General features: G+C 36.5%; 2 protein-coding genes, 1 long non-coding RNA gene and 4 other non-coding genes across 10 annotated transcripts in view; 2 read left to right on the top strand and 5 right to left on the bottom strand.

Moving 5' to 3' along the window:
* Nucleotides 1-134,628, top strand: part of LOC145674476 (uncharacterized) — a 1,412,137-nt gene extending 1,277,509 nt beyond the window's left edge. For both annotated transcript variants that reach the window (XM_081744589.1, XM_081744590.1), the window contains exons 13-26: nucleotides 72,173-72,373; nucleotides 77,263-77,466; nucleotides 86,597-87,381; nucleotides 90,511-90,684; nucleotides 91,251-91,326; nucleotides 93,403-93,576; nucleotides 98,825-98,914; nucleotides 102,304-102,525; nucleotides 110,415-110,558; nucleotides 113,073-113,286; nucleotides 116,978-117,094; nucleotides 122,312-122,545; nucleotides 126,594-126,851; nucleotides 131,092-134,628. In XM_081744589.1, the coding sequence (XP_081600715.1) occupies nucleotides 72,173-72,373; nucleotides 77,263-77,466; nucleotides 86,597-87,381; nucleotides 90,511-90,684; nucleotides 91,251-91,326; nucleotides 93,403-93,576; nucleotides 98,825-98,914; nucleotides 102,304-102,525; nucleotides 110,415-110,558; nucleotides 113,073-113,286; nucleotides 116,978-117,094; nucleotides 122,312-122,545; nucleotides 126,594-126,841 (2,883 nt within the window). In that variant the 3' untranslated portion in view covers nucleotides 126,842-126,851; nucleotides 131,092-134,628. The remainder of the gene's footprint in view (nucleotides 1-72,172; nucleotides 72,374-77,262; nucleotides 77,467-86,596; nucleotides 87,382-90,510; nucleotides 90,685-91,250; nucleotides 91,327-93,402; nucleotides 93,577-98,824; nucleotides 98,915-102,303; nucleotides 102,526-110,414; nucleotides 110,559-113,072; nucleotides 113,287-116,977; nucleotides 117,095-122,311; nucleotides 122,546-126,593; nucleotides 126,852-131,091) is intronic.
* Nucleotides 134,629-159,299: 24,671 nt separating this feature from the next.
* LOC145674474 (uncharacterized) lies at nucleotides 159,300-204,820 on the top strand. The gene is made up of 12 exons (XM_081744587.1): nucleotides 159,300-160,080; nucleotides 162,917-163,090; nucleotides 163,659-163,734; nucleotides 165,810-165,983; nucleotides 171,181-171,270; nucleotides 174,622-174,843; nucleotides 184,138-184,281; nucleotides 186,787-187,000; nucleotides 190,539-190,655; nucleotides 195,904-196,137; nucleotides 200,172-200,429; nucleotides 204,651-204,820. The coding sequence occupies exons 1-11, from the start codon at nucleotides 159,323-159,325 to the stop codon at nucleotides 200,417-200,419; spliced, it is 2,451 nt and encodes an 816-aa protein (XP_081600713.1). The 5' UTR covers nucleotides 159,300-159,322; the 3' UTR covers nucleotides 200,420-200,429; nucleotides 204,651-204,820.
* LOC145674475 (uncharacterized) lies at nucleotides 203,620-470,120 on the bottom strand. Of its 3 annotated transcripts, XR_014128951.1 has the most exons (5): nucleotides 469,816-470,120; nucleotides 458,041-458,124; nucleotides 449,584-449,659; nucleotides 307,274-307,414; nucleotides 203,620-203,942 (listed from the first exon to the last, which is right to left on the bottom strand). It is a non-coding gene; the product is annotated as an uncharacterized LOC145674475 (long non-coding RNA). The 3 variants fall into 3 exon arrangements; XR_014128950.1 differs by lacking the exon at nucleotides 449,584-449,659 and having other exon boundaries at nucleotides 469,816-470,115; XR_014128949.1 differs by lacking the exons at nucleotides 449,584-449,659; nucleotides 458,041-458,124 and having other exon boundaries at nucleotides 203,621-203,942; nucleotides 469,816-470,103.
* Nucleotides 470,121-481,550: 11,430 nt separating this feature from the next.
* Nucleotides 481,551-481,623, bottom strand: TRNAK-UUU (transfer RNA lysine (anticodon UUU)). The gene has a single exon. It is a non-coding gene; the product is annotated as a tRNA-Lys (tRNA).
* Nucleotides 481,624-488,470: 6,847 nt separating this feature from the next.
* TRNAR-ACG (transfer RNA arginine (anticodon ACG)) lies at nucleotides 488,471-488,543 on the bottom strand. The gene has a single exon. It is a non-coding gene; the product is annotated as a tRNA-Arg (tRNA).
* Nucleotides 488,544-498,744: 10,201 nt separating this feature from the next.
* Nucleotides 498,745-498,817, bottom strand: TRNAK-UUU (transfer RNA lysine (anticodon UUU)). Its single transcript has one exon. It is a non-coding gene; the product is annotated as a tRNA-Lys (tRNA).
* A 17,483-nt stretch (nucleotides 498,818-516,300) lies between these two features.
* On the bottom strand, nucleotides 516,301-516,373 carry TRNAK-UUU (transfer RNA lysine (anticodon UUU)). Its single transcript has one exon. It is a non-coding gene; the product is annotated as a tRNA-Lys (tRNA).
* Between the last annotated feature and the right edge of the window lie 60,343 nt (nucleotides 516,374-576,716).

The raw sequence follows: 576,716 nt of genomic DNA, 5'->3' as shown, positions 1-576,716 counted from the left end.
TTTTTAACGCTGATTCTTCTTTATCTCGTTTCTTTTTGTTTCATCCTTGATTTCTTTCATTTCTGGTTTCAAAAGAGGGTCCTTTCCCTTGGCGACTTGCCCATATTCAACGAACCCAGTGGCGAGCTTTTATTAACGTTTGGACATACAGAAGTCATTACACAATATACTCCAATAATAATAATAATAATAATAATAATAATAATAATAATAATAATAATAATAATAATAATAATAATAATAATAATAATAAAGGTTTAATTGTTGTTATATCACACACTTCGTGGCTCTTTCGTAAAGCAGAAGGATTCTGGTAACTTCTAGATAAAATTAAGAAAAACAACCGGAGCAAAACCGAACCACTTGACTTAACAGCCCTTTTTGTGAGCCTGATTCGCTCCAACGCCATCTGTTAGCGACCGGCTGAACTATGTCCAGTCTAGCGACGCACACGTAGTTAGTGCGCTGCGTCGCTCTAACAGGCGCATCAGGAGTTTTCTAAACCTAGTGGCCGTCACGTCTTGTTTTCACGTGATTCCCCAGTTTGCCTCACGACGCTGTATGAACGCCAACAAATTGCGAAGCACCGCCCAAGAATCGAACCCGGGACCACACGAGCGTGAGTCCAACACTCTAACCACTTGACTTTTTTCTTATGGGGTGTTTTAAAGAATAAAGTGTGTCAACATACATACGCAATTTGGACGAACTACGGGAAGCTATCACAGAAAAAGTTCCACAGGATATTAGTACAAGTCTCTCAAGCTGCTTGTGACAAGGTTGCTCTTCGCCTACAGGTATGTATCGATTTGGATAGTGCATCGGTGGACAGTGCCATATAGAATATAGATTAAAATTCTTGTAAGGAAAGGTATGAGAATAATTGAGAATAATGTGTTTATGTTCAAATTTCGCTGCTTGTTTTTTTACCGCAGTCTTTGAAACCTCGTATAGGGCCTACATAACTATGGGCCACACTGTAAGTTAAAGAAAAGCATGTAGGCCTAATAGTCGAAAACTTTCAAAGAAATGAAGTATTGATATCATGAATTACATAGCTTTAATATCCCCATGAACCTTTGATCGGTAGAGCTACATTAATATCTGGTTTTCCATTTGCATATAAATTTTGCGTTTTTTTTTTAAAAAAAAATACGTTGTAGTCTCTCTCTCTCTCTCTCTCTCTCTCTCTCTCTCTATATATATATATATATATATATATATATATATATATATATATATATATATAATATATATATATAATATATATATATAATATATATATAAAGTGTTTAAGGCTCATGTCGAATCGAAGTTCACAATCCCTGCTATAAACTGCATATCCACTACAGCTCTCCTTTAAGTTAATCACTCTTGTTTAAGTTACAGAAAATAGGAATAAAATTGACCTATCTCTTAAAGAGTTATTACAAAGAAAACTTGGAGTCAACTTTGAAATACCGTCATCAAAAATGGAGACCATCTCTTAGATATTTTTTTATAGACCATTTTTTCGTAGCATATAAGAATAAAATTTTCTCTGAGCTACAGAAAACTGCTCTTAAATTCTTTTTAGCGGGTTTGAAAGAAAAAAAAAACTTATATTCACCTCCTCTTCCATTATGGTTCCCGTCTTGTTCAGTGTTGCCAAGTTGTCTCTCACAAAAAATCCTCCAGTTAATGTCAAATATATATATGTATCATATTGGAAAGATATCCTTACACTTAATTTGAAAGAGAAGAAAACAAAGTGAACAATAGACGAGTCGTATGTTACTATAGTACCAACATGAAAGGAAAAGCACAGTATTAGTGAATCAATTATTATCTTTTTAAGAGGCCCTAACACTGCGAAATTAAAATACCGCTAATTTTACAGTAATTATGTGATATCTTGAAATAGATAAAAGATAATCGAAAAGTGGATCAAGACCTCCCTAGACGATATTACTTTGCATGAGGTACCGTTATCACGAGTCACCTAGTAGCTTTCCGTTTGCAGTTATTTAGAAACGCGAAAATAAATGCCGATTTTCTAAATGGCTGGAAATCGAAAGCAGATAAACGACTCATGATAACGGTATCTCACGCAGAATAATATTGTCTAGGAAGGTCTTGTTCCACTTTTCGATTATCTTTTTTTGGCGTGGGAGACCCGGGTTCAGTTCCCGGCGGGAGCTCATGTGGTTCGGATTCCACTTTAATCAGTAGGTCCACGTCTCATATAGCCTCGCTGCTGAACGGGACGCTAAACTAAAATCAACTCAACTCGATTATCTTTTATCTATTTCAAGATATCACATAATTACTGTAAAATTAGCGGTATTTTAATTTCGCAGTGATGAGGCCTCTTAATCGACAGTTCTATCTGTAAGGCGAAGATGCTACTTGTATTTAAAAAAATACGAGGGTATGTCAAACATTATCCGCAATTTTGACTTAACTCTTACATTGTTCATACTGGTATCTGTCCTCGTGTATTTTATTGTCATGCTTTGAAAGTTTGATCCTAATTTCTTCATTTGTCTTCCTTTTGTTGCAGATAGATCACGGCCGCTCCATTAAAAGTTTATACCAAAGAGGAACAACGAATAGTGATCTGTTTTTTGTGGTTGGAAGGTGCATCAGGAGCCGCAATTCATGAAAGACTTTCGTCACAATATGGGAGCAGTGTCTTGCCGCAACTTAGTGTCTACGAATGGATTGAAAAATTCAGAAGACGGTCACACAAGTATTACGAACGAGGAAGGATCCGAACGACCATCTACGGCCACAAATGGTGACAACATTGAACGAGCACGTGACATAGTTCTGTTAGAGAGACGAGTAACTATTGAGTATTGTGCCGAAAGTCTTTGATGAATTGCGACCCCTCGTACACCTTCCGACCACAGAAACAGGATCACTGCTCCTTGTTCCATATTCCTCTTTGGTGCAGACTTGTAATGGAGCGGCCATGATCTGTCTGCAACAAAAGGAAGACAAATAGAGGAAGTAGGATCAATTTTTCATAGCATGACCGCAACAGCATAACAATAAAATACACGAGGAAAGAGGTTATTATGAATAATGCAAAAAGAGTTGTCAAAATTGCGGATAATTTTTGACTTATCCTCGTAATTACAACTATCCTTTTCTCCATTTGTATGAAAGCTGTAGCAAGTTAGATCAAATGTGATTTAAGGGTTTACATATTTTCTCGTCTGTATGAGGGCCCCAGAAGCTCTATCTGATGCCATTTTGTCAATCTTCATCAGATATCTGCAATCCTTGCTGTTTTGCTTTCTCCTCAGCGCCATCTATCATACACAAGTCAAGTGACACCAATGTCGTTATTGCTTAATGTCTATTTCTTTTAGTTTTTATTTGTTTGATTCTTTTATTATATGTTAAACGCTCCGGAAAAGCTAGTTTCTTTTCCGCGTGAACAAACGTAATCATTGCTTGATCATTTACCCCGTTTTTCTCTCTCGCTTCGTGAAACACGTTGTTTCAAAGATCAGCATCTTGAGAATGCTTAAATTCGATTAACATCTGCGATCTTATCATATTATTTATTACATATGAAATTGTGCCTCCTTTTTTTCTTTCACATCGAAGTTACTTACAAGCTATCCATGTTATAAAATGTTGTATAATTCGGCTGTAAAAAAAAAAAAAAAAAAAAAAAGTCAGGATGAGTAAGTTGTTACTACTACATGCAGCAGCGACATTTGAGTCTGTGAAAATTTGCGAATCAGATAGTTTCGAAGAATAATTAACTGTGCGGAAAGTATTTTCTTTTTAAAGATGTTCTTTTTAAATTGCTTGTTAAGGTTAATGTGAAATCAGTATCAGATATACTCTAATAGGAATAAAATCCACACTAGAGATTGTAACAAGTACCATTTACTCAAGAAGGAAGTCCATTATGCAGTTCTTGTCTTATATTTACGTATTTTAGTGCGACAAACAGTATGTGTGGGTTTTCTTGGGATTCTCCCGTGTCCTCCCACTTTCTTCATTCCACAGTTTTCATTCATTGTAATTATGACCCTCTCCTTTAGCCTACATGGCATAACCGTGGTACATAAACCTGTTCACCCAAATGAACTATGGGCCGCGGTGGCTCAGTGGTAGAGCGTTCACCTCTGGTGCTTGGAGTCCCTGGTTCGATCCCAGCCCCCGCCAAGTGAACTTTGTGGTGGACAAACACCGTGGGTTTTCTCGGGGTTTTCCCGTTTCCTTCCACTTTCTTCATTCCACCATTTTCATTCATCACTCATCATCACCGTCTCCTTTAGCCTAACCGGCATAACCGTGGGACGTAAAACTCCAGAATTTCATTTCATTTCCAAATGAGCTATGTCTAAACTAAAACTGAAACCCTAAAGTTCATGGGTATTACTGCCCCTGAAGAGTTGTGACCAGCCAGACTGTCTTAGGTCGATGTCGTGTGGTCAGAACATCGCCAGTTGTGGCCGTTACGTTTGACTTTCGAGATTGGAGTTCGATAACTCTTAATTCAAGAATGACATTCTTCAGTGTATAAAATCCTTGCCTCGCACCACTGGAAATAAGGCACTCTAATCCTCTTTGTTTCACCACCTCTAATGATGAATGCTTCACATCTTCAACCGAATAAGGTACAAATTTACAAATGATGTAGAATTACATGCTAAACCAACTTTTCTTAAGAGAACAGCAGCAAAAGGCTTAACAGAACATTAGTAGCCTCACGTAGGTGGTCAGTGGGTCTGATTTTGTATCCATTACGAAGAGTTAGTGACTGCGATGACTCGTGAAGCCAGAACTTTACACGAATCATACAACTGCTTTCCCTCACGTGTGATACATCGGAAGAATTCGGTACGATTCGTAAAGCTACCTTCCGAACGGACATTAAAAAAAAATGAAACAACAGGAATGCACCAACAACGTTGCCAAACGTAGAAAATGTGGCATACGAGTGTAAAGAAAAGAAAAACACGTAAAGAACTATAACAGGAACACTAGCAATTATTCGAATTAAATTGTAACAATAATAATAGCAAAAATATAAAATAACGTCCACAACAATAGCAACAAAACTAACTTATCGGTAATCCGACAATACTATACCCTTAGGAGATGTTTTCCGTTAGCATGAGAGACGACCCTGACAAAATTTTATGAGTGGGTGTTGACGACCGGGACACACCGTCGCGTTTAATTGGATGGTGAAATTGATAAGCCTAAGTCAAGCTTCACCACTTATCGCGATCACCATAGCCGCTTGCGATTAGATATCAGCAGGAGGCACAAAGGAAACTTACCTGCTCTTCACTTGAATAATTTTCCTTTTAGATATTGACCTTCGAAGAGAAAGGTTGGTTTTGTTTGTGTGTAAACTATAGATGTTTCATATTTCTCGGGGTTTTCCCGTTTCCTTCCACTTTCTTCATTCCACCATTTTCATTCATCACTCATCATCACCGTCTCCTTTAGCCTAACCGGCATAACCGTGGGACGTAAAACTCCAGAATTTCATTTCATTTCCAAATGAGCTATGTCTAAACTAAAACTGAAACCCTAAAGTTCATGGGTATTACTGCCCCTGAAGAGTTGTGACCAGCCAGACTGTCTTAGGTCGATGTCGTGTGGTCAGAACATCGCCAGTTGTGGCCGTTACGTTTGACTTTCGAGATTGGAGTTCGATAACTCTTAATTCAAGAATGAAATTCTTCAGTGTATAAAATCCTTGCCTCGCACCACTGGAAATAAGGCACTCTAATCCTCTTTGTTTCACCACCTCTAATGATGAATGCTTCACATCTTCAACCGAATAAGGTACAAATTTACAAATGATGTAGAATTACATGCTAAACCAACTTTTCTTAAGAGAACAGCAGCAAAAGGCTTAACAGAACATTAGTAGCCTCACGTAGGTGGTCAGTGGGTCTGATTTTGTATCCATTACGAAGAGTTAGTGACTGCGATGACTCGTGAAGCCAGAACTTTACACGAATCATACAACTGCTTTCCCTCACGTGTGATACATCGGAAGAATTCGGTACGATTCGTAAAGCTACCTTCCGAACGGACATTAAAAAAAAATGAAACAACAGGAATGCACCAACAACGTTGCCAAACGTAGAAAATGTGGCATACGAGTGTAAAGAAAAGAAAAACACGTAAAGAACTATAACAGGAACACTAGCAATTATTCGAATTAAATTGTAACAATAATAATAGCAAAAATATAAAATAACGTCCACAACAATAGCAACAAAACTAACTTATCGGTAATCCGACAATACTATACCCTTAGGAGATGTTTTCCGTTAGCATGAGAGACGACCCTGACAAAATTTTATGAGTGGGTGTTGACGACCGGGACACACCGTCGCGTTTAATTGGATGGTGAAATTGATAAGCCTAAGTCAAGCTTCACCACTTATCGCGATCACCATAGCCGCTTGCGATTAGATATCAGCAGGAGGCACAAAGGAAACTTACCTGCTCTTCACTTGAATAATTTTCCTTTTAGATATTGACCTTCGAAGAGAAAGGTTGGTTTTGTTTGTGTGTAAACTATAGATGTTTCATATTTTAAAAGAGTACGGAGATTCAGCTTTGAAACCGGAAGTAGTAGAGCTATGACCTCCAGTTTCAATACAGAGATACGGACAAAATTGGAACTTAATTTTGAAACGCTAAATCGATTTCAGAAAACTGCTTCTCACTATCTACTATCGGTTTAGCGGTATAATAATAAACGTTAAAACAGTAAACGATATTTTTAGCACTTATTTGAAAGAAATGGGATCAGATCTTTCAGTTTTACGCTCTACCTTTGTCCCGTGCAGGCCAAAAAAAAAAAAAAATGATAAATGAATGAAGTTGTGGAATGAAGAAAGTGTGAGGAAAGGGAGAACCCCGAGAAAACACACACACGGTGTTTGTTCTTTCATTTCTTATTTGAGTAGAGGATTACAATATGAGTCGAAATATAGTATTGGGACCCTGAATATGTATCAAAGAACTATTTCTCAGTCTCTCTGAATATTTTTGCTTTGATAGCTGTTGGCAAAAAGACAGATGGGCAGACCTGTTCTCTTCGAGGGTATTTCCAAAAATTTCCTTTCTGACAGTGAAATATGCGCCACTTGTAATAAGCCGTTCGTGGCATATAGCGCCATCTGTGGAAGAAATTTTGTATATGTTTTAACTGTTTAGCTCCGTCAAATCGGTGGAGACAGCCGCCTGTTTGTTTCTTAATATTAAACGGTGTTCAGAGTTAATAAAATTCCTAAAATTGAGGAATTAGTTTTGTTCAGAAATATTTTGTATCTTCCCAGTTGTCACACACTGTAGGTCCAGCACACACAAAAAAAAGTGTATCTCAGCCGAACTCAAATCTGAGACTACGCGTAACGAATACACACACGCTATTAACAGTCGTTGGATCTATCCTAGCCCGCGATATGTGGGGTTTATGGTGGACAAACACCGTGTACATGGGTTTTCTCGAGAATTTTCAGTTTCCTACCGCTTTCGTTATTCCATCATCATCATCCATATCATCGTCACCGTCTCCTTTAGATTCTATATATAATCGTGGGACGTCAAACTAAAAGAAAAAAATCACTGCTAATAATTTGGTTACACATCACTCGGACTCGGATTGTTTTACGTAGCGAATAGTGGAATGTTTATTGATGAATACACACTTGATTTACAACCAAGGATCAAACCAGCAAACTCTTGGTTTAGATGTGACCACTGCACCCTGGTGAACCATAAAAAGTCGTTGCTATCGTATTAAACCACTGAGACTTCTTTTTTGTAATTCGTTCTGCAATTGGAGTAGCTTCTTGAGGTTTTACGTAAATATATTTTAGTTCCAGTGAACTTTACGGTCGTAGACACTGAAGAATTCTTCTCCAGGGAGGAGTAATACAAAATATTACCTTTCTTGGAACCTTTGCTCTTCCTATGTGAGCATGCACTTGTGACGTAATGGCGTTAACTTTACTGTGCAGAGGAAGGTGAACGAATTTTTAGAATGTCAAAGGGTCAACGTGTAAACAGAAAATCGAAAATCTCTCTTCTTTTATCGCTAACTTCACCTACCAGCTCTTACTTTTTACATTAAAATATGACTCTATGCTATATATATAGAGAAAATATTGTCTCGTCGAGACATGTACTATGAAACTTTTATTACACCAAGAGGTCGTGGTATTACACATCTGTTTCCTCTTTAGGAAGCGACATTGAAAAGAATGGACCACCTGCAGATCGATAGCTATTAAAGGTGTTTTAACAGCAAATTGTGTCCTTGCATTACTAAGACAACATAATTATGTTAACTTTTAAAAAGGTACGTAAGACAGAAAGAATACTTTCTTTCGTATGTGTAATGCAGATACATCCAAACTCGTGAGCTTGACTTTTGAGTTGTCAACTTGTAGATGAATGAATGAGTACGAGCCTGATTTCTATACGTGGACAGACCTTTGCACATTAACACCATACATAATAATTCTTGGAGGCCATAACTACCACTCGGCTTTTGGGATTAATGCCTTTTAGGTGATGTGTGGTTAGCACATCGGCTACCCCGCGGTTAAAAAGCATGAAATACAAAACTACAACTATTGTATTTATCAGCTTTCTTATACAGGGTGTTAATGAGCTATACCGACAAACTGTAAGAGGTGATTCTTTACATCAAAATAAGAAAAAAAAGTTCATATGGACTTATGGCGAAAAGTGCATAGTTTCAGAGCTAGGGCTGTCCAAAATCGCGAAAAAGCCAAATTTCAAGAAGTCCTATTTCGAATTCTAGAAACTGTGGATGGTGGTCTTTTATCAACGTAAAGGAAGTCACGCATACGCAATCCAAAAATGCATAATTCATTAATGTTCAATGGGTGTATAGAGTATCCCATACAGGGTGAAATTCCCAGACACGCCATCAACCGAATTTTGAGATATGCTCTGACTTTAGACAAGCGATAAGCCTTGATAGTAGTGAACATGGAATCGTTTGGCACGATGTCGGAAATGTTAAGGATCGTCAGCAGCATGGTTTTTCGTACTCAGGAGAACGCATTTTGCAATGTTTTCTTTCACGCTTATAAGTGAAGAAAACGTAAAATATACCGTCTCGAAATACATCGCATCACACTTTATTCAGAACACAAAGAGACATGAAGCTGCCGGTTCCCAACACTTCCGACTTCCCTCCAAAGCATTGGATGTCCATAGTTGTGAAGGCTTACCTCCTGCCTACTTTGGGCCTTCCTTGAAATCAGGGTTTATCTGAAAACTCCATTCTGAACATATGTGAGAATTACACCCTGTAGGGAATGCCCTGTACACTTATTGAAAATAGATAAAATATGCACTTTTGGATTGTGTATGCGTGGCTTTTTTTTTACGCTGCTAAGGACCAACAACCACAGTTTCTGGAATGCGAAATAGGACCTCTTGAAATTTGGCTTTTTTTGCGATTTTGGACAGCCCTAGCTCTAAAACTATGCACTTTTCACCATAGGTCCATATGAACATTTTCGCTTATTTTGATGTGTGGAATCACCTCTTACAATTTGTTGGTATAGTTCATTAACACCATGTATATGTCGTATCAAACACGATAATTTTGCAACGAAATTGAAAACATGGCCACTTTGTACCATTCTCGGTCTTTCTCATCACTGCAGAAACGAAGCTCATAATCGGATTTTATCCTGCACAATGGATATCCATCTACCTCCCTAAGATTCTAATGTATATTGTCCTGTCATAATCTTTTTGATCTTCTCGAAGGACATTCCACCGGTTTTTCAAAAAACAACTTGTGTAGCGTGCTCATATTACCCATGCAAACAAAGTGCCAACCCCATTTTAAATGTCTTACTCGTATAATATTCGGCGGTCTGTGTTAAACAAATTTTAAAATATCAAATTGTACACAGATCAAGGAGTTTCCTGATTGCTGCAAAAAAAAAAAAAAATGCCCTTATTAATTTTAGTAGTAATACATACCGTATTTACTTTACGATTTATCTCAAAGTAACCTTTAACAGATTTGTTACACGTATTTTCTAATGGTGGGCACAAAAATCAGTTTTTGAAGACGTTCGGATGCAGTTCAAGAACAGTTTTCTGTTCGAAACCCGGTTTCAGTTTCAAAAAAATAATTTTCAATCAAAAATTGTTTTGGTTTTCTATGAAACCGGTTTGTTATAAAGTCTGGTCGATTTTATATCAGAAATGTTTTGATTCTTCGTTAACTTGTTTGCAAAATGAGTACTAAAAGAACAAAACTACCGACTTTGGCGAAAATCAAACTTTTAGTTAGAATAAAACTCTTTTGGTGAACCCACAAACCGGTTTTGGTGAAAAACCCAACTGGTTTTTAAGAAAAAAAACAAACTGGTTTCGTGTTTTTATAAAAAAACAGTTTTGACCATCCCTAATATTTCTCCCTAATTTTTGTTCTAAATAGCAATTGGTAATTTGACTAGGTGCAACCCCAAATATGATGGTCCATAACCCTGGAACCAAAGTCCGACACAGAAAAATATTTCACATGCGAAGTGAACTTGTGCAAGGCAAGCACAACCTCCATTTCAAGTACAGTCAAAATCAAATGAGTTCTGTAGTTCTTGTGATTGATTTTGAAGAAGTTTTGGGTTGTGAACTAAAACTCTTTTTATATATTTACCCTCTCTATCAAAGAATATTCCATCTCCACTCTAATCTTTCTGCTTAACCGGAAGTAGTATAAATTAGTTCCACTTCCGGTTTCAATATTATTTCAGAAAGTATCACCTCATTCAAAACTCGCTCGAACTCGTTTGAAGTGGTATACACGTGAAAGTGTTACCTGTTTAAAAAATAAATAAAATCAAGGATGAAAATCGAATCCCACTTCCCTTGGCTTCAACTGATATGTCATTCCTTTGGCATTGATATTTGAAGCCAGCTACGTAGCTGTACAGTCAGCAACAAAACTCCTTTTCGTTTGGTAAAATTTACTTTGAGAATAAACGAGTTTCAAGCCTGGAACGTACAGAAAATTACGTTATTTTTAATTTACTGAAAACTGTACTCAAATTGTCTTTCCATTAAGTTATTTTAACAAACTAATTTATTCAAACAGAAAGAACTTTTGTCGCTGATTGTACTTATAAGTAAGCTTCTTATTGTGTGTGTGTTTTTTATTCATTCACTCCTTTGTTCGTTTCTTTTAGCTCCAAATATTTCCTTAATTCATTGTTCTTGCTCCGTCTAGGATTAACTAAGCACAAACTTTAAAATTTCACTTTCATTACTATCTTTGAGTTATATTCTGTGTATGTTAAGTTTTTGTTCCTCCAAACACTGAAAAGAATAATACTAGTTTGTTAAAGCAAGTGATAACTAATAAGAATCATTACTAATATAATTAACACTGAACGTGTTATACATCTGAGTCGGCAATTAGCACCTGGTATAACCTTGAGAGACACCTACCGGTAAAAAAGTGAAACTAATTTAAAAGTTCACGTGCACAGAAAACCGCTTTGCTCTTTAACAGAGATCATTCTTTTTGTTCCCATGGCGTGTGTTCATTAAAGAGTTCTAGTTGTAGTGGTACATCTTCATTTTTTCTACATGGATTATCTGCACGCAAATCTCCACGTGAAAAAACGGTTCTTTTCTCAGGTTGGTGGTGATGTCTGCAGTGGTTCCCATTCCATATATCATTCCTGAAGACTTTGACAAGAGTTTTCCCAGAATTTTCCTTCTTCTTCTGTGGTAAACATCGTTCCCTTCTTTGGAGTACATGTGTTGCTTTATTTCGGTAATCTTATATTGGCTGATGAAGAATATAATACAATGTTGCAAGACATACCCAATTACAAACCGTCTTTATACTGTAAGAAGCATTAGAGACCGTTGATAATGTACATTAAACGGATTGATTACTCGTTGATGAACCTAGGAAGGGGGTATATATATATATATATACACACTAGCAGAATACCCGTTCTTCGCACGGGGAGAATAAGTTTCATTCTGGACATAAAGGGCAATTGGAGGATGAGTTCGGACTTAAACGGGATCGGAAGTGTTACCGTTCGTCTCAGCAACCCCGAAAATTATGTAATCGACACTAATATCGGTAATTTTTCGATCATGTTTATCCCTTTGGGGATCCTATGGTACAATTTGTACCATACGCGTTTTTCATGGTACATTGCGTTATTTCTCTTCTATTTGAGCTTTTTCGTCCGTTTTTTTTTTTTTTTTTTTTTTTTTTTTTTTTTTTTTTTTTTGTTTTCCAAGTCCACAGGCCTTGTAGAAGACATTACGTATGGTTTCAGACCGTCCTGCGTCCAGACATAGGAGGTGATGACGTCATAAGTCAAAAATTTCTTTTCTCATTTTCTAAGCCTATGTTCAATATTTTTTGGCGGGCTCATTTTTCCACGTAGAAGATTGCAATTTTGCACAAACATTCAGTCCACCGAGTAGTATTTACCAGATTTTTTGTTCCGATGTCAGTGCTAAAACAGGGGGGGAACCAGAGGGGCAGAAGGGTAAAAAAAAGGATTTTTTACCCCAAAAATCCCATTTTTCGTCATTTCCCCGCCTTACATACATGATAGGACCACGTGAGTCATACCGTCTGAAAGGCAGTTCCATTGTGACGAGAACGACGGTCTAATTATTATTCTAGGGTAATTAGGGCCGTCTCAGTGAATTTTTATCCAAATATACTTTTGTATAGGGTAAAAGTGGGGCATGGTAGGGAAACTTTTTCTGGCGGGCCTATTTTTTCACGTAGAAGATTGAAATTTTGCACAAACATTCAGTCCACCGAGTAGTATTTACCAGAAGTTTTTTTTTCGATTTCTGCGTAAAAACAGGGGGAGCCCAGAGGGGCAAAATTTGAAAAAAGGGAAATTTTGTCCAAAAATTCCCTTTTTTCAGTAATTTCCCGCCTTAGATACATGATGGAGACATGTGAATGGTACCGCCTGAAAGACAGTTCTATTCTGAAGAGAATGATTGGCGGATTATAGTTCTAGGGTAATTAAGGATGTCCCCGGATGTTTTTCCCCTGAGATCATAGTGTTTTATGGTAATTTGGGGCATTGTGGGAATTTTTGATAAAAATTCTCCCGCCCTTACTATTCAAGATAGAAACTTGAAATTTGGCACACACATTCAGTATACCAAGTACTATTTATCAGATTTTTTTAGATGACTACGATCTCACAGGGGGGGGTCCAGGGGGGGCAAATTTCGAGAAAAAAAATTTTCCCTCCGAAATTTTCACTTTGACATTTTTTTCCGCTTCTGGTATATGGTATGAGCATGCAAGTGGTACCATTTGAAAGCCAGCTCTATTCTGAAGAGAATGAGGTATGATGCATGATCCTAGGATAAATAATGACGATACAGTAGCTGCTTGACTGAAAGTCTAAAAAATAGCCCAAAAAGCCAGGATCCTTTAAGGGTTAAGTATCTCACCAACCCCTCCCCCAAGTTGTGGGACTGAATTTGGCTTTAAACGGGATCGGAAGTGTCACTGTTAATCTCAGCGACCTAAAAAGCTGTGGGTTCGGCACAGATATCAGCCATTTTCCATCATTTCTAATTATCTCCCTTCCTTCCCCTGCCCGAAGTTCTACCGTCAAAGAGAAACGATAAGAAACTTCCCAGGCTTGAGCCTGATCTATGTTGAAAATTTGATCGAAATCGGTCGTATGGTTCAAGAGGTCATATATATATGGCTCAAGAGGAAGTCACAAACATACTGACTTTCAATGTTATATATTAGACTAATATAACCAGACATCCAGTTTAGTTTTCCTCAGCCCCATTGAGGCAAATGCTGGCATGGCACTATTAGTAGACTATTCTTTCCAAATCCCCCCCCCCCCCACTGTGTCATTGTAAACATTCTTAGTGTTTGTACTGTAAAATGGCTTTAGCCCCTCCACTTTGGTCTTTATTTGGTCTTGGTCTTTGGTCCACTTATTAAATAAGGAAATTATTATCAGTATTATGAAAAGCATTTCGATCTTCCACATTGGAGCAAAAACTTCTAATTTAATGCATTGTTACAGTAAAATATGCATTATTGAAACTTCAACTTGCTGCATAAATTTTTGATCAGATCTAGTCATACCTTTCAAGAGATAAATTCAAAATTAAGGTTCAATGAATTAGTAATTTATTTTCATGATTTATAATAGAGTTCAATTAGTATGTTAGAGATAAGCACATAACAGACAGAACACATTCTGAGGCAGAGCCTCACCTCTGGAACTCATTTGTAATCATTTATAAGTCTCAATACCTTAACCTTCCTGCACAAAAACTGATTAAAATTAAAATCACACCCACTAATGTGTATTTCCTGCTGGAACAGTGTTCTTCGAGATGTTATTGCTGCTTGCTCGAAATCCAATTTGATTAATTTCAGGTTCCAATCATTAATATTAGCCTTCACCAAACAGAAAAATCCCTGATACGCCTTACTAGCTCTTGTTGGTAAAAGGCGGAAAATCAAAGGGACAATATTTGTTTCCTCCAAGTTATGTTCCCGTTCTTGAAATTTCGATACTGTCTGTACTTAAAACACTGATGAAAAGTGCATGGTTTCTTCTTAGAGGTTTCGATTACTGTGATAGTTTCCATTAGGTGGCCCGCGTGATCTCCTCTTATATATCCATAAACTACCAAAATCAGCCAATCAGAATGAATCTCATAAATATTAGGCTGTTTCCTCCTTTATTATTGTATTAATTCTAATTTAGACTAACGTGGGTGAAATGGGTGCTTTTGGCGCACGTTCCACGGTGTGTACCGCAAATGTAGCACTGTCTAAGGGAAAGTTTTGAACATAAATGTCCCAGAAAAACTGTTTTTATGGCTGTACCGCAAATGTCCTGATACCTCACAGAAATAGTTTTCCATTTTCTTCAAGAGTTTTTTTTTTTTTTTTTTTTTTTTTTTGTTTTTAGTTTTTTCTAAAAGAGTTTCGGATTTTTACTGAAACCGATGTAGTTGTAGCCGAAGCCGGTATTCGTTCTTGTTGTAGTAGTACTCATTTCTAAACAAGGTAACGAAGAATCAAGAAAACTTTTAATACAAATCCGAACCACTTTTATCATTGAAACCTGAACTGGATTTTAAAGCCGAAATCTGCTTTTATAGAAAACCAGATTTTGAAAAATCCGTTTCTGAAACATTTCAAGAACCAGCTTTGTTTTTTTCTGAAACTGGAAACCTGTTTTTCTGCCCATAACCAGTTCTGCCCATCGCAGTCTTGCTAAAATCATTGGCTACCCTAATAACTTATCTGGTAGAGCATAGCTTTTGAAATTGTGGCATGGTGAGTCATAATCACATATTGTGCTGCAATATTTTAATGAAAGTGTCTTTCTGTATGATGTTATTACTGTAATAACATTTCAAAAAATGAGGATTTTCCTTAGTGTGGTCTCATTGAGCTGTGCACAGCACAACGTAAATATTCAAGAATGTTCACTATTGTACTCATAAAAGAACTTTCTGTGAAATCGCGCATAAAACTGAGCAAACAACATTTCGACTAACATATATTGCTTTAATTGCGACATTTTTAATTAAATATTGTTCATTATTGGGCATCCATGTAGCTGATTATCACAACAATAGTTTTGTTGTATTTTGAAAGGTATGACTCATGTACAAATACAAAGAGGTGATACATATTAAGTTACTTAATAGACTTTCTCATTCTTTTAAGTTTCGGATATTGATGTAACATAGTAGGTTAATTTGTAATATTTACACACGACAAATTACTTCATCTTTGGATAGCATAATATTTGCTATTCAAACATGATACAGCTCACAGACGAGGCACTTCTATGATGCAATACAATAACATATTCACACCTTCTTGACACGAAACCTAATTGAATACAATGAACTTCAACAAAAGGAATATTGTAAAGTGAATTTCTCTGCATATTGAGTTTAAGCAAAGATGAGCGCTGTATTTATCATATCAGATTTTTATTTTCTAGCACACATGTTGTGCACCCATTTCCTTTAGCTTAAAGGACATAAGTTTGAGACCTAAAACTAAAACTTCCATTTCATTTTTATTTTCAACTTCAGTTATGCGCAGAATTAATTTTAAAATACAGGGTGTTTCAAAATGAATATCCGGTTTTTAAGTCTTTGTAGTATATAGTACGTTTAACGTACAAGTATAAATAATGCACCAAATGAAAGAGCAACTCAGTTTTTGCTACAAGTGTTCAATGTGAGAACCATTCGTCACACGGCATACATCGAGTCGATAGGCGAGAAAGGACCATAAACTTTCCGCCGGGATATGGCGCAAACACATTCAATGTAGGGGAGTGTCGTTGCAACTGTACCATTTCGTGAGGATTTGCAGACTCCCAGATGCGAACATTGAGTGTTCACATTAGCACTTAGGTGAAATGTCGATTCATCACTGAACGACACGATCCAGAAAATCTTCATTGTCAAGAAGCAACATGTTATTTGCCAAGTTCGCACGTAAACCGTGGTCTGTAGTCTTTAGACCTTTAGCAACTGCAAATGATAAGGACGTAGCTGTAAACGTCTCCTTAAAATTCTTCACAGAGATGATTGTACTGTAGCTACAGATTCAGCCTTTGCTACTAGCACTTTCTAACGGCAGACAGCGAAAACAGTGCGTGTACACTCATGTCCAAAATTGTCGCATGTCTATAAATATGTTGTTGTAGGAATATAATTTGATAACGAATTCGCCCGGTATTTCTTATAATGTTAGTATGTGTATAATTGGAAAAGACATGTATCTGGCCAATTTCATGTCAAAAGAGCAGTAAATAACAACAATAAGACGAAAATAAAACTTTCTTGTCCATTTAGCAACATTTTGTTTTACTCATTCTAATTTTCGTATTTATAATTCTTTTTCTATGAAATTTACCACAAACATACGTTTCCCGATTATACACATAGTATCAGTGTTAAAAGTACCCTGCAAAATCATTATCAAATTATATTCTTACAAGAAAACATTTATAGATATGCGACAATCATTTTGGACATGAGTGTACAGGCGTGTGTACAAAACTGTTCGTTTTTTTCATTTGATATATTATTTGTAATTGAGAGTTAATTGCAATAAATACACTACCACCTTAAAATCTCGATATTCATTTTGAAACACCTTGTATAACAATCAGCGCTTATCTTTCAAGAGAGTTTTCATTCGAGTTCTAAAAGTATGAAATTATAAAATAAAAGATAATAATAATTTATAATTTTTTTAAAAGACCAACAAACACAAGTATTTAACTGTTCGAAGTTTTAAGTAATCGCGTACCTGCACATTACGAAATAACACTACTACTGAAGTTCGTGAGGTACTGATTCCTAGTGTCAAATAAAAACACAAGAGCAGCATTTAGTAACCTGAGCATTTTTTTTTAAAGCCTCTTGGAGCTATGAATCGCTGGAAGGGCTAAAAATGAGTTTTTGAATATGATTAACTTAAGCAATGCAACCTAGCGCAAGCAGTTTGATAACTGTTTCCGTCTAAGACGGCTTTCATACATCGCGGGTGCAGAACAAAGGACAAAGCGCAGTGATTCTACTCGTTGATTTGACAGAGGATTTTTATGTGTGCTTCCATATTATTCCGCGAGTTCATTATTTTGCATACGGGTCCCGCGGATAATATTAACTCCCACATTTTTTTTTTCTACTGAAAAGTGTGGAATTTCAGGAGTCATCCGGACTTTGTCTTCTAGTCTGCATAGTTGGCATCTAAAAAGGACGAAACACTAAATACTGTTGGTTCGACATGCGGTATATGTGTGAGCTAACTATAATACTACTCACCTTTGCTAACTTATTGATTTAACGTTTTTGTTTTGCAATGCAGGTGTTCGACCGATGAACTGTTAGCCCTCCCATGGAAGCAGATTGAAAGGAATTGGGTAAGATCGTTTGATCGCAACACGTAGTGACGTAATACGCATAATTTTATAGAGGGAATAACAGATTAACTTGTTAGCCCGCCATACAAGGAAAATTTATCGAAATCGGGCCAGATCGTTGGTCGTCGCTTTACCGCCAACAATTGGCGTTTGATCGCCACGCGTAGTGACGAAAAATGAAATGAAATCTTTGTTTTACGTCCCATGGTTAAACCGGCTAGGCTAAAGGAGACGGTGATGATAAAAAATAAATGAAACAGTGGAATGAAGGAAGTGGGAGGAAACGGAGGAACCCGAGAAAAACCACGCACACACGGTGTTTGTCCACCACAAAGCTAATTTGGCGCGAGATGAGTTCGAACTAAAGGCCCTGTGCAGTAGAGGTGAACGCTGTACCACTGAGCCACCGCAGCCCTACGCGTAGTGATGTTATACACATAATTTGTAATGAGGTAACAAGTTAACATATATGAACGATCCTGGGTTTGGTTCCCAGTGGGGACACTCGGTTGGGAAAATGTAAAAGCCTTTTGAGCCAGCTAGCTTGTGTGAGAGTTTTCCTCATTCACACCAGGCAAATGACGGGATAGTACCTAATCTATTGGTCCCAGGCCTCTTCCTTCCTTCCCCACTTCCCGGGTAGCGTGATCGTCTAAGAATATTCTCTCTCATATGTTACGGGCTACAATAGTCATAGCCGTCACCTCCTACTTCTATAAAGTTCACTTGTTTCTTATTAGAAAGCAGAGACCTCTAATGAAATTCAGAGTGTCAGCAGATAAATGTAGTCTTTAGAGATCTGACATCTCGATATGCAATCTCCGTAGTCATTTTTTTTCTGTTCCCAAATGCTGTAACTTGATTTTGTTCTCCCGTTCCTGTGTCGCGACATCTGGATTGATCCACAGCAGTAGTCAATAATACAAACACTCGTCCATGTTCACAGTCCAGAATTAACAATAGGCTCTGGAGCAAAATGTATCACACTGTCACAATGATAGAAAGTGTGTTATCCCTTTTGAAACGTGCTAAAATATTTACATAATAAGAGACCTCCTACAATGCACAGAGACTCTATATTTTGTCGACAAAAGATTGCGCTGTTTGCAATGTCGTTATTAATACGCAAGTTTTGTCTCGTTATACAAGGTGAGGTCATGTTGTATCAGGGGTAGAGTCATCATCTTTTGTGGATAGGGAAGCTTTTCGACTGCCGACCTTGTGAGCTTATGACAGGCAATAATGCTACATATATTTGGTTTAAGTTCTTTCATTTTTTTCCTTTCTCCATCTCAGTAGTGTTTCTATTATACCTTGCTTGTATTTGTCTTTTCAAGTGTACAGTACATAGAACTTCCTCATGGCGTTCAAGTGTACAGTACACGACTTTGGCGTGAGATAACTAGGTTCGGTTCCCGGAAGGAGATCATATGATTCGGATCCCACGTTAAGGAGTAGCTCCACTTCTCACATGACAGCCCCGCTGTTGAAAGGAACGCTACAATCAAATCAAGAGACAAGAAAAAAAAAAAGAAATGAAATCTTTGAGTTTTACGTCCCACGTTTATGCCGTGTGAGCTAAAGGAGATGGTGATGATGAGAAATGAATGAAATGAAGAAAGTGGGAGGAATCGGGAGAACCACGAGGAAACCCATGCACACTGTGTTTGTCCACCACAAAGTTCACTTGGCGTAAGCTGGGATCGAACTACGGACCCCATGCACCAGAGATGAACGCTCTACCACTGAGCCACCGCAGTCCTAAGACGAGAAAAGATTCTGTTAGTTGAATTCCGTTATAACTAAAATACCAGTTAAGGTCAGTCAGTGGCGGATCTGGCCTGGGGCCAGGGGCCTAGTTCCCCAAGTTCTTTGAGTGATAAAAATAATTTAAGCTAAAGTTATAGTAAACTCATGATAAACTTATTATAGTCTGGGTTCTGGTTGCCCCCAAATTTTACGTTCTAGATCTGCCCCTGATGACAATATTTTAATGGTGGCTATCTTGGTCAACAGAAGAGAAGTTCCTATGAATATATATATCCGGAAATGTATTGTTGGAAAGCAAGTAAGTATGGAACGATTATTACAGCTGAAGATTTTTATATCATTATCCACGTTCACGCCGAGTGAGCTTTGTAGTGGATTTTTTATTAATTAATTAATTAATTAATTAATTAATTTGTTACTCAGCATGACAAGCAGATGTCCAATTCGAGTGTTCAAATATTATAATGCATTCTTGCAACACTTTTTTCTTTGTGGCTTACAGAACATTGTCGTATATGAATTCTATCATGTTTTTGACATAATTTGTTATAGACACAACATATTCTCCAGATTGGTGATTAGCATTATGTTTGTCCTAGCCTTTGTTGGTGTTGACTTGCCATTCTTTTAAGTGAGTCACGTCGAGTCCGTGGGTTTTCTCTGGGTACTCCCTTCTCCCACTTTCTCATTCCACCAATTCTTCCATCGTCACTTCCTTGCCTTAATCATCGTCTCCCTACAGAGCATAATCCTGGGACATTAAACTGAAATATTTTATTTCATGTCATTTCTTGGAGAATTACCTTAATGAAGAGGTGCGTAACTCCAATCTGAAAAGCAGGACCGCAGTGGCTCAGTGGTAGTGTTCAACCTCTGTTGCATGAGGTCCTGGGTTCAAACCCTACTCCTACCAAATGAACTTTGTGGTGGACAAACACCGTGTGCGTGGGTTTCCTCGGGGTTCTCCCGTTTCCTACCACTTTCTTCATTCCACCATTTCATTCATTTCTCATCATCACCGTCTCCTTTAGCCTCGCTGGCATAATCGTGGAACGTAAAACTCAAAGCTTTCATTTATTTTCAATCTGAAAAGACAGAAGTAAGGCGTTGAGGACCGATACGTTTTCCACGCATCACTTTATATATCTATATATCTAAAATGTAAAGAATGTGGCCGGCCATGGACCTTCCTGGATTGTAGCACGTAGCAGGTAAGTTTGTTTATTACAAACAGTGACATGGTTACTATCTTGATGGGCGTGATTGCAAGATCAAATTATGCTTTGAATGCAATGCACTAGATACAAAATCGCTTAGTGGCGCAGCTCCCATTGTAATAGTAAACTCATCTTCCATAACCTGGGTGTTGCATGAGGACGTGAAGCAGAAACACAAATTTGGTTATTTTTTTTAATGCAACTTGATCCTATTTTTCCTTGTCTTGATATTTTTTTATCCCTAAGGTGTAGGAGAGGGGAATCAATCACCCTTACTCCATTATTTCCCGCAGGAAAGTGTTTTCAAATGGGAAACGTTACCGCTGTTCAAAATCAGATGATCTATAGAATTGGAGAAACCTATCCATATTGTAAAGAAAGTAAGAATGCTTATTTTTGTGATTGACATCTGTTCGTACACACACAGAGGACATCTGTTGTGATTCGCTGTCTTTCCCTTCATTTTATTCCCCTCTATTCAGTTGGAAATGTTTCATTCAATCTAGAAAGGCGTAAGCCAATTTTGTTCAGTACACAATTAAAGCCTACAGCGTCTTTCACTGAAGCATACGTAGAACATAGGATATAAAACATAGTTCTGTAAGCTTTGGTTCTTTTGTTATTTGCCCTCTTCCGCTTTCCTAAACACGTTATTTTTCAGATTTTTCCGTTGTTGTTACGATAACAAGAACGTAGGGGAAAAACAGTGTTTTCGGTTAAGGATGACAAGATGGAGTCCGAGTGTCTGTATATAGAATCATGATAATGATATTTCCGAAATTATATTTTACATATTTATCTACAGCCACCCAGTGACTAAATAATTAAAATGGACACACCTTTGGTACCGGAGACTTGTGTTCGATTGCTTGTGTGAATCTTTGATTTTCAACTGGTCTCTCGATAGTCGGGATGCCCTGTGTTCAAATGCCGCCATTTAACAAAAAAAAAAATCTTACAGTTTATCATTCCTTGATTATGCCCTTTTAGGTTAAGGCAGACGAAGACTAAAGCAAACGAATGATAATGGAAGAATCGGCGGAATTATAAAGCGGGAGGAAACGGGACACGATGTTGTTCACCACAAAGTTACTTGCCCAGTGATCGAACCAGGGACCTAGAGGTCTGCACGGGCCGGAATTTTTAGCCCAGGCCGGGCCCGACCCGTGAATTTATAATGTAAGCCCCGACCAAAGTCCGAAATATGTTCTAGCATTTAGGCCCGAACTCGTGTGATAGTCAAATGAGCCCGAAATAAGCCCGAATTACAGAAACTTCAAAACTTACGCAAAATTGTATTTTTGTTTACAACAATTAAAAGTTTATTTTTGCAGCTGTGCTTTTGAAAGTTCTCCAGAAAGAACGGTTCAAACATCCAATAGAGCACATTTATAAAGGTAGGCCCGAAAAGGCCCTAGAAATATAGTTGTATATGTAAAAATTTAGGCCCTAGCCCGGCCTAGACCCGAAGTGATGTATGCTTTGTAGGCCCGAGCCCGGCCTGTGGGCCGGGTCGGGTTTAAACGCGCGGGCTTGGCTCGAGCCCGTGCAGACCTCTACAGGGACCCCACACACCAGAGGTAGGAGCCCTATCACTAACGCATCCTGCCCCCAATACCACCATCTATATAGATACCTCTGAAATACTAAAGGTAATAATAAAGCTGTTAATACAAGGAATAGGCCAAACTGGATTTATAAAAACCGAAACTGGTTTCTAGAAAAAAAACTAACTTTTCTCATATTGTCTCCAAAACAGTTTTTTTTTAACCGAAAGAATTTTTCTTTTTCCTCAGTAGGTTTTCACTGAAACCAGTGTGATTTTCGACGAAGCCGGTGTCCTTGCTCTTGTACGCATTTCCGAACGTTATTATTTTTTTTTTTTTCAATATAGAAAACCGAACAGGTTTTGAAAATTAGTTTTTCTGAAAGTCGAAAACCCGGTTTCTGTGCTTACCACTAATTAATATTACAGTGAGAAACTGCGTAATGTTGGCAAAAAATAATAATAATAATAATAATAATAATAATAATAATAATAATAATAATAATAAATAAATAAATAAATAAATAAATAAATAAATAAATAAATAAATAGAGAATTCGCCCTTTAAAGATTGCTTGGCACATAAACACAGAATCGATCAGTTCGTTGTAGAAGGGTGTGGTGTGGCACATAAACCCAGTGTCAGGACAGACAGAACGGGAGTGATTTATAAGCTTCATTTGCCTTTAATTTGTCAAATAAGTTACTCAATACCCAATCGTAGGCTTCGGTGGCGTTCAGAGAGTCCTTATGTCAACAAGCGCTCATTTTTACCTGAGGGGCCGCGGTGGCTCAGTGGTAGAGCGTTCACCTCTGGTGCTTGGAGTCCCGCGTTCGATCCTAGCCGCCGCCAAGTGAACTTTGTGATGGAAAAACATCGTGTGCGTGGGTTTCCTAGAGCTTCTTCCGTTTCCTCCCACCTTCTTCATTCCACCATTTCATTCACTAGTCGTCATCGCCGTCCCCTTTAGCCTAACCGGCCTAACCGTGGGATGTAAAACTCAAAGATTTCATTTTTTAAATTTTTACCTGACCCTCGGTAACGGGTTAAAGTTTTATATTTAAATTCAATATCTTACCAATTATGAAGGCCAAACACAACATTGTTGTATTCACTGCAATTGGTGCCACAATTGTCATATGTTTTCATTTAGGACACAAACAAATTTTATGACCAATATAAACAACTTGGTTTACAATTTGTGAATGAGTTCAGGAAGGTAGTGAATGACTGTGTTATTATGTTGATGTTTTGAGAAAATATTTTCATTCTTGTGCATACACTTAACCAGGAAGCATCACTGAAATATTTATTTATTGATAGTGCTCCGTTTTGATTAGATGAATATTTGATCTAAACATTATCAGTTAAACATACCACACTTATCACAACTTCATTTGCACTTTGGATGCCATGACTGTTTTCTGCTACAATGGAATTCAAAACAAAGAATTATATTAGAGAAAGCATCCAAACAATTTGCATTAGACTTTGACGGAAAGTAGAGTTAAATGGGAACAGAAAAAAATGGAGGTAGTGGGATTCTTGTTCTTAAGATAGACCAAGTATAATGAAAGTGGAAGTTGAAATATGTATGGGGTTAACTCGACGTAATGAAACGTAAAAGCTAATAGTAAATAAATAAAGTACACACTGCCAGAATCAACACACAGTATCCACATAGAGAAAAAACGCACGTGGTGTACTTAAAAACATAGGTTACGTGCGTAAATCCTGTCATTTTTGGACTTGAGTCTTCATCCCGGCGAAAAGATACCGATAATTTTACAGTAAATATGTGATATCTTCAAATAGATAAAAGATAATTGAAATATGGAACAAGAGCGCCCTAGACAATATTATTTTGCGTGAGGTACCGTTATCACAAGTCACCTAGTGGCTTTCCGTTTTCAGCTGTTTAGAAACGCGAAAATTGATGCCAATTTTCAAAATGCCTCGAAATCGAAAGCAGATAAGTGAGTCGTGATAACGGTTTCTTATGTAAAATAATATTGTCTAGGGCGCTCTTGTTCCACATTTCGATTATCTTTTATCTATTTGAAGATATCACATAATTACTGTAAAATTAGCGGTATTTTAATTTCGCCGGGATGAAGACTCTTAATGTACGACTAGATCTAACATCCTGCAGAAAACGTATGTTTTATAATACTTTCCGTATTTGTTCAATCTATACGTACTTTCTGTATGAAAGAAAGCACTGTATAGGCGGTAATGATCTCACATACAGATGGACGTATATAGCATGTAGTTGACGTATGGAACATAGAAGACATTCTGCAGTGAAATGACGTAACTTCTAACCTAGAAATAGGCCGTACATACGTAGCATATGGATAACGTATGATCCGCACGGATTTCCGTCGTAAACCTATGGCCCCGTATGTTTGGTTGCACAATATACCGCAGTCCGAATAACAGATTTTTCTCAGTACAACTAATTAAATCAAGACTTAACGTGGCTTACTGTAACATTTGTTAAATATTTAACAATTGATTAGCTAAGAATTCGTTGAATGCTAAAGATTTGGTTGAAGATGATGGCAATGAACGATATTGTAGAATGAAAGTTACAGGAAAAAGAGAACCCCGAGAAAACCTACAGGTACACGGTACTTGTCCACAACAAACGAACGTTCCCGGTGGGGACACTCGATCGAAAAAGTGTAGAAGTTTTTTTCAGAGCAGCTATCCTGAGTGAGGTTTTTCTGTGTTTTCCTGGTTCAGACCAGGCAAATGCCGGGATGATACCTAACATAAGTTACAGGCCGCTCTCTTTCATTTCCTCGGATAGTGTGATCGCCGAGGGGCGTCATTCCTTATAAGTGACGGGCTAACGTGGCCATAAATGCCGAAAGCCCAGAAATCTAATTCCTAATCCTAATCCTAGTGAAGGGCTAACATTGCCGTGCATTCCGAAAGCTCAGAAATCTAATTCCTAATCCTAATCATGTCCACTACACAAAGCCCATGTGGTGCGAGCTGGGATCAAACATAAGCCACTGATCCCAGTGATAACAGATAGTGGAACATCAATTCTCTTTACAAGATGTTAAATTATTTTTCGTAACCGGTGAATTATTGCTGAAAACGGCGGTTGAACTTAAAAATATTTTCCATAAACTTTAAAAAAAATCATTACTTAATTCGCTATGTCTGTGTGTCTGTCTGTTGTTTGCGATTTTTTTCAATTGTAAGCCCTCCATTCGATAGAACATCAAAATCTATCTAAGAAAGTGATGGATTTTTTTCGTCACTCTTACCATTCCCGAGATATTGGCCAAAACGGCCGATTTCCGGAGATTTAGGGAGCCATATCTCGGAATTCATTAGTTATAGAGAGATGATATTGGTGTTGATCAATACCTAAGAGAATGGTAAATATTTTGGTAACAAATAGTAACCGGTAGCAAATGTCCAACTGGCCACTGGTTTGGCAACTGGCCAGTTGTGCAGTGGCCACCAGTTAATATCGGTACCAAAATGTTTACCATCCTCTTAGGTATTGATTAACACCAATTTAATCTCTCTATTACCTACCATTCCCGAGATATTGGTCAAAAAATAGTTACGATTTCGGGAGATTTAAGGAGTCATATTTAGGGAACCGTAAGTCTCAGAGAGACTATATTGGTATTGATCAATACCTAAAAGGATGATGAACATTTTGGTACCAAATTGTAACCGGTGGCCTCTGGTCACCGTTCCTCAGATATTGGTCAAAAAGAAGTTCGAATTTGGGGAGATTTATGGAGCCATATCTTGGGAACCGTAAGTCATAGAGAGATGATATTTTGCGAATTTTTGCGAGAAGCAGAAGAAGGTGGGAATAATATTTACGTGTTGGAACAATCACAGTTATCCTTCCCACTCCATCTCTCCATTCTTAAATTCGTTCTGGCAATGCTCTTTGAGCATTCTCAACTGATTTAAACGGTAGCCTATATTCAAAGGAATGGCAAATATTTAAAATGGAGTTGACTGAATCAGTTTATTATGTAGATTAATCAAAATCGTCAAAAGTTTTGCTGATTCTGCGAGATAAAACGGGGTCCCTACTGCTCTGGGTTACCTGATAATTTTAAATGCGAAGAGGTGCAATTTGATACGGATTGGAAAGACTGAAAAACAACTTGTGTAGGAGATAGTTGTTTGTGTAAAGCACCTTTTCATTTAATATTCTGATATGTTCTTATCTCCTTTTTTGTTTAATCTTTTTATCTCCAGATTTATCTGATTTATAAACACTGGACAGTTTATTTGAAACACCTACTATACAGTATATTATGTATTTATAGTCCTTCGGCAGCTTAAACTAACTCTTCACAGTTTTATGAAACAACACAGCATTAAAAGACGATCAATTTTTATTCTTAATTTTTTTTCTAGCTGATACGGAATCTTCCCAAGAGACTTACATGTCTAGGTCAGTGTTCTTTAAACTGTGTTGATGAGTAATTTGTTACGTATGTGCGTGTCTGTCTCTGTATAACTGTTGTTCGCATTTGCGTGAGAAGTGTTGTTACTTTCGAAACTAGAAGTACCTGGTACTACTTGAAAACTCACGCATATATTGCGGCGCCATGTTCATGTCAAGTTCTGGTTTGAGATTATTATTATTAGTAGTAGTAGTAGTAGTAGTATTTACAACTTTATTTTCATTAAAGATAACTAATGGTAGACACCGTAGTCGAATGAATAGTGACGTTTTAGTAGTCCTGGGTTCGATTCCAGTCCGGTGCTTCCAATTTTGCGTCCATTCAGTGACGTAAGGCAAACTGGGGAGTCACGTGAGCCTCTAGGTCTAGAAAGCTCCTGATAACCTGTTAGAGACAGAACAACGCTAACAGATGGCGTTGGAGCGGCTCAGGCCCACAAGGGCTGTTGCGGCAAGAGGTTTGATTTTATATTATTACTAGGGTTATGCGCGTATTTTGTGCATGCGGTCTTGGGTTCGATTCCTAGTAAGAGAGCATAGAACGCATTTTAATGATGTGGATTCCACTTTAAATTGTAGGTTCATGTCTCGTATGGCCTTGTTGCTGAAGAGGGGCGCTAAACTTAAATAAACAAGCGAACTTCCTAGTTGGTTTCTCGTTGCACTCAAATAATATCTCGATTCTTCTCCATACTCTTTAGTCGTCTTTTTTTTTTTTTTTTTTACTGTTTCTGGTGCTTACAATGTAGCACTTAACATTAAAAATTTGATAGTCCTCTGGGGGCAAAGTTGCTCACTGATAGAGCGCTTACTCCACCACTCAGTGGTGGAATCCCCGGTTTGATCCCTGGCCAAGTAAGTTTATGGTGGACAACATCGTGTCTGTGGATTCTCTCAGGGTACACCGTTTCCTCCTACATTCTTATTCCACAAATTCTTCCATCATTTACATGCCTCAATCGTCGTCTCTCTTAATCTGAAGGGCATACTAGTGGGACGTTAGGCTGAAAGATTTCATTTCATTTCATTTTTCATTTGATAGTCCCTTTCTAATTTCAGTCAGTAGTCAGACGTCTCTTCCTTCTAGAGAAGTTATATTCAACTGAATGTTTTGTAACGTCACATAATGAGAGGATAAATTTTTCAAGATGAGAAATAATTTCCGAGAATCAAGACAAGATCAGAAAGAATTCTAGAATCTGAACGAGACGACGAGATTTCAAAAAAAAAAAAAAAAGTACGAGACGTCACGTTAGACCCTTATTCCTCGTCCCGCAGACAATACTATGCAATTATTTTTCAAGTGTTTTTCATACCATGTTCTTTGCAGACTTTCCTCAAGCATTCAGTGGCGGATCAAGAAGATAAGAACTGTTTAGTCAGCCAGAACCCAGACTATAATAGGTATATCTTGAGTTCACTATAAACTTTCAAAAATATATAAATAATAACTTCAGTTATTTTTGTCACTGAAAAAACTATGGGTCTACTCCCCCCGGCCTCGGTCTAGATCCGTCACTGCAAGTATTCTAACAGTGTGTTAATTTTATATTATCATGACAGTGGAGCAGGGGAGCATCCGCAGGGTGGTCTACTTGATCCGGACCCCTCACACCCCGAAACTTCCTAACTCTATAAAATTATATCTGTTTAACAGAGAAATGGTTGATGCAGCACGGACATGTGATGTCACACTTCATATGTACCCTTTCCCTGATAGGAGCCGCGGTTGGTCAGTGGTAGAGCGTTCATCTCTGATGCATGGAGTTCTTGGTTCGATCTCGGCTCGCGCCAAGTGAGCTTCGTGGTGGGCAAACACCGTGTGAATAGGTTTTCTCGGGGTTCTTCCGTTTCCTCCCACTTTCTTCATTCCACCACTTCATTCATTTTTCATCATCACCGTCTCCTTTAACCTAGCCGGCATAATCGTGGGACGTAACACGCAAAGATTTCATTTCATTTTTTCTTTCCATGATAAAAACAATCTAGTTTTATCATCTTTTGTTCTGAAACTGTAGGTGGAAATGTTTTACGATTACTTAGTCTTTTCGGATCTAGAATTATACCCATTCAATACCATATAGACGTAGTGAGTTGTTGTATTGGACTGCCCCTTCCCTCCGACCACGGCTGAATTAAGTGTCTTCATCCCGGCGAAATTAAAATACCGCTAATTTTACAGTAATTATGTGATATCTTCAAATAGATAAAAGATAATTGAAATATGGAACAAGAGCGCCGTAGACAATATCATTTTACATGAGAAACCGTTATCACGACTCACTTATCAGCTTTCGATTTCGAGCCATTTTGAAAATTGGCATTTATTTTCGCGTTTCTAAACAGCTGAAAACGGAAAGCCACTAGGTGACTTGTGATAACGGTACCTCACGCAAAATAATATTGTCTAGGGCGCTCTTGTTTCATATTTCAATTATCTTTTATCTATTTGAAGATATCACATAATTACTGTAAAATTAGCGGTATTTTAATTTCGCCGGGATGAAGACTCTTAACCCATCTGGAGGCCCGGGGCTAGTAAAAATATGTGGCCCCTGCTGACTTCACCAAATACATTTCTGTGAAAGTACAGTAGGAAAGTTAAGGGAATATGTTTCGTATTTTTGGCCGTACTTTATTTTATGATAGTGATTGTATCTTCATGATTCTTTTTAGATAGCCCGTTGAGATTTTGGTCAGAGTGGAAGCCCCTGTCCAGCTGCAGGCCCGGGGCTATAGCTAATTTAAGAACCCCCTTAATCCGGCCCTGCCTCCGACCCAAAGTTTGCACATCTTCCAACGAAAATTTCTGTGCGCGCGACTGTAATGAAGTTAAAACAATATTTAAATTTATATGTAATTCTGTTTGTTTTGATAGTGTCTGTTGGGATATTTTAATAGGGAAATACGTGCCTCGTGAACGAAAGCAACGTTGCTGTCTTTAATTTATTTTATTTGTGCTAGTTTGAGAGAATATCTATTGCTCAATGTAATAGAGAAAGTAAACTTACCCTGTCAAGGTTTTCTGAATATGCTCTTGAACATGTGCAGAATTTCTGCTGCTACCAGATCTAGAAGTCAAAACGAAAAATTACAATCAATCAATGCACTGATGGTACTTTACTTGACAAGGAAGCGATTTTTCTTTTACAATTATTTTTTCAGTTAAAAGTGAGTCCATGTTGAAATACCGTTGATTGCTTAACGTATGGACATTACCGAGCCTGTCCACCTTTCTGTGTGCTTATTTCGACATAAACTCCATCCACAAGGCAAGTATGATGAAGTCTGTGGGATGGAGGTCACTGGAAACTCATGGCATTCCATTCTAGTAACAATCAAGGATGACAGCTTTGCTAAGTATGTTGCTTCTTTCCAGCACTTGTCGCTAGTTGGTGTGAACTCGCATCAACACTAAAATAGAGTAATTGTGGTGTAGAAGGTGAAATTGTTTAAACAGAATACTGTCCTTAGGGACAAAATTTGTATTGATTTATGACAAATTTCCATGCAGTAGCATTACAAAGCTTCCTTATTGGTGCTTTTCTTACTGTAGGGATAAAAGTTGTAGAAAAAGCAAGGTAGATGACATTCTCTGTTGATTTTTGCTCACTAGGCAAAAAGGTCTTGACATTCAACAGATGCAGCTTCTATTCGAAATGCCTTCGAAAAATGAAATGAAATCTTTCAGTTTTACGTCCCATGATAATGTCTGCTAGGTTAAAGGAAATGAAATGAAATTTTTGAGTTTCACGTCCCACGGTTATGCCGGTTAGGCTAAAGGAGACGGTGATGATGAGTAATGAATGAAATGGTGGAATGAAGAAAGTGGGAGGAAACGGGAGAACCCCGAGAAAACCCACGCACACGGTGTTTGTCCACCACAAAGTTCACTTGGCGGGGGCTGGGATCGAACCCGGGACCCCTAGCACCAGAGATGAAGGCTCTACCACTGAGCCACCGCCTTATCTGGGTACGTGACTGTTTAGTACTTTTACAAATCCTTTCTTATCGTCTTTTTCGCCATAAAGGAAAGGCTCATGGGATATAAATGTTAAGGATAAATAAGTAATATAAATAACCTTAAGGTCTCGTCTCAGTTTTTGAGGAATTCTCGTCTCGTCTCGATTCTTAGAAAGCTTTTCGCATTTCCTATCGTATTTCTGTACAAAACGTTTGCCCTTATTAAAAAAAAAAATATGGAAGTTTATCGGAATCCTTCCCCGGCACGACAGGTTCACATTCATAAATGTTTTTTATGTTTGCACAATGATTTTACCCGGGGGGCGTGGTGGCTCAGTGGTAGAGCGTTCACTTCCGGTGCTTGCGGTCACTGGTTCAATTCCAGCTCGCGCCGTGTGGACTTTGTGGTGGACAAACACCGTGCTCGTGGGTTTTCTCGGGGTTCTCCTGTTTCCTCCCACTTTCTTCATTCCACCATTTCACTCATTTCTCATTATCGCCGTCTCCTTTAGCCTAACCGGCATTATCGTGGGACGTTAAACATAAAGATTTCATTTCGATGATTTTACCCATCTGAACTTTCCAATCGTTACATAGATTTTATCCATCTGAACATTGTCCTCCCATCTACACCTAGGTCTTCCTAATAGTCGTTTGGCCATTGGACTTCCTGTTAAAACTTTGAAAGCGTTCCTACTTACTTCCACGCGAGCGGTCCCGGGTTGAGTTCCCGGTGCGGACACTCGGTCGAAAAAGTGTAAAAGCTTTTTCAGGCTAGCCACCCTGAGTGGGGTTTTCCTCATTCACACAAGGAAAATGGCGGGATGGTACCTAGCATACAGGTCCCAGGTCGCTTCCTTCCTTCCCTTTCCGGGGATAGTGTGATCGCCGAGGGACGTCGTCCCTCATACGTGACGGGCTGACGTGACTATAAATATCGATAGTCCAGAAATCTAAATTCTAATCCCACATTCTTCCATCCTGGCTACATGACTTTCCCACCTGAGCCTGCTAGATTCGATGACCCTAACAATGTTTTGTGATCGGTTTAAATTATGCAGTTCCTCGTTATAAATTTTCTGCCATTCCCCATTCCCGTTCCTCTTGGGCCTGAATGTTCGTCTCAGGATTTCATTCTCATACACTTTGAGCCTACGTTTAGGGATGCGCATGAGATGAGTCGAGACAGGGTTTTCCTGACAAAATTCGAGTCGAGACACGGCTCTTCCAATAGAGAAATATACATTTTTCGAGTTGAGACATCACTTTTACAGCAGATTTTCGAGACGAGACAGCCACAAATCTTGTCTCGTTCGCATTCCTACCTACGTTCTTTACTCAGAGTAGGCTGCAATGTTTCCCAACCGCTAAAAATAACAGGCATTATTGTCGTTTTGTATATTCTAAGCTTGAAATTCCTCGACAGAATTCACGACCACAAAAGATTTTGAACTGAAAAATGACAGAGTATATATAGAGAGACATATATTAGGATATTGTCTCCAAAATGTAACTAGAGTCTGAATTAAAGTGATGCGAACCAAAATTGTTATGCATAGAAAATGTAAGAAGTGTCCTATGGAAACAATTGTATTTTATGACTTAATGCGACATTGACCCAGTTGACGAAGCTTATGAATATCATTCATCTCTGATGGTCCCAAGATTTCTTCTTTTTTGTTTCCAGCGAACCATACTGCAAACTCTTCTTTTAATTCAACTTCATTCTTCGTTAACCTTTGTCCACTTTCTGTGGTAATACACTTCACAAATAGAATGCTACTAGCCTTCTTGTCCCGCTTTGAAAGTCATAAAAAAGAATTGAATGAGGTGGAGCGTGAAAACGGTGACCTTCGCGTGTAAGCAGACATGAACCGCTACAGGGTGTTAAGGATTCAATTTGTCCTCTGTCATGAAAAGCAGGAACTATACAATTATATCTAATTAGCAAAATTAGACAACACAAAAACAATTATGGAGAAAGACTTTCTCTGCACTTAGATTGAAACGCTGCGCTGGGAGCATTCTTGAGCCACTTGGAAGATACAGATGGTTTTTCAGAATTTGGCTGCAACGTGAAGATAGTTTTGCTGAGGATCCGATTTTATTTCTTAATATAAGACTGTGAGAATAGTAATATGAATAGTTCCTGCCAGACAGCAAAGATTGTGAAATTGATAACGCAAAATATCAATGGTTCGTATCTTCCACAAGGATTTGGGTGAAATTCCACAAATTTACCATTTTTCCAAACGAAATTTACTTACCCCCAAATTACCATTCTTTCCGCGAAATTACCTGCCCTCGAATTACCATTCTATCTCCCAAATTTATAATTCTACACCCAAATTTACCATTTGTTTTCCAAAATATCTCTTTCTTCCCTCAATTTATCATTCTACCCTCAAATTTACTATTCTTTCACCAAATATATCTTCCCCAATTTATCATTCTACCCCCAAATTTGCTATTCTTTTCCCCAAATATAACTTTCTTCTCTCCAATTTACCTCCCCACAGATTACCATTCTATCCCCCGAATTTATCACTGTCCTCAAATTTACCATTCTTTGTCCAAATATAACTTTCTTCAACGAATTTATCATTCTACCCAAAGATTTATCATTCTTTCCGCAAATATACCTTTCTTCCCCCAATTTATCATTCTACCCCCAAATTTACCATTATTTCCCCCAAACATCTTTCTTCCCCCAATTTATCATTCTACCCCCAAATTTACCATTATTTCCCCCAAACATCTTTCTTCCCCAAAATTTATCATTCTACCCCAAAATTTACTCAAGAGCTGCAGATTTACAGTTTTTTGGAATATAAAACTTGAATTTGCTGTAACACTTTTCAGAATCGATTTTCTGGGAAGATTCGCTACAAATTCCTTTTGAAATGAATCTTCTGTAAACTACATGATTGAAGCATCTGGATACTCCTCCGATATATCTGAACCATTTTAACCGAATTTGATACGATGATACGAGAGCGCGCTCTGATTGTTGTACGGGGTTGCATGTCCCGATCCAACATACCATTGAGGAATAATCACCGAAAAAACGGATTCTCATAGAATTAACCTTGGAAAAGCATATGGCGTGCGAATTCTCATTGTAAGCAATAGAACATAGAATTTTCAGCATTAGAAATAGTGCGAAGCCCTTTTCGTTTTATTCTGCAAACACAATTTTTCGACGACATTATGCCTTTCGCTGAAATGCCAGATTCAACTATTTCTATGTCGTCTCCGTCCACGAAACCAATTGATGCACTGAAAAATTCCATGAATAATCAATATAGGTCAATCGCTTTGCTCTAAATTTGCAATTAATGCATACTTAGTTTAAAATATCTTTATTTCGTGGAAAGAAAACTAAGAGTGTTTAGAATATCGTTAGTATACTCCTAAAAGAGTAATCAGAATATACAATTCTTAAAGAGGATTTAGAATATCTTGTGAAAAGAAAAGTAAAAGGTGTCTGTTGAAACCAGAAGATAGAAGATCCTGGCAAGCAAGCTAACTTCCAATCAGCTTTTCAGACTACTTTGAAAATTATTCAACTGCAGTTTCAAACCGTCAAGATTATAGCGTCATTCATAAACAGTTCAAATTCGCATAATTGTTTATGTGTGGACATCTTGGAAATCTTTAGTTTACGTTAGACTTCGTTATATGTGATACGAATGATCAGCTAAAGAAAAAAAAGTGTTGTTGATTCATAACAGAAACATTGCTTTTACGTTAAGGAATGTGTTGATTCTCTGTCGGTTTGATTGATGTCTCTGGATAACGTTGGGCGGTTTCTTTCTGGAATTGCTTGTCGTGAAAGATGACAGAAAAGCGCTTATTTGAAAAAAAAAACACTGCTCCTTGAGCAAAGTACTTAGCGACTGTGATCAAAAGGGCAAGAGAATCTGCAATGTCTTTCATACTGTGAGTATATCATCGGGTAACACACCCTTTGATTCATTCAGCAAAACAAATTTCGAAAGCAGTTTTTGCTTGTTTGTATGTACTGAGAGCGGTACTCTTGTGGCTTCAGCGATGAAGAATCAACACTCTCTGGAATAGATTCATATTCCTTTTTACTACTATCATTTCTGAGACAGTAAAGTCACTGTCCTCTAAAGTGATGGGAAAAATTGTACGGACCAAAGATTCTCTTAACCTTGGAGACCGTTATCACCTCCAGTTCACCAGAAAGTCGAGCTGGTCACTCCGTGCTATACCCCACACGTGTTGCTTTGAAGGAGTTTCTGCTATTCAGAAATTCTTGCATATTTTTGACTCTTTGTATTAGGCGGTGCGGTGTCAATTCATGTTTGGCTGAAGATCTAAATAAGAACTTTCTCACGCTTGAGAAGAAAATCACAACTGCACTAACTAGATGCCGCTAGTTGAAAAAGAATCTTGAAAGATAAGCCGCTAGCTTTCGGCAGGACTCTGTGTACTGTGTATTGCTTAAGTGCTAAACAGATATTTCGTTGTCCTGTCGGTTCTGCAAACGTAGCTGCTATTCTATATTTCTGAAATAAAATTCACCCACTCAGCAACTTCACGAGTCAAGTGAATGAGTGAGGTAACTTCCGTCGCACGTTGCCAGAACTACGGTTTCAAGTAATATGCCTGCAAGAATAATTTCTTTTAGACTATCAAATTATGCTACGAATAAGTAATGAAAGTCTTAGACCGGGCGCGTATTACCCAGAAGACAGGACAGCCAAGCCGAGGCATAGGGAGGAAGGAAAGGATGGGGAGAGGTGTTTGTTTAGCATGGTGCTTGGGTGAGTATTCGGCACGAAGGTCGTTCCATTGTTCACAGTTTCCTCCCTGTACTGTTTATTGCCTTGGCTGTTCTCTGCTCTTCTCAATGTGCGGCTAACCTTATCTTATTCAAACAGCATGAACATATTAGGCTAACCGCGTATTGACCAGAGAACAGGCCAGCCATGGAGCAGAGAGAGGTAGAAGAGAATGCTCTGACTGTGCCTCAATGACAACGTTGGGGTGTCCTTGTATGTTTTTAGATCCTCCACTACCCCTGCCCTTGCTATTTTCTTATGGTTTTATTGGCAGACGCATCTGCCCCTAACTCTTTATTAATCTCTCTTTTTTTTTCAAATTGATCTCTCTCTCTATTCGTTTTTTGTTACCTAAAAACTGAGAGGTGGGGCTTTTTTGACATGAGTCATATATTTATCTCAAGTCTCTCTCTCTTCTGTAGGAGTTACTTTTATTCTGAAAAGGATAAGAAAAAATTTTAATACAACATAACATACAATACAAGAAACAAACGTGCTCGGGTGAGTATACGGTACGAGGCTTTGTTTAATTGCTCACAGTTTCCTGTAAGTATTGCGCCTCAGCTTGGCTGTAGTCTCCTTTGGTCAGTGTGCAACCGGCCGTATAGAACGATTATACTCATCTGCCCGTCTTTGTTGACAGGTATCAGGAATGACGGGAAGAGATAACGAGAACCGGTTTTCTGATATGAATTCTGCGTCCCAAAAATTGGTTCTACCTCAGTGATTATGCCAGTATTCCAATCAAAAAGTGGTAGAAAACTACTATTATTGCTTTCAATGTTAATCGCAATGCAGGTAAAACACTAAAAATTAGCGAGAAACAGTTGAGATTAATTCACCACCTAAAGAACAGATCCTTTCTCTACTTTTTATTGCTTTAATGAAACTGGAAGTGTTTAAAATCCTCTGAAACTTCCGGTTTAGTCTTAATCCCCTTAGGGTAAAACCGGCAGCAAGTATCCAGAGACCGTTACTTGATATGAATTTAGTGTCCCAAAAATATGTTCAGTTGGGCTCAAATTCGTCTATTGTAAACGGAAGTGGCTGAAATATACTATTTCCGGTTTGAATATTCTCTATGAAGTTGCTAAGAAATGTTAAGAAACATTTTTATATGGATTCAGAATTTCATTTCCACTCGTGCAACCCATTATTGAAACTGGAAAGACTAGGAACGTACAACTTCGTCTTTTAATGTTGGTGCCATAGAGCTAAAACGGTAATGCATATCGTGGAACGGTTTCTTGATATGCATTTATTGTCCCAATAATATGTTTCATGTTAGTGTCTTCGTCTTTACTGACTCTACTGAAACTGGAAAATCTAGATATTTATCACTTTCGGTTTTAATATTGCATTTTCATAGAGCAAACACTAAGAGCCAGCAAGACAGGGTGGACCATTTATATTGAAAAACCCTTGTAACTTCTACGTTTTTCGTGTATTTAAATTTTGAACGGTGCTCTGTGAACTTGTGTCGTTTCCAGTTCTTGTCTAGCCCTTCGGTGATCCGATGGTACAATTTGTACCATACGGGTGTTTCATGGTACATTGCGTTATAGCTCTCCTATTTAAGCCTTTTCGTCCGTTTTTTTTTTTTTTTTTAAAGTCCAGAGGCATTGTAGAAGACCTTACGTATGGTTTCACATCTTCCTGCGTCGTGACATAGGAGGTGATGACGTCATAATTCTAAAATATATATTTTCTTTTATTAAGCCTATGTTCATTATTTTTTGGCGGGCTTATTTTTGCACGTAGAAGATTGGAATTTTGCACAAACATTTTCCACCAAGTAGTATTTACCAGATTCTTTTTCAGATTTCTGTGTTAAAACAAGGGGGATCCAGGGGTCAAAAAATTGAAAAAGGGATATTTTTACCAAAAAATCCCTTTCTTCGGGATTTTCCCGCCTTAGATACATGATGGAGACATGTGAATAGTACCGCCTGAAAGGCAGTTCTATTCTGAAGAGAATGATTGGCCAATTATAGTCATAGGGTAAATAGAGATGTCTCAGGAAATTTTTTACCTGAGATCATGGTGTTTTGCGGTAATTTGGGGCATTGTGGGGATTCTTGATAAAATTTCTCCCGCCCTTAGTATTCAAGATAGAAACTTGAAATTTGGCACACACATTCAGTATACCAAGTACTACTTATCAGATTTTTTTGAGATCTGTACGTTCACACAGGGCCGTTCCATAGGGGCCCAAATTGTGAGAAGATTCCCCCCCCCCGAAATTTTCCATTTGACATCACTTTTCCCTCTTTTGGTATATGGTATGAGCATGCAAGTGGTACCATTTGAAAGCCAGCTTTATTCTGAAAAGAATGAGGTATGAACCATGATCCTAGGATAAATAGTGACGATGCAGTAGCTGCTTGACTCAAAGTCTAAAAAATACCACAAAAAAGCAGGATCCCCTAAGGGCTAGGCATCTCCGGATGCGTTTCTTCTACTTTCTTTATGAATTGCTAATTGTACACTACACTATTCAAAACGTATGTTAATAAACTACATGTTAGTTGTGCACGGAGCCTGATATTTTTCTCTCTGAAAATGAGGGTCACACGGTGGCTCAGTGGTAGAGCGCTTACGTCTAGTCCCTGGTTCGATTCCCGGTCAAGTAAACTTGTTTCTCGGGACACTCCTGTTTGTCTCACATTCCCATTCCACTAATTCATCCGTCTCCCTTAGCCTATAAAGCATAATCATAACACGTTAAACTGAAGGATTTAATTTCATTTTTTAAATGAAAATATGCTTAGTAGTGCCAGTGGCGGATCTGGAAGGTAAAGACCGGGTGGGCAACAAGAACCCAGGCTACGATAGGTCTATCATGAGTTTATAGTAAACTTTCAAAAATATATAAATAATAGCTGAAATTATTTTTATCATGCACAAAAACTGGGGGGCGTAGGTCCCAAACTAGAGCCGCCGCTGAGTAGTAAAGTACAATAATTTAACCCAAAAAAGAAAAAAAAACAGTTTCTTATTTAAGTTTTACTCCCTGTAACTTCTTGGTAAATTCTTAAAATCCTCTGTAAGAAGACCATCTCTGTAGAAGATCGATTTGAGTTGAATATTTTGGATAGTCATCTTGACGGTGTTTCACTATCTTATTGTTTTTCAAAACATGTTTGCAGTCCCCGTATTATTGAAATTCAGAGGAAAATCGTTTGCTAATGGATGAAATTAATTAGGTGCTTGCTTTCAATACTTAAGATGTGCAGTATGAATTGACACCATAAATCCCACGGGGTCTTCCAAACTCGAAGAAGTTAGAGTGCCTCCACATCTCTCTCTCTCTCTCTCTCTCTCTCTCTCTCTCTCTCTCTCTCTCTCTCTCTCTCCCTCCTTGAACGCTCTTAAGTGTTTAATTAGTTAGTTCCTCTTCCTTCCTTTGTCGCATCCTACCAAGCAGCCATATTGGGTTGAGAGTCTGCTAACACAAGCCACTAGATAATTAAGACCCGTTCCTAATATAATGCACTTACCCGCGCTTTCGTGTAATTGCTGACTGTTCGTGTTAAGAGTGCATGAGTTCTCTTCTCTAGAATACTGCATTTCACCATGAGCTTCCGTGGCTCCGGCTATTTTGTACACTTAACTGAATTAGCGCTTCTACTGAACCAGTCCAAGCACTTGGGCTGTTTCTTTTTAATCGTATGTTCGCTCCCTTCGTGTTTATATGTATTTTTTTAGCATTCTAGACGATAGGTACAGTCGCCGCCAGAAGTACTCATCTCGTCCGACATGGTCTATCATCAGAATTTCGGAACGAATGGACGGCTCTGAGGAAATACATAGTTGATTAATTAATTTATTGTGTTCCTTCAGTTTGAGTTTCTGTGCTTTACATCTTTATTCAACACAGACGTTATGAGGAATCATTTCCTTCCACTTTCTCATTCCACCAATTCTTCCATTATCATTTATTGGCCTTAACCATCGTCTCCCTTAGCATAAAGGGCATAATTGTGCGACGTTAAACTGGAATATTTCATTTCAAATATTTACAACCAGCAGAATACCCGTTCCTCCCACGGGGAGAATACGTTTCATTTTGGACATAAGGTGCTGAATTTTGATTTAAGCGGCATCGGAAGTGTCACTGTTCATCTCAGCGACCCCAAAAACTATGGATTGGACACAAATATCGGTCATTTTTGATCATATTAAATATCTTTTCCTCTCTCCCCCCTAAGTTCTACCATCAAAATGAATAAAACCGCTCCCAGGCAGGAACCTCATCTATGTTGAAAATTTGGTCGAGATCGCTCGGGTGGTTTTTTTATATATATACAGTGGCGGATTCAAGGGGGGTCTATAGGGGCTATAGCCCCCACCCCCTTGACGCTCAGATATACACTGGATAAAATGAGTTTCAGTCCTGCTTTACACTGGATAAAACGGCAAAATATGGTTCAGCCCCTCCCTTGATCATATCCTGGATCATATATATATATATATATATATATATATATATATATATATATATATATATATATATATATAGAGAGAGAGAGAGAGAGAGAGAGAGAGAGAGAGAGAGATTAAGAATATCTGAATATTTTTGCTTGTGTGTTTATGCAACCAGTAACACTTAAATGATTTTAAGTTTGCATACTAGCGTTACGCGAGACATTTCTAAGCGAATGATGTATGGATAACAACTGTTAAAGTCACCGTTACCGTGAAGACATAAGCGGATTGACTGTATTAAAAAACTTGACCAAGGCAATCGCTCTTGCTGTCTATTGCAAAAAAAAAAAAAAAAAAAAAAGGAAAGAAAGAAAAAAGAAAAAGAAAGAAATTCCTTCTTGTTGAAGGGTTGTGTAGAGTAGCGGTCATCCCTACGAAATAACATTAAAATCTATATAAGGGCCTAAATGTGTGGTGGAGAATTTTATGATATAGACAAAGTGCTCAACGAACATTCAAGTGCAGCAGGTAGATGTCCCGAGAGTGAAATGGCAAACTACTAAATAATTTCTTTATTGTGTTCGTGTGGGAAGCTACATGTTAAGCTTTTGATGTTTAGAGTCTTGTCCGCATTAACTTTTTTTTTCTTTTCATTATTTTAAATCTTCTTTTATAATCCAACGCAAAAAAAAAAAAAAAAAAAATACTCCCGATGCTATGGAATCCATATTAGGTTAGCTACAACAGGCCCACCTCAGTAAGTAAGTATCCGGGTAATAACCAGTCGCCTACGCTTACAAGAACCGTTTTCTTGGTTGGAAACAAATGCTCCTTCCCATCTTGGGCTCCAGTGAGAATCCCAACGCACCCATTCCAAAGATCATTGGCCATAAATTCCAGTCTCATTCTTTTAGGATATTCGATCTCTCTTTTTCTCTTCCCTCTGTCCACGCAACCATCACAAGTAGAATATCACAATTCACCAGTGTCTCCATCTGTGGTGCTGAACCGTAAATACATTTCTGCATGAATGGCCATGGTCTTTCACAGAAACACATTAATCAAATTGAACTATATTATTCGCATATAACGAGGGAGAAATGTCAAAAGATATCAAGTAATCTACAGATATCATTAAGCTAAGCTGAACAGAAATACATGGAAACACCTTCGTGTGTAAGCAGTTAGCGTACGCGTCTTTGGCGTGGGAGACCCGGGTTCGATACCCGGCGGGAGCTCATGTGGTTCAGATTCCACGTTAATCAGTAAGTCCACGTCTCGTATAGCCTCGCTGCTAAAAGGGACGTTAAACTCAAAATAATTTCAAAAATACATGGATGAATTTGAATCCTCATTCCCAGTTTTTTTTCTCTTTGAGTAAATCGACAAAAACTTTGTTTTGTGAACCCACGCCATCTATTATGATGAAACTGAAGTGTATCTTCCTCCAGTGCTGCCAGATTGGGCCACAAGTAGTGGATTGCTATTAAAAAAAAATACTAAATTTTCAAATTAGGCGACACGCTACTTTTGGTCTACTTTTAATTATGTGCAGGTTATAGCACTTATGAATACGCCACTTTCTTAATTTCGCATGTGAAATCACAAATTTTTACTTGTTTTACAAACAGAATACCGATTGGGCACACCAGCGATTTCCAAACTTTATAAATACCGCAACACTTTCAAAGAGAGAATGTGATCACGGCGAAGTAAATGTATGCCCTTTGTAAGTCACTGGTTAGTGAGTGTGGTCCTCGGTTCGATTTTTCGTGGCGTCAGAGAAACTTCTCGATGCTGCCTCAGTACCATGAAAAAACTGAGGAACTACATATATCAGTGGTCGCCAAGGTTATGAAGGTTCTGAGCTACCGTACCGTACCGTTTTTAAATCCTCCTGTGAACTACCAACCAAAAGAACTATAGTTCTGCCAAAATGTCTTGAGCCGTGGCAAAAATGGGAACTAAAACTCTCACCCACGCGTTGAGCCAATAAGCGTTCAGCTGTTGCTAAGCGAGAGAGCCTTGCAGCCGTCTACGTTAAAGGGAGTGGAATTCATTCAGCCGATAGCAGCGCTTGGAACAGAAGTCTAGGTGTCAAGTCAATGTGGTATATCTATACCAACTTTTTTTAAAAATGGAATTGTCTATAAACTTCCAGTAAATATGAAATCGAACTATCCAAGTTAGCAAATGTCTAATATACACAAGAAAAACATGACGTGCACAACTCCACGCGTATTGAATTAACTGTGAGATGAGGGTGATAATGGCACTTGCGCGGGACAAAAACAGTTGTCAGCGCTCTCTGTTGTTAGCGTCAACTAAGTGGAGGAATCAAGGTTAGCCAACCGCAGCGTTAACGCGATCTACCGAAAATGTCCCCGCGAGCTCTCGCAATCGCCAATTTGGCAATTACTGTCTTACATTGAGAATTAAGCTCACTCTGATAAAGAAACCCAAAATAACAATAATTAATGCTGACCAGTGACCACACGTCACCAAAGCGAAGAGCCATCAGACTGTTTATTACTTTGTAACCGTAAAACCAAGGAAGTTTGCTTCTCGATTTCCTCGCGGGGCTTTTAAATCTGTTCTAGAATAATTTCTTGATCCGAGGAGCTTAGTTTGGGAACCAATGATCTACGCCAGTGTTTCTCAACGTGTGGGTCGTGGAGATAAGTGGAAGATATAAATATAATTAGAATCTAATACCGGAATATATTTTAAATATTATTTTGAATTTTATTCTGATAGGTATATTTTTATTTTTATACATACTGTTAAGAACAACAACAAGAATTTTAGGAATGATCCAAAAAATGGATCAAAAATTGCGATCTTGGCCAATAAATTAGGTTTTGGATAAGGGCCACAAAAATTTGGAACGGCATCTAAATCGAGTTTTCGTATTTTTTATAGAATACGCACATCATGCTGAGTTAAGTGATAGTTTTGGTTTGGATACACTATATGTAGTTCTCCCGATACAAGGCGTGAAAGAAAATGTTTGGTTGAATGAAATATATTGGGTTTTTAGGATCAGGTGCCACAAAATTTTTGAACGGCCCCTAAATGAAGTTTCCATGTTTTTTACGGAATAAGCACATCATAATGAGTAAATTGTAGGTTTTGGTTTGTCTACACTACATGTGGTTCTCAAAATATGGGGCGTACAAGAAAATGTTTGAATGAATGAAATATATTGGATTCTTTTTTTATCAGGGGCCACAAAATTTTTGAACGGCTCCTAAATTGAGTTTTCGTATTTTTTTTACGGAATAACCACATCATACTGAGTAAATTGTTAGTTTTTCTATGGGTACACTATATATAGTTCTCGGGATATAAGGCCTAGAAGAAATTTTTTTGCCTGAAATGTATTAGATCTCTCGATCCAAAAATAGGTCTTGTATGCAAATTGTACGATATGAAACTAATGAGAACTGCATATTGGAATGCCAGTAAAATACAAATGGAACAAAACCTGCATATTTTAATACAATTAAAATTGAAAACTAATAAGATATCTGAGCACGGTATGATTTAACTACTGCGGCAATGTCCAGTTCTATCTTCGTGACGCATATTAAGTCATTTTCAGTTGATAAGCGATTTCTTGTGTTTGAACTTTCCATGGAAGAAAAACCACTTTCGCACAGGTACGATGTAGTAAATGGAATTATTACTTTTAAAGCAGCAGATACCTGACCAGGATATTCTCTCCTCGTCAGTCAGAACTTGCCCCAAGTCTTCGTTACAGAAAACTAGTTGCAAGGACTTGACGGTTTTAATGCATTCGCTTTTAAGGAAGTTACTGTATCCACGATATACAAGAAATGGATTCTACTGTTATAGAAATAGATGCATATCGTGAAATATCCGCAATAAGTATATAAAAAATTCCTCACAAGCGTATTACAAATCAGAAGAGGGTTGCTGGCAAAAGGATGTGATAAAATGGGGATCGTGATGGGAATTGGGTTGAGAACCACTGATCTATGCTATATTTGTGTATAATAGAACGGTGCTAATTTGCAGGCACTATTGCATTAATGTCTATGTGAGAAATCTTAACATTATAATTTATACTTAACACCTGGTTGCAAACAGTACGCATACTGTAAGATTTTTTTATTAGTATGAAGGTCGTTGTACTCTGAACGTCCTTTGAAACTGAAAGAATATATACTCTTTACATATATTTTATACATATAATATTACACTTTTTCTTCCATGTGATCACTTTCTTTTCTTGTCGAATGGAGTGTACACGAAGTGATATGTTTGATACCTCCGCATATGTATACAATGGTTCTTTTATACGAATCATTGAATTGAATTTCGCTGTATCACTTTCTCCCACAGTTACGAAGTAGCGGTATCGTATATGAATTAGTACCTTTTTTTCTTACTTCTTGTATTATTGTTATTACTACTGTTATCTTCCCAATTGTTGTTCTTCACCGCTGGGTGATGGTATTGTTAATTCCAGTATTATTGGGAGAAATAGGAAGTTTTCAAAACAACTCTCAGGAAAGCATAAATTCATGTTATAAATATTTGGGATTATAAAATGTGTGTGTGTGGCCATAATAATAATAATAATAATTATTATAATCTAATATAGCGAACGCACAACTCACATTAATGTTACGGTGGAACCAGGGGCCAAACACCGTCTGCGTGGGTTTTCTCGGGGTTCTCCCGTTTGCTCCTACTTTCTTCATTCCACCATTTCATTCATTTCTCATCGTCACCGTCTCCTTTAGTCTTGCCGGCATAACCGTGGAATTTAAAACTCAAGGACTTTAATGGAATCAGGGGCGCATCGACCAGGGGTCAACCGGGTCCCGACTCCCTAAAAAAAACTTCCTGACGCCACTTTCTGAATAAAACTATGCTTGTCTAACAGGAAAATAATTGATATAGCATAAAAATTTAATCTTACACTTTATTTATACACTTTCTCTTATAAATACAATCTAGTTCTATATTTTTTTCTGAAAATATAGGTGGAAGTACTTTTTTTACAATTACTTATCGTCTTTTACCGAAAATCGAACCCGGGACTATATGTACCAAAGACAGTGTAAACCTACTATTTGTCGACGCAGCTTCCAAATTCTCGTACCTCCATAACCACAGGTCTCTCAGCGAAGTCCTAGTCCATTATTAAGACACTTTTAAAAATAAATAAATAAATAAATCGTTCTTCAATATTGTTCATCCCAGAATGGTATGGCGCAAATTCTGATTTTTCTTTCTGTGTTTGCTGCATTTAATTGGCTTAATTATTGAATGGGCGACAAATGATGGAATCACCAGTCATAGAAATGAAATGAAATGAAATTTATAAGTTTAACACACCACGATTATGTTCTTTAGGCTAAGGGAGACTATGGCTAAGGCAAGTAAACGATGATGAAAGAATTAGTGGAATGAGAAAGTGGGAGGAAACGGGAGTATCCCGAGAAAACCCACGGACACGATGTTGTCCACCACAAACTTACTTGGATGGGGATAGAACCAGAGACCCCACGCACCAAAGATAAGCGTTTTGCCTGTGAGCCACCGTGCTACCCACCAGTGATAGAGTTTAACGTTAATATAGTAACATTCTGTTACAGAATAATTACAATAGAGCATAAATAAACATGATCTAGTTCTACGTTTATTTTTTTTTAAAGTTAGGAAATTGTGCCATTTAGCGTAGTAAAAATGTGACTCAATTCTCTTTTTCAAGCGAGATGTCCCGGGTTCGATTCCTGGTGGGGAAACTCGTTCGAAAAGGTGTAACAGCTTTTTCAGGCCAGTCATCTAAGTGAGTTTTTCCGGGTTTTTCCTCATTCACATCAGGCAAATGCCGTAATGGTACCTAACATAATAGTTCCAGTCCGCATTCTTCCTTCCCTCGGATAGTATGATCGCCGAAGAAAGTCATCCTTCATGTGTGTGACGAGCTAACATGATAATAGATGCCGAAAGCCTAGAAATCTAATTTCTAATCCTAATTCACCTCCGATGCGTGGGGTCCCTGGTTCGATCCCAGCTCGCGCCGTGTGGACTTTGTGGTGGACAAACACCGTGCTCGTTGGTTTTCTCGGGGTTCTGCCGTTTCCTCCCACTTTCTTCATTCCACCATTTCACTCATATCTCATTATCACCGTCTCCTTTAGCCTAACCGGTATAATCGTGGGACGTAAAGCTTAAAGATTTAATTTCATTATTTCTAATCCTAATTCCAGTTCTTTCTTTTTCCGTACTGTAATATTATTGCAATTCCCGAACCGTTGTTAATGTAAACCAAATGCTAGGGATTTTCTAAGAATTGGTTTACAAAAAGAAATTAAGCATTACGGTTTCCTTCATATACGATACGTGACAAGTCAGAATTTTACACGGAAGCTTCTCGTATATAAGTAGTGTGTAACATTGTCCGGGTGTATCATTTGCGGAATGTGTCATTCACAGTTTATTTATTTTACATGACTTACCAGGACACGTGCACATCCGTTTTCGTAATTGTCTTCATTAATCATCCTATTGAGAACTGCAATGCAATATTTATGGCTCAGTGTTAAAGCGTGTATCTCTGGTGCGTGGGGTCCCTGGTTAGTTCCGGCCAAGAAATTTTGTAGTGGACAACATCGTGTTCGTGGGTTTTCTCGGGTATTCCAGTTTCCTCCCGCATTCTCATTCCACCAATTATTCCAACTTTCGCCTGCTTTAATCATAAGTCATTCTTATCCTAATGGGCATAATCGTGAGACGTTAAACAGAAGATTTATAACTCTTGTCTTGTATGAGAGATATTGATGCTGAAAAGCTACCAACTGGTATAGGGTGGATCTAAAGTTGGACATTATGTACAGTGTCTCTCAAAAGTCTCCTGACATAGGGTAACTGTTATTTTAGAAGTTATAACAAAATGTAAGAGGGGAACCCCTCTCCAAATATGGTGTCTTCAATCTAAAGTGAAAGATTTTTTTTAATTACACGAGCCGTTTGGGCTGTACACTCTTTATACGCCCAATGTTACGTAAAAATGTAACGTTGCCTTTTACCTGGACCCATAACGTAAGTGAATGAATAGATTGAAAACATCATATTTGGAGAAGGTTTCCCCTCTTACATTTTGTTATAACATAATATCAGAGCTACCCTATGTAAAGGAATTTTTGAGACACCCTATATATATATATATATATATATATATATATATATATATATATATATATATATATATATATAACGGGTGTTCCAAAAATGGCACCCACAGACAACAGCGCTATTCTTCAGGTCAAAATAGTTAAAATATTATATGTGATGCGGAAAACTAAAAGGGACTATTTGTCGGAAAAATTAATTTTACAGGAGAGCCAAATAAAAGAAGAAAGTCAATTTTTGACATCAATCCATTTATTTTTTTTTCTAAAGCTAATGGATTTTGTAAAGGACATTTTAAAGAATATTTTAGAACAAGTTACATCTCTTAAGTAGTTTGTCAATAAATAAAGTGATTTTGTATTTTGGAAAACTTTAACCTTGTTTTTCTCACAACAACCCTTTTACGTTAGTTATGATTAGTCAGTTTATAAAAAATCCAATTTTTAAGATATTTTTTTCTATAGAGGTATCTTTTTGTTCAGAATTTTAAGGTCTATTCAATGATGGTAATAATTCTATTTTGCAAATTCCCGACAAACGGGCCCTTTTAGTTTTCCGCATCACATATAATGGTATACCCTCCGGAACCTCCTTCAGTCGCTGTAGGGAATCAAAAGTTTCAGTATGTGGCAATGTTGCATATTAACTTAGAGCCATTTGCAGTGTTCAGTCAAACCTTTACATCGATTGTTCCGCTAATAAGGCGTGCTAGTGTTAATGTGTATTGACTTCTATTTGTTAGGTTGGTAGTTCAAACTCTATTCTTTATCTGCGACATTGCCACATAATGCAATTCATGTCTATAGACGAGAACCTGAAAGATATACAATTATATATTTAAAAAAACTTTCTTTGACTTGTATAGTAGTGCTCTATAGTCCGTGGGCACAATTTTTAAAACACCCGATATAGGATGTATATAAACATTCATCTGTAGTAATGTTTTACCCCCTAACGGAAACCCTTTTTCTTGCCATTAGAAACTTTGAGAGTCGGAGGAGAAATGTCTAAAAAATTGTGAATACGTTTAACAGAAGATTAACGTTGTGTGTGGAGGCAATAAAGCAAGTAATAGATTCAATTAGTAAAACACTAGCTGAACCTGCGCTGTCTACTATACGCATCGTTCTGTTATGACCATGAATCTTCTTTCCACTGTGCATGTCTCCTTTACTCACACAACTAAAGAATAGGAGACACAAAGGAAGTGAGTTGCTATGTATAGTTGTTGGAATGAGTTTGTAGAAATAGCACGATATCAAGTGGAAATATTTTTTCTAATAAATCCATATCGGTCCGAGTACGCCGTATTGCGTTTCTTGAGGCCTTTGAAGTTACCAGCATGCAATAGGTTTTGTCATTCAGATTTAAGCAGCGGTTAGCGTACGCGCCTTTGGCGCGGGAGACCCGGGTTCGATTTCCGGAGGGAGCTCATGTGGTTCGGATTCCACGTTAATCAGTAGGTCCACGTCTCATATAACCTCGCTGCTGAAAAGGGACGTTAAACTCAAAATCAACTCAACTCAACTCAGATTTAAGCAGAGCGCCCGCAATGTCTATCAACCCGCCATACGTAACTTCTCTACTGGTTGCCTAACACCGTAGTTTCGGCCTGCAACAATGTTAATTTTGTGGGCTCAAAACTGACCCTAAAATGTTGAATAGAACAACAACGACACGGTTTTTGAAAATTTGAATGAGAACTGGACAATCTACAGAAAATTTGGAATCAACCAGTAAAAACGGCACTTTTCTAGCACTTGTGGTTTTCGAGATCTCATTGTCGAAATGATTGCGGACAAACATATGGCTGGTTCCAGTGAATAACCGGCTAAGTCGACTTTTTTTTGAAAATTGAGATTTTACAGGTAGAAGCTTCTTTTTGTAAGTTCTACATTGTGTAGAAGCGGCTAAGGCTAATTCATAAAATTGAAGAAGTTACACCATTTTGCATAACCAGTTATGTCAAAATTAACCAAGTAACTGCTGTAGAACTACTTTTAACTCCTCTCCTGTAACATTTACTTTTCCCTACTTAGTCCGTTATTCACCGGAACCAGCCATATAAACCTAGCATTCTAATATATAGATGATAACTGATCACTACACATGAATTCCGAATAGCGGATGTATCATATGATAAGCACACGCACATACACGAGGTTCTTTTACAGATTTCAAACTGAAGCGTTAGCGATACGCAGGAAATGATAATGGAGCTTTTTCATCCTCTTTTACATTGACAGAATGCACTTCGTATTCCGCTATGTTAGAAATGTAGCTTGCAAATTAGTAGATATATTTTCCGGAAACTTTATAAATGTTTGTACGTACATGCTTGTTAATTAGTAATTATTATGTAATTGAATCTTTCTTCTTTAGAGAAATCCCATTACACCTTGTAAAGAGATTATTTCTAAAAAGAAAACTTTTCTATAATTACATTTCCTGTTAGCTTATGTGTATATACATTGCATGTTTCTTTTTTTTATACGCATGTTGATTCCATTTGCATAGCTGTTGCTTTGGGAAACAGCGTGAAAAAAAATGTTCCGTAAAATTGCTTTCTTGGTGTGTTCGAGTTCTTTCTCGTGTAACTTTAACATGTGCATTTCGGAACTGTACTTCCGAAATGTGTTGTGTAATTAGTTGAGCTTATTTTCTTTTTACTAATAAACATAAACTTATTACATGCAATGATAAACAATTTCTAAATTATTTACATAATTTTCATGTTTACTAAATCGGAGCTCTTTATGTACTGGGTGCCGCAGATAAAAGTAGCTCTTGTAAAAATAAAGGAAATGCATTGAAATTACAGAAACGAAGAGCTGAAGTGGACTTACCATTTACGTATTTACAATGAAAAATAGAGGAAAAATACAGTAAAAAATAAATTTATGGATGATGTTGAAAGTGACTCCCTGTGACATCAATACACAGCTCTGCGCGTGTAAGCATATTCAGGTATACCCGGCGTAAAGTTTGGATATCAATGGCGGCAGCCTCATGGCTAGTATTGTCTTTCAGTTCCTGTATTGTGTGTGGATTAGTTTGATAGACCTTTCTCTTTAGGTGTCACCACAGGATGAAATCATATGTTGTTATCCGGCGAACGTGGTGGCCGCAAACATTTGTTGACAGTTCATTCCTCAGAGAAGACCTCATGGACTTTTTCGAGGAATACCTTAGAAGTGTGGCATTTTGCCGGAAAAAGCAGTATTGTCTTTCATATTCAGTGAGTTGAGCACAAAATGCACCAAGAATTTCCGTATATGCAACCGTGTTGAGGGTAGTGTAAATATATATATATAATCGATCCAATGATGCACGCTCCTGTTACACCACACCAAACGCCGATTTTTTCATCATGAAGTGGTTGTTGACAAACAATGTTAGGGTTCTCCGTTGCCCCGTGAAATCATGCTTCATCACTCATAATGTAATCAAAAGAACCTAATAAACCATCCTTGGTGTTATTCAAAAGCCACATGCAGTAATATGCACGTCGATTGTCGTCGTATATTATCGATTGTTGTATATTCTATATTGTTGAAGAAATCACAATCGATAATTGCTTAAACTATCCATTCTTGTAGCTGTGTACACAATTCACAAGTCGAAATGTTCAGAGTACTTATACGATTTCGTATTTATTTATTTTTTAGAAAAAAAGTAGATCATCCATGTTTCTGAAAAGCTCTGTGCTCTTATCCACAACTGCAATTAAAACAAACGAATGTGAAACTTCTGTGGCCGATTGAGATATTTATCTAGAGCCAAAGTATCAGAATTCGTACATACAGTTGCAAGAATATGCAATCTAAGTATCCAAGATCCTAAGTCTTTGTAAGCCTATCTAAGTATCCAAGATCTTTCGAACAAAACTTTACATGCTGTTGTGGTAAAAGTTCGTGATAGTACAGGCACAATTTCCAGAATTTATTCTTAACAACGCCATACACGTATTTTTGAACTTGCCTTGAATATGCAGCTCCTCATTAAATTCCTTCAGAGCATTATTTACTTTCTCTTTGACAATCTAGCGGTAATCACTGATGGTTTTTAGCAAGTCATTTCGCCTCCAGATTGTTTTTTGTAAGTCATTAACATGTGTAGTGATTAACCGTTTATGATGACAGATGAATATGTTAAGGACATCTATTCATGTTTACAAATCATGCTATATACATAATAAGAAAATATTGACTTTGAAACTTCTCAAATATGGAGTAATGTTTGGCGTGTGATGGTCCACTTGCTGAAGATCACATTATGAAATTAGTGTGGTTCATATTGCCGTTGTCGTCGGTGTGTATTTTTCTTGGAGATATTGCAAACATTGATACGAAAACCCAATCAATATTTGGTTCAGCAAGTTAATGTTAGCAGCTTTTATATTTGCTTCATTTACTGCTACGCTTTTGGCGCGGGATTCCCGGGTTTGATTCCAGATGGGAGCTGATGTGGTTCAGATCCCACATTAAGCTGTAGGTCCACATCTCATATAACCTCAGTGCTGAAAGGAACGCTAAACACTATTCCAGCCAACCATTTACTGGTAGTATTAGACCAGGTATTGCCAGTGACATGTTACGCATAACGCATTGACAGGAGGTACAGTGTGCTTCAAAATAAATATCGGGGTTTAAAGGCTTTGTAATGTGTATTACAATTAACTTACAATTATAAGTAATACATCAAATGAAAGAGCAACTCAAAAGACTTTTGTACGCACGCATGTACACTCATGTCCAAAATTATTGTCGCATGTCTATAAATATGTTGTTGTAGGAATATAATTTGATAACGATTTCGCTAGTTATTTCTTATAATGTTAGTATGTGTACAATCGGCAAAGACATGTATGTGGAAAATTTCATGTCAAAAGAGCAGTAAATAAGAACAATAAAACGAAAATAAAATTTTCCTGTCCATTTAGCAACATGAAATTTTATTCATTATAATTTTCGTATTTATAATTCTTTTCCTATTAAATTTACCACAAATATACATTTCCCGATTTATACACATAGTATCAGTATTAAAAGTACCCTGCAAAATCATTAGCAAAGTATATTCTTACAAGAAGACAGTTATAAATATGCGACAATCATTTTGGACATGAGTGTACATGCACTGTTACCTCTGTCTGCCGTTGAGAGAGCAATAGTAGCAAAGATGGCGACTAGTGAGCAGAGAGGTGTTTGTGTTTTACACATTACAAAGATTGAATCTGTAGTTACAGTGCAACCGTCTCTGTGGAGAATTTTAAGAAGATGCTTACAACTACGTCCTTATCGTTTGCAGTTGCTACCAGCTCTAAAGCCTAAAGACTACGGTTTACGAATGAAATGTTGCTGAATGAATATGAAGATTTTCTGGATCGTCTCGTCTTCAGTGATGAATCGACATTTCACCTAAGTGGCGATTTGAAAACCCATAATATGTTCGCATCTGGGATCAGTAAATCCCCTCGAGTTGGTACACTTGCAACGAGACTCCCCTAAATTGAATGCGTTTTGTGCCATATCCTGGCGGAAAGTTTGTAAACCTTTCTCTCCTATTGATTCGATGTGTGTCATGTGAAAAATGGTGCTCTCATTGAACACTTGTAACAAAATGCATTATTTATAATTGTACGTTAAATGTAATAAATATCAAGGAATTCATGTTCAAACTTTGCCATACACGTATAAAAATAGTAAGTAAAGTAGTGTTTCTTCCAGGCATACTTTCGGGGCTGATTTGTTCCTTCAAAGTTGGTCAACTCTCCTCTTCCGCTGAAGCTAACTTAAAACTGATTATACATCACTCTTGTACAGGACATGTCTTCAGCACACGCAATATCAAAAGAACGAAGGTCTATAACCTTCCTTCCACTAACCGTATAAAAAATTCTCATTCGTGAATTTTACATATATATATATATATATATATATATGAAAAAATAAAAATTTAAAGGTCTATAGCTCCGAAACTATGGGACTTATCATAGTCGAATCAAGACTTCATTTAGGAACTAATATGTGCCCTATCCAAATATCCATGTTTCAGAATCCTGCGATATTTCTGCAACATTTTTAAGAGGTTGTTGGTGGGTACTTTAAATTATATGCCCGTATCCAAACTGCCTCTATAGAAATTGTTCCGTGAGTACCTTAGGATTCTGAAACTTGTATTTTTGGATGGCACACATATTAGTTCCTAAGTGAAGTCTTGACCCGACTAAACTAAGTCCCATAGATTTGGAGCTATGGACTTTTAAACTTAATTTTTTTTTTTTAGTATTTTCGACAGCCTATAACTCTGAAAGGAAGCATTTGTGCACCCAAGTTGGTCTATACTTTTTGTCTAATCTTGGTGTACGGAATCGCCTCTCAAACGTTGTTTTGAAACCTCCTTCTACCCTAAGTTGCACCGTCAAAGTGAAGTGATAAAAGAAAACATCCCAGCCTCAAACCTCATCTATGTTGAAAATTTGATCGAGATCGGTCGCGTAGTTCAAGAAGTATGAAGTCACAAATACAATCACTTTCATATATATCTATTTATCTATCTATATAGATAGATAGATAAATAGATAGATATGATGTTCCAGTGCAGCTCCTCACATTTTTTGTTTTGCCACATAAGACAAAATTTTCTGGAAGGATGACTGGTGCTGAGTTTTCGAGGGAATGTTCGTGAAATGTAAAATTTGATGATTTTTAACAAAGAATAGATCAAAATAATTATACGGGTTATATGCTGATTAATAATTTTCAGCATTAATCTATTGAAATTGACTGAATTAATTCAAGTATTTTTTTCTTTACCACAAACAACAACGAAGACGTGCTGCCATCTGTTGGAGCACTTTTACACAAACCTTATGCTTCAAGATAGTATGTGCATTTTATTAGTAGAACGGGAAAATACAGACAGATAAGTAAGGAAGTAAACCATGGTCTATAGGGATTTCTTTTTCATTAATAATAAATATAAAATGATCATTTAGCAACATAAGTATTCTGATGATAAAAGTATTCACTTTCTCCTTCAAGGTTACATTTCCGTCGTTAGGTAAATTTGTATTCAACTTAACATGAAACACAAACGTTTCGTCATTTCACTTTCTTTCATCCTTCACTTCATCCTTTCACCGAATTGATCTGCTTTTTGACAGTTCTTCCTCGTCTCCAAGTCCTGCATCAGGTGCTGAGCTTCCAATATGTCCAGCACAGAAGTAGCTTTCACATTCACCAAGTATCATCATCATCATGAAGAGGGTAAAAAACACCAAGAGATCATTAGGATCGACTTTTTCTTTTTTGTCTTTGCTATTGGCAGTGAACCATGCGATTTCTTTATCTTCTGCAATTGAAATCTTTCCAGCTGAATGACGCACTTTCCAAATACGTGCACATGTTACATAAACACCTACGTATATTCTGCATATTAAAAAAAAAATAAGTATGTCCTCATTACTGTTTGGTACGTATATATGAACGAGTTATTAACAAAAAATAAAAACTCAAAAAGTTACTTATTTACCTCTAAAACTTCTTGATATAGGATGTGTTCCAGTTAGAGTCTGAACACTTCTAATATTACAAGTCCAGATTGATGACCATTTATAAGAAACAAACATTTTACGGTAATGCCGTACTGTTTGTAGCGAAAGGCTTACAGAAATAATCGGTTCTTGAAATGCTGTCTATAATATTGCATGTTACATTCATTATGGTATTAAACATATATAGTAAAATCTGAAAAAAAAAATAATCCAAATAATAAATAAATGAGTTGTCGGACCTTTGTTTGCCTAAATAATACAAAAAATCAACGTCTTAAAAGACATAAGTCTTCTCATGTATTGCTTCATTATTTCATTCTTGCAAGAAATGAAAAAAGGAGATGCTGATACTGATTCAAGATCCTAGCCCTCACTCACCTGATGTGTGTTAGGGACAGGATAGGCATAATCGGAAATCTAGTTGTGTGTTAGCAGACTGTTGCAGTTGGATTAAGTAGAAACTTGTCACTGGGGAGAAAATTGAGTTTCTACTATCTTTTTGTCTTTTCTTTATTTAAATACTGGCCCATCATATAGTACTTGTTTACAATTTATATTCCATCTCCCATGAACATGGTAGCTTGCCTATTAAGTATGCACACTATTTATATTCATCAAACGGCACAATGGTCTCTGTCGTAGGGGTTTATTGTGCATTGTGACGTCATATGCCATTATTTCATCATATATTTTTTGTGTGGCGCATGGTATGTTGTTAACCTTGCTAGGAGTGGCACCACGCAGATTGCATGCTTGACAGCGAAGAAGGGCGCGGTGCTGAACCACAAGAGATAGTGAACGTGTGTTGTCTGCTCGATTTGGAAACTTGACCCATCCACGTGGGTTGACCATTTCTGGCCCGGGTGAGGGGGAGAGAGAGGAAGGACAAGAATTGCTTTGGAAATGGTTCCATAGGTACAGTTACGTGTAATATATGCAGATATGATGCTGATTGCATTTGATAGCCCTATCGAAGAGTGTCCTCAGTCTTTAGAGGAGACCTTTAAAGGATTTGGGAGTGGTTACAGACTTCGGGTACCTGCCATCTGGCCATTATTATTATTATTGTTATTATTATTATTATTATTATTATTATTATTATTATTATTATTATTATTATGCCAATGGGACTTGTAATATTACGTCCGTTACTCCACACAATAAGTATTGAACAAAAGCTATTTTTGGAATTATATTTCTCCAGTTTCTTCAGTAGATAGCTAGGGCAATTATCTTCGGCGAATTTGTTAATTGAGTCAATCCGGTAAAATTTTCACGGGTGACTACTTTGACGGTGACCATCCATATGCCATTCATTCATAAAGGTATCTTTCGCATGATTGTCTACTGTCTTTAGCAGAGATTATTATTATTGTTATTATTATTATTGTCTTATTCTCAGCTGTCAGGACAAAATGTTTACCATTCATCAATATTTCTTAAGTACAGTTAAAAAGAACTCATTAAAATTTAATATTCGATTCGTTAAGCTAAGTAAGTTGTTCTGATATGATTAGTGATTGATAACAAAACACTGAAACAGTGAATTCTTTTAACGAACAGTAAGTAATGTTTAACTGTATTTTGATTTTAACGAGCGTTACTGTTAACATACATGGTCCCGTATAGTAAAGCTAAACTACGAAAGGAACAAAAATGAATAACGTTCGTTAGCTAACTAAGTAATGTTTTGTATTTTCCATAAAATTACGTAGAGAAATGCCAATACGAGGGGCAGTCAGAAAGTTCCCGGAATGTTGTTCTAGTTTTGGCATTTGTAACGCAATCACAATGAATCTTGTACAGTTCTTAGGTTGCCTAATTATATGTACAGTTCTTAGGTTGCCTAATTATAAAGTTGGCAAGTATTAATACGTCATAACATGCAGTATACGAATAATGTAGCTGAAGGAAATTGTGTGTGGTGATTAGTTGGTGTAATTTCACAGATCGAGTAACGCACGCACGTCAAGTTCATAGGTAAATTTAAAAAAAAAAATCTGCTTCAGAGATTTTGATAACCTTAAAAACAGTTTAGCGCCATCGAATGTTTGGTGCATCCCAAATCTAAAAATGGGCCTTTTCCGTTTCGCCAACGCAGAAGACATTAAAACCAACACGAAGCCTGAACTTCGGAAGATACCAAAAGAGTGTTTCCTTCCGCCAATTGCAGGAGCAATGAAAAAAGTGTGTGTTCCGAAATTGCCAACTTTGAAGCTGATCAAGTAGATGTGTACTTATATTGTGGTAATAAAGAGATACAACAGAATTCCTGCCAGTTTTTGACTAGCCCTCGTATTGTTCTAAGATTGCAACAATATTTTCAAAAAAAAAAAAGTTAGAAAGAAAATGAGGCAATGGGCGAACATATCGTTGATTGGAAGGAAGATTTTTTTTTTTTTGCTAGATATGTAAGTTCTATGAAATCTGGTGTCTGTAAAATTCGTTCCTTCCCCTCCTTTTGCCTTGAAATCAAATAAACAATACGCTACGGTGCACAAGTAGCTACATACTACTTTTCGCCCAAGCTTTCAAACCACTGTACACTGTAGGCAGTGTTCGAAGTGGGAAAAAAACAGAGGTGGTATGTTTTATTACGATTTTAGCTCGACATACCAGCTATCTAAATGTTGAAATACAGTGAGGGTATGTTGCCCAAAATATTGCATTTCTATTTACATAATGACTCAAAACCATGGGAGGGGGAGGGGCTGGAGAGACTTTGATCCCCTTATGTTATGTTATAGAGAATTATACATAAAAATGTTCAAAAATCGAGTTTTTGTATTAGCAATTTCTTGTGGGAAAGCTCCCGGACCCCTCTCTCGACTGAGGGGTATTCCAAACCCCCGGAAGAATCGATCCCAAAGCAGACAATCTCTAAATCCGCTTAAGCGCAAAACACATTTATATGAAAAAACAAAAAGACACACACACATACATACCAAAGGAACAATTCTTATGGCACATCGAAATATGAAGTAGATGAACTACTTCCAAGACACCTCATTTTAAAAACAAAAGATAGGAAAAAGATGTCGGTGTTGTCAACTTAGAAATTATTTCTACACAAAAAAAAAAAACTTTTTATGTGCAAAGCTATTCGTCAATTTCTGTGTATAAAAATGGAGTTATTAAAAGTATTTAGCATCTACTTTTCCGTGGCGGTATGTCTTGATCACTGAAAACCAGACGCGGTATGCCTTCATCATTGAAAAACCAGAGACTTATGGCATACCACCGCACACCGTCTCACTTTGACCACTGACTGTGGGTTATGATACTTTGAAATAGATAATTCGATTGAAACAATGTAGTTTTCAAGTCGCAATTATATCGTTACAATAGTTCTAAATCTGAAAAATGCCTGCACACAAGCACCATCTATTGGCATCAGACAGGCAGACATCGTAAGTAGCTACACCTGTTAGCGCGACTGATAAGTATTAGAAATTAGCGTTACTCACGGACTTATATTGTTATCCATCTATATATTAAAATGCTAGGTTTATATGTTTGTCTCCAAAGAAAAGTTCATTTGTTTGTCTCCAATCCTTTCGACAATAAGATCTCGGAAACCATAAGTGCTAGAAACGTGCCGTTATTGCTGGTTGATTCAAAATTTTATGTAGAATGTCCAGTTCTAATTGAATATTTAAAAAAACGTGGCCGTTATTTCTTTATTACATTTTTAGGGGTACACTGAAAGTGTTGAAATTTAAAAAAAAACATCATATCCTACGAGTTATACATTCCAACACCACATATTTGTATACAGGGGTTGTATATCTCTCATGCGTTTGTTAAATGGCCAAATGATAATGAAAAACAAAGAATAACCATGTCACCAGTCTAAGATGAATCTTTATTGTTTGAAGTGTTTTGCCCAATGAGCACCATATATAACTGACATTATAATTAATTGTGCGTGTAATGTATTTGCGTATTATATACTGCACGTAAGAAGAAGGAAAAAACTGATCATACATGAATTAGAAGCTCCAACCGGAAGTTGGCTCAAATCTTGCAAACAGTACGAGATATTGAAAAAAAAATCTCCCCTATGCTGTATCTCTTGCCGATTTTTATCAAGACGTCTTTTACTTGTGTTTGTAAAGGGACATGTAGAGATGTTGTGAGGAATGATAAGGAGATCCATGCTCATATGTGAATGATGCGTTGTGTAGACAACACAGGCTCAGCTAGTTTTCTATTATAAATAAATAGAATATAGAATCATCGCACCCAAGAAATAGTGCTGTTAAGAAATATGTACCAATAAAATTCCTTGTTGTATCATTCAAACATACAGTGATATATGAAATACAATTTAAAAAATGTAAAGACGTACAATGTAATTGACTTTAGATTATTTGCTGTTTTTCATATCCCGAGATTAAGGATTTAATGGATATTTTATATATAAAATGGGGACGCGGTGGCTCAGTGGTAGAACGTTCAACTCTGGTGCTTGGGGTCCCGGGTTCGATCTCAGCCCCCGCCAAGTGAACTTTGTGGTGGACAAACACCGTGTGCGTGGGTTTTCTCGGGGTCCTCCCGTTTCCTCCCACTTTCTTCATTCCATCATTTCATTCATTAATCATCATCACTGTCTCCTTTAGCCTAACCGGCATAACCGTGGGACGTAAAACTGAAAGATTTCATTTCATTTTTTATATATATAAATGTCGTAGTTAGTTGTTTTACTTCACTAAAAATTCTGGGAGTGCCTTGAGGCAATTACCCTCTCTTGCCACTTCATGACTGACCGCTACCTCATTCCGTATGTCATTTCCTGGGGAAAAATCGAGAAGAGGTATTTTTTTAAAAGGAACATTATTTCGGATGATTTTCTCAAACGACTCGGGCAGTTTTATTCATGTTTCATAAATAAATATTTAATCAATAACCTAACAATATACTATGTCATTTGTGCTGAAAAACTGTACAAGAAGAAGTCTATTCTTGAGGATGATATTTTTTTTTTCGGGCGGTTTTCTCAAAACCGACTCAGGCGAATTTGTTCCTACTTTATAGATAAATGAAGACTCGCTGTAGAAAACAATGTGTCACCTTGAAATTGTTTCATTTATTTTATTTTTTAAATACGTTTATGCCTTAGTTAGATTTTCATACTTCGTTATATGCTGGTTGTATTTCTAGACAATAGTATTTTCTATTTTGTGACGCTTGGGCACAATTTACTATATTTTGTCTCTACTGTTACAGTAACTATTGCTTTTGGCTTTTACATTGCTTTCTACACCGAGTTTTCAATTGCATATCTTTCAATGTAATTGAAGTAGTGCTATTTGTTGCACCATTCCTTTCTATCCTTTAATTCACCGTCGATGTCAATTTGGACGATACTAACGGTACATTTGGTGACGTTATGTTTGAATTTGTACATAATCTAAAACAGTTCGTGAGTGGTGAAATTCTGTTTGCAATTACGCATAAGTAACTACATACTTAAAAACAATTGTCAAGATCTTTTTTGTTGATGTTCACTTTCTGTTGACTTACAAAGATCTTTTTTGTAAACAGAATTAGCTTAAGTGACTCTCTTTCTTCGTCTAAACATTCCACAGCGTCGTAAGAGAATGGTATTTGTGTAGCTAATTGCCTCTTGCCACTAGAATAAATCATTTCCTTTGCTTGATGATGGTCATGGCGTTGCTAGTACTTGAACGGAAGAAAGTAGTTGCAGACCTTCTCCAAAGATGTCACTGCAAACTGCTCATATACATAAATATTGAAATAATGTAACGTCCTTGTTTGTTACCCGTTGGCCTACTGTTCTCTAGGTTTCGTTTACGTTTGTGCGTTGCTCAATATGGCTGGAGTATGGTATTGTTCAAAATGTTTGGTTGTGGCGTATTTAGGGGGGGGGGGGTTCTGGCTCAAGCCCTCTTCCCCGAAATTGTCAGTTTTTCGCATTTCACATGCAACAATAACTCTTCTTACAATTTCTAAGAATTTCATTGACTTTCCATTTTCTTCTGCTTTTGCTCAGAAACAATACTGTATTTATCAAATTTCATTCCATGTAAGAACTGCCTTATTTTTCTTTTGTTTCTTTCGTTCACTCTACTTTTCTGTTTCTTTTTCTTAGTTGTTACTTTCTTTCGTTTCTCCTATCATACTTTCGACCTTTGTTATAGATATACCACATTGACTTGACACCTAGTCTTCCGTTTCAGGCGCTGCTATCAGCTGAAGGAATTCCACTCTCTTTCGCTAAGGCTCTCTTGCTCAGCATCTGCTGAACCCTTATTGGCTCAATGCGTGGGTGTGTCGAAGTGTGAGCTTTCGTTCGCATTTTTTGCCACGGCTCAAGACATTTTGGCAGCACAATAGTTATGATTCAAGTCGGCCGTCGTCAGTAACACCAAAACTAAGAGGAGCTGTTAAGCGAAACTGGTGTTTCACACCAACTTGCACGGATATCAACATAACGGGACTTTAGTTATTATAGCAAAGGAATATTTACATCGTTTAGTTATAAAGAAAGATAAACGTTTGAATTAAAGACAATCAAGAGGAGGGGGGTAATATGTAGCCAGGGAAATTAGGTAGACCAAGAAGATGCTTCTTTTTTTCTTCTATGAAGAGAATAAAATATTAGATTCACTGCTAAATTTTTGTGTGTACCACATCAATTCACCAGTCTGCAATTCTTCTCATGAAAACTGCAATCAGCATATTTCAGCTTCAACTCGTCTCAACATTCTCTTTCAGATAAAAACGTACACGGATAAAATTGAATATTTCCATTTTTTTTCTGAAATGAAATCAGTTGTTAAAATGAGAACAAATATTCAACATGTGTTTGCAGGAGCGTCATTTCAGATTTGCCTGGGGGGGGAGGAAAAGATTATCCACCGAAATACAAGTTTTAAGTTTTTTACCCCTGTTGTGCATGGCCCCCGAAACAAAATTCTAAATACGCTACTGTACATAAGCATTTTGTACTTGCCCTAGAAGTTCAATTGAAGTAGATCAAGCTGTACCTTGAGCAAATATGGAAGATCAAAGCTCTCCAAAATTTTCTAACTTACACGTGATAAAACACTTGATGTTGTTTTCAAATCACTTTGGTACGTATTTAAAAAAAAAAATCCTTTCCTTTTTTTAGTTTTGAGTGACTATAAGAAAGAAGAAAGTGTTGTAATCGTGAAAAAAAAAAAATGATTCGAGATTTCAATGGATTTACATGTTTCAGGGGCCATAGCCCCCCTACAAGCCAAGAAAGTATTCTTGGACGTTTTCTCGTCCGTCCATCCCGATGTAAATGGGTTCACTCACGCTGAGAAAAATCAGTTATCCGGACAGCGGTATATTGTACAATATACGGAATACTGATGTTTACTACGTAAATCTATACGGAGCATAAGTTATCGATATACATAAGTACTAGGTGCCGCGGTGACTCAGTGGTAGAGCGTTCTCCTCTGGCGCATGGAGTCCTCTGGCGTAGGTTTTAACGTTTCCTCCTGCTTTCTTCATTCCACCATTTTATTCATTTCTCATCATCAGCGTCTTCTTTAGCCTGCGCGACATAACTGTGCGACGTAAAACTGGAATGTTTCATTTCACTTTTGCTACACTTTTGCTCGTTTACATTATGCTGCTTCAGGATGTCTGGCATACTGTAACAGTCTTCCATATATTACATACGTCAGCTATATGTTGTATACGTCCATTTGTATGTAAGATCCTGACCGCACGGAAAGTACGTTTATTTATAACACTCATACAGAAAGTATCATAAAGCACACGTTTTCAGTTACACGTTTACTGTAGAATATTACCTATAGTCAAAAATCTACAGGATTTACGTATGTAGCCTACGTTTTTCCTTAAGCTACATACTTTTTTCTCCCTCTGCACTTAGAGGCCGTAACGTTCAACGTATCCCCATCAACTTTTAAACTTAAGGTTTTTAAAGGCTTTCCTAGAGTGGTTTTTCAAATTATCTTTCCACACTCAAAATTAAGAGTAGTTTACAGAAGGGTGAAACTTTAAAAAAAAAAATCTCGCAAAGGGCTCTAACCTTTGTGTTTATATTTCATATATATCAAAATTTCATTAAGTTTGGAAAGTCCTGTAGAGCGGCTATGACCGTCCGTCTGTCTGTCGACAAGTATCAGTGCAAAAAAGGCTCCTATAACCAGCTATTTCTGATTTATAAGCATTGAACGTTTTATCTGAAACACCCGGTATATTGATGTTGAAAATAGCTTCAAGTATTTTTTTTTATTTCGGATTAAAATAACATGTGAGTACTATGTCCTTCTAGTATTAAAAACGTTGACTCGAATAACTGCGGAACTTCATTACGAATTCATTCATAGCGATAACTTTTGGAAGATACTAGTCTACAAAACCATCTTATCTACAATACTTGTCTACTATCACAAATAAATCACCCTATTTTGTAAACGAAACATTGAATTTTGTACTTCCTTATCAATCATGTTTACCATAATATATGTTACCACCGACCTTCTCAAACTTTTAGCGACAGAATCAACATAGACCACTTGCCCGATGTTTGTGATCCCATTTTGTTATTTATTGGTGTAACCATAGTGTTTTGAAGCTCAAAAACATCATCTGACCTGACCTCACAGTGCTGCTAACGACGCAATATCAGAATGTCAGTCAGTCATCAAACAAAATAGTCACTAATTAATTTTACATTGTTTTGGTTTCGGATGAAATTTTTATCTGCATTGCCCAATACAAACAAATTTTATCATTGTTTTTTAAATATGTTTGTCGCTGCGGTTGTGCGCCGACTTCATACCATATAGCGCCTTTGATTAAAAAGGACACGTGAATCTTTAACACTTGTAATTAGCATATCTTTCCTTTTTGAATATGTCTGTTAAAAAATCTACAAAGTGTTACTAAGTAAACAAATAGTGATGCAATGTCAATGATTTGCAAAAATGAATCGTAAAGCTATGATAACTTCTATGTTCTCTAATATGACAATTTTCCATTGAAACTGGGAGGATAAAAGCATTCTAAATTCATGATTATCTCGTTCCGTATCACTTCACCGACAAATTAATTCAAGAAATTTCGGTGCACACGTGCTTGTAGTGTATCATTTCTTTTTCCGTCTATGCCTTAGATTTCGTGTCTTATTTTCTTCCTGTTATTCATTTTTCTTTCTTTTTTTTAATTTTCTTACACTGTTCCTTTTGTACCCTTCACTGCGCCGATGGTGAATTTGCACAACTTTCAAGAAATACCAGAGTGGTAATGAATGGATTAAAAAAACGTTTAATTATGGACATGGTCAGAAAAAAATCAGAGATTAGAACTGTAGTCTTGAAGCAGAAACGGAATACGGGTAAGATAATGTTTAATATATGTGTATTCTGTTCGTGTGGCCTCGGAATCGATCTCTGTTTGACACGCGTGAGTTGCATACACATCAAAGTGCAGATTCGGATCTCATGTAGCTTTGAAACCGAAAAAAAATGTTAAATTCTAAACAAACTCTAAAATACAACCACACTAGTATCACCCAAACTGGTCCAAAGCAAGTATGGAGAATAAAACGTCCGATGATGCTCATAAGCGAGAATAGCAGTATGTTTACTCATTGTCGGAACCTTTTGAAGTTTCTTGTTGTATAGAAATGGTTTACTTTACATATTAATAGGTCGAGTTACTAAAGTACGATATATAATATACAGTATATATGCTGTTATCAAACGAACCATATGTTATAGGCTTACGTATATCGCATTATTATATCTGTTTAAGAAAAGGGAAATTTGAGCGCCAAATTGATCTGCGAGATGATTTTTATTTAAAGTGGCGCTGCTGTTGTGTCATTACAGGAGGACATGCACCCGCGTTGATCGACCAATGACCTTTCTCAAAGATATTTCTTGTACGCTTCCGCGAGGGAGGAACTTGACAACAATAGGTTATCCAGACAGATATATGGGGAATTGTGTGGAAACAGCTCCCTCCTCCTTACTTATCATGCATACCAGTGTTGCCGCGCCAGTATTTTTATGCTGACTTGCATAAACGATGGATGTGATATTAGTGTTTTGTTATTGCTTGAATTACGCCTGTCACATAAATTACAGTTGTATTGGATGGAGAAAAGGAATCGAGTTGTCACAATCAATATTATTTCACATTAAAATGAATTGCAAATACTGTTGCATAGAACATACATCCTTCGCACATGCTTTAAGAGGAAACTGCACTGTGAGATAACACATTTCATACCGCAGGTGACATTCTCAGGGACTCACAGAAGCAATATCATGCCTAAGTGGTGCTTCTTTATTACTATGTATTTATGATTCCCTGAGTACGAAGAAACTGAAAGTATATAAAATATCCAATGGGACAGCATTTATTGCGTTTGCGGCTGCCCTTTAAATGTTGTTAGCAAATGAGAGGGTGCAGTGTTGCCACGTCTTACAAATTCACGTCAGTTTATGTATGACCTGTTTACCTGTTAGCGTTACAATACGTCTGCTCAGACACATCCTTTTACTACGCGGTAACGTCGCGAGTTTCAGCCTTCGTCTCATTCGCCTAGCTCACACGCTAATTGTAATTCACGCTTTCGAAACTTCCTGACACCACAGCTGAGGAAGAACTGTGACCGCCCAGACAGTTTCTGTTCGGTGATGTGTGGTCAGCACGTTGACTTCTGTTGTCCTGATTTCTGGGCTTTTAAACCGAAGTATTATATCTCTTTATTTAACTAAGTCATTATTTGGTTCGCAATGCTAGGTTAACATTGAATATTCCGTACTTTATCGGAATTTAGATCTTCGGAAAGCCTTGTCGTCTTATTCAGGAACAGAATTAAGAGTCACATAAATGTCCATCTGCTATTCCTAAGGGAGTTATTTTCTCACAAGTCAGTATTCAAAGTTTCCTACGAGCGTTTGATCAAATATGGCCTTTTAAAGGAGGCATGTGACCATGTTTCTTCAGTAAAACTTAACATGGTACAACAAAACTTACCTTAAGTTGGTCAACATGGTTTTAGAAGAAATGACCAATCTATGCAATTGACCAAATACAGAATAAGAATATCAAAAATTAAAAGGAAATTTTTATATATAAATATTGCGCCCTTGTAGGCTAAGGCTATGCCTAAACGAGGATGCGTTTCCGAAGCGTTACCCCCACAGCGAATGCGACCTGGGTGGCTACTCGGTAATTTTACTTTCGCCAGAATTATAAATCATACTGTGAGCCAGTCAGGGTTTGTTACCCTATTGTGTTATATAGATTTTTCTGTGATTAGCTAATTTTTCGGAATTTCTTTGTATTTTTGTGAATTTTCTTTTGTTTTACACGCACATAATTTGTAATAACAGAGTACCAAAACTCTGCACAAAGCATCTGCCAAGCAGCTGTTTCTTGCTATAAAAAAATCCCCTTCTTTGGCAACACGTCTTTCCCCTTTTCCTTTAGTTATCTTTTACTGATTCCGTGAGCAGGAGGTCTATTGAACAGCAGGAGGTCTATTGTTCCGAAACCCACCACATACGCTCAATCCGACGTATCCTGTGCGTTTTTATTTATTGCTTTCGGGTTTGCAGCGCATTGTGATTAGCCATCCACATTTAAATACATGATCAGCGTATTTCAAGCGTACGCATGAGCCATAAAAAGCGCGTTGTGAACGCATAGAATAGCCGTAGACTAAAAAAGACCGATGATCAATGAAATTGAATGATTAAGAGAGTTGGTGGAATGATAATATGCAACGAAACGGGAGAACCCGAAAAACAGACGGAGACAATGTTATTCAACACAAATTCGCATGGTCTGAGGTCGAACCGAGGATCTCTGGTACCAGAGGCGATCACTTTCACTAAACCACCGTACCTAATAGCTCATGGTGTTCGTGTACATGGTTCTACACACAGTATATATACAACCAAACTATATATGGGGACAAATTTAGAGTTGTGGTTAACTTACGTGGTCTCCTTGCATTTGACAATATGTGTAACCATGTTGTAGCGGGCATGATGGCTCAGTGGATAGAGCATTCGCCTCTGGTGCGTGGAGTCCTTGGTTCGATCCCAGCTCGCGCCAGGTGAGCTTTGTAGTTGACAAACACAGTGTTCGTGGGTTTTATCGGGGTTCTCACGTTTCCTCCTACTTTATTCATTCCACTACTGCATTCATTTCTCATCATGGCCGTCTCCTTTAACCTAGCCGGCATAATCATGGGACGTAAAACTGAAAGATTTCATTTCATTTTTTAACCATGTTGCAGGATGTAGTGCCTTAGTGGTGGGACAACCAGCTCTGAACATATTGCGGTGATATGGATCATTTTGCCTCGGTGCAGAAAAGAGACGCTAAACTCCAACCACCACCACCAATAGCAGTAGTATGGTGAATGTTGACGATTTCATGGAATGAGAAAAGGAGAGTTTATTAAAGTTTATTGTTTATTAATGTACTCCTACCGGGAATCGAACCCGGGACCACATACACCAAAGACAAACACGTTATCCATTAGACCAGTAGCAAGCACACTCATTCACCATCTACCTTCTTTAGTTTACTTGGGTTTAAGGTTGCATATCAAAACTAAATATTCAAGTGCTAAATATAGAGCATTGGACTGTATAGTTCAGAGACTTGGATAATTACGGAAGTTAGAGGAGAGATATTTGGAGAACTTCGAAATGTGGTGTTGGAGGAAGATGGAGAAGATAAAATGGACAGAGAGAGCAACAAACGAATATGTTTTAAAACGGATAGAAGAAAATAAGACATTTCTAGCCAGCATCCTTCGTAGAAAGGCCAATTGGATTGGGCACATCTTGCGAAGAAACTGTTTTCTTCACACCTCCATAGAAGGAAAGATGGAAGTGAAGCGAGGAATAGGAAGAAGAACACAGCTGATCGATGATTTGAAAGATAGGAGAAAATATTGAGAGTTAAAAGAGGAAGCTGAAGATCGACAAAAGTGAAAGAAACATTTCCAGGCCAAAATCTAAAATTGAAAAAAAAAAAATCTTCATTAGTCCCAGGACCTGCCGAAAAGCAGAATACTTAATAATATGAGAATATAAATATTGGAACAAAATAAATGATGATACTATCTTATAATGGTTGGAAATACTTTTTTTATGTATCTGTTTTTGAGATTTTCAGAGTGTGAAAGTAAATAAAAGAAATGTGGCCATCATTTCCCTGAAGAAAGTTAGGTCAAAATCCTCGTTAATGAACTCATTATTATCTGTGCCTTGATTGAATAAGTTTTAGATTTAATAATCAGTTGTTTTCAATCAAAATGCACATTCTTCAAGAAAAAAAGTGTTTAACTAATTTGTTCCAATTGTTAATTAAGCCCTTGCAAAAAGAAACCGAAATGATGTCCCGCTTAGATATAACTTTCTGCGATTTTAAGACCGATAATTTTTAGTTTCTTTTATCATATTACGATAATAATAACCTTGAGTTATTAACAGTGTGAAAACATATGTGCAGTAGGAAGTAATCATGTTTCTTCAAGTTGTAAATTTATTTCAGTGTATGAAAGCAAAAGTTTAGCTTTCGATTCTGAGTTACAATACGAAGATCAATTTTTTATTTTCTATTATCAAGTTTTAAGTATAATTTCACTTAGCTACGTGAAAAAGTTCTTTTCATGCTGGGATAAGAATTGACTTATCGGTTTTCAGAGAAAGCAAATCAAGTTTTCAGAAACTTTTTTTTTTATAAGTTCCGTTTTCAATCAAAAACTGGTTTTGTTTTCTAACTAGTTTCGATTTTAAAACTGAACAGGCTTTTGAAAACTTTCGAAAACTGTTTTTTCAAAACGAGTTCCGTTTTCTATCAAAAACTGGTTTCGATTTTAAAACTGAACCTGTTTTTGAAAACTTGTAAACTTGTTTTTCAGAACTGCCGTTTTCTATCAAAAATCGGTTTGGTTTTCTTCCAAAACTGGTTTAAATTTCAAAACTGGACAGGTTTTCAGTTATATTATATTCATATACAAGCCCGTATTTAGGTAAGTGCTATTCTGTGCTCGAGCACAGGGCCGCAGAATTTAGGGGGCGGCAAAATTTTAGAGATTCACAATAAAGTAATTTTTTAAAACACGCAACCTGCACAGTCCCACCCAAGCGAAAATATGTTCATGTGTTTAATTCTCTCTAATTACAGTAGTTATAATTAGCTAGCTTATCTGATTATTCTTAAAAAAATGTCCTCTTCAACCCTTACCCCAAGGGATGAGGATGAACTTGAACATCATGAAAACTGATACCGTTAAACTCAGCCACCTCGAAAACTATGAATTCAACACTAATATATGTCCTTTTCAATTACTTTTAAAATCTTCCCCCCCCTCCCCCTCTGGGACTGAAGTATGACCTTGGAGTTGAATTGGATTAAAACTGTCACTACTATTCATCTCAGCGACCTCAAAAACTGTGAATTCCTCTCTTAATATTGGTTGTTTTCGGGGGCGGCTAAATATTTAGAGCACAGAGGTGCACAATATATAAATACGGGCCTGTTCATACATAATACATGAATAAGTAAATAATGTATTCTACCAGAATAATGATTATAAACAGCATGAGACTGATAACGAAATACATGCTTTTTAGTCAAAAAAATGCGTTTTTTTTTTATTTTCTCGAAGCCTGCGCATGACTATGCACTCTCAAGGATGTAATTTAACCTTAACTGGAATCCCAAACGGTTCACTTTGTTTCAAGCATCAGTTGAACCTAGACCCTATCTATTTAAAATAACAGGAGTGATTTCGAACGTTTCTTGTTGTTAGTTGAAGCTTTTTACCGTCTTTTTACAGCACCGAGGCTGTATGAGACGTGGACATATACATTAAGGTGGAATCCAAACCATCGTAATGCCTTTAAACTTCAATGCTCTTCAACCGGAAATCTAACTCAGGACCCCCTGTACCAAAGGCGCGCGCTAACCAGGAGACCAGTGGGCTGGCTGATCTCAAACATACGAGGTGTTTTCAAAAAGTATCGAAGCTTTGGTTGGCAGAAATAAATTTATTGTTTTGGAAATCAGAAACACCAATCCCCTTCAAAGTAATCTCATTGGTAATGCACACACTTCTCCTAACGCTCCCACCATTCTTGGAAGCACTTCTGGAACAGGGAGCAACCATGCCGTGGCATTCCGCATGATGTCTTCTCTTGACTCAAATCGGGTCCGTTTTAGTGGTATTTTTAGCCTGGGAAATAACCAACCGCCTTATGCAGAGTCGTTTCGACGATTGATTAGCGTCATACTAAACTACTGACTACTGCAGGAGACTTATGTTAGTCGAACTCTTTAGTATGGCACTAATCGCGCTTCAAAACGACTCTGCATAAGGCCCCAAAAGTCAAACGGAGCCATGTCGGGTGAGTAAGGAGCCTGGCGATACACGGAAATGTTGTTTGGGGATGAACTCCTGAATCAAATGCGCACAATGGACTTCATTGTTGGTAGCTTTGGTTCAAATTGCGCTTACACTCTCCTATTGCCCAATTGCTCGTTCAAAATTGAATGTACCGATCCGATGCTTATTCCTATATCGTTCTCAATTTCTTGGACTGTGATACAACGGTCCTACAATACTACAATCCGCACTTGCTCAATGACATTGCCGTTCCGGCTTGTTCAGGGCCTACCTGGACGTGGTTTACTGTCCACTGATGTGCGGCCATGTCTGAAGCGGTTGTACAACTCTTTATGCGTAAGGTGCTCATGGCATCGTCCTCGAAAGTCTGTTGAATCTTGCATGAATGTACCCTCTACATCTACACTGAAGAAAGTTTCCCGCGCTTTATTGGTTTACGCGAAAAAAAAATGTTTGATATATTTTGAACACACCTCGTAGTCTATAAAACTTTGGACCACACTGTGTGAGGATTTGTTATGTCCAGCCTTGCGCAACTCTCAAAAAAAAAAATGCTATAATCTTTTCATTAGTCATTAAATTAATAGTGTAGCGTTTTTTTAATTACTTTCAAAGCGGAAAAAGGATAAACCAAAAGCGTTGCTAGGAAAGTAGCAATTAAGCAAGATAAAATGATTATTATTTATATTGTGTCATAAAGCTGCGCATATGTTTTGAGTCTCTTTACGTGTTTTATTTATTTATTTATTTATGTGAAAATGTTACAAAGCAAGATAGAAGTAAAATTTCTTTATATAAATATTGTATTTATAATGTAACACATGTCATAAAAGGTAATGAGTGTGTATACTTTGCTAGTATGGTGGGTAATTAAATAGCTTACAACATAACAAGATAAAGTGCTTTTACTAGTAAGTAACAAACACTTCGAAAGAATAAGAATGCACAAAGAGTTACCGCCTATCGTAAATAGTGACAGATATCCATTTTATGGCAATGATTCAGAATGTTGAATTGCCACAACCTAGTAAGCTTTTAATAAAGAAATTTCTCAGTTCTTTGCGACTGGTTGGAGTTCTGTTTACATTCAGATTTACGAGGAGCGTTCAAATCAAACAAGATATTTGAAAATATACAGGGTGTAGCTACTGCGGAAAATGGAGGTCTGCCTTCCCCCAAAATGATTTCCTTCTCCTCTAAAAAGGAGTTCGCCTGTTTTGTGCTTATTAAATTTCAAGCAAATTAAGAATGTTTATAATAGAATATAAAACTTCGTTACCCTACAGACCTTTCCTACAATTTCTTAAGAAAACTATACTCTAGGAGAGAAATGATTAGTGTACTTAAAAGGTTTGATCTTACACTACATCTGTATTTTTTTTCTTTTCTTGTAGAAACAGTTTAGTTTCCTTATTTTTTCTGAGAATATAGGTGGCAGTCCTTTATAATTACTTATCGTTTTATCGGGTATAGAATAATACCAGTTGAATATTACGTAGTAACTAGTAGTGGTGGATCTCCCCCAAACTTCAGACTCCTACCCAACACAAAGTTCTGGATGCGTGCCTGTCTGAAGTTGATTGGTTGTCCTGATTGACATCATTACTATAACTGCTCTGGCAACACTTCTGTAATGCGCCATTTTTACTGTTTAAAGTCACACTTTTGAATTACTTCTTGTGTATGTAAAAATAAATAAATAAATAAAAAATAAAACTGTTGATGTAAATCGATATCGTTAAAGTACAGTGTACGTTGTTTTATCTGAAAGGTTTCTATTTTATATATGCATAATCGTAGAATAACTGTGTATATAAATTTATACATGATGATATTCTTTTGTCTTTCAGCGCCACCTGGAGAAAGGTAGCGACTTACTGGAAGAAGCAGGGCAGTCAGGAGACCAACCAGGAGAGACCCGACCAGGAAGCGGAGGCTTACGGGATTTGGCTCGGTCGTTGAAGCAACATCTTCGTGGTTTTAGTGATAGATTGGAGGACACTCGAGAAAGGCTGGAGGATACATCACGATGCTTTCATCTCCTCGACAAGGTTGATGATCATTATTTGAAATTAAGTATTCCTATTCTGAAATATAGATATTTTGTAGAGATTTTCATAATTTAAAACGATAATGTATGGGTTTTGAGGTGGGGCCAAACTAGGATGTTATAACCAGTGGCGGTTCTTGTATGTGTTTGCATGTTTGCGGTACTACCACTGGAAATATTTTATAGTTTCTTCTTAAGGAAAAGAAACACCATCAATATGTCTAAATATAGTTTATAATTCCCTTGTGCCAACTACATTTACCTTTATTTTATTTTAGTTATTTACAAAGAAAAGATAATGAAAATGCAGTATTTTCTGTTTTTAGCAATCTAACTTTCGCGCCCTGCCTGTAGTAACGTCATTTCAGGTTATGCGAAGGGGTGAGATGTAAGAGTGTCCAATTCACGTTTTTTATTAGTATAGTAATATACAATTTATTAAAAAGCATAGGATTTTACAAACTGCCTCTCTCTGTCCTACTCAAATGACGCCCCTGGCTGTCTGCATTAAGTTAGATAACTCCTTGCAAACCTAAACGCTATGTATGATAATTGTTCAACAGTTCAAGCATGACTCAACAGATGGTAGGATATCTGCAAATGTAAGGAAAAGAAAATTATTAAAGCCCAGTGCAAAATATTTTCATAAAAAGGTACTAAGTTAATTACTGGAGAATCTCACTGTGCGAAACTTCCGTTTAGTGTAAATATTTATATATAGTAATCGAATTCTAAAAGAAAGTTACATGGGATCTTTTTATACAAACAAAGAAGCTGTTCACCTAATATATATTGTTCAGAAATATAAGTGATGAAATCCCAAGTTCTTACAGAAAATTGCGTGAAAGCTTGCATCTCGAGTCCCGAAAATGTACGAGGAATGATCGGGAAAAGGTTACAAAGCCTTACCAGGCTTACGTGTGAAACATACCTGGGAGATCAACACACCTGGTGATAGAGAGCACTCAACAATAGTTCTCGCTGTATTCGCAGTTTTGGTTCAACTGCGTATCACAACGGCACATAAGGTTTTCCAGACAGTTTACATAGAAGTCCGCATCAACTTCTCGTAACAACTGTGAGGCAGCGGTTTTGGCACAAGCACATGTTAGATAATGGTTGGCAGCCATTTTTTGCTTTACAACAAGGCCAAATTTGAAAGTCACTGGGGCTGGGTCAGAGCTGTAGAAGGGGAGCTCTAGCCTGGAGTAACGTGAATTGGTTAAAGTACTGGGTCTACCGCTGTGACCAGCAGATGCCACACCAGGTCGCCTAAATCAAGTAGCAGCTAATATTACACGTACAGGTCTATTTTTTGGTCTATTCGTGTTTCTTAGAAGACACGACACCACTTCCCTACATGTTGCTTTAAAATTTAGCCCTTCCCATATACCCTTACAATCTTCCTGTGAATGTCAGCAGATGTAGTGTTTTTGGTCCAGAGGAACCGCACCTTTGACTTCAATTCTACTCTTGACTAATTTTCCAGACGGGTAATCATTTTTAATGTCCGTTTCTCGGGTACACATGATCAGAATCCGAAGTCTTCAAACCTGCACCAAGACAGACATGTTATTAATCTATAAATAAATTTTCGTTAAGTTAGAGTGAATAACATAAAAGTTTCATCTTTGTAACCTTTCTTTTTTTTTTCGATTATCCCTCGTATGTAAGATCATACCTATGTTTAGAGTTCCATTAATATCTTCATTGCGATCACATTTCTTGTTGGTCTGTACCTTTAATATATAAAGATATAAAGATAGAATTGCAATTACACTAGAAATAGGTTGATGCAGTCAGTGGCGGATCCAGGATGTGATCAAGGGAGGGGCTAAACCATAGTTTGCAGCTTGATCCAGTGTAAAACAGGATTGAAGCCCATTTTATCCAGTGTATACCTGAGCGTCAGGGGGGCCTATGTTCCCCTTGGATTCGCGCCTGGATGCAGTTATGGTGCAATATGCGGGCAGTATTATTGTGAAGCCATTTTCCCTCTAGGGCAGTGCTATTCAACCTTATTTTCTCGCGTACCCCTAGCCACAGCTCGCCATCCAATGGTATACCCCTGAAGCTGTTGAAAAGGAATCAGATCGAAATGTACACATGTTCTGTTGATTAAAAAGTGGGAAAAATGGAGACCCAATAAAAGAACAATCAGTGTGGTAATCAAAAGACTATTTACAGGGATATAAACCGCACATTTACAGGGATCCGAAAAACCGACTATTTACAGGGATCCGAAAAAAAAATAATATGGGAAATTTAAAAATTTTCTTCAACTATGATCATTCAATAAATATTGGAAATATGCTTATTTTAGGATTACATACCCCCAGAAACATCATCGCGTACCCCCGGTTGAATAACACTGCTCTAGGGTGAGCGCACTGAAGTCATTGCTGACGACGAACACTCGTAAAATAAAGGATTTCATTTTAAAGTGTACTCTTCGACTTCCGGAAAATTAATTACGTGGCGACCTGCGAAGGGAGGAGGTGATTCAGACCTCAAGTAAATATTGATAGTTGATCGAAACGTGAATTTGAAATTTACTTGTTCAAATATTAAAACGAAAATTGAAGATTGTTCACTTGCTAAGTGAAAGTTAAATAAAAATTCGATTGTTAGTAGCCGAATTCCTGTTAAAACTAGGTTTTCTTGAAGAAATCTTCTTGAGTTACTAGTAGCCGAGCAGCACTAAGCTATTCTTTGTTCTTTTAACCTATTTCTGAGCTACTAGTTAAGTAGAAAATCGACAAAAGTATTTGGTAACCAATTTAGTCGGTAAATTAAACCCCTTAAAATAGGTTTCGAGTCAAATGTTTATAAAGCTCTCAGGGAACACGAAAGCAACCTACGAATCAAGTTTTAACAAAATCGGTCCGCTTAAGAGGGTTGTAGTTGTGTTGTAATGATCGAGGTGTTCCCATTATTACTTTCTTAGTACAGAAGCAAAAAATTAACACGATTTTTTGCAAAGCATAATGGTAACTGCCTCTTTAAACGAGCGTGTTATGACGTTATTCTACTGATTTCTGGGTCTGTGGTTCGAACAACCTCAATGCTCATCTTATTTTTTTTTTTAACTTTTTCTTATTTTTCTTAATAGCATGTAAGTACCCGATCAACTAATCTCCTTGATTAGATTAGCCAAATACCTGGTTAAATGACTGAAGATTAAGTAACCGAGAAGTCGGTGTGCTATATATTGACAAAGCAATTCAGTTAGTAGCACCCGAATTTTGGCTACTTTGACCTCGCAAATTTTCTCAGTGTACTTGCTCTTATTTCCGTTATGACAGTTAGTGAAACATGACTTCAATTAAATAAACATATTACTAAGTTGCTTGTTTTGACTTGGGAAGAGAAAACATGAAACTCTGCATTTCCATTACCATGGAAATGTGACCTTGTTGGCCTATACATAATTTGCTATCTTTTTTTGCATTACAATTCTTAAAGTGCTGTTCGATATGTTGTTTAAGAAAAAAGAACTGTATTAATATACCTTCAAAATGTACCTGACAGTCTTAGTTAAATCCACACGAAGATTTGAACGCAAAAATACTTATTGAAACGTTCACTAATTCGATTTACCCACCTTTTTTCCATTTCTGCACAAACACATACTGACGTGAGATCAGAAATGTATGGGCCAAATAATTTCGTAACTTCCAGTGACAGCGGAACTGCAAGGTTCCAAAAGTTGCGTGGTATATGAAAAATATTAGCAGAGCTGTTTCTTAAAGTGAATAGTGAGAAGTGAGTAAAAAAATTCCAGTTTTCTGACTCATACATACAACTGATCGATAAATTGAGTTGATTTTAACATTGCTTTCAGCAGCGAGGCTATATGAGACATAGACCTACTGATTAATGTGGAATCCGAACCACATGAGCTCCCGCCGGGAATTGAACCGGAGTCTCCCACGCCAAAGGCGCGTGCGCTAATCGCTTAGCCACGAAGGAGCTCTGATCGATAAATTATGTTCCCTTATAATTACAACATAATTCTTCTATTGTCGCTAATATTAATTGAATTCTACTTATTTCTGCTTTAAATACATCTCTCAGAAATAAATACGTTAATTATAATCCGATTTCGTTACCATTTACAAATTGTTATGTCAAGCCACAAAGAAAACATTTCGAAATTCGTATTTCATTTAATTTCATTTTTATAGACTACGCAGCGCACATCTAGATTTCCGTAGTTGTCACATTTATTTGTGTCACTTGAGGTATTGGGGTACTATTAGTTAATCATACCCAAATCAAATTATTAGCTGAACTTCAAGCAGACTCTGAATACTAAAAAGTATACCCTCCTTAGTATAGAACTAATATGACACTAATTAATCGCGCAACTAACGCTTGACTAACGAATTCTCTCTGAATACCGCCCACTTGGCAATGGATCGTAGACAAAGACACAAAATTCATATAATGTGTAATGGACGATGATGGGAATCAAATATATGACTAGATAAATTTGATCTCGATTCCTGAGTATGGATGTGTTACATTAAATGTACAAAAATTTAAGTCAAAAGATAAGTTCCTAAAAATCGAACCCTAATTTAAAATTGTTTTAGGTTGAACAAGTACATAAAAATCCTCGCTCTAGTTATTCATCTGGTGATGAATTTCTATGTAATGTCTTTGTGCTCAGTGTGGTCTCGGGCTTCAAGTATGTTGTCATTTTGAGCTTTTCTCGCTTAGCACATGAAACATGGTTTACAATAATACCGTGATATTCAATTTGATCACCAGCTGCAAGAATTTATTTTCCCAAAGTACTGGCTTCTTTATGTGACACAATATTCTTTTAATAAATGTAATGTTTAGTAAGAAGCTACAAAATAACGCTGACTTTTCTTTTTGTAGGCCTACGAATGGGCGTTGGAGGCAATGAAGTACATGTCTCGAGTGAAAACTGATCAAGTGATGAGCCCTGAACAAACAATGCAGCTTTTGAAACATTTACAGCAGTACCTGATGGCCCACCCGCCAATTGCTGAGGACCATTTTACGGAAATGTTTCAGCTTGCAAAGAAATTAGGAAACGAAAAATTACTTGAACAGTGCAAGGTAAGAGTGTGTCATTAGATAAGTTCAAAATAAAATTACAAAATAAGTTTTCGTCAATATCTTTCTGTAAGGAGTATTTGGGTATTTGTGAGAGTTTTGTTTAAGTTGGAAGTAAGAAGTCTGGTACACAAACTCCTATTTGAAATTATTCCAAAACGTGTTTCAGCTAGAGACCTGCATGGGCCGAATGTTTCGGCCCGAGCCCAATCCAGCCCCGGGCCCGAAAAGTTTTGGAAATTTTCGGCCCGAGCCCGGCCCGGCCCGGCCCGATAAGTTTTTTTAAAATTCTTGGCCCAAGCCCGGCCCGGGCCCGATAAATTTTCGAAGTTACATTTTGTAACATTTTTCACCGGCACACTTCTTCAACGTTTGCCTTTATTCTAATTATCGTTTAACGAATGTCAATAATTATTTAAGAATTGCAATTAATCGGCCCCAGCCCGGCCCGACCTGAAGAGAAATCAGTGTCGGCCCGCCCAAGCCCGGCCCGTGCAGGTCTCTAGTTTTCTAAAAATTCCACTCTTAGAGACAATTTCTAGTATTAAAATTTTCGATCCTTCCTTTCAAAAATGCTTGATGTGAGTATTTGCTTAAGAAGCCTAATCACTGCGAAATAAAAATACCGCTAATTTTATAGTAATTATGTGATATCTTCAAATAGATAAAAGATAATCCAAAAATTAAACAAGAGCTCCCTAGACAATATTATTTTGCATGACATACCGTTATCAAGAATCACCTAGTAGCGTTCCGTTTGCAGCCATTTAGAAACGCGAAAATAAATGCCGATTTTCTAAACGGCTGGAAATCGAAAGCAGATAACTGAGTCGTGATAACGGTATCTCATGTAAAATAATATTGTCTAGCGAGCTTTTGTCCCACTTTTCGATTATCTTTCCTCTATTTAAGATATCACATAATTACTGTAAAATTAGCGGTATTTTAATTTCGTTGTGATGGGGCCTCTTAAATTGTGGGCGTATGACTCGAGAATGAATGAACATGTGTTTTAACGTTTTTGAAAATTATGCTTCTACAAGGAAAAAGAGGCAATTTTTACAATGCTTAAATTTCTGGCTTTATATTCATTAAATTTTATTCTTCCCCTGTGAAGGAATGGACATTTCTATTTGTTCTATTATAAGCATTCTTCATTTGCTGTAGTGAACATGTTTAAATGAACGCCTAATAGTATATCCTCATTTGGTTGGGGACAGGAAGTCGTTTCGTAGGGGTTATCCCCATCATCCCGAGGTTACATCAGTCTAAAGTCGAAACATCAGTTATGATTAAGAAAAAGCGAAATATAAAACACTCTTTACTCCAGCTTGGCTGTTCTGCCCATGATCAGTGTATGGCCACACAATCGGGAGGCCCCAGTTTCGACTACAGTAAACTGGAGCCATTCTGACTGAGGATTTCCAATATTTTCATCACTTTTGCCAGGCAAATGGTAAATTTAAACATAGAAAGCAGTTAGCCAAAGTCTATTTCCTTTTTGATCATTGTTGTTATTGTTGATCGTTCACAATTCTAGAAGTCTTCTTTTTTTTTAATCCCTTGGCACGAGCTGTCTCGGAGTGGGGGATCTAGGACCCCGCCAGGAGTATCACTTGGGAAGGTCCCATCTTCCTTTTCCACGTGACATGTAGGAGTCTCACAAAGTACACTACAGAATTACAGTGTCTTGCAAAACCTTTGCGATGGAGAGTGGCTCTTCTTCATAAAGCTGTCAGCTTTATTTACGCGTGATAATGGCGCCCCAGGATGGGGACCTGTTCTGTTTCTGTATGGTGTTACAATAACTTGTCAAATGACTAACAGAGAGCCCCAGCAGGACTTTATAAAAGTCAATCTCATTTCGATATTCATGTGGCCTACAATATACATATAGACAATATGATGCTGGGGTCCCGTTTTTCATGTTGTTGAAATATATTCTTACTAGGCCCCAAACAGGATTGTATAATACAGGACTCTTGTTTACAGTGGACATTTTTCTAGTTACCTGGTGTTTGAAAGAGCAATTAAATGAGTATTGGCGAAATAATATTACTTTTGCACTATTTGTTGACACGGTTTTTTCTTTCTTTCTTTTTTGTCTTGTTTTTTCCTGTATGTTAACATTTCCCTGTGTAAAAATGACAAAGTTATGCTGTATCTGGGAATTCGTTTAATGAATAAATAAATATTTAGAGAGGGCCCTGGGAGGAATCCCTGCCTTCCTGCCCTGGCCAGTGCGGGCCTGGGCACGAGAATATTCCAGGCAAAACACCAATTCTATTTCCTTAGTATAACCTACTAGTGCATGTGGTGGCATCTCGTGAGTCAAAGATAAATTACTGTCACACTTGCTCTGTGTTTGATTCCTGCCATCTGTTGAGAAATAACATAACTTACTGCTATCCCTTTCCTTTTAAAATAGTGTTGTGTATGAAAGGCAAACAAAGCTTATACATTACCATAATAACATAATTAATTTACTTTGAAATGATAATAAAAAAAATAATGTGTGAGAAATAGAAAATTTACGAAGATGTATCGAAGTTCGCGCAATCACCTTACCATAGGAAATACCACAGCAGGTGAATTTTTAGGGGTTAGGTTTTAACTTGTACGCAGTGGTATCATAAAAATAATAACCGGTTCTATGGTTAGTAAATTGACTACTAGTAGCTCCCGGAGTGAGTGTTCATAGGTTTCCTAAAGAAAATTTCCCTCGCCTGACACAAAAATTTTCCCTTTTCTTATGAAATCTAGTCTGTTGAGTGTCCAATTTCTGACAAATTATGTGATGAGATTAATTTAGCTATATTAAAGGAAGTCCCAAACACATTCCTTTTGTTCATTTGTGTTTTGTTTCTCATCTTTTTTACTTTTCCTTTACTTTTTTAAACGAAAAGGTATATACACACACACCCAACCAACGATGGGGCAAATTATGCTACTTTGAAAACATATGCCAACCTATTGGATCGAAATCCGGACGTCGACATACACAATTTATATCCACACATAGCTCATGTAATAATAACCATGTTAGCATGGGGGCAATTTAAAATGCAATCTCATAACGAAGTTAACTATTTAATTTTAGGTAGAGCAATAGTTTGTTAAGATGGATAGTTTTGATTGGATAAATAAAATTAAAGATATCAGATTAGATAATTATCCAAAACTGGTGCTGGGTAATTACCAATTTCAAAAATTAAAAATGGCTGTCATATTAAATTAGGAGTTAGATTTTGATGTGATTGAAATTGGTAATTATGTCGAACAATAGAAGTGTGTTATCAATTCGTAATCAGCATGTACTCACCAAGGTTTTGATCGGAGAAGATTCAAGAGGTCGAACCTTCTTCTGTGATGGTCACTTCAAAACTCTCTCGGTTTCACTACTCTTTTTGTCCACCTACCTTTTCTTCCTAGTTTTTGGTAGCGTCATTTCTTCCGCTTACAATTACATTTTCAAGAATTTCCTCATGACTCGAAGTACGAAGTGTTTGTTATTGATTTGACACATTGCTGCATAACATAAGTTATATTTCCTATTAAAAGAATGTTTTATCCAGACATAGTTTTGAGTTGTTACGATACTTCTTTAATTGCTCTATATATGTGAACGACCTAACAGTACCAGATTGGGAATTGAGTTTTTATTTGCATTTAAAATATGAAAATTTACAGAATATTAATATCAAGTTAATAAAATATAATTTACCCTTTAGCAAGTAACTTCAATCATATTACACTATTGCTATTGAATTGTTTCTGAAGAGCGAAGAAAAACTTAGACATTATTGTTGTTCAATTAGTCTGCGCGAGAAATTCCCTGGATTTTTACGTTTTATCGAAGAAAATCCCCTTTTCCCTTTTTGATAATTTATCTACGAAATTTCCCTGGATTAAAGAAATTTCCCTCAAACTACGAACACAACCCGGAGTAAGTATACAGGAGCTTATGGTTTCATTTCAGATAAGTGTGTTCATGTAATACTTTTATTTCTCGTTAACTACAAGCCAGATCGAAACCAAATTTGGTGAACAAATAACTCATGGTCAAAAGAATAAAAATTCTTGTATTTAGTGGACGGACTCGACCAGAGACAGGCTCTGCTCGCTTTGTATGTGGTACTTTATTTCTCGGTAACTACTGGCTAGATATCAACCAAATTTGTTGGGCAAATAGCCCATGATACAAGGAATAAAAGTTATCCTTGGTAGTCAAGCTTGACCAGGGACATGCTCAGCTTGGCCTTGTAAATGGTACTTTATTTCTCGGTAACTACTAACCGGGTCTGAACGAAATTTGGTGAACAAGTAATCCATTGTTTAAGAAAAAAGCTCGTCATATTTGATGACCGAGCTTGGCCAGGTAGAGGGTCGACTCGACAATAGAGGTCGTGTTGTACAGCTTTGCACGCCCAGATTGGATTTTTTTTTTTTTTTTTTTTTTTTTTTTTTTAAATAGTACGAGATAAGTTTTGTTAAGCACTGGATCGGGAGGCGGAGAGAGAATTTCAAGATCCAGTTTCGGGAACTTGAAAAATGTTAACAACTCAATCGGGCGAACCGGCTGAATGGCACTACATATACGGACCAATGTATCATACGCGTGTAGGAAGGGTAGACGGGTTACATGGAATGATGGATCCTATTATGTCAATAGAGTTTGTAATAAAATATTGCTATATTGAATTAGCTGGAAATGAGATGAAATACAATCTCAAATTTTGGATGACCAAATAAAGGAGCGGAATTATGGGTAAAATGTACAAAGGAGTTTGTAACTCTTATTCGGTGACCCGCGTAGGAATAATCTGTTTTGAAATTCAGTACACAGATAAATACATCTTCTTGTGATAGCTTCTTTTTCTTGAAAGAGAGTTCGATAGAAAAAAATGCAAATCCTCTTCGTTCGTATCACCTTTCACCTTTTGAGTATTACATAATAGTATATCGTGACGCTGTTTTGTGTAACGGTTTTAAAGAATGTTTGGCGGTGCAATAAAAATAGATTGCATAATATATATATATATATATATATATATATATATATATATATATATATATATATATTAATTCGGGAATTTTCATTCAAATTCCAATCACTCATGTAGGGGCACTGTGGCTCAGTGGTAGAGCACTTGTCTCTGGTTCATGGGGTCCCTGGTTCGATCTTCGGCCAAATAAGTTTATGGTGAGCAACATCGTGTCCGTGGGTTTTCTCAGGGTATTTCCGTTTCCTCCCACTTACCCACTGCACCACTTGTTCCATCACCATTCACTTGCATTAATAATTGTCTCCCTTACCCTAAAGGACATAATTGTGGGACGTTAAACTGAAAGATTTCAATTCATTTTTTCCAACCACTCACTCATATTAGGTTCGTTCATTCTTAGAAGTCACACTGGGGCCGCGGTGGCTCAGTGGTAGAGCGTTCACCTCTGGTGCTTGGGGTCCCTGGTTCGATCCCAGCCTCCGCCAAGTGAATTTTGTGGTGGACAAACACCGTGTGCGTGGGTTTCCTCGGGGTTCTCCCGTTTCCTCCCACTTTCTTCATTCCACCGTTTCATTCATTACTCATCATCACCGTCTCCTTTAGCCTCCGTGGGACGTAAAACTCAAAGATTTGATTTAATTTCTTAGAAGTCACAAGGCCATTGTGACCTTGATTTTCTTTGTTCTTCCAGTTTCTTTCCACATTATTATTCCTTTAAAAAAATCACCAGACACTTTTATTAATCACCCTTCCCGATAGTATAGAAGTTCCAGTGCGCTCCTTTGATATATATAGGGTCCTGGGTACAGGGTCTGCCCTAGGTAATTTGTCGCCCCGTGCAATATCATTCCCCCCCCCCCCGCCTTTCTCCAGAAAGAACAAATCTTAAAAGCCACGATTTTAAGTATGCAACCCCATCATGAACAACAAAGGGGAGGAAAAGTACACTTGTACTCAGAAAGGCCTAAACATTACAAATACAATCTCGTTGTGTCTGTTTTTTCTTTAAATAGTAATCTATTATGTTAGTGAAAGATAAAACAAACACACCTGCAGAGGAATGATGGTAATTCTTTTTTTTCTTTTTTTTAAATAGAATTCAATATTGAGTTTGTCTTAAAATATGGGTTCGTAATTTTAGTGCAAACTAGCTCTTTTATCTTTATTTCTTGATTTTTCTTCTATATTTTATTTTTTTTTAAAAAAAAAACTTGTTTCCAACCAGTGATAAGGAACTTGTTTGTCTTAGTGACAAAGACAAAACTAGTTTTCATATCAAAAGTGTGATAACTAAGTGGAACTGGTGTTCGCTACTGTTCAAAAATTGAGCCCTTGTATTTGACAGCAAATTAACAATTCATACTCGGATTTATTTGACCATTTGCTTTAGCACTGTCCATGTGACCTTAAACTAATGCGAACTAAACATGATTTATGAATGTAGTATTCAGATAGGAGGTCAGCTTAGTAAATTCAACTACCATCATGAAGTTTGTTTGATAGAGCTTCAGTGCTGAAGAGGGACGTTTCCATAATCACCAGTCTCTGGTAGCTTAAAGGACTTAACGTTCAATGTTAAACTAGAAATATTATTTCATTTGCGAATAATGTTGGAGAATGGTGTTTAACTTTGTAAATATTTTCACTTTTGTTGTGCTTTCCTGTATCCGAATTGATAGCAACCTGCCTTCGGTGCACGTGGTACCGGGTCTGGTTCCCAGTTGTTCGGTGGGGGCCAGTGAAGTTTTGGTGTTGACACAGCATCGTGAGGCAATTGGAAGACCCACTTCAATTAAGGAGTAGCGATTTCCCGTGTAAAAACCCATAATTTGCAGCAGTAGAAGGAGAGAAATGGTGACAGAGCCGACGGGTTGACGACACTTACAATTAAAGGTCGTCTGGCTGGCAGTAGCTTTCTTGTATTGTAGCAAAAGAGGGTTTTTGTTTTCAAGTTTTCATGTAGTAACTGAGAAATAAAGACATGTGGAAATAACACAGGGAAATTTAAAATGAATGGAACAATAGAAAAGCTTACCTCTAACTGTTGTGATAAGTTAATTTTGGGAATAGCGGTTGAACACGAAAGTTCTATTTGAATGTTCACGAATTTGTCTAATATAAATAAAATAAAGAGTTTGTGTGTTTGTCCGTCTGTCTGTATGTGGCCTGGGAGTGGACCAGACGAGTGGACCGAGAGTTACCAAATTTTGGTCACGGGTACCTTAGCCCAGGGCCCAGACTAAGACGAAGCGTTTTTCTTTCAAAATTCAAACCAGGAGGTCTCGGAGATGAATTTACCGGGACATGTGAAAATAGTAGAAAATGCCCGATATTAGTGTCGAAATCATAGTTTTTGCGGTCGCTGAGATCAATGGCGGCGTGCCGGGGGTTATCGGGGAGGGGGATACCGAGACATGTGAAAATAATCCAAAATGACCGATATTACTGTCAAATCCATAGTTTTCGGAGTCGTTGAGCTCAATGGTAAAACTCAAGATCGCGTTTACTTTAAAATTTAGCTCCCATCGGCTAAGGAACGTGGTCTTGATAGCAAGGTCATTGAGAGATGTAAAAATAATCCAAAATGACCGATATTAGTGTCAAATCCATAGTTTTCGCCGTCGCTGAGATGAATGGTGATACCTCCATAGGCGTTGACTTCTTGTGGGATGTACAGTCCCTATCGGCTGGGGACCAGAGGCGTTTTTTAAAAAAAATCGAACCAGGGGGTCTCAGGGGGCGTTTACCAGAATATGAAAAGTAGTAGAAAATGATCAATTTTTTTCGTTGTTTAGTTTGTTTACAGAGATTTTTTATCTGACCCATGTGAAGAATGAGCATATTCAGCTCGTAGCAAAATATTTGTAGTTATAGTTTCAAATCTAACAATAAGACTTTAGAAATTCATTACGTTGACAACGTCATCCACAAGTAATATGTCGAAAATGATTGTCGCATATCTATAACTGTCTTTTTGTAAGAATATAATTTGATAATGATTTTGCAGGATACATTTAATACTGATACTATGTGTATAATCGGGAAATTTATATTTGTGATAAATTTCATAGGAAAAGAATTATAAATACGAAAACTAACTCACTCACTAACTCTATGGCCTATGGAACCCGGAGGTTCAATGCCGCGTTCACAAAAGCTCTCCATTGACTTCTATCCTTAGCTAACTGCATCCAGTTTCTACTTTGTATTCCAATCTCTGCGAGATCCATCTTAATATTGTCCTCCCATCTGCGCCTAGGTCTTCCTAATGGTCGTTTTCCGATTGGTCTTCCAGTCAAGACTTTGAAAGCGTTTCTACTTTCTTCCATTCTAGCTACATGACCCGCCCACCTAAGCCTCCTAGACTTGACGACCCTCACAATGTTGGGTAAACCATATAAATTATGCAGCTCCTCGTTATGAAGTTTCCGCCATTCCCCATTCCCGTTTCTCTTGGATCCGAATATTCGTCTCAGGATCTTGTTCTCAAATACTTTCAGTCTATGTTCTTCCCTCAGAGTAAGTGACCATGTTTCGCAGCCATACAGAACAACAGGCACGATTATCGTTTTGTATATTTTAAGCTTCAAATTCCTCGACAGAATTCGCGACGACAAGAGATTTTGAACCGAATAATAACACGAATTCCCTGCTTTTAGTCGACATTTAATTTCTCCGTGAATATGATTTTCGTCTGTTAATATTGATCCTAGATATTTGAAATTATCCACTTTATCAAAAGTATTATTTAATATTTTAAAGCATTCATAATTTGCTGTATTCCGGTCCGAAATACGAAAACTAGAATGAGTAAAACAAAATGTTGCTAAATGGACAAGAAAGTTTTTTATTTTTGTTTTTTTGTTCTTATTTACTGCTCTTTTGACATGAAATTTGCCACATACATGTCTTTGCCGATTGCACACATACTAACATTGTAAGAAATACCGGGCGAATTCGTTATCAAATTATATTCCTACAACAACATATTTATAGACATGCGACAATAATTTTGGACATGCGTGTACTTTTTGGCCTGAAAACATGAAGTTTAAAGGCGACCAACTGTAATTGTTTATTGTTATAACCATTTGTGTTCTGTTCTAATTTCTTCCTTTTATTTTCAGCTTGCTCATTCTCGTTGCCAAGAAACAATGGAACTTATTCGCACCCGACAGGCTCGTCTTCTCGACATGCGCAAACAACTTGGCGGTGCAGAAACATCTGAAAATTCCAAAGACATTTTAGACCCGTCACAAGACCCCATTGTGGCTGGGAACTTAAAATCATGCGTAGGTCAAAACTCATGGAACACGACAAGCACGCCAGTGAGCATAGGAAGACGTCGTTCTGTTGGATCTCTACCCTACGGAACAACGAAGTGTTCTCCGTATGTTTCTGGTCACATGTGCCGGTACTGGGACACCACAGCGTGCTGTGTGTCTCTGTTAGATACGTCAGGACTATCCCAGCAAGAATCAAGCAGCTGCTATGTGCATAGTGCGATGCATATGAAGGATGGACGACCTAATCTTGGAAACATCAAAGAAGTGCGTGAAAGTGCTGAAGACTTGTTAGAGGATATAAAATGTGCCAGTAGTTCAGTAGATTATCCGTCAGTAGAATCACAGATCCATGGGGGACAAAGTGTAAAGTGTGGTAGTAGTGTGGTAGGTTCTACTACGGAGTTTAACAGTTGTTCATGTGGACGATGTAGTAATACTCTGGAACAATCCTTTTCTGGTGCTCGATTAGGTAATAAAAAACATTTGCAGCGTTCGTGCACGTGGCAGTATTCCACTGAAAGCTTTGAAGATGCTCCGTGTGGTAGGTGCAGTTCAGATGATCACAGATGTGAATATTCTTCTTCGGGTGATAATACCACAGAAGGAAGTGATGGCTGCCCTAAAAGGTAACGTATAATATATATATATATACATTTTAAAACCAGTAAATTTTCTGATTGTGGAAAAAAATCTTCCAAATTCTTTATATATATATATATATATATATATATATATATATATATATATATATATATATATATATATATATATATATAAAATATGTAGTTGGTGAGTACTTCAAATTATATGCCCGTAGCCAAACTCCCTCTATAAAACTTATTGCGTGAATACCTTAGAATTCTGAAACATCTATTTTTGGATAGCGCACATATTGGTTCCTAAGTGAAATCTTGACCCGACTACGGTAGGTCCATAATATTGGAGCTATGGACCATTAAAGTTCATTTTTTCATGTCTTCGGCAGCCTACAACTCTGAAAGGAAGCTTTTGTTCACCCAGGTTGGTCTATACTTTTTATCTTATCTTGGTGTCAGGAATCAGTCTGCAAACGTTGTCGGTGCTGTTCAGAAACACCCTGTATATGGACAGGGTATTGCGATTGAAGCTACAGGGTAAGGGTTAATTAATTGGCGTGAAATTTAGTGAGATTTAAGAAAATACTATTTCTACTCTTGAAATGGTTCTAAATATACACATCCAACGGAATAAATAAATAAATAAATAAATAAACAAGACATTTGTACAGGGATGGGTAAACTATCAGAAGGGTATACATGATACAATTCTTCCATCCAAACAACTATTAAACAATTCATTGGGAAAAGTAGACAATGAAGATTCGCCTTTGGGGGATCGTAATTGACGTTCAGTTAAATCTTTATCACCGAAACATTCTGACATCAGTGGCTGGTCACGCCTCAAATTGCTTATCCTTTATGCAATACAGTCTTTTACCAATTAAGTAGATTCGACGTAAGAATTACATCTTTAGTCAATCAAATGCAGTATTCTATTTACTCCTTCTTTCTACCTTTTAGCACGTATTTCAGAACAAAAGTTATTCTTCAGCAATATCCAAAACAGTTTCTTTTCGTATTATTTACCACCATATTGTTGTTGTTTCTTTTATCTTTCAATACCTTGTCACAAGTTTTCCGCTCAACTCAGTCAGCTAATCTACACTGTTTTTGCTGTCCACATTTCAAGAGCTTCTGCTGGCCACGCGTCACGAGAAAAACTGTGGTGTAGTGGGTCCGCGCTGTCAATGGAGGGGGAATCCATTTCGTTCGGGCACAAGACATCGTGAGATGGACATGCTGTATTCAAAAATAGATTCAGGGTTGCCACATTGTGAGCAATTCTTAAGATTTTGAAAAAGGAAACATCAATAGCAAATAATATTCCATTAACCTAAAACCATTGAATACAATTTGGCGAGACTTTCACTGATATATAGCTTATGCCAACTTGAAAAATAGTTAGTTCTAGAGTTTCTTTCAAAAAATTCCTTTTGGGAGAAGGGAGTATTTTTACATTTGAGGAAAAACTGGTAAGTGTTACACATGTTGATTTCTGATTGTTTTTTAAAAAAAATCTGGGGGGAGGGTTCTCACCGTCTAAGGTGTACTGTAAATTAACTGCACCATGCTGGCAACCCTTGATACCTCATCCCTCTCAAAGGACAAGCATAAACCATTTTTCACCACAGATTCTGAAAATAACTTAGAGTCGTCCTTCCTGCCATTTTTTACCCCGGCACCGCTCAATATAGAGTTTTCTTGTGGCTCGCGGGCTGTAGTTTAACAAAACCTTGTATCAGTTCTTTTGATATTTCAAACTGCACAAATGCAGTTAATCCCCTTGTAAACTCTGTCAAAAATATGACAAGTATGGTGGCCATAATTTTAACTCACTTGATATATGTTGCTTAAGTACCCTATTGGTTCACTTAACTTTACTCGAAGCGTAACATATGAGCAATTGAGGCGTTCCGAGTAGCAAGAGTGTTTCCTGAAAATTGTCTCTGAAAATAAATACCCGTTCATTTCTTTTAAAGTTGTATTTCCTAAGGGAAAGAAGAACGATTACCATGAACTATACATGCCTATAATCAGGAAAATTGGATGCACAAAACAGTTTGGAAGTACTATTAGAATACCTCAGATATAATTTCCTCGAATTCAGTATACACGTAACTTTCGTTGACTTGGCTCGTACTACCCGGAACGTCTCAATTGCACAATGACTTCTCAATCACTCTTAGCTTTTAGCTCGAAGTTTTCCAACCTAAATTGAATTTTGAATAGTTTTTTAAGATAGAATCTTCATATTAAAATATACATACGCGGGCGTTCGGAAAGTAACGTCCGATTGGTTAAAATAGAAACACTAAAGTAAATGAGAAGATTTTAATATATACATCTAAAAACTGCCTCTGCTCTATTTTTCAACATAGTTTCCATAAACATTCAAGCCTTTATCATATCTCTGTACTAGCGTAGAAATTCCATCAGCATAAAAATCTGCCGCCTGTGCCGTGAGCCAGCCTGTGATCGCATCTTTCATTTCCTCATTGTCACCAGTGCTGATATCCAAGCCACTTCTTCATACGCATCAAGAGATGATGATCCCTGGGTGCGAAATCTGGTGTGTCGATTTTCACGAATTTTTCCGTTAATTTTTTGAACTAGTTCATCAGTAACCACTGATGGCCTGCCACTCCTCTCTTCGTCCACTTTTAAATGAACGAACCTAATCACGAACAACTTCTTCACTCATTACACTTGGTCCATACACGGCACAAAGTTCCCGATGAATAGCTGCCTGCCGAATATTGTTTTGCCGTAAGAAAACGTATAACAGCTCGCACTTGGCGGGGTTGTCTGTTGCAGCACACATTTTGAGATGCTACAAAAGCGGAACTAATGACCAGACAACCTTCACTCTACTACGGCTGGATGCAGACTGATCTACCGCGCACGTCTGTGCAAATATGGTATCGTTGCTCCCACTACTTCACGCACAGTGACCAATCGGCGATTACTTTCCGAACGCGCCTCGTATGTCCAGCAACACCCTTTTTGTATTATTTTGAAATTAATACATACAATTGCTCTTGGAATTGCAAATGTCTGTCTAAAGAAAGAAAGGAAAAAGAGGTGTGAAATTTGTATAAACACTGTTGTAGATATATTTCAACTCTTCATTATTGAGTATTTACCTTCTTCTTCCAGCGGAGAGGATTTAGAAGACCAAGAGAACGGTGCAGTCAATGGGAACAAAGTCATCCCTCCAGTTCCCGTCAACAGTCATCTGCATTGCCATTCCTCAAACCTAGATCTACATCCATCCACAAAGTCATCCTGTGGGAACAACACAGACAGTAACAAAGACCAAAAAACGCAGAAGTAAGTGACTTTCATTCAGAATCCTTAATCCTATATGTCAACACAACATTAGTAACCAGTTTCTTGTGCCATGGTATATGTTATATGACTTTCAAATTGCAGGACGTGTTCTTAGGCCTTACACTAGTACATACGCTATAATTTGGAACTCAGATTCCAACGCTGTACTCTGCGAAGAAAGTAAAACTAAAATATTAAATCACATCAAATACTGATTTGACCTGTAAGCTTTATAACTGCTTTTTTTCTGAACATTGTAATGTGTAAAAACATTACAATAAATAGTTAATCTCATCTAAATGTTCATAATATTTCTTTTATGTTACATCGCACTTACATATAGAACAAACAAATATAATATTGTAAAGTATGCTATATACGAGTAAATTATAAAATATGCTGAATAAACATGAATTTATGCAAAATATGTGTATGTATATAAACATATACATAAAAATATGTAAAAATATATGTATAGGATGGTATTTAATTGATATAATGTAAAGCGTTAATTCAATGTGGATGCTGTGATTTACGTATTGATAAAATGTTCTGTTTCGTTTCAGAACTTTGTTGCTGATCATGAGAGAGATGATTCAGACTGAGAGGGACTATGTTAAGTCACTGGAGTATGTAATTGAGGTAATATCTTATTTCTTTTATTTTCAGCTAACAACTTGCAAATCTTTAATCTCGTGTTGTTGTCACAAGCATTCTACCGTCCTTGGTAGGTTACTTGCCATAATCTGAGAAGTTTGTATGCACTAATCCTAAGTTAAGCGTAATATAACAATTACCAGTATCAATATCTTCCATTAATTGTGGCTTCTTTTTCTCTTGTCGTGCCGTCTACCACGTTACTGAGAATCCTCTTAGATTATATCCCAACCAGCTTTTCTTTAGAGTAACATTTATTTACTGTACTGTTTCGGTGTCCCGTGACGTCTTCCTAAGCAAATTTGGAGAGTTCACGTGCAATTCATCTCACTTCCTAGCAGGCTTGTAATTAATCTGATAAAAACGTAATGACAAAATTAATCAAGTAAAAATTTGATTAATTAAATTTTGCGTGAGTTAATTTTTAATTCATAAACTTTTTTGTTATTTTTTCCTCATGTTTTCTTTTCTCGAAAACTGTGAAGTGTATATTCTGCAAGAACTCATTTTGTGGCTTACTTTTTTTAAAAAAAAAAAAAAAAAAAAAAAAAGAAAGAAATACCTTTGTGTGGGGGCTGCGGTGGCTCAGTGGTAGAGCGTTCACCTCTAGTGCATGGGGTCCTCGGTTCGATCCCAGCTCGCGCAAAGTGAGCTTTGTGATGGACAAAGAGCGTGTGTGGATGGGTTTTCTCGGGGTTCTCCCGTTTCCTCCTACTTTCATTATTACACTATTTTCATTCATTTCTCATCATTACCGTTTCCTTTAGCCTAACCGGCATACCGTGGGACGTAAAACTTAAAGATTTCATTTTTCATTTCATTTAAAAACTTCGCGGGTGGTTCCATTATAAAAGTGGATAAATGCAAGTCTTTCTTTCGCAATCTGGATCATGGCCTCATGGAATTTGTAATGATGAAATCAAGCTTTACAAAACTAGGGAAAGCATGGAAATATTGTTGCACTGAAAAATGTAAAATAATATGTATAAAGTTGAATTGGGAATTGAGAAGTAAAATTCAACGAAGACAGGAACTATACAATTGACATAAAGGGACCCTGACGTTCAGTATATAGAAACTTCTAAATATTTAGCAACAGACTGTCCAGTGGTCAAAAAATATGATTAATTATACTGGTAGAAACTCAAGGAGCTTCCCATTTAGCTCACGATTTTGACGGAAATTTAATTCGGGTATACAAACATTCTTTCTTCTAGTCGTCCACCTCAATTTTTACATGCTAGAGACGCCTATGAAAACAACGACCAATAAAACTAAATTTAGCGGCAACTAATAATACTGTACCCTCAGGAAGTGTTCTCCGTAAAGTGCAAGAGACGGCACTAGCAAAATTTCATGGATAGGAATTGATAATCGGAATACGCCCTCGTATTCTATTGAGTGGTGAAATCAGTAGATCTAGGTCAAGCTTTACGATTCCTTGTGATCACTATAGTGATCTGAAAACATTTGTATAATATGGAATCGAACGCAATTAAATGAAACTTCGTATAATATGCTATCAACGCAATTAAAGTGGACGTTTGCATAATATGCTATACAATGAAATTAAAGTAATGTTAATAAAATTTGTGTAAAATCAGCTTTATTGAATAGGTGGAAATGATCACAATAAAAAATGAAATGAAATCTTTTGAGTTTTACGTCCCACGATTATGCCGGTTAGGCTAAAGGAGACGGTGATTATGAGAAATGAATGAAATTGTGGAATGAAGAAAGTGGGAGGAAACGGGAGAACCCCGAGAAAACCCACGCACACGGTGTTTGTCCACCACGAAGTTCACTTGACGGAAGCAGGGTTTGAACCCGGGACCCCAAGCACCAGAGGTGAACTCTCTACCACTAAGCCACCACGGCCCCCGATCACAACAATAGTACGAATGATTACTTCGTAATCTGCTCCTAGAATTTCCTACGTAATCTCCTTCGTAGAAGTGGCATGTCCAGATTTATGTACAACTATATGAAGAAATGTCAAAATACTTATGCATTTACTTATTTAAAGTGTACGTTAATAATGTTTTTATTTTTTGTTTATAGAATTACATACCAGAACTGCTGAGAGAAGACATTCCTCAAGCTCTACGGGGACAGCGGAATGTGGTCTTCGGGAACATCGAAAAGATCTATGAATTTCACAACCATTATTTCCTGCAGGAACTCGAACGTTGTGAACACAATCCTCTGTCTGTAGGACATTGCTTTCTCAAACACGTAAGTACATTTATGATATAAGGTGTTTTCCTTTAGTTACGAGCAACTGGAAAAAGGTACTTTTGTTTATGTATGATCAAGAAGTGAAATTAATATTTGAATAAAATTTAATAGTGAATTTTATACGAAGGGCAGTCAGAAAGTTCACGAAATTTCGTTGTAACTATTTATTACCACAATATAGATACACATTCACTTAATACCCTTCAAAATAGGCTCCTTGAGAACACACACACGTGTTCCATCGCTAAAGGTGCTAAATCAACCGATTTCTGGCTTTTTTTCAAAATCAAAAACGGCTACAGAGTTAATCGTTTTGTCACCGTAGAAGACATCCAAACCAACGCGACGGTTGAACTTCAGAACATACCAAAACAGGATTTTTGGCGTTCTTTCCAGCAACGGCGGGAACGGTGAAACAAGTGTGTGTTCTTAAGGAGCCTATTTTGAAGGATATTAAGTGAATGTGTATCTATATTGTGGTAATAAATAGTTACAACGAAATTTAAGGAACTTTTTGACTGCCCCTCGTAGAATCAATATATGTTATTTTCGCAAGATTTCTCACATAAGATTATATTTTCGGAATTGTGTTGACTCAAAATATTTTTGTAACATTGCTGATCAATTCTCAGAAATAAGATTATTATTATTATTATTATTATTATTATTATTATTATTATTATTATTATTATTATTATTATTATTATTATTATTATTATTATTATTATTATTATTACTTGAATACAAAAGAATGCCTGAATAGAAGTACATAAATTTTCTCTTCGTGATAGCTTTACAAATTTTCTAATTTTGATGCATATTTTGTTTTATTAATACCGTCAAGTTCACAAAAATAGATATAAAGTAAATATTGCTACAGAGAAATCAGTGTCACAATCTTCTCTGTATTTTGAAATAAAAAAAAATGTACTTTCCTTCAGATAGTTCAATAAATCAAATCTTATGTGAGTGTACTATATACAGGGTGTTACAACTTTGAAACCTCATATTGATTGATTTATTTTTCTTACATGCGTGCTTGTGGTGTCATTTTGTAGCAAAATGCATAAAGTGTTTTTTACCTTACACCTACAAAGGTTCTTGAGGCTTCCATGGGTAATACGGCACACATTCATCTGAAGTCTCACTTGGTCTACAACGTCTTCAAACGTACCGGGAGGACCTGAAGATTTGTTGTGTCTTACCGAACACCCAGTTTCAATAAAACACTTATGCCACAGATAAATAGTAGGCCTACTGGGAGGATCTTGACCATATTTTGTACGAAAATTACGTTGCACAGTTGACGCAGACTTGGATTCTTCAAACCAAAACACACAGCTAGCACGCTCAAGACCAGTAAAGGAAGCCATCTTTGCTGCAACTGCCGCTAGCGCTTGTAGTGGCTTGTTTGTGAACTACTGTACTCGTGAGTCAAACAAACTTGATGTATTTTTCTACAAAATGACACCAAAACCGTGCCTGTAAGATAAATGAATCAATCAATATGGGTTTTCAAAATTGTAAAGTCCATTTTGATACACCCTGTATGATATGCTATTATGTTATTGGATTTATCCTCCTGGGGCCCTGCGTATTGCATGCAGTACAATTTTTAAATGCCTTTCTTAAGAAAATTGTTGGAAAGGTTAGATTCCGTGATATTGTGTTCAGTGCAGTAAGCCTGCTATGTACTGAACACAATACCACGGAATCTGACCTTTCCAATAATTTTCCTAAGAAAGGCATTTAAAATTGTATTGCATGCAATACGCAGGGTCTCAGGAGGATATTAAAGCATGTACATGTTTTTGTGTATGTCAATGAATAGTTTATTTATTGTAAAAATAAAATAAATATTGGTTGAAGTAAATTGAATGTTTGTACTCAACCAGTTTTCTTTCAGGCATAGGGTATATGGTAAAATTTTTATTAGTACCTATATGCCCTATGTTAGTATATTGCTAAATTATTGCTGCCCTTTCTAACCACAAAAAGATCTCTCCGATCATCCTCTTCCTGCACCGAACAGTAGTGCTCTCCACAAGTATTTTGTAAAGATCAATTAAAAAACTATTATAAATTAAATTTTGTTATGCATAAGCTACCGTTTGATATATATATATATAATATAAGAACCAGTTGAGAATGCTCCAAGAGCATTGCCAGAACGAACTTAAAAAGAACGGAGAGATGGAGCTGGAAGGATAACTGTCATTGTTCCTAGATGTAAATCTTTTTATCTGCACCTTCTCTTTCTCGCAAAAATTAGCAAAAGATCATCTCTCGATGACTTACAGTTTTCCGAGATATGGCTGCTTAAATATCTAGAAATTCGAACTTTTTTGCCAATATCTGGGGAACGGTGGCGAGTTAATCAGTGGCCACCGGTTACTATTTGGTACCAAAGTGCTCACCATCCTCTTAGGTATTGATCAACACCAATATGATCTCTCTACAACTTATGGTTCCTGAGCTATGGCTCCTTAAATAGCTAGAAATTGGCCACTTTTGGCCAATATCTCGGGAACGGTTAGAGTGACGCTAAAAATTTAATCACTTTCTCTGATACTTTTTGATGCTCTATCGATTGCAGGGTTCAAAATTGAAAAAAAAAAAACAACAACAACAACAACAACAACGCAAATAACAGACAAACGGACAGACAGAGACACAGACATAGAAAATTCAGTAGCGAACTTATTAAGTTTGCTGAAAATGTCTAACGCTGATTAAAACTGGGCACTAGTTTTAAGTATTTATTCTTCATTAGAGGAATGCAGAAAGTATTTCAACGCCAAGTCTTTTACAAATGCAACACTTTGCGCTGAAAAGAAGTCCTGGAAGTACTGTATAGGTAACGGCTCTGTATACACAAATAGATCGGAGCGCCTCTGCTGTCAGATAATAACGGTGTAGATTTGTAATAGGAATGTGTGTAAAAGGTCTGAGAGAACAAATGACTACCAGTTGTAGACAGGAGCGTCATTTCAGATTTTGCTTGGGGGCGGGGGGCAAAACCCCTCGATATAAGTAAAATTTCGCGTTTTTCACTCATTTACTACTACTTTATTGATAAAATCTATATAAATCTCAAACTCAGGGGGGGCAAATACCTCTCCCTGCCCCCCTCAAATGACGCCCCTGGTTGTAGACGCTGGATTTTAAAAATTTATTATTATTATTATTACTATTATTATTATTATTATTATTATTATTATTATTATTATTATTATTATTATTATTATTATTATTATTATTATTAAAGTCTTCTTAAAGTAGACTGAAATTTGTATAACTTACATTCAAACTACGTAATGCAAATTTAAAATTGTATGATCAGACAGCACCCGATGCATTGTTTAAAAATGCTGCACAATATACGTATATACAATTTAGGATAACATCCCAATTTAGGTTAGTCTAGGATGCTCAGATGGCCAGGCCATGTGGCCAGAACGAAAGAAAATAGGAACGCTTCTAAAGATTTAACTGGAAATGCAAACGGAAAACGTCCATTAGGAAGACCTAGGCACAGATGAAAGGACAATATTAAGATAAATCTCGTAGAAATAGGAATACAAAGTGGATCCAGTTGGCTAAGGATAGAAGTCAGTGGAGAGCTTTTGTGAACGTGACATTGAACCTCCGGGTTCCATAGGCCATAGAGTTAGTAGTTAGTTAACGCCCTAAGATTATGCTTCGAGGAAGTTGGTGCGGGTAATGAACGAAATGGTGAAGTGAAGAAAGCAGAAAGAAAGAAACGAGAGATAGTTGAGAAAGCACACGCATACGGTGTTTATCCACCACAAAACCCATTTCATGAGAGCTGGGATCAAAACAGTGACCCCCACACTTTCACAGTACTTGTAGCTTATTGCAAATTATATCTTTAACTGCAAACTCCAAACCTGAGACAAAATCTTGTTTAAACTCAAGATCTTGGTATTACCAGTGTTACCAGATCCGAAGATCAAAAAGTAGCGAGGTTGTGCTCTAAAAGTAGCGGATTTGAACTATTTGTAGCCCAAACATAAAAATTAATTATTTTGCAGATTATCGTTTTTATTAATTTAATATATCCTTATTAACATCAAATGTCTGGATTGCCAACAGTCAGGTGGCGACCTCAGTTTAAGAGTTTTGGTGGTGGTGTGTTAGGACAAACTTCATCAAGAGCAGAGAACTGTAGTGTGCAGTGAACTAGATACACGTTAATAGTATATAATGCCGACCTTTGTGATTTTCAAGGAAACATGTTTACTTAAGTCAGTTTTGAAGGTTCTTAAATACAGTTTACGTTTACAGTATGCTTTTTCACTCATGTTCCTTATTTCTTTAATCCATTTGCTATTTTTTTTTTTTTTTTTTTTTTTTTTATCTGGGAGTCATGAATTTTCAAAGTTTTTATTCTAGCTCCATTTACTCATTGTGTTAATATGGATAATACAATAACACAATTAAATTTGTTATGTTTACGTTTACACAGCTCCGTTTAATTATTAGGCCTAGGTATTAACTGAAACAGGAACACAACCACTGTTACTGCAACAGCACAAACTCACAAAAGTCTAGTGTTATCAGATCTGGAAATTAAAACTAACTCAAACAAGAATTCATTAGTATCGAACATGTTAGTTTTACTAAATTTATTGTTCGTTGTGAATAGAATATTCAGCTTATATATATGTGAATTCATATATAAAAATAAGAAAGTAACGTATTCCTAAGAGTTATATTGCCAGCAGATAATTAAAAGTAGCCCAAAGTAGCGTGTCGCCCAATTTGAAATTTTGGTACCGAGGACACTTTAAAAATCGCGCAGTCCACTACTTGTAGCAACACTGGGTATGACGATGACGTACTTACATTATTTGCTAAAAATAACATTCAAACTTCGTAGCAGTATATTTCAAAGTTTTGTTGAAGGATGCCATTTTTTATTATTATTATTACTATTTTAGATTTTAACACTGTATTGCCTTTCCTTTTCTAGTTACTGTGTATTGAAAAACAAAAAATGTAAACGGACTCCAGTTTTACTTCGACTGTACTTAACAACTCAACTGGTTTTATCTAAATTCATTAAATAGTTGAAGATTTTTAAACTAATTGTTCTATAAGCTTTTAAGACTCGTTAGAATTAATGGATATTTAATGTGTGTATGATAATGTGTTCGATATTTTTGGCCCATTTTGTCTTCGAACTGCTGAATTTATTTTTTTTTTCCCCTCGTTTTTCCAGGAAAAGAAATTCTACTTGTATGCCCTATACAACAAGAATAAGCCAAAATCTGATTCGTTGATGGCCGAGTATGGAACCCATTTCTTCAAGGTAATATAAATTACGTTGTTGTGTATCTAAAATATTTTGTTGTTGACTGGATTAGAGACTTATTAGCTTGCGTACACATAAAAGACACTATTGTAGGTAAAAGGTAACAATATCAAAATTTACCCATCGACAAAAACATATAAACTTACCTTTGTTAAAATACAGGGTAAAAAGTTGTTAGGCTGTCTTCACACTAGGATCTTGTGAGCCACTTATGTGAATCTGTAGTGTGAAGGCATTAATACTTCTGAGCCCCTCAAAAGATCGTGATACCAAAACGGCAGCCACGCTAGAGCCAGAAGAAGCTGTAGCTTTAATCTTGGTGATAAATTGCAAGAAAGAAAGAAAAACGAAAAGAAGATATAGAACAATATGGATTCATCCTATAAATCGATCAAGACTGGAAGACTGTTCATTTTATAGTCTGTTTCCTAAACTGAGAGAAGATGAAAGAAAATTTTTCAGTTTAAGATGTCTGTATCTTAGTTTGACGAACTGTATAATAGTATAAAATGTGCATCTCATCAGAGTAACACCAAAATGAGAAGATTTTCAACATCAAATATATGTACACTTTTCTCCATTCCAACTGAGTTGATTTTGTGTTTAACGTCCCTTGCAGCAGCAAGGCTATATGAGACGGGACCTGATTAGCGTGGAATCCGAACCACATGAGCTCCCACCGGTGATCGAACCCTCCATTCCAACTGAGTTCACGTTCACGTGTGAAGGGCTTTCATAAGACTGCATGTTATTTTCTTCCTTGCCAGCAGCCCAGTCGAGCCAGCTACTGGCGGGATGATCTTCATAGCAGCTCAGAGTCGCGGTTCACTTGCACCGAAGCGCATGTGTGAAGGCGTACATTTAAGACAATGTAAAGCTAGCAGCTGCAGCTCACGCGAACGGCTCAAAGGATCCTAGTCTGAAGGCTACCTTAAGGTTTACCAGTAATGAAGTGCAAAATGTTTCCAGTATAAAAGTCTGATTGATTAGACGTGTTTTCGAAATAGTCTATTTGAAAGATAACTTCGATTATAGATTAGATGTGCTTTCGAAATGGTCTATTTGAAAGATACATAAACATTTTTTTTTAATACTTGCTGATATAAGCTAGATTTCACTGAAATCGTGTAAATTTTCCAGAAATGTATTTAGAAAAGGTAAAATTTGATGTATTGCTTAAAATTGCGTATTTTTGGGAATTTTTAAAAATAATTAATTTACTTTCCTGCTGTAACATTACTACCATACTTTTTGGTAGGTGTAATTACAATAATTTCTCGGAATTGCGTAATTTTAAGCAGTGCTGCAAACTTTACTCTATTTACTATATCCCCAGAACAGTTTGAGATAACAAATTGCAGTAAATACCTTTACGATTTTCACATCTATTGAAAGCCATCCAAGCAATTGGATGAGGTACTTATCTAAAAAGTGTTTCGAAATAAATGTTTTCAAAGAAATAATTAAAGTTTTAATCCCTTTTATCTTTGTTTCTATTCATTCGGAATTCGCCATATCATGATCATAGTATTTTGAATGATCGTCTCAATTGCGTTATTACTGGTACAGAGGCCAACAAAATTTGGATGTTTTTGACATTGTAGTGTCCTTAGTTTGCAACACTGAATAACAAATGTGATATTGTTAGTTTTCGTTTAGCATGTAGATTCGAAATATGTAACAACTTGACATAGTGCCATTTGAAAAAAATAATTTAATGTTGGGTTGGCAACACTGCTAATCTGAGGTATAACAGAATATGTCATGATGCATAATTTCAGTGTTTTTAGTCTATTAGTTCAAAAGTTACAAGGACGTATCAAAATCAGTGGTGCCCCCTTTACAGATATATCCGTTCTCATGTTGGCGCCTTAATGCTGCCCAGACAGATTTTGTTTGCTTTTAGAGTGCATGTTAAGATGAAATTATCATATGGTAGCAAAAAATACTCTGTCACTCGTCAGCCGCGTCATCATTTGCCATTTCAATATTATTTTACAACCCCGACTACCAAATAATTGACAAATGTTCAATTAGATTAATAATCATACTAAAAAATTGTAATTTATCTCAGTAGTACAGATTAATTTAATAAAGTATTTTGAAATATATGGTGCTATTATGAAAGTTATAATTACTTTTTTAGATCTCGTATTTAGATACATTCTATACCTCCGTATTCAGCAAATAATTGAAAAAGTAATTACCTAATCTACGAGGTATGATCAAAATGTACGGTGAATCATTTTATTAGGAACAAAGTTATAAGCTTACATGGAATTAACTTCATCATGTTCAAAGTACTGTCCTTGGGTAGCAATGCACTTATCCTAACATTGAATCCATGACTGGAAGCATTTCTGGAAGACTTGCTTTGGAAGGACGTTCAGGTGCTTTATCGTGGTCCTCTGAGTGTCAAAAATGGTGTCAAAACGTTTTCCTTTAGGCATGGTTTTAATTTTTGGGAGGAGCCAGAAGCCTCATGGAACTAAATCTGGTGAATAAGGCGGATGTGGACAGACAGAAACACTTTTTTCCATCTAAAAACTCGCGGATCAAAACCAAGGTGTGGCACGGCGCGTTTTCGAGTTGAAGAAGGAAGTCATTTGCCCATTTAATCGTCGTTAAAATGCTTTTCACGGACCCATACGACATGTTTAGTTCTTCAGAAAGCTCTCGAATTCGCCTGTTTGAACAAATCATTTGTGCCAATTTTTGCACGTTTTCATCCGCTTTTGACGTCGGAAGGACGTCTGGGTTGTTGCTCGTTTTCAACAGACTCCTTGTAACTTTTGAATCGCTCTCACTGCTTCATCGCAATACACTGATTTTGACATATCATGGGCTGCTTTGGCACTTTTTTTGCAGCTTAGAACAAAACTTAATGTTGGCGCACGAGAGACACTCTTAACACTTCCTCACTCTTCTGCCTCTGGAAGCCAACTAACATGTCACAATTCGTTCAAACTCGACACTGACTGTACCAAAGGTTTAGGCTACAGGACTTACTAGCTGAAATGGATATAACATCGATAGATGGCACTGTGCATTTACTTTCACCGTACTTTTTGATCACACCTTGTATTTTACATTTTTTTTTTTTTTTTTTTCGTTATCTGAACGTCCAACACCACGCAAAATTTTATCGTTAATATCATATTTTTGTAAGATTTTCTTTTATAAAATTCCATTCATTTCTAATAATGACTGTTGTGCGTTAGGATTATAAAAGAAATTATGTATTATTGAATATATTCGCTCAATAAATACCCTGCTCCATATTTTATGGATTTAAATGTCAGTAAACCATCTGTGTGAAATTTCGTTGGTGTTTATGTTTGACTGTATTAGTTATATTACAATGCCATTGTCTTTTGCATTTCCAGGAGAAGCAAATGGAACTAAAGGATAAAATGGATCTGGCCAGTTACCTCCTGAAACCCGTGCAACGAATGGGGAAATACGCGTTACTCTTACAACAACTGATGAAAGCGTGTCCAGATAAAGAGTCCGACGTTGCGGACATCAAAGCTGCTGAACAAATGGTGCGCTTCCAGTTACGTCATGGAAATGACTTACTCGCCATGGATTCTTTAAGGGACTGTGATGTAAGTACCAAAATGAATACTGAAGAACTGATATTAGTATTCTGAATTGGTTTATAGGCCAAATATAGTGTATTCTCGAAGTAGGAAGTTATTATCTGGCTCATACATTATCGGAATATTCACTTTTCCTACGAACCTTCACTGTTTAACCTTTAGTTAAGCTTTTAGCACATCTTGCATTTAGAGGTTCAAATTTGGAAACAATTCTTCTAATGTTAATAGCTGCTGCACGAGAAATCCTGCTCTTGTTCAGTACTGCTCTTGCTATTGATATAATCTTGTTCAGCCGCCATGTGGCTCTGGACATATTTTATTCTTAGAAAAATATAAACAAAAGACTAATACTCAACCGCAGGAAATAAACTACTTCTGAAGGAAGTACTTTCGGAGAACATTATCTCCATCTTCAGCCTAATCACAATTCGAAAAGGATTTAAAAATCAGACAAGAAAATGTTTTCCAAAAATCTTTATTATTGAAGTGGTAGTCACGAACATAAATAAATGGAGGTTGGAGCCATTATTTCTTATGGCTCAAACCTCCATTTATTTATGTTCGTGACTGTACAAGCAGGTATGACAGAATATCGTCGGCACCTACCATCAACCAATAACAAATGCCCAGGCTGACAAGTGGATTGGTATCCCTCTGGTCCCGCGGATTTCGACAGAAATATAGAAGATACTGCAAAAATATAACATCAAGCCTCAAAAGTTCCCCCGAAGTCCGTAGAGAAATATATTACAAATTTTAAGGCAGTTTTTGCTGATTCCTAGCAAAGTAGCGGTGTTTATCGGGTTAGATGTCAATGTGCCAAAACATATATAGGTCAAACAAAAAGGAATATTTGTACTAGAATAGCTGAGCGCATTCGCACATCTAAATCTTGTAGTTTACAACCGTTATCTGGATTGGTATCACATCTCATAGATAATAACCATAATATTGCTAATTCATGTTTGATAGAGAAAGCAAAAACAACAGCTGAACGAAAAATTGAAGTCAATTACATTCACAAAGAGAAACCTACACTCAACTTAGATAAAGGTGACCTAAATGCAATGTGGAACAACCTTTTTTCTACTCATTTCCACCGTCTGTAAGGTAATAATAATAATAATAATAATAATAATAATAATAATAATAATAATAATAATAATAATAACTGAACAATAGTGAACAGTGACAAGTGAGTTACTATTAATATCTGTGTATGTCCGACAAAAAGAATTACTCTTCGTATATTTTAAATCTTTTTTAACCAATTTTACTCTCCACATTTCTCCCCATGTTTTAAGTCCTTTTCAAATCGTGACTCGGCTGAAGATGGAGATAATGTTCTCTAAAGTACTTCGTAGAAGAGTGGTTTGTTTTCTGAGGTGAGTATTAGCCTTTTGCTTACATTTTTATAAATATTATCATCGCCTGCAATACAGTAATAATATTTTATACTTCTTAACGACTTCTACCTTCTGATAATGTTTCACCAGTTAGAACAATATATCAGGATTTTAGTATTACTGTTTTGAAAATTGCTCAATTTGAAGTTTTTAAAATAATAATTATTTTTACATTGTTCGTTGTTACAATTAAGTCTAAATTACTTTCCCAGTGTTATGAATTACTTTTGTCGCATTATATCCTAACTAGTAAAGGAGGTATGGAAATTATAGTGTGTTCAGAAAATGAGAAGAACTTACATATAAACCACTTAAACAGCGTTAGACAAACAGTTATATGGTTAAAATATATACTAAATATGCTAACAACACTCACTTAACAGGTTAAGTGCCACGTGAGACCACGTTGGTCTCACATAAAATATTTTCTTACGGTCACGTGGTGCCAGTTTGGTCTGACACAACCTCTTGTTAGCTTATGGCATGTGGTGACTTACTAATCTCAGTTTTTACATTAAAACCTCTTGTAGTGTATAGTAGTCAGTCTGGTAGTACAAGAAACCTCCTTGACCTATGGAATTGTAAGTCCAACGTAGCCTCACATGGCTCTAGCCAAAGTGGTAAAAATAGGTCGTGCTTTTCACATTACCGAAACGTCTAATGTATTATTCAAGTCACTCAAAACTGAGAAGAAGCACGTGGGGTAAAAGTACAACAAAGCGTGCTGAAGTTTCCGCTATACTAAACTCCTCCCCGGGAAAATCCGAATGCAATCGGCTAAAATGTTGATCTTATGCGGCTACTAAGCTTATTCCAGGCGTCGGTCCATCTAGGGCCGCGTGAGACTTACGTATCACCACAAGAAGGTATCAGTATTACAGAGTATCGATACTACTGAATTGCCTAAAATGATGAAATTACTACTTAGAAGAACACACACAAACCAGAAGGGATGTTTTTGTTGTGATATAGATGACACTTGACCTGTTAAAACCGCCCATGTAATCAATTATACGCTGACATTTGGTTATACTTAACCACGTCTTTATTTAGAACAAAGAGTGTCACTCCTCCACAGATATTAATTATATTTACCGACCTCTGTGGCTAAAGACACTCAAAATTATTCATTAACTACAACTTTTTATAATCTCTTCTAAGTAACGTTTATTCCCTACTCAAGTAACAACTGCACATCGAATTACCGGTGGGCCTACTTCTAACTAATAGATGTATCCTGTAATTAAACACTTTTAAATCTTTCTGAAAATACAAATACTTTTAAGTCTGAACAATATGGTTGCAAAGTTTATAAATTGTACCAAATGCGGGAGCTTCCGTATAATACAGAAAAGTTGACAATTCCATAGTAAAGTGCCTGTTCTTCGTTCTATAACAGATAGCTTAATGAAAAATATTAGAAGTATTTAAAACATTACTAATCTCTGACTCGCGAAACTATAATTGACGCACGGGAAGTTCAGTCTCACTGGGCTTCCAGAACGTCTTCCATGAAGTTGCTTCTAAACTTTTTCCCAAGTCGTTAGAGAGATAATAATGCTCTTTTGAACTAGGCAAACCGCTTTCTAGTCCCAAAACGTACGTTTATCACAAAGAAAGCGTTAAGCCAAAGAATTAAACAATGAGAACATAGTTTGACGCCCCAACTGGTCTAGTAGCTCGCACGGGAGTCTTTGTTGCACGTAATCCCGAGTTCGATTCTCGGTGGGAGAATATTTTAACTCTTACGATGGTTCGGATTCCACCTTAAACTGCAGCTCTACGTACCCTCAAAGCTGCAAACGGGTGCGAAACTGCAATGAACAAACAAGCAGAAAATGGTTGTTCAATTTCCACACATTCTCCTCGATCTTCCATGCTATTTCCTTGAGTTGAAGCGTGATAAGAGGCACTAATTTGGATATTCCGAAGAAGACATAAGTGAGGATTTCATAGAAATCGCTTTAAAGTCTACACATGCAGAAATAATCTATATATATAAAAGAGAACGCACAAAATCCTTTGTCCGCTCATCACGCTAATACGGCTGAACCGATTTCTTTCATTTTTGGGGGGTTGTTAGGATTTGGACCCTAGATGGTTTTTATCATATCACTTTAATTTTCAATTACCAGTGTCTTGAGATAATTGACCAATCAGGTGTCCATACGTACAAAAAATCCTTTGTCCGCTCATCACGCTAATACGGCTGAACCGATTTCTTTCATTTTTGGGGGGTTGTTAGGATGTGGACCCTAGATGGTTTTTATCATATCACTTTAATTTTCAATTACCAGTGTCTTGAGATAATTGACCATTCAGGTGTCCATACGTACAAATCCTTTGTTATTAGTTCATCATAGGTATAAAAATAAACGTATTTATATGCAACCCGCATGACCCTGTGACTCGGCGGGTTAACATAACTGACAGGCGCTATAAATCACTTGAAAGCGAAAAAGTAAAAATTATCTAAGTAACAAAGTTTATTGCGTTCCGGGATGACCGCAGCGAAGCGGGGTGAACGCTGCTAGTGATACATACATACAAAATATCTCAAAGTAGTTTCGTTATGTTGGTTCAAAACTACGTATTTGAACAAGTAAAATGATGAAGAAAGAAAAAGAACAATTTTCTTTCAGTTTAGGATCTAAACCAGCCATGTGAACAACTGGTCCCCGGGCTATTCCCGGTCCACTGAATCCTTTCATCTGCCCCGCGTGACTCCTAATTGAAAATATACTTCTTACATAATCTTTAAACTGAATTGAAAATATTTCCTGGATAACTGATGTCCACCTGAGAAAATATCATCCGCGTTGGAACATCTAGTATACCACGGAACAATGAGAGACTCTTTGAGAAAATGAAGAATGAAATTCCCCGCTAAAATGATAAATGCATTTTTACTGTCTTTACTAAATAAATATTTTGGTTACCGTTATAACAGTTTCTGTGTTCGTGTGATGTTAGTGTACCATAAACGAGTTCCTCAATTAAATATGGCCATTCGATTGTTACGAAATATTATACATTGTCTCATACGGCCCCCAACGCCAATAAGTCCTCTGTGATTGACATGTTCCAGCTTGCACATACCTGATCTGAACAATCTTTAGAAATCTTGCAACTGAAAATTTATACTTCGTATGAGGGGTTTCTAATACTATCCCAGCCCATGTGAGTTTGTCATTGACAATATCCATTCCTAGCATTTTTCTTGGGGTTTCTTTCCACATTTTCATTCCACTAATTCATTCATAAGATACACTTTCAGTAATCACCCGTCTCCCTTAACCTACAGGGTATAAAAGTGGGACGTAAAACACAAGGATTTTATTACATATTTTTCTAGAATTTATATTGGCGTCTGTTCTGTAACCATAGTACGTCCTTACTGCATGACTCGGAGTTGATATGAGTCACTTTTTAAATTTGGCCAAGGTTATCTGTGAAACCACATAGACATCGCTATGTGCTATCATTCTTTTGCAATTTAGCCAGTTGTATATGTGGGGAGATTGGACAAATTTTATTCTATATCTACCTGGTATTTGGGCCTACAATTGATGATGGAAGATATGTAGTAGTTGTAGGACTTTTGTATGTATTTTTCTTCCATTTAAACTTAAAAAATAAATTGGTTACGATTTTAAGAAGAAAAAACAAATACCCAAATGAACCCATTACTGAATACTACATAACACGTACAACCAATATAATATCAAATTGCCCTCCCTAGAACACGAACTTTTAGGCTGTATTTCAATATTTACCATCCTTTTCGACTCAGAGCATAAATGCAAGACTATATAACTTAAATCAACGTAGTATTACGGTCTTAATCCTCAAATACTTTGCTCTTCGCTGATGACTGAGAACTCTTTATTCACACTATAGAGGATGTCAAAGCTGACATATAGATATGTTAAAGAACTGATGCTGTAACTGGAATCTGTCCTTAAACCCCAACAAATGGTCTACCCTTTCTATCTCTTTAAAAGAGACTGTACTTAGTCAGATTTACAATCTCAAAAATGTACCCATTCAGCGGGTACATCTCAGAAAGATTTATGCGTTGTTTTTGACGAAAAATTCTCCTTTGCGGATCACATCATCGACCTCATCCAGGGCAGAAACCACTTGGAGTATTTTTTAGATTTCCTGAAATACCGTCTTCCTGCCCTTACGATGTTTTATAAGGCTTTAATTTCCCCTATCATTGAATGTTGTTGACCTGTTTGGAATATGGCAATACCTATTAACCCATCTCGCAGTGACTCGGTTTTAAACTCCTTTCTTGCCACAATTAGATTTAGAATTCCCGAATTACGTGATCACTCGAGGCAGGAACTAATGGCTTTAATAAACTTACGTACCCCTGACAAATGATGCTGTGCTGCTGATTTACTTTACGTATATAAGATCATCAATGGTAAAGTTGATTTTGAGTTGTGATCATTGGTCTATACAGCTACAAAGAAAGAGCTGTTTGAATCGAGTAAATGACCTCAAATTACCACTAGGACTAGTTTTCCCTAATTAGTATCTCAAAATTTATTGAACTTATGTACCACGTGACCTATCAAACAACTCGTCTAGATGAGCAGCTGATGAATATATAATGAACGTTCTGGTCTGACAACGTATATAGGTAAAATCGTAGAAAATATATAAATTGAAATACGTATACTGAATGTGTCACATCTAGTCATAACAATGGGTCACATTAGTTGTGATACCAAATGACTTGCTGTTGACTGGATAATATGGATATGTTTTTCTCAACTTTATAGGTCCATTAATATAGGATATTTATAGTGAAATGATCAATTTTCTGGTTTTATTACCTTGATATAGAATATAATTTGTAGTGCATATTATATTCTTAATCTACTAGTCATGCGGAGCACTTTGATATAAAGGGCATATAGGTAAATCAATATTTCCACCGTGAAGGGGCAGGGACACTTCCGGGCAAGGAATTGAAAACTGTTTTGGAACTTGCGCGACAAACCCTTTCACGAAATATATAGGTTCTCCCAAAATTCAAGGTTCAACTTTGGAAGCATTCCTGGTTAGTAAATAAATAATACTTGTTCTCGATATCTCAAAAACTTGAATAAATTGTTTTATTCATTCTTTTTACAGATAAATTTTATCACGTGTAGGGTGAATATTGTATAAGCAATTTACATTGACTTCACGTATGAAAATTATAGTGTGAAATTACTCATTATACCGGTAGTGTTTGAATGAATGTGGGATAAATTATGGATGGGTTAAGCAATGTCGTCACTTCTGAAAGTAACAAAAGCGCACGGATCCAAAAATTTTATTTACGGTTCCAATCAATATGGCTGTTAAAGAAAGAAGACATATGCTGGTTTATATTGTATACTTATTTTAATACACATACGTTCGTTTACATAATAATAATATATTATCAATTTATTCTTTTAATTTCATCCGATCGAAAATTTAAACAAGAACTTCAGTTTTTCTTTCTTGGTTATAATTATAAAACAGTGCAGAACATAACTGTCATAACTGTGCAGTGCAGAACTAGTCAAAACAAATACTTATTAGAAATATATGTTACAGTTTGAGCAATAAATTATTGCCTTCATCAAATACGTTATCTGGTGAAGGCAATGATATATATATATAGGATATTATAAAAATTTGTCACTATATTTTGGGAATAGATTCCTCACATTAAAATAAGAAAAAAAAGCTCACATGAACCTGTGGTCGGAAGTGCATAGTTTCATAGCTATAGGGTGCCGAATACGTATAAAAATGGACTTCAAAGGTCCATAGTTCCACTACTATAGGACTGATCGTAGTCGGGTCAATATATCACTGAGGAACTAATATGTGAACTATCCAAATATTTATCTTACAGAACCTCCGGTACTTGCACAATCATTTTTAGAGAGGCTGTTTGGGAGTATTTGATCACTCTCCACTTGCCTCTCTAAAAATTGGTGTGCAAGTACTGGAGGCTTCTTAAACATGAATATTTAAATACTTCACATACCAGCTCCTCAGTGATTGCTTGATCCGGCTACAATAGGTCCCATAATAGTAGAGCTATGAACTTTTAAAGTCACTTATTTCAAGTTTTCAGCACTCTGTAACTCCGAAACTATCCAATTTTGAGCAGAGGTCCATGTGAACTTCTTTTCACATTTTGATGTGAGAAATCTATCCCATTGTAACACATTTTCGTAACACGCTGTATATTGCTCAAACTAACACAAGTTAGTTGCAATTAGACTGCTCTAGTCAGATTTTATTTTATTCGAGTTAAATGGAATTCTAGAGCTAGAGTAAGCGGAATTTAGATAGCAATATATATAAAACATGTTAAGGGAAAATAATATACCAGTAGTACAATGGAAGTAGGTAATTCTTGACCCACTCATAAGCTCTGCATTCTCTGTTGATTAGTTATTAATAGCTATAATGTTTCTTGTGTTACAGGTAAATGTGAAGGAACAAGGAAGACTTCTACGTCAAAACGAATTTCTAGTCTGGCAGGGAAAAGGAAAGAAGTGCCTTCGACACGTCTTCTTGTTTGAAGAGCTGATCCTATTCAGCAAAGCGAGGAGATTCCCGGACAGAAAGGTATCCATCAGTCGTTATGTATTTATAATACGTGTCAGATGGTAAGTCAGGTGGCCTCGCAGATTCATTCTTCTTGTTCATTGTGTGATTTTGAAGTGTTAAATCGCAAGCAGTAGAAGTCCATGCAGTGTTACTACAAACAATAGCACTGTTTACGATTTTTTTTTATCTGGTTTGTATTGTAAATGTGTTGCAAGTATCTACAGGTGACCACTACTGTGAGTGTTTGTATTGTACTATCCATTTATTATCTGAATTATAAAATAAAAGTGGGAGCTTAAGAGCCTAACATACTAAAAATAATGAAAAAAATACCATTTTTCTTTTGCTTGTTTTTCATAACTGAAAGGAGATAATGAAATGGAACTTACCACAATCATAGATAATGTTATTCTACAACACAAAATATGAACCTGAAGAATTTTCAGTGTTGCCATCCATAGAAATTACAGTGTTGCCAAAATAACATTTCCCCCAAAATCTAAGTTAAGGCAGCGGCTAGAGGAACGAACTCAACTGCATTTGATTACGTATCATGTTGTCTTGGAATCCTGTGAACTACTTCTTAAATAGAGATCCTTCGTGGCTAAGCGGTTAGTGTACGCGCCATTGGCGTGGAAGACCTGGGTTCGATTCCTGGCGGGAGCTCGTGTTGTTCGGATTCCACGCTAATGAGTAGGTCCCGTTTCATATAGCCTCGCTGCTGAAAAAGACGTTAAACTCAAAATCAACTTAACTCAACTTCTTAAATAATAGTTGTATTTAGTTTGTAATAAACAAAATAATTGTAACATACAGTTATTAAAATTAAATAATAATGTTATTTAAAAAGTAATTCACAGGATTCCAAAACAACGTGATACGTAATCAAATGCAGTTGAGTTCGTTCCCTTAGTCGTTGCCTTAACTTAGATTTTGGGGGAAATGTTATTCTGGCAAAACTGAAAATTCTTCGGGTTCATGTTTTCTCCAGCTTCGTAAATAGGAAAATAAACTTGAAATTCGGTAGAATTGTGGATTTAAGAGGTGCGAGATTCTTGGGGCGAGGCCCCCAACTGGCCAAATTCAGGAAATATGACTAGCAAATTCATGAAATTCACTCTTGAAGCAAAGGCTGATACATATGAGATGTGAGAGTCTGGGGCGAGGCCACGAGCTGGCCAAAGGCTAGTATATATGTAGAAAGAGAGAGGTACTAACTCCAAACCTCAACTTCGATAGCCAATAACTTGGAAACCAATTATCTTCACAACATAATATGTTACATGCCTAATAAGATTGTCGAGATCTACCACCATTTCAACTATGATCAAGTGGAAATCTTTGACTCCCGAGTTATTGGCCATCAAAGTTGAATTGAGTCAGCTTTTTCTAAGAAAGAAAAAATAACTGCTGTTTAGACGTGATAGTTGAAGCTCATCTGATTTTGAACAAATTTTACATGGTAATAGACTTTGGTGAACATAGTACACACATGAAATACAGGGTGTACCAAAAAGAACTTTACAATTTTGAAAAATCATTTTGATTTTTTTATTTAGCTTAGACACGGTTTTGGTGTCATTTTGTAGCAAAATACAACAAGGTTTTTACCTTATAAGTAAAGAGGTTCAATATGACTTCCATTGGTGATGCGGTATACATCCCAACTTGACGTCGATTTCTTACCAAACCCGCTGTAGCATGTCAGGTGTGACTTGTTCAATTGCGAGATAGATCCTAGCTCTGAGCTCTGGTAGAGAAGCCAATAAGGGTGGAACGAACATACCACCCTGGCATGTGTGGAACGCCCAGCTGCCGAGAAAGCACGCCGGGTTGATTTTGTAGAACTGTTCACAAAGCTTTGTCTCACTTGCTGTACAACGTCTTCAGACGTACGGGGACGACCTGAAGATTTGTTGTCTCACCAAACATCCAGTTTCAATAAAATACTTATGGCATTGATAAATAGTAGGCCTACTGAGAGGATCTTCACCATACTTTGTACGAAAATTACGTTGGACAGTTCTCACAGACTTGGATTCTTCAAACCAAAACATAGCTTGGGACCGGTAAAGACAGACATCTTTGCTGCAACTGCCACTAGCGCTTGCGGTGTCTTGTTTCTGAACTAGTGTACTACGTGAGTCAAAACTTGATGTATTTAGCTACAAAATGACATCAAAACCATGTCTGTAAGGTAGATGAATAAATCAATATGAGTTTGCAAAATTGTAAAGTCTTTTTTGATACACCCTGTATTATAGTATGTACATTTTAGGTTCCCGAGTTATTGGCTATCAAGGCTGAGATTTGCACATATTTGATGGCCAGTATTTCGGGACCAAAAAGCTGCAAAGCACTATATCAAATAACTAAAAAGTTTACGTTTATTTTCAAACACCCATACACTTTCCAAACAAATTTGTTGTATCTTCTGTACAGCTAGTTTTTTTTTTTTTTTTTTTTTTTTTTTTAAATACCGTTATCGTTCAATTCACTAGTGATACTAGTTAATCTTTTTTCCCATTTCAGAATCTGGATATTTACATTTACAAGCACAGCATGAAGATGACTGATATTGGGTTAACAGCTCAAGTGGGCGACAGCAATACGAAATTTGAGATCTGGTTCCGTAAACGAAAGCCTCATGACACATTCACTCTGCAGTCCATGTCAGAAGAAATCAAGATAGCTTGGACAGAAGAAATATCGAAACTGCTGTGGAAACAGGCGCTAAGAAATCGAGGTGAGCGCAAGTTTGAAATATTACAGTAATTTTTCAAGGAGTTTGGGTTACGAAAACTTGTTTCATATATTTACCTTGTCCGTGTGTCCTTCCGAAAGACAAACAATCTCAGGAACTACTTGGTTTCGCATCAAAAAAAAAATGAAATCTTTGAGTTTTACGTCCCACGGTTATGCCGGTTAGGCTAAAGGAGACGGTGATGATGAGTAATGAATGAAAATGGTGGAATGAAGAAAGTGGGAGGAAACGGGAGAACCCCGAGAAATCCCACGCACACGGGGTTTCGCATCAAGTTTGGTCAGAATGTAGAGGATTAGAAGTTACAGAATCAAGTCTTGGAAGCAAATGTGGTAGAAATAAGCCATTTCCGGTTTTTACGTTGATCACTATAGAGGAAAAACGATAATAGAAAGCAAGGAGTGATTCCGTCTACTCTATTAAGTGTGTAAAAAGTACATTTTATTTTCATTCTTTACTCTTTACTAGGGGAGGCGCGGTGGCTCAGTGGTAGAGCGTTCAATCCCGGTGCTTGGGGTCCCTGGTTCGATCCAGCTCGCGCCGTGTGGATTTTGTTGTGGACAAACACCGTACTTATGGGTTTTCTCGGGGTTCTCCCGTTTCTTCCCGCTTTCTTCATTCCACCATTCCATTCATTTCTCATTATCACCGTCTCCTTTAGCCTAACCGGCATAATCGTGGGACGTAAAACTTAAAGATTTAATTTTTTTTACTCTTTACTAAAACCAGAAGTGGCAGAAAGCCACTAAAACTTCTGGTTTCAACATTGATAAGCATAGAAAAAAATAGATAGCGAAAAGCGGCTTTTTGGAACCTATTTAGCGTTCTAAGAATATTTTAAACCGAAAATGACAGAAGTCAACAACTTCCGTTTTACCGTTGGTCGCCATAGAGTAAAATCCGTAATAGATAGCGAGAACTAGTTTTCTGTAATCAATTAAGAGACCTAAGAATAGCCTATATTCCATGTTTATTTTAATCTTTGTACTAAAGACGGAAGTAGTAAAAATTCACTACCACTTCCGATTTCCATATTAATGGAGATAATATCACGACATATTAACCAAACTTCTTCACGTGGTGAACACGTCACACTTCTACTTCTTATAGAAAGACTTATAACCTGCTGACTTATAATAAAACCAAACCCATCTTGAGGGCCTGAGCCGCTCCAACGCCATTTGTCAGCAAGGGCGCCAATTTCTCTGTCAATTGGGGGGGGGGGATTCAGATGCAGAAGGCATATATATGAGGATTTTAAGACTAATTGCATTCAAATTATGCCAAATATTGTATATTCATAAATAAAAAAAGGGGGCCATATGAGCTTGGGAAGGCTCGGGCTTCCCCGGTACCCCCAGGATCGGCGCCCTTGTTTGTCAGCGACCGGCTGAACTACGTCCAGCCTGGCGACGAGCACGTGGTCAGCGCCCTGCTACTAACCGGTATATCAGGATCTTTCTAGACTTGGTGACGTCACTCCCGTCTTTCATTCACGTGACTCCCCAGTTTGCCTCACGACGCTAGACGGACCCCAAAAATTGTGAAGCACTGGCCTGGAATCGAACCCGGGACCACGTGGACATAGTCGAACAGTGTCACCTGCTGACTTATAATAACAGAATTTAAAAAAAAAATTGAAGAAAAACTACAAAATCTGTTGATATGTATTTTTAATGTATTTAAGGGTAATATGAAGGGGATCATTCAAAATGAAAGACTATTATAACCAGAGCAATAAAGAAAGAAAAGAAAATCTACCGTTACGGACGGAGATCTTCAGGTTACATTTATCAATGTTGAGAAACAGCACATTCTATAGTTTCTCGTAAAACCAAGTAGAAGATTTGTTCATTTTCTAATAGAAATTGCAGAAAGTTTTTTGTTTCCCTTACAAGTAATACAATAAGTAACTGAAAATTTGTTTCTAAAATTTTGTTGGATGTCTTGTTCGAAAATAATGAAAACGGGAACAAATAGAAACATTTTTATAGACATACTTGGCAATACTAATATACCGTGTTTGATACCCGGTGGGAGTACATGTCCTTCAGTTTCCCGTTTCGTTATAGACCTAGGTCTTTTACAGCCTCTATACTGAAACGGGATATTAAAATACAAATAAGCGATTAATACTTCCCCTTTATTTAAAAGTAAATCGTTAGAAAAGATGATTCTACAACATACCTGTTCCCTTATAAGGAACAAGGAACGTAAAGTACTATGAACGGAACGTTGTTGAACTTCCCATACTCACTGTGCATGTAGCGTAAGATAATTGCTATTGGTAAAGCTGTATGTACAATGTCTGTATACGCGTCCAAGCATAACCTCAGTGTCAATTGCAATAAATTGGAAGAGATTTCCCAGCTTGCACCACGTGGCTTCTTTAGTTTCGACGCATAATCAGAAATTTTATTCATTTAGGAAGTGCGTTTTATCAGGTCCAGTCGAAGATTGCCAGCATGATTTCGTTCAAGATAGACTTACAGTCACATATCTAAATTACAAGCTGTGATCTAAAAGTACGGTGAAAGTAGTTGCACAGTGCCATCTATCTACGTTGTATCAATTTCAACTAGTAAGCCCGACACTCTAAACCTTTGGTACAGTCACTATCTAGTTTGAACGAGTTGTGAGATGTTAGTTGGCTTCCAGAAGCAGAAGAATGAGGACGTGTTAAGTGTGTCTGTCGCGCGCCAATATTAAGTTCTGTTTTAAGCTGCAAAAATTGCCAAAAACGTTGACGAAATGTCCAAATCAGTGTATGGCGATGAAGTGTTGTCATTAGGACAATTTACAAATCGTATGAGCGACTCAAAAGCGGCAGAAATGATTTGTTCAAACAGGCGAGTGACTACTTAAGAGCTTTCAGAAGAACTAACGACCTGTATGGGTCCGCGAAAAGCATTTTAAAAGCCGATTAAATAGGCAAATGGCTTCCTTTTTGACCATGAAAACGCGGCGAACCACACCTTGCTTTTGATCCGCGAATTTTTGGCCGAGAAAATATTTTATTGTCTGTCCACATTTGCTGTGCTCTCCAGATATAGCACCATGCGACTTCTGGCTCTTCCCAAAAATTAAAATCGTGCTTAAAGGAAAACATTTTGACTCCATTCCTCACATTGAGAGGGCCACGACAGAGCAGCTGATCGCCCTTTCTAAAGAAGTCTCCCAGAAATGCTTCCAGTCATGGATTCAACTTTGGGATAAGTGCATTGCTAGCCAAGGACAATATACTTTGAAGAAGATTAAATCAAATTCCATTTAAGCTTATGATTTGGTTTCTAATAAAATTATCCATCGTATTTTTTGATCATACCTCGTATTACAAATTTGATAATAAATGGAATAAATTGAACATTGTAAATAACCTTTCGGAACCTTTCGGTGAAATAAAATACGAAATGTTAGTACATAATTTGAATCAATTTAATTTTTCTTCAGTTTTTGTTTTTGTTTGTTTAAAGGATAAAAGTTATCGAGTGGCAATTATGTTTCACTAGAAGATCTTGCTCTGAAATTAGTTACTAACTTGAATTTGCTTCCAAAATATTTCGTTCCTTTAACTTTTTCGAATTTTGTCCGGTTTACCGCTAATTTATTTCAGAAATTCCTGTAAAAAAAATGTGATTTCCACTAATCATCTTCTTAATTTGTAACATTTCAGAGATGCGCCTAGCTGAAATGTCTTCAATGGGAATTGGCAACAAGCCCTGTTTAGACATTCGACCCAGTGCTGATCAGATAAACGATAGATCAATTAGCATAGCTCAACTTAATAAAAGTAAGTATAAACAAGTTGTTAATATCCTCAATAGCTGATAGTACCGATTATCCTCATTAAAACGTTCCTGTGAACAAAAAATAATCCTATTTATAATACAAAAACCTCTCAGTTTGTGAGTAATGCTAATATGCAAACTTCAAAGTATGTAAGTGTTACGGGTTGCATAAACATCTAGGCAAAATATTTTGATTTTCTTAATCCTTATTACAAAGCAAGACGAGTATCTGTCAGTCACGTACATAATCTTAATGGTTCACAGTCAGGCTAATAGATGTCGCTAGCTGTATTTCCTCCTACAAAAGAAATGTCGTTAGCGAGCAGGTAATTTGTACACGAGCCGAAGGCTTGGGGATAACAACTAGTATAGATAACATGAAATACGCGGTGACGATTTGAAACCAATTTAAGGAAGGAACGGAAAGATCATAAGTAATAATAGATGAGGTGATTCAAGTTCAATACTTAAGCGAAATTAACGAGAAAATAAGTAGCAGATTACTGGAGGCAAGTGTGTAGTCCTACTCAATACTAATTCTTCTACCGTGTCGTGAATCTATAAATGGGATAATTTTGCGCTGTCATTGGGTAGATGGGAAACTGTAATCGTCAATTCACATGAAAGAACACACGTTAAATTTTCCGTAATGTTGAGAAATGTACAGCGCTTCCAACGTACTATTATGTTTTAAACTGGTATTACGTCACTTTCAAAATCGTATTTAAAAGAAATTGGTCACATTTGAAAGAAAAAAAAATATTTTTGTGTATGTCAACAATGTACGGGATCAAATACAGAAAAAGTAAATTTACTCATGTTTACCCTTTGATTAGTAGATATGTTTCATTGTTGGATATTCAGCAGGCAGTTGCTGTTTCTGCTGGAGGTCACTTGGGAAGCTTCTATATTTCTGTACTGTTATACCTTAATGAGCTAACGTAAATTTGTTCCCTTTCGTTGTGTTGTATTATTAAAGAATAAGCTTTAAGGAGTTACGGCGGCCCCACAAAAACGAAGTTGGTGTGGTTTGGAATATCACAGTGCAATTGGAATAAAGTGGTGGCAATAACTGTTATTTTCCAACAAGATGGAGCACCTCCTCACTAGAATTTCCATGTTCGGAAATATCTGAATAAGCGGCTTCGACGAAGATGGATTGAACGTCCTTGAAATGATGATAATATCTTCTACAAGTGGCCGCCGACATGTCGGTCTATGACTTCTTTTTATAGAGTTATATAAAGGATTGTGTCTTTGTATTCCCATTGCCTCAGAACCTGCAAGAAGTGCAAGTTCGTATCAGTGCTGCCATCCAGTCCATTTCATCAGATATGTTGGAGCGTGTGTGGTGTGAATGGGAATATCGTCTTGATGTCTGCATGGACGCTCGTGAAGCCCACATTCAATGTCTATGCGGTATATTATAATATAAAATACCTTTTCCTTTCAAATGTGATCAATTTCATTTAAATACGATCATCTAAAGCGTCGTAATACCACTTTAAAGTATGATCATATTTTTATGGACACTCTGTATTTTGTGCTGAAGAGGACAAAAAGAAGCGAGTCGAAAAGATAACGCGAATCTGTACAATATACACTCGGCATCGATTACAACAAGATCTCTTAAGATAGACAGAATAACATCACTGCACTGATATATAAAAAAATCCACGCGGAGTAGGCCTACATTTAGCATTTTAGATACGAAACCTTTAAGAAAAGAAAGGTAAAAAAACTTCCGGTAGACCAAGAACAAGACAGGAGGATTATATAAAAGAACAATTCTGTTTGGATGGGCTTGACATAGAAAAGGATCCCGGCTTTGTTTCTGTCACTAGACCCTCAGGTTTCTTAAACCGCATAAAAAATTTTTATAAATATGTTTAAAGTTCTCAACACATTCGAAATTTAAATATGACGTGTAACAGAACTACTACTAAGAGAGCACATTTACGTTGACTCATAGGAACTTAAATAAGCGATTCGTCACTCAGCAAGGATTGCATCTAGGTATAGTATTACCTAACATCTGCAGTAATGTTCAGAATTCCATGTTGCTGAAAGAATATATATCAATCCTTGTAATTATGGAGACCTCCTTTAATAGAATGGAAAATTTGGCATCCTGATAATTTGGATAAAAGCCCTGTAAGGCGAATGGATAGCTCGGTCAACTGTTCCATCCTTTTACTGAGAAGCGATTTTGAAACCTAGTTTTACACTAAAATGTGGTGGGTTTGTTTGTTGATGTTGCAGAGTCTGTTTACTGTTATTAGTATTATAGTCCGCGCCACCCGAATTGGCGTGCGGCATCAGCCAATAAGGTCGAAGTGCGCTCTTACTAAATTTTCAGGAAGGAATCGAATCATTCATAATTGTACACAAATACGAACAAAATCAATTATGAATGATTAGATTCCTTCCTGAAGATTTAGTAAGAGCGCACTGCGACCTTATGGCTGATGCCACACGCCAATTCGGATGACGCGGACTATAGTATGCATTATTCAATAATTATTCATCGATTATATATTTGCATGGAAGGTACTTGTAAATTTTTACTTTACATAGTTTAACCGCCAACGAATGAGTAATTAAATGTTTATATATATTGTGAAGGATCTTGATCAACTGTAGAGAAAACGCTAATATTTGGTGACGCAAAGGTGTCACCTGTACTATTCAGCATAATTATAGAAGGTATAATTAACAGGATAGAAACGTCTTTATATTTGGAGTTGACGTAATGGATTGGGGAAAACTAAAGAACTAAAAATAACCACTGGATCCTTGAGAGAAATGTTTAAAAGAATACGGTCTCTCTATAAGCTGAGAAAAATTGAATCTGTAATCATTTCAAGGAAAAACAGAAAACTACGAGCAAAACAGGAAGTTTTCATAATTTGAATTCATCTCTATCAAGAGAAGAAATTACTAGGAAACTTCAGTAGAGGTGAATATTTTAATCTTGAGTATACAAACATGGCACTCAGCTAGACGTTTCATAGCTGCTTCTTTGTTCTTTAATTTTTCATTTCTCCGTATGGCTTCCTCTCCCTATCTAATGAAGTATATCAGCGAAAGAGCTTAAAGTATACTTTTTAAATGTGATTATATATTCACTCTTTCCTGGTAATTCATTTTCTGTTATCGTTTCGGTAGTCTTTTGTTCCAAGTATTTATAAAAATAATCTTCTTTATACGATGTATCTGACTCATTCTTGGACCCATTGGTTTTCACTACCTAGGTATAACTTATTAAAATAAATAAAGAAAAATATATATGTGGGCACACCTTTAAACTTTGAATAAAGTCAGCAGTCAACTTAAAGTGACCACCATTAGCCTCCAGACGCATTTAGATGCGACTCAGGAACAGCTTGGAACCAATAGCGAGCAGGACACATTGCAGTGAAAAATATAAATGAAATACAACAAATCATATTCCAGTCAAATACATTGATTGGGACATTTCTTAAGTTGACTATTGTAAATCAGGCAAAACTATTTTATTGGAATTTTATTTAATAAATTTACTTTGTTAAAAAATAACCAACTACAAACATTTAAAAAAAAAAGTATCATTTTATTTACAAGTTTATGTAACTGCTGAATACAACTTGAACTTCTGAGCTTTCGACTCTTCCGTGAAGTCTTGGTGACGGAGGATAGAAACAAGACAAGAAAAAATGAAAACATGAAGAAAATAAAAGGAAGGGCTTTATCAGAGTAGAGCAGTACTAGCGACACCTTGTTAAAACCAAAAATCATACCTCGAATGCTTCGGAGTGAAGTGGTTCTCATCATTCGAGAAAGAAACATTATGTCAGATGATTGAAATGCTGTTGAAAATTATAATAATTTCGAGTGTGCATATGGACCTTAAATATATTTATTAGCATCTAGCAGCTACACGAAACCACGTGCCACGATAATTAGCTAAATAATTCCTATCGATATGAGTGACAATTATAAAACCTAAGATTAATCTGAGGCAAATAGATGTCGTCCAGCTATACTGTGTAGGCTAAAGCGGACGGATGGAAATGCATGTAAATGGTAGATGAAATAAAGGAAGTTGAAGAGATGAGAAACCTGAGAAAATCTATAAGCATGCTTTGTCCACCGCAAGATTGTATAATCTGGGATTTAACCGGAACCCTTTGCAGCAGCAATGGGGGGGCAGCAAAAGCTCCACCCTATTTCTCTGGATTATCTCGTATCTGAAATAACTTAGCAGTGGTCGAAGTAAGATAGTATGCGGTGATATGCCATATCGCCTCTGGTTTTTCAGTGAAGGCATACCACCTCTGGTTTTTCAATGATCAAAACATACCGTCACTAGAGAGTAGATGATAAATACCTTTACTAAATCCATTTTTATACACAGTAATTGACAAATAGCTTTGCACGTAAAAAGATATTATTTCTTATATAGAAATAATTTCTAAGTTAACAACACTGACATTTTTTTTATTTTTTAAAAAATAAGTTTTTTTAAAAAAAAAATCTTTGAAGAAGTTCATCTAATTTATATTTTGATGTCCCATATTGAATTGTTTCTTTCTTATGTATGTATGTGTCTTCTTCCTTATTGCATATAAATGTCGTGTTTTGAGTCTGGGCGAATTTAGGAACTGTCTGCTGTGGCGGCAGATCTTCCGAGGATTTGGAATACCCCTCAGTCGAGTGAGGATCCCGAAGTTTACTTGCAGAAAATGGTTAATATAAAAACCTAGTTTTTGAGCGTTTTCGTGTACAATTGTCTATAATACAACGTAAGGGGATATTTTATATTTTTTTCAGAAAGTTCTTGGCTGGGGATCAAAATCTCTCCATTTCCGCCCCCGTAACCACAGGGAAGCTCTCCAATGATTTTCAGTAATTATGTAAATAGAAACGCGATACCCTCACCGTATTTCAATATTTAACGTCGAGTCGAAATCGTAATAAAAAATACCGCCTCCTCTTCTTTTTAATTCGAACACTGATTGAGACTCATAGAATTAGCTAAAACAATTATGTATGATGTTAATTTCCACTTAATAAATGGCCAGCTAGTTTTAGAACACCTGAAAAGTCGAGAGAAGAATTATACTAGATAAAATCGAAGTAATTATTTATGTATACTATACAGCTTATATTTTGCTGAGAAATAGTTACAATCCTGAAATATTTTGGTGGATTCTAACGTTTGTTCTTGTTTTATGCAGCTGCCCCTCGTTTCCGTAACTCGATCGCAGTGACAGCTGGAGATCATCTTCGCAGTAACAAACGGCCTCATTCCATCATCTCAGTAAGTAGCTCCTCTTCTGGAGGGAGCAGCAGCAGTAGCCAATCGTCGTACGCCAGTGGCGGTTGTGGAACTCTTAATTTGGCCTTTGAACCCATAGAAAGCCCACGGCTCCACCATCGATCAGTCACTCTGCAAAGTCAGTGCTCAATGGGTAAGTATAACATCTACAAGTAGAAACTTACCAGAAACTTATGTAACCCTAGAATCATGCAAATTAAAAGCATGTACAGTCATATACAAAATTATTGTAGCACATCTATAGCTGTCTTGTTGTGGGAATATAATTTGCTAATATTTTGCAGGGTACTTTTAATACTGTTACTATGTGTATAATCAGAAAATTTATATTTGTGGTAAATTTGAGAGGAAAAGAATTATAAATACGAAAATGAGTAAAACAAAATGTTGCTAAATGGACAAGAAAGTTTTATTTTCGTTTTATTGTTCTTATTTACTGCTCTTTTGACATGAAATTTGCCACATATATGTCTTTGCCGATTATGCACTTACTAACATTATAAGAAATACCGGGCGAATTCGTTATCAAATTATATTCCTACAACAACATATTTATAGACATGCGACAATAATTTTGAACATGAGTGTACTTCCGATAGAAGACTAATTAAATCCCTCTAGTGATGTTTTTGTAGTCATGTTAAGGATTTAAGTGTCTTAAAAAAAAGCACTATTTACATAGTTCTAAAGGGTGTACAGTAGACTCTCGACCTTCTGGCTTCCTATGTTTACGTTTTACGTTATTGTTTATTTTAAAATTGTGTCCATTCATACTGAACAGTAAACATAATTTAGTTTCTGCAATAAAATTAAACATTATAAAAATTTCACAAAACCCTTTTTTTTTTTTTTTTTTTTTTTTTTTTTTTTTTGTAGTAAATTTTTAAAAGGCACATTACAGTACATAACGAATGCTCATTAAGTACTGCCCTCTCTTAAGAGGTCAGAAAATATGAGTAACAGTGGGCTTCGGTGTGAAAAGTGTTTCAGTGGTATAAATGGGTTAAAAAATTATATAGAACTCCGGGTTTTTTTTGTTATCCGGCCTGCCTGTCCGCCACATTAGACCCGATAGTCGGAAGTGTACTGTATACTCTATATAAATATCTTAAAGGTTAATAATTGCATTTTACGAGGGCCGTTCGGAAAGTAACCTCCGATTGGTTAAAAAAGAAACACCAAAGTAAATAAGAATTTATTATATACACCTGAAAACCTCTACTTTGCGCAATCTTTCTCAACATAGTTTCCATAAACATTCAAGCATATATCATATTTCTGCACTAGCTTACTAAGAAATTCCATCAGCATAAAATCTCTCGCCTGTGCCCTGATCCAGCCTGTGACCGCATCTCTCAGCTCATCATAATCACTAAAGCGCTGAGATCCAAATTTGTGGAAATTCGTCGGAAAGCTCCGAGATTGTGAAGCGTCAATTTTCACGAACTTTTCCATCAATTTTCTGAACAAGTTCATCAGTGACCTCTGATGGCTGCCACTCCTTTCTTTGTCATGAATGTTTGTTCGTTCACTTTTACATGAACGAACCCATTAACGAACAACTCTCTTACTCGTCACACTTGGTCCATACATGGCCCAAAGTTCTCGATGAACAGCTGCTGCCGAATATTGTTTGCTGTAAGAACATGTAAAACAGCTCGGACCTCACACTTGGCGGAGTTTTCTGTTGCAGCACACAATCTGAGGCGCTACAGAAGTGGAACTAGTGACCTGACAACCTTCACTCTACCACGGCTGAATGTAGACTGATCTACCGCGCACGTCTGTGCTTACCTACTACTTGACGCTCAGTGACCAATCGGAGGTTACTTTCCGAACGTGCCTCGTATATAAACGCAAATGCCCAAATTAATTCTAAACTAATATTCGAACTGTTGATTCTTTTAAATCCGTGAACTTCCGAATAGATGTGCCTGTTCCAGTAAAATATTGTATTATTAAAGTAATTTGCATAGTTCTTTGAAGAGTTTCCCCCAATATTTGCATAGCGATTTGAACTAGTGGTGGGCACAAAAACCGGTTTCTCGATTTCAGTTTTTTTTCAAAAACTGTTCGGTTTTCTTCAAAAACGGCTCCGGCTATCTCCAAAACCGGTTTGTTTTTCCAAAACTGGCTCTATTTCTGACCAGAATAATGCTTCATTTTTGTTCGGATACCGACTCCGTTTCCACAGAAATAGTTTTACGTTCAGTGAAAACCTAACCGGTTTTGGAGAAAACCGAAATGTCGGTTTTTCGGATTTCTGTTTTTCTAGAAACCGGTTTTGCCCATCCCTAATTTGAACATCGTTATGGGAAAGTTAACAGTACTAATATAAATGACTCCTATATGCAGAGGCACTAAATCAGTTTGTAAGCTACTATTATTGAGAACTTAAGCCATCTCAAACAGCGTTTCTAAAACTGTGGTCCGTGGACCATATCTAGTACTCCAGGTCTGCTCTTGTGTCCTCTTGGGCTGACCCTCAATCCAAATAGGTTTGAATTCAGAGTGAATTGCGCATCATACATTGTAATTGAAAGAGCGAGTTGAAGACGATATACATTCCACGAAATAGACATGCTAAACTAAGAACTATTTTGTTCATTATAGGTATCTAGAGCCATTGAGAGGAGCCGGAAAAATATTCCTTAATTTTAGGTCCTCTGTATTAAGGCCTGTAGAAACGTACAAGTGTAAAATGGAACATATTCCTGGAATGTGTTCCTTTTTCCACTCAACGTCGGAAAGTTGAAGTTCTTGGAAGCTTTTTTCCAATTCACTTATCTAATTGAGAATCCCAAAGTATAGATTATACAAATTCTGATAGTTTATATAGATTTATTATTATAAAATATTCTTTATAGCCTTGAGTTATTAATAGATTATACAAGGTTCTTACTGGTCAGAGAAGTTAGGGAAAATGGTGCAAGTTAGGGAAGCTCAGGGGAAAAAAGACTGGAAATTAGGGAAATTTTATAAAATATATTTTCTCTAACATTAATTGTACACCGATTTCAGCTTAGCCAACCATTAATACCTATTTGTGGGAGGTAAGTGGAATGTAGGTATGAACAAGTGATTACTATTTGTCTCTATAGAATAAATGTTCTCATACATAAATATTCACCGTTATTTATTCTTTATTTATATAAAAACGTCATCCGACACCTGTCATGAAAGTTAGGAAATTTCCTGCCAAAAGTCAGGGAAATAGATTTCTTCAGATCAAAAGGAATCCTGTAATGCTTCCGAGTTTTTGAGTGCTTTCTCAACTGGAATCGAACCCAGGACCAAGTGCATCAAAGGTGCACGCGGTAGCGAATAGGCCATCAAAGAAAGCATCTCTATTCTTTTCAAGAAGGGGGAACGATGACTCAGTGGTAGAGCGCTTATCTCTGGTGCGGGAAGGCGCTGGTTCGATCCCCGGGCAAGTAAGTTTGTGGTGGACAACATCGTATGCATGGGTTTTCTCGGGGTACTCCCGTTTGCTTCCACGCTCTCATTCCACCATTTCATTCATTTCTCATCATCACCGTCTCCTTTAGCCTCGCCGACATCATAGTGGGACGTGGAACTTAAAAATTTTATTTTATTTCTTCAAAGTGTACTCGTTGCCGAAGCAATTTGATTGAAATATTTAAAAATGGATAGTACACATGACTTGAGTCATCTAGTTCCAAACTGGCTCTTGTCTATTTACAGGAAATTCCAGAAAACTTTAGTGTGTTCATGTAAGAAACCTGAACATCCTCAAATATTTTCTGTTCTACAAAACGCATCGATCCTACAGTTTTTCTCGGTTTTCTGGGATTTTCTGTAAATGAACAAGAGCCGCTTTGGAACTGGACGACTCACTTATATGAGAAACATGCGTGGAGTGCATGGAATGTTAATTGGAAAATCTTTATGAAAAGAATCTTTGAATAGGCCGAGATGATGGAAGGATAGTATCAATCTTCACTGTATTAGTGCAAGATAGGATTTTGTATCTGTGGCATTGAGTATTTGGGTCTCTTAAGCTATAGAGTGAATTAATTACTTACTCTCCGTCACTACAGTCTGGTGTGGGCCCTGCTTCCTTCATTCTTCCTTTATCGCATCATATAGAGTGAATTAACTGCCATAAATATGATGTTTATGTTGGTTTCGACTAATGGGATATTTTTGATTTGTTTCAGAGAGTGGGATCATAGCAGATATTTCACTAAGCTGTGAGGATGGTGACAGTAGCCAGTCTCACTGGCAAGTAGAAAGATCTAACAGCTCTGTGACGTCAATTTCTTTGGATTCTTCATTGTCTCCGAGCTCTCCACTTTCCCCAACAGGGAATAAAGAAATTGTCCCCTCTGATGGGAAACAGCAGGACATGGTCTGCTCTCTTTCCAAGGCATCGGATCACGAGGAACCGTTGTCAGTGAAGCTCTAAGTACCAACAAGTAAGTTTCGTTCTTTTATTAGACAATAATAACAATATATATTATCATTAATTACATGTCAGTTTTATCTTGCTAGTTTTACTTATTTTTTCAGTTTAGTGTAAGTTTTAATATGACTCTCTTATGTTTGCAGCCTTTCCTTTTATCAATGTAACTATATGACCATACATATATTCTTGATTAGTGTTTAGTGTATATAATTGCAATATAAGAACAACTTTTATTCCTGCATGTTATGTGAATTTATTTATAGTAATTAGACTTAAGTTAATTTATTAGTGTCAAGCAGGTAAAGCTATGGTACTAGTTCTAACATTTTTCTTACGATGCTCGCGTAAGATTTCAATTAAATTTGGATACATGTTACAAAATCTAGAATCTTAATCATGCATGTACAGTAATTATCACGAGCGAGGGAGGTACAATACTAATTCCGGATCTACACAAAATATGTGACCAAAGTGGGAAATAGAGAAGTATTGGGTGCGGCAATGATTCGGTGGATTTTAAGAACGTTATTACGAGGAAATTCACAAAAGAAATTAAATGTCGATTAAAAGCAGGGAATTCGTGTTATTATTCAGTTCAAAACCTTTTGTCGTCGCAAATTCTGTCTAAGAATTTGAAGCTTATAATTTATAAAATTATAATTATGCCTGTTGCCTTGTATGGTTGCGAAACATGGTCGCTTACGCTGAGGGAAGAACGCAGACTGTTTGAGGATAGAGAAAACTTCGAGATCCTAAGACGAGTATTCAGACCCAAGGGAAACGGAAATGGTGAATGACAAACTCCATAACGAGGAACTACATAATATAAACGGTTTACCAAATATTGTTAGGGTTATCAAATTTAGGAAGCTTAGGTGAACAGGTCATGTAGCCTCGGAAAACGACTATCAGGAAGACCTAGGTACAGATGGGAGGACAGTATTAAGATTGATCTCACAGAAATAGGAATACAAAGTAGAAACCGGATCCAGTTGGCTAAAAGAAGTGGATAGATAGAAGCTAAGGATAGAAGTTAGTGCAGAGCTTTTGTGAACGCGGCGTTAAATCTCCGGGTTCCATAAGCCATAGAATGAGTGAGTGAGTTAGTTATTACGAGGAAACGATGAAATATATTTTGATGTAACAAGTTCGAATACAAACTAGAAATGAAAGCATTTATTCATTTATCTGTGAATTTAAATCACCGAACAGAAAACAGTATTGCACAAGATAATAATAAAAAAAACAATATTCTCACAGAGATTTTTTTTTCTTCAAAGATCGAGTTTCCTTGTGTCTGTATGTCAATTCCAGAACTGAAACGTCGCATTTATGAAGTTCAAAGAGTTCCTCCAAGTATGCTGCTTAGCAAGTGTGTCACTGAATGTGTACAGCGGATTGGCGGTTATCTGCAAGATGTAATTTTTCAACGGTTGCGTTTTTGGTGGAACATTATTTTCTTTATTTTGCGCCACACTGTTTTCTGTTTGGTGACTTACTGACAAATAACTAAATGCTGTCATGTATAGTTTGTATTCTAACTTGTTATACGCAAATATATTTTATCATTTCCTCGTATAAAGGTTTCTAAAATCACCCGATTCACTGCCGCACGGTGTATTTACACAAAAATTCATAATTGTTAAATACAATTTCAGAAAATAATATGGAGGTACATCTATGTGCACGATATTTCAGTTGTGGTAGTTCAAAGTACACATTCTTTCCGAACCGTAAGTATTGTTGTCTGATAAAGTTTACAAAGAGCAAGATGACTTCGATTCCAGTGGCACCGAACCAAACTAATAAGTTATTTGCCAAAAATATAATGTATTGTTGACTCCCTTCTTTCTTGACCGGTAAGTTCCAGGTTCGATATGGGTATGTACAGAAGTAGTAGGCTCTGTAAGTTACGAATACGTTGGTTTCGAACAGGAGTCAAAAACCGACTGATGAAACCGACAGTGTTGTAGTCACTTCTCAGGTTACCGTACGCCACTGGAGAAGCTTCCGGTGGAGATTTTTGGGTCTGTCCTCATCTTCTGTCTGTTGCGTAATTCTATGTCGCCGCACACTACTCATGAACCCACAGAGATCCAGCAGGATCGTATTTAGAACCGGCCTAGAAGCATAGAGTGTTTACTTGTGGGGGCGCGTTTCTCCGGTAACTGATGAGCCCCTCGGGCATTGTGGGTGTGGGAACAACGGGAAGACACGCTAGTTTCCGAATATGCAAATCCCGGCGTTACATTTGAAGTTCCAATGCCAGAGCTCAAAACTGCGAGACACTGCTGATTGCTCTCGGCAATTTCGACCCATACATCAGCTGAACTTGGTTTGGTTCAAGTTGGAACCCGTTCTTGGGTTTAGTTGTGATATCCAGCAGGCCCGTAGTTAGGAGTGTGTTATGGGGGAGGCACAGTTCAGTTTCCTCCCTGACACAATCACACACAAAGCAAGCTCAGCTGACGCATGGGTCAAAATAGTAGAGAGCGATCAGCAGTGTCTCGCTGTTTTGAGCCCTGGCACTGAAACAACTTTAAATGCGATACCAGGGTTTGCATATTCGGAAACTAGCGTGTCTTCCCGTTGTTTCCCCACCCACAATGCCCGAGGGGCTCATCGGTCACCGGAGAAACGCGCCCCCACAAGTAAACACTATGCTTCTGGACCGGTTCTCGTCACGATCCTGCTGGATCTCTGTAGTTTCTTGGGTAATGTGCGGTGGCATAGAATTACGCAACAGACAGAAGATGAGGACAGACCCAAAAGGTCTCCGCCGGAAGCTTCTTCAGTAGCGCATAGTGACCCGAGAAGTGACAACAACACTGTCGGGCCTGTAGTTCGGTTTTTCAACTCCTGTTTGAACGCACCTCCCTTTGCGACATCGAGACCAACAGAACCTACTGCTTCTGTACATACTCACCGGAGGTGCCCTGTAAACTTTTTTGTTTACGGTTTGTTAGAGTTTTATTATTATATATGCATATCGTTAATTCTCTACTCCAGTTAAGTAATTAATTCACTTTCTTTTCTCTCTCCTGTCAATGGCGGTACTCATGCAGTTTATTTTACACTATAAAAAGTAACGAAGTAGCATATGGTGTTTTACTTGGACTTTCGCACATATGTATCATCTATTTTACGTAAGAATACACATTCGTTGTAATTTACAATTAAATCTTTATTTGTGCTGTGTTAATATAATAGTTCATAGTTCGGGCCGATATAACCGAACAACCTTCTGTAAAACCGTTGACTACAATACTTGATTTTCATACGTATAAGGCCCAATAAGTTTTAAAATCAGCAATAATGTCGACTGAGATGACTTTGCAAATATACAAATGACAAATTACTTACAACTTTAACAGATTTATTGCCTTGAAATACAATGAAAGATAAGGAAGAATGGCACATTTTTGCTTCAACTGATATGAAATTGAACTTTTTCTGATAACTAATAAGGACGTCATGAAATATTAACATTTATGAAAAGAATCTTATACTTCACATCGGGTCCTGACAAAAAAAAAGACAGACATATATATTAATGACACTACATTAGTACTCCAGGTATTCGGTGCTTTTAAATTTACACCAGCTTTTGCAAAGTTCTGCATTTTCCTTATAATATATGGAATGTCTAGATACATAAGTACTCGGTTTTTTTTTTTTTTTGTTTATATTTTGAAGCTTAGAAGAATAAAAAAAAAAACAAATCAGCTTAAGAATTATTTCAAATAAACTACTAGTTGTTTAAATAAATAACACTTCTTCGATCATTCTATTAATAATTTATCCCAATAACGATTTATTGAATATTGTTAAGTGTCCTATCACAAATCCCTTATACAGGGTCTCATAATATTTGGGGAACATATTCCTTACATAAAAAAAAGTTCATATGGACCTGTGGTCGAAAGTGCGTAATTTCCCAGTTAAAGTTAATTTTTTCACGTTTATGGCACCCTATAAACTACGAAACTCTGCACTTCTGACCACAGATCCGTGTAAACTTTTTTTTTCTTATTTTGATTAAAAAAAAGGATAATTTAAATGCAGATTTCTATCACGTAGAAGGAAAGGAATGGTCTATACAATACTAAAAATATGCATTGACAATGATCCACTTGCTCCCTTACTTTTTGCTGTCAGCTGTACAATGTATGTTTATTATAAGAAATATAATTTTCCTGTATTTACGAGGAATTATCAGCAGTATATTTATTTCATGTCCTTAATTTCAGGATTCTTTTGGTAACTAAACAACACTCGATACCTGAAATTGAAACCCAGAGTGCATCATGAATTCCAAATAGTGGCGAGTACAGAAGAACGCTACAGAATACAGCTTAATAATGATAATAATGGAATTTTTAAGAAATATGTTCTACTAGTTCGTTTAATCTTAATTTTCCCCGCAATTGTAGTTTCAGCTTCTGCTGACTTATTGCGGCAATTATGTATATAGTTCGTTGTATGTAAGAGTATATTTATTATAATTATTTTTCTGTTTGTGTCTATATCGCTGATGGCCAGAATTTCCGGATATCGACTATACGGACACTATTCAGACAACGGATTATATCCAATATGACCCGTTATCTGGATATCCGTTATCCGATAAAGAATCTCCGGATGTAGCCATCCTTACTTTATATTGTCATTTCCAGCCGTATGATGTAAGCCAAAATACTGCTCAGGTTTCTTCATACCCTTATATATATTTTTTTCTCGTAACAGTAGTTTCAAAATATTAGTTTTTTTTTTCGACTGAAATATCTCAATTTTTGCATGCTTGTAAATAAAATATCGTAGGCGAATATATTAGTATATTTGCACCGGTTCTATATATAATAGAATTGTCATCCAAATGGATAAAAATACTACCACAGATGACAAAGCGTACAGCAAAGTATTTAGGAAAAAAGTAACTCATTACGTATGGCTGATTAGAGATAGAATGATAGATTAGAAATAATCTTTTGCTCTGCAGACTGAACTAAACGTGTTTTAGATCAAATTAATCTAATAGTTAATGGTTTAAATCAAATATTGAATCCCTTCACAAAGTTTGAACATTGCCCTCTTCATATAATTTTATGGGAGCGTTAACCCGTTACCAACATAAATTTACCTATGTATTCTTTGTATTAATACTTGCATTTAGGTCTGAACAATTAATAAGATACTTGGTCTATTCGAAAACCGTACCCACCAGTACAGTTTAAAATAGAACTTCTTTGTCAACTCCAAAAAGAAAGTAAGAGCACCCAGACTGCCCAGAAGAGAAAAAAAAAATCATTGCAATTTGTATTTTTACCAGTATTTGAGTCAGAATAATTTACACGAATGAAAGGATCCCTAGTCTATCTTTTTTGTTCTTGTATCATTGCGAAATTATTTTTGGTACGTTTTTACTACTACGAAATTTTCTGTAAAAATCAAATTTATAAGCTTTAATTGACGTTTTTAATTGGAAAGGAATTAAACGCCAAGAATTATTGCAATTGTACAGTACCACTCATTCGGGAATGTACGGAAAAAATATAATTCTGCTTATTTTTTACGTGATGTCAAATCACATGATGCATATTTCCTTTCATGATTGAAGTTTTTGTTCAGGGAGTCAATTTTCTTATGTAATAAATTGTTTTTATTTTTTCTGAAGTAATATTTGAGATGAATAGAATAAATTTTTCTTCTAGTTTGAGAAAAAAAAACTTATTACAACATTGGATTCCATTGACACATTTGAAACAAAGATAGACTGAATAAATTGGCAAATTAATTGAATATTTAGGTTGTTTCTCAATGATAATTAGTATTCTTCATAAACTTAACGAAAGTTGTCTTCCAATAATTGTTACAGTTTCCTTTGATCATTGTTTATCATCCTGTCTTTCATTTTACCTCCATTCAACAGCATACACACATGATCCAATTAATGCAATTTGAGTTACTGAACCTTTTCTTTGTAAATTGGGCCGTGCTTTTCGACTCAGATACCCCTCGTGTTATTTTCATAATTACTATTGCTATCTAAATATGCTTACGGTGGCTGATATGTATTTGTAAGAGATTTTGTTTCTTATATGACTATACAAGTTGTAATATAACCTGGGTATGTGAAAACAAAGCTCGTGCTCACGAAATCTCACAAAATAGTGGAAAAACGAATGTTAGTATTTAACGATTGTCTGCAAATAGCAAAATCGCATCTGTGCTTATTTTACTGAATCAAGGATTTCGTTATTTAGGATTTCGTAATTCAGAACTTGTAATCAGTATATCTTTAATTTCATAAATTGGCCACATTCCCTTTATTCTTCTGTAGTCTTTATACAGGGTGTTTCAAAACAACACCGACAACGTTTGGGAGGTGATTCCTGACACCAAGATAAGACGAAAAGTATAGCCCAATCTGGGTACACAAATGCTTCCTCTCGGAGTTATAGGCTGCCGAAAAAATGAACTTTAAAAGGTCCATAACTATCGAACCTACTGTAGTTGGGTCAAGACTTCACTTAGGAACTAATATTTGGATAGGGCACATACTAGTTCCTAAATAGTCTTGACCTGACTACGGTAGGTCCCATAATATTGCAGCTATGGACCTTTAAAGTTCATGTTTTCGGCAGCCTATAACTCCGAAAGGAAGCGTTTGTGCACCCAGATTGGTCTATACTTTTCGTCTTATCTTAGTGTCAGGAATCACCTTCCAAAACCTTGTCGATATTATTTTGAAACACACTGTATATCTGCATATAGAAACCAAGTGATTTGACACTCGCATATGAGGAGTGCGTATAGATTTTTTTTAAATATATTGACTATAAAAACTGCTTCACTACAGAAAAATGATAGTACGGAACATAACTGAGTCGGTTGTTGTTAAAAAAAAAAAAAAAAAAAAAAAAAAAAAAAAAAAAAAAAAAGCAATTGGACATGTTGAAAATACTTATTTCTATCCCTAAGTAAGCAAACTACGTATTAGTAGTTACTTTAAATCATGCTGTACGTTTTTTCATGTAAAAATTGTAAAGAATAGCAATTTCTGATCAAAATTAATAAGGTTACCATTTATAGGATTTAAAAATATATAGATATATATAACTACGGTTTTTTAAAAGAGAAAACTAAAAATTTCTCAATAAGCATGTATCAATACAGTTGTTTTGTGAATACAAATATGTATTTTCTTAGTGCAAAAGAAAAAAAATGTGTAATTTAATGAATAAATTATATAAGGAAATACAAATAAATAAATAAGAAAACTGCCATTGCTGATAATCCTGATATGGAAAAGAAAGTTATTCTAGATTATGAATTAAAGAAAAAAAGGAAGAAAAAAAAAAACAGTCCATAACTCTCAGGTAGAAATGTAGTTTATCTTTTCTGTTCTAAATTTCTAATTGGTTCTTAAGGAATATAGAATCATATTTAATCACTAATGTTGTACAAAAGAAAGTAAATTTATTAAAAACAAAAACACTACTAGATATGAATCTTTATATTTAATGTGTACGCATTATTTTCTATATATTATTCAAAAAAGTGATAACAGTTTGAGAAAGAGAAAATGAAATATACCGTTATTAACCAGTGTAATATCGTATTTGTTACTGCAGATCGTTCTCATTTTTTTTTCTACATTATAATCTTTTATTACATTGTTTGTAAGAGTTGAGATCTTATATAAATTGTCCACTACAGAAAAATGTAGCATACTTCATTTGATGTATGGATTATATACTTAAATAAATAAATTTCAAAAACTAAAAGTGTTTCGTAGTTAATGCAATTACTTATATATATTTTCAGAATAATGGTTGGGTTTATGTAATGTGGGCCTGAAGACATCAGTAAGTATTTCGCTCGTAACTAGCAAAAACAAAAACACACTTATACTAAGAGGTAGAAGTTGGTCAAGTGCTATATGTGGAGCATTGGACTTAATAATTCAGAGACTTTGGCATTACGGAATTTATAGAATAAATATTTATAGCGCTTCGAAACGTTGTGTTGCAGGAAAATGAAGAATATACAATGGAACAAAGAGTAACAAACGAAGTTGTTTTAAAATGGATAGGAGAGAAGATGACACTTCTTGGGAAGAAATTATCATCTTCATACCCCCATAGAAGGAAAGGTGGAAGGAAATCGAGGAATAGAAAGAAAAAGAACACAAGTGATCGACATTTTGAAAAATAGAAGAAAATATTAGGAGTTAAAAGAGGGAGCTGAAAATAGAGAAACATGGAAGAAACATTTCCAGGCCCAAACTGAAAATTAAGAAGGAAAGAAAAAAAAAATCAGTCATTAACCCCAGGATGTACCCAAAGGCAGAATACTTAATAACTATTCCGCAGAGTTTATCGAAATAGAAAAATTCAACTCAATCATTCCATGACCAGTCATGGTGTAATTCGTGGTGTCAGAAATTATTTTATATTTAAAAGTACAAACTCCTTCTAGAACTATGCTGTATGAGAGCATAGTAATTCATTACTTGTCATTGCTAGTTGTTGTGCCCAAACTTACGGCTCTCAGTACGTTATATTTTTAAATCGTGCTTCATTAAAAGCTCTAACTTTTGACTTATCCTAATAATAAACAATATTTTATATAGGGTGTTGCAAAAATGTGTCATATTTCAGGAACAGATTCCGCGCGTCAAAATAAGAAAAAGAAGTCTCGTATGAACCTGTGCTCAAACGTGGATAGTTTCGGAGCTATACGGTATCGAAAACGTGAAAAAATGAACTCTAGAAGGTCCATAGTTCCACTACCAGAGAACCGATCTTACTCGGGTCAAGACATTACTGAGGAACTAGTATGTGAACTATCCAAATATTCATCTTTCAGAACCCCCGGTACTTGCACAATCACTTTTAGAGAGGCTGTTTGGGAGTACTTGATCACTTTCCACCTACCTCTCTAAAAAATTAGTGTGCAAGTACTGGAGCATTCTTAAACATGGATATTTGGAAAGTTCAGATACCAGTTCCTGAGTGATGTCTTGAACCGACTACGACAAGTCTCATAGTAGTGCATCTAAGAATTGGGCGCACTAACTCCGAAACTACCCACATTTGAGCACAGGTCCATACGACCTTTTTTTCTTATTTTGATGTGAAGAATCCGTTCCTAAAATATTGTGACACATTTCTGTAACACCCTATATTTTTGTACTAGTTGTTGCGTCTGTCTTCGTTTCTTTATACATTTTAGGTTAAAATCGTGCTTCATTAAAAGCTTTATTTGTCCTAATAATAGCCATCCAGGCACGTTTATATTTAGCACCATCACTATTCATTTTAAAATTATTAAATTGAAACAATAAAGCTTAAATTGCAATTAAATCGCCACAATAGTTTTAAATTGGCAAATCACCTGCACACTAGCGCCAACTATTAGCATCAGGTAGCAATACCTATTAGCTCAACTGTATACTGTTAGAAATCAACGTAACTACAGACTGACACGTTTCTGTATTATAAACATAGGATGAACTGCGAATATCTTAAAGCTTTAAGATAACCGTAAGAAAAAAAAAAACGTTTATAAAGCTTTGTATGGAGTTCAGCTTCATATTAGTATGAAATAACTGGATATTTTAACAGAAACAAGAAATTGGAGGCATTTGAGATGTACTGTTGAAAAATATTTTTGGCGGGTTTATTATAGATAAGTAACGGAAAAGTACTTAAATAAACAAGCGAGAGGCAATGTATTTTGGCCATGATACAGGAAAGATTTAGCGTAATTAGCCATTTAAATTCGCAATTCACAACGAAGTAACATATCGCTGGAGTTTTTAGAGCAATGCAATGCACGTGATTTTAAATAAAGGGACACGGTGGCTCAGTGGTAGAACGCTCTTGTGCGTGGGGTCCCTGGTTTGATTCCCTGCCAAGTAACTTTGTGGTAGACAACATCTTGTTCGTGAGTTTTCTCGGAGTACTTCCGTTCCCTCCGACTTCCTCATTCCACAACTTGTTCCATCATCATTCAGTTGCCTTAATCATCGTCTCCCTTAGCCTAACAGGCATAATCGTGGGACGTTAAACCCAGAGATTTCATTTCATTTATACTTGAAGTAAACATTTAATGTAATAAAGATGGATACTTATTATTATGAATTAATAAGATCGAGTAAAAATTGTGCATTATGCAATAACTGTAAAATGTTGATGCCATACTCTATACTTTTTTCTTTTGTTTTTTTCGTCTAACATCTCACGATTATTCACAGAGCCTAAGGAAGACTGTGATGATGACGTATATGAAACAGGAGGACCCCAAGAAAACTCACGCACACAGTATTTGTTCACCACGAAGTTCACTTGGCGCAGGCTGGGACCGAACCAGGCTCCCCAAGCACCAGAGGTGAACACTTTGCCACCATGGTCCTCTCTGTACTTCAGTTCCAATGTAAGGAAATATTTTTCAGTCATTCGTGTTAAGTATTCTTTATTTTCCTAATAGATGGGTTAAACATAACGTATTTACATCCTTCGTATTCGCGAGCTTTCAAAGAAAGTGTTACATACAAAACTAACAATGGTTGTTTTGCGTTTACCTATAAAATTCTTATTATAAAAGCAACACACTTCCGGCTGTCCGACACGCCAATTCCCAATAGTTCACAGTCAGGTTATTAGTTGTCTCTAGCTGTGTTGCCTTCTACCTGACGCCAAGAGATGTCGCGTTGACATGCACGCAATTTCCAGACGGATCGAAGGCTTGGTGGAAACAACTAGTTATAGTGAAAGAGTCAATGGTAATTTTTGCTTCAATTTCCTAGAGGAACAACATGAAATAAATGGATCAAGGGTAAGATACAATCACACAATGTGTACTCACCTATGCTCTTTTTACCTGTCAGTTGTATTGTTCGGAACCTGCAATGTAGCTTTCGGAACCTTGGACTTGCGCTAACACTGGAAGTTAATGAATTACTTAAATCGTCTTGTGTCATCTTTCAGAAGAATGTATAAGTGTTTATTTCTTAATCTCAAATGCTCAGATATCAAGAACTAGCATCAATTATCCGCTTTGCTGGGTTAAATTAAGAAAAAATAGGAATATGTTTCGTTAGTCAGTCACTTTTTACTATTACTAAAGCGCTCTTTGATATCGGTCATTTTCGATAATTTTTATATACCTTCTCCATGTTGTGGGGCACGGCATCGGAAGTGTCATTGTTCATCTCAGTGACCCCGATAACTATGAATTCGACACTGTCAGGCCCAGACTGGCCAGGCTGGCTACCTGGCAATCGCCAGGGGCCCCCGAACTCGGGGGCCCCAGTGCTGAAAAGTGGGGAAAAAACTAATAACGCCGAATGCTGAACATAGAAATAAAGTGGTATTAAAAAAAAAAAAAGTTCTTAAGATTTTAGATACTTAAAATTTTAAGTGTCTAGTGAAAAAGAATATTCTACAAGGGTCTTCAGGACTATCTGAAAACTAACAATCCTAATATAATTTACACTCATTGTATGAGCCATGTTTTAAATTTAGTAGTGGCTGACTCAACTATCAATATTGTCCTGAAGCAGAAAATGTGTTTGACCTTGTAGAGGAATTTGCAACTTTTTTTTTTAACTATTCATACAAGAAGATATCTGTATGGGGAAAAAGACACAAAAAACGCTTTACGCAGGGTCAGAAAAACTGTACAGATTACAGAAGATAGTGCTACACGATGGTGGAGCAAACATAAGGCCCTTCAAGCCATTGTTGATTTTGATTTACAAGAAGACTAATTTCAGTCAAGTTAGCTTGCAAACTTTTCAGTTTTATTAGAACTGATAAATGTAAATTTTGATTGCAAAACTAATTTACAGCGCGAAATTAGATTTGGCAATGGAACAAAATTGAAAATTTGTTTGTAGCATTTTTTTTTTTCTGTGAAATAAGTTGTGTCAGTGTTTCTGCAAAGCAAAACATTAAATTACTCAAAAGCATGACATTTGGTAAATACGTTGTTGAATCATGTAAGCAAAAAAGAACAGATGACAACTGAAAACTTGCTAAAGAAATTGGGAAAGTAGGTACACTCATGTCCAAAATTGTTGTCACATATCTATAAATGTCGTTTTGTAAGAATATAATTTGATAATTAATTTGCAGGGTACTTTTAATACTAATACTATGCGTATAATTGGAAAATGTATATTTGTAGTAAATTTCATAGGAAAATTATTATATATAGGAAAATTAGAATGAGTAATACAAAATGTTATTAAATGGACAACAAAGTTTTATTTTCGCTTTATTGTTCTTATTTATTGCTCTTTTGACATGAAATTCGCCACATACATGTCTTTGGCAATTATACACATACTAACATTATAAGAAATACGGGCGAATTCGTTATAAAATTATATTCCTACAACAATATATTTATAGACATGCGACAATAATTTTGGACATGAGTGTACATTACGTTAATTCGAAGTTCATTTGTGTAAACGACGTCAAAATGGAAACAAACTTCTCTTCGAGAAAAAAGAATCCTACAAAGGAAAAAACTGAGTGGGGAACTCTCTGAAGATGATAGTAGGCGGATTCCTCCGATTCTGAAATCGAAAACAATATATTTCAATATTTTAAATTCGGCTATAAACAGCATTTCTGACAGATCAGTCCCAAAAAGGATATTTTGATTGACTGCTCTTGGTTAGACCCAAAAAGATATGATGAGAACTAAGAAATCCCTGAAAATGTTTTTTCAGAAAGTCTTGCACGAAATCCAAGACTTGCACAATCTACTCACGAAATGCAGTAGATCAAAAGTTATACAGGAAGTGAATCAGTTTGCCATATATTACTCCACATTTGTACAAGCTGAAAACCCCTCAAATGCAAAGGAAGATGATAATGCCGTACAATGTGATGAACTTCTATATGAATACCACAACCAAGAGAAGAAAAAGTGCTCAAAATATTTATCGTGTGCATTCAAAATTGTGTATGAGCTTTTTTCCCAGTCAGGTCTCTTTCCAAAGTTGTATTCAACATTAAAATATATAATGACTTTGCCCAGTACGCGAGAGGGTTTTCTCCAAACGAAAAATTGTGAAGAACCGCTTAAGGTCCTCTATAACCAACGAGATGCTCTCTTCTCTAATGCTTATTGCAGTTGAAAGAGACTTGTTTTTAAATATTGACAAATATCTGATGAAATAGCCAAATCCAGCGACGAACTGAAATTGAAGTTATTAAAATAAGTACTGTTAACGTGAAAACTATTAATGTTCTAATACTGTATTGATTCTTGATCAGTTTTGTGTTCCTAGAAGATGTATATCTTACCTTTTTGAAACTTGAAGTTATGGAAATATAGCCTGTGCTATGTACTTATAATCCATTAATAGGCTGAATAGAATAATATCACATTTGTATTTTACGTATGTATGATTTCTTCGGTGTGTACGAAAACTATACTTATAAATATGACATTTTAAACGTCGGTTATGAGTCTGGTTTTAGTGGTAATACGGAAAGGGATCATTACAGAAAGTTACTAGCTCGTTTCCATCTTCCTAACAGTAATCTAAAATTTAAATGTAAAATGACGTTACAAAAAGTTAGGGGGGGGGGGTAGCTGTCAACGCCAGAGGCCTTCGACGTAGCCAGTCCGGGTCTGGACACTGATATTGGTCATTTCGGTCAGTTTTATATGTTCCCCCTCCCCCAAGTTGCGGGGTGGAATTTGGTTTAAACGGCATCAGAAGTGTCACTGTTCATCCCAACGACTCCGAAAACTATAAATTCGAAACTAATATCGGTCATTTTCGATCATTTTTAAATGTCTTTTCCCTCTCCCACCTTTAAGTTAGAACGTCAAATTCATATGACAAAAAACATCTCAGGTCTAAACTTCCCGGTCCGGTGGTCAAGAGTTATTAAGTTCTCTTTATATATATCCCTCCTACCCCTTTCCCTAAGTTCTACCATCAAAGTGAGATGATAAAAAAACACCTCAGGCCCAAACCTCACCTATGTTAAAAATTTGATTGAGATTGGTCGTTTGGTCCAAGAGTTAAGTTTTATTTACAATTCCCCCTCCCAGAAGTTTTACCTTCAAAGTGAATAAAGACACTCCCAGGCCAGGACCGCTTCTATGTCAAAAATTTGATCGAGATCGGTCGGGCAGTTCAAGAGATTACAACTCACAAACATAGTCACTTTCAATTTTATAATATAGATAAGAATTGGAATCACATGAGTGTAGTGGTGATGATTACCAATATCAACATTGTCGATCCATTACTGGATTAAGGTCTTTGCAATATTTTTTGACAATCATCCCTCTTGGATAATTCGTTTCCATGATATTCACAATGTTACTTAATTTCGTCACACCACCTTGTATTAGGATGCTGTATAGGTCCCTACTTGTCACTTGGTGGTATCTAGTATATATAAAAAAAAGATTCTACCTACCTTGTACGGTAGATAGATATACAGAACCGGTTAAAAAATTAGACCACCGCCACTGGGTAATCGTCTGTAATATGAAAGTTGATTTCGTCAGTAGACGTAAGTGTCTGATGAATCTAAAGAACTTCTTACGACCAATCGATCAATGTTTATCTAGAAATGTATATTTTATACGAAGTGTTCATTTATACGTAAGTGCTGTCGTTTCCTGTAGTTAAAAAACTAGCATAAGAATACAAAAAACAATGCTTTTACTAATAATCTACAATTCAACAATGGTTATATATATATTTTTTTTTCAAAGCGTGAAACCAAACAGATTCTATTAAGCAATAAATTAAAAAAAAAAAAAAACTGTAATATGAAAATACTAATATAAATTAAGTAGTAGGATATAACGGAACAATAATAAATAAAAATAAGATCCAGCTGCCTATCAACATCACTGTTACCCAAAATAAAGGAATGTAGTAACAAATATAGCGGTATAAATAAATAACGTGATTAATAAATATAAAATAAATAAATAAATACAACAGTATTAATAAATATAAATATCAACTGAAACAGCAGTAACAAATATTGTCAAATAAATAATTTAACAATCAATATTAAATAAATAACAAACATATATTAATGTATACAACAATAAATCAATATATCTTAACGTAATGAAAATAAATAAGAATTGGAAATCTAGGTTAAATGTAAAATGTAAATACTCCAACATTATACATAAATGACCATATAAATAAATATCAAGATTTGCTTTACATGTGCCTAACATGTTTTAATTGCTTACATTGCCGATTCACCATGGAATGTGTTGTCTTAATAGTATTGTCGATCTCCTTACTTTCTTAGAAATATACAATTTTACAAAAAGACCTAACAAATACTTCTTAATGTTGTGGCAGGAATTAGAGTCAAGCCATGGAGTATCAATGTGAGACAAGACTCCATACAATGCCTTACCAACACCAGGTCTACTCAAAATGATGTCTGCCCCATGTGCTCTCCTTGCAAACTCTTCTACTAGCCCAGTAAATAAAGGTTTTTGCAAGGAAAAAATTTGGGTAAAGCTGATTTTCTCCCAAGTGATAGACCACTATGAGGGGAACATTTTCCCAAAAGTCCCCGCCCCTCCCCCTGGAGCTTTCCCCACCACGCCCCCTCAAATTTAAAAAATGGGCGTTTTAGAAAAAAGGCCATATCTTCAAGACTAATGGACATATTGACATGCATCTTTCTTTCTCGTAATCTGTGAAATGTGCTCTACAATTTTGTATTCCTTAAAGTTTTTCATAAACCTAATGGTTTCTTGGCAATTTTAACCTAAAGAGTAAAAAATGAAAAAAATTCCCCGCGCCATTTTGTTTTTCCTCTTATATTTCCTTAGTGAGTTGTGATATGGAAAAATGTTTCAAATAAATCTTAAAGAGCATAAAATTATCTTTCCAACGGTGTATATATTGTGAGGGTTACTCTTAAAATTAGCCATGTAGCGAGGTAAGTTTGAAGACGAGCGGGCTCAAATTTTCGCCTCAAATATCAGTCACTATGTTTCATTTCGAAAGAAAAAAAATAACAAAGCCTTTTTTTTTCAAATAATAAACCACTGCATGTTAGAAAAGAATTTTTGTTTAGTCCTGCCTCCCCTGTGAAGCTTTAACCCTTACTCTATCCCCATTACCATTCCAAATTTAAAAATAAGCGTTTCTGACAAAAGGTATTATCTCCAAACTATTCAACACAGTGATAATTTTCAGATTCTGTTTTATTCTTAAAAAGTGATAAAATTATTTTATTTTATTTTCTATTTTTTATAAATCTAAAAATTTCTAGATAAACAAATAAACTATAAAAATTTGAAATATTTTTGTTTGCTCTTCCTTTCCCTATTTTTTGCCTTGGATCTCCTCAGTCAATTAGCGTATGAAATTATAACATTTTTTTTATTATGTTTACATCTTAATTTTGAACGTGTCCGCTATGCTTACTGCAGTATTTTCAACTTAATCTTCCGTAGCTATACAGTATACTATTTAATTTTCGGATGATGATTCTACAAGTTCTTCCTCGGAATAGAAATGTGAGTTTAGGCAAGACAGCCCATACTGTGCTCACACATTGCAGAGCAATCTATTTTAGTTTTTTTTTCATTTACAGTATTGCCTACATCCTTGCTTACACGAACATGATATTATGTACAGAAGCTCGTCTGGTGCAAATGGCTTGGATGTGGGAATAGGTTTCAATGTCTTTTTGGAGCGTCCGTTTTCTTTAATTAATTCTATCCTCCAACCCCATTCTGTGTCAGGAAGTTTATTTCCTAACCATTTCTGTACTTGCAAAAATACTCTGAGGGAATGTTCATTACACACTTCAGAAGTTGGAGGTAATTTGGCCAGGTCAAAGTTAGATCTTAGTGAACTTTTCTTTGTGGAAGACAACATTCTGTGGTATCGGGCTTCATTCAAATTTGAGTATTTTCCCAAATCACACAAAGCCAAAACTAATTTTTCACCTGTAGATAATATTTCCCCTTTAGATTTTGAAATATCCAAAAACACTCTGGCCCAGTTTTGAAATTCCGGTGATTTGAGCATATCTATTACTTTTAATTTGCCCATACCATAAAAACACGATGTCGTGTCACATCCTGTAAACGCATCACAGAACAAAAGTAGTTGCCGGCAATCTCCAAACTTTTCAATCAATGTTTCGATCATGAAGTACCGTGTGTTCGGAGTCACACCACCTTTCTCTTTACAGAAGTAAACAGAAGCACTTTCTTTCTCAGGAGACAAAGCAGTAAGTAAGACTACCAGGTCACTATCAGATCCTACAACAATAACTTTTGAAGCAGCTTTCAACTGTTGAATGGCCGTCATTACAATGTCAACATCTGCGTCTTCCTCTGCTGTAATTACAGTCAATCCCAGTTTCACGAGTTCAGACCCCAGAGCCAAGATAATCTCTTCTTATTGTTTCTATTACCTAAGAACTCGTCTTTTCCCGTGGCACAGACTGTGTTTTGACAAAAAATTATGTCTTGTGAAGATTTTTTCGCCGCTCTCCTGTTTTGTTCTTCATTTTTTGTGGTAGGCTCACTAGGGTAACCATCAAAAACAACGATAGATTTTTGACCACATTTATTAAGAACATGTGTACAATAGTTCTCTAAGACAGCTCCAGAGGTTCAATTTTTGGCCATGGCAGATGGTGAAGAAGGAACCCTCCGTCTACAATATATGTTGCATCCTTTACATCTAGTTCTTCGATGATTCCTTCTTCAAAAACTTTCATCAAGGATGATTTTGTACCTTTTCGAAGAGAAACTTCGTCAAACAGAGCTGGTGGGCGTACTGCCAATTCATATTCGAAATATGTCTTTAATTTGCTGGCGCACAGGCACACAATATCCGATTAAAAAGCTGTTGAGAATTGATATTGACTTCTTTTGATCTTACTCTTGCTGACTTCTGTGCTGCCTGTGTCTTCACCTTTTCTGTGCAGTTTGAGTTCTTGGAAATTTTTACATTTAATTTTGTTCATGGTAGACAAACCGACATCGTATGCTTGATCACAGTTTATTGAATCATCACAAACAAACCCAGTGGCCAAAGAGACCAGTTCACCAGACAACTTTGTAAAAGGATTGTGTTCTTGTAACAAAGCTGTAAACTTCTGTAAGTCTGACAAGTCTTTCTTCTTTCTGGATTCTCGTAGTTACACGTGCTGTTCGCTAAACTGCATTGCTGTTCCGAAAAAATCTTCTACAGCCTCATGGACTTTGAGAAAGAATGGTGTTCCAATTACCCATTTTGAAAGAGTATTGTCAGTAATGCCACGGCCATGTGTCAGTCCTCCAACAGATTTCATGGGTCGCATCAAATCTTGTTCTATGCACATATCACACCACGTTCCTGACCAGTACTTGCCTTTCCGCCTAATAGTGAAGAATCCTTTCTCCTTAAAAAGGACTAGTTCTTGATTTGTGAGTTTTGATTCAAGTTTGCACATCTCTTGTGCATACAAGTGGGCGGATTTAGCATAGGGGAGATATCCGGCAGCATGAAAATATGGGAGAATTTGAATTGTTGTATTCATATGTAAATCCCAGTTTCTGATCTTTCTGCAAAGATAAACAGCATTATAAGCTCAATTCACCTAAGGAGATTAACCCACAGCTTAATTGTTCTGCTTGAAGTTCTAATCTCCTGCAAGAAATCGTTAAATTTGCTCAAAGCTTCTTTAACAGCTGGTTCTTCTAGAACATCTTCATTAAAACTCTTTTCAAGAAGATCTTTAGAAATATTTTCCAAATATGCAAGATAGCCATTTATTTCAGGAAAACTGCTCTTCATCACTTTAACAATCGCACAAGCAGAAAGGCTATATGCACGGACAGCTCTTGCGTATGCGTGACCATTCAAATGTGGTTCACAGTCAGTTTACCGTAAACTGTAGCCCATAGGTCTTCCAAACCACTCCCCTCCATTATCTTTCCAATAACACCCATAAAAGACATTAATAGATGGAATCCTCCTAGCCTCAGAATAATTTTTGACACTTCACTGTTGGGATTTGCTGACGCTACAATTTCAGCCGCCTTTAAAAACAATGGTTGATCGAACGTAACAATACGGCCACGGTGTTGCTTCTGACATTGTTCTCCAGCATAACTGAGAGCAGAGAAAATTGTTGATGGATTGCTAGGATCCATGTTTATAAAGGAAATTCCTAATATATATGTATCCTCACAATCTTCTCTTCTACTCATTACGGAGGTCATGAATCCATTCCACCCAGGCTGCATATCTGCGCCTGCAATCCACAAAACATTCATTGGAAATATGGGGTGTACCGTTCGACATTCAATTCCTCTGGTAACTTTCAAGTCATTAAAATCTTCCACAAAAATATTGGAGAGCCCACTATGGTGACTTTTTTTGGCATACGAAAGAATACAAATAGTTTCAGGATTAAATGTTCCCAACGGAGTTCGCTTCACCTCCACTTCTGTTTTAACACATTTAATTAGTGTTATGCATTTTATCCCTCCATGATATTTGAGGCGAAAATTTGAGCCGCTCGTCTTCAAACTTACCTCGCTACATGGCTAATTTTAAGAGTAATCCTCACAATATATACACCGTTGGAAAGATAATTTTATGCTCTTTAAGATTTATTTGAAACATTTTTCCATATCACAACTCACTAAGGAAATATAAGAGGAAAAACAAAATGGCGCGGGGAATTTTTTTCATTTTTTACTCTTTAGGTTAAAATTGCCAAGAAACCATTAGGTTTATGAAAAACGTTAAGGAATACAAAATTGTAGAGCACATTTCACAGATTACGAGAAAGAAAGATGCATGTCAATATGTCCATTAGTCTTGAAGATATGGCCTTTTTTCTAAAACGCCCATTTTTTAACTTTGAGGGGGCGTGGTGGGGAAAGCTCCAGGGGGTGGGGCGGGGACTTTTGGGAAAATGTTCCTCTCATAGTGGTCTATCACTTGAGAGAAAATCAGCTTTACCCAAATTTTTTCCGAACTTTGATGTTTTTTGACCTTCATTGACTGGGCTATACAGTTTGCACAAGATTGAGCCATGGGCACTGGAATTTACACCCTGTATATTCATTAAAGCTAATGAGTAAACCGGACGATAATAAGTCTTCTTTACGGCCTGTTACCAACTGGAGGCAAGTAGTGCATTTATTCGTAATCGCTGATATTTTGTATACAAAGTATCCAGCAATATAAACCATAGAAGTTTGTTAAAATGAATTGTACTCGCAATCAGCAACAGATGGGACTACGGAAAATATGGCATTGATAGCGGGAGTGCTAGAACCTTCTCCCTCATCAGCATTTCCTGTTCCAGTGTTTGCTCTTTGAGCATTTGGAAGCAGAGAAGCTGTGATGTCGCGAGACTGTTTCTGGTACATAGATGCCAACAATACATCAGAGTCGGCCTGGCAGTTTGTCAAGTCCGAACGTCTCAAAAAACTGTAAAACAATAGCCCGCATAGCGAACTGAAACTATATACAGTAAGGACTGTCATTAAATCCCCTCCCCCCTCGTTTTCGAACTGAAGAAAAGATGTTTTCAAGACAATCTTTATTAAGGCGTCCGGTTAACAAAAACTCCTGGTCCTCTTCCCTCAATCTCTTCCAAAGCTGAATGTCAGCACTAAGCTTTAACAACCAACCTTTTTTACAAGGTGGTGTAACTTTACTTCCATCTGATTTCACAAATTGCCATGATTCGATCCATTGACGCTTCTTACGCCATACATCAACATGTGACTTTCCAGTTACACCTCTTGCCATTTATTTGGCGTGATGTAAAGTGCGACTGTTGAATGAGTCCCACAGCTCATCCACCTCACCACAAAATTCAGCTGTAAAGGCTACCTCGGAAGGCAGTGCTTCAACAGATGTGAGCAAACAAATACCTGCAGCAACAGAATGACTAAACACCTGTGCTGCAAGAGGAAAACGTAGATGTTCATGGTCCCCAACCCACTAACATCTACGTGTTGCTTTGAAAGCTTAGGACACATCCGATATTGAAACTTAGAGTCTACTTTGTAGAGTTGACGGATGTAATCCCATGAAGCAGACTTGCAGCATTCATCCTCAAACAGTACTTTGTACTTGTGCAGATTATTACGGACAGATTTTAGCCGGTGTGGTGGATCATGCAGTGCAAAACTTTTGCGGACATTATTCTCGAAATATGGATGATCTGGGGACACATTTAAATTCTTATACAGTCTCTGATTATGAACACCTTGATCACATACTACAGCTTCTAATGTCAACCCAGCTTCTGAGATTTTTGTACAGGCTTCCTTGACAAGAACTTCAAGCACAGAAAAAGAAATGCGATTAGTACTAAAGAAATACCCTATTGGTTGCTTCCTGTTGGTACAAAGGCCTTGAATCATGAAAGTAAGGGAATAGGTTGCTAGGTTTGGCTCGTAGTTAGAATTAATATATGGCCCGTAGTTTTCAAACCCAACAAATGCGTTTTCTTTGGAGTTACACTCCACATTGCTACGTAAGGCATCTCATCAAAAGGACAGAACACACTTTCTGTCCCTCGGAGACAGCTCTCCTGCAACCATTGACATATTTTTCAAAAGGACTGGGCAGAAGCCTGTACCTTTCATTAAATTAGAAATAGATTTAATTAAGGTATTCTTACTGGACAAAACTATAATTCTTGCTAATGACCGATAGGCAGCTGGACTCTGTAAATAAATAGTAAGTGCTATTGACTTATCTTTTAAAGACCACCGACGACCAAGTGGTGACCTACTACATGCCTTTATTTGACTTTCAATTAGAAGATATAAGTTTAACGGCAAATTTTCTTTTAGACGATTTAAAACGGAGGTCGATTAATTCTTTCTTTTGGCGAATACTTTATTAGTTCATTTTTTGCTCTACTCAACGATATTCTAAGTCTCCTAATTTTCCTTGTTTTTGGTGTCACTTCACTGGGCATGGCACAATTAGGAGATGGTTCCTCTACAGTCATATCTATATCTGCTGTGTATGATGATGTAGATGGGGCACTATTGAAATCACTGGGTTCACCGCCAACGGCCCCTTTTGGGCATGATGATTTAGATGGGGCACTATTAGAATCACTGGGTTCATTCCAACCGGCCCCTGCTGGGTAGGATAATGTAGGTGGGACAATATTTACAAAATTACTGGTAACACTCTCACCTACTGCGTAGAATACCGTAGATGTGGCACTATTTACAATGTCTATACTATATACAAAATTATTAGTGAAACTGCTGTCTATACTATATGCATCATCACTGGGTATAGAAGTTACTCCATCTTCGCCATTCAAACTTTGTACATTATTTACAAGAGCGTTTCCCTCTACATCTAGCACACAGGCTGATAGTTCACCACTTACAAGATTACTGCTTGAAGTGCTATGTGAAAGAGAACACTATCTTCTCTTCTTTGGGGTCTCCATTGCTTACGGAAAAATTTGGAACCGCAGCTCGTGAAAGTCGGTTCTTTAACGTTGAGGTGAAACACCACTCTTCAAAATGATTTGCGCTAATTTCATATCGCTTATAGAGCACCTCTGTGGAGTGGACTTTCAAATCCTCACGATTGACTGCCTCCAACCAGAGTGCACTTCTAAAATAAAGCAGTTTTTAAAATTAAGATCTGCAGTACATATGTAAAAATAAAAAATAAAAAGACATTTCAAAATCAAGGCTAAATCAAACGAAACGTTTTACATGTATTTTTAATGTGTTTATATCTTACTTCAGGCTATCCAGAACACAAACACTTTCTATATTTTTAGAAGTTATATACGAAATATCTTAATAGCTAGCACTCAAACTATGAAACCTTAGCATTATCATAGACCTATTACACAAATTACAGAAAACTGAATTTTTAAAAAAGATGAAGAGGCCGCAAGTAAAACCATATTTATTTTTATATAAAGACGGTTAAAATAATGAGTTATTAGCACTTGAGGATGATTTCATTACGTTCGTGTGCGATAAATTACAAGTAGAAAGATACCGAAGGTCGTGAAAGTTCTTAAAACAACAAAGAGGAAATTATAAGAATGATTTATAAATATGTCTATCTTTGTATGCATGTTATAACTTCCAGTGAAGTTGTAAGTAACCGGCATTTCTTGTCTATACAGCAAATATCAATTTTAGTTGAATTTGAGCATTAATCGAAGAAGTTAACGATAGACAATAGAGCGTCTCAAAATTCTCAAATCCTTGTTTCCAGTTTATTATGAACAACAGTAAAAAAAAAAAAAAAAAAAAAAAAAAAAAAAAAAAAAAAAATACACTGATATATCCTTTGTCTGTGGTTGCTTGGTTAGTAGCAATTTCATGGCGATGTGTTGCGCATGCGCGGTACAGTTGCACATTGACTTCGGTTCAATACAACTGAATCAATCTTTGTAAATATCACTGTAAAACATATTTTCGATTATTTATTGAATGAGCTTTGTACAGAGCGCTTTCCCGTTCCGAAAGTCACAGGGTTAATATGAAAATAACATTCAATTCAATTGTACTACAATCGAGGTTTCCAATAAATTAATAAATAAATAAATCGTAGGACACCGTGGCAGTGAAAGGACCAAAGCCATGGAAGGACAAACGTCCTCTGCTGGAAATAAAGATTATAGGAAAAGCCGCTAATTAAATTCTTAAAGAATATTGTCAGGATGACATCAACAAGGGCGATCACATAAGCAAATGAAACGAATCGGACTAAAAGAAAATTTGATTCTTGCAAAGTTATTCGTATATTTGGCTATAGAAATGACAAAATAATAATTATTAAAGTTGACAGAATTCTGAAAAGTTTTGAGAAAAAAATATCTGGTCCAAAAATACAACGAAAAGAGCGAACGCAGGTTATTTAGTGGTATTTCACCATTTTGAAACATTTATAGTTCAGTCTAATTATTGAGGACATTAGAGGTTTTTTTTTTTTTTAAGTATATTTTGTCTCTAAAATGAAATGTTTGGACTGATTAGTCAAAATTTCAATATTGATTTATGATATTTTCAAACATTAAAGGTTCATTTGGTTAAAAAGGAAGAAATTGGGCTTTTCTATTAAATTTTATCTAACTTGAAAATTCTAATTCTTTAATATTATCCATAAATTCTTCGCAACTGAAAAGTGTCTTTGAATATTTGAAATATCCTTTTAAGTTTGCGCATTTTTAAAACTTTTTTCATATTTTAGATATATTTAAAAATTCTATATTTTGGAAACCATTTTTAAAAATCACATTCAGAATTCAAGAGCCAAAGTTTGAAAATATCAAAGTTCGGAATATTTTTGTTGAGATACAAGTATTGCGTATATTTCAGAAAGTTTTGATAACTTGACACTTTTCCTTGAACACATTTTTATGGTGGTAACTTCAAATATTTGGGGGATACCCGGGTTCGATTCCCGGCGGGAGCTCATGTGGTTCGGATTCCACCTTAATCAGTAGCTTCCCTCTCATATAACCTCGTTGCTGAAAGGGACGTTAACTCAAAATCAACATCAAATCTTTGGGTAAATTCTTTAAGATTTATACGATTGTACCAGTTCTTAATAGTTCATTATTTTCAAGTATTGAATTTCTATTCTCATATTTTATAATGTTTGTTGATTTCAAAAGTGTAAAATTTTGAAATTCATTTCATACGTTACACTTTAGGATTGCATCTTAAAATTTGAAAATCTGTGATTGTTTTGAAAATTTTAAATTTAACATCCAATTATAGATTTCAAAATCTGTAGTCATTTTAATTTCGTCGCTTGAAGTCCGTACTAGAACATTTTTGGGAATCTTTGGTAACTTAAAATGTTATTCTAAAAAGTGGACCTGACAAATTGAGATTGAACTTGAAAGTTTTTATTATTAATCCAAACTTTCGAAAGTTACAAATAAAGTGTTTTCTAAATATTTTAAATTTTGAAATGAATTTGTGAAATTGTATACTTATGACATTTAAAAAATTAGTGTTCTTATTCTTGAAAACTTCTAATGATGAAAATGTTTAACGTGGAAGGAAATTTTTAAGAATTTTGTAATTCTGCCCTATTTAAAAACGAAATGTTGTAGTTCTTTTTAATCACCCTGTTCTTCTAAACTTTTTCCCCGGTTAACTCGAGTCGGCTTTTCAGATATCTGTCCTCCACCCGTTTCTTTGTCCACTGTAACACCACACTAGCCTATATCAGGGGCGGATCCAGGACCGACTTCTGGGGGGGGGTTGTCATACTGCTGCTACTTTTAAGGGCTCCAAACTTTGGGATGGGCTTTATTTATATATATCAAATAAGGAAGTTACCTCTTATGAAGGGGGGAGAGATCGCCCCCTGGATCCGCCCCTGGTCCATATCGTTCTCCACACAATCCGCTTCACTTGTTTGGTCAACCTCATGTTCGTTTCCCATTTAGTTGCATATTATCCACCCGGCAAGCTATGTTGACCAGACATTACTCAACGGAAATCCGTCTGGTAGGCTTACAAGTAAGGGACCATATGGTTGTCGCGCAAATCAGATGCAGGCATACGCCATCTGATTGAGCATGAAAAGATATGGGGAACACAGAAATTTAAGGTGCTAAGGGCCATAGGGAGCGGAGCGACAAAAGAGGAAACATTGAATGTCGGCAAAATTGGAGAAAGTCAGGAATGACGGGAAAAGTTAATTTCGTGCGAACAGGGAAAGAAAGTCAACCAAAAGAAAGAAACTAAACATAACAAGGGCATCAAGGACGAAGAAATATCATAGTCAGGGTTGCCATCCGGACCGCAGTGTTGCCAGCGCTGCATAACATTGATATGGAAGATATAGCACAGTATAGCAATTCATACACAAGGAAAAATATTAGTAACACAAAAGACAATTGAAAAAACTCTGTACAGGTGCGTAAAAAGGTTTAACGTAGTCGTGAGTGAATATTACACCCGCATGAATATATAAATGGAGGAAAATAGAGAACAGTACGCACCATTTGCAGTTTAATTGCAGTTGAGGTGAAGATCACGAATGAATGCGTGGTAAACCCACGCAATGATATCTGTCCGTTTGGCGCGAGATGGGATCAAATCAGGAAACCCACGTACCAGGTGAACGCTCTACCATCCACCACGACTCAAATATTCGCAGTTAGGCGGCGAATTCATGCTTTCTTTCAGACTCCCCCGTTCAATATGAAGTGGTGATAAATTTATTTGTCATTAATTTATTTACAATTCAAAATTAGCCGCTTGGGAGACCCATTTATATATATTTTCTTATGAGATCGCGTTAGTTCAGTGGTGGAACGGACCCTGCTTCGATCTCGGTCCCACCAATGTGGACTTTATGGTGGACAAACACCGCGTAAGTGTTTTCTTTGGAGTTCTCTAATTTCCTTCCACTTCCTTCATTCCACCATTATCGCTTATTTCATCATTACCGTCTTTCTTAGTCGCGGTGCAGAAAAAAAAAAAAAGATTTTCTCAAAAGCAAAAGTAATTTATTATAAATCCGTCATATTTGATCGCTATCAAAGCTGAAATCACCGATTTATGTGCTTTATGTGTTTTTTCTTTTTCTTTTTTTAACGATTAATTTACGTTTTCGAATTTTCCACATTTTTGGCAATTGAAACTACTACGTTGCCCTTGTAACCAGGTCAGCAACTAGAAGGGGGCAAGGGGCCAGACCTCCCTAAATTTTTCATGGCTCGCAGATCTCAATGCATCATATACTATATTAACACAAAAAATCATGAATTTATATATTTGTAACAATTATTTTAAGACTTGGGCCCCCCTAACATGTTTATGGCACCCCCAGACTTCTATGGCTGGTTGCGGGCCTGCTTGTAACTAAGATTACTTTCATTCCGCAAGTGCTATTATGATAAAATCTTCTATACAGAACTATATCAATACAACTATTATATTAGCCACTTGTGATATTGTTGATAAGTAGGAAAGTATATTTGTCAGTTTTTTTTTTTTTTTTTTTTTTTTTTTTTTTTTTTTTTTAAGATCAAACGGATTTGTCAATTATTACTTACCGGTTCCAGATCTTGTTCAATCTTGTTGAAAAGTTTGAAGCTCATACATGGGATATCCATAATACTGAGAAATTCCTCTAGATGAGAATACCCACTTCCAATGGAAACAGTACCCCAAACAGCTGCAGTATTGATTACAGATCTTTTCGACTGTTGTTCCTCCTCTGTACAGTGACATACTTCGCGTTTGCACACGCGGCACTTGAAATAGAGGTAAGACACTAGTCCTGAACGTCTCTCTCTATGAAAATCCATTTTTCCTAAGACACATATCTTTCTGTGGTTTTCTTGGAGCTTTATGGACCACTTGAGAATGTGGCCCAAATTTACAATTCGGTAGCCATTCGGAAAGTCATTGCGACTAACAATCTCTGTTTCGGGTTCCACTACAAGAGATGGTAGAGACTCAGTGTCAGAGCTGAAATGACATATAATAATAATAATAATAATAATAATAATAATAATAATAATAATAATAATAATAATAATAATAAATTATAGAAATGAAAATGAAATTTATAGAAATTTAGTGCTTATATGTTGAACGATATGGCTTATATGAATAGGGTGAATAATTGAAGGACAGATGGTCAAAAATTACTTTTTTCCTGTATGTAGGACTGCGAAATGTGTTTATCTTTTTAAACATTTGAATTAGATTTTCTTCTCTATGACTATTATATTATCTCCTATTGTCGCTCGAAAATTAAAACCAAAAAAGTAACTTTTATATGAAGTTCAAATGTGAAACTGGTTTTGTTCTTTGGTTTGCAATTTAGATAGATTAAAACAGTGCAATTTTAGACTCGGTTTCATGACTTTTCGGGGAATAACCAAGAGTAGAAAATCATATGGAGCAAAAGCCACGACGAAAAAAAAAAAAAAGTTGAGGGCGAAAATCACGCTGCCGGAATCTTTGATGTAAACAAACAACTGAATGTTGTTGTAGGAGGCTGAGTCCCCTTCAGGTATGAGTTGACCAAGGATTTCTAAAAATTATTTAGTAGGAATAATCTGTAAATTAAGCATGATTTTTTAAATAGCTTTCCACTAATAAATTACGTATAGATTTAAAGTTTGAATTTCAGACTTTTTTTTTAAAGTAACATTTCGATACATAAAGAAAATATGTATTGTTGAAATTAAATGAGAGAAATAAATCACAGGAAAAAAAAGCCTTTTAAGTTAGTGAACAATGTATATATATATATATATATATATATATATATATATATATATATATATATATATATATATATATAAGGGCGGATCCAAAGGGAGGCTAAGGGGCTATAGCCCCCCCCCCCTTGACGCTCAGGTTTACATTGGATAAAATGGGCTTCAATTCTGCTTTACACTGGATAAAACGACAAATTATGGTTTAGCCCCTCCCTTGATCATATCCTGGATCCGCCACTGTATATATATATATATATATATATATATATATATATATATATATATATATATATATATATATATTACTTTTTCCTCTAAACCTTCAGTTACAATGAACAATTTAGCAGGTGATTTTCCTCGAAGTGTACATATTTTAGCAGTAAACCATTATAAAATGTGTGATAGAATGAGTCGAGTAAAGTACATTTCTTCAAGTCTGAAATATTAATAGTCCTAAAGTAAAATAATCGTTTAATCCTTATTGTAATTCTATATGTTGTCAGTTAAATTAATTCCTATTTTTTATTTTAGCTGTATATTATAACAAGTTTTTGTAAAGCATCTAATTCAGGTGAATTCTAAACAGTATCAAAGAAGATGGCAAGTGTATTAGGGTATATATATTATTGAACCAATAAAAGTAAACACTTAATAAATAAGGTAGAATACATTTCCTAAAATACCTACATATACAAACACATAATATTCAGACATAAGATGCAATATATATATATATATATATATATATATATATATATATATATATATATATATATATATATATATATATATATGTCGCTGGTCTAGTGGCTAGCACGTGCGCTTCTCTGCAAGGGGTCCTGGGTTCGAGTCCCGAAGGGAGAGCATAGAACGATTGTGGTTCGGATTCCATGTTAACCAGTAGGTCCATGTTTCATATAGCCTCGCTGCTGACAAGGGACTCTAAACTAATATATATTTATGATCCGAGAGAAAAGTAAAATTTGCCATTGCATCATAAAAAAGTAATTTAAACAAGAATACTTACTATATCTACTGATCCTAATTTCGATTTTTGCAAACTTGTCAAGATCAACGGGTTATCAGTGGTCGATTTGGAGGAAATACGGAGAACGTCGTTCTCCATTTACCAGAAAATCAAATATCCGTTCCCCTACTTTATTTCGTTCTGGAACGCGTTACCCCGGAATCTTACAAAATAATTTTGTTATTCAATGTATTAGAGCATTTTATATTAATACATAGAGAGTGTTCCCCCACTTCTTTAAAGCCAAATCGACTACTGCAGGTCGTAAGATATGCAAGGTCCTAAAAATAGTGATTTTTTTTTAAAATGTGGCATATTGTTCCAAGCCCTTCATATATAACATTGCGCATAATACTATTATTATATGTATCGCTGTATAAAATTAAACACGCAAATGATTCACGTAATTGTATTTTAAAAAAATAATACACCTAGCAATATTATAATAATCCACTAAAAGATTAGTGAAACATGTGAAGGGTACAGGGAAAGAACATGGTAAGTACATTTTTTTTCTTCGATTTTGAGATTGCACCCAACCGTAAAAGTATGCGTTGCACACGATGTTTTGGACTACTCAAAGTGGTAAAAATTTTTGATCATTCCTCTGTAAATTGGATGTTAAAAGCAGCTATATGCGTAAAGAACACGCTCAGTCAGACTACAAAAATGAGTTTTGGTATAAAATCAATAAAACTGGATTTACAATGTTCTTTCCCTGTATACATTTAGATAGAATGATAACAATTTTATAAAAGAATCATTTTATGTTGGTTCAAAGTAATTAATAATCAAGATGGAAAGTAAAATAAATCTCACCTTTCTTTATCATTTGATTCATCCCTTGCAATTGGAACCTCCATAGAACTTCCACTTGTTTCTTCCAAAGATACACAAACAGAAGTGTCACACTTGGAGCTATCTTCTATTTTACTCCTTTTTATCCAAGATAAACGAATAGCCTTAGAATGCTTATTTCTCTTCCTACTTCTGGAAGGACATCGCCGCGTACGACCCATTTCTAAAACACTAGCTGAATAAAACTGTGCGTTGGTAACTCTGTCAAGACTTATCCAGACTGCAAGAAGTTCCGAAAAAAAACGTCGCCTGAAGTGGGAGGCGCCACCTCACAAACCAAGAGGGTGGCATTTTACATATTACGAAATTGTTTCATGTTTTACTTTGAAATGCATATGTCTATATCCAAAACTGTGGTACCAATCAAAAGACAAATATATAGGGATTTGCCTGATATGCAATATATAGGAATAAATAAAGTATTTTTCACAAAAATAGTGCTCAAAACTGAAAGTTTGTTCCTCATACGGAATTCAGTAGTATCAGCAATGCACTTTTCCATTTTCAATTAATAATAATTTAATATCTGTCACGATATTGACGTGTATTATTATTTTATGTCAATGAGAAATGTGTAAAGAATCATATACTTTTTTACAAAAATATTTCTGACAATTGATTACAGAGAAAAACACGTAATAAAAATGCATAATTAATAATTAATTATGCAGTAATTAATTATCTAATTTTGTATAAAATCACTTTTAATCATACATATAGTCAATGTAATAGTGTTTTCATACAGACAGAACATGAGTAATGCATTAATATTAGTAAATCTCAAAATGGCAAATGTCCCCTTAAACTAATGCGAACTAAACATGATTTATGAATGTAGTATTCAGATAGGAGGTCAGCTTAGTAAATTCAACTACCATCATGAAGTTTGTTTGATAGAGCTTCAGTGCTGAAGAGGGACGTTTCCATAATCAGTCTCTGGTAGATTAAAGGACTTACCGTTCAATGTTAAACTAGAAATATTATTTCATTTGCGAATAATGTTGGAGAATGGGGTTTAACTTTGTAAATATTTTCACTTTTGTTGTGCTTTCCTGTATCCGAGTGGATAGCAACCTGTCTTCGGTACACGTGGTACCGGGTCTGGTTCCCAGTTGTTGGGTGGGGGTCAGTCAAGTTTTGGTGTTGACACAGCATCGTGAGGCAATTGGAAGACCCACTTGAATTAAGGAGTAGCGATTTCCCATGTACAAACCCATAATTTGCAGCAGTAATTTGGAGGAGAGAAATGGTGACAGAGCCGCTGGGTTACGACACTTACAATTAAAGGTCGTCTGGCTGCCAGTAGCTTTCTTGTATTGTAGCAAAAGAGAGTTTTTTTCTTTTTTCAAGTTTTCACGTAGTAACTGAGAAATAAAGACATGTGGAAATAACACAGGGAAATTTAAAATGAATGGAACAATAGGAAAGCTTACCTCTAACTGTTGTGATAAGTTAATTTTGGAAATAGCGATGGAACACGAAAGTTTTATTTGAATGTTCACGAATTTGTCTAATATAAATAAAATAAAGAGTTTGTGTGTTTGTCCGTCTGTCTGTGTGTGGCCTGGGGACCAGACGAGTGGACCGAGAGTTACCAAATTTTGATCACGGGTACCTTGGTCCAGGCCCCAGACCAAGACGAAGCGTTTTTCTTTCAAAATTCGAACTAGGGGAGTCTTGGGGATGAGTTTACCAGGACATGTAAAAGTAGTAGAAAACAAATATTAGTGTCAAATTCATAGTTTTTGCGGTCGCTGAGATCAATGGTGAAACTCAGGATCGCGTTTACTTTGAAATTTAGCTCCCATCGGCTAAGTAACGGGGGCTGTAATAGAAAGGTCATCGAGAGATGTAAAAATAACCCAAAATGACCGATATTAGTGTCAAATCCATAGTTTTCGCGGTCGCTGATATGAATGTGATACCCCCATAGGCGTTGACTTCCTATGGGATGTACAGCCCCATCGGCTGGGGGCCAGAGGAGTTTTTTTTAATTCGAACCAGGGGGTCTCAGGAGGTGTTTACCGGAATATGTAAAAGTAGTAGAAAATGATAGATTTTTTTCGGTGTTTGTTTACATAGATATTTTATCTGGCCCATGCGAAGAATGAGCATATCAGCTAGTAGCAAAATATTTGTAGTTATAGTTTCAAATCTAACAATAATACTTTAGAAATTCATTACCTTGATAACGTCATCCACAAGTAATATGTATTTTTTGCCCGAAAACATGAAGTTTAAAGACGACCAACTGTAATTATTTATTGTCATAACCATTTATATTCTGTTCTAATTTCTTCCTTTTATTTTCAGCTTGCTCATTCTCGTTGCCAAGAAACAATGGAACTTATTCGCACCCGACAGGCTCGTCTTCTCGACATGCGCAAACAACTTGGCGGTGCAGAAACATCTGAAAATTCCAAAGACATTTTAGACCCGTCACAAGACCCCATTGTGGCTGGGAATTTAAAATCATGCGTAGGTCAAAACTCATGGAACACGACAAGCACGCCAGTGAGCATAGGAAGACGTCGTTCTGTTGGATCTCTACCCTACGGAACAACGAAGTGTTCTCCGTATGTTTCTGGTCACATGTGCCGGTACTGGGACACCACAGCGTGCTGTGTGTCTCTGTTAGATACGTCAGGACTATCCCAGCAAGAATCAAGCAGCTGCTATGTGCATAGTGCGATGCATATGAAGGATGGACGACCTAATCTTGGAAACATCAAAGAAGTGCGTGAAAGTGCTGAAGACTTGTTAGAGGATATAAAATGTGCCAGTAGTTCAGTAGATTATCCGTCAGTAGAATCACAGATCCATGGGGGACAAAGTGTAAAGTGCGGTAGTAGTGTGGTAGGTTCTACTACGGAGTTTAACAGTTGTTCATGTGGACGATGTAGTAATACTCTGGAACAATCCTTTTCTGGTGCTCGATTAGGTAATAAAAAACATTTGCAGCGTTCGTGCACGTGGCAGTATTCCACTGAAAGCTTTGAAGATGCTCCGTGTGGTAGGTGCAGTTCAGATGATCACAGATGTGAATATTCTTCTTCGGGTGATAATACCACAGAAGGAAGTGATGGCTGCCCTAAAAGGTAACGTATGATATATATACACATTTTAAAACCAGTAAATTTTCTTATTGTGGAAAAAATCTTAATTATATATATATATATATAGTTGGTGAGTACTTCAAATTATATGGCCGTAGCCAAACTCCCTCTATAAAACTTGTTGCGTGAATACCTTAGAATTCTGAAACAACCTTGACCCAACTACGGTAGGTCCCATAGTATTGGAGCTATGGACCATTAAAAGTTCATTTTTTCATGTCTTCGGCAGCTTATAACTCTGAAAGGAAACATTTGTTCACCCAGGTTGGTCTATACTTTTTATCTTATCTTGGTGTCAGGAATCAGTCCCCCAACTTTCTCGGTGTTGTTCAGAAACACCCTGTATATGGACAGGGTATTGCGATTGAAGCTACAGGGTAAGGGTTAATCAATTGGCGTGAAATTTAGTGAGATTTAAGAAAATACTATTTCTACTCGTAAAATGGTTCTAAATACACACATCCAACGAAATGAATAAGTATATAAATAAATAAATAAACAAGAAATTTGTACAGAGATGGGTAAACTATCAGAAGGGTATGCATGATACAATTCTTCCATCCAAACAACTATTAAACAATTCATTGGGAAAAGTAGACAATGAAGATTCGCCTTTGAGGGATCCTAATTGACCTTCAGTTAAATATTTATCACCGAAACATTCTGGCATCAGTGGCTGGTCACACCTCAAATTGGTTATATTTTATGGAATACAGTCTTTTACCAATTAAGTAGATTCGACGTAAGAATTACATCTTTAGTCCACCAAATGCAGTATTCTATTTACTCCTTCTTTTTACCTTTTAGCACGTATTTCAGAACAAAAATTAGTCTTCATCAATATCCAAAACAGTTTCTTTTCGTATTATTTACCTCCATATTGTTGTTTCTTTTATCTTTCAACACCTTGTCACAAGTTTCCCTCTCAACTCAGTCAGCTAATCTACACTGTTTTTGCTGTCCACATTTCAAGAGCTTCTGCTGGCCACACGTCACGAGAAAAACTGTGGTGTAGTGGGTCCGCGCTGTCAATGGAGGGGGAATCCATTTCATTTGGGCACAAGACGTCGTGTGATGGACATGCTGTATTCAAAAATAGATTCAGGGTTGCCACATTGTGAGCAATTCTTAAGATTTTGAAAGAGGAAACACCAATAGCAAATAATATTCCATTAACCTAATACCATTGAATACAATTTGGCGAAACTTTCACTGATATATAGAGCTTATGCCAACTTGAAAAATAGTTAGTTCTAGAGTTTCTTTCAAAAATCCCTTTTGTGAGAAGGGAGTACTTTTACATTCGAGGAAAAACTGGTAAGTGTTACACATGTTGATTTCTGAATTGAAAAAAAAAAATCTGGGGGGAGGGTTCTCACCGTCTAAGGTGTACTGTAAATTTACTGCACCATACTGGCAGCCCTTGATACCTCATCACTCTCAAAGGACAAGAATAAACCATTTTTCACCCCAGATTCTGAAAATAAAGTCGTCGTCCTTGCCATTCTTTACCCCGGCACCGCTCAATATAGTTTTCTTGTGGCGCGCGGGCTGTAGTTTAACAAAACCTTGTATCAGTTCTTTTGGTATTTCAAACCGCACAAATACAGTTAATTCCCTTGTAAACTCTGTCAAAAATATGACAAGTATGGTGGTCATAATTTTAACTCACATGATATGTGTTGCTTAAGTACCCTATTGGTTCACTTTACTTTACTCGAAGTGTAACATATGACCAATTGAGGCGTTCCGAGTAGTAAGGGTGAATTTAACAAATGATTGTTTCCTGCAAAATTGTCTCTGAAAATAAATACCCGTCTATTTCTTTTAAAGTTGTATTTTCTAAGGGAAAGAAGAACGATTACCATGAACTATACCTATAGGCAGGAAAATTGGATGCACAAAACAGTTTGGTAGTACTATTCGAATACCTCAAATATGAATTCCTCGAGTTCAGTGTACGCGTTACTTTCGTTCAGTTGGCTCGTAGTACCCGGAACGTCTCCATTGCACAATGACTTCTCAATCACTCTTAGCCTTTAGCTCGAAGTTTTCCAACCTAAATTGAGTTTTGAATAGTTTTCTTAAGATAGAATCTTCATGTTAAAATATACATACGCGGGCGTTCGGAATGTAACGTCCGATTGGTTAAAATAGAAACACTAAAGTAAATAAGAAGAATTTAATAAATACATCTAAAAACTGCCTCTTTGCTCTATTTTTCAACATAGTTTCCATAAACATTCAAGCATTTATCATATCTCTGTACTAGCGTAAAAATTCCATCAGCATAAAAATCTCCCGCCTGTGATTGCATATTTCAGCTCATCATCATCACCAAAAACGCTGAGACCATATAACACAGTCCTGGAAGTTTGTGGAAATTCATCGGAAAGGTCCGAGATTATAAAATCTCGATTTTCAAGAACTTCTCCATCAATTTTCTGATCGAGTTCATCAGTGACCACTGATGGCCCGCCACTACTGAGATGCTACAAAAGTGGAACTAATGACCAGACAACCTTCACTCTACTACGGCTGGATGCAGACTGATCTACCGCGCACGTCTGTGCAAAGATGGTATCGTTGCTCCCACTACTTCACGCACTGTGACCAATCGGAGGTTACTTTCCGAACGCGCCTCATATGTCCAGCAACACCCTTTTTGTATTATTTTGAAATTAATACATAAAATTGCTCTTGGAATTGCAAATGTCTGTCTAAAGAAAGAAAGGAAAAAGAGGTTTGAAATTTGTATAAAGAGTGTTGTAGATATATTTCAACTCTTCATTATTGAGTATTTACCTTCTTCTTCCAGCGGAGAGGATTTAGAAGACCAAGAGAACGGTGCAGTCAATGGGAACAAAGTCATCCCTCCAGTTCCCGTCAACAGTCATCTGCATTGCCATTCCTCAAACCTAGATCTACATCCATCCACAAAGTCATCCTGTGGGAACAACACAGACAGTAACAAAGACCAAAAAACGCAGAAGTAAGTGACTTTCATTCAGAATCCTTAATCATATATGTCAACACAAAATTAGTAACCCGTTTCTTGTGCCATGGTATATGCTATATGACTTTCAGATTGCAGGACGTAATCTTATGCCTTACGTTAGTACATATGCTATAATTTGGAACTCAGATTACAACGCTGTACTCTGCGAAGAAAGTAAAACTAAAATATTAAATCACATCAAATACTGATTTGACCTGTAAGCTTTATAACTGCTTTTTTTCCTGAACATTGTAATGTGTAAAAACATTACAATAAATAGTTAATCTTATCTAAATGTTCATAATATTTCTTTTATGTTACATCGCACTTACATATATAACAAACAAATATAATATTGTAAAGTATGCTATATACGAGTAAATTATAAAATATGCTGAATAAACATGAATTTATGCAAAATATGTGTATGTATATAAACATATACATAAAAATATGTAAAAATATATGTATAGGATGGTATTTAATTGATATAATGTAAAGCGTTAATTGAATGTAGATTCTGTGATTTAAGTATTGAATAAAATGTTCCGTTTCGTTTCAGAACTTTGTTGCTGATCATGAGAGAGATGATTCAGACTGAGAGGGACTATGTTAAGTCACTGGAGTATGTAATTGAGGTAATATCTTATTTCTTTTATTTTCAGCTAACAACTTGCAAATCTTTAATCTCGTGTTGTTGTCACAAGCATTCTACCATCCTTGGTAGGTTACTTGCCATAATCTGAGAAGTTTGTATGCACTAATCCTAAGTTAAGCGTAATATAACAATTACCAGTATCAATATCTTCCATTAATTGTGACTTCTTTTTCTCTTGTCGTGCCGTCTACCACGTTACTGAGAATCCTCTTAGATTATATCCCAACCAGCTTTTCTTTAGAGTAACATTTATATACTGTACTGTTTCGGTGTCCCGTGACGTCTTCCTCAGCAAATTTGGAGAGTTCACGTGCAATTCATCTCACTTCCTAGCAGGCTTGTAATTAATCTGATAAAAACGTAATGACTAAATTAATCAAGTAAAAATTTGATTAATTAAATTTTGCATGAGTTAATTTTTAATTCATAAACTTTTTTGTTATTTTTTTCTCATGTTTTCTTTTCTCGAAAACTGTGAAGTGTATATTCTGCAAGAACTCTTTTTGTGGCTTACTTAAAAAAATATATATATATATATATATATATATATACACACCTTTGTGGGGGGGCTGCGGTGGCTCAGTGGTAGAGCGTTCACCTCTAGTGCATGGGGTCCTCGGTTCGATCCCAGCTCGCGCAAAGTGAGCTTTGTGATGGACAAAGAGCGAGTGTGGATGGGTTTTCTCGGGGTTCTTCTGTTTCCTCCTACTTTCATTATTACACTATTTTCATTCATTTCTCATTATTACCGTTTCCTTTAGCCTAACCGGCATACCGTGGGACGTAAAACTTAAAGATTTCATTTTTCATTTCATTTAAAAACTTCGCGGGTGGTTCCACTATAGAAGTGGATAAATGCAAGTCTTTCTTTCGCAATCTGGGTCATGGCCTCATGGAATTTGTAACGATGAAATCAAGCTTTACAAAACTAGGGAAAGCATGGAAATATTGTTGCACTGAAAAATGTAAAATAATATGTATAAAGTTGAATTGGGAATTGAGAAGTAAAATTCAACGAAGACAGGAACTATACAATTGACATAAAGGGACCCTGACGTTCAGTATATAGAAACTTCTAAATATTTAGCAACAGACTGTCCAGTGGTCAAAAAATATGATTAATTATACTGGTAGAAACTCAAGAAGCTTCCCATTTAGCTCACGATTTTGACGGAAATTTAATTCGGGTATACAAACATTCTTTCTTCTAGTCGTCCACCTCAATTTTTACATGCTAGAGACGCCTATGAAAACAACGACCAATAAAACTAAATTTAGCGGCAGTTAATAATACTGTACCCTCAGGAAGTGTTCTCCGTAAAGTGCGAGAGGCGGCACTATCAAAATTTCGTGGATAGGGATTGATAACCGGAATACGCCCTCGTATTCTATTGAGTGGTGAAATCAGTAGATCTAGGTCAAGCTTTACGATTCCTTGTGATCACTATAGTGATCTGAAAACATTTGTATAATATGGAATCGAACGCAATTAAATGAAACTTCGTATAATATGCTATCAACGCAATTAAAGTGGACGTTTGCATAATATGCTATACAATGAAATTAAAGGAATGTTAATAAAATTTGTGTAAAATCAGCTTTATTGAATAGGTGGAAATGATCACAATAAAAAATGAAATGAAATCTTTTGAGTTTTACGTCCCACGATTATGCCGGTTAGGCTAAATGAGACGGTGGTTATGAGAAATGAATGAAATGGTGGAATGAAGAAAGTGTGAGGAAACGGGAGAACCCCGAGAAAACCCACGCACACGGTGTTTGTCCACCACAAAGTTCACTTGACGGAAGCAGGGTTTGAACCCGGGACCCCAAGCACCAGAGGTGAACTCTCTACCACTAAGCCACCACGGCCCTCGATCACAACAATAGTACGAATGGTTACTTCGTAATCTGCTCCTAGAATTTCCTACGTAATCTCCTTCGTAGAAGTGGCATGTCCAGATTTATGTACAACTATATGAATAAATGTCAAAATACTTATGCATTTACTTATTTAAAGTGTACGTTAATAATGTTTTTATTTTTTGTTTATAGAATTACATACCAGAACTGCTGAGAGAAGACATTCCTCAAGCTCTACGGGGACAGCGGAATGTGGTCTTCGGGAACATCGAAAAGATCTATGAATTTCACAACCATTATTTCCTGCAGGAACTCGAACGTTGTGAACACAATCCTCTGTCTGTAGGACATTGCTTCCTCAAACACGTAAGTACATTTATGATATAAGGTGTTTTCCTTTAGTTACGAGCAACTGGAAAAAGCTACTTTTGTTTATGTATGATCAAGAAGTGAAATTAATATTTAAATAAAATTTAATAGTGAATTTTATACGAAGGGCAGTCAGAAAGTTCACGAAATTTCGTTGTAACTATTTATTACCACTATATAGATACACATTCACTTAATACCCTTCAAAATAGGCTCCTTGAGAACACACACACGTGTTCCATCGCTAAAGGTGCTAAATCAAGCGATTTCTGGCTTTTTTTCAAAATCAAAAACGGCTACAGAGTTAATAGTTTTGTCACCGTAGAAGACATCCAAACCAACGCGACGGTTGAACTTCAGAACATACCAAAACAGGATTTTTGGCGTTCTTTCCAGCAACGGCGGGAACGGTGAAACAAGTGTGTGTTCTTAAGGAGCCTATTTTGAAGGGTATTAAGTGAATGTGTATCTATATTGTGGTAATAAATAGTTACAACGAAATTTAAGGAACTTTTTGACTACCCCTCGTAAAATCAATATATGTTATTTTCGCAAGATTTCTCACATAAGATTATATTTTCGGAATTGTGTTGACTCAAAATATTTTTGTAACATTGCTGATCAATTCTCAGAAATAAGATTATTATTATTATTATTATTATTATTATTATTATTATTATTATTATTATTATTATTACTACTACTACTACTACTACTTGAATACAAAAGAATACCTGAATAGAAGTACATAAATTTTCTCTTCGTGATAGCTTTACAAATTTTCTAATTTTGATGCATATTTTGTTTTATTAATACCGTCAAGTTCACAAAAATAGATATAAAGTAAATATTACTACAGAGAAATCAGTGTCACAATCTTCTCTGGATTTTGAAATAATTAAAAAAAAGTACTTTCCTTCAGATAGTTCAATAAATCAAATCTTATGTGAGTTTACTATATACAGGGTGTTACAACTTTGAAACCTCATATTGATTGATTTATTTTTTTTACATGCGTGCTTGTGGTGTCATTTTGTAGCAAAATGCATAAAGTGGTTTTTACCTTACACCTACAAAGGTTCTTGAGGCTTCCATGGGTAATACGGCGCACATCCCATCTGAAGTATCACTTGCTCTACGTCTTCAGACGTACCGGGAGGACCTGAAGATTTGTTGTGTCTTACCGAACACTCAGTTTCAATAAAACACTTATGCCACAGATAAATAGTAGGCCTACTGGGAGGATCTTGACCATATTTTGTACGAAAATTACGTTGCACAGTTGACGCAGACTTGGATTCTTCAAACCAAAACACATAGCTAGCACGCTCAAGACCAGTAAAGGAAGCCATCTTTGCTGCAACTGCCGCTAGCGCTTGTAGTGGCTTGTTTGTGAACTACTGTACTCGTGAGTCAAAAAAACTTGTATTTTTCTACAAAATGACACCAAAACCGTGCCTGTAAGATAAATGAATCAATCAATATGGGTTTTCAAAATTGTAAAGTCCATTTTGATACACCCTGTATGATATGCTATTATGTTATTGGATTTATCCTCCTGGGGCCCTGCGTATTGCATGCAGTACAATTTTTAAATGCCTTTCTTAAGAACATTGTTAGAAAGGTTAGATTCCGTGATATTGTGTTCAGTGCAGTAAGCCTGCTATGTACTGAACACAATACCACGGAATCTGACCTTTCCAATAATTTTCTTAAGAAAGGCATTTAAAATTGTATTGCATGCAATACGCAGGGTCTCAGGAGGATATTGAAGCATGTACATGTTTTTGTGTATGTCAATGGATAGTTTATTTATTGTAAAAATAAAATAAATATTGGTTGAAGTAAATTAAATGTTTGTACTCAACCGATTTTCTTTCAGACATAGGGTATGTGGTAAAATTTTTATTAGTACCTATGTGCCCTATGTTAGTATTGCAAAATTATTGCTGCCCTTTCTAACCCCAAAAAGATCTCTCCGATCATCCTCTTCCTGCACCGAACAGTAGTGCTCTCCACAAGTATTTTGTAAAGATCAATTAAAAAACTATTATAAATTAAATTTTGTTATACATAAGCTACCGTTTGAGATATATATATATATATATATATATATATATATATATATATATATATATATATATATAGATAGATAGATAGATAGATATATAATATAAGAACCAGTTGAGAATGCTCCAAGAGCATTGCCAGAACGAACTTATAAAGAACGGAGAGATGGAGCTGGAAGGATAACTGTCATTGTTCCTAGATGTAAAAGTAAATCTTTTTATCTGCACCTTCTCTTTCTCGCAAAAATTAGCAAAAGATCATCTCTCTATGACTTACAGTTTTCGAGATATGGCTGCTTAAATATCTAGAAATTCGAACTTTTTTGCCAATATCTGGGGAGCGGTGGCGAGTTAATCAGTGGCCACCGGTTACTATTTGGTACCAAAGTGTTCACCATCCTCTTAGGTATTGATCAACACCAATATGATCTCTCTACAACTTATGGTTCCTGAGCTATGGCTCCTTAAATAGCTAGAAATTGGCCACTTTTGGCCAATATCTCGGGAACGGTTAGAGTGACGCTAAAAATTCAATCACTTTCTCTTATACTTTTTGATGCTCTATCGATTGCAGGGTTCAAAATTGAAAAAAAAAAAAAAAACAACGCAAATAACAGACAAACGGACAGACAGAGACACAGACATAGAAAATTCAGTAGCGAACTTATTAAGTTTGCTAAAAATGTCTAACGCTGATTAAAGCTGGGCATTAGTTTTAAGTATTTATTCTTCATTAGAGGAATGCAGAAAGTATTTCAACGCCAAGTCTTTTACAAATGCAACACTTTGCGCTGAAAAGAAGTCCTGGAAGTACTGTATAGGTAACGGCTCTGTATACACAAATAGATCAGAGCGCCTCTGCTGTCAGATAATAACGGTGTAGATTTGTAATAGGAATGTGTGTAAAAGGTCTGAGAGAACAAATGACTACCAGTTGTAGACAGGAGCGTCATTTCAGATTTTGCTTGGGGGGGGCAAAACCCCTCGATATAAGTAAAATTTCGCGTTTTTCACTCATTTACTACTACTTTATTGATAAAATCTATAAATCTCAAACTCAGGGGGGGGGCAAATACCCCTCCCTGCCCCCCCCTAAATGACGCCCCTGGTTGTAGACGCTGGATTTTAAAAATGTATTATTATTATTATTATTATTATTAAAGTCTTCTTAAAGTAGACTGAAATTTGTATAACTTACATTCAAACTACGTAATGCAAATTTAAAATTGTATGATCAGACAGCACCCGATGCATTGTTTAAAAATGCTGCACAATATACGTATATATAATTTAGGATAACATCCCAATTTAGGTTAGTCTAGGAGGCTCAGATGGCCAGGCCATGTGGCCAGAACAAAAGAAAATAGGAACGCTTTTAAAGATTTAACTGGAAGTGCAAACGGAAAACGTCCATTAGGAAGACCTAGGCGCAAATGAGAGGACAATATTAAGATAACTCTCGTAGAAATAGGAATACAAAGTGGATCCAGTTGGCTAAGGATAGAAGTCAGTGGAGAGCTTTTGTGAACGTGACATTGAACCTCCGGGTTCCATAGGCCATAGAGTTAGTAGTTAGCTAACGCCCTAAGATTATGCTTCGAGGAAGTTGGTGCGAGTAATGAACGAAATGGTGAAGTGAAGAAAGCAGAAAGAAAGAAAGAAACGAGAGATAGTTGAGAAAGCACACGCATACGGTGTTTATCCACCACAAAACCCATTTCATGAGAGCTGGGATCAAAACAGTGACCCCCACACTTTCACAGTACTTGTAGCTTGTTGCAAATTATATCTTTAACTGCAAACTCCAAACCTGAGACAAACTCTTGTTTAAACTCAAGATCTTGGTATTACCAGTGTTACCAGATCCGAAGATCAAAAAGTAGCGAGGTTGTGCTCTAAAAGTAGCGGATTTGAACTATTTGTAGCCCAAACACAAAAATGAATTATTTTGCAGATTATCGCTTTTATTAATTTAATATATCCTTATTAACATCAAATGTCTGGATTGCCAACAGTCAGGTGGCGACCTCAGTTGAAGACTTTTGGTGGTGGTGTGTTAGGACAAACTTCATCAAGAGCAGAGAACTGTAGTGTGCAGTGAACTAGATAGACGTTGATAGTATATAATGCCGACCTTTGTGATTTTCAAGGAAACATGTTTACTTAAGTCAGTTTTGAAGGTTCTTAAATACAGTTTACGTTTACAGTATGCTTTTTCACTGATGTTCCTTATTTCTTTAATCCATTTGCTAATTTTTTTATTATCTGGGAGTCATGAATTTTCAAAGTTTTTATTCTAGCTCCATTTACTCATTGTGTTAATATGGATAATACAATAACACAATTAAATTTGTGATGTTTACGTTTACACAGCTCCGTTTAATTATTAGGCCTAGGTATTAACTGAAACAGGAACACAACCACTGTTACTGCAACAGCACAAACTCACAAAAGTCTAGTGTTATCAGATCTGGAAATTAAAACTACTCAAACAAGAATTAATTAGTATCGAACATGTTAGTTTTACGAAATTTATTTTTCGTTGTGAATAGAATATTCAGCTTATATATATGTGAATTCATATATAAAAATAAGAAAGTAACGTATTCCTAAGAGTTATATTGCCAGCAGATAATTAAAAGTAGCCCAAAGTAGCGTGTCGCCCAATTTGAAATTTTGGTACCCAGGACACTTTAAAAATCGCGCAGTCCACTACTTGTAGCAACACTGGGTATGACGATGACGTACTTACATTATTTGCTAAAAATAACATTCAAACTTCGTAGCAGTATATTTCAAAGTTTTGTTGAAGGATGCCATTTTTTATTATTATTATTACTATTTTAGATTTTAACACTGTATTGCCTTTCCTTTTCTAGTTACTGTGTATTGAAAAACAAAAAATATAAACGAACTCCAGTTTTACTTCGACTGTACTTAACAACTCAACTGGTTTTATCTAAATTCATTAAATAGTTGAAGATTTTTAAACTAATTGTTCTATAAGCTTTTAAGACTCGTTAGAATTAATGGGTATTTAATGTGTGTATGATAATGTGTTCGATATTTTTGGCCCATTTTGTCTTCGAACTGCTGAATTTATTTTTTTTCCCTCGTTTTTCCAGGAAAAGAAATTCTACTTGTATGCCCTATACAACAAGAATAAGCCAAAATCTGATTCGTTGATGGCCGAGTATGGAACCCATTTCTTCAAGGTAATATAAATTACGTTGTTGTGTATCTAAAATATTTTGTTGTTGACTGGATTAGAGACTTATTAGCTTGCGTACACATAAAAGACACTATTATAGGTAAAAGGTAACAATATCAAAATTTACCCATCGACAAAAACATATAAACTTACCTTTGTTAAAATACAGGGTAAAAAGTTGTTAGGCTGTCTTCACACTAGGATCTTGTGAGCCACTTATGTGAATCTGTAGTGTGAAGGCAGTGATACCAAAACGGCAGCCACGCTAGAGCCAGAAGAAGCTGTAGCTTTAATCTTGGTGATAAATTGCAAGAAAGAAAGAAAAACGAAAAGAAGATATAGAACAATATGGATTCATCCTATAAATCGATCAAGACTGGAAGAATGTTCATTTTATAGTCTGCTTCCTAAACTGAGAGAAGATGAAAGAAAATTTTTCAGTTACTTTAAGATGTCTGTATCTTAGTTTGACGAACTGTATAATAGTATAAAATGTGCATCTCATCAGAGTAACACCAAAATGGGAAGATTTTCAACATCAAATATATGTACACTTTTCTCCATTCCAACTAAGTTGATTTTGTGTTTAACGTCCCTTGCAGCAGCAAGACTAAATGAGACGGGACCTGATTAGCGTGGAATCCGAACCACATGAGCTCCCACCGGTGATCGAACCCTCCATTCCAACTGAGTTCACGCTCACGTGTGAAGGGCTTTCATAAGACTGCATGTTATTTTCTTCCTTGCCAGCAGCCCAGTCGAACCAGCTACTGGCGGGATGATCTTCATAACAGTTCAGAGCCGCGGCTCACTTCAACCGAAGCGCATGTGTGAAGGCGTACATTTAAGACAGTGTAAAGCTAGCAGCTGTAGCTCACGCGAGCGGCTTACAGGATCCTAGTCTGAAGGCTACCTTAATGTTTACCAGTAATGAAGTGCAAAATATTTCCAGTATAAAAGTCCTATTGATTAGACGTGTTTTCGAAATGGTCTATTTAAAAGATACATACACATTTTATCAAAATACTTGTTGATATAAGTTAGATTTCACTGGAATCATGTAAATTTTCCAGAAATGTATTTAGAAAAGGTAAAATTTGATGTATTGCTTAAAATTGCGTATTTTTGGGAACTTTTAAAAATAATTTATTTACTTTCCTGCTGTAACATTACTACCATACTTTTTGGTAGGTGTAATTACAATAATTCCTCGGAATTGCGTAATTTTAAGCAGTGTTGCAAACTTTACTCTATTTACTATATCTCCAGAACGGTTTGAGATAACATATTGCAATAAGTGGCTTTACGATTTTCACATCTATTGAAAGCCATCTAACCAATTGGATGAGGTACTTATCTAAAAAAGTGTTTCGAAATAAATGTTTTCAAAGAAATAGTTAAATTTTCAATCCCTTTTATCTTTGTTTGTATTTATTCGGAATTCTCCACATCATGATCATAGTATTTTGAATGATCGTGTCAATTGCGTTATTACTGGTACAGAGGCCAACAAAATTTGGATGTTTTCGACATTGTAGTGTCCTTAGTTTGCAACAGTGAATAACAAATGTGATATTATTAGTTTTCGTTTAGCATGTAGATTCGAAATATGTAACAACTTGATGTAGTGCCATTTCAAAAATTTAATTTAATGTTGGGTTGGTAACACTGCTAATCTGAGGTATAACAGAATATGTCAATATCCCATTGCGATATTTGCATGATGCAAAATTTCAGCGTTTTTAGTCTGTTAGTTCAAAAGTTACAAGGAGGTATCAAAATCAGTGGTGCCCCCTCTACAGATAAATCCGTTCTCATGTTGGCGCCTTAGTGCTGCCCAGACAGATTTTGTTTGCTTTTAGAGTGCATGTTAAGATTAAATTATGATATGGTTGCAAAAAAATACACTATCACTTCTCAGCCGCATCATAATTTGAAATTTCAATATCATTTTACAACCCCCGACTACCAAATAATTGACAAATGTTTAATTAGATTTTCAATCATACTAAAAGATTGTAATTTATCTCAGTAGTACAGATTAATTTAATAAAGTATTTTGAAATATATGATGCTACTATGAAAGTTATAATTACTTCTTTAGATCTCGTATTTATATACATTCTATACCTCCGTATTCAGCAAATAAGTGAAAAAGTAATTACCTAATTTACGAGGTATGATGAAAAAGTACGGTGAATTATTTTATTAGGAACAAAGTAATAAGCTTACATGGAACTAACTTAATCTTGTTCAAAGTACTGTCCTTGGCTAGCAATGCACTTATCCTAACGTTGAATTTATGACTGGAAACATTTATGGAAGACTTGATTTGGAAGGACGTTCAGGTGCTTTATCGTGACCCTCTGAGTGTCAAAACGTTTCCTCTAGGCATGGTTTTAATTTTTCGGAGGAGCCAGAAGTCTCATGGAACTAAATCTGGTAAATAAGGCGGATGTGGACAGACAGGAACACTTTTTCCAGCTAAAAACTCGCGGAACAAAAGCAAGATGTGGCACGACGCGTTTTCGTGTTGAAGAAGGAAGTCATTTGCCCATTTAATCGTCGTTAAAATGCTTTCCAGGACCCATACGACATGTTTAGCTGTTCAGAAAGCTCTTGAATTCGCCTGTTTGAACAAATCATTTGTGCCACTTTTTGCTTGTTTTCGTTTGTTTTTGACGTCGACGAACGTGTCGATCGTTGGTCGTTTTCAACTCACTCCTTGCCGCTTTTGAATCGCTCATACCACTTGGAAACGATCTTCAACACCACTGCTTCATAGCCATACACTGATTTGGACATTTCGTGAGCTGCTTTGGCACTTTTTTTTTTTCAGCTTAGAACAGAACTTAATGTTGGCGCGCGACAGACACTCTTAACACGTCATCACTCTTCTGCCTCTGGAAGCCAACTAACAAGTCACAACTCGTTCAAACTCGACACTGACTGCACCAAAGGTTTAGACTGCCGTGCTTACTAGTTGAAATGGATAGAACATCGATAGATGGCACTGTGCATCTACATTCACCGTACCTTTTGATCAGACCTTGTATTTTTAATTTTTTTTTTTTTTTTTCATTATCTGAACGTCCAACAATACGCAAAATGTTATCATTAATTTCATATTTTTGTAAGATTTTCATTTATAAAATTCCATTCATTTCTAATAATGACTGTTGTGCGTTAGGATTATAAAAGAAATTATGTATTATTGAATATATTCGCTCAATAAATACTCTGCTCCATATTTTGTGGATTTAAATGTCAGTAAACCATCTCTTTGCAATTTCGTTGGTCTTTATGTTTGACTGTATTAGTTATATTACAATGTCATTGTCTTTTGAATTTCCAGGAGAAGCAAATGGAGCTAAAGGATAAAATGGATCTGGCCAGTTACCTCCTGAAACCCGTGCAACGAATGGGGAAATACGCGTTACTCTTACAACAACTGATGAAAGCGTGTCCAGATAAAGAGTCCGACGTTGCGGACATCAAAGCTGCTGAACAAATGGTGCGCTTCCAGTTACGTCATGGAAATGACTTACTCGCCATGGATTCTTTAAGGGACTGTGATGTAAGTACCAAAATGAATACTGAAGAACTGATATCAGTATTCTGAATTGGTTTATAGGCCAAATAGGGTGTATTCTCGAAGTAGGAAGTTATTATCCGGCTGATACATTATCGGAATATTCACTTTTCCTACGAGCATTCACTGTTTCCCCTTTAGTTAAGCTTTCAGTACATGTTGCATTTAGAGGTTCAAATTTGGAAACAATTCTTCTAATGTTAATAGCTGCTGCACGAGAAATCCTCCTCTTGTTCAGCACTGCTCTTGCTATTGATAAAATCTTGTTCAGCCGCCACGTGGCTCTGGACATATTTTATTCTTAGAAAAATATAAACAAAAGGCTAATACTCGACCGCAGAAAATAAACTACTACTCAAGGAAGTACTTTCGGAGAATATTATCTTCATCATCGGCCTAATCACGATTCGAAAAGGATTTAAAAATCGGACAAGAAAATGTTTTCCAAAAATCTTTATTACTGAAGTGGTACAAGCAGGTACGACAGAATATCGTCGGCACCCACCATCAACCAACAACAAATGCCGAGGCTGGCAAGTGGATTGGTATCCTTCTGGTCCCGCGTATTTCGACAGAAATATAGAAGATACTGCAAAAATATAACATCAAGCCTCGAAAGTTCCCCCGAAGTCCATAGAAAAATATATTATAAAATTTAAGGCAGTTTTTGCTGATTCCTAGCAAAGTAGCGGTGTTTATCGGGTTAAATGTCAATGTGCCAATATATATAGGTCAAACAAAAAGGAATATTTGTACTAGAATAGCTGAGCGCATTCGTACATCTAAATCTCGTAGTTTACAACCGTTATCTGGATTGGTATCACATCTCAAAGACAATAACCATAATACTGCTAATTCATGTTTGATAGAGAAAGCAAAAACAACAGCTGAACGAAAAATTAAAGTCAATTACATTCACAAAGAGAAACCTACACTCAATTTAGATAAAGGTGACCTAAATGCAATTTGGGAGAGCCTTTTTCCTACTCATTTCCGCCGTCTGTAAGGTAATAATAATAATAATAAAAAACTGTGAACAGTAGTGAACAGTGACAAGTGAGTTACTATTAATATATGTGTATGTCCGACAAAAAGAATTATGCTTCGCATATTTAACAAATTTTACCCTCCACATTTCTCCCAATGTCTTAAATCCTTTTCAAATCGTGACTAGGCTGAAGATGGAGATAATGTTCTCCGAAAACACTTCGTAGAAGAGTGGTTTGTTTTCTGAGGTGAGTATTAGCCTTTTGCTTACATTTTTATAAATATTAACACCGCTCGCAATACAGTAATAATATTTTATTCTTAACGATTTCTACCTTCTGATAATGTTTCACCAGTCAGAACGATATATCAGGATTTTAGTATTACTCTGTTTTGAAAATTGCTCAATTTGAAGTTTTTAAAATAATAATTATTTTTACATTGTTCTTTGTTACAATTAAGTCTAAGTTACTTTCCCAATGTTATGAATTGCTTTTGTCGCATTATATCCTAACTAGTAAAGTAGGTATGGAAATTATAGTGTGTTCAGAAGATGAGAACAACTTAGATATAAACCACTTAAACAGCGTTAGACAAACAGTTATATGGTTAAAATATATACTAAGTATGCTAACAACACGTCACTTAACAGGTTAAGTGCCACGTGAGACCACGTTGGTGCCAATTTGGTCTTACACAACCTCTTGTTAGCTTGTGGCGACTTACTAATCTCAGTTTTTACATTAAAACCTATTGTAGTGTATAGTAGTCAGTCTGGTCGTACAAGAAACATCCTTAGCCTGTGGAATTGTGAGTCCAACTTGGCCTCACATACAAGGGCGCCGATTTCTCTGTAAATTTGGGGGGCCACTCAGACGCAGAAGGTATATACAGATGGTGATCAGAAAAATGGAAACACCTGTAGTCGGCAACACGTCAGATGTATAGGTTAGCAGTGGTGTCGTGGCGCCCGCAGCGCCGGACCGCTGGTGGTGGTGTGTTAGGTAGGTCTTCATACTACGTCAGGCGCAGTAGAACAGCAGTGTCCAGTGGCTGAAGCAGACGGAGGTAGTGTAAAATGGGAGACCTCTCAGATTTTCAAAGAAGGCAAATTGTTGGTGCGCGGTTATGTGGAGTGAGTGTGACGGCAGTGGCTACTGTGTTAGGTGTGTTGCGTGGGACAGTGTCGAAGGCGATGACGGCCTACACAACATACGGGAAAACCACATCGGGGAAGCAGAACAGTGGGCGGAAGAAAATCATGTGTGACAGGTCACGCCGGGTATTAAAGCGCATTGTCACGCAGAACCGTCGTGCCACTGCGGAGCAAGTGACGGAGGAACTCAATCAGCACCTTCCCCACCCTGTTTCGACAATCACAGTCCGCCGCGAATTACATGACATGAACTTACGGGGTCGTGTGCCACGGGCCAAACCGCTCATCAGGGACCATAACGCTTTCGCACGCCGCAAATGGTGCCGCGACCATGCAACTTGGACCGTTGAGGACTGGAAACGTGTGATATGGTCGGATGAGTCATTCTTCACCCTATTCCCAACCACGGGCCGTGTTTATGTGTGGAGAACGCCCAAAGAAGCTTATGATCTGCAGTGTCTCCACCCGACTGTGAAAGATGGCGGCGGCTCGGTGATGCTGTGGGCCGCCATATCATGGTTTTCATTGGGTCCTGTGGTTACACTTAACGGACAAATCACTGCTAACGATTATGTAGCAATTTTAGGAGACCACTTGCATCCTATGCTCCGGATGTTGTTCCCGGACAATGACGCCATCTTCCAGGATGATAATGCACCCATTCACACAGCCTGCGTTGTTGCAGCGTAGTTTGAGGAACATCGGGATGAAGTTCAACACCTCCCCTGGCCCGCCCAATCCCCAGATCTCAACATAATTGAACATCTGTGGTCCGTCTTGGAAACACGACTCCGGCGACGATTTCCACCTCCATCCTCTCTCACAGAACTGGTCGATGCCCTGCACGAGGAATGGTGTAAAATTTCACTTGCTACCATTCACGACCTCTATGTCTCCATCCCACGTCGCATCAAGGCTGTTCTGAAGGCGAAAGGTGGCCCGACACCGTATTAATGTGGTAAGTTGCAATTTCGTTCAGGTGTTTCCATTTTTCTGATCACCATCTGTATATGAGGATGTTAAAACAAATTGCATTCAAATTATGCCAAATATTGTATATTCATAAATACACTAGGGGAGTTCACATGAGCTTTGGGGGGCCCGGGCCCCCCAGAATCGGCGCCCTTGCTCACATAACTCTAGCCAAAGTGGCGAAAATAGATCGTGCTTTTCACATTACCGAAAGGTCTAATGTATTATTCAAGTCACTCAAAACTGAGGAGAGAGAGAAGAATCACGTGGAGTAAAGATACAACAAAGCGTGCAGAAGTTTCCGCTATACTAAACTCCTCCCCGAGAAAATCCGAACGCAATCAGCTAAAATTTCTGTGGTGACATGTTGGTCTTTCGCGGCTACTAAGCTTATTCCAGGCGTCGGTCTATCTAGGGCCGCGTGAGACTTACGTATCACCACAAGAAAGTATCAGTATTACAGAGTATCGATAGTACTGAATTGCCTAAAATGATGAAATTAGTACTTAGAAGGACACACACAAACCAGAACGGATGTTTTTGTTGTGATACAGGTGACACTTGACCTGTTAAAGCCGCCCATGTAATCAATTATACGCTGACATTTGGTTATACTTAACTACTTCTTTATTTAGAACAAAGAATGTCACTCCTCCACCGATATTAATTATATCTACCCACCTCTGTGGCTAAAGACACTCAAAATTATTCGTTAACTACATCTTTTTATAATCTTTTCTAAGTAGCGAATTCCCTACTCAAATAACAACTGCACATCGAATTACCGGTGGGCCTACTTCTAACTAATGTATGTATCCTGTGATTAAACACTTCTAGTCCTTTCTGAAAATACAAATGCTTTTAAGTCTGAACAATATGGTTGCAAAGTTTATAAATTGTATCAAATACAGGAGTTTCCGTATAATACAGAAAAGTTGACAATTCCATAGTAAAGTGCCTGTTCTTCGTTCTATAACAGATAGTTTAGTGAAAAATATTAGAATCATTTAAAACATTACCAATCTCTGACTCGGAAAACTAATTGACGCACGGGAAGTTCAGTCTTACATGGACGTCTTCCATGAAGTTGCTTCTAAACTTTTCCCAAATCGTTAGAGAGATAATAATGCTCTTTTGAACTAAAGCGCTTTCTAGTCCAAAAACGTACGTTTATCGCAAAGAAAGCGTTAAGCCAAAGAATTAAACAATGAGAACATAATTTGACGCCCCAACTGCTCTAGTGGCTAGGACGCGGGCCCTTGTTGCACGTAATCTCGAGTTCGATTCTCGGTGGGAGAGTATTTTAACTCTTACGATGGTTCGGATTCCACCTTAAACTGTAGCTCTACGTACCCTCAATGCTGCAAACGGGTCGAAAACTGCAATGAACAAACAAGCAGAAAATGGTTGTTCAATTTGCACACATTCTCCTCGATCTTCCATGCTATTGATTAAGGTTCCCTGAGTCGAAGCGTGATAAGAGGCACTAATTTGGATATTCCGAAGAAGACATAAGTGCGGGTTTCATAGAAATGAACTTACGTACCCCTGACAAACGATGCTGTGCTTCTGATTTGCTTTACGTATATAAGATCATCAATGGTAAAGTTGATTTTGAGTTGTGATCATTGGTCTATACAGCTACAAAGAAAGAACTGTTTGGATCGAGTAAATGAGCTCAAATTACCACCACGACTAGTTTTCCCTAATTAGTAACGCAAAATCTATTGAATGTTTTATGTACCGCGTGACCTATCAAACAACTCGTCTAGATGAGCAGCTGATGAATATATAATGAACGTTCTGGTCTGACAACGTATATAGGTAAAATCATGGAAAATATATAAATTGAAATACGTATACTGAATGTGTCACATCTAGCCATAACAATGGGTCACATTAGTTGTGATACCAAATGACTTGCTGTTGACTGGATAATATGGATATGTTTTTCTCAACTTTATAGGTCCATTAATATAGGATATTTATAGTGAAATGATCAATTTTCTGGTTTTATTACCTTGATATAGAATATAATTTGTAGTGCATATTATATTCTTAATCTACTAGTCATGCGGAGCACTTTGATATAAAGGGCATATAGGTAAATCAATATTTCTACCGTGAAGGGTCAGGGACGCTTCTGGGCAAGGAATTGAAACCTGTTTTGGAACTTGCGCGACAAACCCTTTCAGGAAATATATAGGTTCTCCCAAAATTCAAAGTTCAACTTTGGAAGCATTCCTGGTTAGTAAATAAATAATACTTGTTCTCGATATCTCAAAAACTTGAATAAATTGTTTTATTCATTCTTTTTACAGATAAATTTTATCACGTGTAGGGTGAATATTGTATAAGCAATTTGCATTGACTTCACGTATGAAAATTATAGTGTGAAATTACTCATTATACCGGTAGTGTTTGAATGAATGTGGGATAAATTATGGGTGGGTTAAGCAATGTCGTCACTTCTGAAAGTAACAAAAGCGCACGGATCCAAAAATTTTATTTACGGTTCCAATCAATATGGCTGTTAAAGAAAGAAGACATATGCTGGTTTATATTGTATACTTATTTTAATACACATACGTTCGTTTACCTAATAATCTATTATTGATTTATTCTTTTAATTTCATCCTATCGAAAATTTAAACAAGAACTTCAGCTTTTCTTTTTCGGTTATAATTATAAAACAGTGCAGAACATAACAATCGTTAAAACCTAGTCAAAACAAATGCTTATTAGAAATATATGTTACAGTTTGACTAATAAATTATTGCCTTCATCAAATACGTTATATATATTACAAAAATATATTACAAAAATTTGTCACAATATTTTGGGAAAAAAAATCCTCACATCAAAATAAGGAAAAAGTGCATATGGACCTGTGGTCGAAAGTGCATAGCTTCGTAATTATAGGGTGCGAAAACGTGAAAAAATGGACTTCAAAGGTCCATAGTTCCACTACTATAGAACCGATCGTACCCGGGTCAAGACATCACTGAGGAACTAATATGTGAACTATCCAAATATTTATCTTACAGAACCTCCGGTACTTGCACAATCATTTTTAGAGAGGCTGTTTGGGAGTATTTGATCACTCTCCACTTACCTCTCTAAAAATTGGTGTGCAAGTACTGGAGGCTTCTTAAACATGAATATTTAAATACTTCACATACGAGCTCCTCAGTGATTGCTTGATCCGGCTACAATAGGTCCCATAATAGTAGAGCTGTGAACTTTTAAAGTCACTTATTTCAAGTTTTCAGCACTCTGTAACTCCGAAACTATCCAATTTTGAGCAGAGGTCCATATGAACTTCTTTTCACATTTTGATGTGAGAAATCTATCCCATTGTAACACATTTTCGTAACACGCTGTATATTGCTCAAACTAACACAAGTTAGTTGCAATTGAAGGCATGAAAATAATAACCAGATAAAGACCAATTTCTCAAAAATGAGATTTCCATATATTCGAAATCTATGTTCAGTGGTCTATCAGTGAGTGTGAAAACAAGAGTTGTATGCTTATCCATTCCCCCACCAGAGGGCTTTTAAACTTACCCGTTTTTTCGTTGACAATGAGAACCAGACAAAGACCGGATGTATCTGGTTTTCGTTCTCAGTTTCTGAATAAATATGTTCTGGCTACCCTGGCTAGCACAAACATTTTGTTCGTAGTTACTTTCAGACAAACACGAGTATTGTAGTCCTCGTTCCACAAGTACTGCGTTGTGATGGAACTAAGTAGCGATAGTTTTGTGGTCGATTCAGATGCCGATCCAGATTTTGTTCCAACTGAATGTGATAATCGTGATGTGATACATATACAGCGAAAAACAAGAAAACGCAAGAGAAATGTGGAAAAGTGGAAGCAGAACATTCGCAAACGTAATCTTAATAGCGGGAAACCATACATATCTAAGAGAGGAAAGCCGATGCCAGGACGTATTTCCAAAGACTGTCCTTGTAAGAGTAAGTGCACTCAACAGTTTTCCAGTTCAGCAAAGGATAAGATACTACAAGACTTTAATAATCTGAATAATAAAGTATTGCAAGATGCATACCTGTCAGCGCTAATACGATTCTGTGAGATACAGCGAAGGCGTCCTGACCTCATATTGAAGAGACGGGGTAATCCATCACAAAAGGACTTTGTAATTCAAGAGAAGAGAAATGTAAACGTAGACGGCAAAGAACACCAAATTTGTAAAAGTGGCTTTTGTAGTTTACATGGCATCAAAAAAAGTAGGGTTGAAAGGCTTGCCTTATACAAAAAGGTCGGTAGCTCGCCTCCGATGGATATGAGAGGGAAATCTGAGGATTCCAGGGTTAACAAAAAGCCAGAGAATGTTGTTCGTCAAGTAATAGACCATATCAAATCTTTTCCTACTAGGAAATCACACTATTCTCGAAGATATTCTCAGAGAGAATATTTACAACCGGATCTTACTGTAAAAAAAAAATGCATGAACTTTACTTGGAGAAACATGAACCAGAGGTTTTCCATAATATTTCACAAGGGATCAAGTGTAAGCCAGAAATTTCGTACGAATATTATAATAATGTTTTTAACACCACATTTAATTTAGCTTTTGGTAACCCTCGCAGTGATGTGTGTCCTACTTGTGACGAATTAAAAGTCAAAATTGATAGTGCAATAGGTGAGGATAAAATGAAATTGCAGTGTGAAAGAGAGGTGCATTTGTTAAAAGCACAAAAATTCTACGATGACTTGAAAGAAAAAAGCAAGCAAGCCGAGGAAGATCCATCAGTCGATGTTTTATGTTTAGACTATGAGCAGAATTTTCCTCTCCCTGTTCTACCTGTTGGAGAAATATTCTACAATAGACAAATATGGATTTATAACCAGTGCATTTATTCCGCCAAGACAGGAACATCAAAAATGTATATGTATGATGAAACAGTTGCAAAAAAGGGAGCAAATGAAACTGTGTCTTTAATCATTACATTGAAAATTTCGTAGACTCTAGTGTAAAAACTCTGTACATTTTTACAGACAACTGTGGGGGACAAAACAAAAACGTAACTCTTGTCCAGTATTTGTCTTTACTTGCTACTACTAAGAAATTTGAAAATATTGTTCATCACTATCCAGAACGAGGACACTCGTTTCTCCCATGTGACAGACAGTTTGCACAGATTGAAAAGCTCAGACGCCAAAAAGAGTATGTATATATACCGGAAGAATGGTATTCGCTTGTTCAGAGAGCATCCAAAAAGTTTCGCGTCATAAAACATGGTCAAGGACTTTCATAATTTCTTGGCACATTGGTTCGTTAGGAACATAAGGAATGCGGACAAGGCGTTCAAAATCTCTACTTACAAGGTTTTCCAGTATAAGGACCAAAACATTTGTGTATCCCGCGGACACTCTCCGGAAATAGAATATGATTGTTTTGTTGGAGTCAAGAAGATTGCAGACATTAGTGAAGTAAACCTGAGCGATGCACCACGAGCTTACTACAACTCCCTTCCAATTAGCGCAAAGAAGTTGCAAGATGTGCGCAAATTGTGTTCCAAATATGTTCCAGACTTTTATAAAGGATGGTATTCTAATCTTCACTGTGTAGAAATTGAAAATAACACGAGTGGTACTGATACAGATATGAACGAGTAGCAGACATTTTCAGTGAGTGTGAAAAACAGACATCTCCATTTGAATTTTTGTATTTCTGTAATAACGTTCTGTAATAATAAAAAATAATGATTTTTTTATTGTTAACTATAAGTATCTTGTACAGTTAAGAGTTACACTTAATTTCAACCACGTTGTAGCAATTATAATGGATATACGTAAGTATTCTTTGGTCTTTACCTTGTTATCACTCTCACTGAGTTAATATTTTTATCTGGTTTTGTTTTCTACGTTTCCTGTAAAATTAGCATTTTGGTCTTTATCTGGTTGTCATTTTCATGCCTTCAATTAGACTGCTCTAGTCAGATTTTATTTTATTCGAGTTAAATGGAATTCTAGAGCTAGAGTAAGCGGAATTTAGATAGCAATATATATAAAACATGTTAAGGGAAAATAATATACCAGTAGTACAATGGAAGTAGGTAATTCTTGATCCACTCATAAGCTCTGCATTCTCTGTTGATTAGTTATTAATAGCTATAATGTTTCTTGTGTTACAGGTAAATGTGAAGGAACAAGGAAGACTTCTACGTCAAAACGAATTTCTAGTCTGGCAGGGAAAAGGAAAGAAGTGCCTTCGACACGTCTTCTTGTTTGAAGAGCTGATCCTATTCAGCAAAGCGAGGAGATTCCCGGACAGAAAGGTATCCATCAGTCGTTATGTATTTATAATACGTGTCAGATGGTAAGTCAGGTGGCCTTGCAGATTCATTCTTCTTGTTCATTGTGTGATTTTGAAGTGTTAAATCGCAAGCAGTAGAAGTCCATGCAGTGTTACTACAAACAGTAGCACTGTTTACGATTTTTTTTTATCTGGTTTGTATTGTAAATGTGTTGCAGGTATCTACAGGTGACCACTACTGTGAGTGTCTGTATTGTACTATCCATTTATTATCTGAATTATAAAAGAAAAATGGGAGCTTAAGAGCCTAACATACTAAAAATAATGAAAAAATTACCATTTTTCTTTTGCTTGTTTTTCATAACTGAAAGGAGATAATGAAATGGAACTTACCACAATCATAGGTAATGTTATTCTACAACACAAAATATGAACCTGAAGAATTTTCAGTGTTGCCATCCATAGAAATTACAGTGTTGCCAGAATAACATTTCCCCCAAAATCTAAGTTAAGGCAGCGGCTAGAGGAACGAACTCAACTGCATTTGATTACGTATCATGTTGTCTTGGAATCCTGTGAACTACTTCTTAAATAGAGATCCTTCGTGGCTAAGCGGTTAGTGTACGCGCCATTGGCGTGGAAGACCTGGGTTCGATTCCTAGCGGGAGCTCGTGTTGTTCGGATTCCACGCTAATGAGTAGGTCCCGTTTCATATAGCCTCGCTGCTGAAAAAGACGTTAAACTCAAAATCAACTCAACTCAACTTCTTAAATAATAGTTGTATTTAGTTTGTAATAAACAAAATAATTGTAACATACAGTTATTAAAATTAAATAATAATGTTATTTAAAAAGTAATTCACAGGATTCCAAAACAACGTGATACGTAATCAAATGCAGTTGAGTTCGTTCCCTTAGTCGTTGCCTTAACTTAGATTTTGGGGGAAATGTTATTCTGGCAACACTGAAAATTCTTCGGGTTCATGTTTTCTCCAGCTTCGTAAATAGGAAAATAAACTTGAAATTCGGTAGAATTGTGGGTTTAAGAGGTGCGAGATTCTTGGGGCGAGGCCCCCAACTGGCCAAATTCAAGAAATATGACTAGCAAATTCATGAAATTCACTCTTGAAGCAAAGGCTGATACATATGAGATGTGAGAGTCTGGGGCGAGGCCACGAGCTGGCCAAAGGCTAGTATATATGTAGAATGAGAGAGGTACTAACTCCAAACCTCAACTTCGATAGCCAATAACTTGGAAACCAATTATCTTCACAACATAATATGTTACATGTCTAATAAGATTGTCGAGATCTACCACCATTTCAACTATGATCAAGTGGAAATCTTTGACTCCCGAGTTATTGGCCATCAAAGTTGAATTGAGTCAGCTTTTTCTAAGAAAGAAAAAATAACTGCTGTTTAGACGTGATAGTTGAAGCTCATCTGATTTTGAACAAATTTTACATGGTAATAGTCTTCGGTGAACATAGTACACATATGAAATACAGGGTGTACCAAAAAGAACTTTACAATTTTGAAAAATCATATTGATTTATTTATTTAGCTTAGACATGGTTTTGGTGTCATTTTGTAGCAAAATACAACAAGGTTTTTACCTTATAAGTAAAGAGGTTCAATATGACTTCCATTGGTGATGCGGTATACATCCCAACTTGAAGTCGATTTGTTGCCAAATCCGCTGCAGCATGTCAGGTGTGACTTGTTCAATTGCGAGGTAGATCCTAGCTCTGAGCTCTGGTAGAGAAGCCAATAAGGGTGGAACGAACATGCCACCCTGGCATGTGTGGAACGCCCAGCTGCCGAGAAAGCACGCCGGGTTGATTCTGTAGAACTGTTCACAAAGCTTTGTCTCACTTGCTGTACAACGTCTTCAGACGTACGGGGACGACCTGAAGATTTGTTGTGTCTCACCAAACATCCAGTTTCAATAAAATACTTATGGCATTGATAAATAGTAGGCCTACTGGGAGAATGTTCACCATACTTTGTACGAAAATTACGTTGCACAGTTCTCGCAGACTTGGATTCTTCAAACCAAAACATAGCTTGGGACCCGTAAAGACAGCCATCTTTGCTGCAACTGCCACTAGCGCTTGCGGTGTCTTGTTTCTGAACTAGTGTACTACGTGAGTCAAAACTTGATGTATTTAGCTACAAAATGACACCAAAACCATGTCTGTAAGGTAGATGAATAAATCAATATGAGTTTGCAAAGTTGTAAAGTCTTTTTTGATACACCCTGTATTATAGTATGTACATTTTAGGTTCCCGAGTTATTGGCTATCAAGGCTGAGATTTGCACATATTTGATGGCCAGTATTTCGGGACCAAAAAGCTGCAAAGCACTATATCAAATAACTAAAAAGTTTACGTTTATTTTCAAACACCCATACACTTTCCAAACAAATTTGTTGTATCTTCTGTACAGCTAGTATTTTTTTTTTTTTTTAAATACCGTTATCGTTCAATTCACTAGTGATACTAGTTAATCTTTTTTCCCATTTCAGAATCTGGATATTTACATTTACAAGCACAGCATGAAGATGACTGATATTGGGTTAACAGCTCAAGTGGGCGACAGCAATACGAAATTTGAGATCTGGTTCCGTAAACGAAAGCCTCATGACACATTCACTCTGCAGTCCATGTCAGAAGAAATCAAGATAGCTTGGACAGAAGAAATATCGAAACTGCTGTGGAAACAGGCGCTAAGAAATCGAGGTGAGCGCAAGTTTGAAATATTACAGTAATTTTTCAAGGAGTTTGGGTTACGAAAACTTGTTTCATATATTTACCTTGTCCGTGTGTCCTTCCGAAAGACAAACAATCTCAGGAACTACTTGGTTTCGCATCAAGTTTGGTCAGAATGTAGAGGGTTAGAAGTTACAGAATCAAGTCTTGGAGGCAATATTCAAGCCAAATGTGGTAGAAATAAGCCATTTCCGGTTTTTACGTTGATCACTATAGAGGAAAAACGATAATAGAAAGCAAGGAGCGATTCCGTCTACTCTATTAAGTGTATAAAAAGTACATTTTATTTTCATTCTTTACTCTTTACTAGGGGAGGCGCGGTGGCTCAGTGGTAGAGCGTTCACTTCCGGTGCTTGGGGTCCCTGGTTCGATCCAGCTCGCGCCGTGTGGATTTTGTTGTGGACAAACACCGTACTCATGGATTTTCTCGGGGTTCTCCCGTTTCCTCCTGCTTTCTTCATTCCACCATTCCATTCATTTCTCATTATCACCGTCTCCTTTAGCCTAACCGGCATAATCGTGGGACGTAAAACTTAAAGATTTCATTTTTTTTACTCTTTACTAAAACCAGAAGTGGCAGAAAGCCACTAAAACTTCTGGTTTCAACATTGATAAGCATAGAAAAAAATAGATAGCGAAAAGCGGCTTTTTGGAACCTATTTAGCGTTCTAAGAATATTTTAAACCGAAAATGACAGAAGTGAACAACTTCCGTTTTACCGTTGGTCGCCATAGAGTAAAATCCGTAATAGATAGAAAGAACTAGTTTTCTGTAATCAATTAAGAGACCTAAGAATAGCCTATATTCCATGTTTATTTTAATCTTTCTACTAAAGACGGAAGTAGTAAAAATTTACTACCACTTCCGATTTCCATATTAATTGAGATATCATCACGACATATTAACCAAACTTCTTCACGTGGTGTACACGTCACGTTTCTGCTTCTTATAGAAAGACTTATAACCTGCTGACTTATAATAAAACCAAACCCATCTTGAGGGCCTGAGCCGCTCCAACGCCATTTATCAGCAAGGGCGCCAATTTCTCTGTAAATGGGGGGGGGGGGTCAGATGCAGAAGGCATATATATGAGAATTTTAAGATGAATTACATTCAAATTATGTCAAATATTGTATATTCATAAATAAGAAAGAGGGCCCATATGAGCTTGGGGGGCTCGGGCTCCCCCGGTACCCCCAGGATCGGCGCCCTTGTTTTTCAGCGACCGGCTGAACTACGTCCAGCCTGGCGACGAGCACGTGGTCAGCGCCCTGCTACTAACCGGTTTATCAGGATCTTTCTAGACTTAGTGACGTCACTCCCGTCTTTCATTCACGTGACTCCCTAGTTTGCCTCACGACGCTAGGCGGACCCCAAAAATTGTGAAGCACCGGCCTGGAATCGAACCCGGGACCACGTGGACATAGTCGAACGGTGTCACCTGCTGACTTATAATAACAGAATTTAGAAAAAAATGAAAAACTACAAAATCTGTTGATAAATATTTTTAATGTATTTAAGGGTAATATGAAGGGGATCATTCAAAATGAAAGACTATTATAACCAGAGCAATAAAGAAAGAAAAGAAAATTTACCGTTACGGACGGAGATCTTCAGGTTACATTTATCAATGTTGAGAAACAGCACATTCTTTAGTGTCTCATAAAACCAAGTAGGATATTTGTTCATTTTCTAATAGAAATTGGAGAAAGATTTTTTTGTTTCCCTTACAAGTAATACAATAAGTAACTGAAAATTTATTTCTAAAATTTTGTTGGATGTCTTGTTCGAAAATAATGAAAACGGGAACAAATAGAAACATTTTTATAGACATACTTGGCAATACTAATATACCGTGTTTGATACCCGGTGGGAGTACATGTCCTTCAGTTTCCCGTTTAGTTATAGATCTACGTCTTTTACAGGCTCTTTACTGAAACGGGATATTAAAATACAAATAAACGATTAATACTTCCCCTTTATTTAAAAGTAAATCGTTAGAAAAGATGATTCTACAACATACCTGTTCCCTTATAAGGAACAAGGAACGTAAAGTACTATGAACGGAACGTTGTTGAACTTCCCATACTCACTGTGCATGTAGCGTAAGATAATTGCTATTGGTAAAGCTGTATGTACAATGTCTGTATACGCGTCCAAGCATAATCTCAGTGTCAATTGCAATAAATTGGAAGAGATTTCCCAGCTTGCACCACGTGGATTCTTTAGTTTCGACGCATAATCAGAAATTTTATTCATTTAGGAAGTGCGTTGTATCAGGTCCAGTCGAAGATTGCCAGCATGATTTCGTTCAAGATAGACTTCCAGTCACATATCTAAATTACAAGCTGTGATCTAAAAGTACGGTGAATGTAGTTGCACAGTGCCATCTATCTACGTTGTATCAATTTCAACTAGTAAGCCCGACAGTCTAAACCTTTGGTACAGTCACTATCTAGTTTGAACGAGTTGTGAGATGTTAGTTGGCTTCCAGAAGCAGAAGAATGAGGACGTGTTAAGTGTGTCTGTCGCGCGCCAACATTAAGTTCTGTTTTAAGCTGCAAAAATTGCCAAAAACGTTGACGAAATGTCCAAATCAGTGTATGGCGATGAAGTGTTGACATTAGGACAATTTACAAGTCGTATGAGCGACTCAAAAGCGGCAGAAATGATTTGTTCAAACAGGCGAGTGACTACTTAAGAGCTTTCAGAAGAACTAACGACCTGTATGGGTCCGCGAAAAGCATTTTAAAAGCCGATTAAATAGGCAAATGGCTTCCTTTTTAACCATGAAAACGCGGCGAACCACACCTTCCTTTTGATCCGCGAATTTTTGGCCGAGAAAATATTTTATTGTCTGTCCACATTTGCTGTGCTCTCCAGATATAGCACCATGCGACTTCTGGCTCTTCCCAAAAATTAAAATCGTGCTTAAAGGAAAACATTTTGACTCCATTCCTCACATTGAGAGGGCCACGACAGAGTAGCTGATCGCCCTTCCTAAAGAAGTCTCCCAGAAATGCTTCCAGTCATGGATTCAACTGTGGGATAAGTGCATTGCTAGCCAAGGACAATATACTTTGAAGGAGATTAAATCAAATTCTGTGTAAGCTTATTATTTTGTTTCTAATAAAATTATTCACCGTAGTTTTTGATCATACCTCGTATTACAAATTTGATAATAAATGGAATAAATTGAACATTGTAAATAACCTTTCGGTGAAATAAAATACGAAATGTTAGTACATAATTTGAATCAATTTAATTTTTCTTCAGTTTTTGTTTTTGTTTGTTTGTTTGTTTAAAGGATAAAAGTTATCGAGTGGCAATTATGTTTCACTAGAAGATCTTGCTCTGAAAGTAGTTACTAACTTGAATTTGCTTCCAAAATATTTCGTTCCTTTAACTTTTTCGAATTTTGTCCGGTTTACCGCTAATTTATTTCAGAAATTCCTGTAAAAAAAAATGTGATTTCCACTAATCTTCTTCTTAATTTGTAACATTTCAGAGATGCGCCTAGCTGAAATGTCTTCAATGGGAATTGGCAACAAGCCCTGTTTAGACATTCGACCCAGTGCTGATCAGATAAACGATAGATCAATTAGCATAGCTCAACTTAATAAAAGTAAGTATAAACAAGTTGTTAATATCCTCAATAGCTGATAGTACCGATTATCCTAATTAAAACGTTCCTGTGAACAAAAAATAATCCTATTTATAATACAAAAACCTCTCAGTTTGTGAGTAATGCTAATATGCAAACTTCAAAGTATGTACGTGTTACGGGTTGCATAAACATCTAGGCAAAATATTTAGATTTTTTTAATCCTTATTACAAAGCAAGACGCCTTAATCTGTCAGTCACGTACATAAACTTAATGGTTCACAGTCAGGCTAATAGATGTCGCTAGCTGTATTTCCTCCTACAAAAGAAATGTCGTTAGCGAGCAGGTAATTTGTACACGAACCGAAGGCTTGGGGATAACAACTAGTATAGATAACATGAAGTACGCGGTGACGATTTGAAACCAATTTAAGGAAGGAACGGAAAGATCATAAGTAATAATAGATGAGGTGATTCAAGTTCAATACTTAAGCGAAATTAACGAGAAAATAAGTAGCAGATTACTGGAGGGAAGTGTGTAGTCCTACTCAATACTAATTCTTCTACCGTGTCGTGAATCTATAAAAGGGATAATTTTGCGCTGTCATTGGGTAGATGGGAAACTGTAATCGTCAATTCGCATGAAAGAACACGCGTTAAATTTTTCGTAATGTTGAGAATTGTACAGCGCTTCCAACGTACTATTATGTTTTAAACTGGTATTACGTCACTTTCAAAATCGTATTTAAAAGAAATTCGTCACATTTGAAAGAAAAAAATATTTTTGTGTATGTCAACAATGTACGGGATCAAATACAGAAAAAGTAAATTTACTCATGTTTACCTTTTGATTAGTAGATATGTTTCATTGTTGGATATTCAGCAGGCAGTTGCTGTTTCTGCTGGAGGTCACTTGGGAAGCTTCTATATTTCTGTACTGTTATACCTTAATGTGCTAACGTAAATTTGTTCCCTTTCGTTGTGTTGCATTATTAAAGAATAAGCTTTAAGGAGTTACGGCGGCCCCACAAAAACGAAGTTGGTGTGGTTTGGAATATCACGGTGCAATTGGAATAAAGTGGTGGCAATAACTGTTATTTTCAAACAAGATGGAGCACCTCCTCACTAGAATTTTCATGTTCGGAAATATCTGAATGAGCGGCTTCGACGAAGATGGGTTGAACGTCCTTGAAATGATAATCTCTTCTACAAGTGGCCGCCGACATGTCGGTCTATGACTTCTTTTTATAGAGTTATATAAAGGATTGTGTCTTTGTATTCCCATTGCCTCAGAACCTGCAAGAAGTGCAAGTTCGTATCAGTGCTGCCATCCAGTCCATTTCATCAGATATGTTGGAGCGTGTGTGGTGTGAATGGGAATATCGTCTTGATGTCTGCATGGACGCTCGTGAAGCCCACATTCAATGTCTATGCGGTATATTATAATATAAAATACCTTTTCCTTTCAAATGTGATCAATTTCATTTAAATACGATCATCTAAAGCGCCGTAATACCACTTTAAAGTATGATCATATTTTTATGGACACACTGTATTTTGTGCTGAAGAGGACAAAAAGAAGCGAGTCGAAAAGATAACGCGAATCTGTACAATATACACTCGGCATCGATTACAACAAGATCTCTTAAGATAGACAGAATAACATCACTGCACTGATATATAAAAAATCCACGCGGAGTAGGCCTACATTTAGCATTTTAGATACGAAACCTTTAAGAAAAGAAAGGTAAAAAAACTTCCGGTAGACCAAGAAGAAGACAGGAGGATTATATAAAAGAACAATTCTGTTTGGATGGGCTTGACATAGAAAAGGATCCCGGCTTTGTTTCTGTCACTAGACCCTCAGGTTTCTTAAACCGCATATAAATTTTTTATAAATATGTTTAAAGTTCTCAACACATTCGAAATTTAAATATGACGTGTAACAGAACTACTACTAAGAGAGCGCATTTACGTTGACTCATAGGAACTTAAATAAGCGATTCGTCACTCAGCAAGGATTGCATCTAGGTATAGTATTACCTAAGATCTGCAGTAATGTTCAGAATTCCATGTTGCTGAAAGAATATATATATCAATCCTTGTAATTATGGAGACGACCTTTAATAGAATGGAAAATTTGGCATCCTGATAATTTGGATAAAAGCCCTGTAAGGCGAATGGATAGCTCGGTCAACTGTTCCATCCTTTTACTGAGAAGCGATTTTGAAACCTAGTTTTACACTAAAATGTGGTGGGTTTGTTTGTTGATGTTGCAGAGTCTGTTTACTGTTATTAGTATTATAGTCCGCGCCACCCGAATTGGTGTGCGGCATCAGCCAATAAGGTCGCAGTGCGCTCTTACTAAATTTTCAGTAAGTGCGCTCTTAAATCGAATCATTCATAATTGTACACAAATACGAACAAAATCAATTATGAATGATTAGATTCCTTCCTGAAGATTTAGTAAGAGCGCACTGCGACCTTATGGCTGATGCCACACGTCAATTCGGATGACGCGGACTATAGTATGCATTATTCAATAATTATTCATCGATTATATATTTGCATGGAAGGTACTTGTAAATTTTTACTTCGCATAGTTTAACCGCCAACGAATGAGTAATTAAATGTTTATATATATTGTGAAGGATCTTGATCAACTGTAGAGAAAACGCTAATATTTGGTGACGCAAAAGTGTCACCTGTACTATTCAGCATAATTATAGAAGGTATAATTAATAGGATAGAAACGTCTTTATATTTGGAGTTGACGTAATGGATTGAGGAAAACTAAAGAACTAAAAATAACCACTGGATCCTTGAGAGAAATGTTTAAAAGAATACAGTCTCTCTATAAGCTGAGAAAAATTGAATCTGTAATCATTTCAAGGAAAAACAGAAAACTACGAGCAAAACAGGAAGTTTTCATAATTTGAATTCATCTCTATCAGGAGAAGAAATTATTAGGAAACTTCAGTAGAGGTGAATATTTTTCTCTTGAGTATACAAACATGGCACCCAGCTAGACGTTTCATAGCTTCTTATTTGTTCTTTAATTTTTCATTTCTCCGTATGGCTTCCTCTCCCTATCTAATGAAGTATCTCAGCGAAAGAGCTTAAAGTATACTTTTTAAATGTGATTATATATTCACTCTTTCCTGGTAATTCATTTTCTGTTATCGTTTCGGTATTCTTTTGTTCCAAGTATTTATAAAAATAATTTTCTTTATACGATATATCTGACTCTTGGACCCATTGGTTTTCACTACCTAGGTATAACTTATTAAAATAAATAAAGAAAAATATATATGTGGGCACACTTTTAAACTTTGAATAAAGTCAGCAGTCAACTCAAAATGGCCACTATTAGCCTCCAGCCACATTTAGATGCGACTCAGGAACAGCTTGGGACCAATGGCGAGCAGGACATATTGTAGTGAAAAAAATAAATTAAATATAACAAATCATATTCCAGTCAAATACATTGGTTGGGACATGTTTTAAGTTGACTATTGTAAATCAGGCAAAACTATTTTATTGTAGTCTTATTTAATAAATTTACTTTGTTAAAAAAATAACCAACTACAAACATTTTAAAAAAAAAGTATCATTTTATTTACAAGTTTATGTAACTGCTGAATACAACTTGAACTTCTGAGCTTTCGACTCTTCCGTGAAGTCTTGGTGACGGAGGATAGAAACAAGACAAAAAAAAAAAAAAAAAAAAATGAAAACATGAAGAAAATAAAAGGAAGGGCTTTATCAGAGGAGAGCAGTACTAGCGACACCTTGTTAAAACCAAAAATCATACCTCGAATGCTTCGGAGTGAAGTGGTTCTCATCATTCGAGAAAGAAACATTATGTCAGATGATTGAAATGCTGTTGAAAATTATAATAATTTCGAGTGTGCATATGGACCTTAAATATATTAATTAGCATTTAGCAGCTACACGAAACCACGTGCCACGATAATTAGCTAAATAATTCCTATCGATATGAGTGACAATTATAAAACCTAAGATTAATCTGAGGCAAATAGATGTCGTGCAGCTATACTGTGTAGGCTAAAGCGGACGGATGGAAATGCATGTAAATGGTAGTTGAAATAAAGGAAGTGGAAGAGATGAGAAACCTGAGAAAATCTATAAGCATGCTTTGTCCACCGCAAGATTGTATAATCTGGGATTGAACCGGAACCCTTTTGCAGCAGCAATGGGGGGACAGCAAAAGCTCCACCCTATTTCTCTGGATTATCTCGTATCTGAAATAACTTAGCAGTGGTCGAAGTGAGACGGTATGCGGTGGTATACCATACCGCCTCTGGTTTTTCAGTGATGAAGGCATACCACCTCTGGTTTTTCAATGATCAAAACATACCGACACTAGAGAGTAGATGATAAATACCTTTACTAAATCCATTTTTATACACAGTAATTGACGAATAGCTTTGGACGTAAAAAGATTTTATTTCTTATATAGAAATAATTTCTAAGTTAACAACACTGACATTTTTTTTATTTTTTAAAAAATAAGTTTTTTTTTTTTAAATCTTTGAAGTTCATCTAATTTATATTTTGATGTCCCATATTGAATTGTTTCTTTCTTATGTATGTATGTATGTATGTATGTATGTGTCTTCTTCCTTATTGCATATAAATGTCGTGTTTTGAGCCTGGGCGAATTTAGGAACTGTCTGCTGTGGCGGCAGATCTTCCGAGGATTTGGAATACCCCTCAGTCGAGTGAGGATCCCGAAGTTTACTTGCAGAAAATGGTTAATATAAAAACCTAGTTTTTGAGCGTTTTCGTGTACAATTGTCTATAATACAACGTAAGGGGATATTTTATATTTTTTTCAGAAAGTTCTTGGCTGGGGATCAAAATCTCTCCATTTCCGCCTCCGTAACCACAGGGAAGCTCTCCAATGATTTTCAGTAATTATGTAAATAGAAACGCGATACCCTCACCGTATTTCAATATTTAACGTCGAGTCGAAATCGTAATAAAAAATACCGCCTCCTCTTCTTTTTAATTCGAACACTGATTGAGACTCATAGAATTAGCTAAAACAATTATGTATGATGTTAATTTCCACTTAATAAATGGCCAGCTAGTTTTAGAACACCTGAAAAGGCGAGAGAAGAATTATACTAGATAAAATCGAAGTAATTATTTATGTATACTATACAGCTTATATTTTGCTGAGAAATAGTTACAATCCTGAAATATTTTGGTGGATTCTAACGTTTGTTCTTGTTTTATGCAGCTGCCCCTCGTTTCCGTAACTCGATCGCAGTGACAGCTGGAGATCATCTTCGCAGTAACAAACGGCCTCATTCCATCATCTCAGTAAGTAGCTCCTCTTCTGGTGGGAGCAGCAGCAGTAGCCAATCGTCGTACGCCAGTGGCGGTTGTGGAACTCTTAATTTGGCCTTTGAACCCATAGAAAGCCCACGGCTCCACCATCGATCAGTCACTCTGCAAAGTCAGTGCTCAATGGGTAAGTATAACAGCTACAAGTAGAAACTTACCAGAAACTTATGTAACCCTAGGATCATGCAAATTAAAAGCATGTACAGTCACATACAAAATTATTGTAGCACATCTATAGCTGTCTGGTTGTGGGAATATAATTTGCTAATGATTTTGTAGGGTACTTTTAATAATGTTACTATGTGTATAATCGGAAAATGTATATTTGGGTAAGTTTCATAGGAAAAGAATTAAATGCGTATTAGAATGAGTAAAACAAAACGTTGCTAAGTGGACAAAAAAAAATATTTTATTTCGTTATAGTGTTCTCATTTACTGCTCTTTTGACATTAAATTTACCACATACATGTCTTTGCCCATTATACACACACAAACATTATAAGAAATACCTGACGAAATCGTTATCAACTTATATTCCTACAACAACATATTTATAGACATGCGACAATAATTTTGGACGTGACTGTACTTCCGATAGGAGACTAATTAAATCCCTCTAGTGATGTTTTTGTAGTCATGTTAAGGATTTAAGTGTCTTAAATAAAGTACTACAGTGTATTTACATAGTTCAAAAGGGTGTACAGTAGACTCTCGACCTTCTGGCTCCCTATGTTTACGTTTTATGTTATTGTTTATTTTAAAATTGTATCCATTCATACTGAACAGTAAACATAATTTAGTTCCTGCAATAAAATTAAACATTATAAAAATTATCACAAAACTTCTTTTTCTGTAGTAAATTTTTAAAAGTCACATTACAGTACCTAACGAATGCTCATTAAGTACTGCCCTCTCTTAAGAGGTCAGAAAATATGAGTAACAGTGGGCTTCGGTGTGAAAAATGTTTCAGTGGTATAAATGGGTTAAAAAATTATATAGAACACCGGGTTTTTTGTTATCCGGCCTGCCTGTCCGCCTCATTAGACCCGATAGTCGGAAGTGTACTGTATACTCTATATAAATATCTTAAAGGTTAATAATTGCATTTTACGAGGGCCGTTCGGAAAGTAACCTCCGATTGGTTAAAAAAGAAACACCAAAGTAAATAAGAAGAATTTATTATATACACCTGAAAACCTCTACTTTGCGCCATCTTTCTCAACATAGTTACCATAAACATTCAAGCATATATTATATTTCTGCACTAGCTTACAAAGAAATTCCATCAGCATAAAATCTCTCGCCTGAGCCAGCCTGTGACCGCATCTCTCAGCTCATCATAATCACCAAAGCACTGAGATCCAATTTGTGGAAATTTATCGGAAAGCTCCGACATTGTGAAGCGTCGATTTTCACGAACTTTCCATCAATTTTCTGAACAAGTTCATCAGTGACCTCTGATGGCCTCCTCTTTTCGTCATGAATGTTTGTTCGTTCACTTTTAAATGAACGAACCCATTAACGAACAACTCTCTCACTCGTCACACTTGGTCCATACATGGCCCAAAGTTCTCGATGAACAGCTGCTGCCGAATATTGTTTGCTGTAAGAAAATGTATAACAGCTCGGACCTCACACTTGGCGGGGTTTTCTGTTGCAGCCCACAATCTGAGGCGCTACAGAAGTGGAACCAGTGACCTGACAACCTTCACTCTACCACGGCTGAATGTAGACTGATCTACCGCGCACGTCTGTGCTTACCTACTACTTGACGCTCAGTGACCAATCGGAGGTTACTTTCCGGACGTGCCTCGTATATAAACGCAAATGCCCAAATTAATTCTAAACTAATATTCGAACTGTTGATTCTTTTTAATCCGTGAACTTCCGAATAGATGTGCCTGTTCCAGTAAAATATTGTATTATTAAAGTAATTTGAATAGTTCTTTGAAGAGTTTCCCCCAATATTTGCATAGTGATTTGAACTAGTGGTGGGCACAAAAACCGGTTTCTCGATTTCAGTTTTTTTTTTTTTTCAAAAACTGTTCGGTTTTCTTCAAAAACGGCTCCGGCTATCTCCAAAACCGGTTTGTTTTTCCAAAACTGGCTCTATTTCTGACCAGAATAATGCTTCGTTTTTGTTCGGATACGGACTCCGTTTCCACAGAAATAGTTTTATGTTCAGTGAAAACCTGACCGGTTTTGGAGAAAACCGAAATGTCGGTTTTTCGGATTTCTGTTTTTCTAGAAACCGGTTTTGCCCATCCCTAATTTGAACATCGTTATGGGAAAGTTAACAGTACTAATATAAATGACTCCTATATGCAGAGGCATTAAATCAGTTTGTAAGCTACTATTATTGAGAACTTAAGCCATCTAAAACAGCGTTTCTAAAACTGTGGTCCGTGGACCATATCTAGTACTCCAGGTCTGCTCTTGTGTCCTCTTGGGCTGACCCTCAATCCAAATAGGTTTGAATTCAGAGTGAATTGCGCATCATACATTGTAATTGAAAGAGCGAGTTGAAGACGATATACATTCCGCGAAATAGACGTGCTAAACTGAGAACTATTTTGTTCATTATAGGTATCTAGAGCCATTGAGAGGAGCCGGAAAAATATTCCTTAATTTTAGGTCCTCTGTATTAAGCCCTGTAGAAACGTACAAGTGTAAAATGGAACATATTCCTGGAATGTGTTCTTTTTTCCACTCAACGTCGGAAAGTTGAAGTTCTTGGAAGCTTTTTTCCAATTCACTCATTTAATTGAGAATCCCAAACTATAGATTATACAAATTCTGATAGTTTATATAGATTTATTATTATAAAATATTCTTCATAGCCTTGAGTTATTAATATATATAAATAATAGAATATACAAGGTTCTTACTGGTCAGATAAGTCAGGGAAAATGGTGGAAGTTAGGGAAGCTCAGGGAAAAAGATGGAAATCAGGGAAATTTTATAAAATATATTTTCTCTAACATTAATTGTACACAGATTTCAGCTTAGCCAACCATTAATACCTATTTACGTAAGGTAAATGGAATGTAGGCATGAACAAGTGATTACTATTTGTCTGTATAGAATAAATGTTCTCATACATAAATATTCACCGTTATTTATTCTTTATATGTCAACGTCATCCGACACCTGTCATAAAAGTCAGGGAATTTCCTGCCAAAGGTCAGGAAAATAGATCTCTTCAGATCAAAAGGAATCCTGTAATGCTTCCGAGTTTTTGAGTGCTTTCTCAACTGGAATCGAACCCAGGACCAAGTGCATCAAAGGTGCACGCGGTAGCGAATAGGCCATCAAAGAAAGCATCTCTATTCTTTTCAAGAAGGGGGAACGATGGCTCAGTGGTAGAGCGCTTATCTCTGGTGCGGGAAGGCACTGGTTCGATCCCCGGGCAAGTAAGTTTGTGGTGGACAACATCGTATGCATGGGTTTTGTCGGGGTACTCTAGTTTGCTTCCACGCTCTCATTCCACCATTTCATTCATTTCTCATCATCACCGTCTCCTTTAGCCTCGCCAACATCATAGTGGGACGTAGAACTTAAAAAATTTTATTTCATTTCTTCAAAGTGTACTCGTTGCCGAAGCAATTTGATTGAAATATTTAAAAATGGATAGTACACATGACTTGAGTCATCTAGTTCCAAACTGGCTCTTGTCTATTTACAGGAAATTCCAGAAAACTTTAGTGTGTTCATGTAAGAAACCTGAACATCCTCAAATATTTCCTGTTCTACAAAACGCATCGATCCTACAGTTTTTCTCGGTTTTCTGGGATTTTCTGTGAATGAACAAGAGCCGCTTTGGAACTGGACGACTCACTTATATGAGAAACATGCGTGGAGTGCATGGAATGTTAATTGGAAAATCTTTATGAAAATAATCTTTGAATAGGCCGAGATGATGGGAGGATAATATCAATCTTCACTGTATTAGTGCAAGATAGGATTTTGTATGTGTGGCATTGAGTATTTGGGTCTCTTAAGCTATAGAGTGAATTAATTACTTACTCTCCGTCACCACAGTCTGGTGTGGGCCCTGCTTCCTTCATTCTTCCTTTATCGCATCATATAGAGTGAATTAACTGCCATAAATATGATGTTTATGTTGGTTTCGACTAATGGGATATTTTTGATTTGTTTCAGAGAGTGGGATCATAGCAGATATTTCACTAAGCTGTGAGGATGGTGACAGTAGCCAGTCTCACTGGCAAGTAGAAAGATCTAACAGCTCTGTGACGTCAATTTCTTTGGATTCTTCATTGTCTCCGAGCTCTCCACTTTCCCCAACAGGGAATAAAGAAATTGTCCCCTCTGATGGGAAACAGCAGGACATGGTCTGCTCTCTTTCCAAGGCATCGGATCACGAGGAACCGTTGTCAGTGAAGCTCTAAGTACCAACAAGTAAGTTTCGTTCTTTTATTAGACAATAATAACAATATATATTATCATTAATTACATGTCAGTTTTATCTTGCTAGTTTTACTTATTTTTTCAGTTTAGTGTAAGTTTTAATATGACTCTCTTATGTTTGCAGCCTTTCCTTTTATCAATGTAACTATATGACCATACATATATTCTTGATTAGTGTTTAGTGTATATAATTGCAATATAAGAACAACTTTTATTCCTGCATGTTATGTGAATTTATTTATAGTAATTAGACTTACGTTAATATATTAGTGTTAAGCAGGTAAAGCTATGGTATCAGTTCTAACATTTTTCTTACGATACTTGCGTAAGATTTCAATTAAATTTGGATACATGTTACAAAATCTAGAATCTTAATCATGCATCTACAGTAATTATCACGAGTGAGGGAGGTACAATACTAATTCCGGATCTACACAAAATATGTGACCAAAGTGGGAAATAGAGAAGTATTGGGTGCGGCAATGATTCGGGGGATTTTAAGAACGTTATTACGAGGAAATTCACAAAGAAATTAGATGTCGATTAAAAGCAGGGAATTCGTGTTATTATTCAGTTCAAAACCTTTTGTCGTCGCAAATTCTGTCTAAGAATTTGAAGCTTAAAATTTATAAAATTATAATTATGCCTGTTGCCTTGTATGGTTGCGAAACATGGTCGCTTACGCTGAGGGAAGAACGCAGACTGTTTGAGGATAGAGAAAACTTCGAGATCCTAAGACGAATATTCAGACCCAAGGGAAACGGAAATGGTGAATGACAAACTCCATAACGAGGAACTACATAATTTAAACGGTTTACCAAATATTGTTAGGGTTATCAAATCTAGGAAGCTTAGGTGAACAGGTCATGTAGCCTCGGAAAACGACTATCAGGAAGACCTAGGTACAGATGGGAGGACAATATTAAGATTGATCTCGCAGAAATAGGAATACAAAGTAGAAACCGGATCCAGTTGGCTAAAAGAAGTGGATAGATAGAAGCTAAGGATAGAAGTTAGTGCAGAGCTTTTGTGAACGCGGCGTTAAATCTCCGGGTTCCATAAGCCATAGAATGAGTGAGTTAGTTATTACGAGGAAACGATGAAATATATTTTGATGTAACAAGTTCGAATACAAACTAGAAATGAAAGCATTTATTCATTTATCTGTGAATTCAAATCACCGAACAGAAAAAAGTATTGCACAAGATAATAATAAAAAAAACAATATTCTCACAGAGATTTTTTTTTTCTTCAAAGATCGAGTTTCCTTGTGTCTGTATGTCAATTCCAGAACTGAAACGTCGCATTTATGAAGTTCAAAGAGTTCCTCCAAGTATGCTGCTTAGCAAGTGTGTCACTGAATGTGTACAGCGGATTGGCGGTTATCTGCAAGATGTAATTTTTCAACGGTTGCGTTTTTGGTGGAACATTATTTTCTTTATTTTGCGCCACACTGTTTTCTGTTTGGTGACTTACTGACAAATAACTAAATGCTGTCATGTATAGTTTGTGCTCTAACTTGTTATACGCAAATATAGTTTATCATTTCCTCGTATAAAGGTTTCTAAAATCACCCGATTCACTGCCGCACGGTGTATTTACACAAAAATTCATAATTGTTAAATACAATTTCAGAAAATAATATGGAGGTACATCTATGTGCACGATATTTCAGTTGTGGTAGTTCAAAGTACACATTCTTTCCGAACCGTAAGTATTGTTGTCTGATAAAGTTTACAAAGAGCAAGATGACTTCGATTCCAGTGGCACCGAACCAAACTAATAAGTTATTTGCCAAAAATATAATGTATTGTTGACTCCCTTCTTTCTTGACCGGTAAGTTCCAGGTTCGATATGGGTATGTACAGAAGTAGTAGGCTCTGTAAGTTACGAATACGTTGGTTTCGAACAGGAGTCAAAAACCGACTGATGAAATCGACAGTGTTGTAGTCACTTCTCAGGTTACCGTACGCCACTGGAGAAGCTTCCGGTGGAGATTTTTGGGTCTGTCCTCATCTTCTGTCTGTTGCGTAATTCTATGTCGCCGCACACTACTCATGAACCCACAGAGATCCTGCAGGATCGTATTTAGAACCGGCCCAAAAGCATAGAGTGTTTACTTGTGGGGGCGCGTTTCTCCGGTAACTGATGAGCCCCTCGGGCATTGTGGGTGTGGGAACAACGGGAAGACACGCTAGTTTCCGAATATGCAAATCCCGGCGTTACATTTGAAGTTCCAATGCCAGAGCTCAAAACTGCGAGACACTGCTGATTGCTCTCGGCAATTTCGACCCATACATCAGCTGAACTTGGTTTGGTTCCAGTTGGAACCCGTTCTTGGGTATAGTTGTGATATCCAGCAGGCCCGTAGTTAGGAGTGTGTTATGGGGGAGGCACAGTTCAGTTTCCTCCCTGACACAATCACACACAAAGCAAGCTCAGCTGACGCATGGGTCAAAATAGTAGAGAGCGATCAGCAGTGTCTTGCTGTTTTGAGCCCTGGCACTGAAACAACTTTAAATGCGATACCAGGGTTTGCATATTCGGAAACTAGCGTGTCTTCCCGTTGTTTCCACACTCACAATGCCCGAGGGGCTCATCGGTCACCGGAGAAACGCGCCCCCACAAGTAAACACTCTATGCTTCTGGACCGGTTCTCGTCACGATCCTGCTGGATCTCTGTAGTTTCTTGGGTAATGTGCGGTGGCATAGAATTACGCAACAGACAGAAGATGAGGACAGACCCAAAAGGTCTCCGCCGGAAGCTTCTTCAGTAGCGCATAGTGACCCGAGAAGTGACAACAACACTGTCGGGCCTGTAGTTCGGTTTTTCAACTCCTGTTTGAACACACCTCCCTTTGCGACATCGAGACCAACAGAACCTACTGCTTCTGTACATACTCACCGGAGGTGCCCTGTAAACTATTTTGTTTACGGTTTGTTAGAGTTTTATTATTATATATGCATATCGTTAATTCTCTACTCCAGTTAAGTAATTAATTCACTTTCTTTTCTCTCTCCTGTCAATGGCGGTACTCATGCAGTTTATTTTACACTATAAAAAGTAACGAAGTAGCATATGGTGTTTTACTTGGACTTTCGCACATATGTATCATCTATTTTACGTAAGAATACACATTCGTTGTAATTTACAATTAAATCTCTATTTGTGCTGTGTTAATATAATAGTTCATAGTTCGGGCCGATATAACCGAACAACCTTCTGTAAAACCGTTGACTACAATACTTGATTCCATACGTATAAGGCCCAATAAATTTTAAAATCAGCAATAATGTCGACTGAGATGACTTACTTTGCAAATATACAAATGACAAATTACTTACAACTTTAACAGATTTATTGCCTTGAAATACAATGAAAGATAAGGAAGAATGGCACATTTTTGCTTCAACTGATATGAAATTGAACTTTTTCGGATAACTAATAAGGACGTCAGGAAATATTAACATTTATGAAAAGAATCTTATACTTCACATCGGGTCCTGAAAAAAAAAAAAAAACATATATATTAATGACACTACATTAGTACTCCAGGTATTCGGTGCTTTTAAATTTACACCAGCTTTTGCAAAGTTCTGCATTTTCCTTATAATATATGGAATGTCTAGATACATAAGTACTCGGTATTTTTTGTTTTGTTTTTTTTTTTTATTCTTCTAAGCTTCAAAATATAATCAGCTTAAGAATTATTTCAAATAAAATACTAGTTGTTTAAATAAATAACACTTCTTCGATCATTCTATTAATAATTTATCCCAATAACGATTTATTGAATATTGTTAAGTGTCCTATCACAAATCCCTTATACAGGGTCTCATAATATTTGGGGAACATATTCCTTACAAAAAAAAAAAAAAAGTTCATATGGACCTGTGGTCGAAAGTGCGTAATTTCCCAGTTTAAGTTAATTTTTTCACGTTTATGGCACCCTATAAACTACGAAACTCTGCACTTCTGACCACAGATCCGTGTAAACTTTTTTTTTCTTATTTTGATTTTTTTTTTTTAAAAAAAAAGGATAATTTAAATGCAGATTTCTATCACGTAGAAGGAAAGGAATGGTCTATACAATACTAAAAATATGCATTGACAATGATCCACTTGCTTCCTTACTTATTGCAAGAAATATAATTTTCCTGTATTTACGAGGAATTATCAGCAGTATATTTATTTCATGTCATTAATTTCAGGATTCTTTTGGTAACTAAACAACACTCGATACCTGAAATTGAAACCCAGAGTGCATCATGAATTCCAAATAGTGGCGAGTACAGAAGAACGCTACAGAATACAGCTTAATAATGATAATAATGGAATTTTTAAGAAATATGTTCTACTAGTTCGTTTAATCTTAATTTTCCCCGCAATTGTAGTTTCAGCTTCTGCTGACTTATTGCGGCAATTATGTATATAGTTCGTTGTATGTAAGAGTATATTTATTATAATTATTTTTCTGTTTGTGTCTATATCGCTGATGGCCAGAATTTCCGGATATCGACTATACGGACACTATTCAGACAATGGATTATATCCAATATGACCCGTTATCTGGATATCCGTTATCCGATAAAGAATCTCCGGATGTAGCCATCCTTACTTTATATTGTCATTTCCAGCCGTATGATGTAAGCCAAAATACTGCTCAGGTTTCTTCATACCCTTATATATATTTTTTCTCGTAACAGTAGTTTCAAAATATTAGTTTTTTTTTTTTCGACTGAAATATCTCAATTTTTGCATGCTTGTAAATAAAATATCGTAGGCGAATATATTAGTATATTTGCACCGGTTCTATATATAATAGAATTGTCATCCAAATGGATAAAAATACTACCACAGATGACAAAGCGTACAGCAAAGTATTTAGGAAAAAAGTAACTCATTACGTATGGCTGATTAGAGATAGAATGATAGATTAGAAATAATCTTTTGCTCTGCAGACTGAACTAAACGTGTTTTAGATCAAATTAATCTAATAGTTAATGGTTTAAATCAAATATTGAATCCCTTCACAAAGTTTGAACATTGCCCTCTTCATATAATTTTATGGGAGCGTTAACCCGTTACCAACATAAATTTACCTATGTATTCTTTGTATTAATACTTGCATTTAAGTCTGAACAATTAATGAGATACTTGGTCTATTGGAAAACCGTACCCACCAGTACAGTTTAAAATAGAACTTCTTTTTCAACTCCAAAAAGAAGGTAAGAGCACCCAGACTGCCCAGAAGAGAAAAAAAAAAATCATTGCAATTTGTATTTTTACCAGTATTTGAGTCAGAATAATTTACACGAATGAAAGGATCCCTAGTCTATCTTTTTTGTTCTTGTATCATTGCGAAATTACTTTTGGTACGTTTTTACTACTACGAAATTTTCTGTAAAAATCAAATTTATAAGCTTTAATTGACGTTTTTAATTGGAAAGGAATTAAACGCCAAGAATTATTGCAATTGTACAGTACCACTCATTCGGGAATGTACGGAAAAAATATAATTCTGCTTATTTTTTACGTGATGTCAAATCACATGATGCATATTTCCTTTCATGATTGAAGTTTTTGTTCAGGGAGTCAATTTTCTTATGTAATAAATTGTTTTTATTTTTTCTGAAGTAATATTTGAGATGAATAGAATAAATTTTTCTTCTAGTTTGAGAAAAAAAAACTTATTACAACATTGGATTCCATTGACACATTTGAAACAAAGATAGACTGAATAAATTGGCAAATTAATTGAATATTTAGGTTGTTTCTCAATGATAATTAGTATTCTTCATAAACTTAACGAAAGTTGTCTTCCAATAATTGTTACAGTTTCCTTTGATCATTGTTTATCATCCTGTCTTTCATTTTACCTCCATTCAACAGCATACACACATGATCCAATTAATGCAATTTGAGTTACTGAACCTTTTCTTTGTAAATTGGGCCGTGCTTTTCGACTCAGATACCCCTCGTGTTATTTTCATAATTACTATTGCTATCTAAATATGCTTACGGTGCCTGATATGTATTTGTAAGAGATTTTGTTTCTTAAATGACTATACAAGTTGTAATATAACCTGGGTATGTGAAAACAAAGCTCGTGCTCATGAAATCTCACAAAATAGTGGAAAAACGAATGTTAGTATTTAACGATTGTCTGCAAATAGCAAAATCGCATCTGTGCTTATTTTACTGAATCAAGGATTTCGTTATTTAGGATTTCGTAATTCAGAACTTGTAATCAGTATATCTTTAATTTCATAAATTGGCCACATTCCCTCTATTCTTCTGTAGTCTTTATACAGGGTGTTTCAAAACAACACCGACAACGTTTGGGAGGTGATTCCTGACACCAAGATAAGACGAAAAGTAAAGCCCAATCTGGGTACACAAATGCTTCCTCTCGGAGTTATAGGCTGCCGAAAACACGAAAAAATGAACTTTAAAAGGTCCATAACTATCGAACCTACTGTAGTTGGGTCAAGACTTCACTTAGGAACTAATATTTGGATAGGGCACATACTAGTTCCTAAATAGTCTTGACCTGACTACGGTAGGTCCCATAGTATTGCAGCTATGGACCTTTAAAGTTCATGTTTTCGGCAGCCTATAACTCCGAAAGGAAGCGTTTGTGCACCCAGATTGGTCTATACTTTTCGTCTTATCTTAGTGTCAGGAATCACCTTCCAAAACCTTGTCGATATTATTTTGAAACACACTGTATATCTGCACATAGAAACCAAGTGATTTGACACTCGCATATGAGGAGTGCGTATAGATTTTTTTAAATATATTGACTATAAAAACTGCTTCACTACAGAAAAATGATAGTACGGAACATAACTGAATCGGTTGTTGTTAAAAAAAAAAAAAAAAAAAAAAAAAAAAAAAAAAAAAAGCAATTGGACATGTTGAAAATACTTATTTCTATCCCTAAGTAAGCAAACTACGTATTAGTAGTTACTTTAAATCATGCTGTACGTTTTTTCATGTAAAAATTGTAAAGAATAGCAATTACTGATCAAAATTAATAAGGTTACCATTTATAGGATTTAAAAATATATAGATATATATAACTACGGTTTTTTAAAAGAGAAAACTAAAAATTTCTCAATAAGCATGTATCAATACAGTTGTTTTGTGAATACAAATATGTATTTTCTTAGTGCAAAAGAAAAAAAATGTGTAATTTAATGAATAAATTATATAAGGAAATACAAATAAATAAATAAATAAGAAAACTGCCATTGCTGATAATCCTGATATGGAAAAGAAAGTTATTCTAGATTATGAATTAAAGGAAAAAAGGAAGAAAAAAAAAACAGTCCATAACTCTCAGGTAGAAATGTAGTTTATCTTTTCTGTTCTAAATTTCTAATTGGTTCTTAAGGAATATAGAATCATATTTAATCACTAATGTTGTACAAAAGAAAGTAAATTTATTAAAAACAAAAACACTACTAGATATGAATCTTTATATTTAATGTGTACGCATTATTTTCTATATATTATTCAGAAAAGTGATAACAGTTTGAGAAAGAGAAAATGAAATATACCGTTATTAACCAGTGTAATATCGTATTTGTTACTGCAGATCGTTCTCATTTTTTTTTTCTACATTATAATCTTTTATTACATTGTTTGTAAGAGTTGAGATCTTATATAAATTGTCCACTACAGAAAAATGTAGCATACTTCATTTGATGTATGGATTATATACTTAAATAAATAAATTTCAAAAACTAAAAGTGTTTCGTAGTTAATGCAATTACTTATATATTTTCAGAATAATGGTTGGGTTTATGTAATGTGGGCCTGAAGACATCAGTAAGTATTTCGCTCGTAACTAGCAAAAACAAAAACACACTTATACTAAGAGGTAGAAGTTGGTCAAGTGCTATATGTGGAGCATTAGACTTAATAATTCAGAGACTTTGGCATTACGGAATTTAGAGAATAAATATTTAGAGCGCTTCGAAACGTTGTGTTGCAGGAAAATGAAGAATATACAATGGAACAAAGAGTAACAAACGAAGTTGTTTTAAAATGGATAGGAGAGAAGATGACACTTCTTGGGAAGAAATTATCATCTTCATACCACCATAGAAGGAAAGGTGGAAGGAAATCGAGGAATAGAAAGAAAAAGAACACAAGTGATCGACATTTTGAAAAATAGAAGAAAATATTAGGAGTTAAAAGAGGGAGTTGAAAATAGAGAAACATGGAAGAAACATTTCCAGGCCCAAACTGAAAGTTAAGAAGGAAAGAAAAAAAAATCTGTCATTAACCCCAGGATGTACCCAAAGGCAGAATACTTAATAACTATTCCGCAGAGTTTATAGAAATAGAAAAATTCAACTCAATCATTCCATGACCAGTCATGGTGTAATTCGTGGTGTCAGAAATTATTTTCAAATATTTTATATTTAAAAGTACAAACTCCTTCTAGAACTATGCTGTATGAGAGCATAGTAATTCATTACTTGTCATTGCTAGTTGTTGTGCCCAAACTTACGGCTCTCAGTACGTTATATTTTTAAATCGTGCTTCATTAAAAGCTCTAACTTTTGACTTATCCTAATAATAAACAATATTTTATATAGGGTGTTACAAAAATGTGTCATATTTCAGGAACAGATTCCGCGCGTCAAAATAAGAAAAAGAAGTCTCGTATGAACCTGTGCTCAAACGTGGATAGTTTCGGAGCTATACGGTATCGAAAACGTGAAAAAATGAACTCTAGAAGGTCCATAGTTCCACTACCAGAGAACCGATCTTACTCGGGTCAAGACATTACTGAGGAACTAGTATGTGAACTATCCAAATATTCATCTTTCAGAACCCCCGGTACTTGCACAATCACTTTTAGAGAGGCTGTTTGGGAGTACTTGATCACTTTCCACCTACCTCTCTAAAAAATTAGTGTGCAAGTACTGGAGCATTCTTAAACATGGATATTTGGAAAGTTCAGATACCAGTTCCTGAGTGATGTCTTGAACCGACTACGACAAGTCTCATAGTAGTGCATCTAAGAATTGGGCGCACTAACTCCGAAACTACCCACATTTGAGCACAGGTCCATACGACCTTTTTTTCTTATTTTGATGTGAAGAATCCGTTCCTAAAATATTGTGACACATTTCTGTAACACCCTATATTTTTGTACTAGTTGTTGCGTCTGTCTTCGTTTCTTTATACATTTTAGGTTAAAATCGTGCTTCATTAAAAGCTTTATTTGTCCTAATAATAGCCATCCAGGCACGTTTATATTTAGCACCATCACTATTCATTTTAAAATTATTAAATTGAAACAATAAAGCTTAAATTGCAATTAAATCGCCACAATAGTTTTAAATTGGCAAATCACCTGCACACTAGCGCCAACTATTAGCATCAGGTAGCAATACCTATTAGCTCAACTGTATACTGTTAGAAATCAACGTAACTACAGACTGACACGTTTCTGTATTATAAACATAGGATGAACTGCGAATATCTTAAAGCTTTAAGATAACCGTAAGAAAAAAAAAAACGTTTATAAAGCTTTGTATGGAGTTCAGCTTCATATTAGTATGAAATAACTGGATATTTTAACAGAAACAAGAAATTGGAGGCATTTGAGATGTACTGTTGAAAAATATTTTTGGCGGGTTTATTATAGATAAGTAACGGAAAAGTACTTAAATAAACAAGCGAGAGGCAATGTATTTTGGCCATGATACAGGAAAGATTTAGCGTAATTAGCCATTTAAATTCGCAATTCACAACGAAGTAACATATCGCTGGAGTTTTTAGAGCAATGCAATGCACGTGATTTTAAATAAAGGGACACGGTGGCTCAGTGGTAGAACGCTCTTGTGCGTGGGGTCCCTGGTTTGATTCCCTGCCAAGTAACTTTGTGGTAGACAACATCTTGTTCGTGAGTTTTCTCGGAGTACTTCCGTTCCCTCCGACTTCCTCATTCCACAACTTGTTCCATCATCATTCAGTTGCCTTAATCATCGTCTCCCTTAGCCTAACAGGCATAATCGTGGGACGTTAAACCCAGAGATTTCATTTCATTTATACTTGAAGTAAACATTTAATGTAATAAAGATGGATACTTATTATTATGAATTAATAAGATCGAGTAAAAATTGTGCATTATGCAATAACTGTAAAATGTTGATGCCATACTCTATACTTTTTTCTTTTGTTTTTTTCGTCTAACATCTCACGATTATTCACAGAGCCTAAGGAAGACTGTGATGATGACGTATATGAAACAGGAGGACCCCAAGAAAACTCACGCACACAGTATTTGTTCACCACGAAGTTCACTTGGCGCAGGCTGGGACCGAACCAGGCTCCCCAAGCACCAGAGGTGAACACTTTGCCACCATGGTCCTCTCTGTACTTCAGTTCCAATGTAAGGAAATATTTTTCAGTCATTCGTGTTAAGTATTCTTTATTTTCCTAATAGATGGGTTAAACATAACGTATTTACATCCTTCGTATTCGCGAGCTTTCAAAGAAAGTGTTACATACAAAACTAACAATGGTTGTTTTGCGTTTACCTATAAAATTCTTATTATAAAAGCAACACACTTCCGGCTGTCCGACACGCCAATTCCCAATAGTTCACAGTCAGGTTATTAGTTGTCTCTAGCTGTGTTGCCTTCTACCTGACGCCAAGAGATGTCGCGTTGACATGCACGCAATTTCCAGACGGATCGAAGGTTTGGTGGAAACAACTAGTTATAGTGAAAGAGTCAATGATAATTTTTGCTTCAATTTCCTAGAGGAACAACATGAAATAAATGGATCAAGGGTAAGAAACAATCACACAATGTGTACTCACCTATGCTCTTTTTACCTGTCAGTTGTATTGTTCGGAACCTGCAATGTAGCTTTCGGAACCTTGGACTTGCGCTAACACTGGAAGTTAATGAATTACTTAAATCGTCTTGTGTCATCTTTCAGAAGAATGTATAAGTGTTTATTTCTTAATCTCAAATGCTCAGATATCAAGAACTAGCATCAATTATCCGCTTTGCTGGGTTAAATTAAGAAAAAATAGGAATATGTTTCGTTAGTCAGTCACTTTTTACTATTACTAAAGCGCTCTTTGATATCGGTCATTTTCGATAATTTTTATATACCTTCTCCATGTTGTGGGGCACGGCATCGGAAGTGTCATTGTTCATCTCAGTGACCCCGATAACTATGAATTCGACACTGTCAGGCCCAGACTGGCCAGGCTGGCTACCTGGCAATCGCCAGGGGCCCCCGAACTCGGGGGCCCCAGTGCTGAAAAGTGGGGAAAAAACTAATAACGCCGAATGCTGAACATAGAAATAAAGTGGTATTAAAAAAAAAAAAAAGTTCTTAAGATTTTAGATACTTAAAATTTTAAGTGTCTAGTGAAAAAGAATATTCTACAAGGGTCTTCAGGACTATCTGAAAACTAACAATCCTAATATAATTTACACTCATTGTATGAGCCATGTTTTAAATTTAGTAGTGGCTGACTCAACTATCAATATTGTCCTGAAGCAGAAAATGTGTTTGACCTTGTAGAGGAATTTGCAACTTTTTTTTTTAACTATTCATACAAGAAGATATCTGTATGGGGAAAAAGACACAAAAAACGCTTTACGCAGGGTCAGAAAAACTGTACAGATTACAGAAGATAGTGCTACACGATGGTGGAGCAAACATAAGGCCCTTCAAGCCATTGTTGATTTTGATTTACAAGAAGACTAATTTCAGTCAAGTTAGCTTGCAAACTTTTCAGTTTTATTAGAACTGATAAATGTAAATTTTGATTGCAAAACTAATTTACAGCGCGAAATTAGATTTGGCAATGGAACAAAATTGAAAATTTGTTTGTAGCATTTTTTTTTTTTGTGAAATAAGTTGTGTCAGTGTTTCTGCAAAGCAAAACATTAAATTACTCAAAAGCATGACATTTGGTAAATACGTTGTTGAATCATGTAAGCAAAAAAGAACAGATGACAACTGAAAACTTGCTAAAGAAATTGGGAAAGTAGGTACACTCATGTCCAAAATTGTTGTCACATATCTATAAATGTCGTTTTGTAAGAATATAATTTGATAATTAATTTGCAGGGTACTTTTAATACTAATACTATGCGTATAATTGGAAAATGTATATTTGTAGTAAATTTCATAGGAAAATTATTATATATAGGAAAATTAGAATGAGTAATACAAAATGTTATTAAATGGACAACAAAGTTTTATTTTCGCTTTATTGTTCTTATTTATTGCTCTTTTGACATGAAATTCGCCACATACATGTCTTTGGAAATTATACACATACTAACATTATAAGAAATACGGGCGAATTCGTTATAAAATTATATTCCTACAACAATATATTTATAGACATGCGACAATAATTTTGGACATGAGTGTACATTACGTTAATTCGAAGTTCATTTGTGTAAACGACGTCAAAATGGAAACAAACTTCTCTTCGAGAAAAAAGAATCCTACAAAGGAAAAAACTGAGTGGGGAACTCTCTGAAGATGATAGTAGGCGGATTCCTCCGATTCTGAAATCGAAAACAATATATTTCAATATTTTAAATTCGGCTATAAACAGCATTTCTGACAGATCAGTCCCAAAAAGGATATTTTGATTGACTGCTCTTGGTTAGACCCAAAAAGATATGATGAGAACTAAGAAATCCCTGAAAATGTTTTTTCAGAAAGTCTTCCACGAAATCCAAGACTTGCACAATCTACTCACGAAATGCAGTAGATCAAAAGTTATACAGGAAGTGAATCAGTTTGCCATATATTACTCCACATTTGTACAAGCTGAAAACCCCTCAAATGCAAAGGAAGATGATGAAAACAGTGAAGATGATAATGCCGTACAATGTGATGAACTTCTATATGAATACCACAACCAAGAGAAGAAAAAGTGCTCAAAATATTTATCGTGTGCATTCAAAATTGTGTATGAGCTTTTTTCCCAGTCAGGTCTCTTTCCAAAGTTGTATTCAACATTAAAATATATAATGACTTTGCCCAGTACGCGAGAGGGTTTTCTCCAAACGAAAAATTGTAAAGAACCGCTTAAGGTCCTCTATAACCAACGAGATGCTCTCTTCTCTAATGCTTATTGCAGTTGAAAGAGACTTGTTTTTAAATATTGACAAATATCTGATGAAATAGCCAAATCCAGCGACGAACTGAAATTGAAGTTATTAAAATAAGTACTGTTAACGTGAAAACTATTAATGTTCTAATACTGTATTGATTCTTGATCAGTTTTGTGTTCCTAGAAGATGTATATCTTACCTTTTTGAAACTTGAAGTTATGGAAATATAGCCTGTGCTATGTACTTATAATCCATTAATAGGCTGAATAGAATAATATCACATTTGTATTTTACGTATGTATGATTTCTTCGGTGTGTACGAAAACTATACTTATAAATATGACATTTTAAACGTCGGTTATGAGTCTGGTTTTAGTGGTAATACGGAAAGGGAACATTACAGAAAGTTACTAGCTCGTTTCCATCTTCCTAACAGTAATCTAAAATTTAAATGTAAAATGACGTTACAAAAAGTTAGGGGGGGGGGGTAGCTGTCAACGCCAGAGGCCTTCGACGTAGCCAGTCCGGGTCTGGACACTGATATTGGTCATTTCGGTCAGTTTTATATGTTCCCCCTCCCCCAAGTTGCGGGGTGGAATTTGGTTTAAACGGCATCAGAAGTGTCACTGTTCATCCCAACGACTCCGAAAACTATAAATTCGAAACTAATATCGGTCATTTTCGATCATTTTTAAATGTCTTTTCCCTCTCCCACCTTTAAGTTAGAACGTCAAATTCATATGACAAAAAACATCTCAGGTCTAAACTTCCCGGTCCGGTGGTCAAGAGTTATTAAGTTCTCTTTATATATATCCCTCCTACCCCTTTCCCTAAGTTCTACCATCAAAGTGAGATGATAAAAAAACACCTCAGGCCCAAACCTCACCTATGTTAAAAATTTGATTGAGATTGGTCGTTTGGTCCAAGAGTTAAGTTTTATTTACAATTCCCCCTCCCAGAAGTTTTACCTTCAAAGTGAATAAAGACACTCCCAGGCCAGGACCGCTTCTATGTCAAAAATTTGATCGAGATCGGTCGGGCAGTTCAAGAGATTACAACTCACAAACATAGTCACTTTCAATTTTATAATATAGATAAGAATTGGAATCACATGAGTGTAGTGGTGATGATTACCAATATCAACATTGTCGATCCATTACTGGATTAAGGTCTTTGCAATATTTTTTGACAATCATCCCTCTTGGATAATTCGTTTCCATGATATTCACAATGTTACTTAATTTCGTCACACCACCTTGTATTAGGATGCTGTATAGGTCCCTACTTGTCACTTGGTGGTATCTAGTATATATAAAAAAAAGATTCTACCTACCTTGTACGGTAGATAGATATACAGAACCGGTTAAAAAATTAGACCACCGCCACTGGGTAATCGTCTGTAATATGAAAGTTGATTTCGTCAGTAGACGTAAGTGTCTGATGAATCTAAAGAACTTCTTACGACCAATCGATCAATGTTTATCTAGAAATGTATATTTTATACGAAGTGTTCATTTATACGTAAGTGCTGTCGTTTCCTGTAGTTAAAAAACTAGCATAAGAATACAAAAAACAATGCTTTTACTAATAATCTACAATTCAACAATGGTTATATATATATATATTTTTCAAAGCGTGAAACCAAACAGATTCTATTAAGCAATAAATTAAAAAAAAAACTGTAATATGAAAATACTAATATAAATTAAGTAGTAGGATATAACGGAACAATAATAAATAAAAATAAGATCCAGCTGCCTATCAACATCACTGTTACCCAAAATAAAGGAATGTAGTAACAAATATAGCGGTATAAATAAATAACGTGATTAATAAATATAAAATAAATAAATAAATACAACAGTATTAATAAATATAAATATCAACTGAAACAGCAGTAACAAATATTGTCAAATAAATAATTTAACAATCAATATTAAATAAATAACAAACATATATTAATGTATACAACAATAAATCAATATATCTTAACGTAATGAAAATAAATAAGAATTGGAAATCTAGGTTAAATGTAAAATGTAAATACTCCAACATTATACATAAATGACCATATAAATAAATATCAAGATTTGCTTTACATGTGCCTAACATGTTTTAATTGCTTACATTGCCGATTCACCATGGAATGTGTTGTCTTAATAGTATTGTCGATCTCCTTACTTTCTTAGAAATATACAATTTTACAAAAAGACCTAACAAATACTTCTTAATGTTGTGGCAGGAATTAGAGTCAAGCCATGGAGTATCAATGTGAGACAAGACTCCATACAATGCCTTACCAACACCAGGTCTACTCAAAATGATGTCTGCCCCATGTGCTCTCCTTGCAAACTCTTCTACTAGCCCAGTAAATAAAGGTTTTTGCAAGGAAAAAATTTGGGTAAAGCTGATTTTCTCCCAAGTGATAGACCACTATGAGGGGAACATTTTCCCAAAAGTCCCCGCCCCTCCCCCTGGAGCTTTCCCCACCACGCCCCCTCAAAGTTAAAAAATGGGCGTTTTAGAAAAAAGGCCATATCTTCAAGACTAATGGACATATTGACATGCATCTTTCTTTCTCGTAATCTGTGAAATGTGCTCTACAATTTTGTATTCCTTAAAGTTTTTCATAAACCTAATGGTTTCTTGGCAATTTTAACCTAAAGAGTAAAAAATGAAAAAAATTGCCCGCGCCATTTTGTTTTTCCTCTTATATTTCCTTAGTGAGTTGTGATATGGAAAAATGTTTCAAATAAATCTTAAAGAGCATAAAATTATCTTTCCAACGGTGTATATATTGTGGGGGTTACTCTTAAAATTAGCCATGTAGCGAGGTAAGTTTGAAGACGAGCGGGCTCAAATTTTCGCCTCAAATATCAGTCACTATGTTTCATTTCGAAAGAAAAAAAATAACAAAGCTTTTTTTTCAAATAATAAACCACTGCATGTTAGAAAAGAATTTTTGTTTAGTCCTGCCTCCCCTGTGAAGCTTTAACCCTTACTCTATCCCCATTACCATTCCAAATTTAAAAATAAGCGTTTCTGACAAAAGGTATTATCTCCAAACTATTCAACACAGTGATAATTTTCAGATTCTGTTTTATTCTTAAAAAGTGATAAAATTATTTTATTTTATTTTCTATTTTTTATAAATCTAAAAATTTCTAGATAAACAAATAAACTATAAAAATTTGAAATATTTTTGTTTGCTCTTCCTTTCCCTATTTTTTGCCTTGGATCTCCTCAGTCAATTAGCGCATGAAATTATAACATTTTTTATTATGTTTACATCTTAATTTTGAACGTGTCCGCTATGCTTACTGCAGTATTTTCAACTTAATCTTCCGTAGCTATACAGTATACTATTTAATTTTCGGATGATGATTCTACAAGTTCTTCCTCGGAATAGAAATGTGAGTTTAGGCAAGACAGCCCATACTGTGCTCACACATTGCAGAGCAATCTATTTTAGTTTTTTTTTCATTTACAGTATTGCCTACATCCTTGCTTACACGAACATGATATTATGTACAGAAGCTCGTCTGGTGCAAATGGCTTGGATGTGGGAATAGGTTTCAATGTCTTTTTGGAGCGTCCGTTTTCTTTAATTAATTCTATCCTCCAACCCCATTCTGTGTCAGGAAGTTTATTTCCTAACCATTTCTGTACTTGCAAAAATACTCTGAGGGAATGTTCATTACACACTTCAGAAGTTGGAGGTAATTTGGCCAGGTCAAAGTTAGATCTTAGTGAACTTTTCTTTGTGGAAGACAACATTCTGTGGTATCGGGCTTCATTCAAATTTGAGTATTTTCCCAAATCACACAAAGCCAAAACTAATTTTTCACCTGTAGATAATATTTCCCCTTTAGATTTTGAAATATCCAAAAACACTCTGGCCCAGTTTTGAAATTCCGGTGATTTGAGCATATCTATTACTTTTAATTTGCCCATACCATAAAAACACGATGTCGTGTCACATCCTGTAAACGCATCACAGAACAAAAGTAGTTGCCGGCAATCTCCAAACTTTTCAATCAATGTTTCGATCATGAAGTACCGTGTGTTCGGAGTCACACCACCTTTCTCTTTACAGAAGTAAACAGAAGCACTTTCTTTCTCAGGAGACAAAGCAGTAAGTAAGACTACCAGGTCACTATCAGATCCTACAACAATAACTTTTGAAGCAGCTTTCAACTGTTGAATGGCCGTCATTACAATGTCAACATCTGCGTCTTCCTCTGCTGTAATTACAGTCAATCCCCGTTTCACGAGTTCAGACCCCAGAGCCAAGATAATCTCTTCTTATTGTTTCTATTACCTAAGAACTCGTCTTTTCCCGTGGCACAGACTGTGTTTTGACAAAAAATTATGTCTTGTGAAGATTTTTTCGCCGCTCTCCTGTTTTGTTCTTCATTTTTTGTGGTAGGCTCACTAGGGTAACCATCAAAAACAACGATAGATTTTTGACCACATTTATTAAGAACATGTGTACAATAGTTCTCTAAGACAGCTCCAGAGGTTCAATTTTTGGCCATGGCAGATGGTGAAGAAGGAACCCTCCGTCTACAATATATGTTGCATCCTTTACATCTAGTTCTTCGATGATTCCTTCTTCAAAAACTTTCATCAAGGATGATTTTGTACCTTTTCGAAGAGAAACTTCGTCAAACAGAGCTGGTGGGCGTACTGCCAATTCATATTCGAAATATGTCTTTAATTTGCTGGCGCACAGGCACACAATATCCGATTAAAAAGCTGTTGAGAATTGATATTGACTTCTTTTGATCTTACTCTTGCTGACTTCTGTGCTGCCTGTGTCTTCACCTTTTCTGTGCAGTTTGAGTTCTTGGAAATTTTTACATTTAATTTTGTTCATGGTAGACAAACCGACATCGTATGCTTGATCACAGTTTATTGAATCATCACAAACAAACCCAGTGGCCAAAAAGACCAGTTCACCAGACAACTTTGTAAAAGGATTGTGTTCTTGTAACAAAGCTGTAAACTTCTGTAAGTCTGACAAGTCTTTCTTCTTTCTGGATTCTCGTAGTTACACGTGCTGTTCGCTAAACTGCATTGCTGTTCCGAAAAAATCTTCTACAGCCTCATGGACTTTGAGAAAGAATGGTGTTCCAATTACCCATTTTGAAAGAGTATTGTCAGTAATGCCACGGCCATGTGTCAGTCCTCCAACAGATTTCATGGGTCGCATCAAATCTTGTTCTATGCACATATCAGACCACGTTCCTGACCAGTACTTGCCTTTCCGCCTAATAGTGAAGAATCCTTTCTCCTTAAAAAGGACTAGTTCTTGATTTGTGAGTTTTGATTCAAGTTTGCACATCTCTTGTGCATACAAGTGGGCGGATTTAGCATAGGGGAGATATCCGGCAGCATGAAAATATGGGAGAATTTGAATTGTTGTATTCATATGTAAATCCCAGTTTCTGATCTTTCTGCAAAGATAAACAGCATTATAAGCTCAATTCACCTAAGGAGATTAACCCACAGCTTAATTGTTCTGCTTGAAGTTCTAATCTCCTGCAAGAAATCGTTAAATTTGCTCAAAGCTTCTTTAACAGCTGGTTCTTCTAGAACATCTTCATTAAAACTCTTTTCAAGAAGATCTTTAGAAATATTTTCCAAATATGCAAGATAGCCATTTATTTCAGGAAAACTGCTCTTCATCACTTTAACAATCGCACAAGCAGAAAGGCTATGTGCACGGACAGCTCTTGCGTATGCGTGACCATTCAAATGTGGTTCACAGTCAGTTTACCGTAAACTGTAGCCCATAGGTCTTCCAAACCACTCCCCTCCATTATCTTTCCAATAACACCCATAAAAGACATTAATAGATGGAATCCTCCTAGCCTCAGAATAATTTTTGACACTTCACTGTTGGGATTTGCTGACGCTACAATTTCAGCCGCCTTTAAAAACAATGGTTGATCGAACGTAACAATACGGCCACGGTGTTGCTTCTGACATTGTTCTCCAGCATAACTGAGAGCAGAGAAAATTGTTGATGGATTGCTAGGATCCATGTTTATAAAGGAAATTCCTAATATATATGTATCCTCACAATCTTCTCTTCTACTCATTACGGAGGTCATGAATCCATTCCACCCAGGCTGCATATCTGCGCCTGCAATCCACAAAACATTCATTGGAAATATGGGGTGTACCGTTCGACATTCAATTCCTCTTGTAACTTTCAAGTCGTTAAAATCTTCCACAAAAATATTGGAGAGCCCACTATGGTGACTTTTTTTGGCATACGAAAGAATACGAATGGTTTCAGGATTAAATGTTCCCAACGGAGTTCGCTTCACCTCCACTTCTGTTTTAACACATTTAATTAGTGTTATGCATTTTATCCCTCCATGATATTTAAGGCGAAAATTTGAGCCGCTCGTCTTCAAACTTACCTCGCTACATGGCTAATTTTAAGAGTAATCCTCACAATATATACACCGTTGGAAAGATAATTTTATGCTCTTTAAGATTTATTTGAAACATTTTTCCATATCACAACTCACTAAGGAAATATAAGAGGAAAAACAAAATGGCGCGGGGAATTTTTTTCATTTTTTACTCTTTAGGTTAAAATTGCCAAGAAACCATTAGGTTTATGAAAAACGTTAAGGAATACGAAATTGTAGAGCACATTTCACAGATTACGAGAAAGAAAGATGCATGTCAATATGTCCATTAGTCTTGAAGATATGGCCTTTTTTCTAAAACGCCCATTTTTTAACTTTGAGGGGGCGTGGTGGGGAAAGCTCCAGGGGGAGGGGCGGGGACTTTTGGGAAAATGTTCCCCTCATAGTGGTCTATCACTTGAGAGAAAATCAGCTTTACCCAAATTTTTTCCGAACTTTGATGTTTTTTGACCTTCATTGACTGGGCTATACAATTTGCACAAGATTGAGCCATGGGCACTGGAATTTACACCCTGTATATTCATTAAAGCTAATGAGTAAACCGGACGATAATAAGTCTTCTTTACGGCCTGTTACCAACTGGAGGCAAGTAGTGCATTTATTCGTAATCGCTGATATTTTGTATACAAAGTATCCAGCAATATAAACCATAGAAGTTTGTTAAAATGAATTGTACTCGCAATCAGCAACAGATGGGACTACGGAAAATATGGCATTGATAGCGGGAGTGCTAGAACCTTCTCCCTCATCAGCATTTCCTGTTCCAGTGTTTGCTCTTTGAGCATTTGGAAGCAGAGAAGCTGTGATGTCGCGAGACTGTTTCTGGTACATAGATGCCAACAATACATCAGAGTCGGCCTGGCAGTTTGTCAAGTCCGAACGTCTCAAAAAACTGTGAAACAATAGCCCGCATAGCGAACTGAAACTATATACAGTAAGGACTGTCATTAAATCCCCTCCCCCCTCGTTTTCGAACTGAAGAAAAGATGTTTTCAAGACAATCTTTATTAAGGCGTCCGGTTAACAAAAACTCCTGGTCCTCTTCCCTCAATCTCTTCCAAAGCTGAATGTCAGCACTAAGCTTTAACAACCAACCTTTTTTACAAGGTGGTGTAACTTTACTTCCATCTGATTTCACAAATTGCCATGATTCGATCCATTGACGCTTCTTACGCCATACATCAACATGTGACTTTCCAGTTACACCTCTTGCCATTTATTTGGCGTGATGTAAAGTGCGACTGTTGAATGAGTCCCACAGCTCATCCACCTCACCACAAAATTCAGCTGTAAAGGCTACCTCGGAAGGCAGTGCTTCAACAGATGTGAGCAAACAAATACTTGCAGCAACAGAATGACTAAACACCTGTGCTGCAAGAGAAAAACGTAGATGTTCATGGTCCCCAACCCACTAACATCTACGTGTTGCTTTGAAAGCTTAGGACACATCCGATATTGAAACTTAGAGTCTACTTTGTAGAGTTGACGGATGTAATCCCATGAAGCAGACTTGCAGCATTCATCCTCAAACAGTACTTTGTACTTGTGCAGATTATTACGGACAGATTTTAGCCGGTGTGGTGGATCATGCAGTGCAAAACTTTTGCGGACATTATTCTCGAAATATGGATGATCTGGGGACACATTTAAATTCTTATACAGTCTCTGATTATGAACACCTTGATCACATACTACAGCTTCTAATGTCAACCCAGCTTCTGAGATTTTTGTACAGGCTTCCTTGACAAGAACTTCAAGCACAGAAAAAGAAATGCGATTAGTACTAAAGAAATACCCTATTGGTTGCTTCCTGTTGGTACAAAGGCCTTGAATCATGAAAGTAAGGGAATAGGTTGCTAGGTTTGGCTCGTAGTTAGAATTAATATATGGCCCGTAGTTTTCAAACCCAACAAATGCGTTTTCTTTGGAGTTACACTCCACATTGCTACGTAAGGCATCTCATCAAAAGGACAGAACACACTTTCTGTCCCTCGGAGACAGCTCTCCTGCAACCATTGACATATTTTTCAAAAGGACTGGGCAGAAGCCTGTACCTTTCATTAAATTAGAAATAGATTTAATTAAGGTATTCTTACTGGACAAAACTATAATTCTTGCTAATGACCGATAGGCAGCTGGACTCTGTAAATAAATAGTAAGTGCTATTGACTTATCTTTTAAAGACCACCGACGACCAAGTGGTGACCTACTACATGCCTTTATTTGACTTTCAATTAGAAGATATAAGTTTAACGGCAAATTTTCTTTTAGACGATTTAAAACGGAGGTCGATTAATTCTTTCTTTTGGCGAATACTTTATTAGTTCATTTTTTGCTCTACTCAACGATATTCTAAGTCTCCTAATTTTCCTTGTTTTTGGTGTCACTTCACTGGGCATGGCACAATTAGGAGATGGTTCCTCTACAGTCATATCTATATCTGCTGTGTATGATGATGTAGATGGGGCACTATTGAAATCACTGGGTTCACCGCCAACGGCCCCTTTTGGGCATGATGATTTAGATGGGGCACTATTAGAATCACTGGGTTCATTCCAACCGGCCCCTGCTGGGTAGGATAATGTAGGTGGGACAATATTTACAAAATTACTGGTAACACTCTCACCTACTGCGTAGAATACCGTAGATGTGGCACTATTTACAATGTCTATACTATATACAAAATTATTAGTGAAACTGCTGTCTATACTATATGCATCATCACTGGGTATAGAAGTTACTCCATCTTCGCCATTCAAACTTTGTACATTATTTACAAGAGCGTTTCCCTCTACATCTAGCACGCAGGCTGATAGTTCACCACTTACAAGATTACTGCTTGAAGTGCTATGTGAAGGAGAACACTATCTTCTCTTCTTTGGGGTCTCCATTGCTTACGGAAAAATTTGGAACCGCAGCTCGTGAAAGTCGGTTCTTTAACGTTGAGGTGAAACACCACTCTTCAAAATGATTTGCGCTAATTTCATATCGCTTATAGAGCACCTCTGTGGAGTGGACTTTCAAATCCTCACGATTGACTGCCTCCAACCAGAGTGCACTTCTAAAATAAAGCAGTTTTTAAAATTAAGATCTGCAGTACATATGTAAAAATAAAAAATAAAAAGACATTTCAAAATCAAGGCTAAATCAAACGAAACGTTTTACATGTATTTTTAATGTGTTTATATCTTACTTCAGGCTATCCAGAACACAAACACTTTCTATATTTTTAGAAGTTATATACGAAATATCTTAATAGCTAGCACTCAAACTATGAAACCTTAGCATTATCATAGACCTATTACACAAATTACAGAAAACTGAATTTTTAAAAAAGATGAAGAGGCCGCAAGTAAAACCATATTTATTTTTATATAAAGACGGTTAAAATAATGAGTTATTAGCACTTGAGGATGATTTCATTACGTTCGTGTGCGATAAATTACAAGTAGAAAGATACCGAAGGTCGTGAAAGTTCTTAAAACAACAAAGAGGAAATTATAAGAATGATTTATAAATATGTCTATCTTTGTATGCATGTTATAACTTCCAGTGAAGTTGTAAGTAACCGGCATTTCTTGTCTATACAGCAAATATCAATTTTAGTTGAATTTGAGCATTAATCGAAGAAGTTAACGATAGACAATAGAGCGTCTCAAAATTCTCAAATCCTTGTTTCCAGTTTATTATGAACAACAGTAAAAAAAAAAAAAAAAAAAAAAAAAAAAAAAAAAACACTGATATATCCTTTGTCTGTGGTTGCTTGGTTAGTAGCAATTTCATGGCGATGTGTTGCGCATGCGCGGTACAGTTGCACATTGACTTCGGTTCAATACAACTGAATCAATCTTTGTAAATATCACTGTAAAACATATTTTCGATTATTTATTGAATGAGCTTTGTACAGAGCGCTTTCCCGTTCCGAAAGTCACAGGGTTAATATGAAAATAACATTCAATTCAATTGTACTACAATCGAGGTTTCCAATAAATTAATAAATAAATAAATCGTAGGACACCGTGGCAGTGAAAGGACCAAAGCCATGGAAGGACAAACGTCCTCTGCTGGAAATAAAGATTATAGGAAAAGCCGCTAATTAAATTCTTAAAGAATATTGTCAGGATGACATCAACAAGGGCGATCACATAAGCAAATGAAACGAATCGGACTAAAAGAAAATTTGATTCTTGCAAAGTTATTCGTATATTTGGCTATAGAAATGACAAAATAATAATTATTAAAGTTGACAGAATTCTGAAAAGTTTTGAGAAAAAAATATCTGGTCCAAAAATACAACGAAAAGAGCGAACGCAGGTTATTTAGTGGTATTTCACCATTTTGAAACATTTATAGTTCAGTCTAATTATTGAGGACATTAGAGGTTTTTTTTTTTTTTTTTTAAAGTATATTTTGTCTCTAAAATGAAATGTTTGGACTGATTAGTCAAAATTTCAATATTGATTTATGATATTTTCAAACATTAAAGGTTCATTTGGTTAAAAAGGAAGAAATTGGGCTTTTCTATTAAATTTTATCTAACTTGAAAATTCTAATTCTTTAATATTATCCATAAATTCTTCGCAACTGAAAAGTGTCTTTGAATATTTGAAATATCCTTTTAAGTTTGCGCATTTTTAAAACTTTTTTCATATTTTAGATATATTTAAAAATTCTATATTTTGGAAACCATTTTTAAAAATCACATTCAGAATTCAAGAGCCAAAGTTTGAAAATATCAAAGTTCGGAATATTTTTGTTGAGATACAAGTATTGCGTATATTTCAGAAAGTTTTGATAACTTGACACTTTTCCTTGAACACATTTTTATGGTGGTAACTTCAAATATTTGGGGGATACCCGGGTTCGATTCCCGGCGGGAGCTCATGTGGTTCGGATTCCACCTTAATCAGTAGCTTCCCTCTCATATAACCTCGTTGCTGAAAGGGACGTTAACTCAAAATCAACATCAAATCTTTGGGTAAATTCTTTAAGATTTATACGATTGTACCAGTTCTTAATAGTTCATTATTTTCAAGTATTGAATTTCTATTCTCATATTTTATAATGTTTGTTGATTTCAAAAGTGTAAAATTTTGAAATTCATTTCATACGTTACACTTTAGGATTGCATCTTAAAATTTGAAAATCTGTGATTGTTTTGAAAATTTTAAATTTAACATCCAATTATAGATTTCAAAATCTGTAGTCATTTTAATTTCGTCGCTTGAAGTCCGTACTAGAACATTTTTGGGAATCTTTGGTAACTTAAAATGTTATTCTAAAGAGTGGACCTGACAAATTGAGATTGAACTTGAAAGTTTTTATTATTAATCCAAACTTTCGAAAGTTACAAATAAAGTGTTTTCTAAATATTTTAAATTTTGAAATGAATTTGTGAAATTGTATACTTATGACATTTAAAAAATTAGTGTTCTCATTCTTGAAAACTTCTAATGATGAAAATGTTTAACGTGGAAGGAAATTTTTAAGAATTTTGTAATTCTGCCCTATTTAAAAACGAAATGTTGTAGTTCTTTTTAATCACCCTGTTCTTCTAAACTTTTTCCCCGGTTAACTCGAGTCGGCTTTTCAGATATCTGTCCTCCACCCGTTTCTTTGTCCACTGTAACACCACACTAGCCTATATCAGGGGCGGATCCAGGACCGACTTCTGGGGGGGGGGTTGTCATACTGCTGCTACTTTTAAGGGCTCCAAACTTTGGGATGGGCTTTATTTATATATATAAAATAAGGAAGTTACCTCTTATGAAGGGGGGAGAGATCGCCCCCTGGATCCGCCCCTGGTCCATATCGTTCTCCATACAATCCGCTTCACTTGTTTGGTCAACCTCATGTTCGTTTCCCATTTAGTTGCATATTATCCACCCGGCAAGCTATGTTGACCACACATTACTCAACGGAAATCCGTCTGGTAGGCTTACAAGTAAGGGACCATATGGTTGTCGCGCAAATCAGATGCAGGCATACGCCATCTGATTGAGCATGAAAAGATATGGGGAACACAGAAATTTAAGGTGCTAAGGGCCATAGGGAGCGGAGCGACAAAAGAGGAAACATTGAATGTCGGCAAAATTGGAGAAAGTCAGGAATGACGGGAAAAGTTAATTTCGTGCGAACAGGGAAAGAAAGTCAACCAAAAGAAAGAAACTAAACATAACAAGGGCATCAAGGACGAAGAAATATCATAGTCAGGGTTGCCATCCGGACCGCAGTGTTGCCAGCGCTGCATAACATTGATATGGAAGATATAGCACAGTATAGCAATTCATACACAAGGAAAAATATTAGTAACACAAAAGACAATTGAAAAAACTCTGTACAGGTGCGTAAAAAGGTTTAACGTAGTCATGAGTGAATATTACACCCGCATGAATATATAAATGGAGGAAAATAGAGAACAGTACGCACCATTTGCAGTTTAATTGCAGTTGACGTGAAGATCACGAATGAATGCGTGGTCAACACACAAACATTTCTCGCAGTGAGCACAGCGGATGAAAGCAAGCTGGTCACACGCGTCTCTGCAGCATTCCTCTGTGAGTCCTTTTTCAAAGCAATATGCGGAAGGTGTTACAAACTGTCCAGGATGTTCATTGGAGTAGCCACATTTGAAAACGCAAAGCGTATCATCTTTTGGAATCGCCTAGAGGAAAACTGGTAATGAACAAATGACTGAAGGCGGAGAAAGTTCTCACGTTTCCACACATTAATACTGGAGAACACTAACGTATCTGTGATGAACTTCACCATGTTTTTGAATGGACGAAAGAAGAACACATCAGCAGGTTGTATAAGGCCTGTACATTTCGGAGGAATCAGCTTTTTGTAGAATTGAACACCGTTAAGAACTGTCACGTTGTAAAGATTGTCATCCTTGTTTGCAGTCCAGGAGTCAACCAAAAGCAAAACACGATCCTTACCCTGAAGATCGGGCCACAAAACTTCTTCCAGGAAGATTTGCAAATCCCGGATCGAACACAAAAGGTTCGGATCCCTCGTTAAATTGTAGCTCCCGTCCTTTATACGTCATTATCATCCCATAGAAGGCAATAGCAAACCACCATGGGTTCATCCAGCCTAGGGACCTTCAGGTCAAAACCTGCCTTCGGGCAGAACACCGATTATCATGGAACGATGCTCCCAAACATTTTCGTTTCTGTGTTATCTGTGTACCCCCTTCACTTTCATGTCTATATTTGTTCTCCCTCATGTACATTATCCACTCACGACTATCGTTAAATCTTTTTACGCACGTATACAGAGTTTTTTCAATTGTCTTTTGTGTTACTAATATTTTTCCTTGTGCATGAATTGCTATATTGTGCTATACCTTCCATATCAATGTTATGCAGCGCTGGCAACACTGCGGTCCGGATGGCAACCCTGATTATGATAATTCTTCGTTCTTGATGCCCTTGTTATGTTTAGTTTCTTTCTTTTGGTTGACTTTCTTTCCCTGTTCGCACGAAATTAACTTTTCCCGTCATTCCTGACTTTCTTCAATTTTGCCGACATTCAATGTTTCCTCTTTCCTCGCTCCGCCCCCTATGGCTCTTAGCACCTTAAATTTCTGTGTTCTCCATATCTTTTCATGCTAAATCAGATGGGATATGTCTGCATCTGATTTGCGCGACAACCATATGGTCCCTTACTTGTTAGAAATATAGTAAGAAGCGCATTGGGGTATATTTGCTGATCATTCAACTACTATAAAGCCATTCTGGTAGGTCTGGCAATCTCAGTTACAATCGCGTTTGGGTCGATGTGGGGATCAAACAAAACTATTTACGTGCAAGCTGATTGTCCTAGAAATGCAGTAAAAATCGCGTTGGTCGATGTGCTCACTACATATCATATTCAGCTGAAAGTCGTTTGATAGGCCAGAGTACGGGACCGCAATGTCAGGGAATTGTATTATTATTATTGGTAAATCAGTAAAGGGGATGTATTTAGTAATTGGATCATGAAAGAGAACCCTAAACTTCAAATCAACGAACCTACTAATTTCCTCCTTACGAGGAGTTGAATCGAGGAGCATGTGCACATAAAACAGGCTCAAAATTGCCAGACACACGCGCATTTTCGTGCCAATTTCGTTAAGAATGTTTGTCATTGGCATTACGAATGTGTGAAACCTTTCAAATAACCTATATTATAAAATTGAAAGTGACTATGTTTGTGACTTAATCTCTTGAACCGCCCGACAGATCTCGATCAAATTTTCAACGTAGGTGCGGTTCTGGCCTGGGAGTGTTTTTAGCTATTTACTTTGACGATAGAACTTAGGGTTGGGAGAGGAGGGGGACAGAAAAAATTAAATAAAACGTTTAACTCTTGAACCACCCGACCGATCTTGATCAAATTTTCAATGTAGGTGAGGTTTGGGACTCGGGTCATTTTTATCATTTGACTTTGACTGAGCAACGTCGGGGAGGGGGTGGAGGGGGAAATATACAAAAATCAATAAATATAAAAATAAAAGTGACTATGTTCTTGAATTAATAATTCTTGAACCACCCGAACAATATCAATCATATTTTCAACATATATGAAGTTCAAACCTGGGAAGTTTTCTATCATTTCATTTTGACAGTAGATCTTAGGATTGGGGGAGGGGAGGAGGAGAAATATGTGAAAATGAATAAAACTTAATAATTCTTGAACCACCCGAACAATCTCGACCAAATTTTCAACATAGATAAGGTTCGTGCCTGGGATGTTTTCTTCATTTTACTTTTACAGTGCAATGAATGGGAGGGGAATCAAAGTGACTATCTTTGTGACTTCATCACGCTTAAACCATCTGACCGATCTTTAAAAAAAAAAAAAAAAATTCAACATAGATGAGGTTCGGACCTGAGGTGACTTCTATCATATTACTGTAACTGTAGAACTTAGGGGAGGGGGAGGGATAAATCTATAAAAATAAATGAAAATAACTCTTGAGCCACCATACCTATCTTGATCAAACTTTCAAAATAGATAATTTTCGGGCTTGGGATGTTTTCATTTCAATTTCACGGTACAACCTAGGGGTGGGAGAGGGGGAGATATATGTAAAAAGAATAAAAACAAAAGTGACCGTCTTTGTGACTTCATCATGCTTAAACCACCCGACCGATCTTTAAAAAAAAATCAATATGGATGAAGTTTTTACCATATCACTTTGACGGTAGACCTTAGAGGAGGGGGGACAGATATATAAAAATACATAAAACCTAATAACTCGAACCACCCAACCGATCTCAATCAAATTTTCAACATACGTGAGTTTAGGGTCAGGGATTACTTTAGGCTATTTATTTTGACGATGCAACATAGGGGAGGGGGAGAGATTTAAAAATAATCAAAAATGACCAATATTAGTGTTGAATCCATAGTCTTCGGGGTCGATGAGAGAAACAGTGACATTTCTGATGCTGTTTCAATCCAAGTACGGGTCTGATAGTTGGGGAGGTGGAGAGTACCACGTAGGAGAGTGGGATGAACAGTTAAAAATGATCGAAAATGACTAAATTAGTGTCGAATCCATACTTTTAGGAGTAGCTGAGATTAACAGTGACGATTCTGAGGCCATATGCCGCAGCACGGAGGTGGGGGAGGGGGATATATATATATAATAATGATCGAAAATGACCAATATTAGTATCCAAGTCATAGTTTGCGGGATCATTCAGATGAACACTGACATTTCCGATCCAGTTTAAATACAAAATCAGCTCTACCACTTTGGGGAGGGGGAGAAAGATATCTATAAAAATGATCGAAAATGGGTACTATCAGTGTCGAATTTATAGTTTTCTGGGTCACTTAGATAAACAGTGATACGTTAGACCCCATTCAAATTCAAACCCGCAATTTGGGGGAGGGGAGGAAGAGATATTTAAAAATCATAGAAAATGACCGTTATTAGTGCTGAATCCACATTGTTTGGGGTCGCTGAGATGAATGGTGACACTTCCGATGCCATGGCCTGAACATGTGGGAGGGGGAATTAGCGAGTCGAGCGGTGTTGCCAATAACAGATTTACTGTTCAGAACATGTATGCTTAAGCGAAAGGGAAAATATCTATTTCTTCGAGTGTACATATATTAAATACTAGCTGAATATAACAATTCTTCGCATGGAGAGATATTTGGAAATCAACGCCTGTGGGAGTATCGCCATTCATTTCAACGACCGCGAAAACTATGGATTTGACACTAATATCGGTCATTTTGGATTACTATTAAATGTCTCGCTATTCCCCCATCCTCATCCCAGTGACTCCCGGCCTGCAGCCGAACAGGGTGAAATTGGAAATTAATGCGATGGGATTTTCACCATTGATCTCAGCGATCGCGAAAACCATGAATTCGACACTAATATCGGCAACTTTCTACTACTTTTACATATCCCGGTAAACGCCCCCTCGAGCCCCCCTTCCCCCATTGGTTCGTATTTCGACAAAAACGCTTTGAGTTGGTCTGGGGCCTGGACCAAGGTATCCGTGAAAAAAAAATATATAATTCTCGGTCAACCTGCCTGGTCCCCAGGACTATCCCGGCAAACGCTCCTCCTGAGATCCCCTGGTTTGAAACGTAAAAGAAAAAAAAGAAATTTAAAAAAAGAAAAAAAACCGTCTTGATCTGGCGCCTGAACCAAGGTACCCGTGACCAAAATTTGGTAACTCTCGGTTCATTTGTCTGATCCCCAGGCCGCACACAGACAGACAAACAAACACACTCTTTTATTTATATTAGATATGGCGATCCCCAATGCTTGTATTGTCACTGTTTGGTATACACTGTTTTCATATAACAAAAAGTTACATGGAAAATATAAACTGAAATGCTAATTGGGCTCTCTAATACACATGTTTTATTCATTAATAAGTTTATGGCACTTTAATATACATACTTTTTCAGGAACTTTTAAAGAAACAAATAATTTTGTCCAGGTTTTTGGTACAAATATTCCTCTGTGCGTCTTTTAGTAGTAACACATGCAAATTTTAACAGCGATAGAAAAACAGCAAAACAGTAAGCAAAACAGCAAAAAAATAAGGAACCAGACATGAACAATTTTACGCACAGAACCCACTTTGCATTAAGTCCGCTGGCAAAATTACAAAAGATTACATTCCTTGAACAGTGGACAATTTACATTTTACAGAATAACAAAATATAATTATCCTCTAATACACGTTATTGTGATAAGCCTCGTAACAGCATCCTCAAACCTTCGTCGAGATTACAGACGAAAGATCTCCTCCAGTTCCTTACCAGAGGGTAGCGTTCCCAAAACTGATGCAACGTTCCCTCTTTGTACTGCCATACTGATGCGTTGCAGTAGAAAAGAGGTTGCTCTAGCGTCTCCTGACGATAAATAAATGCGGTGTCCAACTTCTTTTATAAAGTTAAGGCCTTCGGGACCCCATGAAACACCCGATTCGACAGCTATAGCGACAAAATGATACTTGTCGAGTAAATTGCTATACTTCCTGCGCTTTTCTGTTTCCCGGCGAGCAGCCACGTTGCCAGCTTGTGCTGAGGAAGAATCCAGATTTGAAGGGGCGAAGGTGTCGGAACAAGTAAAATCCCATAGAAGTGCTTTTCCTTTCTTCCACGGTATTAGTGTCATACCATTTGGCCTCTTGCCGTCTGCACGACTGCATCCCAACGGTTCACATATCGAAGGAACGCCTGCTGAAATTAGTGCCCTCATGATAATGTCGTTGACGCTGGAGTGGCGTGAATGTCTTCCCGCACTATTGGCACAGGCGAGTCCATGAAGGCCCTTCTTGTCTACGACACTTCTACAGGCAGGACATCTGTGTTGCTCGCAAACATCTGCTCCCAAACGCAGTGCACTGGCAATTCGAAAACTGTCATTGGGTAGATGTAATCCTAAAGAAGGTGACGGGATAGCATGGAGCCAAGCGCCTGCTTCTGGAGATGATGTAGCTAGAAGTCTGGCCTTATCTTCTGGGTTATCGGATGACTGAAGTAGAGCTGAAAAGTGATGATTTATAAGAGGATCGTCCCAAGAGGATTGTAGTCCTCTCTTATCAAGGTCAGGGGGATCTGATTCCACTATAGATGACCACTTAGCAATGCTATCGTTGACATCCGAATCCGATACTAGGCTAAGATCTTGTTGAAGAATGGTCTCGATCAATGGCTTAGCGCCATAGAATGAAGACAGAAAGGATGAAATAGCCAGATCCATGGCGCGACGAATGCCGAGACCTCCGTGGTTAACAGGAAGGGACGCCTGCAACCAAGAGTTATTGTTGAGTGAACAATTCAGAATAGATTCTAGACCGGTTTTCAAGGTGTTGTCATAGCATTCCAGTAGATCAGCATCCCGCCAAGAAGGAGCACAGCGAAGAAAGTATACCAGCCTTGGCATGGACAATGAAGCACGTAGTAGGTAAAAGGCAGAGTGAGCTGAAATCAAGGAAAGACGTGTAAAGAAGAATTCTAATTTAGAAATTTTATCTTTTAATATTGTTCGTCTTGCCTCATTAGATAATGCTGCTCCTAATAAGCTGGCGTCATCTGTCGAAATTCTTTGAATCCCAGGCGCGGCTTCGTCGAACAGCTTGAATAGGTTATTAGACTGCTCATTGGAAACTCCGAGAAAGCTGACCTCACATTTGGAGAAATTCATTTGCAATCCGATCTCCTTAGCTCGTCTACGGATCATTTCTAATGTCTCTAGTACTGTATCCTTGTCTCCAGCTATAGTCCCGTCATCCAAATACCATATGTTCAGTTCTGTATTTATACTATTAACGATGGATTGTAAAGTTAGTGCGAACAAACCAGGGCTAAGAGGGTCGCCTTGTTGTACACCACGCTGAGAGATGATTATTTCATCTCCTAAGTTGCTCGGTTGCGAGTAGCACTGATGTACGTATCGATAAATTGATGGAAAACTGTTTTTTACCTGTATGAGCATAGAGTCACGATTCAACTCGTTAAATGCGTTTCTGAAGTCTATTTTCAGGAAAACTTTCTCCTACTGGTGTGGAAAAGAGTAGTACATACGAGCAGCGTGGACTGCTGCTTCTGCTCCATGTGAAACACAAACTCCCAGTTGGTGTGGGGATAGAAAATGTGTTAGAGGTTCTCTAATTCTATGGCAAATGATTTTGGCTGATAATCTCCTCCACACATTGCCTATTGCGATAGGACGAATGCCGCCACTTTTCTTCTTCAAAGCTATTAGTGATGCTCCAAAGAAAATAGGTCTAATTTCCGTGGGCACATCACCGGAAATAATCAGGTGGAGAAAATCGCAGATGGCGTTAATCAGGCGGTCTTTAGTTTTGCAGTCTTGGGAGAGTAGGAGGTCCTTCCTTTAATATTGAAGGACGGAGACTGTCCATACCTCCTGATGACCCGGAAGGAAATGATTTAAGTGCCTTCGTAAACTCGTCAGCTGATATTCTAGGCACTACAGTACTGGGCTCAATGAGATCGGGAGGTTCAAAAGGGTGGCTGTGAGCCGGATGTTTCTCTTTTAATGCTTCTAATACAGATCCATTCGGAGAAGCTATAGTATCTTCTGAGATGAGAAGCCGTACTGCGTTGCGGACATCACCATCCACTAATTTGTTCTCGACATTCTTAGTGTTAAAAGTGGAATTTACTGGTCGTCGAGCTTTGAAGGATTTTTTACTATGGTTAGGAAGGGCTTCGCAACGAGAATCAGACCAACATCGCACTCTTTGTTTAACCCATGATGTTAAATTTTTCACTTTGTCAGCTTTTGGTGGCACGCACAGTGTAACGTAAGGAAAAAAAGAAGAGATCCATCCAAGCTTCTGAGTCGTTTGTGCGTACAATCTGTTGCAATACCTCGCACAGAGAGTCTACCACTGAAGCTCTAGCCCCTCGAGGTACCCTGCGCAACATTGGAATATAAGACTTCAATCTTGCTAAATGCTTATTGCATTTGGAGATCAAATTTTTCCTTGGGTGATCGACATTATCATTGGATGATTGCGACTTCCGTGAAAGCGAGCATGATTTGGTTTTATTGATATCATAATGGCACCTGCTATTGTGAATTGCTAGGCCTTTTAAACTAACACTGCTAATATTTTTCTTTCTTTCTTTTTGGATTTCAAATTTTCCAACTCTGTGCAATTTAAAGTGCCTTAGCATTTCCTTTACGTAGCGCGAAGTTTGCTGCTTATTTTGCAATATTCTATATAACATACGGTGTTTATAATGGTGCATGATGTCAGGGACGCAAATTTTGAGTGTATGATCATCTTGCGAATTGCATGTTGATATACACATTGTCGTTTTGCGCTAGAAGCTAGAGATTTTTCTCAGAAACTTCGCACCGAAAGCTCTTAACACATACTTTGGGTTACGGTGCGTTTTACAAAATTTGCAAAGTCTGATATTTAATTAGGCCTTTTCTCTCTCGTCCAATATTAAACAAAGTTCGTTGTCTCTATTCACCCCAATGTCCCGGGGCATTAAAACACAAACGTTGTGCCCCTTTGATTCAAACTGTTACGAAAGAAGACCCGCTTCCGTGTTATCCGGGTGCGTCATACTGTAGTTCAACACAACGCAACATATGAAAATACATTGTGATATACAGCACATTTCCCCCCTCCTTTTTACATTTCTTGTATTGCATTGTTATACGCAGAATTTTCCGAAGACTGGTACAGAATCATCTACTGTGTTTCGGTTAGTTCTAGGTTTTATGGGCCGCTCAGTTGGACGAAACACCTCGTTTGTATTGAAGATACGATATTGGTTGCACTATATTTCTATACTAGAACCGTGAACACGCGGATAGTATGAAGTAGACTAGGGGCTCCCTCCGTGTGTCAACCAAACGCAAAATTTGCGTCTTAGATTGTGATAATGGGCATAGGAGTTAGACCGCCTTATGCAGAGTTGTTTTAAAGTATGATTAGCGTCATACTAAAAACCCGACTACTGCAGAAAACTTGTGTTAGTCGAACTCTTTAGTATGTAAGTAATCACGCCTCAAAACGATTCTGCATAAGGCTCACTATCTTTTGTATTTTTTGCATTGCGTTATGATACTTTTCCGAACACAAACACAGACCGAGATACAAAGGAGGTCATTCCATACTAGCCTTCGCAACGCAAAATATGCCAAACTATTGGTATTGCTGTTCCTATTGTCTCAAAAAAAAAAAAAAAAAAAAACTGATTTCGCTTTAAGTCATACTATTACAGAATGTACTCATGTGTGTACTGTTTGTCAACTCAAATCTCTAGGTATACTTGCAAATTTACGACTATATCCACTTTCCTTAGATATACTTGCAAGAGATTTGATTTGCACACCCTCTGGAAAATGGAAAACAAAGGTGGTCGCAGGGGCGGATCCAGGGGGCGACCCCCCCGAAGAAGGTAAAACTTTCTTATTTTGTATTTAAATAAAAACATCCCAGAGTTTGGAGCTCTTAAAAGTAGCTCTAAGTACTAGTATTACATATTACAACCCACTGCCCCCCCAGAAGTCCGTCCTGGATCCGCCCCTGAGTGGTCGTAGCGTATGCGGGCGAGCAACGCATAGGTTTAGTAAACCTAGGGTGGATTAACAGACACTATTCATAGTCCCTTGTATAACATCCACGAAAGATTTGTGTGTGTGCCCACTACCTCATTCTATCTTCGCAAAATTTGCGGACCGTATCACAACCCAAATTTGGCCGAGTTGACACAAACCACCACAAATCGAGACTCAGCATATTGCAAGTAGGATTACATGGTATTGATAATGTATTCATTATTTTCTTCTATACACAGTAATAATAAACTTTTAGGGCCTTATGCTAAGTCGTGCTGACGTGTGATTAGAGCCAAACTATTGGGGCCGCGGTGGCTCAGTGGTAGAGCGTTTATCTCTGGTGCTTGGGGTTCCGGGTTCGATCCCAGCCCCTGCCAAGTGAACTTTGTGGTGGACAAACACCGTGTGCGTGGGTTTTCTCGGGGTTCTCCCGTTTCCTCCCACTTTCTTCATTCCACCATTTCATTCATCACCGTCTCCTTTAGCCTAACCGGCATAGGCGTGGGACGTAAAACTCAAAGATTTCATTTCATTTAGAGCCAAGCTAAAGGCTTGGATTAACATGTTCCCTGCAGTAGTCAGACTTTTAGTACGACGCTAATCATACTTCAAAACGACTCTGTTTAAGACCTTTAAGTTTTATTGCTGTTTGTTGTTTAGAATGGTATTCTAAACCACTTAAGTATTTATTGATTGTTACTTAGAACGATAATTGATAGTAAACGATTGTAGACACTATAAAATTAATTCTAAATGTTACTTGTAAATGGAGTTTTATTAGGCTATTTTTGAATTCCTATTTGTACAGCCTAGTCGACCACCTTGGTTCTCCCCACTGCCTTATGAGTGGCAAGATGGTGGCTCTCAAAATCCTAAACAAGCCGCCAGCAAATTACATAATCTATATCACTTGGGTTGGAGACTCTGATTCCAAGTTTCTTGCTCTTCACCTGTCTTGTCTTGTGCAGGTAGCCTCTTCACTGAATAGTTTGGATCCTGCAAACATTTATTAATTAGAGAAAGATTCTTAGCAATTAGCTTGCTATAAACAGAACAGTTTAACAAAATGTGGCACAGTCGTATAAAACAGTATTCTGCACCAGTGATTTCACATCAGAATTACAATAGTATTTGTTATTGGGTAGTAGATTAGTTGGCACCACATCTATTATAAGGCAGATAGTATATGGAAAATTTCAGGAGTATTATGACCCCGTGCCTGACTACCATGAAAAGCACGTATTGATAGGTGGTATTAGACAAGGAACGTACATTTTGGATGCAGGGAATGATAAGTTTACTGATAACAACAGTCTCTTCATTAAACATGGCGATGGCTTCTTGTGCGTGTTCTCCCTAACAGACAGAGTTTCTTTTGAAGCAGTCGACGGATTCCTAGATCGAATTTGGAACTTGCACGGCAGAGATACACCCGCTATTTTGGTGGGTAACAAGAAGGATCTCAAAGAACGAAAAATACGGTACTTGGAGGCCGTACAGAAGGCTGCCAAGTGGAAGATCCCGTATATTGAGGTATCAGCCAAAACGAAGGCATTTGTTGATAACGCATATTTATCTCTGGTAGAGGAGATTGCTTACCGGAGATTAGCAGATCGGCTTCAAGATTTAGAAGATGATATTCAAGTTATTGAATCTAGGTCAGTTTCAGGATGCTCTCTCGAAAGCTCATCTGATGAACCTGATTCTAAAAACCCTGACATTGCGGGATGTTCTATCATTCTGTAAAACGGCTAACTTAATCTTCAATTTGACGTTGTACAGCGAGATGATGTTAATACGTTATTTAGAATTTCCGTCAGATGATATATAGTAGATTCACATTACAGGTTTACCATTCATGTTATTGTATCCCCCCCCCCTGTGGAATCTGTTGGATGAACTTGTGACGAAGTTCTAACTGGAAGAAAACTCAGGCTCGTAAATAGAACTTAACCTAATTAGTAAAAAGTGCATATTCCGTTCAGTCCCGCTAACTAATAAACAGAAATAACTGATCAAGAATTACGAATACCCTTCCGAAACCATTGGCAGCTTAGATGGTAGGTTAGGTAAGGTTATGTTACGTCTCGTTCACGGTACTATTCTTCTTTAAGGGAGACATTTACTTTCATGAAATATTATTTTCTCTTAGTACAAAACGCACTCTTATTGCCTTGGATAATTTTCCTTACAGTAGGTGTTGCATTACTAGGTGCAGATTAAGATGGTTCGTATTTTATACTCAGCACTCCTAAACTCAAAAATACCAATCAACTTAGGTGACTAAGTTATTGAGACCACGAATGCTAATGAAGTCAGGGAAGAAGCGTAGCAGGGGGGTGCGTCTGCATGGAGCATGCGCGTCAATGACTATTGCTATACGCATAAATGAGAATAATGGGGAAATACTTCCTATACCATAAAATCACATGCTTTGTGTGTGACAGCTTGATGATCGTTTGTACTAGCTTCAGATAGCACTTTACTTCATGTCTTTCTTATGGAATAAAATGCAGCACCTTTTGCACTGCAGTTCGAGCACACCCGGAAAATGTTCCCTTTGTTGTCACTTCTTCCCAATAATATTTCACACCATTGATTCTTCCATTACATAAAGGTAACTTTATTAAACTCAAATTCTTTCCGGTAAATTCTTAGTTATTGTGGCAGGACTTAACGGAATGTAAATAATATGTTGGTGACTTCCCAAACACATTGTATTCGCGACCATTTTTTTTTCTTTTCCATATTCTGTTTCTGTAAGAGTAAATGTGTTGTAGTGTCAAGCATACTAGTATTCAGGTAAATAGTTTTGTAGAATGTAGTTTCAAAATTTTAACTGAAGTATAATAACGTTTAATGTATTTTTTAAAGTTGCTAAGTTATTCGAAGGCAAATTAGAAACTTTTTCATTTGTTGTATTCCTTGCCTGTTATATTAATTCTTAGAATAGATTTCGAGTATCCTTGATATGTATTGAACTAGGATAAGAAGTAATATAGGAGAAAATACATTCCCTAACGAAATTGTGTTTGTGGTTTTTGATTAAATACAGATGAGTGGAGTTCGATAAATTCCGAAAAGAAGCACACATTTTAAAAATAACCTTCAAATGCGCAAATAGCTTAAAACAAATCAGTTTCATTTATGAAAAAGTTGTTTAAAAACATGATTAAAATGATGAAGTCAGTCAGATTTCCACATATACGAGAATTTTGGTTGTTACGATATATGTGGAATTTTTTCCTTATTTGTTTTGGAATTTTTGTTATAATGGAAAATTGTCAATATAAATGTCAATGAAATGTTTGGTGTTCTTTATGTATTAAAAAAATGTAAGAGATCAATTTGTAGTATTCAGTATTGTTCGATTCATGTAAGTGCAGACGAAAATCAATGTTTGTTGTGAGTCAATATATCTTTGTAGGAAAGATTAAATTATATATATATATATATATATATATATATATATATATATATATATATATATATATATATATATAACGACTTTCTTGTAGGTATATATTCTCCGCTAAGCTTTTCACCCCTTATGTAAATAACTCAGAATAACAAATTGGCAAATAGGCCATTAATACGTACAACATACTATTAAACTAAATGTTGCTTTCTTGACTTTTAATGTAATGTAGAAATATGAGAGTCTGTCAATTGTGAAAAGCTGCTCACCCGAATCATTGGCCCATAACAGATATGTAGGCAATCATTAGTAATATTTTGTGAATGATACCTGGCAGATTTCTATTTTGGTGTTGTTTAACTTACTTACTGATATCCAGAAAAATGTACTGGAAGCGTAGCGAAGAATAAGAAATAAATATTTTAAACTGTTTCAAATATAAGACTTTCGTTTTTGTGAAATTTGTGCATTAAGTCAAACGGGGTATGCAGTGGGGAAACATCTGTATGTATATAACTATTTTATGTAAACCCACTGCATTGACCATTGTTTATTTAAAACAATTAATATAAGGAACTCGGATGGAGTATATTTAAAAAGGTACACTATCAACCATTCAACTGACCTGGTAGGACTTAAAACCTTCACTATTTATGTCGTTCGGCAGTGGGGTTGCAAGTGAGACTTCCAGTATTATGCCTCGTGAAACGCCATAGTTACTTTAATTATAGAGAAATACAATATTGAATAATTATGTACGGTACTTCATCCTTATTTTATTTAGTACTAATAATGTTCTGCCAAATATAAAAATTAATTTCAAATTTGTAAATACGGGAAAATCTTGTGTGCCTGTGATCGACTCAGGAACCCCCGGCACTAGAGACGAGAACTCTACCACTAAGCCACCGTGTCCGTACATCTACGTTACACTAATAAACTCTGAGACTTTTCGACTAGAAACTGATCGGTATATTCTTATGCTAGTGCAAATAGTGTTTCTTTTATGGTTTTCACTAGAATTAGTTAAGAAATGAAAAAAAAAACTTAATTTCGTTGTATATCAATCCATTTACTCCAAAGTCAGTCAAACAGAAAAGAAGTTACGTCAACTCTCGATTCTGAAAATATGGGAGAGAGAAAAAGTCGTCGACATTGGTTGTTACTTGTAGAAGCCTCGACAGCAGTCAGCGGGCCCAGAGAAGATAGTTATAGATCAAATATATTTAGCTTTCCCAAATACAAACCTTAACCAATAATGTGCTTTGTAACCAAGAACGGTATGTAATTTAGCTTCATTCTCCAAACTCATAAAACTAGATGAATTTGGTACCTCGGCCTCCAGTCTGAAGGATGAAAATAAATTACATTCAACCTTCCCATATATACCTAAATGAATTTGGTATTTCCCTACTCACCCTACATTTTGGTACCAGATCGTACTTATAAATCCCCCTGCTGAAGTTGTCAGTGGTAAAGTGCGGTAAATGAACTTCAAGTTTGTTCTAAAGTGTCTTGGTAACTCTGGAAATGAAACTAAATCTTACAGCTTAACGTTCGATGTTATGCTCTTTAGCCAAAGGGAGGCAGATGATGAGGGTAAGTGAATAATGATGGAAGAATTAATGGAAGGAGAATGTGGGGGGGGGGGGAATTATGGATCCCACTTAGAAGAGGTAAGCTTTCTACAACTAAGCCACTCTGCCCTTCATCTTAGTAACCGAAGGTGTAAAGCTAATCAACTTTGAGGTAATTTACATGTTCAGCATTACATCATTGCTGTGAGTTCTAATGCGAGAGAGTTCAGTAAAACACGGCAAATAAACTAAATATTTGGAAAATGTGAAATGTTATTTTAACTCCCTTATCTACGGATACATCACTTTGTATGCGGGAAGAGAAGCAGTCAGTTCTTACAGAAACTAATTACGAAAAGTTATCTAGCTAAAACACAAGGAGAATTAAATTACATATTTATTAGCAGCCAAAAACTAATGTGCGTGGAGAAAAGGAGATACACACCGCAGAACCGTATATTCCAGAACCCAATCGAGTAGAAGTAGAAACCGCTATAAAGAAATTAAAGAAACACAAATCTCCGGGTGTAGATGAAATTCCGGCTGAGTTAATTTTAGCTGGAGGCGAAAAATTGTGGAACAAGATACACAAACTCATTCTCCTTATCTGGAACAAGGAAGAATTGCCACAAGAGTGGAAAGAGTCAATCATTGTTCCAATTCACAAGAAAGGCGACAAAACTGACTGTAATAATTATCGAGGCATTTCTCTTCTGTCAACATCCTATAAAATCCTTTCAAATATTCTGTTAGCAAGACTGATCCCATACGCAGATGAAATTATTGGAGATTATCAGTGCGGATTTAGACGAAATCGATCAACTATCGACCAAATATTTACCATTCGCCAAATACTCGAAAAGAAGTGGGAATACAATACCCCGGTACATCAACTATTTATTGACTTTAGAAAGGCTTACGACTCGGTTAGGAGAGAAACATTATACAACGTTCTTACAGAGCTTGGAATACCGAGAAAGCTAATTAGATTAAGATATGTTTAAGTGAATCCCAAAGTAAAGTCCGGGTAGGAAAATTTTTGTCCACGAGCTTCCACGTCGAAAATGGCTTGAAACAAGGAGATGCGTAGTCGCCATTATTATTTAACTTTGTGCTGGAATACGCCATAAGGAAAATCAAAGATAGCAACCAGGGCCTAGAGTTGAACGGCATTCACCAGGTTATGGCATATGCTGATGATGTAAATTTAATAGGGGATGATAGGAGAACAGTAGAAATAAATGCAGAGATATTATTAAACGCTTGCAGGGACATGGGTTTAGAAGTAAATGCAGAGAAAACTAAATACATGGAAGTGTGTCGGGACCGTAAAACGGCAAATTGTGGAGGCGTTAAAATATTAAATAATACTTTTGATAAAGTGGATACTTTCAAATATTTAGGATCAATATTAACAGACGAAAATCATATTCACGAAGAAATTAAATGTCGACTAAAAGCAGGGAATTCGTGTTACTATTCGGTTCAAAATCTCTTGTCGTCGCGAATTCTGTCGAGGAATTTGAAGCTTAAAATATATAAAACGATAATCATGCCTGTTGTTCTGTATGGTTGCGAAACATGGTCGCTTACTCTGAGGGAAGAACATAGACTGAAAGTGTTTGAGAACAGGATCCTGAGAAGAATATTCGGACCCAAGAGGAACGAGAATGGGGAATGGCGGAAGCTCCATAACGAGGAACTACATAGTTTATACGGTTTACCCAACATTGTTAGGGTCGTCAAGTCTAGGAGGCTTAGGTGGGCAGGTCATGTAGCTAGAATGGAAGAAAGTAGAAACGCTTTCAAAGTCTTGACTGGTAGACCCATAGGAAAACGACCATTAGGAAGACCTAGGCGCAGATGGGAGGATAATATTAAGATGGATCTCGCAGAGATAGGAATACAAAGTAGAAACTGGATCCAATTAGCTAAGGATAGAAGTCAGTGGAGAGCTTTTGTGAACGCGGCACTGAACCTCCGGGTTCCATAGGCCATAGAGTTAGTTAGTTAGTTATATATGTTTATGACCATTTCGGGGTTTGAATCTTTATGTTCTACCAAACATCAGTAATAGACTATTTTTTAAAATGGCTGAAATATACATTACTCTGTAAGGTATCCTCTTGCAGCTTTTTAAAACACACACACACCAATACTGAAATTGCCACATGGTTTTTGATTCTTTTCAATATTCAAGCATTAGAAGCACATTACATTTGACTGTTCAGGTTCGAGTTACTTCAAATTTTCCACATTTTGATATCCTCTGTGAAGATGATTTTTCTTTGTTGGGCGATATTAAAGAAAGTTATAAGTACCTTTGCGTGTGTGTTTCTTTTGGTTTAGTTATTCAAAATAAATTTATGAAGCTTTCAGAAATTGATGTTGAAGGATTTTGAGGTGTTGGTATTTGTGGCTCAGGTTCGGATGTATTAATCCATTCAAGGCAGTACTGATCAGGAAAGGATTTTATGACAAAGGAAAGGATCATCATTTGCCCCCACTTTTTTCTGCTTAGAGCAGACGGGTACAATCCACCAGCGGTCACAAACTATATCATGAGCGCACAACATCCAATGCTGCATTACATTTTGATTCTTGACGAACATAGATAACATCATATTGTTGCTGAAATGTCGAATATCAATTCTGCTGCAATACACTTCCCACAGTAAAAGGCCAAATTCTTTGAGATACAGCAAGATCTTTGTTCCACAGTTGTTATCGATTTTGTTTCGCCTTTCGGACCTTTCGGATCAAACTTATTATACCGAGTCTTGACAGCACAAGGGGGTGCGATGGCTCAGTGGTAGAGTTTTCACCTCCGGTGCTTGGGGTCCCTGGTTCGATCCCAGCTTGCACCGTGTGGATTTTGTGGTGGACAAACACAGTGCTCATTGGTTTTCTGGGGGTTCTCCCGTTTCCTCCCACTTTTTTCATTTCACTCATCTCTCATTATCACCGTCTCCTTTAGCCTAGCCGGCCTAGCGTTGGACGCTAAACTTAAAGATTTCATTTCATTGACAGCACAAATGTCATATGTCCAATTTTGTCAGTATTGACTTTGTCAGGTATTTCGATAGCTTCATACCTGCTATGTCAGGTGTACAAGTATCAAATGTCCACTGTAAATAGCTCCTTGGTGAACACGGAAAACAGCTGTCGCAAAACTCAAACACACTGCTTTGCTAGGGCACACTTATTACTTCGAAACAGTCTCCTGAAAAATTTTGAAACCTGAACATATGACTTTTGTGCTCTCAAGACTCGATATTTTTATTTTGTTTATTTACTTTTACAATTTTCCCGAAACTTACTCTAATTTTACTAGTTGTTGTAGGCCCGTGATTGTGAGTTGACGCTCTATAGTAATTTTATATCTACTGCCCTGGTCTATCTTTAATATGAACTTGCAAACAAGTCACCACCACAATATAAGTACTGCTCAAGATATGATTTGTAAAGGGGAAAATTTAAATTTTTGTGAGTACCTAACTTCTGAAAGGTTTAAAATAGGTTTCTAAACTATTTACAATTACTTTTATTGTTTAATATCAAAATGAATACTGTGCATATTAATGGAGCACACAGGGCCGGTGCGAGGCGGGGTCGAACCGTGCCATCGCCCAGGGCGGCAAGTCTGATGGGCGACAAAATTTGAAAAAGTAAAGAATACAGGGCCGGAAATTTTGAGAGATGAAATAATAAAGAGACGGCATGTGAAAGTACCGCCCAGAGCAGCAAAACTTCTAGCGTCGGCCCTGGGAGCACATGAGTTATTCTTTTGTAAGATCATGAAACTAATATGTTATCTTACCTTGAAGTTTTTTTTTTTTCCTTTCTTTCTTCAGTGCGAAATTAATGAAACTAGTTTCCAGTGAGCACAATGTGCGGTACATCTTTCACGTAATGTTAGTCCTGATTTCATTGCATTCCCTTTCCTTACTCCGATGTGCGTTATTTATTCTATTTGCAATTTACTAAAGACTACATATACGGTAACGCATTATTTTATCTTAAGGGTGGTGGATGGCTCTTCTGTAACGAGAAATCAGTCTTCTAGTGCCAAGAATTGTTTGACACGATGTGCATCAGTGCAATGGATTTTATTGCGCTCCCGGCCGAGCAGGCAGCACTCAAGATAAACTGATAACGCGTAGTAACTTACAGTATTATCAACTAAGTGGAAAAATGAAATCTTTTAGTTTTACGTCCCACGGTTATGCCGGTTAGGCTAAAGGAGACTGTGATGATGAGGGATGAATGAAATGGTGGAATGAAGAAAGTGGGAGGAAACAGGAGAACTCCGAGAAAACCCACGAGCACGGTGTTTGTCCACCACAAAGTCCACACGGCGCGAGCTGGAATCAAACCAGGGACCCCAAGCACCGGAGGTGAACGCTCTACCACTGAGCCCCCCTAACCAACTAAGTGGAAGAATTATTACTAAACAATTACAGCTTTATATGCTAAGCAAATACTGGCCTTATTTTCTTGCTTCCATTATTGGTGTTATGGGCAATACCATGGTGCACAACTTTCTAAAGAATGGCAAAGTGCATGGTCGAGTGATTCAGACGCAGACTGGAGAATACTAACCATATTAGTCATAGTTTTGAGCTTTTTGTCAGGGAACAGTTGTTTATATATTATATTTCATGCAGTTATCATTCAAGTCTAATTTTCCCATTTATCTTAGAAAGCATATTCGTACGACGTTAAGTAAGGCAAATAAACTGACAATAATCCTGAACAGACTCACAAAACACAGAGGAAGAAAAGATATGTATCCCTACTATATATACATATTTATTTGGCAAGGCACAACATTGTGTAAATGAAGTATTGTTTGTGTAGTGCAAGGTGGCGTACGAACATTTGACACATTTGAAGTTATAAAATTTATTTCCAAATTTGGTAGGTGCATATCGTTACCTACAGAATAATGTGTGTATGGGAAGTTTCTTCACTGTATTATAATGATCAACACGACTCATTTTTGTCGAACTACCTCTTCAAGTGGATGTGCATGTTTCGTACCGCTCTGCGGTACATCTTCGTGAATGTCACCACACAAATGAACTACCCACCTCACATTTCCATAATTTTGCTGGGTTGTACGGGAAATTCCCTTTTAAATACTCGCAGAAAAAAAGTTACATGGGTTTAAATTTGGGCGTTAGGCGGCTAAAAGAAACCCACCACTGCAGTCGTTTTCATTTGTCAGGAAATTAAATGAAATCTTTAAGTTTTACGTCCCACGGTTATGCCGGTTAGGCTAAAGGAGACGGTGATAATGAGAAATGAGTGAAATGGTGGAATGAAGAAAGTGGAAAGAAACGGGAGAACCCCGAGAAAACCCACGAGCACGGTGTTTGTCCACCACAAAGTCCACACGTTCATTTGTCAGGTTTCCATCGCTTGTGTATTTTATACGGATACAGCTAGAGATTAGTGTGCAGCATGTTTTATTTGAACAGCGAGAAATGTTGATTTGCTGTGAAACGCGCCGTATAGGCTTTGCTGGGTAGTGTCATGGAAACTCGAAGACCCTCGATGTCTTTCAGTGTCTTAACTGGAGTAAAGCGAGGTCGTGTTTCTTCGTTCGCGCATCTTTCTCTAACATACGATATAGTGTGTTCACTCAATAGGAGTGGAGCTCGGCAAATGTCTTTGAAGTCCTCATGCTGAATTTTACAACAGTATCCCTTCCTTCCTCCATCCCTCTTTTGACCACACTTCGCGGGGTTGCAACGTCTTAACACCCACTGTGTCCGTTCTTTCTTCCCAATACTATGGCTAATATGAAACAGATGTCAGACAATGTAAGAACAAACAAGTTGGTCTTGGGAACAGAGAACCGGGCACTAACTTGAAGGACAGCATTTGGAACTGTGGCAGTTAAGACTCCACGTGGATTTGACAAACGACTGTCAATTGTTTGAAATGAGGGTTCTGATTGGCCATTTAGTTATTGGTGGTGTTTCCACAAGATCCCTCGGACGATGACTTATTTATGGCATCAATCACATAGGCGGCGGCATTTTTTATATACGAACTGCACTTCAGTTGAAGAAACGAATATACAAATGAACGATCGTGTTTTCTGCTGGAACCCGTTAAATTTTGAAATAAACTCGAAATTTCCATTGAGCAGTTATAATGCTTCTCTTTTCTGCATAAAAACAAGACAACTTTAGCTTGCTGCACTCTAAACAAAAGGTAGTTCTCAGCCATGGCTAATCACTGACTGACGGGTAACGGATACATGGATACACTTACTTCACCACACCTATCCATAGGCCGCCAACTAGTATTTCCAACTATTAGATAATCCGCTTGTGCATTGTTACAGCTTATTTTTTCCTCCATCTAAATTTCAAATATTTCAACTGTTCGTGTGCCACCTTATATGCTTGCAATAGCACAATATCAGTGATAATTGGACGAACTCAGGGTAAAAAGTTATTTTTATTTTTTTCAGGACAAAAAAAGATTGAGATATGGTAAAAAGCATCTAAGAAAGTAACTTAAAAATCTGAATTTTTTAACAATATGTTTCGTTGTAAATATTTCGAAGAATTGGAATTTTAGTCTTACCAACTTATTAACGATATTATGTTATGTTGCGTGACTTATTCCCTTCAGTTTAATTATATATTGATATGGTAAAAAAGAAACAAGTCATCATCATATTCAAGTATAATTACTTTATTTCTAATAGAACTTTCGCGTTAAACTACGTAAATGTTTACATTGATACATACTTTAATTTACTAAGTATACAAGTTATCCAGAATATTGTTAGAATGTCTTCAGCAATATCACATCGTTTCCAATACATTGTCATATATTTATTTATTTATTTATTTTGACTTATTTTACATGTCGAGGTTAAGGCTATATGTAGCCTTATCTACCACCTAAACATGACACAAAATTGAAAAATCAAAGGATATAGCTAACAATAGCAAAAGAAAAAAAAAGTTAGAAAATAAAAAAAAAAAAAAAACAAAAAACAGACTGTCACTTGAAAAAACAAACAAACAAACACACACACACACACACACAAAATATATTATTTTTATATTTAAAAATATAAAAAAGGAACTGGAACACACACAGTTGAAAATACTGTTAAACCATTTTTTATCGTAAGATTTCATCTCATCGCATCACCAACATCGGTTGTTAAACACCAAAAAGACAATTGGAATTGTCACACAGGCGGTTGGGACGAGTTAGCAATAGAACTTGAAAATCTCGGATGCTCGTCGAGGTTTACAACTTTTATTCCTCACCCGTCCCAACTGCGTCAGTTCCAATTCCTTTTTGCCTTTTTAATGTTTAACAACCGATACAGGTGATGCGATGAGATGAAATCTTACGATACAAAATGGTTGAACAGTATTGTCAACAATTATTTTATTGAAAGATAATTTATAGTCTTATATACCTTTTGCAATATAAAAATTATGATAAAAGCAGTGAAGTTATTAATACATTTACTTTTAATGAAAAACATCCTTTCTAACTTTGCTATCCTTGCAAAATACCAAAAATATTAGTTATCTCTTGGCTTAGAAATGACTATATTGTTAAGTATGTCTGCGTGCACACCGACGAAGAGTACATTTTCAAAGAAACTCTTCCGTTTATATTAGAATTTGAAGTAATATGATGACAAGGAGCTAACTACAAACTTTCCCCCATCAACTGCATTTACTCATCTTCAGAATCAAGCAGTGGTTATTGTGCATTGATTGCAGTAGGTAAACCTGTGTAGAAGTCATGAAATACTGGTGGAATATAGGGCAAAAGAGAATACTTTCTTTCTATTTCTATTTTCCTCTGCTGAGATTGGCAATAATGCACTGTAACACTCGAGATTCCAAAGTGAGCTTCTTTATGCGTCGTCGAGAAAGGTCCGAAACACAGAATTCATCATCATTGACTGTTTTATAATATAACTTAGTGGTTCATTACGAAAATAACGGAGCCACTTCACAGACTGGCATACAAATTTTGCTCCTTTTTTTTTTTTTTTTTTTTTTTTTTTTTTTTTTTAAAGTTTTTCAATCTTCCCATGGTCAGAGTCATACTACATCTTGCTGTGCCCTGGGACCAGAAACTCGTGCTCAAAAATGTTTATGAGAGCTGTTTTGCTTATAAGTGATACAGTGTTTTTATTTTATTCAGAGCAGGAGTCACTGTAAAGCACTACATGTTCAATGTTCTTTGGTAAAGTTGAAATAGCTTTTAATACACACGAAAAAATCCCATTTGCCTCTGTTTTAGCTACGGTTTCACATACCACACAACATGAGGTTTTCTCATTCTTTAGATTACGGACAGTTAAGTTATATGTCCAGAGTTGTCTTTTGTAGAACGTAATTGATGTTTGTATGCAGGGTGTGGGAAGACACTGTTGAAGATCAAAAAAAGCACTGTCATATTGTTCCCTTCTTTTGCTAGCATTTTATCTGTGATTTTAGTCTCATAAGCTAATTCTGCCTCTTTACGATGTTTTTCCTATTGCTTTAATATTTCTTCCTTATCTTCACTCAAAGCATATGTAAGCCTAATATTAAATGCGTCACAAGAATAGAATGTGTTCTTTTTGAGGCTTTTAATGGCAGTATTCATATTATGAAATATTTCCAAAAGAAAGAAAAAAAAAAAAAAAAAAAAAAAAGAATAACCAACAGGATTTTGTACCTGTTCCCTGTATTTTTTATACACCTCAGCTAATGCCATGTACGCTGGCAAGTCTCTTTTTACTAGTTCCTTTTCGACAATAATGGCTTTCATATAGTGGCAAAGAATTTAGGAAACCACGAATTTTTCTTAATGTGTATGAGCTTACTTTATTTGGAGGACAATGTTTGCCTCACTTGTCAGCAGTCACTGTACATCGTGGAGATTTCTGCTTTTGTTTGCAAATAAGTCTCATAAATTTGTGTCATCAAACACTTTCAAAAAACACGACTTGCACACTTTTTATATTCTTCCCATATACGTAGACATGGTATTGATAAGTAACTATTTTTGCTTTTCTGGTGTGTTTCTTCTCTTTCTTGAAACTTTCGGGGAACTAAAATCTACTAAAGCTGACAAAAGAAATGCTCTACGCTGACGAGGACAAATTTTCCAACAGGCAAACAACTTCCTTTGCATCTCTTCACTAATTTTCTGTTTACATTTTATACATGTGCATTTCTGAATAGTTTCCAGTTCTTTCTTATTTTCCTACTCTTTCCTACACCTTTTCATGTACTGCCACTGTTAAACTCATTTTCTTCATGCAGTGGATTTACTTCCTCAATATCTGCTTCCTAATCAGGATTCTTACCACTGTCGTCACTACTCAAGACATCAGACAACTTCCCTTCTCTTCAGTTTCTCTCACGGTTTCACTCAGCACTTCGGAAAAAAGAAAAAAAAGTGTTATTTTCTGGGTACGACTGACACTGTTCCAATTCCACACTGGATGTACTAGGCTGATGCGAACCTTCATCATTGGTAGGTTTTGTTAGCTTAAATTTTGAATCCATAAAATTACATTTTCATCCAACAGTTGCATTTATTGCAAGAAACTGGTGCTTCAGTTTTACTTACTTCATCATGTGGTTTTCATTTTACTATTTCTAAAACTTTCCTCCCTCCTGAACACATTGATGCTGCAGTGAGTTTTAGTCCCGCCCGCACTCTGCAACAATCAAACTGAAGTGGGAAACATTAAGGCATAAGTCACTATCTGATGATACCCTGTTGTCAGTAATTTTAACACAAACTCCTTGGGGTGAAAGTAAGAAGTCATTCTATTCCCTTTTACCCACTGTGTGTAATTATTCCCTTGTACTTGTTTTTGGTCTTATTTTTTCCATATTGCTTTTCATACAAAGGAGTGTCTTTTAAAGTCTACAATGCTGTGTTAAAAACCGAAATTTGAAAAAAAGTTATTTGTTACCTTTTACCCTGAGTCCTTCCAATTGTAATGTTACTGCAATCGAATATTACTATAAACAATTTGTTTACACTTCATGGGTTGTAATTAATCACTCAGATAGATAAGCAAGAAGCAGTCAACAAGTTCTCGGAATGTTGTCATTTTGGAATTTGTAATGCAATACCAATGAATCGTGTACAGCGCAGTCTTTAGACTGCCTAATTATGAAATTGACAAATTAAACAGGTTCATAACACACAATGTAGGAATAGCGTAGCTGAACAAAGGAATGTGTGGTGATCAGTTGACACAATATCACAGATCGAGCAACGCATAAACGTCAAGTTCATGTGCCAAATGGGGTTGAGTTGATTTTGAGTTTAACGTCCCTTTCAGCAGCAAGGCCATACGAGACGAGACGAGACCTACTGATTAATGTGGAATCCGAACCACATAAGCTCCCGCCGGAAACCGAATTCGGGTCTACCACGCTAATCGCTTAGCCACGAAGGAGCTCATGTGCCAAATGAGGAACATCTGCTTCAGACACATTGATAGCCTTAAAAACAACTCAGCACTATAGGATGTTTGCCTCTTCCCAAAGCTAGAAGTGGGTCTCAAAGGTACCCGTTTCGCCAACGTGCAAGAGATCAAAACCAACGCGACGGCTGAACTTCAAAAAAGGACTTCCGTCTGTGATTCCAGCAATCGCATGAACGCTGAAACAAGTGTGTCTGTGTTCCGAACGCCTCTACTTTGAGGACGATTAAAATGTGCACTTATATTGTAGTAATAAAGCGCTACAACAAACTACCGGGAACTTTCTGACTGTTCCTCGTATTTTGTGAGACGTGCAAAAGCAAGAGACGACTACAATCCCTATAGTTTTCATTTATTTATTTCTTTTTGAGTTTGTTTCTTTCAGCATCGAGGTTACATGAGATGCGGACCTACAACTTAAGTCCCTACACAGAATTTAACCCGAGTCTTCTGCGGCTGTATCTGTTAAGGGTACCGATAATGATAGAATATTTTTAGCTCCTGTGTAATGATGCTTGATACAAAAAAACTAGATTGCATCTTTTTAGTCTAGTATAACTATACTGAAAGTGGCAACAATGCTGCAATTACGTTTCTTTACTTGAGTAGCTTGTTCCGGACAAAGCACACTGTTTCCCGCAAGCATTTGATATTCATAGATGATTATTTCTTAAAGCTAAGCTTAATATGCAGATCTCCAGTTTCAGATGTAGTTGGAGTCCATTTGAAGTCTTGTATCTAAGCGCACTATGAACTTAGTGGGAAAACTATCTTATCGAGGTAAACACTAACTTCATGCTGTGCGAAACTGAGGTTCGTACTCAAGAAAATAATGAGTCTAAATAGTCCTTTTCAGAATCTTCTAGCAATGATCTAGCTTTTCTGGACGCTAGGTCAGTGGATTACAGAAAGTTTGAAAACATGTCTTATTTTCCCTGGTGCTACACCAACAAAAGTAGCTATCATCGGAGTGGTTTCTGGACTTCCTTGTGTTAAAAGTTCTCCAGAACTTGCAATCTTTTACATTCAGACGAAAACTTGCGAGTTTCCCCACAAATGAGAAAACCTTTATGGACTTCCACGATTTATTTAATCACCAATTGCAGAAATGCACTTTGTAAAATACCGTGTTATTTTGTTGGTATTAATTCACTACAAATTTTCGGGAAGTTTGGGGAATTCTGAACGGACTGTCAGATATCTTTCTGTCGCATCAAATAAAAAATAAAGGTAGGTCTCTCTCTTTCGGAACAGGCTACGGAGGCCCAAGGGTTGTGTGTGGAGGTAAAGGCTCCATTCTTTATTGATTTTGGCACTTCACCCTCCGGCCTTTTTCGTTTCCGAAGCTGCATTAGGTACCCATTTTAAAGAGACGTGATTGGGTATATATTACTCTTTAAAACGGTTACTTGAAAAAAACCATGAGAAATAGTGTCTATACTGACTAAGCTACCGTGTCTTTGGTTGTTCTGTCAAATATTCGAAATAATTAGATTTTTACAAAGTGAGTATTAACCTATTTGTAATATAAGACACTAGAATTTGGTGCAGATACGTTGAACGGTACGGCCTCTACGCAAGTGAACACATTATATCGAGACGGGCAGAAATTGGAAAATCCCTTTGTCGGTACGTAGGGGCAAAGAAACGTGTCAATCCGTTAAAATCTGGAATTAGATTTTTTCATGATCACCATATTTTGCTCTCTCCTATCCTCGCTCGAAAGTATGTTTTGCTGTTTAGATAAGGATGGTGTTATAACCGGGCCAAGCTACAAAAACAGGAAAAATCAAGTTAGCGTTACCACCAGATGAATGAATATGTTTTGTTTACCATAATTAGTTCAAAACATTTAGAAAACCAAAATCAAAGTGATAATTAATCATTATCATAACTTTCCTTTAACAACGTAAGTAACATCCTTTCTTTTGCGAATTCTTCCTTTGCTACATAAAACAGTCAATATACATATATATATATATATATATATATATATACATATATATATATATATATATATATATATATATATATATATATATATATACATATATATATATATATATATACACATATATACATATATATATACATATATATATATATATATATACATATATACATATATATATATATATATATATATATATATACATATATATATATATATATATACACATATATACATATATATATACATATATATATATATATATATACATATATATATATATATATATATATATATATATATATATATATATATATATATATATATATATATATATATATATATATATTTCTCCTTAACGGCCGAATTTTGTACCATTTTGTATCAGACTAGAGTCAAGCTCAACAGGGTCCTCTTTCCCCGCTAACTTTTCCAAGCCCATTCCCTTAGCTGTGGTTTCGCCAGATAGTAGATAGGGACAGTGGGAATCTCGTTAATCCATTCATGCAAGTCATAATTAGATGACGAGGTCTTTTTTGTTAAAACAGCTTTATTTAGCATTTCCTAAAATAGTCAGATAGCAATTAATTACAACAATAATTCGATGAAAAACATCTGGAAAAGTGAATTAAAAAAAAAGACATAAAAAAATTACAACCACTTTTGGAAGTCAAAAACAATTACCAAAATTACAAATTATCATAGCAATTAAAAAATAAAAATAAAAATAAAGCCTTTAAGGAAGTCAAACAATGAATGGCACTTAAATTACTATCAAGATAGTTAAAGAGAAAAGAAAACAGAACAGATTAATCAACTTATTAAAAGTGTAAGTTGAAGACACAATAACTTAATATTTTAACTATAGTCTAAATAGGCGTTAGCGTTTTCATACCACTTCTAATAGCTATCAAAGTTATTGTTTCCAAACTTTTCTATTAATAATATTAAGTCCTGCAAGGTATTTTATGTTTGGTTGGTTAAAGCACCCCGTACACCAATTACTATTGGTGCAATTCTGATTTTATTAACCTCTAATTTTTCTGCAATCTTTTCCTTTATTTTACTACATTTGCAGTCTTTTTCCTCTGATAGCATTACATTCACAACCAGTTTGTCTGAGTCGAACAGTGACTTCTATAATTGCTTCTTCGCCCTTGATCACAACCAGATCAGGTTTAAACATACCGCTATTACACGACATTTCTGGTTCCTGGCTTATTTTGTACTGATTCTTTTCAAACACACTTTTTATCACCTCAACAATTTCATTGTGTCTGTGTATTGTTTTTGGTTTGCTACTCGAGCATTCGCATAACACATACACCAAAGTTTCATTTTTTACCATACATTGCCTACACTTAACATTCTCATTGCGTTTTGCCTGAGCCAAAGTAACTATAGTTCCGAACGTATTTGATTTAATTTTTAAAAAGTCGATGAATCTTGAATCTCATATCAACTTACTATCGAATACGACTTAATTTGATAATCTGTCGTCTCCGAAATATTCTATTCCCTTTCCTTGAAAGCTCCGTTTCCACTACCCTTCAAATTCTCTTTTATTCAAATTGGTTTTAATTTTACGATAGCCCTATTATGCCATTTACTGCCCATTTTGAGCATTGCAAGAGATATTATGTTTGAAATTCTCGGAAATCTCAGGACACCATCTTTTCTCCCTAGAATATAGTAAACCATTCGTAATTGATTGGTTTAGGTGTAAAAGTCGTTTTACCTTGTTCCTTAGTATAGCATCAACTGATAATAGAAAGTTGACAGAAACCGAAGTGTTTGTAAAGGTATAATAAAATTTGGGCAGTACGTAGGTGAATATTAACTATTCTTTTTAGAGGAATAAAAGTTTCAGTGTATCCACCTTATTTGTAAGATCTTCAACTTTTCGTAAAGTTATTACCTAGGCCCTCATTTGATCGTATATTGACATCCTGAATATTCGAATATCTTTTTTGAAATGAAATGAAGTATTACGGTTATGCCGGCTAGGCTAAATAGGCTAAAGGAGACGGTGATGATGAGAGAAATGAATGAAATCGTGAAATGAAGAAAGGGGAGGAATGAATGAGTAATAAATCTTTCTATGCCGAAGCATTCCAGGCGTTAGTTAAACGCTGGGATAAGTGTATAACTGTAGCTGGAGGTTATGTGGAAAAATAAATCCACTTTCCACACTTCGGAGTTTGTTCTTTTATGTTTTTTAAAACGGTCCCGGATTGACTTGAACGACCCTCGTATATATTTACTGCAAGGGAACAAATCCTATATATATATTCATATTTAAAAAAATAAATTTAAAAAATGACCTGCTCAAAATCCTGAAGCCGCCTCTGCTAACAAAACAAATTCTATATTTTCTATCTGCTTGCAAAAATGTCTGTTTCATAGTTATCCACATTTCAAACTTTGCTTAAATATATTGATAAAAAAAAGTAGGCAAACTTTATCGACTACATCAGTACCTTCTCAACTGGACTTTCTAATTTTCTCGAATATTCTAATTTTCTCGAATATCTCATACTAAATTTTTAATATTAAAATCCAGCATTCATTGTTTATGTAAACACCATTTTAGCACACTGGTTATCACGGAAGTACGCAAGAATTTACTTCAGGGGATCCATAGCTTTTCAGGAGTGGGTTCAAATTCAAAATGAAATGAAATCTTTTAAGTTTTACGTCCCACGGTTATGCCGGTTAGGCTAAAGGAGACGGTGATGATGAGAGATGAGTGAAATGGTGGAATGAAGAAAGTGGGAGGAAACGGGAGAACTCCGAGAAAACCCACGAGCACGGTGTTCGTCCATCACAAAGTTCACTTGGCGGGGGCTGGGATCGAACCCGGGACCCCAAGCACCAGAGGTGAACGCTCTACCACTGAGCCACCGCGCCCCCCAGGGTTCAAATTCAGTATGAGGGCAAATTCTATAATAACATTTTCAGATGGTTTGCTAAAACTAACTAACTCACTCTATGGCCTATGGAACCCGGAGGTTCAATGCCGCGTTCACAAAAGCTCTCCACTGACTTCTATCCTTAGCTAACTGCATCCAGTTTCTACTCTGTATTCCAATCTCTGCGAGATCCATCTTAATATTGTCCTCCCATCTGCGCCTAGGTCTTCCTAATGGTCGTTTTCCGATTGGTCTTCCAGTCAAGACTTTGAAAGCGTTTCTACTTTCTTCCATTCTAGCTACATGACCCGCCGATCTAAGCCTCCTAGACTTGATGACCCTAACAATGTTGGGTAAACCGTATAAATTATGTAGTTCCTCGTTATGAAGTTTCCGCCATTCCCCATTCCCGTTCCTCTTGGGGCCGAATATTCGTCTCAGGATCTTGTTCTCAAATACTTTCAGTCTATGTTCTTCCCTCAGAGTAAGTGACCATGTTTCGCAGCCATACAGAACTACAGGCATGATTATCGTTTTGTATATTTTAAGTTTCAAATTCCTCGACAGAATTCGCGACGACAAGAGATTTTGAACCGAATAGTAACACGAATTCCCTGCTTTTAGTCGACATTTAATTTCTTCTTGGGTATGATTTTCCTCTGTTAATATTGATCCTAGATATTTGAAAGTATCCACTTTATCAAAAGTATTATTTAGTATTTTAACGCATCCATAATTTGCTGTATTCCGGTCCCGACGCACTTCCATGTATTTAGTTTTCTCAGCATTTTCTTCTAAACCCATGTCCCTGCAAGCGTTTAATAAGATCTTTGCATTTCTTTCTATTGTTCTCCTATCATCTCCTATTAAATTTACATCATCAGCATATGCCATAACCTGGTGAATACCGTTCAACTGTAAGCCCTGGTTGCTATCTTTGATTTTCCTTATAGCGTATTCCAAAACGAAGTTAAATAATAATGGCGACAACGCATTTCCTTGTTTCAGGCCATTTTCGACGTGAAAGCCCGTGGACAAAAATTTTCCTACCTGGTCTTTACTTTGAGACTCATTTACACATATCTTAATTAATCTAATTAGCTTTCTCGGTATTCCAAATTTTGTAAGAATGTCGTACAAAGTTTCTCTCCTAACCGAGTCTTAATCCTTTCTAAAATTAGTAAATAGTAGATGTACCGGGGTATTATATTCCCACTTGTTTTCGAGTATTTGTCAAATAGTAAATATTTGGCCACTGACGGAATGATTTCACACGCGTCACAGTAATGTTTCTCCTCAAACTGAGAACTTACAGCGAGGATGCGACCTCCTCGCTATGTGCGCCCTTCATCCATCTAGACCTAGACATCGAAGATAGCGACGCGACTTAAACCTCGACCTCGATCGCGACGTATCTTCGGTATGTGTTTATCCTAAAACTACAGAAAAAGTTCTCGTGGGATTGGATTTTGAAAACCTTTGCGGGCAAAGAAATAGCTTTCATATTTTTGATTTTACACTTTACGCCGTTCTGACTCTTCTCTTGTATGTCCTTACTTACGTGACTTATTTCACTTTGTCAGAAAAAATAGGCCAAAAAATCCCATTTTCCTCGTATGCAATGCGCATTCTTGTCACGTTTCATTTTTGAGTTATAATAGCTCCAAATTCACGGAACAAGACTTCGTGAAGACAGTGTATTATAAAAGTTTGATATATGTATTTACTTCAAAGTAGGTTTTGTATTTGTTTCCTACAACAACAACAAAAAAAAAAAAAAAAAAAAAAGAAAAAAAGAAAAGAGCTTAACATAAACTGTACTCAAGCTAGGATTAATGATCGGTCAACACACATTCAAAAATGATTTTTTTTTAAATTTTTATTTATTGAACAAATTCCCAGATAGAGCATAACTTTGCCATTTTATACAGGGAAATTGTAAAAAACAAACAAGAAAATAATACGAAAAAACAAACGAAAAACAAAGTAGCAGTGTCAACAAAGAGTGCAGAAGTAATAATATTTCGCCAAAACTCGTTTAATTGCTCTTTCAAACACTAGGTAGCTCGAAAAAAAAAATATCCACATCAGTTGTTAGATGATTATAACAATTCGGTATTCTGTTAAAGAAAAAAAAAAAAACTCCGTATAATTGTCAATCTAGAGCAGGCAAGATGGAATAGGTGCGTATTCCGGGTTGTGTGGAAAGGACACGTAAGAATACTTTCTGAAGTAATGTTTCCGATCTTAAGTTTCCATTAACTATTTTATGACGAAATTTCAGGTCAGAGTTATTTCTGCGTACTCCCGGAGTCTGGATATTAAGATATTGCAAGTGTTCCTCCTTAGGTAATATTCGAAGTGCGGAAACACGAAAGAGTACAATAGGAATAAAGAAATTAAGAATAGAATCGAGTCTAGAGAGATGAAGGTGTAGCCATGGCGCATATGGGAGAGTAGTATTCGATCTTGGGCGCTATTGGACGTTTATAGAACGTTGCTAATGATGCCACAGTGCATAGTTCAGTGAATCGTTCAAGAAGCCCAAACACACGCATTGATTTCTTAACTATTGAGATGTGATCAGAGAACATGAGTTTCAAATCAAAGATGACACCATAATCATTATGACTAGCCGAGTATGTTATAGGGGAATCGTTAATATGGTATTTGGAGGGAACAGGAGACTTTTTTCATCAATAATAATTTTTCAGTAATGACACATGATTATGCACCATGGCTAAGGGAGGCGATGATGATATGGATAATGGTGGAATGACGGAAATGAGAGAAACCCGAGGAAAAACTCACGCACGGTGCTTGACCACCACTGAACCACTGCGCCCCAAAAAAATTTATGTTACATAGTTTTCAACAAATAAACTAATACTTGTTACGCAAAGAGTAAAAAAGTGATTGACTGGACCGGAACTTGAACCCCGGACCTCCGGCATTTGAAGTCTCAGTCCAGTCACATTTCAGTCTTTGCGTTAGAATTCGAGCCTACAGAGGGTTTAGTGTGTAAAATGAAAAATCGGTTGTTTCCTTCTTTCATTACTAATATTTATCATTCGTGCTTTAAAAACTCTTGCAAGTACAAACTACTGTATCTACCAAATCACAAAATTGCGTAAAGTATGCGTATAATTTCTGAAGATATAAAAGTCCCCTTGTACTGATTACTTATGGAAAGACGGGAACAACTACGAAATAGTTCAGTACCAGTATCGATAGCTTCCCAACAATTACCAACTTTACAATGCAATTGATACAACTTGTCCTTTCTGACGGTTCGCTGTGCGCACGTGGTGCTCAATGCTGTGTTGCCAGCTTTTGCGCCGAGTATTGAAACACGAAATTATTTACTGCAAGTAAATCTTAGTTTTATATAATTAAATGACACAAAAGAGAAGTAAAAAGAATGTTTTCAATAACCAGCAGGTTCACTACTCAAGTTGACATTCGACTGAAACAGTGTGCATTTCTTTATATTCAAATTGGCAACGTGTGGAAAGGGTGGAATGTTTACCATTGCAGAGTGAGAGAAATGAGCCACTACAATTGGCTGAACGTGCTGTTGCCATAGAAACGGTTCTTCTTGTCTGATTATTATGGCCATGTGCAGCAAGGAAAAAAACAAAACATGAAAAACAACTGTCAGAAATGACTAGTTGCATCAAATGAAGTAGTTATCGTGGCCTCATTCGGAGTCTATTTTAGCGTTCTCCATGAAATTCTGTGAATGTCTTTCTTCATTTTCACAAGATAGCTCTAGAACAATATATAATAACTTTTGCACTCACAATTCCAAATAACAGTGTTTAATTTTGTGTACTTCGCCCTCAACTGTGATTCGTTCTTAGAGAGAAAAGTGCGCATAAAACACAAGGTAGAATAATTGAAAATTAAAAACAATCACATATTATGCAACTTATCAATTTTGATAGATAATATTTTGATTATTTTGATTTAAATCACTTATAATTTTTGTTATTTTATTTTAATTACGGAATAGAATTTAAATATGTTGTTTTTCTTAATAGGTAAACTACGGGGTTTCAGGTTTCCTTATCAAGTGATGTTAGAATAAAAGCGAAATCAGGAGTTACCCGATTATTGTTCAGTTGATTTCTTCGAAAGCCACTTCCTCCAGTTCACTTTCTTGCAACTGGTTCGAATTTTGTGACCCACTAACTGGAGATCCATTTTTGTACAAGTTCGCAGAATTCACATAAGAGAGCATTGCTTCCGAAGGAGCGAATGCAGAACAGCCCCCTTGCGAAGCTACTAACTGCGACGTCAGTAGTAATGATGTTATTGTCTCAGATACAAGTTTGTTTCTTGTTTTTGTTTTCACTAAATTTACTTTAGAGAAAACTCTTTCACAAGCTGCATTTGCATGGGGCAATGCCAGAACTTCAAGGCAAAAGCGCGATAGTTCTTTAAATTCACGTGTTTCATCAAGACTTTCGAATTCACCTAACTTCACATAGAACTCTTCGGGGTCTAAGGTAATCATATCGGACGGAAAAGTAGTAAAAGCCATCCTACGCCACTGGTCATCTAGGAGCTGCAGAGTTTCTACATCAGTTGGGGGTAAAATTCTTGGCATCAAAGAAGCAGCTCTCATTTCTCCTTGCGAGAGAGCACTTGACGGGTGTAAAGTAGACATTTTCGCAAAAAGCGAATTCTGCGCAAAATCAAATCGCTTTTTAAGTTCTTTACAAGCAACAATGACAAAGTCGCGACATCGACGCCTGAAAGTATTTAGCTGTTGGTTGTTCAGCATGCTGTTTGATGTATGGCAGTTGATTTTTTGATGTACTTTCACCCCCAAATATATGTTGGTCAGGGTAGAAAATACGTCTTCGTTTTCGGGGTCAATTTTTTCTATGTCCGTTCTTTCGATATAGTCCCTCTTCATGTATATGTAAAGGAACTCTTTATAAGCGCCACATATCTTCTGGTGAACAACTGTCACAAGCGACTTATCACTTTGAAACAACTCATTTAATTTAGAGAATTTCGGAAGTATCCACTCCAAAAATAGAAAGTACAGCTCTACATCAAGATCATTCATCGTGTCAAATATAACTTTCGCTGTCCCAAGTTTGTCATTTAATAAGGATGCAGAAAAGTACAATTTAAGAGCTGGCCACTGTTCAACAATGCGCGTGACAACGTTGACAAGCGACAGCCAACGAGTCTGTGATGGTCGCAGCAATTTGTGTGGTTCGACCCCGCAAAAATCTTGGAAGTCACGAAACTCTGCTTGCCTTTTACTACTGTGCGAAAAGTAAGCGTAAATATTTCGCACAAGGTGTTCGCATCTAATAGGTAGCATTTTGCAAGCTTCACTGGCACAGAGATGTAAAGAGTGACATACATTTTTGGATAACTATACCAGGTAAAAGTTGCTTCAATTTCTGGGACACAGAATTATCTCCTCCCATCATAGTGTTACACCCATCACTACCGAAACCAACTATATTTTCGACAGGAATATTGTCTTCATTGAAAGCTATAATTATTAGTTCGAACAGATGTTGGGCCGTGGCTCCAACCGCAGTTTTACCCGTGGGAAGCACTTGTAATAGTTTCCAAAACTTAGTCAAAACTCCATTATCGAACGCATATCGGACACAAATACAGAGAATCTTTACAGCACTTACATCTGTAGATTCACCTATTAGTATAGAAAATTTGTTCCGCGCAAGAACACCATTTAGTTCATCACTAGCTCCTTTAGCTAATACATTTTTAATAATAGAAGTGGCCTTTGTTCTTCCTAATGTTACGCCCTGGGCAATTTTAGAATCCGGGTAACATACTTTATTAACTGACGCTAAATGGTCTGACACACGAAGGGGTAAATTATGCTCGGCAATAAAAGCACTGAGTCTAATTTCTGCGGATTTTATCTTTTTGTCCAGATTGGCTTCTTCATTCGATTCACGAAACAAGTAGTAACACTTCTTTGAAACGAAACCGTACGCATACGTTCGAGGTGTTTCTTCCCTTTAGCGTGGTTTTTAATCACGGTCAGTTCTGCTAAAAATTCATAATTACAAACTGTACACCTAGCTTTCGTTGTATCGTCTTTGACAGCAGTAAGCCAACCTTTGAATTCCGCCACACTTTCCCACTGTTTTTTTTAATGTTGAGTGCGATGTTCTATTTTAGTAGAAGATTCCTCCCGTAACCGCTTTTTCTTTTCAGGTGTACTACACCTGCTTTCACAAGTTCCTCGTTTCATCTCCATCCTTGAAAGCAAAGAGTTTATATAAACACACTCGCGCGCGAGAAAAAAAAAAACGCACATTCACAAAACGCATTCAATATTTCATTGTAAGCCCGATGTTACAATGACACTACGACGTTCGCTCGAGCACTGTAAAATATGTAATGAACGCCACGAGATTAACTAGACAACTACGTTCTTCTAAACTCACGATACAACAATGCACTACACAGTTCACAATAATTTTAAACATATGTTGGGACTGATTGGAAAAATTTCTTTTGATATTTGATATGGCGTCGTCTGACCAATCTTTTTCTTTCAACAGGCTGTTTATTTCCCTTGCTAAAGCACGTATTGAACAAATGTTCTTTGTTATTGGTTTACAACCTAAAATATTTCGAACTTCCCTTTCCTTCAAATTGATCTTTTCAAGTTGGGGAAATAAGGCGGAAAATAAAAAGAACTCTGTTTGCGAATTAAGTATTCCCACCATGACTACATCGACATTTGGTATTAGCATCTTTTTTTTTTTTTTTTTTTTTTTTTTTTTTTTTTTTTTTTTTTTTTCCTCTCTGCTCTCTACATATGACTTGTAAAGCTGCATAATGGGAGGGAAAACTGAAAAAGCAGTTAGGATCGTCAATTCGCAATATTTGATGTACCGCTATTCTGTTGGATTTGCCCACCGCTCGCTCCATCCTTTATAGAGAGTAAGAGGAGACGGGTGACTCCAGCGGGTGGTGGATTTACCAGAAAGCCTGCTCTCTGTTTCTTCTGTAGAGGTACAAACAAGGAAGAACAACGCTACACTTGTTCCCCTTGCCCACCAAAAAGACAAGCGAGTTTCATTGTGATTTTATGGTCATCTTCCTGACCTGAAATTTGTCCGCTGAAGGGGTAAGGGATTCAAAAAGAAAAGTGTCATTTTGTTTCCTCTTTCGTTTTACAGTCGATTTTTTTTCTTCCTATCTCCGCAAAAAAAACAACTGTTCTTCCTTTTGCACAAAGAAAATACCAATGGAAAAAATATATTCTATCCAATCCTAAAATTATCGTATGTTTTGATAATTATCGTACACTCTGGCAACGCTGGATCCGAACCAGATAAGCTCCGGCCGGGAATCGAGCCATGGTCTCCTAGGCCAAAGGCGCGTAAGCTAACCACTTACCCACATAGGGAGCCCAAATCACGGGTCGAGTCAAGTGCTATGTTCAAAGATTCATTTCAGACAGTTTTCTCGTGATGAGACAGACAACGTCAATTTGAATGTGGAGAAGAAAAAAAAAAAAAAAAAAACAGTAATTTCCCTCTTAGAAGTAGAATTTTCGGAGGCATTGGAACACATTGCAATCTAATTTTAATGTTGACCTTATGTACCAAGTTTCATCTTCCAAACTTGAGAAACTCCTGAGGCACATTATTTTTGGCATTAATATTAAATACCTTTGTCCTTCCTTTAGAATCCGCATTTTAATCAAAATGATACGATAAAACCCAGCTTCAGGTAGATACTAGCTATGTTCAATCCATTTAATATTCAGTTCAATGGCTTAGCTTTTCTACTCTTACTGAAACGTGTATACATACATATTTATATACGGTCTGAACAGTTTGAAATTAATTTTTGAAGATTTCTGCTCAGGTCTCCTGTACAATATGAAATGATTAAGTACAATGTCAAAAATTCATGGGCCATTAACTTTAATCTTAAAATATATCAGTTGCATTATTACGATCCTACCATCATCACATATTACGGCTTAAGGGGTCCGATCACGGTGAAATTAAAACACTGCTAATTTTATAGTAATTATGTGATATCTTCAAATAGATAAAAGATAATTGAAAAGTGGCACAAGAGCTCGCTAGACAATATTATTTTACTTGAGATACCGTTATCATGACTCACTTATCTGCTTTCGATTTCCAGCCACTTAGAAAATCGGCATTTATTTTCGTGTTTCTAAATAGCTGCTAACAGAAAGCTACTACGTGACTCATGATAACGGTACCTCACGCAAAATAATATCGTCTACGGCGCTCTTGTTCCACATTTTGATTATATTTTATCTATTTGAAGATACACAATCACTATAAAATTAATGGTATTTTAATTTCGCAGTGATAAGGCCATACCATTAATATTCGATTAGTGTCCAGGAATGGTCAGAAATACTGCATTTTATTTGTTTTAAACGTAATAAATTTCATTTAAATTACTGACAAAAGAAAAAAATCATCCGATTTAAATTGTGATTTATATCAACCATGCTTATTGCATTATAAACAAACAAAATTATAAATAAAGAAAGGACTCAATACAATCTGGAAAATATTAAGGTCCTAGACTATTGCCTGACAGAAATAAAAGTAAGAAATATAAATTGGGCAACGGAGGAAATAACAGAGTGGCAGTGCTGGGTTTATAAGGACACAAGACAACTTACAACTGTTTTGTCGCACTTCTCGTTACTTGACTTTGTAAATAAAGGACTTCCTCCAATTCATTCATAACGAAAATGCTGTAAAGATTAAAAACTTCAATTAACTCGGAAACGGTCGACAGGTGAGCACAGCGCTCACTCTTGTTAATGATTTCGTTTGAAAGCTGCGCTCGTGATGTCACAGACGTGAGGCGCCGTCTAGCTGTCTCTTGATGTGTCTCGTGTGTGGGGGTCAAGTGTCAGCTTTTTATTCTTTTCTGTTGAAGTAACACTGGCGTTTTGTATGTGAGTATGTATAATTTGTGAGCACCACGCTCACTGTCGACTGACGGCGTGAGTGATTTTTCCGAGATCATGAGCAACAACAAGGAGGAGAGTCAGAAATATAGAAAATATAGAAAAAACAACTGTACGGTGTGCTACCTATGAAGTGCCGATCTGAGGGAAACATACTGCCAGCATCTGCTGGAAGTGTACTGGGTCACATCAAGACAGTGATGAGACATGGAGTAGAACAGTGTCTGTGTATCGAGAGTATTTAAGATATTTATATCTTTCATTTCATTAGAAATTTCAATTTTAAAATATGAATAATATGGAGAGCAAATACTGACAAAAATCGCTCTAGTTATGTAAATGTTTCTAAAAATTTAATCCTTGAGTGATGATGATGATGATAAAAATGTAATTTTTATGTGATAATCAACTAGGTGTATTGTACATCGGATAAATTGCTTTGATGAAAAAACTTTAATAATAATAATAATAATAAATCACAAAGTGTCAACATATAGAAATGTGTTCAAAATAAATTCCATGTATAGTCATAAACAGCTATAGAAACGATTATATTGTAAGTGAGCACCTAAACAAAGGGTGGATGTATGTACATGAAACTGCTTGTTCTATATCGGGTGTTTTCAAGATGGCGCCCACGGACAACAGAGCGCTATTTTTCAGATCAAAATAAAGCGAAAATACTATATAATGGCATATCCTCCGGGGCTTCCTTCAGCCGCTACGGTGAATCAAAATTTCACAATGTTGCAACACCGCAAATTAACTTTGAATCATTAGCATTGATCTACGAACCCATCAAGTAGTTACATCAATTGTTACGCTAATAAGTCAACGCCTACCGACTATAACTACCATCTGCAAAGAATCGAACTAATCTATTGGATGGATTGGTAGATCAGTTCTATAGTTTTATATCTACGACGTTTCACGTGCAATTCGCGTCTCCAGAAGAACTATATCCATGTTTCGCTTTGAGTTGTAGAATAGTGCTCTGTGGTCCGTGGGCGCCATTATTAGAACACCCGATATAAACATACGAGGACTGGAAAGAAAAAAGTGGTAACAGACAAATCATTCACGAACCCTTTATTGGACAATCATGAAACTTCTACAGGCCTTCAATGTAATCCCCTGCAGCATGTTGCACCCGTTACCAGATGTGCGGAAGTCGCAGGATACCAGCAGCGGTGCCCTCTTTGTTGATGTCTGCAAGAGAGCGCCCTATAGCTCGAAGTATGGCATCTCTGCTGTGGAAAAGCATCCCTCGCAGTGGTTCTTTCATCAAAGGGAACAGATTAAAATCACATGGACTCATGTCCGGTGAATAGGATGGGTGTTCTAGAACCTCCCACCCCAATCGTGCAAACAGGTCCCTCACAACACCTGCGTTGTGACAACGGGCGTTGTCATGCAAAACAATGGGTTGATCCCTGATGAAGTTGGATCGTTTCCTGCATTGACGGTCTGGTTCGGAGGAACTGTATGCCGTAAAATGACACCCTGTACATCGTATGCCACTATCAGCATTACTTTCACATTCCCAGGTTCCTGACGCAGCTTCTTGGGTCGGAGAGATGATGGGTGGCGCCATTCATTTGATTGGCGCTTCAGTTCTGGCTCATACGAGCGCGCCCATGTTTCGTCAAGTGCGATAATCCTGTCCAGGAACGCGCGACCTTCCCGTCTGTATCGTGCCAAATAATCACCTGCGAGGGTATATCTCAGCCATTTCTGAACGTCTGTAAGGTGGTGCGGTACCCACCGGGATGCAATTTTTCGGTACCCAAGGGTATTGTGCAACACATTCAACACTGTGTATGGGATGTTCCTACCTCGTTCGCCAATTCTCTTGCAGTCCATCTCCTGCCCACATGCAGCAACGATTGCATTAATTCCATGACTCGGTTGTCGACCGCATGGCGTCCTCCACCAGGTTCCTGTTGCACACTGCCACGTCCTGCACGAAACGCTGCTACCCAACGTGCCACAGTTCGATACAGCAATGCGTCATTCCCGCATGCTTCACGTAGTCCGGAGTGACATTCCGTGGCATTTTTACCACGGGCCACTTCCATCTTTATCCATGAACGTTGTTCTAACTTGGAAAACATCATCTTTAGAGCGGTGTGCTTTGCCAACTTGCATTCAACACACTTCATTACGATCACTGCCGCGCCTACACTAGCGCCACCACCCGCATTGTATAGCTCCACCCACCCGCTACAAGTGTTGCCAACTGCAGCTCGCTCAAAATTCCGTGTGCAGGGATGGGACAGTGTTGCCACTTTTTTTTCTTTCAAGCCCTCGTATCTTTTTTGAAAAAAAGAAAATCAATAGTACAGAAGGGAAGATATATATATATATATATTCATGACAGCAGGAAAGAGAAAAAATGAACATCCAACCCTATTCAGAAGGTACATTGGCACGTGTCGAATCAGCTTGTTTGCTGTGCGATGTTTTGCCTTCAGGCGAACTACTGGCGATCGACTAGATAAGAGTCAAGAAAGAAAGAAAGATTTTCTTATCTCATGAAGATATGCTTACTTCTTGGCATTAAGTGTTTGAAAACCAAAACTGTTCTGAATATCAATTTTCTAATTTCCATAATAAGAATAAAGGAAAATGTTAATTCTCATATATAGGAAGAAATAAAGAAAAATATATTTCACAGAGATAACAAAATAACATATTCTACTTAACTACGCCCTGGCCTTGTGTGTTTCAAAATTGTTCAGGATGTTTTTCCTAATTCCAATAGAAAAGTGATGGAATAAAAAGAATTGTTAATTCCCATAGAAAAAATATAATTACACTTATTAAACAAAAAGAACAAGATAAAATATTTCAGTCTGCCTTGGCAATTCCAAATGCTTAGAACTATTTTTTTCCCTTCTGCTCGTGAACACTTCATATCTTCAATCTAATATTAGTCTTGAACAAAACACTTTTCAATAAACATAAAAATCTTATAATTTTAGATCTAATAGTGTGTCCACGAACCATTATTATCTATCACCGCATTCATTCGAGGAGGCATGGAGTCAATTGGTGACGATGGAAGACAGGAAAGGGAAAGGAAGGAAGTGAAGTGGGACCTGTATGTTAGGTGCCTTCCCGGCATTTGCCTGGTATGAATGAGGAAAACAGAAGAAAAAGTTTACTAAGAATGGCTGGACTGAAAAAGCTCTTACACCTTTTCGACCAAGTGTCCCCGTACACATAGTGAATGAAACCTCTTATTTCTCAGCATTTTCAATCAGCAGTTTTGTAGGAGCGTTTTATATGAAATCTGATCCTTGATTATTTAATGGAAGATGAAAGTGTCTGGGTCACTGTCCATCTGAAAATAAAATTTTTCGTTTGGTGTGGGCCGAGTAATATTCAACTTCAAAGTCTTTCTTATTCTTGTTACCTAAGGGTTTTTTACTACTTCCTTCAAGACTAAACACGATTCTTCCTTAACCTCCTAATCTCACTTATAAAGAATTTGTGATCCAAACTTCCCCTTTAACAAAGAGAAATAATAAAACCTGTTGATTTAAACGCTTGAAACAATATTGGTGAAAATTTCACAAGCAGCAATTACGCAATAGATTATTAGAATATTTAAAACACAACCTATACGATAGTAGAGATGCTACAACTATATGATCTTTTAATTGAAATGTATGACGAGTAAACGACACGTTATAATACTGAAAACTGATACACATGCTATTTACTCATGTGTGTGTTATTGTGTGCAGAAAGTAGTGTTGCTGAGGAAACTACACAAGACGACATCGTCCAATAGAAATAATTAAACCTTTTTGAAAACGGAATTGAATTTCCATGATACTTCACGAGACAAGAGAGACCACTTTCGTGAAGAACACAAGCGAAAATCAGGAAGTTTACGTCGTTGTTGATAATGGTATGTATGCGTTTCGAATATAAATAACCCTCAAAACTACACTGATGTAATCGCAGTTCTCATTCTTGATATCTGAGCATTTGAGATTAAGAAATAAATGCTTATACCTTGTTCTGAGAGATCATATGTTTAACCCTGTAGCTGTAAAAAGTTCTAAAAACAAAGATAGTTAAGAAACGTACTGTTTCTGGGTGTAACTAGGTAACATTTACTGTTGTCTGTGTTTAACAAACGGTTCTGCGAACTGAAAATATTTTAACAACTGGTTCTAGGGAACCGGCCGAATAGCACCACTGGATTCCACTTAAGTTATATGTCCACGTCTTAAATTGCCTCGGTGCTGAACATAATACTAAACTCCAAATCAATCCACCACCCAACCAACCGATGTCAGAATCGGGAGCGCTTTTCCGCCACAATTAGAGTATAGTGGCTCAATGATGGGGCGCTAACTTTTGGTTTCAAGGTCATAGGCTCGATTCCAGGCTATACTATTCAAGTTTGTGTTGAACAGCATTGTGTCCATTTGTTTCTAAGATTTTTTATTGCCTTCCACTTCATTTCTCAGTTCCTTTCATTAATAATTTAGTTCACTCATCATCTGTTTCCTATAGCCTCCAGGACATAATCGTGCGATGTTAAAATTACATTATTGGTCTAATATTTTGAAATGAAATGGGAGTCTTGAACTTCCGAAATCACTTTTCATTGTTCACTCTTCAATTACCTGTGAGTAGATCATAAGTATTTAGGTATCTAAATTAATTATAATAAGTAAATCTGGCACTTGTAAACTACTATGCATGAATTATTTGTTTTCCTCGAAAACAAATTTAAGTATTGTTTTCCTTCTCTATCTAAAAGCACTAAACTTACTATAGAAAAGAACATTGTTTTATAGCAGACACTGGATTTGTTTGGGAGAGCTGCTTACAGACCTCACGTGAAAGCAGCAAATCTCTCGAAGAAGTTAACTCACGTGAACACGGTTGGGAATATTTTCTCCTCTTGCCCGGTTGACTTATTTCTTTCGTGACTGTACCGTGAAACCTGCCTATGTTGTCCGACACCGGTTCCACTGAAAAGTGGCCATCTTACAGAAAAGTGTAATTGGTATATTTTTAGAATAGGATTTCTGGTATTATTTGATTGTAAAATTTAAATAGGCAATGGCACGGCAGCTACTTTTAAATGATGTGCAGTACCTCTTGTTAATGAGCTACAAGTTTTTCCCTCGGAGCAGAAGGTGTTTTCAGAAAATCTTAACGGAATTCATATCTCGAAACCTTCGCTACCTTTCGACAAGCCGTCAGATGCCAATAGTTGACAATTGAAATGGTTAGCTTTATCCTTGAGAATTTTCCGAATAATTACTAAATCTCCCCATTGATGAAAGAAGCACACATAGCTAATGGTTTTACCAAAACAGACCAGGTAAACAAATACGTACAACAATTTCTTGGGTTTCTGTGCGTGCTTTTTCTTATTCACATCTTCCTTCACCGCCCCTTTATCAGGTTAGTGTTCTGGCCATTGACCTCCCAGAACAAATCGTGAGAATCCACGCTTCTTTGTCTCTAGTCACAAATACAGAACATCTACGTCTCTTATGGGAATACGAGAGTAAATAATAATAATAATAATAACAAAACGGTATTTTGCGTGGTCAAGATACGCAGGTAAATTTATCATCATAGATTAAACATTTCTTCAATGCGGCGAACTTCCAAGATAGACAGGTGGCCAACTTACAGAGTAATAAGTAACGAATGTCTTATGAGAAAATGCAGGTGCCAGGCCAAAGACGAACCAGGCCAAGATGAGCAGGTGGCCAAGTTGACAGGTTTTACTGTATTATGTAATTTATTTCACTTCTCCAAACGCTTTATTTCCATATCAATATTGGGCATATCCATTATTTTAGTCTTTTTAGTTCCAAGCTCGTTCAGAATGATATTTAGTTTCCTGTCTTCAGTTTCTATTTGTTTATTTCCTTCTCTCGTCGTTGATTTGTTGGTTCTGCAAAACAAGTACGAGCATTTAGTGCATAACGATTCATTGATTTCCTTATGGATAGCTTCTCAAGATCACTAGAAGAAGTTACTGTATGTATCGTACACAAGTCTGCATGCTACTAAACTCTGTTCTTTTAATTATCTATTACACATTGCGCATTAACTGAAAATCCTCTTTCTAGATTTGAACTTTCATGACAGAAATCAAGATTATGTTAGTATCTCTTAAATCACTGCACTCTGAAATATCCAAATTATTTACCCAAAACTCATCGAAATGCTGACCAGTTTTACTAGTAGAATACTGGCTCATAAGTGCTTTACGACTGGATTTGAAAAAACCCTCTTTGAACTTCATCTGTCCTATTGCCACCTAAACAATTATTTTCAACTAGTTCAGCTAAAAGAAGAGTTCTTGTGATTCACTTCAACATCAGATCCTGAACAAACATTAAGATCCAAACACATAAAAGCTCTATTCAATGTATAGTAATGAATTCTGAAAAAAAAAGAAAGAAATTTTTGCAAACATTTTCTGCAATTTTGGCAAAAATCCAGTGTGTCCAAATTCGTTGTTCGTTAGCATTTCTTAAAAGCAGTATGTGTAGCAAAAACCAGTGTCAAGATTTTTCAGAAAAAGATGATTTTCTTCACTTTTCACAATTCGTATACATAAACTCGTACAACTAAAGCTTCTGAATTTACAAAATTCTGCATCACATTTTTGTTATTACATCCGATCAAGTACTGTAAGAAATGGACTGAGACACGTGACAGTCTGAAATTCAGTAAGGAAAGGTTCTCTTTCTGAACCAAGTGCTTTAAAAATCAGTTTAGGAATAATTATTTTGTCTCCTTCCAATATACCTGACACAAACTGACAGCTGGAAGTGCTGCGAACTTTCTTACCGTAACACCTTCAATATACAACAGGAGATACGGATAAATGTCAATAGCTCGCTGAGCCGCACTACTATTTTCAAGTGAATATAGAACAAAACGTCACTGCCTCTATAGGCGTACTCAAGCACGGCATGCTGGAAAATCCTTCAGTAAGTTATGCAGAGCTCTTAGAAATTCAAAAACTATCCAGGTTAATTGCAGCTTTAAATGCTGTATGCAAATTAGGTAACCCACAGCTTCCTAAGTAAAATATTACAGGGTCATTTGGCGACGTCTTGAGATCTGACTTGAAGGTATTCGAAAATAAAAAGTTTACAGAGGAGTCATCCATTGAAATTCTATTGAAGTTCAGCAGTGAATGAGTCTCTTTGAAAGCAACTAAAACATCAGAAGCTGTCGAATTCCCTAAAAACACCGATATCAAATAACACGTGCACAGTTGCACTTTTACCTTACTTCACAATCGCACATTTATGTCTCCTTCAATAACTGAATTAGTTGAATTCTAAAGTTTGTTGATAATAGCCCATAAAAGAAAGTGTATGCTATTTTGTCAAGCTGAAGCTGCATTTTCTTGGCAATCTCATTGTCTGGCAACTTAAGTTCGAATATTATAACATAGTAAATCTGCTTTGGTTGTGTTATTTCTAACTAAGAATCCTTATAAACTACTTGGTTTCGTCCCCAAACTCGTACCAACTTGTATCGAAATAGAAATGTAAAAAAAAAATCACATTTGAGCACGGAACATCACCAGAAGCTCTTCAGTTCTGTATGATGAGATACAAATAGGATGACATTTCAAGTCAAATGATACTGATTTGTTTATGGATTCAGAAAGACATTAACTGTTTCTAATATTGGGGTGGACACGCTCATCTCCATATGGCTTTTACCTTTCCTATGAATTATCACCGCTTGTCGTCAGAAGTTATTCAGCGGAAAGACGTTCCGGCAAATGTTGCAGGGAGAAGAATTTGTTACCTGGTACTTCCCGAATTCAATATAGAATTTATCTAACAATCAGGAAGTACTGAACATGGTCTTGGAGTACTTGGAAACTGGCATGCTTGTTATCTCTCAGGAACAATGGATACAATGAACGTCGAACACCACAACTACAATGCCTCTTCATTTTCGATCCTACCTCTGAACTTGAACAACCAGCTATACCAGCAGAAAGCTTCTACTACGATCCGATCCCCTAAAGTAAACTAAATTTTCATGCCAAAAAGTGAACAAAGATCAGCTTATTCTTGAGAAAAATAAAATCATGTCCAGGAACATTTACATGGGAACATTTACAATTCCCGAAGCCGCCTTATGGTTACTGACAGACGAAAGCTCGTTGCTTTATACTTTGCGTCAAGTCAATAGTTGGACGTCGCACGAATGAGAGAGTAATTACTGAGATAATGATGTAAAAACAAAAAACGAAAGGAACGTGAATAGGAGGCGGAAACGGGAGAAACCCTCCATTACTCGGTGCTTATTTACAACAAAGCCAATGTCGCGTATCCATTGAACGCAGAAGTAGGGGGAGAAGTGAAAGCTCTAGCGATTATGCCACCAAATTTGTGTTTTAGTATCAACATTTAGAATATTTCAAGCCCACATAACCATCTGAAACATGTTCAATCCCTTGGATCCGCTTCCTTCATTCAATTTAACACGTGATAATGAACCGTCAGTAAGAACGAAGGTGTTTGCTTCTCTAGTTCTAAAACCGAAGGAGTTTGGCGGAAAACAAGATACATGTTAGCAGCATATGAACATGATAGAGATTCTCATTAAACTATTTTTTTTCCTACAGTAAAGGTATGAAGATGTCAACATTAAACCAGGAATCGCAAATCATGAAACTTCGTTACTTCTACAGCGTAGTGAAAACGAATATTACTTTACGATAGCGTTCCCACTTCTTTCATTTCACTGCGAATTGCTAAATAAAGAAATCCAGTCCTTGTTACAAGTTCTGCAGAGGGGTACTAGCAACTGTGTTTCAATTGCACACACCCCAACCCCCAGAACAGTTTTTGTGAACCCTCTCAAAAGCTGCATTCCAGTTACAAAATATTTATGGATCAATATATTTCAATCAAAAATTTTCTTGTAAGCCTTATATCTGGAAAGCTACATACAATGTAACCAAACCCAAACTATCACTTAACTCAGTATGATGTGTTTTCTCCATAAAAAATACAATAACTCGAATTAGGGACCGTTGAAAAATTTTGTGGCCCCTGATTCAAAAACTAATTATTGGCTAAGAAAGGAAACTTTTGATTTTTTTAAATCATTCTTAAAATTGTTGTTTATGAGTCTTGTCTGAAAGAAACTTGTTTTTATAATATTTTGAGCACTTCGTATTGGCGCTGAAAAAGCATATAAAAATTTGGCTCAAATAATTCAGAGAGAGAGAGAAAGCGAAATTTTATTTGAACTCACGTAGCATAAATATTTTTCGCAAATTGCTGAATCAGTTCTGATGTCAGAATGATTTTAAAAAGAGAATAAATATTAAAATTTATGAGACGCATCACCATTAATACAAGTGATTAACAGAAATCATAATTAATTTGCATTTTATTAGAAATATAGAACTCTTAACGGAAAATAATTAAATATGTATCTATAAATGACGATAATCGTACCTGTTGTTCTGTATGGTTGCGAAACTTGGTCGCTTACTCGGAAGGAAGAACATAGACAAAGTATTTGAGAACAAGATCCTGAGACGAATATTCGGACCCAAAAGAAACGGGAATGGGGAATGGCGGAAACTTCATAACGAGGAACTACATAATTTATACGGTTTACCAAACATTGTTCGGGTCGTCAAGTCTAGGAGATTCAGGTGGGCAGGTCATGTAGGTAGGATGGAAGAAAGTAGGAACGCTTTCAAAGTCTTAACTGAAAGACCAATCGGAAAACGACTATTAGGAAGACCTAGGCGCAGATGGGAGGACAATATTAAGATGGACCTTGCAGAAATAGGAATACAAAGTAGAAACTGGATTCATTTATCTATGGATTGAAGTCGATCGAGAGCACTTGTGAACAAGGCAATTGAACCTTCGGGTTCCAGAGGCAATAAAGTTAGTTATCTTTAAGTTTCACGTCCCATGGTTATGCTGACTAGGTTAAAGGAGACGGTGATGATGAAAAATGAATGCAATGCTGGAATGAAGAAAGTGGAAGAAAACGGGAGAACCCCGAGAAAACCCACGTACACGGTGTTTGTCCACCATAAAGTTCACTTGGCCCGAGCTGGGATCGACCCAGGGACCCCATGCACCAGAGGTGAACGCTCTGCCACTGAGCTATCGCGGCCCCATAGAGTGAGTTAGTATGTACCTATAAATGTATTGGATTAAAAGCACAAAGTAGAAAGTACACTTTGGTATCTATTGACATGTCATATTTAAGGATCAGGAGCGGGAATTAGTTAGTCCCGCTATTCACGGAGTACCGACCCAACGCATACGCTTGTGTGCAACTTTACCATCAGTTTTAATAAACTCATAAGCACTTCCAAAATTAAACTCTTTGCGAACTAAAATACATAACAATGAAAACACAGAATCTAAAATGCGAGTAGCCGTATTCCAAAATCCTTTTATTTGAATAATTAGCTACCTTCACTTAATGCTGGACGGGAGACTCCGATAAAATCGAAATAGTGGAAACGAAAATGGAAAAAGTCTAGACTTATGCGTGCATCGAAAATGAATTTACCATTGGACTCTTGATCCAACTGCATTTTGTGGATGATTCACCAATATAATATTCCACTGCACAAGCTAAAGCAGAAGATAATGCGCACAAATACATAAGTTTGTTGCATATCACTAGTGAAAAATAAAACTAAGTTTTTAAGTTTAAAGTTAGCAATTTTTTCTGTAAAAAACTACACCTGAAATAGGTGGTCCCATAGAGTGACATTTTGTGAACTGAGAGTTTTATCAAGCCAAGATTGTAGCTTCTTTAGTTTGCCAAGGGATAAAGGAAGTTGTTTTGATGAGTGAATTCTATGGCGAATGATGAAATTTTCAGTTCTCAACATAAATGTCACTCTATTTCAATTTCATCAAAAATGTGGTTAGTCCGTTTTGGTATGGGATCACTCAAATCATCTTACAATTTTCATTTTAAATGTTTATAAAATGTTGTAACCGTCTGCGAGGGATGTTGCCAGGTTCCTACCCGTGGCAGAAATTGTTCTGTATCCATCTGTTGTTGTGAAAGATTAAATATATTGTCAGCATGCAACAAAAATAATGTGACCGCAACAAACAATGGATGTAAATACTAAGTAGCTTTCAAGCAACCGACACGATTCAGACCAGGTTCAGGATACTGTCTGTTCGAGGAATTTTGCTATTAAAGCAACGGTTCGGAAATTTATCTTTTGATTCTATGATACATACAAGAGAATTATGTACGCAATATCGATGGGTGGAGAGGACAAAACTAAACTCGTCTTCACAGGATAACTCATATACGTGCACATACGCGACAAAATGTTGAATGACAACATCTATAAAAAAGAAACCAGAAATACTGTATCAGAATATGATATATTTATTGGATAGTTTCCAGAAAAAGAAATAAATATGTGAACTCACAAGTAACATCACATTCCACATGCAACATATGCACCGATAGCAGTATGAAAACACTGAATTGTTATGCCCATATTAATATATGGCTTTCTCACACTTCATATTGAAAACCAAGGACATTGTAATGATCATTTTCGGGGAAGTGGAGCGACTTAATTAAAATTAATTAGGAAAGAGCGATAATAATGTAGTATATAAGCATGTGAGATGAAACAGGACACGAAATAGATTGAGATGGTGTAAAAATTTGCAAAGGAAAGGAAGAAGCATATAAGAAAATGGGAAGGGGCGAAATAGATACGAAAAGAGAAGCAGATGAATTGGAATAGCAGTCTGAATATCCATAATTTGTGGAAAAAATTTTTGGATAGAGCAGAAAAGAAAGGAAAGATAATACCGGTGTGTTGAGGTATCTATACAGTATGGTAAGGCAGGTGTGCTACTTAAAAATTTAATTTCTTTGAAGAAAAGTGAAAATTTTATCATTAAAAGTTGAGATCTATATGCAATTAAAGAGCTCCTCTTCTTTTCTTAGATATATAAGCTGTAGCATTTAGATTTTATACCATAATATGTGTGATGAACACAGTGATGCACTGCCCAAGCTGTAACACTATTTATTCAAAATAATTTGTTTGCTCAGATTTTATTATCTAAAGCAACGAAGTTCCAAAGCTTACTTTAGAAACGAATATTCAACGAAAACTCACGGTTCCAATAATACGCGCTACTAAAATATAGAAAACTGCGTAATTAGAAGCACGAGTATCTAAAACTAGTTCCTTCTACAGAGTACAAGTCTACTAACTTGAGAAATAGATGCGTTCTCCGCGTTGAGTTTGGTTGGGCTTGCCAGAAGGAGAATTTCCAGAATCATTTAAAGGATTGCCATACATTTTATGAGATCTACATAAATAAAATGAAGTGACTGTTTGTGACTCAATAACTCTTGAACCACCAAACCGATCTCGATCAAATTGTTAGCATAGATGGGGTTCGGACATGGGATGGTTTTAATCATTTCACTTTGAAAGTGCAACTTAGAGGAGGAGGAGGAGGAGGACATACATACATACATACATACACACAAAGAAAAAAAATCGAAAAATGACCGATATTAGTGACGAATCGATGGCTTTCCGGGTCGTTGAAATAAACATTGACACTTCCGATGCGGTTTAAATCCAAAATCAACTCCGCAACTTAGGGAAGGAGAGAAGTATATATAATATTAAAATGATCGTTAAATAACCGATATTAGTGACGAATCGATGGTTTTCCGGGTCGCTGAGATGAACAGTGACACTTCCGATGCCGTTTAACCCTTTCACTACCATTTCTTTTGGAGTGAGAAACATTACCTAGGTAATATATTATTATTTTAAGTTGTTGTCAAAAACATAAATATATAAAACATATTTTCCTCCGTTTCGTTTTTCGACGTGGGAAGGATGGGGCATATGTATTTCACTGATATTTTTACATGGGACCTATATGTCCCAGTGGTAGTGAAAATGAAATGAAATCTGAGTTTTACGTCACACGCTTATGCCGGTAAGGTGACGGTGATGGTGAGTAATGAATGAAATGGTTGAATGAAGAAAGTGGGAGGAAACGGGAGAACCTCGAGGAAACCCACGCACACGGTGTTTGTCCACGTCCCAGTGGTAGTGAAATGAATGATTATCTTGTATTTTCAATTATGATACGTATATTGTCAGAAAAACAGTTGGGTATTAATATTTTACATTTCGGCAGCCTTTTCCAAATGACAGTACATGCAACCACTGCTTTATCACTAGCACCTTGTTCTTCACTTTCATCTGTTCCATTATCAATCACCTCGTTCACTTCCACTACTGTCTATTTGATATAATGTCAAAAGAATTCTGTAAACCATTAGCAGGCTTCTCTTTACCAGTGGAAAATCGATTCATAGCAATAACATGCGGTAAATTACCATGGGTTCTCTGAGAACTTATCGTGGGACACATGTGTCCCAGTAGTAGTGAAAGGATTAAATCTAAAATCAGCCCCGCAACTTCGGGAAGGGGGATACATATAAATATAATCGTAAAATAACCGATATTAGTGCCGAATCCATAGTTTTCGGTGTCGCTGATATGAACATTATTAGAGTGCTTCAGTAATAGTATAAAGTGACTAATGGAATATATTAATTTTTATTATCTTAACCAAGCGAAGCGGGTAATTGACGCTAGAGTTACTATAAAGTAGACGAATGTGCAAATCGGATGATAGCTCTTGGTTAACTTATACAGTTCGGCAGTCAGAGTACATAATTATCCAGTATTTCTTGGGCTAATAGTGTTTTCGCACAGTGGGAAATCAACATTTCCAACAAACTTTAATATGAAATGGAATAAAATTATTGTAGGTCCATATGCTCGTATAAGAAACAAAAAAAGTTTGTAAGTAAGACATATTTGGCAATTATGAATAAAATAGATGGTTGTCTGGCTTTTTCTCACGCTTTACACGATCAAAAGCGTTATTGTTTTCTTATCAGTCCGGCTGGGAACAAAGTCGAAGAAACGCTTGTACTGTTTCCGAGGAGAAATTGCTATTTCTTAAAAGAAAATGTACAACTTTGAATGTCCTTGGTATTTCTAGTCCTTTTTATTTAATTTATAATTATTTCATATACAGAATTATGTCTATTTTACACTGAAACAATGTAACAAAGTATATAAGAAAAAAAGTGCAACATTTACAAAGACTAGTTTGTTTCTAAAATGCTCTTCAGAGTCAAAACCAGTTGAGAATGCTCCAAGAGCATTGCCAGAACGAACATAAAAAGAATGAAGAGATGGAGAGGTAAGGATAACTGTCATTGCTCCTGGATGTAAAACTAAATCATTTTATCCGCACCTCCTTCTCACAAAAATTAGCAAATTATCATCTCTCTATGAATTACAGTTCTCGAGATATGGCTGCCTAAATATCTAGAAATTCATAGTTTTTTGCCCAATATCTGGGGAACGGTTGTCAGTTGGCCAGTAGACAGTTAATCAGTGGCCACCGGTTACTATTTGGTACCAAAATGTTTACCAGCCTCTTAGGTACTGATCAACACCAATATGATTTCTGTGTGATTTATGGTTCCCGAGATTTGGCTCCTTAAATCTCCCGAAATCGGAACTATCTTTTGGCCAATACCACGGAAAGGTAAGTCATAGAGAGAGATGATATCGGTGTTAAACAATCTCTAATAGAATGTTAAATATTCACGTATCGATATTAATTGATGGCCACTATACAACTGGCGAGTGGCCAAACCAGTGGCCACCGGTTACTATTTGGTACTGTAGTGTATCATACATGCCCCACCGGAAGTCAAGGAAGGAACTGTACCACTAGTTAGATAATTTAATAATAAGCAATATTTCCTCGCATCATAGCAGCAGCATATACAACACATACATAACGGCACGCTATTAGATTGGATACCCCCCTTAGGCAGATATAGTAGAAACCAGAGGCTTTCCCAAATCAAAACATTATCCTCAATTAAAAGGTATACCAATGAACAATTTATTAACGAGATCATATAGAAAAAGTAAACAACAAATATATATATATAAGTGAAGCTCTTATAGAACAAGATTTAAATACATAGTATATATTCTCATATTTCAATTTCAATTAACTTCTCTCTATATATGTAACACGGTAGCAACAGTAGATTAATATCAAATTAGCAAAAATAATTGAATTTAATTATACATTAAGTTAACACTACTTTTACCTGTATATGAAAAAAGGGCAACTTCCAATGGTCAACTCGGGAACGAACGATGGCAGGAAGTTTCACAAACACAAAATATCATTATTAAAAAAAAAAGAGAGAAAACACTGGAGGAAAAAAAAACTATAATAAAAATATCACAAACTACAGAACTAAATAACTGAACACTTCCGTCTTCGATCCTTTCCCTCGCTGTCCATGGAATTGCAAGGCACAATTTTACACTTAAAAAAAAACCAACCAATACGCACCCGATTTGAAGTCAATCTGACAAACGGCAGAAGGAATTCAAATCACGGAGCCAGACATGACGTCATGTTCTATACAATAGTACCAGAACAATTAACCAATAGAACACAAAATGAAAGAACCTTTTCTTTTTAGAGATATTAAAGTAGAATACACTACATGGTGGGTCCCCCGGAATTCAAAAAATGTAAGAAACATTTTTTGAATTACCAGAAATATGAAACACTTATGGAAATGAAAACGATTTTGTTAGTAAGGGTGATAGATGAATATGAAATATGAAAAGACAAAACAACAAACCATAAATAAATAATGAAAGGGACCACCAAATAATATAAAGCCAAATTGACAAAATATATTGAAGTATATCATTAAATATATTGTAGTTTTGGTAAAACACAAAAACCAGAGTAGAGTACTATCATGCTATAGAATGTAAACATAACATAGGCTTGAATAAACCTTAAATATCCATAGACGATGAGATTCATATCCATAAAGCGCCGAATGATATATATATATCTCAAATAGAAGTGTAGACTGGCCAGTCTTTACAAATTGGAACAAACATGGATTTTTTTTTTTTTACAAATCAAACAGCTCCCTTACACCTGAAAAAGAAATAAGTGTAAGAACCTCACAAATATTACATCAAAATTTACAATTCGGGTTCAGGAGTTTCACGCATTTCATACTTTTTTAATTGGCTAACATGTGAAGAAAATTTTCGGTTTTTACTTTCGTCTAAAAGAATTATAGTATTCGGACCAGCAAAGGAGTCGATGCGGTAAGGACCAAACCACAGAGGCGACAAAGATTTACTAACTTTATCTGTTATGGACGACTTAAAGTGAGATTTCCAAAGAACTAATTGGCCCACCTAGAAAGTAACTGGATTATTACGCTGCAGGAAAAGATTCTTTCTATCTTCCCAAGCTTTATGCATATTTTTTAAGGCATCGGACCATATCTCTACTGAATTATGTAAGTTCAGGTCGGAATCCTTTACAGACCATTTAACTAATAAAGGATCTAGAGCTTCACGTCCCAAATAAAGCTCAAATGGTGATGCCTTTAATTCACAATGTTCAGAAACGTTAAGAGAAAATTGGATCGGATATAGAAAATTGCTCCATACCGTCTGATTCTCAGAGCAATAACATCTTAAGGCATTCTTTACAGTCTGAACATATTTTTCAGCTGCGTTTCCGGACGCAAAGTAAGCTGAACTACGTATATGTTTGATCCCTAGTCCAAAAAGAAAACGTCGAAACTCCTCGCTACAAAAATAACTAGCCCGATCCGTAGATAAAGCAAAACAATGACCAAAACGACAAAATATCTCCTTCATTGCTTTAATAATAATTCTACTGGTCGCATTACGTAATGGAACTAAGTGCAAAAAACGGGAGGCGTTATCCACAAGTAACATTATGTACCTATAGCCATTGCTTGGGATTAACGGACCAGCCAAATCACAGTATAAATGTCCCTGGGGTTGTGTTACATATTTAGAAGACAAAAGACCTTGGGGCTTTTCAAAACGTGGTTTCGAGATCTGACATTCATGACATGAGCGCACGTACTGATGCACATCACGAATCAAAGAAGGCCACGTAAAATAACGTTTAATTTTACTAAGTGTTTTAAAATTTCCCGTATGAGTTCCCACCAAAGTTCCAGAGTGATAATATTCCAATACCAAAGGTCGTAAAAACTTAGGCAATAGAACCTTGTAAGGATTATACCGTGCTTTTGTTCTTTTATATAATAAACCACGTGACAAACGATATTCTTTCCAGACATTTCCTGCAGCTTCAGTCTTCTTATAAATATCAGAGATATCCGGATCCTTTATTTGCTCTTCTTTTACATTATAAAATGGCAAAGGAGTATTCAACAGGCTTGAAGCCAAAAATTCACGTTGGTATACCTCCTCATCTATAGGTTCATCTATAAGGTCATACAAACTTGAATCATATATTCGACTCAAAAAATCTGCGTTAATCATCTTGTTGCTAGGTACATGTAAGATATCGAATTTAAATTCTAACAATCTATGAATCATAGTACTATATCGTGTGAATTTTTTAGGGTTACGCAACACGCAAGCTAAAGCATGATTATCAGTTAATATTGTAAATCTTGAAACAAGATAGTGTTGAAAACGAGTAATAGTATTGTACAAGCTAGCCACCTCCAAGGCAAAGATAGGACGATTATAGTCCGAAGGTTTCAGTTTTCTGCTATAGAACGCAACAGGTTGATAGAAACCGCTGGAATCCTTCTGTAGGATCACACTCCCGAACCCTCGCAAACTAGAATCTGCTTCAATAAAAAACCTTTTACTCATATCCGGAATCTTCAAGATAACCTGCTCTTTAAAAGCGTCCTTAATACGAGCTAATGCCTCAGATTGTTCTTTACCCCAAACAAAGGGAATTTTAGGTGATTTTAAGTCGGTTATGGGACGCATAATCCCAGCAAAATTACTAATAAATCGACTATAGAAAGACAAAAACCCAACAAGAGATTTGACACCCTTCCTATTACGAGGAGCAGGTAAATTTCGTATAGCTTCAAGTCGATCTGGAATCATTTGCATAGTTCCTCCACCTACACGAAATCCCAAATAATCTATCTCCGTTTGAAATAAGGAACATTTTTCTGGTGAAATTGTAAGACCTCGTGATCGAAGTCGATCAAGCACAGTCTTAAGTAATGTTTTATGTTGCTCAATTGTATCAGAATAGAGTACAATATCATCAGCATATACTTCGACACCTTGTTCCTTCAAATCACCTAATACAGTATCAATAGCACGCGCTAAAGCCGCCGTCCCAGTACAGAGTCCCATAGGATGTACCCGAAAATGATAACTTTTATTGTCAAAAGAAAAGCCCGTATATTTCCGACAGGATTCATCCAATACTATCTGAAAAAATCCCCTTTTACAATCGAATCTCGACATAATACGAGCATTAGCCAGTGTAGCAATAGATTCTTCCATGTTAGGGGTGACTATATTATCGGCTTCCACAAGCTTAGATAATTTACCAAAGTTTAGAACTAGCCGTCCTCTACCTGCACTATTTTTAACAATAAAGCAATGGGAACTATACTCACTAGTACTCTCCACGATAACCCCGTTATCCAAAAGTTCTTTTAAAATTACACGCATTTCTTGCTTTTGTTTACTAGACATAGGGTATTGTTTTTCACGAAACACAGTATCCTCCTTAACCCGAAACTTGTACTTAAAATCTTTAATTCTGCCGATATTTGATGTAATCACATCAGTATAATCACTTATAATATCCTGTACAAATAAAGGTAAGGTACTATCTTCCTTAATAAGTTCATTATCAATGCTTTCCACAATTAATTTTCTATTTGTATTATCTAGTTGATTAACAGACAATTTGTTATTTAAATTACGCATAACTCTATTGTCAATCGATAATACCTCATTGCTGTTCGAAGGTACTTCTGAAACACCCTGTACAACATTACATTCAACAGGTGATTTAAGTTGTAGCTCATTTTTATATTCTATTACTTTTTTATTTTAAAAAAATCTTTATTAGTAGCCTGGGACGTTAAAGACCAAGAATTTAAAAAAGAATTATAGTCATTAAATTGATTTAAAGCAGAACAAGCATTTTTAAAAATAACAGGTTCTTCAGATAAAGCAAAGTTTTGTTTATATTTAGTAACACATTCTTTACCTTGCTGTAGTACTGCTTCCTTATCTCCAACAGGTTGTTGACCGGCTGGCAAGGCTGCATTACGTGGCACCTAGTCTAGTGAGAACTCGCTCGTTGTGTCAGGAATGCAACAGGTGTTATGACCTTGACCATGAAAAAGGCTTTTATCTTCACTGCCCAGCTGTTTTTGAACATTTGGTTTGTCGCAGGATGTGCGGTTCCTTGTAAGATAACCCATAAAATATGATGTAGAATAAGGACCCGTCTTCCTGCAACCAAAAGGAAAAGGGCCAGAATATTGTCCACCAAAAGAAGGCTTGGAAACATACGTAATGTTGAAATTGTGATCAGGAAAGAATATACTTCGTTCCTTAACATCCAATTTAAAGGCAGTCTGCTCAATAAAAGGCATTCCTAACGTAATATGTTGGCCACTGGGACAATGTTAGTTTATATACGCACAAACAGTTAACTCTTGCTTATTAATTCTCAACGGGAGCAAACAATATTTGTGTAACACTAAACGATAGTTTGTAGCAGTACGACCCACAAAGTTCTTAACATGTATTTTTAGGTTCGAATCCCGTTGTAGTAAATACTGTAACACTTCGTTACTTATAAAATAAACACTTGAAGCACTGTCCAAACATGCAAAGTATTTTTTATCATACAAAGCGACTTCAATAAATATACCACCTTTCCCAACTAATGGAGGTAAGGTTCGTACACCACAGTCCGAGGTTCGAATCTGCTGAGTATCAAAATCCTTTTGAAAATTAGACACCTGTCCTTTATGGAAATTACCCGATCTGTTTCGTACATGAGGGTGAACTATACTACGCGATCTAAAGTCACTGCTTGTACGATTTATATCGAATGATGATCCAACAACAGTTGTTTGATGCTGCTTCGTAAAGAGTTCTAACTGTGAGTAAGCCTTTAAAGAGTTCATAAGTTCATCACGCGTTTGAGGATGCTCACTATAAAATACATGCGATCTCACATCCGGTCTACAACCACTAGCCACCGTTAAGATGTACGTTTCATCACAGATTTGAATATCCAAAATACGTGATACTTGATCAAGTCTACGTAAATATTGCAAGACCCCTTCACTTTCACCCTGAGGTTTATAAAAATATCTTGTGGTAAGTTGCTGTATAGCTACGTCAGAAAGCAACTCAGTCATCACATATTTACATAAATCTCCCCAGTTTTTCGTTGTTTTAACACTATCCTTAAGACATTGTAGTAATGGATTTCTAGTTTTTGTTTGTAAAGCGTATACCACACAACGAATTGGAAATTCATTACCACTTAAAAAATCGTCAATTTTACATATAAAATTGAACAACTTGTCAGGGTCATTACCATCACAAATTGGAAGATTTTCCACAAATCTATTTAACACCGTCAAAGCAGTATTATCCTCCAAACGAGAAGAATTGGTACGGACATAAGCGTCATCACCTATTACCTTTGTATAATCACTATGGCATCTATTACCAGATACTTTACTAGTACGTTTAGGAATAGCGCCCGTTGACCTATCAAATCCCATGTTATCTTTATTAACAGGTATCCCAGAAGACATCGGACCCACTTTTCCAGCTATGTCTTCTAACATTTCTCCTAATCTTTCAATTCCAAAAAATAACCTATCAATTTTATCTATATTTAGAGGCGGCGTTTTTACACCATCATCATCAAATCCGGATATAGTATCTGAGGCTACCTTATCTTTATCTACACCTTCGGCCCTGTTTAATATATAATACGAACAGCAAGGGCATTAACAAACTAATTCAATATGTAAAAAGCCTCGAATTGGTGAGATTGACTTCAAACCATTTATATGTAGTGTATCATACATGCCCCACCGGAAGTCAAGGAAGGAACTGTACCACTAGTTAGATAATTTAATAATAAGCAATATTTCCTCGCATCATAGCAGCAGCATATACAACACATACATAACGGCACGCTATTAGATTGGATACCCCCCTTAGGCAGATATAGTAGAAACCAGAGGCTTTCCCAAATCAAAACATTATCCTCAATTAAAAGGTATACCAATGAACAATTTATTAACGAGATCATATAGAAAAAGTAAACAACAAATATATATATATAAGTGAAGCTCTTATAGAACAAGATTTAAATACATAGTATATATTCTCATATTTCAATTTCAATTAACTTCTCTCTATATATGTAACACGGTAGCAACAGTAGATTAATATCAAATTAGCAAAAATAATTGAATTTAATTATACATTAAGTTAACACTACTTTTACCTGTATATGAAAAAAGGGCAACTTCCAATGGTCAACTCGGGAACGAACGATGGCAGGAAGTTTCACAAACACAAAATATCATTATTAAAAAAAAAAGAGAAAACACTGGAGGGAAAAAAAAAACTATAATAAAAATATCACAAACTACAGAACTAAATAACTGAACACTTCCGTCTTCGATCCTTTCCCTCGCTGTCCATGGAATTGCAAGGCACAATTTTACACTTAAAAAAAAAACCAACCAATACGCACCCGATTTGAAGTCAATCTGACAAACGGCAGAAGGAATTCAAATCACGGAGCCAGACATGACGTCATGTTCTATACAATAGTACCAGAACAATTAACCAATAGAACACAAAATGAAAGAACCTTTTCTTTTTAGAGATATTAAAGTAGAATACACTACAGTACCAAAATAATTACCATCCTCTTAGGTATTGATCAACATCAATATAATCTCTCTACAACTTATAGTTCTCGAGCTATGGCCCCTTAAATATCTAGAAATTGGCCATTTTTGGCCAATATCACGGGAACGGTAACTCATAGGGAGATGATTTTGGTCTTAGTCAATACCTAAGAGAATACTAAACATTTTGGTACCAATATCGATTGGTGGCCAATGGCCAGCTGGCCATTGGCCAAGCCAATGGTCAATTGAATAGTGGCCTCCAGTTACTATTTGGTACCAAAATATTTACCATCCTTTTAGATATTGATCAACACCAATATGGTCTCTCTATGACTTACAGTTCCCAAGCTATGGCTCTTTGAATCTCGAAGTCGGCCATTTTTTGGCCAATATCTCGTGAACGGTAAAAGTGACGCGAAAAATTTAATCACATTCTGTGATAGTTTTTGATGCTCTATCGAATGCAGGGTTCAGAATTAAACAAATCGCAAATAACAGACAGACGGACAGACAGAGACTTCAGTAACGAACTTTTGAAGTTCGTTGAATATAACCATCTGACGATAAACCATTATACTAAAACCGTTACCAGTTATGTAAGTAATTTTTGGGACGCTCTGTATATTTTTGAAGAAGAGAAACCATTCTTCGATTTATATTTTATTCTTGCAACGAAAACAAGTTCTGTTCCTCAATGGGAATAGCGAACAACTCGACTTCTCTCCCACGAGTAAGAACAATAGAAAATGTTATCGTTCACCAACACATATGTGTAAATGTTGTTTCACATTGAAAGGATTTTAGTAACAAAGACAACATTCTTTTTGTAAAGTACATGCGTGAGAACCATACTTTGTCTGTCGGAACACTTCAGTGTTTTTTCCTTACTCATTAATACGCAAAGACTACGTTATTTGGAACTACATTAAGTGCTTTCTTCAATTACTTATGGAAATACTAAATCCTAGGTGCGCTGAAGCCAGACTGACGCCAACCACATCGCTCAGCCCGTTCTTATCTCGGAGTTCTCACGTTCGATCTATTCTTGTGGTCTTACACATTGTGGCCAGTGAACTATGAATTAACGCAAATTCTTTCAACATTTAACTTGCATATCCATATAGGTGGTTTAAACCAGATTACATTTTAAAATGAAGAAATGAACTACCAACATTGACCAGTTGGTTAGCCCAGCTCTTATTCCGAGTGTCTCAACTCAAGGAGTTTCTCTGTGTGTGTTGACGCAGCCACCATGCTAGTTTGGTTCGTGATACAGTTAAGTAAAGAAGCACAAGTTTGTTAGTAGTCGCAACAAGGACGTTGTCAGCGGTTAGCCCCATTTAGTTAATTCCCTGGTCCTCTGACCAAGTTTGAATAACAGTTATCGGTTCCTTGCAACTTTTCGATTTTTATACTGCGACTACAGACATTCCTCCCTGTTACGTGTGATAGCTTTATCACACTTTATTTTGGTTATATATAAAAAAAGCATAATGTTATCCTAGAGGTTATGGAAAACTTCCAAACACTCGGCTTATGTAGCGCCTCTAGTGGAAAACTTTGAAATTACTGAGATTCGAATGAGCTGCAGGTTACCTAAGCGGCCATTTGGAACGAAATGTAGAACTGGGCAACATCGACTTCATACTCGTGCTATATCATAAATTTTAATATAATCGGAAAACCGTTACTGTTCAATAGTTAAAGTGATCTAATTTTGAGAATTGTTTAAAAAGTATTAAAGTTCTCTCGAAGTTATTCTAGTGATATATAATATTATCATATATATATATATATATATATATATATATATATATATATATATATATATATATATATATATATGGTGTTTTAATTATATACGGGAAATTCAGAGGCAATATTGAGAAATACTTCTCCTGGAGGTATTTAATGGGTTTTTCAATGTGATTGAAGAATGGTGAGTGTTAAACTTTTCTCATATAAATACTAGTAATTTATACATAATGTATCAAGATTTGAGATATATTTTATTGTTATAAATTCTATATGAATTTAGGAGGAATTCAACAAGAAATAAGTTTTCCACGATTTATAATATCATTAAAGTATTTAGTAGTGTAAGTTTTTGTACCTTTTTTGACCTATTTAAACACGTGTTGTGTTGTATAAAAGGATATTATATTCAAAGATATTTCATATTAGTTAACGGGGGGCGCGGTGGCTCAGTGGTAGAGCGTTCACCTCTGGTGCTTGGGGTCCCGGGTTCGATCCCAGCTCCCGCCAAGTGAACTTTGTGGTGGACAAACACCGTGCTCGTGGGTTTTCTCGGGGTTCTCCCGTTTCCTCCCACTTTCTTCATTCCACCATTTCACTCATCTCTCATAATCACCGTCTCCTTTAGCCTAACCGGCATAACCGTGGGACGTAAAACTCAAAGAATTCAATTCAAATTCATATTAGTTAACATATTTCATATTGTAATTATATTTAATGTGTACTTTCTTTAAATTTTTGATAGTTGATATAAATTTTTCAAAAAAAGGAGAAAAAACTGATTTTCCGATAAAAAGATCCTACTATAAATAACCTAGAAATAATAAGACAAGGGAAGTTAGTTAGATCGTTATTAATATATGGTTTATATATATATATATATATATATATATATATATATATATATATATATATATAATGATAAATTTTTGATCCATAGATTAATGCTCTACATCTATGATGATATACCAGTTTATTTCTTAAGAAAGAAAATATATGTCTAACAGCTCTAACCCCCCCCCAAAAAAAATCTTTATATAGTTGTCCTGGATCTTATGACCAGCGGCCCAGAACGGCGCCCTTTAGAGGCACGTAACAAATATTTCGTTCCGAATCCTCAATACTTCCTTAGGAAGAAAATTAAGAGTTAAAATTGAGGGGTTATTACGTTTAAATGCTGAAATAGGTGGAAAGTTGATTAGTAGGCTGTGTAATATAGGTAAAACTCTTGTGATCACCCTGTATATATATAGGAAATAGAGAATTTAAAATTAATGTCAATGAATATAAAGAGTCTATCGCTTATCCCAAAGAAAAGTAGTTATTACAGATATTACTTTGGTTTAAGAATAATAATTTTCTTTAGCCTGGAAATTTATTTCGAAAATATGGGGGAAAGAAATCAGCCGCAATTAGTATTGAATGGATTTGAAAATGGAAATGTTGGGGTAGTCATTCCTCCCAATGCTAGGCTACGATGGGATCTTTCTTATCTAGATTCTGAAAGTAAGTCAAGGTCAAGGCATTCCTCGTCTGTCGATGAAAACAGCGAGACACGTGATTTATGTTCGATAGCTAGTGACATAACAAGCAAGTTGGCTGCAAAAGGAGTGTCACGTGAGGGCTCACAACAGCATTTGTCTGTAGAAAGTGAGAGTGGTAGGAGTTCAGTTACCAACCCGTTTATTGACCTGGGGATTACAGCTGGTAGGAAAGAAAAGGAAAAAAATGAAAGTAAGAATCCTTTTGTAGCTTATAATTTATATGAAGCTAAGGAATTAAATACTCGTAGAAATCCTTTAATAAATAGTTTTATGCCATTTCATATTAGGGCTAATAAATTAAATGGAAGTATTACATGTAATTTATTTAATGAGAAAATTCAATCTATACCTTGTACCGATGGAACAAATGATATTGTTTCAATTTCTGCAAGCAGTACTTAAAACTATGAACTTGAAAACTTTTTCCAGTCGAGTCTGTTTTGATCGCTGCGTTAAGTAAAGCGCAAGGGAGGTTGAATCAGGAGTTGGTTTCTTTGTATGAAATGTCAAATAACTGGAGGTTCATATCTAATTATTTGTATACGAAATTAGTTACACCTTTAGATAAGCGAGAACTCTTAAATCGCTATATAAGAGTTATACAAAAGCCAAGAGAAAATATACTCGATTTTGTAAACAATATATGCGATGCACATTAAATATGTTATTGTACTATAAATGGGGGAAAATCTAGTGAGTTAATTGGTTTAATAATAGATGGGATGCAGCCGCAAATTAGGTTCGAAATTTACAAGTACCGATACCCAGTGTCTATGGAAGATCTTATGGGAGACATTGTTGAGTACGAGAAACATCAGCGTAACTTAGAATCGTATAATGCACTGGTGAGAAATACCGATGCGAGTGAAACTCGGAAAAACAAAATTGAGTGCTATTTTTGTGGTGGACAACATCGCGTTGCTAACTGTAGGGCTAATAAACAATATTTTGTAAATAAGCAGTTGGTGAAAATGAATATGAACTTAAACTCGGACGGACGCTCTGCAGATCTTAGTGACCGGATAGAGGGTAACACTCAGATGAGGGGGTCAGAAGATCAAATGCGGAGCATATCTAATGGTGATAGTGTCTCTAATAAACAATTACCATGTAGTTTAAATGACAAAGAAAGACGCTTTGCAGATAATAGTAATCGGTCGAGGTTGAGGTGGTCCGAGTTTCAAAAAAGTGAAAGTAATAATAGTGAGGGATTAATCACGAAAAGGAACAATCCAGATGAAGTGTTGACTACTATGGAGGGGTAATGGATTCGTTCCCCTGGGGGAGGTAGAAGTAATGGATGTAAAGGAGTACCTTTAGAACAAAAAGACATGGTACCAAAATCGAATCCAGTCAATGCGAGAGTGAAAGATGGTAACACGCGTGACCTACATCGCGGAGACTTTGGTTTCAGTGGCGGCTTTGGAGGGAACGGTAATAAAAGCAAAAAAAAAAAAAAAAAAAAACGCTATTTAGAAGAAAAGAAAATAGATTTTGTCAGGATTCGCAACAAGGAGAGATGGGAGACAGAAGATTTTCGTATTTCGAAACTAAACTTAGTGATGATAGAAATAAAAGTGAAAATAAAAAAGCCAATTCCTTGGGAACTTTGACTGCGGCATTGGTGGATGCTTTTGTGTTGGGTCAAAATATAAGAGGAGGATTAGACACATGTTCTACGGCATCACTAATTAATAAGCAAAGGTTAATTGATTGGAATAAGCAGTTAAAATACCCGGTTAATATAATAAATGAAAAATTCATAGGAGTTGGGGTTGATAAACAAAAGTTAACGTTAGATCAGTGTGTGATCATTCCAATTAAGTTTAAATACCGTGTATACCGAATGAAGTTTTTCTTAGTGAATGACTTAGAACCAGTTTTCATAGTGGGAATAAATGAACTTAAAAATCTAAAAGCCAATATCGACTTACAAGTAAGGTTTCCCAGGTGATACACGCCGATTTTAATCAAACTTCACAGGTTTGTAGAACAGCAAAAAATAAGCGACACGTATTTTTTTATAGCGGCCCATATGCATATTTAGGCGGTATAATAGGGCTGTCAAATTGGGACAACAAAGCATACTTTATGTAATAGCGCGAAAACGAGAACAGATAGCCAACTGTTGTAAACGAGCAAGTTGTCATGACAAGATAAGCATTTCAATAACACATAGCGCTTCCACGGGGATAACCCACAACATCCGCAAATGGACCAATCAGGGATGAAAAACAGTCACAGAGCTTTATCTATTACGCGGAATCCAAATAACGTAGGTAAGAATAAAGAATGATAAAAAAATAAGTGATACGTGTTTTTTCGTTTTTGCAAGATGGGACAAAAAACGTAAATAGATGCATCGTTATCTCAATGTCGAAAGATTGGAGAACTGGGAATATGAAGATGTGAACGCCTGTATGAGAGGCAACCCGTCAATCAGTGTTGTAGAACTGGTTGCAGACACGCCAGAAGAGAGACATTGGCTCAAGGACATTGTAGTGTAAAGAAGCAGAACCAGAAATGCGGCGAAAACTGGGTATTACCTGCGAGTGTATGTCTACGTCAAACACGGAAGCCCTACAGTGTGGAAGTGGGGGCACAGTTGTGTTTTGAAACTAATAGACGACCGGTTGATGGCGAACGTTTGTGCATCCTATACGTGGATATACGTGTGTTTGTGTGTATATGCCATGTAAAGATACCGGTAGAAGTCCTGAACATATGAACCCGTGTGTTGTGAAGTAGTCAGCATGAGGTGTGTGTAAATGGTATGCTATTGTTTGCAGTGTTGTGAAAATGATGTATGTAAATCCACACAATGTGCTGGATATGTTAATGGACACACACAAAGAAACAAAACGTGTTAACACTGTAAAAACAAAATATGAAATGGAAATAAAGGATATACTTGTTGATGTCCTGGAAAGTTTTTGGAAAGGTTGTAATACCGAAGTGGACGTTAAAGATGATCTGGTATTTATTGATAATGATGTACCTGACGTCGCTTCTTCACTCGCGAGTGAAGATCACAGAAAGCAACGAAGACGAAGGATTATCACAATACAATTTCGGTATTGCGGAGAAAGGGAGCACCAGCGAAGCTGTAGACACAGAATATAAAGTGAAGGCAGTTCAGTTTTGGAAAAGTGGAAAGAAGAGACGTTTGTCGTTTGAAACTGTGAAACATAGGTTCAAGTTCGTCAAAAGTAGGAAAGATCTCTATAAATGGGAAAGACAGTTGCATGACGCTGGAACAAATTATGAAAAAGGGACGCATATTGATGCAATCGTATATGAGAAATTTCATACTGCTAAATGCAAAAATCTTATAATTCATGATACAGACTTACGACGTTGGGCTATAGAAGCTAGTCAAACTGTGGGATTCGACGGGCTTAAAGCGTCAAAGAAATGACTATGACAGTTTAAAAGGCGTCATCACATCATATCACGGAAAATTACAAAATATGTCACGTACAATAGTGCAGAACAATCCAAAGATATACATGATAATGCTAATAGGTTCGTGCAAAGTGTTCGCTCATGTATAAATTCTCATGGCGCGGAGAATGTGTATAATACAGATCAGAGTGGATTCAATTTGGAATTTCATTCGGGTAGATGTCTGGCAATGCGTGGAGAGAAACAGGTCTACGCAAATGTGCAGTCTCTGTCTGCGACGACACACAGTTACACGATACAGCCAATCGTATCTGCCAATGGAAAGCTACTGTCGCCTATGCTCATTGTCTAGAAAGAACCTCAGAGAAAGTTCGGGCCACGGGTACAACAGACAATGCTTCGACCAGAAATCTTGCTGATTTGTGCATCGACATCCGGCAAAGTAACCAAAGAAATAATCAAATTATGGTTTCAGCCTGCGTACCTTCCACAAGTTGGTGACCGGAAGTTCTATTAGGCTCATGTCCGATTTCAATAAGAATCATTTGTATGACGAATATTTACTACAATTGCTTATATTCGTTCCATACAATATTCGACATTACGCTACATTCTGTTAAATAGCAGCCGGCTATGGTTCAACATACAGCATGTTACCGAAAATAGTGCTTGTGTAACATATTCATGTGTTTTGGTTTAAATTCATGCTCATATGCATGTGACTATGAATTGTCTATTTTTGTCAACCTGTTCAATTGTGTTCAACACGTTGTTTAGTATCCCGCAAAGGGCGTATTTATCCCTACAACGGGCTTGTTGCAAAACAATATCAATGTTTGTATTACTACCCTATACGGCCGATTTTTACAGGAAAGGCTTGATTTCGTTTACTGCTGGGCGGCTTTTGAATTACTGATTATGAGCATTGAACTGTTCGCAATCACTAACTACTAATAGATATAACATATAAACCATTGAACAACAAGACCAGGTTTGGTATTTCTCTCTCGAGCAGGATTCTACCTGTCACCTGCAACCAGTTCTACAACACTGATTGACAGGTTGCCTCTCATACAGGCGTTCACATATTCATATTCCCAGTTCTCCAATCTTTCGACATTGAGATAACGATGCATCTATTTACGTTTTTGGTCTCATCTTGCAAAAACGAAAAAACACGTATCACTTATTTTTTTATCATTCTTTATTCTTACCTACGTTATTTGGATTCCGCGTTATAGATAAAGCTCTGTGACTGTTTTTCATCCCTGATTGGTCCATTTGCGGATGTTGTGGGTTATCCCCGTGGAAGCGCTATGTGTTATTGAAATGCTTATCGTGTCATGACAACTTGCTCGTTTACAACAGTTGGCTATCTGTTCTCGTTTTCGCGCTATTACATAAAGTATGCTTTGTTGTCCCAATTTGACAGCCCTATTATACCGCCTAAATATGCATATGGGCCGCTATAAAAAAATACGTGTCGCTTATTTTTTGCTGTTCTACAAACCTGTGAAGTTTGATTAAAATCGGCGTGTATCACCTGGGAAACCTTACTTGTTAGTAAACAATAAGTTGTTTCTCCCGTTGGAAGGTTCTCATGTACCATTAAACTTTGCATTAAACGCCCCCCCCCCCCTAATTTAGTACCGGAAACTCGTGTGTGTGATTTATTTTGCAGTGAGGCAGTCCGAAACACTTCAAAACTATTTTTGCGTGAGTCTGACACTGAAGGAAAGTCAACAATTCAGACAATGGTGTCGGAGAGAGAGGGGAATCTCAATGGTCCAGTCCATAGGATTTGCAGTGTTGCCAGGGCAGTTGATCCTTCTATTGAAAGCAGTACCAACATCCATAAGGAGCAAATAGATTGTCCGTTGAGGGTGGATCCAGATGTACTAGAGGCCAACCCAGAATTACAAGGGTACGTTAATGACATTTATAAGAAATATCCTAAAGTTTTTGCATCGCATATTGGTAAAATAAAAGACTTCGAGTATAAAATACAGCTTAACGACTACACTCCTATACGTAAGAAAGCTTATCCATTATCTCGGAGTTCTCAAAGAGAGATGGATAAAATTTTGGATGAGATGTTAAAGGCAGATTTAATACAGCCTAGTAATAGCGATTATGCTTTTCCATGTTTCCTGGTGAACAATACTGACGGATCCAAGAGATTAATTGTAAACTATTCAGATCTGAATCGTCATTTGTATTTAAATACACAGTTCACTCCTAGGATTGAAGATATATTGTCCGAATTATCAGATGGAAAAGTATTCAGTCATTTAGATATTTTGAAAGCTTATTTAACAATTCCTTTAACAAAAGAAAGCAGACATCTTACTGCCTTTCTTACGCATAGGAGATTATATGAGTTTAAGGTCTTACCTTTTGGTTTGGCTGCAGGTAGTCATGTTTTGTCGAAAATCTTGACTGAATTGTTATATCCATTGAAAGATGAAGGGATTCAATGGTATATGGATGACCTCATTTGTAAAAGTCCAAAGGTTGAATCTCATAGAAAAATATTGGAAATCTTAAGATTACTTGAAGAAAAAGGATTAACTTTGTCAACAAAGAAATGTACCTTCTTTTCCAATAAGATTTCATACCTTGGCTTTATTATAGAGAATGGAAAAATGTATATGGGTCCCTCAAGGTTAGAGGTTATAAGAAAGTTGCCTGCACCAAAAAGGGGTTTAATATTTTTATCTTGTTTCTTACAATATTATGCGAAGTTCGTACCGCAATTCCATGAAGTCATGGAACCAATTGAACGATTACGGGGGGCTTCAGCAGAATTTGTTTGGGGAGCGGAACAACAGAAAGCTCTAGACGATGTTAAAGAGTTATTTGCCAATCATGTTATATTACAACTACCTGATTTAAGTAAGAAGTTTATAGTCAATACAGACAGCTCTTCTAAGAGTTTAGGCGGAGTCCTCCAACAATATGATGAGAATAATAATCTAGTTCCCGTAGCATTTTACAGTAGGCGGTTAAAGAAACACGACTTTAATAAACCTATATATTTATTGGAAATGTTAGCTGCAATTGAAACAATGGAACGTTTGAGTACTTACCTACATAATCCTTTCGAACTTAGAATGGATCATTCGGGTCTAGTTTATGCCTTGAGAAAAATGAGGAGTGTTAAGCGTTATGGATCGCTATTGTATAGACTCTTTGCGTTTAATTTTGAAGTAAAATCTATATCCTCCAATATGAATATTTCCGCAGATTTCATATCAAGGTTATATGATCAAAACAATTTTGAAGAAATGGAAACCGAGCCATCCCATGCGGAACAGGTAAATAATTATTGTTTAATTAACATCTGGAATATGCCTTATGCTAATATTTCCATAAAAGAACATCAACTCAAAGATCCAGAGTTAGCAGATATTATTAAAGATATAAGAGCTAGGAAAGAGGTGGAAGGATATAAAATAATCCAAGGAATACTTTGTAAAAAGACTAAGGCAATTAGGAATCCATATAAGGTTTGTTTACCGAAGGAGTTAGTTCCCAGCATTATTGAATTCTTTCATACACAAATTTTGCCAGGTTCTCATGCGAGCATAAATAAAACAATTGCTAAGATCTGTGCTCGATTTACATGGAGAGGTATCCTAAATGACATAAAAGAATACGTATCTACTTGTGTAGATTGTCAATTCAATAAAAGTGACAACAAAAAACCATCTGGTACTTTAATCTCTCAGTATGAGAACATTGTAAACGGACTCTGGGCGGTAGAGTTGCTAGGTCCTTTGGTAGAAAGTACGTCGGGACGATACTGTTTAATTGTAGTAGACTCATTTTCTAAAAGATTATTTTTAGAACCAATAAAGGTCTTATCTACACAAAGTGTAATTAACAAATTGTATAAATTAATGTGTAGAAATGGATTCGTTTTTAGTATATGTCACGACAATCATTCAATCTTTACCTCTGCGAAGTTTAAAGACTTCGTTTATGCTAACGGGATTAAAGATATTAGTATATCACCATATCACGCGGCATCTAACCCCAGTGAAAAATACGTGGCTACAATTAAAAATTCCTTGAGAATCTATTTTGGTAATAAACAAAGTTCTTGGGACAAAGGATTGTGGGAAATAGAATTTTCCGTTAATAATGCGGTCCACGAAGAAACTAAATGTAGTCCCATGGAATTAGTTTTTAATTATAATGTTTGCAATCCATTAGATGTCAAATGGCAAATAAGTACAATGAATTTAAATCAAAAGGATCCAGATTTGTTGAACAGAACCTTGGAAAATCTACATAAAGCATGGAAACGTAAAAAGAAATTATATGATCGGAGACGAGTAGAAAATGATTATAGGATTGGAGATAAAGTTTTAATAAAGTCACAAGTTTTGTCTTCGTTGAAGGAAAAGAGAACGAAATCATTATGTGCAAAATGGCTTGGACCATATCAAATCCAGAGTTTCCTAGGTAGGAATACCATTAGAGTAATAAATGTAAATAATCCTAGGGACATACGAAAAAGCCATGTTAGTTTAACAAAAAAGTACCGAGAGTTGAGAAATAATGCATCGTAAATATTGCTAAATAGAAAAAAATTTAGTTGAGATAATAACAAGGTATAAAATGTATTTTTCTAGTCAACCTTAAAAAATTTTTTTAAAGTGTTTCTAATGCTTGTTTTTTTTTTTTTTTTTTTTTTTTTTTTGTTAGTATTCCAGATCTGGATGTCCTTGTGTCTATGTAATGAGAATTGCTTGTATAATATTGTAATTGTCCAATGTCCAACATGGAGATTTTATGGAAACCTAGCAAAACCAGATGTATGATGCTTCCAAAGATTGATGGAAAATCATGGTGCTAAATCGGATGAGTACAATGGAAAATAATATTTTTTTTGTAATTGAAACTATATATATAAGAAATTAAAGAATATTGTTACTTTCTGACGTTCATATTAAACTATAAGGTATTAATGGGTATTTTGAAAACATCTTATGAGTAAATATTGTAAAAATTTATGAATAGATAGAAAACTTTAGTTATAACTATTTAATTTTAACTAATTGGAGTAGTTGATAGATGGTAAGTGGTGTGTTACAATTTTTTGGGAAATTTTTTTTCTTTAGTTTCGTTTAAATTTTTATTTTGTATGTAGTGAATTTATTGAGTGAGATGGTTGGTTAGAATTAGTAGTTAGAGTAATGTAGTGTAAAAGTAAGTTATTATTTTAACCTACTAAGAATAACAAGTCTATCTATTCATACTAAAGATCAAAATATCTAAATATGGATAAAACAATTAAATAAAAAGTTGCCTCAACTTTTTATAGCCGGGAGGGCCATATTTGTTACGTGTGATAACTTTATCACACTTTATTTTGGTTATATATATATATATATATTATATATATATATATATATATATATAAAAGCATAATGTTATCCTAGAGGTTATGGAAAACTTCCGAACACTCGGCTTATGTAGCGCCTTTAGTGGAAAACTTTGAAATTACTGAGATTCGAATGAGCTGCAGGTTACCTAAGCGGCCATTCGGAACGAAATGTAGAACTGGGCAACATCGACTTCATACTCGTGCTATATCATAAATTTTAATATAATCGGAAAACCGTTACTGTTCAATAGTTAAAGTGATCTAATTTTGAGAATTGCTTGAAAAGTATTAAAGTTTTCTCGAAGTTATTCTAGTGATATATAATATTATCATTATATATATATATATATATATATGGTGTTTTAATTATATACGGGAAATTCAGAGGCAATATTGAGAAATACTTCTCCTGGAGATATTTAATGGGTTTTTCAGTGTGATTGAAGAATGGTGAGTGTTAAACTTTTCTCATATAAATACTAGTAATTTATACATAATGTATCAAGATTTGAGATATATTTTATTGTTATAAATTCTATATGAATTTAGGAGGAATTCAACAAGAAATAAGTTTTCCACGATTTATAATATCATTAAAGCATTTAGTAGTGTCAGTTTTTGTACCTTTTTTTGACCTGTTTAAACATGTGTTGCGTTGTATAAAAGGATATTATATTCAAAGATATTTCATATTAGTTAACATATTTCATGTTGTAATCATATTTAATGTGTACTTTCTTTAAATTTTTGATAGTTGATATAAATTTTTCAAAAAAAGGAGAAAAAACTGATTTTCCGATAAAAAGATCCTACTATAAATAACCTAGAAATAATAAGATAAGGGAAGTTAGAGCGTTATTAATATATGGTTTTTATATATATATATATAATGATAAATTTTTGATCCATAGATTAATGCTCTACATCTATGATGATATACCAGTTTATTTCTTAAGAAAGAAAATATATGTCTAACAACTCTAACACCCCCCCCCCCAAAAAAAAATATATCTTTATATAGTTGTCCTGGATCTTATGACCAGAGGCTCAGAACGGCGCCCTTTAGAGGCACGTTACATCCCAGAGAATCACATTTTAATTTTTATTGGATTCTCATCGCAGCAGTCAGGAACCTACGTCGTGGGACTACTCCCAGTGTTACCCCACAGTGTTAACCCCAATGTGCATAATTCAGTGCCGTGAGAATTTGCTGAAGTCGTAGGCATCGTCTATGGAAGATATTTTATGAAAAATTTTACAATCGTCAGCAAAGAGCAGAATGTTCGTAGATGGTAAAGAAAGGAAGGAACGGAGATCACCCAATAAGAAGAAATAGCATTAGTCCTAGAACGCTACCCTGAGGAAGCCCAGGAAGAACTGGGACAAATTTGGATGATACATCTTGCAAAACAACACGTTGCGTACGATCAGTTAAATAATGTTTTAGCAGAAACAGGAATTTGTCATGAAGATTAGATCTGTTGGATAGCATGTGGAAAGCAGATGGAAAAGCTTTTGAGAAATCCAAGTATATTACATCCACTTCAGAAGTTTCTAAAACACAGCCTTTCGTAGCAAAGAAAAATTAGATAGTAAATGTTTACTCAAGTCTCTTCTACACTTGTGGGAAAACGTAATTTAGAGCTAAGAATGGGGTCATAATTTCTTCAAAATTCCCTCATTTTTAATTTCCTGTCTTCTTAAATTCCCTGACTTTCCCTGGTTTTCCAGATTCGTCATTACCCTGTTGCTTCATCTTTTACAATTAATATAAACAACTACTTCTACTTCTGATAGAACAACACTGCACGAGAAACTCAATAACACACAGTCAAGTTTTTTTTTTTTTTTTTAATCAAAAGATCCAATATATTTCAGGTTGGAGAACCACATATAGTGTAGCTAAATTCGAACTATCACTTAACTCAGCATGATGTGCTTATTCCGAAAAAACGTAAACTTCGTTTAGGGACCGTTCAAAAATTTTGTGGCCCCTGATCCAAAAACTAATTATTGGCAGAGATCACAACCTTTAGACGCATTTTTTGGATCATTCCTAAATTCTTGGCCAAAAACGCAATCTTTTGATCCATTTTTTTTTTATCATTCCTAAAATTATTTTTTTCTCAACATGTTAATAAATAATGTGGGTTCCTGTCACCACGGCATGGTGTCCCCTCAGGTTGCGGATCGAGGAGAAGGCCTTTAGATATAGAGGTTAGCTGCGGATATACTGAATAAGCAGTCGCGGACAGCCGCCTAGGAGTGGTCCTCCAGCTTGGGGTTTTGGGTAGGGCTAACAACCTCATCCTGTTAAAAAAAAAAGCACTTGTTCAGAAATATTTACAAAAGCCTCGGACAAGGACTGATAACTTGGCACGACCTCAGCAAAAGAAAATGGACATGAGATTTGGAACATGGAATATTAGAAGCCTTTATAGGGCAGACGCGTTAAAACCCGTAACGAGCGAGTTCGAGAAATACAGGATGGACCTGGTAGAATTTCAGGAAGTTAGGTGGGAAGGAAATGGATCTGTGAATTCCGGAAATTTTACGTTCTTTTACGGGGAAGGAAATAAAAATCACCAGTTAGGAACAGGGTTTTTCGTTCACAAACGAATACTACCACCAAGTAAACGGGTTGAATTTGTTACTGACAGACTTTCTTTTATTACTCTTAAGGGACGGTGGTGTGATATTGTTGTTTTAAATGTACATGCCTCAACTGAAGATAAGGATGACGATATAAAAGACAGTTTTTACGAAGAAGTGGAACGGAAATTTGGCCAACTCCCGCGATAGCATATGGAAATTCTATTAGGGGATTTCAATGCGAAGGTAGAACGAGAGGATATTTTCAAACCTATTATACGGGACGAAAGTTTGCATAAGGAAAGTAATGACAACGGTGTTAGATTCGTGAATTTTACAACATCCTAAAACCTAATCGTGAAGAGTACAAAATTCCCACATCGCGACGTTCATAATACACTTGGACATCGCCAGACAAAAAAACACACAATCAAATTGATCACGTTTTAGTAGATAGAAGAAGGCAATCTAGCATAATTGATGTCCGGTCGTTTAGAGGGGCTGATTGTGACACTGATCACTACCTGGTAGCAGCGATAATACGAGAGAGGTTATCGTTGAATAAAGGTAATATTCATTGTGAAAACGGAGAGATTTAATTTAAAGAAATTAAAAGAGAGCCAGGTAAGAGAGGAATACCAGATTGAAGTTTCGAATAGATTCCCGGTTTTAGATGATTCGGAGTGCACTAGTGTTGAGGATACTTGGATTGAAATTAGAGATAGCATTAAAAGTTCAGCAAAAGAAAAATTGGGACACGCGGAAATACGTAGGAACAAACCATGGTTCGACCACGAATGCATTAAATTAACAGACAAGAGAATACAGGCAAAATTACGCTGGCTACAAAATCCGAATGAAATAACTACACAAAATTTCGCAGATATCAGGCGGGAAACTTCCAAAACTTTAAGAACAAAGAAACGCGATTTTTTGAAAGCTAAAATTAAGGAACATGAAGATGATAGTGAAAATAAAAATATTCGGGGCATGTATAAGGGGAACAGCGAATTTAAGAAAAGCTATCAACCTCGTGCTTATATATTAAAGAAAGCTAACGGAACAGTTATCACTGATACGGATAGCATCTTAAATAGATGGAAAGATTTCTTTGACGATTTGCTTAACACGCAGTTAAAAACTAATGTGCGTGGAGAAAAGGAGATACACACCACAGAACCGTATATTCCAAAACCCAACCAAATAGAAGTAGAAACCGCTATAAAGAAATTAAAGAAACACAAATCTCCGGGTGTAGATGAAATTCCGGCTGAGTTAATTTTAGCTGGAGGCGAAAAATTGTGGAACAAGATACACACTCATTCTCCTTATCTGGAACAAGGAAGAATTGCCACAAGAGTGGAAAGAATCAATCATTGTTCCAATTCAGAAGAAAGGCGACAAAACTGACTGTAATAATTATCGAGGCATTTCTCTTCTTTCAACATCCTATAAAATCCTTTCAAATATTCTATTAGCAAGATTGACCCCATACGCAGATGAAATTATTGGAGATTATCAGTGCGGATTTAGACGAAATCGACCAACTATCGAACATTCGCCAAATACTCGAAAAAAAGTGGAAATACAATGCCCCGGTACATCAACTATTTATTAATTTTAGAAAGGCGTACGACTCGGGTTAGAAGAGAAACATTATACAACGTTCTTACAGAACTTGGAATACCGAGAAAGCTAATTAGATTAATTAAGATATGTTTGATAAAGTGGATACTTTCAAAAATTTAGGATCAATATTAACAGACGAAAATCATATTCACGAAGAAATTAAATGTCGACTGAAAGCAGGGAATTCGTGTTACTATTTGGTTCAAAATCTCTTGTCGTCGCGAATTCTGTCGAGGAATTTGAAGCTTAGATTATACAAAACTATAATCATGCCTGTTGTTCTGTATGGTTGCGAAACATGGTCGCTTAGTCTGAGGGAAGAACATAGACTGAAAGTATTTGAGAACAAGATCCTGAGAAGAATATTCGGACCCAAGAGGAACGAGAATGGGGAATGGCGGAAGCTTCATAACGAGGAACTACATAGTTTATACGGTTTACCCAACATTGTTAGGGTCGTCAAGTCTAGGAGGCTTAGGTGGGCAGGTCATGTAGCTAGAATGGAAGAAAGTAGAAACGCTTTGAAAGTCTTGACTGGTAGACCCATAGGAAAACGACCATTAGGAAGACCTAGGCGCAGATGGGAGGATAATATTAAGATGGATCTCGCAGAGATAGGAATACAAAGTAGAAACTGGATCCAATTAGCTAAGGATAGAAGTCAGTGGAGAGCTTTTGTGAACGCGGCACTGAACCTCCGGGTTCCATAGGCCATAGAGTTAGATAGTTAAGATATGTTTAAATGAATCCCAAAGTAAAGTCCGGGTAAGAAAATTTTTGTCCACGAGCTTTCACGTCGAAAATGGCCTGAAACCAGGAGATGCGTTGTCGCCATTATTATTTAACTTAGTGCTGGAATACGCTACAAGGAAAATCAAAGACAGCAACCAGGGCCTAGAGTTGAACTGTATTCACCAGGTTATGGCATATGCTGATGATCTAAATTTAATAGGGGATGATAGGAGAACAATAGAAAGAAATACAGAGATCTTATTAAACGCTTGCAGGGACATGGGTTTAGAAGTAAATGCAGAGAAAACTAAATACATGGAAGTGCGTCGTGATCGTAATACGGCAAATTATGGATGCGTTAAAATATTAAATAATACTTTTGATAAATTTCAAATATTTATCGGATACTTTCAAATATTTAGGATCAATATTAACAGATGAAAATCATATTCACGAAGAAATTAAATGTCGACTAAAAGCAGGGAATTTGTGTTAATATTCGGTTCAAAATCTCTTGTCATCGCGAATTCTGTCGAGGAATTTGAAGCTTAGATTATACAAAACTATAATCATGCCTGTTGTTCTGTATGGTTGTGAAACATGGTCGCTTAGTCTGAGGGAAGAACATAGACTGAAAGTATTTGACAACAAGATCCTGAGACGAATATTCGGACCCAAGAGGCACGGAAATGGGGAATGGCGGAAACTTCATAACGAGCAACTACATAATTTATACGGTTTACCCAACATTGTTAGGGTCGTCAAGTCTAGGAGGCTTAGGTGCGCAGGTCATGTAGCTAGAATGGAAGAAAGTAGAAACGCTTTGAAAGTCTTGACTGGAAGATCAATCAGAAAACGACCATTAGAAAGACCTAGGCGCAGATGGGAGGACAATATTAAGATGGATCTCGCAGAGATTGGAATACAAAGTGGAAACTGGATGCAGTTAGCTAAAGATAGAAGTCAGTGGAGAGCTTTTGTGAACGCGGCATTGAACCTCCGGGTTCCATAGGTCATAGAGTGAGTGAGTGAGTTAGTTAATAAATAATTTTATGGTAATTCGATATATGTTGAAGATTTAAAGGTTCTTAACAACTAAGATGGCAATACGTCCCACATTTCACATTAGTGTTCTGTTATCGAAGAAATGGTTGGCGGACGCACACTTTGAGCATATACATCTTTGGGTCTAAATACCGTGACCTTCGCAGGACCTCAGCTTTGAATTTGACATACACTGGTTTTATTGACGTTTCACTGCCATTCTTATTGCTCATTTGTGTAATTTCAGGAAGTTTGTGAGAATGGCTAATCATTTCAGCAGAACTGCTGTCCAGGCGCTTTATGCTTCTTAATTGTGCGCTGTAGTGTAAGTTTTCTTTTACCGGTATTTGGCATAGGGCTGGACCAAGCTGAAAAAACCCACTTTAAAACCCACCTGGGTTTTTGAGTTTTTTGTTAGTACTAGCAGCGTTCACCCCGCTTCGCTGCGGTCACCCCGGAACGCAATAAACTTTGTTACTTAGATAATTTTTACTTTTTCGCTTTCAAGTGATATGATAAAAACCATAGAAGATTGCAGTAAATCTTAACATTATATCGCCTGTCATTTATGTTAACCCGCCCCGCTTCGCTGCGGTCATCCCGGTGCTGGCATATTGTAAAAGTGTCTGTAAAAATAAGCAAATCAATTAAAAAATTTTAAACAGAAGATTCAAGCTATTTTCCGCTGTATATCGCCTGTCATTTATGTTAACCCGCCGAGTGACACGGTCATGCGGGTTGCATATAAATACGTTTATTTTTACCTATGATGAACTAATAACAAAGGATTTGTACGTTATGGACACCTGAATGGTCAATTATCTCAAGACACTGGTAATTAAAAATTAAAGTGATATGATAAAAACCATCTAGGGTCCAAATCCTAATAACCCCCCAAAAATAAAAGAAATTGGTTCAGCCGTATTAGCGTGATGAGCGGACAAAAAATTGTACGTTCTCTTTTATATATATAGATATTATCGGTACAACTAAGGTGATCACATTGAAAGTGACATTTATCAGATTTTGGACTTTCCTTGGGCGAATTAGATGTTTGATGCTTTCATGTTAGAGTATACAACAACACTCAATGTTAGACCTATATAAAGTTCTGGATGTACTGAATGAATAAAAAAGCTTATCTTAGCTTGAAATAATTACAGAACAAATTAATGTATGGATTCTGTTTATAGCCTATTTGAAGTAAAATATGCAATTTTATGTTTTAGAAAATACTTTCCGTGAATAGTGTGCTCAGCGACGCCGGGGGACGTTATCTCTCATACGTTTGACGAGTTCAAGGACATAGGTGCCTGTATCACCAGTAAATATGTAAATACATTAGTAAAGCTATTAGTATTATTTCATACATTAGATGGTAACACAAGTATTCTTCAGTAAAATGTGGCTTTCCAACAACAGTTTAGTTCCGTCATTAGGTACTACTCTTCAAATAAGCTTTCTGTAGAATCAACAAAAGCAATAGCGTAAAAATTCTTGTCAAATTTAAGAAGCTTATTGCTCAGAGTTCCGAAGACTATGTAACCCTATTATTTCAAGTACTGAATTTAAACTTCAGTACTAGTGAAAATGTCGATGTACAGTAAAGAAAGCTGCATTTTCGGGGAAAACCAGTCATGAAAAAGTGGTCCGGTTATTTCCACAACTGAACACACAAAGCATTGGAAGTGAATACTTCGACAATAAAACTATTTAAGCTGAAAGATATTTAATTTTTTATTTTATAAAATATTAATAATAATGTCTGTTTTAAATTAATATATTTGGTATTCATACTGTATTTGGAGAACGTTACTGAGGCTCCTGGAATGATTCAATCTACATTTGTTCATTTGTCTGCCTTACCACACACATATTACAGGGTACAACTTTCGGTCAAGCACGAAACACACTAAATTTCCTACGTAGATTTTAGCGGCATACCAATGTAAAATTTCAAAATTACGGCTCTTATTTATTTATTTTTTTTTTTAATAGTGGGTGCGCGCGCAACAAAGCGCAATTTTCGTCCTTTTAAAAGCAAATATTCAGAGTAGAAGCACAATTAGCTGTTTATGTATTTTGGCGGTGGTCCAACATAAAATTTCAAAATGGCGGGTATTTTTTCAAAACAGTAGTGAACAGAAAATTGTTACAAATTGCGACAATGATAATGTTGAAACATAAATCACATTTTAACACTTTTACCCCAAAGGCATTAAAATATTTCGAAAAAAAAAAAAAAACAATTAAACCCAAAATAACCCATATGGGCCCAGGTGTTTTTTTTTTTTTTAATTCCTGTTTTTTTTCAAACCCTGATTTGGTATGAGAATAATGTCTCCTTACCTGAGCATTGCTGATGGGAGTCATTTCCGAATGACGGCGGTTGAAGTCATCGGCAATCACGCTGGTGCTTCGTTCTCCAGAGATTTACATAATCTTAATGCGCTCTGCATGTTTCAAGGTCATCTTCTGCTAGTAAGTCACCTGCAATGAAAAATACAAAAAAACCAAGCATGCTTCGTAATGATTAGCGCTATAGCAAAAGTAACAGTGTCGTTCAGTTTCTACAAAAATCTGCTATCGAAGTGAAACCTTTCATTGTTTCAATTTAAGCCAATTGCGTAAAATTCAACATGGTGGACGTCACTAATGTGTCCTCAAAAATTCCCCCCCCCCCCCATTCCTTTTGTCCAATTATTTTGGTTATATTCTTTAGCGTTTATCACTTATTAGAGAATTTCCCTAATTTTGGACTACTGTATATATTAACATTGCAACTTGAAATTTCGTCACCCATCCGTCAGCACTTTCCAGCATCAAAAAATGAAATCTTTGAGTTTTACATCCCACGGTTATGCCGGTTAGGCTAAAGGAGACGGTGATGATGAGTAATGAATGAAATGGTAGAATGAAGGAAGTGGGAGGAAACGGGAGAATTCCGAGGAAACCCATGCACACGGTGTTTGTCCACCACAAAGTTCACTTGGCGGGGGCTGGGATCGAACCCGGGTGCCAGAGGTGAACGCTCTACCACTGAGCCACCGTGGCTCTTTCCAGCATCAATTCAGCGTCACTGGCTACTAACATAATAGGGAAGGGGGAAGCCACCGTTGTGACCTTACATCCTCTAGTATAAGACAAAAACAGAGGTGGATTAACTATTAAGCAAAATGAGAACGTGCTTAAGGCATTGAGGGAAGGCGGCACCACAGAAATTTTTCATAGCGATCTTACCATGTTCTATGGGTCCATATTGTGAAATACTGTAAATGATTTAGCTAAACCAGGATCCACAAAAGGTGTCTGCCCACATTAAATGATTGATTTCAAGACCCTGGGCGGAGGTATGTACTTTGAGTACTGTTATTATTATTGTGCATGTAAAGGAATAAATATTACCACATAGCCTAAATGAAAGCAGGAGAAACTCTGCACCACCACTAACTTCCTCACCACCCCCACCCATCTCCCGCAAAAATGCCTGCCGTAACTTGTGTCAACTGCCGTCATAGACCCCTTCATCAAATCAAAACTCCGCTGGCACAAGTACTGGTGCCACGTAACGTAGTCTACCAGTCACACAGGATATGTGAATCATTAAGTTTGTTGTGAACACAAACTAGTAATTAAGTGGTCTTTGTTAAATGCCAGTAACTTCAGGATGAGTGGATTGATTTAGTGACGACGTCAGCACTGAGACCATTTGTACCTGTCACCATAAATATGCAGTGTTGAATTGAATTTGAAACACAAGGACTGACAACTAAAATGTGATGACCATAACGATAAAAGAATCAACACAAATAAAATTGCGATGAAATGACAGAAAACTTGAAAGGTATATACAGTGATAAAGTAGTGAAGGAAAGAAAATCGAACACGCAAGAGCTCAAATTAATATTACTGGTACGGACGCTCTTCAACTTAATTACTAAACTTTTGCACGTGATTGTATTTTTAGTTCATTACTATTCAAATAACTTTCAAAAAAAAAAAAAAAAAAAAAAAAAAAACAGTGAAAGGAAACTTCGAATATTTCGAACCTCAATTGTGATTAATTAATGAATTCTTTATCTGTAACACAGCTATATAATCCTGTCTTTAAAATTGTTTCCAAGTACTGAAGTCATGTACCTTTCACGAATTATCGTGTAAGTTCATGCATTGACAAATATAAATTTTTAAAAAATAAATTCATATATACACAGTGTTGGAAGTGGATAAAAAGCAGAGGCGGTATATTTTATTACGATTTTGACTCGACATACCAGCTATCTAAATGCTGAAATACAGTGAGAGTATGTTACCTAAAAGACTGAATTTCTATTTGCAGAATGACTGAAAACCACTGGAGAACTTCTCTTTAGTTATGGGGGGTTAGGGGAAATGGGGAGACTTTGATTCCTCGCCAACCTTCTGAAAAATAAATAAATAAATAAAACCCTTACGTTGAATTACAGAGAAATACACGAAAATGCTCACAAACTAAGTTTTTATATTAATTTCCTGCAGGAAAACTCCCGGACCCCCTACTCGACTGAGGAGTATTTCAAACCCCCAGAAGATCCGTTCCCCACAGCAAACTACCCCTAAATCCATCGATGCTCAAAACACAAGGCAAGAAAATACGCACACATATAAAAAAGAAACAATTCAAAATATAAACTAATGAACAACTTTGAAGACACCTCACTTTAAATACAAAAGGTAGGGAAAAATAACAAAAAATGTCGGTGTTGTCAACTTAGAAATAATTTCTACATAAGAAGTAAAATACTTTTACGTGGAAAGCTATTCGTCAATTACTGTGTATAAAAATGGATTTATTAATGCATCCACTCGCCAGTGACGGTATGTCTTGATCACTGAAAAACCAGAGGAGGTATGCCTTCATTACTGAAAAACCAGAGGAAGTATGGCATACCACTGCATACCGTCTAACTTCGACCACTGTATATACATGTACTTACAATTTTATCACATATACAAAAAGGCCATATCCTCAGCTCAAGTCAAAAAACGAAACTACTTCGCTTTCCTAAGTCAAAAGTAGTTGCAACAAAAATCTCAAGAACATCGTAACAACATTTTAGAGTCAATCTCACCGTTAAAAAAACATTCAGTGCATTCAGAACTTTATAAGGGTCGTATGTTGAATGTTGTTGTCTACCTTAACGTGAAAGCCTCTAATTCGCCCAAGGAAAGTCTAAAATCTGATGAAATTCACTTACAATGTGATCACATTAGTTGTACCAATAATATACTACTTACAAATAGGTCAAAAACCCAGGTGGGTTTTATCAGGTGGGTCCAACCCTGAGGTGAAGGCTCTCATCACTGAGCCATCGCGGCTTAAGGTGAAAGGTGTTTGAGTTCTAGCTATATAAACATGAACAAAAATATATTTTGTGGGTGTTGCGCGAATCGACTACAACGAAAATGTGCAAAGTGGGTTAAAAAAAATGCTGTTCAATTTCTAAAGAACATATATCCTCATTTCAAGGAAGGTGCGTTTGTGTGTCCGAAATGCTATAGCAAATCTCACAGAGAATAAATATATAAACAGGCATTAAAACATACCGTCAGCAATCAGTCATATAAGCCTACTAGAATACCGGAGAGCACAGAGGATGAAACCAGTTCGGCAGATACGGTGACGAATGATGATGATGATGTTGAATTTAACATAAGATATTCCAGCAAGGAAGTACGTGACGCAGTTATTACTTTGGACTTTAAGAGAACAAGGAAATGTACGTCCAACTACATTTTGTGCCAGTCGAAAAAACATCTTAAACGGATACAGTTGAAAGTGCGCTCCCATGTTTTCATTGATCGTGGTATAATTATTCCTTCTGAAGCTCGATGCTGTGATTCGCATCAGTGATATGTTGACGGGTGATACCATAACACAATTGACTGAATTAGCGGGAACAACAAATATATCCAAAACAGAGTGGCAGAACTTATGGAAGCAATACGGAAAAACCGCTCGCACAAAATCCCGTAACTTTGATGACCTTACATCCATATCAGACGAGGATTATTATGATTAACTGGGGTCAACAAAAATGATTTTAGAATTATGGCCAACTGTATTAAAAGTAAAGTACGTTCTACTGCAACCCACAGCTACCGCAGGGCTTTAGCATTACTACTGGTGAAGCTTCGCACTGGACATTCGCATTCTGTAATGTCAGTTCTTTTCGGAATAAGTAGAGGAACGATAGATAAGTGCATTAAAGCAGTTACTAAAGCTCTAATGCTAGAGTTTGTACCGCTGAACCTGGGTCTGGCTCATATCAGTCGAGAAGACTTTATAGCAAAACATGCCAGAGCAGCTGCTAACAACCTTTTCGCGGGAGACAATTCGGCAATTGTTATCGTTGATGGAACTTATGTTTACATTGAGAAAAGTAGGATTAGGATTAGGATTTCGATTTCTGCGCTTTCGGCATCTAAGGCCATTTAGCCCTTCACGTTTTGAGGGATGACGTCCCTCGGCGAGCACACAATCCGGAGAAAAGGAAGGAAGAAAGGATTGGGCAAGGAAGGAAGCGGCCTGGGACCTAGAAGTTAGGTAGCACCCCGCCATTTGCCTGGTGTGAATGAGGAAAACCCAAGGAAACCTCATTCAGGGTGGCTGGCCTGAAAAAGCGTTTTACACTTTTTCCACCGAGTGACCCCACTGGGAATCGAACCCAGGACCGCTCGCACCGAAATTGAGAAAAGTAGTAAATATCGTTTTCAACGTAGGACGTACAGTATGCATAAGCACAGACTACTCGTCAGCACCACGGGTTACGTTCTCGACGTTTAGGGACCTTACAACACTGATGGGAAGAAAGAAGAATGACGCGTCTATTTTAAGTTCTATCTTGGCACCTCAGTTTTCCACGTTAAGGACCTGGTTACGTCCAAACGATGTTCTCGTCGTTAATCGAGGATTTAGAGATAGCATTAATCTTCTCGAGGAGTTAGGAGTTATTCTACAAATGACTCATTTCTAAAGCAAGAAACAGCATACTGCAAATGAATCAAATGAGTCACGACTGGTTACATGTATTAGATGGGTGATCGAAGCTGTCAACGGTTTAATCAAACGATGGAAAGCTCTAGGACAGGTAATGCCGAATACACAGATACCCATGATTCGACTTATTTGTGTCGACCATGGTTCGTTCGAATTATTTGTGCTGCATGCAATGCTCTTCGACTTTCTCGTATCTCAAGTGATAGGAAGACGAGATCGCCGAACGAATGCTAACCTTGGTGAAACAACCTAATCATTTACAAATAGAACTAGAATCCGAAACTGGAGAAAACGCAAGAGTACTTGGCACAAGATGCCCGTTGACACTTGAATGGACTTCCCAAGATTGACCATTCAGGAGGTGCGCGATATGACGCTTAGGGTGTATCAAATTAAGCCAGCCAGGTCTCACACAGAGGAGCATTTAAGTAAATAAGCTCTTTATGAACTATTTGTTCATAAAGAGCGCGATGATATTGTTCGTGTCCAACTACAATCACGTCACACGTTTTCCAAAATATACGACGCATGGATTCAGTACCACAATGGTCTTTCATCGCCAATTCGTGGCTGGTATTGCGAATGCAAGGTTGGTGCACGGGTGGTTGGGTGCTGTGCTCATATAGCCGCTGTATTATGGTATTTGGGTCAAAGATATTTGTTAGCATCAGGTGCTGCTTTACTTCCACACGCCTCCTATATCATAGATGCTGACATTTCTCATTGATCTGAAAGTGCAGAAAGCTATGACGATGGATCGGACTAATACTGCGTACGTTTTCACATAGTTTATTTGGTTATTGTACAAGCCACAGCAATGTTTTGAGTTTTTGTAATTTGTTGCTCTAAAAATGTTTCAGTGTATTCAGCTAGGTCATAATAAACTTTTGGCTTCAATTTGTGTATATTTTTTTTTACACTAACGATTCCACTTTATAAATACACAACTCATAATATTTAACTCATTAGAGCAGCCCCGCCCCCCATAAATCTCATCCTTTGGCCACCACGCAGATAAAAATGGCAGAGATGGTCAATATGTGAAACATGTGAAAGTTAATTGTGAATTCATCTCGCTCGACGATAACCTAACAAGTAAAGTGTTTCGTTTACCTCAAAGAGGAACGAGCAGAAGAATATGCAATACTCATTTGTTGTTTGTAGGTTTTTTTTTATTATTTACGGAGATTTATTTTTTTTAAGGAGCAAACAAAAAAGTACTTAATTGCTGCACCACTTGTTCCGTCTATCCGGTTTAATACGTCGTATTTAAGCGATTCATTTACTGAATCTAAAAGCTTTTAGTGCAAGGTAGTAAGTTAAAGGCACGCTTTGTAACTTGGTGATTGATTTCGTAAGACATTTCAAGGGACATGTTTAATTTTTTTCAACCTAAATATGGCAACTAATGGAGAAAGATCAAAGATTCCGAGTATCCAAGTCCGGAAATAACAAGGTTCTCTACGTACGGTTCGAATTTCCCTAATTTTCCTCGAGCAATTACGTTACTAGTAAAGTGAAATGAAACAGGCGAAAAGTGACAAGAAGCAGGGTTTCTTTATCATTAATCAGCTTGGTTAGTGCTCATGAAGAGGAATACAAGTACAAGGAAATTTTATGGAGGATTACTGGACGTAAGAAAATAATGATGTTCAGAATAAAACAATCAATGAGATGCAGTCCCATAGACAACGTTCGTTTTTTATAAAAAGGATATGTGCTGAAAAAGGCAAATAACTTTTGCCGAAACGTTCATAATTAGATAACTGGGCGCTTTTGGGAAGGTACTCTTTCATGAATATTGAACATGCATCCTATTAAATCACGCACAATAAGACAGCCGTAGTCTAAATCCGATCTGATTAGATTACGGTATAACAGAACAACAACACGGTCAGGCAGGGGCGGACTGGCAACCATAGGGCCCACCCTGCTAAACTGAAATGAGGGCCCACTGTATAAAAATGTAAAAAATGTACTTGGCATTCTTCATATGTATTACATATAAAAGCCCATCTTTGAACCCATAAATAGTATCCCATATATTCATACAAAAGCAAAACATTAATTACAAAAAATCTGAAGTAAGAACATTTTAATAGTAACTCATACAGTGTAATTGGCATTATCAGTTTTATTGTAAACACACACAATACCGGAATTGGTGCTTTCAGTTATTTATATAGTACTATTGTTGTTTTATGTAATGAATTTAAACCATTTATTTAAACAAATAAATGTCATGTTTTAGAAAACCTAAAATATATACACGTGCAATAAGTAAAAACTACCTTTGTACAAATTTGTGTACTCTGTATGGTCAAATGAACGCAAATAAATCAAATCAAATCAAAAATCAAAACTAATCTCCAGTCAACTTTAAAACACTAACTAATTAAAGCACTGACATAAATAATGTAAGTTTCTTTCCTCATAAATCAGTTCTAATATCAAATTGGTTGGAATTTTCTGCTGAATTGCATACTGTAACTAATATAATATAATATTAGTATGAATGCCAGAAATGTATCCTAATATTAATATCTTCATTATGCCCCAGTTACACTCACAATTTCAAAATCTACCTAATTCTTTGGAGCTAGATACAAGATCGTCAATCACTTTGTCGTAATCAAACGTATATGACCTTTCTATGTATAAAAGAATAAAGTCTTCCAACAAATCTTGTCCAAGCGATGAACGCAAGATACTTGGGTACACGACAGAGTTAGAATATACTTATAAGCTTTATACAAATGGATAGAATGGACCATAAAGATTTAATTCGTGAAGCATGTGCACTGCATAAACTAGACGCACTTTACACTGTCTTGCAGGTTTGCATTTCCACGGGTCATTTCGGCTATAACCTATTCGGGTCATGAGTCGGGTCGGGTCGACGTTCAACTCGACACGACCCTCTGGACCCGAGAAGGATTTAGCCGAAACGGCGCATAAGAAAGTTGACCCGAGCCGACCCATGGCTAGAACCGCCCTGACCCTAGCGTAGGTGACCTGACACGACCCGTGTCTTAAGCAGGCTCGACTCGACCCCTGACCCATGAAAGCCTGATCTGACCCGTTTGAAAGCACTACACGGTAGCAAACAGTTCAGTTAATTTCGTGTTCGCCTGTTAAAGTTGTGTAATTTCAAGTAAAAATAGTCATAAAAGATAAGTTACAATTGACTGAAATCATCCAAAGACGTGGTGTATACATTATAATTTATAAATACCTTAGACCAGGGACGTAGCCAGAGTTCTGAGTTTGGGGGGGCCACATTTGCAAATGAAATAAACCATATATATATATATATATATATATATATATATATATATATATATATATATGTGTGTGTGTGTGTGTATTATATTGTGTACTCACGATAATTCGCTGAATCGGGTGGCGCGGCAACCGCAGATAATCAACACGAAAACATCGTATGGAGAACTCACCAGTAAATTGTTTGAATTTAAACTTTAATTACTCTTTAGGGGGTTAGAAAAGAAAAGTGAACCTCTCCTACGAAATGCGATAATGAAACAATAATTTAAAAACTATGTATTAGTAGTACTGTTTACTTATGCAAGGACATCCAACTAGAACATTAAAAAACGCAATACTTCATATAATTACTTTTTGATACATTTATATATACTGTACATTTTTGCCTTGTAGCTTTATATACTTTGTAGCTTGATAAAAATAGTTACAAATAATATAGTAACAAGTAATAGGTAACAGGTAATACAGTAACTACCCTAAAAAAGTGACATGATTTTCATGAGGTTTCCTAAACTGAACACACAGGCTCTCAAGACATATTTTTGCGTTAAAATGTAATATTCTACATAGTTAAAGAAACACTATAGCCTATACTAGACTAATAAACTTCAATATTTCAACTGACTATTATGTAAATTTAATAACCATTAACAAACTTTAGCATTTATTAAAGCTCTTGACTTCCTTTATATATTAGTACATTTTTATTGTTCACAAAATCGTTAACGTCTTCCGTGCGTCTCATACATATGAATATTAAAGAGGCCTACAATACTTGAACGTCCGTAAGCATAAAAAATCTAATCAACGAAGTACATATACAATAGTAATTGGTAAAATAATGGGTCTAATGTTACACCACCACTTTTTATGCTGTTCTTGCATCCACCTGACAATGTTGTGCCGCATTGCATTTACAAATTACCTGCTGGACACAAACTGTAGCGCATCTGCGACGACTTTCTGAATAGGCCTATGACAATAATTTTATCTTCTTCAAGCTTAGGGGATATCTCTTGTTCTATTTAAGTGCGGCTAATGCTGATGTTCTGTCCTGACCAGACTTATAACGAAGATATTATTTGATCAGTGGCGTATTTAGGGGCTCTGTGCTTAAGCCTTCCCCACGAAATTTTATTTACTATATTAAAGTAAATGACATATCTTGCAGAATTTTAATATTTCCAGGACTAAAGTTAGCAAAGTCCCCGAAACAAAATCGTAAATACGCCACTGGATTTGAGAGTTTTATGCACGCTGAAAGAACACTCACAAGAAGCTGATAACACAGGTAGCGTCAAGGCTATTTCCAGCAAATTCGTAATTTGGGGGAAAATTGCCTTGGGCAGAACAGCTCGCAAGTCCGAGATATTTGTAATTTCTTTCTCCATAAGAGATACTACGAAATTTTTACAATAACGAATTCATATTCAGGAAAATCTATTTCGAATTGCGCAGCACACTCTTCCATTGCCTCTTTCATCAAGAACAGTTTGGTTTTAAGATGACATGCTTGAATACCACCAATTACAGATATATTTTCCTTGCAGAATTTTCTGACAATGTTGTTATCATTCTCCTAAACTTTCGTAAATAACTATAAAGATGGTCCTAAATTTTCCAAATAAGTACAGATAACGATCACTAAAGTACATAATTGACTGTTTAAAAACATGTTGGCCCTAATTGATATATCACGTGAGTACCTTTCCATTTCAAAAAATATCACATATTTCAAAATGACAGATTGCAAAATAGCGGCGGAGGTTTCTGATCTACTTTGCCCATTTTTCTCTTTTCAATATGTGAAAGTACCACTGTTTGAATTGTCTATCTTTCACTATTTTTACAATTCAACAGTTTATTTGATATATTTCTATAACATAACATATCCTTCTTCCACCAAATTTGACCCCCTCCCCCCCCGTTCCTTATGGCGCTCAGCCACTATAATTTTGCACATAAAAATATTTTCACATACTCTATAGGGTGCACTAAGTATCATTTTGCATCTCAACTCATCCATTTGGACCCTTTACTTGTTAGTCGGTTATAAAAAGTGCATTCGTATAGATTTTTAGCCCTTGGTACCTCAAGGTGACTATAAGGCTGGAATCACTATGGGCTGGAAGAACCTAGCAATGTTAAAAATGACGACTCCCAGCCCCAAAGTTACTGATCTTAAACTCACATTACCGTTCACTTAATGTTTAAGAAATAGCCTATAAATGGGTTTTAAAAATAACCTTTTCTTAGAAGCATGAATAATTTCAGTTTACTATGGATAATTTTTTCATTTATTGTCGGATAAAAACAATTTGTAACATAATTTTAAATAAATATTTGAGGGGGCCAAACTAAGATTTGGGGGGGGCCGTTGCCCCCCCGTGCCCCTCCCTAGCTACGTCCCTGCCTTAGACAGAAAAAAAAATACCTGGCAACTGTCCTGCAGTACTCGAATGAGTCACATCACGCTCATTTGTTTCTTGGGGCTTCACATATTCAAATAGCCTACGTTGTTTTGGGTCAGATGCAACTTTTTGTAAATCACATCTTTGTTTGTGCTCTCGCTTTTTAGCACCACTTTTATATTTTTTCTTTACAGTGATCTTACAACACTCCTACCATCCATACTGACACAACCACATCTGTCTTCCACGACAAACGACACGTAACTGGTGTTCCAATAATTGAATTGCTGCTATCGGATTTCCTCTTCGATGTAATATACAAATAAAACACGAGCCGAGGGCAGCAACCTCATAGTAATTGTTTGAGGTTTGTATAAAACAATCGTTGATAGTGGCGACTAATTTCTTTTCGCTTTATCACACTGAAAAAAAACAAAACAACGAAGCCTGATCCGATTTCTTTCTTCGAAGCTTGGTCTCACGACAATGCAGTTCAAAAGCGTTCCGGGTCCACCTCCACTTTCCACAATAACAATATCTACGAAACTATTGTTTCTTTAAAACATCGCCACTCGCCGGCTAGTAAAAGGACCGGAGTAGGCAATGGTATCCAAATCCAATAACAGCCTGAAATCTACTGTGTTTCTTATATTTAAAAAAGTAGTAGTTAACGTGTTCGTTTTTAACAGCTGCTGTATCACAAACCCCGCAATGTTTTAGAGCCTGATTGTCTCATAGACGGAACCTTTTCAAATCGATAAAGAAGAAGAATAATAATAAGAAGAAGGTCTGTTCATGAAAGTTTAACTTTACGTCTTTTTTAATGCAGAACACAAGTTCGCGGGAGTTACCCTGCCATATTTTTGATGCTGGTAGGTTTAATTGAGCACATCTTTTTAAAATTGGTGGAGGGGCCCACCTGTTTGGGGGGCCCACCCTGCATTTGCAGGGTAGCAGGGTGGGCCAGTCCGCCCCTGCGGTCAGGATCCCAAGAGCAGCGGAGTACACAAAGCAGATTCAGAGCCCTGAGACAAAAGTGCGTAAGTGCGGTGCCTATGTCAAGCAGCAGTCAAAAATCAGATCCAGAAATCGGACCCTATCAATGAACGACACACGCGTGTCACCGAGATAAAAATCTGGTTCAACAAGTCAAGTGCGTTGGCGGCAGAAATGTACACATATTTTTCAGCTAATATTCGAAACTCTGTCTCGTTCGAGCAGCAGATTCGTCCATTGAAGCAGTCCAGTAGTACTGCAAGGTAACAGGAGCGACAGTAAATAACAAGATCATCAACGTAAAGCGGACTACAGGCAAAAGACTGGATCTGCGATACAACACCGTCGACAGTCATTATAGATCTTAGTTACCCACGGAAAACTATTTCCACAGCACACAGTAAATGAAGCACACGAATACATGGACTTTCAAGCCGAGTGTTGTCAAATATGTACCTACTGTAGACTTGTAACAAGAATACGAACCGCTAAGACACCCAGCAAACATATCAAACAATACAACACTACACCAAAATTAGTAACCAATTATTTACAACAATAACAAAAAGAGAGAGAGAAAAAAAAAGGCTTCCCCATACACAGCAACCTCCAAACTCATGACACAGATCTTGCGCCGCGAACTGTCATTTTGGTATCTACTATGCAAAAACATCAAACAACACATACGTATTACACTGGTCAAAGCACCACACCACAGGAAGGAAAATTGACTGTCACTGACTGACTAATAAGTTTCAATCCGTTGTAACTGTCTTTGGACTATATTTTTACGAAATATATCAAGATCGTAGTATTGGACACTAACGTTCTTAAAATGTGCATTACTTTGCCCGTCTCAGTTCAGTTATTACTGTTATACAAAACTCCAAAATTTGGATATTTGTAATATCTTAATCCAATGATTCGCAACCTTTCTTGACCAACGACACACTTTAGAGAATCCTCACGACATCCCGACAAATTTATTAGAGGTTATTAATGGTAATAAAAATTATAATAGTATAAGGCTATACATTTCTACGTATATAGTACCTCAATATCCTCAAGTAGAATTGAGTATTTTTGCTCTAGTTGACAATCTGTCTCAAACGTGATTTTAACATCTGCTTGAACACTTCACCGTAAATAAAACGTGTCGTATAAAGTCTAGAGGCCTTCTGGATGACGTAATATTTGTCATTTACCATTACATAAGGAATAAATTTATTTTGAAGAGGATAATAAAAATGTAGCAAGAAAGTCTTATAATTATTTACAACTAATTTGTTGCTACTTAACCAGTTACTTAATCGTGAAAATGCCGTGTTTAGTTTATATTCAGTATCATGTCGTGAGTTACCTGTAATAACAACATTGGTCATCAGCAATTAAAACATATTTATTAGGCAACATTTCTTGTGCCAAATCATTAATGTACATAGGAAAGACTAGTGGACTAAGTACTGATCCTTGAGGTACGCCAGTTAGTATTTTACCTCTATAAGAACTAAACTTACGAATTTTGCCATTATTTTCGTTCGTAATTTGAACTATTTGATACCTATCTTTCACGTAAGACTCGATCCATTTATTGGCAGTTCCTCTTACACCATAAAAGCATTTTTTTTTTTTTTTTTTTAAGTAAGACTTAAATCCGATTTAAACTACTCACTGAGCAAAATAATACACTTACTGTAATAATTATTAAGGTGTAACATATTCGCCAACTATCAACTTGGCTTCAGACATCGGCATATAATGTCCGATGAGGTCAAGTGAATAGTTGGCGAAACTGTTACACATTATATATATTTACAATAAACGTATTGTTTTACTCGGCGAATAGTTTAAATCAAATTTACGATAATATTTAAATTCTAAAATTTCGCAACGCATCTCATGGGGCTGCGCAACAGATGTGTGTGTCACGAAACAACGATTGGGAATCATTGACTTAATATGTGGTGATACTGTAGCGTCCTTAGTTGGTAACACTGAATAAGTATAGTACTGTAACAATTTGTTTAGTATGCAGATTATAAATATTTAATAATCTGACGTAGCATTATTTAAATGAAATGAAATCTTTCAGTTTAACGTGCCACAATTATGCCTTTTTGGCTAAGAGATGATGATTAAGGCAAATGAATGATGGAAGAATTGGTGGAATGAGAAAGTGGGAGTACCTCGAAAACTCATGAACACGATGTTGTCCACTACAAACTAGCTTAGCCGGGAATCGAACCAGAAACCCCACACACCAGAGGTAAGCGCTCTACTCCTGATGCACCGTGCCTCTTGTAGCGTTATTTAAAACATACATCTTTATGTTGGTTTGCCAACATAATTTGGAGTATTGTAGAGTACGTTAAACATTGTATTTTATCAGTTATAATGGTCCATTCTGTATCTATGAAGATAAGAAAGGATACACATCAATATATTATGGTTTAAACAGAAAGTATACATTATAATTTATACAGCTTATCCTTCGCTAACAGTAACCAAACAACAACCCTTTCCACGTCAAACAATCCGAGGGATGTTAACAGCACTGTACACCGAAAATTCAAGTGTTAATGCAGTAAAGAGAGCATGCACTTATTTTATTCTCCCTAGCTCCAAACTTCTGAAAACTCATTATCAGAAGGGGTTTTCGTTTGTTTTCGATATTATTAAAGTAATGTTTCTCGCCCTGCAATTTATATTTTCTTTCTCTTTACCTTATAATTACTACGTTTTGCTAAGAACAAAGATCGCATAGTCAAGCTGTGAAACTGCATAAAACTTCAATTTTTCTACTTAGCTATAATCTGACAACAATCTACTTGTCTATAACACTAACTGGGTTGACTCGAGCACATGATTTTACCAAAAAAAAAAAAAATCGGTAAATTACGAAGTGAAACACTTTTCATGATATAATGAGAGTGTGAATATAAGTTATTACTGTCAATGCGCAGCATACTGAAATGCATTTTGGGTGGAAGTATTGCATGTGTATGTGTGCTCTTACACTATCCTCGTTTATGCGTATAATCCCTTAGCTAACGCGCCTGCTCCCTACAGACGCATGCTCTCGCTGCTACTCGTCCCTCCTGCTGCGCTCCTAACTGATTGGGTTAGATAGCATTCATGAATTTTATTGGTTACCTAGCACAAGTTGGTTTTATGTACTGTAGTTTTTATGCCATATGTGTAGTATTGCCATATTACCCGATTTTAGCGGGTACCACCCGATTTTCAAGTCCTAAAATCGTTCGCCGCTTAGTCATCTCTTAATCACGAATCCCCCCCGCTTTTTTGGATTGGAGAAATATCTAAGACAACTTCGTTGATAAAGTGTTGTTATATTCAACGTAACCGGCTACATTTCTGCGTCAATCTCAATCGCGATTGAGTTAAATTTGGATCCGCACTCAAGCTCACGCTGTGTGAGCTATTTGCCCTTAGCATTTTGTTTAAATTAGATTCATTATTAATATTTCTTTCTTTTAAAATGTTTATGCTGTATTTCATATATTGTGAAACCGTGGTAATTTTGTATATTAGTAGGATTTCAAGTAGCAATCTTTAAATATGATTAGAAATTTTATAAGAGATGGACCAAGACTCCTACATATGTTTTACCTTTCTTATGACAAAAATGTAAATATTGTGTTTCTTACAGAGAAAACCGTATGAACAATATTTGAAATATATCGCTTGCTTTTTTTTTTTTTTTGTGTGTGTGTGTGTGTGTGTGGAAAATTTGCCTTACATATATCCTTACAATTACAGATACCTTACTATAATAATTATTTAATACCGGTACTTACTTTACAATTCGAGATTCACATTTGTTCAACTTAATAAAAGATTAAAGGCAACCACTAAATTTGCTTTACTTTAGATTCGTTAGGAAAGTACATTGGAAGTGTCACTTAACAAAGAAATCAAGAAATCACTTAAAAAAAAAAAAAAAAAAAAAAAAAAAAAAAGTCCGAAATATCCCAGGTCAGTATTTGCAGAGAAAATTTGTTATTTTCTCTGTGGTATTTGTAATACACAAGTTTACATCGGTAGAATTCCCCGCTTTTCCAATTTTAAAATATGGCAACCTTACATATGTGCACCCTGTATTTATACTGACCCTTCTTGAAGTCAATCTGCATGTAGTAATGGAGATTCTTAATTAGTGCATGCTTTGCTAAAAGAAATACAAAACTCTAACCTGGCCTAAAAATGTAAGAAATTTGTCAAAATTTGAAGAATCGTCTGCTCGAATAACTTTAACTTTGAAGGGAAAACATGATACTTTCTCAGAAACTCTCAGATATTAACAGTAAACACCTACGGTTTAAATTCTACATGTATGTGTAGTTCCTGCAGTAGATTAGATTAATTTTAATCTTTGTAATGGAAATAATACGTACCTCACGATTATAAAGGAACCGCACCAGTGTTGCCAACGAGTTTGCACAAAATCCCGCTAAATTGAAAACCAAAACCGCCAGAATTCCACCAAAAAATATCGCGATCTACAAATATAGCGAAAAATCCCGCTACATCTGAAAAAGCTGCATATTTTAATTAATTCCAATCTATGCACTAAAAGACTTAAAGCACAGAAGTATTTACCACTTCTGGAGCTAATTCATCCTCCGATTCGTCGTCTTCAACTTGTACATTGGAGTACGTTGCTTTTGTCATAGTATGAATGTTTTGTAATATGGAAATGGTAAATCGAAATCATGACAGCACTTCCCGAGTCGTTCAGCCCTGCACGAGTAGTAAGATTAGCGTCAACCATCTCTCTTCCCATTTGCACAGAATGACAAACACAATGAACTAACACGAGATGATTGATTTTTTAAAAATTTGGTACACACCATTATTAACTCCCACCATGACATTAGCGTTATTAGTCCCTAAACCGCGTAGTTTCTTCAAATCAAGCACGAAATCTTTCAAAGCTACTTTTAGTAATTTACAATTGAATTAGCATCAGCCGATTGTAACTCGTACGTTCCTAAGTAAGTAGATACGACATTAGAACGTGCATCAGAATAGTAAATCATACATAAACCTAGCTGTTTGACTACACCAATATCTGTTGATTCATCAAGAAGAATGCTATAGTCACTGTTACCAATGTCTTTCCGAAGGCTCTCCTTAAAGTATGGAGATAAAATATTCTTGATCATAGCACTACACTTAATATGATGTAAGTGTACCTCTTTCACTTGGAAATAGCGTTTGCACAATTCACTAAGATGGTCAATGCTTCTAATAGAACAATGACACGCGGCAAATAAAGCCAACTCTGCCTCGACTCGAGCAGTGTCAAAAGAAACGTTTGTCACCGGGAATTCTATTTTCTTTTGTTTATTTGAACTAAAAGGTTCAGCTGCACTTACATGTTTTTTGGTTTTGCAATGTGCTATAAGATCACAAAATTTTGCTTTCAAATTGCACTTGCAGTATTTGCACCGAGCTACCTACCATCTTCCTCAATTTCCAATACCCAGTCTTTCAAATTTGGATCATTTAGCCAGTCTTTTCTAAAGTTTTTGAGAATAACTTGCTCTTGTTCGTCCCATTGTTACACTACACAATGACAATTGTAGTCAAGAAACACCAAAAGTAGCACAAGTCGGCATAAACCGGAAAAAGAAACGACTGACCACAGAACTGTCAACTAACAACTACCTATTAATTGACGGGAAGTGGTAGTGGTAGCGGGAACAGAGTCCTCATTCGAACAAAATTAGGCCATCTCGGATGCTTAATTCGGAATGATCATATCCAATGAAGGAACGAAAGGGACGAACATACGTCTTGATTAAACGGGATTGTCTCGTTGATTTCGAAAAAAGAGAACGTTGCCAATATACCACGTCCCGAGAGCAACATTGCCACATACCACTTCTATAGTACACAGGTAATTCTCAGGCATCTGTAATACACTCGTCCAATACCTAGATAAGAAAAATGCAACAGTAACACATTTTATCAAAAAGTAACATGTTTTGAAATACGTTGCATTTTTTTTTTAAGCTAGATTTCCCGCTGCCCCGCTGCCAGCCAATTTTCACCGCTAGACACGATCGCAAAACCACCAGATTTAGCGGGAAACCGCTGCCGTTGGCAACACTGAACCGCACTTTCCTTTCGTGTTCAATCTACTCGTTTTACCAATAGATGGCAGGCCAATCAGTTATTTCATTAACAAGTCAATCAGCTGATATTGTAAGTCGTCATTCTCGTTACTTCGCTTAGTGAGTGTGAATAAAGCAAAGAATCGAATGGTAGTTAGTTTATTTACTTATGAAATTAAGTGTGTAAGTTTGTTACAGCGAAATACTAAATTCTCTTAGAATTATGAAAGATTTTAATATGCTGGATTATCGTTCTTGGGAATTCCCCGTACTCTCCTTTCAGATATTCAAACTATGCAATGCAAATTAAGCAACCTCGGCGACAATACTCTTCTAAAAATTACTTTCCCTAATGATAAAACAGAGAACTCCGAAAAATATTGAATTTACTCCTTCCGCCTAGAAACGGATTTTACGGAAACGAACCACATGACCACACATTTTCAACCCTTTTAGAATTTCCACTTTTTGAGGAAAATTTTATGGTTCATACTTTTTTTTTTTTTTTTTTTTTTTTTTTTTTAGAATAAAGCACCCTTTCCAACAGTACCACTCGCTTGTCCGTATTATACACTAGAAACGGGAAAATAGGAAGTTTTTTCGAAAAAAAAATATTCAAAATTTTTACGCACTTTGGCCCGGGCCTGGGTTCACGTAGGGATCTGATTTTTAAAAAAATACGTAGTTATGTACACAATGCGTGTACAAAATTTCAATCTTGTATCTTTGGGCGGAAATATATATTGAAAGTCTGAAGGTGACCCATTATACAGTAGAAATATACGTATATTATAGCCATATATATATAAAATTTACTGCGTCATTACTATTTGGCCTCGAGTCATGGTTCAGACACCATTTTTTCACTATAACGCGCCCATTCCAACGTCACCACTCGCATGTCTGTATCATACCTGAACCGGGAAATTCGGGAAAAACCAAATTTTTGTAGAAAAAAAAATCACTCCCTCGGAATTGTTGAGGGGTTCACGTAGGGATCTCAAAATACAAACTGTGAAATACTCTGAGACGCATACTCCGTATGCAAAATTTGCACCTGATATTTTAAAAAATAAGGGCGTGAAAGATTTTTGAAATTTGTTTGAAATATAGTTTGGCTACTTTCCCATAAGACATACAACGTCGACGTCAATTGTATACACTATATATATATATATATACATGGGCGGCAATTAGGGGGGCAAGGGGGGCAGCTGTCGCCCCCCCCCCACTTTTTTGAAGAGACCACTTAAGTCTTAAATTATATCATCTATCTTTCGGTGATAGGCTAGAATCTTCATTATTCGATTTAAAAAAGTACCAAAAAAGCTTTTTACTTCTGTTTTTTTTTTTCTCAAGCCTGTAGGCATTGTAGAACGCGTTGCATATGCTTTCACGCCTTTCTGTGTCGAAACGCAGAGTGTGATGACGTCATAACTAAAAACATTTTTTATGACCTTTTTATTACTTTTAGCAGGGCTTACTTTTGCACCTAGAAGATTGAAATTTTGCACAAATATTCAGAGCACCTCTTAATATTTTCTAGATTCTTTTCAGATTTCTGCGATAAAACAGGGGATCCAGAGAGAAAAAAAGGTAAAAAATAAAGAAAAGAAAAGAAAAAAGGATATCTTTTTAACAAAGATCCCTTTTTTCGCGACTTTCCCTCCTCAGATACATGATGGAGACATGTGAATGGTACCGTTTGAAAGGCTATTCTGTTCTAAAAAGAATGATGTACGAAACATGATCCTAATATAAATAGGGATGTCTCACTTGTCAGGGAATATTTACCTGAGATCCTTTTTTATACGGGAATCTGGAGTATTGTAGAGATATTTTTGACGGGCTTACTTTTGCACCTACAAGATTGAAATTTTGTACACACATTTAGTACAACCCTTAGTATTTTTCAGATTGCTTTCAGATCTCTGCGTTAAAACAGAGAGGCAAAAAAGTACAAAGAAGGAATATTTTTTAAAAGAAATAACCCTTTTCATGATTTTCCCACCTCAGGTATGTATGATACATGATGGAGACATGTGAGTGGTACCGTTTGAAAGTATGTTCTATTCTGAAGGGAATGATGTACGAACAATGATCATAAGATAAATAAGGATGTCTCAGGAAAATTTTATATTACATCCGGGTCGTCTGGGTCATTGTGGGAATGTTCTTAGCTCATTGGTAAACATTTTCCCGCACTTAGTTTTCAAGATAGAAGTTTGAAATTTTTTATACACATTTAGTACACCCCTTCGTAGTTTTCAGTTGATTTTGAGATCTGTGCATTAACAAAGGGAATCAAAGTTTTAAAAAAAAAGATAAGAAAAAAATCCAGATTTCCCTCAAAATTTCTCGCCTTAGGGACATGATAGGAAAACGTAAATAAAACCGTTTCAAAGATTGTTTTATTCTGAAGAGAATGAGGTACTAACCATGATCCTAGGATAAATAGGGATGATGCTGTACCTGATTGACTGAAATTCAATAATTTACTTTAAAAAAAGTCATAATTTAAAATAGTTAATGTATATAGTTTCATTTGGAAATGTAAAGTTTTTGCATATATTACTGGTTCATAGAAAAAATGGCACCATATAATATTTGTCGTTGCGTAAGTGTGTATTGGTTATTTGTCTTCCCGTGGAGTTAAGACAGCTACAGGAATTGCGTTTTAATTGCAATTCAAAGGAATTAATATTACAATTGCGTTGTAGCATATGCTTGTAGTATTTACTGTCTTTCATTTTCTAAGAGTAATAACATACATTTAATGGCAAGTGTGGAATTTAAAATATAAGTTGTTCATTAATCTCCAGTTTCAATATAACTTCTAAAAAACAAGCCTCATTATTCATTAGTTTGATTAGTAATATCCTTTCTATTTAATTGTTTTATAAATATGTTGTTAAATAATCTGATCACACAATTATCCAGACAGAATTTTAAGATGTTCATGAGCAAGGAATCAAGGGTTAGTACCTATGTGTGTTGCTCTTGTCAATTTACTCAATTAAATATGAAACATGATATACAGTATTTTAACTAAAAAATATAGTATCCTATTAGTTATACAACCTTTCGTCAAACAAAGTGTTAGAAACAACCAGAAACACTAACATTGATATACACGTATTCAGATCATATCTTGCCCCCCCCACTTTTAACGTCCAATCGCCGCCACTGTATATATATATATGAAATAGAATTTTTTGTTAGTACATCTCTAAGAAGTCCTGACTGACTGATCGATGAACGCTTCTTAAGCTAGGCGACTTAAGCTATGAACTTGAAATTTTGACAGGGCATAAAATGTGTGATGTAAAGTTCTACTAAGGAAGGATTTTTGGAAATTCGACTAGGAAGGAAGAGAAAGAAGGGTTCCAATAATTTTAAAATGCCCATATCTCGAAATCTAGACAAAAAATTTGCTAATATGGACTTCCGGCTTAAAATAATTAAACGAATTTTTGAGCGTGTTCTTTTTTTCTTTTTTCTTTTCTTTCTTTTTTCTTTTCTTTTCTTTCTTTCTTTCTTTTTTTTTTTTTACATTTCGTCCCTCTCGAGACAAAGGGGCGTATCTCATTTTTTAAAAATTTGTTTCCAGAAGACAAGTTTAAAGATGTTGTCATGAGTTTATTTTATCATGTTGTCAAAATTTAATTTGATCTCGTAAGTTACATACCTGACACGAAGGATATCAAACTAAATTTTAAAAGAAGACGATAGAATAAGTAATGAGGAAAAGTTTAAACTTGTCTCCTGAAAAGGGTAGGAAAATGAGATATGTCCTTTTGCCTCGAGAGGAACGATTTGATCTAGAGGGGAAGAAAAGGGGGTTATAAGGGAAAAAGCTGTGGGCTACAATTGTTATAATTGGATGGGCATATATGTTGGGTCGAAATTCTTTAAGGGTAGAGACATGAAAATATGGTATTTGAAATAATTATAGGTGTGTTTCAGTGTTTTTTTATTATTATTATTTTTCCTAGAAGGAAAGAAAAAGGGCAGGCTGAAAAAAAAAAAAAAACAGTCGAGGTTGCAACTGTTAAAATAAGATGACCATAATATTTATTTCGAAGTCCCTTAACGATAGAGGCGTGAAACTTGGTATTTAGCCTTTTAATTGAAAACCAGCTGAATCTGCGCTGTCTACTAAGCACATTGTTCTGTTATGACCATGAATCTCCTTCCCATTGTGCGTGTCTCCTTACTCACCCAAGTCAAGGATAGGAGGTTCCCAAGGGAACTGAATTGCTATGTATAGATGTTTGAGTGAGTTCGTAGCAAATTTGTAGAAGTAACACGATATCAAGTGGAAAATTTTTTTCTAATAAATCCATATCTATCCGAGTAAGCCTCATTGCGTCTCTTGAGGCCTTAGAGAACTCCTTCGTGACTAACCGGTTAGAATACGCGCCTTTGGCATCGGAGATCTGGGTTAGATTCCCGGCGGGAGCTCATGTGATTCGGATTCCACGTTAATCAGTAGGTCTACGTCTCATATAGTCTCACTGCTGAAAAGGGACGTTAAACTCAAAATCAACTCAACTTTTGAGGCCTTTGAAGTTGTCAGCATGCAATAAGTTTTGCCATTCAGATTTAAGCAAAGCGCCTGCCTGCAACCCGCCATACGTCACTTCTCTACTGGTTGCCCAACACCGTAGTATTGGCCTTCAACAATGTTAGTCTTATGGGCTCAAAATGGCCCTAAAATGTTGAATAGACCAATAACGACAAAGTTTTTATTATTATTATTATTATTATTATTGACTGAGAACTGGACAATCTACACAAAATTTGGAATCGTCCAGCGAAAACGGCATATTTCTAGCACTTGTAGTTTTTGAGATCTCATTGTCGAAAGGATTGGAGACAGATATTATATAAACTTTTCTTTGGAAACAAACATAAACCTAGCATTTTAATATATAGACTAGCTGAACCTGTGCTCTCTACACAGCGCATCATTCACATGAGTATCAATCTCCTTGTCATTCCACACAACATCTATACATGTCACTTTACAAATACAAGTGAAAGACGACTTGATAAAAATTGGCAATAGATACCATAAAGGGGAGATTTTTTCGATTATTTTTCAATATCTCACACTATTGGCAAGATTTGAGCCTACTTTCGGTTGGAGTTTCTATTCATGTATGATCAGTGTTTTCTTTCTTCTTGGGGGGCGCGGTGGCTCACTGGTAGAGCTTTCATCTTCGGTGCTTGGGGTCCCTGGTTCGATCCTAGCTCGCCCCATATGGACTTTGTGGTGGACAAACACCGTGCTCGTGGGTTTTCTCGGGGTTCTCCCGTTTCCTCCCACTTTCTTCATTCCGCCATTTCACTCATCTCTCATCATCACCGTCTCCTTTAGCCTAACCGGCATAATCGTGGGACGTAAAACTTAAAGATTTCATTTCATTTCATTTTTTCTTTCTTCTTGCATGCAGTATGTAAAACTTAATAGGCAAATACATTACACACACACAATTAATTATAACATCAATGATATATGTACGGTGTTCATTGGGCAAAACACTCCAAACAATAAAGATTCATCTTAGACTGGAGAAATGGTTACCCTTAGTTTTCCATTATCATTTGCCCATGAAACAAACGCCTGAGAGGTATACAACCCCTGTACACAACTATGTGGTGCTGAATTTATAACTCGCAGGGTATGATGCTTTACTTTTTTAAAATTTCAACACTTCAAGTGTATCCCTAAAAATGTAATAAAGAAATAACGGTCATTTTTTTAAATATTCAATTAGAACTGGAAAATCTACAAAATAATTGGAATCTACCAGTGGAAACGACACGTTTCTAGTACTTGTCATTTTCGAGATCTCATTGTCGAAAGAGTTGTAGACAAACATATAAACTTTTCTTTGGAGACACATAAATCTGGAATTTTAATATATAGATAATTAAAGACGCGTTTCAGTGTTTTCTGATATTTTCCTTAGAAGGGAAGAGAAAGGATGGGGTGTTATGAAAGTAAAATGGTCATATGTCGAAAGTTTTTCAGATTAGAGATTGGTTAGGGAAAGGAGAAGCGGAAGCCCGTAGGCCAAGCAATTGTGTGGTCGGGAGGCGAATTTTCCATCTAGCCAAAAGCTAGTTAATATACAATTTATTAAAAAATATGCACATTTCAAATGCGCGGAATCCAATTGTCACCTGCCCTTCGTAAATGACGCTCCTGTAAAATGAAGGCGACACTACAAAAAAACCGGCTCGAAAATAGCGCTATGTTCATTTGAAACTGTACACTAGTTTTCTTGTGAAGATGGAACAGACAACATCTATTTGAACGTACGGATGGCCAGTTCCGGTTTTTCCGAAATCCTGAAAGTAATATTTCCGATTCTGGAAAATAAAGTTTCCGAAATCCGGAAAGTTTTGGCCATCCCTATTTGAACATGAAGGAAAAAAATCATATTCCTCTTTTAGAGCGTAATTTTGAAAACCTTGAGATGTTTGTACACTTATTTCTAATGAGTTTATATACCGAATTTCATCTCCCAAATGAGGGACTCTTGAGATATATATATATACATCATCAATGACGCGCGGTGCTGTTTCCGATCGGGGAACAGGTCATGAATAGTAATAAACCTTCGCAATGTCAAACACAAGGTAATGTCAGCATGTGTTTAACATGGGAAACATTATTTTCATGGATTTTCTCGGGGTTCTTCCGTTTCCTTCCATACTATCATTCTACGAATGCTTTTATAATCATCCGTCTTGTTTAGCCTAAGCGACATATCGTCGGACTTTAAGACTTGCTTCATTTTTACACTTGCTGGGTCAATACTGACATGCGAGACTGATTGATTTTCCAGTATCACCTGCGAATCATAAAAATAATTTACCGGTATCCGCATGTAGCAGTGTTCAAAGTTTCTACGCCCGTTATTTTGTAAAGTAATATTGGAACAAAGGAAGAACTGAAAATGTCATGCCATATTTCAATCAATTTCCTGTGCTACACAGCTGCTTGTGTCTTTTGAAATCTACTGAAGTTCTGGCCAACGTAGTTGCTTCCACAAAAGTTCGTTTGGTTTGCAACTATGCAATCAAATCTTACAGTCAAACTCAGCAGTTCAATGTAGATATTGTTCTTCATTAATTTGCTACCCTCAGAGCCGGATTTAGGGGGGGGAAGTACCCCGGGGCACGTGCACCCCTCTCCGTTCTGAATATACACTATATAAAGTGAGAAACTGGCAGTGGAAATAGCAATACTTTCCTAAAATTTCATGTCATGTTTCCGTTTCGGGCTTAAAAGAAAGCGGTTTTGCTAACACAGACAGAGGCGTCATTTCAGACTTCGCTGAGGGGGGGCAAGAACACCGTCGACATAAGACTTATACGTATTATGCTTGTACATTAGTAGACAATCGATTACAGTATATGTATTCTTCAAACTATTGGGAAGGGCAATTGCCGCCTCCTGCCCCTCCTAAATGACGCCCCTGATCACAGATGCCTAAAGGCATTAAAAAATTAAATTTGATTCGGATGTACTGATATTTATTGGTGAACCAGTCAGAAAATCCTGGATCCGGTCCTGGCTACCCTCTCTAGTTTTTCTATGGTCCAATGCCTGCTTTGCCACAGAAAACTCTGGAATTAATCAGACATCCTCCTTTCCCGTTTGCTTTTACATTTTCATTACTTTTAACTATTTTATAGCGATGTTGATCATGTACTTGACCACCAATCTTTGTGTAATCGAATGTCTTTACACAGAACTTGGATGGTTTTGAGACTATTCATGACACCCACTATTTACATAAAAATTATCACTAAATTCTGAGACTTCCAAAAGCCGCTTCAGTAACTAAATAAGCATGGCTGATGTGGAAATTTATCACTTGATGAACACCCAGTTAACCATTTCTCAGAATTATGGTGACTACTTTGAAAATGCCTAGTGTAAGATTCTATTTTCGTTTTAAATTCTGTAAGGTGATGGCAGGTGTGCTATTTAAAATAACTGTACATTATCATAAAATTCGTGAACTAAAAGAATGCGATTTCAATTATCTAACATATATTGACTGGTTCACTTCTGTGCAAGACAAAATTTCCGAATTCGTAAACCTAGAGCAGCTACCACTCCTCAGGTCCGTTTTTGTCTTACTTGCATAGGTTTAAGTAGCAGTATGGAAACCTAAACCTTGTCAATTTTTATCAACAAAGTGATACAATAGTCACACCCAACATTATACAAAAGGATGGTCAAATTTCTCTATTGTTTAGCAAATTGAAATTACACGTATAAAATTAACTGTAATGATGCACTATATTCCACTATGCCCAATACACTGATAGGAATATGCCAAACGCACAGCTTCCTCTGCTTCGTCGCTATGTTCGTGTCTGCTCGGTTTCATTCGGAAGCAAACATCCCTCTCACCACCGACAGCAATTAGATGTTAACCTGAGCGGCATTACACTCTTGCAGAGTAGACGAGACATGGAGCTTACTTACAGTAAATGGAATAATTTTTCTCTACAAAAGGCAGATTCTAGAAAAAAATATTTTACTTAGGCACAAAAGGGAGGGAAAGGGTCATGGTGGATCAGTGGTAGAGCACTTACCTCTGGTATGTGTGTGTGGAGTCCTTGGTTAGATCCCCGCCAAAGCAAGTTTATGGTGGGCAACATCGTGTCCGTGGGTTTTCTCGGGCTACTCCCACTTTCTCATTCTACAAGTTCTCTCATTCACTTACCTTAATAATCGTCTCCATTAGCCTAAGAGATAATAATCGTGGATCGTTAAATTGAAATATTTTCTTCCATTTCAAAAGGGGGGGGGGGACAGGCTGTACTGTCTGTTCCATGGAGGAATCGCTGCTGATATATACACAGGGTGTTAATGAACTATACGAACAAACTAAGATCTGATTGCTAACACCAAAATTTAAAAAAAAAAAAAAGTTCAAATGGATTTGTTTGGGAAAGTTTTCAAATTAGGGCTGTCCAAAAGCATGGGAACACTATTATGCAATAAACGTTATTTCGAGCAAGAGAAATTGTAGAGTAGCGGTCCATATAAGATTAAACTGTCACACATAATGCTCAAATATACTGATTTAAATGTCAGACCAGATTAGACCAAAATAAGTGTTGATAGCAGAGAATACGGAATGCATCGGCTGGAAGTTGGAAGCATTAGGAACCATCAGCTCCACGGTTATTAGTGTTCGGAATAAAGCATGCTATTATGTTTTGTTTGACAGCATATTTCACGTTTTTTCTTTTTTTTTAATATTTTTCCTTTTTTAACATATGACCAACATCATGTTCAGACGAGCTAATCAGAAACACTGTAAAAGCGGCCCCTTGGAAAAGTGTTTCGTAATTGCTGACGAGTTAGACATACACCATCATAGGTGTTCATTTTACTCCGACCTCACTCACCCTTGCCCTCGCAGTGGCAGTTGGCCCTGCCCTCATTCACCCTTGCCTTCGCGAAGGGAGTTATCCACCGCCCTCGCTGTTGTGCTGGAAACTTGTCCTCGCCCTCGCGCACACTCAGCGTTTGCATACGTCCCCGGCAATGCCAACCCCGGCACCGACAATGCCGGAATCGGAACCGTGTCTGCTTTGCACACGCGACCGGCAAAACCGGTGCCGGCTCCGGCAATGTCGGTGCCGGCGCTCCTTTGTACACACATCCTGATAAACACGAGAAGTAATTTGAGTTTGAACGTGAAGGAGAGAACACGAGTCCAGCAATAAACAAACGATATCTCACTCAGTCCACAATCGTTCTATGGAACAAATGCCAGACTAGACACAGAGTAGTGTGGACTTTGTGGTGGACAAACATCGTGCTCGTGGGTTTTCTTGGGTTCTTCCGTTTCCTCCCACTTTCTTCATTCCACCATTTCATTCATCTCTCATCATCACCGTCTCCTTTAGCCTAACCGGCATACCGTGGGACGTAAAACTTAAAGATTTCATTTCATTTCATTTAGACACAGAGTACATGAATATTTTTTTTATCATCTATAGGGTAAAACAGCATGCAACCACAAGACTGGAAATTTTCTTGTTCTGTTTGTGCTTTTTCAAGAATGAAATGAAATCTTTAAGTTTTACGTCCCACGAACATGCCGGTTAGGCTAAAGGAGACGGTGATAATGAGAAATTGATGAAGTGATGGAATGAAGGAAGTGGGAGGAAACGGGCGAACCTCGAGAAACCCCACGAGCACGGTGTTTGTCCACCACAAAGTCCACGCGGCACGAGCTGGGATCGAACAAGGGACCCTATACACCGGAGGTGAGCGCTCTACCACTGAGCCTCTTGTATATTCTGAGAAGATAAATACGAAGTCTTTATAGGCAGGGCAGGCCCTAGGCAATTAGTCGTCCCGTGCAATGACATAATTTGCCTCCCCCCTTTTTCCAGAAGGAACAAATCCACGTATGCTGCCCCATCATGAACAACGAAAGGGGAGGGGGAAAGCACTCGCACTCAAAGATCTAAACACTACAAATAAAATCTCGTTGTGTCATTTTTTCTTAACTAACATATTATGTGAGTAAAACAAAGCAAACCCACATACAGAGGAAAGAAGGTAATCCTTTTTTGTTATAGAATTCAATATTGAGCTTCAATCTCAATATATCTGTTTCTAATTCCAGTGCAACTAGCTCTTTTATCTGTATTTCTGGATTTTTCTTCTATATCTGTTAAAAGAATTAAAAAAAGAAACTTGTTTCCACCTTCTATGATAAGGAAGTTTTTGAGACAAAAGACAAGACGACTAGTTTTCATATCAAAACTGTGATAACTAACTAAATGGATTAGGTGTTTGCTACTGTCCGAGAATTGAGTTCTTGTATTTGACAATCAAACAATTCATGCAGGGATTTGTTTGACCATTTGCTTTAGCACTGTCCATGTGACCTTAAACTAATGCGACCTAAACATGATTTATGAATGTAGTATTCAAATAGGTCAGCTTAGTAAATTTAACTACCATTCATGAAGTCTGTTCCCAACAAGAAATATTTATTTTAAATAATAAAGTTATGACAAATTTGGCCGACTTCTCGAAACTTGCCACTCCATGCAAATACACGTGTTACACATATGGTAGAACCAGCCCTGCTTATAGGACATTGTTGACTGAACTCCTTCCCATACTTTCCATGGCTTAAAAATTGGTAATTTGGCTTATGTTTATTCATGATTTTGTGACATTTGCGGCATTTGAAAGTGAGATTGTAAAAAGTTTTAGCACTCCATTAAAGGTCACTTCACTATCTTACCAATAGGGTTTCTCACATCCATATCCTTTTCATTTCTGAGATATTATAAAACATTTTGAATGCATCTTGATTGTCTCACGATTTGGTACACACCATGTTCGAAATATGGCAACTGTTTGAACATACGAAATGGAATCCTGTATTTTAATCATATATCGTTGTGTTAAAGTAACATGTATCCATGGTGCAAATGATCAGAATTTTCAAAAATAGTCCTGCAAGTAATTTGGGATAAATCGAGCAATTCTTGTTAGAATGACCCTATACACTATACAGAAGTGAAGCAAGTTTTAGGATATATATATACTAGCATCGATCAAGTCCGACATTTTAATTTATTAAGACAGTGCATTTATCAGTGGTGACCACCCCCTGATGTCCATGATGCACCCGCCTCAATTGTCTATCCGTAGGTGTTCTTCCATGAAAAAATCTTTTCGATTAATTTTTACACCCCTTCAAACATATTTATATAGATTTTAACCCCTCCCTCAAATATTTCAATGACGCAAATTGCGTCATAGCCCCCCTTTGTGGGCACCCCTGCATTTATTTGCTTCGGTCTGTTCGAAGCTTCAGGTATATAAGTGAAAAGAAATTAAGAACAAACAATGAAGAAACTACCTAAATACCTGCGTGGATAATAAGTAAATGATATAAAATGCCATGAGTCGATCAGTACGGGACTGTATACCTATTTTGGGGCCACCCTGTATATAAGTTATATTCTTCATAATTTTCTTTCGTTCGTTACACGGGAATGAAACACTGCTAAAATTATCTAACAAATAGAAATAAATACTAAATTCCCTGGAGCTACATCCCATGGAGAGCTATGTCCAACCAGATGAGGCATGTTGATCTGAGCGATGTAGTCAGTACATCTGCTCCTAGCCATCACTATTTATGGCTTTCTGGATCGAAGTTCGATACCTTTTAATTATGGTAGCCCAATTATCTCAATATAATGGTTCAACATCAAAAAATTTTAGTTGTACCACCGATAATAGAACCACGGACTACGCATATCGAACTTTCGCACGCTAACAATTTGGGTAAGCAGAAGCTCATGAATAAGAAAAAATGTTGACCATACATATTTTTAAAGTTCTCTATTCGCACCCGAAGAGATTTGAATGCATATACTAACGAGAAAGAAAATGAATTCTTTGAGCTTAACGTCCCACGATTATGTCCTTTAGGCTAAGGGAGTCTATGATTAAAGCAAGTGAATGATGATGGAAGAATTGGTGGAATGAGAAATTGGGAGGAAACGGGAGTACCCCTAGGAAGCCCACGAGCACGATGTTTTCCACCACAAACTTATTTGGCCGAAGATCGAACAAGGAGCCCCACGCACCAGAGATAAGCGCACTACCACTGAGCCACCGTGCCTCCCACTAACGAGAAGTATCTAAGAAAGATAAGGAATATTCTAATTAATTTTCTGAAATCTTATGTAGGATTAAAGATAGAGCTTTTAGGATAAGTTTTTTTTAAACATGGCTGTACAACAGGCGCGCACCCATAAATTTATGTTGAGGGTGCAAAGTCGAAACATTGGAAGAAATCCGAACATGGTGGACCCCGTGGTTGTAGCCTTTGTTTATACAAAACAAAATCATTTTATTAAAAAAAAAAAGTTACGAAGTTTGGAGGGATGTAGATCAGGTGAACTAGTGAATGCATCTCTGCCGTTCAGTACTTGTTGCGTGACAAATTGTACAAGGTGTTTCAAAATAACACCGACAACATTTGGGAGGTGATTCCTGACACTAAGATAAGACAAAAAGTATACACCTACCCGGGTGCGCAAATGCTTCCTTTCAGAGTTATAGGCTGCCGAAAAATAAAAAAAGAACTTCAAAGGTGCGCTATATATATATTATTTAAAAAAAAAACTGTTTCAGAATCCTAAGGTACTCATGCAAAATTTTTTATCTATAGAGGGAGTTTGGCTACTGGCATATAATTTGAAGTAGTCACCAACTATCTCTCTAAAAATTGTTGTGGAAGGACCGCATGATTCTGAAACTTGGATATTTGAATCGGGCACATATTAGTTCTTCAGTGAAGTCTTGACCCGACTACGGTAGGTCCCATAGTTTTGGAGCTACGGACATTTAAATTTGATGTTTTCGGTAGCCTATAACTCCAAAAGAAAGCATTTTTGCATCCAGGTTGGTGTATACTTTTTGTCTCATCTTGGTGTCAGGAATTACCTCCCAAACGTTGTCGGTGTTGTTTTGAAACACCCAGGGGCGTCGTTAAGGAGGGTGTAAGGGGGGAGCCTCCCCCCAAAGTTACCAATTTCTTGGTAAGTTGGCAAATTAAATTACCTAGTTGGCAGTTTGAAGAATGCCGTTTTGTTCAATTAACTTATTTGTTCTATTTTCTTAGCTATCCAGTTGCTATAAATTATTATCAGTTCTTTTATAGACTTGGCATAAATTTTGTGTAGTTTCCTATCTTGAAATAAATTGATATATTCGTTTAAAGCTTCTTTACTTGTTGCAAGTGATCACACTTCAGTTTTGTTCATTTGATAGTCCTCAACATTTTGAAGAATCTTTAATGAAAAATCGAGAAATTGTACCACTGACAAAAGAAGAATAGAGATAGCGTGCAAAATTAAAGCAAAGACAGAGGAGGCGTTTCGGTGGCAGGTAGCGTATGTTGGACGCAAAAGCAATTGTTATAAGAGCGTATACAAGACAACAGGCAGATTGTGGAGATTAATGAAAGAATAATAAGAATTTATATTAATAGAACAAGAACAAGGCAGTGATTGGTTAGTATAAACTTTTTACTATGTATAGTATGTAAATTTGACAAATTTAAGAGCTTTTTGCTAATAGTAAAATGTCAAAGGGAAGTAGATTTTGATAGCAGAGTGAATGTAGTGTAACAATTTCTGCTTTGTGTATAAATAAACCTTTCGCTTTGAAACAAAAGGTGATCGCTTTAATATAGAGGACAACAATAGATTATTTCTAGGGATGGCCACGAGCGAGTTCGAGTGAGTTTTCTTTGAAACTCGATTCGACTCGAAACAGACATCTTTGAGCACGACTCGAGAACTCGGCTCGAAAATTTTCTCCAACTCGACTCGAATTCGGATCGGGTTTCGACTAGAGTCGAGCCGAGCCGAGCCAATTCGAGCTAAACCCTCTGTGTAGTTCCAAGTACTCTGTTCAAATATCCTACATAGACAATGTAATTATCAATGATACTACTGTACTACTACAACTACTACTACTAATTATTATTATTATTATTATTATTATTATTATTATTATTATTATTATTATTATTATTATTATTATTATTATTAACAACAACAACAACACCGTGTATAACCATAAAAAGGTAAGCTGTTTGTATCTTAATACTGAAAATTAGTTGACTGTCGATCTATGTCATCGAGAGGTCTTTAGGAGGCAAGGACATCGGTCATGAGGTTCTGGGTTTGAAAATGAAATGAAATCTTTGAGTTTTACGTCCCACGATTATGCCGGTTAGGCTAAAGGAGACTGTGATTATGAGAAATGAATGAAATGGTGGAATGAAGAAAATGGGAGGAAACGGGAGAACCCCTAGAAAATCCACGCACACGGTGTTTGTCCACCACAAAGTTCACTTGGTGGGAGCAGGGTTTGTGCCCTGGACCGCATGTAGCAGAGAACGGTTCGAGCGGTTCGTCTCGCAGCTCATTCAATATCGAGCCGAACCGAGAATGACCCGAGACAACAGCTCACTCAACCTAGCTGACTCGAACCGATGGCTCATCCGAGCCGAATCGAACTGAGCTGATTGCTCAGCCAACTGAGCCAGATCGAGCCGTCGACTCAGTTGAACTGAGTCGAACCGAGCCGAATGACTAGTTTCAACAAAACTGGTTCGAGCCGATGGCTCACATGAGCCGAGTCAGTGGTTCATCCCAACCGAGCAAGCTCGAGCCATCGGCTCAATTGAGCCGAGTCGGTGGCTTGTCCCAACCGAGCCGATGGCTTATTCCAAATCAAGCCGGCTCGAGCCGTTCGTTCAGTTGGAACCGAGCCGAGCCAGTTGATATGACTACCCGGGTTGTTGTTCTGCTTGGGCTAAAAAATTCGACCGTGCAGGTCCCAGTCTTGATGGTAATAACTACTTAGCCCTAATTATATTGGTCCTCCCGACATTTGAGGCTGTCTAGTTATAAAAATGTATTGTCGTCTCGTTATCGAGACGAAACGAGACGAGACACAATAAAAGTATCCCACAAGATGCACTAGAAGTACGAGACGAGATGCACCCTTGTCGTGAGCAACACTAAAAGTAATTTGCATTACTGGTTATATTTCTCATGGTTTTCACTTTCCATTCTAATCAGGCCATTATTTCAAAAAGAGTTAAAATGAGCTGAACGAGCGAGTCATTTATCTAACTCGACGCGACTCGAAACTCGACCTCAAAACAGTAACCGACTCGGAACTCGACTCGAGAAAATTAGCTTTGACTCGACTCGAAACTAGTCGAGTCCAGTTTTAGCTCGCTCGTGCCCATTCCTACTTATTCCAGTTCTGTTTTGCAGGAAGACTTTCTAATTACAGGGTTTTTCGAGTAGGGAGAACTGAACAAAAATGTGTTTTGGGAATGGTATCACCAGTGTTTTGCGTAAAGGGCGTCGAGCAGGGCGGGATGAAGAAGTAAAGGGGGCGCAAAATTGAGGAGGAAAAAAGAAAAGAAGAGAACGAAAGAAAGACAATATTACTTGGAATATTACTAATATGTACTTAAATCCTCTTTCTGCTTTAGGAGGTGGTCCTATGTTACTCTTTAGGAAAATATATGTGCACATATACAAAATTGAAGGAAAAATGTAATAAAAAGTGCTTAAAATCAAGGAAAAGCAGGGTTTATTTTTCAAAAATTTGTTGCGCTTCGCCACTCGTCGATCGACCTTACTCATATGTACGGGGGCGCCGTTGTATACTTTCGACCCGGGCACTGATTTTCCACGTCATGGCACTGGGGGCACAGTAGTTTTTTTTTTTTTTTTTTTTTTTTTTTTTTTTTTTTTTTTTTTTGGAGAGCGTTGTTTGATGGGGGCAAGCCAAATTGGAGGAGTCAAGTCATCTTGTCGCTTCCGCTGTGAACCTAAGTACATGATTCCAAAAGTCACATTTTGAGGGGCCAAACAATACGTCTGCTGGGCAAAAGCATAGACCGGTGTGGGTTTCACTTCATTTTCATCCAAATGTGTAGCCTTTCCTACCTTATTTTTAATCCCGTAGTTGCTTGTTTCGGAAAGGTAAACAAAAATTGCATATTCTTCTTTTCTTTATAGTATTTATAAGTCAAAGCATTACATAACCATTGTATGTCACTTATGTAGCTCACAGAGCCACAACTCTGGGGGAGCAAGCGAGGCACGTGTCCCAGGCTCGTGGTTGGAGGGGCGCCTAAAGGGGAGGTTATATATTAGTATTTTTCTTGCCTGTAGTTAATACTTATCATCAGAGTGCGAAATCATGAAATCGAAGTGGGAGGAGACTGGAGAACAGAAGAAAAAAGCTCTGTGCACTTCTCGTGAGGATTGGTTGGCGGGGATTACCTAAACTAGCTATGAGTTGTCAATTTAACAGTTATGCATCGTGGGTGATGATAATGATCGTGAGTTGAGGTGTGAAATTGGACTCGAAACCGGGGGTGTTCGTATCTCGGATGGGGCATGGAGTGTCACGAATATGAAAATAAGGTGGTTGTAAAGTTTTCTACAAGGTTGGTAAAAGTGAGACTAAGAGTTTCGAAACACCTGACTTTTTTTTTTTTTATCAAGACTTGGCAATTTCAAGTTTCATCCCCCCCAATCTTGTAATGCTCGCTACGCCGCTGGAAACACCCTTTATATAAGGATAAGTCATAACAGTGAGGATAAAAAAAAATGGAACACTGTCACGAAGTGTAAAAAAAATAAAATGAAATCTTTAAGATTTACGTCCCACGGTTATGCCGGTTTGGCTAAAGGAGACGGTGAAGAGAAATGAATGAAATGGTGGAATGAAGAAAGTGGGAGGAAACGGGAGAATCCCGAGAAAACCCACGAGCACGGTGTTTGTTCACCACGAAGTCCACACGGCGCGAGCTGGGATCAAAGCGAACCAGAGACCTCAAGCACCGGAGGTGAACGCTCTACCAGTGAACCACCGCGCTCTCTCTGTCACGAACTGTGTTCAACTCAATTATTAAATTTTTGTCCGCGATTGTGTATTTTAGTTAATTACTCTTCAGAATTACTTATAATGGACAGTTAAAAGAAATTTTAGGTATTTCAAAACATAATTATGATTAACTTATATCTATAAAAACTACTATGTACTCAGCGACGCAACTAAGCTAGTTCGCTCCCCGACTACACCTGATATTCACATCACACAGTAAGTCTCCTATTTCATTTTTCTTTCAAATTGTTGATTACAAAACTGCAGTATATAATTTTTAGTACAAGATAAAACACCAGAGTAGCATGCTTGACATTCTTATAGTCTTATCATAATAACTGCAAATCATAATGTTTTTGGAATTATATCGGGATGTGCATATGTGTAGAATGAATCAACACTCTGGTGCTTTAGAATAAAGTATTTAATTATGACAAACAGTGAAGCAGTTGTCTCGAATATTATACTAGCTCATTTTACAAATCTCTTAAATCGATGTAAGTTAAATGAAAACACACAAAGCTAGAACTAAAATTTAACTTTGTAGGCTATTTTGGCTGCAAAGGTTTTTACAATGTCCTCAAAACATAGCTTTGAAGATAACTTATGCTTTATGGATATGATCCTAAGGTTGGTGAGTCGTCGTTGTCCTGTTAAGTTTGAGGTATTTTTTATAATGTTTAGATTGCTAAAATTCCTTTCCTTACATTATTATGAAAATAAATATTTGCTCAGTTTTACGCCCCCCTAGTCCAGGCACGGGGCACAAGCCCCATTTATCTTTCCCCCGCTTAGTTACGTCACAGGATGTAATTCTGTCTTTAAATTTGTTTCCAGATGCTAATTACATCTACCTTACACAAGCGATCTTGTAAGTCAGCGTTTCCCAACCTTTTTCAACTTGCGGCACACTACGGGTGTAACTTGAATTCTCGCGGCACACTCGTAGATATTATTATTATTATTTGCAAATATAAAATATCATGGTATTTTTTTTTCTGTGATTACTGATCTCCTTCTCACAGATGATCATTGGCTTTTCCCTATGATAATTCATTGTGCTTATTTTTTTATTCTAATTTTAAAATAGAAAACAATTGCAATGACATATAGGACTCAGATTTTTAAAAATACACTTAATTTTTCGAAAACTGTATCCAACCTTTCACTAAGAACGAAGATCACTAAATAACGAACGAACAAACAAATGTCTTGTACTTTTAACTTTGCTGTTGTAACCAAAATCGGTGAATATTATTGCAATCACACAGCTTGCGATGCGTCGAAGTCAAAACACACCTGTTGAACAAAGTGTTGTTGTCCTGTCATTCACGTGCGAATGAGTGGTCTACGAACGTTCACTTGACGCGTACCGTACAAGTGCTTCCATTTCTCGGTGTTAGTATGACTCTCAATTGAAGCTTAACATAGCAGCTAACCGTGGAAATGTGTACGAGCCGAAATACTGTCTGCTACACAGTAATAAATGTAAAATAATATATTACAATTACAGTAATTTTTCCATGGTAGAAATTCATAGTAATGTGAAATACAAAAATACACATTTTTCCCTATGTCTTGCAATTTGGTTGCTATAGATTTAATAATTTTGTTTCGATTTTCTCGCGGCACACCAGCGATCCTTTGGCGGCACACCGGTTGGGAAACGCTGTTGTAAGTTCATGCATTGACAAATATGGTGAAAAGAGTAATCACAGGTACACGTACTTACTATTTCATAAGTATCTACATGACCTCAGCACTAAAAATGACTTTGATTTCTTAAGTCGGGAGTTGCGACGCTAAATAAAAGAAAAAGCCTCGTATTAACTTGCAGAACCGATCTCAACATAAAAAAAAATCCTTTCACCAAACTTCTATTAAATCAACATCTATAAGGTATGTACTAGTTTCGTATGTATTAATGCTTTGTCATGATTCGGTCCTTGGGAAGTTTCAACACACACACAAATAAAATTATACGCATTAAAATAATTCCTCCAAAACTCTATTACTTCATTTCATCATTAACGTAGATATTGATATAAAAATTATCAATGATTAGATTTAAAAAGAAAACGTTAGTTATTGCTATGACTAGAATACCTCTCGCAAACGTCCCGTTCTTTGTTAATCCTAAATAAATCATAGCATAACCGCTTGGTGGAAGCTTGAACTTACGAAAACGTAACACACATTAGCAGAATCCATTTTAGGCTTATTAAGCACTGGTCGAGTTGAGACGGTATGCAGTAGTATGCCATACCGCCTCTGGTTTTTCAGTGATCAAGACATACTGTCACGGGAGAATAGATGCTAAATACCTTTAATAAATTCATTTTCATACACAGTAATTGACAAATAGCTTTGCACGTAAGATGATTTTATTTCTTATGTAGAAATAATTTCTAAGTTGACAACACCGACATTTTTATTACCTTTTTCCTACCTTTTGTTTATAAAATGAGGTGTCTTCAAAGAAGTTCATCTAGTTTATATTTTGATGTCCCATATTGAATTGTTTCTTTATTATGTCTGCTGTGTGTGTGTGGGGGGGGGGCGGCAGATCTTCCGGGAATACCCTTCAGTCAAGTGGGGCAGGAGGGAGCGAAAGTTTTCCCGCAGGAAATTGTTAATACAGTGAAACCTGTCTTTAGAGGAATGGAGCGGGACTTGCAAAAATTTCCGTTAAAGTCAGGTTTCCGCTTAGTGGAGGTAGACCTTTCCTTTCTTTCTTTCCGTTTTTTAAATACATGCTTATAAAGTGGCATACTGAGAAAATATATTGCTGTACGTACATTGTTCGATTACAGTACTTCTTTCTTCTACGAATAAATGCACAAAAAATTAAAATGAATACAAAATATACTATGCACACGTTTTCTTTATTTTTCTAATAGCCAAGCAGGGTTTTCTGTGTACATTGCTGCTTGGCTGCTTGACTTTCCGCATACACTTTAGCCTGAGAAAACTAAGTGAATCAGAATCATTTTTCCGTAAGACAAATTTTTGCAGTTCCTTTAAACTTCTGAGAGCATCTTGATATGTATTTATTCTACACTCTTCTTCGAACTCGGTATCGTATTCCTCTTCTTCCTCTATCACGTTTTCTTCTTTCCGACATTCCGTATGATTTTTGATTAAGTTGCGGGGATTAAGGACAATTTGTGGGGGTGAATATGAGTAGTGGTTGGGGAAGGTAAACACCATCCAGAAATATTTAACAAAAGAACTAACATTTTATCGCACACAGTGTAATGTATATGTCTCACAAAATGTCTAAACATCTTCTAAACGCTGTAGTCCGGAACTCAGAATTTTCCGTTAAATGTTTATTTTTATTTCCGTTGTCCGCGTAACACAGTTTCCGCTTAAGGAAGGGACTTTTTACACGTTTTGTTCTCCAAAATTCATGGGACCGTGAAATATTTCCGTTTAAGACAGTTTTCCGTTTAATAAAGGGTCCGTTGAAGACAGGTTTTACTGTATAAAAACTAGGTTCTTGAACATTTTCGTGTATAATTCTCTATAATACAACATAAAGGGATTTTGTTTGCCAGAAGGTTGTTGTCAGGGGATGAAAGTTTCCCCATGTTCCCCCTGTAACTACAGAGAAGCTCTCCGATGGTTTCCAATCATTATGTAAATAGAAATGTATTCTTTTAGGGTTGAGTTGAGTTGATTTTGAGTTTAACGTCCCGTTCAGCAGCGAGGCTATATGAGACGTGGACTTACTGATTAACGTGGAATCCGAACCACATGAGCTCCCGCCGGGTGCAATCTTTTAGGCAACATACCTTCACTGTATTTCAACAGTCAGATAGCCGGTATGTCGAGTCAAAATCGTAATAAAACATACTACCTCTGCCTTTTTTCCACTTCGAACATTTGTGTGGTAAAGGTAGGGGCATTAAGTCGGATCACCCTCTTATCTACGCCACTGTACTGAACTAATTAAATCCAAATGTCAGTAACATTAGTTTTAAAATGCACGCATAGAAACGCTCTCGTTATAAAGTTACACAACCACCAGACGATAAAGTGAAGATCTTTCTAAGCGCTCGCTTCTGGGCCATGCACTTGTTCCTTCGAAATGCGTGGGTAGAACGAAGGTATGAAATAAAAATGTTTCCTGACTGATGATGATTAATTTTCTTTTTCTTTAGAGTCCAAAGTTTATTCTTTTTACTCTCTTCCAGTTGTTACATTAATCCACAAACCATTACTGCGTTTTAAAAAAGTATGAAAACAGAAGATCCTTAATGTGACAAATTGAACCACAAATACAATGAAGCTGGTGCTAGCAAACGGCTGGAAGTAGTGGCGTACTTCTGTAATCCAGCAATCGTGGAGGCCGGAAACTGGGATAGTTTAGCTGTTCTGAGGTTCGGATCAATTCCTAATCTATCATAGAGCACCCGCGAGGTTCCGGAGTTGCTGCCAGAAATTAGGATATGGCTATTAGCTATCGTCATTACTGACTCCTGGTGCGCTATGGAAGCTACTAGACCAGTTTCCACAAATTTTTCCCTTTCATCAACTTTCCAGTTGTTGAAGTGAGATAATTGGTTAGATTTCTTCATCATCTCATTCCCATGCTAATTAATCATAATGAGTAAATCAAGAAAGATTATGTAGGTATAACAATACAGTGGCGTAGCCAGAAAAATCGTCATGAGGGCTAACTCATAACGAAAAGCATGTACGCACAGTGGCGTATTTAGGATTTTGATTTGGGGGCTATGCACAACACGGGGAAACAAGGGGCAATTGTCAACATGAGTTTTAGAATTAAATAAATTTATGGATAAATTGAAGTTTTAATGGCAAGATTTGGCAGAGTAATTAATCTTATGTGATATGATACACTCAAATTTAGTAGTGAATCTAACCTTTTATTCTATTCATAGAAGAAAAAGGAAGCATCCTCCCGGGCTACTTATCTCCCTCTTCTTGATTTTCTTTAATTCAAACATTTATACCATTCTTTATAACTAAACAATGTAAATATTCCTTGTAATAATAACTAAAGTCCCGTTATGTTGATATCCCTGCAAGTTGGTGTGGAACATCAGCTCCTCTTAGTTTTGGAGTTACTGACGACGGCCGACTGGAATCACAACTAACAACGGTTGAAAGTATGATAGGAGAAATGAAAGAAAGTAACAAATAAGAAAAAAGAAACAGATGAGTAGACTGGACGAAAGAAAGAAAAAAAAAAGAATACAGTTCTTACATGGAATGAAACTTGACAAATATAGTATTATTTCTGAACAAAGAGCATAAGAAAATGGAAAGTCAATGAAATTCTTAGAAATGGTAAGAAGGATTATTGTTGTACCTCGAATGAGAAAACCTAACAAATTTATTTCGGGGGGGGGGGCCTTGAGCCCGATAGACCCCTAGATACGCGATTGTGTACGCATAGTTACACTGAGTGATCAAAAAGCAACGCAACCCATGGAGATATTGCAAAGAATGGCCAATATTTACTGCTTCATACATGTGTACCCTGCACATTGTATTCCTGAACACACACTCAAGCGTTACCTGCAAAACGTTGTCTACAGTTCCTTGAACACTGATCTTCAGTTCTTCCAAAGTATGTGGATGGGTTAAGTAAGTTACTAACTTCACATATAAAATATAAAAATATCTGGTGGAGTGAGGTCGGGAGATCGGGGTGGCCACAGTGGCTTGGAAATGATGCGTCCTTGCAACATTGATTTCAAGTACTTTCTAGTCATCTGAGCGGTATGGGAGGTTGAACTGTTTTGTTAAAACTAAGTCCTTTTCTGGTCCTTATCAGTTAGAGAAGCTTAACTTTGCCTCACCCGATGAAGATAACGTTCACTGTTAAATCATACGGAAGAAGAGAATGAAAATTCTACTTCGAGCTAGGGATGGTATCGAGACGAGACTTTGTACAGTCTCGGTCTCGTCTCGGTTTTAAAATAGCTGTCTCGGTTTCGGTCTCGTCTCGAGTCAAAAATCGCCGTCTCGGTCTCGGTCTCGTCTCGCTCAACAAATGCTTGTCTCGATCTCGGTCTCGGTCTCGAGGGCCAAATCTCGGTCTCGTCTCGGTCTCGTCTCGAAAGTCTCGAAATAAAAAGATGAAATTAAAATTGTAAAAGTATTATTATTGTAAAGTCTGTCGTTTCTGCTTCTTATTTTTGGCCTTATTCTTGAGTTAGAATTACAGTATGGTGTAGTCTTCAGAGCTAATTTGCTAGCGCTGATGCCTTCCATGCGTGTGTTCCAGTTTCAATCATCAGTGAGTATATCATACCTGGGATAAAACCCTAATAGTAACCCATATTTCACTTTCAGAAAAAGACTTTCTCATATGGCCTCAGTACTGCCTATACAATTAAATTCTACTAAATTAACTTCAGTACTATGCAGTAGTTTATTTCCTTCCTTAGAAAAAGAATTGTTCAATACATTCTAACGGATAACGCAACACATAGCAGCATGAATGTATTTAATCGTACCGAAATTGAAATTTTACAATTTCTCATTTATTATCCAATACATTCTGTTTTGACTGTCATTTTAAAAACATAATATAACGTTCATTATCTGAACAAATAGGGTAAATTATTAGTACAATATATTTTGTTTAAAATTGATCAAATGCTTTATTACCGTTTCACATCTACGTGTTTAATTGACACCTTATAACACGAAATTCCTGAACTTTGTGGTGGGAGCTATGACACTCATCTTTGCTATGTGTGGCCTCGGGTTGCATCACGAAACAAGTTAGATTCCAAGTCACATGTTTCGCATAGTTCGCGTCTAAATTTAAGTACATTCTGTTTCTTATACAAGTTCCTAAAGTTGTAATCCATTACATACGCATACGTATATCCACTGCCGTAATAGATTAAGCTTATTCCTGAGCTCTTAGCGGTGCATGTGATATTGATTCGAGTAAGCCAATCGTGCGTTCATTACGTTGAAATTTTATATTGATTGAAAATTACTTGCGAAACATGAACATACATATTATATAAGTATATAGGTAATTCGAGCTAGCTCTATCTATTTTCTCTCTCTCTCCAAAACAAGTGATTCTTAACTTTCTAGTTTTCTTTTGTATTCATTTTCGTAGTTTTGCAGTAACATGAAGTATTAAATAATATATATATATATATATATATATATATATATATATATATATATATATATATCTGAACATTAGTGGTAGACTATGTTAAGTCACTTTTTGGTCAAATTGAGTTGGAATACTTTTTTAAATAGACTATGTTCTTTCTAGTGGTGTAATAATGTAAGTCTAAAGCCATCTTACTACTTTGTAACTACTTAGTATAGTTTGAAAAACAGTATTATAGATCTTAGTTAAGAAATCGGTTCTTCGCTTCTTCTGTAAAATTACGAAATTATGACTTTGTCTAGTTTACCTCTGAGGTCTCGATATAAAATCATCACCATCATCATAATCAAGCATTATCAATCCACTGCTGGATGAAGTCTTCCCAAGTTTTCTCTACAACTATCTATCTTGGGTAATTCTTTTCCAGGTTACTCCCCAGTGGTTCCTGATTTTGTCACAATTTCTTGTATGCGGACATTCCCTAGGTTGTTTTTGTCACGTGGTATCCAATCTAAAATTGTTTTCGTCTATCGATCATAATTTCGTCTTGCAATATGTCCATCACATTTTCCTGTCTATTTTAAACATTATTTCATTAGTACCAGTCATTAGTTGCCAAATAATTCATTTCTATATATTTGGGCTACAAATAGTTCATATCCTCTACTTTTGGAGCACAAACACGCTACTTTTTGATCTTCGGATCTGGCAACACTGACTCAATTATTTAAATCAACACAATGTAAGAACCCCCATTTGCTGTAATGGCTAGTACGCTTGATTTTGGTTCGCTTGGTCCCGAGTTCGTTTCCCGGTAGCGGTAATGTTCAACGACCGAAGTTTTTCGGATTCCACTATGATCAGTAACTCCACGTCTCTTTAGCCGCCCTAGCATAAACGTGAGACGTTAAACTAAAACAAAACAAACCAAAAATCAACACAATGTGTATTACTAACTGCAAGTCTTTGAATAATTGCATATAGCTATATGGTATGGATCGAGTTTGAGGTGGTCGGTGGTCAAACTATCACAAATGAAATGCAGTTAGGGTGTAATTAAAATTTTAATAAAGCAGTGTTTTAATCTAAAAAATAGACCAGGCCTAAGGCTTAGGGAAAACAACTAGTGCTACTGAAAAGTTGTCAGTTACGTTTAATTTCAGTAACAATTTGCTTTTACATGTATTGCTGGAACGAAAACTTTGACATTAACATTATAAGTAGCCCAAAGAATATGAAAAACATCGTGTTTTGAAAGCATTCTTGCACCATAAAACAAATTACGAGTAATTTTAAAATATTTTGCGCTTTAGCTACGTTATTTGCACTATATTTATAATAATATTTAGCAATTTATTTAAGTTCGCAACACTGCTTAAAATAATGTAACTGCGACTTGTTGTAATTAAAACTACTGAACACTAATGTTATAATGTTCCTGCCATTTGAAAAAAATAAAATCTTTAGGTTTTACTTCCCACGATTATGCCGGTTAGGCTAAAGGAGACGGTGATAATGAGAGATGAGTGAAATGGTGGAATGAAGTGGGAGGAAACGGGAGAACCCCGAGAAAACCCACGCACACGGTGTTTATCCAGCACAAGGTTCACTTTGCGCGGGCTGGGATCAAACCCAGGACCCCATGCACCAGAGGTGAATACTCCACCACTGAGCCACCTCGGCTCTCTAGCAAGGTCAACTGAGAATAGACGACTGAAGCCTCAGTGAAACAATATTATATATATATATATATATATATATATATATATATATTGTCCACAGCTAGAAATGTGTTTGCTGAGGTCAAATTTGATCCCACGATAGTACTTACGAGTTAAGTATGTAGTGATAACTTAGGAAAAAGATATGTAAAACTTAGATTTCTTAATAAAAATAACATTGTATACTGTTAATATATATAATGCAGCAGCTGAAATGCGTGGGGTACGGGGTTTGTCCACCACAAAGTCCACACGGTGCGAGCTGGGATCGAACCAGGGACCCCAAGCACCGGAGGTGAACGCTCTACCACTGAGCCACGGCGCCCCCTTCCTGCCATTTGAGTTATTAGAGATTTCCAAAATGTTGATGTTAGTGATATGTATTGTCCTTTGTTACACTGAATAATATAGGGGAAACCATATAGTCGTTGGCACTCTGACAATTATTGGCACTTTCCTTAGTTTTTTCTCTTTACTAAGGAAAAATGAATACGTGTTGGTAAAAATTTCCTGCAGCTGGCAGCTCTAATCCTCTCTGCCCGCGTTCCCTTTGTTTGTTTTGCCGGGAACCTTTCAGTTGGAGGCAAACTCTAGTCGACAGTGGAAGCTATTTGGATTTTTCAATTTTGCAGGTAATTCTTATACTTTTTGTTAAGGATATCTATCAGCTTAAGAGAAATGTAATTAGTTTGCTATTGTTTAAAATCTTTTAATATTTTTTGCACGAGAGGAATTGGGTCTACTAATCATTCCAATGGTACATTTTCAAGCGATTTGTTTGTCCTTCGAGTGAATGCATGGGGTGCCAATAACTGTACGAATGAAAATATCAAATGTCAGTTATTGGCATTAGAGTGCCAATCACTGTCTCTGATGCTGAAGAATAAAACAGCTTGAAAACTGTCCGATAATGCTTTCCATCTCCACATCTATTCTTGGTCAAAATTTTGGTTTCCTACTCTAATAAGTAACAGTTATTGGCACAGTGCCAAGAACTGTATAAATGACCATGCCAATGACTGTAGGGATTTGCAGTAGAATAGGTTCTGGTAATGAAATATGTCTAATATGCCTATTGAAATTATTTGTTCATGTAGTCTAGTCCAGGGGCGGACTGGCAAAGTTTGGCCCACCCGGCTGAGTTACAGAGTTAGCCACCATCAAAATTTATTATAATAGTTTGAACGTTGAGTTACAGCAAGAAAATGTTTTTCAAAACTCAGCTAGTCGGCCATGAAGTGCGCGTGGTCAGACACAAGAATAGTTATTAACAATGGCGAGCTAGCCTAAGTCAATGTGAATAACGGTGTAAAGAAACTCCGGTAAAGAAAAGTCTGCTGTGAGATTCATAGTCCCAAACGTCTGGACGGTTATGGACATTGTTGGTGTTAGCAACATGGGCATTTAGTTTCTACTTTTTTTAAATGGTAGGGCCTAGATCAATGTCAAACTTAAATTATTTCATATAAAATTAATTACAAAACGTTTTCTTATTGTTGCAGAAATCGGCACACAATGCCAAAGATTGGAAGAAAAAGATATTCACTATAACAGAGAAGTGCTTCCCTTAAAGGAATATCAAAAGGTGTAGGAATAAAGACAGCATCGAAGCAGTATGGCGTTCCTCGGTCTACATTACAAATCCATCTGAGAAATCAAGATGTGAAATCATCTTCCGGACCACGACCCATTTTAGAATAGGAAGAACCATTGTTGGTGGAATTGTTAATAAAATGTGCTGAAAAGAGTTTTCCCAGAAAGAAACAGGATATTCTTAAAAGTGTTCAGGACTTTCTCGTGAAACATCCTCGTCCTAATCCGTTTCCAAATAACATGCCGGGAGATGGATGGTATAAATCGTTCTTTCAAAGAAATCGTAAGGTTGCGGAAAGAACGCGCGAATCTGTTACAAGTGCGAGTGCTTGTTTAACAGAAAACGACATAAGATCATGGTTTCATAATATTTTGAAGCCAATAACATTACAGATGTTCTGCAGGATGCAACACGTGTTTACAATGATGATGATACTAACTTTTAGCTTTGCCCGAAAACTGGAAAGATGTTAGCGTAAAAAAGAAGTAAGTAACGTGTACGATGTAGACACGCGAAAATGCAAAGGAGTCTTTAACAGCTATGTTTACTTTCAGTGCTGCAGGTGACGCAACACCCCCAATGATAATTTTCCCTTATGTTCGTGTGCCTAATGATGTGGCTCTATCTGTGCCTACAGGATAGGGTATCGGTCGCAGTGAGAACGGGTGAATGAAAGCCGAATTATTTTATGGATATATAGGTAATGTGTTGTATCCGTAATTAAAATCGAAAAATGTCAAGTTCCCGATTATATATTTTGTGGACGGTCATAAAACTCATCTTACTTACCAACTTAGTGAAGTTTGCTGCAAGCTTCAAATTAAACTCATTGCTCTGTACCCCAATTCTACAAGAATATTGCAACCTGCTGACGTTGCCGTATTTACACCATTGAAGTATGGGTAGAAGCAAGTGGTACGAGAGTGGCAAATTTATAATCAATTGCAGTCTCTGACGGAAGCTAAATTTGCTCCTCTGTTGAAACAAGCAGTTGACACTTACATTTCGCCATCTATTATTATACAAAATGGATTTAGGGCATGCGGTTTACACCCATTTGATCCCAACGACATAGATTACACTAAATGCATTGCAAAACCAATACAAACAGTTCAAGAAGTACGCGGTGGTAATGAGCAAACTAAGGATGTACTACTAACCAGAAACGAGTTTGAAAGTATAGTAGGAACTGATGTAATGAGAAGACTTCAGGAAGTTGACAATGAACAAGTCCTTCTAAATAAGAACGAAGAATTCCATGTACTGTATCGATTATTTCAACATTTTATAGATAATAGTAGGCCTAAGTCTTCGGTAAAGAGATGTGTTAATCTTCAGTCGGGGCAGACGAACAATCAGCAAGGTTCACCTGTATCATCTGCATGTATCCAACTCAATGATTTCAACCACTCAGATACTGCTAGTGATGCTCATACTTTTTGTGAAGTAAACCCTAGTACACCTATCAATGGCAGTACTACAGATGCAAATGCTTTACAAAAAGGTTCCGGCTCAACTTCAAAAAAGTTAAAGACCGAACACCCGTTGTTCCAAGATGTTTTAATATGGCCAGAAACTCCTAAGAGAAAGGGGAAACGAAATGTAGGAAGACTCCCGTTTATAATAACGTCTCATAAATATCAAGCTATTTTGCACGACAAAAATGAAGCAATTAGCTGAACAAGAAAAAGATCAGAAAGCAAACAAGGAAGATGTCTGAGAGAAAGGAACAAGAGTTAAAACGCAGAGGAAAAGCATCTGCAAAGAAATCAAAGCAGAGGTCTATCTCGATTGTTCAACGGAGATAAGCGGTCCTTCAACTTCTAACCTCGAAAATGACAAAGGACTGACTGAATCATTACAAAATGGAACGCTTACAAGGATGCTGAACTTCGATTCGTCATCAGCTGCGAGAATCAACGTAATATCCTTCACACACTGTTTTCAGCTATTCTTTTCGGGAAGGATGGATCTTGAATGCGAGTTGTGCCACAGAAAGTATCACAGTCGTTGCATTCCATAGTACCATAAGGAACACATACCAGAAGACATAGAAGATGGAGTTGTGTGTCACGGATGCTACGTTCTACAGGATGACAGTGAATGTGGTCTCAGATGAGGACGAGATTAATGAAACGGATTGACATAAATCATTGAAACATACAATTTTGTTTGTGCATTTCTCGTTTATTTAATGTTAAAAATATATTGTGCATTCCCCGGTTTCAATTTGTTTTTACTTCATAATGTTCAAGGTCTAAAATGTCTATTTCTTGTCTATTAATACATATAATAATTGATATTACTTCCAGTCAGGCCTACAAGCCTTATTTCTGCCAATCGTATCTTCTAGTGTATACTTTATAATGGTGCCAATAACTGTCTTCAATGGGTGCCAATAACTGTTTTTTGAGTGCCAATAACTGTAAGATCATTGTCACATTACAAAATATATTTTTATTGCCAAACTTTACATTTGTATTGTAATTTCTCAACATACTATTCAATTAGAGATTCCCAGAAAGTATATATTAAAAAATCGCCAGTATATGTTATAAAATAAGTCTGTTATAAAGATATGAATGAAAACAAATCCTTAAAGTGTCAATAACTGTATGGTTTCCCCTATGTGCTTTTGTAATTTAATTATCTAAATTAGAAATATGTAGAGCTATTTCGTGGCTAAGCAGTTAGCCTATGGCGTGAGAGACCCGGGTTAGATACCCGGCGGGAGCTCATGTGGTTTAGATTCAACGTTAATCAGTAGGTTCAGTCTCATATAAGCTCGCTGCTGAAAGAGGCGTTAAACTCAATTAAAAAATGAAATGAATTTTTTGAGTTTTACGTCCCATGGTTATGCCGGTTAGGCTAAAGAAGACTGTGATGATGAGAGATAAATGAAATGGTGGAATGAAGAAAGTGGGAGGAAACGGAATAATCCCGAGAAAACCCACGCACTAAACTAAATTAACTGAACAGAAATATGTAATATCAAACGTAGTGCAATTTGAGAAATTACAACTTTATGTTGCTTGGCAACATTGCTTGTTTATCTAGTAATATTGCAGAGTATCTAGAAGAATTTCCCCTTCCATATTTCACACAGTGTGTTAAAAACAATTCAGCATTTTTAATATATATGACTATTATATAACTACATGAAATACCCATTTTTCACATGGGACCAGTATTTGGAAGTCAAGGACTGGAAGTATCACTATCTCAACAACCGCGAAAACTATGTATTTGACACTAATATCGGCCATTTTGTATTATTTTTACGTCTCGGTACTCCCCTCTCCCGCAACTGAACCACGTATCGCATGCGAAAACTATGTATTCGACACTAATATCGGTCATTTTCTACTACTTCTACATGTCCCCCCTTCTGATCCAAAATTAAAAAAAAAAAAAAATCGCTTCTTTTTGGTCTGAGGCCTGGGGCATGGTACTTGTCACCCAAATTTCGTAACTCTTGGATTCTCGTCTGGTCCCCAGGCCGCACACAGGCAATCAAAAAGACAGGCACGCAGACACACAGACAAACAAACTCTTCCTTTTACTTATATTAGATATGATATACAGGCGAGGATCCAAGGGGAGTGTTAAAGGGGTTATACCTTCCCTTGACGCTCAGCTATACACTGTATAAAATGGGCTTCAATCCTACTTCTTTCTTTACACTGGATAAAATGTCAAACTATGGTTTAGCTCCTCCCTCGATCATATCCTATAATATATATATATAATCAGTGGCGGCGATTGGACGTTAAAAGTGGGGGGGCAAGATCTGAATATTTGTATATCAATCTTAGTTTCCCTGGGTGTTTCTAACTCTTTGTTTGACGAGAGGTTATATAACTAATAGGATACTATCTTTTTCGGTTAAAATGCCGTTAAGTAAATTGACAAAAGCAACGGAGGTAGATACTAGCCCTTTGTACTCTTAAAACAACGAAAAGAAGAGATTTGATTCCTTGCTCATGAACATCTTAAAATTCTGTCTGGGAAATTGTGTAATCAGATTGTTTAATAACAAATTTACAAAACAAATAAATAGAAAGGATAATATTAATCATAGCAATGAATAACGAATCTTGTTTTGTAGAAGTTATATTGAAACTGGGGATTAATGAGCAACTTAATTTTTAATTCCACAGATGCTATTAAATGTATGTTATTACTCTTAGAAAATTAAAGACAGTAAATCCTACAAGCATATGCTATGACATTTAAAGAAATACTTTTGCAGCTTTCCGAATCATGTTCGTTGCCATTAGGTGCGGTTTTCACTTTCTTGGAACACATCAAACACAGTATTTAGAATTACTTCACACTCCAGTTATACAAAATAATCCTAAAACCTAGAATTATGTTGAATTCACTAAATTTAATTGTATATTCACTCTTACACCCCTAAACACACCATTTCACTCGTATATTAGAATACAAAACAATGGAAAAGATAGAAGCTGTTTCTTAATACGCTCTTTTTAATCAATATTCATTACTTTAGAAAGAAGAAAAGACATTTTAGGAACTGTCAATTTTTGTGCAATTAAAGATTAACTTATGAAATACTTCCTTTTTTGCGAAATGTTCTCTCCATTAGTTTCAAAGCGGCTGACTACCATATTGAGCCCTTCTAAGAAGGGGGTAAATCCATTTTTTAAAAATTTTTTTGTCAGGGAACGAACAAAAAGTGACGCCCTCATGTTCTCACAATTGTTGAACAACTTTTTTTTTTGTTTTTTTTTTTTGTTTAGTGGTTGATTTCACTCATTTGTATTAAGTAGTGATCACTAAACAAAAGAAAATGTTCAACAATTCTGGAACATAAGGGCGTTACTTTTCCTTCGTTTCCTGACAAAATTGAAAAATAAATTTAGCAGGCTTTGCTTCTATACCCCTAAATTGAAAGTATGCTGGAATTATTGTGCTCCAATAGGTTAATTTTTGGGTTATTTTCCGTGGCAATTAAAACGCAATTCCTGTAGTTTTCTTAACTTCACGGAAGGCAACCAATACGTAGTCACGCAACGGCAAATATTATATGGCACAATTTTTTCCTATGAAACAGTAATACATACAAAAACTCTAATTTCCAAATAAAACTATATACATTAATGGGTTACTTCAAAAAAGTGGGGGGGCAACTGCCCCCCTTTGCCCCCCCTAATCGCCGCCCATGTATATAATATATGTTGAGAGAGGAAGAGAGAGACAGAGATGACTATACAGATCAGCAATGGGTTTTGTTTCGGGAGAGACTTGAGAATGAGTAAGAAATATTTGTGTTGTACGTGCAATGCGAAAAAATGATCAGAAATCTATTTCGGGAGGGGTTTCAGTTCCATAGCCATCCCCTAAATACGCCACTGAACATTAGTCAACTGTTCCTATAATACCTAATACAGCAACGAAAGAAAATTTGAGTAAAGGTCAATCTTAATAGTTGTCTATAACAATATTCGAGACGAGACCGAGACTTTCGAGACTGACCTAAGTCTCGTCTCGGTCTCGTCTCGATTTATAGAGCTACGTCTCGGTCTCGGTCTCGTCTCGGTAGATAAAAGGCCGTCTCGGTCTCGTCTCGGTATATAAAAGGCCGTCTCGGTCTCGTCTCGATAATTCGAGACGATACCGAGACGAGACCGAGACTAGTCTCGGTCTCGGTACCATCCCTACTTCGAGCAATGACACACCATACGCCGATCTTTTGGATGTGAAAGGGGGACTCGTGTAGTACATGGGATTATTATTATTATAAGGAATAAGCACATCATACTGAGTTAAGTGATAGTTTGGAATTGGTTACACTATATGTAGTTCTCTTGATATGAGGCGTACAAGAAAATGTTAGAAAGAATGAAATATATTGGATTCTTTGGATCACAAAAATGTTGAATGGCCCCTAAATCGAGTTTTCGTATTCTTTACGGAATAAGCATATATCATGCTGTGTTAAGTGATAGTTTGAGGTTTGGCTACACGATATGTAATTCTCCAGATATAAGGCCTATAAGAAAATTTTTGCCTGGAATGTATTGGATCTTTTGATCAAAAAATAAATAAATACAGCAAAGTGGGTATGTATTCTTATTAACTGTAATTATTAAACTTCCATGTTGCAAAATATGTCTGTAGTTAACATTTTGTAACCAGCCGTAAATTTTACGATAGCTGTTAGCTTTAACGTGTCTTTTTGAATCTGTTAGCTTTCTAGGTTGTTAACAAGTAGCAAGCACCTCCTAGTCTCATGTAAATTGGGTTGGGCTTCGAAATAGGGTATTTCAAACAACCAATACCGTAGTTTATCTGAGACATACTTCAAAGCAAAACAAATGAACGGTAAGGCGCGCCGCACTAAATTTTCTTGCCCCAATTTCTTGAACTAAACTACGTTATACTACAGTTATAAATAAAATGTTTATTACTGAGATACAAACAAAATTATAGGAGTCTTAGAAGGAAGCTGACTCAAAATTCATCCCCAAATGTAAACTACCCCTTGTGTAGTGTACATTATGATAAGAAATAATTTGCGCAACATTATAGTTTGTTAATTAAATATTTATTCATGAAATATGAAGAAAATCTTTTGAGTAGTTTTTGGAAATAAATAAATAAATAAATAGAAATGTCCGAAAAGGAACTGATCCCCAAGAGTAAACTGACCCTTGTTGATAGCTTCATGATAAATTATATATCTTGTATTCTGAGATTAGTAATGAAACATTAAGAAATGTGGCATAATTCACTCTGAAATTTGAGAAAATGGCCCGAAAAATCTTACCCTCAACAGTAAATTACACTAGCAGGGACTACTTTAGGATTTTAATTTTGGTTAGGCCCGCTCCTTCGCTTATGAATACATATGCACATTTGATTGATTAATGACAATAGGAAATTGCTTTTACAGTAGTGGTTGATGTTATTTGTTAAATAATTATCTACCATTAATATAGATAGTGGAAAATATATTTATTGTATCTTTTAGCGTTTATATATTTTTCAAAATTTTTGGATAGGCCCGAGCCTACTCGGCCTACCTGTTAAAGCCATTACTGTATCCTAGTCGATTTTTTCAGGACAAATCAGTTATGCCATATTATAAAGTTATATTAATGAGATGAACAAAATCACCAAGAGCCGCGTTTAAGAAAACTGTCCTAGAAAAACTAGTTTCCAAGAATTAAGTACTCTCAAGTATGTTTCAGGATAAATTATTTATGCCATGTTCAGTGACGTATTTACGATTTTGTTTCGGGGGTGCTATGCACAACACGTGAATAAGTAATTATATATTTTTCTTCCTACACTAACACATTTATTTCGGGGGCTTGAGCCCGATAGTCTCCCTAAATACGCCACAGACCATATTGTTAGGTTAGTAATGGAATATTTATTTATGAAATATAAACAAAAACCCCTGAGTCACTTTTGAGAAAATGGTCCGAAAAAAACTCCAAACAATAAACTACCCCTTGTGAACATTTTCAGGATAAGTGATTTTTACCATATTGTCAGGTTTCTGACTCAGAACAGTTGCAACCTGAACTTCAACCTCTTTTCACCGTCCACAATAAATTGTTTTCTAGTAGAAATCCTAGAAAACCTTCAACGAGGAAAGCCAGTCAGTCGTATGGCCAAACTTCTTCCCTTCCCTGATAAATATACTTTTCCCTGCAATTGCAAATGTCAAACTCATGAGCTAATATAATCAGGCCCTTAGTGGTTCATTTTTTTAATTTGGCCCGAGAGGTAAAGCCAATTTAACAAATTAGCCTATAGAAGTTGGGGAAATTCCCTCTTGGGCTCTCCAATTCTAACACTGTCTATGCAAGAGAGTACACGGAAGTTTTATTACACAGATTACGTCTAATTGCTTTCCTAACCTTGTTAATTAAACAAAAAACACAAAGTGTATTTCCAATCACTGACGATTTGCTGTTCAAAAACAGGTTTCATGAACATCGAAATCAGACATACGACGCCACCTGTTAGCCGTCGTCAACACCATCTGTGATTAACGTACTGGTTGAGAAAGACGCCTTCTGAGGATGCAATAGTGCTACTGTGTTCCGTCACGTACAATTCTTGAAGAAGTTTTCAGTTACATACGTCACATTTCAGTGTAAGAAAGTGTTGCAAAATGCAAGAAAATTAATATTGAACTGGTGTGAGAGGACAGAAATTATGATAATTTAAGAAGAAAAATTCCAATATTAGTCTTCAAAATAAGTGTTTAATAATTCATTCACTGTGTGTGTGTGTTGATTGAACAAGAATTTTAGGAATGATCAAAAAAATGCATCAAAAGATTGCGATCTTGGCCAATAACTAGGTTTTTGTATCAGGGGCCACGAAATTTTTGAACGGCTGCTAAATCGATTTTACGTATTTTTTAAAGGAATAAGCACATCATACTGAATTAAGTGATAGTTTTGGTTTGGCTGTAGTTCTCCAGAGGTTTACAAGAAAATTTTTGCCTGAAATATATTGGATCCTTAGATCCAGAAAAAGATTCATGGATGAGCTTAAAACGTGCCGAATTATTAAACATTTGTTTTAAGGACGAATATTTTTTTCTTCTTAAATTGTGCAAAAAATTATCTATTTTTTTTACAGTTGATATGCACAATAATGATATTTGGATCAAAATTGCACAAAAAGAGAGGGGTGATATATGTGAGAGCAGAGCTCTCCAAAATTCCAACTTTACATGATATAAAAAACGACGACTTTGTGTCTCTCTCTTTCCCCGAAAGTTAAAACAAATCAAGCCCTATGCGGATCAAGTTTCACAAATTCAGGAGGCCTGTAAAGTTCGGGAGGAACAGCAGGGTGGAGACTGCGTAGTCGTAATTGGCACCACTACTAAAACATCACTTTAACAAATTTTTAACATGTTTCTAATTAGTATGTTTAAAAAAAATACTCCCCGATTTCTTTACTCCGCAAAGACTTGATTTGAAAATCCAGGTGCAATTCTAACAGATAGCAAAAAAGTTAGCGTGAAAATGGATGAATGAAAAAAAAAAAAAAAAAAACGAAAATTGGGAAACGAATGTTTATGAAAGTTATTAGAAAGGACGAATATTTTGAAATTTGGAAGAATTTAATTTCGCAGGGGAAAGATATAAGTTGCTTTGGTAGCTTTAAGATCAGTAACTGTTTTTTGGAAAAAGCATCCTATTTTACCGAGAGTCGATTTATCGATGCTCTACAAATCAGGACCAATACAACAGGTGTTAGAGCTGTACTTCATAGAGTAGGCCTGACGCATTCGCATAGAGACCATTGGTCATGTAGTGGGAGAATGCTTCCATCATAAAGATAGTAGGGATGGGGAAAAAACGGTTATAAAAACCGGAAAATGGTTTCTAGAAAACCCGAAAACCGATATTTCGATTTTCTCCAAAACCGGTTTCGGTTTCTCCAAGAACTGCTTCGGTTTTTCACTGAAACCGGTTTCGATTTTCTCCAAAAACCGTTTTGGTTTTTCACTGAAACTGGTGTCAGTTTTCTCAAAAAAACCGGTTCGGTTTTCACCGAACAAAACTATTTCTGTGGAAACAGAATATTTTTCCGGAGAACAAAGAAGCACTATTCTGGTCAGAAATAGAACCAGTTTTTTAAAAAAAACGGTTTCGATGAAAACCTGTTTGAGAAAATCGAACCGGTTTTGGAGAAAACCGTTTTTTAAATGTTCAAAAACCTGTTTCGGTTTTCTTGGAAACCGGAAACAGATAAAACGTTCTTTGTGCCCACCGCTAAAAGATAGACGTATTTTAGTCAAATTGGTATTAGATCATTGTGTAAACAAAGGATTTTTGTAATTAAGGGGATGCGTTTAAAAACTGAGCGAAGGATATATCGATGTTTCAATCCGATAGAGGTCTGTCACAGTTTGGGAAGAGCGGCATGCAGGAAGATATCTAAATATAAGGATATTGGATCAATTTTTGATGACGATAAGGAATTTCGGGTATTACCAGTTATACTTGGATCATGTGGCGCTGTACCCACAACTAGATTAAGGCCCTAGAAGAAATAGACTTCTGTGATGTTAATCTTTTGAAGACTATGTCACTGATAGCACTACAAACGTCGATCGAAATTGTTAATAGTCATTTTGATTGCTGGAAGAGATTTGCTTGTTAATCCATTTACAGTTCCCAGCCTGCACTTTCCGCACGAGCTGTAAATGAAATTGAAGACATTTAGGCTGAAATAAAAACCTACTTTTACGCTTTGAACGCTTGGATGATGAAGCTGGTTATTAGAAGTTCATTTTCAGGGTCTAGCAGGCCGGTAGCCAACCCAAAAATGTAGGGGGTCCCGGTAGAAGTAAGGGGAGGCCTGATCCAACTATCTTATAGTTCATTTGCAAGACTATCGTGAAAATATTTAGGGGGGTCGGCCCCAGTCTCCCTTGGATACGGGCCTGGAGTCTAGTTCTCAAAACTACTATACCGTGAAACTACTATTACAAAACTACTATACTTGTAATACTAGTGTAAAATTTTCCAAAATCAGATATTGTACTATTGTATACACAGTAAAGCACCGATTATCCGCGAGCGAATGATCCACAGTGCAGATTACCCGTTAGTGCCGTGAAAACAAAATGTTTTAACCGTGTTGGAGTCGTGCTCAATTATTTTTCGTAAGTAGTCCCTGCAGACTGCAGTACTCCGGATGAAAATAAGTACTGTATGTTCTAAAACATAAAAATAAATTGCTTGTAAAAAAGTCAATATTTTCAACAATAATGCACGTTTCGAAGTGCAGCTCCACTCTGATAAGCCGATTGTTGTAAGGTGTATATATATATATATATATATATATAAACTGGAATTGAAAATAGTATTTTGCGTGGTAGAAAATAGTATTTTACGTTCATTGTTCACTGCAGAAAGAATCCACGGGCGACGATTGGAAGATCAAGCAGCATACTATTACATTTAGATAGCTGGTACCGGTATGTCGAGTCAAAATCACAATAAAACACACCGCCACTGCTTAACCCCCCCCCACTTCGAATACTGGATCAAGTGATTGTACGAACACGATGAAGAGCATTTGAAGATACGTAAGTCATTAGATAACATAATAGTAAATATGGTTTAAATGTTGTTGTATCACACCCTTCGTGGACCCCTCGTGACGCAGAAGAATCATTATAAGTAGACATCGGGTCTTATGCAAATGCATATTTTGTTTGCTTATATGCATCTCTGTTAAACTTGGTAAGGGTTTCTACCAGCAGTAGTAAAGCTCAAATTTGAAGTTTTATAGTGTACTAGCCTTTGGCTAGCTGGGGGCTCCACCCCTCAGACCCCCGCCTTAGCTCGGTCTACGGCCTCACGTCTCTTATGTATCAGCCTTTGCATCAACAGTGAATTTCGTGCATTTGCTTTAAAAAGATTTCCTGAATTTGGCCCAGCTAAGTGCTTCGCCCCCTGACCCCTCCCCTCGTTTACTCGGTCGACGGCCTTGCACCTCTTAAACCCACAATTCTACCAAACTTCAAGTTTCTTTTCGTATTTCAACTATCTAAAAGATAAGATTTTGTATCCCAAGAAAATGCTCATTCAAATAACATGGGAATTTCTTCATCTTTCCCCTTTAGACCCCTTAAAAACTAAAAATATTCATTTTGGCAATTTTCCTGTCGGTTAGTCCCAGAAAGCTACAATCATGAAAAATTTCAACTTTCCATGTCAACCGGAAGTACTTTTTTAATTTATGTCAGTTTACGTAGTTTTATATATAGTTAGGATATAAGTGCATATTAGTGCATATTAGGATATAAGTGCAAAGGTTAGAGCATATATTAGTGCTTAAGAGCATATTCAGCATATTCTATATTTTTTATTTCATATTTATGCTTATAGCATGGAATAAATTCAATTTTAGTTTGTATTTTCAATACATTTACATGTCTATGCAACAGAACGGCATTTTGAATGGCAGGATGGAAGAATGCCTTGTTTATGGAGAACGAATAATGTTAGCAGCTGATTTGCAGAACAAAGGAACATACAATTGCCAAGGAGTTAAGAGAAATCTGAGATGATAGACATAGTAACATCGTGTGGACATCAATTCAGAAACCAAGAGAGACGAGGAATGCTGTTCAGTGAATGCTTAGCTCTAGTGGATAAAGTTCAGCACGAGTTCCAGTCAGTTTCTGGGTAAATTTGGGCGCTCTGTGGAAAAGAAATGGGCGGGTGCTATTATCAGAAACTCCTACTACGAAACAGTTCTAGCAAAAGGAAAATACCTTCATGGGTTAAATTTCGACTTGACAGAAAATATACAGGGTAAGCACAGAAATAGTCCCAGGTTTCGAATTAGTGTAAATTTAATATGCCAAGAAATATTTTGCTGAAATTTCGAACAGTGATACATAAACTCAAAAAGTTTTTGTAGCAATAATTGAAACCATAAACACTCGATGTGCGCACCACCTGTAACGCGGGAAATATCGAGGCGGTAATCTAGCTCCAACCACACGTTGTGAAGCATATCCGGTGTGATGGAATTGACAGCATCACTGATGCGTTCTTGGCGATCGTTCAGAGTTGCGGGTAGTAAAGGTGCATACACGTTGTCCTTCACAAATTTCTACAGAAAGAAGTCACATACAGTGAGGTCAGGTGATCTTGGAGGCCACTTGCAAAGAACTTGATCATTGACTCCAGAGCGCCCTATCCATCGGTTTCAGAGGTTCTCGTTTAGAAACCTACGTACAGCACGATGCCAGTGTGGCGGCGCTCCATCTTGTTGTAGAACGAAGTCGTCTATCTCTGCATTACTAAGTTGCGGAATCAACCAGTTACGTAGCAATGCTAAGTAACTTTCAACTGTAATTGTTTGTTTCTGAAAGAAGAACGGACCGTGCACCCGACGCTCTGATACTGCACAAAAAACATTGATTTTCGGTGAGTCACATTCCACATTTACAGTTGCATGAGGATTCTGGGTTCCCCATATCCTTACATTGTGTCTATTCACCTTTCCACTTAAGTGAAATATCGCCTCATTGCTGAAAATGATCTTCGTCAGAAAGTTTTCGTCGTCCTCCATGCAATTTTGCATAGTCTCACAGAACTCACGGCGCTTTACCTTGTCTTGTAGGTATAACTTCTGAACCAACTGCAGTCGGTACGGGTAACACCGCAAACGCTTGCGTATGATCTTGCTTACTGTTGTTTGTGGCATCTGCAACTCTCTGCTAGCTTTACGTGTAGACTTCTGCAGGCTGTGTACGAAGGCTGCTCATACGCGCTCCACAGTTTCCTCGGAGACTGGACGTCGCCCTGAATGTCCTTTTCTTTGATCACAAATGCACTCCGTCTCAATAAACGTTCTATACCACTTCACAATCAGCATTAAATTGTCGTTTGAAATCACGCTGCACTCTCAAAAAACTGCTTGTTTTTGCAAATTGTAAAACGCACCAGTTTCGTTGCTGTGGGGTGAACGCCATTTTCGATGTTACTGCCCTCTAGCTGCCCTGGTCAGAACTAGGATTCTGAAAAGATAGATGGGAAAATACTTTGAGTTTACTGAGCTCTGTACAAAATTTCACGTAAATATTCAATTAAATGTTAATTATATGGCACTTTAAAATCAGGTACTGTTTCTGTGCTCATGCTGTAGGTACTAAACTTGCTCCTCTGTATAAATATCGTCCAGTAACATCTATGGATGTTAACAGGTCATTTTGTGGCTACAAATGTCACAAACTGTCACCAAAAAATGAAGAGAAGCATCTTGTGATATGTACAGTACTGTAAGGTTAAATACGGAAAGGAGTAAATTCTTAAAAACTATTATTTGGAAACTTTAGAAAAAAACGAGGTTCGTATTATTATTTCCTGTAAAGTAAATGTACTTGAAAACACAATTATGAAAAAAAAACTAGATATGTTCTCATATCACTCTGTTCATTTTAATCTCATAATTTGCGTGTTTAAAAAAGCTAGGATTATATAAATTGTAATTGTCATTAAAATAAATTCCGAAGAGAAGTCCCTCAAAGGTAAAGTATAGGGATGGCCAGAACCGGTTCCTGGTGGAACCGGTTTTCGGGTCTGAACAGATCCGGTTCTAGAAGATCCGGTTCCGGAACCGGTTCTTCGGACCCAGCTCTGCAACCGGTTCTTCGGATCCAGTTTTGGAACCAGTTCCCAAGATCCAGTTCTGGAACCGGATTTTCGGATCCAGGTCTGGAACCGGTTCTAAAAACGGATCTCCAAGAACCGGTTCCTCTGGAACCGAAACTTTGTGACCATCCCTACGCTAAACCCGAGCTGCTGGCAGACTGTGAACAGTGTGCTAGATAAAATGGTGGAAGAGACAGGCAGGCGCCCAGGCGGCGGCTGCTTGTCTCATTTGGCTAAATAAACTGGGTAACTGGCAAACTCATTGGCTAAACAAGCAAACTGGAAAACTCATTTGGCTAAACACCCAGTGGTGGATCAATTTTTTTTTTCTGGAGGCACAAGCGGGTCTGGGCGGGAAGGGCACAAGCGCATGGTCCTCTTTGCAGTGTTTTGAAGATGAACTTTACGGGTCTTTGGGGGCTTGCGGATCCAGGTCTGGAACCGGTTCCTAAGATCCGGTTCTAGAACCGGGTTTTCAGATCCAGATCAGGAACCGGTTCCTAAGATCCGGTTCTGGAACAGGGTTTTCGGATCCAGGTCCGAAACCGGTTCAAAAACCGGTTCTGAAAACCGGATCTCCGAGAACCGTTCCTCGCGGAAACGGTTTCGCGGGAACCAGATCTTTGTGCCCATCCCTAGTAAAGTACACCTTCGATGTTATATTTCACCTACAAAATTTTGTCACGACTTACTTGCATCTTTGAAATCTTCCAGTTGTACGTCCCATGCTTATGCCGGCTAGGCTAAAATAGACGGTAATGATGAGAAATGAATGAAGTGGGAGGAAACGGGAGAACCCGGAGAAAGCCCACGCACACGGTGTTTGTCCACCACAAAATCCACTTGGTGCGAGCTGGGATCGAACCAGGGACCCCGCGCACCAGAGGTGAATGCTCTACCACTGAGCCACAGCGACCCTTCCTGCAAGTTTGAAAACGCTCTTTTATTGCATTGTTAGTGCATATTTGAACACTTTTAACACTATAGTTGCATGCATATTTCATTAGCTTTAGGTACACTCATGTCCAAAATGATTGTCGCATATCTGTAACTGTCTTCTTGTAAGAATATAATTTGAAAAATGATTTTGCAGGATACTTTTAATACTGATACTATGTGTATAATCGGGAAATGTATATTTGTGTGTAAATTTCATAGGAAAGGAATTATAAATACGAAAATTAGAACGAGTAAAACAAAATGTTGCTAAATTGACAAGAAAGTTTTATTTTCGTTTTATTGTTCTTATTTACTGCTCTTTTGACATGAAATTCGCCACATACATGTTTTGCCAATTATACACATACTAACATTATAAGAAATACAGGGCGAATTCGTTATGAAAGTATATTCCTACAACATATTTATAGACATGCAATAATAATTTTGGACATTAGTGTACATAAAAATTCGATGTGCAGTTATAACTTCTAATTTGAATTAAAAACAAAACCAGTTCAGAATGCTCCAAGAGCATTGCCAGAACGAACTTAAAAAGAATGGAGTGATGGAGCAGGAAGGATAACTGTCATTGTCCCTAGATGTAAAAGTAAATCTTTTTATCCGCACCTTCTTCTATTTCTCGAAAAAATTAGCAAAATATCTCTATCATCTCTCTATGACTTACAGTTCTCAAGATATGGCAACTTAAATATCTAGAAATTCGAACTTTTCTGGCCAGTATCTGCGGAACGGTGGCCAGTTGGCCAGTAGACAGTTAATCAGTGGCCACCGGTTACTGTTTGGTACCAAAATGTTCATCCTCCTCTTAGGTACTGATCAACATCAATATTATCTCTCTACAACTTATGGTTTCCGAGCTATGGCTGCTTAAATATCTAGAAATTGGCCATTTTTGGCCAATATCACGGGAACGGTAAATCATAGAGAGATGATATTGGTGTTAATCAATATCTAAGAGGATGGTAAACATTTTGGTACCGATATTAATTGGTGGCCACCGGTTACTGTTTGGTACCAAAATATTCATCATCCTGGTAGCTATTGAACAACACCAATATAATTTCTCTATGACTTACGGTTCTCGTGATATGGCTCTTTAAATCTCTGGAAATCGGCTATTTTTTCGGCAAAATCTCGAAAATGGTAAGAATGACGCGAAAAATTCAATCACTTTCTCAGATAGTTTTTGATGCTCCATCGAATGCAAGGTTTAAAATTAAAAACAAATCGCAAATAACAGACAGACGGACAGACACACACACAGACATAGAGAATTCAGTAACAAACTGTAAGTTCGTTGATTAGGGCATAAATTCACCAAATAAGACCAGTCAAATTTCGAGATAAGATGAGAATTCATCAAAAATTTGCGAGACAAGTGGCGAAAACCTTATTTTCTTCTCTTGTGACGTGGGAAACACTATCTGTTCATTTCTGCTTCCTTTCTGTGCTAATAAGTAAAGTAATTAAAGTTTTGGGCCAAGATATCAAGAAACTTGGCAAGGAAGTTTGAATAGCATAGGGAAAAAAATAAATAAATAAATAAATAAAAAATTTAAAAAAATAATAATAATAAAAGCCCTTATAAGAACCAAAAATAAAGGAAGTGATTAATTGGAAAGTGAACACGAAGACTTATAGGATGGGCTGAAGGCCTCGGTAAATAAGAAAAATAAATAAATAAAAATAAAAAAGTACAACAATGACTCTATATATGACTGTTAAAAGAATTTAAAATTTTTTTATAACAATGAATATATATATGACGGTTAAAGAATTTAAACTCTGTTATAACAACATTTATATATATGTCTGTATTTTCATTAATTTCGATCGTGTCTGAAGAAGGATATGCTAGATATCCGAAACAGTTACAAATTATAATTTAAAATAAAGTAAAGTTTTAAGCTTTGGTCAGTGTCTCTTTTGTTAAATCAACAAACTATATTAATGGCAACTATTTTCAACAATACCACAAAATAAGGCTGTGCTTTCATCCAGTAGTAGTTTAGAGGAAGGAGGGGGTATTAATACCCGGAGGATATTGTATTTTCAAACTTAGTTATGTAGTGCAAATGATTGGATGAATCTCTTCCCTGACAACCTCAACAATCAAATCTCATCTAATTCTTACATTGTGTGTAAGGATTAGCATAGAACAGTGGTTTCTAACCTTTTTTGACTCATGGCAAACTTTACTCAACGCACAGAATGTCGAGACACATTTGTTTGAGTTTTCTTAATAATTACTAGCTGGGGGCTCCACCCCTAGACCCCCGCGCTTGCTCGGTCTATGGACTAGTACCTCTTAAAGCACAATTCTAGGGAATTTAAAGTTTCCTTTTCTATTTCAACTATCTAAAAGGTAAGATTTTGTATCCCGAGAGACAGCCCATTTAAATAACATGGGAATTTCTTCATCCCAGTTTAGACCCCTTAAAAACTAAGCATATTAACTTTTGGCAATTTTCCTGTGGGTTAGTTCGGGAAGGCTACAATCATGCCAAATTTCATCATTCTGATCCTGTTAAAAGTGCCTAAACATTTTGGGCTGAAAGTTCCTAAACATTTGTTAAGAAATCTTATACTTTCCATGCGTAGTAACGGAAATACAATGTGAAAATATGATGATAGTATATAACATAGGCGATGCCTTTTTTTTAATGGGTGAGCACGCTTCACTACTTTAAGATAAATCACAACGTTTCGTAATATATATATATATATATTTAACAGATTCAATACTCCACTGGTTCCCAAACTAACGAGGCTACACCTGAGACGCATGGAAGAAAATCAAGATGGCACATACTACTGAAATACAATGAATTGCAAAATTATTTTTACACTCTAAAGGCGTCAGATTTTTTTCTTTTCAATTACGATTAGCTAATTTTTGTATTGAAGGAACTTTCAATTAAATATTGAGATTTTGTTTTATTGATTCCAATATGTATTCTATGGGGCAGAAACATGGTCATTACACAAAAGCGATGGAAAATAGAGGCTTTCGAAATGTGGACATGCAGAAAAAAGGAGAAAATTAACTGGGTTGAACGGAAAATGAATGGGAAGGTGTTCGAAACAGTAGCAGTAGCTGAAGAAAAGAAGAATTTTAGATGTAATTAAGAGAAGGAAGAGGAACTGGTTGGGACATTGACTGAGGAGGAATTGTATTAAGAGAGACGTGCAAGAAAGTATGATAGAAGGAAAGAGAGGGGGCGGGTGAAGGAGATTGTAGTTGAAGGAAGATATTAAAACAGAAATTTGCTTCGTCAAGACGAAGAGACTAGCTGAGAACATCATCGAAGCTTCTCAGTTTCAGCAAATGACCTGCCAATAATGGCAGGATAGCTATGATGATGATGATTAGCAATATTGGCCAGAAAAGAGACAGAAAAATTAAAATAATAATGATTATAAACAAACTTCTTAATATTTTAGAATAATTTGAGTGAAAACTGAAAACGACTCAACTGTCTATGTCTTGTGTAAACTCAGTTTATATAAATACTTTTGACCTATATTGGACTCTGTGAGGTGCAGGTAGCCAGAGCCGAAACTACTGTTACCTAAGAACACCAACACAAATAAAATAAAATAAATGAAGTGGAGTGGCTGGGGATATTCAAATTACCTGAGATATTTGCATAAAATGCAAATTACAAAACATCTGAAAATGATTTCTTCCCTCTTGGAGATAATGGTACTCTCCTGCAAGCGCCGCCACTCCCTCAAGTAAGTCGGTAGAGCATAAAAGGTTAGTTATGAAACTGGAACAGCAGATCTCAGGGTTATCTGCATAACAGCCATGGTCAAGACGCTACTATAGTGAGTCATTTGATTTGCCAAAAGGTTAAAAAAAAATCTATGCTAAAACTTTTAAACTTTACAGGTAGCAGCCTGTTTTTGAGCTCACTATACTCATGACTGTTATTATGGTTCCTTGGGCATTAATATTCTCTCTGGGCCCCATTCAGAGAGCCGGTCAGACATACACAAAACCAGGGAAAATGGTTCCTTGTATCACTCTCCTGAAAAACAAACATACTCATTAGCAGTAGGTACTCACCCTGCAGCAATTGAGTTGAACACGGATTCTGGATAGAGATGTAGGTTTTATTTCCAATATAAAACACATTAAGATGGGAGCTGTCGAGGTATACTCACTCCACTACACTCACACATTATTTCCTTCGGTAGTGCACTAATATAACCCTTACACGATTGTTATATATATATATATATATATATATATATATATATATATATATATATATATATGTAACACCTTTTTTTTCTATATATTGAAAAAAACAACACAAGAGGGGAGGACGAAACTGGAAAATTAAGGTCTAGTTGAACTTAGTAAAAAAAAAATTTATATACAGATTTCTTAACTCCTCATTTTCAATAAGTTTATAGTCTCTGAACAGTCTCAGAGGAGTTATCAATATTACACAAATTCTTAACTGGTATTTAATAAGTTACTAGACGAAACCCAAATTTAAATGGATAAATCGCATGTTATCTCGTGGCACAGTTCCTGTAGTTACACAGATGGTTAAAACACGCACACAGTTCAAGATTCACATCACAAGTCCTTCCACATTATCATTCCACTGCGGAAAGGAAAGTGTCCTTCACAAAGTTGAACGACTGGATAACGACGTTTCTCACGGTAGATATCTAGAATATCTACAGAAGGCAATCAAATACTGATACTGGTAACCTTGTACACAAGTCCAAGAAAGGCTCTGTGTTAAAGACTATACAGGCCTTGGTAACAATCTCTACTAGAGATGTGTTACTTTACTTGTTTCACTGGAATACTTAAAATGAAAATTCTTCCCCATATTTACGAGTGGGGTTTGATAAGATATCCACTTGTCTGTACGTGACGGTTAACACAATTTAAGAAAAATAAAGTTATAATAAATGACCTCTATGGTTAAGTGCCATGATCAACTGCAGTAAGTTGTAAGTCTTAGTCGCAAACATTGCAGATATGTGCTCTTGTTAACACATTCTTAGTACACTCGAAAATGATATGTAGAATTCAAGTTCACTACACACACGAGTTTATAGTATATATCACGGGAAAATCCACGGGGACTAATGTCCACACGTCCCGGGTTAGCCGCTACTGATATGCAAGAGAACGATATTTTACGTGTTCTCACCACTGAATATAAGAACGAACTCCCCTTGTTTTCTCTCGAAAACAAGTATATCTATTCACAAAAACCAGGAAAGGAAGAAACTCGCTTCCTCAAGAGTCTCTGACAAAGGTTTTTGTCCCTTCAGGCTATCTTCTGGGTGGTCCTTTCTGCAAAACACCAGTTCAGCCGCTTCTGGTGGTAAATTCAACCCTTCACCTCTTTGACAAGTGCTGCTTTATGTACAATACGGAGAACTTTGGCACTATCTGCTACTAGCAGAAATCTATGAGAGTTTCTATAAACAATATGTTTATCTTACTTATTTCACACTTATGGAGTAGAAAAATACATATTAAAATACACAGAAATAAAGAACAATATTTTTACAATACATTGATATGAGATTCAAACACTGTCATCTCTCCCAGAAGCAGAAGTAAGCCCAATTTCCTGCGGCTGTCCTTCAAGCTGTCTGCTGCCAATGGCAACCATGTTTGTGGGGAGAGAGATAGAGGAAACATCTTTATTTATCCTTACTTTTGAGAATTACAAGATCCAAATGTCTTGTACGAATAGGGATCACGATGATAAAATAAATCAGGAATTTTGAACGGTATTTCCAAGAACGTTTTGAGCGTAATACGTTAATATTAATTTTATACATAGAAAATAAGTCAAAACAAAGTAAAACATTTTAAATTGGTGTTGCATCTTGGGAACAAACTAAAGGTCCGCTGGCAGACGTTACTGGTCCCGGATGAAGAGGGGGCGGAAGTGACGCTAGAGCTCGCTACATAGAAAATCACACCTATAGAAAACTAAAATCTCGCATGTAGAAGCGAAAAGTTTTATAACTTTTGAAACAATACAAATGGTGTGTTTCTACCCACTGTATCCAAGTCAGTGTGGTTCCACTAAGGAAGTTTGTAGGCTACTTCCTGTGTATAAACATTCTTAATTTTCCTTCTTCTGGTGATATCTATACATGGTGAGTTGTGAAGACCTCACATCTCGAAGTATAGGCGACAATAAGTCGGGAAAGAAAAAAAAACTTCTCTCAGCGCTAGCTCTGTCTTCCATCATTCTGAAATCCATGCATGATTCCTATAGAATCTGCCTATTTCTTTTCTAATTTATCCATCGTAGATGAATTTTAATATAATTCTTCCTTCATCCCCATTTATAATATACATTATACAAAGACTCGGTAATTAGATGCAAACCGTAAATACACTATAACAAGCCTATAAAGGAAATAAACACAATTGAATAAATACAATATTGTATTAATATTTACGTACTACGCTCGATGTTTTACACAGCTTTACTCATAATATCTAATTAATGTGCAATGACTATGCTAATATTAAGCAATTAATTATACCACAAAAATTATATATTTACATATCAATATGTAAATGTGCCCCTCATCTGCATTTTGATATGCAGATGATGGAGAAGGACATGGGCCTTCTACAGTTTTCCCCCTATGATTCTAGGTGCTGTACTTGCTAGTACAGGACGTAGATCATAAAGAGGGCACATTTTCGTTCCTGAAAATATAGATACACAAACATCTAAGGTTAAAAAAAAATTAAAGTAAAACACACTGTAAACATAATAAATGAAATATCAATGCACAAAGCTAAATATCGAGAATTCAGTATTCCCTGACTTTACTTAAACATGAATAACATAAGTTCCCATACATACACTAATACACTAGTTCACTAGTTCACTGAATACACACTAACACTATTTACACATGTTGTCAAATCCGGGAATTGATGCATAAATTGTGTGACCTGTTGCATCTCTATTTCTTCCTCCTTTTCGGTAGGTGGAACAACGGATGGAGAACTACCAAGTTTTCATGCTTGAGCATCTATAGTACTGGCAGTAGCCAATGAAGGAACGCAGTTCCTTTATATTCTGGGGTGTTCTAAAGTCCAACACCTGCTTCACTTTCGCCGGATCTTCACTGATACCGGATTGCGAAAGATGGAATCCAAGTATGTGCAAGCTTTTTCTGGCAAAATTGCACTTTTTCAGCCTGAGAGTTAGGCCGCCCGCAGTGAGTAAACCCAACACACTGTCGAGGTGTACTATATGATCATCGAAACTCCTGTCGGCTAAAATCAGGTCATCAACATATGAGCCGCAGTACTCTCTAGCTTCAGATCCAATCAACATATCTAATGCTCTGACGCAAGAAGCAAGGCTTTGTTTCGTCCCAAATGGAAGTTTCTGGAAAACATACGAAATGCCTTCATGTAGGAATCCTAAATATTTCTGGTCGCTTTCTTTTACTTTGATCTGCAAAAACATCTCCGTTGCATCGACGCAGGTAAACCAAGAATTGTCACAGATGTCCTGGAGAACAGATAGGGGTGGCATTGGTCTGTCGGAAAGATCACCTGAAATTTTGGCCAGAGCTCGGCCATCTATACAGACCCGGATACGTCCGTCACTCTTCGGTGTCACTACCAGAGGGTTTATATAAGCTGTAGGCTGCTTCTTGATCACCCCCCAGGCCAACCAACGCGAAATTTCATTAGATACTAAATTCCTGAATCTCTTTGGGTAAGGATATAATTTTGTCTTGATTGGACGTTCGTCCGTTACTCCAATCTCATGCTCGTAGTTAGCTATGCAACCTGGCTTGACATCAAAAAGCGCTTGGTGCTTGAGAAGAACAGCTTTCAAACTTTCTCTTTGGGAGGCTGAGAGATCTGAGTAGTTCGAAACAAACTCCTCTATCTCTGAGTGGGAGGCACGTGTGTTCACTTTCATCCACTCTTCTGGTGGGAATACGTGAACTGCCATTTCTTGGGCACTTGGGAATCTACCATCGTCCAAGTTTGGGGCACGAGCTGCCTTTTCTCTGCAGGTCTTAGGCTCATTCTGTGCGCTAACCCGTATGGCCTTCCGTCTTTCATCTGACGGGGAAAAATTACACTAAAATTATCGACTTCATCATAAATACTAAAAGGTTTCTCGCACTCTCCACTCAACTCCAAACAACGAACTACTAGATCCTCAGTTTCGCAATCTACTGATCTAAACTTCACTTCTACATCATAAGGATGTTTGAGATGTAGAAGGCCGGTGTCATAGTCTAACACGGCACGAGATTCGGTAAAGAAGTTGGACCCTAAAATCAAAGATCGGTTCAGACCTGAAATTATAATGCCTAGAGTATGAAATTCCTTCCCATGTATCTGAATGACTAACAGCATTTGGCCTATGATCGTCGCTGATTTTCTTCCAAAAGCAGACGTAACCCGTATATTCCTCGCACTCAAAAATGCGGGTGGGGGATGGCTATTTGAGACAGTGTCCCAAATTTCTTTTGAAATTGCAGAGCAAGTTGCCCCTGTATCCAATAAAGAGTTAACCTCTTTTCCAAACAAAACCACTTTTATCTCTGGCAGTGAGATGACGTTATTGGATGATAATTCATCATTACAAGAATCAAACAAGTTCTTAAATATTCCATTTGCCTCTTCATAGATAGCCCTATCTAGATCAATGTGTTCTCCATTCCTACTCAATAATGTTAATTTATTTTCCAACATGCCTTCACTGAAATGCTTCTTTGACTTTATTGCTAAACATAAATTACAATTTTCTTCTTCTTTTTCTTCTTGAGTTACAAAAATTTCTTTTACTGCGGTTTCGCAAGAGTTTTCATCAAAATGTTTATTTTCTACGTTATCTTCTAAATGTCGCACATACTTGGAATTTAAATTTGACAACTTGGGTGTACTCGTTTTCTCCAATTCCATCCTACCGTTGTTCCAAGCATATGCGGACAATCCTCATTCTCGTGACGAAAGAGAAGAGGATTGGTTATTCCTGGTATTGTTTGTGTTTTGACTGGTAGAAGGGGGCGCCCGGTCATACCGTTCGAGTAATTGAATTTCCTCGTCCTCTTGACGGAAGGAATTTCCTCGTTGTCTATCCGTGCTGCGCATTCCGCCCCTCCTACCGCGGGCTACACGACCGTTGTTGTGGGTGGAGTGGGAGTTCCCCCCACGTGACCAGCCAGACGACCCACTTCCGCTACTCTGGTTTCGCGGTGGGGAGCGCTGGTGGTTGTTTTGGTTCGTGTTGGATTGTCTCTGTCTCTGATAAGGAAGCTGGTTCTCTCTTGTTCTGTTTTTCTTTCGAACTGCGTGCTTACCACTATGGCCAGAGGGGTTATTTGCCTCATTTTCTATGCTCACTTGGAGCATGTTGACCCCTTTCCTCTGGTTTGTTTGGTAGAACTGGTCGCGATTAGTCATCGACGACTGCAGCTCTTGGACCAAATTCAATAGTTCGGCTATGGATTTAGGGCGAGACGAGACTATTGCCCTAAATAGCCAATTGGGAAAGTGCCGCGGAAGTACCTTTAGTAACGTTGCATCTGACATGCGGGGCTCTAAAATACTGTTCTTGTGCAGCAAATCCAACAGATACTCTGCAGGGGATTTGTGCACTCTGCTGTCAAAGTGGGAAGTTAGAATATTCGCCCTTAGGTTAGCCAGCCACTCTTCGCTAAGATAGCAATTCCGAAATTCATACACAAAATCTTCATAGCTTTTAATTTTGCTTCGGTTCACCTGGAACCATTGGTAACAGGTGTTCCGGACGGCTCTAGGGATGAAGCTAAGTCTCATCTCGTTCGGTACTCCAGTGACCTCGAGGTACCGGTCAAGATCTTGGAGGAAATTATAAGTTTCAGTCTCTGTCTCGTTTCCTGTATATACTGGTAGGGTGACATCTCTGTGTATCAGTCCTAACGCAGTTGCTAGACTTTGTCTCGTCTCATGGGTACATGAGCGAGACGTCGACGGAACAGGGTCTGTCTCGTGGGAAGTAGCGAGGTTCCCAGGTTGAGAACCGGGCAGATCGCGACTCGAGGTGTTGGTTGGTGATGGAGGACGTTCTTGGGTGGCGGGGACAGAGATGTTTGCGAGTTTCCCCTCAATCACCTCACTTGTCTCCTTCTGAATGGAGTTCCTCCACTCCTCCATTTTCTTTTCTAGTTGCGTGCAAACATCCTGTACGGTATCTTGCATCTGCTGGATGCTACCGTTGCACTCTGAACGAATCTCCTCGAGTGGCGTTTCCTGCTCGATTTCCCCCCTGAGCCTGGCTAATTGGGAAGCGAAACTCACTTCCACTCTCCTGACCTGATTATTAAGTTGGATCGTGGTCTGTTCAACACGAGACGAGACCTGTTGAATACTGTCAGTGAGATCAGAGTAATTTTCCTCCAGTTGTCTGGCTACGCTTGTGGCATTTTCCTGTACCTCGTCTAACCTACTAGAAGTTTCAGCTACACGAGTAGACAGTTCTTCTCGGAGAATAAACTTTATTTTCTTCAATAAAGCGTGAAGTATTACGCCCCACGCTGGGCGCCACATTTTTTGTGAGGTGCAGGTAGCCAGAGCCGAAACTACTGTTACCTAAGAACACCAACACAAATAAAATAAAATAAATGAAGTGGAGTGGCTGGGGATATTCAAATTACCTGAGATATTTGCATAAAATGCAAATTACAAAACATCTGAAAATGATTTCTTCCCTCTTGGAGATAATGGTACTCTCCTGCAAGCGCCGCCACTCCCTCAAGTAAGTCGGTAGAGCATAAAAGGTTAGTTATGAAACTGGAACAGCAGATCTCAGGGTTATCTGCATAACAGCCATGGTCAAGACGCTACTATAGTGAGTCATTTGATTTGCCAAAAGGTTAAAAAAAAATCTATGCTAAAACTTTTAAACTTTACAGGTAGCAGCCTGTTTTTGAGCTCACTATACTCATGACTGTTATTATGGTTCCTTGGGCATTAATATTCTCTCTGGGCCCCATTCAGAGAGCCGGTCAGACATACACAAAACCAGGGAAAATGGTTCCTTGTATCACTCTCCTGAAAAACAAACATACTCATTAGCAGTAGGTACTCACCCTGCAGCAATTGAGTTGAACACAGATTCTGGATAGAGATGTAGGTTTTATTTCCAATATAAAACACATTAAGATGGGAGCTGTCGAGGTATACTCACTCCACTACACTCACACATTATTTCCTTCGGTAGTGCACTACTATAACCCTTACACGATTGTTATATATATATATATATATATATATATATATATATATATATATATATATATATATATGTAACACCTTTTTTTCTATATATTGAAAAAAACAACACAAGAGGGGAGGACGAAACTGGAAAATTAAGGTCTAGTTGACCTTAGTAAAAAAAAATTTATATACAGATTTCTTAACTCCTCATTTTCAATAAGTTTATAGTCTCTGAACAGTCTCAGAGGAGTTATCAATATTACACAAATTCTTAACTGGTATTTAATAAGTTACTAGACGAAACCCAAATTTAAATGGATAAATCGCATGTTATCTCGTGGCACAGTTCCTGTAGTTACACAGATGGTTAAAACACGCACACAGTTCAAGATCCACATCACAAGTCCTTCCACATTATCATTCAACTGCGGAAAGGAAAGTGTCCTTCACAAAGTTGAACGACTGGATAATGACGTTTCTCACGGTAGATATCTAGAATATCTACAGAAGGCAATCAAATACTGATACTGGTAACCTTGTACACAAGTCCAAGGAAGGCTCTGTGTTAAAGACTATACAGGCCTTGGTAACAATCTCTACTAGAGATGTGTTACTTTACTTGTTTCACTGGAATACTTAAAATGAAAATTCTTCCCCATATTTACGAGTGGGGTTTGATAAGATATCCACTTGTCTGTACGTGACGGTTAACACAATTTAAGAAAAATAAAGTTATAATAAATGACCTCTATGGTTAAGTGCCATGATCAACTGCAGTAAGTTGTAAGTCTTAGTCGCAAACATTGCAGATATGTGCTCTTGTTAACACATTCTTAGTACACTCGAAAATGATATGTAGAATTCAAGTTCACTACACACACGAGTTTATAGTATATATCACGGGAAAATCCACGGGGACTAATGTCCACACGTCCCGGGTTAGCCGCTACTGATATGCAAGAGAACGATATTTTACGTGTTCTCACCACTGAATATAAGAACGAACTCCCCTTGTTTTCTCTCGAAAACAAGTATATCTATTCACAAAAACCAGGAAAGGAAGAAACTCGCTTCCTCAAGAGTCTCTGACAAAGGTTTTTGTCCCTTCAGGCTATCTTCTGGGTGGTCCTTTCTGCAAAACACCAGTTCAGCCGCTTCTGGTGGTAAATTCAACCCTTCACCTCTTTGACAAGTGCTGCTTTATGTACAATACGGAGAACTTTGGCACTATCTGCTACTAGCAGAAATCTATGAGAGTTTCTATAAACAATATGTTTATCTTACTTATTTCACACTTATGGAGTAGAAAAATACATATTAAAATACACAGAAATAAAGAACAATATTTTTACAATACATTGATATGAGATTCAAACACTGTCATCTCTCCCAGAAGCAGAAGTAAGCCCAATTTCCTGCGGCTGTCCTTCAAGCTGTCTGCTGCCAATGGCAACCATGTTTGTGGGGAGAGAGATAGAGGAAACATCTTTATTTATCCTTACTTTTGAGAATTACAAGATCCAAATGTCTTGTACGAATAGGGATCACGATGATAAAATAAATCAGGAATTTTGAACGGTATTTCCAAGAACGTTTTGAGCGTAATACGTTAATATTAATTTTATACATAGAAAATAAGTCAAAACAAAGTAAAACATTTTAAATTGGTGTTGCATCTTGGGAACAAACTAAAGGTCCGCTGGCAGACGTTACTGGTCCCGGATGAAGAGGGGGCGGAAGTGACGCTAGAGCTCGCTACATAGAAAATCACACCTATAGAAAACTAAAATCTCGCATGTAGAAGCGAAAAGTTTTATAACTTTTGAAACAATACAAATGGTGTGTTTCTACCCACTGTATCCAAGTCAGTGTGGTTCCACTAAGGAAGTTTGTAGGCTACTTCCTGTGTATAAACATTCTTAATTTTCCTTCTTCTGGTGATATCTATACATGGTGAGTTGTGAAGACCTCACATCTCGAAGTATAGGCGACAATAAGTCGGGAAAGAAAAAAAAACTTCTCTCAGCGCTAGCTCTGTCTTCCATCATTCTGAAATCCATGCATGATTCCTATAGAATCTGCCTATTTCTTTTCTAATTTATCCATCGTAGATGAATTTTAATATAATTCTTCCTTCATCCCCATTTATAATATACATTATACAAAGACTCGGTAATTAGATGCAAACCGTAAATACACTATAACAAGCCTATAAAGGAAATAAACACAATTGAATAAATACAATATTGTATTAATATTTACGTACTACGCTCGATGTTTTACACAGCTTTACTCATAATATCTAATTAATGTGCAATGACTATGCTAATATTAAGCAATTAATTATACCACAAAAATTATATATTTACATATCAATATGTAAATGTGCCCCTCATCTGCATTTTGATATGCAGATGATGGAGAAGGACATGGGCCTTCTACAACTCCAAGTCCATCAAACTCCAAGTTCTTTGAAGTAACTGTACAAAATCACTCTCACTTGTGAATATGGACTATTTATTGTCGTATAATGTTACATCGCTTAATCCTCAACGTGCCGTATACCTAAGGAGGCTAAAAGTTATATTGACAAACAATTATTCAACGTATAAGCATTCGCCCATGATATCAAACTTGCAGTCACATGCACTAAGTTTTTGTCAATGTCATGAAAATGTTATTTCGATATTAATTTTATGAGCAAACATTAAAAATTTCCAACGGCTGCTTGAGCCTCGGAGCGAAGGCCATACCCATGTAGTCGGCACTTATGGTGTACGGAGGTACCAATGTTCATACTAGATTTCTCTTTAGTTTTGGAAGAAGAACATCACTAATACGTTTTGAAATGAAATGAAGTTTCTAGTTTAACGTCCCACGAATATGCACCGAGACTAAGGAAGACTGTGATGATGAAAAATGAATGAAATGGTGGAATGAAAGTGGTAGGAAACGGGAAAACCCCGAGAAATCCCAAGCACACGGTGTTTGTCCACCAAAAAAACTCTCATGGTGCAAGCTGGGATCGAACCAGGGGCCCCATGCATCAAAGGTGAACGCACTACAACTTTTTAAACTCTTGTCATAGGGCATTTACATACAGGCAAAAAAGTTTATTAAGGCATAAGGCATACAGGTAAACAACTGTCACTGAGCCACCGTGACCATAACATGTTTTAGTTTACTTTCCGCTTATCCACTTCTTATGGACATAACTATTCTTCGTATGATTTCCCAAAATCCAATCATGGGCTGTCATAAATGAATCAAATGATGACCAAAGTAAATCAGTTACTGAAGCTCTTACACCTTGTAACATTTCATAGAATTATGTTCTCTGTCGTCTTCCAAACACCGTACCAGTACTTGAGGAAGACACTTGCGCAAGAGTGTTGGTCTTGGTCTTGCACTCCTTGGTGTTGGTCTTGCATCGGGATTCTTGGTCTTGGTCTTGCATGCAAGACTCTTGCACAAACTGCAAGACCAAGACTCTTTCGCTCATCACTAGTGGCTTTCACTCGGAAATTTGAAAATAATTATGACAAAATTTAAAATCAGTGTCGAACATGAATTTTATGAAATGAGTGAATAAGTCTTCAATGGAAGAATTTTTGCAAGAGGTAGATCGCTGGAGGAGAGAAACTATTTTCAGCAATCAGGTGGTGAATAAAGTCAAAAACAGAGTCAGGAACAGCTTGAAAACATTTTCTTTAATTTTAATATTGAGACTTGGGGGGTTGTGCCGTGTGCAAAAGGGTCATGTTATTCTCTATACGAAATTTCAGTCACAGTTTTGCAACTAGTTGAAACAAAAGCAGCCCAGTACAAACAACCGAGAAAAAGAAGCTTCGCCTTAACCTGAAGATGATTTTGATATTTTTCTCTGTGAGGGGAGTTTTGTTTTAATTTTACGTTGTTATAGAATTCGGATTTACTTATCTTTGTCTCAGCTTGGTATTTTCTAGCCATTTCTGGCAATTTTTAGCTACTGATTTTAGCCACTTTTTTCTCGTTGAAATTCGCAACACTAGTTCTTTTCCCTCAGCTAGAGTCCACAGTTTTATTGCTGAACCTAGACGTGGGATGGTTAATGAGTTTTATCTATTTACATTTTACAGCCTTTCTTCCTTTAACGCTTGACCCCTGATAAATAGTCTCTCGTAACTGCTAGAAGCAAGAAACTAACGTTCCTCACTTTTGCATGTTATCCCATAATAGTATATCAGTATATAACCGCATGAGGAAATGAGGATCTAAATGTCTAGACCGTGGGAACCCAGAATCTTTTAATATGAGGTCTTTGTGGGTTAGTGCTCATCTTTTCTTCATTTCCATTTCACATTAAAACAAGTTGTAATGCATCTTGTTCCAAAGATCCAGTCATTCTTGCAGTCCGCAACTTCTTCCTGTTGTCAAGTTCTAAATACGCTTCCATCGCCGGGAGTTGTGGCGGACTCTTGTAATCCAGCTGCTTTGGAGGCTTGATATTGGGAATCTCTGATGTCTCCTAGTCGTTGTCTGGGCGTTGTCTACTGCACCAAATTACCGCAATCCGTTATGGATGAGGTTAAAATACGCAATTGACAAAGTTGACAACAACTTAAGGCACAGGGATGACCAATATCTTACAATTTTGTTCGTTTTAACGTTGCGTTGTCGGCGGTTCGAATCCACCAGAGACCATGATTTTTACCTTTTTTTTTTAAATTATTGGATTCGTTATGTAATTTTCTTTTACATTATTTGTTCAGCGTGGCATATGAAACTCCTGTATCTCGAGAATAAGGGAAGATACCAACAAACCATCTTCCTACTTGGAAATTGGACCTGTCTACCCTCTTTCCAATGCCTGTCACTTACGGGTCCAGAAACGTATTTTGGGAGGTTGATTAGAAGTGAGGCTAACTTAAAGTGGGTGGAGGGAAAATTAGGTCTCGTAGAGAAAACGCCGTCTACTGGTAATTAGATATTAGGTAGAAAGTGCACAATCTACGATCATTTCCATAACTTACTGCCAGGCTTATTTCGAAAACTTATCTGCAGTGGTCGAAGTGAGACGGTATGCGGTGGTATGCCATACCGCCTCTGGATTTTTAGTGATGAAGGCATACAGTCTCTGGTTTTCCAATGATTAAACATACCTTCACTGGAAAGTAGATGCTAAATACCTTTAATAAATCCATTTTTATACACTAATTGACGAATAGCTTTGCACGTAGAAGGTTTTATTTCTTATGTAGAAATAATTTCTAAGTTGACAACACCGACATTTTTCTTACCTTCTTCCTACCTTTTGTTTTTAAAATGAGGTGTCTGCAAAGAAGTTACCTAGTTTATACTTTGATGTGCCATATTGAATTGTTTCTTTGTTACGTATATGTGTATTTGTGTGTATGCATGTGTCTTCTTGCCTTAATGCATATAAATGCCGTGTTTTAAGCATGGGCGAGTTTAGGAGTTGTCTTCTGTGGGAGCGCACCTTCCGGGTGTTTGGAATACTCCACAGTTGAGAGGGGGATCGGGATTTTTCCCGCAGGAAGTTATTAATACCTTCAGTCGGTTTTTGATCCTTTTCGTGCACAATTCTCTATAACATAAGGGAATATTTTTTTTCAGAAAGTTGGAGGGGATCAAAGTCTCTCCATGTCCCCCCTTCCCCCATCCTCGCGTAACTACAGTGAAGCTCTCCGATAGTTTTCAGTCATTATGTAAATAGAAACGCAATCTTTTAGGCAACATACCATCACTGCATGTTAATATTTAGGTAGCCGGTATATCAAGTCAAAATCGTAGTAAAACATACCGCCTCTGTTATTTTCACTTCGAACACTGCTTATCTGTGTCGACTTTCAACATAAGCGTAGAATAGTTGAAAGTATTTAGCTTTGTTTCGACATGGACACAACGTTTAGTACAAATATTTTAACATAATACAATATCATTAGGGATCCATTAAAGTTTTATATTATATGGATAATCATAGACGATTTTCGCATTAAGTTACATTCCGCAGGGGGTGATCCACCTCTTAAATACATGATTCCTCAAATACACTGATAGCTATAGAAAATGGATTGTTTACAACATGCAATATGTTGCACTTGTGTTTTCCAATCAAAACAGAGTATTGTATTGTTATGCTCAAGAAAAAAAAATACTTCGTAGAGTTAAATCTTTACTCCTAAATAAATACGTCAACAATTTAGTCTTATACTGTTTTCTTCATCTTTTTGATCTCTTTCTTGTTAACATACACACAAACTACCATTATGAATGGAAATATAAGAGTATTTAGGAAAGAGCGGACGTTCAAGAATTACATATATTATTGTGCTCAGGACCGGATCCAGAATTTTGTGAAGGGGAGTGCACCAAAAATTACCACTACATTTGAATCACTTTTTTAAAAATGCCTTTAGGCATCTGTTTGAATGAGGAATGTTATTTGGTTGGTGAATCCTTTTAATTCAACCTTGGGAAAATAGACTTAAACGATTACTTTTGCCAAACTCCGCTTTCTTTTAAGCCCCAAATGGAAACATGTCAGAAAGTTTCGGAAACTGTGTTGCTGTTTTCAGTGCTATCTACTCATTTTAGATAGTGTATATTTTACAACTTAGTGGGGTGCACGTGCACCGGTTCACCCTTTCTAAATCAAGCTCTGATTAGAGTTAGGAGGAGGATTTAGATTTCTGGGTTTTCGGCATCTAAGGCCATTTAGCCCTACACGTTTTGAGGGATGACGTCCCTCGGCGAGCACACAATCCGGGGAAAGGGAAGGAAGGAAGGAAGAAAGCGGCCTGGGACCTATTAGTTAGGTACCATTCCGGCATTTGCCTGGTGTGAATGAGGAAAACCCAGGAAAACCTCATTCAGGGTGGCTGGCCTGAAAAAGCGTTTTACACTCTTTCGACAGAGTGCCCCCATCCGGCCCGGATTGTGCTCCTGTTTAGCCGAATTGTTAGCGCGCGACTTCGATGTGCATTGTTACTGGTTTCGTTTCCGGGGGGAGCACTAAAATTTCCTGGTGTTCATCTATCATGAGGCAACTGAAAAGCTACCTGAATTAAGAGATATAAAACTCGAGTCCAGAAAGCCAGAAATAATGTTACTTGGGAACCGGTGCGCTGACCATGCACCAATAAAACTACATCAGTCAATACACTGGGAAAGTATACTTAGAAAACAATTACAATTTATTCAAGTACAGTTTAGACTACAGATTCTGCTGTTTTTTCATTTCCTCACTAATTTCTTTCCTACTAGTCATGGGCGTCTCTGACGAGGGGGACGCGTCCCCCAATATTTTGGAGTACAAAATATTCAATATTCTAATTTAATTTATTTAAAAACGACAGAATAACATATAAATAATAAAATTAATTATATTTATTTAGAATATAATACGCTATTCAGGCTGTGAAACGATTATAACAGTTCATGATATGTCTCAGGGGGTCCGTGAAGGTAAGCAAGAAGGTAACAAATGGAATCGAAGTTAATAAACAGGTTGGGCTAGGTACTGCCATTTAAATTACTTTCTTTGATGTCCCCCCAAATTTTACACGAAAGAGACGCCAGCGCTACTAGTTAAAACTGTACCTAAATATTCAAATCAAGGATCAGTGTGAAATGATTTCAAATTGATTTAAAATGCTAAAACAACTCGAACTCGAGAATTTAAGAAGTTTTGCCTCTCATATCCTCTCCACTTCACTATCTAAATCATTTTCTCTGTGTGTGTAAACTGTTACTGATAGCATAGTAATTTTGGTATATGTTGCAACACTTCCTCGAAGGGTAGAACTGAGAACTTCAAGAAACTAGTCGTGAAGGTATGTGCTAGGATTTGCTGCGCCGTCTGGAAGCGTCTCTGTCAACCATTACGTCATGATAAAATCATGGACGCTGTTAATCACGGCTAAAAGATGGCGTCGTTATGTCCAATCTTGATTCATACAACTCAGGAAAAAAAAAATTGTCCCAGTACACTGGTACTGAACATAACTTGATTTTTTTTTTAAAATTAATAACATATTGTTAGAAGAGCAATTAATGAGAAACATGAAATAAAACTTCCGTGTATTACTATACACAGTGATAGAGTTAATTCCTTTACTTGGGGGGGGGGGGTGGTAAGCGGAGGAGCAGACATTTTTGAAGGGGTTGTTCTTTTGTGTACCAATAAAAATAGTTTTATAATAATTAACATTGAAATACACCATGTCTGGGGGCGGGGGAGGAAGATTAATCTCCAGAGGGTCGCCTACTTGGCCCCTCTGGCGTCGTCACTCAAGACAGTGTTGAACTGAAGAAGGGGAGAAATCATTTTCAGAATTTATTATTTGTTTATTTAGTGTTACTTGTCTAGAAGAAACGTAAGAGTCAAATTGAGAGCTAATAGTTTGCCCTTTGAACCACTCTGATATTCGCCATATAAGTAGGGCAACTAGAATTTCAACAGCCAAGATTGAGTCACCTAAAAACAACTAGGGTTACATGTCAGCATTACTGCAGACATGTCCGCAATTTGAGAGTAACAAATTTTGTCCGCATATATTTCTAAATTCAAATTTATCGTGAATTCAATTTCAGACATTTCATATACAGTGAAACCACTACTAACGGACACCTCTATAAAGCGGACACCTCCCTTAACGGACATATTTTTTATTCCCCAAACACTGGAATAGGAAAAAGCATATTGACTAACCTCTCTAAAGCGGACACTCTCTAGTACGGACACGGACAGTCTTTTCTGTCTTTTATAGGTATCATTTACCTCCGTATTCCGGACACTTTCTCTAGAAATAAGTTGAAAAGTGTAGTAAAAATACATTTTTAGTGATTCATACATGTGTCATCAAGGAAGCATTGTGACAACATTTTGCCCCCTCAACTGTCTGCTCAGCAACCCAGACGAATCGTCTCTGTTTAACAACACTCTTATGTCCTTTGCTTGCATCCCACTCCCACCCAAGCTGTTTTAGACACAAAAGTGATTGACAGTTGCCCGCCGTTAGGGATGACACATTGTGCTACTGTCCCGTTGAGGTCTCTAACCAACCAGAAGACAAGTTTAGTATTTTAGGCCCTCAGGTATGTATATTGTCTCAAAAAGGACACTTCAGGATTGCAATTACCCCACAAATTAAAGCGCCATACTGAAAAAGAAGGAAGTACTGATAAGTGTAAAGTGCAGAGAACTATAATATGTTATTTCCATGTTGTGCCTCGAACATATAGTATTGGATGACAGAGAATAATGCATGTAATATTCGTAAATACGTGATTCATGCAAAAAATATTTTTTTCTAATTGTATATTATCTTGCTCACTAATTTACATAAAAAATACTGAAACCTCTTGAAGGCGGACACCTCTCTATAGCGGACAATTTTTGATTCCCCGCGGCTGTCCGCTTTAGAGAGGTTTCACTGTATATGGTTATCTATTAAAATGCTAGGTTTATATGTTTGTAGACATTTATACGTTTGTAGCCAATACTTTTGACAATATCATCTCGAAACCACAAGCTCTAGAAAGATGCCGTTTTCACTGATGTATTGCAAATTTTGTGTAGATTTGTCAGTTCAATTGAATATTTTAAAAAAATGGTCGTTATTTTTTGTTACATTTTTTAGAAGTACCTGGAAGTATTGAATTTTTAAAAAGTAAAGCATCATATCATACGAGTTATGCATTCCAACACCACACATTTGTATACGGGGTTAGTATATTTCTGAAGAAAGACAATACTGATCATACATGAATTAGAAACTCCAACCGGAAGTAGGCTCAAATCTTGCAAACGGTGCGAGATATAGAAAAAAAATCGACAATATCTCAATTTTGTGACAGCTCTTGCCGATTTTTATCAGTATATCTTTAACTTGTATCTGTAAAGGGACATGTACAGATGTTGTGAACAATGACAAAAAGATTGATGCTCAAATGTGAATGTTGCGCTGTGTAGAGAGCGCAGGTTCAGCTAGAATAAATTATTTTCTCAATTCTTCACATAGTAGGGAATTATTTTCGTGATTCTTTTATTGGACGCCATTTTGGACATTGCCTAAAACAGCAAATACAAGTCTTATCATTTATCTGTCATAATTGTATCAAGTAACGATTAGACGAAACGTTGCAACACGAAGAAAAAAACGTTTCTTCACTGTAAAAAGAAAATGGAAAATAAAATTATTATTTACAATGATCAGGATGTTCTTATTTTCTTTTAACAGTATTCATGATTTAATTTCAGTTCTTGTATGTCACTGAATTTTTATGTAAATTATTTTGTATTAGACTTTCGTGCCTCTTTGATTGCCTATTTATCGTATTTTCAGTGTCACTTCATCTTCCTGTGTTTCATAGTTTTAGTGTTGAATCATCCGGTGGGCGGGGTCTAGACCACTTTAACCAATGAAATGAAAGAAACGAAACATCGGTAAGAAAAAAAACTACTGATAAAAACAAATGAATACGTGGAACACATGACCACTCAACACTTTCCGTCTATAATCAAAGATAATTACTTATTATAATGATCAGTGCCTATAATTAGTTGTTAAAATAGATCTCAATTCAAGTTGTTCTGAAGATACAGCCATTTTGCTTTTCCGCAACTTTTCAGCCACAGTGAGTTCCAAGCGTACCTTCATTGCCGGGAGTTGTGGCGGACTCCTGTAATCCAGCTACTGGGAGGCTAGGTATTGGGAACTTCTGTTGTCTCCCAGTCGTTGTCTGGGCGTGTCAATGGATACAAATGACCGCAGCCCAATTTGGGTGAAGTAAAATGACATTCAAACGAAGTTGACACAACTACAGGCAACAGATGTGACCAATACCTAAAATTTTTGTTCGTCTTTTTTTGGCTCTCACACAACATCGGCGGTTCGAATCCTCCGGACACCATAATAACTTTTTTAAAAAACGATTCTGATAATCATTATTTTTGTTCATTATGGTATACGTAACACCCTCTATTTTAAGAACTCTCTTTATATTTTGAAACAACATTCTCGATTTATCATGCTATATTTAATGCCATGATCTCTTTGAGCAATCTGAGGAGTAATGCTGAGCATTGTGAGGCGAGACCATTTGTGGGTTAAAAATGAAATCTCATTCGAATGTGGAAGTTTCTATGTTTATGTTCTTACCGTTAGAAGATCTGTGTAAACCAACAAGTGCAATTATTTCTTGTAACGCTGGGGTTCCTGTATTGGAAGCCAAGTTTTGTAATGATAATGTTATTTTCTCGGGCGCTAAGTTTTGCAACGATTGAAAATTACTAATAATTAAAGGAAAATTTCTGCTCGGGCTGCCAAATAGAATTACTGCGTGATATTACGAATAAGCAGATCTTACCTATTCGGGCGACGAACAATATGAAACGCATTGTTTTCGGAATTCGATTCCTTATCTCTAATTTGCACATTTAATCTGCACTAGAATGAATAATTAAGGCACTCACGGATGAGCCTAATATGCATCAGAAAAATGAATACCTGACCTTGTACTTGAAAAGTGAATGGTATTGATGAGCGGCAACTCATCTGCCTATTACACAAATAACATTAAAAAAATGAATGAGAGTTTGGAGAATTGAAGTTGACTCCACGGGGCTCGAACTTCACTTCTCCAAGGTAAAAATACCGTTTTGCTAAGATGGTTTTGAATTAAAAAAATGATATGTACAACGAAAGATGACCTAAGTCGAATCGATCCTGTTTTCCCCATAACGGTGTCTCCAAGGCGCTAGGAAAACAGGTGCGTAGTTAATAGTTAAGTGATTTAAACATGCGGAGCAAAAATCTCACAAGCTGCAAAGCTGAAAGATTTTTCGCTAATGGCTTGTTCAGTTGGCTACACTGACTATCACCTTGTCACCGAAGTGTGTGGAGATAGCAAAAATAGTTTAAAAGCAACAAACAAGGAAAGTTTAATTTAAAGTTAAAAAAAAATGAGTTAATTTAGATAAAAATTTCTGATGGTCAATGTAACCGTGCTTCAACTTTTTCAGTTCTTCTAGGTATGTTAATACTGGTTAAAGAAATAGGCATATCTTTGAAATGATAACCACATAAATGCTTTGGTTCTAACGTCAAATAGACTTTTAATAAGTTTAACGAGAAAGAAGGTTATATTTACAAAAATCAACAAGAAAGTTAATTTGGATATACAAAAAAAATGAATCAATTGACTTTACTGAAAATGAATCAGACTTTTGACTGTTTTGAGCAAATAATATGATTTCTCTTAACACATTCTTCACTGTACAACGTAATATTCAAGTTATTTAATCTTGACTGTAAAATTTAGCAACAATCTATTTCTACTCAACTAAACTGACAATATTCGATTCTTTATAATTACCATGACGTAGTTATACAAACAAAAATTTCTATTAAACTGAATATTAATTAGCAAAATGATTTATTGTTTTCCTCCTAGACATAACCGACTATTAAGTAATTCGCCCACAGTTACTACCTCTTTTTATTAATAAAAGAAATGGAAATAAGTTTAAGAATCGGATTGCGGAATGAAAGAATTAATGGTTTAGGTTGCTTGCAAGACTTACTGGAGAAATAGTTTAGAAGCGATAGTATGCTTTTGAGAAAATTTAGTGCACCGTCTCTAATGAACTCTAGTGAATTTTCAATATTAAAAGATTTGCATAAACAAGACATAGCTTTGTACACATACTATATCAGTTGGAAAATAATACAATTCAGAATAAAAATCGTTACACAGCACTAACTACACAAATATTTCATATTCAAATACACTACACAGATATATATATATATATATATATATATATATATATATATATATATATATATATATATATATATATATATATATATATATATAGTACTACTACTATTATAATTTGGCCAATTGATCAAAATAATTATATTGTCGACACTTTTTGATCTTCTCACTGGTTCCTTCTTTTGCGAATAAACGTTTCTCCATAGCTATGGACCCTATCTGCGTTCGTTGCTCAGATAGGTACCTCCGAAGGGATTTACTCGAGTATCTTAAGTTTGTTTACCTTATTTACGAGACTCTAACGATATTACGGGATAAGAATATTTACACTTATTTGTCTGAAACTTACTCAACATAGCACGTCTTTGGAAGCTTTATATTGATTGTTTCTTTTAAGAATGAGTATAATAAAAATTGACAAGTTACAATAAAATGGTATTAAGCCTGTTTACCGTTCTGACACATATTTCCCTAACACAACTTATACAAATGTTAAAATTTCAACAACTAGACTTTGACGCTAAATCATAGTTTACTCAAGACAGAAATTACATTACATTCACACATCTTAAACGCGATTTATGTTTAAAAGAGAAATAATCCATACTTGATATAAATAAATATTGGATTGCATATAAATGATTATAATGACGGCTTCAAGGATCTAAATATTGACACATGACGATTACAAATGAATGCATGATTGAAGATAAAATCAATGTATACAAATTTCACTAGTATAATAATCAAAACTTTATGGTACTTATTCAAGAATGAAATTAATAGTTCCAATATCAGTGAATTAATTTTAGAAATGCAACCAAGGCATTAGGCTATTTGTTTACTTCTTTTAAAAAGAATTTTTAAAAAAATGCTCTAAATGTTTACGGACAGTTCCGTATGAATAAACAATGTCCCGAAGTTTCTAGGAAAAGGTGAGTATGGAGATCACGAATCACGGAAATATTGGCCACTGTTCTTCTTCAATAAAGAAAATAACAGAATACTTTGTCCTACCTTAATAAGTCCTTCCGCTTATATTTCCACACTTCAGAAGAAAACTGCACTGTACTTAACTGACCGTCACAATGCTTCCTAATGTCCCTTCTCAGACCCCGCTGTCTTCTGGATTCAACTCCCGGAGAAGAGGTCCTCGTTTGTCTGAAGCGTCTGTGTCTTCCTGTGGCAAGGCATCTGTCTCGAGTACCGGGGCTCGAACTCGTGTCTTTGTCCCTTTCAATCTCCATGTTGTTGGAATGCAACGATGCGTCACTTATCAAATCCATCTGCACTTAAATTTCACTCGCACAGTTTATATATATCCGCCATCCATCCATCGCACTACTTTTCCTCGCTTTTTTACTGAATACAGGAAGTCAACGTATATAGATCGATCACAGACTCACTTCAAAATCACAAATTATGTAGAGTCACCGTAAGATGATAAGAATAATATCTACATGTTAATGTTTTAAATATTTATATAAATAATTTTGTAACGACTATGTTGCTGTGGATAACGCGTGGTTTGAGTAGCTGGCTGCTAAAGGGTCTTTAGCTAGCCATTCTTATGAAATTAATCACTTAAGTATATATATATATATATATATATATATATATATATATATATATATATATATATGAGTTGACGTATGCTTATGAGTCGCGTGTTGGTGATGTTTTCACGCTGAAGAGTCGATTTAGAGTAACCTCTCTTCCGTGTAGGCGTTCTCCCAGCTTTCTTTCCTTCTTTCTTTCTTTTTTTAAAAAAATAGACTCTTCATTCTTCTCTTTGTGAATTTTGAATTTCGGATTCTGATTCGCAGCTTGAAGTTCGTGACACCATTTCCCAAAAATCGGTTGATAGCTTGGCTTGGGTTTCTAGCGTCTCTTCTGGGCTAGTACGTGATGTTAAAGAGTTTCATAAGCACTTGCGAAGATTGTAGATAAAAAATTTTGGTTCCTGTGTGTCTGTGACGTGATATTTGCGATATCGAGGTACTTAGGTAGTGCGACAGTATGGCTGGAGTAACAATAGTAATTCCATTATCGTTGATTGGCGAGGTAGAAAGGTGGGTGGTCTATTAGTGCGGTTGACGTCTTATGCTTTTTTTTCTGAAAAGCAGAGAAACTTCTTTACCTGGGACAAATGAAAGAGGTTGCTTTGGCTGCGAAATGAAACAAAATAAATTGAATTTCTATATAAATATGTTTTAATTTGAATATATGAACAATTAATTGAGTGTGTGAGCGTAATTGTCACAACACATAAAAACAAGAAAACTGATACATTGCCAGGGTTGCCCATCCTCCCAAAAAAATTCACAGAAATCACCCCAAATTCGCGCAACCCCCAACAAAGTCCCCAGCATGAATATTGCTACATTATGCAATAGCGTAGCCAGAATTCACTGCTGTAAACTTTACTTTAGTGTGACTTATTTGTTTGGAGATATTGAATAACATGTACCTCCAGGACAGCCTCGAACTGGTCAGGGATCCCTGCCGGGGCCCTCTCATATTATATATATAATGAATATTGAATAACATGGAAAATAAAAACATGTCTGGTGTGTTGGAGCATAGTTACTCGTTGCAGTTTGTTCCGTTCCCAGAGTTCGGTGGCACACGGCATTGAATACAGTCTTGAGGCCCCATTATTGGAATGAAACTAACAGTATTATAAAGTCCTGTTTGGGGCCTAGTAAGAATATATTTCAACAATATGAAGAATGGGGCCCCAGCATCATATTGTCTAAATGTGTATGGAGCCCTATCAATGCTGAAATGAGACTGACTTTCATGAAGTCCTGCTGGGGTCCCTCTGTTAGTCGTTTGACAACTTATTGCAACGCCATAAAGAAACAGAATTCGTCCCCACCCTGGGGGACCCCATTACCACGCGCAAATGAAGTCGACACCTTTATGAAGAAAAGCCATCCTCCATACAGAGAAAAATGTGTTCTCCGGACACCGGTATATTGAACAAATATACGGTATCCTCTTGCTTACTATAGAAATCAGTAGGGAACATACGTTATCCGTATGCTACATAGGCACTGCCCTTAGATGTTACAGCATGCCGTTGCAGGATGTCTGACATTTAACAGTTTTCCGTATATCACATGCATACACTTATGTTACCTTCGTCAGCTATATGTTATATACGTCCATTTGTATGTGAGATCCTGACCGCCTACATTGTTTCATACGGAAAGTACGTATAGATGGAAGAGTTATACAGAAAGTATTATAAAACATGCGTTTTTAGTTATACATCTGATGTACGTTAAGTCCAAACACTACAGGAATTACGCATGTAACCTATCCTTTTAAGTACGCCACCTACATTTTTTTTCTCAGTGCATAGCAAAATTTTTACAAGACTTACCACCACCACTACTACTACTACTACAACAACAACAACAACAACAACAACAACAACAACAATAATAATAATAATAATAATAATAATAATAATAATAATAATAATAATAATAATAATAATAATAATAATAATAATAATAATAAGAAGAAGAAGAAGAAGAAGAAGAAGAAGCCGATATCCTGAAATTTACGTGTTGAACTTAATATACTTTGTGAGGTTCCTACATGCTACATGGGAAGGGAAGATGGGGCCCTCCAAGTAAGTTTCCTACCAGGGCACTATACTCCCCAGTCCGAGACTGTTAAAGGGGTCTGGAGGTCATTCCCAGAAAACAAAATGTAATGACTAAAACACTTTTTGTAGACAGGGGTCCGGAGGTCATTTTATACGTTGAAATTATGAACTTTTATAGATTCTCCTTTTTCTTAAAGAAAAAAAAATGAACTCCACCGGAAACGTTTTAAATTTCAAGAGTAAATGATAAGCTTCTGCAGCTTGTATACGGTACCTATAAAATTTTGTATCATATAGTTTATAAACATTTTTAACTCTAACCCTTTGGAGCTATAATTCATAGATATAACCGGCAACTTTTTTTTTCCTAGTAGTAGTCATGTCATTTTTCAGAAAAAAGAAGTCTTTACTGATTACTAAAATAAAACAAAAACTTTTCTACTGAATATATGGTGACAAGGGTTTATGTCTCTAGAAGGGAAGCCATGTTTTTTTATTATTAGTAGTAGTATTATTTGTGGACCAATTTCGTTAATTCAAACAAAGTTAACAGGATATTAGAATCCGAGCGATTAAAATCCAAGTTTTTGTTGTACAAGAAAAATTGTATTTCAGTATTTGTACAGTCACGAACATTAATAAATGGAGGCTGAAGCCATAATTTTTTATGGTTCCAACCTCCATTTCTTAATGTTCGTGACTGTACAATAGAGCCATTCCAGGTCAAATCAACACAGTTTGAAGACAAAATTTATCTTACCATCTCAGATTGTCATGAAATTTTGCACAGGGGTGTTTATCATATAGACTAAGGAAAGTACCAAATTTCATCTTGATATATCAACTGGTATTGTAGCTAAGGCTGTATAAAGTTTCAAAAAAAAAAAAAAAAAAAAAAGCCCAAAATAGCATGTTCAATGCATTTTGAAATTGGAATTCTGCTCTCCTAATGAAGCTAGAGCGCTGGTTGAGGTGTCATTTTACAACATTTTTCACAACATTTCCTGTGGTGTACAACATCATATAGGCTAATACAAAATTCATTTTTCAAAATCAAAATCAAAATTTTACTTCAAAATGTTTCAAAAAGTACCTACTTTAAAATTTTGAAATTAATTCCATGGATAGATCATAGTTTAGTAAAGCACCTAGCACAGTATGAATTTGGGATGATAATGGGTTTATTGTTAAAAAAATTCAAAACTAACACTAGAGTTTTCATTAATACTCTGTACCTAGCTGAAAAATTCAAGTATGCAATGTTTTTTTGTTTTACTTGTGGGAATAAATGTGAAGCGTCGAGTAATGGGTCTAAAACATATCATACAGACTTGTATCTGCTGGCTATACTTATTAGCTCATACTCTAAAAACTTTAAGTTAAATTAAAGTGCTGAAAATTTGAACTTTAGTTTTATAAAAGTTAATAAAATAATATTAATACAATTTCACAATTAAACATGTTACTCTAAATAAACGTGGTTTGTAACATGTATACACCTAGCAGTGGTACAATAGCAGGGTTGACTGGTTTTTAAACCAAGGTGGTTTAAGACAGGTATTTAAGAAAAACAATTAGTGTAAACAAAACAAGCAAAAATGCCACAAATCGTGTGCATTTCATAGTGACTCATATATCTAGAATCATCTATGTTAGTTGAATCTAATTCTCGCCTTGTAATTTAGGAGTTTCGATGAACCCACAAAATTTCTCCCAGCTGGAAACCGAGTAGTGCCACTTCAAGTAGATGTCCAATCCTTCATAACCTCGCTCTTACATAAGGACGTTTAGCCTAAACAAACCAAACGAACTGAAACAGCTTTAATGGGTAATGATTAGCACGAGTCGAGTAGAGATTTAAGCCTGTCTCGACTCGTCTTGAGAATATGTAGTCTCGACTCGAATTCGAGACGAAACGTCTCGAAATTCGAGTAGAGACAAAATGTACGAGTTAAAAAATACTCACACATCAGCCAGATCGTTATGACCACCTACCTAATTATCAGTATGTCCACCTTTGGCACGGATAACAGCGGTGACTCGTCCTAGTATAGACACAATGATCCTTGGTAGGTCACTAGAGAGAGTTGGCACTACATGTGCACACACAGGTCACTACATGTGCTAATTCCCGTAAATTCCGGAGAGATGGGAGATGCGCTCTGACGTCACGTTCAATCACATCCAGATGTATTCGATTGGGTTTAGATTCGACAAGTTGGGGAGGGGAGGCAGAACATCACTTGGAACTCGCCCCTGTGTTCCTCGAACCACTCCATCGCACTCCTGGCCTTGTGACATGGTGCATTATCTTGTCGTAAAATGCCACTACAGTTGGGAAACATGGTCTTCATGAAGGGGTTTACGTAGTCTGCAAGCAGTGTGCGATACGCCTCGGCCGTCATGGTGCCTTGTTCGAGGTCCACCAGACACATGGATGCTCGCGTGAATGTTCCCCAGCGCATAATTAAGCCGCTGCCAGCTTGTCTCCGTCCCGCAGTATAGGTGTCAAAGAGCTGTTTACTTGGACTATTACTCGTATATAGTCAGCATGTATGATGCAATCGTTCAGCTTTCATTTGAGACGATGGAAATTCCAGGCTGCATACAAAGTACTAGAGTAAAGTGAGGAGTGTATTTATCTTACTTTGAACTGCTTTGATGCCAAGTGGCCTAACTCCAAAATTGCAATTTTCCAGGAGTGAAAGTTGACGTTCAATATATCATGAACAATCCATATTTGTTTTATGTTCGGAACCAAAACCATAACTACTGTATGTAGTTTATTGTTTTATAATTTAGTGTTCACAAAAATCCTTTTAAAAATACCTAGCTGTAGAAGTGAAAGATACCTATCTGTACTAGTTCTTGGCATCCAAACTGTCCATTTATTGTAATATACTATGTAAAATAGTCTCGTATCATAATATATGATGTACAACAAAAGTTACATTATATATTATCCGTAACTCGTGATATGCTGCAACACATTAAAACCTCAAAATAGTTGGGGAAGCGAATAATCCAGAAGTTATGTAGCCCTAATGCGTTCATGGGAAAGAAAACAATAGTTATAACTATGTTAAATTACTATAAACTGCCAATTGCTCATTCAGAGAATTTATGAAGTTCACTTTATCCCAAAACATTTATTCAAACAAGATATAGGTTAGGATAATAGTTTTATACAAACTAGATAAATATTGTTATTTTATATTTGAAGTACAATCAAATATCACGACATTAATTAATAGTTTTAACTGAATTGAGCTGAAAATTAAATCTTGATTTCGAAAGATTAACTATCAAGTTTATGCGTTATGTATCTTTCTAAAGTAATAACTAGATGAACCTGCGCTCTCTACTACACAGCGCATCATTCGCCTATGAACATGAATCTCCTTGTCATTCCTCACAACACCTACACGTGTCTCTTTACAGACACAAGTGAAAGACGTCTTGATGATATATATGATATTATATTTTATATTATATATATATATATATATATATATATATATATATTATATATATATATATATATATATATATATATATATATATATATATATATATATATATATATAAAATCGGCAAGGGATACCATAAAGGGGAGATTTTTCTCGATTATTTTTTTCAATATCTCGCACCGTTTGCAAGATTTGAGCCTACTTCCGGTTGGAATTTCTAATTCATGTATGATCAATGTTTTCTTTCTCCTTGCATGCAGAATGTAATAAGCAAATACATTACATACATAATTATGTCAGTGATATATTTCGTTCTTTGGGCAAAACACTCGAAATAATATTCATCTTAAACTAGAGAATGGATATCCTTCTTTTTTCATTATAATTTGGCCATGAAACAAACACATGAAAGATATGCAACCCCTATATGCAAACTATGTTGTATTGGCATGCATAACTCATAGGATATGGTGCTTCACTTTTTAAAAATTTCAACCCCTCCAGTGTAACCCTAAAAAGTGTAATAAAGAAACAACGACCACGTTTTTTTTTTAAAAAAAGATATTCGATTACAATTGGACAATCTACACAAAATTTAAAGTCGATCATCTAAAACGGCACGTTTCTAGCACTTGTGGTTTTCGAGATCTTTTTGTCGAAAGGATTGGAGACAAACATATAAACTTTTCTTTGGAGAGAAACATATAAACCTAGCATTTTAATATGAAGGGTAAAGGGAAGAAGGAATGTCACAAAACTGCATTTTCGAGAAAATGGCGTTTTAATATTGAAAAGTTGTACAAAATGAATAGGGTTAGTCAAATCTTTTGCCCCGTTTTACACGGACATTTCTACATCTACGCATGCACGCATATGCAGTCAAATAGTACCAAGAGTCACCAATAAATAGGACAAAGCACCCGTTTAAGCACACACATGGACATTCCTTGTTTTATTTCCCGTTACCCTTCATATATATATATTGCTGGAATTGGCTGGTTTCTGAGTAAATGCTTTCTTCAAAATAATATTAAAGACTATAGAAAGATTTTCGAGACATTCGAGTCGAGTCGAGATTTTTACGAGCAATCTTGGCTCTAAAATTCGAGTCGAGAAATAAGTTTGTCTCGTCTCGTCTTGAATTTTACAGTGTGTCTCGAATCTCGACTCGAATTTGAGTCGAGTCGAGATTCGAGACATGTCTCGACTCGTGCGCATCCTTATTAGCGGGTAGGCCCGGGATTATAAAAAAGTGAAAAATATTAAGGTTTAAAATAAATACGAGGGTCGTTCAACTCAATCCAGGACTTTTTCTTTCCACGTTTAAAAGGACGCCTAGGCTGGAGGTTTTGTATGCAGTAGAAACTGGCACCTGTGTCCTGTTACAGGTGGACGGCGCTCATTTCTCGCGCTTCTGGATAGACCGTTATTCAAGATGGTGGGCAACAATGTGAACGTCTACATGGAACAGCATGTTGTGATGGAATTTTTAGTGAACGAGGGCATAAAACCTGCTGAAATTTACAAAAGACTTCAGGCTCAGTACGGTGATGAGACACTTGTTCCGAAAAGTGAGTGCACACTGGGTCTCAAAGCAGCTGTCAGCTTTTGACAGACACAGAAGAGTTGAAGTCTGTAGAGAACTGAAGAAACGCTAATAAAGAGAAGGCCAGGATTTTCTGAATCGCATCATGACATGTGACGAAACATGGGTTCACCATTTCACCCCAGAATCCAAAAGAGCACCGATGCAGTGGAAGCGTACCGAATCACCACCTCCCAAAAAATTTCGAACAGTTGCGTCTGCTGGTAAAGTGATGGCAAGTGTATTCTGGGATGAACAGAGAATTATTCACGTTGATTTTTTACCCCATGGTGTCATTATCAACAGTGAGTATTACTGCGTGTTCTGCGTGGTGTGCACAAGAGTTTAGGAGAAACGTCCGTGTTTGATTACAAAGGGTGTTCTCTCTTTCAAGACAATGCACGACCACATACCGCTCAACGTACATTCCAAAAATTCCAGGAATTCAGCTGGGAGATATTACTCCCCTATAGTCCTGACTTAGCGGCAAGTAATTTCCACCTTTTTCGGCCCCTGAAAAAATTCCTTGGAGGAAAACATTTCAACACTGATGATGATGTGAAGAATGATGCCCTACAATGGTTCCGTAGTAATAATAAATCTTTCTATGCCGAAGCATTCCAGGCGTTAGTTAAACGCTGGGATAAGTGTATAACTATAGCTGGAGGTTATGTGGGAAAATAAATCCACTTTCCACACTTCGGAGTTTGTTATTTTATGTTTTTTAAACCGGTCCCGGATTGACTTGAACGACCCTCGTATATATTTACTGCAAGGGAACAAATCCTATATATTCATATTTAAAAAAATAAATTTAAAAAAATGACCTGCTCAAAATCCTTAAGCCGCCTCTGCTAACAAAACAAATTCTATCTTTTCTATCTGCTTACAGGAATGTCTGTTTCATAGTTATCCATATTTCAAACTTTGCTTAAATATATTGATAAAAAAAAGTAGGCTAGCTTTATCGACTACATCAGTACTTTCTCAACTGGACTTTCTAATTTTCTCGAATATCTCATACTAAATTTTTAATATTAAAATCCAGCATCCATTGTTTATGTAAACGCCATTTTAGCACACTGGTTATCACGGAAGTACGCAAGAATTTACTTCAGGGGATCCATAGCTTTTCAGGAGTGGGTTCAAATTCAGTATGAGGGCAAATTCTATAATAACATTTTCGGATGGTTTGCAGAGTTGGGAAAAAGGAATGTCAAAATCTCCAAATAAACTTTAATTAGAAGATATATCAGGCTATGTCACTGCTGTCTGTGAAGGAAATTGTTGGCTCGGGTATGTTTCGCAGAAAAATGAACTTGATAAAGTAAAAATAACTTTTTCACATGGGTGGCGTCAGGATTTTGGTAATGTGGGTACAGGCTAGGATGGGACAACATATCCTAACATTGTTGCCAGAATGCTCTGCACTGTTGAGCCTTAAGATCTCGAAAATAATCCCTGAGTTTACTTAAAAAATACTAAGAAAAGACGGTATGATAGCAAGTAGCTTATGAGAGACTTAAGAAACCAGTCAAATATATCCAAACAAAGGGAACAAGAAATATACAAAATTGAAAGGATTGTTGTAGAAAATCTGAAAATCGAAGTTAATGTGGGTGCAGCTGCACCCACTGCACACACTGTGGCGCCGCCTATGCTTCTTCATCCAACTGGGCAATCTCCATCATTCTCATAAAAGTAATGCTAATGTTCTGCAGATGTAGTTAAGTGGACCTTCTGAAAAGAAGTGAATCCTGCAACTTCCACTGGAAGAAGTTATGTTCTTGAAAGTGATGTATGCCGAACAAATGCGGCTTTTTTAAAACTTCAAATAATAAACATATCCTACTACTTATTGAAAAGTTTTACTATGGGCTCATCTATCTCTTCAAGTAAGTGTTCATTTTTATTTTCACAGAAGAGTAAAACTTAACATTCTTATGTTAATATCCTACGTAGAGAGTATTCTTGAAATATCAAGTGTTAGCTTTGATTTTTTTTTAAAACAATGAACCCATGATCGCCCCAAATTCATACTTTTCCAGGTGTTTTACAACAGTATTATCTATTCATGGAATTGCTTTCAAAATGTTAAAATATATACTTTTTGAAAAATTTTCAAGTAAAATTTTGATTTTGATTTTTTTTAAAAAAGCTGCATTAGCTTATATGATGATGTATGCTACAGGAAAGGCCACGAAAAATGCTGTAAAATGAGACCTCAACCAGCTCTCTAGCGATGTCACATCAGAAAGGCCCGTACAAAAGGGCGAGGACAGAAAGGCCCGAGTAAAAACGGCCCCGCGACAAAAAGGCCTCGCGTCAAAAAAGCCTGAGATAAAGCTTGAACAACCTGACACACATAAAAATGCTTAGATGAAGAATATTCTTTGGACAGTACCTGATTTGTGTTGAAAAAACACATATGTGGAAAAAATTTAGGGTTAGTCAAAAATGTTACGACAGATTAGCAACATTGATATGCGCGAAGGGATCGAAAGTAAATCTTGTAGGAGGTGGGTATTGATGCAGAAACTGCATTGAATGAGGTATGGCATATACCTTGGATTCCGAGATATTGGATGTCACAGAATATTTTTTGAATGAAAAAAGGTAGGTTTGACATCAACTTAGGCTAGAATCTATTCACAAATGAGAATACAAATTTTGGATCAAAAGATCCAATATATTTCAATCCAAATTTTTCATGTAAGCCTTATATCTGGAGAACTACATACAGTATAGCCAAACTTAAACTTTTACTTAACTCAGTATGATGTTCTTATTCCGCAAATAAATAAAATAAAAACGAAAACTCGATTTATGGCCCGTTCAAAAATTTTGTAGCCTCTGATCCAAAAACTAATTATTGGGCACGATCGCATTCTCTTAATCCATTTTCTTGATCATTCCTAAAATGCTTGTTTTTTTTTAAAAAAAATCTTTCTTCATTTGTTTGCGACGTAGAGTGCTATGTTTGACATTTGTATTTAGTAGATAAAAGTATCTGGTCAGAAAATTAAAAACGAGACACGTGGACGGAGGAAAGAGAAAGGTTACAAGTGTGTGTTGATGAGAGAACCGAATTGATAAAGGCTGTAGGCATCATGGCATCTCAGATTCCGCCATATTGGATATAACATAATATTTTTAAATGGAAAGAACTGTATTCGGCACATCAATTTAGACTTGAATCTTCCCACAAATGAGAATCTGAATTTATTTTTTTCCTATCATCATTCTTTTACAAGGTAGATGTGCTATGTTTAACATTTGTATGTAGTAGGCAAAAGTATCAGGACAATCCAGTAATAATACAGCGTAGGAAAAGCGAATGTTGCAAGTGGGTATTGGTGCGAACACTTCATTGAATGGGGATGTGTACATCGTAGCAGCCAACATTGATTCCGCCACATTGGATATCACACAACATTCTTTAAATGGAAAGGATATGTGTGACACATTAATATTGGCTAGGATGTATCCCGAAACGAGAATCTGAACTCACTTTTCATCTACCGCTAATTATTTAGGGGATTGAGTGTGCCACGTTTGACATTAAAAATTCAAATGCATCTTAAAGGTTTACTATATTCCTGTGGATAGCTGTACACTGCATATCTCAGAAAAAAAACATGACATTTACTTACATTTATCTGCATTTTGTTGATTGTTTGACAGTAGGCCACTTCGTCGTAAAAATTGGAAAGTACATGCTGTGGCATATCACGAGGAAGACTTTTTCTTTCACAAGACGATCCATAAGTCATTCAGGGTGTATGATTTAGTGTGATGCACGTTGTCCATAATGTACCCCTATAGAGGGTAATCCAGGACTGATAGATAGGGAATTGCAGGCCATTATATCATACTTGTCTTTCAATCCATCATTGTGGAGAGGTTTATGTAAGTAGTGTCAAAAGTTCAGTCCATAGTGTGGGGGCGCTTCGTTCTGTTGGAGCCACACGTGATCATAATTACATATGGAGAATAAATGGCTGGAAACATTGTTCTCCCTCCAAGTTAATCGAGTTATTATTTAATAGCCAACACACCACGATTTATAACTTCCTTTAAGCATTTCGACAGGGTTGTTACAATTTTCCTGGCATAGTGTGCGGAAATATTGTTCTACGCTATGTGTAATGGTTTTTTCAAACCTTCTTTCGCCGTAACTCGTACATTGACCTTACGTTGCAATTCGTTCCAAAGATTCTCAATGAGGTTAAAGTTGGTGGTTTGAGATTGGGTTTCGCGCATTTTTGGACAGTTTTAAAACAAACAATTCCTTACAATATACCTTTCGTTTGGAATAAATATCTTGATAAAATTAGAAGTCCTCGTCATTCCCAATTTTCCGTATTTTGCTGAAGATTTGTCCTAAGAACATTAAGATATGTACGTCATAATCTCTCAACACACAGTAACTCTCCAGCCCCTGATGAATATAAATAACCCTAACTATTACACTTCTTCCTCCGTGGTTTACAGTAGGCTGAAGTTCTTGACATTTAGCTCTGTATTTACTTACCGAAAAACTATTCTTCTACCATCATATCCATGCAGGTTTAATTTGTATTCGTCGGAAAACATATCCGCACCAATATTTAGGCTTACCTACGAAAGCTCTAGCAAATTTAAGTATCTTATTTTTCATAGTTTTGATAATATACGGTTTCTTTCTAGCTATTCTACCATTATACTCTCACCATATTAAGCCCACAAAGCACAATACACTGATAACAAAACATTGTTACCACCTGCTACTATTTGAACAAAGTCGTTGAGTTCTACTGAATATTCGAAACTTTGCACATTAAGAACATTCTATTGATTTGTATTCGTAAAGTAACACTTAATAACAAATTTAATTATTATTTTTTTAAAAAATGTTAAAATGTTATACTTACTCTCAATATATATGTGGTAACTCATTCTACAATATTTTACAAACGCAAACGAACGTTCTGTTTATTACTTGCCCTTCCGGATACTTTTTTCTACTAGAAAAATGTCAAACGTAGAATACGCTATCTCGTAAACGAATTGCGGTCTGTCAAAAATCAATTTAGATTATCGTTTATAGGAAGATCCTAGCCTCAATTTATGTGACACATATACCTATTTCTATTTAAAAACATTGTGTGGTATCTAATATGCGAAATTAAAGATGGCTGCCATGATGTACACAAAATATTTTAACACAATTTCTACACCAATGCCAAATTGTAACATTTGCTTTACCTCTGTCCACGAGTCTCTTCGTTACTGCCTTGTCATGATACTTTTTCCTATTAGATACATAGAGTATGTCAAAAATATCACACCCTGTGTCAAAAGTGAGTTCATATTATCATTTGAAGGAATATTTAAGTCTAAGTTGAAGTATAAAATCATAACTTTTTACATTAAAAAAATATTGTGATATGCAGTATGATGGAATTCAAGACCACACTCCAAATCAATGCAGTTTTTGCAATAATACCAATTGCAACGTTTATTTTTCCTCCGTCCACTCTTGTCGTTCTTATTGTTCTGTCCCAATACTTTTGACTAACTCTGTATACAGATCCACATGCATTTTTTCACAGCAAAATTAAACTAATCTTTCCCACAGAATATTTTTCATACTAATATGTATTTTTTATACTTTGATCCAGGGGTAGAAATGGGTAGAACTAAGGGGAAAGTCCTTAACAGATAAAGTTTGATTGGACTATGTCACGAGAATACAAATTTAGAAAGAAGGGGTTGCAAGCAAACGTTCATAGAGAACCGACTTAAGTGATAGCGACTGTTACAGAACAAAAACAACCAAACAAAATCAATATCGCCATTCAAATTTCCTATTTCAAATAACCACTGATATTCTTCCTTCTTTTGGACAAACACTTCAACTTACTAAAAGGACACTATCCCCTTGTGCATACCTGATTTCCACTCTTGGTTTGATCTCCGACATTTTGGGCGTGGAGCCGTTTCTACCGGGCCCTATTGACCCTGGGCATTTTTGGCTCGGGCCTTTTTGAGGCGGGGCTCCTTTGACTCGGGTCTTTTTGTCGCGGGGCCCTTTTGACCCGGGCCCTTTGACTCAGGCCCTATTGTCGCGGGGTCCTTGCGACCGGGGCTCTTTTGACGCGGGGTCGTTTTGACTCGGGCCTTTCTGTCCTTGCCCTTTTGTCCGGGACCTTATGAAATGGAACCCTCTCTAGCTCAATTAGGAGAGCAACAATTCCAATTTCAAAATTCATTGAACATGCTGTTTTGGGTATTTTTAAAAACAAAAACAAAAAAAAAAACTTTACATAACCCTATCTTCAATACCGGTTGATATATAAAGTTGAAATTTGATATTTTTAGTCTATGTAGAGAGCATCTAAGCTTATGTACCAAATTTCATTAAAATGTGAGATGGTGAGATTAAATCACTGTGTTGAATTGATATGGAATGATCGAATAAACTTCCATCTTACACGAAAAGTATTAACGTAACAACCTAAACTAGTTTATGAAACTGCACAAGTATCAAAACACATACATACACACAAAGGTTACAATAATACAAAACAATATTCTATAATAATTTTAAGAAAACACAAAATAATGTAGTATAAATATTTCAATCACTCATCAACCACTCTCAAACTTTTGAGCAGCTCTTTTTCAAATCACACGATGAAAGTGAAAACAACATTTCACTAAACAGTATTGTCCCTAGTTAAATAAGAAGCCTTCCATCATTCTGAGTGTTCCGTGTTAAAGTATAACGGATTCACTGAATGGCAATTGGATAGATACTATCTAAATTATTTTACTTCTAATAGCACCATTTTAAGCACCTAGTTTGCTTGACGTTCTCAACAATGCAAACAATATACACACTCCTACTATTAATTGACATAATATAGCAAGTCACCGAAGAAAATTTCAAATTTAAAAAAGATTTTGCATTTGTCAGTTTGAAATAAGATTTCCGAGTTTATTATAACAAGTTAAAATAATTAAACGTAGGTAATTCATTCATATTTTACTGTCATGGGTGTTTACAGAGGATGCAGGTACACACCTTTAAAATAATTACTATTCGTGTTTTCTTTAATACATAAAAAAGTGTAAAGAATTTCCTTTGCTTTTGTACTGCGTAATGTAGAAGAGTTTAGCAACCCAGAAAATGATTGTTTATCCATTAGAAATACGTCTATGGAGACTATCAAAAGTTCTTTTTTTTTTTTATCAACAGTTTAAAACAGCCCTGTTCAACAGCCGGTCCGCGGGCCATGTGCGGCCCACCTAACCCCGTCTTCCGACCCGCTGGTCAGTTATTGAAAATAATATATATATATATATATTACAAAACCTGTTAAGAGTGAACTGGACATTTTCCATCGATCACACTGCAAAACGTTATAACGCCCTGAAGACAAGCACTTGGCAAGCGTAGGTAGTTGCGGGAAATTTCCCTCGGTATAAGGACTGCTAGATGTACCGACGAAGTTCTAAATACATTATTTCTGCACCTCTTTAGTGAGTAAATATTTTGGTTACCAGTATAACAGTTGTTTTGTGTTATTGTGATGTAAATTACGATGAACATGTTCCATAATTTAATACTATGCTATTCAATTGTCGTAAAAATGATATACCTACTGTGAAGCCCGGGACGCCATTTAGTGCTCTATGATTGGCCCGCCCACTGTTCCAAGTTGCAAACCCCTGGTTTAAAAGAATAGTTCATGGCGTTGCAAATCATCTGTCACGTTTGCATTGTTGAGAACGCGCAGTTTTATTTCTGCATCTCCCTGGCTACTCCCCTGTTTACTGTGTCAAATTTTTTCTTGTTATATTGTTGTGTGTTCTATATCCTCTTCCTTCTCCGTCCCCATCGATTTTGCACTATACAAAGCAAACAAGCAGCTTCGAGTCACAAAATGCAGTGATTTATTCAGACGTCTTAAGCTAGGTTGCCACTTTACAAGAATCTTGTAGCTGCCATTAAAAAAAAATCATGCAACCCTACAATATTTCTCCATGTAAACATAGTCTTGAAAGGGACATACAACATTTGCTTCATCTTGCAAGAAGTCAAACCATGTGCAATTTTTGAGTCGTCTTGCTTGCTACCTGCTACCACCCTCTCGCTTACATAAAAAAAAAAAAAAAAAAAAAAAAATTCGCAGCTTCCGAAATGACGGATTCTTTATTATTTGTTCACTAGAGTGCATGGGTGGAGATATCTTACTTGCTTTCAGAAAGATGTAATGTGTAAACAGTAAATAGAGAGATCGGGTTGCAAGATTTTTTTAATGACAGCTACAAGATTTTTGTCAAGTGGCAACCTAGCTTTAGAGGGGGGGAAAATTCCCCAGTTGTAAAATTCCCCCCAAATTTTGAATTCCTTTGGAAACATTATGATACAGCTAAGTAATGAATATGGTCTCCCTAAAGCTTTAGAATATGGTCCCCCCCCCCTCGTAGATCTTTAGGTTCTTCCAAAATCGAGGAGATTGGATAAGAAAATAGTGTCATTCCAAAATTTCATCTATGCGAGTTGATGTATTTCCTGCTGTAAGCACTGCTTTTGCTAACAAGACAACGAAAATTCTAAATCATATTCAGTAAACTATATTTTAAAATGTTATTCTTGAAAATTCCCTAAAAGTCCTAAAAAAATTACTTAATATACAAAAGATCCCCCCCAAAAATTCTCAGTACTCAACTTGCGTTATTAACCCCCTGTTGGTTACCCCTGTATATCGCTAAGTTTTTAAAAAAACATGTAAATCTATCAAATTCTTTGTATAATTCTATGGTGATACCATGACTTCAACTATTGATCCAGAAATGACATGTGTCAGTGAAAACTTGACCGATGACCCACCACCCACCGTGACACACAGAATTAGATATGGAGTGGGTCTGTGGGTCAAGATTTGTGAGTGAGTCGTGGGTCAACAGGACGTGACTCACTGCGACCCACCACCTACCGGGACCCACTGACATACCGACTTATTACGACCTATTCTGATTAGTGCATTGTACACAGCATCTTCTGAACACTTGTGAACGTTTTACTTTTAAGGCCTCGCTTTTTCTTCTTTTTCATTTGTCTCTATTGAGAAAAGAACTTCAGGCACTTTTGGATATTGATATTTGCAATTGTAGTAATAACAATAAGACTTGGTATTTGGCTATTGAGCTACAGCCTGTGATTTTAGAGGAGCTAACTACTGGAACTAAATGTTTTTGAATCACCTGTAATATATGAATTATTATATAAAAATTGATTGTAACTGTGTGCGTGATCATCACGGCCAATGTCAAATGAAATTAAAATTTTGAGTTTTACGCCCCACGGTTATGCTGGTTAGGCCAAAGGAGACTGTGATGATGAGAGATGAGTGAAATGGTGGAATGAAGAAAGTGAGAGGAAACGGGAGAACCCCGAGAAAACCCACGGACACGATGTTTGTCCACCACAAAGTCCACACGGCGCGAGCCGGGACTCCAAGCACCGAAGGTGAACGCTCTACCACTGAGCCACCGCGCCCCCTAAATTGCAAAGTCAAATGAAATGGCTTTTAGTATATAGTTAGGCCCCAATCCTAACTGGAAGTTATTATACGCGTGTCACTTTCATTGTAATACATATCCTAAGAGAGGAGGTAGGGTTCTAATTTTTGCGAAAAATTGGGTATCTCGGAAGTCGTTCAACTTAGCTGGAATTCAGTATATTAATAATAAAGTTGAGTTGATTTTAGTTTAGCGTCCCTTTCAGCAGCGAGGCTATATGAGACGTGGACCTACTGATCAACGTGGAATCCGAACCACATGAGCTCCCGCCGGGAATCAAACCCGGGTCTCCCACGCCAAAGGCGCGTACGCTAACCGCTTAGCCACGGAGGAGCTCTATTAATAATAAAGATAACATGTCCTAATATTCTTTAAATTCTCTTTTATTGGGGGAGGCATTTTCTATATGTTGGAAATTGGTAGTGGGTTGATTTCTAAAAATAATCGGAAACGATCGATATTAATTGAGAAACAAATTGAGAAACAAAAAAACTACAGTGCTTCGCATTTTATATCTGCTGAAGCTTGTGTTTATTAGATATACGGAGAGTACAAAGCATAAGGTAATCAAGGCATAAAGTTGAGAAAAATGGGCATAATATTTGTACTGTAAGCTTAGTTACATGAAATTTAAGTTTGCATGGGATGCTTAGTTATATGAAAAATTTTAGTTTCGTTTTTGACTTCATGTTGATCTACTTTATCTTGATTTGAGACTTTCAAATTTCATCCTATTTTCCACTGAAAAATATCTGTAATTCAACAAGGAAATAATTATATATGATAAATAAATTTAAATTAATCGTAATTTGGCTCATAAACACTTTACCTGTTTACCATTTTATGTCGTAAAGATCACATCTACCGGTATTTTAACAGAGAGGTGTTTGAGCGATTGACCGTAGAAATTCAAACTCCGGTTAGTGATAATCTCACAGCCTTGTTTTATTAAGGCCAACATACACTAGCGTATTTTCAGCGCGCATTTTCGGTCCGTAAAATGATGTCGTAAATTTCGGTCCGTAAGTTGGCCCATACACCTAGCGTAAAAATAGGTGCGTAAAAGAAGAAGAAAAGGAAGCGGTAATTTTTCGCTCTTCCTCTTGCCTGTTGTTTGAACACATGATCGTTTTGCAGTTTACTCAAATTCCTTGAACAAGATGGATCTATCTGAGGCCATGGTTTTAAGTGCAGGTGCTATAAACATTGTGTCGTTAAGTAAAAGAATAAAAAGAGAGCATAGAAGAAACAGACTGGGAGCCACGCCGAAGAGGATTAAAAATTCACATTTATATACTGTATATTACGTCCAAACAGCTCAATCTATTTGGCCTATTTTTGGTACAATTTTCGATCATTGTACTTAGTGATCTGAGATCACTAAATATTTATATAAATCGTACTTCGAAGGAGGAGGACACAGGACAGGGAGAAAAGTTATATTCAATTTTTTACCATGTAGATTGCAAACATTTAAATTTCTAAACAGACACATTGATGATTTAATACAATCTGAACGAGCTTGCAGTGTGATTTCCTCTTACCTTCCGAAATAAGCCTATTGTTTGGAACTGCAGTTTACAAAGAATAAGGGAGAAAAGGAGTGTTCCGATAGTTGAATAATTGATTGATTTTTTGTTGTTGTTGTTGTTATACAATGTTTTAGACTGTTGACTTTGGTCGTTAAAAAGTGGGCTACTGAATGATAAATTCAATTTAAAGAAAATATGATTTATTAATGGTTGCAGCTTTCGCTTTTTTTTTCTTTCTTTCTTACAAAATTAACGAAGAATATAGTAGTAACAAATAGAATAAATGATCCCCTCACGGGATACCAATTTTTACTACCTTATCCACAGCTCAAAAATAGGCCAGAAAGGAAAAACAAGATTTATACAACTATCTCCAGCCCCATTCTTTAGAAATAGTTTGATCCTTGTTACCTCGGCTTTTGTAAGTTGAAGGGATCCTCCCCGCTGCTTCCACCTTCCTTTTTTATTTCAAAGTTTATCTTGCCATTTAGTTTTTATCTAGTTGTTAAAAATCATTTAAATATTTATTTATTGAAAGGTTGGGTGTTAGCGGACTTAGGTAATTTCATCACCGATAATTTTGTCACCAAAATATTAGCATGTAGGTTATTTTGTCACCGGAAATTTCGACATAGTAATTTCGTCACTTGTAATTTTGTGACCAAAATATTAGCATGCAGGAAATTTTGTCATGGTTATTTTTTCATTTTTGTTGAACTAAGTAGAGACAAAGTAAACGACCGAAACAACTGACCTTATCTTAATCAAAGTTGGAAAACAATTCAGTTGGTGTTCGACTCTGGAAAATCAAAGTTTCGGATACTCGAAGCAAGAACAAACAGCAGTAAAATAACATAATGTCAGTTTCAGTAAATGTTAAAAGCACAGACAAAAGGGGCCGGTAATGGATTTATTTATCACTATTTACAAATATTAAGTTTTGGCAATATTAAAATTTCAGAACAGAAAATTAGCAAATAAAATATAATTTGTATTAATGCAATAAATGGTTTACATGTTCATTTTCTACTATTCATAACATTATAGGAAACAAAAAGCAAAAATTTTTTCAAACATTTAGTTTCAGTGTTATACGTTAAGCACAAAGACTAGAGCCGTTTCTGAAAAATTTGAAACACTCTTCTAGTTTGCTGTTTGGGTGGTTGCCTCACAGCATCCTGATGAAGCACAGCTGAAATCGTTGCTTCAACTTGTTGAATTTCATGAATAAGCTTCCAAATAGTTGCGTAGGACATTCCTACTAGATGAAACTTCTAGTTCCACAATTCACAAATATTATTTATCCTAGAATTGCTGTTAAAGGTAGCTTGGTGAACATTCCAATTGTCTGGGGGATATAGACGGGGCACATTATGCAAACAAATATTCCCAGACCGAGCTTTAACACGGCGATACGTGTTTGACACGTAAGTGCTATCAAAATAGTCCAGAAGTCCCAGCTGTTCCTCCGAAGTCACTTGTATTAATCGATGCACATCTGCTATTGAAAGAAATGCAGATCTGTTTATTTTCTCGCAAAATAGACGAAAATTTTCATTGCTCTTGTACCATTCTAAAAGAGTCCAAGCTCTTGGACCTTCCTCCATGTTGGCTGAGTCAGGTGAAAAAAGTAACGCTATAAACGAGTTGAATCTCCAAAAGTTGCATTTACAGCCAGCATTTACGCTATATCAAAATCCATTACCATAGTTACAGGTCCGGATATTCACTAAATTCAGTGCACTGATGCACCACCGCACGAAACAGTTCTTCATATGAATTTTGTCTTGGTCTGCATTAGGGCATATACCTAGTAAAGGAAGTCTCACCTCAAGCAACATACCTTTTTTTTTTTTAACCCATTGAAAAGTTGGCGTTCACCATCCATGTTTCACTTTTTAATAGCTTCATAAGGCTATATTTAAAGGAAACATCCAGAAATATTTATACGTTTTTCTTCCTTTATAGAAATTTGTTCTCTTCACATATATCCAATAACAATTTGCCAATGTTTACTCAGAGTTGAAATATAATATAATATAATTCTTTTAATAGCTCCTAAAAGGAGCCACTCTTTTCAAATGACTGTTAACTTGAAAGGTCCAAGAGTTTGGGCTCAGGGAACGGTACTAGAACGATGAAAATTTTCGTCTATTCTGCGGGAAAATTAACAGATTGGCGTATCTTCCCTTATTTGCTTATTATTTTCTGTTCTGAAATTTTTATATTCGTGAAATTTAATATTTCTAAATAGTGAATAATGAACCCATTAGTGCCCCATGTTGCCTGTGCTTTTAACATTTGCTCAAGCAGACATTATTTTCTTCTACTGGTGCTTGTTCTTGCTTCGAGTGCCAGAAACTTCAATTTTGCAGAGTTCAACACCAACTGAATTGTTTTCTAAGTTTTATTAAAATAACGTAAGCTGTTTGATCGTTTGCTTTGTCTCTATTTAATTCAACAAAGGTGAAGAAATAACCGTGACAAAATTTCCTATATGACCTTTGGGGATCCCATGGTACAATTTGTACCATACGGGTGTTTCATGGTACATTGCGTTATAACTCTCCTATTTGACCTTTTTCGTCCGTTTTTTTTTTCTGTTTTTCAAGTCCAGAGGCATTATAGAACACGTTGCGTATGGTTTCACACCTTCCTGCGTCCAGACATAGGAGGTGATGACGTCATAATTTTAAATATATATTTTCTTTTATATGTTTTCTTTTTCGCCTATGTTTATTATTTTTTGGTGGGCTTATTTTTGCACGTAGAAGATTGAAGTTTTGCACAAACATGCAGTCCACCGAGTAGTATTTACCAGATTTTTTCAGATTTCTGCGTTAACAGGGGGTCCAGAGGGGCAAAAAGTTGAAAAAAGGGATATTTGTACTAAAAAATCCCTTTCTTCGGGATTTTCCCGCCTTAGATACATGATGGAGACATGTGAATGGTACCACCTGAAAGGCAATTCTATTCTGAAGAGAATGATGGGCAAAACATGACCCTAGGGTAATTAGGGAGTTGTCAGGTAATTTTTATCAAAATATACTTCTGTATAGGGGAATTTTGGACATTTTCGGTATTTTTTTGCGGGCTTATTTTTGCACCTAGAGGATTGAAATTGTGCACAAACATTCAGTCCACCGAGTAGTATTTAACAGATTTTTTCATATTTCTGTGTTAAAACAGGGGGGGGGGGGTACAGAGGGGCTAAAAGTTGAAAAAGGGATATTTTTACCAAAAAATCCTTTAACGGGATTTTTCCGCCTTAGGTACATGATGGAGACATGTGAGTGGTAACGCCTGAAAGGCAGTTCTATTCTGAAGAGAATGGTATGCAAACCATGATCCTAGGGTAATTGGGGATGTCTCAGGGAGTGTTTACAAAATATCCCTCTGTATACGGGAATATGGGACATTGTCGGTATATATTTTTTTGGCGGGCTTACTTCTGCACCTGGAAAATTGGAATTGTGCATAAACATTTAGTCTACCTAGTAGTATTTATCAGATTTTTTTCAGATCTCTTCGTTAAAACAAGGGGGTCCATTGGGGCTAAAAGTTAAAAAAGAGAGATATTTAGACCCAAAAAATTCCTTTTTTCGGGATTTTCTCGCCTTAGATACACGATAGAGACACGTGAATGGTACCGCCTGAAAGGCAGTTCTATTCTGAAGAGAATAATTGGCGGATTATAGTTTTAGGGTAAATAGATATGTCTCAGGAAATTTTTTACCTGGGATCATGGTGTTTTGTGGTAATTTGGGGCATTGTGGGAATTCTTGATAAAATTTCTCCCGCACTTAGTATTCAAGATAGAAACTTGAAATTTGGCACAAGCATTCAGTATACAAAGTACTATTTATCAGATTTTCTTTTTAGATCTCTACGTTCACACAGAGCCGCTCCAGAGGGGCCCAAAATGTGAAAAAAATCCCTCCGAAATTTTCCCTTTGACACAGTTTTCTCTTTCCTGGTATATTGTGTGAGCATACAAGTGATACAATTTCAAAGCCGGTTCCATTCTGAAGAGAATGAGGTATGAACCATGATCCTAGGATAAATAGTGACGATGCAGTAGCTGCTTGACTGAAAGTCTAAAAAAATACCCCCAAAACCCAGGTTACAGAAAGGGTTAAAGAAAACAATTTCAAAAACTTTTTCGAGTTCATTCATTGTACTTGTATTATGTTCTAAAAGACACTGGTGATGAAATTATCGTGACATTATTTTCGGTGACGAAATTACCTATATCGTAATATTTTGGTGACAAAATTACCGCTCCCCGGTGTTAGCATGCGAGGTCAGGTTAAATTCAGTTCTACTCTGGTTTTCGTTTATTGCCAGTTTATCACTGTTTATTTTCATGTTTTCTTTAAATGTAGTCTTTAGTAATTTACTGTATTAAAAATTGTTTTAAACACTTAATGACTTTTTTCTTCGTTCTTGCTGTCGGGTATGTGACATGAGGGTAAAACCCACCCGAACTTGAGGGTTTCCACATATACATACAAATCAATTGAGTAGTAGTAAGGGCGAACTCAACATCGGATAATTTTCTTTAAATTCGAGTGATAAGTTTCTAAACTTAATACTTTTATCATATTTCCAAGGGAAGGTTTTCGAATTTTCTTCCTATCCCCCAAAATAAAGGAAGTTCACTGATAGATGAAAATAAAAAGACAAACGCGATTTTATCGAAAATGACTCTAACGATTCTGCTCGTACATCAATATTTCATTACCACTTTTATTATCTGGTATAAGTTATTTCTGTGGTAAAATACAAAAAGGTTAGTTTACTCTTGCCTGTGAGTTTTTTCGAGATATTTTCTCAAACACGAGTCAGTTAATTTTGTTCGTAATGATGAATAAATGGTTTATTAATAACCAGGCAATATGACATAACTAATTTTTCCTGAAAAGATCCACAACGGGTAGTCTACTCTTGAGGGAGAATTTTTTTCGAATTTCTGAAAAACGCCTTAGGTGATAGTTCATATTTCATAAATAAATGTTTAATTAATAGCCTGAAATATGGAAACATCCACACGAAGCAGTCTTGAAGATGAGTTTCTACTATATTCAATATGTAATGTTTATGAAAAATATACACTATTAAGTAGCAGATTGCGTCAATTATGTCAATTCTCCTAATAATGATGCATATACTACTTACGAACATAGTAAAACGATTGAGTTGTTCGTGAAATAAATTATTTAAATGACTTAGTGATCACTAGACCGTGTTGTTCTAGCGGGTACGCGAAAATTGATCTAACTTAACAACTGTTCATATGATATGTGGCCATTTACAATTTTTTGCAAACATATTATGTCAGAAATTTTGTTTCTCAGTAGGGGAGGTTTATATTGAGGGATTTTAAAACGTTATTTTTTGGAAGTGTTCGGAGGTGAGGTACTCGGTAGGATACATTGGCTAAAAAGAAATTAATTACGGAATTTAATTTTTTAAATGAGTAGGGCAGGCCATAGACCAGATAGGAGAACAATTCTCAATAGTGGGAGCAACATATGATTTATAGATAATTTTCAATTCGGCAAGAATTGGTCAAATGCTATTGACAGTCATACTTTTTTAAAAAAATATATATCACACAACAGAGGGCCACAGCGGCTCAGTGGTAAAGCACTTATCTCTGGTGCGTGGGGTCCCTGGTTCAATCCCCGTACAAATGAGTTCGTGTGGGCAACATCATGTCCGTGGGTTTTCTCAGGGTGCTCTCGTTTCCTCCTACATTTCATTCCACCAATTCTCTCATCATCATTCACTTGCCTTAATTATTGTATCCTTTAGTCTAAAGGGTATAATCGTGGGAAGTTAAACTCAAACATTTCATTTCAGTATCACAACATGGGTAACTCTGAAGGTGTGACTTCATCTTTATATGCGCCTTTACCTGTGTGGAAAAAAAAAAAAACTAATGTCCAAATATTAAATTAAATCTTAAATTCCTAGTCGAAAGGCATCAGGTTCGGTAAGTTTAGCGAGCCTATATGAGAAGTAGAACCCGAACCGCATGAGCTCCAGCCTAGAATCGAACAGGGCGCCCCGCACCGAGGACGAGTACGCTGACTATATAGCCACGGAGGAGCTCTCATAATTGGCAAATTCAGATTAGGAAGTATTACACCGGCCATACACTGACGTATTTTTCCGCCGTAGCCATAAAATTTCATGCGCTAGTCTTGTTAGCAGCTGTCAATACGTTAGTGTATGGGATCTGGCGTACGTTTACGTACCGAATTTTTATACGCTGGAAAAGTATGGCTGCTTTTAACTTCGAGCGTAAATACGACGCGTAAAAACGGCTGAGATGAAAGGGTTTTCGAGCAGCAGGTGGTCTCTTGCCCTTTCCACGGCCTTCTCCCTGGTCTGGTCGTATTGTTTTCAGAAGAGAAAACCTGTTCTTGTGTTGTCCTCGCGAATCGTTGCTGAGGTTTGCTGGTAGACTCACCAGAAATCATCATTCCAATCTAGTTTCAGTCTTTCCATACAAGATACGATTTCGGCTAAACTAATATTTCCTATTGCACAAAACGAGACATTATTTCCTAATAAAAATTCATAATTAATTTTCAGTTCATAGAGGAAAAGGTATTTAAATCCAATACTTTCTAATTAGAATTCGCAAATGATGAGAGCTCCTCCGTGGCTATATGGTCAGCGTAAGCTTCTCCGGCTCAGGACATCCTGTTCGATTCTCGGCAGAAGCTCACGCAGTTTGGATCTCACTTCTCATATAGCCTCGCTGTCTGAGAGGTCGCCAAATTCAAACCCAATCCAATCGAACATGATGTCTTTCGAATACGAATTTAACATTAAATTTAATATTTGACAATTAGTCCCCCCCCCACACACACAGAGAAGTCAAGATGGTTATAAAAATTAAGTCACTCCTTTAGAGTTGCTCATGTTCTGATATTAAAAAAAGAAGTATAACATAACTTTTAATAGCATGTGACCAATTCCTGCCAAACTAAAAATGTCATTTAGAAAAGAGAGAAGCTATTTAGAAAAGAGAGAGAAAGCAAGAGAAGGGAAAGAAGGTTAGGGTAACCAAGAGTAGCGTACGCAGGAATTTATTTCGGGAGGGGTCCAAACTCAATATGAGGGTATTTTATATTAAAATTCCTAAAATTGTCCCTAAAATTAGGCTAAATTTACACAAAAGTCGAAATTTCGGGGGGGGGGGGTCCGGACCCCCAGGACCCACCCCCTGCGTACGTCCCTGGCAACCAACATAAAATGTTACTTCCAGACATACTTTCTTCATTTGGTTCTCTCCGGTCGAATATGAATAAAAATGTCCCCAGTAGCAAAGATAAATTACATTTCACTCTTATGAAGAACACTCCTTCACCAAATAATGTTCAAATTCAGCTTTCTGATATTTTGTTTTGTCCCACGCTACCCGTACAATATTTTTAGAAGAAATCATTACCAGCATAGAGGCTACAGGTACCTAGTAGGTATATTTAAGAATAAAAAGTAATAATCCTGACCTTCAACAAGATATTATATCGATATCTGCCTGATAAAACAGCAAAAAATTGCGTTCTATCGAAATTCGCTGAAAAGTTTTTGCTATTTCGACCACCGCAATACATGGCCTAATGTTTCATTGTGAATTATTTCAAACCTCAGATTGTACATATATTTAAATTTAATAGACCTAATAATCCTATTTATTTCAACATTAATGCTCACATACTAAGTCTAAATAGCACAATCATTGTATTGCTCGCTTTAGTGTGCTTGCTTTTCAGCTTAAAAGTTCTAGTTCAATGCAGGGTACCAGCTATGTTGAATATTTTTCAACATGTTATTATATCTCGTCATGATGGGGACTGTACCAACACTTATTTGAAAAGCTTAAGTAGACTCAAAGAGAACATACCTAACACCAAAATTGAAATGACACCCATTTGCATGAAATAGGATTACACTCATAATAGTTCATGTTAACTCGTAGTATGCCATTAAAGAATTTCTCAACTTTTGTGGTGGTTACTATCAATTCTTCCCAGATAAACGTTAACTTAAGGTCTATTACCAGAAAATATTAAATAACAATGAATATCTGACACTTAAATAATTTCTTTCACGAACATCTCAATCATTTTACTGAGCTCTTCTGTGGCTAAACGGTTAGCGTACGTGTCTTTCGTGTGGGAGTTCCGGGTTCGCTTCCCGGTGGGAGTTCATGTGGTTCGGATTCCACGTTAATCAGTAGGTCTCGTCTCATATAGCCTCGCTGCTGAAAGGGACGTTAAATTCAAAATCAACTCAACTTAATCGTTTTATTATGTTTATAAGTAGCATGTCCATCACTGTCAGGAGAATTTATATAATAATTGACACAACTTCTTACTTAATAGTGTTATTTTAGTGTCATTTTTATTACTAGAGCTTCGAAATTAACTGATATTTGTTTTCAGTTTCGTATAACATACAAGTTTGATTACATTTTTCTTTTTACTTTCTGCTTAATTTCTTATAACTACGCTTTCTTACAGTGTAATATGTCTTATTCAATGAATACAAGAACTATGAGTATTGGAAACATACAATTCGACGGATCTTTACACTGGGAAAAATTAAAATTTAAAATAAAACAAATCTGTTTATTTTCTGAACCAGTAAATGGAAACTCTTCCGACATAGATTGCTTCAAATCATTGGTTCATAAGTTGTGAAACAAATTGTAATAATAATAATAATAATAATAATAATAATAATAATAATAATAATAATAATAATAATAATAATAATAATAATAATAATAATAAATTTAAACGAACGAATGGATTGGGTTCAAAGTGTCTTTAATTAGTTAACAGCTTAAACTTCATTTGAAAAAGAAATCAACTAAGGTTGGGTAGCTTTCAGTTAATTTTAATAAGCAGTTGGATGTTTGTACCCACATGTAGTGAAATTTAAACAAACCAGTCGATCAGAATAGTTTAACTTTGTTTGAAAATAACCTATTCTGAGTTGAACTGGAGAATAGAGATTTGTGAATAGCTAATGTTTGGACCGAATTTGACTATTATAAGTTCGAAATTAAATAAATTAAGGTCTATATTATGGTAAAGCTTCGTGATAATATGCCAAATATCATAGCTACGCCAAATTCATGAAACAGCTACAATCATTTGTAACAACCCCACATTTTATTATTTGCAATTTCTTATGTTCCCATATAACATACACGTGCAAATCCTTTTTTTTAGACAAATTTAATATTTAGAATACTAAATAACTATAATAATTTTAATCAAGCGTTAAATTTATCTTACTTTCCGTAATCAATTGTAGTTGCACAAAAACACAGATCTATACGCTTGCAATGGAAAGTACCAGTGACGGCAATTGGGTATGAACACTAAAAAGGGGGACAAAACACTACTAATAGTAAGGGGGCATGTAATTAGGTTATAGTGTAAAGCCAAAAAAGTGGGGGCAGCAATTACCTCCACGCCCTTAATCGCCGATGGACAGCACACTTGTTGAGGAATAATTTTAGTAATATTTAATTAGATCTATACGCTTTTATTTGAATCACTTCACTTCAGATTTACAATTAGTTTCATGATATTTTCTTTAACTATTAATCATCCAACGATGCGTTCAAACGTAGAATATTCACTAACAGTCATTACATTGGCCAACAACTTAAATTAATTTGTTTATAATTAACTAAATTATTAAAAAAACACCAAATTTGTTATATTTAATTTGAACATGTGGTTTGGTCCAGTCATTTGAATCAATCATTTTTTAATTTAAAAGTTGGTTTACATCGATCAAAAGTGTCTGCTTACTGTGTTAAAAGCTTTTCAGTAGACCTTACATTGAATGCTGTAAATTTCTTATATCTTATACACTAACATGAGAGGCGGACATAGGGCGTATTGTGAAATTATATACTCAGAAAAAATGTATGTGGCGTACGTAAAAACGTAGGTTACATGTAGTTTTAGGACTTAAAGTACAGCAAATGTATAACTCAAAAAGTACATTTTATACATATTTTCCGCATACATGTTTCGAATAAACGTCCTTTCTGTACGAACGAAAGAACTGTATATAGGTGGTCAGGATCTCACATACAGATATACGCATGTAACATACAACTGGCGTATGTAACATGCGTATACGTATGTGATATATGGAAGACTGTTAGATGTCATACATCCTGCAACGGCATGATGTAACATCTAAGCGGGAAAAGTCTGAAGCATATGGATAACGTATGTTCCGTACAGATTTCTGTAGTAAACATAATGATTCCGTATAATTGTACCATATACCGCTGTCCGAATAACGGACTTTTCTCAGTGTATTAATTAATAAGAATTTGCGTCCGGTGAAGGGGAATATTAAAAGATCGAAATTTTCTCTCTCTCTCTCTCTCTCTCTCTCTCTTTATATATATTACAATAATGAGGAATATCACAGTCGAATCGATAAGTGTTAGTAAACAATACAAATATTTAGAAGGTGGATGATAAACAGAGCTGTAGTTAGATATTTCGGCGTCAGGGGCGAAGTAGAATTCGGCGCCCCTACACTCACCTTGTCAAGCTTCCTTTATTTATTTATTTATTTACAAATAAGAGAAACAGCTGTTGTTGTTATGCTACGTTGAATTTTTATCATGCTGCTTGCACAGACTATTGCAACAACCGAAAGTGATCATTCTCTATTCTTTTACAAATAAACGCTGTTTTCAAGAGGCTTATTTTGGACTTTTTGTTAAACTTACAAAACTGCCTTTGCTGTACACAAATCCACTTTGAGAACAGTTATAAAAAGTTATAACTCTTTACGTTTCATACTATATATATAAGAAATGAAATTTTGATACGTTAGAAACTATGTGATTTAAAAAATGTTCGAAATGGGTAACAGCATCAATTTCCAGTAATAATTGTACACTTTTGTAATTTTATTCTGTATGTGACCACATAAAGAAGATTTTAATTTTGATCGTTTTACGGTCAAAAATATTTTGTGAAATGTAACGGAAACTCTGAAAAGACCTTCTTTGCGAATTTCTTAATATTGATCGATGGAGGTAAAGAATATGTTTAATGTTCGTACTTGAAATCCAAAATGTAGTTTGGCTACTACATACACTATGTGATCAAAAGTATCCGGACACAGAAAAACATACGTTTTTCATATTAGGTACATTGTGCTGCCATCTACTGCCAGGTACTCATTATCAGCGACTTCAGTAGTCCTTAGACAACGTGAGAAAGGAGAATGGAGCGCTCCGCGGAACTCACGGACTTCGAACGTGGTCAGGTGATTGGGTGTCACTTGTGTCAGAAGTCTGTACGCGAGACTTCCACACTCATAAACATCCCTAGGTCCACTGTGTCTGATGTGATAGTGCAGTAGAAACGTGAAGGGACACGTACAGCACAAAAGCGTACAGGCCGACCTCGTCTGTTGACTGACAGAGACCGTCAACTGTTGAAGAGAGTCGTAAAGTGTAATAGACAGGCATCTATCCAGACCATCACACAGGAATTCTAAACTGCATCAGGATCCACTCCAAGTACTATGACAGTTAGGCGTGAGGTAAGAAAACTTGGATTTCAAGGTCGAGTGGCTGCTCATAAGCCACACATCACGCAGGTAAATACCTCGCTTGGTGTAAGGAGCGTAAACATTGGACGATTGAACAGTGGAAAAACGTTGTGTGGAGTGACGAATCACGGTACACAATGTGGCCATCCGATGGCAGGGTGTGGGTATGGCGAATGCCCGGTAAACGTCATCTGTCAGCATGTGTGGTGTCAACAGTAAAATTCGGAGGTGGTGATGTTATTGTGTGGTCGTGTTTTTCTTGGAGGGAGCTTGCACCCCTTGTTGTTTTGCGTGGCACTCTCACAGCGCAGACCTACATTGATGTTTTAAGCACCTTGCTTCCCACTGTTGACGAGCAATTCGGGGATGGCGATTGCATCTTTCAACACGATCGAGCACCTGTTCATACTGCATGGCCTGTGGCGGAGTGGTAACACAACCACAACATCCCTGTGATGGACTGGCCTGCACAGAGTCCTGACTTGAATCCTATAGAACACCTTTGGGATGTTTTGGAACGCCGACTGTGCCAGGCCTCACCAACCTACATCGATACCTCTCCTCAGTTCAGCACTCCATGAAGAATGGGCTGCCATTCCCCAAGGAACCTTCCAGCACCTGATTGAAAGTATGCCTGCAAGGGTGGAAGCTGTTATCAAGGCTAAGGGTGGACCAACACCATATTGAATTCCGGCAGTACCGATGGAGGGCGCCACGAACTTGTAAGTCATTTTCAGCCGGGTGTCCGGATACTTTTGACCACATAGTGTATGTTTAAAATTATAGTACTTACTTAGTTTCTTAATGACTGAAAATTCTGAAGGTTATATATATATATATATATATATATATATATATATATATATATATGTGTGTGTGTGTGTGTGTGTATTTTGTATGTATGTAGATAAATAAAAAAAATATCTCACAACTAGATATGTAAGCACAAAAAGGAATCCTGGCGATACAAGTAGTTAATGGAGAAATGATCCCAATATATTCCTTTAAATTGAAAGTATTTCATATGTCAATGAAATAAAAAAAAAAACCACTGGTAGCGATCAGTCTTTGAAAAAAGACGAAATTCGTGGAGTAAAGTTCTGACCCATTAAGCCCCTATTCTACAACTGTTTCAAATTCAAGAACGTTATTATTCCCCTTTTTTACCTTCATTTTTAATATTCCCGCGCAAACAACAACTTGTGTGTCTCTTCACTCCTTTCATTTTTCATACCTTTATTCTCACCGTCATGATTAAAACGATTGGTTAGAAGAACGTGATTAACTGACCAAACTCATCATCAAAACGCCGAATACGTACGTATTTAAGACTGTGATCGTTTCTGATTTTGAAAACGCTCTTGTTTACACTGTAAGTCATTACTTGGCAGCATGTATGTCACATCGTCATTAAGAAATCATATATAATAGCTTTTTTTTAAAGTAATAAGTAAAATTTTCTAACTCTTATTGAAACATTTGGATTGCGGGCGTAGCGAGCAAGAACATTTTTAATAAATCTATTTTCATTTCCAATACTTTCCTTTCTTCTTGCTCCTTCGGCACCCTCTTGCTCTCAGCGCCCGGGGCAACCGCCCTGCTGGCCCCCCAACTTAGCTACGACTCTGATGAGAACTATTCTAAATATAAAGCAATCTATTCTACAGTTGCTAAATGGATAAGGGATAACACAAGCACTTATATATTTAAAAATTAGTTGTATTTAAGGTAAAGTATTTTTTATCTTAAAAAAATATTTTATCTTCCAAGCAACTTCTTATTATGAGCAAATGTACTATCCAATGTAATGTAGCATGGTGCATTAATATCGTCACTGTTAGAACAAATGCTATGCTTCAAAGATCGTGAAAGAAAATAGGAGAGTGAATTAGTTGCCACCTTTCATATTAGTAAAGTACAACAATACAATTGATATTGTTTTCATTTGGTTATGTTGTACCCTAGATCAAGTGTTAATTCGTTTTCTAAATATTAAATTTTAATTATTCTAGATATTCTTTGTAACTTTTAAATAGCTTGTCAAGTCACACTTCGAAATTAAAACTTGGTTTGTTTGTACTTGGAGACGGTTGACTTTCCTTCTTTTTGTTGACCCTTTCATTAAGAACTAGATTCTAGAAGAGCAGCAGATGTGCTGAGCATATATTACCCAATAGCAGCGCGCGAATTAGGTTGTGTATATTTGAAGGGGGATAAATTAGTTCCTAACAGGAGATAGTTGATTGCTTTGTGAGGGATCAATGTTTCAATTTGTTGCTTTCGGAAGGGATTAAAACAAAATAGAAGGAAATTCCGCCCTGGGATTGGCACCCTGCCCTAAAGGCATGAGTGGCACAAGCTGGATGGTAGGCCCTGGTTCCATGAGATATGTTACGCCACAGAGGGTAGATTTATTTATTTATTTATTTATTCGAGAAATCTAACAAATTTAGTGAGAAAATTTATTAAATTGAATTACTGCTTTCGCAAAATCATGCATTTAGCTTTTGTTTTTCTTTCGTTCTTCCTTTCATTCATTCATTTTTTTTTTAAATCTGTCTGATTTAACTTTGTTAAAACATTCTATGGGAATTTCACATTTCGATACTACGAAAAAGAAACAAAAAGTACTCCTACATTTGAATATCACTTCCTATCCAAATCTTTCTATTCTGTTGTTCTTTCTTTTTATTCGTTTCCTTAATAGCATAATGTTTATAGGACCTGCATTTAAAAGATAGATCTGTCCTGTTTAAACAACTTGAGCAAACTGGAAAACGACCGCGTGCTCAAACAACAGACAAGAGGAAGAGCGAAAACTGTCCGCTTCTTTTTTTTCTTCTTTTACGCACCTATTTTTACGCTAGGTGTATGGACCAACTTACGGACCGAAATTTACGACATTTTACGGACCGAAAATACGCGCTGAAAATACGCTAGTGTATGTTGGCCTTTGAAAAGTCTGGCTGCTTTTAACTTCGAGCGTAAATACGGCGCGTAAAAACGGCTGAGATGAAAGGGTTTTCGAGCAGCAGGTGGTCTCTTGCCCTTTCCACGGCCTTCTCCCTGGTCTTGTCTTATTGTTTTCAGAAGAGAAAACCTGTTCTCGTGTTGTCCTCGCGAATCGTTGCGGAGGTTTGCTGGTAGACTCACCAGAAATCATCATTCCAATCTAATTTCAGTCTTTCCATAAAAGATACGATTTCGGCTAAACTAATATTTCCTATTGCACAAAACGAGACATTATTTCATGATTAAAATTCATAATTAATTTTGAGTTCACAGAGAAAAAGGTATTTAAATCCAATACTTCCTAATCTGAATTCGCAAATTATGAGAGCTCCTCCGTGGCTATATAGTCAGCGTACGCGTCCTCAGTGCGGGGCGCCCTGTTCGATTCTAGGGGGAAGCTCATGCTTCTACTTCTCTACTTCTCATAGCATAAGGGTTCTACTTCTCATATAGGCTCGCTAAACTTATCGAACCTGATGGCTTTCGACTAGGAATTTAAGATTTAATTTAATATTTGGACATTAGTTTTTTTTTTTCCCCACACAGGTAAAGGAGCATATAAAGATGATGTCACACCTTCAGAGTTACTTATGTTGTGATACTGAAATGACGTGCCTGAAGTTGCCCCCCCCCCACCTCTTCCAAATCACGCCAAACGTTGCACATCGTTAGTGCATCGTTAGTGCACGTTAGTGCACTCAGAACTAACGTTAGTGCTATCAGCGTTTACGAGATATTGAAGATTTTTGGTGGGGGGCCAACTTCATATGAAGTTAGCCCCCCACCAATCTTTATGCTGACAGATTTTCACAAAACTTAGCGCATCGTTAGTGCACTTAAAAGCAATAAGCACTAACGTTAGTGCTACCATATTTTGGGATTTATTCAAAATTTTTGGTCGGGGAGCCAACTTCAGAAATATCAAATTCTATACAAATAGAAATAGAAACATGGGGTTAACGGCAATCGTTAGATCGTGATTTGTGGACTTAAATGCACTACGCACTAACGTTAGTGCTGCCACATTTTGTGATTTATTCAAAATTTTTGGTGGGGGCCAACTTCAGAAATATTAAATTCCATAAAAGTGTCAGTATTTTCAGGAAGCACTAACGAATGCACTAATTACTTTGTTAGTGCTTGAAGTGGGCGAAAATTTACGCTGACCACCAAAGATATCTTACTTGTAGCACCTACACTAATTAAGCACTAACGTTAGGGGTTGGTGCACGAAGAAGCACTAACGATGCACTAAGGATTGTACTAGAAGTAATCATTAGTGCTTTTAATTTGGAAGAAATTTGACACAGTGAAAAACTCCCCTTAAATTTCTTATGTGAGTTTCCTGATATGTAACTGGCCATAACTACACTAATAGTGAAGCACTAACAAAACAAAGTATTTTCTAGAAGCACGAACGATGCACTAACGAACGGCTCTAATTTTTTCGTTATTGGTTGAAGTGAAGGCTTCCAAAGTTTTTTATTTTTTACTTGTAGGACCTACATTAATGAAGAACTAACGTTAGGTGTTAGTGCACTATGAAGCACTAACGATTTCAGTAGAAGAGGTCATTGGTGCTTTTGATTCTGATAGAAATTTTACACAATGAAAAATTCCCCATGAATTTCTTATAGGAACTTTGTGGCATATAATTGGCCATATCTACACCAATTGTTAAGCATTAACGGAATTACGGGTGTTTTGCAGAAGCGCTAACGATACATTAACGAATGGACTTATTTTTCGTTAGTGCTTTAAGTGGGAACCAAGTTCACGCTGGCCCGCAAAGGTTTTTTACTTGTAGCACCTACATAATGAAACACTAAACTTAGGTGTAGGTGCACTAGGAAGCACTAATGTTACAAGTAAAGAAAACTTTCGAAATTAGCGTGAACTTAGCCCCCACTACTAGCACTAACGAAAAAATTAGTTTTATTCGTTACTGCATTGTTAGTACCTCTAGAAGATACAAGTAGTTTCGTTAGTGTTTCACCATTAGTGTGGATATGGCCAATTATAAGTCACAAAACTCCCATAAGGAACTAGGGATGGTACCGAGACCGAGACGGTCTTTTATAAACCGAGACGAGACCGAGATGGCCTTTTATCCACCGAGACGAGATCGAGACGGAGCTCTATAAATCGAGACGAGACCGAGACGAGACTTAGGCCAGTCTCGAAAGTCTCGGTCTCGTCTCGAATATTGATATAGACAACTATTAAGATTGACCTTTACTCAAAATTTCTTTCGTTGCTGTATTAGGTAATATGGGAACAGTTAACTAATGTTCAGTGGCGTATTTAGGGGATGGCTATCGGACTGAAGCCCCTCCCGAAATAGATTTGTGATCATTTTTTCGCATTGCACGTACAACACAAATATTTCTTACTCGTTCTCAAGCCTCTCCCGAAACAAAATCCACTGCTGATGTGTATAGTCATCTCTGTCTCTCTCTCCCTCTCTCAACACACACACACACATATTATATATATATATATATATATATATATATATAAAAGAGAACGTACAATTCTTTGTCCGCTCATCACGCTAATACGGCTGAACCAATTTCTTTCATTTTTGGGGGGTTATTAGGATTTGGACCCTAGATGGTTTTTATCATATCACTTTAATTTTTAATTACCAGTGTCTTGAGATAATTGACCATTCAAGTGTCCATAACGTACAAATCCTTTGTTATTAGTTCATCATAGGTAAAAATAAACGTATTTATATGCAACCCGCATGACCGTGTCACTCGGCGGGTTAACATAAATGACAGGCGATATACAGCGGAAAATAGCTTGAATCTTCTGTTTAAAATTTTTTAATTGATTTGCTTATTTTTACAGACACTTTTACAATATGCCAGCACCGGGATGACCGCAGCGAAGCGGGGCGGGTTAACATAAATGACAGGCGATATAATGTTAAGATTTACTGCAATCTTCTATGGTTTTTATCATATCACTTGAAAGCGAAAAAGTAAAAATTATCTAAGTAACAAAGTTTATTGCGTTCCGGGGTGACCGCAGCGAAGCGGGGTGAACGCTGCTAGTATATATATATATATATATATATATATATATATATATATATATATATATATATATATATATATATATATATACCAGCGGATCCAGGATATGATCGAGGGAGGGGCTAAACCATAGTTTGACATTTTATCCAGTGTAAAGAAAGAAGTAGGATTGAAGCCCATTTTATACAGTGTATAGCTGAGCGTCAAGGGGAGATATAACCCCTTTAACACTCCCCTTGGATCCTCGCCTGTATATAATATCTAATATAAGTAAAAGGAAGAGTGAGTTTGTCTGTGTGTCTGCGTGCCTGTCTTTCTGATTGCCTGTTTGCGGCCTGGGGACCAGACGAGAGTCCAAGAGTTACGAAATTTGGGTGACAATTATCATGTCCCAGGCCTCAGACCAAGAAGAAGCGTTTAAAAAAAATGAATCTGGAGGGGCGTTTACCGGGACATCTAAAAGTAGTAGAAAATGACCGATATTAGTGTCTAATACATAGTTTTCGCAGTTGCAGAGATCAATGATGATACTTCCATTAGCGATGACTTTCAAAGTCAGCTACCAATGCTTGCGGGCCGTGGTTCACCTGCTGGGGAGGGTGTACCGAGACATGTAAAAATAACACAAAATGACCGATATTAGTGTCAAATACATAGTTTTCGCGGTTGCTGAGATAGTGATACTCCCACAGGCCTTGACTACCAAATACTGGTCCCATGCGAAAAATGGGTATTTCATCTAGTTATATATAATATCATATATATTAAAAATGCTGAAATTTTTTAACATGCTGTGTGAAATATGGAAGGGGAAATTCTTCTAGATACTCTGCAATACCACTAGATAAACAAGCAATGTTGCCAACGCAACATAAAGTTGTAATTTCTCAAATTGCACTACGTTTGATATTACATATTTCTGTTCAGTTAATTTAGTTTAGTGCGTGGGTTTTCTCGGGGTTCTCCCGTTTCCTCCCACTTTCTTCATTCCACCATTTCATTCATCTCTGATCATCACAGTCTCCTTTAGCCTAACCGGCATAACCGTTGGACGTAAAACTCAAAAATTTCATTTCATTTTTTAATTGAGTTTAACGCCTCTTTCAGCAGCGAGGTTATATAAGACTGAACCTACTGATTAACGTTGAATCTAAACCACATGAGCTCCCGCCGGGAATCTAACCCGGGTCTCTCACGCCATAGGCTAACTGCTTAGCCACGAAAGAGCTCTACATATTTCTAATTTAGATATTAAATTAAACCACAAAAGCACATATATTATTCAGTGTAACAAAGGACAATACAATATCACTAACATCAGCATTTTGGAAATCTCTAATAACTCAAATGGCAGGAACATTATAACATTAGTGTTCAGTAGTTTTAATTACAACAAGTCGCAGTTACATTATTTTAAGCAGTGTTGCAAACTTAAATAAATTGTTAAATATTATTATAAATATAGTGCAAATAACGTAGCTAAAGTGCAAAATGTTTTAAAATTACTCGTAATTTGTTTTATGGTGCAAGAATGTTTTCAAAACACAATGTTTTTCATAGTCTTTCGGCTACTTATAATGTTAATGTCAAAGTTTTGGTTCCAAAAATACATGAAAAAACAAATTGTAACTGAAATTAAACGTAACTGACAACTTTTCAGTAGCACTAGTTGTTCTCCCTAAGCCTTAGGCCTGGTCTATTTTTTAGATTAAAACACTGCTTTATTAAAATTTTAATTACACCCTAACTGCATTTCATTTGTTATAGTTTGACCACCGACCACCTCAAACTCGATCCATACCATATAGCTAAATGCAATTATTCAAAGACTTACAGTTAGTAATACACATTATGTTGATTTTTGGTTTGTTTTGTTTTAGTTTAACGCCTCACGATTATGCTAGGGCGGTTAAAGGAGACGTGGAGTTACTGATCATAGTGGAATCCGAAAAACTTCGGTCGTTGAACATTACCGCCACCGGGAATCGAACTCGGGACCATGCGAACCAAAATCAAGCGTACTAGCCATTACAGCAAATGGGGGTTCTTACATTGTGTTGATTTAAGTAATTGAGTCAGTGTTGCCAGATCCGAAGATCAAAAAGTAGCGTGTCTGTGCTCCAAAAGTAGAGGATATGAACTATTTGTAGCCCAAATATATAGAAATGAATTATTTGGCAACTAAGGACTGTTACTAACGAAATAATGTTTAAAATAGACCGGAAAATGTGATGGACATTTGCAAGACGAAATTATGATCGATAGACGAAAACAATTTTAGATTGGATACCAGGTGACAAAAACAGCCTAGGAAATGTCCGCATACAAGAAATTGTGACAAAATCAGGAACCACTGGGGAGTAACCTGGAAAAGAACTACCCAAGATAGATAGTTGTAGAGAAAACTTGGGAAGACTTCATCCAGCAGTGGATTCATAATGCTTGATTGTGATGAGTGTGATGATTTTATATCGAGACCTCAGAGGTAAATCAAACCAAGTCATAACTTTGTAATTTTACAGGAGAAGCGACAAACCGGTTCCTTAACTAAGATTTTCAAACTATACTAAATAGTTACAAAGTAGTAAGATGGCTTTAGACTTATATTATTACACCACTAGAAAGATCATAGTCTATTAAAAAAAGTATTCTAACTCAATTTGACCAAAAAGTGACTTAGCATAGTCTACCACTAATGTTCATATTATATATATATATATATATATATATATATATATATATATATATATATATATATATATATATATATATATATACTGCATAAATTTACTAGGTAAGGTAAGGTAAAATTTAACGAAAGTCATACAGCGAAAAAAAAAAATATTTTTGACTATTTAATACTTCATGTTGCTGCAAAACTACGAAAGTTAAGAATCACTCATTTTGGCGAGAGAGAGAAAATAGATACAGCTAGCTCGAATTAACTATATACTTATATAATATGTATGTTCATGTTTCGTAAGTAATTTTCAATCAATATAAAATTTCAACGTAATGAACGCACGATTGGTTTTCTCGAATAAAGATCACATGCACCGCTAAGAGGTCAGGAATAAGCTTAATCTATGATACGGCAGTGGATATACCTATGCGTATGTAATGCATTACAACTTTAGAAACTTGTATAAGAAACAGAATATACTTAAATTTAGACGCGAATTATGCGGAACATCTGACTTTGAATCTAACTTGTTTCGTGATGCAACCCGAGGCCACATATAGCAAAGATGAGTGCCGTAGCTCCCACCACAAAGTTCAGGAATTTCGTGTTATAAGGTGTCAATTAAACACGTAGATGTGAAACGGTAATAAAACATTTGATCAATTTTAAACAAAATACACTGTAGTAATAATTTACCCTATTTGTTCAGATAATGAACGTTATATTATGTTTTTAAAATGACAGTCAAAACAGTATATATTGGATAATAAATGAGAAATTGTAAAATTTCAATTTCGGTACGATTAAATACATTCATGCTGCTATGTGCTGCATTATCCGTTAGAATGTATTGAACAATTCTTATTCTAAGGAAGGAAATAAACTACTGTATAGTACTGAAGTTAATTTAATAGAGTTTAATTGTATAGGCAGTACTGAGGCCATATGAGAAAGTCTTTTGCTGAAAGTGAAATATGGGTTACTATTAGAATTTTATCCCAGATATGATATACCCACTGATGATTGAAACTGGAACACACGCATGGCATCAGCGCTAGCAAATTAGCTCTGAAGAAGTACAGAGGCCAAAAATAAGAAGCAGAAAGGACAGGCTTTACAATAATAATACTTTTACAATTTTAATTTCACCTATTTATTTCGAGACTTTCGAGACGAGACCGAGATGAGACCGAGACCGAGATCGAGACAAGCATTTGTTGACCGAGACGGCGATTTTTGACTCGAGACGAGACCGAGAACGAGACAGCTATTTTTAAATCGAGACGAGACCGAGACTGTACAAAGTCTCGTCTCGATACAATCTCTATAAGAAACACATGGGGAATTATTCATTGTATCAAATTCCCATCGCATTCAAAAGCACTAATTACCTCATGAAAGGTACCTCATAAAAGTACTAATTAGTGCAATTGTTAGTGCATCTTAAGTGCTTCTTAGAGCACAAACACCTAACGTTAGTGCTTCATTAGTGTAGGTGTTACAAGTAAAAAGACCTTCGGGGAAGTCAGCGTGAATTTAGCACCCATACGTTAAGCACTAACAGAAAAAATAGTGCCATTCGTTAGTGCTTCTATTAAGCACTAACAATTTCGTTAGTGCCTCACTATTAGTGTAGTTATGGCCAATTACATATCACGAGACTCTCAAGAAATTTATGGCAAATCTTTTATTGAATCGAATTTCCGCCGAATTCAAAATCGCTAATTATCTCTTCTAGAGCAATCGTTAGTGCATTGTTAGTGTTTCTTAGTGCATCTACACCTAAGGTTAGTGCTTCATTAGTATAGGTGCTACAATTAAAATACCTTTTGAGGCCAGAGTGAACTTAGCGCCCCCACTTCAAGCACTAACTAAAAACTCAGTGCCATTCGTTAGTGCATTGCTAGTGCTTCTAGAAAACACTAACAGTTGAGTTAGTACTTCACTATTAGTTTAGTTATTGCCAATTACATGTCACGAAACTCCCATAAGAAATTTATTGGGAATTTTTAATTGCATCAAATTTCCGCCAAATTCAAAAGCACTAATGATATATTCTAGTGCAATTGTTAGTGGTTCTTAGTGCACCAACCCCTAACGTTAGTACCTCATTAGTGTAGGTGCTACAAGTACAATATATTTGGAGGGCACGGTGAACTTGTCTCAACTTCAAGCAGTAACAAAAAATTAATGCCATTCGTTAGTGGATCGTTAGTGCTTTTAGAAAGCACTAAAGGTTTGTATGGACTTTGATATTTCTGAAGTTGGCCCCCCACCAAAAATCTTGAATAAATCACAAAATATGGTAATGCTAACGTTAGTGCTTAGTGCACTTACGATGCAATAAAGATTGTCGTTAACTCCACGTTTCTACCTCTATTTGTATAAAATTTGGTATTTCTGAAGTTGGTCCCCATCTAAAATCTTGAATAAATCCCAATATATGGTAGCACTAACGTCAGTGATTAGTGTTTTTAAGTGCACTAACGATGCACTAACCGTTGCAGTTAACCGCATGTTTCTACGTCAATTTTATAGAATTTGATATTTCTGAAGTTGCCCACCCCACCGAAAATCTTGAATAAATCCCAAAATATGGTAACAGTAACGTTAGTACTTAGTGCGTTTAAATGCACTGACGAAACACTAACGATTGCTAGTAACACCATGTTTTGACATCAATTTGTATGGAATTTGATATTTCTAACGTTGACGTCTAACCAAAAATCTTGAATAAATCCCAAAATACGGTAGAACTGACGTTAGTGCTTACTGCGTTTAACTGCACTAACGATGCACTAACGATTTTCTTTAACCCTATGTTACTATCTCTATTTGTATAGAATTTGATATTTCTGAAGTTGCCCCCCACACACACACACGGAAAATCTTGAATTAATCACAAAATATGGTAGCACTAACGGCAGTGCTTGATGCGTTTAAGTTCACTAACGATGCACTAACGATTGTCGTTTACTCTATGTTTCTACCTCCATTTGTATAGAATTTGATATTTCTGAAGTTACCCCCACCGAAAATCTTGAATAAATCCCAAAATATGGTAGTAGTAACGGTAGTGCTTAGTGTATTTAAGTGCACTAACGTTTGCCGTTAACTCCATGTTTCTACCTCTACTTGTATAGAATTTGATATTTCTGAAGTTGGCCCTCCACCAAAAATCTTGAATAAATCCCAAAATATGGTAGCACTAACGTTAGTGCTTAGTGCGTTTAAGTGCACTAACGATGCACTAACGATTGTCGTTTACTCTATGTTTCTACCTCTATTTGTATAGAATTTGATATTTCTGAAGTTGGCCCCCCCACCGAAAATTTTGATTAAATTCCAAAATATGGTAGCATTAACGTTAGTGCTTAATGTGTTTAAGTGCACTAATGATGCACTAACGATTGCCGTTAACCCCATGTGTCTACCTCTTTTTGTATAGAATTTGATATTTCTGAAGTTGGCCCCCCACCGAAAATCTTGAATAAATCCCAAAATATGGTAGCATTAACAGCAGTGCTTAGTGTTTTTAAGTGCACTAACGATGCGGTAAGTTTTGTGAAAATCTGTCTGCATAAAGATTGGTGGGGGGCCAACTTCATATGAAGTTGGCCCCCCACCAAAAATCTTCAATATCTCCTAAACGCTGATAGCACTAACGTTAGTTCTGAGTGCACTAACGAGGCACTAACGATGTGCAACGTTTGGCGTAATTTGGGAGAGTTGGGGGGGGGCAACTTCAGGCACGTACTGAAATGAAACCTTTGAGTTCAACTTCCCACGATTATGCCCTTTAGACTAAAGGATACAATAATTAAGGCAAGAGAATGATGATGAGAGAATTGGGGGAATGAAATGTGGGAGGAAACGAGAGTACCCTGAGAAAACCCACGGACATGATGTTGCCCACACAAACTTATTTGCACGGGAATTGAACCAGGGACCCCACGCACCAGAGATAAGTGCTTTAGCACTGAGCCGCTATGGCCCTGTGTTGTGATATTAAAAAAAAAGAAGAAGAATGACTGCCAATAGCATTTGACCATTCTTGACGAATTGAAAATTATCTATAAATCATATGTTGCTCCCACTATTGAGTATTGTTCTCCTATCTGGTCTATGACCTGCTCTACTCATTTAAAAAATTAAATTCCTTAATTAATTTCTTTTTAGCCAATGTATCCTACCGAGTATCTCACCTCCGAACACTTCCATAAAATAACGTTTTAAAATCCCTCAATATCAAACCTCCCCTAGTAAGAAACAAAATTTCTGACCTAATATTTTTGCAAAAAATTGTAAATGGCCACATATCATATGAACAGTTGTTAAGTCAGATCAATTTTCGCGTACCCGCTAGATCTCTTTTACGGTGTAGTCCGCTAACACCCAACCTTTCAATAAATAAATAATTAAATGATTTTTAACAACTAGATAAAAACTAAATGGCAAGATAAACTTTGAAATAAAAAGTAGGTGGAACCAGCGGGGAGGATCCCTTCAACTTACAAAAGCCGAGGTAACAAGGATCAAACTATTTCTAAAGAATGGGGCTGAAGAGAGTTGTATAAGTCTTGTTTTTCCTTTCTGGCCTATTTTTGAGCTGTGGATAAGGTAGTAAAAATTGGTATCCCGTGAGGGGATAACTTATTCTATTTGTTACTACTATATTCTTCGTTAATTTTGTAAGAAATAAAAAAAAACGAAAGCTGCAACCATTAATAAATCATATTTTCTTAAATTGAATTTATCATTCAGTAGCCCACTTTTTAACGACCAAAGTCAACAGTCTAAAACATTGTATAACAAAAAAAAAAAAATCAATCAATTATTCAACTATCGGAACACTCCTTTACTCCCTTATTCTTTGTAAACTGCAGTTCCAAACAATAGGCTTATTTCGGAAGGTAAGAGGAAACCACACACCAAGCTCGTTCAGATTGTATTAAATCATCATTGTGTCTGTTTAGAAATTTAAATGTTTGCAATCTACATCGTAAAAAGTTGAATACAACTTTTTCCCTGTCCTGTATCCTCCTCCTTCGAAGTACGATTTATATAAATATTTAGTGATCTCAGATCACTAAGTACAATGATCTAAGATTGTACCAAAAATATGCCAAATGGATTGAGCTACTTGGACGTAATATAGATAAATGTGAATTTTTAATCCTCTTCGGCGTGGCTCCCACTCTGTTTCTTCTATGCTTTCTTTTTATTCTTTTATTTAACAACACAATGTTTATAGTACCTGCACTTAAAACCATGGTCTTAGATAGATCCATCTTGTTCAAGCAACTTGAGTAAACTGGAAAACGACCATGTGCTCAAACAACAGGCAAGGGGAAGAGCGAAAAATGACCGCTTCTTTTTCTTCTTTTACGCGTGTATTTTTACGCTAGGTGTATGGGCCAACTTACGGACCGAAATTTACGACATCATTTTACGGACCGAAAATGCGCGCTGAAAATACGCTAGTGTATGCTGGCCTTTACAAGTGTAAACTCTTTAGTCAGTGGAAAGGATGGCGTGAATCATTGGTCCGAGTTGATGACAATGGGCTTTGGTGGGTCGGAGTTGGTCACAATGGATCAGAGTGGGTCACGGTGGGTCGTGGATCAAGTTTCAATTGGCCCACGTCATTTCTGCACTGGACCCACGGCCCACCGTGACCACTAACCCACCAAAACCCGTTGTCATCACCTCTTACCCATGATCCACGTCCTCTTCTCAGTCCTTGTAATAAAACAAGGCTGTGAAGTTCTAATTAATAGAAGTTTGAATTTCTACGATCAATCGCTCAAATACAGCTCTGTTACAACACCGGTGGATCTGACCTTTAGGATATAAAATGGTAAAGTGTTTGTCATGGACCAAATTACGATGAATTTCAATTTAGTTATCATATATAATTATTTCCTTGTTTAATTACAGATACGTTTCAGTGGAAAATAGGATGAAATTTTAGTCTGAAATCCATGTAAAATAGCCCAACGTAAAGAAAAAAAAACAATGTAAAATTCGACAGAGTCTCGAAAGCCAAGTAGTAAGTCCTTTTGCTATTATTACAATTACAAATGTCAATGTTCAAATGTGTCTGAAGTTCTTTTTTCACTAAGATATATTTATCTCAGGTAAGTTAACAGAAACAAATTAAAAAGGAAGAAAAATGTAAATCGAAGATAAAATTTACCTTGAAGTAAATCGAAGATAAAATTTACCTTGAAGTAAATCGAAGATAAAATTTACCTTGAAGTAAATCGAAGATAAAATTTACCTTGAAGTAAATCGAAGATAAAATTTACCTTGAAGTAAATCGAAGATAAAATTTACCAGTGCTCAGAAGATGCTGTCTACAATGCACTAAACAGAGTAGGTCTGTGGGTCATATTGTGTCATAGGGTCACGATGGGTCGTGGGTCAGTGTCATAGGGTCACAGTGGGTGACGGGTCGCAGTGGGCCACGTCCTGTTGGTCCCACTGACCCACTGGAATCTTGACTCACGACCCACATCATCTCTGGTAAAAAATAACATACGTCGTAATCGGTGATGATATTTTGATAAGTAATTTATTAATTTTTATTAGTGTATGTATGTTTACGATATCCTACCATATATGAGTAAACTTAGAAGATTTGCAGCTTATCAGTTACTATATGGTAAGGATGTGCAAAAACTTAATAAGTAGACCTACAATGAATGCAATTTAATTCCGTAATTTTCACTGTGTTAATTTTCCCCTCTATCAGGTAGTCGAAAAAATACAGAATCTTTTGAACCCACAGCTTAGGCACTAGTATAACACAGCTTAGGGTATATGAGTCGCAGCGGGTCAAGCATAACGCTATTTGACAGCTGACGAAACTAGTAGATATATAAAAAATTGTTGGAATTCTTATAATGAGAAGCAAGGTACTGCGCCGTCAAGGTGACAACTTTCTGCAAAATTGTGCTGCATTTTTCAATTTTATTTCGATGTTTAAGTTGCTTCTAGCAGTGGGCAACAAATCGCAGTAGAAGTAGATAATATTTTGGCAAAAGTGGAGCATGACATCACTAACAACCTAATCATCTATTAGTAAACAGTATTAAACAGTTTGGAGAAAGCTAGCTCTAAAAGACTATCATCGTTTGAGTGCCACATAAACTTACTAAAACACAATTACTCGATCGAATTTCTATTTACAAATCTAGCTATTTCTGAAGCGGTTGATCACGAGTGCGATTCAATAATGTGCGAAAAAGATCGTGGTCGAAACGAGAAGTTACACCCGTACTGACGCCCACGAATGTTATGCTGTGCGTTTAGTGGGATTGGAAGGCATTGTGCATCATGAACTGCTGCTACCGGGCAGAATGATAGACTCGGACCTGTAATGTCGACAATTAGGGCGAGTGCATCTAGCAATTAAAAAACGGCCAGGGCTTTGTAACAGAAAGGGTGTCGTACACTAAACTGATAACGCCAAACCGCATACATTTTTAACGGACCCGTTAGAAAGTGAATCTGGCTAAGAGGTATAAGGCATCAAGCATATAATCCAGACTTGGCACTGTCATATTTCCATTTGTTTCGGTCTTTGCAGAACTCTCTAAATGGCGTTTAGATAGTTTCAAGAGAGGTGTATGAAAGCTCGTGTCTTTTTTTTTTTTTTTTTTTTTAACCAGAAACCACAGAAATTCTATAGCGACAGGATTATAATGTTGCTGATAAAATGGCCAGTCAAACAAAATGGTGAAAATGTTGTTTCATAATGTTATTTTCAAATCACAATACATGTATTCTCAATTTTACCCTCCAAGGCTCAATACTTTTAGCCAATATATATTCATTTTATATTGAAATTCTAGGGAAATTTCGTAAATATTTCCATTATCTTTAGAGTCTCTACTGACAGGCACATCCTGTTGAAATCCAAGGGAACTATCCTGGATATTTCCAGTTTCCTTAAAGCTTATACTGCGACAGACACATCTCATTGAAATAAAAGAGGAGATCCCTGAAAATTTCCACTATCTTTAGAAGTTCCTACTGCAAGAGAGTTCAAGTACAGGTATTGAGGACTGTGAAATGTCTAAAAGATATCCAGCGGACACTTTGTACAGTCCGCAGCAAAACACCTGCAACATAAGTATGTAAATTTATTGTGAAACGACGAAGTCTTTTGCTCCAAAATAAGTATGCAGGGGAGGGTGCCGAGGTTTCTCTTGGCGTGATTCGTGCCACTTGGACGTTATGTTGACTTCCTGCGCTGTTAGGCGTAATTTCACAATAAACTTACATGCTCATGTTGCAGGATGTTTGCTGCGGACTGTACCATGTGTGAAGATTCTCCATTCTAGACTAGCCCACTTATTCTTTAGTTCTCTGTTATTCTTTTAAAAAAATAGATTGGGACTAAGGTATTATTTAGTTTTATCATGGTGAAACTATCTGGAATATCTCTTCGTTTATCTACTTTCAGCATACATCTGTTTAAATTATAATAATTTTTACTAAAAGAGCTGTTCATTGAACTACATAATTTAAGGTTTCCAGTATGATGTTCTTTCCAGGGTGCGAAATCCTGGGTATGAGGGAAATTCCCCTCAGTATTGTTTTAATAAAATTTCCTCTAATAATGAGTTACTGGAAGTGAATGAAGTTACGCTATTGTCAGAAGTTTGCAAATTTATAACAATCTTTCTTAGGTTTAACATGAATTTTGTATGTAAATAACGGATGAACTAGTGATATCGGATGACATAGAAAACAACCAGAGCGAGTTATGATCTGCCAACTCTGTCCCAAATTCAACATGCTTTAATAATAATTATGGGTATTCAAATATGTTGAACCATTTCGATACTCCTGTCCTATACCCTCCTTCACTTCGACTTCGATTTCGCACCCTGTTTTTTTTTTTCCTTCTTTTCTTTCCTAACTAATACTGAATAGCTTTTTCTTTCATCGAAGTACAGTCGATTTATTTTCTGTCTGTTCGGAGGTGGTTGATACACAGTGGCTTCCCTTATCACTTAGGGGATAGAAAGGTCAAATTTCCTCCCTGTCATTTCTCCTGAATGTTATCAAAATATTTAACATTGACAGTGACCGCAACATCCACGTAACCGAACTGCATGTATACAGTTTATCGTTTTCCAGATAGAATGCCTTTGGCTTTCAGTATATCCCGTACTTTGTGAGTGCATTACAGCTTCCTGCAAGAGATCTGCCTATCTTCATTACCTAACATTTTAATATTGATATCGTAAGTAACTATATTATATTATTATTTATTTGCTTTAGAAAATATCAGTTTTTCCCTTTATGTCGTGATTTAAAGTAAACTAGCTGAACTTCAGTGGCGGTTTTGCGCGTACGCCGGGTAGGTACGGGCCTACCCAAAATTTTTGCAAAATATATAAACGCTGAAAGATAAGTAAAGAGTAAATACGTATGTTTCCACTATTTATATTAATGGTAGATAATTATTTAACAAATAATATCAACCACTACTGTAAAAGTAATTTCCCACTGTCAATTAGATGTGTATATGTATCCATAAGAGAGGGAGTGGACCTACCCAAAATTAAAATCCAAAAGCCGCCTTTGCTGAACCTGCGCTCTCTACGCAGCCCATCATTCACATATGAGCTTTAATCTCCTTGTCATTCCTCACAACACCTGTACATGTCCATTTCCAGACACAAGTGAAGGACGTCTTAATAAAAATCGGCAAGGGGTACCATAAAGGGAAGATGCTTTTTCGATTATTTTTCCAATACTGCGCACCGTTTGCAAATTTGAAACTACTTCCGGTTGAAAAAAATCTTAAGTTTTACGTCCCACGGTAATGCCGGTTAGGCTAAAGGAGACGATGATTATGAGAAATGGATGAATTTGTGTAATGAAGAAAGTGGGAGGAAACAGGAGAACCCCGAGAAAACCCACGGGCACGGTGTTTGTCCACTACAAAGTCCACACGGAGCGACCTGGGATCGAATACTTCCGGTTGGATGCTCTATCGAATGGAGGGCTCAAAATTAAAAATATCGCAAATAACAGATAGACAAACACAGAGAGAGTTCAGTAACGATTTTTTAAAGTTCGTTGAAAATATTCATTAGTCTAATATTTAAAATTTTGTGAAAATTAAGATCTGTATGTCTTAGGTAAATATTATCCATAGAGAATCCTAGTTAAAGAAACTTTTTTGTTAGCTAACAAGAAATTAAAGAGTCAGACCAATTCCGATGACCTTGCTTGGGCATGTTTGTCTTTTTTAAACACAGTCAGCTTTAGGCAACAAGCTTAGTGAGAAGCCGCTGTATTAAAGCGCCCATAAGGGATAAAGCATGTGAATTTTTATTACCCATTTCTTATGAATTCTACCGAACTGGCCAGAACTCATGGAAATACGAAATTAATTATTGGTGAACAAATTATTTATACTTAAGAATTATTTCTCAATGCATTAGAATAAAATATTATTTTACTATTTATATTAAGTTTACTATTTCATAATAGAATAAATAAATACAAGCTTGAAGCATGTACTCACATATTGTAGAAATATATAATTTGACATTGGTTTCTAGATGTAGACAATAACTTACCTAAAAATAGAGGAAAGTAATTACAAAATTAGACAACAATAATAATCGGATTTTACTATATTATATTAAATAACTTGCTAGATAGGATATTTGTTTTTATAAGTGTATGATAATCAATGCAATAATATTGGATCGATGCATAAGTTCGTGCGGTTTTTATACAGTATTTTATCTATACATTAAAATGCTAGGTTTATGTGTGTCCCCAATCCTTTCGACAATGAGATCTCGAAAAATCACCAGTGCTAGAAACGTGCCGTTTTCACTGGTCGATTCCAAATTTTATGTAGATAGTCAAGTTCTAATTGAATACTTAAAAATCATGGCCGTTATTTCTTTATTACATGTTTTAGGGGCACACTGGAAGTGTGGAAATTTTTGAAAAACTATCATACCCTATGAGTTATACATTCCAACACCACATAGTTGTATACAGGGGTTGCATGTCTCTCATGCGTTTGTTTCAGAGCCAAATGACAATTAGGGATGCGCACGAGACGAGTCAAGACAGGATTTTCCTGACAAAATTCGAGTCGAGACACGGCTCTTCCAATAGTAAAATATACATTTTTCGAGTCGAGACATTCTTTTACAGCACATTTTTGAGACGAGACAGCCACAGATCTTGTCTCGTGCGCATCCCTAATGGCAATGAAAAACGAGGTATAACCATTTCTCCACTCTAAAATGAATCTCTATCGTTTGGAGTATTTTGACCAATTAACACCATATATCTTTGATATAATTAATTGTGTAAGTAATGTATTTGCTTATTACATACTGCGTGCAAGAATAAAGAAAACATTGATCATACATGAATTAGAAATCCCAACAGGAAGTAGGTTCAAATCTTGAAAGTGGTGCGAGATATTGAAAACAAAATTAAAAATCTCCCCTTTATGGTACCCCTTGCCGATTTTTATCAAGACGTCCTTAACTGGTGTCTGTAAACGGACTTGTACAGGTGGTAAGAGGAATGACAGTGAGATTCATGCTCATATGTGAATGATGCGCTGTGAAGAGAGCACAGGGCCAGCAAGTAGTTTCCTTAAAATGTTTAAGGTAATAACTAAAGTAATAAGCTTTATGTTCATTCTGCGTAATTCTACACGCACTATTTTCACTGTGTTATATTTCACTTAAGAAATAATATATTGAAGTTAGACGTAACAATCGTTGTGGTTCACATTGTACACCCTTGGATCATCAGTATATATTATTTTAAGTTCACTATATCCATCTTATAACAGAACCACAAATTGGGAATAGCTACACAAAATTGCAAGAAAAATATATTTGGCATAATCACTTTGGTCATCTTTATACGGAATTCGGGACGAGTGGTAGTTTTCAAAAGAAAATATCTGTTACCTGAGCTACACAAGAAACTGAGATGGTGCACAAATAAGCACATTTGAAATAACAATTGTCGTGGTTGGCATTGTACGCACTTGAACAAGTGGGATACGCACTTTTTTCAAGAGACCATATCTCAGTTATCTAATGTGACAAAACTCTACAGAATGAGTGATGTTTTGTGTAACAATTGCCTTCATTGGCATTGTACGCGCTCGGAAATAAGATATGAGAAATGAAAGTGAAATAAAATCTTTAAGTTTTACGTTCCACGTTTATGCCAACTATACTGAAGGAGAATGAAAATCTACAAAGAAATGAAAGTGTGTCCCAGGATAAGTAAGAACATCTACAGAAAAAGTTTGTCCCAGGATAGGGAAGGGTATGTACGTACAAGAATTTTAGGAATGGTCAGGAAAAAATCCATCAAAAGATTGCGATGTTAGCCAAGAATTTTAGGAATGACCTAAAAAATGCATCATAAAAGCTTGAGATCTTGGCCAATAATTACTTTAGGATTAGGGTCATCAAAATTTTTGAACGGCCCCTAAATCGAGTTTTTGTATTTTCTACGGCATAAGCACATAATACTGAGTAAAGTAATAGTTTGAGTTTGGCTGCACGTAGTTCTCCAGATATAAGGCATACAATAAAATTTTTGATTGAAACATATTCATCTTTTGATGCATTTTTGGATCACGAGCCCCAAAATTTTTGAATGGCACCTAAATAAAGTTTTCGTATTTTTTACGGAATAAGCATAGGGATAGTTTGGGTTTGGATACACTATGTGATTTTCCAGACATAATTCCTACAAGAGAAGTTTTGCCTGAATCTTTTGATCCAAAAAGTTCGATTTCAGGAGATTTAAGGAGCCCTATCTCGGGAACCGTAAGTCATAGGAAGACAATGTTGTTATTGATCAACACAAATATTTATTTAATACCAGTACCGGTTATTGATTAAATAAATATTGCGTCATTAGTTATTAATAAATTTAGTATACAATTTCATATAAACTTCAAAAAAAAAAAATAGTTTTAAGTTTGTTGTGACAAGGATCTTCGAGCATTGTTACCTGGTTTATTTTCTAAAACTGATCTCCCCAGATTAATAAATATTAACCAAAGGCGATGAGCAATACCTGAAACAGAGCATAGAAATCTTTGAAGTTTACGTCCCACAGTTATGCCGGTTAGGCTAAAAGAGACGGTGATGATGAGAAATGAATGAAATGCTTGAATAAAGAAAGTGGGAGGAAACGGGAAAACCCCGAGAAAACTCACGAGCACGGTGTTTGTCCACTACAAAGTCCACACGGGAAACAGAGCATGGATGGATGGATGCATTAGAGTTTAATGTGCATTTCATTGGTGAGGCTATATGAGACGTGGATTGAAGTTTAACATGGAATCTGAACTATAGGAGCTCCCACTGGGAATCGAACCCAGCTTGTCCGCACCGCAGACACGCATGCTAACCGTATAGCCACAAGGGAGCTCTCTGAAACTTATGAATGTACATTTATTCTTGAAACATTCAATAAAGACCATGAGCAGGGATGTAATGAAATATATATTTGTGTATACAGCGTAGTGATGTCAACGGCTCGTTTCGAACCCTGAACCAACAGCTCGATTCGGCTGGATTACAATGAGTAATTGGCTCGGCTCGGTTCAAGCAAGACATCGGCTCGAACCGGCTCGGTTTGGTGAGCTGTTGGCTCGGCTTACTTCTCGGTGGTGACTGAGCCGTGAACCGAGCCGCTCGAGCCGTTGACAACGCTAATGCAGGTGTATCCATCTAATACTGTAATAGCTCAGCGTACATTCACTTTAACTCAGTGATGTAATGCGAGTATAAGGCTGGGTTTTAGTTAAATTTGTGAAAATGTTCGAGTGCATATTTAGCAAAAAGTCTAGCAAAGTATTCCTGGTTATGAGTTCTTTCATTATTTAAACTTTTCTTGTGTTCAACTTCTGCTCTTCGGATGGACGCCAAACCTGAGGAGTCGAGACATATCCCTTGAAATTTACTTCCTCAGTCGTATGTGTATTAAAATCTTCATTTAAATCTTGAAATGAGATTACATTTCTCGCTTACCGTCCTACGATTATGCACCGAGGTTAAGGGAGACGGTGATGCTAATGAATGAAATGTTGGAGTGAAGAGAGCAGCAAAATCGGCAGAACCCCGAGGAAGTTCAAACACGCTCTGTTTGGTTACGACAAACGAGGTACTTGGCACGAGGAGAGATCGAATCAGAAATCACACACACTAGAGGTTAGCACTCTGCTACTGAACCACAACTGTCCTACGTCATTGAGTTATTTTAGATGATATCCGACAAACGTGAATAGGTCCAAAACAAAAGTAACACATAAATCGGGGCCACTGGCGCTTGGTGCTCTTGTGTAACACGACTAATGTAAAATGATTCTCTGGTACCTTGTCCTGAATTAATGTCAGTTTTGATTATAATTCCAAGGCAATAATGTCAAACACATTAAGATTAATATAAGAAAATAATCATAAAACAACAAAAACTACATTTCTACCGTTCGCGGTGTAATTACAAATGAGTCTCTTCCCCACCTCGTGAGTGACCAGCAGTGGCGTATTTAGGATTTTTCCGGGGGCTAGGTACAACACGATGAAGCAGGGAGGGCAATTCTCCACCTGAATTTGAGAATTATCTATATTTAAATTGACTGTCTATTAATATACAAAAACAAAAACAAAAACAAAAAAACGTGAAACTCATATGTTGGTGGAGGATTACCCCCCAGGCAAATCTGATATGACGCTCCTACAAACATACGTTGAATATTTACAATCTCATTCCAACTTAACTGATTTCATTTTGGAAATATTCAGTCTTGTCGGAGTACGTTTTTATCTGAGGGAAAGTGTTGAGACAACTTGAAGTTGAAATATACTGATTGCAGTTTTAATGGCAAAAATTGCAGACTGGTGAATCTTATGTGATATGATATACACAAAAATTTAGCGGTGAATCCAACCTTTTATTTTATTCATAGAAGAAAAATGAAACATCCTCTTGGCCTGCCTATTTTCCCAGGCAACTTATTCCCCCCTCTTTATTTTCTTTAATTCAAATATTTACTTTCCTTTATGAATAAAAACGATATAAATATTATTTTGCTATAATAGCTAAAGTCCCATTATGTTGATAGCCGTGAAAGTTGGTGTGGAATACCAGTTTCACTTATCAGTTCCTCTTACGTTAGTTTTGGTGTTACTGACGACGGCCGATTTGAATCACAACTAACAACGGTCGAAAGTATAATAGGAGAAACGAAAGAAAGTAACAACTAAGAAAAAGAAATAGAAGAGTAGAATGGACGAAAGAAAGAAAAAAGAACGCAGTTCTTACATGGAATGAAATTTGAAAAAAAAATATTTTTTCTGAACAAAGAGCATAAGAAAATGGAAAGTCAATGTAATTCTTAGAAATGGTAAGAAGGATTATTGTTTTACTTGAACGCGAAAAACTAACAAATTTATTTTGGGGGTACGTGAGCCCGATAGTCCGCTAAATACGCCACTGGTCACCAGTAACGTCCATTGCGTGCTTTTTACGACCTATTCAAATACAACACTTTGGAACTCATTCTGTTATGATTTGTGCCAACTCCTCGCAAAATTTGTGTCTGAGTTTGCGATAATAACTTTTAATTCATTTATTCATGTTTTGTGTTCTTTTGCCCCCCACAAATCGTGCGAAGACTTACTGGAATGAGGCCTCTTGTGCTGGTTGCACTCCACCTTTTGACTTACGAAGTAGTCGCTAGGTGTCGCTACAGTTGAGCACTACAATCGTGATGAATATACAATTAGTGGTAGGTGTTAGGATTATATTCTCATGCAGAACGACATCTAACATATTGTGAAGATATATATATATAACAAATATTTCTAAATGATTTTATCTTATACAGTATCGTGTGTCGTTAGTAAAGTTCTGCTGTCTTTTTTCATTGTGTCCTCTTATAAAAGACGTATCCAATGTTTTCAAGTATCGACTTGGAGCATCTTCAACGTCTGGTCGAAATCTAGGAATTTGAAATTGAATTTTTGAATGGGTACATACTTGTACCCCAAATTGCATAAAATAAATCAGTGTTTGAACATACTTTGGATATAGTTTAGAAACTACTTTTGATAATATTTTTGACAATCTTATGTCCAAACGGTTTGTGAGGTGTATCAAAATGTACATTTGTCCGATGCGTACATATGGGGACAGAAATGACATTAACATATAGTTAGGACATTTTACACATTATTGACATCGTTCGCACAACTCCAAATGACAATTATTTGCTCATTTTAGAAACTTTTAAACACCTGGTCACAAGGCATAATCTCCAAAGCTTTTGTTTTGAAGATGACTAATAATTTCAAAAGTTAATATTGACGTTACACAATTAAACATGAAAAATTGATAATGCCAAAAAAGAAAAGCTAGAGTTGGGATCAAATCGAGGACACCACGCACACCACCAAACACGTGCTTTACCACTGACCCTCCGGAAATCGCGGGGAAAAAAGTGAAGTCAGAGGTAGATAATTAACCCATTCATTGCAATACTTCACTGTTAACGTTGGTAGGAACCAAGATACGAGGAGGTATCGTAAAGTTTTAATTATCATAGTAAAAGATCAGGATACAGGGATTATTGTGATTTGTAGTTGTTAACCCCTCTCTATGTAGTCACCATCCACATTTACACATTGTTCCCAGCGTTTCTTCGCTTTACGAATACCGTCGTTGTAGAAGTCTGGACACTGTGCTATAAACCACTCTTCCACCTCGTGAATGACGTCATCTGTATTGTCAAAATGGCTACAACGCAACTGATTCTTCATTTGGGGGAACAACAAATATTCAATGGGTTTGGAGGTCAGGAGAATAAGACGGATGCTGCAATATCTGAAAGCCACAAGCCCTTGGTTCGTCGACAGCAACTTGAGATGAATGAGCTAGTGCCTCTAAAATGTGTCAGCAAACGAGGAACTCAGGGCGCAGATACCTTAGACATGTGAAGTTCGTCTTGGATAATTTTCCACACATTACCGTAGGGTGTCCACAGAGAGGGGCTATGACGCAAAGTGCGTCATTGAAATATTTGGGGGGTTAAAAATCTATATTAATATGTTTGAGGGGGTGTAAAAATTAATGGAAAAGAAGATTTTTTTTTATGGAAGAACACCTACGGATAGACAATTGGGGGGGGGGGGGTGCGTCATGGACATAAGGGGGGTGGGCACCACTGCATTACCGTAAATGAAACCAATCTCACTCATAATCGTTCGGATGGTTACACGTCTGTCTTTGAAGATTAAACACTCCACTTTCTTCACAGTGGACCCATCGTCAGTCAGGGATGGTGTTCCAGGTCTTGTGTCGTCTGTAAGGGACATATGACCAGCTTGGAATTTCCTTTTTCTACTTTAGAATGGTGTGATATAAGATGGACAGACATTGTCATACACAGCCTTCATCTCGTCACTAATTTTTGTGGCATTATTACCTTCAAATTCAGGAACTTTACATCACACAGAGCCTCAATGTTATCCATCTTGCACTTTGATCACTTTTGGTACACCCTGTAAAAATAACAATCATTAGGAGCTAATTTCCTTCACATCATGCACATAAGAACCAAACTAACACTGACAACATTTCATCATCATAAGTTAATTACTTCTTGGTGATAATTAAAACTTTATGACATCCCTCGTATTTAGAGCTGGACATTACTATTTTCTTTTTAAATTTCATTATTTATTTAATTTTTTTTTTAAGTTTCATGATTACTTCTATAAAAGGAGTGGGAATAGAGTAAAATAATGTGTATCATGCAGGGGTGCACCCAGATATTTTTGTTGGAAGGAGTCCAAATTTGGGAGGGAGAATACTACGAGAGACTACGTCGATTTATTATTAAGCCGGTGATAATCTAAACTAGAAAAGATAAGTAATTTTCAACGAACTTCTAACGTTCTTTACTCAATTCTCTATGTCTGTCTATCTATCTGTCTGTCTGTCCGTCCGTCTGTCTGTTATTTGCGATTTTTCTTCAATTTTGAGTCCTCCATTCAGTAGAGCATCAACAACTATCTGAGAAAGTTATGGAATTTTTCGCGTCACTCTTACAGTTTCCGACATACTGGCCAAAAAATGGCCGATTTCCAGAGATTTAAGGAGCCATATTTCGGGAATCGTAAGTCCTAGGGAGATATTTTGGGACTTTTTGCAAGAAACAGAAGAAGGTGCTGATAAAAAGATTTACTTTTACGTGTAGGAACAACCACAATTATCCTTCCCGTTCCATCTCGTCATTCTTTTTAAGTTCGTTCTGGCAATGCTCTTGGAGCATTCTCAACTGCCACCCATACTCGTAGAAAAAAAGTATGTGACTTGATTGTTTTTGTAAGAAAAAAGAGACTACAGATGAATTGTAAGATCAAAATCTTTACACTACATCAATGATTTCTCTGCTATATAAGTATAGTTTTGTTAAAGTATACAAATTTATGTTGAATTACGAAATTTCGGTGGTCCGGACCCGCTGGATTCGCGTGTTCGTGCGCCCCCTGGTGTCATGTTCTTATAATCGGTAGTCGAATGAAGAGATTCAAATATTCGACAAATCACTAGAGCATATCAGAAGCAAAGACCGGTATATGCACTCCCAAAGGGCAAAATTAATCACTGTTTCAGCTATATTCAGGCTATCTATATTTGAAAATGCCAGGCGTGTAAGCTTTTAGAAACATCTTAAAAACCTTGGGGGGAGGTATGGAAAATTGACCTATTAACCTTTTTCTTCTACTACATGGTAGTGAAACAGATACTTTCTCCGAAATCCGGTGTTGCCAAGAAATTCTAGCTAGCTGACAATTCTCGACCAGAGGAGTGCGTATTTCTCTAAAAAAGTAGCGTAGAAACTCCGAATGGTTTGTGTTGTTTTGTTATTTGACACTGAGTGGAAAAGTCTTCCTTCGGAGAGGAACAAAATTCGAACTGGACGGCAGCTCTCGGCGAAAATATTGGGTGAGCAAAAGCTGATCTTCTCCGTCACATGAATAAGGAATGGAATGTCTTAAATGTTGTGGCGAAGAAAAAAGTAGTCTGGAAACTCCGAGTGCTTGATGTTGCTTTGTTATTTGACACTTTCAACCTGCTTTCAACAGAATATTTCTTTTTCCATTGAGAAGGAATTATCTATATATGCAGGCAAGTTGGTCAGTGTTTGTTTATTTCTCCCTTCTCTAAATACAAAGAAAGAACCTACATGTGTAAGCCATTAATCACAGTGTAATTGGGACCAAAGCTATGGCAACGTCGTTGAACATAAGTTACAATGTCACTAGTAAGAGGATATGATTGTTCGGACAGTTCCGATTACCACCAACTAAGGTTTTTAAGACTTCCAATTCTATAGGTTTTTGATCAAGAAAGCTTTAAATGTTTGTAGACGTTTATATGTTTGTGGCCAACACGTTTGACAATGATATCTCGGAAACCAAAAACTGTAGAAAGATGCCCTTTTCACTGATCGATTGCAAATTTTATGTAGATGGTCCAGTTTTAATTGAATATTTTAAAAATGGTCGTTATCTCTTTATTACATATTTTAGGGGCACACTGGAAGTGTGGAAATTTTTGAAAAACTATCATACCCTATGAGTTATACATTCCAACACCACATAGTTGTATACAGGGGTTGCATGTCTCTCATGCGTTTGTTTCAGAGCCAAATGACAATTAGGGATGCGCACGAGACGAGTCGAGATAGGATTATCCTGACAAAATTCGAGTCGAGACACGGCTCTTCCAATAGTAAAATATACATTTTTCGAGTCGAGACATTACTTTTACAGCACATTTTTGAGACGAGACATCCACAGATCTTGTCTCGTGCGCATCCCTAATGGCAATGAAAAACGAGGTATAACCATTTCTCCACTCTAAAATGAATCTTTATCGTTTGGAGTATTTTGCCCAATTAACACCATATATCTTTGATATAATTGTGTAAGTAATGTATTTGCTTATTACATACTGCGTGCAAGAATAAAGAAAACATTGATCATACATGAATTAGAAATCCCAACAGGAAGTAGGTTCAAATCTTAAAAGTGGTGCGAGATATTGAAAACAAAATTAAAAATCTCCCCTTTATGGTACCCCTTGCCGATTTTTATCAAGACATCCTTAACTGGTGTCTGTAAACGGACTTGTACAGGTAGTAAGAGGAATGACAGAAAGATTCATGCTCGTATGTGAATGATGCGCTGTGAAGAGAGCACAGGGTCAGCTAGTAGTTTCCTTAAAATGTTTAAGGTAATAACTAAAGTAATAACCTTTATGTTCATTCTGTGTAATTCTACACGCACTATTTTCACTGTGTTATATTTCACTTAAAAAAAATATATTGAAGTTAGACGTAACAATCGTTGTGGTTCGCATTGTACACCCTTGGATCACCAGCCTATAAGCCTATTATTTTAAGTTTACAATATCCATCTTATAACAGAACCACAAATTGGGAATAGCTACACAAAATTACAAGAAAAATATACTTGGCATAACAATCACTTTGGTCATTTTTATAGAGAATTCGGGACGTGTAGTAGTTTTCAAAAGAAAATATCCCTGTTATCTGAGCTACACAAGAAACGGAGATGGTGCACAAATATGCACATTTGAAACAACAGTTGTCGTGGTTGGCATTGTCCGCACTTGGACAAGTGGGATACGCACTATTTTCAAGAGATCATATCTCAGTTATCTGATGTGCACAAAATTCGTGACACGGTGCACAAAACTCTACAGAATGAGTGATGTTTGGTGTAACAATTGCCTTCATTGGCATTGTACGCCCTCGGAAATAAAATATGAAAAATGAAAGTGAAATAAAATCTAAGTTTTACGTTCCACGTTTATGCCAACTAGACTGAAGGAGAATGAAAATCTACAAAGAAATAAAAAGTGTGTCCCAGGATAAGGAAGGGTATGGTACGCACAAACAAGAATTTTAGGAATGGTCAGAACAATGAATCGAAAGATTGCGATCTTAGGCAAGAGTTTTAGGAATGATCCCCCCCAAAAAAAATCAAAAGTTTGCGATGTTGGCCAATAATTAGTTTATGGACTAGGGGCCACAAAACTTTTGAACGGCTCCTAAGTCAAGTTTATGTATTTTCTACGGAATAAGCATATCATACTGAGTAAAGTGATAGTTTGGGTTTGGCTACACTATATGTAGCTCTCCAGACATAACTCCTACAAGGGAGTTTTGCCTGAATCTTTTGATCCAAAAAGTTCAATTTCAGGAGATTTTAAGGATATATCTCGGGAACCGTAAGTCATACGGAAATGATATTTGTGCTGAACAATACCAATATTGATTTAATAATTATTGAGCCATTAGTTATTGATTCAATAATTATTGCATCATTAGTTATTATATTAGTTATTAATAAATTTAGTATACAATTTCATATAAACTTCGAAAAAAAATCGTTTATTTTTGTTGTGACAATGGTCTTCGAGCATTGTCACCTGGTTTATTTTCTAAAACTGTTCTCCCCAGATTAATAAATGTTAACCAAAGGCGATGAGCAATACCTGAAACAGAAATGGAAATCTTTAAGTTTTACGTCCCATGGTTATGCCGGTTAGGCTAAAGGAGACGGTAATGATGAGAAATGAATGAATTGCTCGAATAAAGAAAGTGGGAGGAAACGGGAAAACCCAGAGAAAACTCACGAGCACGGTGTTTGTCCACTACAAAGTCCACACGGGAAACAGCATGGATGGATGGATGGATGCATTAGAGTTTAATGTGCATTTCATTGGTGAGGCTATATGAGTCGTGGATTGAAGTTTAACATGGAATCTGAACTATAGGAACTCCCACCGGGAATCGAACCCGGCTTGTCCGCACCGCAGACACGCACGCTAACCGTATAGCCACAACGGAGCTCTCTGAAACTTATGAATGTACATTTATTCTTGAAACATTCAGTAAAGACCATGACCAGAGATGTAATGAAATATATATTTGTGCATACAGCGCAGTGATGTGAACGGCTCGCCTCGAACCCTGAACCAACAGCTCGATTCGGCTGGATTACAATGAGTAATTGGCTCGGCTCGGTTCAAGCAAGCCATCGGCTCGAACCGGCCGGTTTGGTGAGCTGTTGGCTCGGCTTACCTCTCGGTGGTGACTGAGCCGTGAACCGAGCCACTCGAGCCGTTGAAAACGCTAATGCAGGTGTATCCATCTAATACTGTAATAGCTCAGCGTACATTCACTTTAACTCAGTGATGTAATGCGGGTATAAGGCTGGGTTTTAATTAAATTTGTGAAAATGTTCGAGTGCATATTTAACAAAAAGTCTAGCAAAGTATTCCTGGTTATGAGTTCTCTCATTATTTAAACTTTTCTTGTTCAACTTCTGCTCTTCGGATGGACGCCAAACCTGAGGAGTCGAGACATATCCCTTGAAATTTACTTCCTCATTCGTATGTGTATTAAAATCTTCATTTAAATCTTGAAATGAGATTACATTTCTCGCTTACCGTCCTACGATTATGCACCGAGGTTAAGGGAGAAGGTGATGCTAATGAATGAAATGTTGGAGTGAAGAGAGCAGCAAAATCGGCAGGAAATTCAAACACGCTCTGTTTGGTTACGACAAACGAGGTACTTGGCACGAGGAGAGATCGAATCAGGGATCACACACACACTAGAGGTTAGCACTCTGCTACTGAACCACAACTGTCCTACGTCATTGAGTTATTTTAGATGATATCCGACAAACGTGAATAGGTCCAAAACAAAAGTTACACATAAATCGGGGCCACTGGCGCTTGGTGCTCTTGTGCAACAGGACTAATGTAAAATAATTCTCTGGTACCTTGTCCTCAATTAATGTCAGTTTTGATTATAATTCCAATAATCTCAAACACATCAAGATTAATATAAGAAAATAATCATAAAACAACAAAAACTACATTTCTACCGTTCACGGTGTAATTACAAATGAGTCTCTTCCCCACTTCGTGAGTGACCAGCAGTGGCGTATTTAGGATTTTTCCGGGGGCTAGGTACAACACGATGAAGCAGGGAGGGCAATTGTCCACCTGAATTTGAGAATTATCTATATTTAAATTGATTGTCTATTAATATACAAAAACAAGAACAAAAAAACGTGAAACTCGTATGTCGGTGGAGGATTACCCCTCACGCAAATCTGATATGACGCTCCTACAAACATACGTTGAATATTTACAATCTCATTTCAACTTAACTGATTTCATTTTATAAATATTCAGTCTTGTCGGAGTACGTTTTTATCTGAAGGAAAGTGTTGAGACAACTTAAAGTTGAAATATACTGATTGCAGTTTTAATGGCAAAAATTGCAGACTGGTGAATCTTATGTGATATGATATACACAAAAATTTAGCAGTGAATCCAACCTTTTATTTTATTCATAGAAGAAAAATGAAACATCCTCTTGGCCTGCCTATTTTCCCAGGCAACTTATTCCCCCCTCTTTATCTTCTTTAACTCAAATATTTACTTTCCTTTATGAATAAAAACGATATAAATATTATTTTGCTATAATAGCTAAAGTCCCATTATGTTGATAGCCGTGAAAGTTGGTGTGGAATACCAGTTTCACTTATCAGTTCCTCTTACGTTAGTTTTGGTGTTACTGACGACGGCCGATTTGAATCACAACTAACAACGGTCGAAAGTATAATAGGAGAAACGAAAGAAAGAAAAAAGAACGCAGTTCTTACATGGAGTGAAGTTTGACAAATAAAGTATTATTTCTGAACAAAGAGCATAAGAAAATGGAAAGTCAATGTAATTCTTAGAAATGGTAAGAAAGATTATTGTTTTACTTGAACGCGAAAAACTAACAAATTTATTTTGGAGGTACGTGACCCCGATAGTCCGCTAAATACGCCACTGGTCACCAGTAACGTCCATTGCGTGCTTTTTACGACCTATTCAAATACAACACTATGGAACTCATTCTGTTATAATTTGTGCCAACTCCTCGCAAAATTTGTGTCTGAGTTTGCGATAATAACTTTTAATTCATTTATTCATGTTTTGTGTTCTTTTGCCCCCCACAAATCGTGCGAAGACTTACTGGAATGAGGCCTCTTGTGCTGGTTGCACTCCACCTTTTGACTTACGAAGTAGTCGCTAGGTGTCGCTACAGTTGAGCACTACAATCGTGATGAATATACAATTAGTGGTAGGTGTTAGGATTATATTCTCATGCAGAACGACATCTAACATATTGTGAAGATATATATATATAACAAATATTTCTAAATGATTTTATCTTATACAGTATCGTGTGTCGTTAGTAAAGTTCTGCTGTCTTTTTTCATTGTGTCCTCTTATAAAAGACGTATCCAATGTTTTCAAGTATCGACTTGGAGCACCCACATATTCTTCAACGTCTGGTCGAAATCTAGGAATTTGAAATTGAATTTTTGAATGGGTACATACTTGTACCCCAAATTGCATAAAATAAATCAGTGTTTGAACATACTTTGGATATAGTTTAGAAACTACTTTTGATAATATTTTTGACAATCTTATGTCCAAACGGTTTGTGAAGTGTATCAAAATGTACATTTGTCCAATGCGTACATATGGGGACAGAAATGACATTTACATATAGTTAGGACATTTTACACATTATTGACATCGTTCGCACAACTCCAAATGACAATTATTTGCTCATTTTAGAAACTTTTAAACACCTGGTCACAAGGCATAATCTCCAAAGCTTTTGTTTTGAAGATGATTAATAATTTCAAAAGTTAATATTGACGTTACGCAATTAAACATGAAAAATTGATAATGCCAAAAAAGAAAAGCTAGAGTTGGGATCAAATCGAGGACACCACGCACACCACCAAACACGTGCTTTACCACTGACCCTCCGGAAATCGTGGGGAAAAAAGTGAAGTCAGAGGTAGATAATTAACCCATTCATTGCAATACTTCACTGTTAACGTTGGTAGGAACCAAGATACGAGGAGGTATCGTAAAGTTTTAATTATCATAGTAAAAGATCAGGATACAGGGATTATTGTGATTTGTAGTTGTTAACCCCTCTTTATGTAGTCACCATCCAGATTTACACATTGTTCCCAGCGTTTCTTCACTTTACGAATACCGTCATTGTAGAAGTCTGGACATTGTGCTATAAACCACTTTTCCACCTCGTGAATGACGTCATCTGTATTGTCAAAATGGCTACAACGCAACTGATTCTTCATTTGGGGAAACAACAAATAATCAATGGGTTTGGAGGTCAGGAGAATAAGACGGATGCTGCAATATCTGAAAGCCACAAGCCCTTGGTTCGTCGACAGCAACTTGAGATGAATGAGCTAGTGCTTCTAAAATGTGTCAGCAAACGAGGAACTCAGGGCGCAGATACCTTAGACATGTGAAGTTCGTCTTGGATAATTTTCCATACATTACCGCAGGGGTGTCCACAGAGGGGGGCTATGACGCAAAGTGCGTCATTGAAATATTTGGGGGGTTAAAAATCTATATTAATATGTTTGAGGGGGTGTAAAAATTAATGGAAAAGAAGATTTTTTTATGGAAGAACACCTACGGATAGACAATTGGGGGGGGTGCATCATGGACATAAGGGGGGTGGGCACCACTGCATTACCGTAAATGAAACCAATCTCACTCATAATCGTTCGGATGGTTACACGTCTGTCTTTGAAGATTAAACACTCCACTTTCTTCACAGTGGACCCATCGTCAGTCAGGGATGGTATTCCAGGTCTTGTGTCGTCTGTAAAGGACATATGACCAGCTTGGAATTTCCTTTTTCTACTTTAGAATGGTGTCATATAAGATGGACAGACATTGTCATACACAGCCTTCATCACGTCATTAATTTTTCGGGCATTATTACCTTCAAATTCAGGAACTTTATATCACACTGAGAGCCTCAATGTTACCCAGCTTGCACTTTGGTCACTTTTGGTACACCTACACCCTGTAAAAATAACAATCATTAGAAGCTAATTTCTTTCACATCATGCACATAAGAACCAAACGTAAAACTGACAACATTTCATCATCATAACTACTTCTTGGTGATAATTAAAACTTTATGACACCCCTGGTATTTAGATCGGGACTACTATTTTCTTTCTAAATTTCATTATTTATTTAATGTATTTTTTAAAATTTCATTACTTCTTCTATAAAAGTAGTGGCACTGACTAAAGGTGTGAGAATAGAGTAAAATAATGTGTATCATGCAGGGGCGAACCCAGATATTTTTGTTGGAATGAGTCCAAATTTGGGAGGGAGAATACTACGAGAGACTACGTCGATTTATTATTAAGCCGGTGATACTCTAAACTAAAAAAGATAAGTAATTTTCAACGAACTTCTAACGTTCTTTACTCAATTCTCTATGTCTGTCTATCTGTCTGTCTGTCTGTCTGTCCGTCCGTCTGTCTGTTATTTGCAATTTTTCTTCAATTTTGAGTCCTCCATTCGGTAGAGCATCAACAACTATTTGAGAAAGTGATGGAATTTTTCGCGTCACTCTTACAGTTTCCGACATACTGGCCAAAAAATGGCCGATTTCCAGAGATTTAAGGAGTCATATCTCAGGAATCGTAAGTCCTAGGGAGATATTTTGGGACTTTTTTTTGCGAGAAACAGAAGAAGGTGCGGATAAAAAGATTCACTTTTTCGTGTAGGAACAACCACAATTATCCTTCCCGTTCCATCTCGCCATTCTTTTTAAGTTCGTTCTGTCAATGCTCTTGGAGCATTCAAAACTGGTTAAGTACTCATAGAAAAAAAAAGTATGCGACTTGATTGTTTTTGTAAGAAAAGAGACTACAGATGATTTGTAAGATCAAAATCTTTACACTACATCAATGATTTCTCTGCTATATAAGTATAGTTTTGTTAAAGTATACAAATTTATGTTGAATTACGAAATTTCGGTGGTCCGGACCCGCTGGATTCGCGTGTTCGTGCGTCCCCTGGTGTCATGTTCTTATAATCGATAGTCGAAGGAAGAGATTCAAACATTCGACAAATCACTAGAGTAAGCAGAGACCGGTATATGCACTCCTAAAGGACAAAATTAATCACTGTTTCAGCTATATTCAGGTTATCTATATTTGAAAATGGCAGGCTTGTACTTTTTTGATCAAGAAAACTTTAAATGTTTGTAGGCGTTTATATGTTTGTGCCCAACTCGTTTGACAATGATATTTAACAAATCACAAGCTCTAAAAAGATGCCATTTTCACTGATCGATTGCAAATTTTATGTAGAAGGTCCAGTTTTAATTGAATATTTTTTAAAATGGTCGTTATTTCTTTATTGCATTTTTAGAGTTACACTTGAAGTGTTGAAATTTTAAAAAGGATCGTATCCTACGAGTTATACATTCAACACTATACATTTGTATACGGGGTTAGTATCTCTCCGAAGTTTGTTTCATGTCCAAACTATAATGGAAAACGAAGGATAGCCATTTCTCAAGTCTAAGATGAATATTTATTGTTTTGGGGGCCGCGGTGGCTCAGTGGTAGAGCGTTCACCTCTGGTGCATGGGGTCCCGGGTTCAAATCCTGCTCCCGCCAAGTGAAGTTTATGATGGACAAACACCGTGTGCGTGGGTTTCCTCGGGGTTCCCCCATTTCCTCCCACTTTCTTCATTCCTCATCATTACAGTCTTCTTTAGCCTAACCGGCATAATTGTGGGACGTTAAACTCAAAAATTTCATTTCAATTTTCTTTATTGTTTGGAGTGTTTTCCCCAATGAACACCATATATAACTGCCATTATAATTAATTGTATATGTAATGTATTTGCTTATTACATACTGCATGCAAGAAGAAAGAAAACACTGATCATGCATGAATTAAAAACTCCAACCAGAAATAGGCTCAAATCTTGCAAACGATGCGGGATATTGAAAAAAAAATGGAAAAATTATCCCCTTTATGGTACTCCTTTACGGATTTTTATCATGACGTCTTTCACTTGTGTCTGTAAAGGGACATGTACAGATGTTATGAGGAATGACAAGGAGATTCAAGCTAATAAGTGAATGATGTGCTGTGTAGAGAGCGCTTATTTTTATTCTGCTGTTCTGTTAATTCAAATACAAATACAACATACACAACATTAACATATTCTACGAGTGTAACAATACATTTAATACATTTTACTGTCATTCACATTGGCTCTCAACCACTTAGTGATGTATTCACCTCCACTATCTATGACCTTCTGCAGCGTTCAGGTAGCAGTTCAATGTCTCGCCTGTAGAGCTGTTTTGGTTCTGTCTGGAAGAAATCTGTTAGCCATTGGTCAAGAGTAGGGATGGTCGGGTTTGAACGGATCCGGTTCTAGGAGATCCGGTTCCGGAACAGATTTTTTGCATTCAGGTCTGGAACCGGTTTTCGGATCCAGGTGTGGAACCGGTTCCCAAGATTCGGTTCTGGAACCGGGTTTTCGGATCCAGGTCTGGAACCGGTTCTGAAAACCGGATCTCCGAGAACCAGTTGCTCGCGGAACCGGTTCCGCCGGAACCGAAACTTTGTCGCTATCCCTCGTCAAAAGAAGCTTTTTTGTGCTGTTCTTTCAGGAATTGCTTCATTCCCGTACATTGCACAAATTGTTCTCGCAGTTTCAGCTGTACTGGATCCTAGGTTAAATTCGAAGAGCTAAATGTGAAGGAAATGATCACTTTTCTCAAATTGACATTTCATATTAGTAGTGTTGTAAGAAAAAAACTTCTATTCTGAAGTTTTTTTTTAATAAAAGACACCGTTCTTTTTCATGTTTTTTTCAAATGTCTGTTTTTTTTTTTTGTGGCAACTACTATTTATTGATTTATGTTGCAGATTATTGAAATAATCAACAGAACTTGAGTCGAAGCCCTCGTGACTTACAAATCGTTTGTTTCTTTTTACCTATACGAGAAAAATTGTGTGATTATTCCTTTCGGACCCAGGTCATTTTTGTCGTTTTCCTACATTTTCATTTAGTGACTTATTGCTCAAAAACGATTTGTTCGATTGATACGGTTAAGGCCTTCTTTTTATAAACTGGATGTGGCTATTTTTTGGTGTAAGTTGCATTGCAGTGTTGCCAACGGGTGGGAAATTGAGGGAAATGTAGGGGTGAAAATTTACAAAAAATCCTTAATATAATTTCAAAATTTTTTGTATCTAGCACCATTGCTGCCATAGGGGTTCAAGTCACCTAAAAAATTCTTTGGTGTGTTAACAAGGTACAGTGAAATCCTGAGGTCGCCGGCTTCCATTCAAAGAGGGAAAGAAAACAATCTCTGTCATCATACAAATGAAGTTTTGACACTTTTTACACCTCACAAGCAAAAATCAACAGATATGCCGGGGCTACAGCTTCTCTAATTATCCTATTGAAACTTTTTATAGTTCGTTCTATAGGCCAAAGAGGAAGGTTTCAGATAGTAGTACATTTGTTTCAATGTGGCCAGCAAGATGGAAATAGAGGGGGAAATTAAATTTTTCCGAATTTTTCAACTAAAATAGGGAATTAATTGTTTTTGCTAGAAAAACTGCCATCAGACAGACGAAAACTGTCTGAAAATAAACCTTGGTACCCCAAGAATATATTCTACAATTATCATGGCGATATCTAACAAAGTATGGAATTTAAAAAGAATCTCATTCTACCTCAGAAATTCACCATTTTCTTACTATTTACAGAACATGGTAAACCTCAACTGCACTTACCCTAATTATTCTAGTGAAATTTTTTGTGGTGGGCTGTGTACGCTAAGGACGAGGTTTTTAGACACTTGTACGTTTGTTCGAATGTAGCCAACAGGAGGGAAATAATATAAACAAAAGGTGGAATTTTTCCTAAATTTCCCCCTAAAATCTGGAATATATTTCACTTGTGAAATTGGCACGTAAACCGTAGTCTGTAGGCTTTAGACCTGTAGCAACTGCAAACGATAAGGACGTAGATGCAAGCTTCTTAATATTCTTCACACAGACGGTTTCACTGTAATTACAGATTCAGTCTTTATTAAAACACAAAAAGCTTTCTGCTCTCTAGTCTCCATCTTTGCTACTACTAGCTGTTTCTAACGGCAGACAGAAGAAACTATGCATGTGCAGGCGTGCGTACAAAACTATTTGAGTTGTTCTTTCATTTGATATAATACTTATAATTGTAAGTTAATTCTAATAGATACTACAAAGTTTCAAACCCAAATATTAATTTTGAAACACCCTGCAATAGTTCAAATTGTGTCATCCTATATTCATGTCTTGTGTATACCTATCATCAGGGCTGGCCCTAGGCAATTTGTCGCTCCGTACAATGGCATAATTTGCCGCCTCCCCCTTTCTTCAGAAAGAACAAATCTTAAAAGTCATGATTTTAAGTATGCTACTCCAGCATGAACAACGAAGGGGAGGGTAAGTGCAGTTGCACTCAGAAAGGCTTACATACTTACTGAAAGTACAATCTCCTTGTGTCTGTTTTTTCTTTAAATATTAATCTGTAATGTCAGTGAGAGATAAAGGAAATACACCTGCAGAGGAAAGATGGTAATCCTTTTTACAGAATTCAGTATCGAGCTTCAATCTCAATGTATCAATTTTCAATTCCAGTGCAACTAGCTCTGTTATCTTTATTTCTGGATTTTTCTTCTACATCTGTTAACATTTCTTTAAAAACTTGTTTCCATTTTCAATGATAAGGAACTTGTTTCTGACAAAAACAAGACTAGTTGTCATATCAAAACTGTGATAACTAACTAAACGGAACAGACATTCACTACTATTCGAGAATTGAACTCTTGCATTTGACAACAATCAAGCAATTTATGCTCGGATTTATTTGACCATTTGCTTCAGCATTGTACATGTGACCTTAAACTAATGCGACCTAAACATAATTTATGAATGTAGTATTCAAATAGAACGTCAGCTTAGTAAATGTAACTACCGTCATCATGAAGTCTATTTCCAACAAGAAATATTTAATGTAAATAATATACTTATGACAGATTTTGCCGGACCCTCCAAACTTGCCGCTCCATGCAAACGCCCGTGTTGCACATATGGTAGATCCGGCTCTGCATATTATATATATATATATATATATATATATATATATATATATATATATATATATATATATATATATATATATATATATATACAGTCGACAAATTATTTATATATGATATTTAGAAAAATACTAGTAGGCAAATTAGTATTAGTTCTTACCTTTAGACAAGTTATTCGAATTTTATACTGTTCGTGACATTATTTTCGTATTTCGTAGGCCTGCTTTCACGAAAAAATAAAATTTCATTTCTACTTTTATTTCTTAGTTGATATTGATGAAAACTGCTGAAACCCGAATTGTTAGTAGGTATGCTATTCATATAAATTGTAAAATATTTGTAGCGTATCAGTATCTAGCGTTTAATTTGTTGCATTTTACGGTGATCGCGCGTACATAAAAATATTTCATACTTAAATAGACGTAAGATGCATTATAAATGACTATTTGAAAAAAAAACGAAATTTATTTAAAAAAACAAGAGGCAATGTTTTTTTTTTTAAACGTACACTTCTGAAAAAAATACGAACAGCTTTTTTCTATTTACAACACTAGTCCGAACAAATGACTTGGTTCAAACTGTTCTGCAGCTAATAGCTTTTACATTACAAAATATATTGTAACTCATGATATCCTGCCCAGTGGGATTCGTCTAGTTATAACATATCAAATGCAAACACAATTGTCTCATTCGGATCTCAGCGGAGTCACTTCGTGACCTTCCCTTGTGAGCTTGCACGGTTTGATCATCGTGTCTCTGACATAGCAGAAAACGACGCGGAGCGCAAAATAGAAAAGTACGAGCAGAAGTGTCAAAAATGCCAGCGAAACATCAGATTCTTTAAACGAAAATTATCCTCCAACATTTTAAAAGGAAGTTCGGTTCTACCAAAAACTACATTCTATATTTGCTCTTTCTGTCGCCATGTTCGTCCGGGAGACATGGAATCTGAAGAGCTACTCGAGAGATCATCAATTTTGGACAGGACATAGAGAGTTCAAAATTATGAGTCAAATTCGTTGATAGAGGCAAAATATCCCCTGGAAGTGCAAATGCCAAAAATCAATCCTTTATGATTTTAACTTTGATCATTCTGGAGCGAAAACTGTAGTAGATGGCGAGAAGTTTTTTTTTTTTTTTTTTTTTTAATGTAGATCTAGCGCTCTAATAATATGTACCCTCATCTTTATACGCTCTCTACTTAAGCGTGAAGCGTATAAATAAACCATTTCCGGTTTAAGCGTTGATCACTATAAAATAAATAAAAGAAAGCGAAAAGCTGTTTTCAGAAATCAATTGAACGTTCAAAAAAAAAAATGGGGGCTAACCAGAATCCGAACTATGATATTTATATCATGATTTCACTATAAACTTTCAAAAATATATACATAATAGCTTCAATTAAGTTTGTCATTCAAACAATTGGAGGGCATAGGCCCCATAGCTCCGTGCAAGATCCGCCTCTGCACGTGACACGGCTTCTTGAAGAGGTTGATTTAGTTCATTGAGCGTTCTCAATTAAGAGCACGCTTTGCAAAAAGTAAACGATGTCCGGAATGTGAAGTACCAAAAGGCAATGAGGTATGACTGCTATTTGTAACAAATCGGAAGAATGTTCTAGTCTTTTTTGCGGACTATTTGAAAATATGACATTAATTTTCTTTCCCATTAAGGGGATATCACTGAACACTGAAGTAAAAATAGTTATGTATTTGTTTCTGATAAATTTATAAAATATTATTTTGTGTTTACGGCAGGAATGTTCTTGAGTTATTAACTACGCACTGAAGTAAATTTGCGCCGCCCTCTAGTGGCAGCATTTTCAGTCATACATATACTCATGTGAGGTGATCATGCAACACAAATTATAGTAATCGAGGTCGCGGGCGTCAATCAAACTGGAAACGTGTCCCCCCAATATTTGTAAAACTGTTTTCGCAGCCCCCCCAAATATTTCAAGTGTATGAGGTCAACTATGACCCAAAAGAGGCTAAACTATGTAGCAGTTTGCTACGTTCACAAAACAATGTTACAGAAAGTGGGTATGGAAAAAGAAGCACAAAAATTTGTTTCCAATTTTGAAATAAGGCAGGCAGTTTTTGGTCCTATGAAGGTGAAGGTGGAGAAAACTGTAAAGTAACAAACTGCTTCTGTTTAGATAGCGAGCAACAAAACTAATTTAGTTTAGCTAAAATACTGTAATACAAAAATAAATAACTTTCAACTAATTTTAAACAACCATTGTTGAGCCCAGTGGCAGATCCAGGATATGATCAAGGGAGGGGCTAAAGCATAGTTTGCCACTTTATCCAGTATAAAGCAGGATTGAAGCACATATATCTGAGCGTGAAGGGAGGGACTATAGCCCCTAGAGCCCCCCTTGGATCCGCGCCTGGTTGAGTCTCTTTTACATTAGTTTTAGTGTTATAGGCCCAAAACTTGTTTTCAACACTTTATTGTTTCTGAGTATACACTTCACACTACCTTTTATCATTATTTTATTTTTGACACATTTGGTGTAGTTTCTATTAACTAAAATTCTAAAACAAGGTTAATTTTGATTTGATTGCTGCATACCTTTCAGCAGCGAGGCTATATGAGACATGGACTTAGTGATTAATGTGGAATCCAAACTACATGAGTTCCCACCGGGAATCGAATCCGAGTCTCCCACGCCAAAGGCGCGTACGCTAAGTGCTTAGGTAGAATAGGTTGAATGTTATTGTTTGAATAAACAAACGAACTGTAAAGTGTGTGTGCGTGTGTTTTCTTTAGTACCGCATTCTCCCCCACCAAAAAAAAAAAAAAAAAAGGACTACCGAGGTAAAAGTAAAACAATTTTTTTAAAGTTTTTTGTATGCTTTAAGTAAAAAATGCTTTAAAATGCAATGTACGAAGACTATTTTTCTAATTTACCGGGGAAAACCCCCGGACTCCTGGCTTCCCTGAGAGCATACTATACACCCCGGTGGCATGTCCCCCTAAAGTTTATGTGCTGCTGATGCCAACGATCGAGGTTGCTTATTTATTGTGTTTTCCATTCTTAGCATTCAATATAGTAATAAAATCAGATTTAAAATATCTTCCAAATATTCTGAAAATATTTCACACGTTTAAACCTTTTTGCACTTGTTCTTTAATGTCCTATTTCCAAAATAAATAATGTAGTTCTTGATCTTAGTGCTCACCGCACAATCAGTAGTTTTCATAATTTCTTCGCTCTCTTTTTTCAAACTGTTGTATATTGCAATTTGAAGAAACCTGATTTCCCTTAAATGTAGTATGACCACTATTGGGAACTGATATTTCCAGTAATCTACAATCACTGGTGTAATTAGGATTTAAATATTGCGCGAGAGATGCTGCATTTCACACACGAAAATTATATTTCTAATTCCTCATTAGCAACTATTACGCGCTTCGCTGGGTTAAAATAATTTTAAATGCACATCTTATCTCATGTGTTTGGTACCCATGAAATATGCTGTTTTTGATTTTAGTAGCATGGATTTAAACGGCATCGGAAGTATCACTGTTCGTCTCAGCGACCCCCGAAAACTATAAATTCAACACTAACACAGGTCATTTTCGATCATATATATGTATCCCTCTTCCCCTCCGCCAAGCTGCGGGGCACGGGATCGGAAGTGGCACGGTTCATCTCAGCGAGCCCGAAAACTTTGGATTCGTCACTAATATCGGTCATTTTCGATCATTTTTATATATCTTCCCCTCCTCCAGGTTACGAAGCTGAATTTGGATTTGAACTGCATCGGAAGTGTCACTGTTCATCCCAACGACCCCGAAAAATATGGATTCGGCACTAATAGCAGTCATTTTCCATTATTTTATATGTGTCCTCTCTCCCCGTCCTCCATGTTGCGAGGCACGGGATCGAAAGTGTCACTGTTCATCTCACAGAGCCCGAAAACTATGGATTCGTCACTAATATTGGTAATTTTCGATCATTTTTATCTCTCTCCTCCCTGTCCCCAAGTTGGGGTCCTGACTTTGAATCTAAACAGCATCGGAAGTGTCACTGTTAATCTCAGCCTCCCCAGAACCTATCGATTCGACACTAATATTGGTAATTTTCGATCATTTATATATATATATATATATATATATATATATATATATATATATATATCCCCCTTCGTCCCTCTCCTAAGTTGCACTTGCAAAGTAAAATGATAAAAACTATCTCACAGTTTTGCTCCATGCAGATCTACAGAGAAAGTCGATGTGATATTCGAGTTCTAGCACTTCCACTTTTAGTAGGGAGATAATGGTGCAGATGGATTCTGTTCTTGAGACGCTAAAACTATTCCATAAAACTGATTTTCGCTATCTATTACCGATTTTGTTCCATGGTGATCAACAGTAGCGTATTTAGGGGGACCACTGGCGTATTCAGTTTTTCGCATTCCACCTTCAACGATAATCCTTTCTACTATTTCTAAGAATTTCATTGACTTTCCATTTTCTTATGCTCTTTGTTCAGAAATAACACTGTATTTGTCAAATTTCATTCCATGTAATAACTGCATTCTTTTATCTTTCTTTCGTCCATTGTATTCTTCTGTTTTTCTTAGTTGTTACTTTCTTTCGTTTCTCCTATCATACTTTCGACCGTTATTAGTTGTGATTCTTGCAGAGTCAAAATGTGCAGCCACCGAATTTCATACCTCCCCCCGCGCATTTTCTTCTTGGTAAATTAGGTATTATCTTTCAGTTATTTCTGCCCCCTCCCCATTCTTACTCAACGTTTTCATTCCTCATATCTCGAAGTGTCATTATACAAATATTAAAGGAAAGAAAATGAACTTCATTAAAATTTGTCGGCACTCGAAAGGAAAAATGTAAGTGCTTATTGGGAAGCTTCTAGAACACAGGTCCCCTCCATATAGGTTAGTAGCTAAGCTGGTTCCTTTCTGTATCAAAGTTTAATATTTAATTCACATAGCATTGCCGAGTGAGCCTAAGCGAGGGAAGGTGGTTTAGAGCCCCTCAGGGCATGATTTCTGTCATTATTACAACTAAATCGGAAGGGGGACCTGTGTTCTAGAACCTTGCCTTGCTTATTCACGTGTTGTGCATAGCCCTCTCCCGAAAATAATCCTAAATATGCCACTGGTGATCAACATTAAAACCGGAAATTGTTGGATGCTTCCACTTCCGATTTCATCAGAAGGTTAATAGAGGAGTTGAAGCCTATTATCGGGACGTTGAATCAATTCCGAACAGTGAAGATACAAGCTTCAATTTCTTTAGGGCGAGCGTGTGAGAGGTCAGAGATCTTTTGGGGAGAAGCGATTGGTAATAGTTAAGAACAGCTACTTCTCATCTCCCGTGCACGAGGATACATCTTACTGTTGCACTACCTAAACACGCTAAGTACAAGGGCAAGAACTCAGTCTATTACCTACTTTTCAACATCCTAGATAGTCAATGAATAATGCCTGAAAGTATGGCGTTTCTCGTCCTTCCCTAAATGGGAAGTACGGCTCCTTAAGTATAACTAAGCGATTATATCCAATATCGAAAATAATATTTTTACAATACTTGTCCTATATTACCATACAAATTCTTTGAGGGTAGTCGGGAGTGGACGATTCCCGTGGGGCACTCGACCCACTTGCCCCCCTAGCGTAGTCATTCATTCCGAAATACCGATACCTACTGACACTAGCCAGTTCTATAAGACTTTCACACATGCATAGCACAGTTCGGAAGTTGAAAAATGATTCTCTCGACAATTGTTCATTATTTTCCAGACGACTGTTCAATCTCCCAAGTTATCAAATCTTTCCTCACCTCTTTTATGCGTTGAGTTGATTTTATGTTTAACGCCCCGTTCAGCAGCGAGGCTATATGGGACATGGACCTACTGACCAACGTGTAATCTGAACCACATGAGCTCTGCCGGAACTCGAACCCGGGTCTCCTATGTCAAAGACGCGTATGCCAACCGCTTAGCCACGAAGGAGGTAACTTCTATTGTGGGGTCCAGAAGCGCACCCAAGGTGTTGTCCGCTGGGTCCGGAGCCCCCCCCCCCAAAAAAAAAACTTCTTAGCTTAACATGCATTTGTACTTTCTCAATAAACATATACTTACTTGTTTAACAAGGAAACGATTGATGTAGAATGAAAATTTGATTTCACACTTCATCTGTACTCTTTCTTATAAAAACAAACTAGCTCTATCATTGTTTTCCTAGGTGGAAATATTTCACAATTACTTATTTTTTCGGGTACAGAATAATACCCGTTCAATACTACATATACTTAGTGGTTTGTAGTATTAGACCCCTCCCAAAGTCTCTGGGTGCGCGGTTGGTGAGGTCTAAAAACTAATCATTAAGAATTATTGCAGCTTTTCAGTAATTGTATTTAAATATTGTTTTTTTTCTAATGGTAACGGAAAATGTTAAATTTCTGCGTATTACTGATATAATAAAATGTCCCTTTTTGACCTACTTTTGGGAAGCAACTAAAATCATAGGAAACTATAAATAACTGCCCCATGTATTGTACGTCATATGCATATATGACCTAAATAAACCAAAATAACTCACCTGTGAATAAAACGCTGCTTTAGTTGATTTACAATTTAATATCTGTAGAAATTACTGTATGGAATCTTGCCCTTCACCGCAAAAAAACAAATCTACCGCTAATCTGCTGAAAGAGATATTTTTTGTTGAAGTTCATTTTTCGAACATAGATGGCAGGCATAAACCCCTGCACTAGTGCCACCTTTAGATCATATATGATACTAGATAAGCGTATTCAGCCAGAGAAAGTTTTTTCTTTTCCTTTTCCTTGGACGCAATTAAATATGTTATGCAACATAAAGATGTAATCATGATACTCAGATAAGCAAATAATTGTACATTTCCAACGAGTTTCTCTTTCTAATGCCTTATGCATATTCTGCGACTACGTAACGTTAAGCTCAGATTTGTTTAAAGCAGACAGGGAAGTTTCAAAGGCTTTCAGTTTAAATCGCTTATAGCCTTACACCAGTATTTCTCAAACTGTGGCCTACTGACCCCAAATGGTCCTCAAGGTTTTCGCTTGTAGTCGAATTACATTGAATATTAGTCTAGAATAGAGAGAAGAATTTAAAATAAAACTCAAGTGAATTGTGGATCATACACTTACGATAAGTGCGTAATATCATACATAGTTAAACCTAGAAATAACATAGAAAACCAATATTGCCCGCGAGTTCAAATATTCAATTTTGTTTTTTTCTGAATAAAGTGCTGAGAGCTCATGACCTTTTACGTTGTTCCTTTGAACGTAATCTTCACATTCGTTGGTTTTATATTACATTATCTACTTTATCTTGTTTAAATCATTCACTGAGGGCCGCGGTGGCTCAGTGGTAGAGCATTCACCCCTGGTGCACGGAGTCCTTGGTTCGATCCCAGCTCGCGCCAAGTGAACTTTGTGGTGTACAAACACCGTGTGCGAGGGTTTTTTCGAGATTCTCCCGTTTCCTACCACTTTATTCATTCCACCATTTCATTAATTTCTCATCATCACCGTCTCATTTAACCTAGGCCAAGGTGACCAGAACTTTAACTTTCAAAAACGGGACGCATACGAATCGGCGACGGAAAGGGGGGGGAGGGTGACTTCCACATTGCATTTTGGGACTCAGCAGTGTTTTCAATTTACAAAATACACAAGTAAGAATAACACAGCGTTTCTAACTTAAGTACTACCCAACAATACTTTTAACTACTTCAACACTCAGAATTACCACTTGAACCGCAGATCACTCAATTCTCATTTGAATATTCAGAAGTTCTAGGCACGGTTGAACCTTCCCAATGAGTGTTGGTACTGAAGAGTGTAGAATTAGCATTGATCATTTATATTTTGAATAATAATCACGGGACACCTGGGTCATGTTTGCTTAAAAACGGGACATTTAGGTGTCCCGTTTGAGAATCAGAAAAAACGGGACAACGGCTGAAAATAAGGGACTGTCCCGGCTAAAACGGGACTTCTGGTCACCTTGACCTATGCGGCATAACCGTTGGACGTAAAACTTGAAGATTTCATTTTCAATTCGTTTGTTGCGGGCAGATTTGATCCCCGTTGGTAATAGGTGTAACGTATCTTTGTTTTTGCAAAATTTTGTTTTAGTTCAAAACCTACATGTTTCTAAAGCGTTATTTGTTAAAGGTCTTATTTAAGCACTGAAGTTTACAAGAACGTGACAAATTGTATTCTAAAAGTGGACGTAAACTACTTACACCGAAGTTCTGATTTAACATACATGCCTTACATTAATACTTTAAATAATGTTATATATGTGTAAACATTTACGATAAATGTAAAGTAGAACTGCTTCAAAAGTTTCTGTTATTAGTTTAATTTAAAATATTAAACTTAAATTCAACAATTATGGCGTAATAATCACTTGAAAAAGACGCGGGTAAATTTGACCCTATCTCTTGGTATTGCACGTAATAGGCTTGGCATTTCTGGGGTTATTTCAAACAGGTATTGATTGTATTTTTTTACATGAGTATACAACTTTAATAGATTTATCAAAATAGATTACAGTTTACACATATTCTAATCTATATTATAAAATTGAAAATTACTATGTTTGTGACTCTTAATCTCTTGAACCACCCGACTGATCTCCATCAAATTTTCAATATTCACGAGGTTTGGACCTGGGAGTGTTTCTGTTATTTCACTTTGAAAATAGAATTTAGGGGAGAGATAAATAAAAATAAATAAAACTTAAAAACTCTTGAACCATCTGACCGATTTCGATGAGGTTCGAGTCTGGGATGGTATTTATCTCTTCATTTTGACGACAGAACGTAGGGGAGGGTGAGGGAAGTGTTTAAAAATAAATAAAACCTAATGACTCTTGAACCAAACATTCAATCTCAATCAAACTTTTGTCATAGATGAGGTTCGGAACTGAGATGTTTCCTTATCATTTCACTTTTGACGATAGAATTTGGGGGAGGGGGATAGGAGGGGGAGATATATAACAATAAATAAAACTTAATAACTTTTGAACCAATGGACCAATCTCGATCAAATTTTCAACCAAGATTTTGTTCAAACCTGACAGTTTTTGTCATATCACTTTGACAGTTAACTTAAGGGAGGGGAGGGGGAGAGACATTTGAAAATGATCGAAAATGACCGATATTAATGTCGAATCTATAGCTTGTGGGTTCGCTGAGATGAACAATGACATTTCTGATGCCGTGTCCCGCAACATGGGAACGGAGGAAGATATATACAAATAATCGAAAATGGCCAATATCAAAGAGCGATTTAGTAATAGTAAAAAGTGACTGATTAACGAAACATATTATTATTTTTTCTTAATTTAACTCAACAAAGCAGGTAATTGATGCTAGTAGCTTATATAGATGTATTATTTAAAATAATATATATTCTTGATAGCCAGCAATTATTAAAGATAATATTAATATGTATGTTCTCCTAACGAGCAGCCCACGAAAAACAGATCAGCTGTATGTTTTCAATGAAACTCCTTATTGTTGTTGGTACAGTCCTCACCAGTAATTGTTGCTATTGATTGGGTGTTGCTGTAGTTGAGTAAGATGGGGTCATCAGATAATATATTTTTCTTTTCAGTTTCTTTCAGTTTTACGTCCCACGGTTATATATTTCTTTTTACAAAACAGCTCATTCAATCTCATGAGAGGCTAGCCGGCTTTTAGTGGATCATTCTGTATTGATACCAATATAAAATGAAGAGAATCTTCAATAATATTTTTAACACATAAATCTACTGATAGAGTGGTATATGATCAAAACACGAAAGAAAATATAAATTTGCCTGTGAAGGCGACATTAGTATCGTCTGTAGAACATTCTGATTAATAAAAGTGGTCCCACTTGATAAAAGGTTGAGGAATACTAGTATATATAGGACAGGATATATATAGGGTGTTCTAAAAGTGGGGCGCACGAACAACAGGGCGCCATTCTAAGGTCAAAATAAAGCGAAAATGCTATATAATGGGCCCTCTTCAACTCCTATAGAAAATCAAAAGCTTCACTATGTGGCAGCGTCACACCTAAAGTTGGAAACATTAACATTGTTCTACGCATCCATCGAGGTGCCACAGTAGCTCAGTGCTAGAGCGTTTGCCGCCTACGTGAGGTGAAATGGTGAAAATAAGCCATTTCCTATTTTAACGTGGATCACTATCAGCAAAAACGGTAATATATAAGGAGAATCTGTTTCCTGCAAACAATTAAACGTCTTAAGTATAGCGGTCATCTCCATCCTTAAATGTCCACTAAAACCAGAAGTGATGGAAATATAGTATAACTTCCGGTTTCAATATTGAACTATATCCGGCAAAAATGATAAGATTTGGCGAGAAGATGTTTTTTAAATCGATTTAGCTTTCTAATAATAGGACCAGCTTGTCTCTTAACACTTTCTTCAAACCGGAAGTGGCATAAATCAACCACTTCCGGTTTTAACGTTAATCGCTATAGAGTGAAAGCGGAAATACATAGCAAAAAACGATTTTCTTCAATCAATTAAGAGTCCCAGGAATAAATTCCATCTCTGTTGTAATGTCTCTACTAAAGCCGGAAATGCTAGAAATCTACTACCACTTCTGGTTTCAAAATTGAGAAAATATCACGTCGTATAAAATGAACACCTTTACTTGTAGTACACTTGACACTGCTAGTGGCTTCATCAAGTACGCATTCGATTGCAATATTCTATTCTTTAAAAGTTTTGGTCCATATCTGTTACACATTATACGCAATATTATTCATTATTGAAATGCTGTAACAACTACTTCCACCAGTAAACTACAAATTTATAGCTCGTACGTGTACTATAACAGTTTACATTAAGTCTTTTATATGTGCTCTTTCTGTTTGAGTGGTTGTACAGAAAGAAAATAAATGTCCAACATGTTTTCCACGCTTGATAGTAATCAAATAATCGTTTGTCACGTGATTTAGCTGGTATCTGAACAACTCACAAGCACGCAACTATTGTTAACTAACTAGTAAGTTTCGTGCAAAATACTTGCTTTTCTTTTCCCTAAGGGCTCATAACTGCAGTGTTAGTACGTGTAAAAAAAACACAAGAGACGCAAGGTTTTATACATAAAGTCATTGCAGATCTTTTGTTCTAGTTACAAACATTATGACAAATATTACCTACTACGTGGGTGAAGAGTACAGATTTTGTGTATATGTGTCTGAGAGAAAGAGAGAGATATGTATTCACAGTTGAACGTAAGATGTAATAAGATTTCCAACCGACCGGTATTTTATCGAACAGTTCGGTTTTGACCTCCTTGAAATGAAATGGAATGAAATCTGTGAGCCTTATGCAGAGTCGTCCTGACGCATGATTAGTGCCATATTAAGATTTCGAATAACATATATTTGCTGTAGTAGTCAAGCCTTTAGTATGATGTTAATTGTACGTCAAAACGACTTTGAGTAAGGCCATGTAAGTTTAACGTTCCACGATTATGCCGGTGGAATGAGTAAAGTGGTAGGAAACGGGAGAAACCCAAGAAAACAAACGCACAGGGTGTTCGTCCACCAGAAAGTTCACTTGGCGCGAGCGGGGATCGAACCAGGGACCCCACACACCAGATGTGAATACTCTACCACTGAGCCACGGCGCCCGCTTTTGGACTCTGTCCGGTGTCCGCCCAACCTCAAAACCGGACGTTAAATATCCGGTAAATTTTCCTGTTAATAGTCTTATTCTCTATTCTATTCATATTATTTCGGAGTAAAGAAAGGAATCGTTTGTCTATGAACATGGTTAAAGCAGAGCTCATAATTCGCTTTGATATCGACCTGTCGTGCGCGGAATTTGCTGAATAATTGAAGGCAGGAAAATTTACCGAACTTATCAAAACTACTAAAGGTCAACAAAAGTACATTATCAAGAGTGTAGCTAGCATTGCTTCATCATCAGTTACATCTTCCAATTAAATAATGCATGCCTGTGACAAACATCTTGGCATTTCAGCTAAAAGAATAAAACGCAAGCTCTGACGCGATGTTGCCGAGTAATAAAGGGGCGTGGCTATGGCTAAGCAGACGAACTACAGCGCGATCAGGTAGCAGGGGACAGAGGTGAATGTGTACAAAATAAACGTGGCAATACCGATGGCCCCTTATTTGCTAGCAGCATTTAAAGGGTACTTTAAGCGCCGCATTCAAATGCCAAGATGTTTGTCACGCCGTTTAGTGAAAGTATGTAGGCATTTTAAGACATTACCAGCCCCAGCGAAGCTGGTAAGACTTATTTTTCAAGTATATTTCGTGCATGCCATAATTATATTACCCATTATATTTGCTTTTTTGTTTTCTCATTTCTCTTTGCCTGCCATAGCGTGGGACGTTAAACTAAAATACTTCATTTCATTTTCGTTTTGCTTTTCTGTTTTAGATATGATGTATTATTGATGGTAGATTACATATGCCACTGAACCAAAACTGGAATAAGTAAGTTTAATGAATGCTTCAAAAGTAAATAACGTTATTAAATTCGAACTCCCCATCGCTCAATTTTATGTGAAGAAACCACTTTCAGGTTATTCACATTTTTGACGAGCGATGATGTCACAATATTAAGACTATACGTATTCCAGGAGGGTGACCGGTATTTCAATTTTCAAAAGTTGGCAACACTAGATGTAGTGTTTTGTTTTTGTTTTAAGGTGACCCGTTTCTCGTACGCGGAGAATACGTTTCATTTTCGACATAAAGGACTGAATTTAAACTTAAAAATGGCATTGGAAGTGTCACTGTTCATCTCAGCGACTCCAAAATCTATGGGTTCGACACTAATATCAGTCATTGTCGATCATTTTTAAGTATATCCCTCTCCTCCTCCCCTAAGTTGCGCCGTCAAAGTGAAATGATAAAAACCATCATAGGCCACAACCTCATCTGTGTTGGAAATTTCATCCAGATCGGTCGGGTTGTTGAAGAGTTATTAAGTCATAACGGTAGTCACATTCACATTTATGTATATACACTGTGTAACCTTATAATCGAATATACTCTGCTATAGACATTAAAGAGGATCACACGACACTTACGTATATAGAATATAGATAGCCAGCGTTATCCGTTAAGACATTAACGGACTGATTCTTTTAGCAGACTTGGCCAGATGATGATGATGATGATGAGTTTGAGTTTAACGTCCCGTTCAGCAGCGAGGCTATATGAGACGTAGACCTAGTGATTAACGTGGAATTCGAACCACATGAGCTCTCGCCGTGAATCACACTCCGGTCTCCCATAGACTTGACCAGTATAATCGCTCTAGCTACCTATTGCAAAAAGAAAAAAAAAAGAAAAGAAAGAAAAGAAAAGAAACAGAATTTAAAATTTTGCGTACCATTCTACCCTAGTAGCAGAAACAGCTTGCAAACCGCTTGCTGCAAGCTTGAATTGCAAGTCGGCCAAGTTTGCATCCAGCTTGATTGGAAAACGTGCAAGCATGCCGCAAGCTGGATTCCAGTAACGAAATCACATGGGGGCAACCTTGCATTCAGTGCTCAATTCAAGATTAACTCAAGCGTTTTACAAGTCAAGTCAAGTCAATAGCCAATGAACGGCCAGTAAAGACATTACGCTCTGTGAAGGCTCTTAAGCATCGTTGCAAGTACAACAAAAGGCAGATTCTATGAAAGCATGCGTTTCAAGTGCAAGCGTAGAAAGCCAAAACCCAAGCACGCGCCAACTGGCGCAAAACTTTCCTGCTACTAGCATAGGGTACGGGATATAGATAATCACCGTTAAAATCATCATTTATCCGTTAAGACGTTAACGGGATGACTCCATTAACGAACTAGGTGGAAATAATTGCTCTGGTTATCTATTGCAAAAAAAAAAAAAAAAAAACAGCATTCAAAAATTCGCTTACATGTGTGGAATATGAGGTATACAGCCACAATTAAAGTCACCGAATCAAATGAGCTCCCACTTTTGACGCGGGACAGCCTGGTCCCATTCTCGGTGGGAATTCATTTGATTCATACCCCACGTTAAGCTGTAGGTGCATGTCTCATATAGCCTGACTGCTGAAAAGGACGCTAAACCCAAAATCACATCACATCAATGGAAGCGATAGTGGTCAACATAGACATGTTCTACTGTACATTGTAATGTCACCATTCAAGGACATTTATTTAAATTCTAATATCGGGTGCAGACACAGGCGTCTCTGGCGGAGGAACAGGGGGACGTGTCCCCAGAATATTTTGTTAAGGAGATGAAATGTTTCAATGCTAATTCATATGGAAAAAGGAGAGAGAGCCAGAATAAATAAAGCTAAATCTGTTGTCAAGTATTAGGTTGGTGTGATAGAAATGTCCGTCGTACAGAAAGCGTAGTCTGGTATAGGTTTGTCTTTATTTTCATGTAAATAAGTTTCTTTCTCTTATTTATCTTTGATCTATTTGGTCTTTAAATTTTCCTCTTTCAGAAACTAAAACAAAAATTTCAATTCTCTCTTTCATTATAAGATATTGCAAAATTTAACAACTGTAAGTTCTATATGCATTTCATGACTCCGAAACCCAGCGAAAATAAATGAACAAGAAATACTGACAGAAATACGTAATGCTTATTTTATCTATTGTAATTGTAAAGTTAGTTTTAGGATCCCGTTGGCTCATAATTCAAGCAAATTCACAATTACTCACAGTTTTGACGTAAATTTAGTTAGGACCTACTAGGATTTTAATTGTCCGCGCCCGCCCCCTCCAATTTTAACGTGCCAGAGACGCCCATGGGTACACACAATCAAGCGATTCGATACAGGTTCGAATGTATGGTACTCCACGGGGGTCATTTTGTACGAGTGTTCCCAAAATTTTGCGGGCATAACGCAAAGCAAAAACAGTTCTAAATGCTATACGCAAAGTAAACCGGTATATTTTGTATTGTATTGACGCAAACCCGTAGGGAATGAGATCCCAAGCAAATGATTATGCAACATTGAGTCTTCTTAACAAAAATAATATGAGTTTTATATTCCTGTGGTTTTCTGCCACTGACACATAAGGTCTACAGTAAATTGGCTTTATTTTCGTTTCACTATTTGATTACGGAAGAGACGTATGAATATATGACCTTGAACAATTACGTACAGAGGAAGGCTAACAACAAAAAAGTTTTTATACAGAACTGGAGTGTCTCGTACACGTGTGGTGAATACCGGTTTATCAAACAAGACCAGCAAGTATTGTTAAATACAAAGAATTTTCCTGTATCATTAATAATAATAACAATCTCTTATTTTCATTTCGGTTCCCTTTTCAACTTTTGTTCTTACAAAACTAGCTTATTTTAGATCAGTCTCGCGTGGGAGACTTGAGATCGTTTCCCGACAAGACGTCATGTGGTTTGGATTCCACGTTAAGCTGTTGGCAAGGACGCCCATCAGGAGGGGCAAGGTGGGGCGCTCGCTCTCCCTCCCTAGAGGAAATTGTACTTCAGAATATCGAAAATCCAAAAGAATTTTTACATTAGTTACAGCAGAATTTGAAACTATTTTTGAAACGTCGCTTATACTTGCCCCCCCTTGGAAACCACAACATGGAGCTGTTGGTCCTCGCCTCACATAACCTCGTTGCTGAAAGAGCCGATAAATTGTTATTCAGACAATCTAGATTAGCATTTATCAATCTTTTTTTTTTTTCTTTCAAGTGAAGATCACTTTAATCTTCGTCACAATGTTCTACGGACCATCAAAGCTTTTTCTATTAGAAAGAAAAAATTAAATATATGTAAAGACTTTTTTGTAACCACCATTATCACCCATTTCATCATCTTCATCTTCCTTAGCCCCAGGGCTGCCAACCCTCGCGATTCTGTCGGTACTGTACCGATTTCTGATTTACTTGTCCCGCCTCGCGACCGGACACTTGTTGGGACGCATATTGTCCCGATTTACCGATTTTCAAAGTTAATTAATATTTTACTTGGCCATTTTTACCAAGAAATAACTTATTTTTTTTACACGCACAGTTTTGAGTATAGAATCAATTTAATAAATTTATGTTTTAATTTGACTCGTGAAAAAAATAGCAGCTCGTCTTTAATTTATAGTTATGCCCTAACTGTTTTGAATTGATAATCCAGCCGATTATGATGATAGTATATTCCATGCATGAAAATAAAAAATAAGGTGCTGCATTTATTCAGCTTCGTATTATTCAACTGATTATTTACATTGTTTTCAACGACTCGTTGTATGTATAGTCGTCTCGTGGGGAACTCCAACACCGATTCTTCCGTCCCGATTTTTTCTTAAGGAAAGTTGACAACCCTGCTTAGCTCCGGCGTATAATCATGGGACATTAAACTTCAAATATAGAAAACATTAGTCCTTAAAGTAACCGCAGTTTTACTAAAACAAAGAACTTCCTTAACAACGTTATCGTAGTATGACAACACTAGAAAGACCATTGCCTAAGTTTCCTATTAATGTCTGATTACAACGGTTTGATCCAGTATCTATTTGGGTAAGCGTTTGGCTGTATGTACTGTGAAGTCACCGTACGAAACACGTGCATCAAATAGAACAACATTTTAACATGGCGTTTTCCCACAAATTGGATAAACATTTTATTGAAAAGTATCAAATGATGAATACCTCTATGGTGATTATCTAGAAATATTACCATTAATACACCTGGGATCAGGCCGGAAACCAGCCACAGAGGTTTGGGGGGGGGACATGAATACGTTAGGGGTACCAAGTCATTAAAAATTCTCTTACAAATATCTATATATTTTTTTTGTATTAGTAATAGGATTTTGTATTGAGGTCTGGTGGAGCCACGAAAAGTTTAGAGGGGAACCAGACCCCCTAGCCCCCTCTGGTTGCGGACCTGCCTGGGATTATCAATAACTAAATTGTATTAATGCTTTAACCGTGAACTAAAATATTGAAATGATCCATGGTCAGGACTCCCTTGAACGTCAAAGAATAAGCAAAATATGGAAAAATTTCGAACACTATAGTGAGAGCTGATACAGTGTAGCCAGGATGCAACTATTAGCCATGGTTCGGATTTTCCTGAGAAGACACATTTAAGTTAATTTTAACCAATGACCTAAAAATGATGAAAGTGTGAGCTTCTTTTGGAAAATGTCTCGCCTCACAGATTATAAGGGGCAGGTTAAGAATATTAAATCTTGCATGCATCAGGCTGCAGAACAAGCGAGATAGAGCAAGTTAAAAACAGATAATACCAGTTGTAAATACTCCAAGAGCATTGCCAGAACGAACTTTTAAAAAATGGAGAGATGGAGCGGGAAGGATAACTGTCATTGTTCCTACAAGTAAAAAGTAAATCTTTTTTATCCGCACCTTCTGTTTCTCGCAAAATATCACCTCTCTATGACTTACGGATTCCAAGATATGCCGCCCTATGCAGAGTTGTTCTGACGGTTGATTAGTTCCATACTAATGACGCTAAACATACTTCAAAACGACTGCATAAGGCCCATGGTTTCTTAAATCTCCCGAAATCGGCACTTTCTTGGCCGATATCTCGGGAACGGTAAGAGTGACGAGAAAAATTTAATCACTTCTTTCAAGTAGTTTTTGATGCTTTATAGAATAGAGAGCTCAAAATTGAAAAATTCGCAAATAACAGACACTCAGACATAAAGGGCCTTATGCAGAGTCGTTTTGACGCGTTATTAGTGCCATACTAAAGAGTTCGACTAACATATGTTTCCTGCAGTAGTCAGCGTTTTAGTACGACGCTAATCATACATAAAACGACTCTGTATAAGGCGGAAAGAATTCAGCAACTAACTTTTAAAGTTCATTGAAAAAAAAAACAATTTCAAAATAGGCTTCATACAAAGTAACAGAAAGGAGAGTCTGGAAGTAGCGCAATGCCAAAGAGAAGAATTGGATAAAGTTAAATAAATAATTAGGAAGGAAAATAGGCAAAGCAAGGATATAGTTCTACAAAAGGAAGTACGAATATATAGAAGAATGGGGAAGATTTGGTAAGTGTGAGGAAACGCACAGAAAGATTTAAATCAACAGAAATTAGTAATAAACAAGGGCATAACAATAGCCATGGGAACACAGTGAGCGAAACGAAGTTTATGGACGATGGAAATAGAATTATGAGGATTGTATGAGAGTGCATGGGAAGTGGCGAACTTGTCTCATCCATTGTACTGGACACGAGAGTAAATATCTTTTACTTTTGAAGGGGAAATTACTTAAAATGTTTTGTAAAAAAAGCATTGCCGCCCGAACAGGGACTCGAACCCTGGACCGTTAGGTTAAAAGCCTAACGCTCTACCGACTGAGCTATCCGGGCTCTATAAATAGAGTTTCCTAAATGAGGAGCTGAAAAGAACAGTGATTTAAGTGACGTTGTTACACTTTTGAGATATAAGCATTTGCATACTTTGAGACTCCTTCAGAATTCAAAAGAATCACGTATTCTGTTTAAACAAATACAATTAAATAGCTCCACTGGTTAGCTATTATATTTTTAAAACAAAGTGTGTTTGCTTGCGAGTGTTCAAACATATATGCAGTGTAACTTGTTTTCCATGTCACTTACACCTCTGTTCGACAAACATTTCCGCCCATTGTTACTCAATAAACACGAGTATTTACGTTTCCATGAATGCTTCTTGAACTTTGATGATACAGTAACAAACGTTTTACTGTATCATTGCAGCTGAAATACCAGAACCTGGTGAAAGAGAACAATTGCCAAGGACTAGTCAGGAACAAAATTTATTCCGCAAAAATACAAAGCAAAGAAAGCACTTTCCTGCTTAAAACTTTCATTCATTTTCTGATGCCTCACTTGCTGACATCACGGAATCTGGGTTTTCGACGTTATCGTGTTTCAAATACCTGAAAAATCATGATGGACTGGAGGAATATATATCAAGAGAGACATATGGTTTTGGAATTTCTCTAACGGAAAAACTGGTGTTTCGAAGCAGTGTCAGTTTCTTGGGTGGATTTGCTGGCCGTCCACATCACGGTATCCAGAGCATCTGTTGACACAAAATCTTCCAATGTCATCTTGACTACATCAAACTGCTGGTGACGGGCTTTCCTAATATGGGCCGACATGCCAATGGCTGGCCAAATAATGGTCTACATAGACAACATGCGTTATTGGCTAACTATGCATCTAATATCTTACCTTCTGCATTAGGATCATACTCTGTATCATTATCAGTATCTTCCAGGCTCTCCTTTCAAGCTACATCATTAATTTCATCCTCTGTTAATACTTGATTTATATCCATCGCTTCAATACTCAAGCTTTCACAACGATCTCTGTGTAACTTACACCACTTTTGCTCTGACAGCAAGCACGTTTTCTGTGAATGTTTGTTAACCCAATACTCTACAGAGGACAGCAGAAAGCAGATATCACTTACACCACTGTTCCTGAAATGCATCAGGGTGCCATCAACTTATCAAACGTGAAACCCCATTTTGTTCCACAAACACCACTGTTCTTTTCAGCCCCTCAAATGACGTAATAAATTCTTTGTGATATTTGATTTTAGCTCCCTCTGCTCTGCTCCTCATTGTACCCCTTTCTAGATCCACTTTGTTCGTACTCAGTTATTCGTGAGTTCTTAAGAATGGTATTATTAATATAGATCTTGTAGAATCTTTCTATTTTTTTCAATTGTGCAGTCCGCAGCAAAAAACCTGCAACATAAGCATGTAAGTTTATTGTGAAACTACGCCTAACAGCGCAGGGAATCAACATAACGTTTAAGTGGCAGGAATCACGCCAGGAGAAACCTCGGCGTCCTCCCTTGCACACTTATTTTGGAGCAAAAGACTTCGTCGTTTTACAATTAACTTACATGTTCATGTTGCAGGGATTTTGCTGCGGACTGTACTAGCGTGAATACACAGTTATTCACGGTAAGCTGGAAACAATAAGTACTCTCTCTCTCTCTCTCTCTCTATATATATATATATATATATATATATATATATATATATATATATATATATAAAGCATCTCACTCTTAGATTGCAGTACAGAGTAAATGGAGCGCGCTGTTGCCACATTTCTTCCGCCGTATGTTTTCTTCTGAAGAAAGAACAAGAAAGACAAAAAGTGACAGAGTCTGTAAATAAAGCTTTCCTTAAATTCATATATTTTGAACCTTTTTTTTTTTTCAATTTCAATCACTCAAATTCACTTGGAACGGCTAATTGGAGGGTGTTAGAAATTTCTCTTTATGATGATTTATATATCGTTGCAATAAAATTTCGATAAGAGCAATATGAAATCAAAAGAACATATGAAACAAATAGAAAACATATGATTGAAATCAGGGGCGGATCCAGGGGAGGAGCGATCACGCGATCGCCCCCCACAATAGGGAACTTTATTATTTTATATATAAATAAAACCCATTGCAGAACTTGGAGCTCTTAGAAGTAGCTCTAGGGGTAGCAGTATTACCCCCCCAGAAGTCCGTCCTGGATCCGCCTCTGATTGAAATAAATGACAGACAAAACAGTTTCACACAGAAATTTACTGTAACAATTGTGCGGCAAAGTAAGAAATAGCAATGGGTAAAATACTGCTACTGAAGTTGGATAAGAGGGAAAACTGGAGTAGTGTGATAGTGATACGTCAGGGCGTCTCTGGCGGGGGGGACGAGGGGGACGCGTCCCCCCCCAATATTTTGAAGTACAAAATATTCCATATTTTATTCTAATTTAATTTATTTACTAACGACCGTATTTGAAATATAATATTCAGGCTGTGAAACGATTATAACAGAGTTCGGAGTTCTCATGGGGTCCGGGAAAGTAACAAATGGAATCAAAGGTAGTACATAGCTTGGGTTAGGTGGTAATATTTAAATAGCTTTTTTATGTCCCCCCCAAAAAAAATTACATGCCAGAGACGCCAGTGGATACGGGTCGAGAAAATATGACGTACGAAAACGCTCATTCGTCTGTATTGCGAAAACGCAAAATATCCGCAAATCCAATTCCGTTTGTCAAATAAAAGTTACATCGTTAAGTATACTGTGAAGACGGCTCCTCCCCACTTCCGATGGTTTAGATCCGATTTTATCCGCGGAACAACACTATGACATTTAACAAATACCAGGAGGTCTAAATGAACCATCGCACTATAGTAGGAAGAGAGAAACTGATGAACTGGACAGGGGGCCTAACTATTAATGAATTATGGCAAAGAAGTTTGGATAGCGTAGACAAGAAGAAAATAAAATAAAAAAGCCCTTATAAGAAACAAAAATTGCGGAACGTGATTGCTTGCAAAGTGAACACGAAAACTTAAGGGATTGGCTAAAGGCCTGAGCAAATAGAAATTAAACCTTTTTATAACAATGACTATATATATGTATGTTAAAAGAACTTTAAAAGAAAATTGTTCATAATAATGACTATGTCTGTATTTGCAAATGTTCTATAGTGTCTGAGGAAGGATATGTTAGAAATCCGAAACCGTTACATATTATAGTTGAAAATACAGTGGGTTTGAAGCTTTGGTCAGTGTTTCTTTTGTTAAAAGAAATTATAAATGCATTTGTGAATATTAACGAAAGATTTGTAAATATAAAATAAAAGGAGAAAATATGCATCCTAAATACCTTTTAATCACTTTCACTGCTTCCACTTAAACACTTTCGGCACTATTTGACCCTCTCTCCCACGCAGCCTACCAATTGAACGTCTTTTCCGCACTTCACTCTCCATGACGAACAATACAGTAAATACAACATTGCACACGACACATCAAATATTTTAAATATTTCAACAATCCACAAATGTAATGGTGAATAGGAACTGAATCGCCCTGGTTTCTATACTCACTTCTGACACCTCAGACACACATTATCAAACTGGAAACAGAAGAAGAATGAAAAGATACGCTATTATATCTGTTCTAAACAAACGCACAAGTTGTGACTTTAAATCACGTTTGGTGACAGCCAACAAGGTACAGATAGTTGGGCGAAGAAACAAAACCACGCAGAATAATCAAACCCTCCGAAAATATATTTTGTTTCTTTCATGCTTCTTAAAGAAACATAGGGGGAAAAGAACAAAGAGCCTTTTCATTCTGTTTTGTGAGCTCATGAAATTATTTGTTATGAACGCTTTTATTTTATTCATTTTCATCTGCGTATCCACAGTAAAAAAGAAAAATGGAACTACAAACGAAACCAACTTTTACTGTGAAAATTGTCAGCATTCGAAAGGACATTAGAGACGACGTGCGAACTGTAAACGAATCAATTACAAAAGCGAGTAACTTTTCATCGCCAATGAGTGAGGAGTTTTATTATTAACAGATATTGGCCTGGTTTTTCCTCTTCCATAGATATTGATCTTCTGAAGAAACATTTGGTTTTCTTTGAGTACCAACTGCATTTTTGTGATTTATGTTATTGCTTACTGAATTACTGTACTATCCTGATTCGTGTTCACTACTTACTATTCACCCGCGATTGAAATTTGTATTTCTTGGAAGAAAGAAAATAAAAACTATATGTCTGAATGTTAGTCTTATATATATATATATATATATATATATATATATATATATATATATATATATATATATATATATACATATATATATAAGTAAGTGAAACATAAGATTGAGTGGAGTTGACGCAATGTTTCTCATAGGTGTGGTCCAAGATTCGATTTTGCGATCATGCTTCTGTTAAGCAGTAGATTCGTGCTCGCATAGCATCAACAGTGAATTCTCATCGGTATAGCAAGAAACTCTGTATCAGAGACTTTAAAACAAACATCATAAGGAAAATAACATTGGCAAGATTTGTCACTGCCTTTTTTCTGGTCAGATGCGCGCGCTTTGGAAGTCATAAAATCTAAATAAAAAAAGATATTGACCTGCAATTTTAAAAAAAAATAAATAACTTCAATCATTTCTCAACATTTTTCTCGCTTTGCACCCCCATCTAACTTGAAAAATAAAAAAGTTTCTCACTAGTCAACTTTTTACATATTGCATTGCAATAGTGTACGCACTTTTTCATACATTTTATTTTTTATTTTAAAATTCGAAAAGTTTTTTTTTTTTTGAATGTAAACTTTTCCAACACTGACACCAAATATAGTGTTAATACCTGTTTGTTTCAACTTTGTATCTCTTATAGTTCCGAACTTATGACGTGATATATTTAACGCGATATTAGAATTTGCCATTAATAAGATTTCACTGTTTCAATTTATTTTAATACTTGAAAATTCTTCTTGATATGGGAAAAACAGATTATTTGATAGAGAATACAATGTTCTACAATAATCTATCCATATCTAGTAAAAAAAAAATATTTCTAAAATTCAGGCTAAGTTTGGCAACAATGGACATAAGGAAAAGGACGCTCTATAGAACATTTCTATTTTTATTTTTAGCTAAATTACCTGGTGTAGTACGGGAAGAAAGGAATTTTCTTCCATTCATTCAGGATGCTTATTTAAATTGAAATGAATGATAAAATCATAGCACAACCTGTGTGCTAACTTTATTCACAAATTAATTTCAAGGAGGCTTTATTCTTTGTCAAAATTTTGAATATTTTTCTTATGTTTCGATTCACATTTCAATGAAAGTATAATTATAGAAACCTTGGTCAACCCAAGTGCAAACTATCTAGATAATATATTTTAAACTGTTGAGGAACTTGTAAGCTACTATCATTTTGGGCACACCTTATGAACTACTTCCCCTTAGAATAACGATAGTGACAAGATAAGAATTTGTCTCAATGCAAATGTTAACTATCTTCCAAAACTAATTTCAAACTTCCCTTCCAGTTTTCATGTGATGATAATATACAGGAAAACTATGGAAATTACCTTTCTTTCTACATAAAAAAGATTTTCTAATGCTTATACACAGGTCAACTTATTTCTAATGAGGAGTTTGTTAATGCAGAGTTTCATCTTCCTAGCTTAAGAGGTTTGTTAGATGTTTTATTTCAGGCATAAGCCACCTCCTATCTCTTGAACCCTTTCCTTCCTCTAAGGATACTCATAGAGAAATTCTAAATACCATAAGATCTCTCCTAGATATGGTCTCTTCCCTGTAGTTACCTAGAAATATGCCAAGCTGATGGTGTGGATTTAATAAACATTTATTTTTATACGTAAGATTATTTATACATTGCCTCGCTCTTCAGAAATTTTAATCACAGCCAACAGATTCGACAAAAATTTAAATTTCACAGAACAAAATTATTCAAATCAATGCCTAATGATGCTTTCATTTGTCATTAGTGTCTATATGCACTGTTACTGTTTTCTGAGAATAGCTGTGCACAATGTGTAATTTGATATTTGTAAAGAATACTCACTCGCGATTTTATGTTCTCCGTCATCCAAATTAATATGAATATTTTCAATAATGCTTCGCCTTCTGCGTGTCTGGGTACCCCAGTCTGTTTGCTGAACGTGTACAGGGTGTGTGACATTAGACGCTTGTCCTTAGTCCATCCTTGTGTTATCTTACTGAGATGAGTTTCCCACCAGACGTCAAAATGGACATTACATTCGCACCAAACGAATCCACAAGAAGTCGTTTCTGTGAATTTTCTGGAGAACTACACCTGAGAATTTACACTGAATCATACCATTTTGTCCAGCCTGATATATATATATGTCATTTTAGCATATTCACAAGAATATTTATTACAGGAAATTTACTCTTGAAGTAATTTTTTGACAGCTGTGCGGAATACGACTCTCATATATATATATATATATATATATATATATATATATATATATATATATATATATTTGAAAATAACACTATTTTCCTTTCAAACACCAATAACATCGTATAGTCTATGTTTAATATATAATGTTCATGAAATACTCAGCCTGATTTTCCCAACAGAGTTCCGTCTAGCTGGAACAGAAAGCGTAACTTGCGGTAAAATTTTGTGTAGGATTTCACCTATAGACATTAGAACGCACTGCCTCAAGTTAAAATTGCGGTTGAAAATTTCATACGTCACACATTTCTTACTTTTTAATGGTATAAACGGTATAGTTATGAGGTTTGCTTAGAGACAGACTAATTCATGTTGGATATAAAATATATTATGAACTTCGAGTTTTAAAATTAAATCATCGTTTTTAACTAAAAAGTTCGACCCAGCCAGGATTCGAACCTGGAATCTTCTGATCCGTAGTCAGACGCGTTATCCATTGCGCCACTGGGCCCTAAGAATCGATGGGATATCTCAAAGTTCTTAGTGGATATAGGGCCGGATCTAGAATCCTGAACTACGCGTTCGCAGGAGGCGCCAGATGAAGAGGGCGCAAAACTGAAAGTGAATTTTCTGTTTTAAATGCGAATATTTATTAGAGGAAATATTATGATGAAAATTTCCCAAATAGGTTCAAATAAATATTTTACAAACCGAGTTAAAACACTCCTTCACAATTGAAATGGACTCATATATCAATTGGCACCAATTTCTCACTCACAAGTGATGCTAGTTTGAGGAAAATTTCCAAAACGCAGGAAAGATTTTTTTTTTTAAAGAGGGAAAAGGGAGAGTTTACGAATATCAGATAAAATGAAGGGAAACTTAGCTTTTCAATATATTTTGTATTAAGCACTACAGCAGTACGACTAAAGACAATGACATTCTTTCCACAATCCCACCATATACACAACATACAAATATAACAGACTCTTCATTCCTTTCCCAACAATCCTTTCGCGACCTTGCTAGAGAATATCATTGCCAAATATGACTATGAAATGGGAATGGATCAACGAACAAAAAAAAGTCAACTGCACGTGTTGCTTATGGATTGTGTGGCATTATCACAGTAGAAAGAAATGTCTTCAAGGGTATTCCTTCTTATCATAAACAGTGTCTACGCATAGCGCCTCCGTTTATTGACCACATTTAACGGTTGAGAGAAGTCAGTGTAAATGAAATGCACATTATCGAGGTTCAAGCGACTAGACTTTTGTAGTCCATTGGTCCATTGAAGGAGGCGAATGCTAAGGAAAGACGAGCGATACAAATGGAATTTTTGATCATTTCTGAGGGACATTTTAACTTAAGTTCCTAATATCAGTGGCTCACAATCACTGCACACTGCTTAATGCTCATTTCCTTAATGTCTATTAGTCCATTTGTCATTCGTCAACATTTTCGTTCATATCGTGAGTCGTTTCGCTTTTTTATGTTGTTCTTGTTTATAATGGTGTGTTTTTACTTTTCAATAGTACTTTGTATTTCATGTAATAAAGAGGCAATGGATGGCTCTAAAACATTTATTTAAATTCTGGACAAAATTTCGAAAGTGATAATCATACAAATGTTGAGATCAGGGAGTGTCAATATCAGTTACTGTTAACGAAGCATTAAAATCTGACAAACTTTTGAAAGTGTAAGTTAATTTTATTTCATTGTAGTAATTTAATTGTTAAACTAAAATGGAATGGGTATGGTCTTTTCGGTTACGGATCTGAGTTAAATTCAGTTTATTTCAAAATGTGTTTGAATACAATTAGTTTTCGCGTAGTATATGCTTATATAACTCAAAAGGGTAACTGTAATCGAAATCAAAACTGTAATCGAAAGGTCAATAGGATGTAATTAACTCATTTTTTCAGAACTCTCACTGTCAATCACAGCAGAGTATACGTATGCTCGTTGTATTGCAAGAGTGTAGCAATCATTATCAATCCATTCTCCGATATTAAATTGAAATGTAGCGATATTTTCAAGCATTTCGTAATAGTTCTAATGCAAAGTAGAGTTTTAATTATACTTGTATTCAGGAGTACAGCGGCGCAGGTGGTCCGAGAGTCTGGATCCCTCAAAACTTCTAATTTTTAAGATTTGCACAATTTCATGGAGCAAATATACAAAATTATTTGCATTTTGTAGGCTACTTCGTAAACTCTTCGGACCCAGAAGAGAAATCTTGGGTGTACCACTGCTTGTGTTTACAGTGTGTTGCTCATTGCCTGATTTCGAATGTCTATATTGGAAAGATACATGAAAGGATTTAATTGTTTTATTGACCTAAGGAGCCCTGAAAAGAAATTTTGCGGGAAGACCTGATTTTGAAGTTCCGCCACTGGATCGATGACAAATTAAATATCGATTAAGGATCACACTTTTGTTATTTGTTGTGTATTAAAGAAGTTTAACTAAAATTAATAAAGAATTATTTGAGATCAGCTATATTTCAAGAACGATTAAATAGACTAGCTTTGATGGCCATTGAAAATGACATACACAATGAAGTGGATATAGTTGCAATAATCAGAGATTTTGTCAAATTGAAACCCAGAAAAGTGTCTTTACAACATGAACTTTTCCATAACAAAACGAGAAACGAAGCTACCATAATCGTATCACTAGAAAATTCTATGTAAATATGCTTTTAATGAAGCACACGAGCATACTTGTTTGTCAAAATTAAACCTGTACTAATGTTAGAATTGAAGCTCATGAATTTTATTCTGTTTTGACTTTTATGTTTCAATTGTACTTGTCAAAATACATCTTAGGCAGCGGTAAAAGTGAGGGGGAACACGCGGTGAAGCCGTCCGCCCACTTCCAGAAAATATCTGTCGCATCCCCCACTTTCTAAAAAAATACAATGGGCAAAGACACAGGGGTCGGCGTAACGTCATGTTTTCCCCTACCTTTTCATATCCACTTTTACCCCTGAGCTTAGGTATATAAAAGTTAGTTGTGTTTTGTGCTTACTTAATAATAACTGCTGTTAATTATTAAAATTGGAACTTGGTTTAGTATTCATCCAGTCAGTTATTATAATTTCGCCATTTTTCGTTAATATTCATAGGGAGACTACAGATAATAAAGAAATTTGGATTGTAACAATTATTTGAAGAATTTTTGTCCATTATAACTTTCTACTCTTTTATTATCATTTAGGTGGGGGCGCCTAAGAATTGTTTGCTTACACTTAAAAATGTCTAGAACCGGCCCTGTCCATATAAGCCCAGCTGAATCATGTAATCTACCTTCCATTATTTGAATACTTTTACTTAGGTGTGTAGTCTGTCATTTGATACTCTTCATGCTTCCTAGGCACTTGACAAATTCAGTGTGTTTTATTGTGGATAAATAATTAACGTATACAAGTGGTTATTTGTGAAATAAAAGGTACGCGGAAAATTTTGTACTTCACACTAACGTCAAGAACTCATTCCAAAAATAAATTTTCCGTTGTAGACATTCTTATTGACGTGATTTACACAACTCTATAAGAACTTTAATGAATGTATATATGTATAAAACATGCAAAAATAGCCTGAGTCATTTCGAAAAACAAAAATATCTGAAATTAATTTTTCCCTAAAAGTAAATTATCTCTTGTGATTTTCTTTTTCTTAAGAAGTAATATACACAATATTATACAGTTATTAATAAAGTATTCCTTTATGAAATACGAACAAAATCACTTGAAAAAAACTACTTGTGAGTTTTAACCAAGAGTAAATAATCTACTTCTCGAGGTTTTCCTCAAAAATTACTTATACCTGAGTGCGGGTTTGTTAACAAATTTTTGATTTATGAAATATGAACTAAAACGTTGGAACCTTTTTCAGAGAATTGAGATTGTTGCTCTTATCTATTCGTAAATTGTCTTTATTTCCAGGAGTAAAAAGAAAATTCGAACACTTCCCTGGAAAATCACATGAAAACCTCCTCAAATTTAATATTTGGCTCAGATACATTGAATAGTATGGCTTTTACGCGAGTGTACATCAAAACGAACGGACGAACGGAGAAACAGATGTCGAGAAATCACTTCTTCAGAATCTATGGGCAATGAAACGTGTAAATCCATTGAAATCAAGAATTCAAGTTTTTCACTATCACCATAGGGTCAATCCATTCTAAGTGATCAAGCATGTCCCGCTCGACCATTTCCAAAAAAATCTAATTTTTTCATGAATGTTTATCGTATATCAAGGTACTTCAAAACCACAATTAATTAGTTTTTACAACATCCCATGGCGACACAGGGGTTGGCGTCATTTTGCGTTTTTCGACTTTAGGCGTTTACGTTGTTTTGAATATCTCAGCATGTATTTGTCCTAACAAATTGAAAATTGCTGGACGTCCAACTCGTGAAGAGATAACACTTTGTTCTCAACATTTTTGCCTAAAACCATTTGAAGGGGGGTGAAATCAGGGCCCACCGTAGCAACATTTTTGGACATTTAAAACATGTTTGGGAAGAAGAAACGACTGATGTAGAGGTCTGAATTTATGAGTGCATGTAGTCCGGGGTCATAAGTTAATACACAAAAATTTACAGACCGTAGCTGCTCCCAAAGGCCTGAAAAAAAATGTAAAGTTGGGGAATTATGCCAAATTAGCATATTTTGCTGTCCAATATCTCCAATGGGCCTGGATAAAAAAATCTGAAATTTTGGGAATAGTTAGTCCTTTAGTATACCATAACACAACAAAGCACGTTTTGTGTTTTTGAGCAGAAGGGGGTCAAAGTATTAAGTAATGACTTTTGTTAATATAATCCTTTTTTGGACATTGAAAACGTTTCGGAAGAGGAAACAGCTGACATAGAGGTCTGAATTTGTGTGTGCACGTACTCCGAGGTCATAAGTTAATACACAAAAATGTACAGACCTGTAGCTGCTCCCAAGGCCTGAAAAAAATCGTAAAATTGGGGAATTATGCCATTTTAGCATATTTCACTGTCCAATATCTCCACTGGGCCTGGATAAAAAAAATCTGAAATTTTGGGAATAGTTAGTTCTTTAGTATATCATAACACACAACAAAGCGCGTTTCGTGTTTTTGAGCATAAGGGGTCAAAGTATTAAGTAATGGCGTTTACATTCCGCAGTCAGTGTTTACAGCGACTAAATGTTCACTGACTTGAGAATGTAGATCAAATGAAAGGACAACAGTCTCCTACATGAGTTGACAGTTAAAACAAGAATAAACATGATTATCATTGATATAGCAAGCAGCAAAAGCAAGGAGTACTTACAGACTTTTTGTCAATGGTGCATTTTGACTTTCCTCGCCTTCTGCTGATAGCGGCATTCTTCACCAGTGCTGCTGTGGGTGTGATAAGACAGTGTCACAACTAGAGGAAAGAAAAGAGTTTGAGAACCTTGACTGGAATAACCATTCATCCTACTTTATTTTACTTCACAACAACAAATTTCCAGTAGATTTTATGAACAAAACACCTCCTAGAGCAGCGTTTCCCAACCGGTGTGCCGCGGCACACTGGTGTGCCGCGAATGGGCCGCTGATGTGCCGTGAGAAAATCGAAACAAATTATTAATTCTATACGAACCAAATTGCAAGACATAGCGGAAAATGTATATTTGTATTTCACATTACTATGAATCTCTACTATAAATCTACAATTTTAAGCTTCATACTGTGTTAGTTTTCTGTACATTTTTAATGTTTAAAAACGTATTTATCATTGTCATGACCATTATTACTTCTTTATTGTTGCAGAATATTTCGTAACTTGAAATTTTAACATATAATTCAATAAATTCAACAAAGCAAACATGCATACAAATTACCTACATTTGTGTTTTAAAAGTATAGGAGATTTGTTTATTTATTTGTTCGTTATTTGTTGTGTTTTTCAGATGTAAAGCATCACGGGCAGTAGCCAGTGCTGTGCGATATTCCGCGCGGTGTTGCCGGATTTCGGACTCCCCTTTCCCTTCTCGCTCTTCCTCTAGTTGAGATTATTACACATACATTGGCAACATTATTCACAATGTAAATATACTATTCCAGCAAACTCAAAGATTTTGGCTGTGTATCCTAGAAGTATATATAGCAACTGAATAACCTACCTATTAACTTACTCCAGTGGAACTGCTAAACGTTCGTCTTCAACACTACTTTCACTATCGTCTATGTCAATTAATATTTCGCCATTGTCTGAATCTGACTCTTGTAAATTTTTTATTATGAATTCCAAAAATTGTAAACACAAAAAATAATTCTTCGAGCTTCACTTCGTAGCACTTTTTTTTTTTTTTTTTTTTTTAAGAAAATTCCGCACTTGTACTCGGTTTCCTTAAAGACATTGTCAACTATAATTTTGGAGAACAAATGAACTACCACGAAAGAAAGCAACCTAGACACTGATGAATTCTATTTATGCTAGAAGAAGAGAAGTTGCGTTCCTACACACACAATCAGCTCCTTTGCTTCCATGTCTGTTCCTATAATAACATACTCTTATACTTGATGTAGGTCTCACAACAACAACCCATCTGATTCGTAAGCAACACGATATGGTCGAGTTTGTTTTGGGTTACAATAATTTATGACACCACTCAGACGCCTGGTGCTTTTGCATCCCTGCTAGAGGAGTAAAGAAGGAGTACGTAATTGGCCACACACACGTAAGGTATTGAAACGAAGAAAAAAAATCATACTGCGTTCTGTCGAATAAGGAAGAATCTTGCATGAAGGCAATTTCAAAACAATATTACGAATGTCCCATACCTTCTGTTCTTCCACATGAGCTCCCGCCGGGAATCGAATATATATATCGATCGCTTACTATTCTCAAGGGTAAGAGGGCCTTGACTTTCCAAACTATTTCCAGCCCCGAAATGAGGTTCATCTAGTATATGTTTAGTAAACTTATTTAATAGTTAATGCAAATTAGAAACGTTTATAATAAAATAAGATTTTTAAAAAAAGAAAAAAAGAAAACATCATCAATACAGTTTCTGTACCTAATTACAAAGACGCTGATTTCTCTGTAAATTGGGGGGGGGGGGCATTCAGATGCAGAAAGCATATATGATGATTTTAAGACAAATTGCATTCAAATTATGCCTAATATTGCACATTTACAAATAAAATGAGGGGCCCTGGCTCCCTCAGTCCCCCCAGGATCTCTCACTACTATATTATTGCATAATAATATCTGAGTTGATATTTTTTCGAGTTTTTTCCTTTTAGTATTTTAACCTACATAAACACAAAGTCGGATAAACAGACTGCTAGAAACAGCATTTGTTTTCTTATGAATAGCTTATTGATTTATCTCTTACAATCCGCTTTTCAACTTCAGTACTGTCAAGATCCGTCTTTTGTCAAGGTAGCATCGAGAAAACATAATATGTGTATAGTATACATGGTGAGTTAAAATGCTTTCATATTCTGAAAGAGGTCATTTGTTCTGTTTTTAATGTGTGAAAAGCTTTCCTCCCCCTGAAAGTAATGTTCCCCTAGAACAACCTGTTGGTTACACCCCTGATTATCCTTTAATAAAAGTTGAGTTCCATTTCCAAATCGAAGAAAATTCCACTGGAAATTAGACGGGACTCAACGCTCGTTTTACTAATTGTTTTATATGGAAACTTTTCAAAGCGTGTATCATGACAACCAGTTGTCATAAAAAGATGTAGTTTTCACGTATCTGTTCGTAATTCTTTTCTCTACTTCGTAAAGTGAGCAGTTAATGTGCTAATACAATATTTCTAATAAGCACCTCTGCTATTGTCAAGATTCGCAGTAGCGCGAGAAGTCAGCGTGCAGGACTGCTTGTCGCGAATTGTCAACACCGCTCAAAGCCAATTGGACGCCGCGTAAAGCCAACTCAAGGCCATGCCGCTTCTCATCTGAAATCTGATGTAGTGATCTTCCCTTTTAGTTAGAGGTTAGATACAGTTTTCGAAAGAGAAAGTGGATTTTTTAAAACAAGAGTCCTATATTTCATTGCTATTGTTTTCTATTTTAAAATTAGAATGAAAAATAAGTATAATGATTAGCACGGGGGGAAATCAGTGATCGAGCTTTCTTCTCTGTAAGAAGGAGATCAGTAATTACATTAAAATACAAATAATAATAGTAATTATATATATGGGTGTGCCGCGAGAATTCAATTTATACCTGTAGTGTGCCGCAAGTTGAAAAAGGTTGGGAAACGCTGTCCTAGAGTATGACATCATTACTTAATACTTTGACCCCTTATGCTCAGAAACACACAACGCGCTTTGTCGTGTGCTATGGTATGCTAAAGGACTAACTATTCCCAAAATTTCATATTTTTTATCCGGTCCCATTGGAGATATTGAACAGTGAAATGTGCTAATTTGGCATAATTCTCCAACTTTAAGATTTTTTCAAGCCTTTGGGAGCAGCTACAGGTCTGTAAATTTTTGTGTATTAGCTTATGACCCCGGACTACATGCACACACAAATTCACACCTCTATGCCAGTTGTTTCATCTTCCCAAACATTGCTTCAATGTCCAAAAATGTTTCTAGTGCAGACCCTGATTTCACCTCCTTTAAGTGCTTTTAGGAAAAAAATGTTAAGAGATCAAAGTTTTAGCTCCGCACGAGTTGAAGATGTCCAGGAATTTTCAAATTGGTAGGACAAATGCATGCTGAGATATTCAAAACAATGCAAACACCTAAAATCGAAGAAACGCACAATGGCGGCAGCTGTTGCGTCGCCATGGGATGTTGTAAAAACTAATTAATTGTGGTTTTGAAGTACCCTGATATAGGATAAACATTCATGAAAAAATTAGTTTTTTTATAAGGTGGAGCGGCAATTTTTCTTTTTTCTCGATCACTTTGCATGGATTGACCCCTATACTATCTTCTTCCCTTTCGTTGCTAGAAATCAAAATGGATATAATTATACAATTTTTGGTAAACTGTAGCTCCCAGTTTTAATACCAATTTACCCTAACCCGATTTGAATCATGAAAAGGAGCTTCACACTCTAACCCGTGTACTTACGATAAAGTAAGCAGGCTAGAACCAAATTTTCTGTAAAATATTGGATATAGACATCATGAAGTCCTAGTCTTAGGGTAAAAACACCAGGAAGAAACATCTATTTACCTTCAGTATCTACTTGTCAAGTTAGCGACAATTATACTGATTGAGTAACAAATTAACAATAATGACTGTAGTTGTCAGAGTAACAGTTGAAGAGCATAAATATAGAAGTAAACAGGAGATTGCAACACTATTTCTCCTACACTGCTATTAAGAAACAAAGCTATGTATGATCATCTTTAAATGAACAAAGTGTTACGGAGTTGAAATATTCCTCAGTTTTAATTTGCTTGAAGAGAATGTTTTCTCAAAGAATATTGGACGAGTGTATCTAACAAGGTAGAAAAGATAGCTAAAGGAGAAAGCACAAGCAAGAGCAAAAAATCTAAAATGAGGACATAGAATATACTTACTAATACCTTGGTACAGGGAAGAAAATTTTAAAATGTCATAAGGTACAAGCACAAAAGTAATCTACATTTGTTAGGGATTTATGAATTTAGAAAAATGGACGCATCGAACGCCCACTGAAGAAACAACTGAAGAGGTAGAGAGATTTCCTAAAAATAGAAATTATAGGAAGACATAAGCAGAGTGAATATGTATTTGTAGTGGAAGATTTACTATGCTGATTTATGGGGAAGACAAGAAAGTTTTGTAATATGAAACATGGTTTGGGGCGAAAGAAAAAACAGGAAAGAGTAACCAATCTTTCGTTTGCAGAATGCACTGATAATTCGGAACAATTGGTTCAATCAGCACAAGATGAGAAAATGTATATGAATATTCTCATAGAGTAACGGAGATATAAAATCCATTTTGTTGTAATTCTGGGAAGATTTTGGAACAATCTAAAAATCTAGAAAACTTCGTCCGAGACAAATGCCATATTACATCAAACCTTGTGTTGCGAAAGTGAATGACGAACAAAAACTATAACCTGAAAGAAGTAGGAAACAAGAAGTAAGATATTTTAAACTCAAAAAAGGAAAAAAGAAAATGAAGAGGTGAGAAACAGATTTGTAGAACTCGTGTAATATCGTTTAAATTTCAACCAAATACCCACAGATAATAACGGGCGGATTAAGAATATTAAATTTTGCACGTATCAAGCTTTAGAACTAGCGGGATAGAGAAAATTCAATACGGTTAATGATATACAAAATAGGTTTTATACAAAGTAACGAAAAGGTAAATCTGAATGTGTCACTATGCCAAAAAGAAGAATTGCATAAAGTTAAATAAGTAAGTAGGAAGGGTAAAAAGTAAAGCAAGGATATAATTCTATAAAAGAAATGTGAATGAATATATAGAATTGGAAAGATTTGGTAAGTATGAGGAAATGAATAGAATGATTAAGTCAACAGAAATTAGTAATAAACCAGGGGAATAATGATTACCATGGGAAGACAGCGAGGGAAGCGAAGTTTAAGGATGATGGAAATATAATAATTATTGATTGTATGAGAGTGCAAAGTAAATGGCGAGCTTACCTGACTCATTCATTGTGGTGGGCACGAGAGTAAATACTTTTTTACCCAGCCTGTTGCAAATGACTAATGAAGGGGAAATTTTATGAAATGTTTTGCGAAAAATTTTCGCCCGAACAGGGACTCGAACCCTGGACCGTTAGGTTAAAAGCCTAACGCTCTACCGACTGAGCTATCCGGGCTGTATGAGTACTATTTCCTAAGATGTAATAAATTTTTCGTGATATTTGATTTTACTTCTCTGCTCTGCTCATTATTGTACCCCTTTCTAGATCCACTTTGTTCGCACCCAGTTGTCCGAGCGTAGTTTTTTTTATAAGAATTGTTAGATGTTTTAGAATCTTTTTATTTATTCAATTGTATGTAGCGTTAATACACTATCATTTACCGTAAACTGGAAACAATAACCTACTCACAATTTTATATTTTTATCATTAGCTAGATTACCAGGCGTTGTACGGGAAGAGCACTAGGTGAGCGATGAATATTTGATATTGGAATTCTCTTCCACCGACGAGGATGTCTATTTGTATTGAAATAACATGATTAAAAATTAGCTCAATCCAGATGTTAACTTTGTTTAAAAATTAATTTCAAGGAGGCTTTATTTTTTAAAAAATTTGAACATTTTTCTTCCCTTTGAATTCACGTTTCAATGAAAGTGCAATTATTAAAACACAGGTCCACCCAACTGCTAACTATTTAAAAATATATATATATTTTTTTGAACTGTTGAGGAACTCGTAACCTATTATATTTTTGGCATATCCTTTTCACCGCTTCCCCTTAGAATAGTAATAGTAAGAAGATAAGAATTCGTCTCAATGGAAGTGTTATGTATTTCCCAAAACTCATTTCAAACTTCACCCCTGTTTTCATCTGATGATAACACACAGGAAGAATGTACGAAAATCACCTTCTTTCTTCCTTTAAAAGAATTTTTCTTAAATGTTTAAACACTCTCAACTTATTATAAATAATGAGTTCATATACAGAGTTCCATCTTCCTTGCGTAAGGGGTTCATGAGATACCCTATTTATGGCATAGATTTTAAACGACCTCTTCTCCCTGGAATTATTTTCTTCCTCATAAAAAAAAACTCATAGAGAAGTTCTAAATACCCTAAGATCTCTTCTAGATATGGTCTCTTCCTTGCAGCTACCTAGAAATATGCCAAGCCAACGACGTGGATTTGTGTAACATGAGAAACAAAGACTCATGTTTATACATAAGATTAATAGGGAATTTCATTGCCTCACTCTTCGGAAATTTCGATCACAGCCAACAGATTCGAAAAAAAAAATGAATTTCACAGAACAAAATTTTACAAACCAACGCCGAATGATGCTTTCATTTGTCATCCTTCTCTATATGCACTGTTACTTTTTTTCTGAGAATTGCTGTGCACAATGTATAATTTTTAATTTGTTAAGAATATTCACTCGCAATTTTTTCCTCCGTCATCCATATCAATACGAATCTGTTCCATAATACTTCGTCTTCTGGCTGTCTGGTTACCCCATACTGTTTGCTGAAAGTATACAGGGTTTGTGACGTAAGACGCTTAACTTTAGTCCATCCCTGTGTTGTGTTACTGAGATGAGTTTCCCACCAGACGTCAAGATGGACATCACATTCGCACCAACTAATATCAAACAAGTCTTTTCTGTGAATTTTCTGGAGAACTACACCTGAGGATTTAGATCAACCATACAATTTTGTCCAGCTCGTTGGATATACCATTTTAGGATATTTTGTTCCTTTTAACCAATAACATTGTAGAGCTTGCGGTGAATAAATAATGTTGATGAAATATCCACCCTAATTTTCCCAACATATTTCCGTTCAGCTGGAACAGAATGCATTACTTTCAGTAGGATTTCGTGCAGGATTTCACGAGGTTGGAAATTTCGTAAATCACACTTTTCTTACTTTTTGATAGTAAATATGAGGTTTGCTGAGAGGCGGGCTACTTCACGTAGCAACATTAAGCCACTAAGCATATTATGAATCTCTCCGATTTTCAACGAAATTTAAAAAAATCGTTACTGAATTCTCTATGTCTGTCTGTGCATCTGTCTGTTGTATGTGGATTTTCAAGTTTTGAGCCCTCCAATTGATAGAGCATCAAAAACTATCTGAAAGAATTGATAGAATTTTTGGTCACCCTTACCGTTCCAGAGATATTGACCAAAAAAGTTCCGATTTCGGGAGATTTAAGGAGCCATATCTCGGGAACCGTAAGTCATAGAGAAATCATATTGATCTTGATCTATACCTAAGAGAATCATAAACGTTTTGTTACCAAATAGTAACCGGTGGCCACTGCACAGTGGTCCAGATACCCCTAAAATCTGGCCAAAACTCATTCCTCTAAGAAGGGGTATATCATATATGTTTTGATTTCTGATAGTTCTGAACAATACAAACGATGTGTAAAAAGCAAATCACTGCATTCTGTAATACACTGAGACGAAGAAACAAAATAAATATAAAGGACACCAAAGTGAACATTTTAACACAATAGTTGCACAGTTAGCATTGTTCATTCTGAGTCGCTTTCAGCTCCCGTTGAGGGTCGTGATAGGGCTTGCAGTAAGTTAGAAACGGCAGTTGGCAGAGTTTTCATCACACCAGTTTGCGACATCCTCTGACGAAGAGTTGACATAAGGGGGCCCGACGTGACGAGAAATTGCAGCATCACGTCCATCACTATGTTCTCTAGTGAACTCATTCGTGCATGATATTCCCGATATTGCTTGATATTTTTATGCCTGGCTTCCTGCGCCTCCTCTGACATTTGCCGAATGGACAAAAGAGCCGACTTAATGATGTGTCAGAATTTTACGTACCGAAGCGGGTATATAGTACCAAGAGTAGCACTAGCGGATCCAGAAGGATCGTTTGGGAGGGGCGGTTTGCTTTCTCGAAGATGAGCGTAGCTTCAAGGTGACCACAATTTTAATTTGCAAGAATGGGACTCATATGAATCCGGGGCTGGAGGGGAGTGGGTGTAAACGAGATTCCCAGATTCCACTTTGAGACCTAAACTTTTTTTTTTTTTTTTTTTTGGTAATGGAAGTATTTGTGTGTGGGGGGGGTAGATTGAAATTAAGTACGTACTTCGTTTCATGATTCACTTCACACATAGTCACCACAACATATTAGATGTACTGTCTGGCACAGTACTTGCACAAAAGAAAATACTGTATTGACAATGGCATTCATTTCAACGAAAAAGTGTACAATTTGCTCTAATCATTTATATTTTGAATAACAATTGCGGAACAACAGTTAGAAAAAAGACTCGGTTTACGCAAAAATAGATAACAAAAGTATATGTGCATTCAATAATCATACAAAATTAATATATATCTATATTTTTCTAATCTATCTCTCTATGGGGTCCACGAAACATAGTATAATTATAGCTATGCGTACAGCAACAATAAAATTATATTAAACTAGCCTTCGTCTAGGTGGGGCTTCGTCCCCAGATCCCCAATCTGCTCGGCATACGGCCTTGCACAATATAGCAAATGCTCCTACGTGCTACTGCGGCCCAATATTTCGCGTTCTTCCTTCTGTGTTTCATACAGAATTGGATTGAACTAAAACTGTCACGAAATTTAAACACTTCGTAAGGCATTTTAATGAACCGACCCCCACCTTTTTTCCTTCTCTTCTACATTAAGTAAAAAAAAAAAACGCTCAAATACATGTTGAATTATTTTAAATGAAAAATCAAACTACCAACTTTCATGTTTCTAACTGCAAGGGATCCCGAGATATGGGCATCTTATAATAATAATAATAATAATAATAATAATAATAATAATAATAATAATAATAATAATAATAATAATAATAATAATAATAATAATAATAATAATAATCCCACTCCATTCCTTCCCTTCTAGGTAAAATATCAGAAAACGCCTGAATGCGTATTGAACTATTTTAAGTGGAAAGTCCATATACTAAATTTCATGTTTCTAACCTTCAAAGATTCTTAGATATTGATATCTTATTATAATATTTGCAATCTCCGCCACATTTTTATTTCCATCTCTTTTTTCTCCGTTTTACTAAACTATCAAAAAACGTTGAAACGCGTGTCAAATTATTTTAAATGAGAAATCAAAATGCCAAATTCCAAGTCTCTAGTCTTAACGGATTCGAAGAGATGGCCATCTTATTAAAATAATTTCCACCGCATTCTCCCTTCCTTTCGTCGAATTAAAAAAAGTCCTGAGTGATACCCTACGTAACAAATCTTATCTACTGTCCTAATTTCAAGTTTCTAACTTAAGCGGTTTGACCTGTGTGAAGTTACTCACTCAGGGTTTCGTCTTTTAAGTATGAATTACAATAACAGCTTGTGTTATTTCTCAAGAAAAGATTAAATGCCATTAGAAGTCACAATAAATCCCTGGTCCCTTCCTAATGTTTCCGTGTTGAACCCCAAAAGTCACGGCTCCCTTTGTTGATCTAGTAGCTAGCGAAGGTACCTATGATCTTTGATGCATGAGGTTCTGTGGTTTAATACCCGGTGAGTGATCATTGAACGCACTGCAGTGGTTAAGATCCAACTTTAAAGTCTAGTTCTCGTTCTGTAAAGCATCGCTTTTGATCAACGAATATTAATCAATCAACAAACCGAAAGGTCTCCTCTCAGATTCAGAGAGCTGTTCGGTAAGGAGCGCTGAAGATTCCATATTTTTCTTTATTAGAGGTAAAGGTAATTGAGGTTATAATCCGGAATTCCGAATTCCATTTCATATACTTTTCCTAGGATACAATAACACATTTTTAGTTCAAAGAGTGAGTCGTCTTACCCTCCTTCCCATAGCTGTACGTCCAACGAATGAATCATACCTCGCTGCTTTGAGGCTTATGGTGACCGCCCCAAGGAACCTGGGAGAGAAGTATTCAGAATTCAAATATGTCTGTATTAATTACTATTAGGTACCACACATTTTGATTAGACTCTGCTATGCTTGTCACACAGATGGGATCGTTCGGGAAATGCTGGAAGTTCAAAAAACTCTTTGGAGGGGGCGGTCGCCCCCTCCGCCCTCCCCGTGGATCCACCAGTGGAGTAGAGATTGAGGTACATGTCACGTATTTCAGTGAGCAACGTCTTAAATTTGACGGGATCTATGTCCAGGCCACATCAAAGGGTTTGAAAAAGAACAGCACATTTCTCGATTAACCGTCTGTTGATTCCGGTTATTGCGGATATTTGTACCGCATTTTGGAAAATGCGTCTTGTGATGCTCCCTATATAACACGTATATCATGTAGTATGTTCCTTTTACTATCTTATACTACGCTTCAAAACCTGAAAATTAATTCGTGAGACACTCACATAATATAAATAAATTTGCTTACTAATCGTCTAGGTAACTAGTAAACAATAAACTTAATATCAATACCCAAGGTTCAGGGAATTTTATATCAATCAGACTTTTCCAAGTAGACTAGTTTATTCAAAATTTCAAAAACCAAAAACAAAAAAAAAATAATGTTCTCTGAGATTAATATTCCTTAATGTAAATGATTTCTCTAATCAAAAAAAAAATCGTTCAGGTACACCTCTAGACCCAGAGGTCCCCACCTATTTAAAACCTTAAATAACAGTTTGCTCCAAACATGAAGCTTCCTTTAAAATTTGTCTAAAATTCCTTAAGAGAGGTTCTGAACATGCGTCCTCGTACAAGCCATCATGAACCTCACATACTCTAAAGACAGACCCAACATTCTGAGTACAGTCTGGCCTAAATCCCTAATTCAGGAATCGCCCTTTATTGGACAACCCTTAAGGAAATCAGCTAGCTAACAGACTTTAAAAAGGTAAAGGGAAATGGAAGATTCCTTCATTTAGGAATAAAGCACCTTCATTCAGGCTCGGTAGTAGGAATAAAAATCAAAACAAACCACAGCCTACCATCCCCTTATGTGAGGAATCAGCCGTGAAAATTCTAATCGGCTAATCAGAAACAACTAAGCGAAAAAAAAGTATATATTACTCATCCGGCTCGGTTGCCATAGCAACAGCCTTCCCTAAAATCAAAATAAAGAAAATTTCTGAAAACATACAGCGTTGGAAGGAACGTTGTCACAATAGATCTAAAGATCCCTACTAAATTTCATTTCCTTTAATATTCCTAACCGGGAATCGAACCTATCCTTAGACCATACCCATGGACATACAACCAGAACTCAAATATTCTGATTCGTATTCCGCTTAACAAGTCTAAAGGTTGACCCTATACACAGCCATCTCTTTCGGCTGTACCCCTGCTCTGACTTAAAAGAAAAGTCGCGAAGCAATAAAGAGACCCAAGGAGCACGAAAGCTCCTCCCGCTAAAAAATTCCGTCTCGATTCTATCAAAAGAATCCAAAATCTGCCTCCCGCTGCCATTCCCTTCTTACTTATATACGATTTAACAGCTTTCCCCCTCTCCGCTACGACGAGAAGAAACTGTCACTGAGCTTAACAGTGTTTCCAAAAGAGCTAGCTAGCTACTAAACTTTTGCCTTACTTGGAATTAATTTTTTTTTATAAACTGAAAAGAATAACTTTAAAGATTAACATATACATATATATATATATATATATATATATATATATATATATATATATATATATATATATATATATATATATATATACATATATATATATATATATATATATATATATATATATATATATATATATATATACATTAAACAATACATAAATGCACATATGAAATATATAAGTTTATATAAAGATTAATAGACAAAAATACCAAACTATAATAATTTTACCAGCTCTGGTTTTTTAAACCTAATTATATATGTATTAATAAACAAGAAATAATATGAATATTAGATTTCCTTTAAATATATGCATATATGTTCAAAACTAGCAATGGGCCTGAAAGTGCTCATTGCATATACCGCGACCTTTAAAAAAAACTGCGTTTTCCACTTAACTTTCTCAGTTCATAGTCTCTTCCAGTCTTTTTCCCCCGAATACATTAAGGGAAAAATCACTTTCGAAACACAAACACAAATTTCACATACACTCACTTAAACTTTGATAAGATATGAATTTGGGACTTATGAGTGTCCAAAAGTCTGAAGTCCGGAACAGTTTTTTCCCCCGTTCACATTGAGGGAAAATTCATTTCAAAAATACACAATCAGCACAATTATTTACAGCACACAAAAAAATCAGAACTGATAATTTGTCTCGAGGTCTTATGGCTGCCTCGAAAGTCTAAAGTCTCTTACAGTTCACGAATCAATTTTGAACCAAATAACACTTTCCTAAAAAAGAGAATTATTGACTTACAATCAATCCTTAAAGATGCAGCTTCCTCCTGATTTGGGATGCTCCTTCTTTTCTCTCCGAAAACCTGATGTTTTTCCCTGGAGTCCTTGGAATTCCCAGTCCTTCTCCGTCCGTAAAAAGGTCTATGAAATCCTCGTCCTCGTGTTGCGTTCTTGAGGGACCCGGAAGATGCTCAAAAGAATGGTGCCCTTCCTCTTTTTTCCGCTCGCACTGCATGTCACGAATATCCTTTAGTGTCATTTCGGCCGCTTCCACTCGGCTTCTTTTGGAACTTGAAGTTTCATCTTGAGCAAACCTTGCTCTTCTTTTATTGTTTTTCGGTGCATCAACGTGGTATAATAATTGAAGCCTTAACGGGTTTTGAGGGTTTGGTCTGGCACCTACGTATACTGACCTAGTCTGTCGAGACATGCTGTCTGAATGTAACTTTAGAGAAACTAAGGCTCTGAACTTTACGGTCTCGTCTCGTGACGTGAACTGCTGTCGAAGCGAACTAAGCTTGAACTAGCTAAAATAAAAACATCTCTAAGGGAGGTTGTTGTTTACAAAATCCAACTTCGAGAAAAAAAATCAAACTACAGGGTCGGTGGGTAGTTTTACTCTCCCCCCTCTTTCTTCTTTATTTCGCTCGGACTGATTTCCTTCGCGTACTCAGCTTGTAATTCGACCACGTGTTTAGCAAAGTCGGGAGCTTTAAAAACAGGTTTCATCATATCTGCATTGGTTCTTACTGTCCTCCCGGACCACTTGTTCCTTACCAAAAATGTGTTTGTGGCTACTTGACTCTGTATCCGCCACGGACCAGAATATCGATTCGCCAACGATGCGCTAATATTCTGAGTAGGCGAGGAAATCCTAATGACTCTCAGCCATATACCTTGTCCTACTTTAAAAGGACTTGGTCGTCTTCCCTTATTATAAATCTTCCCATATGCTCTATGCTTCTCTTCCTGAATTTTGTTCGCCCGTTGGTAAGCTTTCTCCAACCTGTTCCTCAACTCGGCCACATATTTCGGATGATCGACATTCAAACTTGTTTCCCTTTCTTTCTTGGTTTCTAAATCTAACCATGGATGTCGAAGCTCCCTGCCAAAATGTAAATAAAATGCAGAGTACCCAGTGCTCGAACATTTCTTTGAATTCAGAGCGAATTCAATTAATTTCAAATCCTGATTTCAGTTCTCGTGCTTTGCATTATATATGCCTAAAAGACACTTAACGTCCTTTATTGCCTTTTCAGCCTTGTTAGCACGCGCCCTATATGAACTGATAAAGCTGTATCTAGCCCCTAAGCTCTCCATGGCCTTTTTCCAAATTTCACTATTGAAAATACTGTGATTATCCGTCACTAACCTTTGATATGTTCCAAATTCTGAGAAAAAGATCAGAATACATTCAACCATAATCTTTGCTGTAAGCCTTAAAAGTTTCACTAACCTTGTGAAAGCATCTACTAATACTAAACAATATCGATACCCTCCTACTTTAGTTTTTGTGATTGGACCTAGATTGTCCGCATACAGGACTTCTCCGGGTGCTTTTACTAAGGAACTTTCCATATATCCGAACTTTGTATTTATGTTTTCCTTAAAAATGCTACACGGAACGCAAGCCTTCGTGAAATCTTTAACATTTTTCTTCATTTCTTTCCAGAAAAAAACGATTTCTGATTCTATCTAAAGTTTCTATGAAGGATGTATGCCCTGACTCCTTCTCAATATGGGCTGCTTTAGAAATTGTGGCCCGCAGTTTATCTGGTACCCATATTACATCCCTTTCTTCCCCCTTAATTTTGACAGTCCTCATCAAAATATTCTCTTCATTAAAGAAGGTAACTCTATCGAACTGTCTCAAGGTCTGTTTAAGTCGCCTGGAAAAATTTCTTTTCTCTCCGCATTTAAAATCTATCAATTTACCAAGAAGCGTGTCAGCCCTTTGTAGTTGTCTCCATTTTTCGAAATCTTGTAAATCATAAGAATTAGGAAATTCCTCAACTTGTTCGTCCTTACTTACAGCCAAAATATTAAAAGGTAACTCAGACATAAACTGTAACTTGTCCCTGTCTGTAATGTAGCACGACCTACCACTCAGAGGAATTTCATCGTTTCGCTTCCTCTTCAGTTCCTTCTTCAGAGTTTTTATCTCCTTAGTCCTCTGAACATCTATGAAAAATAAATCATTTGAAGGAAGATCTTGAACATCTATCAACTTCTGGCCCTCTACTTCTACCTTCAGAAAGCCCTTGTAACTTTCTGATTCAAGAGGAAGTAAATCATTTGCTTCAGCGGAACCCTCAAATTCTGGCCCTTCTTTATAATTTCCTTCTAAAATAGAAAGCACATCAACTGGCTGTTTCTTTCCCGGCAAGAATTTCAAAACCACAGGAAATCGAGAAATTCTCGCAGCCCAGCGACTTAACATCGGAGAGATTTTACTCGACTTAAGAATAGTCAAAATCGGTTTGTGGTCAGTGTACACATACACGACAGGTGCATGCATCAAGAAAATTTCAAACTTCTCTAAAGCTAATACTATAGAGAAAAGTTCGAGATGTGTTGCGCTGTACTTCGCCTGTACCGGTGATAATTTCCTGGACCCATAGACCACTACCCCCAGTTTCCCCTGGTCATCTTTTTGACACAGAGTGTACCCAGACGCGATACTAGAGCCATCTACGAATATGTGGTACGGCTCCCCCATTTTAGGTAGGAGAAGCATGGGGTCTTCTGCTAGAGCCTCCTTTAATTTATTCAACTCTTCCTCATGAACTTGAGCCCATATAAACGGTTTATCTTTCTTCAAAAGATCTGTTATTGGCGCTAAAATTTCAGCAATCCCCTTGATCCGAAAATGAAAAAAATTGAAAAAGCCTAAAAGCGCTTGGACTTGTTTTACATTTCTTGGTCTCTGAAACTGTTTGGCCATTTTGATTTTTTCTTCAGTACAAGAAATATACCCAGGCCTAATACGATGGCCAAGAAATTCAATGTCTTGAGCGAAAATACTGCCTTATCAGGATTTAGGGTTAACCCAGCCTCTTTAATTCTCTTTAATGTGTCATCTAAAATTTCGAGTTCTTCTTTTGTTTCCCCACCACATAGGATGTCATCATAGTATACTATAACTTTAGTAAAATAAAGTTCGTTAAGCACCAATTGCATGAGTTTAGCCAGACTATGCGGAAGATCCTTGATGCCGTAGCACCCTTTTGTGAACCTAAATAAGCCCTTATGCGTAATAAAGGTAGTAAATTCCTTACTCTGCTCATCAAACTCAATTTGTGAGAAAGCAAATATAATATCCAGTGATATAAAATAACGCTTATTTCCTGATAGAGCTTCTGTCGTACTAGGAAGACTGTATTTTTTATGCCCGTCAGATTTGCAGAAAAAGCATTTTATTGGCTGTTTTTCCTTAGTATTCTCGCCTACAACTTTATCTTGTCTCTTAAAAACAGCTGGGTTTAGAGCTTCTGCTCTAATTTCCGGCGCACTGTCTAAAACCGTCCCCTTTGTAGCAACTACAGCTAAGCCTGCCCTTTTCTGTTCAACCTCATGAGACTTTACGTAATTCAATTCCTCTAATAAATATGACTGTATTTTTAAAGCATACGCTTCTAGCTGTTTCAGTCCCGAAAATTCTTTTTCATGTAAATAGATCTTATACTTTGGGTGTACCTTGGTCAAAATTTTCTTTACTTGTTCTACTTCTCGTGGAGGGTCAGGCAATCTCTTAAACAAAAGTGACATCTCCCTAACAAAACGCGCAAGAGGCTCACTTGGTTTCTGAATCCTACTCACTAAGTGCGATTCAATCTCTTCCTTATAATTAAAACTGAAATATTCCTTAAGGAAGCTATCTTTGAATTCCGCAAAATTTGCGAAAGGCTTCTTAAACTGGAACCATTCCTTACTTTCTCGCTCTAAGACTTTTGGCACGACTCTTTCTAGAATAATCTCTAACGAGACTTGTTTATGCGCCGCAAAGTCTTCTAAACTAGACAAAAACTCAAATGGATCTTGCGACGGATCCCCAGAAAAATGTGAAAGTTGTAATTTCACTTCCTCAAAATCCTGTCTACACGAGCAACTAGCATTTTCACTTCTCCGTGCATTTTGTAAGTCTTTCAAATTCCTAATAAAATCTAATAGAGACTCAGCGCTCAACTGTTCGGTTCCTTCCATTCCCAGGGCTTGTCTCAAAGCTTCTAATTCTATAGAATTGGATTCCATATTTCTCAGTATCTTCCCTGATTTTAAACGCATATACTACTTAAAAGAAAAGTCTAATATCCTGGACAGCAGCCCCCAAAATTATGTGATGTGCCTATATAACACGTATATCATGTAGTATGTTCCTTTTACTATCTTATACTACGCTTCAAAACCTGAAAATTAATTCGTGAGACACTTACATAATATAAATAAATTTGCTTACTAATCGTCTAGGTAACTAGTAAACAATAAACTTAATATCAATACCCAAGGTTCAGGGAATTTTATATCAATCAGACTTTTCCAAGTAGACTAGTTTATTCAAAATTTCAAAAACCAAAAACAAAAAATAATGTTCTCTGAGATTAATATTCCTTAATGTAAATGATTTCTCTAATCAAAAAAAATCGTTCAGGTACACCTCTAGACCCAGAGGTCCCCACCTATTTAAAACCTTAAATAACAGTTTGCTCCAAACATTAAGCTTCCTTTAAAATTTGTCTAAAATTCCTTAAGAGAGGTTCTGAACATGCGTCCTCGTACAAGCCATCATGAACCTCACATACTCTAAAGACAGACCCAACATTCTGAGTACAGTCTGGCCTAAATCCCTAATTCAGGAATCGCCCTTTATTGGACAACCCTTAAGGAAATCAGCTAGCTAACAGACTTTAAAAAGGTAAAGGGAAATGGAAGATTCCTTCATTTAGGAATAAAGCACCTTCATTCAGGCTCGGTAGTAGGAATAAAAATCAAAACAAACCACAGCCTACCATCCCCTTATGTGAGGAATCAGCCGTGAAAATTCTAATCGGCTAATCAGAAACAACTAACCGAAAAAAATGTATATATTACTCATCCGGCTCGGTTGCCATAGCAACAGCCTTCCCTAAAATCAAAATAAAGAAAATTTCTGAAAACATACAGCGTTGGAAGGAACGTTGTCACAATAGATCTAAAGATCCCTACTAAATTTCATTTCCTTAAATATTCCTAACCGGGAATCGAACCTATCCTTAGACCATACCCATGGACATACAACCAGAACTCAAATATTCTGATTCGTATTCCGCTTAACAAGTCTAAAGGTTGACCCTATACACAGCCATCTCTTTCGGCTGTACCCCTGCTCTGACTTAAAAGAAAAGTCGCGAAGCAATAAAGAGACCCAAGGAGCACGAAAGCTCCTCCCGCTAAAAAATTCCGTCTCGATTCTATCAAAAGAATCCAAAATCTGCCTCCCGCTGCCATTCCCTTTTTACTTATATACGATTTAACAGCTTTCCCCCTCTCCGCTACGACGAGAAGAAACTGTCACTGAGCTTAACAGTGTTTCCAAAAGAGCTAGCTAGCTACTAAACTTTTGCCTTACTTGGAATTAATTTTTTTTATAAACTGAAAAGAATAACTTTAAAGATTAACATGTATATATATATATATATATATATATATATATATATATATATATATATATATATATACATTAAACAATACATAAATGCACATATGAAATATATAAGTTTATATAAAGATTAATAGACAAAAATACCAAACTATAATAATTTTACCAGCGCTGGTTTTTTTAACCTAATTATATATGTATTAATAAACAAGAAATAATATGAATATTAGATTTCCTTTAAATATATGCATATATGTTCAAAACTAGCAATGGGCCTGAAAGTGCTCATTGCAGTCTGGGTGTGTTACCATCGTTGGACGTTCCACTTCAACCTTGCCTCGACTCGTGTACTCTGAGTCCCAGTTCCTTAACTTTTCTTGCACAAATTTATGCTTTGCGTCTGCTAATGGTTTGTTTTCCTTTCGGATCTACCATTGTTGAAAGTCCAATCTGTATGATATATGTAACAACCACTCCATGAAACTTATCCATACATGAAGGATTGACAACCCAAACTGAAATGTTTCTGGAGTCTCGTATTTAACATTGCTGGTGTTGTTCATTTCCTTTGGTGGTGACTCCGCAGGCATAGCATTTTTGTGCTGACGTATTACTAGTGAGCACATTACACATTTTACCATCAACCACAGTTAACTGCTACAAATGCTCTACATGATACTGTTTGTTTGCTGTTACTATGGGATTCAAGTTCTGCACTTGTTGCTGAATGCGGTCCACCTCTTGTGTCAATAAGTCTGTTGTTTCTTTCTTGAACTGGATTCTAATACAGAAAATGGTCGTCAATTTGCCACACGATGACCTTTCTCCTCTTGTCTGACACGTAGTAGAGCTATAATGGTACCATAAAAGTGAAGATGTCCGTATCTTGGAATTCTGCCTCATGAGCTCTCTGTTTATACTGTGGTTGGTCAGTAGTTCCATCACATCCCCACTTCGATACTAATATCAGCTGCTTCCAATATTTCTTAGGCACTTGGTCAAACACAGGTTCTTGCACCTCGAGAATGAGGCTTGCTCTATGATATAGAAAATCTTGGAGTGACACCTCGGCAGCCGATTCGGTAATACTAATGTTTGCAGAGTAACATCGTTTCTTTGCCTCTAGAACACGTTTGTAGGAGGAGTATATATCATGCCGCAGCATCCTGGCACCGTTCCGTAAAACAGTTGGTACTAGTGTCGAGTTAGGTCGGCTTCCAACAATAAGGCCAAAGCTTCGTCAGAAGTGTAAGTGGGTGTCGGATGTTGTTTCTGAGCCATCTTCCAGGCTTGTCATATCTTCTTTCCTCTCGTTGGTGTCTTCTCAATTTCCTTCGTCAGGTATTCCTTGTCATATTCTCCTTCTCGGAATTTCATGCCTGCGGCATATCTGAGTATTGATCCATTCCACGAAGCATGTAGATCTTCTGTCTTCCTACGTTTTAAGCGTGTGCTGCTACTTTCAAATGTCTCCGGTCTCGCGCCTACCGATGTCGAAGGTGTTTACCTAGCTGACAGACAAGTCGGTTTGGAAATCAGTCTCATGATTTAGTCACTCCTGGTTTTCCTCCTCAAACTTCTTATAGTCTCGCTTACACTTCTGTAGTTTGTCGAAAATTTGGGGACATATCTACGCCAGTTGAAGTCTCCCTTCTTTCGTTAACCATGCAAATATTTCGAGCTCAACAAATGTAATCAAACATCATCTTCTTGCGTCCTTGCTGACTTTTGTATGCCGAATTACACGAAAAAGGCTTCTTCTTGTAGTTTGATAAGACATTGTCTGCAAGAAATCAGAAAAAACTAATTAAGTGTACAGCGATACACACTGATTTACACATAATTCTTACTCAACCAGTAACTTGTCTACCTGTAACAAAATCGGGCAAAAAACGTCAAAATTGGCTTTTTGTCTCCGTAAGAGGACGTATTGAGCTATTCTTTGAAAAAGAAATCGTAATTTGAAACTGCTTGAATCGCGTTAAAACACAAATGGAACTGAAAGGAACCATCAAAATATGTGGAATTCCAAACCCCTTTGGTTTTACCATCTACTGGCACGTTTGCGCAAAAATCAACCACGTTTAACACCATGTCTGGAAAGGATAATATACCGGTACAAAGCTATACAAAACGACACATAACGTTTTCTCAAGAACATAATTCTGGTCCTACATAGCTCTGAATATTATGCGTGCTGACGTATAAAGGTAACAACTTTTCACCATAGTCAGCAAAAGCTCACTTCAGACCTCCTTCTCAGACTTCCGGGGGTTAAACCCTTCTCATCCTACGTTGGTTTGAATTGAATACAGTGGTCGTCTATCTTTCAACTCACATCGGTTTCGACTTTCTGCTACAAACTTTATTTCAGGGTTTTCTCCAGGATTTAGGGGTATCTGGACCACTGTGCACTGGTTATATATTCATTTCCTGTATATATACGGTGATAAAATGTGACAGCTCAATATAGCTAATTCAATAGATTCCCCAATGCGCAGGTTCTAAATATGTAAGTGTATTATCTATTGAATTCAATCAAATAAATTTAATATACTATTTCATATAAATTTCGAAAAAAAATTATCTTCGAGCATTCTCAACTGGTTAACATTAAATCCTCGTTCTTAACTAAAAAGTCCAACCCAACCAGAAATCGAACATGGAATCTTCTGATCCGTAGTCAGACGCGTTATCCATTGCGCCATTGGGCCTTACATGCGAGAGCTATCATCTCGACGCTCCTTGTGAAAATGAGTCCAGCTTAATCATAAAATCCACCTTCCGTTACTTGAATACGTTTACTTAAGTGTGTACTGTGTTTTTTGATACTCTTCGCGCTTCCCAGGCAGTTGATGAAGTCAGTGTGCTTTATTGTGGACAAATAATGATTGACGTGTACAAGTGGTTACTTGTGAAACAAAAGGTACGGGGTACCACACTAAAGTTTCTCGATACAATTCCTTAAACCAAACCGTGTTGTACTGCAGTTACTCATTAAACATTTTCTTGAGTAATACGAACAAAATTATAACATTTTCCGGAGAAATTCGCCCAAAGAAAAAACCGATTTGAATAATGAAAAAGAGCTTGAAACCCTAACCCGAGTACCTACCTTAAGTTATGTAAACTGAATTAACCTTTGTGTAAAATATTTGATACAGACATAGTAAAGTCCTAGTCTTGGAGAAAAATATCAGAAAGGAAAATCTATTTACTTTCACTGTCCACTTGTGAAGTTGGAAAAAACTATACTGATGAGTAACAAATTAACAATAATTCCTGTAGTTGTCAGAATAACTTTAACGGTTGAAGCACATAAGTGTAGAAGTAAACAGGAGATTGCAACACTACTTTCCCTACACTCTCTTTAAGAAAGAAACTTATGTATGATCATCTTTAAATGGACAAAGTGCGACCGAATTGAAATATTCCTCAGTTTTAATTTGCTTGAAGAGAATGTTTTGTCAAAGAATATTGGACGAGTGTGCATCTAACAAGGTAGAAAAGATAGCTAAAAAATACAAGCAAGAACGAAAGATTTAAAATGAGGACATGGAACATACGTACTTAGTATCATGGTACAGGGAAGAAAATTTTGAAATGTTAAAAGATACACAAAAAAAAACTATAGAAAGATAAAGCATCGAACGACCACTGAAGAAGCAACTTGAATAGGTAGAGGAATTACGTAAAAATATAAATTATAGAAGACAGAAGAAAAGTGGATATGTATTTGTAGTGAAAGATTTACAATTCTGCTTGTGGTAAGGACAAGAAAGTTTTGTAATATGCAAAATCGTTTTGGGCGACAAAAAAGGAAAAAAAAAGAGTGACCAATCTCTCGGATACAGAATGCACTGGTAATCCGGACACTTGGTTTAGTTAGCACAAGATGAGAAAATGATGAAAATACTCATAGAGGAACGGAGATACCAAATCTATTATGCTGTAATTCTCGGAAGATTTTAGAATAATTTTAAAATCGGGAAACTTTCTCTGAAACAAATGTCACATCTCATCAAACCAAATGTTAAAGAAGTGAATGTCCAAAAAAATAAAAAAAAAACCCTGAAAACAATAAGTTGGATATTGAAAACTCATTTTTTTGTAAAAAAAAATGAAGAAGACAGGAATCAACTTGTAGAACTCCTATAAAATCGTTTAAATTTCAACAAAATACCCCCAGGTTATAACGGGCAGTTTAAGAATATTAAACCATGCATGCATCTTCGAAAATGGCAGGATAGAACGAATTTAATATGGTTAATAAAGTACGAATTATGTAAGAGGTATTTATACAAAGTAACAAAAAGAAGTAGCATTATACCAAAGGGAAGAATTTATAAAGTTAAGTAATTATGAATGGAAATAGACAAAGCAAGTATATAATTCTACAAAAGGAAATGTGAATGTATAGAAGAATTGGAAAGATTTGGTAAGTGTGAGGAAATGCACAGGAAGATTAAATCAACAGAAATTGGTAATGAACAAGAAGTATAACTATGACCATGGGAAGACAGTGAGCAAAACGAAGTTTATGGATGATGGAAATAGAATAATGAAGATTGTATGAGAGTGCATGGGAAGTGGCGAGCTTACTTGGTTCGTCCATCGTAGTGGGCAAGAGATTAAATATTTCTTACTCGACCAAATAGAAATAACTGGTAAAGGAGAAATTAAATTTTAAAAAAAATACCGCCCGAACAGGGACTCGAACCCTGGACCGTTAGGTTAAAAGCCTAACGCTCTACCGACTGAGCTATCCGGGCTCTGTGAACAAAGTTTTCTAAATGATGTAGTACAATGTTCGTAATACTTAATTTTCGATCCCTCTGCTGTGCTCATTATTGTACTCCCTTCTAAAGCCATACTGTTTGCACCGAGTTACCCAAGAATTACTTTTATAAGAAGTGCAATACTCATGTTAAAATCGATCTTATTTAATGAGACTTGCACCGATTAATTTTATTTCTGATTGGAATATTTTCTGCTTACGACCAATTGCATTGTATGGGACTTGGCCGTATTTATATATTGTGCGCCTCTGTACTCTAAATAACTTTTCTTCCCCCCTCCCCCGCCCCCGCACGATGTTATGTCTCATTCTCAAACAAGGAAACAAGCCGTGATCTTGCAAACATACTAGCTCTTATTGAGTAGCAGTTTAGGTATTACATGTTACAAAAGTTACAACGTAATCCTAAATGGCCAAATTCTCTAAATGATGATTACGATGTGGTGTTCTGCCCGAAGGTAGGTGACCATTGGTGGACGTCCCTGTGAGGCACCAATAATTATTGGTGATAACTTATAAGAAAAATAATTAGTTACATTATTTATCGTTAGTAATGGTTTAATAGGATCTATGTTACTAATACAATAAACTGTTTATCTGTAGCGCTTTTCAACTCGAGAACAATAATAGATAGCTTTAAAAAATATTAAAATTTCATGTTTCTCTCAGGGAAATGATCCAAATGACCTATTCCAGGTCCCTAGGTCACACCTGAGCTGAGATATGGGGAAGCAAAGAATAACATGGGAGCATTTTAAAAATAATCGAGAACAACAAACATTAAAGTTGAATTCATAGCTTTTTGGGGCCGCTGAGATGAATAGTGACAGTTTTATTCCAATTCAACTTCGAAGTCATACTCCACTCTGAGGGAGGGGCGAGATTTTAAAAGTAATCGATAACGACAGATATTAGTGTTGGATTCATAGTTTTCGAGGTCTCTGAGTTTAAGGTATCAGGGTTCGTGATGTTCAAATTCATTCTTATCCCTTGGGATCGGCGTGGGAGAGGATGATTTTTTAAAAAATAATCAGACAAACTAGCTAATTAATAACTACTGCAATTAGAGCGAATTAAACATATTAATATATTTTCTCGCGTTTGCGCGGAAGTCTGCTGCCCGCTAGTTTAAATATTACTTTATTGTGAATCTTTAAAACAAATCCAAAATTTTGCCGCCCCTAAATTCTCCCGCCCTGTGCTCGAGCACAGAATTGCACTTACCTAAATACGGATCAGCTTGCACCAGATCGAAATGTGACTCGGGTTCACTATTTACTTAAACCACTCTTGCTTGGTTAAACTATTGCTTGCTATTCTTATTGGATGATGATATCAGACGTTCTGCGTTCACTAAAAGCCACGCGATAACTAACCTTAATGGGATATGGTCGATAATGCTTACACCAGCTTAAGATTCGAAACTATTAAACTTATAAATAATATTTTTTGGGGGGGAGGAGCTAACTTTATGCCGGTTTGGATTATTTGTCATAATTGTTTGATCTGATGCAAACTTTTCACTTTAAGGCACTATGTTTGAAGTTGGCGGTAGTGTACGCAAATAATCTTTATAGTTAACAATGTTCAATGCTTCTCTGTGAAATGGGGCAAGAATAAAACTTAGATCTTGAAATGTCGAGAAGATACGACGTTTTAATATTTAGAAGATAAATTTATTCAGCCAGCTTGTTTACGTCACATGTTGGCTTCCCTAAGCAGGATCTTTTGTGATTTTGATTGTGTTGTTTAGAATAACATTTTGAACATTTCCACATATTTTTAGCTTGTTTTTCTAAAAGTACCGAATTTGAAACATTTTTTTGTCTAATTACACCAAAAGAAAACGTTACAAAGAAAGTTGTATTACTGTATTATCCTATTTATATATAAAAGAAAAGCTTCAAAAATGTTAGTCTGACACTAATATTCAAACTTCAAAATATGTAAGATTTACAAGTCATATAATCATCTAGGCAAAAATATTTAGATATTTTAAATCCATAGTATAAATACAAGACGCATCAGTCTGTCAGTCACGCTAATTCGTAATAGTTCACAATCAGGCTAACAGTTGTCGCTAGCTGCGTTGACTTCTATCTGATACCAAGAGATGTCGCTAGTGTGGGCAATTTTCAGACGAGGCAAAGGTTTGGACGAACAACTAGTAATTTGTAGAGTCCATCTACCTCAGTCGGCAGAACGTTGGGCAGGGGCGGCTTTAGGATTTTAATTTTGGGTAGGTCCGCTCCCTCGGTTACGGATACACACACATTTGATTGATTAATGACAGTAGCAAATTACTTTTACAGTAGTGGTTGATGCTGTTTGTTAAATAGTTATCTACCATTAATATAAATAGTGGAAACTTTTACCGTCTATATGTTTTTTCAAAATTTTTGGGTAGCCCCGTGCCTACCCAGCCTACCCGCTAAAACCGCCACTGACACGGCTTGTAACTTAGTGCTGCAGGCTGTCAGCTGCAGGCCTGGGCAGACAGTCACTTTTACTTTTACAGTGCAATGAATGGGAGGGGGAGATAAGGTATATGTCAAAAAAGTAAAAATAAAAGTGACTGTCTTTGTGACTTCATCACGCTTAAACCATCCGACCGATCTCAAAACAATTGTCAACATACATGAGGTTCGGACCTGAGGTTTTTATCATATCACTTTGACGGTAGGCCTTAGGGGAGGGGGAGGAGAGAGGACAAATATATAAAAATAAATAAAACTTAATAACTCTTGAACCACCCAACTGATCTCTATCAAATTTTCAACCTAGATGAAGTTCGAACATGAGATGATTTTTGTCATATCACTTTGACGATGTAACTTAAAGGAGGGGAAAGACATTTATGTCGAAAATAGCCGATATTAGTGTCGAATCAATAGTTTTTGAGATTGCTGAGATGAACAATGACACTTCTGATGCCATTTAAATTCAAATTGAGCTTCGTAAAAATTGTGGGAGGGGATATATCAGATAGTGTCTGATGAAGCCAAAGTGTTAGTTGTCGAAACTGTAACACGTATGTAGTTTTTAAATGTGAATATATTGGCTTGCTCAGCAAATAGTTTGTTTGTGTTTAGACACGCCATTATCTCACACTTTCTGTTGAGCACGGAACGAAAATTTTGCATGACCAAAGCTGGTAATTGACTTTTTGGCAAAGGTTCAGCAAACCGGCCATTAGAATGTAAGGCCAACGCTGGTAATGGAAGAGTTTTGGCAAATGCTCGGCAAACCGACCATTAGAATGTAAAGCCAACGCTGGTGATTGAGTTTCTTTTTGACAAATGCTCGTGATAATAGACTTTTACACCGTAAGGTCAAGTTGGTATGTTGCTAACCTATCTTTCCTTTTCCACTGTCGGGCAAACTGTCTGTTATGCGAAAGAAAGTAGTACCACTATACTTAATTTGATTTTTTTTTTAAATACACTTAATATCCATGAACAGTGGCCGCCACTGATTACACACACACACAAGGTTATCTGTATAAGAAAAACGTTCCACAAAGCAGAAATTATCTCCTTAGCGTTTATCAAACTATTCTATGATACTAAACAAACAGGGATTAGAATTTTGTAGGCTAAGGCATTAGTAGGTCATTCACAAACCTAGTAACACTTGAAGAAGCAATCTGTTCCATACGGACGCGTATAATGAACATCGTGTAAACACTGACAAAGGTCAGCGTATGATATTTATCAGCAAAATGTTTTAATCAATATTCTGTGGAGATCTCTCTTTCTAGCTTCTGTATTAATCTACACCAATGGTCCATAACTATCTGTGCAATGTGGTTACATGTGCTCATTCTGACTAGAATCTTATCTTCCTATTGCCCAAGCGTATTAAATTCCACTATGTATTACATTCTAGTTTAAATCCTTCTGTATTTACCTTTTCTTTTTTCTTTGCAGTTCAGTTGTATAATTTCTGTATTCATTTCAACTGTGTGTGTTTATGTGTGTGTGTTAGAGTGGGCCGAAAAAAATCAAAATTACTTTTCTCAAGTCGTAATACCGCGGTAAAGTTGCGAACTGGGGAGACAAAAAAGTGGTAAGAAAAAAAGAATCGTTTTATATGTTAGAATCGTCACGCAAATCTTCTAAAGTTTGTTGACATTTTGAAAAATTAACATTTTTACGATAATTTGTAACATTTTTAAATTAGCCTTTTCCCGATTGCAATAGCTCAAATTCTTATGTATTAAAATCATAGAAAATGGTGTTTAAATATTATTTAAATCCATCAAAATTTTCCGGTTGCGCATTGCCTTCAATGTTAATGAAATTTTGGAAACCCAGATCACAGTTCAAGGGGAAAAAATACTAAGAACCTGCATTTATTTTGGTTTTGTTTTCTTTTTTGAGTACAAGTTTAAATGTTTAAAAAGAAATTATGCTAGACCACTAGTAATACACAAAATTGTAGAAATGTGAATTTTTTCCCAATTTCGGCAAACCTTAAAGTACATGTCCGACCGGAAGATATAAACCGATTTTATTTATTTATTTTTTCCATTCATTTTCAGTATCCCGAATTCGAAACTTTTCCGTGGTATTACGACTTCAAAAAAAAAGAAGAAAAAAGAAAAGAAAAGAAAAGAAAAGAAAGAAAGAAAGAAAGAAAGAAAGAAAGAAAGAAAGAAAAAACAATGTTTTCGGCACACTCTAGTGCAGTGTTTCCCATCCTTTTTCAAGTTGCGGCACACTACGGGTGTTACTTGGATTCTCGCGGAACACTTATAGATATTATTTGTAAATATAAAACACAGTGGTATTTTTTCTGAGATTATTAATCTCATTCTCACAGAGAAAAAAAGCTCGATCACTGTTTTTTCTCCGTGGTAAATCATTATGCTTATTTTTCATTCTAATTTAAAAATAAAAAAAAACAATTGCAATGAAATATTGGACTCAGGTTTTTAAAAGTACGCTTTCTTTTTTCAAAAAAAAAAATACTGTATCCAATCTTGGATCACTAAATAACGAACGAACAAACAAATCTCTTTTACTTTTAAAACACAAATGTAGGTAATTTGTCCAAAGGATTGAATGATATTCTACATTTTCAAGTTATGAAGTAGTCTGCAACAATAAAGAAGCAATAATGGTCATAACAATGACAACAAATACTTTTTTCAACATTAGAAATGTACAGAACAGTAACACAGTATGAAACTTAAAATTATAGATTCATAGTAGAGGTTCATAGTAATGTGAAATACAAATATATATATATATATATATATATATATATATATATATATATATATATATATATATATATATATATATATATATATATATATATATATATATATATACACTACCCCCGAAAAGTTTCCGGGCAAACACGAAATAAAGAAATTTTCAAATGTAACATAAGAATGCATTATAATTTGCCCACAAATAAAAGGTGAAACATTTTAGAATCAGACGGGAGAAAAGGTCTCGGCCTGTCGTTGATGAATTAAGAAAAATAAACTTAAATATCGCGCCTTTCTGGTGGTGCATTACGTACGCGTGCGATACAAAACGGCCATTACACTGCAAATCGAAGGTCGAGCACACAATAAATGCCTCATAGGTGTCTCTTAAGCTGCTCTGTCTACTTCTCTCTCAGATCTCACTGTTGGGAGTTGTCTACTGCACGCTAGTTGTTGTGTGTGTGTGTTGAAGCGAGGTGTAAAGTGTTCCCTATTAGTCAGCATAATGCCCCGAACGAAAAGGGAATTGGGCATTGAAACGAGAGCAAAAATAGTTACTTTACGTGAAGAAGGCTATACAATACGGGAAATAGCCGCAAAAGTGAAAATACCCCATACTACAGTGCATGATATATTAAAACGATTTGCTGAAACAGGGGAAAATCGCTCTCGAGCAAGATTTGGAAGGCCTAGAGGTACTATTGCAAGGGAGGACAAGTACATTATAGTGACAAGCAAACGCGACAGGTTGAAAACAGTGCGCCAATACAAGCTGAAGTGAACGAAACTCGCGAAAAGCCGTTCAGCTATGAAACTGTCCGGACGCGGTTAGTTAATGCGGGACTAAACGGTCGTGTGGTAACTAGGAAACCGCTCTTGCGCCCTCAAAATAAAAAAAAGTGATGTCTGTGGGCAAGAAAATTTGCAAGCTGGGAGCCAGAGCAGTGGAACAAGTGCTTATTTACTGACGAATCAAAGTTTGAGCTCTTTAGTCATAGACGCAGGGTTTTCCTGCGTCGCTCCTTGGGCGAAAGACTGCTTCCGTCGTGTATTTTGCCAACGGTAAAGCACGGGGTGGTTCTGTGATGGTGTAGGGTTGCTTTGGTAACAATCAAGTGGCGGATTTAGTGCAAATACAGGGTGCAATGCAGAAAGAACAGTACCATCAGATTTTGATCAGACACACAGTGCCATCTGGGAAGAGCCTCATGGGTCATGAGTTCATCATGCAGCAAGACAATGACCCAAAACACACATCCCGACTTTGTAGAGGGTATTTGTCAGCAAAAGAGCAACAGGGAGATCTCAAGAATATGGTGTGGCTCCCACAATCACCGGATTGTAATCCAATTGAGTTACTGTGGGATGAGCTTGATAGGGCAGTTCGAAAGATGCGCCCTCTAGAGAGGAAAACTTATTTGAGTGTCTTCGGAAAGCCTGGATAGCAATCAAGCTTGAAACTCTACAGAAACTAATACGGCGAATGCCCAAAGTCTGTAAAGCTGTTATCACAGCACATGGAGGCTACTTTGATGAATCAAAGATTTAAATTTTTTACAAAACAATGGTCCATTTCTGTTAAATTTCTGTATTTTCCTCTCAAATACGTATTGTAGGTTCCAGATAAAATTAAATTCAATTGATATATCTTTGTTGTTTCTCGAATACACGTAAAGTGTACATAAACCTACTTTGTACGGAAACTTTTCGGGGGTAGTGTGTATATATATATATTCCCCTACGTTTTACAATTTGATTCCTCTAAAATTAATAACTTTGTTTCGATTCCTCGCGGCACACCAGCGACCCATTCACGTCACACCAGTGTGCCGCGGCACACCGGTTGGGAAACGCTGTTCTAGTATGTCTTTGTCTGTTCGTGTGGCAATGACAATTATTTTGCTTCCTTCCTGTGTTTCTGGCTGCGCCACTGCTTAGTGTTATAGTGCTTCCAAAATACTATTTTTGTTCAATAGACTCTGTGGACCCGATTTTTTTAAACGTTTTATTTTTACGTCATTTTGAAAAGTGTGAGAAAATGTTTATTCAATGTACAGTATATGGTATCTTACCTATTATACTGTATTGTTTTATCACGCATAATTGGTTTACTTAAGAGCTGAAAACACGTTCTAAAAACGAGAAAAAATATGAATAATGTATAAGTTGTAGAATGCGTGTTTGTATTTTTATTTTATGAGTTAGTTTGCAGTGATTACGTTTTGAAAACTTCTTATCTCAAGGTCGAAAGCTATGGGAACTTGTTTGTACTTTTTTGAAAATCATTTTGCCTCGTGTGAATGTTCAGCCTCAAAGTAACATAATGCAGGTGGTAGCAAACTGAACGCGATTTTAAATAATTTTCGTTCTTTTACAGATTAATATACAGGGTGCTGAAAAAGTACCGGAACGGTCAAATATCTCGCGAAATATACAGATCAGCAAAACAAACAAAAACACGTGTTAAATAGTTTTGAAAAAAATATCCAATGATACCAAGCGCAACCTCCTATCCCCACCCCCTTCGGGTGTACGGGAAGTAATTTTTAAATTTTAAATTGGAACCACCATTTCTTATTACACATTTGGATGTTCCACAAAAAGGAACAGTGATTTGACCCAGAATTGAAGACAGTGCCTTTACGAATGTCGCTTGAATCGACACACAAAAAGGAGGAAAACCAAAATATAATGAAGATGCGACTTGTCAGTCCTGTACTCTAACGTGTTTTTGTTCGTTTTGCTGGTATGTATATTTCGCGAGATATTGGACTGTTCCGGAACTTTTTTCCGCACCCTGTATATTCTTTACAAATATACTGCGCTGGTATATAATGCAGATTATCCTACTAGAGTGTCCATTCTTTGCACGAGAAGAATAAAGTTAATATGTGAAAGACACGGGCGCACGCACAGGGGGTCCACCGGGTTCGGCCCTCTCCCACTAAGAAAAAAAAACACTTCCTATCCCAACATACATTTGTATACTTTCTCCATAAAACTCTACTTGTTTAACAGAGAAATGATTGATGTAGCATGAAAATTTGATCTTACACTTCATCTGTACTCTCTCTTTTCGTAGGACATTACGTAGGACATTATACTAACTATTTCATTTTCATTTTTGTAGTCTTCTTCACTCCTCCCTCACTTTCCTGCCTCCATACCCTCTGGCACGTCCCTCATGATGCAGTTCATTCTTAGCCAATGTCCCAACCAGTTTCTCTTCATCTTCTTAATAATATCTAAAATTATTCTTTTCTCCCCCACCATTTCTAATACACTCTCGTTCGTTTTTTTCTTGATCCAGCAAATTTTCTCCATTTTTCTCCACACCCACATTCCGAAAGCTTCCAGTCGTTTTTCATCATTTTTGCGTAATGTCCATATTTCTGCTCTACACACCGCATAACTCTACACGAAGCGTTTTATGAGTCTTTTCTCAGCTCTTTATTCAAAGTCTCACAAAATAGTATTTTCTTTCCCCTAAAGGCTTCTTTCGCCATTCCTATCCTTGCTTGTATTTCATGTTCATGCTTTATATCATCGTTAATGATACTATTGTGCTGCCAAAATGTCTTGAGCCGTGGCAAAAATGCGAACTAAAGCTCACACCCCGACACACCCATGCGTTGAGCCAATAAGGGTTCAGCAGCTGCTACAAGAGAGCCGTAGCGAAAGAGAGTGGAATTCCTTCAGCCGATAGCAGCGCCTGAAACGGAAGACTGGGTGTCAAGTCAATGTGGTATATTTATACCCGGGTATCGAAAACTATTCACCTGTTCTATTTTCTTCCCCTCTACTTCTACATTTTAACGCCTACCCTTTCGTTCCAATCACCGTGGTTTCTGTCTTTCTAACATTTATTTTCATTCAATATTCTCCACAGCCATTCCTTAAGTTTTTAAACAACTTATTAATTTTCTTTTTAGATTTTGCAACAAGCACCCTATCATATGTAAACCTAAACTAACATTGTAAGCACTATTTGTTTTCTGCTTGTTTTTATATACGTTATTTTATATTTGTCCTTAACTTATTCTAGAAAAAAACACTGACTTGTGTATTTTTCTTTAGAAAATGTGTCCTTTTAAAAAAAAACGAATAAAAAAGAAAACATACCTTCTTTTATCTACAAATCTATCTACAGCCAGGTGTGCATGAACAATACTTATACAAGATTTCAAGTTTCTACGCCTAATTCTTTCAAAGATCTGATGAGATAATCAGTGTATTTACACTTTTATACAATATTTATAGGGAGGACCATTTATCTTGAAATGCACTTGCAACTTAAACTAACGGATAAAGAATACTGAAATTTAGCACGATGCAAATATCAACACAGTGTTGCCAGGCCCGGACTGGATACTAACGAGGGTTATGGACAAGACTACCAAAAGGGCGTCCATACAAACGTGAATATGTATTTTATATATATTGAAACTATTTGATATATTGAAACCACCAAAATTGTTTTAGAAACGTAAATAGCTAAACTGTGAAAACCTCTTTACTAGAGAAACACTTTTTTTTACAAGAAAAGTTCGGGAGAAAGCACTCCCCTGTAGAGAAACTAAGCATGCCATTTAAAGGACCAATTCATGCGGATTACAACAAGCTAATAAAATTCCTGTACGGTTTAGAACTGTTTGAGAGATTCAACTTGGAAGTTTATATGAAAAATTGAGATATGTATATTTGAACGCGTTAAGTATTCTCTCCCATGGCGAAGCCTGATGGTTTGAACTTACTATTGCTTGACCACTGGGGTCCATTTACAGAAAAATTGTCCATTGCAAGTTGGGTGACGGATGGCAAAGACGTAATGGCTGAGAATATACCACACGATTTGTACAACCGTTTAATGTGTTTGGATTCCGACCAATCAAAGATTATGGCAGAAGATTTGTACTGTACTGTACCAAATTTCACAAAATTAAATCCCCACGTTAAGCGGGTTTGCATATCCAGGCTCCTAACTATGAAAACATTTACGCTCACTCCAACCTCAATCATTTCACGAATTCAACCTGTTTTACGTATGTTATTAGGACATAATATCGATTGTGATTTATTCTAAAAACACTTTTATGCATTGCAAGAGCTGTAACGTCCAAATATTTACTGAGAACTCATAGTCGTATCTGAATAAACAAAAGCGAGTATGGAACAGTAAACTGCCTTCACAAGAGGCAAAAGAATATTTGCAAAGGCATACAAAACGGTCGAGTGGTTTGGGTCGATACACTATCAATCACATGTTTGTGTGTTCAAACCCGGTAGTAAGTTGTTTCTTTTTTTAGTGTCTTCCTATTTTCATCCGGAGGCTGAAAATATTTCTTTGAGTAACTCATTGAAAACTTCTTTTGTTTCAAATTCGATTAGAACGGAACATTATATGAATTGCGAATCTTAAATCCATAGCAAAACAAAAAGTATACTCACTACTCCATTATCCTCTGATTTGTAACGAAAAACTATTTATAAACAGTCGTGACTTCAGAAAATTATCCTTGGGGAGAATTTCAATATGCGGGTGGAGGGCAAACATTGGTAGTCCACATTGAGCACGATCGAATATATGGTCCTGAAGGCGGAAATTTCTTAGCTCGAAAGAAGTTTCAAATTCTCCGTCAAATCACGTCTTGAAAGTATCATTGCTTAAAAGCTTTTCGTAGCAAATATAATATTACACTTGTTTCTCGTTCTACATTTAGAATTGGTAAAATCATAACTTACAGAGGATTATAATAAAAGCATAAAAACTACAATACTAATCATGTATAAATTATCCTGTAAGTTACCAACTTTGGGTCAGATTAAAACTCAAATATTTGTTTTCGGATTGCACTTAGAAGTAAGTTCTCTCTATATAATCCTAATTGGAAAGCCATGTATAACTCTAATTAATTAATCAATATTTATACAAATATTTTTTTATTTTACTATTTTTATTATTCAATATTATTTACACTTCATTTCCAAAATCAAAATCTCGAAAATGTATATTGTACGAGTGCAGATTCGGAAATAAATGATTATTTATCATATATATTGGTCTCTATTCGAAATTCTATTTAATCGAATCCGACAAGAACACAGACAGAAACATTGAGAACAGGTGAAAAAAAGAGAGAATAAGGTGCTGTACCCGGCGGAGACTCGAACTTAGTTCGAAAAGTGCTTTATAAGCCGAACGCCTTAGACCACTCGGCTATGGTAACAACTTGTGACTGTAGCAAAGGCTTCGAGTAGTAGTTGTTATTACAGAATAACGTTTTCTATTGCCTAAAATTTAAACCTAATTTACTTTGATATAATATATCTATTAATTTGTTTCATGAACACGTTTTCGTTACTTTGATGAATGATGTATGTTGTTATATAGATTCTATTACACGTTCTTTCGTAAATATTATAGAAAGTATCAGGGTTATTTATGATCTTTCATGGAAATTGACTGGCGCATGCGCAGTACACAGACAGTTCAATTGAAAGGCGAGGAAGGAAACGCTAACACACTGTTAGAATGTTTCCCTCACAAGCAGTAGTTCCCAACCGAGGGACGGCGGGACGCACTTCCTTCTCCTGGGGTGGCGTAAAGGGTTTACAAAGTCGCTTCGTTGTGTTATATTTCTTGAATGATTATGCACAATATACAGTCACATCTTCGACCCCTTTGGAAGTGATAAATCGTAGTATAAATAAATCGTCCTCCACACACAGTGATTGTTGCTTTTCCAAGATTATAAACTGGAACACTTTTTATTTCATTAGAATATAAAAGTTTCCATGGGAGGGGTTACAACCCCTTGGGTCTTTGATATGTCACCGCCTAAACTGTAACTTTCAAGTTAGAATCGAAAAATGGAGACATGTGACCTACTAAAGATATTTTTAGTTCATTATACATTTTCATAAATAAAATATCCACAATTACAATGACAGTAAATGCTAAGTAATTATTGTAAATGTTTGTACTTTCATTTTCCCTCTTTCTTCTCAACTGAGCTTGAAAAATGTAAAAATGGGAGGTTAAGAATTTCAAATATTACGTATATTTTAGCGTATTATGAAATTATAATTAATAGAATCCGGCAGGATCACAAACAGAAACGTCAAGAAGAGGTAAAACCAAATTGTATTGTCGTGGGATTCGAACTACTCTTGAATGGTGCCTCAGAATCTCTAGCCGAATGCCTTAGTCCACTCGGCTAATGTCACAAGTTGAAATTATAGTAAGCGTGTTCGTGTTCAATCTTTTGTTACAGTAGGAAAATTTATTTTGTATTCTCTGAAGTTTAAGCCTATTTTGGCCTGATGTAATAGTCTGTTGAAATTGTTTTATGTTTACGGTATTATTTACTTTGACGAATGATGATGTTAATATAGGTTCTATTACGTATTCGTTCATAAATATTACAACAATTGTCAGGATTATTTATGATCTTTAATGAAAACTGACTGGTGCATGCGCAGTAGAAACAGAAATATGCACTTTACCGACATTTGTCATACACGCCAGAACGCAAATTTTTAACAGATTCTGAAAATGCCTCGCTCTAAAGGTTGTGGAGAACTGTCTGTTGCTCTGAGAGGAGAAATCATAGGCCGAGCAAAGATGGGACAAACTGTGCCTCAGATTGCTAGAGATCTGGGATGTGACAAGAAAACGGTCAAGAAATGGGTTCAGCGACATGAAGAAGGTGGTGAATGGTTCAGGTCTCGGTCAAGAAGTGGAAGGCCAAAAGTGACAACTGCAGCTCAAGATCAAGCTTTAGTTACAGAAGTAATGAACAGACCTCTACGCCACACGTCAATCCTCTTGGACAAAGCCAGAGAATATAATTGCTCTCACGAAACAATAAGAAGAAGATTATTTGGGGCTGGTCTACACTGTTCAAGACCCGCTAGGAAGACTCTCCTGACTGAAACTCACAAGGCCAGACGGATGGAATGGGCACAGAATAACATAAGCCAACCTCAGTCATATTGCGACTTAGTCATCTGGACCGACGAGAAGGTTTTCAAGTCTAACCAACAAGGCAGAGTTATATTGTATAGACCGCGCGGAACCAGGTATGCTGAACAAAATATTATCAGAACTTCTTGTTCAGGACGAATATCAGCACACTTTTGGGGATACATGACGGCTGCTGGTCCTGGAGATTTGGTTGCGGTACCTGAGAGAATGAACAGCAGTGTTTACATTAATATGCTCGAAAATACGTTGTTACCGTCCTTAGAAAGAAACTTCCCCGAACAGGAAGAATATATATTTATGCATGACAACAGTGCTGTTCACACTTCCCGGCAAACACGAGAGTGGCTAAGTGAACATCCTGAGTTAATTTGTATTGAGTGGCCCCCTCTATCCCCAGATTTGAACCCAATTGAACATCTTTGGGCCTACATGGTGCAAGAATGGAAAGAGAGACGTGAAGACAGAGACCAAACGTTTCTTCAAAATCATGTTATGGAACTGTGGCAACATTTTCGTGACACACCGTCGTATTGCTCGAGACTTGTATCTAGTATCCCCTCCAGACTTCAAGAAGTTATTGACTCTGGAGGTGATTACACGAAGTACTAGTGTGTTATTTTTTGTATAAACATTTATTTAAGTTTCATTTATTTATTATATTTTTTCAAGAGCAATACTTTCGTTCTTCATTCTTTTCCTTTGCTTGTTTACTTATTAGTTCGTTAAAACGTTAAGGAAGAGTAGTATATCTTCAAAAAGTATTTGTGAATTTACTTTGAACGTTTCTAAGAATACATTTATTTTTTTTCTTACTCTATATCATGCCCAATATTACTTTCATTTCAGTTAATTAATAACTTTATTTTACATCTCGGATAAAAGTATTATTGCCTTTTTAACGGTTTTTCCTTTTGATTGTGTAATTTCTAGTTTTATTGAATTATCTCAATTCGAATGAATAAATCACATTTTGTTTATTGTCCCTTCCTTAGCTAGGTTCGAATTCGAGAACAATGTGGTGTAATTTACGTTCTTTATTCTTCATATTGTGCAGTAATGACAATATTAATTATTTTTCATGAGTCCAGTTGATCAGTGAGAACTTGGACAAACATTAACCTGGTGATTCTTTACGCAATGACAAGAGTAAAATTCATTTTAGCTGTTCTTTATACTTCACAGCGATGAAACATTCTAACAGTGTGTTAGCGTTTCCTTCCTCGCCTTCCAATTGAACTGTCTGTGTACTGCGCATGCGCCAGTCAATTTCCATGAAAGATCATAAATAACTCTGATACTTTCTATAATATTTACGAAAGAACGTGTAATAGAATCTATATAACAACATACATCATTCATCAAAGTAACGAAAACGTGTTCATGAAACAAATTAATAGATATATTATATCAAAGTAAATTAGGTTTAAATTTTAGGCAATAGAAAACGTTATTCTGTAATAACAACTACTACTCGAAGCCTTTGCTACAGTCACAAGTTGTTACCATAGCCGAGTGGTCTAAGGCGTTCGGCTTATAAAGCACTTTTCGAACTAAGTTCGAGTCTCCGCCGGGTACAGCACCTTATTCTCTCTTTTTTTCACCTGTTCTCAATGTTTCTGTCTGTGTTCTTGTCGGATTCGATTAAATAGAATTTCGAATAGAGACCAATATATATGATAAATAATCATTTATTTCCGAATCTGCACTCGTACAATATACATTTTCGAGATTTTGATTTTGGAAATGAAGTGTAAATAATATTGAATAATAAAAATAGTAAAATAAAAAAATATTTGTATAAATATTGATTAATTAATTAGAGTTATACATGGCTTTCCAATTAGGATTATATAGAGAGAACTTACTTCTAAGTGCAATCCGAAAACAGATATTTGAGTTTTAATCTGACCCAAAGTTGGTAACTTACAGGATAATTTATACATGATTGGTATTGTAGTTTTTATGCTTTTATTATAATCCTCTGTAAGTTATGATTTTACCAATTCTAAATGTAGAACGAGAAACAAGTGTAATATTATATTTGCTACGAAAAGCTTTTAAGCAATGATACTTTCAAGACGTGATTTGACGGAGAATTTGAAACTTCTTTCGAGCTAAGAAATTTCCGCCTTCAGGACCATATATTCGATCGTGCTCAATGTGGACTACCAATGTTTGCCCTCCACCCGCATATTGAAATTCCCCCCGAGGATAATTTTCTGAAGTCACGACTGTTTATAAATAGTTTTTCGTTACAAATCAGAGGATAATGGAGTAGTGAGTATACTTTTTTTTTTGCTATGGATTTAAGATTCGCAATTCATATAATGTTCCGTTCTAATCGAATTTGAAACAAAAGAAGTTTTCAATGAGTTACTCAAAGAAATATTTTCAGCCTCCGGATGAAAATAGGAAGACACTTAAAAAAGGAACAACTTGCTACCGGGTTTGAACACACAAACATGTGATTGATAGTGTATCGACCCAAACCACTTTTTTTTTTTTTTTTTTTTTTTATTTCACATGAATGTTAATAGTACAATGTTCAACACAGCATATCAGGAGAAGTAAATCACTTCAGAGAGAAAAATAAAAATACTACATTATTGTTGGACAAGCAAGATGCGTAAGAAATTTGCAAACTTTTTTGTCTCTAGTTGAGTAGTTTCATTAAACAAATGCAATCTCCGAGTTCGTAAGTACCAAATAAAATCCAAATATGACAACCTAGTAGGATATTGTAACATATAGTATATATAATGTCCATTCAACCAATTAATCGCATTTAGTTTGGTCTGCGGGTACCAGTGATAGTCTGGAAATCGTAAGATGGAGGGAGAAAATGAAGATGGTGGCTGTCGACAAATAAGTCCCAGCATCCGACACAAGACATCCCAAATTTGTCGTGTGGAAATGCAGGACGTGATGCGATGGAGTAAAGTATCAAGCTGACCACATAAAGAACACTCCTCTTTCACTGCACGATGGATAGCAAATAATCTCTCATTTGTAGGCAATAAGTCATAAATAAGACAGTACCATGCACTTCTAACATCGTCGGTGAGACACTTGGAATTACAGTTTTTCCATATACGTGGCCAATTATACTGCGGAAATTTTTGACACACTATGGGACTAGTACTCGCATAAACTGGTTTTATTAACTGCGAATATAGTTGTTTGGAAGACAAATCACTGGGATTATCTTGAATACCACTGTAAGCCCAGTATTGAATAAGAGTACGTGCATAGTCTGGGATCAATTTATAAAAACGAATTAAAGGCGGATTATTCGGAAATATATTTTCTGCCCAAAAGTGGAACCACAGATACGTATGAGTCGTTAGGTCCATGTAATAGCGATAGGTTGTTCGCATATACAGTGTCTGACATTTTTTTCTAATATTCACTAAATTGAATCCACCCGCAGAACATGGAAGATAAAGAGTATCTCTATGAATTCGAAAGAACATGTTCGACCATAGAAAAAAACCACATAAAGAATCCAGTTTTTTTGCATACAGTTCTGGTAACGGGTATATATGTGCGACATACCAAAGTTTGGAGTAAATATACGTATTCAGGAACCAAGTTTTCTGCAGTAAATTCAGTCGACGATACTTATGTTCTTTAGTTAATAAGCGAATCTGCTGGACGATTGGATCCCATATTAAATTGTAAGAGCACTGTAAATTACAAGAGAAACGTAGTCCCAATATTTTAACACTATCGGCTATAGTATAAGTATCCATTAAAGGAAAATAGTCCAGGTGGGCATCCACATAATAAAACATAACCGTTGATTTCATATAATTAATCTTAGCTCCACTCACATTTTGGTAGTCGCGTAAGCAGTCTTGGAGATAACAAAATTGCTTCGGTGTCGTGCCCATTAAACTCACATCGTCAGCAAAAGCTTGCACATTTAGTACTTGAAAATCATGTAACTGAGGTTCATGGAGTTGCATCAGTTTTCGTAGTAAAACATCTAGAGCAAAACAATATAATCCCATAGATAACGGAGATCCTTGTTGAATGCCACAATTAATATGGAGAGGGGAGGTGAGATGCCCATTTATTTGCACTTTTGCCGTAGCATGTGTATACATTGACTGTACAACCTGGACAAATGAATGAGGAAAGCCATAGGCACGAAGGACCGCAAATAAGTAGTCATGAGATAGACAATCAAAAGCCTGTTTAAAATCAACGGATAAGAGAAAAGCAGGATTCCGTTTAAACTTATAGTATGCTGAGATATCACGAATTTTACTAAGCGCTGCAAACACATTATACTTCGGATTTAATGCGGCTTGGTAATCACTAATAAGCAAAGGGTAGATCGCTTTAAGGCGATTATCAAGAACTTTTTGGAAAATTTTGATATCTGTGTTAAGTAGCGTGATGGGACGATAATCATTAACAGTAACTGCTTTCACTTTCTTTGGAATTAGTATTATTATTCCTGGATTATCGGGTATGTTACGTTGACAGAGCATTTCATTATATAATTCGCATAAAATATCCTGTAAAATCCCCCAATATTGCTTGTAAAGCTCATAAGGGATGCCATCAGGCCCTGCGCATTTGCGATCTTTGCAACTGTTAAGCACACAATAAATCTCTTCTTTCTGTATAGGTGCCATAAGGGTATTAAATAAATGTGCAGATACTTGAGGGAGTGACACTTGTAAATATTCACTAATAGTGCGCTGATCCTTGGTAATTGGTCCATACATGTCACTAAAATGATTAAAAATAGTCTGATGAATACGATGAGTGTCTGTCAAGATCCTACCATCTTCTGTCTGAAGAGAGTTCACATATTGAGAAAGTCGCTGTTTTTGGTGACGCACATAATGGTAAAGAGACGGTTGATCATTGGGAAGTACATCACTCGTGTCCATTGTGACATAATATTTCTGAAGTAATTGTGATTGAACACTGAGAATGCGTGCTTTAATATGATTGATCTGTTGACGATTGGTAGGGCTACTAGGATGATTCCAGAAGTCATTTAAAACACGATAATAATATTCCAGGGTATTGTGTATATCCTGCTTTCGTTCACGACCTTTGGACCTGAAAAAATCACCTATTTTCGGTTTAACATAACGATTCCACCATTGAATGATATTTGAAAAATATTTTCTTTGCTTTTGCCAATATGTCCAACGCATATGAAAGTCGGTACGCACATCACTATGTTGTAAAAGGGAAGTGTTTAATTTCCAATAGCTTGATCCGTATGTTGGTCTAATAAAGTTCTGAAATTTTAGAGTACAATAAAGGGCAGCATGATCACTGAACGGTGGAACAAGAATATCAATTTCGACGACCTTATACACGTGTGTATCCGTGGTATAGAACCTATCGAGCCTGGACATCATTTCCGAATTTTTGAACGTGAATTTAGGGAACTGCCAATGGAACCACCATACATCTCGAAGCGATAAAGATTTCACAAAATTCTGAAATGCCATGCTAGGACGGAAGTGAGAAGTCGTGTCCCGTTGCTGTTCCAACGTGTTGAGGTCACCACCCACAAGAAGGGAACTAGAATCAGCCGGTAAGAGGGACAATATATCTTCATTATAAAAACGTTCACGTTCAACACGTTTGTTATTGCCTGATGGACCATACAGGTTTAACACATAGATGCCATCAGTGTAAACACTGATACCACGTCCCGATGGAATTCGTTTCACTTGAGAGTAGTCAATACCAGCTTTCACTAGGATCGCAGTCCCACGGGCATTGGTACCTACATTTACAATCGCACTGTATGTGGGAAGAAAACTGAAGTCAGAAAAACTGACTTCTTGTAGTAAAACGTATTCAAAATTATGTTCTTGAATAAAGAGTTTAAGGCTCTGCTTATAACGGGCAGACTTGATACCATTTATATTTAAAGAACAAAATTTTCTTGCATTTGTTTGAAGAAAAGGGGGAGGGTCTGACATCACAGCCGGATTGAACTGCGGAACCTCATATATGATATAAACTTCGGCTGAACATATAATTGACAATATCGGAACGTAACTCCCTCCAAATCGACATAACAGAAAAAACAATAATAGTAAATACAAAACAGAAAGAAAACACTGCTTCACCGAAATGCATTCCATAATTGTAAACAAAAGGATGGTCGCAAAACACCTGTAACAGACACACACAAAAGGGGAGGGAAACACTCCAAAGTTGGTTATGTAGCAGACTGCTTCGTTGCTTGGACGTGGTGTTTATCGCCTGAGGAGGTCTCCTGGGTTTCAAAGCTTGGTTCAACGTCGCTATTCTGAGTCAACGACTCGATTTCACTTCCACTGTCTGTAACCGTACGGCTGTCCTTGGACAACACTTTCCTCTTCTTCCTTAAAGAACGTCTAGGGAGTTGAAAAGAACTCGGCTTCAATTGTTTTTCAGAACGAGGGGAGGTAGCATTAATATCAAGTGAAGCAGTAGATTTTTGATTCTTCGTATTTTGGAGGGACATGGCATATGTATTGTCACAACTTGGTAAGGCAGCCTTCGGTTCAATATCTGAAGTATGCACTAAAGGGTCTGGGTTCGAAGCCGACAACAGAGGTTCTGGGGAAGTTTCTTCACATGACGGCGGTTTGAGAGCAGGAAAGACAGTAAGATCGGCAATTGCAGGCAGGATACTATGAGAGTCATGATTGGTAGATGTAGAGGGAGGAAAATGGTTAGAAGACTGCCCTAAAGCATGCGTTCCTATTTTCCGTTGAGTCGGTAATCCTCCAGTGGACAAATCAGTCATTTGTAAAGCACTCGGTCGAGAATCGGGTCGAGGTGAAGCACGGGATGGTACTTTACACTGAGATAGTACATGATCCGTCCCCAGACATCGGAAACACGTTTTGGGTTGATTAGAGTAAGCAACGTATGCAGAGTATGACATCACTTTAAGTTTTGAAGGAATTGGTTTTTTTAGAATCATATATACAGAGCGAATCCCATTCAAAATGGCATATTTATAAGTAGCACTCCACTTTTCGTTAATAATTTGCTTGATTTCACCATATTCACTCAACACATCATGAAGAAAACTATTGTCTACTTCAAGAGGCAAATCAAATACCCGAACTTTGAGGTAATTGATTTCAGCATTCGAAATACGAACAGTGCTGCGTACCCCATTTGAATGAACATAGGGAACAGTTTCAGGTAACTGATTCAACACTGCATTAAACACAATATCATTTTCAAATTTCACATACAAAGCAAAGTCCTCATTATGCAGCTGTAAAGCGACTGCTTGGTTCATAACGTCACTGAAGTTTTCAGATAACCAAATATGTATGTCACTCGGACTAGGTTTTATATATCGCATAGAGCGGTCGAATTCAAATTTCACAGTATTTTTACGAATTGAAAGCATGGCTTTACCAATAATCACAATCCACAAAAGAGAGAAAAAAAAAAAAACTTAAAGCACACAAGCGTTAGGCACTTATCGTGATAGCACAGGAGCAAGTCGAAAGCACTTCCACACCTTTCGACGTCCACCGGTGAACCAACTCGACCGTTTTGTATGCCTTTGCACATATTCTTTTGCCTCTTGTGAAAGCAGTTTAATGTTCCATACTCACTTTTGTTTATTCCGATACGACTATGAGTTCTCAGTAAATATTTGGACGTTACAGCTCTTGCAATGTATAAAAGTGTTTTTAGAATAAATCACAATCGATATTATGTCCTAATAACATACGTAAAACAGGTTGAATTCGTGAAATGATTGAGGTTGGAGTGAGCGTAAATGTTTTCATAGTTAGGAGCCTGGATATGCAAACCCGCTTAACGTGGGGATTTAATTTTGTGAAATTTGGTACATAGTATGAAACTTCTTCATCCTGACGTTATGATATACCAACGAAACAATCAAATATAGTTCGTGTCCATGCTAATGAATCAGTTTCGGTCATCGCGATGCATTGGATTGTTTCAGTTTGCATTCCACAAGACAGGTTACAAAACAAATTATATATCTTTTGAATCACCTGTCGAATTTGCCTTCCGCTTTGGTTATGCGAACCGTTTCCTTGACGGATGCAACGCAGTTGCACATATAAAATATTCATGTTACAAGGTAGTCTTTTGCCTGCGCCATTTCTTCATAGAACAGAACAATAGTGATCAATTTTCATCTCTAACATATCATTACTGTAAACAGTATAATGACACCCGTTAGTTATTGCAAAACAGTTTTTTTTTTTGTTAACTCCGATACATTTCAATTCGTATGTCAATATTCGTTGGTAATAGTGTTGAACTTAACGCTTTAAATGCGTATATACTCATTTTTTTCATATTAACTTTCAAGATGAATCTCTCGAACAATCTCAACCATACAGGAATTTTTAGCTTGTTGTAATGAGCATGAATCGGTCCTTCAAATGGCATGCTTAATTTCTCTGCAGGCGAGTGCTTTCTTCCGAAATTTCCTTGTTAATTTTTGTAATAAAACTTTTGTCAAACATGAAGCAAAATATACCAACAAATCAATATAGCTTTATTTTAGAAATACAATAGGCACTGATTATCCGAACACTCGAACACTACTTTAAAACAGTGGTGCCCACCCCCCCTCTTGTCCATGACGCACCCCCCCTCAATTGTCTATCTATAGGTGTTCTTCCATGAAAAAAAAATCTTTTCGATTAATTTTTACCCCCCCCCCTCAAACATATTTATATGGATTTTTAACCCCCCCCCAAATATTTCAATGACGCAGTTTGCGTCATAGCCCCCCCTTGTGGGCACCCCTGCTTTAAAACACACAGGAACAATCAAATTTGTAAATAAAGAAGTTTAAAAAAAGAAAAAAAAAGAAAGTTTGAACTGTTCAAATTGCGTTATAATCAATTTCGCTCAGCTTCTGAAAGTTTTTTTTTTTTTTTTTTTTTTTGGCAATAAATAAGAAGGAGCAGGAAATAACTTTATTTTATCTTACCAAATAGACCTAGATGTTAAATGCTTTACTGGCTGTACCATAAATGTTTTGTTTTATAGATACGAAACTTTATACGTTTATTTTTAAAAAGTGATTGTATCTGTTCTCTGCCAATACCAACTGTATGCATTTGTAATTATTACAAAACTGGTATAAATAATAATAATAATAATAATAATAATAATAATAATAATAATAATAATAATAATAATAATAATAATAATAATAATAATAATAATAATTATCTATAATGTGATGTTTCTAGGGATGGGCAGAGCGAGTTTTCTTTGAAACTCGACTCGACTTGAAACAGGCATGAAACAGGCTTTGAGCTCGATCCGATAACTTTGGTCGAAAAATTTGCTACAACTCGACTCGAATTCAGGTCGAGTTTTGAGTCGAGTCGAGCCAAAACGAGCCAATTCGAGCAAAAATCTGCGTGTAGTTCCAAATACTCTCTTCAAATATCGTACATAGACAATATACTTATCAATGATAGTACTACTACTACTACTACAACTTATTATTATTATTATTATTATTATTATTATTATTATTATTATTATTATTATTATTATTATTATTATCATTATTATTATTATTATTATTTATATTATTATTATTATTATTATTATTATTATAACACCATCGTGTATAACCATGAAAGGTAGGCGGTTTGTATCTGAATACTAAAAACTAGTTGACTGCAGATCTCGGTCGTCGAGAAGTCTTCAAGAGGCAAGGACATCAGTTACGAGGTTCTGAGTTTGGGTTTCGAAGGAGTAAGTATTCAGGCTCGATCCAGAAATTCTTAAAATTTATAGGGCGCCGGCCAAACAAGTTTAAAACTGCTCGGCCCGGGTTTAGAGTTATCAATGGCTCAAGCGGCTCGGTTCACAGCTCATTCACTATCAAAAAGAACCGAGAAGTGAGCCGAGCCAACAGCTCACGTAACTGAGCTAGCTCAAACCGATGGCTCACATTAGCCGAACCGAACCGAGTTGATTGCTCACTCCAATCGAGCCAGTTCGAGCCATCGCACAGTGGGCCAGAATCAGAATCTGACTGGAAAAAAGTAGTTTTGGCAACTACGTCTAATTTACATTCGAACAGCACAGTTGTGTTAAGTAATAAATAAGGTTTCTTGCTGCGTATCAGTAAACAGGGACAAAGCATATAGTGGCGGCAGCAGCACTTCAAAATTGATAGTTCTTTATCTGTTTTATAGCGCCCTGAATTGGTGTAGTATACACGTAAGGTTTGCGGGGTTTAATTGCGCTTGTGAAAAGGCAACGAACGATCGCAAAATAAGCTATGAGTAAAGGTATATATATGTACTTGCTGTTTGACTAAAGTTTTGATTAATTGGTTTACGTTGTTGTTCTGTAGAAGCATTTCTAGAGAGTCGAAGTATTCACGTATTGAAGAACTGCTATTGGAAATTGAAATTGAAATTTAAAAATGTACGTTCATGTCTGTATTGAGATCTTTCGTCATGGTGTAGTTTGATATATGTATTTCGAAATACAGTTGTGATCTACTGCCCGTTCTTGCCCGATTTTTATATTTATCGTCTTTTCAAAGTTAGGTGTAGCGAGCCGGATATGCTCTTTGTGACGTGAAGAACCTGTACGAGGTATTGCGTTCTAAACCATCAAACGAAGCACTTTATAATTATGATACGAACAGTTATGGAATGTAAATTCTTTCTGTGGATGTTCTTCGCAGTGTGAGAATGACTTTAAGTGCCTTCAAAGTGATTTCGAGAAGCATTGGAAACTGTAATAGAATGACTGATAAATTTTTATCCAAATATAATGATTGGTTGGAAGGACATATTAAGTTCTCTGAAAAAGTATTTACTGGTTTCAAAACGATCTCTTGAAGCCAAGAGCATATGCCTTTGACAAGCAAATCAGGCAGACCTAGTAAACTCTTCGAAGATCCGGAAACAAAGTCGAAGAAAAAACTTGTACAACCACTCGTTACAAAGCATTCTGAGTAAGAGCTGGTGTTGGCTGCCCAAAGGTCATTGAGAGCTGCTGGAAAACTAGATGCCGTGGTTGTATTAGGAGAAATCACTCAAACGACACCTAAGGGAGCAACGAAAATCAAAAAGGCTTATCATTCGCCAAAATTCTCTCAAACACTTATTCTCCGGATGAAGTCTTACTATAGATAACAACTTAACAAAAAGACAGTATGCACATTTGAGACTAGGTGCAAAGGCAAAACATTGTGACATATATCTGTCGTATAAAGTGGTGTGGGAAGCAAAATTAAAGCGTTATCCCAGAGAAAAGAATATTATAGTAACTGACACATCAGCCGAAGATAATTTACAAGCAATAGTAAATCAGACAATTGAGCGCATAGTGATTTTACATGAAGATTATACTAAACAGTGCATCAAAGATGGAGACATAATGAAATTAGTGTGTGAGTGGGGTTGCGATGGAAGCAGTTGTCATAATGTATATAAGCAGAAAGTTGAAACAGAAGATAAATTGAACTAGTGGCTCAGATAATTTTGCTATCTCCTTCGTTCCCTTACAGTTGTATTCAACATCAGATGGGGAGGTTGACAAAGCAATTTTATAGCAAAATCCCAAACCATCGTCGCCTAGATTTTGTCGACCCATTAAATTATTGTACCAGAAAAGAGAACCGAACTGTCGAGAAAAGAGGTGTGTTCAATGGAAACGCAAATACGTAATTTAAAGCCTACTAATGTATCAATTCAGGAGAAGGAAATAAATGATATCCCTAAACTTGTGTTAACAATGGTGAATGGGAAGATGTGAAACTCTGTTACAGAAACTTCCTCCTCAAACGTACTCCTTGAAGGCACTTAAAGTCACTCTCACACTGCGAAGAACATCCACAGAAAGAATTTACATTCCATAACTGTTCGTATCATAATTATAAAGTGCTTCGTTTGATGGTTTAGAACGCAATACCTCGTACAGGTTCTTCACGTCACAAAGAGCATATCCGGCTCGCTACACCTAACTTTGAAAAGACGATAAATATAAAAATCGGGCAAGAACGGGCAGTAGATCACAACTGTATTTCGAAATACATATATCAAACTACACCATGACGAAAGATCTCAATACAGACATGAACGTACATTTTTAAATTTCAATTTCAATTTCCAATAGCAGTTCTTCAATACGTGAATACTTCGACTCTCTAGAAATGCTTCTACAGAACAACAACGTAAACCAATTAATCAAAACTTTAGTCAAACAGCAAGTACATATATATACCTTTACTCATAGCTTATTTTGCGATCGTTCGTTGCCTTTTCACAAGCGCAATTAAACCGCAAACCTTACGTTTATACTACACCAATTCAGCGCGCTATAAAACAGATAAAGAACTATCAATTTTGAAGTGCTGCTGCCGCCACTATATGCTGTTATCCCTGTTTACTGATACGCAGCAAGAAACCTTATTTATTACTTAACACAACTGTGCTGTTCGAATGTAAATTAGACGTAGTTGCCAAAACTACTTTTTTCCAGTCAGATTCTGATTCTGGCCCACTGTGCATCGGCTCAGTTGAGCTGAGTCAAACCGAGCCGATGGACTCATTTCAACGGAACTGGCTCGAGCCGATGGCTCACATGATCCGAATCGATGTCTCGTCCCAACCGAAGTGGCTCGAGCTGTTCGCTCAGTTGAACCGAACCCAGCCGGTTGACATCACTACTCGTGTTGGCCGTCTTCTTGCGCTCAAGAAGTGAATTCTACAGGTCTCAGCCTTGATGGTAAGAACTACAGTATATACACGTACTTATATTGGTGTTCATGACATTTTGAGACTGTCTCTTTATAAAAATTTATTGTCGTCTTGTTATCGAGACGAGACGAGATATACTAAAAGTGCAACAGAAGATGTACTAAAAGTACGAGACGAGATGCACCCCTCTCGTGAGCAACACTAAAAGTATTCCGCATTACTACCTACGTTTCTCATGGTTTTTGCTTTCTAGTCTAATCAGGCCATGATTTGAAAACGAGTTAAAACGAGCTGAACGAGCGAGCCATTTATCAAACTCGACTCGACTCGAAACTCGACCTCAAAACAGTGACTAGGCTTGGAACTCGACTCGAGAAAATTACCTTTGACTCGACTCGAAACTCGAGTCGAATTCAAGTCTATTCTCAAGTCGAGTCGAGTTTTAGCTCGACTCGTGCCCATCCATAGATGTTTCGTAGGGCGCCTTATATAAAGGGCGCACTGTACATTTCATAGATTCTTTACCAACAGCCACTATGTAAATTTAAATAGGTATTATACAAAACTGGTATAGAGAAGAACAACTAAAACCATTTATCTATAATGTGATGTTTCACAGGGCGCTCTATGTAAAGGCAGAACTGTACCCTTCAGGGTTCTTCACCAACAGTAACTGTATGCTGAAAAGTGGTATATGGGAGAATAAATAAAACCGTTTATCTTTGAGGCGGCTTTTCAAAAGCGCCATATGTAAAGAGCGCACTGTACCTTTCACGGGTTCTTTACCAATAAGAGCTACAGGAATTTATTATTTTTTTAAAAAAAGTATTTTTAATGTGAAGTTTCTAGGCGCACCTGAGTAGATGTATACCCATACGTCCTTTTTTTTGACCTTGAAAGTACTTATACTCTAGGTACATACTGTCGTTGAAGTAATGAATATTTTGATTACTCTAAGTACTCTCATTGAAGTACAAAGGTTCAATTGTAATTGAATTATTACGGCTTGTTTTACCGGTACTTTAGGTACAATTACTGACATGTAATTATGCTGTACCGGACTGTAGTCTCATTATTTTGCCTACGTAATAACGACCTACATATTTTTTGTTCACTTTTCTTTTTATATGCGTTCCTTTGTAGAGCATGTTAAAGTGACAGGATGAATTATTTTGTGATAAAGGTTTGAATATGAAATTAAAGGAAACGGTCGGCTGTGTTTGTACTCCATGTTGATTAATTATTTTTGTGTACTTTGTAGCATTTTTGAATGTTTAAACAGAGCTTGCCCATGTATAATGATTTTTGCATTTGGTTTTTATAAAGTGATAAGCTGAATGAATTTGTAATGAGGGTGTGACATTAGATGAATTGAATCGGCAGACTTTGTAGTGCTTTGAATTATAGCGACAAATTTAAAGAAAACAACGTTAGTTACTGAAAATAAATTGTTTTGGGTTTAAATGAGAAAATAATGTTAATTTCGTTTTGGGTAGGGTGGACATTTTAATATAAAGGAAGTAATTAATAATGTAAAGAATTTACGCAAGTTCTTGAAGTGTATAATTAATGTCAACCGTTTGATTTTGAAAGACTTTTTTGAAACGGAAACGCAATCCTTTAAAGATTAATTGTTTGGGGAAACAACAGGCAAACAAATCTGCAACCCGGCAGGTTTAGGACGCGACAGGAAAATTAATTCAGAACGACAAGGGTTCTTTAAGAAAAGAGACCGCCATCTGTTTTAACATAAGTGCCCGCAGGGGAGGTTGGGCGACACAGAGGATGTAATATATGAGTTACGGAGAGTGAGAAGGTTCTAGAATTTGGTAGAACTTTCTGGATTTATTTTTGTTGGTATACAAACTTTGATGCAAATCAAGTGGTTACATTTGAAGAAATAAAAGGACGATGCGTTTGAGTTGGTGAATTGTATTCTATAGAAGTTAACAGAGAAGAAGAATTTATCTGTAAGTACTGGCTTTGTTTTTTCTTCTTGTTTTATGCTTATGTTTTTTTTTTCATATGAGAAGGGACATTGGAAATGAAATACACGTAAACATTTGTAATTGTTGGCAGTATAAGGGGGACGGAAGTGTTTGTTTTTTATCGGGAATTGATTGCGGATTTTCCGGCATTGAAAAATGATATGACTCGGTGTACTTTTATGGAATTATAACGTGACTAAGATATAGTATAATGTAATATGTAGGGAATCATCATTAATGATTGCACCGGGACTCGAATTAATATTCTCCCACGTGGAGAACCGTACGCTAAATATTTTTGCTTGCAGTGCGATCTTGTTACTTATACATAGCTATGAATTGTGTAAGACATAACAGGTATATATAAATTATATTGTAGAGAAAGTTAGCAGAATGCGCCCCCCCGGGAATCGAAGGAGTATTCTCCCAGGTGGAGAACCGTACGCTAATTTTTATGCTTGCAGTGTGAACTTGTTACTTATATATAACTATGAATTGTGTATGACATAACAGGTATATATAAATTATATTGTACAGAAAGTTAGCAGAATGCGCCCCCGGGAATCGAACCAGAGTTCTTCCACGTGAAAAGCCGTACGACAAACATTTTGCTTAGCAGATGTTGTTACTTATATGTAGCTATGAATTGTGTAAGATATAACAGGTATATATAAATTATATTGTACAGAAAGTTAGCAGAATGCGCCCCCCGGGAATCGAACTAGGGCTCTCCCACGTGGAGAACCGCACGCTAAATTTTTTTGTTCGATGGAGTTTTTACTTATATGGCACTAAAATTGAACACAATCTGTGACTTGCCGGGAATCGAATTATGATCTTCCGCGCCGAAAGCCAAACACAATAAACAAATAGCAAGGAATTTTGGATTGTTTGGACCTCTCCGTTAGGACGAGGCGTAGTTATTATTTTACATATTAAAAGAATAGTTGTATAGACACACAAACGGACACATTTTATAATAAATATGCGATTATTTTCTTGTTCATAGGACCCTAGCATATCTTCAGAATATAAGAAGTTAGTGTTACATGAAAAGACCATTAAATGATGTGTGAAACTGATTACTTATGTAATATGGTATTAATTTTTATTATTTTTGTGTGTGGTATTAACATTTACAGTAGGGGAAAGGAACTGGGTAGCCTACACCTGCTTTGAATTTTGCTTATTTTTTATCTTTAGTACTATTGAATTGAACATAAGTTTGAATTTTGGTGACGAATAATATTTTTATAATTGTTAGCATATGTCAGTGGTTTCCAACCTTTTTCATTTTGAGGCGCATCTGGAAAAAATGTTGTTTGTGAAATGCAGGAGCTGAATAAAAGCTTGGTATGTGATACTTTTGTAATCATTTTATGAGAAAATTTAGATTTTTTTTTTATTATTCCTTGATGGTACAAATAATCGTATTTGATTTGAAGTTTAGCGTCCCTTTTTAGCACCATAGTTATGTGAGACATGGACCTACTGATTAACGTGGAATTAGAATCCTTGAGCTCCAGCAGGGAATTCAATCACCACGCCAAAGGCGCGTACGCTAACCACGTAGCCACAAAGAAGATTTATTCGTGTTTGAAACAGTTACGTGAAATAAAATACGGTATATAGTTAATTTCTTTTGGTAAGCTTCGTGTTTTATATTATATATCCACCTCGTGATTTACAGCGGTCCTAAACTAATAGATAGGAGTTTTGAGTTGTAAATGAGAGGAGAGTATTTGAAAATGTTATTTAGCTCAAAGTCGCGTCTCAGTTTCATTAATTGAATGCCGGACAACCGCCTTTTGTAGGTATATAGCATATGGTTTTTTACTTTACCGTCTTAGGCTTACACTTTTTGGCTATGAAAGATGGGAAACTAGTTTAAAAAAGTAAAACGATTATTATGGTTTATATGAAAGGAAGCACTGTGAATCAAACTTGGACCTACGTGTACGAAAAGCGCCCATGCTAATTATTAAATTATCGGAATATATTAGACAGTATGGAGAACAAGAATTAGTACCAAGAATGTAATTTTACGTGCGTATGTGACATACAGGCTGGGACGTTTTTATACTAACATTATCAGTGAGATTATTTTGTTTTGCTAGTATTTTATATCTAGGGTTTAGGGTAAAGTAGACGGATAAAAGCGAATACTTATAAGTAATTTATGAAGGGAAGAAATAATAGCGGTAGAGGGAAACAGACATAATGTTTCTTCGGATGAAAGGAATACATTTCGTATGAGACATAACCATACTATTTTATTGAGGCATTAGGTCATAGATTTTTTAGATCAAGAATTTTTAGATGGGGATAATGTAAAAGTAATTAGAACATGATACGGTATTAGTTAACGAAGAATCTTCTTTATTGAAATTCTGTGTATGAAATTAATACACAGTACTAATACTGCGTACTGCAGTGTGCTAAAATGAACCGAGAATAATAAGTTGTCTAATATTAATCACGTTGATTGCATGGTTTAAAGGCACTTTTTAAATATAGAAAACATATTTGTTTCTCGCCGAGCGACTTTGTATGAGAAGTGACTAGTAAGAGGAGATATATATGTAATAACAGGTAGTGTACGTCACGGACAACTTGTAGTCATCTAAACAAGGTAGGTAGCGACACTTGTTGTTACGGAATATAAGAGATAAACGTTTATTCGGCAGCGCAGGTAACGGCATCTAATAGTGTGATTAATGTACTTATTATTGGAATTAGCCTTATATACTGATTATAGTATTTAAGTTTATGACAAGATTTATTAGCTTTGGAATTTTGTAGGTCCGCAAATTTCCTGTACACTAGCGCCATGTTTGCCGTCAGATACGAGGCAGCTCAGATAATAACAACAATTGGCTTAACCGACATATTAGGAATTACCGTGACTGAGTTACTGAGACGCCTTGCTGTTACAATAAGGATAGTAGTTTTAATTCGGTAACAATATCTACTGTATAAAAACAAGCAAATGAAAAGTGGCTTGTTTTAAGATAGCACTGGATAAAGCATACCCTTTAACTGGCCTACACACCGTTTGCATGATGTAACTAGCTCTATTAAGAGTTAGGATGGGTTGCATTTTATATATAATGAAAGCTTTACGCAGTATACTTGACATTTATGCTACGTAAAAATAACGTATTTTTAAATAATGTTTCATAAGTTTATTTTTGTAAGTTTGTGATTTCTGTGACAAAAAATTGCATTAGGAAGTGTGCTGCAATCTATTTTGTATTTATATAATTATTACTATAATTATATTTGCTATACTTCAAACAAAATCGAGACTTAGCCCTAATAAATGACTGCTTAATATTTTTAACAAAACATATTGCATTCAAATTGTTTTGTTTGAAATATAATTGTGTTCTCATATTTGATATTGAGGAATTTCCGGCTATACTATGATCGTAAGACTTCTAAGAAGGAAGTGAAGAATAGCAAGCGAAACGAAAATGGCCTCAACTGTGTGTAAATTAGCAATTCACAACTTTTAATGCAAGTTGGCTACTAGTATGTAACTGACAGATTGTTAGATTCTTGCAGATGCTCGCTTGCTGCTAACTTAGAGATCAGAAAACTTTTTAAAGTTTCGCAAGTCTAGTGCAAGTGAAGCGCAAACTTATGCTATGTAGGATGTGACATACTCTGCAATGAAGCAGAAACGGAACTGGTGGGTCACATACCTAGAACAGATAGAAGATGGACGAGAAATAACATACATTGGATTTTCTAGAGATAAGAAGCGATGTACATAGAAGACAATCGAATACAAAATGTATAGATATAACCTGCCGTTTAGCAGAAACTGTACAAATGGAAAAGATCAGCTGATGGAAACATGTAGAAGAAAATGATGGAGACCTTCGTTCAGGAGATGATTGATATCATTTGAATACATATGAAAGTTACACTTTTATATTTAAGCTGAACGTTACAATTTTTTCTACAGCGACAGGAAAATGATCTAGCAGTTGGCAACACTGAAAAAACGTTAGAAGCACAGACGGTGGATGATTTAAATTATTTATTTTTACGTCCTAATAGTTTTTAGTTTTACATACATTAATTGTATTTTCGTTTCTTTATTATAAACATGAACATGCAAAGCATTTTGTTTATTCAGTTAGTTTTAATTATTTGATATTGTACTGATTGGTATATTATTTCAATTACTAGGAGATAGTTGAAAAGTTTTGTGTAGCTAGACGACTATGGAAACCTTAGAGTATTGTGATATGAGCATGTTTTAAGTTACAGAAGAAGGGTGAAACAGAATCATGATGAAAAGTTGTAGAAGGAGAATGTGTAAGGAAATAAGAGATTCGTGAATTTAGAGAGACAATTGAAATCATATTTAGTTATTAAACTAAAATATTTGAAAAAGATTTTTAAAATTTTCTATAATTTTATCTGACATATCCAGTTAAAAATGCGCATGTTATTCACAAGTAATGTAGTTAGACACGTATTTGAAGACATTTAGTGGTACTTTGATACATTTTTAAAGATATGCCTGAATATTATTTTTAACGATATATAATTGTTTTGACTATATAGCTGAAAAGCAATCACACTGATATGTATTTTGGCTATATGTTTTGTTTTCCAAGGTCCTAATACGTGATATAAGCTATTCAGCATTTTAAGAACTTATTTTGTTCATCCACTACTAAATTACATCCATCAGTTGCACATTTAAATCAGTAATTTTTTAACTTATGAACCAACTAGTTATTAGTGTGAAGAATACGTTACATCATAATAAATTATAATTGAGCAAATCAATTATTTCTAAGTCTTTAGCAGTGGAGGTTCAGATGTTAACTAACTCAATTGTTCAAAATTGGATTCCAATTGTAAGTGCACTTGTTATGATTACTTTTGATATTTTAGTTTCATATTTAAGTATAAAGTTTGTTTGTTTATTATCTATATAAGTAAATGTTTGTATTCATACTATTTAAAAGTTCCTATAATACATTTTCAATGAAAGGAAAATTTTCTGCATTTTAGTTTATCCGAAGAAACAATATGTAGTGTATTCCCCTGCAAGAGAAATGTTTCTGAAATTCAGTTTAACAGAAAAGTTGGTAACAAAATATGTTAATTTTTAGTGCAGAAAATTATGCTACATATTTTTTAACTTTCCTGATAAACTAAAAATAAATAAACTTTTCGGTAACTTTTTTTTTTGATACAACACTATACAAATAAATTTTGCACTAAAAATGTTTTACTAACATTTCGTTACAAACCTTTATTTTTTGTTGTTAAACTAAATTCCAGAAACTTTTCTTGCAGAAAATTGACACTACATTTTTTCTAACTTCTGAGAAACTAAAATGTAGAAACGTTTTGGTTATAATATATATTAACTTTTGTACTAAACTTTTTTATTAACATATTTTGTTACCAACTTTTCCTTTTCCTTTTTTCCTCAGTGGATTGAGTCTCCGACAGTGTCCATATCGGTAGATGCACTTGTTGCATAGTAGGATGAGTTTGAAGATTCCCTCCTGGTAAAAATCTTTTCCTTCCGCGTTGAGCCACGTTATCTCCGAAATGTTCACGTCCTCTTCTAAAGCGAAGTGATGGCCACTGAGGTGCTCCTTCAAGTGTGGGAACAAGTAAAAGTCGCTTGGAGTGAGGTCCAAGCTGTAGGGAGGGAGGTCGATGATATCCCAGTTCAACTGCTTCAACAGCGTCGTGGCCTATGCAGGCACTCGTTGCATTCTCTATCAGCCGTAAACTTTCGACACCATTCTGCGACATGCTGATGAGACATTAGAGTTTCTCCGTAAACCTGTATCAGTTGCCGGTGAATTTCAGCCGCGGTTACATGTTTCACCCACAGAAATCGAATAAGTGAGCGGACTTCGCGAGACCAATTTTCTAAACGAGTCGCCATTTGTGTTTACCTACAATTATTGCCGTGAGTGGCAGGTGGCTGAAACTCTGGACAGTTGCCAACTCCATGTATTAAAATTACCGCCCACTCCTCATTCCTCTATAACAGACGAAAATCCAGAAATATCGGCCCTGTAATCTTAGTTTCTCATCCTCTTTCTTATTTCACTCGGTAATAGTGCTAGTGATGAGCGCAAAAGTCTTGGTCTTGCAGTTTTTGCAAGAGTCTTGCATGCACGACCAAGACCAAGACCAAGAATCTTGCGCAAGAGTCTTTTACAACTACAGGTACCATACTACTTGAATTTATTTTTATAGAATGTAAAAAAGGGAAAAATCATTACATCTTTCACTGGTTGGCTGACGAAACGCCACAAACGTCCAGTAGCAAGAAATTTGCAAAATATAAAACGTAAGTGGCTAGCACAAAAACTAAATTTCATGTGTACAGTGTACAGTAGGGTGGGCCGAAAACGGCCGATTTTTTTTTTTTTTTTTTTTTAGAAAATTAAGATTGAGTACCATGCAAAAGTTGTAAAATGTTATATTATGTTTCCTCACCAAAATAGAGCCGGATAAAAAGATATTTAACCGGGCCCCGGGGGGCCGAAAGAACGCTAATTTTGAAAAAAGAAGGAAAATCAAGTTTACTTATTTTAGTTAAACAAATAATGGGGAGAGGGAATATCGGGATTTGGTATTTGGAAGCTGAATATTAAGGAGTGGAGAAAACATATGAAGAGTACGCAGGAAGAACGATGAAAGTCAATTTTCCTATGTAAAACAGTCTTTAAAAAATCTGATATCTCAGATATGTGAAAATATGACTTTCATCGTTCGTCCCACGTCCTCTTCATATTTATGTGGAGAGAGGGAGTGTCAGGAACATAAGTGAACATGCCCTCTACGAAACACAACAGGAGTTATTACATATCCCCTCCTATCGAATATTTCTGCCTAAGCCTATGTAGTATATATATATATTTAAATTTAACTTCTCTCAATTACGCTCAAAGACTATGGGAGACATTGATAAATGAAAGAATTTAATGATAATGGAAGAATCGATGAAATTAAGAATATTCCCAAGAGACACCATCCCCACGAGGTTTGTTTACCACAAAATATAATTTGCACTTGCCGGGATTAAACAGCCCTCATCAGAAGTGAGCTATGTACCGGTACATAAGGCACATACATACTGGACACATTCCCATGTACCTGAGGGAACCATGATAGGCATATGCCTACTATGTAATTGTGCTGTTAGGAAAGTAGAACCGAGTTCGAATGAACTCGGAAACTATATCTTTTTCAATACTTTTTTTATATTTTTATTCAAGATTTCTTCATAGCTTTTTTATTAAAATAGTTACTAACATATCCTCATTTTATTGTCCTAACACCAATATGGGTATGTTGCCAGTAAAATAGTTTAGATTGACTGATTTCCTGGTGTGTAACCACAGTATTTCATGTCTCGCCCCCACATTACGAAATCCTGGCAAAACGAACGAGTATATGTTGCCAGTAAAATAGTTTATAATGATCGAGCCCCTGGTGTGATAACCACAGTATTTTGTCGCGGACCCCCCTATTGCGAAATTCTGGCTACTACGTGCCTGCCTTATGTTTGCTCCACCGTCGTGTAGCACCTATTTTCTGTAATTTGTAAATTTTTTCTGACCCTGAGTGACGCTTCTTTGTGTCTTTTTTCCATACAGATATCATCTTGTATGAATGATTCAAGAAAGTTGCAGATTCCTCTACAAGGCCAAACACATTTTCTGCTTCAGCACAATTGATAGTTGAGTCAGCCACTACTAAATTTAAAACATTGCCCATACAATGAGTGTAAATTATAATAGGATTGCTAGCTTTCAGATGGACCTTAAGACCCTTGTAAAATATTCTTTTTTACACAATGTAATCCTGAAAATTTTAAGTATCTAAAATCAAGCAAACGGTTTCAAGAACTTAAAATTGATGTTTTTTTGTTTTAATACCACTTTATTTCTATGTTCAGCTTTCGGCGTTATTCGATTTTTTCCTACTTATCAGCACTGGGGCCCCCTGGGCTCGGGGGCTTCTGGCGATATCCAGGTAGCCAGCCTGACCAGTCCGGGTCTGTTATTCTATACCCGAGCAGAGATGGCGTGGGTCAATGCAAATGAAAACTTGACCCACAATCCACAGTCACCCATTCTGACCCACCGTGACCCATCACACACCAAATCCCATAGTCATCAACTTTGACACTTGATCCATACCCTCCTTTCCACTGACTAAATAGTTTACACTTGCAATAAAACAAGGCTGTGAAATTATCACTAATCGAAGTTTTAATTTCTACGGTCAATCACTTAAGCACCACTCTCTTACAATACCGGTGAATCTGACCTTTACGATATAAAATAGTATGTAAAGTGTTTGTCATGGTCCAAATTACGAAGAATTTCAATTTAATTATCATATATAATTACTTCCTTGTTGAATTACAGATACTTTTCAGTGGAAAATAGGATGAAATTTGGAAGTCTCAAATCAAGATAAAGTAGACCAACGTAAACGGAAAAAAGTGTAAAATTCGACTGTGTCTAAAAAGCCGAGTAGTAAGTCCTATTGCTATTATTACAATTGAGAAGTTTGATGCAGTCCCATAGCCAGCCCAAAAATGTAGGTGGGGACCGGTAGAAATTATGGGGGGCCCGACCCAACCATATTATAATTCGTCACTATATTATAGTTCAGTTGCAAGCCAACCGTTAAAATTTTAGGGGGCCAGTGAAAATTTAGGGGGGCGGCCCCCTAGCCCCCGTGGATACGGGCCTGGTTTGATGTAATAAGTGCGTAAGCGAGTTTACGCCTTTTTTGCATCAAACGCATAAGTGGCTTTTGCCATGCTTGTTTAGCCTCCTGTCAAAAATTTCAACTCAATATTGGAATAAAATGCTGTATATTACAATTTTTATGTAAGAAAAAAAACTACTTAAATTTTCAACATCGTTTTTCTCCAAGAGCATATTTCAGACTTACTCCCTTATTGCATCAACTACTGAATTACAAATATCCAAAAATGCCTGAAGTTCTATTTTTTTCACTTAGATATACTCACCTCAGGTAAATAAATAGAAACAAATGAAAAAGGGGGAAAATGGAAGCCTTGAAAGTAAGTTGTAGACAAATTTACCAGTGTTCAGAAGATGCTGTCTACAAATACACTAAGAAGAGTGGGTCGGTGGGTCAGAGTAGGTCAATGGTGGGTGGTGAGTTGCATTATGTCACGTCCTGTTGACCCACGGTCCACTGATTCATTCCATCTTTGTATAGCACATTAGTTTTTAGAATATAAAGTTAGGAGTTTAGGTGTGTGGGTTTACGTTTGTTATTCTAAGAGAATAATGAAATGTACCGAACCAAATAAAATATAAAACATTATAATAATATTTTTTAAAAAATGAATTGTTCGAAATGTTGATTTTTGGCGGCCTCTCTGAGTTCTGCGGGCCAAGTCAGCGCGTCATGCTTGCCTATTCAGGAATACGACACAGCTACCACTGCTTGAAGTATAAAAAAGAAACGATATTAATAGTCCACAAATTGCTAAAGGAATTTCTTTAGTGTGCTTTAAAACTTGTTATTGCTACAGTCACTCAACTTAAAACATGCTGCGTCAACATTACGAAAGATAGTGGTGTGAAGGTTTACATAATTGTTTCTTTTTTTTTCTTTTAGTTTTATAGAAAGCAAAGAGTACTGTAAAATGGTAATTATGACCGGTGTAAGAATAATTCTCAGTGGAGACTGTGACCTTTGGCGTTGCATTAGGAGGTAAGTAATATTTAGAAAATAGCGTTGCCAAGGTCATTGGTTCTGGAAGATATTTTCCTGGTTTTTAAATGACTCAACATAATAGACGGAAAATAATAACCAACACGCGATGACAACTAATCTTCTTATTCATAAATCTCAAATATTTGTTTGCTTGTCTTTTCTCCTTTATACGAGTTTACACCGTTGACTTGGCATACCTCTAGGCAGGACTGGCTCTACCAAATGTGCAACACGTGCATTTACACGGGGGGGGGGGCGAGTTTCGAAGGGCTTCAAAATCTGTCATAATTATATTATTTAAAATAAATATTTCTTGTGGGAAACATACTTCATGATGATGGTAGTTACATTTACTAAGCTAATCTATTTGAATACTACATTCATAAATCATGTTCAGGTAGCATTAGTTTAAGGTCACATGGACAGTGATAAAGCAAATGGTCAAACAAATCCCAGCATGAATAGCTTAGTTGTTATCAAATACAAGAACTCAATTCTCCAACAGTAGCGAATACCTGTTCCATTTAGTTAGTTATCACAGTTTTGATATGAAAACTAGTTTTGTTTTTATCACAAACAAGTTTCTTATCACTGAAGATGGAAACTTTGTTTCTTTTTTTTTTTAATTTTTAACAGATGTAGAAGGAAAATTTAAAAAATAAAGATAAAAGAGCTAGTTGCACTGGAATTGCAAACTGATATATTGAGATTGAAGCTAGGTATAGAATTCTATAAAAAGGATTACCGTCTTTCCTCTGCAGGTGTGTTTGCTTTATCTTTTAATAATATAATAGATTATTATTTTGATAAACAAAAACAGACAAAACGAGATTTATTTGTATTGTTGAGGCCTTTCTGAGTGCTAGTGCACTTTTCCTCCCCTTTGTTCTTCATAATGGGGTAGCATACTTAAAATTGTGACTTTTAAGATTAGTTCTTTCTAGAGAAAGGGGGCGGAAAATGATGCCATTGCAAAGGGCGGCAAATTACCTAGGGCCGGCCCTGCACCAGAGGTAAGCGCGAGTCACCATGTCCCATTATTTGCAGGGAAAGAGGTTCTAGAATAGATCGATGCTACTTAGAATTTGTCTATGAGTAAGAGGATTTCAAAATGTACGCTAAAAATATAGTACCTCGGGAACACCTTAAGTTAAGAAGATGTAGTCCACTCTTTAACTGAGTATTCATTAAGGAAATTCACAAGGGAGAGTTTTCCGGACAATTTTCTCAAAAGCTAGGCAGACGATTTTGTTCACAATTTATAAATACATATTTAATTAACAACACTACAATGTGGAAAAAGCGATTTGTCATGAAGAGGTCCACTAGACCTAGCTTACTCTTGGGGGTAGGATTTTTTGGGACAATTTTCACAAGTGCGACGCAAGCATTAATGAAGAAAGCAGTGAATGGTTAATGAAGGAACCATTAATGGGAATTGGAGATTTCAAGATTGGAGGAGAGATCATTAACAAGGTCAGGTATGCAGATGATACAGTTATTATAGCTAGAACCGAAGAAGGGCCACAGGAGATGATTGATAAAATATCTGACACTGGGAAACTACATAGAATGGAAATCAACATTGAAAAATCAAAAGCCATGAGAATATCCTACGGAAATGAGCCCTTACAGGTCAGAGTAGAACAAAGAGTACTTGAAGAGGTTGACCATTTTAATATATGTTAAATATTTTGACGAGAGACGCTTACTGCATCAAAGAGATGAGGTCAAAAATTGTCATTGCCAAAGAAGTATTCAACAAGAAAGGCTCACTCTTAATTTGTAGGCTTAATATAGGACTAAGGAATAGGGTTGCCAGATTTTGTAAACAAAAAAACCGGGACACCAATCTCAGGCTATGTATAAGGTCAGGGTTAGAATCAATTAATTACCTTTCTTTTCCAGATTACTACTCACAATTTTCCAGTTCATTCTATACACAGTTAACACAAATGTGGCCCCACAATGGGTGTATAAATAATGTAAAAAGGTAACATAAGAAGAGCTGCATGGTGACCTTAATTCTGAATTCCAAATTGTTGTATTTAACAGATCCTAATATAGCGAGCAAATGCTTAAAATTAGGGATGCACACGAGACAAGATTTGCGGCTGTCTCGTCTCGAAAATGTACTGTAAAAATGATGTCTCGACTCGAAAAATGTACATTTTCCTATTGGAAGAGCCGTGTCTCGACTCGAATTTTGTCAGGAAAATCCTGTCTCGACTCGTCTCGTGCGCATCCCTACTTAAAATACTCCTTCGCAACAACACGGGTGGCCAATACCAATATTTTTCCACTGGTGTAAATTTCTACTGGCAAAATTTATCTGATTTTGAGTTTAGCGACCCTGTTAGAAGCCAGGTTTTATGAGACGTGGACCTACTGATTAATGTGGAATCACATGAGCTGCCTCTGGAAATGGAACGCGGGTGTCCCACGACAAAAGCGCGTACACTAACCACTTAGACACGAGGGAACTGCAAAAAATATCATTTTATTATTGAGGTGTTCTAAATTCCCCTCTCCTTGCCACAGTAATGTTCACAAACTTCCTGAATTCTTTTTCGGCCAGTTTGTAATATATATATATATACACAGGCGCAGTTAGTGTGGCTTCCAAAACAAAAGTACTGAAGCTAACAATAAATTTTGCAACTGTAAGCCCTGCTTGAAAATAATAATAAAAGTGGAAATTTAAAATCAGGAGTCGGCATCTCTTTCAAGCACGTCTTATAACAAATGTCTGATGTACACTCTGTAAAGAAAAAATAGCGACACTTACTCTGATATGGTTTTCACAACATACATTAACCAATATGAGTTTTTACATGAATTACTGATAATATCACAATGCATATTCTTAATGAGCAGTTCATTTTTAATACTTGCGCCTCAATTTCAGGTTTTTTATATGCGTATAATGAATTTATATGCATATATTAATAGCTATGTGTGTTTTCAGCAAGAACTGATGTGGGAAGAAAAGTGTGAAAGATCAACCATAATAGCACAAAAGAAAAAAATGTAATTTGTCAAGAGTAGGATATACTGTGTACGAACATTGAGAGGTACAATACATCAAACTAGATTTCGTATGTGAACCATGGGCTTTAGGAAGTGCAGGGAATCGTCGAGGCCTTTTGGTGACAATTCTATTGCAAAATGCAACCTTGATTTCATGGTATCACTCCCGGATTATCTGTTCCGTGAATTCCATTTTATCCGAGATAGTTGTCTATTAAGTCTTCTGCTCAAATTAACCCAAACTTTACAATTGGATTCATGTCAGGTGTGTTTGGAGGCCACATGAGTCTTAATAGTCATATTTTTGCACCACGTATTAACGATTTTCGCTCCGTGACATGAAGCATTGACGACCTGGAAAACGAAGTAGTCCATATTTTCTTCAGAAAAGTTATCTTTAGCTGCTGTAAGAATTTTACGTACCAGAATTTGAAGACGTTTTGTGCATCAAATGACTCTTCACATATATCCATTGCGCTGACGTCTTTTGGCGGTGAAGCAAGCCCATACCGTCACTCAGTAACTGATTATTTGCATCTCTTAAACAAAATCCGTATCAAGTTCCTCGCTCATTCGTATCCACAATTCACACCACTATCGTTTCCCACTGTTTTAAACATTTTTCAACGGAGAAAAAACATGCTTGCAGTTGTCATAAGTCCAAGTAGCATATCCTACGTGTTGAAGTCTTCTGTGTTTTTGTCAGTTTCGACTTTCCAGGCGATTTTTTCTTCGTAATATCTTCTTCATACAGTCAAGACAATACAGTCGTACGAGTAACTGCAGTTCAAAGATAATCTCAAATTATAGAAACGACTTTGGAGGAAGCCATTCCTTAATTCTGCAGTGCTATTGATTTTATTTGGCGATCTGCTCTGGGTGATGCTTTCTATTTTCTATCCCACTGTTGACGAAAGGATGATTTCTTGTGCTGTTTTGCTTGTGAATTACTCTTTCTGCCACCGAATGGTGGATTTTGAGTATTCCAGCCATCTCCCTTAGAGATGTAACTTAACTGTGCAAAGCAAGAATTATGTTTTGTTCACGTGGCGACAAGTCACATTTCTTATCCATCATACATGGTTACAGTCCACAAGTAGCAACAATTTCAATCAAAAACAACGCTGCACAACAACAATATTGCCACTTGACACTGTTCAAACAGTGACAAAGCAGAAAAGAATCACAAAATGCTAATTATCTGGGCATACACATCAGAAATGCAGTACATAATTCTCACTCCAATAATTTACGAGACGCTCTAGGGTGCCATCTGGAGAGAATATTACTGATACATAAATAATTCGTAATCGCCGTTGTACACCACAGGGTCATAGGTAATGCAAATGAACTATCATACTCATAATTTCCTTCTATTCCTCTTCTAGCCGGCTACAACTATGGTTTTCTGTGTAAGCTACCTTGAAAATTGAGGTGTCGCTATTTTTTCTTTACAGAGTGTAGTAGAATGGAAGTTTAAAGCAACATGTTTGGAGTAGGCAAAATCATCCAATTAATAATATGGTCAGTGGCATATTTAGGGGGGTGGCTTCCGGGCTTAAGCCCCCCCCCCCCGAAATCTTACTTAGTATAGTAACGTAATGAAATATCTTGCAGAATTTTCACATTTCCAGGCAAAGCCCCCCCGAAAGTTAGCAAAGCCCCTCCCGAAACAAAATCGTAAATACGCCACTGAATATGGTAATATTGTAACAAAAGAATATCATTAATCAGGAAATTATTGTCATAACATTATGCCTCCTCTCGAAGATTTTTTTAAAACCCTTTTTCCCTGTCTGGAAGTTTAACAACCCATAGGACAAAAGAATGGATGTGATTTTCAAGCTGCTTCTTATTTGTTTACTGAAATTAATTGGCTACACAAATCTTCCAAAAACCTTCCATTTTTAGTTGACACATACTAGTTCTTGCAGGTTGAATTGTTTTCAATCTGAAGAACGAAAACCGGGACAAACAGGCGTCCCGAAAGCCGTTTTCGGGACAGTTAATTATTTCATTGAAAACGGACGCCTGGCAATCCTACCAAGGAAGAAGTTGGTCAAGCGCTATATATGGAGCATTGGACTTTATGGTTCAGAGACTTGGCAATTACGGAAATTAGACAAGAAATATTTAGAGTGCTTCAGGCCCGTAGCCAGCCCAAAAATGTAGGGGGGCCGGTAGAAGTTAGGGGGGGCGATAGAAACCATATTATAGTTATCACCATATTATAGTTCATTTGCTAGCCTACCATGAAAATTTTAGGGGGCATCAAAAATTTAGGGGAGCCCGGCCCCCTAGATCCCCCGTGGATACGGGCCTGGAGAGCTTCGAAATGTGATGTTGGATTAAGATAAAATGGACAGAGAGAGCAACAAACGAAGATGTTTTAAAACGGATAGAAGAAAATAAGACACTTCTAACAAGCATCCTTCGTAGAAAGGCCAATTGGATTGGACACATCTTGCGAAGAAACTGTTTTCTTCACACCGCCATAGAAGGAAAGAGGGAAGTGAAGCGAGGAATAGGAAAAAGAAGAACACAACTGATCGACGGTTTGAAAAATAGAAGAAAATATTGAGAGTTAAAGAGGAAGCTGAAGACCGAGAAATGTGGAAGAAAAATTTCCAGGCCCAAACTCAGAATTAAGACGAAGAAAAGAAAAAAAACTCATTAATCTCAGGACCTGCCAATAGGCAGAATAATTAATAATAATAATAATAATAATAATAAATATCTTATTAACAATATTAAATACATCATGAAAATATCAAGGAACAGTTTATTGATAGGAGTAAGTTATTTGTAAAACTTTTGTTTTCAAAAAGCTACTTCAGTGATTTTCATCATATTCCATAAAAAAAATTTCAATAATAACTTAGTAATGTGATATATTTCTTATGAAAAATCCGTAAGGGGTAGTTTACTCTTGTGGTGAGTTTTCTTCGAAGTTTTTCAATAACGCCTGTTATGATTTTTTTCATGTTTCATACGAGGGTCGTTATAGTCAATCCGGGACTGTTTTAAAAACAAATAGAACAACAAATTTCAAAGTATTCACTGTTCCTAACGACAGATTACACTCTTTTGCAATTTCACAACAGGTTGTGCGACGATTGTCCAGGATCAGCTGCCCCAAGCGCTGAATGTTCTCAGGAATGACTACCATGGGTTGCGATCCACCACGACCAGGATCGTCAGTAATAGAGATACGGCCATCTTTGAAGTACCTACACCATTCAAATGTCTTACTGCGACTGAGTGTCTCATCACCGTACTGAGCCTGAAGTCTTCTGTAAATTTCAGCAGGTTTTATGCCCTCATTCACTAAAAATTCCATCACAACACTCTGTTCCACGTAGACGTTCACATTGTTGTCCGTAATCTTGAATAACGGTCTATCCAGAAGCGCGGAAAATGAGCGCTGTCTACCAGATTCAACTGCATGCAAAACTTTTAGCCTAGGGGTCCATTTAAACCCGGAAAGAAAAAAAGTCCCGGATTGAGTTGAACGGCCCTCGTAAGTACGCGTTTCAGTAATAACTGCAGTGTAGATTTCAGTGAACAAATGTGATCGGGAAAGATAGGAGAAATTAGAAATTAGATTTCTGGGCTTGCGGCACCTATAGTTTTGTTAGCCCGTCACGTATTAGGAAAGACGTCCCTCAGGAATCACACTACCAAGGGAACTGATGAGGAAGAAAGGAATGGGGGGAACGAAGGAAGCAGTGACGTAACTAAGTGGGTAAACGGGGCTTGTGCCCCGGGAGCCGGATTGGGTTGCGGAAAACTGGGCAAATATTTATTTTCACTATAAATCAAGGAAAGAAGTTTCAGCAAACTAAACTTCATAAAAATTTACCACAAAAACTTAACAGGACAACAACGACACACCAACCTTAGGATGATATCCATAGATCAACACGTAGCTTCAAAACTATCTTTTGAGGACATTCTAGAAACCTTTGCACCCAAAAAGCCGCAATGTTAAATTTTACTTCCTGCCTTTTCTGTTTTTATTGAACTTGTATCGATTTAAGAGACTTGCAAAATGTCCAAGTATAATACTCGAAACAATGACGTGACTGTTTGTCATAATTAAATATTCTATTCTAAAGCAACAGACTGTTGATTCATTCTACACATATGCACATCCCGAAATAATTTCAAAAACATTGTGATTTGCAGTTATTATGATAAGACTATAAGAATATGTCAAGTGTCCCACTTAGTGTTGTGAAGGCCTGAAAAAAAGGGAAATTTTGGATAAAAAATCAGTTTTTTTTATCTTTTTTTCTCCAGGCTGGAAGAAAACAAAAAATTTGGGAAAAATTGAAATTTTCGAATATTTTATTACATTATGCTTTTAAAATGAAAACTATTTTATATTTACTAGTCCACAGTTAAAATCATTGAGTCCTTATGTTTCTTGTATTACAAAAGAAAAATTTTGTGGCAACAAATATATGCGCACTTAGCACCGTGATAGAATGGAGTTATGGCTACAAAAGATACTAAAATATAATCCTAGCTAGATTAATTAGTATAGACGTATTTAAATTATCTTAAGTAATCTTATGAAGTTCTCTCTTTAGGCAGGAAAGTGTTAGAATAACGGGGACAGAATCATTTTAATTAATACTGCTATGTTAAAATCAACTATATATTTTATAGAGATACCTATCTTTCTTGTACGTTGTAAAATTTCCGGAAATTTTTAAGCTATTAGAAACAATCTTTTGTTCGGCAATATTGCCAAAAACCGGAAAATATAATTTACAAACTATTTCTTCGCCTGATGCTAATCTGATTTGCTGTAACATGTCTGCAGCATATACACATTCTATTTCGCTAGCATACAAAATACTTAAAGCAACATATTTTATTTTTACTTTTTAGTTTTCTGATTTCTGGTAAAATCCTCCCTCTTCATTCTTTGTATATATTTCGAACAACCCAAAAGAGAGATGATATTATTTACATATGCCAGAGATGGAGTGGGTCAGTGGGTCGGTGGGTCAAGTTTTCAGAGTGGGACAGTGGGTTATGGGTCAACAGCATGTGACCCACTGTGACCCACCACCCACCATGACCCACTAAGATCCACCACCCACCGTGACCTACTGCGACCCACAGACTCAGTATGATCTACCGACCCACTCTGCTCACTGCATTGTAGGCAGTATCTTCTGAAGACTGGTAAATTTGTCTGCGTTTTACTTTCAAGACCTTCATTTCCTTTCCTTTTCCATTTGTTTCTGTCTACTTACCTGAGGTGACTAAATCTAACCAAGTGAAAAAAGAAGTTCAGGCACTTTTGGATATTGATATTTTAAATTGTAATAATAGCAATAGGACTTATACTACTACTTGTTTTTCGAGGCCTGTGAGTTTTTAGAGGATGTAACTACTGGAAAAAATACATTTTTGAATCACTGTAATATATAAATTATTATATAAAAAATTGAATATAACTATGTGTGTCTGATCATCACGGTCAAATTGCAAAGTCAAATGAAATTACTTTTGGTATATAGTTAGGCCTTAATCCAAACTGAGATGTTATATTGCTTTCATTATAATGCATAATATCCTAAGGAGGTACTGAGGATCCTAATTTTTGCGGGAAAAATGAGTATCTCGCAAGCCGTTAAATTTAGGGAGCTGAAATTCAGTGTATTAACTCTTTATTAAAAATAAACAGAATGTGTCCTAGCATTTTTTTAAATTCTTCTTTATGGGGGGTGCACTTTCTATATATGAAAAATTGGTAGTGAGTTGGTTTGTAAAAATGATCGAAAACGATCGAAGTTATTTAAGAAAAAAAATCAGAAACAAAAAATACAGTGCTTGGCTTCATATATCCATTGCTTTCTACTATAATAATTACTGAAGTTTATGTTTATTATATGGAGCGCTTACAGCACAGGGCAATCAACCCATAAAGTTGTGAGAAAAATAGGCATAAAATATGTACTGTAATCTTAATTACACGGAAATTTTTAGTTTGGATTGTATGCATAATTATATGGAAAATTTTACACTTTTTTCCTCTTTACGTTGTTTACCTTGGTTTGGAACTTTCAAATTTCATCCTTTTTTCCACTGAAAAGTATCGATAATTCAACGAGGAAATAATTGTACTATGATAATTTAATTGAAAATGATAATTTAATTGAATTCACCGTAATTTGGCACATGGCAAACAGCAGTGTGGTAATTGAAGTTGAAGAAGGAGGGAAATTCCCATTCACCTCTGAACACTTTCCAGGAACCTCGTTCCCTTTCGCTTTCTAGACGGGGGAGGGAACTTGATAATGGCATCAACCTTCATGTGTAATTACAAAAATTAAATTTATAAACAAATAAGAAATCATCAGTTTATCAGGCTTTAATTGATAATTTATTCACAAGATTCCCTATCGAAGGCGTGGTAGATGAAGTTTCTGTTCTCCATGAGTCGACATTGCAAACTGACATGGTCGATATGGAAAAAATGTTGTATGGTGATAGAGAGATGATACTTCTTGCTGAGTATTTCAAAACTGACCAAGAAAAATCGTTATGACACTTAAGTCTAACAAGCAGATTGTCAATGAGGAGTTGCAGAAATTTTTACGTCGGATAGAAGTATTATCGATTTCCACGACAGATTGCGAACAGGAATTTCCCCTTATGAATTTACAGATGACTGATATTAGAAATAGACTAAGTGTTCAAACATTGTCTAACTTGTTGTTCATCAATGTTAATGGCCCACCGCTAGAGAAACTCAAAGTAGACGAGCTAGTTATTTCTTGGCTGAAGGATGGACATCATTCTGCTGCGGATGATTTACCACGAAAAAGTTACCAACAGGAAATAAACCCGATTTCAGATTTGTTTTAAGGTGGAAAGTTACGAGTTATGAAAAATGTATACTTGTATTACTAATGACTTATTTGTGTTATTCAACTTTGTATTATCTGTCAGGAAAGTAAATGTACACCTGTTTTTCGAGTCTGGCATTCCTGCCCTCCATCCGTGGAGAGTATGAGAATTAAATCAATCAAATGTTTACTGAGGGGCAAAAAGAAAAGTTTAATCTGAATAAGACATTGCAGAGGGACACAAGCTGTGAATACGAATAGTGCATAGTGTAAATAAAAAACGACACCGAAAGGGAAAGCCAGAAACCGCTCTTAAACGGAGAAAAAATACTAAAAATTGTCGAAGTGGGAACATAAAACACAAATACAACAAATACGCTGATAACTAAACGATCACCATGCCATGATCTTGGTGTAGTGGTTAAGGTGCTGGCTTTCAAATGCAAAGGTCGCCAGTTCGAATCTTCGGTGAGGACATTTTTAAAATTTTTTTGTTTATAATACATGCAGCTCATGAGAGATGGTAAAAGAGGTCGTATTTAGTCTTTCGTAGCAATTATTATTGGTAAGGTTTAGTACTGATAATACTTTTTGTCTTTGCGTATTGCTTTTATTCTTTTCTTCATTTCAAAAGAGAAAAATATCCGAAAAAATGCCACCAAAATTCCTCATATTTTGAATGTAAACGCCATTTGCAATTAGTAAACAATAAAAATTGAACGTTCCGATGTAGCTGCAAAAAGTAAAAAGAAAAACATGGAAGTAGACCATACTCATGGTTATTAAAAATACAATTTCTACATGCCTTACACCTCCCGACCACGTTTCTACGTTAGCAAGTAAGAGGTTTGTGTTTAGGTTAGGCTGGTCAATACGTTTTGCAAAGGAGCCCGGTTTAGCTCTGACGCACCACAGGTGCGACAAGGGAGCAAAACACTTTTTCTCTCTCCCTCTGTGTGTCTGTTTATCTATCTATCTGTATATATATAACGCTATTTGTGAATGCCATAACCACCCTAATTTTCAGCGGATTGAGATGAAACTTGGCACAAACATTAATTGTTGAAATATCTTCAGTTCGTTAACCAGAATAATCAGACGAAAGTGTTCAAAATGGCGGTCCTTTAAACTCTTAAAAACTTCCAAGGCGGGAACCAAATTTCGCCCATAAATGGGTATTCAGAAAGTTTGAATAACTTTTCCTCTTTTACTGAAATATTTGTTTGCAGAGACTTATTGAAATATTGGACCCGATTAATCGCATAAAGAATGTTCATGCTCCTTTCGCTACGGTCAGGCTTTTTTTTTTTTTTTTTTTTTTTTGCAGGAGGGGGTTATTTTCGTATCGGAACAAGATGATTGTTAGTGATGATATGAAATTACACATTGAAAGTGAAGTAACTTGTGAAACGTGTTATTTGAAAGAATAATATAATAAATTTGCTTTCCTCTAACACAGAGAACTGTAAATCGTGTAATTCGAGTTCGGGTGCCTGAATGGCGAGGAGTGTTATTTGATTTGCTTTTTAGTAACACATTGCATTGCAAATAAAGGTAGGCAACATTAGTGGTAAGTAAAGCAATAATAATAATAATAATAATAATAATAATAATAATAATAATAATAATAATAATAATAATAATAATAATAATAATAATAATAATAGTATTAATAGGTGTTGTTTGTGGCAAGGCAATATCTTCCTCAATTCTTCTTCAAACGTAATAATTGTAACGCCATATCTCCCTTACAAACAAAATATTAGCAATTTATATCGAGAGAACGGGAAACTGTTGAGTGATGGGAGCAACGTTGGACAGTATGCACTCATAGTACTCAGAAAAATAAGCGATTTCAATGAAAAATGAACGAAGAGTCATTGCCGTGGGTAGTCATGGAGCCAAGCAGAGCCCTCTTTAGGCAAAATGTCGATAACTTATATCGAGAGAACAGGAGGTGATAGTGAGATGGGACCAACGTTGGACACCGTGGACCCATAAGGCGCATCGAAAAAATTAGGGGGGGGCACCAGCAAGCCTTACTTATTTCCACATAATAATATAAAATTATATTGTCGAAATACACACACGAGTTAGCTAGTAATATTTCATATTATTATTATTATTGTTATCGACAGCGTCTTTTCATTACGTGTGCATGTTTGACATGAAGCCAAAGAGAAGATCCATCATTCGTAGAAAGAATAAGAATAGCCAGTTACTTTAATTGTGAACGACAGCGAAAAATACGAAGAGTGTGACAACCTTAGCGAAAAGAAATAATACTTCCTCTCAAATGGATAAAAGATCAAGCTGAGATAGATTCGAACTCGCATGGACGGTGCGAACAGCCTGTTCATTGTCCACTTTTTTTTTTAAAACTGACTCACCGAACGTGTTTCAGTAACTTATTTATTGCTAATTTTACTTGCTTCACTGGTTTAACTTGCTTTTTCTAATAACTTATAACGACAGGGACACGAACACAGAAAAATCGAGGACAGTTAAAAATCATAGATGCTCTCCCGCCGAGAATCGAACCCGGGACACCATACACCAAAGCCGCACGTGCTAGCCACTAGACCAGCGGGCAGAGCACTGCTCATTCTCTATGTCGTTAGGGATTACGACCACTGTATTGCAAGCTATCACTTCTGTGGGTTGTATACTATGATCAAATGTTTCTTCTTTGCTGGAAGAGTTAAACCTACATTCTATGTAATACATGAGGTATTTAGACCTACATCATCTTCATATATTGTTATAAAAGTGTCATGCTGGGAATAAGAAATGAACATTCCTTTGACAAAACGGAAACTATTAGCATCAGAAATATTTATCTATCAGGCATGCGCAGTAGTATATTTCAGAATAGTTACTGTTTAGTTCAGTAAACGAAGAAAGGGGTATAAAAAAGCAAATATGTCGAGTCAACGAGATCGACCAGAGTTGACAGAGGTGAAAACAGATGTGTAGTAATACAACAACTTCGTTAAATTGATAATTGGTTCTTTATTCTGTAGTAGATCGTATCACAACTTTACGGGAGAGCAGAGAAACACTTACTAACGCTGTCATATAGTAAGCTTTAGTATCACGATCATACAGACACAAATGGATGTAACTGTGATTACTGCAACTTGGATTTAACGAAAGCCGTTTAGATTTTCAGTGGTTTGCATGGTTGTATAAGACACAAAAAGTTAAGACACAATATAATTCTTCATACCTCAGCTTCCAGTAACTAGATACATGCAATTTCTGGATAGATACTGAAACTGCTGTCGGATTTTAATACATGTCGTATTGCAGGATACAAAATGCTTTGCATTACTTGTTTGTTTGTAGACAGCTACTAGCTTAGTGTTCTGAAAGGTTGTGTATAAACTAGAGACAGCCAATTCCGGAATTATTACTTTCCGGACTCTCAAAGGTAAAACCGGACAAATTCCGGAATTCGGAAAATTCCGATTTTGGAATAATTCCGGAATTCGAAAAAATCCAGAATTTAGACATTTCTGATTTCGTTAACATTCCGGAATTCGGAACAATCCGGATTTTTTTCGAAATCCGGAGTTTTTCTCAATTCCGGAATTTTCTAAATTCCGGATTCTTCCCGAGTTCCGGAATTTTTCTGAATTATGGAGTTTAACTGAATTCCATAATTTTCCGAAATCCGGAAAGTGAAAGTTCCGCTTCCAAAAAATGAATTTATTTTGGTTAATATGAATCGTGGTGGAAATGTCTTTGACCAGGTAATGGCGACTCCTTTGAAAGAAATAGAGAGTATGAGAATTCAATCAGTCATATTTGTAGTTTCGTGTGGAGAAAATATAAACTTGTGAACCAACGGTTTAAGGAAAACTCAAGTTATTAATGTAAACTTTTCGGACATCATAAAAGAAATACGAAAGACATTTTGACATACAAGTTTGCAAGCGGAGACAAAGAAACCTAACGTAACCAGACTAAAGACGAATCGTTTACCTCGTAGCGATCAAGGTCAAGCTGTTTTCCAGGGCGAGTTTCGCGTTGAGTCGAGTTTGATAATGGCTCGCTCGCTCGTTCAGCTCGTTTTAACTCTTTTTTAAATAATTGCCTGATTAGACTGGAAAGCGAAAGCCATGAGAAATGTAAGCGCTAATGTGGAATACTTTTTAGTGCTGCTCACGACAGGGGTGCGTCTCGTCTCGTAATTTTAGTGCATCTCGTGGGGCAATTTTTGTGTATCTCGTCTCGTCTAGATAACGAGAAGACAAGGTTTTTTTTATTATTACGAGACAGCCTCAAATGTAATCACCAATATAAGTATATACTGTTGTTCTTAAAATCAAGGCTGAGACCTGCACTGTCGAATTTTTGAGCCCAAGCAGAAGACCAACTCGGGTAGCGATATCAACCGGCTCGGCTCGTATCAACTGAGCGAACAGCTCGAGTCGGCTCAGTTGGGATGAGCCGATGACCCGAGCCGGCTCAGTTGGAACGAGCCATCGACTCAGCTCAATTGAGCCGATGGCTCGAGCTTTCTCGGTTGGGATGGGTCCCCTACTCGGCTCATGTGAACCGGTTCAAGCTAGCTATGTTTAAATTAGTCCATCGGCACGTTTCGATTCAGCTCAACTAAGCAATGGCTCAAATCGGCTCGGTTGGTTGAGCTGTTGGCTCGGCTCACTTCTTGGTTCGGTTCGATAGTGAATGAGCTGTAAGCCGAGCCGCTCGAGCCGTTGATAAGCCTAAACCCAGTCCCAGCTGTTTTGAACATGTTTGGCTGAAGCCTATAACTTTTAACAATTTTTGGCTCGAGCCCGAAAACTTGCCCCTTCGGAACTCAAACCCAGAACGTGACCGATGTCCTTCCCTCCTGAAGACTTCTCGACGACCGAGATCGACAGTCAATTAGCTTTCACTATTCAGATACAAACCGTATATCTTTTAAAGATTATACACGGTGTTGATATAATAATAATAATAATAATAATAATAATAATAATAATAAAAGTTTTAAACTTGCCGTTGAAATTTTGCAAAACTTACTTAAAAGTAGAGATTTCGGGGAAAGGGTTCCGTACCTTCAAGACAGTAGCGTAGGGAAGGGGGAGCCGGAGGGGCCGCCCCCCCAAAGAGGTCCGATAATGTACTTTGGTACTTTGATGTTTGTAACTTTTTTTATATTTTTGTTTATATATTTTTTGTTTGTAATTTTTCTATATGTGCCTATAACAGCACTTGCCTCCCCCCCCCTAAACACACATCCTGGCTACGCTACTGCTCCAAGACACACCTCTGCAACTACCAACATTTTAAACCAACGTTCCATTGAAGTTTAAGGTAGAAAGTATTCTACTGTATGTTTTAAGGAAAATAACTATAATAAATATAACTGAATATCACGCAACAGTAAGCCATATAATAAACTAATTTTTAGGATATGCAGAGGTAAATATAAAAGCTTTGCTACAAAATACCTACACAGAGCATAATTCAATGAGCTCTGAAATATAATGTAAAGAAATAGCCTATGAGATTCAGTCTACAGAGCAATTGTTACTTAAAGAATGGACATACACTATTTCGAGAATCGAGACAAGAAGGGAAATGTTTACGATACTTTTCGTCTCGTCTCGATTCTCATCTCCAAAGAGAGACGAAAATTTTGAGTTAGCCTTGACCCGTCTCGAATGTAAAATTTTAATTCTCATGTTATTCTATTTGGTTTAGAAACGAGATGAGAAAGTCCTCTTCTTGTGAGCAACATTAAACCAAACCGAAATATTATTTCCAAATGTCACGCTTCTGCTTGTAATGGTATGACCTGAGCGATAATTAGCTCCTAGCTTTTAATCTTCTACGAGATAATAATAATTATTATTAGTTTATTATTATTATTATTATTATTCCTGAAGATTTGATAGTTCAAGTATTGAAACATCCGAGTATTCAAATATCTGAATATAATAAAACATATGTTATCGCTGATCAATCGCAAAAAAAAAAAAAAAAAAAAAGTGCATTCGCACAAGCACATTGACCACTCAACCGCGATCGCTATGCGGTAAAAGATTCGTTTTTAGTCTGCCTACGTAAGGTTTCTTTGTCTCCGCTTGCAAACTTGTATGTTATATTTCTTCGATTCAAAATGTCTTTCGTATTTCCTTTATGAAGTCGGCAAAGTTTACATTTATAACTTGAGTTGTTCTTAAACCGCTGGTTCACAAATTTGTTTTTTCTCCACACGAAACTACAAATATGACAGATTGAAATCTCATACACCCCATTTCTTTCAAAGAAGTCGCCATTACCTGGTCAAAGACTTATTTCCGCCACGATTCATATTAACCAAAATAAATTCATTTTTTGGAAGCGGAACTTTCACTTTCCGGATTTCGGAAAATTATGAAATTCAGTTAAACTCCGGAATTCAGAATAATTTCGGAACTCGGAAAGAATCCGGAATTTAGAAAATTCCGGAATTGAGAAAAACTCCGGATTTCGAAAAAATCGGATTTTTCCGAATTCCGGAATGTTAAACAAATCAGAAATTTCTAAATTCTGGATTTTTTCGAATTCCGGAATTATTCCAAAATCGGAATTTTCCGAATTCCGGAATTTGTCCGGTTTTACTTTCGGGAGTCCGAAAAGTAATAATTCCGGATAGTGATTGCTTGCAATACAGTGGTCGTAATCCCTAACGACACAGAGAGTGAGCAGTGCCTGTCCGCTGGTCTAGTGGCTAGCACGTGCGCGTTTGGTGTATGGTGTCCCGGGTTCGATTCCCGGCGGGAGAGAATCTATGATTTTTAACTGTCCTCAATTTTTCTGTGTTCGTGTCCCTGTCGTTATAAGTTATTAGAAAAAGCAAGTTAAACCAGTGAAGCAAGTAAAATTAGCAATAAGTAAGTTACTGAAACACGTTCGGTGAGTCAGTAAAAAAAAAAAAAAAAAAAAAAAAATGTGGACAATGAACTGGCTGTTCGCGCCGTCCATGCGAGTTCGAATCTATCTCAGCTCGATTTTTTATCCATTTGAGAGGAAGTATTATTTCTTTTCGCTAAGGTTGTCACACTCTTCGTATTTTTCGCTGTCGTTCACAATTAAAGTAACTGGCTATTCTTATTCTTTCTACGAATGATGGATCTTCTCTTTGGCTTCATGTCAAACATGCACACGTAATGAAAAGACGCTGTCGATAACAATAATAATAATAATATGAAATATTACTAGCTAACTCGTGTGTGTATTTCGACAATATAATTTTATATTATTATGTGGAAATAAGTAAGGCTTGCTGGTGCCCCCCCCCCTAATTTTTTCGATGCGCCTTATGGGTCCACGGTGTCCAACGTTGGTCCCATCTCACTATCACCTCCTGTTCTCTCGATATAAGTTATCGACATTTTGCCTAAAGAGGGCTCTGCTTGGCTCCATGACTACCCACGGCAATGACTCTTCGTTCATTTTTCATTGAAATCGCTTATTTTTCTGAGTACTATGAGTGCATACTGTCCAACGTTGCTCCCATCACTCAACAGTTTCCCGTTCTCTCGATATAAATTGCTAATATTTTGTTTGTAAGGGAGATATGGCGTTACAATTATTACGTTTGAAGAAGAATTGAGGAAGATATTGCCTTGCCACAAACAACACCTATTAATACTATTATTATTATTATTATTATTATTATTATTATTATTATTATTATTATTATTATTGCTTTACTTACCACTAATGTTGCCTACCTTTATTTGCAATGCAATGTGTTACTAAAAAGCAAATCAAATAACACTCCTCGCCATTCAGGCACCCGAACTCGAATTACATGATTTACAGTTCTCTGTGTTAGAGGAAAGCAAATTTATTATATTATTCTTTCAAATAACACGTTTCACAAGTTACTTCACTTTCAATGTGTAATTTCATATCATCACTAACAATCATCTTGTTCCGATACGAAAATAACCCCCTCCTGCAAAAAAAAAAAAAAAAAAAAAGCCTGACCGTAGCGAAAGGAGCATGAACATTCTTTATGCGATTAATCGGGTCCAATATTTCAATAAGTCTCTGCAAACAAATATTTCAGTAAAAGAGGAAAAGTTATTCAAACTTTCTGAATACCCATTTATGGGCGAAATTTGGTTCCCGCCTTGGAAGTTTTTAAGAGTTTAAAGGACCGCCATTTTGAACACTTTCGTCTGATTATTCTGGTTAACGAACTGAAGATATTTCAACAATTAATGTTTGTGCCAAGTTTCATCTCAATCCGCTGAAAATTAGGGTGGTTATGGCATTCACAAATAGCGTTATATATATACAGATAGATAGATAAACAGACACACAGAGGGAGAGAGAAAAAGTGTTTTGCTCCCTTGTCGCACCTGTGGTGCGTCAGAGCTAAACCGGGCTCCTTTGCAAAACGTATTGACCAGCCTAACCTAAACACAAACCTCTTACTTGCTAACGTAGAAACGTGGTCGGGAGGTGTAAGGCATGTAGAAATTGTATTTTTAATAACCATGAGTATGGTCTACTTCCATGTTTTTCTTTTTACTTTTTGCAGCTACATCGGAACGTTCAATTTTTATTGTTTACTAATTGCAAATGGCGTTTACATTCAAAATATGAGGAATTTTGGTGGCATTTTTTCGGATATTTTTCTCTTTTGAAATGAAGAAAAGAATAAAAGCAATACGCAAAGACAAAAAGTATTATCAGTACTAAACCTTACCAATAATAATTGCTACGAAAGACTAAATACGACCTCTTTTACCATCTCTCATGAGTTGTATGTATTATTAACAAAAAATTTTTAAAAATGTCCTCACCGAAGATTCGAACTGGCGACCTTTGCATTTGAAAGCCAGCACCTTAACCACTACACCAAGATCATGGCATGGTGATCGTTTAGTTATCAGCGTATTTGTTGTATTTGTGTTTTATGTTCCCACTTCGACAATTTTTAGTATTTTTTCTCCGTTTAAGAGCTGTTTCTGGCTTTCCCTTTCGGTGTCGTCCTTTATTTACACTATGCACTATTCGTATTCACAGCTTGTGTCCCTCTGCAATGTCTTATTCAGATTAAACTTTTCTTTTTGCCCCTCAGTAAACATTTGATTGATTTAATTCTCATATTCTCCACGGATGGAGAGCAGGAATGCCAGACTCGAAAAACAGGTGTACATTTACTTTCCTGACAGATAATACCTAATTTTTAGTAAGTCTCTTCTTTGCTTTAGGTAAACTACTTTGATTAAATATTCATAATAATTGCAATTATGCATATTTGTATCTTAAATTTAACGTGGTGTTTTAGTGATTACACAAATTACAATTATGAGCATACTTTATGGAAATGCTTTCAACATAGGGTACCCGAGCACCTTTATACACTATGAAAAACTGATTTTTCAAGTCTTTTGTGAGAAAAATACTATGAACTGAGAAACCATAACCTTTTCCATATTGTACGGGAGTATTTTCCTGAGAATAGAAGTTTCTTTTGGAATGCGTTCAGAAATTAACAGTTGCAAGAATACTCTCTTAGTAGAAGTATATTTTAGGCACACACTAATTCCTCCCCCCCCCCCTCACCTCGGACTGTTACAATTTCCTCACTGACAAACACTTTACCATATTAATTTTATATCGTAAAGGTCAGATCCACCGTTATTGTAACAGAGTGGTGCTTGAGAGACTGACTAGAAATTCAAACTCCGATTAGTGACAATTTCACAGTCTTGTTTTCTTACAAGTGTAAACTCTTTAGTCAGTACAGAAGAGGCCATGGATCGTGTTCAGAGTTGATGACGATGAATTTTGGTGAGTCACATAGGTCAAAGTGGATGAGAGTGGTTCATGATGGATAGTGGGTCAGAGTGGGTCACGGTGGGTGGTGGGTCATGGTGGGTTGCAGTGGGTCATGGCGGATCGTGGGTCAGAGTGGGTCACGGTGATTCGTGGGTCAGTGGGTCGTGGGTCAAGTTTTCATTGACCCACGCCAACTCTGACATATACACACATATACCTTCACAAGTGAGTAAATTTGAACAGCGAGAAATATAGGGCCTTATGCAGAGTCGTTTTGAAACGTGATTAGTGATATAGTAAAGAGTTCAACTAACATAAGTCTCCTGCAGTAGTCGGTTGTTTAGTATGACGCTACGTCGAAACGACTCTGCATAAGGCGGAGAGGGTCTATTGAAGGGTAGAGTATGTGAAACTTCCGTCCGTTATTATTAAAGACAAACAGAAATACCCGTTTGTCGCACGGGAGAAATACGTTTCATTTTGGACATAAAGAGCACCAAAACTGTCACGAATGAACTTAGGGACCTCAAATCTATGGATTTGACTCAAGTATCGGTCATTTTCAATTACTTTCACATGCTACTCTCCTCCTTTAGGAGTACTAATAAGGAAGTGTCACTGTTCATCTCAGCAATCCCGAAAACTATGGATTCGACACTAATATCGACCATTTTCGATCATTTTTATATATCTTTCCTTTCTCCCTCCCCAAGTTGCGGCGCTGAATTTGAATTTAAATGGCATCAGATGTGTTACTGTTCATCTCAGTGATCACGAAAACTAAGGATTTGATAGTCATATCGGTCATTTTCGATCAATTTTACATATCTTCTCTCCCTCTACCCCACTCCAAGTTGCGGGAGTGAATTTTTATTTAAACTGCAACGGGAGTGTTACTGTTCATTTCAGGATTCCAGAAACTATGAATTCGACACAAATATCGGCCATTTTCCATCACATTTATATATCTCCCTCCCAACTTACGCGGATGGATTTGGATTTAAACGGCATCGGAAGTGTCACTGTTCATCTCAGCGACTACGAAAACTATGGATTCGACACTAATATTGGTCATTTCCGATGTATGTTCTCCCTTCCTTCCTCCAAATTGCACCTTCAAAATGAAATGATAGAAACCATCCTAGGCCCAAACCTCATCTATGTTGAAAATTTTATCGAGATCGGTCTGGTGGTTCAAGAGTTGTTAAGTTACAAATATAGACACTTTCATTATTATGTATATAGATAATTTGTCGCACTAGAAAACAGGTATGTTCTTACATACAAAATTTTGTACATAAAGTTTATATAAAAGTCTATATTAGGTTATTAAATAGTAATTATATGTTTAGTACAAGGGTATTAGTGAAATTTGTCTACTACTCTCTTTTTAAGTAATTTGCTTAAAATTATCAAAATATCACCAGATCAAAGAGGACATTAAGAATTCAGTTCTTTCAAGATACCTATTTGTTGCAACATAAACGCTTCATTGTGGTAGATGTGTATGCAACTATAAAAGTTCTGTAATTAATGCACAACCAGGAATAAACGCCTAAAAAGCACATAAAGGAGATGAGTGCAGACTATTAATTTTCAAGAATAATTACAACAGTTTTATTTTCGAATGCTTCCTTTTTTAAATATTCTGAATATTGAAATCTCTCAGCTTACATTTTTTACGCGTTCGAAAAAAAAAGATTCCATTACCAGTAAAATTAACCTAATACAAAGATTTTTGTTATTTTCCAAATTTTTCCGGAAAGAAACCGGAAAAACTTTTTTTTACCAACAGGTTCAAAATTTTCGGAAATTTTACAACACTAACCCTATTCTGAGATTATTTGGCAAATACTAATTAGTTTGGTGTTTTATCTTGTACTAAAAATTAAATTATGTACTGCAATTTTGAAATCAAGCTTTACCACTTGAATAAAGAATGAAATAGGAGAATTACTGTGTGATGCCAATATCAGGTGTGGTTGGGAGCGATTTGGTTTGGGTGGTTGGGAGAGGGGCGCTAAGGCGAGTTCTTGAGACAACTAGCCTGGTTGTGTCGCTGGGAGGAAGCAGCCTAAAACCATTTTGTTATATTCATCCCGGTATTTGCTTGCTGTAAATGAGGAAAACCCAGGAAAACTTCACTCAGGGTCGCTGTACTTCTTCAACCAAGTGTCCCCACCGGGAGTCAAACCCGGAACCGCTCACACACTAAGAAGTTCAGTGCTGGGATCCGCATATTTTATTTTTATTTGCACTGAAACCCAATTTTATTGGAATGATGAACATTCAACAACGACAATGAGAAAGAAAGTGGAAGAAAGTCGTTAGGACATAGATTTAAAGGTACTATCTGACATTCGTCTGGCAGAATTGAAGAAAACCTCTGAGAAACACCTCAGTCCACCAGATTCGAATCAGATTGAAAATCGAGAATATTAACCACTGTCCTTGGTTTATTGTTGATTATTTTTCACTCTTGCTTTTAAAAGAAATTTAGAATCAACAAAAATAAAAAATATTGTCTTTTGAGATCTGTAAAATAAAATATTTCATAGATCCCTGTTTACTTTCTATGACAAAATTCCTGGATAGGCCCACCTGCTGATTAGTACTTGAAGTTTAAGCGTCCCTGACAATAAGACGTGGGCCGGGCCTACAACTTAACGTGTAATCCAAGCCACATGAGCTCCTTCTAGGGACAGAACCCAGGTCTTGCACGTCAGACCGCTTACCCTAACCGCTCAGCCACGAAGGAGCTGAGGCACTTGCATGAAGTATCTTAGGATTAATTAGTACTGAGATTAAGACTGTGCCCAGTAAGAAATAAGGGGTTATTGTCTAGGAAAATAACCTTACTAATTACTTAACAATCTTTTAAAAATGTCATTGTAAATTTGTGTACTGACTTCTCCCTGGATACGGCCTTGAGCTGGC

This window comes from Thermobia domestica, chromosome 17 (genome assembly GCF_964235325.1).
Source record: "Thermobia domestica chromosome 17, izTheDome1.hap1.1, whole genome shotgun sequence".
NCBI lineage: Eukaryota > Metazoa > Arthropoda > Insecta > Zygentoma > Lepismatidae > Thermobia > Thermobia domestica.
Note: the sequence above shows the minus strand (reverse complement) of the source record. Positions and strands in the feature narration are given on the sequence as shown.

Bases quoted from the DNA above. Each gene is read 5' to 3' on its own strand.
- LOC145674474 (XM_081744587.1), top strand. From the start codon at position 159,323: ATGGAACTTATTCGCACCCGACAGGCTCGTCTTCTCGACATGCGCAAA. The intron at 160,081-162,916 runs GTAACGTATGAT...TTCTTCTTCCAG, and splicing joins AGTGATGGCTGCCCTAAAAG to CGGAGAGGATTTAGAAGACC. The intron at 163,091-163,658 runs GTAAGTGACTTT...GTTTCGTTTCAG, and splicing joins AAAGACCAAAAAACGCAGAA to AACTTTGTTGCTGATCATGA.